The 450,120-nt window shown below is 40.6% G+C and overlaps 7 protein-coding genes and 1 pseudogene across 15 annotated transcripts; 4 read left to right on the plus strand and 4 right to left on the minus strand.

Annotated features, from left to right (window-relative positions):
• Positions 1–26,110: 26,110 nt before the first annotated feature.
• LOC309975166 (tumor-associated calcium signal transducer 2-like) lies at positions 26,111–27,103 on the plus strand (the record flags this gene model as incomplete). The annotated part of the gene is given in 2 exon segments (XM_082860116.1): positions 26,111–26,464; positions 26,468–27,103. Coding segments are annotated over 2 exon segments (990 nt in total).
• A 3,615-nt stretch (positions 27,104–30,718) lies between these two features.
• Positions 30,719–54,180, plus strand: DDX52 (DExD-box helicase 52). The gene is made up of 15 exons (XM_082860117.1): positions 30,719–30,844; positions 31,914–32,112; positions 36,434–36,561; positions 37,546–37,731; positions 39,566–39,709; positions 40,391–40,502; positions 41,336–41,408; positions 41,902–42,105; positions 44,319–44,409; positions 46,798–46,920; positions 47,054–47,204; positions 47,374–47,449; positions 49,651–49,722; positions 50,296–50,388; positions 53,044–54,180. The coding sequence occupies exons 1-15, from the start codon at positions 30,758–30,760 to the stop codon at positions 53,099–53,101; spliced, it is 1,797 nt and encodes a 598-aa protein (XP_082716243.1). The 5' UTR covers positions 30,719–30,757; the 3' UTR covers positions 53,102–54,180.
• A 1,906-nt stretch (positions 54,181–56,086) lies between these two features.
• SYNRG (synergin gamma) lies at positions 56,087–148,936 on the plus strand (the record flags this gene model as incomplete). 2 transcript variants are annotated; one of them, XM_082861302.1, is made up of 25 exons in its annotated part: positions 56,087–56,163; positions 62,642–62,682; positions 66,758–66,879; positions 83,848–83,978; positions 84,648–84,753; positions 85,266–85,377; positions 89,058–89,267; positions 90,229–90,462; positions 91,423–91,500; positions 93,625–93,821; positions 94,449–94,697; positions 95,940–96,070; positions 108,272–108,390; positions 108,526–108,588; positions 113,600–113,757; positions 113,881–114,547; positions 123,319–123,912; positions 125,261–125,424; positions 126,213–126,266; positions 126,766–126,862; positions 131,061–131,209; positions 146,339–146,422; positions 146,757–146,867; positions 147,235–147,270; positions 148,285–148,936. In XM_082861302.1, 25 exons carry the CDS (start codon positions 56,087–56,089, stop codon positions 148,414–148,416), a joined length of 4,116 nt encoding a protein of 1,371 aa, XP_082717428.1. In that variant the 3' UTR covers positions 148,417–148,936. The 2 variants fall into 2 exon arrangements, with proteins under 2 accessions (XP_082717428.1, XP_082717427.1); XM_082861301.1 differs by lacking the exon at positions 146,339–146,422 and having other exon boundaries at positions 113,600–114,547.
• A 3,592-nt stretch (positions 148,937–152,528) lies between these two features.
• Positions 152,529–154,973, minus strand: DUSP14 (dual specificity phosphatase 14). The gene is made up of 2 exons (XM_082860907.1): positions 154,887–154,973; positions 152,529–153,802 (listed from the first exon to the last, which is right to left on the minus strand). The coding sequence occupies exon 2, from the start codon at positions 153,708–153,710 to the stop codon at positions 153,114–153,116; it is 597 nt and encodes a 198-aa protein (XP_082717033.1). The 5' UTR covers positions 153,711–153,802; positions 154,887–154,973; the 3' UTR covers positions 152,529–153,113.
• Positions 154,974–190,034: 35,061 nt separating this feature from the next.
• On the minus strand, positions 190,035–237,290 carry TADA2A (transcriptional adaptor 2A). The gene is made up of 16 exons (XM_082860118.1): positions 237,243–237,290; positions 234,963–235,090; positions 226,461–226,567; positions 225,009–225,068; positions 216,214–216,305; positions 213,306–213,463; positions 212,008–212,096; positions 210,374–210,446; positions 204,147–204,210; positions 202,759–202,802; positions 199,415–199,525; positions 197,588–197,659; positions 195,436–195,568; positions 194,595–194,638; positions 192,388–192,461; positions 190,035–190,861 (listed from the first exon to the last, which is right to left on the minus strand). The coding sequence occupies exons 2-16, from the start codon at positions 234,985–234,987 to the stop codon at positions 190,676–190,678; spliced, it is 1,332 nt and encodes a 443-aa protein (XP_082716244.1). The 5' UTR covers positions 234,988–235,090; positions 237,243–237,290; the 3' UTR covers positions 190,035–190,675.
• Positions 237,291–237,802: 512 nt separating this feature from the next.
• On the plus strand, positions 237,803–446,403 carry ACACA (acetyl-CoA carboxylase alpha). 7 transcript variants are annotated; one of them, XM_082861297.1, is made up of 43 exons: positions 237,803–237,807; positions 300,761–300,807; positions 303,812–304,064; positions 329,260–329,392; positions 330,706–330,844; positions 339,638–339,747; positions 340,722–340,803; positions 341,961–342,059; positions 344,159–344,265; positions 344,691–344,801; positions 350,610–350,819; positions 354,347–354,517; positions 355,516–355,677; positions 356,319–356,482; positions 360,282–360,432; positions 361,650–361,753; positions 363,542–363,623; positions 364,084–364,229; positions 365,947–366,097; positions 366,273–366,407; positions 366,758–366,904; positions 367,703–367,891; positions 368,435–368,535; positions 369,295–369,383; positions 374,161–374,285; positions 381,468–381,581; positions 382,865–382,978; positions 384,226–384,315; positions 386,185–386,303; positions 397,206–397,229; positions 399,864–400,007; positions 400,785–400,881; positions 401,786–401,893; positions 406,932–406,988; positions 407,235–407,279; positions 413,868–413,909; positions 415,225–415,440; positions 417,150–417,305; positions 419,651–419,854; positions 424,402–424,557; positions 426,113–426,259; positions 441,137–441,406; positions 446,276–446,403. In XM_082861297.1, exons 3-43 carry the CDS (start codon positions 303,838–303,840, stop codon positions 446,375–446,377), a joined length of 5,340 nt encoding a protein of 1,779 aa, XP_082717423.1. In that variant the 5' UTR covers positions 237,803–237,807; positions 300,761–300,807; positions 303,812–303,837; the 3' UTR covers positions 446,378–446,403. The 7 variants fall into 7 exon arrangements, with proteins under 7 accessions (XP_082717423.1, XP_082717425.1, XP_082717422.1 ...); XM_082861299.1 differs by lacking the exon at positions 237,803–237,807 and adding an exon at positions 276,467–276,559; XM_082861296.1 differs by lacking the exon at positions 237,803–237,807 and adding an exon at positions 278,304–279,422.
• On the minus strand, positions 254,357–268,083 carry LOC309976114 (uncharacterized protein C17orf78 homolog; the record flags this gene model as incomplete). The annotated part of the gene is given in 11 exon segments (XM_082861591.1): positions 254,357–254,434; positions 257,366–257,421; positions 257,424–257,529; positions 258,130–258,251; positions 259,227–259,376; positions 262,099–262,162; positions 262,165–262,193; positions 262,196–262,345; positions 263,735–263,800; positions 265,018–265,095; positions 267,999–268,083. Coding segments are annotated over 11 exon segments (984 nt in total).
• On the minus strand, positions 308,017–309,035 carry LOC309975559 (non-selective voltage-gated ion channel VDAC2-like; annotated as a pseudogene). Its single transcript has one exon. The product of its transcript is annotated as a non-selective voltage-gated ion channel VDAC2-like (transcript).
• Positions 446,404–450,120: the final 3,717 nt, after the last annotated feature.

The following is a 450,120-nucleotide window of genomic DNA, read 5'->3' on the forward strand; positions in this document are numbered from 1 at the left end:
CACTACTTTTTTATTCACATTTTTGAGACAAAGTCACATAGGGAAAAGCTAGACGTGCAGATAATTGGTAAGTGGTTAGCTCCACTCTGGAATCTACAGAGATCCACAGTGAATGGGTTTCTGGGTCTGGGGGTATCCACAGTAAGTTTACTTTTTGGGAAACTTTGGTTGCCAGATTCCCTGGGGTCTCCAGCCCCAGCTCCTTCCTCTGACCTCCTGGCAAGTGAAGCTTCTCTGGGTCTCTCTGACTCTAGCGTAAGCCGCTGTGAGTGGGAATGGTGTCTCATTCATCTTTGTACCCACCACTGCTTAGCGGAGTCACTGCACAGAAGACGCCCTCAATAAATATTTGCTGGTGATGAGTATGACAGCATTAGGCTAAGTCATTTACCAAATATTTATGTTCTGTGCAGTCTGCTGGGCATAGGGATTCAACGATGAATAAGAAAAAATCTCTTCCCTCAAGCGGCTCATGGCTTAGTAGGGAAGGCTAATAGGGACTATGAACAGTGCGGACAAACTGAGTGGCATCAGCCTCCGCCCACACACACACCGCATCCCCAGACAATGGTGGTGCTGCCTGCACTCTAGCCAGTGGCCTCAGCAGCTAAACTGAGGACTTCTTTTTTTTTTATGTAAATTTATTTATTTTTGGCTGCGTTGGGTCTTCGTTGCTGGGTGCAGGCTTTCTCTAGTTGCGGCAAGCGGGGGCTACTATTCATTGTGGTGCGCGGGCTTCTCGTTGCGGTGGCTCCTCTTGTTGCAGAGCACGGGCTCTAGGCGCGCAGGCTTCAGTAGTTGTGGTGCATGGGCTTCAGTAGTTGTGGCTCGCGGGCTCTAGAGCGCAGGGTTTAGTTGCTCCGCGGCGGGTGGGATCTTCCCGGACCAGGGCTCGAACCCGTGTCCCCTGCACTGGCAGGTGGATGCCCAACCACGGCACCACCAGGGAAGTCCCTGAAGTGAGGACTTCTAAATCCATTGAGGTGGGCTCGGCCTCCTGCAGCTAAAGTCACGGGGGACCAAAAGGAAGGTCACGTCCGAAGGTGGGCTTTTACGATCACAAGAATGCCCAGAGAGGGCTGGGCTAGAGGTGACCTCTGCATCACCCTGTAGGAAAGTGAGGCCAGGCTAACACCTGTTGAGACAGGTAACTCCCATTTGCCCATTGTCCCATGTTTGCAGAGGAGGAGATGGGGGCTCCGGGGAGTGAGAGGGGATGGGTCACAATCAGGTGAGCCTCCTTTGGACGGCACCACAAGCATTAGCACGGAGATAGGGTGGCCGTCCTGGAAGGATTTATAACTCCAGATTTCAAGGTCTTATCGTAAACAAGCTCTTTCTCAATCTCAACATGTGTGTGTGGGGGGGCGCGGGGGGGAGGCGGGTAGGGACAGACCAGATGGAGCGGTGTTGGAGGTGAGACTCTAGCAGAAATGTGTTCCTTTGCTTGTAGCAGAAGAGGGACATTTAGGAGGGAAAGAAGGAGACAGAAATGGAGCTGTTCGTGGTGAATCGTACATAGGACATTGAACTGGTTAATAATAATGGTTAATTCCTTGTCTCATTCCCTGTGGCCCAGGCCTGAAAGGTTACAAACATGCTTTGGGAACCCTAAGGCAAGCCCTGAGAGCCAGCCCAGTGGGAGCATTGTGTTACCCAGGTTTCTAGAGACTTCTCCCCCCCCACACCTCCCACCAGGGTTCCTCACCCAATGCATTTTATTGCTTGCAGGAGAGGCTGGGGGGCAGAGCTTCTGAGGCAGGAACACAGCAGCGCTGCCCCTGGGGGAAGGCAAACTGCCCCCTGCACTGCTTTGGGGATGGGGGAGAAAGGGTGAGGCACAGTGCGGAGACCCAGGGAAGCAGTTGGTGGAGGATGAGAAGGGAGGAGGAGATTGATCCTCAGGTGGGACCCTCAGGCCTGTGGCTACTGAAGGCACCAGGGCTGCCTTTGTCACCTCTTTCTTCCAGTCTCCCCTTGCCATTCATTCTTACCTGATGCCACCTGAAAAGAAACAGCGCCCGAGGGAAACAGCACACTCTGCCAGCCGCCCTGGGCCACGCCCCCGTGGCCCACCCTGAATGGAGGGGGCTAGGTGTTTCCTTCCGTCACAGGCTCAGCAGGAGTTGAAAGGTGTCCCTGGGAGGACCCCCGGGCAGGCCTCCCTCCTCCTGCTTCTCCGGAGAGACATCAAACACCCCAGGCCTGGGTGGCCGGGCGGAGTTAACAAACACAGCCAGGCTGGGGGGAGGCTCGCAGCCCTCTCCTTCAGGCTCCCCACTCCAGCCTGAGCAAATCCCCCCTGGGACTTCAAAGCCAGCTGCTTGTTTGCCTGGCCACAGGGCAGCAACAATGCTTTCCCTTTTGACCTACAAAAGCATCGCTGCTGAAGGACGGCTGGCCTGGGCGCCGACCTGGAACATGGAACCCTGCTTAGGGGGCTGTGAGGTGGGCACTCCTGGCAGTCCAAGACCAGGGAATAGGAACTGTGTCCCCAGGCCCCTGGGCGAACCTCTGGAAAGACTGCCCCAGCCGGGACTCAGTTCAGAGAAGGCAGGCTCCACGCCACCACAGCAGGGCGTAACTGGTCACATCAAGGCACTGGGGAATGGAGACCACAAGCCCGTGAACTTGCTGCTCCCCCAAAGGCCACCCTTGTTTCCAGGGCCTGCTCATCACAAACGTGGTGGTGTGGTGAGTGTGCTTGTCTGGGCCAGGTGTGTGTGTGCCCACGCGCAAGCGTGTGCACAGGAATGTACATGTCTCAGTGATCCCAGATGCCACCCACGGTTCTCTAGGAACCGTGCCCTTGACTCATATTCTGAAAACAAATTCTTTTTTTTTTTAAGATTTTTAAAATTATTTATTTATTTATTTGTTTTATTTATTTTTGACTGCGTTGGGTCTTCGTTGCTACGCGGGCTTTCTCTAGTTAGGGCGAGCGGGGGCTTCTCTTTGTTGTGGAGCACGGGCTCTAGGCATGTGGGCTTCAGTAGTTGTGGCTCACGGGCTCAGTAGTTGTGGCTCACGGGCCCTAGAGCGCAGGCTCAGTAGTTGTAGCGCACGGGCTTAGTTGCTTCGCAGCATGTGGGATCTTCCCAGACCAGGGATCAAACCCGTGTCCCCTGCACTGACAGGCAGGTTCTTAACCACTGTGCCACCGGGGAAGCCCTGAAGACAAATTCTTATGCTTGATCTAAAAGCAAGAGCAGAAATGGTGTATGAGAAGCAGTAAATTTTTAATATAAAACTTCATTCAAAAATATATTTTATTGAAGTATAGTTGATTTACAATGTTGTACAGAATTGTAATTCAATGAAATGTGTACAGCAAAGCAATTCAGTTATACATCTATATATATTTATATCTATATGTATATTCTTTCTCAGATTCTTTTCCCTTATAGATTATTACAAAATATTGAGTATAGTTCCCTGTGCTATACAGTAGGTCCTTGTTGTTTATCTATCTTATATATAGTAGTGTGTGTATGTTAATCCCAACCTCCTAATTTATCCCTCCCCCGCCCTTTCCTTATGGTAACCATGAGTTTGTCTTCTTTTTTTTTTTTTTGAATTTTATTTATTTATTTTTGGCTGCATTGGGTCTTCGTTGCTGCGTGTGGGCTTTCTCTAGCTGCAGAGAGCAGGGGCTACTCTTTGTTGTGGTGCATGGGCTTCTCATCGTGGGGGCTTCTCTTGTTGTGGAGCACAGGCTCTAGGCGCGCAGGCTTCAGTAGTTGTGGCACACGGGCTTAGTTGCTCCACGGCATGTGGGATCTTCCCGGACCAGGGCTCGAACCCGTGTCCCCTGCATTGGCAGGCGGATTCTTAACCACTGCGCCACCAGGGAAGCACTGAGTTTGTCTTCTATGTCTTTGGGTCTATGAGAAGCAGGAAACTGATTCAACCCATCAGCTCCAAAGGTGGAGAAACCTATCTTAGGACTTATTTTCTTACTTAGGCTTTATTTACCCTTCAGCTTACTTCCACCAGGTCAATGGTGAAACACTCCCATTTTCAGGGACCCTCACTTTGAGGCCTGAACAGTGATCCCAGATTGTAGCATCCAGCACCCAGCTGGACCTTTAACAGGATTTTTTTGGTAATAATTATGATGATGATGACTTTTCCCTGAAGAATGGTCCCCACATATTGTCCATCCCAGGCAAAAGAGGATATTGAGAGTGTACAGGTTCTTTCTGAAGATACGGCCCCATGATAGAGGCGGTATAGGGTTGGGGGACATGTGTGGACACTAAACACACCGAGAGGGAATTCCCTGACAGTCCAGTGGTTAGGACTCCGCACTTCCATTGCAGGGGGCATGGGTTCGATCCCCGATCGGGCAACTAAGATCCTGCAAGCTGTGCATCACGGCCAAAATAAAATAAATAAATAGATAGATAGATAGATAGATAGATAGATAGATGATAGATAGAGGCACCCAGAGTGGGGTTCACATCCTAATGCTGCCACTTACTCCCTATGTGAACATTATTTAGCACTCTGAACCTATGCTTCTCTGTCTGTAAAGGGGCTAAAACCTACTGGAAGATTCTACCCTAAGAATCTTCTTAGTGATTATAATAAGAGGAAATCGTTTGCCAAAGAATAGCTTTGGGGCAGAAACACAGGCTTGGGGCTGCAGTTCTCACACATATGGTATCCACTGCAGCTCCCTTCACAGTTGAGAGGGGCAGCATCCATGGTGGTTTAGAGCCCAGACACTGGAGTTTGACTGCCTGGAGTCTGCTCCCACCTGCCGCTTTTAGCTGTGTGACCTTGAGCAAGCACATCTCTGTGCCTCAGTGTCCTCATCTGTAAAACAAGGATAATAACAGTCTCTACCACAAAGAACTGCTGTTAAGGCGAAAGGAGTTAACACATATAAAGTGCTTAGAAGAATGGGTGGCATATAGTAAGTACCATTGAATGCTTCCAGTTTTTATTATTGCATTGTCAATGCTGCAGTCACACAACACTGCCCTTGTAAATACAGTCCAGGCAAAATTACAAATATTTGGTGAAGATGAGGGATATGTGTTGGGGTGGGAGAAAGTTTACTAGTTTGTAAGTATGGATTTGTGAGCAGAACAAGGGCAAGGGAGATTTGGGTAGCTAGGATTTCAGTCTCAAAGGCATACCCTGAGATTCTTTTTGATAGTCACATAGAGGAGTGGATGGTAACCCCACTAAGCCAGGTGACATAAAGCTGAGCAGAGGACTCTGACTCCTGCTTCCCCTTCCCTTCCTACGGTCCTTCCATCATTTCTTAAAAAAATCATGAGATTTCTGGTTTCGTGTAAGAAATTGAATTGTAACTCTATAATCAAAAATGTCAAAGTACCAATGCTCTGAAATTTGAATTTTATCCTGTCCTGGAACAGCAGTCCCAAGTGACTTCACCCACCCCTGACCAACCAGGTGTTTCCTGGTAGTCTGTTGGCAGACTCCAAGCTGCAGGTGATGCCTTATTTGTCTCCATAACAGAGTAGATTTCTGTCCTGGTTCCTTCCCCCACAGACTTGGCTCTGACCTAGACCTAGAGAGCTCCAGGAGAGGGTATAGGAGATGGAAGAAAAAAAAAAACCTAGCATGGCTGCTGGCCTAAATGATTAGTAATTCAGGACAACTCTTCCTTGCATTTTCCAAGTCCAGACCTCACACTATACGGAGAGCAAGCTTTAGCACATTTATAGATGGTTGATTATGAAGTAGGAACACTTTTTAAAAATTTTATTTATTTATTTTGGCTGTGTTGGGTCTTCGTTGCTATGCACAGGCTTTCTCTAGTTGTGGTAAGCGGGGGCTATTCTTTGTTGAGGTGCGTAGGATTCTCATTGCAGTGGCTTCTCTTGTTGCAGAGCATGGCCTCTAGGTACACGGGCTTCAGTAGTTGTGGCATGCAGGTTCAGTAGTTGTGGCTCACGGGCTCTAGAGCACAGGCTCAGTAGTTGTGGCGCACAGGCTTAGTTGCTCTGTGGCCTATGGGATCTTCATAGACCAGGGCTCGAACCTGTGTCCCCTGCATTGGCAGGCAGATTCTTAACCACTGTACCATGAGGGAAGTCCCTTTTCTCTCTTTTAACATACAAATAACACATTTTCAGTAATGTAGTTCAGATGAAAAATGTGTGGGCTTAGCTAACCCTAAACTTAAGTGTGCAATGTGCCATAGTTGCTAAAAAGACAAAATTCTAGACTGCATCAATGGTGTGTCTGTCTAAAACTCCCACTATTAGAGTCATTTAATTGAATAAAGGCATTGTTTGCTCTGGAATATCTCTTTTTAAATGCAATATATTATCTGAGAAAGGTGACACATTAGCACAAATAGATAGCTAGAAGGAAAATCATGGAAATAACATTCAACTGGGAATCAGATTTGGGGTTGAATCTCCCACTCATTAACTGTGTGGTCTTAAGCAAGTTATTTACCTCATTGAGTTGCTGTTTCTTCATCTATTAAAAGAGAATAAAAATACCTATTCTCAAACACCAAAGACATTTTGCTGGTACAGATCTAGTAGGTACAACATAGCTCTAGAGCCAATAGTTCTGGTGACATATCACAGTTCAGGTAGTATGTTCCTTTGACTAACAGCTATCAGTTTTCACCACTTTCATTCAGTATTTTACTAGATATCCCAGACAAAACATTAAGGCAAAAATAAACAAACAAACAAAAAGTATAAGGATTGGAAAGGAAAAAAATTAATTTGCCGCTATTTGTTGACAATATGATTGTCTTCATAGAGAATCCAAGAGAATTTGTAGACAACTTATCAGAATTATTAAAAGAATTGTGCAAGGTTGCTGAATTCAGGATCAGCATACCAAAAAAATCAAAAGCATTCCTATATACCTGAAAAAACTAATTAAAAAATGTAATCTTTAGGAGTTTCTGTCACCATATCCACAAAAACTAAAAGGTATTAGTAGTGGATCTAATAAAAGAAGTGTTGATCCATATGGAGAAAAAGAAAACTTTATTGACTGACAGAAGGCCTAAATAAATAGAGCAATATACCATGTTCATGGATGGGAAAACCCCATATTATTTATTTATTTAGGAGAGACACTCTCTCTCTCTTTTTTAAAAATATTTATTTATTTATTTATTTTATTTAGTTGCACCAGGTCTTAGTTGCGGCAGGCAGGCTCCTTAGTTGCAGCTTGCTGACTCCTCAGTTGCAGCACGTAGGCTCCTTCGTTGCGGCACGTGGGCTCCTTCATTGTGGCTTGTGGGTTCCTTAGGTATGGCTTGCCAGCTCCTTAGTTGCTGCAGGCTCCTTAGTTGTGGCATGTGAACTCTTAGTTACAGCATGCATGTGGGATCTAGTTCCCTGACCAGGGATCGAAGCTGGGCCCCCTGTATTGGGAGCACAGAGTCTTAACCACTGTGCCACCAGGGAAGTCCCCCAATATTATATTTTGATCCCAAATTACTCTATAGATTCAATGCAGTTCCAATAAAAATACCAACTTGGCTGTATCTGTGTATAGGAAACTTACAAAGCTAATCTTAAAATACAAGAGGCAAGAATAGTTAAGACAATCTTGAAGAAGAAGGAGGAGGCATTTGCTTTACCACATGTAAAAATCTTCTAATAAAGCTATAATAACTTAATTGGTATGATTTTGACACACAGAGAGATAAGTAGCTCCAATGGAATGGACTAGAGAGCTCAGAAATAGACCCATGAACATGAGAATTTGGTATATTATAGAAATGGCATCACAGGTCACTGGGAAAAGGATGGACAATTCAATAAATGGTACCAGAGCAATTGATTATCAAAATGGAAAAATAGGGCTTCCCTGGTGGCGCAGTGGTTGAGAGTCCACCGGCCAATGCAGGGGACGCGGGTTCGCGCCCAGGTCCGGGAGGATCCCACATGCCTCAGAGCAGCTGGGCCTGTGAGCCATGGCCGCTGGGCCTGCGCGTCCGGAGCCTGTGCTCCGTAACGGGAGAGGCCACAACAGTGAGAGGCCCGCGTACAGCAAAAGAAAAAAAAAAAAAAAAAGGAAAAATAAAATAAAATTAGTTTCCTACCTCACACTATATATAAAGAGCAACTTAAAGCCTTTTATATAAAAAGACAAAATTTTAAAGCTTTTAGAAGAAAATATTGGAGAATAGTTTTGTGCCCTTGGGGTAGGGCAGGATTTCTTAGGTAAGACCTCCAAAGCACAATACTATAAAGGATAAATTTGACTATATTAAAATGAAGATTTAATACATTAAATAGGTTTAATGTATTAATTATATTGAAATGGAAAAAACACTACAAACAAAGTTAGAAGCCAAACCACAGAGGGGAAGAAAATCTTTACAATGAATGCTACTAACAAAGGATGAGTTCCGGATTATATAAGGAATTCTAACAAATCAATAAGAAAGAGACCAACAACCTATGAGAAAAATGTTCAAAGAATATGAACAGGTGGAAATGGAAACCCAATGGGTAAAAAATATATGCAAAGGTACTAGACCTCACTAATATTTTGAGAAATGTAACTTAAAATCACAATAAGAGAGACTTTTATCATCACTAAGATGACAGTAAAGATTCTTTTTACAAAAGGCATAAACTCACAAGGATAAAGAGAAAGGAAAAGGAGACTACAGCAAATTTTGGAAATGTTGGAAGCTGGAAAGCAAATAATTGAGAGATAGCTGGCTCAGTAAACCTAAGAAAGCTGAATCCCAATCCAGAAGTGGAGAAAGCTGGGAAGTAACCCATGTTATTCTACCAAGTAATTCAAACAATGAGGATGAGTGAAGATGGAGTGAAATATATCTAGAGCAGATGGAAATCTTTCAAAAGCCAATAGGTTCCCAGATTTTTTTCTCCTTGCTTCATGCAGCCAGGACTTTGAAGAGAATATAAGAGAGAGTCTCTGGAAAAGCAAACAACAGACAAAGCTGAGGGCAGGTTATTATATGGAGAACAAGAGGATTAAGTGCTTGTTCATATACCAAATGCTGGTGAAGTGAAGGAAGCGTTTACCCTCCAGGAAGGAGGTTGGGCAATGCTCCCCTAGGGATTCTGACTAGTCCAACAGAAAAAGCTTAACACTTCTGACATCAGGGGTTCACCCAAGGAAATGGCACAGCCAGGTAAATCTACAGTGAGCCCCATAACTGGCAAGCCCTACTCTCAAGTTCAGAGCTTTCAATCAGTTTTTAAGTTGCCCATATTTAAATATTAGAGAGCATCCAAGAATCACCAGACTCCTAAGGAAGACCTCTAACATGAACAATAGAGACCAAAACAAACAGGAAAAAGCAACCTGGAGAAAACAGATTCTATTCAGGAAAAGGAAGCTAAAAGCAAATAAACAAACAAAATAGAAACAAATGAAAAAGACTACAATGATTATTCTTAAGAAGTAAGAGTCGATAGTACATCCATAAAACAAGAGCAGGAAACTGTAAAAGGAACATTCAGACAATTTAAAAAAACAAAAAATTAGAAATTTTAAATATATACGATAACATCAATGGAAAACTTAATGAATGAGTTGGAAAATAAAGTTGAAAAAATTCCCAGAAAGCTGAATAAAAAGACAAAGAAAAAAAAACATAGAAGAGAAAATAAAATAAGAGGACCAATCCAGGAGGTCTAATATCTGGGTAATGGGAGTTCCAGAAAGAGAGAACAGAGAAAACAAAAGAGAGGAAATTCTCAGATAAACAATCCAAGAAAACTTTCTTAGAAGTAAAACATGACTTTCCAGATGGAAAGGGCCCACCAAGTATCTAGCATGTTAATGAAAACAGGTCCATCCACAGAGGCATATTATCAAACACATAGAAACACAGAATGGATTCAAACAAACTTCAGAAAAGTAGTTACTTCTGAAGGATGAGAGGTGAAGAATAGGAGTGGGGAGGGATGCAGAGTGGGTTGCAACCAAATCTGTAAACTTTATTCAAAAAAAAAAAAAACTGAATAGGGCAAAATGTTAACATTTATTAAATATAAGTGGTGATATATGAATATCTGGAATAATCTCTGGACTGTTTTGTATATATTTTATAATTAAAATATAAATGCAATGGGGCTCAGGAAAGTATATAAGAATAATCATAAAGGCCTTATTCACAACAGCTAAAAACTGGGGAAAAAAATCACATGTCCATCACAGGAAAATGGATAAGTCATGGTATAGTCATACAATGGAGTGGTATTCAGTTAAAAAGAGGAATGAATTACTGATACATGAACCATGTGAATGAATCTCAAAAACATGTTTAACAAAAGGAGGCAGATACAAAAATGTGTGGCATCTGGCAACGGGCAAAATGAAACTAGGGTGATAGAAGTCACAATTGCCTAGCAAGGAGAAGAGGAAGCCTGGGGGGGGTTGACTGGAGAGGAGCAAGAGGGAACTGTCTGGGGTGATATAGCTGTTCCTTACCTAGTTTTGAGTGGAGGTTACATAAGTGTATACAATTATCAAAACTCACTGAACTGAACATTAAGATCTGCATTTTATTGTCTAAATTATACTTCAATAATGAATGAATGAATGAATGAATCGATCAATGAATTGAAAAGGAAAGGTGGCAAAAGGGAAATTCAAAATTATGTTTTGGATAGAAGCTCATATCACTCTGTGACCCTGTGGTGTCCATAATGTAAATCCCCACTCTGGGGTGGGAGAGCCAATGTTCATAGATGATCTAGGTCTCTTTCGTATTTTCATCTTTTTATCTGCTCCAGAGTCCACGTGCAGCGGTACCAGAGTGCTGGTCTGCTTCAGAACTCTGGGCAGAGCTAGGCAAACTGATTCTATTAAACTACACAAAAGTTAGAAAGAAAATTCACAGAACTCAGACCTCATCTTGGCCAACCTCCATCTGATCCATGAATGTCCCAACCAACATCCCTGACAAAGGGTAAGCCAGTCTAATGCTTGACCCTCTGCAGAGGCAAAAAGCTCCCTCCTTCCCAATAATAATAATAACAACAACAACTGCCCTTTACTGAGTGCTAACGGTGCCCTGCACTGTTCTAAGCCCTTTGCATGTATTGACCCAAATCAGCTCCTTCCAAATTTGGCCAGCCCTTCAGAAGAAGGTTCAGACAGGACTCCAAAATGTCCCTCCGATCCTCACAGGTCTCTTAACTAAGGGGGAATGAGAATTTTCATCTTGGAATGGGTCGCCCATGGAGATTATAAGAGAAGAAAGAGTCAGTATTCATTGTGTTATGTGTTTATCACCATAAACACAGTCTATGCTGGGCTCTGAAGAAATAGCAGTAGTAATAGTTAACATTTATTGAAGCATATCCTCACTTTACATGCATTTACCTCACTTAATCCACATAACAACCCTGTTTTTCTACAGATGAGCAACTTGCTGCTTTGAAAGATTAAGTAATAATCCTAAGGTCCCAGAGCTAGTAGCCAGCATTCTAGCTCAGGCTGTCTGACCCAGAGGCTGAGCTGTTAACCAGTCTGCCCAAGTTTTCAAAGTTAATATGTTTCTGAGAAGAGTGTCATGGAAAAATCTCTGGACCAGGAGGGAGAAGACCTGAGCTCTACTCCCTCCTCTACTCCTTTCTCTGTGAGTTTGAGCAAACTGCTTTCCTCATTTCCATAAGTCTGAAACAAGATGAAACTAGATGACCCCTAAAGCCCAGGCCTAACTCTAATCATTTATGATCCAAGCTACAGGTGTCTATAATCCTTTCCCATCTTATGAATGTGCCCAGCATAACATTTCCTGGGGCATCCAATTAACATATGGAGATAGTGATGATGGAGAAGAAGAAGAAGAAGAAGGAGAAGGAGAAGGAGAAGGAGAAGAAGGAAAAGAAGAAGAATGAGAAGAAAAAGAAAAACAGAATGAGAAGGAAAAGAATGAGAAGGTAAAGGAAGGAGAAGAAGAAAAAGAAGAAGAGGAGGAAGAAGAAATGCATGAATGAATGAATGAGTGAAGTGGAATCTTCAGCATTTTCCTTTGCAGAAGGCTGTCCCTGGTCAGCTATTCCTAGAAAAGGAAAGAAGGTTCTTGTCTCACTTGCTTTTCACCAGTTGGCCTCAAATCTCGGGGCATAAAAAAATAAAGCCAGCTCCAACCCCAGCGCTTTCCCTCAAGGCCCAGCTGTAGGCTAGAAGCAGAAAGTGAATATGTGAAGAGTGGCCAATTAGTTCCCTGAGTGCCCTCCTGACCTCTGACCCCTGCTGGGCCACCCCATCCATTAGCTGTCCTCTTCCCCCTCCACCCTCCTCTCTCGCAGTTTGAATCGCTGTCCCGCCATTCTCTTTCAGCAAAGAAACATGCTCAGGCATTCAGCCAGCCGCTGCCACTTTCTGTTCTTTTGTCTCCTCCCTCTGTTGCCCTTGTTGCTAACCTGGTCACCACTACTTGACCCTACAGCTGGGCTCTCTCCCCTTCCTGGGGTGGGGAGGGGCAGTAACCGGAGGCAGGGCTTGCTGGGAAGAAGGCAGCGAGCTCTTGCTTTTCCTTTCACTTGGGTTTCATTCCACAAACTTGAATTTTAGTCCTACTCCTCAATGCAAGAAAGTCCCTGTAATGCTTTCTCTGGGCTGATGATTTCTTTCAAAGGCAAGCATTTTGAAAAGTCCATGTGGGCGAAGGCAGTAGTATGTTCCTTTGAGATGTTGGTTATTCCTCTGTGAGGTTGGAAAAAAAAAAAAATTATATATATATATATATATATATATATATATATATATATATATACACACATACATTCCACTGATGGGGAGGGGAAAGGCTAGTTCAAGATTATGGGTGTGTGAGTACATATCTGTGAAAAACTACAAACCAATCATCAAAAGAGGAAAACAAACTACTTTATTGCACTTGGAAAAAATCTGCCAAGTGTTGATTACATCCACTAACTCTTTAGAATTCTAGCTCACAGAGCAAAGGAGCTGGTGAGTGAGTTTATTAGAAAAGTGTAAGCACTTGGGATTCAGAGCCATTAAATCCAGGTCCTGCCACTTGCCAATTACACACATCATCTCAGTTAATCCTCATAATAAGCGTGAAGTAGATATTATTAGCAATTATCTCCATTTTACAAATAGAGAAATAAAGGCTAAGAGAAATCAAATTATTTGTTCAGGATTGTATACATGATAAATGTCAGAAAAGGAATGTGAATGAGGTCTATATGACTCCAGAGTTTTTAAAAGCTATGCCGTATTTCCTCCAAGTTATAATGTACCTAAGTTATTAAATCTTAATGAGCTTCGGTTTCCTCACCTGTAAAACAATCACCTGTAAAGCACCTAATAGTGATGACTAACCACTCCTGAATGCTTTCTATATGCCAGGCATTTTCTAAATGCCAGCATACCTTATCTCACTAAATTCTCACAAAGTCTTAATGAATAGGAACTATTTTTATCCCCATTTTACAAGAGAAACTGAGGCTTAGCGGTGAAACTAACCCAGATCACACTCGGCTATTAAGTAGTGGAGCTAGGATTCTGATTTGAGCCTGTTCAGCTCCAGAGCCCATGCTCTTTCCACTTTCCACTCTGGGACAGCTGCCTCAAAAGGGCCTACTGAGAAAGATACAGTGTATACACAAGAGGATTCCAGGAATGTAGGGAAAGCTGAGGGTGACAGGGACAGCTTTATGGAGAATGTACAGGAAATTCACTAGATGGAAATTCACTTTAATGCCAGAAAGGCTCAGAAATACATCTGTTTCGTAAAGTGAAGTACATACCTAATTAGGTACCAGTGTTTATGATGAAGAAGAGAGCAGAGTCCTTGTCATAACCATGTCCACTAAATAGTAAGGCAGGTGCTGTGTCTTACTCATCTTGGTCCTACTTCCCCCCTCCCGCCCCCTCCCACTTCAACAGCATCTAGAATGGTGCCTTGCACCTAGTAGGCACTCACTTGATAGATATTTACTAAATGAATGAGTGAATGATACCTCAGGAAGGACTTGGTTGGGGGTAAACAGCTTTCCTGGTCTGGGGCTCCTGCAGTCCTGCAGCTGGAAGACCCTATTCTGTCTCATCTTTCTCCCTGTAGCTCCCTGGCAAGCCCACAGGCTGCATGATAGGGGGCCCACCCTACCAGAGATGATTTATGGTTCTTTGTTATACAGACCCTTTCACATTCCTCCCCCATATTCTTTTTGCAGTCAATTAATCATGATACTTAAATCAAACTTTGGGTAGTGAACTATGGCTCACAGTCTTGAAGACAATTGTTCAGGACAACAGACCTAGTATTGAGATCTATAAAAAAAGACCACCTCTCCACTGGGATTATCTTAGAGTCCCCTGCTTTTTCCCAGGACCCAAGGAATGCCTTTATTTCTACCTTAAAGAATGCCAGGTACTCAGCCTGAACAGTGAAAAGGAAGGGAGCAACAGGGAGCTCCCAGTTGGCTATGGGAGGCATTGCTTGGGAATTTCTCCATAATCAAAATAGTAGAGTCCCCAAGGAAGGTATTTCAGTCTGGGCTGCAGGATACCTTTGCAGAGATAGCTAAGGTTATCTTCCTCAGTGCTCCGGGAACCCCAGCTTCGTTGAGTCAATCTGCCGTCAAAATGATGATGTGAGGTGAAGTGAAACTTTCTTGGTTCTTCATGCTATTACTATAAACTGAAGTTACACTAATCAAAATAAACCCTTTATCGTGGCCATTAGAGTAAAACAGGAGTAAGCAGTTCCTTCCATCTGTCATTAAGTCTATTTTCATCACATCACTCACAGGATACTCTGGCATTATCTTGACTATGTCAATATAGTCAATAGAACTTGAGACTTAAATTCTTGGGCAACAATCACATACACTCTCATACAAAATCTTGTACAAATGGGCACTTTTGATTTTATTTATTGATTGATTGTTACATATCATCACCTTATTGTGAAAAGAACTATGGCCGTTAGGTACTAACATGCCATCCATGATTTTTTAACATGATTTTTTACAACCCAGATGAGTAGGTGATGGCTTCTCATTGCTTACTGCATGATGCTAAATAAACTCACTGCTTCTCTCTGTGCTTCATTTTCCCTCTGTTGACAACTAGGAGATGAATATTTTGCTGCCTATCCTCCTAAAAGACAGAAAACTCAAAATGCAATGTAAACAACAGAGATATTTCATAAACCAATGTGTTCAAAAACAGTTCGGCATACATTTTAATTTCAGTGAACCACATCATACTTTAGATGTACCAAGGAATCTTGAATAATACTCTTTTGTAAAATAATCAAGCCCCTTGTACACTGGTTTAAAACATTCAAGTTTTCAAGTAATAAATTTGCTTAAAAGAGAGGTTCAGTTAAACTTGCCAAGTTCCTTGAGTTCACTCTATGCACTTGGTGGTATAAAATATTTTTATTACATATATTATCAGCCGAAACATTTATTGTGTACTGTCCTTCCCACTCCTTAAATGCCAGCATTTACCTTTGACCTATATGATGTGAACATTTTATTGTTCATTCCAGATGATTCTGTTTCTGTTTTGTTATCTGCAAAATAGAAGTCTATGCTGTATAATTTATAAAAATATTGAATCACTATGTTGTACACCTGACACTAATAAAATATTGTAAGTCAACTATACTTGAATAAAATTCTTTAAAAAGTAATCTATCCCAAAGCAATCAGGTAAAAGAAAAGACATGCATTGAAAAGATACATGGAGAACAAGATTTTTTTAATATTAACTCTTTCTACACTTTGTTAATGTTCATACTATTCTGATTTTGATTTTCCCCCAAGAATTTTGTCCCCCAGACTGAATAATAATTCTATATTAGCTCTACAGTTCTCAAACTGTGCCCCAAGGCACCACAAGGTGCCACAGCAGCAAGCCTATGGGAGAACATAGAATATTTTTTAAAGTTTCAAGAGCAACACAGTGACACTCAACATCTGTCAGAATTCATGTGAACTTCTAGTACACAGTAAATCATGGTTTCAGCATTAGACCATTATCCTTTTGATGTTATGTCTTTGAGAAGCTGGGTTTTCTGCAGTTGTGATGAAAAGCAAGTACTGCATGAATATTGGTGTGGAACAGAAAATGAGTGTGGCCGTGTCTGATCTGAGCTCATGGTTTGAGAAGTACAGACCTCGACAGGCTCATCCATCCCATTAGCAAGTAATCGTGATTATTTTACAAGAAAATAAGAATATATTTTCTCTTTCAATTCATAAGTATTTTTAATGGCTACTAAATTGTGAAATCATAAATAGATGTTAAGAGATTTGGCTCTAACAACTCAATAAATTGAATTATTACGTTATTTCTTTTGGCCTGAGTTGCCATGAAAAAACTACTGAAGACACTAAGAGCACAGTTAATCAAGAAAGTTTGAGAACCTTGGTTTTTTCAGCTGTAAACTGAGTCTAATAATAGTATCTACTGCCCAGGGTTGCAGTGAGATTAAATGGGTTAATGTACGAACGATATTTAGAATAGTATCTGGCAAGTCGTTGCAGTAATAGTATTTGTTACCTAGGACGGTTTTCAATCTTTCTATGTGACAGAAAAAAAAAAAAACAGTTTTGAGTATGTCTCTGCATCAGTAACATCAAAGATTTATAACTGCCATCATAATCAGAAATTTCTATTAAATGAACTATCTGGGAAGAAAACAGAAATTACTCCATTTAAAAGTTTTTTATTTCTTTGATTTTTATGTCTCCTGGCATTTAAATTTTCATCCAGTTATGTTTTTTTACCAACTAGAAACAGAATTTGTCTCTGCCACATACTAGAGAGCCTTTTATTTTATTTTTTTTGAATGTCACATTGATTTTTATTTCAGTTAATTACCTATGTTGTAGTGTGCTTTTCTTTTTATATATAGAGTATTTTGAGTGAGTAATAGTCTTTAAATGGTTATAGAACTCTCTTGCTTAGTTTTAAGTACAGAAAAACTTCATTTTTAATTAGCTACATATTTTGTTATTTTATTTTATTTTTATTGAAGTATAGTTGATTTCCAGTGTTGTGTTAGCTTCAGGTATACAACAAAATGATTCAGTTATACATGCATAGTTTTTTAAATTGCTGTCAAAAACCCTTTTTCAACAGGTTTACATCTTTTCAAAAAGAATTTTTGAAAAAACTTTGTTCAAGGAAACATCTAATAAGGTTTTTGCCCTCCTGCCACCTCCTACTCCCCAACAACGACTTTCCATACACCATTTTGCCAAGGAGGCAGGCAGAATTAACTTGCTATACATTGATTACAACCTTTGTTTTGCTATAGCCTAGCAAACTCCTCAGAAATGCTTTAATAAGCTTTTCTTTTTAACTTTTTATTTTTATGTAATCTCAGACTTACAGAAAAGTTGTAAAAATAGTACCAAAAATTCCCGTATACATCTCACCAAGATTTCCCAAATATCGAGATTTTACCCAATTTGCTTTATCATTTACTTTGATCATTTTGTTAACATGGCGCCTGCCGATTTCTCCACTATAAATTTACTACTTTTCTCTTTGTAATTAATAATATCTTGTGAGAGGACTTCCCTGGTGGTCCAGTGGTTAAGACTCCACACTCCCAATGTAGGGGGCATGGGTTCGATCCCTGGCTAGGGAACTAAGATCCCACACACCGTGGGGCAACTGAGCCCACGCGCCTCGACAAAGAGCCCGCGCGCTACTACGAAAGATCCTGCAACTAAGACGTGATGCAGCCACAAATAAATAATTAATTAATTAAAATAATAATAATGATATCTTGTGAGAACATGCTTTGCAGCTATGTAAATATCCTGTTCCTCATCCAGATTTCACCTACTCATTCTACCATCCATTGATTATTCAATTATTACTGTGATGGTTGCCAAATAGTGATTTTTCTAATTCCATCATTCCTTCTAAACTTATTAGCTGACATTCTATTGAGACTCACTTTCCCTTCCCCCACATTATTTACTCTTTCATTTATTTATATGCCTATGTGTTCTTATTTTACTCGGTGGGTTGTAATACATGACTATCAGTATTTATTTTTATGTTTAATTGTCCCAGATTTGGCTGGTACTAATCCCTTCAGTACAGCTCTTTTTGTCATTCTGACCTGTCCTACCATTCTTTGAGCATTTCCTAATTTCCTAATTTAATACGATGTTCAAGGTTCATCTTGTTCTTTCCCAGCTCTAGCTCTAGAATCCGCCAGTCCTCCAAGGGGCCCTGGCTCCATTTAGCAGCAAACAGAGTTTAGAAACCAAATTGCTCCTGGGGTGTCATTGCTTCTGGGCTTTCTCAGTGGACAGGGCTGTCATGTCCAATTCTAATCCAATACTATAGAATTCATTCTACTCTTCTCTCTTTCCATATTTGTAACTCTCTTTTCTCTCAGTGAGAAAATTGAATCTCATTGTTTATAATATATTTTATACATTTACTTCTTCACCCAATCTCAGATTACACAGAAAGTAGTTTTAGAATTGCTATCAAAACGAAACAAAACCCAACCACTGCAAAAAAAACAAACCCATTTCATTTTAACATTCATTTACAGTTCATTTTTTCTTTAGTCTGAGAGTATATAGCAAAAAATATCATATTCTAAAGTTACTTGGTTTGAGTTAGTTTTCCCTCCCACACAAAAACATGTGCTTTTCAATGTGTTTATATTATTCATTTAAAACCATTAGGTTGATTTGTTTGTGCTCCATTTTGAGGCTTTCCCCCTATTTGTGTGTGTGTGTGTGTGTGTATGTGTGTGTGTGTGTGTGTGTGTGTGTGTGTTTTACTTAATATATGAATTATTAACATGGATCCAAAAGACAGAACTATATAAAAAGGAGTATTCAAGAGAAATGTCACTTTCTACCTTCTACTTACCCTTTCAACTCATCCCCAACCACCTCCTGTAAGTAACAGTAATCTCATCAATTTCTGGTTTATCCTTCCTGGTTTGCTTTTTGGTCAAAATGCAGGCACTTGTGTATTTTTCTCACTTCCCTTTTTTTCTTACACAAAAGGTAGCATACTACAGATACTCTTTTGTACTTTGCTTTTTTCCACTAAACAGTATATCCTAGAAATTATTCCTTATCAGTTTGCAAACGTCTCCTTCATTCTTTTTTACAGATGTGTAGTGCTCGGTTATGTGCTTGTACTATAGTTTATTCAACATCTCTCCTCTACATGGGCATTTAGGTTGTGTCCCTTATTTTGCAAATACAAACAGTGCTGCAATAATTAACCTCGTGCATACGTACTTTCATATTGTTGGAGGTGTATATTTAGGGTAACTTCTTAGAAGTAGAATTACTGGGCCCAAAGTGAACACTTTTGAAGTTTTTTAGATGCCTAATAAGGTTTTAATATAGAGATTTAAAATAGATCTGTGATAATATTTATTACACATTTGTTTACATAGGTATTTTGTTTTAGATTCTGAGTTACCAGACTTTCATATCTTAACAAATGTGTTCTGGTAATTATAAGCAATTGAATAACAAAATTCTTCCTAAGTAGTTTTAGATTTTGCATGTATTTATTTAATTAGATTTTAGCTCTGAGAGTAATGATGTGCAAAAATAATGGGGTGGGGGAGGAATCCCTTAGATCTGAAAAACAATACTTATATAAGGATGGATCACATTCTGCCTGTGGGAATGATCAGGGACATAATATTTTTACATCTCTAAGGAGGAGGTATTTCCTCCCAACAGAGTTGATGATCTGAAGTCACTGGAAACATGATGAATAGTAAAAGGAGCTGGTCTGCTGGTGCTACAGGGCTGGTTAATTATACTGTAAATCATGCGAACACCGACATGTTGAACAAAAAGCTTCTCTAGACATCTTTTCCTTCTCACTAAAAGAACAGTTCTTTAAAGAAATAGACAGATTGGTAATTCTCTTAGACTGAGGATGTACAAAAATGCTGGCATTTAGCCCTAGAGAGACAGAGAAGCTATTTATGGCTTTGAAGTCTGTAAGGCATTTAAAAAATGCTTTGTAAATATGCTTTGACACTCTTGATTAAGCATTGGAGGAGTAAGGACAACTAACTCCCATCTCTACCGTCTATAATCAGTATAATAACATTATTCTGGAGTTTTATTATTTGTGTCTTTCATTTGGGAGTCTTCCTTTATATAGAGTCCAGGATTCATCAATAATTCTCTACCCCTTAGAAAGGTAACCATTTCATTTGGAAACCTTTGTGGGCTTTGGGCTTTCACAGATGGAGATCAAAGATAGAAATTAGTCCTCTGCTCCACCGCTGACCAATCCTGTCAACAGAACCTCCCTGTCCCCTTGTTTTTTCTACTGTAAAAGGAAAAGAATCTCTCTGTGGCACAGATATTGCTATTTTACCACATTTGCTTTCTCATTTATACTTTATTGTATTAACATAGCATCTGCAAGATTTCTCCATTGTAAATTTGCTCTTTTTCTCTTTGTAATTAATAAATACCTTGTGGGACATACTTTGTGAATATGTAAATATCCTGTTTCTTATAGGTGGTGAAGAGTTTCAGGAAGAGGCCTCAAATTCACAATAGGGGTCCTCACTAGATCTCCCTAAATACAGTATTATTTAAACCACCTCAATCCGAACAGTCTATACCCAAAGAAAACCACAAAGTTTCATTTGTTACTGCTTTAATTTTGGCATCAATAATACGAGGCCATGCACCTTGCTTAAAGACCTCAAATTTTGGAATCATACAGATCGAGTTCAAAATACAGCATGGATACTTACTACCTGGATGACTTGAGAGGCAAGTGACTTAATGTCTTTGAGCTTCAACTTCTTCCTCAGAAAAACGAGAATAATTATCAATTGCACGGAGCTGGTATGAGAGTTCAGTGAGCTCATATAATATGAAGGGCACTCTGAACTGTATGTGGCACACAGTAGGTACCAATAAATGGTAGCTATTAATAAATAATAATGAGGGTATTCTTTTGGTTAGTTTTGAACCCCGGTGAAATTTCTTTTTTTGGATGGAGACCTGCTGCCATATCATACCCTGTACTGTTGATCCAGCCTTAGGTCAGAGCGGATTTAAAAACAAAAGGATATCCTTCCCTGTAAATTCTCCCCAGGTAGTTTAATTGTGTGGCCTATGGACCCAGAGTTCATGCCAACTCTTTACTTCAGAGTGGACTGTCCACTTAAGAGTTTAGTAAGATGATTCCAGAGCCCTTTATTCCGACAAGACTGGAGTGCCACCGTGAGGTCAGCTTTGGTCCTGGCGACGTTTACTTGAATTCTGCCCTGATTACGAGCATATTTGAGTGGTTACATTTATATTGCGTTAAACTTCCATTAAAGCCTGAAAAGAACATGTTATACTTTTGACTCTTAACATTTTGTACATTGGACTCTTGATGGCAAAACAGAAATGTACAAAAAGTGTAAGAATCTGGATTCCTTAAGTACTTGCTTTGGATTTCTAAGGTACAAGACTATGGGTAAGGCTTGAGAGTTTGATATTGAAAACTTAGCCCCAGGGAAAGTGAGATTTTTGTCTGTGTGAATGGCTGCTGTGTTTATTATGTATAGCCAATCACTCTCTCCTCAGCTTATTTTTAATTAAGACCCTGAAGCTGTGATCTAGAAGTTTCTAGCTCCCTTTGCAAAGAAATAATTCCTATTTCCAAATGACCATTAGAAACTCCACTCAGGTGTTCCACAGAAATCTCAAACTCAGACCTTCTCAAAATTAAACTTTATTATGTTGTTCTCACACTATCCTAGCCCTCCAATATTCCCCATCCCCATAAACAGAGGCCCCCTCACCCAGTCACCAAAGTTTGAGACCTGGGAGCTACCTTAGGCTTCTCTCTCTCCGTCTTCCTACATCTAATCACTAAGGGAGTGCTATCAATGTCACCACCTTGATGTCCCTTAGATCTGCTCCTTTCTCCTCTTCCCTTTTGCTACTGCCTTCTTCCCTCACTAAACTACTACCGTGATATTCTTCTGGTTTCCCTGACTCCAGGCTTGCCTCCCTTCCATGTTGCTGCTAGAGTGATCTTTTAAAATTAAAAAGCTGTTTATATCACTAACTTGACATCCTTTAATGGCTCTCAATGCCTACAAGATCAAGTCCAAGCTCTTTGGCGTACCCATAAGGTGTACAGGAGCTAGTCCTTACCCACCTGTCTGATTCCACCTCTTGCTGCATCATCCACTTCAGGTTTTGTTGAACCACTAATAGATCCCCAAACACAACAGGCATTTTCTTTATTTTTTGGCTGTGCTAGGTCTTCGTTGCTATGGGTGGGTTTTCTCCAGTTGTGGCGAGCGGGGACTACTCTGCGCTGCGGTGCGCGGGCTTCTCATTGCAGTGGCTTCTCTTGTTGCGGAGCATGGGCTCTAGGCATGCGGGCTTCAGTAGTTGCGGCATGTGGGCTCAGTAGTTGTGGCTCACAGGCTCAGTAGTTGTGGCACACAGGCTTAGTTGCTCCGTGGCATGTGGGATCTTCCCAGAGGACCAGGGCTCAAAGCCATGTCCACTGCATTGGCTGGCAGATTCTTAACCACTGCGCCACCAGGAAGTCCCACAACAGGCATTTTCATACCCTCTTACATTTGTTGCTACTGTTCCCTTTATTTAAAAGAGACTTGCCCGTCTTGTCTAATTTGCCAACAGCTTTTTTTAAGGGTTTGCAAGCTTTATTTCCTCTATAAAACTTTCCTAACTTCCTACAAAGCCCATCCCATCCTACCACCACTGAGAAAACACTCCCTTACCTCCTATAACTTATACAGTGCTTAGGGAATTTTCTTGCTCTGTTTGAAAACAGACTCTAACAGACTTTAGTCCCTATCCTTAACAGACTTTAAGCTACTTGAGAGCAAGGACTGTGTCTATCTCTGCATCTCTAAGCCCAAGTCCATGCCCATCACACTGTGAAAACAATGGCAAAGTTTGTTGAATGAGAAGCAGGGAGTGGAGGAGAGAAAGATTTTCAAAAACATACTTTTAGGACATGAAGTGATCACTCTGTCCATAACAACAAGATATCCCAACCAGCTCCCACTGCAGCATTATACAAAATTTGTGTTCTCACTTGCTACAGTTGAGAAACCATGTGTGTCTACCAGTCAGACCATACTGGTTTTTGGAGAAATTCCACTTATACAAAACCATGATTCAATTTCCTCACCACTTTTATTGACGATGGTTTTTAATGGTTTCGCTTTGTTTTTTTTCCCAAGAGGAAATGGTCCCTTAATGAGTCAGCTGGACATTGTCAAGGTAGAAAATGATATCAGTCTGACAGTTTCATTTGACTTTATTCGCTCATTCAGCCAAAATGTATTACAAAGCACCAAGCAAAAGATATAGGTCCTTTCCTAAATCCACACGGTTGGCAGTTTCAGGAATCTTTGTCTATTTTATTTCACTTCATTAATTCAACAAGATTTATTGACCACTTAACTATGAAACAGTATCCATGCTAGGCCAACATAATATGAAGATAAATGAGATACAGGCCCAGCCCTCAAAAAGCTTAAAGTCTGGTATGTGACAGATGTGGAAAACAAAATTACAATGCAACAGGAAAAGAGCTAAAATAGAGGCATTTACAAAGTGGCATGAAAACTCAAAGAAAGAAGAGGGACTATGTCAAGGAGGGGACATTCAGGGTAAGCTTCAGAGCAGACAACATATAAACTGAATTTTTTAAAAATAAATTTATTTATTTTTGACTGCATTGGGTCTTCATTGCTGTATGCAGCTTTCTTTAGTTGCGTCGAGCAGGGGCTGCTCTTCCTTGCGGTGCATGGGCTTCTCATTGCAGTGGCTTCTCTTGTTGCAGAGCAGGGCTCTAGGCGCGTGGGCTTCAGTAGTTGTGGCATGAAGGCTCAGTAGTTGTGGCTCGCGGGCTCTAGAGCACAGGCTCAGTAGTTGTGGTTCACAGGCTTAGCTGCCCCACAGCATGTGGGATCTTCCCAGACCAGGGCTCAAACCCGTGTCCCCTGCATTGGCAGGCGGGTTCTTAACCACTGTGCCACCAGGGAAGCCCCTGAATTTTTTGTTGTTGTTGAGGTATAGTTGATTTACAATGTTTCAGGTGTACAGTAAAGTGATTCAGTTATACATATATATATTCTCTTTCAGATTCATTTCCATTATAAGTTATTACAAGATATCAAATATAGTTCCCTGTGCTCTACAGTAGGTCCTTGTTGTTTACCTATTTTATATATAGTATGGTGTATCTGTTAATCCCAAATTCCCAATTTATCTGCCCCCCCTTACCCTTTTGGTAACCATAAGTCATATAAACTGAATTTCAAAGAATATAAGGCATTTGCCAGAGAGGAAAAAGAGAGAGGACATTCCAAGAAGAAAAAAAAACGTGTACAAAGGTTCAGAGTTAGAAGAAGCAAAGGCAAAATCAGATGGTAAAATTAAAGCTTACAGAGGATAAGTAACTTGCCTAAGATCACACAACTGCTAAGTAAAAGGGTTGGGGGCAGTTGAACTCAAGCTGAAGTTATTTATGGGAGTGTGTCATGTGTCCTGAGAGAGTTGAGAATCACTGCTAAGGGTCTGGCGTACAAGTCACAGGAGCTCGGACTACACTCAGTAGACAGTGGAAAATCATGAGAAATTTTTAAGCAGAGAAGCAACATAGTCTCATTTGGGCTTTAGAAAGATAATTCTAGCAGTGATTCTTAATCCTGAGTGCAATTAGATTCACTTGAGCAGCTTTCAAAAATTACAGGCCAGAGAGCTCCTCCAGAACAATGAAACCAGGATTTCTGGGGGTTGGACCAAGTTTTCTTTTGTTTTTTAAGTTTCTCAGAGGATTCTAAAGTGCTGTTAAGGCCAAGAACTATAGCTCTAGGAGAATGGACTGCAAGAAAGAAAAGGACTAATATTTATTAAGCACCTACTGTGTTTGAGATTTTGTTCCAAAAGCTTTATACAACACACACATATATATAATACATATTTCTAATATGGATAAATGTAGATAGACAGATAGAATCCTAAGCCAATTCCCACCATTTTGATCTCTGTGTGGGGAACCAGTGTTACTCCTAGCCTTCAAGGTAGGATTATAGGATATTATAATGCTATAATCCCCATTTTACCAGTGAGGAAATTGAGGCACAGAACAGTGAAATAACCTGCCTACAATGGTCAAATTATTAAATAATACAACTGGATTCACACATAAGTCTTTCTGACACCCAAAACCCATGCTTTTTCCATTATACACCATTGCCCTATGAGCTCAGCTTAACGCTGATAACCATCCTGCTGTAGGTATCATAATCCTCACTTTACAAATGAGGAAATTAGACCAAGAGAGGTTAATTTGACCAGGTCACAGCTGGCAGGTGGAGAGGCTGGGAGGAATTTAAACTCAGACTCGTTTTACTCTAACTATATGCTTATGAAAGTAAAATAGAGCACATATTCAATACTCCATACAATTCCTTCCTCTGAAAGAAGGGAAGCAAGTTGGATTATTAATCTAACCCAGAGTATTATTCTGAATAAGATTGCCATTCCCAGCGATTTTCCCCTTTCTTCTTGGGTTTCAGGAGGTCAAATCTCTGTTGAACTATCAATCCCAGGGGACCTTTTTGAGGAGGGAGAGGGCGCACAAGGAGTTCTGCCATAATCCTCTATCATATTTACCTGAAAATACTTTAACCCCGGCTAAATCCAGCAATACAACTTCTTCACACCCTTATCTAAGTAGCTGAATCATGCTGATTAGTCTCTTTTTTAATTCATTGTTTCCAACTCAAATGAGCATTCACTGCCCATCGGTATTATTGCTTTTTCCCAGTAAGTTCATTTTCCCACTCTTTGAGGATGTTATTTCATATAATTTCTTCCCTCCTCAGCCCTCCAACACTCCCTGACAAAATCTCATCTCACGCCCATCCCATTATTTTCTCCCTTCTCTGTTACATCAACAATTTCCATCTTTTCACTGGACCATTCCTTGCAATTTACAAATATTCCCTAGCACCCATCCTTAAAAACATCAAAAACAAAAAGCAAAACCCCAGACACCTGGAGACCTTCTCAGACAGCGGAGCCCGAGCTCGGAAGAGGCCCCAGCGCTCGCCAGCCCGCGCCCCTTCCGCACTCCTCCGCCCCGCCCCACCATGGCCCAGGGTCCGGGCCTCGCGCTGCTTTCGCCGTCGCTGCTGCTGCCGCCGCTCCTACTACTGGCGGCGGTGATCGATCAAGCGGCCGCGCAGGACAAGTGCACGTGCCCCACCAGCAAGATGACCCTGTGCGACCGGAGCGGCCCAGGGGGCCGCTGCCTGTGCCGCGTGCTCGGTTCGGGCCTGGAGGTCGACTGCTCCACGCTCACATCCAAGTGCCTGCTGCTCAAGGCGCGCGTGAGCGCCCGGAAGAGCGTCCGCGCCCTGGTACGGCCGAGCGAGCACGCGCTCCTGGACAACGACGGCCTGTACGACCCGGACTGCGACCAGCAGGGCCGCTTCAAGGCGCGCTAGTGCAACCAGACGTCCGTGTGGTGGTGCGTGAACTCGGTGGGCATGCGTCGCACCGGCACGGTCGACCTGAGCCTGCGCTGCGACGAGCTGGTGCGCACCCACCCCATCCTCATCGACCTGCGCCACCGCCCGGCCGCCCGCGCCTCCAACCCCTCGGACCTGGAGGCCGAGCTGCGGCGGCTTTTACGGGAGCGCGACCCGCTGCACCCCAAGTTCGTGGCGGCCGTGCACTACGAGCACCCCACCATCCAGATCGAGCTGCAGCAGAACACGTCGCAGAAGGTCGCCGGCGACGTGGACATCGCCGAGGCCGCTGACATCGCCGACGCCACCTACTGCTTCGAGAGGGACGTCAAGGGCGAGTCGCTGTTCACCGGCCACCGCGGCCTCGACGTGCGCGTGCGCGGAGAGCCCCTGCTTTTGGAGCGGACGCTCATCTACCTCCTGGATGAGAAGTCCCCCCAGTTCTCCATGAAGCGCCTCACCAGCGGCCTCATCGCCGTCATCGCGGTGGTCGTGGTGGCCCTGGTCGCCGGCGTGACCGTCCTGGTGATCACCAACCGGAGGAAGTCGGGGAAGTACAAGAAGGTGGAGATGAAGGAACTGGGGGAGATGAGAAAGGAACCGAGCTTGTAGATACCGGCGGGGCTGGGGTGGGGTGGGAATCAGATTTCAGCAAGGTCCCAGACCCAAGTGAGTCACGCTGCTTCATTCTTGGCCCCAAGGAGTCATTCCTCCTCCCAAATTCCTGCCTCCCCCCGCTGCCACCAAATTTAATAGATCCTGTTCTCAGGATCACCTCTCTTTCTGACTTCTGTCCTGAAGGAAGCATTTCTAAAATTCCTCCCCTTTCGGTCCAACCAGAAACCTGACTCGAGAGTTAAGGGAAGTTTGGCATAGGGTTATGTATAAGAATCAAGTGTCTGTATGACAACCCAGCATCGTTTACACGTGACGCAATCATTGCTGAAGGCTTAAATGCGTTCAGATGGGAAACAGCGCTTTTACTGTCTTGGGTTTAGGTTATTGGATTAGCTCCACTTGTATGGTGGCCTTCCTGATGAGGAGTTCGCTACTTGGGCCCAGTAGTATCCTCATTTACCATCGTTTGTATTAATATTACCGACCACACATGCTTGTCATCAGAAAGAAGCCTGTTTCAGCTGCCTGAACACATTTTAGATGTCTTTGAGGGCAGACTTTGGCCCAGAAACTCAGCATCTATTCTTCAGCTTGCCCTTATTACAGCTGATACTAGCAATATTTCTTTTGTAAAATGTTTGTACATAGGTTGTCTTTGATACTGCTGTTGTGATTTTTAAAAAAACAATGTAATAAAGTATGAAAAAGGCACAAACCAAAAGATGGAGTTTGTGAAAACTTGCTCCAGGTTTATACCAAAAAAAAGCAAAACTCACCTTTGAACCCACATCTGCCTCTAGTTACTACTCTACTTCTCTGCTTTCCTTCTCAGTTAAACCTTTGGAAAGAGGTGGATTCAGGGACTTCCCTGATGGCGCAGTGGTTGAGAATCCGCCTGCCAATGCAGGGGACACAGGTTTGGGCCCTGGTCCCGGAAGATCCCACATGCTGTGGAGCAACAAGTTGTGGCCCGTGCGCCACAACTACTGAGCCTGCACTCTAGAGCCCACGAGCCACAAATACTGAAGCCAGTGCACCTAGAGCCCATGCTCTGCAACAAGAGAAGCCACTGCATTGAGAAGCATGTGCACCGCAACAAAGAGCGTGCAGCAACAAAGACCCAACACCGCCAAAAATAAATTTATTAAAAAAAAAAGAGTTGGCTTCATCACAGTCTCCCTTTCTCCACCTCTAGCGCTCAATCATCTCCAGCCACCATGCCACTGAAACTGATATTAGGTCACTAGTGACCTCCAATGTTGCCAAATTCAGTGATCTTTTTTCTTCGTGCTCAGCCTCTCAACAGCCTTTGAAACATCTGATCACTACCTTCTTTTTAAAACTTTCCTCTGGCTGCCAGGACACCACATTCCTCGTCTTCCTACCTCACTGACTGCTTCTCAAACTTTTGTTTTATAGTTATATCCTCCTCTACCCAATCTCTAAATGCTGGTGTGCTCTAAAGGTCAGTTCTGGGTCCCCTTCTCTTCCCTAGTCACACAATGTCTCTAAGTGATCACATTTATGACCGTGCTTTTAGATATGGGTTTGTCACCACTTACATAGGGATTGGGTTCTAAAGTCGGCTCATAAAGAAAAAAAAAAAAACTCATGACGTGTAATTACTCTTGGAAACTACTTAAATCACTTATAAATTACAGAAGTTGTGGTTTCATACATGTTGATTTTACACATGATTGTGGCCATACTTATGCGCCAAACTGAAGACCAACACTCCATTTCCTAAAAAACTCAGTTGATTTTTTTTCCCTTGCCATGTTGAGATAAATTGTTTTTATTGAGCAATAGATGAAAAAGTACTTGGGGCTTTCATTCAGGAGCCACATTTCATGAAAAATACTTATTTTTAAAGAGCAGACACAATTGGAACTGCAAGCTGCTCCCACAATGAGAGAATTGGGGACTGACTCCATCTGAGGGTACAGCAGACTCACATCTCTCATCTCATCCTCACTCCACACTTACTTTACTTGAGTGTAAAGGAATCACAATTTAAAGTATTTCTCACACTCTCTGGCTGAATATGTATAACTCAATTTTAATAAGTTAAATGCTTGTTTGGTATGATTCCATTGTACCATTTATATGTTGATGACTCCTAAATTATTTTTCTAGCCCTGACCGTTTCCCCTGAGCTTCAGATTCATGGAATCAACTACCCACCTGGACATCTCCACTTAAGGTCAACTTAACATGCCCAAAACATAAAAACTGATTCCACCCCCCATGCCTCAACCTCACACACAAAAAAGCTGTTCTTTCAGTTTTTCCTAGCTCAGTAAATGGCATGCCACCTACCCCGGATTTCAAACAAAAAACCTAGGAGTATTTCCTCCCTTTCCTTCACCTCCACATGAAATTCATCAGGTGAATTTAGACCTACCTCCAAAATATACCCCAAATCTATCCATTTAACTCCATCAGCACAGATACCACCCTAATCCCAGCCACCATCATCATTTCTACTTTGATTGAACTGTTTCCACTCTTACCCTTTCTATGGTCCATCCTCCAAATAGCCAGAGTAATCTTTTACAAAGCATTCACTCATTCATTGATCAAATATTTATTGAGAGCACACAGGAACTGGGGATACAGCAGTGAAGCAAATTAGATCTCTGTGCTCCTAGACTTCATTCTAGAAGGGGGAGGCAACTCATAAGTAAATAATTTTGTACAGTACAAATACAATGAAGAAAATAAATACAAAATGTAATAAACTAAGCCATGTTGCACTCTCAGTAAAAAAAATTTGAATAGCTTCCTAGCACGCTTAGATTAAAATCCAAATTCCTTACCATGACCCTGTTATAAAAGTCTATGAGGGCTTCCCTGGTGGCGCAGTGGTTGAGAGTCTGCCTGCCGATGCAGGGGACACGGGTTCGTGCCCCGGTCTGCCCACATGCCGCGGAGCGGCTGGGCCCGTGAGCCATGGCCGCTGAGCCTGCGCGTCCGGAGCCTGTGCTCCGCAACGGGAGAGGCCACAACAGTGAGAGGCCCGCGTACCGCAAAAAAAAAAAAAGTCTATGAGATCTGATTTTCATTTGTCCCTTCAACCCTATCTGTACCACTCCCTCACTGCAACTTGGCTCCAGTCACCCTGGCCTTCCATTTTCTCAATGTTCCAAAACTTTTTCCTTCTTCAGACAATGTTTCCTGTGTCTGGAATGCTGTTTCCCATATCTGGGAAAGGCTGCCTCCTCTTAGATCAAATATCACTTCATCAGAATGAACCTAACTAACCTACCTAAAAGTGGCTCCTCTCCCTTTCTCTATCAATTACACTGTTTTGTTTCACAGCACTTTTTCAGGAATTATTCTGCTTATTTGTTAACATCTTCCATCCCCACTAAAATATGTTTCCCGAGGTGAGATTCCTGGGGTGTTGTTTACCAAACTATCCCTAAAAGTGTAGAACAGTGCCCGGCTTAAGAGGATCTTGATAAATACTTTTTTAAAGAACAAATAAAAAAACGACGCACTGCAAGACGATAAAAACTCCCAAACTCTCACTGCCGCCAAGCTCCGCCCCCCGGAGCCACTTCCGCCCAAGGTCTAGCCCCAGACCTTCCGGGAGGGGAGTCCTCTGCGCAGGCGCCGTGGGACCGCGGAGCTTTCTGGGAAAAGATGGATGCTCACGATCTGTTTCGCCGGCTCGGCGCGGGGGCCAAATTCGACGTGAGACGCTTCTCGGCGGACGCTGCCCGATTCAAGGTACTGTGTGCAAGGCGTCAGAAGCCTGAGTAACTGAGAAGGGGCAGGTGCCGGAGAAGGAACTGGCTGCTGGGGGAGCCGGCACTCGGAGACCCCGTGGCCTGGCTGTGGGGCATTTTCCCTCCCTTGGCGTTCAGCTTACTGCAGCCTTCTGAATGAACTCCTTTTCCCATCATTCTGTAGACTTTGTTGGGTCTAGCAAGGAAACGTTTCCTCCCGGCCTCCTTTCTGAGTTTATTCAAAGCACAGTTAGAATCCTACTTTCAGAAGTTATCTTTTTTCCGAAACGGATGGAAAAGAATTTGAAAAACCCCAAACGGAGAGAACAGATGATTTCACTGTAGTCTCTCTAGGTTTGTCTTGGCATGCGTATGCCTTTAGTGGGCATGTTTTTTTTTTTTTGTTCCCGCAACTCCATGGCGTGTTAAGTAACCAATGAGAAGAGTGATTTAGAAATGGGAGATCTTACATAGGGAATTAGTGAGTGATAAATCGGGAGTAGTTAGGGCCCAATTGTGGAAAATCTTGAATATCAAGATTTCTTGGTATTGGGACTAGGGGCATTTGTGTGTGTGTGCAACACGTGTGTTTCTTCTTTCTCTGTCTGACGGCATAGCGTAGTTGTTAAGAGTTTGAACTCTGGAACCAGATTATTCAGGTAAAATCCTGGGTCGGCCAGTTACTAGTTTTGAGACCTTGGTCAAGTTACTTAACCTCTTAATGCCTCGATTTTCTCATCTGTAATATTGGTATTTACCTCGTTAGGGTTGTTGAAGGAGGAAGGAATTTAATATATCTAAACATGCTTAGAAATCTGCCTGACAGCATGTGTTATGCTTATAAGTGTTAGTTGCTATTATGACTATTATTATTACTTTTATAAGGTCAGAAAAGGTATCATCTTGGATTCCATTTGCCCAAACACACACTTGTCAGCTCAAACAAATATCTGGTGAAAGATAAAAAAGATGGGGAGTCATTGTACCCACACCCTTAACTGCCAACACTGCTAGGGTGAAAACAGTGCCAGTCTGTCTATAGATTTCATTTGAAATTTTCTGGGTTTTAGATAGGAAAAAGGAAATATGACTTTGATTCTTCGGAGGTGCTACAGGGACTGGACTTTTTTGGAAACAAGAAGTCTGTCCCAGGTGAGAGTGAATCATCAAGAACTCATCAGGAACTACAAGATGAAGAGAAAAATGAAGAGAGCCTAACTGAAAGGAAGAGGGAGCAGAACAAGAAAAAGAGGAAGAAGATGACTTCAGGTTAGTGCTTGATGCATTTTTTTTTCTTTTTTCTTTTTTCAATTACAGAAATTATGCAAGCTTATGATTACACCTCAGACAGTATACAGCTATTTGTCAGTTGATGGCATTCAGGTTGTTTCCAGGTATTTGTGATTACGAATATTGCTACAATAAGATACCTGTACATATATCTTTTTGTACAGGTGCTGTATTTCTGTAATTAGCATCCTAAATGTGAATTCACTATGTGAAAGGATATGCACACTTCTTTCTTTGAACAGATACAAAATGACTTCCCACAGCCATGTCAATGCTGGATACTGTTGGTCTTAACATTTTAGCCAATCTCATGAGTGAAACTATTTTTTAATTTGTATTTTTTTTAATTTATTTATTTTTGGCTGCATTGAATCTTTGTTGCTGAGCGCAGGCTTTCTCTAGTTGCGGCGAGCCGGGGCTACTCTTCATTGCGGTGCGTAAGCTACTCATTGGGTAACTTCTCTTGTTGCAGAGCACGGGCTCTAGGCTTGCCGGCTTCAGTAGTTGTGGCTCGCAGGCTCAGTAGTTGTGGTGCATGGGCTTAGTTGCTCCACAGCATGTGGGATCTTCCCAGACCAGGGCTCAAACCCGTGTCCCCTGCATTGGCAGGCGGATTCTTAACCACTGTGCCACCAGGGAATCCCCTGTATTTTCTTGATAACTGGTGAGGTTGAACATCTTTTCATAGGCTTTGTTGGATATTTACATTTCAAGTTTTGTGACTTGTTTGTTTTTACACCTTGCCTGTTTTTCACAAGGTTTTTTTCTGTACTCAAAAATAGGAGTATTTACCTTTTTGCTTTGTCTGTTACATCTATTAAGTTTCCTAGCCATTTTACCCTTTTTTTTTTTTTTTTTTTTTTTTTTGCCGTACGCAGGCCTCTCACTGTTGTGGCCTCTCCCTTTGCGGAGCACAGGCTCCGGACGCGCAGGCTCAGCGGCCATGGCTTACGGGCCCAGCCGCTCCGCGGCACGTGGGATCTTCCCAGACCAGACTGGGGCACGAACTCGCGTCCCCTGCATCGGCAGGCGGACTCTCAACCACTGCGCCACCAGGGAAGCCCCATTTTACCTTTTTAATAAACTAAATACTTACACATGGTTTTAAAAAGTTATACAATGGTGAAAAGTAAATTTTCTTTCCACTGTTTTGTCTCTAGTCCCCTATTTCTCCAGAGGCAACCACTGTTAATCAATTTCTTAGGTATTTTCCTAGAGATATTCTATTCACATGTATTTATACCTCGCTTAAAAAACGTGAATGATAGTGTACTCTGTGTGCTGTTCTGTTCTGAACCTTCCCTACCCCTACTTCTTTTATAAAAAACAATGTATCTTGGAGATTGTTTGGAATGAGTAGGAAGTGCATTGCCTTGTTCATTTTAACATAGCATAGTATCCCATTGTCCATTCCATAAGTGATTTAACAAGTTCCTATGTGATGGACTTCTAGTTTTTTTCCTCACTTTTACTGTTACAGTGTTGCAATAAACGTTTTACTTTGTGTGTATGTGTGGGTATATCTGTCTGATAAATTCTTAGAAGTGGAATTTCATAGTTAACAAGTCATGTTACTTTCCTGGCTACAAGGAAGTTTAATAAAGCCTTCCACCGAGATGAATTGAAAAAAGACCTGACACAAGCTTAGGTTGCCCTGTTTTCCTGGGCAGCCAGAAACACACAGATAGGTCCTATAACCATTTAGCAACAAGTGTGGATAGACATATATATAGTTTTAATTGGAAAATTCAAGATCTTGTGGATGAATAATGATTCAGGTCTATTAATGCCAACTGTCTCATAAAAGGGAGCAAAATTTTATTTTTTTAAAAAGTCTTTCCAAAAAAAGAAGTCATTCCAATTGGTGATGCCCACCAGCCATGTACGAGAGTTTCCTTTTTATATTAATTTGCCTCCTCACGTACTGTTGCACCTTTTTACTGTTAATATTGTTCATCTGTCTCTTCTTAATTTGTTAGGCCTTATATATATTAAGGAAGTTAGCTCTATTCTAGCATACTATGTATACAGATATGTTTTCTAGTTTGTCCCTTGTCACTTATCGTCTTTATTTATTTATTTATTGCCATTTTATGTGTTAAATTTATCTTTTCCTTTATGGTTTTTTGGGTTTGTTTTTACATTCTAAGCATTAAGCTTATTTTTCAAAAATTCTCCCATGTTTTCTTATTTGTAGTTTCATTTTGTAATATTGAAATCTTTGACCCTCTGGGATTTTATTTGGTATAAGGAATGAATGAGGAACTAATTAATTTTTTTCCAGATGGCTAGCTAATTGTCCTAATACATTGATATTACATCTTCTCCCTGTTGGATTTAAATACAACTTTTATTGTAACTTATTTCCCATATATATTTGGATCTTTCGACTCTATTCTATTTCATTGATTTCTAATTCTGTGTTCCTACACCAGTACCAGCTTGTGTTAATTAATGTGGCCTTACTTTATAAATTCCAGTAGAGTGGTATGGCATACTCTTTTTATTGATTGGGCAACTGGATATTTTCTCCCTAAAGTGATCTATAGAGTCAGTGCAAACCCAGTTAAAACTCTAGTAGACTTTTCTGGTAGAAATTGAAAAGGAGTTTTAAAAAAATAAACATGCAGTTACTATGTGACCCACCTATTCCACTCCTAGAATTTACCCAAGAGGAAGGAAAATGTGTGTCCTCACAAAGACTTGTACACAGGTGTTCATAGTGGCTTTATATGTAACAGCCAAAAACTGGAAATGACCCAAATGTCCTTCAGCAAGCGGAGGATAGACAAATTGTATATCCATACAATGGAATGCTACTTGTAAATAAAAAGTTAAAATTATTGATACATGCTCCAACATGGATGAATCTCAAAATAACTATCCTGAGTGAAAGAAACCAGACTAAATTTATTAAATACTATATGATTCCATTTATATAAAATTCCAGGAAAAGAAAGCTAATTAATCAACAGTGACAGAAAACAGGGGACTTCCCTGGTGGTCCAGTGGTTAAGACTCTGCTCTTCCACCGCAGGGAGCACAGGTTCAATCCCTGGTCAGGGAACTAAGATTGCGCATGCTGTGTGGCACAGCCAAAAAAAGAAAGAAAGAAAGAAAGAAAGAAAGAATACAGGTTGTTACCTAGGGATGGACTGATGCATTGTAAGAGGCCACAAGGAAATTTGGGGAAGTGATGGAAATAGTCTTAAATGTGGTGATGGTTTAACAGGTGCATACATAATATCAAAATGCCTCAAGTTGTGTACTTTAAATATATGCAGTTTATTGTGTTGGTTGTACATCGGTGAAGTTGAAAAAATTTAAAAGAAATTCCAGAAGTAGTCTTTGCTCATTACTCTTCTTAGAATTTTTTAGGTATTCATACATATTTATTTTCCCATATAAACTTTAAAGTCAGCTACTCCAGTTACCAAAACAATCCTATCATTACTTTTTATTGAGGTAGTGTTATTTATAGATTTAGTGAGAATTGCTGTCTTTATAATATTGAGTAGTCCTTAAGTATTGTGTTGTGTTTATTGCTATTATAAGTGAAATCTTTTCTTGCATCGTATTTATTTTCTAGCTGGTTGTGGATATAGAAAAGCTGGCTGCCTCATTGACATCTCTTATTGTTTAAATAGTTTTTGAATTAATCCCTCATTGTTTTCAAGTGTACATTTAGGTACATATTACAAAGCTGAGATAACTAAAAAGAAGAAAAAGGAAAGAGTGAGCTTCAGAGCTCTGATTTTACCAACACACAACTTGCTTCTCCTTTCCCAATTTTTTTTTTTAATTAATTAATTTTTATTTTTGGCTGCCTTGGGTCTTTGTTGCTGCGCGCGGGCTTTTCTCTAGTTGCGGCAAGCAGGGGCTACTCTTCGTTGCAGTTCGTGGGCTTCTCATTGGGTGGCTCCTCTTGTTGCAGAGGACAGGCTCTAGGTGCGCGGGCTTCAGTAGTTGTGGCACTCAGGCTCAGTAGCTGTGGCTCACGGGCTCTAGAGCACAGGCTCAGTAGTTGTGGTGCATGGGCTTAGTTGCTCCGCGGCACGTGGGATCTTCCCAGACCAGGGCACGAACCCGTGTCCCCTGCATCGGCAGGCAGACTCTCAACCACTGTGCCACCAGGGAAGCCCTCCTTTCCCAATTTTTATACCTCCTATTACTTTCTTTCATCTAGTTGCAACCACTAGTACTTTTTCTTTTGTTTAGTGTGAAGGTAAGGTATGGCCTGTTTGTGCCACCTAAGAATGTTGCACTTAAAATCTTTTAATTTTTTAAAAATATATTTTAGAAATTACGTCTCAAGAAGTTTCTACTATACAGTGGATATCATCTGTGGAAGCAAAGATTGAAGATAAAAAAGTTAAAAGAGAAAATAAACTAACTTCAGGAAAGTTGGAGCAGCTCAGAAAAGAAAAGGTTAGAAAAATGGCTTCATCCAATTGTTTTTCTGGCCTAATGACTTTTTCGCTATCCTTGAGTTATTCTGGTGGTAAAAGCGAGTATGGTTTTGTTTAGAAGATTACTTACATTAGATTAGATTTTACTTTAATGGAAACTTAAAGCAAAGTAGTGTTTGTGCTGTGGCTGAAATTTTTAAAGTTTGAAATTCTTGAAAGTATCTTGAAATTTTGAAACTTAGGTCCAAATTGATGATGTGTTTAGAATTAAATTTTTAACATTTCTTATTCCCTTTTGATAAACATGAAATTGGCCCCCTTTCTCCTTTATGTTAAGCTCACACTGGTTTAGAAGGATTTCCTCCGACAGGGATTTGAGAGTTAGAATTCTTAAGAAACCTGTTTTATGACTTGGGACTAGGAGGAGTAGAATTCAGAAGAAACAACAAATATGCCGTTGTTGTGTTTGCTGCTCTCCTGCTGTATTGCAGATGGAGAGTATTGTTCAGCTCAGTTAGTAATCCCGAATCTAGAATTTGGCTGTCTGGATCAGAGAATGGGAAAACAACAAAAATCAGCATCACTTGATTCTGCTTTTGGCACTCAGTCTTAATAAGTAGAGTTCAGGGTAATCATTAAAAAGCATTGGCACTTGTCTGCTAAGTGCCACATAAAGACAATAGATTGATTCAGTGCCTGCCTTCTAGAAGTTTATATAAGATTGTGACTGTGACAGTAGCACATTAATGTGAATAACACATTATTCATGGCATTGACATTAATATGAGGAAAGTGTGGATAGATAGGTTTCATTGTTATGAAGGTCTTCCTTCTATGAAAGGGCACGAATTATACATAATATCTGTATCTTGTAGGGATTGGAATTTAACCAGAAAGTTTCATATGTTACTAAAGCTTATCCCAGAAACCGTTACTGTTGCTTTACAACATCTGACACGGTATTTGACCACATTCATGGCGACTCCTTTATTTCACTTTTCAGATAAACTTCTTCCGGAATAAACATAAAATTCATGTCCAAGGAACTGATCTTCCTGACCCAATTGCTACATTTCAGCAACTTGACCAGGAATTTAAAATCAATTCTCGACTGCTTCAGAACATTCTAGATGCAGGCTTCCAGATACCTACGCCAATCCAAATGCAAGCCATTCCAGTTATGCTGCATGTGAGTATGAAGGCCTGTAAGTGAGTATGCGTGTATGTGTGTGTGTGTTCATTCTCTTTCCTCTGTCTTTGAAATGTTCCTTTCTGCCTTATCTCCCCTTGTTGAAATCCTACCCTTGATTTCAAGGTCCGTCTCTAATACCTGTCTCTCTGTAAGATTTGTCTTGATCACTACTGCTACATGTGATCTTTTTACTTTACCAACACTGTTTCCCCTACCACCCAGTTCTCCATGTGTTTTCTTTTTCTTGCAACATTTGTCTTACACTTTACTATGTATTTGCATTAATTATATTCATCTCTTCCATTTAACTAAGAGTGTTAATCTTCTGAGGATAGGGACTATGTTCTGTTTTTTCATCCATGATTTAGTTTGTAATATTCAAGAACTATTTCAGAAATACAGAATTCTTGTACATAACCTGACTTTGTTTTTATCCCAGTACTTTTTATAATTGAAGTCTATTTAAGTACCAAAAAATGCATAGATTTTAAGTGCACAGTTCAGTGAGTTTCAACAGTGCATACCCTATGTAACCATCAACTCAGTGAAGATGTGTAACATTTCTGTCACTCCAGACAGTTCTCTCATACCCCTTCCATTCAGTCCTCACCTGACCCCCGCCCAGAGGTAAGCACTTTTCTGGTTTCTATTGCCATGTTTTAGTTTTTCCTCTTATAGAATCATGTAAGTGGAATCATTCATTATTTACTCTTTTTGGTTTCTTTCACTCTAATACAGTTTTTGAGATTCCTCCATGTTGCATATATCAGTAGTTTGTTACTGAGTAGTATTCTGTTGTATGAATATACCATAATTTGTTTATGTGTTGTTGATAGAGGTATGAGTTAACTTAGACTTTTGGAAATTAAGTTTTTCTGAGGTTTCTTTTTGTAGTGGTGAGAGCTGACTTTTTTCCCCAACATAACCAAGGTGGCCTTCAGTTCTAGTAGCCAAAGGATATGAGTTCCCTCTCTCCTCATCCATACTAATCCTTTTCATTTTCTTTGGGAACTGAAATAAGAATATATTTGAATGATGTTGTTGACTGACATTATAGTAAATTTGCTTTTAGTTTTCATTTAAGTTTGTTTCTGTAGTGACCTTAACTTAAAGCTTTAAAATCACAGTGACAAAAAAAAAAAAATCACAGTGACTTTTTGAAGATTGTCACCTATAAATGACTCTGTCACTCAGGTTTTCACCACTTTTTTTTTTTTTGCGGTACGTGGGCCTCTCACTGTTGTGGCCTCTCCCGTTGCGGAGCACAGGCTCTGGACGCACAGGCTCAGCGGCCATGGCTCACAGGCCCAGCCGCTCCTCGGCATGTAGGATCTTCCCTGACCGGGGCACGAACCCATGTCCCCTGCATCCGCAGGCAGACTCTCAACCACTGCGCCACCAGGGAGGCCCTCACCACTTTTTACTTCTTACTTTTAGCCATTCTGTTATTTACTAAAACCTTCCTTAAGGATGGAACAATGCAGATATCAGGTCAAAAAGTTGGTTTTGTAATTTTGCTTTGATAAAGAGGTTTAGGGGAAAGAAAAATTGAAATAATGGAAATAAGATTGTGAATCATCTTTGGGTTTTAGTTATCTACTTTCTTTACCCAGTTCAAATGAACTTTAGTAATAATGCTCAGAAACTCTATTGGGGCGGTTGTAGCAGGGGTGGGTAGAAAAGCAAATATCGGAGTTAGAAGAGTGATGGGAATGTGAGTGTTTGGATTTATTACGTATAATTTTGTTATTTTTATGGCTGGTAGCATTATTTGACTGGGCTCTGAAAAATGTATGTACTCTTCCTTTTACTTAATATACTCTGTTTTTAGGGTCGAGAACTTCTGGCTTCTGCTCCTACAGGATCTGGAAAGACTTTGGCTTTTAGCATTCCTATTTTAATGCACCTGAAACAACCCACAAACAAAGGCTTCAGAGCCCTGATTATATCACCAACACGAGAACTTGCCAGCCAGGTATGACTGGTACTTTCTGAAGAGGTTGTGTTTGTGTTTGTCAGTCATCTTTCTTATTTGAGGGTAATAGAAAGGTCCAAAAGAGTAAGGCCCGTGTCTTTCTCATGGTCACATATTCTGTTCAAAGCACACTTCTCTGTGTCTTACTGCATGTGGGCCAGTCTGTTAAGTCTTTTCAGTTTTATAAAATATGTTGTTCTTAACATTTATACTTTGGTATATGCTCTAAGATCCTTGAAGTTGGAAGGCTACTATCATATATAGTTCCCCTCTAAAACTTTTTTTCCTCACCTAGAAAAATGAAACCTCATCTCAGTTTTTGAGAAAGTAAAACTATACAATGATCCACTCTACCCTCCCAATGTGCTTAATATAAAATACATGCTAAGTATGAAATAGTTTTGTAACAGTACTGTATTCTACAAACAATATGTAACAGAATGGAAGAGTTTTCGTTTTATCTCTTGGAACTAGTTTACTAGACAGGAAGAAACTACTGATTCTTACTTAGTATTGACGTTCCAAAATGCTGAGATTCCAGGTTAATCTACAGATTATTATGGGCTTAATTTCAAGTATTCATGAGTTGATACTAGATTTATTTTGTTAATAATGAAAAAGAGACTATACATCTTATCCAAGTATTTTAGCAGCTAATGTTTTTACCATTTTCTGTTTCAGATTCACCGAGAGTTAGTAAAAATATCTGAGGGAACAGGATTCAGGATACACATGATCCACAAAGCAGCAGTTGCAGCCAAGAAATTTGGACCTAAATCATCTAAGAAGTTTGGTAAGGGGCTTCATGCTTGAGATGTAAGGGAGTTAGAAATTACAAGTATCCTAATCGCTACCTAGAAGTTCTTAAAGGGTAGTTAGTTTGATTTTTAGAAAAGCTGAAAGAGATCTCCTCCTCACCCCCACCCATATATATATATGTATATATAAGTATATACCAGTGGTTCTCAACCAGAGGTGATTCTGCCCTTCACCCCCACCTCACCCTCTATCCCAGGGATACTTGGCAATATCTGGAGACATTTTAAGTCATCACAACTGGGGAGAGGTGCTACTAGTATAGGGACAGAAGCTAGGGATGCTGTTAAACATCCTACAACACACAGGTCAGCCTCCTACAACAAGGAGCTGTCTGAACCAAAATGCCAGTAGTGCTGAGGTTGAGAATCCCTGCTTATTCTATTGATTGTTAATCTGCCATGGAAATATTCTGCAGATAAGATTGATTTACATCCCTACTCTTAGATCAGCCAGAGAATCTGTTTTACTTGTCTTTTATCTTGAGCTTCTGAGTAAAGTTGCATTTAAGGAAAGTATTTTCCTGAAAAACAAACAAATGTTTGTTAAGCAAATTGGTGGATTATAGTATTCTTGCCTCTTAGAAGCTGAGAAAGCAGATCAGATAAAAGGAGAGTAAGGATATAGTAGTTTGTGCTATGATGGATTTAAAAAATATGTATATTAGCTTATTGTGTTGTTGTTGGTGTAGTGCATATAACCACTTCTCCCCACCTGAGGTTATTAACGGAAATTCAGGAGACTTAATCCCCTAATTCAAGAGGGATGAATGTTGTTTTTGCAATTTGTACCATTTATTTTTCCTTACAGATATTCTTGTGACTACTCCAAATCGACTAATCTATTTATTAAAGCAAGATCCTCCGGGAATAGACTTAACAAGGTACATTACTTTAATAATGTCTTTTATGTGTGTTTTCCATTAAATTGATTATATTTTGTCCTCAGTTACGTGTATTATTGCTCTTTGGAGCTTGCTATGTTGATGCTGAGAAAAATGGTTTTCATTAAACTCATAGAGAAGTAACTATCCTGGTCTGGAAGAAAGTTAACAGATTCCGATAAGCAGTTAGTACAGAATTCCCCTAGAAATTTTCACATCTTTCAGCAATGGTGATGGTGTTCATAAGGTTTATCTGAGCTTCTGTCATTGCCAGTGGAACCTCATATCTTTGGGGCTAATGGAATAGGTACATTAATTTATATTTATCTTGTTTTTACCTTTTTCTTGCTTATTTTTCTTATACCTTTTTCTGGTATGATATGTAGATCTGAGAAGCATCATTGTGGTTGGACTTCTTCATTTGTTCCCAGGTAGTGAAGCATCTTGGATCTTTCAGTTCCAATACCCACAAGTTTTTTTTGTTATTTCTTAGTGTTGAATGGCTGGTAGTAGATGAATCAGATAAACTGTTTGAAGATGGCAAAACTGGGTTCAGAGACCAGCTGGCTTCCATTTTCTTGGCCTGCACATCCCACAAGGTCAAAAGAGCTATGTTCAGTGCAACTTTTGCCTATGATGTTGAGCAGTGGTGCAGACTCAACTTGGATAATATCATTACTGTTTCCATTGGAGCAAGGTAATTGTTCTTCCACATTATCCCACTCATTTTTTAAAAAAACACAAGTCATTATTTTAGACTAAAAGAGATAGGTTGTGTGGGTTAAGATTGATAAAAAGAGTTTGACTGAAAGAAATATATTCTTTAAAGTCAAGATTGATTAAGCATTTTCTATTTTAGAATAATCCAAAGGGAGATTCTCATATTGTCATATTAATATTCCTATCCTCATGCGTTTAGTTGGTTTTTCCAATCCACAAAGTATGACATGAGCTCTGTGGCCACCCAAAGGATTTAATCTCGTTGATGGCTTAACAAAGTAGGGCCACAGAGAAGGAAGCTGATGTTACTGAGCCACTTGATTTATAATTGCTTTTTAAAAATATTTTGGGGAGCATTTATGCTAAATGATAGAGAAAAGTCTTATGAAATTATGATATTGCCACTTGATATACTATAATGCAACGCATGAAATGGTCAGAGTGAAGATTGTAGCTATATGAAAAGGTGCCTGTAGTACCATGTTAACCCCTTAAGTAAAACAGAAGCCAAATGAAACAGTAAAGAATATCCTGTCTACTTTCAACATAAAACTCCTGTGTATAAAAAGAAAAATAGAACAGATTAACCATAAACATAATTATAAAGGCAGATAACAGAATGGAAAAAGTATTTATACATGGTACAGAGTGTTAATAAAGCCTAAAGATACCTCACCCCAACTGTTTGTCAATAAATAAACCTTTGCTAACCATTAAGAAAAAACTTTAGGCATATGTAACAACCCCCTTTAAAACGTTCTCATTTTACCCAATAATTTTACTTTTAGAAAGATTCTGTAAGTAATTAGACACATGAAAATTTATGACTAGAGCACAGCAAAATGTCAAAGTTTATTCTAAAATGGTAGAATTATGGGTAATTTATTTTATTGTTTATGTCTTTATTTTTTTAAATTTTCTTGAGATAATGTTTTTATAATCATAACAAAACATTCAAAGACCTAAATAGACATTTCTCCAAGGACATCCAGATGGCCAGTAGGCACATGAAAAGATGCTCAACGTCACTAATTATTAGAGAAATGCAAATCAAAAGTACAATGAGGTATCACCTCACACCAGTCAGAATGGCCATCATCAAAAAGTCTACAAAGAATAAATGCTAGAGAAACTAACACAACATTGTAAATCAACTATACTCCAATAAAAATTAAAAAAAGAAAAAAGAATAAATGCTGGAGAGGGTGTGGAGAAAGGGAACCCTCTTACATTGTTGGTGGGAATGTAAATTGGTGCAGCCACTATGGAAAATAGTATGGAGGTTCCTTAAAAAACTAAAAATAGAGTTACTATATGATCCAGCAATCTCAACTCCTGGGCATATATCCTGAGAAAACTATAATTCGAAAAGATACATGTACCCCAGTGTTCATAGCAGCACTATTTACAATAGCCAAGACATGGAAGCAACCTAAATGTCCATTGAGAGATGATGGGTAAAGAAGATGTGGTGTACACACACACACACACACTTAAACACACACACACAGAGGAATATTATTCAGTCATAAAAAAGAATGAAATGATGCCATACAGCAACATGGATGGGCCCAGAGATTATCATACTAAGTGAAGTAAGTCAGAAAGAGAAAGACAAATATCATATGATATCACTTATATGTGGAATCTAAAAAATGGTACAAATGAACTTATTTACAATGCAGAAACAGGCTTACAGACATAGAAAACAAAGTTACAGTTACCAAAGGGGAAAGGCAGAGGTGGGGATAAATTAGGAGTTTGGGATTAGCAGATACAAACTGCTGTATATAAAATAGATAAACAACAAGGTCCTACTGTATAGCACATGGAACTATATTCAGTATCTTGTAATAAACTATAATGGAAAAGAATCTGAAAAATAATATATATATACACACACACACATATATATACACACATAACTGAATCACTTTGCCATACACCTGAAACTAATATAACATTGTAAATCAACTATACTTGGATTAAAAAATTTTAAAAAAGAATGAATAAAACATTTAAAAATAACAACTTTGTCTTTAAGTTAAAATATAAAAAATTCAGTACTTATATTGACAGTGGAAAAGGTCATTCTGTTGGAGTTGTGTGTAAATTTTTTCATTTATTTAGAATTCAAGGGGGGAAACAAAAATTGGCTCTTGCAAACTACAAGGGATGTTTTCTTCTTAGGAATTCTGCAGTAGAGACCGTAGAACAAGAGCTTCTCTTCGTTGGGTCTGAGACTGGAAAACTTCTGGCCATGAGAGAACTTGTTAAAAAGGTATATTTGGACTACATTCTTGAGTTTTGTTAATGTTCACCAAGCCTTGTGTTACTAGGTGTAATATTACTAGCAATTACTTGTATTACTAGCGTTGGAAGACGGATTTATTATGAGCACTTAACTTCCTGGCAGACCCTTGATTGGGGCTCTGCTGGGTCTCCTGCCTCCTGCTGGCAGTCTTGGGGGTCTCTCTGTCCCAGCTTCTCCCTGCCCACACCCTAACTCCCATCCAGAACTGGCTGCAGGGCCCCCAGCTCTCCTCCCTGTCCCCAGGTAGGGTGATCAGTGCTGTGGCCTGGGTCCCTGAGCTGTGTGCTATTGAGGGGGTTCTGCCTCAGGATTCCTGGGTGGTCCCCCCTCTGTGCCCTGGCTGTTTCCATATTTAAGCTGAAATAAAAGGTTTTAGAAACTTAAAAAAAAAGAAAAGGGAGGTTGAGTGCTATTCCTGCGTCATATTTAGTAATCCAGTGGTAAATCGGTAAGAAGCACATTGGAGCAACTCTTGTCTCGAAGGGGAGAGGCTCTCCTCTCAGAATATATTAAGATTTCTGTTCCCAGCTCGGGGTAGGCCAGGGAAAGACCTACCTGCTGCCCTGAATGCCTCCTTTTTCCAGCACACTGCGGGTTCTGTTCCAGACCACCACAGTAAAGCCAATGTCACAATAAAGGGAGTCACAGGAATTATCTGGTTTCCCAGTGTATAGAAAAGTTATGTTTACACTATTGTAGTCTATTAAGTGTGCAATAGCATATGTCTAAAAAACAATGTACATACCTTAACTTAAAAATACCTTATTGCTGAAAATGCTAACCAACACCTGAGCCTTCACTGAGTCATAGCAGTAACATTAAAGATCACTCACTGATCATAGATCACAACAGCAAATATAATAATAATGAAGAAGTTTGAAATATTGCGAGAATTACCAAAATATTGCGAAAATTACCAAAATATTGCGAGAATTACAGAGACGTGAAGTGAGCAAATGCTATTGGAAAAATATGGTGCTGATAGACTTGCTTGAACATTGAGTCGCCACAAACCTTCAGTTCGTAAAAAACACAATATCTGCAAAGTGCAGTTAAAAAAGTCTGCCTGTATATATCTGCCCCTGAATCTCCCCCCATCACTCTCCTGGTTTCTTAGAGAACTGGGGCATTAATGAATAGGACACTAGAGTGGGGTTTTTTGTTTTATTAATGAGTTAATAGAAATATAGTACTTACAATAGTGCTTGGCACATAATAAATGCTATTATGTGCATGTTTTACTAATGTTCTTAAGGATATCATTTGGCAGTAGGAAATTTAAGGTTTTCACAGATACTCAAATGGAATTATACACCAGAGATTTTTAGCCATGTATAAACTTCAGGAGTTCTGTGAACCTTCTGAAATTATATGTAACATTTTGTGTGAATGTGTGGTTGCCTGTTAGAAAGCTTCATAGCTTTCTTTCATTAGATTCTGAAAGGGTGTGTGGACCAAAATAATAAGGTTAAGCCCTAATGCTGACAGTCAAAAATATAGAAAGCTGGTTTGAGAGAGAGTTGGGGTTTGATGATATTAATGTAAAAAATAAAAATCATTTGCTTAGGGCTGCTGGTTGATAACTGAGATTTTATGGAACTTGATAAGATAAAGATTATATTGAGAGAACTGAGAACCAAGGACTAAGCTTTGGGGAATACCCACAGTTAGGATAAATAACAGATTAAAATGACAGTTATTGGGGCTTCCCTGGTGGTACAGTGGTTGAGAATCCGCCTGCCAGTGCAAGGGACACGGGTTCGAGCCCTGGTCCAGGAAGATCCCACATGCCGTGGAGCAACTAAGCCTGTGCACCACAACTACTGAGCCTGCGCTCTAGAGCCCGCGAGCCACAACTGCTGAAGCCCATGCACCTGTAGCCCGTGCTCTGCAACAGAAGCCACCACAATGAGAAGACCACACACCACAATGAAGAGTAGCCCCTGCTGACTGCAACTAGAGAAAACCCACACGCAACAACGAAGACCCAACGCAGCCAAAAATAAATGAAATAAATAAATTTATTTTTTAAAAAATGACAGCTATTACATTTTAAGAAGAAACAAAAATGTTCTGAAGCACAGAAGCAATCAGATGATTATTTCAAAGAGTGGGCATCCATTGCTGTAGAAAGATGAAGGGGAATTAATTAGACAAGATTATTGGAATTAGATGGAGAGCCTGTACTCCACAAGAGAAAGAGCCACATTGTAGAGAATGGATGGTGAGGAAGACAGAGGCAGGCTTGGACCTCTGGCCTAAGAAATTTGTCAATTTCTAAATTAAAATGAACTAAAATCATATGAAATACTGCAGTTATATTCTTGATTATGGATTATGTATGCTTTCTTTTAGGGTTTCAATCCACCTGTTCTTGTTTTTGTTCAGTCCATTGAAAGGGCTAAAGAACTTTTTCATGAGCTCATATATGAAGGTATTAATGTGGATGTTATTCATGCAGACAGAACTCAGCAACAGGTAAAGTCAAATGCATACTTTCAAAGCAATAAAGAACAATTAAATTTTTTTTAATTGGCGTTAAATTTATGAAATACTTGTTTTCCATTCCTAGAGTGGTACTAAAACATTTAATATATGTTCTGTTAACCAGAGAGATAACACAGTCCATAGCTTCAGAGCAGGAAAAATCTGGGTTCTTATTTGTACAGCCTTGCTAGCCAGAGGGATCGATTTTAAAGGTGTGAACTTGGTCATCAACTATGACTTTCCAACCAGCTCAGTGGAATATATCCACAGGATAGGTGAGTCGTGTGCCCCACCCCTCTACTCACCTCTCTTAGCACCACTACCAGTCCCTTCAGCATGCTCAAGTTTTTAGTGCTGTGAAAATCCAGTGACGTGTATATGTGATTCTTGAAGGTCCCATTCCTCCCAAAAGTAGGGTTTTTTTAACGGTCTGGTTTCTCTTAGGTCGAACTGGAAGAGCCGGGCATAAAGGAAAAGCTGTTACATTTTTCACTGAAGATGATAAACCATTATTAAGAAGGTAAATTAGGAGAAAAAATTTAGCATTAAGTTGGCAAAATTGATTCATTATTCTCATACACAGTTAACGGATAATTACAAAATGGCTGTGTCCCAAATTCTGTTATGGTATTAGTCAAACAAACCTTAGCCATGAAAAAAAAGAAAAATGATCAAAGGGCCTTGTTTTTGCCCTTCCATTGTTAGATTTTGGAAATATTCACAATGGAATATTCATTAAGTTTCAGACCCACGGGCTTTCTTGGTGGCACAGTGGTTAAGAATCCGCCTACCAATGCAGGGGACACGGGGTCGAGCCCTGGTCCAGGAAGATGCCACGGAGCAACTAAGCCCGTGGGCCACAACTACTGAGCCTGCACTCTAGAGCCTGCGAGCCACAGCTACTGAGCCCATGTGCCAGAACTACTGAAGCCTGTGTACCTAGAGCTTGTACTCCACAAGAGAAGCCACCTTAATGAGAGGCCTGTGCACAACGAAGAGTAGCCCGCACTCGTTGCAACTAAAAAGAGCCCGCGCATAGTAACAAAGACCCAATGCGGGCAAAAATTAATTAATTAAAAAAAAAAAAGTTTCAGACTCACAGAATTCTCCCAATAGCCTTCACTTGATATTACTCAAAATGTAATATTAAGGTTTTGGATTAATTGTTTAAAGTTAACCCCTGAGTCTCTTATAGCCCCGTCAAAATGATCTCTTAGCATGGGTGTATTCTTTCCATTACTCTTAGGGGCAGCTGGAGTTTTATGTTTAGTCCCAGGATCACCTGTCATAGAGGAAAAACTGTTTTAGTAACACACTCTAATATTCAGTTGTAGCCCCTTGAAGCCTGGGTAACCTATGATAGATACACTTTTAGAATCTTATCTTAATTTAGCCCATCGTCATAGATTTTAATATAGAAGCTGAGTTTCCTACATTTGGGCTGCCTACAGAAATTTTAGGCTGATGATAATTGGCAACAGTTCATATTTCTAACAAATGAAGTTGAGTTATGGATGTAGGCAGTTTGTACTTTATTCTGTTTATCAGTTTTGGCGAAGATTTTGCTTCGTGCCTTCTGAGCCTTGGCTCTGTCAGCCTTGATTTTGTTGTGATCAGATTTTCACATGTGGTGTGTAGGGGAGTACATTCCAATAGCCTAGATTCACCTGAGTTCTCAGCAACTCCAAGCATGTGCATCTGATGACCCCCATATCAGTGCAACTGTGTACCTCAGTTTTCCATCTGGGAAATGGGGATAATGATAGTATTTACTACAAAGGGTTGTAAGGATTGAATAAGTTACTACAGTAAGTCCCCTACATACAAACAAGTTCTGTTCCGAGAGTGTGTTGGTTAAGTCCAGTTTGTTCATAAGTCCAGTTTGTTCATAAGTCCAACAAAGTTAGCCTAGGTACCCAGCTAACACAACTGGCTATATAGTACATACTGTAATAGGTTTATAATAGTTTTCACACAAATAATACATAATAAACAAACCCCAAAATAAAACATTTTTAATCTTACAGTACAGTACCTTGAAAAGTACAGTAGTACAGTACAACAGCTGGTGCTTCTTAGCAGTACCAGCTACGTCACCACTGCTTTTATGCTTGCTTCCGGACACCCTGGGCTTGAAACAAAGATACTGTGCTACTGTACTCTATACAGTACTGTACAGTAAAGTACACAAAAGCACAACCACTTGTATGCATATGACAGTGTATGTATATGACATATGTATGCATATGACAGTGTACGCCAGACATGTGAACTAATTTACCTGATTGGGCATGCGAGCGCATGTTTACATCTTTGAAAGTTCAAAACTTGAAGGTTCATGTGTAGGGGACTTACTGTATACATGAGAAGCTTGAGACCATGTCAAGCTTTATCATTTAATAAATTTAAGTATGACTGACTTCAGTCAGTGTCTCATCCAGTACTGGGCTTAGTAGCTTTTTAGGGCTTGTTAAATATTGAGTAGAAACAGCTGCTATCTAAAATTTTCATCAAGACATTGATTTCAGTCCAGCAGACCGTTCTCTCAGTAATCCAATATGACTGTATCTGGTAATAATTGGTAATAATTTATCAGAACACTTTACTGGATTACTTTTTTGTTTGTGTAGTTTTAATTCCTCTTGTATTGTGCAGAGGGTTTATGTACATAAACATCAGTTTGACAAGATACAAATTTACGTTTATGGGTACCTTTTTCAGTGTTGCCAATGTTATCCAGCAGGCCGGATGTCCTGTCCCAGGATACATAAAAGGTTTCCAGAAACTACTAAGGTACAATCTTGAATTTACCTGGAGCCTCTCTCTCCCTCTCTCTTTACATATATATTCTTGATTTCACACTCTTTTACATTATAGTTCTAATAATACTACTATTTTTAGAACATTTTAAGATTAAAATTTTTCCTTTTAAATATTTGTGAGTACTGTCTGTTCTTTCCCTGCTAGTTTTTCATCCTTGAAATTTTAAGTATTCAGATTTTTAAAGTATTATTCAACATGAGTGAAATATGCTGAGATTTTGTTCTAATTCATAAAACTGATAAAAAGCAGTTAATTGGCCAAAATCAAACTCTAGTGTTTGTTAGCACAAGATATAAGAGTGACACACGACATATTTTAATCATGGTCAGTGCCTTTTAAAAAATTGGTTGAATTTATCATCTCTTTGGGTTACCTCTCTAGATGCTGTTAGGTAACCTAGTATATTAAAGTGGATACAGTGGTGTCACTGTAAATCTGTAAGTGGATGAAGGAAACGAATTTTGTGAACCAAAGAACCAAAAATAGTTTTAGCTCTTTTAAATTAAGTTGCACTTAATTCAGTTCTTTCTTTGTAACTTTCAGTAAACAAAAGAAAAAGATGATTAAGAAGCCTTTGGAAAGGGAGAGCATTAGTACAACTCCAAGATATTTCTTAGAAAAAGCTAAGGATAAACGGTAAGCATATGGTAAAAGTTACGCTTTGATTCTGGCGTATTCTTATAACGTAAGCATTATTTTTCCTTAGGATAGATTTTTAGAAGTAGAATTTGATAGGTCTGCAGTCCATTATAGAATGTAATAAAAGTAACATATCTTAGGTTGCCTGTGATTTGGAAACTTGGATAATTCAATCTTGGAATTTTTCTTTATCTGTATATTAATGATCTGTATTTCTCCATCTTTGAAAATATGATTTCAATTCACTATGAATTAGAATTGCACTGTCCACCATCTCCACACAGCCTGTATCTGGGCACACTACTGAGGCCAGTAGTTAGGACTGCTGACTCACATTGATGGAGTCTTCCTTCAAGCTCCATATTCTGGGCAGGATTTCAGTAGGATCTTGGGCTTATGCTGAAGCACATTGTAACACCTCTGAACAGTATGACTTGAGTAAATTTGTAGTCATTTAGCTGAGGTTTTGAGGATTTTAAAGTATAGGTTTTTTTTTTTTTTAGCATACACACAGGACTACCTTTTTTGCCTGTTACTGCCAGGAAACTACATGATTTCATAGGGGTGGGCTAAAATATTCTGCACAGTACTATTCTTTCCACTATTTAAGGAAAAATGACACTCTTCAAATTCTATCAGTACCAATTAATATATAACATATATAAAATGTAGGCATTTACCAAGTTCTACTGTTCACCTTCAGTCTTACTACATATATAATATGTAGTGAGGTGTATGAATGGATGTAAAATGAGACGACCCCTTTCCTGAAGTTAGGGAAAGGAGATTAATATACATGAAAAAAGTTAGATAATAATTTTTAAATAAAACAGAAGTTTAGAGAAGGGAAAAAATCACTATGGATTGGTGTAGTTACAGAAAGTTTCAAGGAAGTAGAATTATGTTCAAGGATGGGTAAGATTTAGGCATGTAGAAGGAACAAGGTGAACCCAGGCGAGAAAACCTGCACTTTCCTTCTGAGTGAAAGAGTCTGCCTGACATTTTGTATTGGTTGTGGGAAATAATGTTCAGCCCCAGTACATAGACTGTACAGAGTGTCCCAAAGGGTTTGGTGGTTTTAAGCTTTAATAACTTGGGAAGAATAAATGTTACAACCTTATAAAACTACATCATTTGAAAGATTATTTTAATTTAACTGGTACTTACTCAGTTTTGTGCGTTCTTAATACATTTTTATTTTTATTCTTTGTGGCAACAGTTCTTGGGTGACAGACCAGTGGATTGGTAGAGAAGGTTGCCCTGCTTGGTCACCTTATCTGTCTCATTAGACTTTTTCTTGTGGTGGGCTGCTGCAGAATTGTTGCGTACACATCAGAACCTCATTCTTTGGGTGATCTCAAAGCTAGGATTGGAAATGCAGTCCTTTCAGGCACTGAGCCGCAGCTGATAAAAGTTTTTACAAAGGTCGAAAATTGTCTACAGCATAAGATCATGGCTGTGTTGAACTGTAAAAATAAAATCAATATTTTAAATAATGACACTTTAAGTGCTGATTTTTGTAAGTTTGTAGCTTTTAATGATCTGAGGTTATTAAAACTTAAAGCTGCGCTAAGGCTTTGAGGACACCTGTTATAAATCTTGTCACTAGCCCCCTGCTTAAGATGCTTTGGTTCTGTCTCTATTTTCTTCACATTTAAAGGCCATACTTCTTAACATAGCATACAAACAAGATCTGATCTGAATCTAGCTTACCTTTCCACTGTAGATGTTGCTTTAATGATCCTACCCACACCTGTGGCCTCAGCTCTATGCTGATAAATCTTAAGTCCATATCTTCAAGCCCAACTTCCCAACTGAGCTATAAACCTGAAGCCTGTTGCCTAGTGGGTGTCACTTCAGGCGCTGCAAACTCAAACTGGTATAGTAGGGCGTAGGGGAGATTGGATTTGGAGCCAGAATAACTGGCTCTAATAACACCTTTTCCTGTGTGGCTTTGCACAAGTCACTTCACCTCTCTAAGCCTCTTTCCCCCTATATATAATGGAAATAGTTATATAAATAATACCAACTCTGCCACTCAGAGTTGGTGGAGGATTAAATTAACTGATATACATCTAAGAACTTTGCATTACTGTGCTGTAGTATGTGAATATTGCTTATTTTCTCAAAACTTTTTTTCCTTTTCCTGTGTTAACAGTTAGTTGATGGCATTCACCATTCACCAAACTCTAAAATCAGACTGTCATGTCTAAAATTTTTGCCAGTGTCATGTCTAATATTTATTACCAGTGTGTGATGATCAGCAAGTTACTTAACCACTCTACCTCATTTTCCACATCTGTAAAATGAGGATAATAATAGAATCTTCTTCGTAAGTTAGGAAGACTATCTGAGTTGATACATATAAACGACTTATAAACAGTATCTGGCATTTAATCAATGTGAACTCTTCTTATTAATTCAGGATCAGAATCTGTCTTTTATACCATGTTGTAGTGTAGTTTACTGTGGTGTTTCTGTCTCACTTACCTGGATGTGGTTTTCTAAAGGGCAAAGACACATCTTTGTGTTCCTAGTGCCTTGTATGCTTGATTATACAGGAGGTTTCAGTAAATGTTTATTAAACTGGTAGAGTTTTGGAAAGTACATATATCTAAAATTTCTAATTCAACTTTCCTTTCATTGTCACAGGAAAAAGGTCACTGGTCAGAACAGCAAGAAGAAAGTAACTTCTGAGGACAAAAGTTAAAAACAGACTTCTAAAAAGACTATATCACAAATGTGATTTTATGATTCCAGCATGAATGTTGTTTTCTTGGAATACATTGTCTTATAATCACCTGTACCAAACATTTGAAATCAACTACAAGAACATGGGACTAGTGAAAAATGATCCTAAACTATCAGTGCATCATGTCAAGTTTCAATTCATAGGTGATTTTTTAAATGATTATATAATGGAAAAAACATTCATTGACATTCATGTGGTTTGAATCCAGAGCGATGCTTCTTACAGAAGAACAAAAGTTTATGCTAAAAATAACAACACCCAAATGTGGTGAACTGGATTTTTCCCTTCAAGTGTGAAAGAGCGTGTCGTGTATGCTGTGGAGAAGCCTTTGGAACCACATTGCGAAGTAAAGTCTTGAGGTTGAATGCCCCTTCCCACCCACTTTTTTTTTTTTTTTTTTTGGATGGACAAGAAGCAGCACGGGCTGTCTACCAAGAATAAACCTACTGCTCTCTTTATTTCACTGTTTCTTAATTTGTTGATGGCCTTTTGTGATATGAGCCACAACAAGATGCCTTTTATATGGCTGGTTATTCAAGTTCACTAGAATTTTAAATTCTTTGATCTATATATAAATATCTTTTACCTCATCCCTATCGTAGCTCAGACCTTACCTTCATAATGTTGCAGCTATAAGATTATGGTCAGCTTCTCCCTTTCTTACTTCATTTTCCATCATTTAACCATGTTCTTTCCTGTCTCTTTCCATTTGAGATGACTTTGCTCGAAAAGTGATAAACATTTTATCCTGATAAGGAAGAATGTTCCTGTTACTTGATCCACCTCTGGCTCTGTTCTCTTACAGCTTATCTTTCCTAAGGCTTTATGGCCCTTCATCCAGATAGTATGCAGGTCTCTGCCGAAGGTAAAGGATTATGATTGTACAGTGACAGAGACTATTCACTCTTAGCAGATTTTCCTCAGTTGTTAGTTTTGTACAGTGGAATGAAAAATCGACTTCATACATGTAAGGTACTTGCAATGGTGCCTGACATGAATGTTAGTTATCAGTACTGTAATACTATAATATAGATAACCTTTTCTCAGTAACATTTGAATTAAACTTATTTATTTCCTGTATCCTCAGTCTTTTATTCTAGAGTCAGGATGGGTAGACTGCAATTTAAATATTTTAGATGAGACAAAAATTGTTCATCTTCAGAATTTATGTAAATGGAGACCTATTGCTACAAGGTACAAGAAATACTTAGAAGCCTGTGATTTTTTTGTTCTTGCAAACAGAGCCTTGACTCAAAATATATTCTGGAAGTAGGTGTACTGGTGCCACCCACTTGCCAGTTGTTTTAAGTTCTTAATTTCTCAGAGGTTCAGTTTGTTTGTGAAATTGAGGGTAATACCGACTATGTCTCAAGATTATAAGTACCTAGCACTGTGCCTGACACGTCATAACTTCACAAAATATATTCCTTAACAAACATTATATATTTGGTTAGGAATACAAGTCTTGGTAACACAGTCCCTGCCCTTACAGTATAGTGGGCATAAAGTAAAGGAACAAATAGTGTGGTAGATGCCGTGTTAGACATAAGGCCACAATGCTGAGTCATCACAGGACAGCATCTAACCTGGACTGGAAATACCGTGGAACGCTGACATCCTGAGTCATGTGGTCTATGATCTTTGAAATACTCCCTTCATTTGACTTTATTTCCTCTTTTTTTTTTTTTTTTAGTATTTTCTCCTGTGCGATCACCCATCCTTAAAAGTGGCTACATAAGCCTGTATCATCTTGATTTGTCGATGGATTAATACTGAATTTAGTTATATATCAGTTTATGTCGATTGGAACATCTGCTACACAGTTCCATCTAAAGAAGGGGAGGAATGAAGTTAGTGGACAATTATGGGGGAAAAAAGCATAATTAAATAGCTGGCTCTAGCTGAAATGAGCAAGGACTTTGAAGTCAAACTCCTTGGATTTTGATCCTGGTCCTGCTGTTTTGCAGCTGTTTGATGTGGGTAAATTACTCCTCCTCCTAACCTTGATTTTCTTATCTGTGAAATGCCAATACTAGCTCTTAGGGACACTGAGGATTTGAAAAAATACAGTAAAGTTCCTGACCAGTGATTGTGCCCAATAAACGATAACTATTATTACAAATTGTTTCCCAGTAAAAGCCCTGAGGCAAGAGTAAAAGATAAAGCTAATTATAATCCGTTACTTGCTAGTAAGCAAACTCCACTTGAGAGCTTGAAAAAGTTTACATTCAACTTTTATATTTACCTACAGTAGTTTGGTTAGGAAAAAAAAAATCACAGTAAAAATACGCCCAGGTAGGGTCGGAGCAATGAACTCTTCCAAGCACCACCGTTTTGGCCCTGATTGTAAGTATAGGGAAAACGGGGATTACCAGGTGGCTAAACACCTTCGGCTTTTAGAGTGGCTACCAAAAGGAAGCTGCCGAGTTCCTGGAAAAAAGTAGAGCTCATCTCTAATCGGCGCTGTGATGCTATCAAAGGGGCATTCAAGATCCATCTATTCTTTGTGTAAAGAGTAACAATAAAAGAACACCCGTGTACCCCCCATCGAGGTAAAAAAACAGGACTCAGTGTACTGTTTCCACTAAGCAAGACGATGGTTTTTCAAACGGAGGAACGATGACGCCTCGCCGCTCGGCGGCCAGCTGGGTTCTCCACAGAGCCTTGCCTGAGAATGAACCTAGAGCCGGCACCAGACCATCCCACCAGCCCCTGAACTAGAATTGCACCTGGCGGGCCCTCAGCTGTGTCCGGGTCACGTGACGAGGAAGCGCAACTCCTCCCCCGGACGCGAAGGGTCACGTGGGCGCGAGGCCCCGCCCCGTCGCCCAGGCCGCGGCGAGGTGGGGTCCTGCTTCTGCCCCGGAAGTGGCTGTCGGGAGCTGACAGCTGCTGGGAAGGTGGCAGCGGTGGCGGCGGCGGCGGCGGCGGGCCCGGAGCAAGATGGCGCTGCGGCCGGGAACGGGAGCTGGCGGCGGCGGGGCCGCGGGAGCTGGCGCGGGGGCTGCCGGGGGCGGCAGGTGAGTGTGAAGACCTGGGCTGGGCGTGCCTCGCAGACGCAGAGCAGACCCGGCACCGGCGACGGGTGGTCGGTGGTTATGGCGGTTTTCGCCCACGCCGACCCCTTTTCCCTCGGAACTGGGCTGCGGGAGGAGGGGTCGTCCTCCGGGAACGCAGGCCGAAGGGGTGGATGGAGCCCGGGCGCCCGACTCTTGTCCTGCAGGCTCGGGGGCACTGGCTGCTGGTGCTGAGCGGGGAGGAGAGGGGGAGGAGGTGAGTGTCCCATCAGTGCGGCTGCCACCCGGCTGGGTGGATAAAGGAGGAACCCCGACGCCTCGCTTCTAGCCCGGCTGGATATGAAGCGACCAGAGACTTCCTTTTCCCAGGGCTTGACCAGGGGCTCTGAAAAATCTGTTCACAGAGCTGCACAAGTGTTTCCAAGGTGTGTGTGTGTGTGTGTGTGTGTGTGTGTGTGTGTGTGTGTACTCATTTTTTCAGTGTTGTGTCCTTTTTATTTTTTCCTTAACACACCAGAAACAGCAGGAAAATCTGAAGACCTTTGAATTAGTACATAGAGCTCTTGTAGAGGTAGTTTTAACACCTGTCTTCTTACTAAAAAACAATTCACTGTTAAACAGCACGTACGCAGTTATCAAAACAAAGCTTCCAGACTTTTACTTAGCCCTTAAACAAATTTGCTCTCTGTCAGTTCCAGCTACTAATCGCCAGTAGCTCTCATATCGAGCACATTAAAAGAGATGAACACTTGCAACCCGACAAGTTCATCATTTGAGGAAATATTTGATTCTGGGAAGTTTTCATCCCACTTCTGTAATGACCTAGTCTGACTTTGTTTTGCTAGCCAACCCGAGGTTCATACACATTTGGAGATAAATTTTGCTTTTTATCTTCAGCATCCTAAATTATTTTTGGAAAACAAAGTGTTAGGTTTTTTTTTTAATGCAGTGTTTTATTTTGGGGTCATGACCACCACAGCATGAAGCCTTTAAAATCATCACATCCTGAAGGTGCTTGTATATATGCCAGGAAAAGAGAGCAGTCACTTCACCTGTGTGCAGCTGCATTTTTCACTTCCTCTTTTTCACATCTTTCTCTCTAGATTTAAAACTGTTTTCTTTCTCTTTTGTTTTCTGATTTCCACTTTTCATTAGAGTTTTTCATGAATACTTGATATAAGTCAGTTTCTGGCTAGAGAAGACAAATATGTAATAATCTCTCTTTTCTGAATGTGACAACAGTTTCTAAAGTGTTCTTGAGTGGCATTAATTTGATCAAGTGTATGATGAGTCATGGCACCAAGTTCTGGGGAAATATAAACTTAAAAGAATTTGGCGTTCTAGGCACGGGTTTTGGGGGGTTTTGTTGTTGTTTTGGCTTGGGTTTTTTTTTTGTTTTTTTCAGGTGGAGAGGAGCTTGGGTGTAGAAAGTTGAGTGGATCATACCCCTTAGTTTGTAGTAGTTTAACATCATTGGTCCATGAACACAATTTTTTTTCTAAATATGGCCTGAATTGTGATAGAAATTAGAATGATTGACTTTAAAATTTCTTTCCTATTTAAAATTTGGTGGTAACATTACATTCTTAAGCTTTAGAGGATATGTGGGAGAGCAAATCAGGCTTATCTTGTAAAATGTGTGATAAATATTATATTGGAGCTTTTCTGAGGCTGAGAAGCTGTATGCTTAATAAAGAAAGAATGTGGTTTTTAGAGAGCAGTGGTGAGGGCTGAGGTTGTTTTTTAATAAGGAAGCTAACGTTATGGTTGGTACCCTAGGTATATTTTAGGGAAAAGAAAAAGAACCTGGCAACCTTTCTCAGCTTTTAATGGAAGAAATCTGTGAACTATAATTTACTATATTTCTTAGGTACTTGTCTGTGTCCTTCCTAAGAGGCTAAGCAAAAAGCACAGGCATTTTCCAGCTTTATTAATGTTAGCCTACTTTTGATTGGCATCCTGAATGGACTACTTTAGAATAAATAGTAGAGTTGTATAAAGGGCAGAATTTACGCAAGAGATGAGACGTATAACTTGTTTTCTTTTTTAAAGTATGGCAGGAAAAAAACAGTTGAAAGATCTTGATTAGACTGTGTCCTTCTGGGATAGTATCATTTGTGAGCTTGTCTATTTCCTGCTTTTATAAGCTCCTTAAGGGCCTCGTCATCTTTTTATCTTCCACTGCTTCTAGCACATTCTACACATAGAAAACATTCTGTAAATATTTGTAGATTCAAGCAACGTTGTAGGCAGAGAAGAGGTATTTCAATTGGGCCTCATTTCAAGGAAGAGTAAGGGGTCAAGAGATTGTCATGGAGATGGGAAGGCCCAGTGAACATTAGGGGACAGCAGGTAGGCCAGATGGACTGTGGCACTGAGTGGGAGAAAAGAGTTTTGTGAGATAAAACTGAAAAAGTTGTGTTAAAACTGGAGAGGACCTTGAATATAAACTAAAAAAATTCAGTTTAAGGGGGAATCATTACATTGTTTTAATTCCAGGAGTAGCTTTATCAAGTGGTCCCTTAGCTAGATGCACCTCACCTGTGCTGTGTGAGCTGCGTTAGAAGACACAGTGTCTGCAGGTGAGGAGATCCATTAGGAAGTCTTGCTGAGTCCAGGCCTCAGAGAGAAGGGAAGGCTGATCTGGGTTAGTAGCAAAGGTAACTGAAAGGGGAGGATGAATGAGATAGGCATGTGACAAGCAGGGCTCACAGTTCTGCTTCAAATTGTTTGTCATCTTGTTGCCCATTTTTTGGCCAAACTTTTGCTGTCTTATCAATATCTTAGCTGTTTGTCTAACCAGTCTTCAAGCATGTTGCTGCTAGTAGTCTAAACATTTCAGAGAGTCCTATGAATGGTACATAGGTCAGTTGGTAGTTTGGGTTGTATAATTACTGGAGTAAGTCATGTTTGTCAGTAATGTTCTTAATTTAGTTTTTGTTTATGTTTTTGAAGTAGCCTTTATATGTCTGTACATTATTTGGTTGTCTTAGTTAAGAGCTTGGCAAACTTGTGTCCTCGTTTGACAAAGGGCAAACAGGACAGGGTGGTGAAAGGGATTGCACAGAGCTTCATGGTTACTTTGTGGCAGAGCTAGAGAAAAGAAAATGTCACTCAAGTGTCCAGTTTTTACTTAGCCACTAAGCCCTATTGGTGATTGTAATCTTTAAGACTGATTTGGAAAGTCTCAATAGCTTGACTACTTAAATCTTAGTGTATGAGTAACTTTTTAAAAAATTGAGTCCTACCAAATTTCAACTTGCAGTTTAAACACTTTATCCAGTTAACACATTACTTAGCTAATACGTCTTGTGTGCAGTTCGGAAAAGCTGTTCACTGTTCAGACCTTTCCTTGGTGTGGGCTCGCTTGTCAGCAGAATTTGTGAATGGTTCAGATCCTCTACAAGGCTGTAATCAGGTAGATGTCCAACTAGAAATTTGTGAACCACCTTACAAAAAAATCTTGTTGATCAAAATATTTTAGAGCTAAAAGACTCTAAAGTTTGATTTTTAGCCCTTTTCCTGGGAAGGGGGAGTGTTGTGTAATAGAAAAATGCAAGGACGCATAAATTTGGCATACCGTTCCTGATCTCACTATATCTTTAAAGACTATCCAGAAACCCCCTTCAGATCCTTGACTCCCAGATTAAGGGCTTTTCCCACTCAGACTTTTTCTTCCTTGATCTGTCCCATTTCCTTTCCCTCCAGTCTCAGAGAAAGAAGTCCCTCTTCCTTTTGCTACGTTAATCCCATCCTCTCAAAAACCTTGTTTTAGCTATCACTAAGTATATCTTTTGTATCCTAAATCTTCTGTCTATGCAGGTCCCTTCCTCTTCCTCTGTTGAAACCGTTCACTCAAAGATCACCATTTTCGAAAACAGCAATCTTCATTTAGTAATCCTCATTCTTAGCTTCTCTACAGCGTTAGACACTTTTTCCTTAAATGCAGTCCTTCCTCAGTTATAACCCTCAGTTATAAGCAACTTCTTTGGTTCTCAGTGACCATTCCATACTCAGTTTTCACTAAGAATTCCAAGGATTTCCTTTGTTGTCTTCTCACTATGTATACATCCCTTTGGCTCTTTCATCCACAACCAGACTTTAATTTCTTTCTTTTTTTACCTTTTTTTAAAAGAGCCTGGGTAGATTGATGCAAGGGAAGGGATCCAGCTCCCTTCCCTTGAGCTGGAGTTACTTTTCTGGTTGCCTATTAGATTGCTCCTCGTGGACACCCTCCTAACACCTTTCTCCCCAGACCTGCTCACACTGGGTCCCTGTCAGCAGGTAAACAGTGTCACCATCCTTACAGTTGCTCAGCCCCAGAATCTCGGCAGCATCTTCAGCCCTTTCTGCTTTTTCAGTGCTGTTCTCCATCCTGGTAGTTGCTAAGTCCTGTTGATTCTTCCGTTTAAATAGATTTCATTCACCTCTTCTTTTCCATTCCCACTACTCTGGTTATGACCCTTTTCATTTCTTATTAAGATTATTGTAATAGTTTCTTAGCTAATTCTTGTTACTTCAAGTCTTCTCTGTCATACCCCATTACCAGAGAAACCTACAGCACATTTCTTTTTTTTTGGTATAAATCTAGATTGTTTTTAGTAAGTGTATTTCTTTTATTTATTTATTTGGCTGTGCTGTGTCTTCGTTGCTGCGCAGGCTTTCTCTAGTTGCGGCGAGCAGAGGCTACTCTTCGTTGCGGTGTGTGGGCTTCTCACTGCGGTGGCTTCTCTAGTTGCAGAGCTTGGGCTCTAGGCACACGGGCTTCAGTAGTTGTAGCACGCGGGCTTCAGTAGTTGTGGCGCACGGACTCTAGAGCGCAGGATCAGTAGTTGTGGTGCGGGCTTAGTTACTCTGCGGCATGTGGGATCTTCCCGGACCAGGGCTCGAACCCGTGTCCCCTACATTGGCAGGCGGATTCTTAACTACTGCGCCGCCAGGGAAGCCCTACAGCACATTTCTGATCATTTCACTAGAGAAAAATGTATGACATCAGGGAAATGTAGATCTAAATCACAATGAGATACCCCCTCATACCCATTAGGATAACTATCATTATAAACAAACAAACAAAAATTCAGAAAATAACAAGTGTTGGTGAGGATGTGGAGAGATTGGAACCCTGGTGCATTGCTAGTGGGAATGTAAAATGGCGTAGCTGCTGTTGAAAACAGTTTGGCAGTTTTTCAAAAAGTAATCATAGAATTACTCTATGACCCAGCAATTCCACTCCTAGTTAGAGACCCAGAAGAATTGACAGAGGGACGCAAACAAATACCTGTACACCAGTGTTCATAGCAGTATTATTCACAACACCCAACCCAGCTGTCCATCAACAGATGAATGGATAAGCAAAATGTGGTACATACATACAATGGAATATTATTCAAGCCATAAAAAAAGAATGAAATTCTCATGTGCGCTACAACATGATGAACCTTGGAAACATTATGCTAAGTGAAATAAGCCAGATACAAAAGGACAAGTATTGTATGATTCCACTTAATATAAGGTAGCTAGAATAGGCAAGTTCATCAAGCCAGAAGGTAGAATAGTGGTTACCAGGGGTTGTGGGGAAAAAGTAATGGGAAGTTATTTTTTAATGGGTACAGAGTTTCTGTTTGTGATGATGAAAAAGTTCTGGAAATGGATCATGGTGATGGTTGTACAACGTTGTAATGCCACTGAACTCTACACTTAAAAATGGTTAAAATGGTAAAATTTTATATTGTGTATATTTTACCACAGTTTAAAAAAAATCTCTGAGTTTATACAGTACTCAAAATAAAATCAGACATTTTAAAGGCCCTCTACATTTTGCTTACTTTTTCAGTCCTATATCTTATATTCAACCTTAAATCATTTCTCTGAACACACTACAGCTCTGGCCTCTGAGATTTTGCTCAAGCTATATAGTGTGCCTCTCTTTAAGATTCAGCTCAAGAGATACCTCCAAGAAACTTCCCAAGATATAAACCATAAAATTAATCTTTTTCTTCTCATTTCTGTTAGTATTCTGGCCCTCTCACAGCCCTTAGCACATTCTGTCCTATGTTAAAGTTATTTGCCTGCATCTGTGTCTTCAGCGAAACTGAGCTCATTCAGGCCTTTCATGTAGTAGGCACCCAATAAATGTTCACTGAATTGAATCTAATCCAGCCCTCTCATTTTATGGATGGGGAGGTTGGAATCCAGGGGAGTCACATTGGAATCCAGGGGAATCCAGGGGAGTGACAGAACCAGGACCAGTTTCAAGGTCTTCTGTCTTCTGGCTCAAAAATTTTCTCCCTACACTAACATGCTGACTGTCATGCATCCTGTGGATGGTCAATCTGTACTGATGGTAGATAATTCAATATTGTACTATGGAAGAGATGCCACGGCCCAGGCTATAATTTTTTACTTTATGTGAAATGTTACATGTTTTATCTGAACTCTTTGCACATAGGAAAATCCTGATGTATTTTTGTTCTGTTTTCAGCTTCATGTTTCCAGTTGCAGGTGGAATAAGACCCCCTCAAGGTATGTGAAAGCTTAAGTTTTCAACTTTCATTTTTCACTGTTATGTCTGAACTTGGGGATTAAGTGGGTAAAAAAGTTCTATTGCTGCCAAATAGAGTAAAATTTTCTTACAGTCTCGAACCTCTATGACAGCTTACTCTTAAAATTTCTCAAAAATTGTGTAATTTGGCAAATAAGGATCATTCCTCATTTCTCCCAAACTTATTTAAGCATTATATTGACAGGTTATTATTTAATCTCAGAGATGAAGGAGACTTTCAAGACAAAGTATTAAAGAAACAGGTGACAAAGATGAAATGAGTTGTAGTTCTCTGAATGCCATCTTCCTCCTGTCTGTCTTCTAGATTGTTAGCTCCGTGGGGCAGGGGCTATGTCTGCCTTATGCTCGTCAGTATCTCCAGCACCCAGCATGTTGATAGAAAATAATAGGGTTTTTATAGATGCTTGTTGAATGAATAAATGAACCCCTTTAGTTATTTTATACTTATGTTTTCTCTATATGAATTTGGTCTTATTTTAATCATGTACATAAGAGATCACATATTCTGATTCCGTTTAAACTATTTTAAGTCTCAGTTTTATTCCTAGCAGTTTCTCCACTAGGTATATCCCTTCTCTCTTGGTTTCAGACAAGGGCCCACCAATACTGATTCTAGCTTTGTCTTCAGGGAAACAGTAGTGAAGGGATATAATCTTGACTCATGCTTCTGTGTCACTGGAACACAAAACTGATGAAAGAATGTCTGCCCTTCTTTCTGCTCACTTCTCCCACTCCAATGTGCCCCCCTCCTCTCCACAGGCCAGGCTGCTCTGAAAACCGGCCCTGCTCACAAAGCCAGTGTTAACTGGTTATGGTAGACTTGCTAGAGAAACAGAGACTCCTAGGTCACCAGTAGAGATGAATGATAAAGAGCAGCTCAGTAGCAGGTGGTCAGTGTCTCCATTTATAATCAGTGATGGAGGTTGAGTTTCAGGTAAATTTTTCCAAGGGTCAGTTGTATTCTTTTCATTGTGCTCACACTTATGCATTATTTAAGCTATCTGTAATTAGATGTGTCCCAGATTTAGATCAAATGGTTTGAGATCTTTTGTACTTTAGGAGGGCATTAGAGAGTTGTGTGTTCATTATTGTGGCTCCTCATTTTGCATTTTTATAAACTTTCAAGTAAAAATCTACATATGGAGCAAAGGAACAGGACAAGAAGAGAGCCCAGAAGGTTGCCTGATATTTTTTCTTCTGCAATTTGGAATTGTTTTCAAGATTTTTTTACAAAGTATGTTAGAGTGGACTTCTTGATCTTTTGAAGGCATTAAATTGTGCAGGGGTTATTTCTGAAAGCATATACAAGGAACAGACAAGAAGAGTAGCTATAAGATCATTGAGTAGGTGAATAGGAGACAGGAGAGAAACAAGACTTGTTTTTTACTGTGTATACTTCTGTGCCGTTGAATGTTGTACCAAATCCTTGAGTTACCTGTTCGACTTAAATACACTTAGGAAAATAAATAAAACTGTAGGTCCAAAGGCGTAAGAGGGAAAACATCTTACTATGCTATATTCAGTCTGTGTTCTTTTTTTTTTTTGGTAAATTTATTTATTTATTTTGGCTATGTCGGGTCTTTGTTATTGCGCGTGGGCTTTCTCTGGTTGCGGCGAGCAGGAGCTACTCTTCTTGCAGCGTGTGGGCTTCTCATTGCTGTGGCTTCTCGTGTTACGGAGCACAGGCTCTAGGCACGTGGGCTTCAGTAGTTGTGGCACGCCGGCTCAGTAGTTGTGGTTCGCAGGCTCTAGAGCGCAGGCTCAATAGTTGTGGTTCGTGGGCTTAGTTGCTCTGAGGCATGTGGGATCTTCCCAGACCAGGGCTTGAACCCGTGTCCCCTGCATTGGCAGGCGGATTCTTAACCACTGCGCCACCAAGGAAGTCCCCAGTCTATGCATTCTAATTTTCCATGACACCTCAAGGCCTTCGCATTTGGTGTTCCTTTGTCTAGAATACTCTAACCAAATATCCTCATGGCTCACTCCCTTCAAGTGCTTGCTTAAATGCCACCCTTTTGGAGAAACCTTCTCTGACTATGAAACAGCAACCACTCCTTTCCCTGGCTCTTCCTTTCCCCCATCCCCACCTGATATCCACTTATTTTTTTCTTTTTTTATTATCTGTCTCCCCCAATTACAGTGTAAGTTACATGAGAGCAAAGACCTGGCTTTGTTCAATGTTGTGTCCCTAGAATGGTGCCTGACATGGAGTAAGCCCTCAAATATTTGAAAAAATGATTAATATAAATGAATAGTTGGCCACTAATAAATGTTACCTACAAATGTGGTGTCCATGCTTCTGAAATTAAACTCTGTATGAATAACCTTGAAGGTACACAGAATCCACAAGATAAATATGGTATACTTTACCAGACCTTTAATTTTTTTTAATCAAAATTTGATTTTAAAAAGTTCCTTATACTAGAACTAGCATGGATGTAATATGTTGTACAGTGCAAAATTAGAAATTTGTGTTCAGGCTGTGTAGGGATTTTGTTTTATTCACTGTTGCATACCAGGTATCTAGAACTGTGCCTAAAATGTGGTAGGCATTTCATATTTATTAAATCCCTGAAGGGACGTAATCTTTATTCTCCTGTACTCTTGGGAATACTTCATTGGAAAAGTTTGGGAGGTTCTATACTATAAAACATACTTTCATGATGGTTTTCCTGCCATTGCATTATATACTTTGCATGCTGATAGCTGTTTTGTGGTGTTATATTAATTATTCGTGTAAGGAAAGAGAAGAGGAATATCATTTCTTTGAGCATATTAGGTATTAAACAGTTTCACAGATGTGAAACCGAGGCACAGAAAGAAGTTAATCAAGTTGCTTAAGGTCCCAAACCTAGCAAGTGACATTTTTAGTTGGCTTCCAGAGTTCATGCTGTTAACTACTTTTGTATTAAAAGTAACTTAATTAGTATTAGTATTAATTAGTATTAACTCTTAACTACTAGTAATCTGCTGCTGTATAAAAAATTACCCCAAAACTTAAAGAAAATAAACATTTTACTGTTTTACACTTTGTGTGGGTTAGGTATCTGGGAGTGGCCTCACTAGGTGTTTTTGGCTTAGGGCCAAGGAGATTGCATTAAAGATGTCAACTAGGACTGTAGTCATGGGAAGCTTTGATGGGTTTGGTAGATCTGTTTCCCAGATGGCTCACTCACATAGATGGCAAATTCATGCTGCCTTTTGGCAAGAGATTTCGGTTCCTTGCCACATGGATTCTCCATTCCCCCTAGGACTGCTTGAGTATTCTCATGATGTGGCAGTGGGTTTCCCCAACGGGTGATCCAGGAGAGCAAGAAGGAAGCTGCAGTGGTTATTAGGAACCTTGGGGGACTTCCCTGGTGGTCCAGTGGTTAAGACTGTGCTCCCAATGCAGGGGGCCTGGGTACAATCCCTGGTCGGGGAACTAGATCCCACATCCCGTAACTTTAGAGCCTGCATGCCGTAACTTAAGAGCCCACACGCTGCAACGAAGATCCCACACCTGCATGCTGCAACTGAGACCTGGTGCGGCGCAGCCAAATAAATAAATAAATATGATAAAGAGAGGGAGGAAGGGAGTGAGAAAGAAAAGAAAAAAGAAAGGGAAAGGAAGAAGAACCAGCCTTGGAAGTTACACACTGTCATTTCCACAATATCCTATTGGTTATTCTGGTCCGCCCTATTCAGTATGGGAGGGAAGGACAAGGATATGAATACCAAGAGGCAGAGATTGCTGGGGGCCATCTTGAAGGCCAGTTAGGCCATATTGTGTATTTTTAAAGTATGCACAAAAATTCTGTGGAATAGGTATTATTATCTTCATTTTACAGATGAAGTTTTGTAACTTGCCCAAGATCATATAGCTAAGTAAATGATGGAATTGGAATTCATACTCAAGTCTGTCTCACTCCAGAGCCTGTGCCTTTTCCTCTATACTGTGCCACCTCCCAAGTAACAAGTCCTTTAGGTGCTTATGGTTTTAAGAAAATAAACTGTAAAACACATTGACCTTAGTGATATCTTTATGTTTTTCAGCAGGTCTGATGCCGATGCAGCAACAAGGATTTCCTATGGTCTCCGTCATGCAGCCTAATGTGCAAGGCATGATAGGAATGAATTACAGCTCTCAAATGTCCCAGGGACCTATTGCTATACAGGTACTTGCCTCTTTAGCCAATGTTTGCAAAGTTATCGTTTGTTGTTAACTGTCTATGTTCTAAGAGCTACATACTAGGAGCTTAATGTTATATTTAGAAATAAGTGTAGTCTGCATCTTAGGTGGCTTCCTTCAAAATAAAGTGAATATATGTTTGTAAGAGTGAAAAAAAAAGATAAATCATTTAAGAAAAATCTGGTGACCTCTATATTTGACTACTGACTTAGAAGAATTATAGAATGGCATCTTGGAAAGTTTAGGGACCTGATGCCATGAAATCACATTGTTAGAAGAACTCTACTGTTCTCATGAAAGGAGCAGTATTGTCGTTTGCAAGGCTTAGATACTGCTTTATATTGAATTGTCTCATCTAATCCCCATAACAATTTTTTAAAGAAGTGGTATCTCCATTTTTCTGATGAGGAAACTGAAGTGTTGTGAGGATGCTCACAGAGCATAGCCACGATTTGAACCTGTGTCTTCAGTAGGTCTGTACTTGACTATTTATACACTGAATTCTCTCTTGAGAGCATCAGAGAGCCATTGACTGGTATAAAGCGTGGAATGACGCAATCAGAATTGTGTTTCAAAAAGATCATTCTGACTGCTGATTGGAGAGTGATTAGAAGGAGAGGGGAGAGCGAAAGTGGATGTAAGGAGAATCATTAAGAGGCTGATGTAGTGAGAGCAGGTGAGATGTTGGCTTAACTTAGGGTGGTAGCAGGTGCGTGCAGAGATGGATGTTTTTGAGAACTTCTTAGGAAATAAAATGAAGAGAACTTGATGAAGGATTGGATGTTGAAAATAAAGGAGAAGGTGGTATCACATTGATTCCCCGTTTTCTGCATGAGCCACTGACTGGTCATTTATTAATAAAAGAAACACCAGAAGAGATTGTTTGCTGGAACATAATTGTTGATTTTTAAGGACCCATGAAATATTCAAGTGGGGCTGTCCAGAGACAATCAGTTGACCTGGCACTCAAGAGTTTTCACTCTCAGTTGAAAATTATAGATTTGGGAATCATGCACACATAGAAGGTAATTGATGCCATAGGGGTGAACTAGAACATCCAAGAACCCTATAGATGGAGAAAATAGTCCAGGATAGAGCCTTCAGAATTTCAGTGTTTAAATCTAAGGGAGTGAGTTGCAAACGGAGGAGATCGAAGAGGAACAGCCACAGAAGGTGGTGGGGTTGCGGGGTGGGGGGATTAAAGAAAAAAAACATGGGTGTCAGACAGACCTAAGTTCAAAGCCCAGCTTTGCCACTTACCTGTAAAACGCGGATTTAATAATAACTTGCCTGTACGGTTATAGAAAGAATTGAAAAAGGAATTATATAAAGCACTGGGAATTGTACCTGGCACACAGTGAGCAGGAAGTGGCAAGAATTTTTTATTTCTTATATTATTAATATCAGGAATGATCTTTCCAGTGGCATGACACTATTTCATGTTCTGTTTTTAATATTTGTCTGACTATGTTTCCATGCTTTCATTGGCTCACAACCCCCATTTCTGTCTAAAACATTCCTTCTTGAATAATGGTAATAAGCAGTAATAATAATAATGACCACCATTTGTTTACCTGTGCTGTATCCATTGTGTGCATTATATCATTCAGTCCTCATAACAACTCTATAAGTAATATTTTTATTCCCATTTTATAGATAAGGAAACTGCAGTCAGAGAGATTCAGTGCCCTGTTCAGTGTCATACAGCTTGTTTCAGAACAGAGACTGAAAGCAAAGCTATCTTACATTTTGGAGCCTGAGTTCTTAATTACCAGTGTTTCCCAGCCTTTAGTCATTTGAGTATCACCTTCATGATTTTTGCCATGTATTATTTAATTAATAGTTTTAATTGGTTAGGTTTGCAGCAAATTCTTAAAGGAATCTTTTCTTGTTAAGTAAATAGAAAACCTCATTTGTTATAAACAGAGGGTAACCAAAAAATAAATATGATGAATCAAAACAATATTACCAAATTCTAGCGAGGTACTGTTACTTATTGGAGTTTATAAACCTCATGTTTACTTTCTCTTTGTTTAAAAAAAAACAAAGTAAATTATGTCTACAGTTTACCCACAAATGGTTCGGCAAAAGAAAAAAAGAGTGTATGTATGTGTAGAAACAGAGAGCAGGGACTTCCCTGGTGGTCCAGTGGATAAGACTCCATGCTCCCTATGCAGGGGGCCTGAGTTCAATCGCTGGTCCGGGAACTAGATCCCACATCCCGCAACTAAAGATCCCGCGTGCTGCAACTAAGACCTGACGCAGCCAAATAAATAAATATTAAAACAAACAAATATTAAAAAAAACAACCCAGAACAAATAGGGCAAAATGTTAATATTATACTGTTCTTCCAGGGATTCCCTGATGGTCCAGTGGTTAAGAGTCCGTGTTTTCACTGCCGAGGGTGCGGGTTCAATCCCTGGTCAGGGAACTAAGATCCTGCAAGCCCCTAGGCACAGCCAAAAAATTTAAAAATAAAACAAAAAAATATATATTATACTGTTCTTCCAAATTTTCTATAAATTTTATATTTAAAAAAAGGGAGAATTAGGTAAAAATTAATAACACTTAAAATGAGACATAAATGGGAATCTGAATGAGAGTTGCAGGGGAACCGAAGAGAATTTTCCTGCTAGCATGCTGAGCTTGTGTCCCTGCGTAGCTGGTCGTGATCATAGATAGTGTAAATTAAAGCAAATAAGGTTGTTTTGTTTTGCTTTTGTTTTGGTTTTAGAATTGGTGAGTGAAATTGATAGTATCATGATTTAATTAATAAGTACAGCCTAAGGAATGGGCTTTATCCACATTGGTAAATTATCTTCTTCAGCCATGATACCCATTTAAACCAACTAAACTGAATCCAGGAGTCAGATCTTTGGCTGAATCCAAAGTGTTATATTATTGAAAAAAAAAGAAAGAAAGAAAAAGAAAAAAATCAGTCACAAATAAACCAGAACAAAAGGATTTTGTACTATTAATATTTTAAATGCCATATATTTCATTTTTACCTAATTCTTTAAAACTTTCTATTCCTGCATGTTTTATGTATATATTAGTATAATAGCACATGTATATAAATTATAAATAATGGGAGTTAGCAATCAGAATTTAAGTTTAAACCATTGTCATGTCAAAGTCATTTAAACAAATAAAGCTTCTATGTTGTATGTAAAGATTTAGGAAAACTTCCAAATCATTCTTTATTCACCTCCAGTAAGAAGAAAATACGAATAAATTGAGCTTTTGTAGGTTTTAAGTCCAAGTTACTCAGCTTTCACTAGGTTATGCTACAGAAACAAAAATCCCCAAGTCTCAGTGACTTACAGAAACAGATTTCTCATTTATGATACGTGTCCTTTTTGAGTTAGCTGATTCAGCTGCATGTTCTCTTTATTGTGAGACCCTTACCAAGGACATCCCAGAGATGGCCAAACCCTGTGATGTCTTTTAAAGCTTTCTCTCAGAGGCAGGATTTATCAATCACTTCTCACAAAGTAGTATGACTCAAAAACATCATTAGGAGAGTATACCAGGAGGAATGCACACCACGTAAGGATGTGTCATCTTATAGTAAGGGCAGCAAGTGATTGGAAACAAGCTACCAAAGAATACCATGTGTTTCTAATTAAGATTTAGTAAACTTACCACTGAATCTTAACAACTGATACAGTTTTTAGGGGGACGGGGGCTTGTGGGATCTTAGTTCCCTGACCAGAGATTGAACCCGTGCCCTCAGCAATGAAAGCACGGAGTCCTAACCACTGGACCGCCAGGGAATGCCCACAATTTTAAAATCATTAATTTTCACATTAAACATTGTTTTATAACTTGCCTAATTATCTAAAAAAAATTTTTTAAGAGTTTGAAACAACCAAAAACAATAAGGATCTCTAACATGCAGAAAAACAATAAGAAAGTGAGCTACCAGATTTGATGTCACCCAAATAATTTCCCTGAGTATCAGGAGTTTAGGATTAATGGTTCTAAAGTAAAGAAGCCAAAATCTTTTTCTTTAACCTTTATTCTTGCTGACAGGCATTATACTGCTTGGAAGCTGCTCACTGTTCTTAAAGGAGAAACTCATTCAGATCTTATTTTTCTCCCTCAAACTTAATAACCTTAACCAACCACAGACATGTATGAGGAATACCCATTATGTTTGAAGGGTGCACTTTCAGATAAAAGTCAAAGATGAAAATTAGTCTTGGTTGCCGCATAGCCCTCCACTCCCCCAAACTCAGAACACACTTCACAAGATTTAGAATAAATTTTAAAGTTATTATTCAAAATATTTCAAGTATATAGGGAAGAATAGACTATATGATGAACATGTGTGAGCCAGTTGCACAGCTTTATCAAAACATTTTTTGTTAAACTTTTAATTTTGAGGTAAATGTCTGTATACATGTACATAAGAAATAATACAAAGAGATCCTTTCCCTGTTTCCCCCAGTGGTAACAAGTTGCAGAACTACAGTATAATATCACAGCCGGGATGTTGGCATTGATACAGTCAAGATACAGAACATTCCCATCACCCCAGGGATCTCCTCATGTTGACATTTTACAGCAAAATTCATCTCCCTCCCACTTCATACCCCCCCAGCCCTTGTCAATCACTAATATGTTTCCCATTTCTATAATTATGTGATTTCAACAATGTTACCTAAATTGAATCACTAGCCTTTTGAGATTGGCTTTTTTTTTTTGCTCTGCATAATTCCCTTGAAATTCATCCAAGTTGTTGCATGTACTTCATTTTTATTGCTGAGTAATATTCCATTATTGTGTATACTACTGTCTGTTTAACCATTTACCCATTGAAGGACGTCTGGGCTGTTTTTTACTTTTTAGCTATGACAAATAGAGGGTTTTGTGTGAACATAAGGCTTCATTTCTCTGGGATTAACGCCCAGGAGTGCGGGGTGGCATGGTATTTGGATGTTTAGTTTTTACAGAAACTGTTTTCTGGAGTGGTTGTACCCTTTTACATTCTCACCAGCAATATATGAGTGATCCAGTTTCTCTGCATCCTTGCTAGCATTTGGTGTTGTTATTTTTTATTTTAGCCATTCTGGTAGGTGTGTTGTGATATTTCATGATTTTAATTTGCATTTCCCCAATGACTAATGTCAAAAGAAAATTCAGGGAGCTTTACTTGATATGGGTATTTTATTGGGCAAGAAACAAAGTATTCCCCAACAGGGAGACCTCAAACCCGCAAGTGCTTTCAGCAGTTACAGTTCATTAGAAACATGAAGGAGTACATTGTGTTCTACTGTGATTATTTTCTAGAAACTTACTTTCCTTTTCATTGCTAAGCTTACTTGTTTGTAGCTGATGAGCTAGGAAACTGTAAGGCCACATTGACATGAAGAAAGCTTAGGTTTTGTTTAAAGTCAGAGTCAGCATTTGGGGGAACTCAGGACAGTGTTACATTTTGGTTACTGTGAGCCTTTGGTCTAGGGGTATATTCAAAGTGCAGCCTCCATATTGGTTTCTCTTTAACACTAATGATGCTGGACATCTTTTCATGTGCTTATTTGGCATGGTTACATTCTCTTCAGCGAAATGTCCCTTCCTGTCTTCTGTCCATTTTCTTGTTGGATTTTTTTATTTTACTGTTGAGTTGTACATATTTTCTCCCAGTCTGTAGCTTGTTGTCTTAGTCTGTTCAGGCTGCTGTAACAAAGTACCTGAGATTGGGTAGCTTATAAACAACATAAGTTTATTTTTCACAGTTCTAGAGGCTGGAAGTCCCAAGATCAGAGTGCCAGCATAGTCGGGTGAGGACCCTCTTCCAGGTCACAGACTTTTAGTTGTATCCTCCCAGGGGGGAAGGGACTAGGGAGCTCTGTGGGATCTGTTTTTAAGAGCACTAATCTCATTCATGAGGCTTTGTCTCTCACGACCTAATCACTTCCCAAAGGCCCTACCTACTAATACCATCACCTTTGGGGGTTAGAATTTCAGCATATGAGTTAGGGGGAGACATAAACATTCAGACCATAGCACTTGTCTTTTCATCCTCTTAACAAGGTCCTTCTCAGAGAAAAAAATTTTAATTTTGATGAAATCCAATTTATCAGTTTTTCACTTGATAAAACATGCATTGCTATAAGTCTGAGAATTCTTCACCTTGCCCTAGATCCTGAAGATCTTTCTCATATTTTTTTATTTTTTCTAAAAGTTTTACATTTTACATTTAAGTCCACGATCCATTCTGAGTTAGTTTTTGTACAAGGTATGAAACTTTGGTTGGGGTTTATTTTTTGGCCGATGGATGTCCAGTTGCTCCAGTACCATTTGTTGAAAAGGCTGTCCTTCCTCCATCAGAGTGCTTGTGTATTTTTGTCAAAATCAGTTGGGCATGTTTATGTGAGTGTTTTTCTAGGTTCTCTGTTCTGTTGCATTGACTTATGTGTCTACTAGTCTTGATTACAGTAACTATGTAAGATTGATTCCTCCCATGTTTTCTCCAACTTTATTGCAGTAAAATACACATAACATAAAGTTTACCACCTTAACCATTTTTAAATATACAGTTCAGTGGTATTAAATTCAGTCACATTGTTGTGCAGCCATTACCACCATCCATCCTCATAACTCTTTTCATCTTGTAAATCTGAAACTCTGTACCTATTGTACAGTAACTCCCCATTTTTCCCTCCTTTCAGCCCCATGCATCCACCATTATATACTTTAGGTCTTTATGTTTTTTGGGTTTTGGGGTTTTTTTTTGGCCACACTGCACAGCATGTGGGATCCTAGTTCCCTGACCAGGGATCAAACCTGCGCCCCCTGCACTGGAAGCATTTTGTCTTAACCACTGAACTGCCAGGGAAGTCCCTACGTCTTTATAATTTTGATTACTCTAAGTACGTCATGTAAGTAGAATCATACAGTATTTGTCTTTTTGTGACTGGTTTATTTTCACTTAGCATAATGTGCTCAAGGTTTAGCCATGTTGTAGCATATTGCAGAATTTCCTTCCTTTTTAAGACTAACATTCCATTGTATGTATATATGACACTTTGCTTATCCATGCATTGGTCTTTGGACACTTGGGTTGAGTCCGTGTTTTAGCTATTGTGAGTAATACTGCTATGAACACGGGTGTACAAATAGCTCTTTTAGACTCTGCTCTCAATTCTTTTGGGTATATACTCAGAAATGGAATTGCTGGGTCACATGGTAATTCTATTTTAATTTTTTGAGGAACCTCCATACTGTTTTCCACAGCAACTGTACCATTTTATTCCCACTAACAATATAAAAGAGTTCCAATTTTTCCACATCCTCGCCAACACTTATTTTCTGTTTTTTGATAGGAGCCATCCTAATGGCTGTGAGGTGGTATCTCATTATAGTTTTGATTTGCATTTCCCTAATGATTAGTGATGTTGAGTAATCTTTTCATGTGCTTATTGGCCATTTGTATATCTTTGGAGAAATGTCTGTTCAGTTCCTTTGTCCTTTTTTTTTTTTTTAATTTATTTATTTATTTTTGGCTGCGTTGGGTCTTCATTGCTGCACGCAAGCTTTCTCTAGTTGTGGCGCGCGGGGGCTACTCTTCATTGAGGTGCACAGGCTTCTCATCACGGCGGCTTCTCTTGTTGTGGAGCACATGCTCTAGGCGCGCGAGCTTCAGTAGTTGTGGCTTGCGGGCTCTAGAGTGCAGGCTCAGTAGTTGTGGCATGTGAGCTCAGTAATTGTGGCTCACGGGCTCTATAGAGTGCAGGCTCAGTAGTTGTGGCACACAGGCTTAGTTGCTCTGCGGCATGTGGGATCTTCCTGGATTAGGGCTTGAAACCGTGTCCCCTGCATTGGCAGGTGGATTCTTAACCACTGCACCACCAGGGAAGCCCCTTTGCCCATTTTTGAACTGAGATTTTTGTTGTTGAGTTTTAGGATTTTCCTGTATATTTTGGATATTAACCCCTTATCATATATGTAATGTGTAAATATTATCTCCCATTCTGTGGGCTGCCTTTTTACTCTGTGGATTGTGCCTATTAATATACAGATTTTTAAAATTTTCATGAAGGTCCACCTTGTCTACTTTTTCTTTTGTTACCTGTGCCTTTGGTGTCATATTCAAGAAAACATTGCCAAATCCAGTATTACGAAGTTTCTGTTCTATGTTTTCTACTGAGAGTTTTATTGTTTTAGGTCTGATCCATTTGGAGTTAAGTTTTGTATATGGTGTAGGGTAAGGGTCCAATTTTGTTGAAAACCGCCATTTGTTGAAAAGACTGTCGTTTACCCATAGAATGGTCTTGGTACCTTTGTCAGAAATCATTTTGACCCATATATGCAAGAGTTTATTTCAGGGCTTTCTATTCTTTTCCATAGGTCTATATGCCTTTATGCAACTACCATTACTGTTTTGATTACTGTAGTTTTGTAGCAGGAAATCAGGAAGCCTGAGTCCTCCATTTTTCTTGTTTTTCAAGATTGTTTTGGCTATTCAGGGTCCCTTGAGTATGAATTTTATTTTATTTTTAAAATTTTTTTGAGGACTTGGTATACTGTTTTCTTTCTGTTTTTAATTTATTTTTTTTCATATTTTGTTTATTTTTGGCTGTATTGGGTCTTCATTGCGGAAAGCAGGGGCTACTCTTTGTCGTGGTACGTGGGCTTCTTATTGCGGTGGCTTCTCTTGTGGAGCACGGGCTCTAGGCACACGGGCTCAGTAGTTGTGACGCACAGGCTCAGTAGTTGTGGTGCATGGGCTTTGTTGCTCCGCGGCATGTGGGATATTCCCGAACCAGGGCTTGAACCAGTGTCCCCTCCATTGGCAGGTGGATTCTTAACCACTGCGCCGCCAGGGAAGTCCCATTGAGTATGGATTTTAGGATGGGTTTTTCTATTTCTGCAAAAATGTCACCAGTATTTTTATAGGGATTGCTTTTGTAGTTTGCTTTAGGTAATATTGACATTTTAACAATATTAAGTCTTCCAATCCATGAAGCATGCTTTGTGATTCTATTTATTTATGACTTCTTTCATTTCTTTCAGCAGTTTTTGGTAGTTTTCATTGGATAAATCTTTCACCTCCTTGGTTAAATTAGTTCCTAAGTTTTTGTTTGTTTGTTTTGTGTTTTTTTTTGATGCTATTGTAAATGGAATTGTTTTTGTAATTTCCTTTTTGGATGTTCATTTTTTGTGTATAGAAATGCACATGATTTAAAAACATTATTTTAATGTCAAGTTTTTTCTAGTGGTTACATACCTCACTTTCTTAGTGCTTAGGGAGAAATACAATCTGAAAGCTTTATTTTGTTTCCATTTAATATTTGAACAATATATTTCTCTTAAGTTCTAGAACAGTCCATTTCTCATTTAATTTTGAGCATTTTATGCCTTTTTTTTTTGGTGGGAAGATTAATTGTTTCTGCTGACATTCCTTCACCTCTTTTGGCTCCCACACCCCTATAGTGAGGTTGGCTCATGATTTTTGTGTGTTGACTTTGTATCCTCCCCCTTGCTGAATTAGTTTATTGGTTCTAACAGGTTTTTTGTGGATTCTTTATGATTTTCTACAAATAAGATCATATCTGCAAACAGAGATCATTTTACTTCTTCCTTTATAACTTGGATGCCTTTTATTCCTTTTTTTCCCTAATTGCTCTGGTTAGAACTTCCACTACTATTTTGAATAGAAGTGGTAAATGGGCATCCCTGCCCTATTTCGTTTTTTTCTTTTTGGCCACGCCGCGCAGCACGCAGGATCTTAGTTCCCCAACCAGTGATTGAACCCGTGCCCCCTGCAGTGGAAGCATGTAGTCTTAACCACTGGACCGCCAGGGAAGTCCCCCCTGCCCTATTTCTGATCTTAGAGAAAAAGCTTTCTGTCTTTCACCTTTGAGTATGATGTTCACAGTGGGCTTTTCATATATAACCTGTATTGTGTTGAGGTAATTTTTTTCTGTTCCTAGTTTGTTGAGTGTTTTTTGTCATGAAATGCGTTTGTATTTTGTCAAATGCTTTTTCTGCATCCATTGAAATGAATATGTGGTATTTACATGGATCATTTTTCATATATTGAACCAGCCTTGCACTACAGGAATAAATCCCAATTGGTCATGGTTTATAGTCCTTTTACTATGCTGCCGAATTCTGATTGCTGGTGTTTTGTTGAGGATTTTTGCGTTAGTGTTCATGAGGGATATTAATCTGTAGTTTCTTTTCTTGTAGTGTCTTTGTCTGGCTTTGGTACCAGGGTTATGCTGGCCTTAGCATAATCTCTCTCCTCTTCAATGTTTTGGAAAAGTTTGAGAAGAATTGCTATTATTTCTTCTTTAAATGTTTGGTATAATTCACCAGCAAAACCATCAGGGCAGGGCTTTTCTTTGTTGGGAGATTTTCATTACTGGTTCAATCTCATTAGCTATATAGAAGCCTGATTCCTCTCACTCGTTATTATTTTCAAAATTGTTTTAACTATTCTAAGTTCCTTTGCCTTTCCATAAAATTTTAGAATAATGTTGTCTAGATCTACAAAAGCTCTTGCTGGAGTTTTGGTAGGAATTATATTAAACCTTTATATCAACTTGGGGGAAATTCACATCTTTAATATGAAGATTCTTTCAATATATGAACATGATATGCCTCTCCATTTTTTTAGGTCTTCTTTAGTTTCTTCATGAGCGTTGTATAGTTTTCAGCATACAAGTCTTGTGAGTGTTTTGTTAGATTTACATCTAAGTATTTCATTCTTTTGAGTAATTGTAAATGGCATTATATTGTTGATTTCTGTGTTAATGTGTTCATTGCTAGTATATAGAAATACAAATTGATTTCTGTGTATTTGTCTTGTAACCTGAAACCTTGCTGAACTCACTTATTAGTTCTAGGAATTTTTGTGTAGATTCCTTTCGATTTTCTACTTAAACAGTCATGTCATCCTTTTATCAAATTTTAACCTGCCATATTTGCTTCACATTTTTTAAAAGACTTTAACAATATAGGTATAATTTTCTTCCTCTACTTCTCCAGAGATAGTTATCACTATCATGAATTCACTTTTTATTGTTTCCATATGTATTTTGTACTTTTTTAAATATATGTTTGAATATTCATGAATGTTATATAATATTTTCTAGGTTTTAAAATTTTACGTGTGTTCCCTTTTGCATTTGATTTTTTCATTTAACATCGTTTTTCTCCAAGATTTATCCCAGTTGTGGAATGATGCCAAGTTTGTTCATATAGCTGCTAGTAGTATTCCATTGCATGAATATATATTCTTCTATTGATGGACATTTAAGTTGCTTCCAATTTTTTGCTCTTTGTTTTGGTTTTATTGATTTCTAAGGGTTCATTATATATTCTGGATTCTAACCTTCGTGGTTATTTGTGCTGTCAATATCTCCTTCTAGACTTTGGCTTGCCTTTTAATTTTGTTTATGGTGTCATGTTTTATAGAAGTTAAGTCAGATGGATAAATCAATTCTTTTATGGTTTGAGCTTTTCGTGTCTCATCTAAGACATAATCCTACCCTGAGGTAATGATGATATTCTCCTGTATTTTCTTATTAAAAAATTTAAAGTTTCTTTTCATATATAGGTCCTTAACCTACCTGGAATTGTTCTTTGGTATCAGTGTGAGGCTGAAGGGTCTAATTTTATTATTTTCCATTTGAGTAGACAGTTGTCCCCCAAACCATTTATCCATAGCCCATTCTTTTTTGTGCGGCATGTGGGATCTTATTTCCCCGACAGGGGATCGAACCCATGCCCCCTGCAGTGGAAGCGTGGAGTCCTAACCACTGGACTGTCAGGGAATTCCTCTCAGCAGCCCGTTGTTGTTTTTTTTTAAAATTTATTTGTTCACTGTGGTGGCTTCTTTTGTGTGGAGCACGGGCTCTAGGCACGGGCTTCAGTAGTTGTGGCTTGCGGGCTCTAGGCACGGGCTTCAGTAGTTGTGGCTCGCGGGCTCTAGAGCGCAGGCCCAGTAGTTGTGGCTCACAGGCTTAGCTGCCCCACAGCATGTGGGATCTTCCGGGACCAGGGCTCGAACCCGTGTTCCCTGCATTGGCAGGCGGTTTCTTAACCACTGTGCCATCAGGAAAGCCCAGCAGCCCATTTTTTACCTGTTGATTTCTAAGATTACTCCTGTAATATCAAATTTCTTTATATGCTTTGGATTAGTTTTTGAGCTCTTCTATTTGTCCCATTGCTATACCTGTCTATCTCTACATCAATAAACATCTTACTGTCTTAATTGTTCTAGCCCAAGATAAGCCTTGATATTTTGTAGTGTGGATCCTCCTTTTTCTTTTAAAGAATTATAGCTATTCATGGTCACATCCCCTTCAGTATAAATTTTGAGATAAGCTTGTCAAATTCCATATAAAACCTGTCGTGATTGTGATTGAAATTGACATTTTGGGGACTTCCCTGGTGGCACAGTGGTTAAGAATCCGCCTGCCAGTGCAGGGGACACGGGTTCGAGTCCTGGTCCGGGAAGATCCCACATGTTGCAGAGCAACTAAGCCCATGTGCCACAACTACTGAGCCTGCACTCTAGAGCCCGCAAGCCACAACTACTGAGCCCGAGTGCCACAACTACTGAAGCCCACGCGCCTAGAGCCCGTGCTCTGCAACAAGAGAAGCCAGTCAATGAGAAGCCCGGGAACCGCAACAAAGAGTAGCCCCCCCCAAAAAAAAAAAAAAAAAGAGTAGCCCCCGCTCACCGCAACTAGAAAAAAGCCCGCGCGCAGCAACAAAGACCCAAGGCAGCCAAAAATTTAAAAAATATTAAATAAATAAATAAAAATTAAAAATATATATTAAATAAATTAATTTTAAAATATTAAATAAATAAATAAAAATTAAAAAAAAAAGAAATCGACATTTTTACTCTTTTAGTCTTACTGTCATACCTCTCCACTTACTTAAATCTTCAGTAGCCTTCAGTATCCTTCAACTTGGGGTGAACTTTATCTTTTAGTCTTCTTAGTAGTTTATTGGATGTATCTCAGATTTCTGAGTTATTTCTTTTGCTGTGTTATTCACTCACTGTATAGCTAAGGATTAGTGTCTCTTAACCTTTTGGTTTATCTGGATCTCAAAAGAATGTATAAAATTAGACTCTATGAAATGTATAGTTACTTTTCAGGAGAAGGAGAAACACAAAATACCATTTAGCAAGTTTGAATCTTCTTGAAGAACAGAATTGTGTAAATAGAAAGGTAATATGCATATTAACACCTCCTTTCATTCTTTATTATTTTTGTGGAATGTCTCATTTTGTCTTTTAGCCTATATGATTTGGGTGGTTTCTTTTGTGTTTTGTGTGCCTTGAGTAAACTGAGTCAAAATTTTAAAAAGAAATTTTAATCCCTTACCACAAAGAAGAAATGGTAATTATGTGACATGGCAGAGGTGTTAGCTAATGCTATGGTGTTAATCATTTTGCAGTATATAAGTGTATCAAATCAACATGTTGCACACCTTAAACTCATACAATATTATATGTCAGTTACATCTCAATAAAACTGGAAAAAATAAGGAACTGATTAAATTATAGATTGGGGGGAAAAAAAGAAATGTAATGCTAGGACTCTGGCACTAATTTTTAGCAGCAAGAGAACCACAGTGTGATTAAAAATAAGTATGCATAGCCATTACTACTCAAGATTTAGAATAGGGAGTGTTAGTAATTAAGCAATATTACTTGGAATTCCAGTTATAAAGTACTAGAAACCATTCATAAGCCTTCCAGGCTGCTAGTATTTATTGAGCAGGTATGTGTCTGAGCACATGAATAGAAACAGAAAAAAAATTTTTTTTAAAATTTGAATTTTATGGTGGTTGTTGGTAGCTGGAGAGGGAGCATAGCATAATGATGGAGAACATGGATTTGGGGACCAGAAGCTGCCTGGGTCTAATCCTGGCTCTGACACTTGCCAGTAATGAGTGAGGTACTTAACTATTTTCTGCTTCCATTTCCTCATCTGTAAAATGAGAATAATAGTAGCACCTACTGCATAGATTTGTTGTAAGGATTAAATTAATTAATACATGTAAAGCACTTAGAAAAGTCCCTGGAACATAGTACAGGCTTCATAAGTGTTATTACTAAGTTCTTCTTATTGATCATTATCAGAAATATCCCTAATTCTGATGATCTTACACATATATTGAGAATAATGTATGTAAATGCCTAGTTCTATAGCTGACATATGGCAGGAACACAGTAAAATGATACGTATAACTATTGTGTTCTTTTTTCTTATCTAGTTGCTTAATTCTGTATTTGCTTGAGGAATCTTATTTTGTTTCAGAAAAAAATTGAATCATTACTGTTTTTGAAAGTGTTCTATTCTGTCATTAGTATTGTTTCTAATGTATAAAGTATATTTCTAATGTATAAAGATAATTATTTCTGTCGTAGCTGTTATTTATTTATATGTACTAGACAGTGTTCTAGGTGCTTTACACATATTATATTACTTCTAGACCTTAAAACAATGTTCCACTGTCTCGGTAAAGGTTCAGAACAAGAAGGTATTTTGGATAAGCTCAAAAGAAATACTTTTTTTATTTGAGGGAAACAGTAACATGATTTCTGTTAAAGGAAAATCAAACAAAATATACTTTAAGGCAAAAAGCCTTAAAAACCTGGAGGTAAAGAGGATGTTTCATTTTGATGAGAGATTAAATTCACCAGAAAGATTAACAGTTTGTATGCACCTAATAACCTGGCCTCAAAATGTATAAGACAGAAACTGACAGAAAAGCAAGGTGAAATAGACAAATCCACAATCAGTAAAGATACAGGTTTAAACAACCTTCTTGGACTTCCCTGGTGGCGCAGTGGTTGGGAGTCTGCCTGCCGATGCAGGGGACGCGGGTTCGTGCCCTGGTCCGGGAAGATCCCACATGCCGCGGAGCGGCTGGGCCCGTGAGCCATGACAGCTGAGCCTGCGCGTCCGGAGCCTGTGCTCCGCAGCGGGAGAGGCCACAGCGGTGAGAGGCCCGCGTACACGCAAAAAAAAAAAAAGCAACCTTCTTAACAAGCTTGACTAGTGGATAAATAGGACACTGTTCCCAACAATTGCAAAATACTTTCTTTTTAAGCAAACATGGAATATTTATTAAAATTGAAATATGCTGGGCCATAGCAAATCTCAAGAAATGTCAAAGGGTTGAAATCTTACACAGTAGGAGTCCTCATAAGACTCCTGCATCGGGGATCCATTTGAGATCTGTAGTCAGGAATTTAAGGTGAGTCATCAAGGTTTTTTTCTCCAGCAAGGTTAAATGGTTTGGTTGTAAGGATAAGAGAAGGTGATTAGTTGACTAACCAGGAATGAGGTTTCCCAGGAGACCATACCAAGGAAGCCAGAGGTAAGGGAGCTAAGGATGTTTACAGAGGCATTCAATATTGAATCCTGGAGTCTAAGCTGAGCAAGAAGAGAAGTGAGGACTTGATGAGGAAGATGGACAGTGGGAGAGTGGTAAGATTAATGGATGGGAGGGAGGTATTAATGAAATAAGAGAATTGCTGGAGTACATGAGCTGGAAGGATAGAAGGTGGTGGTCAGGTGTTGGGATGTTTAAAATCAAGATTTTGGAGATGATGCAGTTACTGGGGCGGATGATCAGGGGAGGTGGCCGTGGAATGGGAAACTGGAATGGTATGTTGGACATGATTGTGATGAGGAGACCTGAAAGGCCACAGTGTTAGATGAGTCATCCATATGATTATTGACATCACCAAGAGCAGTTTAGGAGTAGAATGGACCTTAGCAAGGTTCTGAAGCCTTTAGCTGAAGAGTGAGGGAGTTGAGGGTCAGTAGATGACATAAACAAGTTAGGATAGTAAATGATGAAGTCTGATGGCAAGAAATTAAAATGTGTTCAGGTTTTTGAAGGAAAAGAGGAGAAAAAGGGTTTAAGGAGAAGCAAGGAGGAATATTGCCCGTCTACAGGAAATGTTGGAAGAAAAGTAGCAATCTCCAAATGAGAGGGCTTCCAGGGACAGCCAAGTTTCAAGTTAGGGAACTGAAGGGGAACTTTTCAGGGAGAAGGTTGAATAACACAGGAATTTTCACTCAGTAAAAATTATCCATTGCCATCATTTTCATCATCATCATCATCATTATTCATATTAGATTTTGTGGTTAGCTGTTGTGTAATACCATTCTTCTGGACACTTCAGTAAACTTTATACTGTTGTATTGATATGTCATTTACTATTGATTTTTTAAATTATTGATATTTTCTGTGAAAGTTTGGATAGCCAAGCCTATGATAATGAATATCAAAATAATCATTATCCTATCATATTGGAAAATCGTGTTTAATCTCATTTGTTTAATCTCATTTGTGGAATAACTACCATATGCCAGGTGCTTATCTATTGCTGGAAATACAGAGACATGTAAGATATGATACCTCTTCTCAAAGAGTATGGATCAGTAAACTCACCAGATGTAACTTGTGAGTTGTACACATACCCAGCCTTACACACACAGACTGAAAGATTTTACACGCACGCCTTCAGACTGTTCTAGCAGTGGTGGTCCCCTCGAAGACATGAAGGAAATGGAAGGGGCAAGATATTAAGGGGAGCTTTTCATTTTTAGCCTGTGTTCTTTGAATCTTGTATTAAAATGCATTTATATAGTTTGTTAATAAATAATATTAAATATTCTATTAAAATGCCTTTATATAGTTCATTAATTAAAAATAAGAAAATTTATGGAAGTTACAGTTTTTCTTTGTAGTAATTAAAAGGAGAAATTGTGGGGACTTCCCTGGTGGTCCAGTGGTTAAGACTCCGTGCTTCCACTGCAGGGGGCATGGGTTCAGTCCCTGAACGGGTTCAGTCCCTGGTTGGGGAACTGATCCTGCATGCTGTGCAGCGCAGCCAAAGGAAAAAGAAAAAGGAGAAATTGTGTTTTTTTTAAGCTTAAGTCTTTGTCTGTTTTTTTCTAGGCAGGGATACCAATGGGACCAATACCAGCAGGAGGAATGCCTTACCTGGGACAAGCACCATTCCTAGGAATGCGTCCTCCAGGCCCACAGTACACTCCAGACATGCAGAAGCAGTTTGCTGAGGAGCAGCAGTAAGAGATCTCAGGATGCAAGGATAAAGATACATGATAGCCATCAATTGTAAAATTGTCACGTGATCTGTAGTGCAGATTTGAAGCTCGGTGCCTTTACGGTACCTTTAAAACTTTAAAATACTCTTATTATTTAAAAGTTTAAAGCCAGAAGGGACCTTAGAGATCCTGTAATTCAGTCCTCTGACTTCACATCTGGGGAAAGTGAGGTCTAAAGAAATAAGCAAGTGTCAGGCTGGGTTACACAGTTACCAGTAAGACCTGGACCCAAGTTCGGGCCTCCTGAGTCCCAGAACTACTACTCTTTCTTATGTATGATACTGCCTCCTCAAGTAAAGTTTCCTTTTTGTATGCAGAGAGTGTTTTTATTTCGTCTACCTCCCTCTCTGTTTTTTGTAATTACTTTGAATGTAAAATGTTGTCTCCTCCCCTTGCAAATTAGACAGGAAATAAATTCATGTCTATAATTTAGGTAAATCACTTTTTAGACTTATTTCATGTATTTGGAAATTAATATAGTGGTGAAATAGGATAGTCTTCAGAAAATTAGATATAATTATCAGTGAAGTTTTTAGTTCTAGAAATGCAAGATGACTTTGTAGAAGAAATATGAATATAACAGTTGATAATCCCTGAAGCTGGCTCTTTACTAGATTGTTTTTCCTTCAGAAAACGATTTGAACAGCAGCAAAAGCTCTTAGAAGAAGAAAGAAAAAGACGCCAGTTTGAAGAGCAGAAGCAAAAGCTCAGACTTCTGAGTAGTGTGAAACCCAAGGTAACGTATTCCGGCACACAGCCTACCCCCCTGAATGTGCCTATTCTCAGTCATTTAGTGGATTTTGTTACGTGGGCACCAGCGCAAGCTGAAGCTGTGGTTGATTTGTTTTGGTTTTGTCTAAGTCCGAAAGCAAAGGACTTTTCTTTTTCTGTAAAGTTACTTTATTGTTGAAGGGAATGGGATAGCAGCCATTATCTTCTCAGCTGTTGTTTTCTGCCTTTGCAGTGCTTGTAATCTTTTCTTGGGAAGCATTAATACTGGATACTTAATATCTAACAGCTGTAGCCTAAAGTATTTCTAAATGGGCCTTTTAATAATCTTCTTTAGAGTGTTGTCTTACGCCTTCGCTTTATGTCAATGTTTTTCTGACTTGGAAAATTCACTATCCGAAGTATGTGGTAAAAATATTGTAAATTGACGAATATTTGCACTTTTCTTTCAACTTACGTGGATTAGGACGAAGTGTGAGAGACAAGTAAAGAAATATATATACATTTATTGTCTCCCAGACAGGAGAGAAGAGTAGAGATGATGCTTTGGAAGCCATAAAAGGAAACTTAGATGGGTTTTCCAGAGACGCTAAGATGCATCCTACTCCGGCATCACACCCTAAGAAACCAGGTAGTTTTAATTTAAAATTTTTCTTTTGTTGGAAGGTGACTTATAGTCCCTGTGTGTTTAATTGACCATTATGTGTGTGTGCAGAGAGTGAATGTTGAACTCCTCCTTCAAGCTAAGTACAGATTTGGATGTTTTAAAATTTACAGTGGGTTAAGAGCTCTGGTCTAGACAATCTTGGGGGAAGAAACCTCTTTGTCTTCTAGTAAATGTCAGTATGACAACTTGTAAATCTTCTGTATAAATGAATATGTTAACGTTAGTAAAATCCATTCACTAAAAACAAATGTAATAAATGAGTTTACCATTTCATTCTCATTATTTTAAAATAGTTTTACTTTTGATGTACTAGTTCATATTTTATTCAATGTGATGAAACTTACAAATTTTCTAAATGACTTCTTTAAAAAGTCATGGATTTATATGTATAAAATAGATAACTAAGGAGAACCTACTGTATAGCATAGGGAACTCTCTACTCAGTGCTCTGTGGTGACCTAAATGAGAAGGAAATCCAAAAAATAGGGGATATATGTATAGCTGATTCACTTTGCTGTACAATATAAAATAACACAATATTGTAAAGCAGCTAAACTCCAATTTAAAAGAAGTCATGGATTAAATAATATTTCTCGTGAAATTTTATTTTTTAAAATACATTCCTTTGTAGTTTTTATTTTCATTTACCATCAAATAAGCAAAAGAAAAGTACCTAATAGAGCAGGGTAAAGAGATATTTTTGGGGGTTTTTTTGCATGTGTTTTAAACATTTAGCAGTTGAAATGAGTATTATCTTCACATAACTGTTACCACATCCTTTTTTTAAATTTGATATTTTGACATTTTATTCTCAGCTAATTTCAAGAATAACATACCATTAATACGTGAATAGTTTTCATAAATCATTCAACAAGTGCTATTTTCTGCAGGCATGTATTACATTGACAGTTTTTATAGGTACCTTTTATAGGTGATATCAGGAGGGCATAATCTAATATTGGCACAGTAACGAGTTCTTGACCTTCTGGGACAGCTTTGCCTCTGTGCTATTAATTTCACTTGCTAGATTATATACTCAGATTATCGTTACAAACATATGGCCCAAAGTAAAATATATACTGATATTGAAAAGGGAATGGATATTAGCAATCAGAATGAATTCAGAAAGGAAAAACATACCTAAAAATGAAAATTATAAGCTGAATAAGCTAGTCAGTAAGTCATTTAAGTATAGTCGTTGGAATGGTAAAACTGGACCCAGCATGGAACCTAATTAGATAAAGGAGAAGGCGGCAGAGAGGAATGGTCATTGTTAGGTCACATACTTTTCTATCCATATAGAATGGCCCCTTTGGACAACTGGGTATGGTTTAAAATCTTCATTGTTAAGTAATAAATTGGTGTTTTGATGTTCCCCAAGGAATTTCCAGAGCTTCTCCAGCTAGGGTCTTAAACCTAGGCCTAAAGTATGTAAAAAGTTTCCAGCCTTTTTACCACCAGAGGCATAAACGCCCATAGACTGTTTACCTTAAAATATTGAATATACAAACTGTACCACATAATTTTTATACTTCTTATTAATTATATATATATATATATAGCTACAAGAGTTTCTAAGCCAAAATATATACCACATAGAATTAACATAATTCCAGTCAAATGGAAAGAAATTTTTAGCCTAAAAAAAAAAGAAAGAAAAGAAAAAAAGTTGGTTTAGCCTAAACAGTCAGCTAGTATTATCCATAGCAGCTGTCAGTTTTGCATTGTTACTATTTTCTACCAGTACTGATCTGAGAACCCAAGTTGAGAGCTTAAATACACAGTCTCAGTAACCATTATCGGGAGGGTTGAGATTCATTATGACATGGCTCTTTTTAAACGAGATTCATTAAGGCAGTAATTTTGCATATTCATTTTGCATCTTTCATAGAACTTCAATGCTTACAGGCTTTATTTCATGGATCCAAAAGAGAAGGGTCCAAAAGAGAAGCATACAGTGTCCCCATTTTTCAAATGAGAGCCTTTTTTAAAAAAGACTGCTCCTTGTGACATTAGACTTCAGTAAATGTTAAAGCAATACAGAGAAGTTAAAAATGTGAAGACGCAACAATGGTAGTATTGTTAATGAGCCTAGTATTAAACGTAGTCCCTGTAGAGAAGGTTTATTACATAAGTGAATCTCCTATTTAACGGTAAAAAGCCACAGTGATGTTTATATCTTTTAGAGGCAAAGATCTTTTAAACATAGCTCTTAGGGTTTACTTTCTTAAATTGGCTGTTGAGTTATTTGACTTAGCACTTTATGATGTCCTTATTTTGATGCTTTGCACAAGAAAATATCACTTTGGTAATATGTTTGATGTTCTTGTTGCCTTTGTAATTTTTATTCCCCACACAGTAAGTTTCATCCTCATATGAAATATGAACTATGCTAAGTGTATGGATTAGGCATGATTTATCAAAAATTACAAGTATGCATCATGCATTGTTTTTTACTGGCATAATGAAGTTTAATCATCAGTATATATCTGTCTAAAATGTATTCAGCAACATCTAGGTTTGTTCTCTTATTTATATTGGTTTGAGAAAATATTATCCAGATAAACAGATCAATTGGATTTCAAAAATAATCAGCACTTTGATGTAAATTATTAGTGGTCTCAAGGAAAATAAATAAGTGCTAACTTAATAAAAGAAGGAAAGAAATTTTGAGTTTTACATTTTTCTGTTTTTGAATGAAATGCAAAATAGCTATAAAACCTCTTTTTTAAAAAGACTAAAAATGAAATTGAGTTATTTGTAGTGAGGTGGATGGACCTAGAGTCTGTCATACAGAGTGAAGTAAGTCAGAAAAGCAAATACTGTATGCTAGCACATATACATGGAATCTAAAAAAGAATGGTTCTGCTGAACCTAGGGGCAGGATAGGAATAAAGACGCAGATGTAGAGAATGGACTTGAGGACACGGGGAGGGGAAAGGGTAAGCTGGGACGAAGTGAGAGAGTAACATTGACATATATACACTACCAACTGTAAAATAGATAGCTAGTGGGAAGCAGCCGCATAGCATGGGGAGATCAGCTCGGTGCTTTGTGACCACCTAGAGGGTGGGATAGGGAGGCGCAAGAGGGAGGGGATATGGGGATATATGTATGCATATAGCTGATTCACTGTTATACACAACAGAAACGTAACACACCATTGTAAAGCAATTATACTCCAATAAAGATGTTAAAAAAAACAAAAGACTAGGGCTTCCCTGGTGGCGCAATGGTTGAGAGTCCGCCCGCCGATGCAGGGGACACGGGTTCGTGCCCCAGTCCGGGCAGATCCCACATGCCGCAGAGCGGCTGGGCCCGTGAGCCATGGCCGCTGAGCCTGCGCGTCCGGAGCCTGTGTTCCGCAACGGGAGAGGCCACATCAGGGAGAGGCCACAGCAGTGAGAGGCCCGCGTACAGCAAAAAAAAAAAAAAAAAAAAAAGACTAAAAAATTGTTTGTAAATAGACATCAAAGTGTTTTGCATTCATTGTATGATTCTGTTTGTTGTTACATGTTATTTCTTATTCACCTCCGCTATTCATGTTTCATTATATTCTTTTGGGGTTATACTACATCTTAATTTCTTTTCCCCTGTTGATTTTCATTTCTGTGTGTGTTTCATTGCCGTTTTCCATTTTGCAGATTATCCCACATCATTTCATTCTGCTAAAACTGTCTCCCCATCACCTGCCTTTCTTGATGAAGAAGAATTCAGTGACTTTATGCAGGGGCCTGGTGAAGCTCCCACATGTGGGTCTTCTTCCACTTCCCAGCCTTTTCAGTCTTTCCACCCCACCACCCCACTTGGCCAGTTGCATGCTCAGAAGGCTGGAGCACAGTATATCCCTCCAGGTCAGAGTCCAGTGTCTGTTGCCTTACATGGTGTCCCTGGGCAAATTCCTTATTTCTCTACTGCTTCAGCCTCATACAATGTGCAGAAAGCAGGTAACTACTAGACTATTAATGAAAGTATTTTTTAAATAATCTAGGATAATTTATTTCACTTATATAAGTAGAATAATACAGTGATGTTGGCACAGAAACATGTGCCTGAATATATGAGTACTGTTGAAATTCACCAAAGTTAAGAATATAGATTTTTTAATTCTGGGGGCTTCACATTCTGGAAAAGTGATTGGAAACATCTGCTCCTAAATTAGGACCTATTTAAACCACCTTAGAACTTTAAGAACACACTGATTTCTTCAGGAGATGCCTCTTGTTTGGGGAAATCACCACCATCATTTTCTTAAGAGTAATGAGCCAGGGAAAGCTGCTTTAGAAAGTGCTTTCAGTGATAAAGCACGTTGGGGTCAGAAGCCCAGGTTCTCCATTTACTACCAATTTGTCCCTGGACAAATCTTTAAACATTTCTATACCTCAGTTTTATCACTTGTGGGGGCGGGAGGCAGTTACTGTGTCTTGAGGCACAGAATAGTGCTGAGAGGAATCTTAGCAGACATGTACTCATCTACACGTTCTTGGTTGACAGATGAAGAAATAGGCGATAGTTAGTAGAAGTGTCTGTATCTTGTATAGGTCACCAAATTTCTAAGGTAGTACACCTTCCGCTATACCATTCTACCTACTGTCTCACAGAATTCCTGAGAATCAAAGTAGATAATGATGTTTAAGTTCTCTAAAATCGCTAAAGTGTCTCAAGCCCTAGACAAATGTGTGGACTTGAATTATTTCAAAATTTATATTATATGTGGCAGGGCCTTCCCTTTAGAATTTGGGGGGTGGAGATGGATGGTTGAAAAATTAGAAGCTTGCAGTTATATACAAATAATCCTTCATGCTGTTTGTTTAGGCCCTTCCTTGGAGGAGAAGCTCCTAGTATCTTGTGATATAAGTACATCGGGGCAGGAACAAATTAAATTAAATACTTCTGAAGTTGGGCACAAAGCCCTAGGCCCAGGTTCCAGTAAGAACCATCCCAGTTTAACGGCCAATAACGGGGGTGCTGTAGATGGACGTGTAAGTGGTACCACTACCGCAGAGGCAGAAAAGACTTCAGACCAAAACCTGTCCATTGAGGAGAGTGGTGAGCTCATGAAATATTCAGCGAAAAGTTCATTTAACCAAATGTTGCTCAAATGCTAACACCTTAGGCATTAATCTTAAAATGAATGCTGCTTGATTTTGCTAATCAAAATTTTGCTTAAAATATATTTAATGCATTCCTTTCTCTAATTAACCCCTACAATTTTGCTCTGAATTCTTTAAACATGCTGTTATTCCTTTTAAAAATTTTTCGATAACCAGTTTTTTTAATTGGAATCATTTCTGATTTAAAATTTCTTCTCCTTTTATTTTATAAAAAACTTTTTCCCCCTCAAACTTTCTGTTCTTCTATAAGGTTGAAAAGTTAAAATTTAACTGGAAAAGTCACCAATGAGAATATAGTTTTGCTTCTCTGAAATTAATCGTACACACTGCTGCCTAAATTAGATCCACATTTTTGTAAACTCAACTTGCAGAGATGAATTACAATGTGGGCAGCCCAGGAGGCAAACTTTTGGAGGCTATTTTACAGGACAAAGTGAAAAACAAAAATTTTAAACAAAAATGCTATACATCTAAGGCAGCAGTGTCATATTCAGGATTTTAAAAAATCAGACTTTGCAAAGAAGTGTTATTAAAAGCTGCAAGTGAAGCTTGGGCATTTTTTCTTTTGTTTTGCGTATGTAATCTTTAAACCATCATCTCTCATGTTTTTGTCTTTAAATTGTAATATATGTGACTGGCATCAAGCCTCATATGATCCAGAATATTGATTTTGTACATCTTAGGGGTATTTTTTTGTTTGTTTATTTTTAGTTTACACCTTAGGACATAGGTGTACAAGAGTTGCTTAGAAACCAAATTTTAGTTGTATTGGTGACTTTTTTTTTTTTTAGTGTCTCCAGTGCTCTTCTTATAAAAAAAAACATAACACAGTGTGATTTCCCCATCTGCTACATGGACCAGTATATACATTAGATAATGTTCTTTAACTTCTTAGGTGTGGGAGTATTTCCCTCACAGGATCCTGTTCAGCCCAGAATGCCTCCTTGGATATACAATGAAAGTTTGGTTCCAGGTAAAAAGAGCTTTTTTGTCCAAGATTCCTATCTGGATACTTTACTTTAAATGTTGTAAATGTAGTTATAAATATTTACTATTGTGGTTACAGAATATGCAGAAGGAATTGTAACTTTTTCTTATTTTTTCTAAAAGAGTACAGAAAATTAAATACATCTAGTGTTGAAGACTGCCTCGTAAGGACTTCTCTCATGGTCCAGTGGTTAAGACTCCGTGCTTTCAATGTAGGGGGCCAGGGTTTGATCCCTGGTCAGGGAACTAGATCTCACAAGCTGCAGCTAAAAAACAAAGATCCCACATGCAGCAACTAAGACACGGCACAGCCAAATAAATAAATAAATAAATATTTTAAAAAAAGACTGTCTCATGTATGAAATAACTATATAAATGAAGAAGTGTTTTGCTTTAATGTTTTATTGACCATCATATACTTTTATATCTAAAAGCTTTTCTTAGATTTATTATGCTTTAAAAGACACTATCAAATATTTATTTCACAGATTATTAATAACATTAAGAATAGTACTAATATGTTTAGTAAAATTTTCTGAACTCTTGGTGATTCGTTTATATATTTAAAAAATATTCTTTGACTTTGTCAATATAAAACTATATGAAGTAAAAGACCAAGTGGCATTTTCCTACATTGGAAGATGTTATTTACTTTTTTCTTTATATTAACTGCTGAGCTAAAAAATCACTGAAGTACACATTTTGTGATGTAGTATTCAGTTGGTACAAGGGAATAGTGTATTTAAGCCATATTTGATGTGCATAGAATAATGACTATTACAATGGCATGATGTTAATCACAGTTAGTATATTGCAACTTGTTCAATTTGCTTTGCAAACCCCTAAAAAACTAAAGGTAACTTTGATCTTTAGCTCTCTTTGTTGGTCATAGACTTGATCTAGGTTGGTTCTGCACTTAATTTAAATAAAACTCATGCAAGATCCCTGTAGCTCAACTTTTTGGGAGAAGAAATTATTAATGTCTGCTTTTCCTCAGAATCACATAATCACAAATTGAAAGGCTCATTTCCCAAAACCACAGGGGACTTCAGTTGTACATAAAGATAATTGATTTCCTCCCAACTGCCCGTTAGACAGATTGCATCTTTTCTTCTTCCTCTCTGTCTACAAGCCAAACAAACAAAATCTAGATCTTGGTATATTTTGGGATTCTGTCCCTTTTCTGCCAGCTTGTATTTCTTTCTCCCTTCTCCCTCCAAACATACACGTACACATAATTTCCTAGCCAAAATATGTGTTCTTATGGTCAGCCTACTAACCTGTAATCCATATCTAAATGCTAGATGTAAAATTTTTGCTTTAAGCGTTTTTCTCTGTCTGCCTTAGCCCTACTTTCATCCCCCAAACTCCTCTAACTAGGCTTGCCAGATTTAGCAAATAAACATACAGAACATCCAGTTAAATCTGAATTTCAGAGAAACAGCAAATAGTTGTTTAGTATAAGTATACCCCATGCCATAATTGGCGTCCTGTATTTTATGTGGCAACCCTATCCCTAACAGCCTTTCCCGCTTTGTCCTTTGGAAAGGCCATTTTATAGTGAAAAACTCCCCAACGGTCCCTTCCTTTTTTCAGACACTTTCTGCCATCTAACTGAAACCCTGTCTTTCTCTGAAGGTTGTGTTCCCAAAGCACCTTACCCAATGAAGTTTCCTCTAATAGCCTCTAATTCACTGGGACAAGAGAAAGGTGATACTGGTATAATTCTTGCTTCCCACTGCTATTTTCAAATTAGTCCCACCATCATTACTCTACAACTTCTTTTTTAAAGTCCAAAACGTCTGCTTATACCACCTCCATCTTATTGTTGTTCCTATCTACTAATGAATTAGAAGACTTTCTCTTACCTTTAACCCCAAATCTTTGTCTGTAGGGCCAAACTCCAACCTCTCTTCTAAGCTCCAGACCCTAATTGTCTGCTGGATATTTCCACTTGAATATCTTTACAGCAGTTTAAACCCTTGATGTGGCTTCAGTTCTCTTAAAGCAGTTTGACTTAAGTTTATTCTTGTATAAGCAGCAATGACAACAAAAAAGATGAATCACTTGTAATATGTTTACATTTGTAATCTGGTCTTTCCTTTAATAGATGCATATAAGAAAATTTTAGAAACCACAATGACTCCGACTGGAATAGATACTGCTAAACTTTATCCCATCCTGATGTCATCCGGACTTCCCAGGGAAACTCTTGGACAGATATGGGCCTTAGCTAATCGAACCACACCTGGCAAACTTACTAAAGAAGAACTTTATACTGTTCTCGCCATGATAGCAGTAACACAGGTAGACGTTGTTTCTAAGGTTAGGTCAAATTACTTTCCAATATAAACTGAGAGAATATGAATCCTTTTTTTCTACAACCTTGCAGAACTCCTTTGACATTAAAATTTAGATTATTTTCAGGATACAGTTCTTCAAAAATGTGCATTTTATATGATGTGCATACTAGCAAAATATTCCTTTGTTTAAAGACTTGAATATATTAACATTCTCTGACCTAACTGTAACCCTTCTGAACTTGAAAGTTAGTTAGTAATAGATGAAATTACTCTCTGTCCTTTGAAGTCCTTGTCTAAAATTCCTTAGATACAGATAAAGTATACTCGGTCTGGCAGCAGTTTTTCTCATATTACAAAATCATTGTAAATGATTTGATTGTAGCGAATTAACCAAACTTGTCAGAGTGAAAATGTCAGAATTGGTATGTGTTGGCCATTTCTTTGCTAAATATTAGATTCACATTAACCTCATAACTTATTTTCTTGTGTCAAATTCCTGAGTTTTGGGAGAGTCAGAGTGGAAACATACCAGGGCTACAGATTTTACAGTTAGGTCTCTCTTTGCCAGATTTGGGTTGTATGTGGTTTGCAATTTCCTAAAGTGTTTCCATTTTCCTCCTGTTCTATGTAGAGGGGTGTTCCTGCCATGAGTCCCGATGCTTTAAATCAGTTTCCAGCGGCTCCTGTTCCAACTTTAAGTGGCTTTCCTATGACTTTGCCTACTGCTGTGAGTCAGCCAACTGGGATGCCTTCAGGCCCTGCAGGCTCCATGCCCCTCACCCTCGGACAGCCAGTCATGGGCATTAATCTTGTTGGACCAGTCGGGGGAGCTGCAGCCCAGACTCCCAGTGGCTTCATGTCAACTTACCCTGCAAATCAGGTAAATGGAGAGGCTATGCAAAATGGAGAGGCTGTGCATATTCTGAGTTATCCCTGGAAAATGAATCCAGGCAACTTTTTTTTTTTCCATGAATGCAGAAAAGGTGCTGGATTATGATGGACACTGGAGGTGAAAATTAAGCAGTATTAAAACAATACAACATTTAATTTTTCATTATTTAAAAAAAAATTTCTTAAGCCTTAAGATACTTGAATTTTGGCTAAAAGTTTATAGTTCTTTATCATATATGTCTTAAACATCAAGCTTAATAAAGCTAATTATATCCTTAGGCTATGTCTTTTGAGGAAGCTGCTAAACCTGAAATTAAGATGCTTCAGTTTATTTTTCACTTCTCAGATTAGTAAAAAACGTTTTAAACATATATTCAGTGTCAGTAAAAATGTAGGGAAAAGGGTTTTTTGGTACAGCCTTTTTGGAAGGCACGTTTGGCAATAGCTATCAAAATTCTAAATGTACATGTCTTCTGACCCAGCAGTCACTCGATTAGGAGTCTCACAGAACTTAGTAACTCAAATTAGCAAAAATATACAAGGATATTTGTTGTAGCATTGTTTGTTAGAGTAAAAAATTAGGAATAGTTGCATATCCATCAGAAGAAGAAAGGTTAAATAAATTTTGGTTTATCTCTATAGTGGTAAACTATTAGATTATTAAAATGAATGCCGGTAGATGTACATGTACTGCATGAAAATATGTCCATGTTCTGTAATTACATTTTTTTTTAAGTGCAGAACAATATAATATAAGCTCGTTTTTCTATAAAACAAATGAACTGTTAACAGTGCTCACTTCCTAAGCATGGGATTAGGAGTACGTGTTCACGGTTTCCTTATACATGTATGTGATGAGTTAAAACAAACTTGTATCACTTCTGTAATTTACAGACATGACTAAAATGTTTTATAAAGATGGCAGTTTCTCAGTAATCCATTAAATGTGATTCAGCTATTTAAAAATTATATAAATTAACTGTTTAAACCAGTCTTTTACCGTTTGTACAAGAGCATTTTAAAATATTAGGCAGCATTCCTGCCTTAAGCACTTGAGTTGATGTTTTTGTCTAAAGGGTGTTCTTCTAAAATTAGGTGTTTGTACTTAAATGGGAAGAGTTAAAAAGTAGTTTTTGAAAAAAAAATAGTCTTTGAGGTTGACAGTTGAAGATTTGTTCTTTACCTTTTTATCATAAGACGTTTTCTATTTCAACGTCCTCTGTAAACCTAGGTTGTCAAACCAGAAGAAGATGACTTCCAGGATTTTCAAGATGCTTCCAAGTCAGGATCCCTTGATGACTCATTCAGTGATTTCCAAGAGTTGCCTGCTTCTTCAAAATCAAATTCTCAGCATGGAAACAGGTAGAAAAGAGTTGAATATAGTTAACACTGTATTTAATAATTGAGAAAGAGGCCATCCACAATGAGAAGCCTAAGTATAAATAAGAGAATTAAGACTCCTTACTCTCATGCTTTCTTGGTTATTCCTAGTGTATTCCTACTTTCACTCTTCAAACTTCCTTCCCTTTTGTCCACCTTAAACTTCGGCTTCTACCATTTCCTCCCAGTACACACCTGCTTAACAATAGTTCTTTTTGCTTGTGCTAAACCTGATTTATTACAGCTGAGTGCACCTGTGCCACGCATGACTTCATGTTCTTATATTAGATCCAGGTCTTCAACTGCTGAAAAGCTTTTTAGGCAGGGGCACATAATTTGACATTTTGCAATATAACATACTATTGCTTTTCCACAGAAATCATCATTTAGAAATCTAAATATTATTTATCCATGTTGCTCTTCTGTTTGAGATCAGTGGCTTTTAGGCCTTCAGGTTTCTGTTTGTTTGTTTGCATAGACAGTTGAATAAACATTTTTCTAATGTTTTAACTTTTAGGTACAGTAAGTGATTCAGTATGTTGTCAACACCTTTCCATTATTTTTTTTTTAACATTTTTATTGGCGTATAATTGCTTTACAATAGTGTGTTAGTTTCTGCTTTATAACAAAGTGAATCAGTTATAAATATACATATGTCCCCATATCTCTTCCCTCTTGCGTCTCCCTCCCTCCCACCCTCCCTATCCTATCCTTCTGGCTGGTCACAAAGCACCGAGCTGACCTCCCTGTGCTATGCGACTGCTTCCCACTAGCTGTCTATTTTACATTTGGTAGTGTATATATGTCCATATATATACTACCACTTTCTCACTTTGTCCCAGCTTACCCTTCCCCCTCCCCATGTCCTCAAGTCCATTCTCTGGTGGGTCTGCATCTTTATTCCCACCTTGCCCCTAGGTTCTTCATGACCTTTTTTTTTTTTTTTTAGATTCCATATATATGTGTTAGCATACGGTATTTGTTTTTCTCTTTCTGACTTACTTTACTCTGTATGACAGACTCTAGGTCCATCCACCTCACTACAAATAACTAAATTTTGTTTCTTTTTATGGCTGAGTAATATTCCATTATATATATGTGCCACAGCTTCTTTATCCATTCATCTGTCGATGGACATTTAGGTTGCTTCCATGTCCTGGCTATTATAAATAGAGCTGCAATGAACATTGTGGTACATAACTCTTTTTTTTTTTTTTGCTGTACGTGGGCCTCTCGCTGTTGTGGCCTCTCCTGTTGCGGAGCACAGGCTCCAGACGCGCAGGCTCAGCGGCCATGGCTCACGGGCCCAGCCGCTCCGCGGCATGTGGGATCTTCCGAGACCGGGGCACGAACCTGTGTCCCCTGCATCAGCAGGCGGACTCTCAACCACTGCGCCACCAGGGAAGCCCCCATGACTCTTTTTGAATTATGGTTTTCTCAGGGTATATGCCCAGTAGTGGGATTGCTGGGTCGTATGGTAGTTCTATTTTTAGTTTTTTAAGGAACCTCCATACTGTTCTCCATAGTGGCTGTATCAATTTACATTCCTACCAACAGTGTATGAGGGTTCCCTTTTCTCCACACCCTCTACAGCATTTATTGCTTGCAGATTTTTTGATAATGGCCATTCTGACTAGTATGAGATGATATCACATTGTAGTTTTGATTTGCATTTCTCTAATGATTAATGATGTTGGGCGTCCTTTCATGTGTTTGTTGGCAATCTGTATATCTTCTTTGGAGAAATGTCTATTTATGTCTTCTGCCCATTTTTGGATTGGGGTGTTTGTTGTTTTGATATTGAGCTGCATGAGCTGCTTGTAAATTTTGGAGATTAATCCTTTGTCAGTTGCTTCATTTGCAAATATTCTCTCCCATTCTGAGGGTTGTGTTTTCATCTTGTTTATGGTTTCCTTTGCTGTGAAAAAGCTTTTAAGTTCCATTAAGTCCCATTTGTTTATTTTTGTTTTTATTTCCATTTCTCTAGGAGCTGGGTCAAAAAGGATCTTGCTGTGATTTATGTCATAGAGTGTTCTGCCTATGTTTTCCTCTAAGAGTTTGATAGTGTCTGGCCTTACATTTAGGTCTTTAATCCATTTTGAGTTTATTTTTGTGTATGGTGTTAGGGAGTGATCTAATCTCATACTTTTACATGTACCTGTCCAGTTTTCCCAGCACCACTTATTGAAGAGGCTGTCTTTTCTCCATTGTATATTCTTTCCTCCTTTATCAAAGATAAGGTGACCATATGTGCATGGGTTTTCTCTGGGCTTTCTATCCTGTTCCATTGATCTATATTTCTGTTTTTGTGCCAGTACCACACTGTCTTGATTACTGTAGCTTTGTAGTATAGTCTGAAATCCAGGGGCCTGATTCCTCCAGCTCTGTTTTTCTTTCTCAAGATTGCTTTGGCTCTTCAGGGTCTTTTGTGTTTCCATACAAATTGTGAAATTTTTTGTTCTAGTTCTGTGAAAAATGCCAGTGGTAGTTTGATAGGGAATGCATTCAATCTGTAGATTGCTTTGGGTAGTAGAGTCATTTTCACAATGTTGATTCTTCCAATCCAAGAACATGGTATATCTCTCCATCTATTTGTATCATCTTTAATTTCTTTCAGAAGTGTCTTATAATTTTCTGCATACAAGTCTTTTGTCTCCTTAGGTAGGTTTATTCCTAGGTATTTTATTCTTTTGGTTTCAGTGGTAAATGAGGATGTTTTCTTAATTTCACTTTCAGATTTTTCATCATTAGTGTATAGGAATGCAAGAGATTTCTGTGCATTAATTTTGTATCCTGCTACTTTACCAAATTCATTGATTAGCTCTAGTAGTTTTCTGGTAGCATCTTTAGGATTCTCTATGTATCATGTCATCTGCAAACAGTGACAGCTTTACTTCTTCTTTTCCTATTTGGATTCCTTTTATTTCTTTTTCTTCTCTGATTGCTGTGGCTAAAACTTCCAAAACTATGTTGAATAAGAGTGATGAGAGTGGGCAGCCTTGTCTTGTTCCTGATCTTAGTGGAAATGGTTTCAGTTTTTCACCATTGAGGACGATGTTGGCTGTGGGTTTCTCATATATGGCTTTTGTTATGTTGAGGAAATTTCCCTCTATGCCTACTTTCTGCAGGGTTTTTATCATAAGTCGTTGAATTTTGTCGAAAGCTTTCTCTGCATTGATTGAGATGATCATATGGTTTTTCTCCTTCAATTTGTTAATATGGTGTATCACATTGATTGATTTGCATATACTGAAGAATCCTTGCATTCCTGGGATAAACCCCACTTGATCATGGTGTATGATCCTTTTAATGTGCTGTTGGATTCTGTTTGCTAGTATTTTGTTGAGGATTTTTGCATCTATGTTCATCAGTGATATTGGCCTGTAGTTTTCTTTTTTTGTAATATCTTTGTCTGGTTTTGGTATCAGGGTGATGGTGGCCTTGAAGAATGAGTTTGGGAGTGTTCCTCCCTCTGCTATATTTTGGAAGAGTTTGAGAAGGATAGGTGTTAGCTCTTCTCTAAGTGTTTGATAAAATTCGCCTGTGAAGCCATCTGGTCCTGGGCTTTTGTTTGTTGGAAGATTTTTAATCACAGTTTCAGTTTCAGTGCTTGTGATTGGTCTGTGCATATTTTCTATTTATTCCTGGTTCAGTCTGGGAAGGTTGTGCATTTCTAAGAATTTGTCCATTTCTTCCAGGTTGTCCATTTTATTGGCATATAGTTGCTTGTAGTAATCTCTCATGATCCTTTGTATTTCTGCAGTGTCAGTTGTTACTTCTCCTTTTTCATTTCTAATTCTATTGATTTGAGTCTTCTCCCTTTTTTTCTTGATGAGTGTGGCTAATAGTTTATCAATTTTGTTTATCTTCTCAAAGAACCAGCTTTTAGTTTTATTGATCTTTGCTATCGTTTCCTTCGTTTCTTTTTTATTTATTTCTGATCTGATCTTTATGATTTCTTTTCTTCTGCTAACTTTGGGGGTTTTTTGTTCTTCTTTCTCTAATTGCTTTAGCTGTAAGGTTAGGTTGTTTATTTGAGGTGTTTCTTGTTTCTTAAGGTAGGATTGTATTTCTGTAAACTTCCCTCTTAGAAGTTCTTTTGCTGCATCCCATAGGTTTTGGGTTGTCGTGTTTTCATTTTCGTTTGTTTCTAGGTATTTTTTGATTTCTTCTTTGATTTCTTCAGTGATCTCTTGGTTATTAAGTAGTGTATTGTTTAGCCTCCATGTGTTTGTATTGTTTACAGATTTTTTCCTGTAATTGATATCTGGTCTCATAGCGTGGTCAGAAAAGATACTTGATACAATTTCAGTTTTCTTAAATTTACCAAGGCTTGATTTGTGACCCAAGATATGATCTGTCCTAGAGAATGTTCCATGAGCACTTGAGAAAAAAGTGTATTCTGTTGTTTTTGGATGGAATGTCCTATAAATATCAATTAAGTCCATGTTGTTTAATGTATCATTTAAAGCTGTGTTTCCTTATTTATTTTCATTTTGGGTGATCTGTCCACTGGTGAAAGTGGCATGTTAAAGTCCCCTACTATGATTGTGTTACTGTCAATTTCCCCTTTTATGGCTGTTAGTATTTGCCTTATGTATTGAGGTGTTCCTATGTTGGGTGCATAAATATTTACAATTGTTCTATCTTCTTCTTGGATTGATCCCTTGATCATTATGTAGTGTCCTTCTTTGTATCTTATAATAGTCTTTGTTTTAAAGTCTATTTTGTCTGATAGGAGAATTGCTACTCCATCTTTCTTTTGATTTCCATTTGCATGGAATATCTTTTCCCATCCCCTCACTTTCAGTCTGTATGTGTCCCTAGGTCTGAAATGGGTCTCTTGTAGACAGCATATATATGGGTCTTGTTTTTGTATCCATTCCACCAGTCTATATCTTTTGGTTGGAGCATTTAATCCATTCACATTTAAGGTAATTATTGATACGTTTGTTTCTATTACCATTTTCTTAATTGTTTTGGGTTTGTTATTGTAGGTCTTTTTCTTATCTTGTGTTTCCTGCCTAGAGAAGTTCCTTTAGCGTTTGTTGTAAAGCTGGTTTGCTGGTTCTGAATTCTCTTAGCTTTTGCTTGTCTGTAAAAGTTTTAATTTCTCTGTCAAATCTGAATGAGATCCTTGCTGGGTAGAGTAATCTTGGTTGTAGTTTTTTCCCTTTCATCACTTTAAATATGTCCTGCCAGTCCCTTCTAGCTTGCAGAGTTTCTGCTGAAAGATCATCTGTTAACCTTATGGGGATTCCCTTGTATGTTATTTGTTGTTTTTCCCTTGCTGCTTTTAATATTTTTTCTTTGTATTTAATTTTTGATAGTTTGATTAATATGTGTCTTGGCATGTTTCTCCTTGGATTTATGCTGTATGGGACTCTCTGTGCTTCCTGGACTTGATTAGCTATTTCCTTTCCCATATTAGGGAAGTTTTCAAGTATAATCTCTTCACATATTTTCTCGGTCCCTTTCTTTTTCTCTTCTTCTTCTGGGACCCCTATAATTCACATGTTGGTGCATTTAATATTGTCTCAGACATCTCTGAGACTATCCTCAATTCTTCTCGTTCTTTTTTCTTTATTCTGCTCTGCAGAAGTTACTTCTACTCTTTTATCTTCCAGGTCACTTAACCATTCTTCTGCCTCAGTTATTCTGCTATTGATCCTGTCTAGAGAATTTTTAATTTCATTTATTGTGTTGTTCATGATTGTTTGTTTGCTCTTTAGTTCTTCTGGGTCCTTGTTAAATGTTTCTTGTATTTTCTCCATTCTGTTTCCAAGATTTTGAATCATCTTTACTATCATTATTCTGAATTCTTTTTCAGGTAGACTGCCTATTTCCTCTTCATTTGTTAGGTCTGGTGGGTTTTTACCTTGCTCATTCATCTGCTGTGTGTTTCTTTGTCTTCTCATTTTGCTTAACTTACTGTGTTTGGGGTCTCCTTTTCGCAGGCTGCAGGTTCGTAGTTCCCGTTGTTTTTGGTGTCTTCCCCCAGTGGCTAAGGTTGTTTCAGTGGGTTGTGTAGGCTTCCTGGTGTAGGGGACTAGTGCCTGTGTTCTGGTGGATGAGGCTGGATCTTGTCTTTCTGGTGGGCAGGTCCATGTCTGGTGGTGTGTTTTGGGGTGTCTGTGACCTTATTATGATTTTAGGCACCTCTCTGCTAATGGATGGGGTTGTGTTCCTGTCTTGCTAGTTGTGTGGCATCGGGTGTCCAGCACTGTAGCTTGCTGGTTGTTGAGTGGAGCTGGGTCTTGCTGTTGAGATGGAGATCTCTGGGAGATTTTCGCCATTTGATATTACGTGGAGCTGGGAGGTCTCTTGTGGACCAGTGTCCTGAAGTTGGCTCTCCCACCTCAGAGGCACAGCAGTAACTCCTGGCTGCAGCACCAAGAGCCTTTCATCCACACGGCTCAGAATAAAAGGGAGAAAAAAAGAAAGAAAGAAAGAAAGAAAAAGATAAAATAAAGTTATTAAAATAAAAAACAAAAAATAATCATTAAAACAAATTTTTTTAAGTAATAAAAAAGAAAGAACAACCAAACGAAAAAAGAAATCCACCAATGTTAACAAGCGCTGTGAAAAGTGTACTAAAACAAAAAGAAAATGTACAGACAGAACCCTCAGACAAATGGTAAAAGCAGAGCTATACAGACAGAATCACACACAGAAGCAGACGCATAGACACTCACAAAAAGAGGAAAGGGGAAAATATATATATCCTTGCTCCCAAAGTCCACCTCCTCAATTCGGGATGATTCCTTGTCTATTCATGTATTCCACAGATGCAGGTACATCAAGTTGATTGTGGAGATTTAATCCGCTGCTTCTGAGGCTCTTGGGAGATATTTCCCTTTCTCTTTGTTCGCACAGCTCCCAGGGCTCAGCTTTGGATTTGGCCCCGCCTCTGCGTGTAGGTCACCTGAGGGCGTCTGTTCTTCGCTCAGACAGGACGGGGTTAAAGGAGCAGCTGATTCGGGGGCTCTGGCTCACTCAGGCCAGCAGGAGGGAGGGGTACGGATGCGGGGCGAGCCTGCAGCTGCAGAGGCCGGCGTGACGTTGCACCAGCCTGAGGCACGCTGTGTGTTCTCCTGGAGAAGTTGTTCCTGGATCACAGGACCCTGGCAGTGGGGCTGCACAGGCTCCTGGGAGGGAAGGTGTGGAGAATGACCTGTGCTTGCACACAGGCTTCTTGGTGGCCGCAGCAGCAGCCTTAGCATCTCATGCCCGTCTCTGGGGTCCGCGCTAATAGCTGCGGCTCGCGCCCGTCTCTGGAGCTCCTTTAAGCAGCGTTCTGAATCCCCTCTCCTCGCGCACTGCGAAACAGAGGCAAGAAAGCCTCTTGCCTCTTCGACAGCTCCAGACCGTTTCCCGGACTCCCTCCCGGCTAGCTGTGGCCACTAGTCCCTCCAGGCTGTGTTCACGCAGTCAACCCCAGACCTCTCCCTGCGATCTGACCTCCAAAGCCAGAGCCTCAGCTCCCAGCCCCTGCCTGCCCCGGCAGGTGAGCAGACAAGCTTCTCAGGCTGGTGAGTGCCGGTCGGCACTGATCCTCTGTGCGAGAATGTCTCCACTTTGCCCTCCGCACCCCTGTAGCTGCGCTCTCCTCCGTGGCTCCGAAGCTTCCCGCCTCCGCCACTGCCCGTCTCCACCAGTGAAGGGGCTTCCTAGTATGTGGAAACCTTTCCTCCTTCACAGCTCCCTCCCACTGGTGCAGGTCCTGTCCATATTCTTTTGTCTCTGTTTTTTCTTTTGCCCTACGCAGGTACGTGGGGGAGTTTCTTGCCTTTTGGGAGGGCTGAGGTCTTCTGCCAGTGTTCAGTAGGTGTTCTGTAGGGGTTGTTCCACGTGTAGATGTATATCTGATGTATCTGTGGGGAGGAAGGTGTTCTCCACGTCTTACTCTTCCATCATCTTGAAGCTCCTATCTCCATCTTTTTTTTTTTTTTTGCGGTACACGGGCCTCTCACTGTTGTGGCCTCTCCTGTTGCGGAGCACAGGCTCCGGATGTGCAGGCTCAGCGGCCATGGCTCACGGGCCCAGCTGCTCCGCAGCATGTGGGATCTTCCCGGACTGGGGCACGAACTCGTGTCCCCTGCATCAGCAGTTGGACTCTCAGCCACTGCACCACCAGGGAAGCCCCATCATTTTTAAAAAGTACTTAGTAGATACTTCTTCCACTGAGTAGAGCACATGAGGCTTTGAGTAAGCAGTGTTAATGTTTTTGGTTGCTTTTGGAACTTGTTTTTGTCAGGGTACATATTCTATTTCTCTTATGTTCCTATTTGTGCAGTTTCATTCATCTTTTCTATTTTAACCAATTGATTATTTCTTAGTCAACACTTCCTGCAGACACTGTAAGAAGAACTAAGGGATAGGCATTATAGAGAATTAGAAATTAGGGAAAGAATTATCTCCTGATTTTAAGAATACATCAAACACTTGTAAATGACACATAGAAGAGACATACGAGGGGTGTGACTGTAAAGTACTGGGAGTTCCAAGCCCGCTGTACCAGCACACGCGTATTAACCTGATAGACACATAACAGTTCTTTCTCAGGTCTCTTCCTCTGCACAAATTGATATGTTCTGCTGCTATCTAGAACATATCTGAATGACCCAAGTCATCTCAAATTACCTCCATAAAATGATTCATTGTTTTCGTGCTCAAAGCTAAATAAGAATTTGTTAGATCACCATATCCAGTCACCTAATCAGAAACATGCTGTTTTTGTCTCCTTTCTCTCTCCTTTACTGCCATCAACTCTGTCAGCTCTGCTTGGCATGGGAAAAGGCCGTGTGTGATCTGGCTCCTGCCAACCCTCTTGACTGTTGCCATTTCTCCACAGCTTACCTCCAGCCACATGTAAACCACCAAACTGACCATGCTCTTTCAAGCTTCTGGCCTTTTCCATTCTGTTTTCTTCAATCTGAAATTCTCTCTATAGTTAATTCTAGTTCCATGTCGAAAATCGGTTCATTATAGGAAGTATTTACTAACTGCACTCCATCAGTCCCCACCTCTAAGATGAGTTAAGGGCTTCTTCTTCTCTACTGCCATGGTAGCCTGTGAACATCTGTGCCGTAATTGCCATTACTGGTTTACCTGACTGTTCCCCTCACTAGGCTGTAAGTACCTGAAGACAGTATTTCATGTCTCTGTATGTAGTACTTAGCCTGTAATATGTAATTAATAAAGGTTTGTTGGATGAATATATTATAGTATGAAGGTTACAAACCAAATTTAACAAATTGATGGTTCATTCCTCAGGGAGAAAACTTTCAGCAGATGAAATTAAAATTTGGGCATAGAAAGTTTTAAGATGGTGGCCAGACCTGAGATATATGGGGTATTAGCAATTTTGTGTGGCATTATCTCCACCCAGTAGTTTACTTTCATATACAGCCATACTTTGCAGATTTTTCTTCTTCAGTTCTGGCTTGACTACTTCTGTGCTTTTCTTGCATGAAAACATTTTGTTCATGTCTAAGTATCCACACTCATTGTTTCTTTATTCATTCAGAAACATTTACATAGCATCTCCTGTGTGCCTGACACTGGGGTAGGCACTAGAAATACAGAAGCAAAAAGCACAGTTTCTGCTCTAAAGATTGTTAGTTTTATCTGGGTATTTATATTATCTAATAAAACTGTCTTAGAATTGCTCCTTCAGTGGTGAGTTTGTGTGTTCATGTATAATGAATTCCCTAGTTTATGATGATCTGTATTCCATATTGTGAGTTATTTTAAAAGGATATTTGTTAAATCATGATATAAATAGGTAGGACCACTTTGAGCAGTATTTTTAAGCAAAAATGGACATTATTTTTTTGAGAAGATGAAAAGGCAAGTAAGGTGTTAAAATAGGCTGGAGCCAAGAGTATTGTTAGTCTGAAAAAATGACACTAGTTAAGGGCAGGCACCAGTTATGGGATGCCTTATGATTTGTGACATAATCTGTAAAGCATTTTGGAAATAAGTGGCATGGTGAAAGTGATTTTTGCTACTAGGTATGGGATAAATGCAGCTTCCATGGTAATCCTGTTGTGAGGTTATGAGAGTTACCCTGGGTTTAGAGTTACAGATACTGAAAAGTATGTATCTGAGAAGTTGGTTGGACTCGGTGTTGAACTGGATGTCAAAGTCAAAGGAGGAATAGCACTTGAGCTGGCATGAAAGGGCATCTGGAAGGGAGCAACATCATTCATTTATCCATTTGGAAAATACTTACCGTGTGCCAGGCACTGGGAAGCCTCGTATAATAAACAAAGCGGTCATGGGGCGCTGACGATAGAATAGTTCGAAAAGGATTGAGGCGTAGGAGTTTTGAGTTGGTTTATTTTCTTTGCTTTTTAAATGGATGTATAGCAGGTTGAGCAACTAAGTAAAGTCACCTACCACAGCCACGTGAAGTAACTGTAAAACACAAATGATACACTAGGGAAAAAGCAAAGCACTTTTTTGTGGCCAAATTCTCTAAAGTCTCATCTTTCAATAGAATGCAGGTTCTTAAATTTTAAAACAGTATGCCTCTCTCACTGAGTACCTTTCGTTAGTATTAAACAGTAGAAATAACCATTTGCATGTTTGGAACAGATAACTACTTTATATAACTGGCATAAACACTTTGATGGTGATTACAGTTTTTTTTTAATAAAAACTTTAAGGAAAGAACTGGAATGAATTCTTCCTTTGTAATATGCATAAAATTACAGTCTGAGTCATAGCGTTTTTTGAATGGAATTTTATTTTGTTGACTTCACTCAGCAGTACTACATTACTCTGAAGAGCCTCTGGTTTTTTTCCAATTCTGAAAATAATTTTTAAATTAATAATATTCAAATAAATGTCATATTTAGTGGAAGATTTTACCATGGACTTTAAAGGGCCATAGCTAACGTTGGCGATCATGAAAAAACAAATAGATCATTCAACTTTGTGGTTTTTTCCTAAGACATTAATTACCTTTATTCCTGTGTAACATTCTGTTCAGTGTGTTGTAGTTTAATTACTTATGGAACTTCTAGAAATCCACCTATACTGTATAAACAGTGACCTATTTGTCCAGATCAAATATGTAGCAGCTGTTTGGTATTGGTGTGAAATTATAATATTTGATAGCACTAAGTCCTCCAGGCACTGCAGATGCCCATTAGCATGCATGTGCAAGAGCAGGGTTTTTACCTTGCTTGTAGGCCACTGATAAGAAGATTTAAATGACTGTAGAAAATTTTTGCTCCAGGGCAAAGAACTCAATAGAAATCCATTTATATAACTTGTGTGTATGGTATTGAATGACACAAACTAGTAGTGGAATGTAGTCATTCATATGTAAAGGTGGTTCTTCCAGGGAGCTGCCTGGGTCTGATAAGGGGGAAAAAAAAGGCAGTGCTTTTGTAGTCTGTGTTTAAGCCGCCCAAGAATTACCCACACAGATACTACTCATTACACTATTTTTCCATCCAGCAGGGAAATGTGTCCACAGGCAAAAGTATCTTTATCTAATTTTCAAGTGATTGTTGTTTTGCTGCAAAGATAGCTTCTGGAACTGCTGATGTGATCCTCGTAAAATGCAAATTGTATTAACTCTACTGCTGCTTATCAGATGTGGGAACTTCTGCCACTAAGCAATGCAGTGTGATCAAAAGAAGGACAATTTACATCTTGGCTTGAACAGCATTTCATAAATAGATTTTTATCTTAACTATTCCACCTCTGCATTCTGAACCCATTTTAGAGAATATATTAAGGTTAACATAATTTACTTTAAAATATTGGGTATACGTACTTGGAGCAGTTCACTTTCACAGTTTTATGGACCGAAATTTAAAATTACAGGAAGTCATCATTCTATAATAATCTATTTCTAATGCCATTCCAGTGGTTCTTATGGCTTAAAGATGATTAGATAGATGGTCAGCGTGGATCTGACTCCTTTTCACATAATCAAGAAAAGAATTATTGCTTGCGTGTTGTTTCAATATATGTTTTTTCAAGGAAAAAGATGTTGTTTTTTGTCATTTGTGGTGTACCTATATAGTTTCTAACTTTTAAAGCAGGGAGCCATTAGTTTTAACTAGGTTATCTGTGTGCCATTTTAACTCTAAGTTCTTCCTTGATGACAAGGTAAGGAGACAATGTTCTAGTCATTAAGAAATATTTCTTCTTCCCTTTTAGTGCCCCTTCTTTGTTGATGCCACTTCCTGGAACTAAAGGATCAGCTTCAGTGGATAAATATGCTGTGTTTAAAGGAATTGCAGCTGACAAGTCCTCTGAAAATACTGTTCCGTTTAGAGGTAAAAACAGTTCATAAATTCATGAACCTATGAATGTAAATTTTTGTTTTTAGTGGTGACCTTTTATGGTGAATGTCCTTGAGCTGTGATCTTAAGGTTCCTAACCTTAATTGGGCTTCTGTCTTTTCATCATAGAGCCTGGTGATAAATATAGTGCTTTCAGAGAACTTGAACAGACAGCAGAGAGTAAACCTTTAGGTAAGTTTTTGTTTCCTTAAATGGATAAATTATTTCAATTTTTAATAAGAGACTTTTATGGTTTTTTCAGTAGCATCCCAAACATTCTTTTATTTTACTGTGTGGTTGTTTTTGTTTCGTTTTGTAGCTCTGGAAATTACAAGAAAGAAAAATGTGGTTCAGTTATTAGATAATAAAATAACTGATAATTTAGAAAAATTATTTTCTAATATTTAGGGCAAACCCCAAATCAATGCAATTTCCTTTGAAGATAATGCATTCCCTTTCACTGGAAGCCTTCAAGCCAAGTTAGACTCCTGTGACCACTTTCGGTTATTTTAATGCTCAAAACAAGACTTGAGCTGTTGGCAGTGCAGCAATCTGTGGACTGTGCGAAAGGCAGCAGCCAGTCTTTTACATCTCAAGATTTTCAAAATTGGCTGTAATTTAATGAGTAGAAGTCAGAGGGCTTTGTGTGCCTGTGTGGTTCCTATCTCTGACAGAAGGGCTTAAATAGAGTAGAAGGGAATGTAGAATGATAATTTGAGAGCCATATATGTAAAGTCATATTTTTGGCTGAATCCTACTGGAAACCTGATGTGTAGGATTTAGATAATCCATAGGTCAAATGATGTCCTTCAAAGCTTACCCACGCATGCTGTGAAGTTTTTATCCTCTACTGAGGAGTTCTTCCTGGAAACAGTACCACATTCTACCTCTCTGTATTGGACAATCAAATTTGGAACATCCTTCCACAATCATTTGTTCTAACCCTTTTCTCCGAGCAATGGGGAGGGTGTGGGGAGGTGGGGGGAAATTACAGGAAAGGTAAGGTGTATGTGTGAAAGTTAAAATAGAAAGTGTACTGCTTAAATATCTGTAGAAATATTCAATCTTCTTCTTCTTTTCTTTTCTTTTTTATTTTTTTTGCGGTCCACGGGCCTCTCACTGCTGTGGCCTCTCCCGTTGCGGAGCACAGGCTCCAGATGCGCAGGCTCAGCGGCCATGACTCACGGGCCCAGCCGCTCCACGGCATGTGGGATCTTCCCGGACCGGGGCACGAACCCGTGTCCCCTGCATCGGCAGGCGGACTCTCAACCATTGCGCCACCAGGGAAGCCCAGAAATACTCAATCTTTTACAGCTCTTAGGTTCTAGAAATGTTTCCTTGTGTTTCATTCAAGCCTTTAGGATGTAATAACTTTCTTCCTCAGTGCCTGTATTAGGTCCTATGAGTACAAAAATAAACCCCAGAGGAACTTCTGGTTTGTTAATTTGGCATTTACTCCTAGCAATGCTTTTATCAACTCTTGGGCCAAGGCAAGTTTGGAGTAAAGAGCATGGTTTAATATCAGGGTTCTTTATATACTCTGGTATTAGTGATCGTATGATATGTATGTTATTCCTGGGAAACACCATGGTGCCACCAAAATGTAAGCAGCACATCTTAGCCCTGCTTTTGCAGTAGTTTATGAACAGAATCCCAGATGGTTGTTGGCATTGTTGTGTGCTTACTTTCATTCCTGTCTTACCTTTAAGGCTTTCCAGGGAGAGATGCCAACTTTGTTCATTTTAGGAGAATATATTTTTTTCTACTCTCATTAAAAATACAGGGCTTCCCTGGTGGCACAGTGGTTAAGAATCCGCCTGCCAATGCAGGGGACATGGGTTCAAGCCCTGGTCCAGGAAGATCCCACATGCCGCAAAGCAACTAAGCCCGTGCACCACAACTACTGAGCCTGTGAGCCACAACTACTGAGCCCGCATGCCACAACTACTGAAGCCCACATGCCTAGAGCCCGTGCTCCACAACAAGAGAAGCCACCGCAATGAGAAGCCCGCGCACCGCTTCGAAGAGTAGCCCCCACTCACCGCAACTAGAAAGCCCACGCAGCAACGAAGACCCAACGCAGCCAAAAATAAATTAATTAATTAATTTAAAACTTTAAAAAAGTGGACTGAAAAGCTACCCATGAAGTCATATGCTTAATGTACCTCCTGATAAGCAATCTTCCAGTGTCTGCAACTAATTTATTTGCCCAAAAAGCCCCTGTGTTTTTGAACATGTAAACCCACCCATTTTTATTTCTTTTTAACCCTTTCACCCAGGTTACATTTCTAATGGAAACGTTTACAATTCATCAGTAAGTTTAGTTTGCTGTGGTGATTTCCTTTATAAAATAACAAAGCAAAACTTGTCAGTTTCACAGATATTTTAAAGGAGCACATCAAAAATTTAGGCTGTGACAAAATTGACTGCTTATTACCTTTTTATTTACACAAATAATACAAATATTATCAGTGATGTACTTGCCTAAAATTCTAGGGCGATTTTTAAAGTTTTACATCTGCTTCTGTCAATTTGTGAAATTGACTTTAGTTTTATTAGTGGTATGTATAAAAACATAAAATACAGAAATTCTGAATGCTGTTCTTCTCTTTCTAAAATTTCCCTAATATTAAATAGATTTCTCTGTGTTGATAAATTATGCTGGTGAATTTGTTAAGTAGCTCAAATTAGGGGGAAAATAAGCTTCCATTATTTTCCATGCTTTTTTCTTTCTTTTTTTTTATAAACTTATTTTTAATTTTATTTATTTTTGGCTGTGTTGGGTCTTCATTGCTTCAGGCGGTCTTTCTCTAGTTCCGGCGAGCGGGAGCTACTCGTTGTTGCTGTGCACTGACTTCTCATTGCAGTGGCTTCTCTTGTTGCAGAGCATGGGCTCTAGGCACGCAGGCTCAGTAGTTGTGGTTTGTGAGCTCTAGAGCGCAGGCTCAGTAGTTGTGGCACACGGGCCCAGTTGCTCCGCGTCATGTGGGATCTTCCCAGACCAGGGCTCAAACCCATGTCCCCTGCACTGGCAGGCAGATTCTTAACCACTGTGCCACCAAGGAATCCCCCATGCTTTTTTCATATGATGTATCAAAGTATATATATCATGTTATAAGCACAATATATTTAAAGCCTGCATTATTTAAGTGACAATTTGCAGAATTATATTTTGGTTTTACACACATTTTTATAGTTCATATGCTTCTATATCTCATTTTTAGGGAAAAGTAGAATTTTAAAAAATGGATGAAGAAATTAAAGCTTGTGTTTTAATTTATAACTCTCCAGAAATGGCATTCATATTTTTAAATAATAAGTGATGTTAGTATAGCTATATTTATATTTGGTTTATCTCTGGTTTTCATTATCTGGTATAACCTAGTGGATTTTATGGAAGACGGTCAGGCACTATTCAAAAACTGAGATCATCTGTGTCCTAACCTTATGCCTATGAGTGATAAAATTATTGTGATAATAAAGAATAGAAACCCTATTAAGAACCATGGGCCCAGCTTTTTATCAGTATCTAACTGCATCTATTTAATTATTTATGAGAAATACCTTAGTACCTATTTTCTCTAACTAAAAAACTAATTTAAAAAATGCTGTCAGTAACCCCATCCTTATATTATATTGTGCTAAAGAGTAGCACAATATAAACTAAAGTTTAAATCCGATCCTCAAAATTTTTTTAAAAACTTATTTTTTATTTATTTATTTATTTATGGCTGTGTTGGGTCTTCATTGCTGCACGTGGGTTTTCTCTAGTTGTGGCAAGCAGGGGCTACTCTTCGTTGTGGTGCGCAGGCTTCTCATTGCGGTGGCTTCTCTTGTTGTGGAGCACGGGCTGTAGGTGCGCGGGCTTCAGTAGTTGTGGCATGTGGGCTCGGTAGTTGTGGCACACGGGCTTAGTTGCTCCACAGCATGTGGGATCTTCCTAGACCAGGGCTTGAACCTGTGTCCCTGCATTAGCAGGCGTATTCTTAACCACTGCAACACCAGGGAAGTCCCCTCAAAATTTTTAATAATGGAATTGGTATTCAAATCCCTTTGAATTGTAATAAATAAGAATAAGTGCTGATTGGTACAGTGAGATTGCTGATTTCAAGAAGAGCCCAAGTACTCATGGATTTTTTGGGTAAGATTCAGCTTATTTGTTGGAAAGTGTGGGGGGAACTACTTTATAATGTGCCCTTAGCAAGAATGCTTTGCAAATAAGCAGAAGCCTTTTCAGAATTTTTCATCAAATCCCTTCAAATTAATGCCTCAGTATACTTGAGCAAAACCACATAGTATCTAACCATAAGCTTAAGTGCCTAGCTGAGCAGAGTCTTGTACATCTTAAATATTAGATTCAGGATTTTTCATAATACTTCATTGGTACCTGTGATATTTTTTTTCTGATTGATTACCATGTAACACATTTTATCTTTAAAGGGCCACTATGTGTTTTAATATGCCTCTCTTCAGGAACCTCCAGCGCCTATTTCCTTTTTTTTTTAATTTATTTATTTAATTTATTTATTTTTGGCTGCGTTGGGTCTTCATTGCTGAGCACAGGCTTTCCCTAGTTGCGGCGAGCAGGGGCTACTCTTCGTTGCGGTGCAAGTGCTTCTCATTGTGGTGGCTTCTCTTTGTTGCAGAGCACAGGCTCTAGGTGCATGGGCTTCAGCAGTTGTGGTGTGCAGGCTCAGCAGTTGTGGCGAACGGGCTTAGAGCGCAGCCTCAGTAGTTGTGGCAAACGGACTTAGTTGCTCTGCGGCATGTGGGATCTTCCCAGACCAGGGCTCAAACCCATGTCCTCTGCGTTGGCAGGCGGATTCTTAAACCACTGTCCAGCGCCTATTTCTTATTCTCCTGTATGCTTCGCTGGCTAGCAATAGTGAGAAAACATCCTTGGAGCAATGCTTTTGGACAGCTGAAGGCTCTGGCACAGACATATCATGTCACATATCATATCACACTGAAATGAGCAAATGAAAATCGTGTGATACGTGTGCTCAGTTTGATTTTTATTTATTTCCCTATCACTAGCCTTCAGTGTGGAAACAAAAGGGATATTTGGTAGGGATATTATTAAACTGTGGTTAAATAATGTGAAGCCAGTGAGGGAAACGTCTGTAATATGCTTGTACTTTAATATGGATCATGGGATTTTAGCTCAGCATTCTTTTGTATTTGGTTGTGTTTTTTCTTGCAGGAGAAAACTTTGCAGAATTCAGATCTGCGGGAAATGATGATGGTTTCACCGATTTTAAAACCGCCGATAGTATCTCACCACTAGAGCCACCAGCAAAAGACAAACCTTTTCCGGCAGCCTTCCCCTCAGGAGCTATCCAACAGAAACCACAAACACAAGTGAAAAATCCTCTGAACTTAGCAGACCTAGATATGTTTTCCTCAGTTACTTGCAGCAGCGAGAAACCATTGTCCTTTTCAGTTGCATTCAGTGCATCAAAATCTGTTTCCTCACGACCCCAGCTTACGGGATCTGTGGCACCTGTGACGACATTGGCGTCAACTAAAACTTCTAGTTTGGCTGATGATTTTGGAGAATTCAACCTTTTTGGGGAATATTCTAGTCCAGCATCTGTTGGGGAGCAGGATGACTTTGCAGATTTTATGGCTTTCAGTAATAGTTCTGTTTCATCTGAGCAAAAGGCAGATGACAAATATGAGGCCCTTAAAGAGGAAAGTAGTCCGGTTCCTCTAAGCAGCAGCGTGAGCAGCACAGTGAAGAACGGACAGAGCTCTGCCGCTGCGTCTACCAAATACGATGTCTTCAGACAGCTCTCTCTGGAAGGATCGGGCCTAGGTGTTGAAGAGCTGAAAGATAACACTCCTTCAGGAAAGAGCGATGATGATTTCGCTGACTTCCACTCCAGTAAATTTTCTTCCATGAGCTCGGACAAATCCCTGGGAGAGAAAGCAGTGGCTTTCAGACACACCAAAGAAGACTCTGCTTCGGTGAAGTCCTTGGATCTCCCTTCCATTGGTGGCAGCAGTGCTGGCAAGGAGGACTCTGAAGATGCACTCTCTGTTCAGTTTGACATGAAACTGGCTGATGTGGGAGGAGATCTTAAGCATGTCATGTCTGATAGCTCTTTGGATTTACCAACAGTTAGTGGCCAGCATCCTCCTGCTGCAGGTGAGGAATTGGTGAGATTGCTCTGGTGATGGTGATATAGATCTCAAAGATGGTTCGGTGGGTGTTGATTTACAGAAGAGGAAGGCTCTGGCTCTTAACCCTTATGAATGTCTAATAATTAACCTCTTCATTGCCAATCCCCTTAAAGCAGTGTTGAATTGGATTCTGTGGATACTTGGATATGTGGATACCATGAATACAATGAAACTTAGACTGGATAGCTAAGATATTTTTACATTTGAAATCTAACACCAACTTGGTGTCTGAGGCACATCAAAATCCACTGCTGAATGAGCCACACATTGCCAGAAATTTTATAAAGACTTTTGCAGTGTCAGTAACGTTCCTCCATTTCTGTGAGTGAAGTCAATGTTTCCTTCTCCTTTTTTCTTCTCTTGGGTATATTTGGCAGCTGCCAATAGAGTATTCTGTTTGGTTTATAGAAACCGACTCTTGTTAGACCAAGAAAGTAACAATGTCTAGCCAGTTATACTGCAGTTTTGCCACATCCCTATAAGAGAAGAGGGCAAGAGCTTGTACCTGGATGCCCTGTGTGCCAGGGTCTGGCAAGGAGGAGGGCAGGAGTTGTTAGTGGAATTGAGGTACGGTTTTCAGTGTTAACGCTATTACTGGAGGTAGTAAATTGTAACACAACTGTAGATGGTAGATAGGGTAACTACTAACTTTCTCATAAAATGTTTGAAAACATCTTAGAACAGAGCCCTCTTTAAATTCCATGTGGATTTACATGTAGCAGTTGATTCTCTAGTCCAAATTCCTGTCAGAAAAACTAGATTCCCAAGTGTCCTAGTTTTTATTTTGTTTTGTTCTTTGATATGTATATAGAAAGATAAACCTATTTTGTGGCCTTTAATAATGAGAAATATCTCAGCATTACTGTATTATTCCAGAAAATGCATTATGCGTACGAAGGGTTCCTTGTCGTTTAACTAGAGAGGGACACATAAGACACTCCCAAGTTTACAGATTCAGGAAGAAATAGTAAAGTATGGCGGCTTTTGCATATATCAATTTGGTAAGTCAGAAAACAAAATTGCATCCATCCTTTGGCTATTGAGATGTTAGAGGTCTTCTTAAACAGGGTGCTGAATTGGGAGCAAGGTATCGGAGGAGTGACGTGTTCCACAGGCTACTTGCCAAGTGCAGTGGGCTGTCTGCAGGACTCCTTGTGCCCCGACTGTCTACTTCTTTTTCTAATGTACCCTTCTTCAAATGTTTTCCTTTATTTATTTATTTATTTATTTTGCCGCTGTTTGTTTGCTAGAGTGATTTTGTTTCTTTTTTGTATGAGCTGCTTGAGCTACAGCAGTTGGTTGCAAAGTGCTCCATTTTCTGAACAATAATACTGGCTTTTTATTTTAAAATCTCATAACATGTATACTAGCCTTTTGGGCTCTGAAGTTATTAATTAGAAGCTATTTTTCTGAAAGTGAATCTATATTCTTTCACAGTGCCAAACTAGATTTCTTTGTGAGACGAGTCTAATCTGCGTTTGGGAGGGTGTCTTTTCTTTTTTTTTTTTCCATTTGGGGAGGGGAGATTGGTTTCGTGACTGAGCTTGTTCTGATTGACCTGTTAAAATAATCTTCTGTGCTCATGTCCTTTTATGTATGTTTGGAACATTCCCAGCTTGGAACCTGTAACGTTCAAGCCAAGTTTCTTCAGTTTGAGGATATTCTTAAAAGAGGATTGTTCCCTCCTTTTGATCTGTAAACCTCCTGTCCGAAAGGAGCAGTATCCCTTTAGAGTGGTTGTTAAAAGGGGTTGATGTCTGACCAATGAGCTATATCGTTCTTGAGCAAAACTGCTGCGTGAATGTATTGAAGAGGGTAAATGGCAGGGACTTCTCCAGTGCAACTTGGTTTTTCTTTATCCTCATGTTGGCACACAGTATCTCTTGCTCTCTTAGTTTGAGGGTTAAGGGTACTTTTTGTTGGAGAAATAAGAAGTGGGCTGATGAAGAGAGAATAAAACGTAGCAGATTATCATCTCTGGACCTTAATCCTGTTTAGAAACCCTAACTCGACTCTGAAGGGGATACTGTCTCTTTTAACTCTTGCTATAATTCTTTGTATGGAGGGTAGATAACACTAATAACATTGCCTGATTTCTCTGCGTATTATTACATTTAACCCTTTGAGCCTTTGCTGCATATAATTTCAACTAGGCTGCTTTTGTCCCCCCTCTAAATTGAATCTCTCAGCACTAAAGCATCTTGATGTGCAGTCATTAAGATCATCTGGTTTCGTTGGCAGCAAGAGCTGCCCCTCATTTGTGACACTCTCAAAGGGTTAGCAAGGCTTCTGTAGCTACCTGCCTACCTACGTACCTGTAAAGTAGCTCTTCTTTGACATTGAAAATCTTTGTATTTTAATCAGCGCTTTATTATTATTTTTTGGCTGCTTTTCTGATGTCTTTTTTTCAATTTAGACATTTTCTGTGTGAATGTGCCTTTTCAAACTTGCTTTGGTATATTCCTCTGCAAATACCGATCTGCATGCTTATTCTGATGACTTTTTTCCCAGCTCTTCTGTACCACTCTCCTTTGTGATCTGTAAGTCTTAACGTTAATAAATAATTCTTTCACACATTTTGAAAGTGTGGGGATGTGTGTAATTTGTACTTTTCCAGGGTTAGACCAAAGAAATACCTGGTTAGTATCAAGTTTAAACCCTCCTGTGGTTAGAGGGCTTTTTCCCTTTTATTTTGTTTCTTCAAACACCTTTCTCCTAAGAAAGTTATTGGTACATTTTAGCCTTTTCCCCTTATAATTCCACGGATATAAATTTTTAACATGGCACTGGATTAAAATGGAAGTTAAAACGTTTTAAAAGATAAGTGTAAACCTTACATTACTTTACGTAATAGAGAGAAATTTTATTCCTTACTTCTAGTGAAGATTTTATTGCTTAGTAAACATCACAGAGCCTGTCTCCACTAGGAATTATACTGTGACGAGAAGGGGAAGATCTAAGAGTTTAGTGTTGGGGAAAGGGCCATATCTATTAATAACTAGGTATATATAAATTTAATTTAAAATAAATTATCGAATGGTATTGAGATGAACTTCTGAGCAGAGTAAATGTTAACTGAATTTAGATTGATAATCTCTGTAATGAAAAGTGTTTATTGTTAATACCAGGGAGTCTCCAGGACTGAATTTGATTGAGTTTGAAGTTGGGCACTCCATCCACTTATTGTAGAGCATGTTATCTTTCCAGCTTCAGAATGTAGTATGAAGCCACCCTTGGTCTTTTTAAACTTAGTCCGTAAAGCAAGTTCTTAGCTCTTTTCATTTTTAAGAAAACAATTTTAGAAAGACCCACAAAAGTTAGCTGCAAGAGTAGGCCAAATTTGGAAATTTTTTTTCTATTTTAGAGTATAATAATAGTGAAAAACCTTGGGAAAGGGAGTTGTTTCCATTGTTTAAATTTTTTTCCATATATATATATATATATATATTTTTTTTTTTTTTTTTTTTTTTTTTTTTTGCGGTACGTGGGCCTCTCAGTTGTGGCCTCTCCCGTTGCGGAGCACAGGCTCCGGACGCGAAGGCTCAGCGGCCATGGCTCACGGGCCCAGCCGCTCCGCGGTATGTGGGATCTTCCCGTACCGGGGCACGAACCCGTGTCCCCTGCATCGGCAGGCGGACTCTCAACCACTGCGCCACCAGGGAAGCCCTTTCCTTATATTTTGATGCTTTGGTTCTTTGTTCTTTTTAAAAGTTTGAGTCAGAAAGGAAATTAAACCGTTGAAGGTGAGGATTTTGAATAGGATTCCTGAGAGATGACTTACAGTATCTGAACTATGCCATTTGAGAAAAAAGAAAAGTTGCATATTGGGATTTAGATTAACACTAAGAAAAGCTGGGTCTGCCATTCAAAATACCGTGTTTTCCAGAGCATAATTCTTTAGAAAGTGAATAGTACTTGGTTTGCGAAACCTTGTATAATCATACTATGTTTTAATTATGCTGTGTATTAACTGATTTGGAAGAAAGAGATTTTGGTGTAGCCTCCATCTAGTGAAAATACCAGTTGCCTTTCTTTTAGAATGTTCTGGTGCCAGTCTCATGATGGCTTTGGCTAAGGAATTCCTCTGTCAGTGGAATTATTTAGTGCTATATTGGTCCATCTGGGACTGCTTTATTTTAACTCCTTTCTGCATTTAAGCAGGCTCCAGAAAATGAATATACCTGTGCATAAAACATAATCGCATTCACAAATTGAGCAATTAATGTTTCCAGAGTAATATTACTTTTTAGGGAGGAAGTTTTGATAATACATATAACAATATAAACTTTCAGTAAAGACTTGAAGGCTGTATTCTGTAAGTTCCAACAAATCAAAAAACACCATTTTGTTTACCCCAGTGCCAAGTAAAGTAAGATGTGGTTAGTGCCTGACTTCACACATCAGTGCCTGAGAAATTATACAAATGTATTTATATCTTACAGTCACTCTATTTTTCACATTAAAATCCCTGCTGATTTTTAAAAGTAGCTAATGAACATGAAGGGGATTCTGGCAATATCAAAGAAGCTGGGCTAAATCCTAAAATAACTCAAAGAATCAAACCAATTTAATATTTAAAGAGCTGTTTCCAGCTTTGTTTTTCCATCAGTTGAATGCTTTTCATAGGTTGTTTTGGAAAATGTTGGCCCATTAGCTATATAGGGTCATATGCATAGTATGGTCTTCTGGGTGCTCCCCTCTCCTTTGCATGGTCACAAGGCTCTAGTTGTAATTGCCATCTTCTGTGCTCATTTGATTTTTTTCTGTGGGATTTTTAATGATGACCATGTCCCACTGTATGTCTTGGCACCATTCTGTGGCCTTCCAGCCTCCTCTGGACTGAAAATATCCACAGGATTGCCACTTTTCTTTATTGAACTTAAAGCACTGACCTGGAAACCTGCACGTGCTTACTGATAGCCTGACAACATTTAAACTATAGATTTATATGAGTAAGTACACATGAAGAATGGGAGGTTTCTATGCAGATTAGGAAACACTGGAAGGCGATTATACAGCAACATTTTATGGCCTGTCATTCTTACACTATGATCACTTTCATTCCTGTTTTCTTCACCAACACCTGTCAGGGTGTTTGATACTTAGAGGACACAGTCGGGCCAGGTTCTGTAGTTAATAGAGAATGTAAATATGACTGACTTCAGAAGGTAGAATAAGGCCAGGAATGGAAAGAAGTTTAAGTGTATAAATATTTCATGATTTGCTTTGGTAAAACAGAGTTTGGATTCAATCAGTATTGGAAATTAAAAGCTGTTTATTCCTTAGGCCAATGAACAATTTAACTGCTATATAAAACACTAGGGAACAGCGGAATTTGCACATGTATCTCTTTTCTTTTTCTAAACGCCTTTCTCAAAAGCCAGTAACTCTTAATCACCTGGGCACATATGCTTACAGCTTTAGAAAAGATCCATGGGAATCGGTATGGCCTTCTGTGTCCTGTAGCAGCAGCTCACATTCTTTGTTCCAAGAAATACCTTGTTTTCACGTACAACATCCGTGCAGAAGGGACATGAATAGAGGTTATGGAAGAGACTGATGGGGTTACTTGCCAGTGTAAGCAAGAAATCCATGTCTTAATTTGAGACCCATGATGGAAAACAGATTGTATAGTTTATTCCTTTGGCCTTAGTAACAGGACATTCCTGGTTGCAAACAAATACATATATTAAAGCACACAATTTGGCGTATTATCTGTGTGCAATTACAGTTCAACCTAGCACAGCCTAAGAGTTTTCCAGTAGAATCAGAAATACAGCAGTGATTCTCTGTTCCTTTTGTTGCATTCATTCTGTTTTCTTTTCCTTTTTCTCTTGCAATTTTCAGAATTCAGCTATCAAATTGAAAACCCACCTACAGTAATTTCAGTGATTGCAAAATAAAATGTGGGTTATTCCGTATTATTTTTTCCATCACTCATGTTGTGGCTCTTATAGAATCTTTACTATTTTTAAGACCATCATACAATAATACATATCATTTGACTGCTTAGAAAACATAGAACGGTTAACATGGGAAATAAGGAATTTTCTTGGTTTAATCTACCCTCAGTGAGCTGATTTACCACGTTTTTCTAAAAAAAAGGTTTACTTAAAAAAAAAAAACAGTTAACTAATATTCACCATGCTAGGAAATAAAACTGTATTTTTATATTGCTTATAAATGCTAAGGTTTAGGAATACAGTGTTCTCACGTTCCTTATGTAGTAGCAGTACTTCCTTATTAGTAAATTGTTTTTTTACACTATATAGCTGGTAAATAAGCAAAAGTAAAATTTTAAAAATCAGCCTTGAGGCTTGACTTTCATATATCCAGTATCATTACTCTTCATTATCTTATAAAATATAAAATTTTTCTTTTTTAATCTTTCATTTGGTCATTTCTGTGAGTTGTTCCAAAAGGCAAAATGTTATGTTTATCATTCTTAATAAAAGAAACATTTCTTGAAGACCTATAGTGTTATAAAAAATACTTAAAAGGTCTTCAACTGAGGTATTCCCTTATTGCTTATAATGCCTTTTGCCTGATTATATTACAATCATTTGTTTTTTTTAAAAAAAAAAAGAAAACTTGTTTTTTCTTGCTGCATAATTGCACAAAAGGGTCTTTTTTATTACCATAGCAACTTAGTTGTAATGCTTGAACAAGAGCTTGACTTTTTATTAAATTTATCTTTGGTCTCTAGGAAAATTGCTACCCTTTTTAGTAGATGAGATTCTGGGAGTAGTTCACAATACAGCTTCTTCAAAGAGCTTTCTGGTAGGATGTAATAATAAAAAATTCATGTTCTGACACATTCTTCTGAATGTACCCCTTGAAGACTCACTCATCTTGTGTTTAACTGCATCTGCCTCCTGATAGAATTTCACTTCATTTGAGTCAGGGCACCTTCTGATCCCTTTAAATAGTGGGGAAAATAAACACTACAGCCAGAGACTAAGAGGGTGTTCTGCCTAAAGTCTTGTTTCATTCATTCTAAACTGTACATTTTTCACCTGAATCTTTTTTTCCCTCCTGTTTAATAAGCTAAATTTGAAGGGTACCATTTGCCCTACGGAATTTTAAAATATACTGCTGTTCTGTGGCAGTTACCTGCTTTTCACTGGTTGGCCCCTCTGTAAATCTCGGGTTTTCCATTTTTTTTTATTATTCAGTTAGTGCCCTTTTCCTAATAGGGTTGAGAGAGAGAGAGCTATTTGGGGTGCACTGTTAGAGGAGCGATGTCAGGAATCCCTTCCTTCTCATAAACTATGCAACATTGCCGTGTAAGAGAGATGAAAGCCCAGTGTTGCTTTACCTGTTGACTGTGTTACGAAAATCTGGGTCACAGAACTTTTGAGCATTTTCCTTTAATCCATGTTTGTGGTTGTCAGAGAGAGAGTCTTGCATTTGGCCTTCTTACCTGGTGTACAATGACCAAAACGAGACCAAACACCTCTCAGCCAGACTGAATGGACAACACTGCTGGAAAGTTGCTTCTCCACACCAGTGTTACTCAGCGTCAGCTGGTTTTGCTTTATGAAAATGAGCAAGAAATTTTCCCTACTAAGACCACTAAAGGGATGGGTTGACTTTTCATTTTTTCTTTGAAACAATTCTATTTTAGGCCCTAAGGCAGGCAACTAAATACCACATTGAGGCTGGTGGCAACTATGCTGTATAGTAATTGCTGTGTTGCTCACCAGGCCCTGGGCTGGGCCCTTTACACTTGTTATCATTAATGTCATAACACAGCCCTTCCAAGTGCATGGTCTTCTCTTTTTACAGATAAGCAAACCGAAGTTAAGAGATGTTAAGTAGCTTGCCTAGTGTCACACAAGTGGTAGGTGGCAGAGCTGGGAGTTGAACCCAGGTCTGTCTGAATCAAAAACCTACATTCTTTCTGCTGTTTTGTGCCACCTCTTAAATTATTTAAAGATATATTAAGCATGTAAAATGAGTCTTCTGCTGCAGCATTTCTTTTCTTTTCCTTTTTTTTTTAAATGAGGGGGTTACACATAGTTGAAGGAGAAACAGGAGCCCAAGAGGACCCAGACCTTTGATTGTATTTTTTTAGTGATTAAAGTAGTTTAGACTGATTTTTCTTTCCTCATACTCCATCACAGCAATATGACGTCCATATTGACCAAAATAACAACTAGGTAAGTAACTGCTCAATTAAAATCTCATATGTGGCCTTGCCTAGACAGAAACTCCTAATAACTGATTAAAAGTTAAATAACATTATTTTTACTTTAGTTTTGGGATATTGTCAATTTCTAATTAGTTTGTCGTGTACATTTCATATGGCCGTGTTATAAAGGAACATTTTCCAGCAAAGTCAAAACGAAAGAGACTTGTTTTAGGCAGGGAATATTGTGAATACATTTTAAAGTTCATAAGTGAACGGACATTTTTTAAATGACCCTATTCTTATATCAAACTGTATATACATTGGTGGATGAACCTCCTATCTTTTTTTTAAGAATTGTACTATCCAAAGAAGATGGCTCTTTGTTACTAAATATAAATGCCAACTCAAGGCTAATGTGGGTTTTTCAAGATCAGATTTTACAGCCCAGCTTCTTTAATTTTAGTACAAGCTCTAAATTTAGTTAACTCCAACATCGCATAAAATGAATCAAAAGTGCTAGACATTTTGCTTCTGCAGAGCTTAGGGCATTTTGCCTAAATGGTGAGCTTGCCTCTAATTGTGGGGTCTTATTTCCCTTTCAGATGTAGAGGACTTAAAATGTGCTGCTTTTGGAACCTACAGTAGCAATTTTGCAGTGAGCACACTTACGAGCTATGACTGGTCAGACAGGGATGATGCCTCTCAGGGCAGAAAACTCTCTCCATTTGTCCTCTCAGCAGGAAGCAGGGCCTCCTCAGCTGCCTCAGCTCTTCAAAAGAAAGAGACTTCATTTGGCAGTACCGAAAACCTCACCATGACACCTCTCTCCAAAGTCACAACCTTCACAAGCGAGGATGCTCTTCCAGAGACGACCTTTCCGGCTTTTGCCAATTTTAAAGATGTGATCCCACAGGCCAGTGAGCAAAAGGAATATAAGAGCGAGGACTACAGGGATTTCACCAGACAGGACCTGCCTGCGGCTGAGCGGAGCCAAGAGGCCACGTGCCCAAGCCCAGCCCCCAGCAGCGCTTCTCACGACACCCCCAAAGAATGTGCAGATGACTTTGGAGAGTTTCAAAGTGAAAAGCCCAAAATCAGCAAATTTGACTTTTTAGTGGCCAATTCACAAGGCAAAATGAAATCCAGTGAAGAAATGATCAAAAGTGAGCTGGCAACCTTTGACCTTTCCGTTCAAGGTGAGTGGCTTCCAACATAGATTTTACGTCATGGTTTCTTCCACTGCAGTGTTAGATGTTCTTTCTTAGAATAAGAAGTTAGTCCCTGGGCTAGCAGGAATAGGTTTTCCAGTGTTTAAAATCAGAGTCTATGACAGATAGCTATAAAAGAGGGTTTTCCTGAGTCTGAACTGAAATTAAACCAGTATCCCTCAGATAACTGCTTTTGGGGCTAAAAATAAGCATAGCACCCAGGCTGTTGTTCTTTCGCTTGTTTGGGGTAGAGGTGTGCCGTGTTAAAAGACAGAGAAATGGTTTGATCCCCTTGTGGGCAAGTTAGTTCTGCTCTTGTTCGCTGGCTATGGACTATATCTTTTCATCCAGAGGCTGCAACGTGGTAGCTGTGCATCTGGATCCAGCCTGCAGACCTGTTTTGCTTGACCCACATGGAAGGTTTTCTAATATGTGAAGCAGCTGCAGATACATAGAAATCATGACACTTCACAATCTGGATTTCTAGCTTTTCTTTCTTCTTTTTTTTTTTGTAAGCTTATTTTTTTTTTAATTAATTATTTTTGGCTGCGCTAGGTCTTCATTGTGGCTCTCAAGTTGCCGTGCACAGGCCCTAGAGTGCGCGGGCTTAGTTGCAGCATGTGGGATCTTAGTTCCCTGACCAGGGATCGAACCCGAGCCCCCTGCATTGGGAGCATGGAGTCTTAAGCACTGGACCACCAGGGAAGTCCCTCTAGCTTTTCTTGAAAAGTTGTAGCATCTGGCAGTACTAGGCCTACATTCCCACCTCTTGACAGGCAGCTGGAGCTGAGTAGCAACATCCCCCTCTGACAGCTGAGGTGTGCTCCCCCCAGTGTCGCAGTCCCCACCACTTCCATCTCCAGCTGACCACCTTCAGTCATTTACTTTGCTTGCCTGTCCTCTGAAAGCATTTAAGTTTGCCTCTTTTGCTTTAATCGCATCCTGACAGAAGGGCTCATTGATTTCCATTAGATTGGGAGAGATGGAGGAAGTCGGTACAAATCCCTAACTGATGGCTGGAGAAGCAACACACCTCTTATGCACTGATACTTAGAAGGACCCTTTAGCCCTCCAGACTCCAGTGATTCCGCACTTAGAATTATGGAAGAATTATGATAGATCGGAGAAGCGTAATGGAGAAAATTAAAGGCAAGGAACTCAAGCAAGAGAGAACAAATGAAAGCGTTCAACATGTAGCTTGCCAGACAGGCTGAATGAGGGGTGTGAACGCCTCCTGACACAAACATCTGAGAAGAGAGGGTCGTGTTAGCAAGGAAGAACCTCTGCTTGCACTAAGCTGAGTAATCAGAACCTTTGTGCCATCCACTTCCCCCAGGATCGCACAAGAGGAGTCTGAGCCTTGGTGATAAAGAAATAAGCCGTTCTTCTCCTTCTCCGGCCCTGGAGCAGCCTTTCAGAGACCGCTCCAACACACTGAGCGAGAAGCCCGCCCTGCCCGTCATCCGCGACAAGTACAAAGACCTGACAGGAGAGGTGGAGGTGAGCGGGCTCCTCGTCCGCAGGGGGCTGAGCCCCTGAGGGCCCTGAGAAAAAGGGCTTGCGGCTTTCACTTGGGGAATCAGGGGCAGAGCGTCACAAAGCACCAGACGTAAAATACGTAATTACAGTGAGAGAATGGTGACGTTAGCCCCAGGTGAAAGTACCTCCCAGATGTGGCATCACTGAAAGTAGTCAGTGACCCTAAAACTGGAACTATTCCTGGGACCTCACAGGCAGGCAGGTGTTTCATGGAGTTCCTTTTGAGCACGTAGACTTTATCATCTTAGTGAATGGTAAAGCCTCAAAATAGAGGAGAAAGGGCAGATGTCCTGGGTCCTCTCACTGCTCCTGTTCACAGCGCCGTAGTCCCATGCTGCCTTCCTCCTCCAGCCAACACTCTTAGCGCTCCTCGTCCCTCCCTGGCACACACGCGCACACGCACACTCAGGAAGCCATGGGGCCGGAAGCCGTGGTTTGATACTGGCCCTTGTACGAGGCACCTATATGGTGAGTGCCTTTAAAGAAGCTTCCGCTGTGGAACAAATGAGGCAACATTTACAAAGGGAATCAACGAAGAAACATTTCCCTCAGATTTACAAGTCGTGTGCTTGGAAGTTACATTTATCAGGAATTAAAAATTGTCACTAGTGGGTTCAAAAAGATAAGTTGCGCTTGGACTAGAGTGATTTTCATGCACAGGAAAGTCTTCAGTACTCTGAACTGACAGAAGTAACAAATAGGATTCCAGGCTTGCTGGTTTGACCCAGTTCTTTTTATAAAATTCACAGGAGAATGAGAGATATGCATATGAATGGCAGCGGTGCCTAGGGAGTGCCCTAGAGGTGAGTCTCTCACTTTCGTGATGTTCACACGTACGGAAATGCCCCTTGTGTACATATCTTGCCTTCTGGGTTCATTTGGATAGACTCGCAGAGCTCTGCCTCGATGGCCTTGCGCAAAGAGAAGCTGTGTGGAAAGTCACACATCTTAAGCAAGGCTTCTTTCCCATCTATGATAGTAGACACAGCTCACTCAACTACCATGCCCTCTTCTGTCACTGTGTTTAAGACATAACAAAATGATATCATTATCTCTGCCCAAGTTAAAATAATATTTAAGCTAAAGAACCTCTATTTTTCCTCTTCCAAAAAAAATGAAGGATTGGTTCTTCAGTGTCAAAATTAAATTCTCAGATTTGTTTCAGCATAGTCCTCTATATACATCAATCAGTCATGTGTTTCCACACCTCCTGGCTCTCTGCTGGGTTTTCTACTGATAGTAAATTGATTTGTAATGACTTTTCCTGATTACATAAGGTGATGTGATGTCATTTCTTTGTAGGTCATTAAGAAGGCCAATGATACCTTAAATGGAATCAGTAGTAGTTCTGTGTGCACAGAAGTAATTCAGTCAGCTCAAGGCATGGAATACTTATTAGGTATGTGCTTTTATATTTTGCTTATCCAAAATCATGACACTTTGCAGTCTTTTCAGTTGTCCCTATGTTACATAGCTTAATCTAGATCTCTCAAGCCACATATGACTTCACTAAGTAGCGTCTGCATTTGTAGAGAAGACACTTAAGTCCCAGACAGGAACAACTATTTGACTTCGGGTCTCTTGGGCCAGGTTTCCCAGTCCTTGTTATACACAGTGTAAAATTACTGGTTTATCAAAGAGTCTGAACTAGATGAGGCATTAAAATTAAATTATTGGTTTAAAAAAGAAAATTAAATCACTGGGTCTCCAATCAATTCTTACCATGCTGTGTTGAATTCTTCCTTTCTACCTCTCACCGACATCACAGATTCCTTCACTTCCTGGCCACCTTCAGCTATCAGACATGCCAGTCCAACATGAAATCTCAATCCCCGTCCATTTCAGTGGCCCTCTCCTCCCCACGCTCAGGCTTGTCCCGTGGCCAGAGCCACATGCACTGGACCCTAGTCTTTTTCAGATCTTTACTCAAATGTTCTAAGTGAGGTCTTCCTGGCCTGTCTTACTCAAAGCCATGTCGTGTCTCCCCACCCTGGCACTTCCTGTCTCTTCCCCTGCTTGATTTTCTCCCTAGCCCTGTCACCTTTAATATCTTAAATGCTTTACTTACTGTTCTTATTATCTGTCTCCCTCCACTAGAACGAACCTCCAAGAAGGAAAGGATTTGGGTCCGCTTTGCTCACTGCTGGGTCTTCAGCACCTAGACTAGGGCCGGGCACATAATGGTCACTCGCAAATACTTGCTGCATGAGTGGCTACGAAGGGATGTGAGCTCTCCTTCCTCCTGCCACCTTGCTCTGGTTCCGCTGTCCTGCCCAGACAGGCACAGTTCTGCTGCATAAACAGATGTTCACCGGGTAATGGGGTGCCTGTCCTTCCTTCTACCAGTTTTGTAGTGTGGAAGACCATCTGAGAAGCCCCCTCACTTGGCTTAGAGTGGGCTGTGATTCCTGCCCTTCCCCTGGGGGAGGAAGGACAAGCTGTGGTGCTGTACAGAGGCTGAGCATGTACCACTGAAGACCCCCTGGGATTCTTCCAGTCCTCTCTTATAGCGGCTGGTGGAGGGGTTGGGGGTACGTCTGGCAGCTGTCCTTAGAATGTGGAGACCTTGGCACCCTCATCCTTGCTGAAAGAATTCAGCCATAATTCAGCGACCACAGGAGAAGAACCATTCTGTGTCCTGTTAAGTGTATAAAAGATACATGAAGCCACAGACTTTGTAGATCTTTGGGCATTCAGAGGAGTGAGATACTTCTTAATTACAGGCAGACCTCGGAGATATCACGGGTTTGGTTCCAGACCACCGCAATAAAGCATATATCTCAAAAAAGCATATATCTCAATAAAGCGAGTCACATGAATTTTTTGGTTTCCCAGTGCATAGAAAAATTATATTTACACTATTACTGTAGTCTGTTAAGTGTGCAATAGCATCATGTCTAAAAAAACAATGTACATACCTTAATTTAAAAATACTTTATTGCTAAAAACTGCTAACCATCATCTGAGTCTTCCATGAGTCATAATCCTTCTGCTGGTGGGGAGGCTCTTGCCTCCACGTTGATGGCTGCTCACTGATCGGGGTGGTTGCTGAAGGCTGCGGGGGGGGCCGTAAGATGACGGTGAGGTTTGCTGCACTGATAGACTCTTCCTTTCATGAACCATTTCCATATACTATAAAATGCTGTTTGAAAGCATTTTGCCCAGCAGAGAACTTCTTTTAGTGTTGGAGTCAGTCTTCTCAAAACCTGCTGTTGCTTCATCAACTAAGTTTATGTAATATCCTAGATTCTTTGTTGTCATTTTAACAGTCTTCACCAGTAGATTCTACCACAAGAAACCAGTTTCCTTTGCTCATCCATAAGAAGCAATACCTCATTGTTAAGCTTCATCATGAGATTGTAGCAATTCAGTCACATCTTCAGGCTCCCCTTCTAATTCTAATTCCCTTGCTCTTCCCACCACATCTGCAGTTACTTCCTCCACTGAAGTCTTGAACCCCTCAAAGTCACCCCTGAGGATTGGAAGCAACTTCTTCCAAATTCCTGTTAATGTTGATATTGTGACCTCTTCCCGTGAATCACACATGTTCTTAATGGCATCTAGAATGGTGAATCCTTTCCAGAAGGTTTTCAATTGACTTTGCCCAGATCCATCAGAGGAGTTACCATCTGTGGCAGCTACAGCCTCACAAAATGTATTTCCTAAAGACTGAGACTTGAAAGTTGAAATTATTCCTTGATCCATGGGCTGCAGAAAGGATGTTCTGTGTTTAGCAGGCATGAAAACATTAATCTTGTTGGGTATCTTTATCAGAGTTCTTGGGTGACCAGATGCAATGTCACTGAGCACCCATATTTTGAAAGGAATCTTTTTTTCTGAGCATTAGGCCTCAACAGTGGGCTTAAAATATTCAGTAAACCGTGTTGTAAACAGATGTGTGTCATCCAGGCTTTATTGTACCATTTATAGAGAGAGCACAGGCACAGTAGATGTAGCGTAATTCTTAATGGCCCTAGGATTTCTGGAATGGTAAATGAGCATTGGCTTCAACTTAAAGTCACCAGCTGCATTAGCTCCTACCAAGAAAGTCAGCCTGTCCTTGGAGGCTTTGAAGCCAGGCATCGACGTCTCTTCACTAGCTACGAGAGTCCTAGATGGCATCTTCCAATAGAAAGTGGTTTCATCTACACTGAAAGTCTGTCGTTTAATGTAGCCACCTTTGTTAATTATCTGAGCTAGAGCTTCCGGGTGACTTGCCGCAGCTTCTCCATCAGCACTTGCTCTTCACCTTGCACTTTAGGTTGTGCAGATGGCTTCTTTCCTTAACCTTCATGAACCAGCCTCCGATGGCTTCACACTGTTTTCTTCTGCAGCTTCCTCACCTCTCTCAGCCTCCACAGAATTGAAGAGAGTTACGGCCGTGCTCTGGATTAGGCTTTGGCTTAAGGGAATGTTGTGGCTGCTTTGATCTTCTATCCAGACCACTAAAACTTTCTCCATATCAGCAATAAGGCTGTTTTGCTTTCTTATCATTCTTATTTTCACTAGAGTAGCGCTTTTGATTTCTTTCAAGAACTTTTCCTTTGCATTCGAAAGTTGGCTAACTGTCTGGCACAAGAGGCCTAGTTTTTGGCCCATCTTGGCTTTCGACATGCCTTCCTCACTAAGCTTAATCATTTATATTTTCTGATTTGAAGTGAGAGACGTGAGACTCTTCAGTGAACACTTAGAGGCCATTGTAGGGTTATTAATTGGCCTAATTTCAATATTGTTGTGTGTCAGGGAATAGGGAGGCCTGTGGAGGAGATGGACAGGAACAGCAGGTCAGTGAGGCAGTCAGAACACATGCTTTGTGGTTTGTGGTGCCCTAAAACAACTACAATAGTAACATCAAAGATCACAGATCACCATAGCAAATATGATAATAATGGAAACGTTAGAAATATTGTGAGATTACCAAAATGTGACAGAGATGCACAGTGAGCAAATGCTGTCAGGAAAGTGGTGCTTATAGACTTGCCTGATGCACAGTTGCCACAAACCTTCAATTTGTAAAAAGCGTATATCTAGAAAGCACAGCAAAGTGAAGTGCAGTAAAGCGAGGTGTGCCTGTGTAGTGATATTGACATTCCGATTCTTTTAAACTGTTAATATTCCTATTTTCAGTGAGTTTAATGGTATTTCCCAAATTCAAACGAAGGGACTCATAAAGAAGCCAGAAAAAAAATAGCTAATACTTGGTTAATGCCTACTGTTCTCAGCCTTTTACAGTATTAACCCATTTAATCCCTTAATTCAACCATCCTTTGAGGAGGTACTACTATTATCCCAATTTTACAGATGAGGAAACTGAAGCACAGAGAGGTTATGCAACCTGCCTGAGGTTACACAGCTAGTTAAGTGGCAGAGTTGGGACTTGAATCCAAGCAGTGTACCTCTAGAGTCTGTGCTCTTACCAATGAGTTTATACTGCAGCATTAAGAGTTGGTTAGTCCCAAGGAATAGTAAGTTCATGTCTGTCCAGATACAGTCCCAGTTTCCACCTAGAATATCAGCTAGCAATAAGGCTGTTGTGTCTTGCTCAACTCTTTCTGTACACTTCCAGCACCTAACTCTGTCCTCTCTCACCCTGTCAGGTGTTGTTGAGGTGTACAGGGTAACCAAACGTGTGGAGCTGGGGATAAAAGCCACTGCAGTGTGCAGTGAGAAACTCCAGCAGTTGCTGAAGGACATCGATAAAGTATGGAATAACCTAATTGGCTTCATGTCACTCGCCACACTCACGGTAAGCCCACTAGACAATTTAGCAGTTGCTTTCCTTCTAGAAACCTAAGCTGTGAAGCCGAGCGTATGTTCCTGTGATGGCACTTACTGGAGGATGGAGGTGCCTACTGTATCAAGTTATGCTGAAGGAAGGAGACAACAGTTGTTCCATTAGTTGAATAGTACCAGGTTGGCTTCTGGATAGCTCCCAGGACCGTTGTACCTAAATAAAATGAGAGTGTAGGAAAATGTTCTCTATCTACATTCTTCTTAAGTCACATATGTATATGCATGTTTTGCAAAGCATTCGTTTGAGTTTCTCCCTTTGCATTTCTAGTTATTTCTGTCCTCATTTGTGTCCTTTTAAAAAACCGTACTATGAAAACACTAATTCAGAAATATACATGCACCCCAATGTTCATAGCAGCACTGTTTGCAATAGTGAAGACATGGAAGCAACCTAAATGTCCATCAACAGAGGAATGGATAAAGAAGATGCAATATTACTCAGCAATAAAAGAGAATGAAATTTTGCCCTTTGCAACAACATGGATGGACTTCAACGGCATTATGCTCAGTGAAATAAGTCAGACAGAGAAAGACAAATGCTGTATGATATCATTTATATGTGGAATCCAAAAAATAATACAACAAACTAGTGAATATAACAGAAAAGAAGCAGACTCGGGACTTCCCTGGTGGTGCAGTGGTTAAGACTCCACACTCCCAATGCAGGAGGCCTGGGATTTGATCCCTGGTCAGAGAACTAGATCCCACACGCATGCTGCAACTAAGGAGCCCGCCTGCCACAACTAAGACCCGGCACAACCAAATAAATATTTTTAAAAAAAGAAGAAGAAGAAGCAGACTCAGATACAGAGAACAAACTAAACTAGTGGTTACCAGTGGGGAGAGGGAAGTGGGGAGGGGCGAAGTAGGGGTAGGGGAGTAAAAGGTACAGATTACTATGTATAAAATAAATAAGCTACAAGGATATATTGTACAACATGGGTAATATATGTATAAAATAAATAAGCTACAAGGATATATTGTACAACATGGGTAATATATGTATAAAATAAATAAGCTACAAGGATATATTGTACAACATGGGTAATATAACCAATATAACCAATATAACCACTATAAATGGAGTGTAACCTTTTGAAATTGTGAATCACTGTTACATACCTGAAACTAATATTCTACATCAACTATACCTCAAAAACATTTTTTTTTAAACCTAAGTGAAACAAACAAAAGATTGTATGATACATCTTGTTGCTGTCCCGTGGTTCATTTAGCCGGTTTACTTTCTTAGGGTCTTGGATTGTTTTCATTGTTTTCCTGAATTATGAATAGTTTTACTCTGAATACCATTAAACACATGACTGTTTCCCCTTTGGGGATATAGTTTCTCCAAGTGGACTTAAGAGGTCAGAGTGCATGGCTGCACATGTACACGCATGCCTGCATATAGCTGTTGTTGCATGTGTTATATGGGTTTACAGGGAGCTTAGGGGCTAGTTGACAGTGCTATCAGCAATACATAAGTATACATTGTATTCTAGCTTTGTCAATTTCTTACGTTAACAAGTGTTTAAACAATTTCATAAAAGTGTTTTTAATTTCTTTCATTTCCTGAGGGGCTAGCCAGTGTCTCAAATGATAATTTACTATTTTTATTTCCTTTGTGTATAAACCGATCATCTATCTCTTTTGACCATTTGACCATATATTCAATGAAATATTGTATTGACCATACATATTTCATACTTGTAATAGACTTATTCACACACGTGTGTGTGCTCATAAGATTACATCAGTTATTTTTTTCCTCTTCTATTTCTTCCCCTTTTTATTTTTTTAAAATTTTTTATTATTTATTTCTTTATTTATTTTTGGCCATTTTGGATCTTCGTTGCTGTGCGTGGGCTTTCTCTAGTTGCGGCGAGCGGGGGCTACTCTTTGTTGCGGTGCACGGGCTTCTCATTGCAGTGGCTTCCCTTGTTGCTGAGCACCGGCTCTATGTGCGCAGGCTTCAGTAGTTGTGGCTCACGGGCTTCCGTAGTTGTGGCTGGCGGGCTCTAGAGTGCAGGCTCAGTAGTTGTGGCGCACGGGCTTAGTTGCTTCGCTGCATGTGGGATCTTCCTGGACCCGGGATTGAACCCATGTCCCCTGCATTGGCAGGCGGATTCTTAACCACTGCGCCACCAGGGAAGTCCTCATCCCCTTTTTAAAATATTACATGGGGCAAAACTATTTTATTTTTATATATTCATACTTATTCAGTTTGTCTGTGATAATATCCTTTATTTCACAGTTTATCTTCCTTCCACAGCTGGAATAAATACGCTGTTCCATTTTTCTTCTTCTCTTCCTTACATTTTGCCATGTGCCCCATCTGAAAGAGCAGCCAGTTCTCACTGCGCTGCACTGATGGTCAGGAGGACTCCCGGCTCTCCCAGCAACCTGTCTTCAACGGCAAGCACATCCTCTCTCCATTGTTATGTTGCTTCTGGCTTGTACTATTAAGTTCTTAAAGCATTTGAATCATTTCCCAAATCTCTTATTTTGTTTTCTTTGGCCATTTTTCAATTTATAACCTAATTATTTTTTTAAAATACTGTGTGGCCAATACAATAAGAAATGAAGTTATAAATATTTGAAGAGATAAAATTATGTTCATTGGGTGATAAGAAATACTTATAGAAAACTGAATTCAAGAGGTTAAATTTAACAAGTTTGGCAAAAATTCATAGCATTCTTTTTTTTTTTTTAAAGACTTTTTTTGATGCGGATCATTTTTAAAGTCTTTATTGAGTTTGTTACAATATTGCTTCTGTTTTATGTTTTGTTTTTTTTTGGCCACGAGGCATATGGGATCTTAGTTCCCCAACCAGGGATCAAACCTGCGCCCTCTGCATTGGTAGCACGGAGTCTTAACCACTGGACTGCCAGCGAAGCCCCCTACTGGTTCATTTTTTTATCCACTATCAATTCGTTCTGCACACCACTCTCAGATGTCTCTTTCTAAAATGCTAATCTGATTGTGTCATTTATATCCCATTTAAAATCCTGCAGTGACTCTCTGTGGTCTTCAGGGTCAAGTTTAAACTCCTTAGCTCAGTAAGTAAGGTCTTTTCCATCACTTGGGCTGCCCTGGCCTCTCTTTCTCTGTTAGACTGCTTTCCCCTCTGGACTTTGCGTCATTTGTCCCAGAATTCATTCCAAGAGGCCTTCAGTCTGCATTAGATGCCCTTCCTGTGTGTGTCCATAGCACATTCTGTCAGGGCACTTACCACGCTTCTTGATAATTGTGTTTGCTTGTTTCTTACCCACTAGCTTCTCAACTCCTTAAAAGCAGGACTGTGTCCTTTATTTATTTTTTTAATTGAAGTATAGTTGATTTTACAATATTATGTTAGTTTCAGGTGTATAGCATAATGATCTGGGTTTTTTTGTTTCTTTGCAGATTATATTCCACTATAGGTTATTACAAGATATTGAATATAGTTCCCTGTGCTATACAGTAAATCCTTGTTGCTTATCTATTTTATGTGTAGTAGTTTGTATCTGTTAGTCTCATACTCCTAATTTGTCCCTCCGCCTTCCCCCTTCCTTTTGGTGGCCATAAGTTAGTTTTCTATGTCTGTGAGTCTATTTTTTATATACATTCATTTGTATTTTTTAGATTCCACATGTAAGTGATATCCTATAGTGTATGTCCTTTTCTCCTTTGTGTTCTAACACAGTGTTTGGTGGGACTTTGTACCTTTTGTTTTATACTTTTTTGAACTTTCCAGTTTTTTTCAAGCAAGATAAGCATTTTTGTACCTCATTATTTTAATAACTGGTTTAAATATTTTTAATAAATGGATAAGGAAAATAAAGGGAAAATGAAACTAGGGAAATAAGTTAAAGCCAGGTATGAAGTGTACAGAAATATGTGCTTTTTTTTTTTTTTGGCCTTGAGGCATGCAGGATCTTAGCTCCCGATCAGGGATTGAACCCACCCTTGGCAGTGAAAGCCTAGGGTCCTAACCACTGGACCATCAGGGAATTCCCCAAAAATGTGTGCTTTAAAAGTGCTGGCATTTGCTAGTGGTGAGCTGTACAGTTGACCCTTTCTAGGCACTGATGTAAAGAAGACGTGATCAGTTCCATGATTCACTGTGTTCACAACATAAAAATAAACCCTCTACTCAGGAAGCATAATTATTCCGGTACTCAGAAAGAAACTTCTTTTGTGGGTTCTCATAAAGAGGAAACTAACATAATCTACATTATCTTCAAAAATATCCTTTCAGTAAAGAAAGCAGCAGGTTTCATTGAGTAGTTTCTTGGGAAACTTCTCCGTAGAGATTGAATGGCGCAGCTCCAAGTACAGATTAGTGGAAGTCCTTCCAGGCGGCAAAAAAATAGATGAAATGGTAAATGAGAAAAAACGTGTGGCAGCGCATAGTGACAGTGACCGCAAGTCTTTGCTCTGTAAAGAAAACATATAAATTACTGAGAACTATACCAGCTTCCAGTAAAATCGGAACAAAACCGTGAAGTGATTCATAGAGGAGGCACAGCTAAGCAGGAAACGTTAATTCAAATTAAGACGAGATCTCAGTTTTTACCTCCTAATAAACCCAGTATGGGGTTTGGTTTATTTATTTGAATGCTGATCGTGTTGATGTGGTAAAATTGGACGACTTCTTAGGGAATTTATTAGGAATTCATTGAGTAGGACATTTTTTTTTTTTTTTTTTTTTTTGCGGTACGCGGGCCTCCCACCGCTGCGGCCTCTCCCGTTGCGGAGCACAGGCTCCAGACGCGCAGGCTCAGCGGCCATGGCTTACGGGCCCAGGCACTCCGCGGCACGCGGGACCCTCCCGGACCAGGGCACGAACCCGTGTCCCCTGCATCGGCAGGCGGACTCTCAACCACTGCGCCACCAGGGAAGCCCTGATTAGGAAATTGGTACCACCCTATGGGAAAGGTGTCTGGCAACACGCTTTCCCCTCCACCTGTGAACTCGTTGAGAACAAGGACCAAGACCACATTTTGTTCATTTTCTGTCTGGCCAGGCACTGTGTAAATACCCGGTAAGTGCTAAATGAATGAAAGGACTTGAAAACATTCAGAGCAGTTGACTTGGTAATTCCACTTCTCGGAAAACTGCCTAAGGCAAGAGTTCTACATACAGACTCACAAAAAGAAGCAAGTTAAATGCACAAGTTGTTCTCTGTAAAAGTGAAAAATTGAAAATAACCTAAAAGTCCAAATCTGGAGAATTAGTTGTGTGACTCTTCATACTAGGATGTTAGGCCGCCATTTTTTAAAGAAGCATAAAGTTTGAAATAACACAGAACTATTACTACAGGGCTAGAAGGAAATACGCCAGAATAGAGATAGGGTTGTGTTTGGGTGATAAAACCCTGGTGTTTTAAAAAAATACTTCTAAACTCCAGCTGCGCATGAAGTTGGTTGGCTGGTAATGTCCGTGGCGTGCCTGTGAGGCTGTGGGATGGAGACGGACACGTTACCAGGCGTGTCCCCTTTGCATCGTTAGCATCGCAGTTCATCAGAGCCTCTCGGTCTCACAGAGGTCTCACCTTTAGGAGAAAATCTAGAGATTCTCTCACCTTTAGGAATCTAGAGATCAGTGTGGGTCTGGGCCTCTCCTAATTCACCCACCTTCTGCTCCTAACCCTGTGCCGATATGACCACATGAAGCCTAAATATCGGCATCATCATTAGCCAACTTTTCCTGGTGATTACTGCGTGCTAGACCCTATTCATAACTCTTTACATAGACATAATTAATACAACAGTCTTGAGGGTAGATACTGTTATTCTCCTCCTTTCTTACAGATGAAGAAACTCAGGCACAGAGATATTGGTGAGACCTGGACTCAGTCTGAAAGTCCTGAGTCTACTTTTTCAACCACTGTATTCTGCTGCCTCCTTGAAATGGGCAAGTTGGATGGGTAAAAGCAGAAAGGCCAAAGCCTTTTGGGGAAGAGTGGATTATTATTTAGCATCAAGGTTAAAGAGATGAAACACCAGGAGTCTATCTTGGCAGCAACTTGCTATAAACAGTCAAGTTCTTTTCTGTACACTTTTTCCCCTGTTCATATCCCAGGATTATAGAGTAGCTTAAAAGAGTCCCCCTTGCCACTTAGATTTTAAGTTTCTTTGTTCTGGTGACAGGCAGTTTCTTCTTGTAATTAACATTTTGAAAACTAGACTTCTAGACAAACCCGTCTCTTCTGGTGCTATTAGAAAAAGATGGCTGTGGGAATTCCCTGGTGGTCCAGTGGTTAGGACTCGACGCTTTCACTGCCGAGGGCCCAGGTTCAATCCCTGATCGGGGAACTAAGGTGTCACAAGCTGCCCAGCAGGGCCAGAAAAAAAAGAAAAAGATGACTGTGGTTGCAAAGCATCTTTCTTTGTCGTGAACTCTTTAAAGAAAAGGTATCACAAAAGACCAAGTGTGTTAACCAGGTTCATTATGTATTAGTCCTTTTCAGTTTGGAGCAAAGGATATTTGGGGAGGATCTTGGCCTGGATTACTGCTTTAAGGGAGCTGCTGTCAGTGGGTGAGATGGAAGTCAGTTTCATCCTGGTACATCTTGCTCATGAGAAAGGCTTGCCTTCTCGACTCTGCCCCTCCAGACCTTTCTTTTCTTTTTTCTTTTTCTGTAAAATATATATACAGTAAAATGCAAAAATCTTAGTTATACCACTCATTGTTTTTTACATACGCATACCTCATATAACCCATACCCCTATCAAGATACAGAATAGCCCATCATCCCAGAAGCTTTCCTTGTGCTCCTCTGTTGTCATCACCCCACTCAGAGATAAGTCATGTTCTGGTTTTTTACACTAAGGATTAGTTTTGTTCAGACCTTTTTAAAGAAGCCATAGAATTTGGTTTTGTGATTTCAAAGGAAGCCTGTTGGGTTTGGTCACACATCTAACTTAGGAGTGTTGCCCTCTCACTTACGGTGGTTCTAAATCCCTCCACATGGCAAAATAGGAGGTAAGTGGGAAGAGTGGACAGGTATTCTTGCCCTCTCCTTCAAACTCCCATTAGGAACATCCATTTCTAGCATCCATGTCTAGATGCTAGAGTGATTTTTACCTGACAGTTTTTAGGCACCAGGGAAGGGTAGGTATCTGCCGCTAGACAACACAGGAATGCATTGCACGTTGTACGTGACCACCACTGAGTATTTGTTTCTCCAATTACCCATGCTATTCCAGTTATAGTTGCTTTTTTCACCAGGTTAGCTGTGACAGAAAAATAATCATTCTTTACTCAGGTATTTTTCCTGATTATACCATGGCATTTCCTCTTGATAACTATTATGTCCTCGGTCTATAAAACTTACTTGAACTGGGCTTCCCTGGTGGCGCAGTGGTTGGGAGTCTGCCTGCCGATGCAGGGGACTTGGGTTCGTGCCCGGTCCGGGAAGATCCTACATGCCGCGGAGCAGCTGGACCCGTGAGCCATGGCAGCTGAGCCTGCGCGTCCAGAGCCTGTGCTCCGCAACGGGAGAGGCCACAACAGTGAGAGGCCCGCGTACTGCAAAAAAAAAAAAAAAAAAGACTTGTTTCTTCCCACAAAGACTCCATGAAACTATTCCCGTCAAAAGGAGGCTGCATTAATTTTCTCCAGTGAAAAGGTTCCAGGATGCAGCTTGGGATAAGGAAAGCAGAGTACACAGTCTTAACCTCCAAATTGTGGCTCCTTAATATTTCTTTAGGCTGGACGTGATACTAGCAAAGTTACATTTCCCTTTCCCTTTCATGCTCCCTTTATCCATGGACTAAAACTCCCTCTTGTGGCAAAAGCCTGTCTCCTCTGGGCACAGGTTGAAGGAACTTTTTTCTCAAGAGATAAAAAGCCCCTATTTTAGTGAGATGAGTGAATTGTTATCTTAAAGTTTTGTCTCATGCTTGTGGATTGAATTGAAGTTCAGTAGCTTGGTAACCAAGACTTAGTCCTGGAAAACAATACTAATCCGTTTTTGCCACATAAAATCTACAAGAAGAGACAGGACTGTTATTCTCCTGACCTGTGGTCAACTGAAAATCACCCTGGCTCTGTGATTCCACTACTACCCTCAGTATAATAAAATTCTTCTGTACTTCCTTTTGATGTAAAATAAGCAGTGAATTTCAGAGTACTTACTTCCCATTGCTGTGGCATGTCAGGAGAACAGTTTTTTTGTTTTGTTTGTTTATTTATTTATTTATTTTTGGCTGCGTTGGGTCTTCATTGCTGCACGCAGGCTTTCTCTAGTTGCAGCGAACGGGGGCTACTCCTTGTTGCGGTGTGCGGGCTTCTCATTGCAGTGGCTTCTCTCGTTGCGGAGCACGGGCTCTAGGCGCGTGGGCTTCAGTAGTTGTGGCATGAGGGCTCAGTAGTTGCGGCTCACGGGCTCTAGAGTGCAGGCTCAGTAGTTGTGGCGCACGGGCTTAGTTGCTCCGCGGCACTTGGGATCTTCCCAGACCAGGGCTCAAACCCGTGTCCCCTGCATTGGCAGGCGGACTCTTAACCACTGCACCACCCGGGAAGCCCCAGAACAGTTTGTTTGTTTTAGTAATGACAGCATTTTTGTCATCTTGCCAGTTTGCACAGTGTTTTAGAGACAGAATCTTAATCATTTCTCTGCACGGCTATCTTCAGTTGGCAGAAGGTGGATTTGGTAGACAGAATAACACCTCCCCACCCCCCTAAAATGTCCACGTCCTAATCCCTAGAACCTGTGAATGTTTCACCTTATGTGGTAAAAGGGACTTTGCAGATGTGATTAAGTTAAGGGTCTTTGGATGGGAAACTTATCCTGGATTATCTGGGTGGGCCCAGAGGCATGACAAGGATCCTTGTAAGAGGATGGCAGGAGAATAAGAATGAGAAAAAGCAATGTGACAGTCGAAGCAGAGAGAGAGATTGGCAGATCCTACACTATTGCTTTTGAAGATGGAACCGTGATCCACAGAGTGTGCAGGCAGTCTCTAGAAACTAGAAAAGGCAAAGAGATTCTCCCCTAGAGCTTGGATAAGGAGGAATACAGTGTTGCCAACCCACTTTAGACTTCTGACCCCCAGAAGTGGAAGAGAATAAATTTATGTTGTTTTAAGGCACTAAATTTATGCTAATTTGTTATAGTAGCAGTAGGAAAAATGACCAGAAAAAAAAAAAACCATTGTAACCAAGAATGGTTGCATTGTAACCAAAATCAAAGGTGTGGAATTGCTTGTGGAACCTGTGTCTAGATCACTCTTTGTATCAGTCAAGTTAAGTTCTGCAGCGGTAACAAGCAACACCTCCCAGCTCCAGTTCTTAGCAATGTGAAACAACAGAGCTTTATTCCTAGCTCCTGTTCCACCTCAAGTTGGAGGGACTCTATGCCATGTCCTCCTTACTCCGGGATCTGGGTTGATAGAACCAACACCGAGTGGAACATAGTTGGTCACTATGGGAGTATCAAGGGAACATGACAAATAGCACATTGGTCTTGCTTCCTTCCAGAAGTGACCATATTACTTGTACTCACAGTCTGTTAACATCATGGCAAGTTACACGACTGTGCCTAATTTAGAGGACAGGGAAGGCCCATGCTACATTTGTCCGGAAGAAGGAGAATAAGTCTACTGGTAACACTAAAATACTACCAAACTCTTCTTCCTTAATAATGATTTTCTTGGATACCATTTTAGTAGTTTATTACTGGCTAAAGATTCAGGATTATATATCCCAGTCTGACTCTGGGACTTGTCAGTGTATGCAGGTCATGTCTAATACAGCTGGGTTTTTAATCTTTACTAAATGCATGACATACTTGCCAGTTAAAGTAGGTGGTACGCAATTTAAGGTGCCTGTGGAGGGCATTACCTCCTTATAGAATTAGGGCATTTGATGGTGTCACACTGTGTACTACAATAATTTCCCTGCTAATAGATGTGTATTTATAAAGGTTAATTTTATCATTTGAAAGATTAATTTGACTACAGGGTAATTTATGCAGAGCCATATGATTTTCACTGGAGATGACCTTTTCATTGGCTTCTTTTATTCCTTTGGTAAACAGGTATTAAAAGGGCTTTTATTAACTTGGATTTGATTTCAAGATTCAGAGTTTCCCCGGGTTCTAATTATTTCACAATTAGTCCTCATTCAGTAACATGATAAATGTCTATAATGTAGATTATAGACATACCACTATGTTTTTAACCTCTTCAAAAAGCTTGTTAGATTTTGTCAAAGTGAATAATTGTGATGATCATTTAGAGTATTTTATCCTTTCCAGAGCCCTTTTTATGTATCTGTGAGGGTCCTAACACCAACTGAAGGAGGAAGGGAGGGAGGGCAAGTGAAATTGTTACTGTTTTACAAAGGACAGAATTGGACAGCAGACAGATGATAATTCCACCTGCTTCTAGGTTTGACCAAATTGGCCATGATTACACTAAAAAACAAATTATCCTCTGGCTTGGCTAAGGCCATGTAGGTTCACACAGTTGAAACTTCCACCTCCCTTTTTCTTCTTTGAGAACTGTGTATCCTTCCTTCCTTAAGGGTAATCCAAATGGATTCAGCTCAGGTTAGTTTAAGAGAGGTTTATGGAACCTAGCACATGGTTTGCTATTTCAAATTAGAAATGGATGGGGAGGGACTTCCCTGGTGGTCCAGCGGCTGAGACTCCACGCTCCCAATATAGGGGGCCCGGGTTCGATCCCTGGTGAGGGAACTATATCGCATATGCATGCTGCAACTAAGAGTTCGCATGCCGCAACAACGATCCTGAGCGCCACAACTAAGACCCAACGCAGCCAAATAAATAAATAAATATTTTTAAAAGATACTTATTTCATATTAAAAAGAAATGGTTGGAGAAATATCATATATAATCTACACATTTTTCTAGGGAGAAGGCTTTTTTTTCTGGGGAAGAAGAATACAGTTTTGCAAATACAAAGACAGTATAGTAACTTCTCAGTGGTTCAGCCTAAAGTAACTATAGAACATGTAGCTGTTATTTTATTGTCCAATTTGCCATCATCCTGGTCACCTCAGTATTCATGAGGAAAAACCAGCCAACATGCCAGGCTCCCAGATCCTTGACTCTCTGGACTACAAGCCCCTTGTCTCTGTTTCACCTAAGCCACGCACTTGCATGATCACACTGGACGGTGTTATCACATCACACTGCAGAGCCTGGGCAATCTTAAACTCAGACATCTTTCTGAGCCCAACTTGGTAACTCTAGAACTTTCTCACACTTGACTTGCTCTGCTCTTGTTTTTGGTTCTCAAGACAGGACAATGGACCCTTTTACTTTGTTCCTATCGACTCCCTTCCATCTTCACTTCCTTTCCCACCTGCTTTGTCCTTAGTGTTTGAGGTTATTGATGTCTGTCATAGGACAACCAGCTGTCCCGGTTTGCTCAGAACCGAGGGGTGTCCTCAGAGCTAAAATGGCAACAGTCTGGCACAGACCAGGAAGTTGGTCACCCTAGTCCATTGTATCCATGTGTGGAAATACTATATGACGGTGCTGCGTGCATCTCTTCCCAACCCCATGTTCAGTGACATCACACTGGTAGCTAGAAATCGACCATAGGGGGAGCATTTATACCATGGAAATCAGCAAATGCTTCAAATCGGGGCTTGACTTGTTTTGTTGATTGTCTAGACTTAAGGTGATAGAGAAAATGTTAATAATGTAGATTAAACTTAAAAGTATGCTGTGTCTGTAGCCATTATGTCGTGAGTAGAACCAAAAGTTGAGGAAAGATTGTCCAGTATTCAGGAACTATTATCTGATTCAGCGAAGAAGTCACTCATATATTTGACAGACAAGTGAAGTTCTGAAGTAGGTCTGAGTCATTTCAGTCTAGCCCTAGTCCTTCACATGAAAACATCAGCCTTCGCCTCAGAACTAACAGTCTTTCAGGAAAGCAAGCAAAGGTTGTTGATCTAAGAGTTGGGCAAAAATCCAAGAAAGCATTTTGTGAGAACAAGATACTATGTGGAATCTACAGTAAAGATGATGGTATATTTTATTATTTGTAAATGGTGTGCTACACATTCTTTATATCAGTAAAATTTATAATCAGCTTACATACGTGTGTGGGTTTATGTGTATGTATGTATTTATATGCGTGCACACATATGTCTTCCTCTTTGGAAAGTCAGTTCTTAATAGTCGGGGAAGGGAGCAGTTTTGCCCCAAATTAGCCAGGGATCCTACATGCAGAGGACAGGTCTTACAGGTCTTTTAAGCTCGTCTTACAATTATCCAGCTTAAAATGTCAATGGTGCCAAGTTTGAGAAACTCTGCTCTAGAGCATATGTAAGAAAAATAAATTAGTTCATGTATACCTAACTTTTACACATTAAGAATCCAAAATCTGGGCTTCCCTGGTGGCGCAGTGGTTGAGAGTCCGCCTGACGATGCAGGGGACACGGGTTCATGCCCCGATCTGGGAAGATCCTACATGCCACGGAGTGGCTGGGCCCGTGAGCCATGGTCGCTGAGCCTGCGCGTCCGGAGCCTGTGCTCCGCAACGGGAGAGGCCCGCATACAACAAAAAAAAAAAAAAAAAAAGAATCCAAAATCTTTTTTTCTTAATTGTTTTAACTGAAGTATAATTGATTTACAATGTTGTGTTAATTTCTGCTGTACAGCAAAGTGATTCAGTTATACATAACATACATTCCTTTTTTAACATTCTTTTCCATTATGGTTTATCACAGGATATTGAATATAGTTCCCTGTGCTATACAGTAGGACCTTGTTGTTTATCCATTCTGTATGTAGTAGTTTGTATCTGCTAACCCCAAACTCCCAGTCCATCCCTCCCCCAACCCCTGCCCCCTGTGCAGCCACCAGTCTGTTCTCTATGTCTGTGATTCTGTTTTTGTTTCATAGATAGGTTCATTTGTGTCATATTTTAGATTCCACATAGAAGTGATATCATATGGTATTTGTCTTTCTCTTTCTGGCTTAATTCACTTAGTATGATAATCTCTAGTTCCATCCATGTTGCTGCAAAGGGCATTATTTCGTTCTTTTTTATAGCTGAGTACTATTCCATTGTATATATGTGCCACATCTTTACCCATTCATCTGTTGATGGACATTTAGGTTGTTTCCATGTCTTGGCTATTGTAAATAGTGCTGCTGTGAACATAGGGGTGCGTGTATATCTTTTTGAATTATAGTTTTGTCTGAATATATGCCCAGGAATGCGATTGCTGGATCCTATGGTAATTCTATTTTTAGTTTTCTGAGGAACCTCCATACTGTTTTCCATAGTGACTGCACCAACTTATATTCCCACCAACAGTGCAGGAGGGTTCCCTTTTCTCCACACCCTCTCCAGCATTTGTTACTTGTAGACTTTTTAATGATGGCCATTCTGACCGGTGTGAGGTGGTACCTCATTGTAGTTTTCATTTGCATTTCTCTAATAATTAGTGATGTTGAGCATCTTTTCATGTGCCTATTGGCCATCTGTATTTCTTCTTTGAAGAAATGTCTATTTAGGTCCTCTGCCCATTTTTCGATTGGGTTGTTTTTTTGCTATTGAGTTATATGAGCTGTTTGTATATTTTGGAAATTAAGCCCACGTCGGTTGCATCATTTGCAAATGTTTTCTACCATTCTGGTTTTTTGCTTTGTTTTTCTGCTTTTCTGTGGTTGTTTTTGTCTCGTTTTATTATTCAAGTGTTTTTCGTAGTTGAGGAATAACATATATACAATGAAATGCACAGATCTTAAATGCATAATTGGACCAGTTTTGACAAATGCACACAACCATGTGGCACACACCCCATCGGTATATGGAGTGTTTTCATCACCCCCTAAAGTTCCCTTTTGCCCCTTCCCAGTCAATCCCCTGATCTGACTCCAAAAACAGCCAGTGATCCATTTTCTGTAGATTTCCATCACCATAGATTTGCCTGTTCTAGAACTTAATATAAATGAATTATGTAGTGTATATATTCTTGTGTCAGCTTCTTTTACATAGCATGTTGTAAAAAGTCATCTGTGTTGTGTGTATCAGTTTGATCCCTTTTATCACCGAGTAATATTCCAATGTATTAATATACTATGTTTTTTGAATCCATCTTCTTGTTTAAAGATGCATGCTCTTTCCAGTTTTGGCTAATATGAATAGAGCTATGAACACTTCTTGTATAAGACTTTTGTTAACATGTTTTCATTTCTCTTAGATAAAAATATCTAGAAATTGCAAGCTCATATAATAGATGTGCATTTTAACTTTTAAGAAATTAACAGCTTTCAATCATTGGGCTTTTCATCATTGGGTGACACGCTCCCTATTTCATAGATTTTTTGGTAAGGAATAAATTAAATAATGTATGTAAAGAGCCTAGTGTACGGCTTAGCACAGGTAAAGACTTGACCTGTGAGCTGTTAATATATTCATTCTCCCTAGCCGATAACATCCAGATCGCTCGTTCTTGAGTGCTAGGCCTGTATACCCATCTGCCTGCTCATATAGCATCAGAACTCAGCTGTCCCACAGGCAGCTTCGACTCGGCTTGTACCAAATTGAACTCTTCTCCCCAGTCTCCATCCCCAAACTGGTTCTCCTCTCACGTGCCCCGTTAGGGTGAATCCTTTCAGTTGCCCAGTCCCCTCCCCTCCTCGCACATCTAACAGATCCGCCAGGCCTGTTGATTCTTCGGCCTTAATAGCTCTTCATGTGTCCATTTCTCTCCATTCCGCACTGTTGCTCCCTCAGTTCTGACCTTCAGGACCCGTCTCCCGGTTCGCTACTGCAGCCTTGTAACAGAGGCCCAGACCCCCAGTTCAGTGCGTGCCTGCATTGCAACCAGAGGGTTCTGTCCAGAGTACAAACCTGATCCTTTCATAATCTAGTTACAACCCTTAGGGCTTCCCAGGACAGAGTCTCAACCCCTCATATTCCTTTCAAGGCCTTCGTGCTCCAGTTTCATCTCCTCCCTCCTGCTGTAAGCTTGGCTCCCACTCCCTAGATTTCTTCTCATACCTGATCTTTTGCTTAGAGGCCTTTGCCCAGGCTGCTTATTCTACATAGAGTAGATACCCTTCCCTCCCCTACCTCATCCTACCCTACCCCTTTCACCTAGCAAACACCCATCAGGACTCAGCCACCGTGTTTGCAAGTTCTCAGAAGCATTCTCTGCCACCACGCTCCTTTCCCCTTGAGTCGGGTAAGTGCCCCACCCCTTCCCCCTTGTGCTCCGGCGCTCGGTCCTTACGCCTAGTGTGGGTCTCGTGGCACAGTGTGGCCTGACACCCACCTCGCCCTGACCCTAAACAGCTCTCAGAGGACAGGGACCATTTTGTGCTCATCCTAGCACCCCTAGCAACTAGAACACAGCAGGGCAGGTACTCGGTAAACGTCTGGGAAATGGAATAATTGTACTGGTGGTGGTAGAGAGTGGACTGAATTTGCTGCTGGACCTGTTGGGATGTTTGATCAGGGAGTGAAACCAGCAGCGTGTGGAATTCCTGGCTTCTTACCCGTTTGTCTTGTCCTCACAGCCTGATGAAAATTCACTGGATTTTTCCTCTTGTATGCTACGGCCTGGGATTAAAAACGCTCAGGAGCTTGCTTGTGGGGTGTGCCTTTTAAACGTGGACTCCAGGAGCCGGGTAAGTCACCTGCCTTCCCCCCTCCTCTGCACGGGCTGCTTCCCTGACCGACCCAGGAGGCAATCCCATCTGGCCCTTCTCCGCAAGGTCTGTGACCAGAGGAGGGGAGTTTATCAAGCCCTGAAATCTGACCACAGAAGCAGACATGTTCTTTCAAAGGGGCAGGGGGGGGGGGGGGGCGGGGGAGCTGTTGAGGGGTGGAGGCAGCTCCTGCCTTTCTAAGGAGTGGGCTTGTTGGCACGTGCCTGCCCACCCTCTGCACAGTGGGGTAGCAAGGAGAAAAGGTTAAACCTGTAAGGACTCGTTTGGAGGCCAGAGGCCCTGTTCTGGGAATTTTGTTGACCTTATGGTTTCAACGTTATTTCAGAAAGAAGAGAAGCCTGCAGAAGAACATCCTAAAAAAGTATGAACCAGTTACGCATTATCTTAGCGTCTCCATCTTAATTTTGAGTGTGGAAGGCAAATTCGATGATTCCACTGCCATCCTGAGCTGTTCCAGTCATGGATCCTTTGCTGAGTCCTTTTCGTTCCCATAGTGTTTGATTCGGTCAACTAACATGTCCGTGCGGGTCCACTTCCGTCTGCTGTGCATGCTTGTGGCTCATAGCTGGCTTCTGGTGTTGCGGTTATTTTCCTCTGGGATGAACAGGGTAACAGGAAGAGCAGCTTCTGGAAGATGAAGTGGTAGTGACACACAGAATGAGATCAGAGAGCTTCAGGACTTGGCCGTTAGCAGACAAAAACAAATTGTTTGGGGTTTAGAGCTTTATTTATTTGTTTACTTGTTGAGCTTTACAAAACACCCCGGAAGTGATTGAGGTTAGGCCTGGCTGACTGTAACTTACCGGTAAGCCTTATTCATCTGGCAATCATTCTGCTGTGTTTAACATCTTTATTTTTTACAAATCCTATACCTATTTGGACTTTTTAATGATGTCAGTTTGGTTATCAGCTCCGAATGGCATTAGACCCTAAGAGTCTTTAATCTTTCATTTGCTTTCATGATAGGACTGTAATCAGCCTCAGAAACGTAAGGGATGGCATGTTATAGTCAAATGCCAGCCTCAGGGAAGGGCTGCTTTCTTCACAGAGAGATCAAAATGATCCCCAGCCCGTGGCTGTTTTTGTCCAGTGTCAGGACCCCTGCCGACCCCCACAGCCTCTGTCTGCCTTTTCTGGGAACAATTTGGCCTCCTTTTGCTGAAACTGGGTTTAACAGTAAAGATATTTTTATACCTTTAATTAGCGGCGAAAAACTTTCTCGCTTGAATTCCTGTGGCCACCTGCTCAGCTTTTGTGTGTGCGCCAGTTTGGCCTCAGCCTCTGTGAGCTGGAGAGGGGTCTGTGCCGGCTGCTGGTCAGTGCCCAGGTGTGGAGGGAGCCTGACTGGCCCCCCATGTGTGTTTCTTCCCGGCAGGCCTTCAACTCGGAAACGGACAGCTTCAAGCTGGCGTATGGAGGACACCAGTATCATGCCAGCTGTGCCAATTTCTGGATCAACTGTGTCGAACCAAAGCCTCCCGGCCTCATCCTGCCTGATTTGCTCTGAAATTCCTGAAAGCTCCTGTGGGAAGTACTGCCTGAGTTTATTTTCCATCACACCCCTTGGGGTGACAGGGACCAATAAACAGAATGCGAATGCTACAGAGCTCCCCCCACCGCCATCAATCTATGTGAAGAGATCCTCAGGAGGTGGCGGGGGAGGAAGTGCTGCAGAAGTTCCCAGTCTTTCCCCCCAACGACCTTTGCCCCCAGGTTCCCACAGCCAGTCTTTGGTATTCGAGGTAAAACTGCTCTACCCAAACTGCACTGGAAGTTTGCTGACTTATCTCTAGTTCTCTTAAGATGTTTTAAAACATGGACCACAATTTTCTTTATCTAAGGAATATTTGCTGCTGCAGTATTGAAACTGTGAAGAATTGACATTTGAAGAAAAATAAATTATTGCTATAGGACTGGAGTTGGAAGGATGTTTTGATCCAGTGTTTGTGTGTATCTAGAACACTTACTGTTCTGTGAAGTAGAATGCATTTATCCGCATTTAGTTTAATATCTGAAATGAATAAAAAGGGGGAAATTGTGATTAAACTGGTATTCTTTTTATAGAAAAAATTCTGTTTCTCTCCATTGGACAATGACAGGTGGGTGAGGGCAGACTTACCAGCTTTACTGTCGCAACCGACCCAGTTCTCTACTCTTTTCGTTCATTTCTAAGACTGTCAACTTATAAGAAAACTTTCTCAAAACATGCCTGGGAACTTTGCAGTGAGAAGAATGTTCATTTTGACAGAGGCCTGAATCTCAGTGTATCGGGGTGAATATCATTGCCCTTAGGCGCCTTCAGTGAAAGCCTTGTTTTACCTCACACACAGACTGTGAACGTGATACTTTTTTCAGATGAGATTTGGAAAGCCAGCTGAATGAAATCTCTTTGCAGAGGCCTCTAGCCAAATTTCCAGAAATGACTGCACAGGGACCAATACCGCAGTATCTCTGTGAGACCGGGAAATTAATTCAGGGTTAGAAGGTGGAGCTCCTGGCCTAGCAAGGAGAAAAGTAAGGTGTGTATTTGTGGTAGAGGCACGTGACTTAGAAGCAAAGGCAGGAAACTGTTCAAAAACAGCACTGAATTTTAGAAGGAAAAGGCTTATGCTCTCTGATATAGGGAATTTTCTTTGCCACTTAAAATGAATGCATAAAATCAGGGGGAAAAAAGCCAAGTGGTTAAAGACTGTTATTCCTGGGAAGAACCCGCCAAACTAGGACACAGGTTTCTCTCAATTGTTAATTACGTGCTTTACGAAGAGATTTTGAATCTTGGGTGTTTCACTTTGTATGGCTTAAGCTCTCTGACCTAGACTTAGTTTTTATTTGTAAACTGGAAGAGTTGGTTTTGTCTGTGTAATTGCTGCTTTACATAATTAATTAGATCATTTTCCCTCCTGAGGACAAAACTTGAGGAAATTGTTTTGTTCCACCTTACTACCTCTTACTTCCATCCGCTCCAAGAAAGGTAGACATTTTCATTCCCGAGCTCCTGAAGAGGCTTCTGCTTCACCTGGCTGCGCGCCCGAGTGCACAGAGAACTGTTGATGAGGTAAATCTGTTTTACTCATTTGCTCCAGATGATACCATGTCCAGCTACTAATGCCTGGGACAGCTGTCTCTGAATCGTTACCTTTGCCCTCCACAGAGCCAGTGGGTGTTAGTGACAACACAAGTGGGCTGGTTTCTAGCAGGTTTTGCCTGAGGCCTCTGGGTTCCACTTTAGCCTGTGCAGCACCTAGCGTTTCAACACGGCACCAAATTTCAAGCAGCCTTCTAAGTGGTCTTATACATTCCATGATAGACCATGATAAGAAAATCTACCTTTGCGACAAGAAGTGTCTCCCAGTTTGACAGAATTTACATTGCAGAGACATTTTTTGGAAATGCTGTGTGGACTATTATTGTCACAGTGGTCCATATTGATGACATTTCAAAAAGTATGCTCACCTGTTAACTAGATTGGCTTCCATTTCTAGATGTATTCCAGAATGCCTCAGATAAAATTCCTAAGTATAATTACTGCTGACCTTACCAAGTATGATAGGTTTAGTCACTCCATGGGAGGTGCCAGGGGAAAATAGAGCAGACATCAATAAAAAGCCTTTGCTATAAAGAGTATTCACTACTTTCAGTATCTGTTTAGTACTGGAAATGTTTTATTAGATCCACCAGTAAAGATTTGGGGAGTGTGGAATACCGTTGCATTGATTTTCTTTATGCAGGTTTATTAAAATGAGTCGACACTGCATGCAGCTTCACCTCAGCGCTTGCTAGCCAAGAGCCCAGTGTCCTTAGAAACAGTAACCAAGGTTACTTACTTCCATATAGTGCATTGTGCAAGCTGCTTCACCCCCTTCTTGAGTGGCAGTTGGTAAGCAGTTTTGGTGTTGTATTTTGCCCTTAAATTTTTTATGGCTTAGTGTGTCATTTTTGTCTGGACATGCTTGAGGTAGAAGCAGCACAGGGTATATTAGGATATTATCCATGCTTTATTTTTCCTGTGGCTACTAGTTAGTTCATATAGGTTGCATATTTTAAATTATTTGAGTATCTTTTGTGTGCATATGCATAATTCTTTGCTGATTTACAGATGCCTTCGACTTGCCTTTTATTTAATGACTAGCGTGTTCTTAAGATTTGAAAAGATTATAGGACCTTTATATTATAGAAATCTGAAATGTTTGCTCTGCACTGGGGATCACTACAAAATATCCCGTCACACCTTGGAGGTCACGTACCTTCCTTCGTGACCTTTAGCTAATAAACTCCAACCTTTAGATTGGAAAGGTGTTAGGCTTCCCAAGTGCTAAGTTACATCCCAGTAGCGGCATTTGCCAGGATTTCTGTAGGAAATTTTTCTTAATTACCAAGAACATTCTCTTGCTGCGTACAATTTGAGTTTTGCACATTTATCCGGAGACTACCAGACTTACTAGAGTTTGCCTTCATACTGTAGAAGCCGTAGCCTCCACAGCCAGTTCGTTTTTTCTGATTGATTTTTGATCATGTGCTGCTGAGGCATTTATGGGGTGCTCTGATTTCCCATAGAAACTATTAATTTCATTTTAATTTTCCCTTCTAGACAGTAATGGTGCATGTTTATAAAAGTGGACAAATTGTATAAAATAAGAAAAGGTGGAATTTAGAGGGAAACCATTGCCACAAACCAGGTAAAATCTGGAGGATATAATGTATAGAAATATGTGGCCACTGGCATTATATGTAGGGCTTCTTGCCAAACAGACTGAAAATCTAGGAAATTTTTCTACAGATAAGCAAGGAAATGAAGTAAAACAAAGCCGTTGCTGGGACAAGCAGCTCCCCTATAAAAGCAAGGAGCAACCTGCTAACGCCCAGTGGTTTCCCAGGAGCGTGCAATAGAGAAGAGCTAATAGAAACTTCTACCAAGTCCCAGCCAGTTTCTGGGGGCTTCCCTGGTGGCGCAGTGGTTAAGAATCCGCCTGCCAATGCAGGGGACACGTGTTCAAGCCTTGGTCCGGGAAGATCCCACATGCCGCAGAGCAACTAAGCCCATGTGCCACAACTACTGAGCCTGCACTCCAGAGCCCATGTGCACAATGACTGAAGCCCGCATGCCTAGAGCCCGTGCTCCGCAACAAGAGAAGCCACCGCAATGAGAAGCCTGTGCACCGCAACGAAGAGCAGCCCCCGCTGGCCACAATGAGAGAAAGCCTGCGCGCAGCAACGAAGACTCAGTGCAGCCAAAAATAAATGCGTTTTTAAAGTTTATAAAAAAACAAAAAAAGTTTCTTTGATGGAGGACTCACTGCTTTGGTGCCCTCCAGTTCCCAAGAGACGACTGAAAACTGTACCTTTTATTAGAGTGTACACTGTGCTGTTTTCTACTGTTCCAACACTGTGAATGAGGTTAATACCTGCCCATCTGCAAGGATGGGCAGTGCTGACGTGATTCAAGTGGGATGTCTGATTTAAGGAGCATTCATAATTATCACAGGAGCCGTATTTTAATAGCTGTTGGAGAGCATCTTTCTTCCCTCATCCACACACATACACACACACACACACCCTGAAATTCTTATCAGTAAAAATTCCAATATGTTAAGCAGATATATTTATTAAAAATAATGCTAATATAGTCCTGGGGCACACTGATTCCAACAGAGTGTTTGCAGATTCCATTATAATTAACAGCTAAATAATAAAGGCTTGTTTTTTAACTTACAGAGTCACTAAATAATAGGAGGAAAGGAAAGAGGGCTGATCCAGTAGAGACTGACACTGGTATCAATGTTCCCTAAGCATTTGTTTGGTCGGCAGCCTTGGGCAAAGCTTGTATCTAAAGGGTTAATCGGGGCCCAAAGTGATTTTTTGCACTGAGCTCCTCCCATGATGCCAAAAGGCATGGGATTGAGAATAGAGCAGAACCAGTTTATTAAACTGTTCAAATTGTTAAAAAGGATTAAAAGCCAGTTAAAGATTTTCATAAACACTATTCCAAAATGTTAGTTTTAAAAATGTCAGTAGCCATGTAAGCATTCCCCTTACGTTCCTCCCCTCCCTCCTTTCTCTCTTAAGATAGACATGAACACCCAGTGTAAAAAACACTTCAGGGAGAACCAAAAGTCAACCATTTGGAAAGAAAGGTGAAGAGGGGAGCAGACGCGTGCAGCAGATGCTGGTACTGCTCGAGGGGCTGCTGATGCAGGCTTTGGTGACTTATATCCCCCAGTAAGGCATCAGGTGTCGGGACTCCTTCTCGTAAACGTCTGGAACTATGCCATAAGGTGTCTGTACCATTTTAACTGTCGACTTCCCAAAGAGCTGGCGCTCGTAGTCTATCAGCTGCCTCCAGAAGCCCACGTTGGGCCTGATGACGGGCCTCCGGGCTTTCACCCAGGTGTACGCCTCCAGCAGGCACACGTTGTGGTATTTCATCAGGTATGCGATGCAGAGCGTGGCCGAGCGGCTGACCCCTGCAGCACAGTGCACCAAGGTGGCCCCGTGTTTCCTGCTCACGCTGTGGATCTTGTCAGCCACGGTGTCAAAGTATAGTCCAATGGGGGCATGAGGCATGTCAGCCAGAGGCACTTTAACATATTCAAACTGGGGCCAGTTGAAATTGGGGATCTCGATGGTAGCATTAACAATGCAGGTGATGCCACGAGCCTGGAGGAGGTGCCGGTTGGAGGCTATACTGCCTCTGCCCAGGAAGAGCGAGGAAGTGATTTGAGCAATGCCTCCTATGTCTCCCTCAGAAATCATCCGAGGGGCCATGAGAGTCCGGGGTAGCGTGCTGTGACCTCTGGAGCTCATGAAGACGCCAGCAGTCACACTTGCATCATTGGAAGTAAGACCAGAGTGTTTTGTTTTCCTCCACCAAGGAACTGGAAATTACAGTCACTTTCCTGCAAAATACAGGTATATATCAGTACTTTAAATGCTACTGATTCATCACAGCCTTCTGCAGTGCTTGTGGAATGGGAAGGTAAAAGGATGAGAAATGCTTATTTTCTATAATAGTGTGTGCTTTCCAGGACGCAGACAAATCATCTTCATCGATTAACAGTTAGGAAAAGTAGTCTAAGATGCCAATATGCAAAACCAATGTAAAAGTCAGCACTCTGGTGATTTTTTTTTTTTTTTAAAGGCACTAAATAGAAAGTCATCCTATTTTAGGAAAAGTTAAAGACAGAAAGAAGCCCAACTACTCCCTGAACAACAACCTTGCAGGGTCTTGCTCTTATTGAAGGTAGTGGTGTTCCCTGGTAATCAGGAAGAAATCAGAACTTGTGATCCTTTCTGTGGCCATGTTCTTTCATATACTTCTCTTGCCTACCTCCACATCCATGATGGCCATATACTCCTAAACCTAAATCTAGACATAGAGATCATACATAGATTATACTTACAAAGTATAAAAACGATATCGCTTTAGGTAATACATCCAATGCATGGCCTTTGCAGACTAAAGAGATACTGAATTGGATCAGTTACAGAAAAGCCTGGACATATGGTCACCTTAGCCCTTTATAATTTAAAAAACAGCTAACTCTATCATATTTGTGACATTTGAATACCTGTGCTATGTCATTTCCGTGGAAACAATCCTAGGCAATTTGAAGGCCATGGTCTCAAAAATTCATTCGTCTAAGTTAATGAGCATTTTAGCTGACCTGACCCTGGGTGTGGCTAAATTACTTCACCTTCCTCAGCCAATTCTAAGCTCCAAGATGTATCCCACTGGCTTAAGATGTATTGGAATTAAAATTTAACATTTGAACATCTATATTCTTTCATTAGTACAGTAGTTATTATAAAAGACATTCAATATTATATAATCTCTATGTAGTCTTTCATACCACTTTATAGTCTGTGCCCTCTGAGAAGTGTGCTTATCCCCACCCAGGGTACCGTAGGGATGCCCACGGTGATTTCAGTTAGACAAGAACATCCCCGGTTCCACAGACTGGTGATGCTGGGACTACTCACTTGAGGAGTCTGATTACTCTGGCGTCCTGCGTCTGCAAAGTCCTAAGTGAGTGAGTGCTGATGAGAGTGGATACAACTCAGATCTGCAGAAAGACAAAGAGGCAAGAATATGGTCAATCAGGAAGTTCAAAAGAATTCCTCCTGGGTTTTGTTTGTTTGCGGTACACGGGCCTCTCACCGCTGCGGCGCACAGGCTCCGGACGCGCAGGCTCAGCGGCCATGACTCACGGGCCCAGCCGATCCACGGCACGCGGGATCCTCCCAGACCAGGGCACAAACCCGCATCCCGTGCATCGGCAGGCGGACTCTCAACCACTGCGCCACCAGGGAAGCCCTCCTCCTGGGTTTTTACTACGAAATTGGGTTTGACTGGAATAAATCTAGGAAGTGGAAAGCATGTTAAATATATCTCCATGTGCCTTTAAAGAATGTGCCAGTAAGAAATATCAACCCAAGTCTCAGATTTTTGTTAATGACACATAACCCACGGTGTGAAAAATATTAAGTGCTGTTTTGGCTACAACCGAGATGAATTTGAGAGGAGATTCAGAGACTACAACATGCTGAAATGTAAGGCTCTGCTCACGGGGCCAGCAAGAGATGCAGAGCAAGCTGGACTCTCTTCCCTGTGCCCACAGTCCACCTGGCAGTGTGGGACTGTCTGCAGCGTGCTAGATGCTACAGTGGGTGCAGCAGCCGGGCCAGGTGCCCGCAGCCAGCCAGCTTTGCAAAGAGCCGTGCTGCAGAGGTGGCTGCAGCTCTGAACGTCAACTACAGGAGGTGCTGGTGGTGGACAGCAATTTGAAATTGCTTTCATTTTGTATTCTCTTCCAGGTTGGCCCTCTTATTTACTCATTTATGTAACGATATGAACACCAATCAGTATCATTAAAAATGTGTTCCTTCCCCAGTGGCATGCAAATCAATGAAGTTAGAACACACCCTCACAAAACATAACTCAAAATGGCTTAAAGACTTAAATATAAGACATGACACCATAAAACTCCTAGAAGAGAACACAGGCAAAAACATTCTCTGACATAAATTGTCCGGCTGTTCTCTTAGGTCAGGCTCCCAAGGCAACAGAAATCAAACAAAACCATAAACAAAACAAAACGACAACCTACAGACTGGGAGAAAATATTTGCCAATGATGCCACTGACAAGGGCCTAATTTCCAGTATATACAAACGGCTTATACGACTCAACAACAAAAACACAACACAACTGAAAAATGGGCAGAAGACCTAAACAGACTGCTCCAAAGAAATACGGACGGCCCATAAGCACGTGAAAAGATGCACAACATCGCTAATCATTACAGAAATGCAAATCAAAACTACAATGAGGTACCACCTCACGCCAGTCAGAATGGCCATCATCAAAAAGTCTACAAACAATAAATGCTGGAGAGGGTGTGGAGAAAAGGGAACCCTCTTGCACTGTTGGTGGGAATGTAAACTGGTGCAGCCACTGTGGAGAACAGTGTGGAGGTTCCTCAAAAAACTGGAAATAGAGTTGCCATATGATCCTGCAATCCCACTCCTGGGCACATATCCAGACAAAACTATAATTTGAAAAGATGCATGCACCCCTGTGTTCATAGCAGCACTATTTACAATAGCCAAGACATGGAACAGTCTAAATGTCTATCGACAGATGAATGCATAAAGATGCGATACATATATACAGTGGAATACTACTCAGCCATAAAAAAAGAATGAAGTAATGCTATTTGCAGCAACGTGGATGGACCTAGAGATTCTCATTCTAAGCGAAGTCAGAAAGAGAAAGACAAATACCATATGATATCACTTATATGTGGAATCTAAAATACGACACAAATGAGCATATCTACAAAACAGACTTACAGACATAGAGAACAGACTTGTGGTTGCCAAAGGGGGGTGGAGGGGAAGGATTGGGAGTTGGGGATTAGCAGATGCAAAGTATTATATACAGGATGGATAAACAATGAGGTCCTACTGTGTAGCACAGGGAGCTATATTCAATATCCTGTGATAAACCATAATGGAAAAGAATATATATAACTGAAAAAAGAAGTGTTCCTCCCCCGTATGTCCCTCTGCCTTTCCCACGTAACCACTGCACTTAAATTTTCATTTTTTTACAGCTCTGTTGAGACACAGCTGACATACAATTTGATGTACAACTTGATGAGGTTTGACATATGTGTACACTCAAGACACCATGACCTCAAAATGATAAACATATCCATCACCCCCAGAATTTCCTCATGCTCCTTTATAATTCATCCCTCCCTCACCCTCTAGCCCCATTCCCAAGCAACCACTGATCTGCTGTCACTACAGTTTACATTTTCTAGACTTTTATACAATGGAATCATACAATGTAGGGTTTTTCTGTTTGGTCTGGCTTTTCACTCAGCATAATTATTTTCACATTCATCCATGAAGTTGTGTCTATCAACAGGTCATTCCTTTTTATTGCTGACTAGTATTCCATTGTGCAGATACAACATGGTTTATCTCTTCACCTATTGATGGAAATGGGTTGTTTCTAGTTTTAGACTAGTACAAGTAAAGTTGATGTAAACACTCATGTGTAAGTGTGCATATATGCCTTCCTTTCTCTTAAATACCTAGGAGTGGAAGGGCTGAGCCCTATGACGTGCATATTTAACATTTTTAAATAGTTTTTAAAAAATAGTTATAGCTTGCAACCTAAGAGGCAGGCTTCTAATTAAACACACATATAAGGGTCTACTGTAATCCTCTCCAGAGACCTCACAGGGCAGGCACTGTCTTTGTGCTGTCCCTCTGCTGTGTTCCAGAGCACCAGTGTTTCTCAGAGAGTAGCTTCTATGTGTGTCTGGTGCCCTGGCTTTTGTGGCTGCCACCCAGGGGACACCTCTTGATCACCTAGCTCTGGGGGCAAACACAGTTCTTGGCTGGCTACCAACCCTGGGGCACAACGCAGCCAGCCAACTGAAACACACCCTCAGTCTTTCTGTGAAAGAGGCCTATTTGCTTTTCCTGGAGCTTCAGCCTAAGGGGCCAGCTTCTGCTTTGGCACACTCTGGGGACAGAAGCCAGTGGACGCCATCTGTGTGTTCACCCTCTGCCTCACTCCAAGTCTCTGGTATCTTCCAGAAAGGAACTTGTATACTCATCTGGTATCCTGATTTTTGCCACTGCTGCCCAAGGGACACCTCTAGATCACCTGGCTCTGGTAGACAGTGGGACTTACTGCTAGTCATCCCACAAGACTGTATATTTACATACTTTAAAAGCTGGTGACTGAGACCCTTCCCTATAGAATACTGACAGGTCTGGACCCACCTGCAGCTACTGGAAGCCACTAAAAATAAAATAGTCTGGACAATCACAAAGGTTTGAGGGACAATCACAAAGGTTTGAGAGACAACCAAGATTAAGGCAGGGTTGAATGGTAAGATTCATCTCCTACACAAGGTCACTCCTCCAAGACTGGGAGAGGTGGCTCTTTTATCTAATGCACAGAAACCAACAGGGAGAGTCTAAAATTAAGATGAAAAAGTAGAGGAATATGCTCCAAATGAAAGAACAAGATAAAACCTCAGAAAAAGTCATTAATGAAATGGAGATAAGTGACTGACCTGTTAAAAAGAGTTCAAAATCATGGTCATAAAGATGCTCACTTAACTCGAGAAAAGAATGGATGAACACAGAACTTCAACAAAGAGACAGAAAATATAAGGAAGTATGAAAAAAGTCACAGAGCTGAAAAATACAATAACTTAACTGAAAAATACACTAGAGGGGTTCAACAGCAGAGTAGATGACAGCATAAAAAGGATCAGTGAACCTGAACACAGGGCAGTAAAACTCAAACCACTGGAGCAGTAAAAAGAAAAAGAAAAAAAGTGAAGATTGCTTAAGGGACTTATGGGATAACATCAAGCAAACCAACATTTACATTATAGGGGTCCGAAAGAGAAGAAAGAGAGAGAGAAAAGGGATAAAAACGTCCCTGACCTAGGGAAGGAAACAGACATCCAGATCCAGGAAGCCCAGAGAGTTCCAAATAAACCAAACCCCAAAGATACCACACCAAGACACATTATAATTAAATTGTTCAAAGTAAAAACACAAGAGAATTTTAAAAGGCAGAAGAATACAACTAGTTATGTACAAGAGAACCCCCATAAGACTATCAGCAAGTTTTTCAGCAGAAACTTTGCAGGTCAGAAGGGAGTGGCATGATATATTCAAGGTGTTGAAAGAAAAAACTTCCAGACAAAAATACCAGCAAAGTTGTCATTCAGAATTTAAAGAGTTTTCCAGACAAGCAAAAGTCAAACTGGCCTTACAAGAATGAACGCAACTTTTTAAAGCTGAAAATAAAGGCCACTAATTAGTAACAGGAAAACATATGGAAACATAAGTCTCACTGATAGAGGTAACTATAGTACACTTTAGAAAAATGTAATGTAAAGGTGGTATGGATTAATTACTCATACAGCTAGTATGGAGATTAAAAGATATGGTAGTAAAAATATAATAATTAAGGGATATACAAGATAAAATGGTGTAAAATGTGACATAAAAAACAAAAATGTGGGGGATGGAGGAGTAAAAATGTTGTGCTTTAGAATGAGTTTAAACGTAGACTGTTATAAGTTCTTATGTGTAAGCCTCATGGTAATCACAAAGCAAAAACCTATAGCAGATTCACAAAAGATCTAAGAAGAAAAGAATCTAAGCATACCACAAAGAAAATCATCAAACCACAAAGTAGCAGAGCAAGAGAAGAAAGGGACAGAGGAATTACAAAACATCCAGAAAACAATTAACCAAATGGCAGTCAATAATTACTTTAAATGTAAATGGACTAAATTCTGCAATCAAAAGACAGAAAGGGGCTGAATGGATTAAAAAAAAAAAAGACATGCTGCCTACCTCAGACGTAAGGATACACACACTCACTTCAGATGTAAGGACACACACAGACTGAAAATGAAAGGATGGAAAAAGATATTCCATGCAAATGAAAACCAAAAGAAAGCTGGGGTAGCTATACTTAGACAAAATAGACTTTAAAATAAAGAGACAAGGGCATTACATGATGATAAATGGGGTCAATCCAACAAGAGGATATAACAGTTGTAAATATTTATGCATCCAACATAGAAGCATCTAAATATATAAAGCAATATTGGGACTTCCCTGGAGGTCCAGTGGTTAAGACTCTGTGCTCCCAGTGCAGGGGGCATGGGTTTGATCCCTGGTCAGGGAACTAGGTTCCCACATGCTAAGATCCTGCATGCTGCACCACACAGCCAAAATTTTTAAAAAGTAAATTAAAGCAATACTAACAGACGTCAAAGGAGAAACAGACAACAGTACAATAATATGGGACTTTAATACCCCATTTTCATCAATGTATAGACCATCCAGACAGAATATCAGTAAGGACACATCAGCTTTAAACTACACATTAGACCGGGTAGACTTAACGCATATATACAGAACACTTCATCCAAAAGCAAGAGAATACACATTCTTCTCAAGTGCACATGGAACAATCTCTAGGACATATATTAGGCCACAAAACAAGCCTTAATAAACTTAAGAAGACTGAAATCACATCAAGCATCTTTTCGAACCACAACAGTCTGAAGCTAGAAATCAATACAAGAAGAAAACTGGAAAATTCACAAATAAGTGGAGATTAAACAACATGTTACTGAACAACCAATGGGTCAGAAAAGAAATCAAAAGAGAAATCAAAAAAATACCGGAGACAAATGAAATTGGAAATACAGCATACCAAAACTTATAGGATACAAGAAAAGCACTTCTAAGAGGGCAGTTCATAATGATAAATGCCTACACATCAAGAAACAAGGTAGATCTCAAATAAAGAACCTAACTTTAGGGACTTCCCTGGTAGCACAGTGGTTAAGAATCTGCCTGCCAATGCAGGGGATACGGGTTCAACCCCTTGTCTGAGAAGATCCCACATGCCGTGGAGCAACTAAGCCTGTGTGCCACAACTACTGAGCCTGCACTCTACAGCCCTCGAGCCACAACTACTGAGCCCACACTCCACAACTACTGAAGCCCGTGCGCCTAGAGCCCGTGCTCTGCAACAAGAAACCACCACAATGAGAAACCCACACACAACGAAGAGTGGCCCCCGCTCACCGCAACTAGAGAAAGCCCACACACAGCAATGAAGACCCAACGCAGCCAAAAATAAATTATTTTTTTAAAAAAAGAACCTAACTTTACACTTCAAGGAACTAGAAAAAGAAAAAACAAAAACCCAAGTCAGTAAAAGGAAGGAAATAACAAAGATCAGAAGGAAAATAGAGACTAAAAAGACAACACTATAGAAAAGATCAATGAAACGAAGCGAAACTCTTTGAAAAGATAAAATTGGCAAACCTTTAGCTAGACTCAAAAAAAAAAAAAGACAAGAGGACTCAAAATCAGAAGTGAAGGAAGAAATTTTTACAACTGATACTACAGAAATACGAAGGATCATAAGAGACTACTATTAACAATTATACACCAAGGCTGAATCATGAAGAAAAAGAAAATCTGAAAAGACCAATAACTAGGAAGAACATTGAATCCATAATCAAAAACCCCTCAACAAACAAAAGTACAGGACACAGTCAGCTTTTCTGGTGAATTCAACCAAACATTTAAATAATACATACTAGGGACTTCCCTGGTGGTCCAGTGGTTACGACTCTGTGCTCCCAAGGCAGGGGGCCTGGGTTCAATCCCTGGTCTAGAACTAGATCACGTATTCCTCAGCTAAGAGCCCACACAACGAAGATCCCATGTGCTGCAACTAAGACCCAGCACAGCCAAATAAATTTTTTTAAAAAAGAAAAAGAATACATACCAATCCTCAAACTCTTCCAAAACACAGAAGAGGAGCAAACACTTCCAAACTCATCCTACAAGGCCAGCATTACATTACTACCAAAACCAGACAAGGGCACCACAAGAAAAAAAAATTACAGGCCAGTATCTCTGATAAACATAATGGAAAAATCCTCAACAAAATAGCAGCAAACTAAATTCAACAATATACTAAAAGGATCATACACCATGATCTGGTGGAATTTATCCCATGGATGCAAGGATGGTACAACATCTGCAAATTAATCAATGTGATACACCACACTAAGAAAAGGATAAAAATCACACGATCATCTCAACAGGTACAGAAAAAGCATCTGACAAAATATAACATCCCTTTATGATAAAAACTCTTAACAAAGCAGGTATAGAGAGAACATACCTCAACATAATAAAGGCCATATATGACAAGTCCACAGCTAACATCATACTCAGTGATGAAAAGCTGAAAGCTTTTCCTCTAAGATCAGGAAAGAGACTGGGATGCCCCTTCCTGCCACTTTTATTTAACATGGTATTGGAAGTCCTAGCCAGAGCAATTAGGCGAGAAAAAGAAATAAAAAGCATTCAGATCAGAAAGGAAGAAGTAAAACTGTCACTATTTGCAGATGACATATTATATATAGAAAACCCTAAAGACTGGACACACACAAAAAAAGTTAGAACTAATCAATGAGTTCAGTAAAGTAGTATACAAAATCAATATACAGAAATCTGTTGCATTTCTATAGACTAATAGTGAACTATCAGAAAGAGAAATTAAGAAAACAATTCCATTTAAAACTGCATCAGGGGGCTTCCCTGGTGGCACAGTGGTTGAGAGTCCGCCTGCCGATGCAGGGGACACGGGTTCATGCCCCGGTCTCCGAAGATCCCACATGCCGCGGAGCAGCTAGGCCCATGAGCCATGGCCGTTAAGCCTGCACGTCCAGAGCCTGTGCTCCGCAACGGGAGTGGCCACAACAGTGAGAGGCCCGAGTACCACAAAAAAAAAAAAAAAAAAAAAATGCATCAGGAAAAATAAAATGTTTAAGGAATAAATTTGACCAAGGAAGTGAAAGACCTGTATACTGAAAACTGTAAGACATTTATAAAAGAAACTGAAGAACACACAAATAAATAGAAAGATATATTTGGTGCTCATGAACTGGATTAATATTGTTACAGTGTCCATAATACCCAAAGCAATCTACAGATTCTGTGCAATCCCTATCAAATTTCTATCAAAATTATCAAATGCCTATCAAATGGCATTTTCACAGAAATAAACAATCATAAAATTTGTATGGAAACAAAAAGTCCCTGAATAGCCAAAGCAATCTTGAGAAAAAAGAACAAAGCTGGGGGGCATCACACACCCTGATTTCAAACTATATTACAAAGCTATAGTAATCAAAACAGTATGACATCAGCATAAAAAAAGACACATAGATCAATGAAACGGAATAGAGCCCAGAAATAAACCCATGTATATATGGTCAATTAATTTACAACAAAGGAATCAAGAATATACAATGGGGAAAGGACAGCTTCTTCAATAAATGGTGTTGGGAAAACTGAACACCACAAAAGAATGAAACTGGACCACTATCTTATACCATACAAAAAGAACCTCAAAGTGTATTAAAGAGTTGAATGTTAAGACCTGAAACCATAAAACTCCTAGAATAAAACATAGGAGGTGATAAGCTCCTTCACACTGGTCTTGGTGGTGATTTTTTGGATTTGGCAACAAAAGCAAAAATAAAAATGCAGGACTAAATCAAACTAAAAAGCCTTTGCTTTTGTTTAGGAAACTAAACAAATGAAAAGACAACCTATGGAATGGGAGAAAATATTTGCAAATGATATGAACAATAGGGGTTAACATCCAAAATACATAAACAGTGTGTATAATTCAATAGCAAAAAAGAAACCCCAAACAATCTGATTTAAAAATGGGCAGAGGATCTGAATAGACATTTTCCCAAAGAAGAAATGCAGATGGTCAACAGGTACATGAAAAGGTATTCAACATCACTAATCATCAGGGAAATGCAAATCAAAACCACAATGAGATATCACTTCACTCACACCTGTTATAATGGCTATTATTGAAAAGACAAGAAATAAAAAGTGTTAGCAAGGATGTGGAGAAAAAGGAACCCTTGTGCACTGTTTATGGGAATGTAAATTGGTGCAGCCACTACAGAAAACAGTATGGAGAGTCCTTGAAAAGTTAAAAATAGAATTACCATATGATCTAGCAATTCCATTTCTGGGTATTTATCCAACAAAAAATGAAAACACTAACTCGAGAAGATATATGCATCCCCATGTTCACTGCCAAGACACGGAAACAACCTAAGTGTCCATGGATGGATGAACGGATAAAGAAAATTTGGTATATATACACACCATGGAATATTAATCAGCCATAAAAAAGAAGGAAATCTTGCCACTTACAACAACACAGATCTTGAGGGCACTATGCTAAGTGAAGTAAGTCAGAGAAAGACAAATACTGTATAGCATCAGTTATACATGGAATCTTTAAAAAAAAAAGCTCATAGATACAAAGAACAGATTGTTGGCTGTCAAAGGTGGGGACTAAATGGGTGAACAAGGTTAAAAGATACAAACTTCCAGTTATAAAATAAGTCATGGGAATGTGATGTACAGCATGGTGACTATAGTTAATACTGTACTACATATTTGAAAGTTGCTAAGAGAGCAACTTAATCTTAAAAGTTCTCATCACAGGAAAAAAATTCTGTTAACTATGTATGGTGACAGACGTTAACTAGACTTACCATGATGATCATTTTGCAATATACACAAATACTGAATCATCATGTTGTGCACCTGAAACTGACACAATGTTCTATATCAATTATACCTCAATTTAAAAAATTAAAATAATTCCAGCTTTATACTGCAGTGGTTCTCACACTTGGCCTGCATCAGAATCACCTGGAGGGCTTGTTAAAACAGATTGCTAAGCCCCGCCCCCAGAGTTTCTGGTTTAGTAGTTCTGGAGATGGGCTCTAGAGCTGCCACTTATTTCCCACGTGATGCTGATGCTGCTGGTCAGAGGACACACTTTGAGAACCGCTGCAGAGGTGGATGCTGTGGTGTGCCACCCAGATTCCCCTTCAAGACTGAGGCACTCAGAATGCAGGTGCCGACGGATCACAAGTCTCTCCCCAGAAACGGCCCGTGCCTGAAGGGAGCTGCGTTGCCCAAGCTTACCACCCCCCTCGTTTGGGGACCACACCTGCTGACCAATGATACAGAGGTACACAGACGTATATAGGTGAAACTGCATCATGAAGACGAACAAGGAAGTAGTCGCATAAGGAAATGCATGCGGATGTGAGGGTCAGATATGCATGGAAACAGGCAGAACTTTAAAAGAACAGCCTGTCCTGCAGCAGAGCACATTCTCATGCCACTTCCAAGTCTTTCCCTGGCAGAATCCTAAGAGTTTAAAAAGCAAAGTCACCGTGGTAATAAACACACAAAGTTAGGCTTTTGAACTGCTGGTGATAACTCCATCCTCAATGTGGAAGATGCTAATCAAATTTCCAACCAGGTTATCTAGTTACTGTCTAATTAAGAGGGACTCAGTCTCGTGGTCTCCCAAATAATTATACTTTTGGGAAAACCACTTGCCCTCCTGAGGCATGTGTCCCAGGCTCACTGGCCTTTTCAGCAGAAAGGTCTTCATCAAGGGCCATGGGTAAGTGATGGGTGGGCTGAAAGCCTAGCTTACTCAGTTAACTCCCATTCGTCAGGCAGTGATAGGGTACTTGGTGCTGCAGGGAAAAGAACGCAGACTGTGAGTCCTCAGGGCAGAATCCAAGTGAGACAGACATGATGCTCCCTCCCTGCTGCTGCTAGTCAGTCTCGTGCCAAAAACCTGTTTAAAATGCCAAAGCTGAGTCCAAGGTTTAGAAAAACAACTTCTGCCAGAGAGCACTCAGAGGGCACAGATGCTCCTCTGACCAACACTCCCGACCCCTTTTACAGATCGAAAAATACAAGGTTCAGAAAGGGGGAGATGATTTCAACTTGGAGAAGACAAGTCACAGGGCCAAGAGAAGATCCAAGGTGTCTGGATCCCTTGCTCAAGCCCACACACAGCTTCTCTGTGCCTGTGCGGGGGTGGCTGCAGCCTCACTACCTGCCCTACAGGACTCCCGCCCCACCAGCACCTTCAGTGCACGAGGGGCCTTAGATCTGCCTAAGCAGGACATGTTCAAATGCTACACACAGAGAAGAATGACCCCAAATGGGCTGCCCCAGTTTCTCCTATTGCCCAGAAGAGGGAAATACTGCCACAGACAGGTACACCTTTCAGGACCCAGAACGCTCTCCTGATAGCAGGGGGACCTCAGCAAGGAGCAGTCCCAGAGCAGGCACAACAGGAAGCCCTAGTTTGCTTCATTTCTAAGATTAGCAGATTCTGATAAAAGAAAACATGCATATTACATCACAGGTGTGTCAAAATCAACTTAGTGAATGTGTACAGGAAAACGGAGAAGGATATCTATTAGGAGAGTAAAAGACTGACCATGTTTGAGGGATCAATGATTGCAAGATGCCTTCTGAGGGACAGCACCACTCCCATTGCAGCACACTGGTCTCTGGGACAAGGATGACCAGAGAGAACACCAAGGAGTGTCCATGTCGCTGTCCATGGTGTTCAGCTCAGCCCTCCCAAGTTGCTCTGGCAGCTGCATTTACGTCTTGGAGGGAAAAATGCTTTCCTGGCCAGGGGAATGGGGGTGGGGTGAGGTGAAAGACAAAAAAGAGGAGGTGTCCTAAACCAACCCCAGAGAGGTGTTTTTGTTGTTGTTGTTTAACAAGTTATAAGAAATGTCAGGGACGATGCTGGTCTCTTTGAATAACGAACATCAAAGTGCTAAATGCTAAGTAAAATGCAGAATTAGTGTCTACCCAGTGGGCCTGTAATCTCAATAATGCATTAAGCTATTAACAACAGCCTGCTCCCTGCACTGGAGAGCTCCTGGAATGTGGCACCAGCGTCTATACCGGCAGCAGATGCAGAATTGCTACCTGGTGTCACAGCTACCTGGTGTCACAGCCTATTCAGAGCATCCGTCCCACTGCCACAGAAGCTTTTTTTTTTTTTTATGACAAAAATCACTAGAATCAGGAGTTAAAGAACTGAAATTCTATCTACTGCTTTTTCTCCTCATGTTGAATAAGCAGAAAAATGGCCACAGTGGTGCTAGAGATGACCATGTAAAATGATCTAAGACATTTTTAGCTTTAGGGATTTCAGAGGTTTGCAGTATATACTGGAGGCCTACATTGTTTTTATTTTTTAATACATGAAAAGCCTACGTAATCACATTTTCTTTTTCCATTGAGGTAAATGTTTATCTAGTTCTTTCAAAAAAAAAAAAACTCTTAAAAAAAAAACTCTTTTTAAAGTCACCCTTTTTAAAAGAGAGGTGGGCTTCCCTGGTGGTGCAGTGGTTAAGAATCTGCCTGCCAATGCAGGGGACACGGGTTCAGCCCGGGTCCACAACTATTGAGCCTGCGCGCCACAACTATTGAGCCCGCGTGCCACAACTACTGAAGCCCACACACCTAGAGCCCATGCTCCACAACAAGACACCACAATGAGACGCCCGCGCACCACAACGGAGAGTAGCCCCCCACTCGCCACAACTAGAGAAAGCCCACGCACAGCAACAAAGACCCAACGCAGCCAAAAATAAATTCATTTTAAAAATAATAATAAAAAATAATTAAAAAATAAAAGAGGCATTTTAGCCTACATTGTTGTAAATAAATACTACTTTTCTCATTACATTTCGTTATTAAATCAGAAATGTGTTCCACTGGGGAAAGAAGTTAAAATACTCTTAAAAATAAAAATCACAGTGCGGCAAAATTCAAGGGAAAAAACTTTCTGACAAAACATTAAGAATAGGGACGTCCCAGGCTTCCCTGGTGGTGCAGTGGTTGAGAGTCCGCCTGCCGATGCAGGAGATACGGGTTCGTGCCCCGGTCCAGGAAGATCCCACATGCCGTGGAGCAACTAGGCCCGTGAGCCATGGCCGCTGAGCCTGCGCATCCGGAGCCTGTGCTCCACAACAGGAGAGTCCACAACAGTGAGAGGCCCACGTACCGCAAAAAAAAAAAAAAAAAAAGAATAGGGACGTCCCTTGTGGTGCAGTGGTTAAGAATCTGCCTGCCAATGCAGGGGACACGAGTTCGAGCCCTGGTCCAAGAAGATCCCACATACCGCGGAGCAACTAAGCCTATGCACCACAACTACTGAGCCTGCGAGCCACAACTACTGAGCCCACGTGCCGCAACAACTGAAGTCCGCACGCCTAGAACCCTTGCTCCACAACAAGAGAAGCCACCGCAATGAGAAGCCTGCACACCACAATGAAGAGTAGCCCCCTCTCCCCGCAACTAGAGAAAGCCTGCACGCAGCAACGAAGACCCAATGCAGCCAAAAATAAGTAAATTTATATTTAAAAAATTAAGAATAAAATTCAAATACTGAGTTATATTCATGTTAAAATAAAATGAAATAAAAGATATTCACAAATTGTTCTCAGTTAATCTGGAAAGCTTTAGTAATTTGCTGAAACACCTCAACATCTTACATTTGGAGAAGGGGCTGTTTTTGCTTTTCCCACCATATAATTTAACTGATAAGATGGCTGGGAAGAGGATAAATACATATAATACACATAGAACTAAAGAATCTGAGAATCACCATTTTAGTTTGGCCACCGATATTCCCCCAGTGTGTAGCTGTAGAGCAACTGCCTGTGTAGTCGTGACCTGGCTGACATCTTGATATCCTCATGTGGACCACTAGCCCATGAACTGAGCCTAACAAAGGCTGATCATTTTAAGACACTAGCCAGCTGCTGGATGGAGAATATACCACAGTCCAAAGGAGGACACAGGCAGTCCACTTGATGAGAGCAAGGAAAAAAGGCATGCTAATAGTGACAGAGATGCACATTCTTTAGAAGTTTAGTTCCATACGATAAATTCATAGATTCTCATGTTGGAAACAGAATAAGTAGAGAGAAGAGACTATAAATAACTATCTATAAAAGGTGAACATATGCATTTATTTGGGTATCAGGGGGCAATCTGTTTACATTTGGAATTGAGTTTTTTAGTCTGGTCCTCATCCACCTTGGTGTTTTAAGTTACTTGTCACTCATTCACACAACAGTACTTACTGAGTTCATCCCACGTGTTCAACACTATTCTAAGTGCTGTTGGGGACTGTGGCAGAATGTATTGGCGAAAAATGGCCATAACAATACCCTGCACCCCCCATGACCTTCTTACAACGTGACCAACTCAACCAAAAGAGAACAGTAGAAATGGTGCTTCAGAGGCTATCATAAACATGTCAAACACCTCTCCCTAGTCTCTTGAGACTTGCTCTTGGAACCCAGCTGCCATGCTGTGAGGCAGCCCAAAGAAGCCGGGCAGAGTCACCATGTGGAGAGGTCATATGTGGGTGTTACAGCCAGCAGCCCAGCGAAGATCCCAGCTGACAGCCAGGATCAACTACTAAATATGTGAGTCAAGACACTTCAGTGATTCTAGCTCCCAGCCATTAAGTCACCCCCAGACACTGTGGAGCAAAGACAAGTTGTCCCCACTACATGAGGTTCAAATTCTTGACCTACAGGAATCTGTGAGCCAACACAGATTCCTATAGGTCAAGAATAAAAATGATTTTTATACCACTGAGTTTTGGGATGGTGTGCTATGCAGCAACAGTCACTAGAACAGGGATATAAAGTAACAGAAGACATCACCCTGTGCTAGGATTTTATCATCTTCAAGAGACGACACAAGATACACATATAAAACAGATGAGGACTTCCCTGGTGGTACAGTGGTTAAGAACCCGCCTGCCAATGCAGGGGACACGGGTTCAAGCCCTGGTCCTGGAAGATCCCACATGCCGTGGAGCAACTAAGCCCACGCGCCATAACTGCTGAGCCTGTGCTCTAGAGCCCACGAGCCACAACTACTGAGCCCGTGTGCCACAACTACTGAAGCCCGCATGCCTAGAGCCTGCGCTCTTCAACAAAGAGAAGCCACCGCAATGAGAAGCCCATGAACCACAACAAAGAGCAGACCTCGCTCGCCGCAACTAGAGAAAGCCCGCGCACAGCAACAAAGACCCAATGCAGCCAAAAATAAATAAATAAATATTTTTAAAAATGAATAAAACAGATGAATAACAATTAGAGATAGACTAACAATAAGCGAATCAAATGAGTGGTGCAAACAGCAGGTGCTGCAGCAATGCAGAGAAGGCACAGGGTTAAGACAAAGTAAAACAGTCAGTGGTGCTGAAAACCTGGGTTGTTTGTTTCTTGGGGAAGTGTCTCATAGATTACACTATCATGCTTTTTCTCCAATCCATTTAAAACATGCTGCCATTCTTGCCTTGCAAGAGCCTCCTTATTTTTGAGATTCCAAATGAAGAACACTAGCCCTTTTCTATAGCCCCTCACTACTCACAAAGTGTGGTCCAAGGCCCAGCAGCAACAACCTGGAGCTTGAATGAAATGCAGAATCTCAGGCCCCATCCCAGACCTACAGAATCAGACGCCACCGCTTAACAAGATCCCAGGTGATCTGTTTACACATTAAAGGGTGAGAGACACAGCTCACATTAATCTGCCTCGGTCTGTCCCACTGGACTTGCTGAAGCCAACTCGAGCGCCTGTTTTGTTTAAGCCACACGAGCACGCTCAGCCTCTCACAGATCAGCATCATTCTGCTGTCATGGTTCCCAGATGAGGAATCAGAGGTAAATGGAGGTTAAGAGGCTTTTCCAGACTCTACACAGAAAATGAGTAACCCCACTGGGACCAGAACCCCTTCTCCATGAGTTGTCCATTTGTTGATTAGTCATACAATCTGACCACAACAGATCAACTGATCTAAAGACTACCAAAATGTACACTTCACTGGGGAAGAAAATAAAAACTGAAGAGACAGAAATTAAGGAACATAAATTTAGTCTGTACTTTATCTATAATCTGGATATTCATCTAAAACATCCTAAACTGCTAAGTGGTATGAGATGGTCTTTGGGTGTGAAAAGTCTGATCATCCTGAACCCAGAAAATGCTTGCAAAATTCCACAATCACATTTAAGGTTGTTTGGTGACAACTGGAAACCAATTTGTGCCACAGCCTATACAAATCATACTTTTAAATCTTCAAAGAGTAAGTGGTAAAAATTAAACATGAATCGCAGACTCCTGGCTAAGTGGTGAACTTTGATTTGTATAGGTCAGAACATCTAGACCCAGAGTACTTAAAAAAAATCACGTCAGCAATTAAACCCATGGCACGTATAAGTTTGCCTCAAAATTGCGAAAGTCACTACTGCCCTCTGAAAAGCAGAATCATGACATCTCAGGACCTTTCATAAAGAAGATCTCAGTCCTTAGAAGTTCATTATTACTTTAAGGGAGACAAAAACGAATTTATAAATTAGAATAAAGTTCACAGGACTAAGACCTCAATGGTGAACAGTTGAGCACTCTTTGAGCATCTAACCGTTTGATGTCTCACTAGATATATCAACATTTTTAAAATTCAAGCAGTGAGCCTCAACCTTCTCCCTGCAGGGGCTTCTATATCATACCTCTGGCCCGCTTCCACATTTTTGGTGCTTTCACACCAAATTAACTTCATTTGTAAACTACTGATGAATTAACTTCCCATTTTTCTTTATAAACCAAAGGCATCTGTAATCATCTATGAGAGTTTCTGAGCAGAATAAGATAACCAGGTAAGTCTCTTGCATTAGCTGGATGCTGCATACCCTTATCCTTGCTGAGGGACAGCAGGCCTCCCGAATTTTGAGGGCAACTGGGTGTATCTGAGCCTCCCTGGAGCAAAGGAAGGAATCAAGTTTTTAGCTAAATAGGAGTCAAAGAACATAGCATCCTGAAGTTATTCCCTTGGCTTTAATTGTCTCCTAAAGAAATAGTCTTATACAAAGAGATAATACACATAGTTCTTTGTAGATTATACTACTAATTACTAGTCATATGCTAAATGAGAATGCAATGGTCTCTGAACCTCATTCTACTCTTGGTCAAATCAGGGGCCGACAAACTATGGCAGGCGGGCCATGTCTGCTTGGCCACCTGTTTCTGTACAGCCCATGAGAGAAGAATGGTTTATACATTTTTAAATGGTTAAAAGAGAATTCAAAAGAAGAACACTGTTTCATGGCACATAAAAATTGTATGAGATTAAAATTTCAGTGTTCATAAATGAAGTTTTACTGGAGCACAGCCATGCTCACTTGTTACATATTAACTGGGGCATTTTCATGCTACAAAGGCAAGCTTAAAAAGGCAAGTTAAACAGTTGCAACAGAAACTGTGCACTTCCCTGGTGGCGCAGTGGTTAAGAATCCGCCTGCCGATGCAGGAGACACGGGTTCGAGCCCTGGTCTGGGAAGATCCCACATGCCGTGGAGCAACTAAGCCCGTGTGCCACAACTACTGAGCCTGGGCTCTAGAGCCCACGAGCCACAACTACTGAGCCCGCGTGCCACAACTACTGAAGCCTCCACGCCTAGAGCCCGTGCTCCCAACGGGAAGCCACCACAATGAGAAGCCCGCGCACCACAACGAAGAGTAGCTCCCGCTCACTGCAACCAGAGAAAAGCCCGCGTGCAGCAATGAAGACCCAATGCAGCCAAAAATAAAATAAGTTAAAAAACAAAAACACTGTATGGCCCACAAGCCTAAAATATTTACTACCTGACCCTTCACAGAAAAACATTTGCCAACCACTAGTTGAAATTATGTTATAAAGCCATCATAGTATATAGCAAAGGAATATTTTTCCAAGTGGTTCTAAGGACCCTGCATGAGAATCCTGCATGAGAATCACTGGGCTGCTGGTCAGAAGGCTCTGTGGCTCTATCTGCCACATCACTGTTTACCAGTTAACAGAAGCAACACCCTCTTGTTCAAGAGTCTTCTCCTGTGGCTCTGCAAACTCAAAGACCTAAGGAGTCAAAAAGGCCTGCCATGCTCCACTGATGCTGAAACTGTTCTGGGACAAGGCACCAGTAAGCCCAGCAGTTGCATATAAATTTCAGAAGGGCCTTTTTGTCCACTGAGACCTCCAGATGGCAGGGGAAAGCTGACCAAACTGGATAGGAGGCTACTCTCTGTCAGGGTAAAAGCAAGAATGGGAAGTGCTGAGGTGAGTGGGGAGGGCCATGGGCTGCACGTAACAGGACACGGCCGTAACCTTGGCACCAGGGCTCCCCGCTCGTCCCTGCAACAGGTGGAAAACAAAGCTCCTCTGTAAATTACAGCCTTTGGAAAAGGATAGCATGAAACACAAAATTTCTCCCCCCATCACTCAGATTAAGAGGTTCTGACACTACTTTTCATCCTCCTACTATGGGTATGTTTTCTTAAAAACTTCTAATTTATACATATGTAGTTTTTAAAATTATGGTTATTTTAGAGAATCTGAAAAAAAAACCTTTAGTATATGAGTAAAAAAGTATTCATGATTGGTAAAGACTGAAAATAGAGCAATTTAGCCATTTTCCAAGATGCCTTACAGAAGAAATTTAAAGGAATTACAAATCTCACGTTCTTTGGACTACTGTTCTTCTATCAACCCTCCAACTAAGAAAAAGATCTACTTAAGGGTGGGGTTTTTTTTCAGATGCTAATTTATCTTATTATTCAGAGATAATTTCATGATGACAGTTGAAAGGTGTTTTCTAAACGTAGAGAACTGTATTTCTGCCCTTAGGATAGAAAGAGACTGTTAGCAGATAACACCAGGCACAGTAGATGCTCAACAAACACCTGAACTTAATAATTTAATAACTGTCCTGACCTGACCTTCCCATCCCTCCCTATCCTCTCTCCCTTCCTCTTTCTCTTTCCCTCCCTCCCTCCCTCTCTCTCTCTCTCACACACCCCAGCTTTAAATCCAGCTAGCAACACCAAACACAGGCAATTAAAGTTACCCTGGCAACTGTCTACTCAGAAAGCAGGAACTCTCTATCAAACCCGGTACTACCTCTACTGTCGAGTATAAAGGAAGACTTGGAGAAAAGGACACTTCAAAGATTGTAAAAGAAGCATTTATTCCTGTAGCAAAGAAGCTGTGGTTCCTTTGGAATTGCCAAGGAATTCCTGTGCTGGTGCCTCTAAGGGATCTGCATGTGTACACAATCATGTGAGTACCGGTCCTTAGAGGGTATTTTCACAAGTACTGGCCTGGGTTCCTGCACACATCACACACTAAAGCCAGCACTGCTGGCCTGCACATTCAGAGCTGGGCGCAAGGCAAGTATTCTCCAGCACAATGCAAATCACCACATCAAGGCATCTGGTGGCCCAAGAGGTAAAATTCTTCCAAAATCTTTAAAACTTCCAGGTACTAGACATTTTAATTTTTAATACTTCATTTTGCATATTTAAATTTCTCTATAACTACACATCTGTTTAAAAAAACAAAATCAATGGAAGGATTCTATTGGGTACCTGTCAGCCACATAGAGTGGAAAACCATCTCTGGCTTTCAGTGGTATGTAGTCCAAACCATACAAACTTAAGTGTATAAAAATACAGTGGCACATGAAGGGCCAGAGGTCAAGCCACCTAGGTGAAATTTATTCATTCATTGAAGAAATAGCCAGACAGGGCTTCCCTGGTGGCGCAGTGGTTGAGAGTCCGCCTGCCGACGCAGGGGACACGGGTTCGTGCCCCGGTCCGGGAGGATCCCACATGCCGCAGAGCGGCTGGGCCCGTGAGCCATGGCCGCTGAGCCTGCGCGTCCAGAGCCTGTGCTCCACAACGGGAGAGGCCACAGCAGTGACAGGCCCGCGTACCACCAAAAAAAAAGAAAAAGAAGGAATAGCCAGACATGTTGTGGTTAAACAGCAAGTACAGTGGATTATAAGTTCAAGGCTGACACCACTGGAGGAATTGGTACAACCGCTTTGGAAAATAGGCATCAGCTAGTAAAGCTGAGGATATGCACATCTATGACCAGCAGTATTCATAACTGCCCTGGGCCAGAAACAACCCAGATGTCCATCAACAGCGGAAGACAAATAGATAACCTGTGGTATATGCATACAAATATGAACTAATTACAGTTACAGGTAACAACATGGATAAATCTTAAAAACCATAAATGCTGTAAGAATTTGAACCAAAAAATTATATATGTGTGTATATACATATATGTATAAATACCCACACTTACATACATATACAGATATATGATGTTGACCCCCCCCCAAAAATGGATTTACAAGAATACCTACATTAATTCCATTTGCATAAAAGTGAAAAACAGGCAAAATGAAACTATATTGTTTAGGGTTAGTATTTAGGTGATAAAGCCTGTAGAAAAGAAAGGAAATGACTTTCACAAAAATGAAGCTATTTACTGGCTGGGTTACCTCTGGGGTAAGGAGAGAGGTGGTCATTGGGAAAGAGTGGAAAGAGGGTACTTCTTAACCTGCAAGATGGTTACAGCTGTTTTCTTTAAAATAATTAAGTTATCCATTTATGTTTTATACCCTTTTCTGTGTGTTATAATTCACAATAAAAAAGTTAAATACAATGTTGGTTTCCAGTAATTCAGAACCCTTACAATTCTGGCCTATCTGGGGAAAGAACACTTCCTCTCTGAATATCATTACTGGCCTGTCAGCTTCATGAGGCAAGGACCTTATTTGCCTTCTACCCCAGTAGTCAGCACTGAACCTTTCGCATGGCAAAAGTCTCAATAAATGTCTATCTATAAACACTTTTTTTTTGGCTGGGCTGCACGGCTTGTGGGATCTTAGTTTCCCAACAAGGGATCGAACCGAACCCGAGCCCTCGGCAGCGCAGAGTCCTAACCACTGGACCACCAGAAACCCATACACTCTTGATGTGAATTTTGTTTTAACCCACCTCTCTTCTGAAATTACTGATTTGAACTGTGCCCACATTAACATTTCCCTTTCTGTCTTCACCCCAGTCAGGCTTTCATAAATAACTAAAGCTACCATCTTAAATATTCGCTCTGTAAGTTTATACTTAGGTGCTGTTGCTTTAGCAACTCTCCCTGCTTTCCACTCCCTTTTATGCCTCCTCACAAACAAAGAAAGGACGAATACAGTAGATTTTTGTTTTTAATGGGGGAAGTTTTCATTTGCAACCAAGAGTAACGCCAAGGTTCTTAATGATTTAACTGTTTTGAAGTTAAGAAGGGGTCATTTCTGCATTGCCTGGAGAAATACTACCATGCTATCAGGGTTAATACAACTTTACGACCAGCTGTATTTAAAACACATGCTACCTGTTCTAGACAGAAACCCAGTTTCTATAAACAGGATTGGTTAATTTTATAATAATCTATTTCAATTTAAAAAGTCACTCAGGAAAAAAATAAGCTAGAGGTTTTCAGACTATGCAAACCAGAAAAAAAAATCACTTTGTGCAAACAGACATTTATGAAAATGCTTAGAAAAGTCTAAAAGAATACACACAGACCAATAAAGATACACGCAGCAGTTACTTTTGGGAGATGCTCAAAAGAAGGTTTTAATCTTATCTGTAAAGTTTTAATATTTTTCCAGAGAATGATTAATTCTTGGTATTGGGAAAAAGTATTTGTAATCCACCTCGCCTTAAAATAAAATCCCAATTGCTAAAGAACCTACCAAACACAGTTCCTTCCCTAAGGAGCAACATTTTAAAATGCTGAAGTTTTAAAGGATTTCCTGTACTTACACACCTGGCCAATTTTTTTTATGGTAAGAATATAGATTTATACCATTATATTAAAGAATATTACACAAATCATACCTGCATTCAACCAATGTGAGAGATTTCAGCTAAGAACACAGCATAGATACGTTGGACACTAACGTTAAAAAGCCTTCGAATGAAGTAAACTGTCTCCCATTTTATGGGGGAAAGCCAAAAATATCAAGCATCTACCTCTCCTCCCCCAAGCGTCAGAAGATGAGTCAGAGCTGGAGGCAGGAGTAGGGCCCATGTGTCAAGCCGCCTGTGCAGGGCTCCTTCCTTCCTCCACCAGGCAACCCTCTGCTCCCACCCACGTCGGGGTCCCTGCCTCAGCCTGTCCCTGATGTGAATTCTCAGGTGCCTCTGGTGAAGATGAGGCAGTTATTCATTCTGGGGGCTCCTCCTTCCCTGCATTTCTAAAGGGAACCTGAGAATGGGGGCCTTTAAGAGTCCACAACAAGTTAACAGTCACCAAATGCAGCTCAAGGAAGTGGAGCTTCCAGATACACTCACACAACTTTGCAAAGAATACAGCACCTTTGTTCCCCTCATTTTAAAGACTAGGAAACACGCAGAGAGCAGCTGTGACTTGTTCAGTATCACTTAACTTTGTGACAGAGCTGAGTCCCAAGCGTGGAGCTGCTGGCAGCCCCATCCCGTGACTTTTAACTGATCTGTACAGTCTCAGGGAGTACGTTCCAACATTCCATGACATTTCTGAGTGGCCTCATGGACTAGGAATTCCAGAAACTCTGGTCCATATTCCTTTCAGGTGAGTAAAGAATCAGGACTTGTCGTTTTGCCTCCGTTTTCAAATCCGTAAAATGGGACGTAATGCTTTCTACTTACCTCTCTCTTAAAACTACACTGAACAGCTAGTTAACACGTGCTAAACGCCCTGAGGTCTTGCTGGATGAAAAGCACAAGGCACTTAAAAAAAAAAAAAAAATCCCTACACAGTAGAACTGCATTTTTAAGTCACTCCTCCTTCCCTTGCCTCTGGGATGCCCAGTTACCATAACACTGGCTGGCACCACTGGAAACATCCACCTAAATAAAATATCGTTATACAATCCACTTAAGGCAACTACATACAGCATGCAACTCCTCTCGCACACAAACAACGACTCAACTTCGCTGTGGAGCAAGGGTACTTAGGAGAAATAAAAAGACATGTTAGCACTGTGCTCACCAATCCACCACCGTAGAGAAATACTCAAGTTGAATACTTGGCATTGCTGAAAGTCAAGCGGCTTCTACCAACGCACCAGAAACCTTTGGAAGACGCAAAAAGCCGCCGACGCTCCCGTGGCTCGGAGCGGGCGAATGGTGGCGACGGGGTGAGGAGGCAGAGAGGCCATGGCTGGACCGCAGAGCAGAGGGGTCAGGGAGGGGGAGGGGAACAGAAAGGATGCTCGCGAAGGAACCAGAGGGCTGGGACCCCGGCCCAGGCGTCGCCGCAGTGGGGAAGCAGCCGGGGTGGCGGGGCGGGGGGCGGGGAATGCGCGCCGAGAGCCGGCGAGGCAGGGTCGGGCGGTGAGGAGGGGGCGCTGCGTTGGGCGCCGGGCCTCTCCTCTCCCCGCCGCCCAAAGGATGCGAGAACCGCCCGAGAGCAGGTGGGGGACGCCGGCACAAAGTTTCCAGAGACCACGTTCGCACAGGCCCTCGGCCATCCGGTCCGGCCAGGGCCCCGGGGCCCGGTCGGCGCCAAGTCCCGCCCGCCCGCTGCCCCCTGCCCGAGCCCGCGGGCCCCATACCGGCTCGCCCGGGCTCGCAGCTGACGCTCTTCCCTCCTGCGCTGCTCCCGGCTTCTGCCGGTTATCCGCCGCGCGCACGCCCCTCCTTCTCCCCTCCGCCCGCGCCCGGGGCGGGCCGCGCGCACGCTCCCTGCGCCCCACCGCCCTCTCCCCAGGCGGGGCGGGCGCTCCGGGCGGGGGCGGGGCCTCGGCGCTAGAGGCAAGCTGCGCGTAGCGGGGCGAGCCGGGGGGCACGCGCGGAGCTGCGGCCGGCGCGCGTGCGCATTGTGCCCTCCGCCGCCGAGCGGGGAGTCCGGGGCGCGACCCCGGCTCGCACCGCCCCAGCTGCAGCGGCGGACCTCTGCTCAGGGGGCTCTTGTTGTGTCCTCATCTGTGTCTCAACATACGCCCCCGCTCCTTCCCCACTTCAGCGTCTACCTACAAACTGGGTTTGGGCGTGGGTGCAGGGATGATGAACTAGGGTACTTTCTGGATGTGAGAGGGTTAAAGGCAAGAAAACAATACAAATGTAAAAGGTGTGAAGAGTGCAATTAGTGACTAATCTCCGCCTCTCCCCCCACCCCACCACCACCTTCGGTCCTGCAAGGGAGAGCCCAGGAGCTGGGACCAAAGAGTGAAGGGGAAATAAATCTCATGGCAACTGTTGGATGAATTTTGCTTGGGCAGGTATGGGCAGTTTCTAACGACTTTGGGAAGCTGTGTTGTCTGAGACTCAAGTAGCTATAGATATGGCCATCTTCTGCCTGCCCCGAGACTGCCAACCCACCATCATAAACCACAGGTGCCACCTGAGTTTCGAAACACCAGGTCCACAGACCGTGCCTCCAAGGCAGAACTGTAGGGTCTCCGGAGCCCAGGCTGAACGCATGGATTCGTGAAAGGCTTATTTGCTGTGTCACGCTGAGGGTATTTTTTTTTTTTAAGAAGATGTTGGGGGTAGGAGTTTATTAATTTATTTATTTATTTTTGTTGTGTTGGGTCTTCGTTTCTGTGCGAGGGCTTTCTTTAGTTGTGGCAAGCGGGGGCCACTCTTCACCGCGGTCCGCGGGCCTCACACTATCGCGGCCTCTCTTGTTGTGGAGCATAGGCTCGGGAGGCGCAGGCTCAGCGGCCATGGCTCACGGGCCCAGCCGCTCCGCGGCATGTGGGATCTTCCCGGACCGGGGCACGAACCCGCGTTCTCTGCATCGGCAGGCGGACTCCCAACCACTGCGCCACCAGGGAAGCCCGAGGGTCTTTTTTTAAATGTAGGTTTGTCCATCTATAACATGAGTAGATGCAAAGCGGACTTTTTTCAGCACAATCTTGCCCTGTAAACAACTTTCTCGAGGCTCTGCAGTGAGTCTAACACCTAAGAGTCCCGACTCCACGCCCAACCCTTTGCTCACCAGCCCCAGCTACTCACCATTGTAAATCATTGGCATCAGAACAGCTGAACACTCAAACGAGTAATCATAGTTTTAGGGGGAAGGATTGGTGAGGGAAGTAAAAACAGCGCTTTGGGTTTATATCCCACCCCGCCGCATCCCCCCGCATCTTCAACCACAAGCTTTGGGGATTTTTCATGCTTTCTGGTCTCCAACCGGATTCCGAGTCATCCCGTGGGTACAGGAATATCTAAAAGTTCTGTCTGCTTCCCAGACAAAAATATAACATCAAAGCCATTTTAGTGATAATCCTAAGGGAGTTGAAAAGGCCTAGGATGGAGAGATTTTGTTTATTTTTCCCTTCATAAAGAGAGAGTCAAAGCTTTAAAATTAAGCAAAATTAATCTTTCTGCGAGAGAACAACGCAGAATCTGATTCAGGATAACACATTAGGAGTTCAAATCTTGCCTGGGAAAGGCATCTTCCCAGCGCCAAATTGCTCCACCATCAATTTATCTAGTGACTTATTTTTGACATGCCAATACCAAAATAGCAAAATCTCTAATAGAAACGATTGTATGCCGCTTTATTTCTGTTTCTCCCCGACCCCCCCCCCCACCAAGTCTTCCTTCAGTCAATTCAATGACTCAGCAGCACAAAAGATACATCCCTCTTCAGATTCAAGCTTATTTGTTACACAGAAGGCAGGTTTCCAGAACAACACTTGTTAGTGACAAGGAACTGGGCATTTTCACGCATTCTAGAACTAAGCCTACCATGAAGAATCAAATCTTCATCAGCGAAGAGGAGGGAGAAGGACTAAAATAGAGTTTGTATTGAGTGTGATGTATGTGTGAAGATCTAGAGATTAAGGAAAGTAGGAAGAAGTGCTAAACTCAGTAAGATCATATAGTGACTGTACATATACGCCTGTGGGTAGGGAGGTGCTTTATGCCTTTACAGAATGTGGAAGTGTGGGCTTATAGATATCTCTACAAAAAAAACGAAGGAAGAAAATGCAATTTGAAGGTGTTATCTTCTAAACCAGCACTGTCTGATAGAACTTTGGGGGCTGGAAATGATCCATACGTGCTCTTTCCAACACAGTAGCCACTAGTCTCATGTGGCTTTTTTTTTAAGGGTTTTGTTGTTGTTGTTGATTTATTTATTTTGGCTGCATTGGGTCTTCGTTGCTGCGCACGTGCTTCTCATTGCGGTGGCTTCTCTTGTTGCGGAGCACAGGCTCTAGGCACGCAGGCTTCAGTAGTTGTGGTGCATGGGCTTAGTTGCTCCACGGCACGTGGGATCTTCCCAGACCAGGGCTCGAACCGTGTCCCCTGCATTGGCAGGCGGATTCTTAACCACTGCACCACCAGGGAAGTCCCTCATGTGACTTTCGAGCTCTTGAAATGTGGTTTGTGTGACTGAGGAACTGAATTTTAAATTGTAATTAATTTTAATCCATTTAAATGTAAATAGCCACATGAGGCTAGTGGCTACCTTACCGGGCAGCACATTACTAGACTGTAAATAGGTACCTTTAAAGGTGTCGACTGCTTTCGATGTATTAACATCTTAGAGACCGTCTGTTACAAAAGTCTGACTTGTCTATGCCCAGAGAAGGTGTGGGTGCTCCTGACTATGTCTAAATAAGCAGTGCTTTAGAGCAGTGCGGCTTCTGTTCAGAATAAGAGCTGATCTGATTAGACACAGTAAATAGAGGGTGGAAACTTCTACTCTGCTTAGCTTCTGATGTCTGCCTTTCCAAAAATATTCTCCTTAATTGCTTGGGCAATGGCTTCTCCTGAGACTAATCAGACCTTGATGAGCCCCTCAAAGAATAGCTGCATCTTCCATTTGCATCATTTCTTCTGGTTAACAAATTGGCAACAGATTTGATATATCTGTTAGAATTGGAAGACAGCTGTGATCAGGGCTCCCGGGTCTACAGAAGTTAGATTTCAGGGTGCCATCAGGTCCCATGGCTCTGGAACACCTGCTTGCTAATGCCTGTAATTCCAGAGTATATGCCATTAATCGCTACAAAAATGCAAACCCCCCAGAGAAGTAAATCTTTAAGCTATCTTAAACTTTCACACGTTTAAGAGGGATAGTGGACACCAGGTATCTGGGAGAAAACTCTACAAATGTGGAAAAGATAAAAGAACTAGGGGGATAGAAGTCCAAAAACATATTTCATCTACTATTCAAGCTTGCCTAATGCTTGCACTATTTTATAAGACGTAAGATAACACCTTATATAGCTATCATAAGGATTAACTAGATATTATTGTAAAATACTTTAAACTTTTATTTGTAGAGTTTTACTTTATTTTATTTATTTATTTATTTACTTTTTGGCTGCATTGGATCTTTGTTGCTGCTTGCGGGCTTTCTCTAGTTGTGGCGAGCGGGGGCTACTCTTCGTTGTGGTGCGCCAGCTTCTCATTGCGGTGGCTTCTCTTTGCTGTGGAGCACAGGCTCTAGGTGCACAGGCTTCAGCAGTTGTGGCTCGCAGGCTCTAGAGCACAGGCTCAGTAGTTGTGGCGCACGGGCTTAGTTGCTCTGTGGCATGTGGGATCTCCTTGGACCAGGGCTCAAACCCGTGTCCCCTGAATTGACAGGCGGATTCTTAACCACTGTGCCACCAGGGAAGTCCTATCTGTAGAGTTTTAATAGTTCTCATGTAATTTATTTTTCCATTAATAAAAAAAGTCACATTACAAAACAAAACAGGAGAGAGAGAAAGCATCACCCCTAATTTTACTACTTAACGAGACAAAAATTAGCATCTTTTTCTTTTTTTTTTCTATGCATGATTTTTTTTAGTTTTCTTTACACAATTACAATCATAGTGTGCCTACAGTTTTGTAACCTGAGTTCAAGCTTCTTGAGCTAGGCTTATATAAGGGAATATTACAACATATCTAGGATGACTAGGTCATTTAATATCTATCTGTCTGAAATTTTCTGCCCTTAATTCAACCCTGGGGCTGTGGCAATGATGCACAGTGATGAAGATTCCAATATAAACAACAACATCTATGAAAAATGCACCTGTGCCTATTTTAACATTTGCTCTGTGTCCTTCAGAACTTAGTGTCCCTCTGTGAGACTTTATCATGGTGTGAATGTACCATTTACCATGGAAAATCAAGGGCTTGTTCAGACCTGGCTGGAGTTAAATGAAAATATCAAAGGCTCAATGAGAAGGGAAGGGAAGGGAGGTGTCAGGTGTAATATATACCTTATCCCATTTATCTTCATCAAACCCAGTCAGGTAGGTTTTATCAACCACAGTTCAGATATGAGGGATTAAAAAACTTGCCCGAGGCTGTATCATTATTAATAGCAGAACAAGGATTAGCACTTAGGTCTTTCCAGTACACCAGGCAGGTAAACAAGAAAGCATATACACCCTTTATTTAAAAAGGAAAAGAGAGGGGTTCAAATTTTTTTAAAAACTAGAATATATTCATGTATTTCTTGAGGAAAAAATTGTTTTAAAAGAAACCTTTAAAGAATGGGGAAATGAAAAATTAAAATATTTCCCCCCAAGAGTTAGTAACCTCTGGTAATAAACAATAATGAAATGGTAAGAGACATAACTTTAAGGACTGCCTAGGTAATTAATGCCACTTTGCATAATCTCCTACAACACCAAAGAGAAAAAACCTGGTCCCACTAAAAGGGAGTAGATGTCCATATCAGCCCAAGAGCCTGAAGACCGCCCCTCTAGTTATAAATTGTTATAATATTCTGATGTCAAGCCTCTGACTATGCAAATGAAACAATGGAAGGTGAGGCGTAGGGTGTGTAGCAGTTTCCCAGATTTGTTAGGAGGCAACATCTAACCTACAGTGCTGCTCATCTGCTCTCTGCTTTGCCAAATAGTAGCAAATCTGTGTTACAGGAAGTTGTAAGCCTCAAATAAGTCTTCACCCACCCAAAATGTACACATTGTTGCAAACATATCCCCTGCCGCGTGTCTCCAGAGCCCTGGAAAATGTCTAGCTACATCCTGGATGCTAATCAGGGGTACCTCCTCTCAACAGAGGGCCTCTAAGCTCCCAGCCCCTACATCCGCCCCCTCTTGCCGCATCTGCTGGAAATCCATGGCTTGCCTTCCCCCGCCCCCAGTTTCCATGGAGATGAAACAGTTTACTTTTTTCCCCCCAACTCTAAGCCACGGTTATTTTTAACTGTAAAACTCTGAGCCAGGTCACAGCTGGGATCTGGAAGATGTAATGACGTCTATAGCCACCCTTCTCTCCCACCAACGCCTTCTTTTCTGCAGTTGCTGGGGGCGGAGGCACTCCTGGGAGATTTTGCTCTCAAAAGCGTTTTGCTTTGCATCATTGAAGTTAAACCTGTGCTCACTTAGCTCTGACAGGTGTCTTGAATCTGAAACTATGCACACCCCAAACAAGGCAAAGATCTTCTTGCTGGGGCAGGGGCAGCCAGGTGAGGTTGATATTGCTGTCACCTCCCTGTGGCTAGAGCTTAGATAAGTGCCCTTTGGTAAAAATATATCAAGGTGTCATCCTCTAGGCAAAAAATAAGGGTTCTGGCTCCTGCCCCAGTAGAGTGGCTTTTTCTGCTGCAGCTTGACTTTACTTAAAAAGAGGCTCCAGACAAGATACTGTGTGGGAAAACTGTTCCACCTCTCCAAAGCAAAGCAAGTTCCCATGGGGTAAGGGCTGGGACACTGCTGCCCTCTCTTCCTTTACTGAAAGTTCCTATCAGTCCCCCCACCCCATCTCTGAGGCTCCTGGTACTTGGGAGCTCGTATCTTCATGGCACTTTGGAACTTTTCACCCTTTTTCAATAATTTTTGGGGAAAAGCTATTAAATTACCCTGAAAATTGCCTTCTTCATCTTAGACAACATCCTAAGATTGGAAACCGAAGTAAAAACATCAGACAGCCTCAACTCAAAGTCAGTTTTCTGATAGGGTATATTGTAGGGGAACATTAAAATTAAGCTTCACAGTGCAGGTCCCATAATTTTTTTTATTTCTTAAAATAATATATATTTTATGTTATGATAATGGGGAGGGTAGGGGCAGGGGATCCAAATCGTTAGCTATCTATCATTTAATGGGAGAAAAGAGGTCACTGCCAGCAATTCAGATAAAGGGAGTGTACTTGGCAGACAGCTCTCTGGGAGGGAGCGGTGCATTGGAAGTGTCATGAGTTGGCACTTGGCTGTCAGTTCACTGAAGTGTGATTTCAGCGTTTTTGCTTTGATTAATAAAGTGTTGGTTTCTTAAAACAATTGTGAGGTCTTCTCCTTTCCACACTTCCTAAGATGCTACTTCTGTTCCACGTAACTCTGGACCAAGGCAAGATTATTAGCAAGCTACCTGGAAGCTTTCTGCCACATAAGACCTCTGGGGAGACCAGAGAAAGCTGAAAAAAAAACGTGGCTTGGTTAAGAATGTGAGATTAATTCAACCAATTGATTAGGGGATAGAAATCCATCCCCTGTGCTCCAAAGTAGAAAATAAGTGCATCAGACTTAACTCTCCAGTCCTGAAAGACACAAATCTGGGCTGGCAAAGGTTAACTAGAGCTTTCAAAGGCAAGGGGAGGTATGGCGATATTCAGGGCTGCATCTGTCAAATCAAATTTTTTGTAGCTTTCAATTTGGGGTTTTAAACCTTTTAATGGTCCCTTTCTGCATTCTTATCTCAATTTCCTTATTCTTACTCTTAACTGGGAAGGGGGCCCAGCACACAACGCATACCAAGCAAGTAACTCCTAGTGACAAAGGAATTTTTTTCTTTTTTTGCGGTACACGGGCCTCTCACTGTTGTGACCTCTCCCGTTGCGGAGCACAGGCTCCGGACGCGCAGGCTCAGTGGCCATGCCTCACGGGCCCAGCCGCTCCGCGGCATGTGGGATCTTCCCGGACCGGGGCACGAACCCGTGTCCGCTGCATCGGCAGGCGGACTCTCAACCACTGCGCCACCAGGGAAGCCCAACAAAGGAATTTTAATGTCAGATTCAAGACATTCATCCTTCCTTTAAATACCTATGTCTCTTAACTTGTAAGCCTGGTCAGTCAAATCAAACAGCAGTTAATCTCAGTGCATCTCAACTGGTAGAAGCCAAGGCAGCAGGCAAACAATGAATAGAAAAAGAACTCCCTCCCATTAGATAAACTGGCTTTCCAAGCTTCTCAGAAATGATTCACCTGTCCCCACCCCCTAGCCCTCAAAAGCAGCATACAAATGAACACTCAGTGCCAATGCGTATTTTGTGGATACTTAGGTTCCAAAATATTCCCTAGTTAAGTGCTATTCACTATTGTTCTCTCTCCCAAAGCAAGTATTTGTCAGCACGACCAATACTATTCTAACCAGGCTGCTCTGACTCTCCTTGCGCCCTGAGATCCTGCTCAATATCACTTACATTTCACTAAGAGGGCTGGTTATTGTGCCTGATTGAAGGGAAATTCTTTATCTTAGCTGGACTACCTCTTCTACACAGGGCCACAGATGTAGCAGTGTCCCATTGTACCAGAGGTGGTCCTTTCTGACAGATCGGAGAGAGGTTACCCACATTTGGCTAAACACAATGGAAAGGAAAGCAAAGCTTCCAGATCAGTACCTCTGGAATAGAAATTCAAACAAATAAAAAGCCAGGTACATGTAAGTTGTGGAAAAGCTTTTTGTGTTAACAATAACAGTGTATATCTAGAAGGTATCTATAAAGACATCTTTAAAAATGAATGGGCAAGTCATCAAAAAATCTACAAACAATAAATGCTGGAGAGGGTGTGGAGAAAAGGGAGCCCTCTTGCACTGTTGATGGGAATGTAAATTGATACAGCCACTATGGAGAACAGTATGGAGGTTCCTTAAAAAACTACAAATAGAACTACCATATACCCAGCAATCCCACTACTGGGCATATACCCTGAGAAAACCATAATTCAAAAAGAGTCATGTACCACAGTGTTCACTGCAGCTCTATTTACAATAGCCAGGAGATGGAAGCAACCTGTGTCCATCATCGGATGAATGGATAAAGAAGATGTGGCACATATATACAATGGAATGTTACTCAGCCATAAAAAGAAACGAAATTGAGTTATTTGTAGTGAGGTGGATGGACCTAGAGTCTGTCATACAGAATGAAGTAAGTCAGAAAGAGAAAAACAAATACCGTATGCTAACACATATATATGGAATCTCAAAAAAAAAAAGGTTCTGAAGAACCTAGGGGCAGGACAGGAATAAAGACACAGATGTAGAGAATGGACTTGAGGACACAGGGAGGGGGAAGGGGAAGCTGGGATGAAGTGAGAGAGTGGCATGGACATATATACACTACCAAAGGTAAAATAGATAGCTAGTGGGAAGCAGCCACATAGCACAGGGAGATCAGCTTAGTGCTTTGTGACCACCTAGAGGGGTGGGATAGGGAGGGTGGGAGGGACACGCACGAGGGAGGAGATATGGGGATATATGTATATGTATAGCTGATACACTTTGTTATAAAGCAGAAACTAACAAACACACCATTGTAAAGCAATTATACTCCAATATGGATGTTAAAAAAAAAAAATGAATGAGCAATATTCCAGAATGCTGTTTAGAACACAGTACTGCTCTCCTGGCTAGAGACCTGTCAAAGTGTTTTGGAGTAAATATGAATTAGTTTTTCCAAGCTTCTCTTTGTAGTCTGGGCCTCTGACTTATCACACTGGACATTTTAGTTCTTATCACATACCTACATATTTCCTACAGCTGGAATGACTTCCCAACTAGAACTTTGTTATTGATGAATGTCATTGGTCTTCTCCCCTTTCCCGCTAACTACAAGCTGAGGATCTCGATACTCAAAACTGGGAAACTTGTTATCACTTAGCAGCGACTGGTTAATTAACTAAGTTCAGATTTAAAAAGGGGGGTTAGGGTGGGGGGAGTTGTAAACAATAAAAGGATGAAAACTGGAACCCAAGAAGAGATAAATCATAAATAGTTGGTCTCAACAGAGACAGTTGAGGTCTTTGAGCACAAGAAAGGATCATTATGAATTTATTTACTTATTTATTTATTTATGGCTGCATTGGGTCTTCGTTGCTGCACGTGGGCTTTTCTCTAGTTGTGGTGAGCAGGGGCTACTCTTTCTTGCGGTGCGCTGGCTTCTCACTGCAGTGGTTTCTCTTGTTGCGGAGCACGGGCTCTAGGCGTGTGGGCTTCAGTAGTTGTGGCTCGCGGGTCTAGGGCTCAGGCTCAGTAGTTGTGGTGCACGGGCTTAGCTGCTCCACAGCACGTGGGATCTTCCTGGACCACGGCTCAAACCTGTGTCCCCTGCATCGGTAGGCAGATTCTTAACCACTGCGCCACCAGGGAAGCCCAAGAAAGGGTCATTACACGTAATTTGTTCTCTATTCCCCACCAGGGCAGAGGAGGACGATATGCATAAAATTCCAGCAGAGGGCTTCCCTGGTGGTGCAGTGGTTGAGAGTCCGCCAGCTGATGCAGGGGACATGGGTTCGTGCCCCGGTCCGGGAAGATCCCACATGCCGCGGAGCAGCTAGGCCCGTGAGCCGTGGCCACTGGGCCTGTGCGTCCGGAGCCTGTGCTCCGCAATGGGAGAGGCCACAGCAGTGAGAGGCCTGCATACTGCAAAAAAAAAAAAAAAAAAAAAAAAATTCCAGCAGAAACCTTTAAATTGTAATAAGGTTCCTAGCAGTTAAAGATCTTTATTTCATAGTTCATTGTTGTTGAGTTTCAGAGTAAACTCTCTTTCTTCTGAGATGATCTGCACCAAGAAGGACCTAAATTAGTGGAGTTGGTTTATGGCCAATCCCATCTAGCTGAAAAGGGGAAGGACGGAATATTCTTTGGAACGTCCTTGCTAGCTCTGGAATTTTAGTAACAAGAAGGGCCTTCCTTTGGTGACAAGAAGATGGAAGGAAATAATGTACTAAGCTAGTGATCGACATCAAACGTCAGCAAGTGCTTTTCTAACGACGCCTTTCAAGAGTACTCCTCACCCAAAATTATGGCTTGATCTTTGAGAAACCCACTAGGATTCTAGGTCTTAAATTTTGTGAAGTTGGGCTTACCAAAACCATAGTAATCCTCCTTTCTAAAATCCAGTCATTTGAAATTATAGCCTTATTTTTCTGTCACTCTTTTCAACAATGCCACTTTCTTCATCCAGTCTACGGATTCGCCAGTCAGTTTTTCAGACTTCAACTTGTTCCAGGGCTTCTATCAGACTGTCCTGCCATCCGCCATCCTCCCAGCCCTAAGCACCGCAGCTGCTCCTTGTGTACTAGCCAGCTAAATCTCTTGGCACTGTTTTCCTTACTCTCACCCTCCACCTACTACGTCTGGAACAGTCTCCCACTTCCATCTGCCATTTTATTTCTCTCATCTCCGTCTTATCATTGCCTCAGAAGTGCACCTCTCCCAGGAAGCCTTCCTTAATCAAGAGCAAGGACTCCTCAGACTACAGCAGACATCACCTGACACAGATGTCTAATGCACTTTTAGAACAGGACTTGCCTTCCAAGGATAAGAGGCAACCCCTTTATAAGCAACTCAGGGTGATGCTGGTGGTAGGATACGTTTTCTAAGAGACAGGACTATATCAAGAAAACCACAAGCCGCCCTTTTGAAACACTGAAATCCTTTATTCTATTTCCCTCAGATCCTACGAGTTTCCTTTTCATTTGTTATCCCCTAGATGAAGTCTATTAGCAAACTGCATGCATATTTTCAGCAGTCAAGAAGTTTGAGCAGATACTTCCAACAAAGTGTATAATATTTGAATTAGATATTTTGAATGTTGAAAGAATTAAAGAAATCAGTCAGCTACTGGAGGTAATTTGTGCAGATTCTGAAGTATTTCTATATAACTTTGCTTCTAACAGAAAAGGGAAAAACCCTGACTCTGAGTTTGGCTTCTTATTGTGCAGAAAGATTTGAGGACCAAGTTTCAGATGTGGTGGGGTCACTCACCCTCATATCTAGTGAGTTCCATATATGAAAAGGCTTTCCTTTTGTTTTACAAGTAGCTCTTATTGTAGGCTAGCCTTTCACCATTGAGAAATTAGGGTTCAGGTCTTAATCTAAGCAACACTGAGGTTAACTGCATCACCTCCATCCTCAGGGGTCTGGTATCCAGGGAAGCCAAGGGTTAGAATAGGGTGAGCCCAGGACACACATGTTAGCAGAGACAATGCAGCGTGATGAGGCGTGCATCCAACCCCCTAAGTGTGCTTTAGTTACCAGAATATTTGACACACCCACAAAGTAAGTAGCAAAACATTTTTAATCCATTAATTCTAAAAATAAGAGACATTTTATATCCAGTGCCACCTCCTCAAAAGTCTACTGCAGATTAGACAGCCAGACTTCAACTTACAAAGCCAGACATTAAAGTTGAAGATGCAGTTTGGGACAAGACCATCATGGGGAGATTTTCCTTCTCTTTGCTCATAAACATAAGTTGTCAGCTTAAAAGAATCCTCAGACAGAAAGAGAAAGCTTTCTCTCTCTATAACCTCTTTATTTTAAATCTGTCTGTAATGTTTGAAGGCAAAACAGATAATCAGAAAACCAACCTCCCAAGTAAGTACAAGGATCTGAGCTGGACTCCTGGGACTGAAGACTGGTTTAGTTCTATTTCTACCAACACTGTGATGTGAGGTACTATGGTTCCTGTTTTAGTTACAAGAGGTGTTAGGAATGAACGCCCACACACAATTAATAATAGCTTATCTAGCACGTAACTCTGCAGCACAGCACCAACAACAGGAGTATTTTAAAGCCGGGTGGAGAAGAAAGTAGACATTAATGCAACTTAAGGTTTCCTTTGTTCTTCCCCTCTTTTTACCAGGAGAATTCAGCTCAAAAACAAAACTCCACAATGCCCGTACTGCCCTTTGGCCCACCAGGCCCGGAGAGCCTCAGGCTTTAGTGATGTGTCCTTCTCGGATGAGGAAATCATAGATTTTCCGGGTTTTGTTCACGTCTATCTTGATGAGTGCTCTTGCCTGTGCCAGTCTCAAGCCTCCTTGCTTGTTACATTCGTTCAATAGAGCAGATTTGTATTCTAAATAGGCTCCTGGGACCAATCTCACCATCTGACAGAGCTGCAAGACATGGCAAATTTAATAAACATTAACATCTGTCATTCTCATAATTTAATCCAGCAGGTATAGCCAAAATAAAATTTAAAGAGTGACATCAACCTCCAACTATTTATAGGAGCTGCTGGTGGCTAGATCACATACCAGTTTGTCTTTTCTTTGGAGAGAATACTCTCTAAAGACAGACAGAAAAAGGCAGAGTGTGATGCCGGGAGAGCTCCAGCACCTATCGGCTGGCTCACCTGGCTTTGTCAGGGATACAAGTCTGTGTCCTGAGGAGCGGTGTGGAGTAGAGGCCCGGCACCTTCCAGCTCAGCCGGTCAGGGAGGAGCCACAGGGCACCGTGCGGGTGAGGCTGCTGATACTTGGGTTCCCAAGTATGAATCGCATTATTTTTAGTATCGGCATAAATCTTTAGTCCCTGATTTTGTGATTACATTTCCTACTCTGGAGGGAGAAGAGATATAGAGACCTTGCTAAGAGGTCGCTTTAACTGCTAAAAATCTAGAAACCTGGCTCGATTCCAGTTCACCTGCCACTATCCAGAAATGAACAGCCTGAGGTTACCACTTTGTGGGTAAGGATAAAAACTGCTTGAAACTCCAGGCCATTCCACCCTTGATTCAGAATGGCAATACTTCTTCAGCAATACTTGGATATAACATACACCTCCTTCTACTCCCAAACTAATCTTTACTGTTCCTACCGGGTAAAATAAAAGACTAATACTAGCGCCTACTCCATGACTTTTCCTTACTGTCTGACCTGAATTACTGATACAGAGTGGCAGCTGAAGACACTGATCTCGGGAACCGTGAAAGGAGCACACGAGGAACAAAAGAGGATCCTCTCTTGGAATGGACTTGAGAGCTGCGGCACATTCTTTTGAAAATGCTTGATGATGACCATTTTGAGGCTGGATTTAAAGTTTAGAAACGGCCAAAAGTAATATGAAGAAGACACATCCGGTGATTACAATGTAAGAGAAAAGTAGGTCATGGCTTTTTTAATCAAAATTAATTTGTGACTATATATGATGATGAATTCCTCTTTTATGCTTATACACATACTATGGAGACAATTCAAAAATCTTTTAAGTGATGGTCATATTGTTGGAATAACAGTAGAACTTCTGAAAATGCCCACTCTAATAGGAAATAATCATTTTCATATACCAGTTATTTTAAGTTTGAAAAAAATTAAATTCACTGACATAAAGCACAGTACAGTATCTAGTACATGGTAAATGCTCAATAAATGATAGTTGCTATTATTTAGATTTACATCTCATGTGTTCTTCTCTCAGGAGATGAATGGTGGCTGGGTGATAAGGAAAGGAGTCCTTGAGACCTGCTGAGGTCAGCTCTTTAGCACCTAGACCTCTGGGATGGACTAGAGCTGTTACATGCACACGTGTGACATGAACAGAGCAAAACGGGTTTGATCCTATAACATGTTTTTAATGACAACTCAATGAATAACCAGCCCCTACTCTCTTTCTTCTAACCAGCTCCCCTTCTTTTTGTTACCTCCTTTTCTTTTTCGTTCAACTTCTCTGTGCCAGGGAGGCCAGTGAGGTTCAAGGGTGGTGCACTTCGTCTACCTACAGATATAGACAGAAAAAGGCATATATTTTGTAAGAGTGACAGTCCCTCAGGTGTAAAGTGTATAACAAAGTTCACCACAGTCAGGCCAGTTAGGTACAAGATTACTATGCACAGCTGTATATATACTCCTCAGGCCTCAGTTTATCTGGCAACACAGGTATCCCAATGTTCACTTGAAAATAAAAACGGTAAGCCATGTGCCCTCTGCTCTGATAAGATACACATATAATCACACATACCTCAGTGTCAAATATGGCTATTCTTCCTAAGCCAGTAGGAGATTCTAAAATCTACAGCCCAGATGTCGTCCAGTTAAGAAAGGTCATACGCTGCCTGCCTTGACAGCTGACGAATGGAAATAACAACTCTGCGCGAGAGACACTCCCTAACCCTTGCCACTCTGCCGGCAGCGCAAGGCAAACATGGTAATTAACCACGTACCATTCACCTTGAGATCAAAGGCAGAGTGTCAGGCCAGCAAAAGGCCCTTATTTATTACGTGAGGGAATATCTGTTCCTTCCAAAGTAGCCGTGTTTACCTGAAAGATCTGAACAGAGGAATGAGCCACTCTATGGCAAAGTAGAGGCTGAGGTGAACTCACATACCTGAGAAAGAAACCCAAGCACGAGGTCACTGCCCAGGATAGGAAGCCTGATGTGCAAAACCTTTTGGTTTTGTTTTGAATGTATACTTGAATGAATGGACTGCGTTAAACAAAAGAAAATTCAGAGCAATACGTTACATTTCATGGGGGTTGCCGGTTTAGGTGGTGGAGAGAAAGGGGATGGACTGTTGCAGCCTGCTGTACTACAAAACCGACTTCTCTGTAATATCAACAAAGGGGATGAGGACTTCTCCATAACTGACAGGCCTAGCCATACCCTAAATGCTCAAAAAGGGAGACTACAGTCATTTGGTGCCTCAGCAAAGTTCCCAGAGGCTGGGTTACCATCAGGGATCCAGGCTTCCAGCTCTGCACTACTTTAGGAGCAACTCAGAGCATGAAGAGGAGTAAGGGGTCGCCTCAACCTAAACACAGGGCGTGAGGAAGGCAAATGCCCACCTAGGACGCAGCAAAGAGCAAGTGTGAATGGTTCAGAAAACACAAATACCAGAGGAGCTTGGTCACGTCCATTCATTCATTTTAATTAGCCAATATTAAGTTATTTGTATTTCTGTATTTAGATTGGGGAGGGGTTGGATGTAAGAAACTTAAAAACTTGGATTTAACTGTCTTGGCTATTCCCTAAAAGACACTCTTTTCTCCTTTAAATATTAAGAAATTGTTACTTGAAACACAGGAATAAATGAAAAAAAAATTATCATCCATAAAGTCGCCTTTTCTGAGCCCTGTCTAGATCCTGAATCTGAGAGATTATGAATGGGATCACAAGGTCTGTTGTTCCAAGCTTCCAAAAAATGGTAAAACTGCAAGTGGGTCATCTTTTTGCCAAGTCCAATCTGTAATCAGTGGAGCAGCCTGTATGTTCTGACCAGGGGAAGTGGCTACTCTACCATATGGAGCAGGGGTGAATGATAACCAAGAAAACAGGCAAAGAAACACCATGATCTTGGACCACAGTTCTACAGCTAATACCACCCCAAACTACCATTCACTGATTACCAAGAACCAAGGATTACCAGATAGCATATGGCTTAATCTTACTCTGTAAACTAACCTCAAAAGACGAAATACCCAAAGAGATAAGAAACAGAAATACCTGAAGTCTCCAACTTATAAAGAAAGTCTTGCTTTTCTGGCAAGGAACATGTTTCTTTGCTCATATAGGATACAAAGCCTCTAATTATCCCCTATGAGACAAATCTCAAAGTTTGTGGTAGAAAGCGTCATAGTAAACTAACTGCCCATGAACATTGGTAAAATAGAGAAAACACCTGTCTGGAGTTCTTTCTTCCCCTGTCTTTGTACTCCGAACCTGAGGAAAGTCCTGTTTGGCCATGAATATTCTAAAAACTTGCTTATGTTTATAAATTGGGATAACACTTAATTATCATTCCTCTGCCTAAGCACCCAGCTCCCACACAGGCTGAAGGGATTGCTGGGTTACCATAACCCCTAGAATGAAAACTTCACAATCAAGACCTCTCCAGCCTAAAAAATAATTACCTGAATTCGAAGCCATTGGTACGGAAGGACTCAGGCCAGAATCACTACAAAGAAGAAGAGGAATTTAAACTTACATCACATCAAAGAGAGCCATTTCCAAAAGCCCATGTGAGACTGGGTGACACTTATCAGGTCAGTTACTTTGAAGAGAAGTAATGAGACAGACTGTATTATGTTTTATAGGATATCCCAACTGTACTACCTAGGAAAGGAAATCTGTTCCAGAGAAGGAAATTGCTTGGATTTGTTAAGAAGAGTTCTTGGCCTGGCACATCACAAAGACCATTCATGGGGTAAGGAGAGGAACATGATTCTCCAATGAAAATCATACCAATAGAAACAGAGGGAGAAAGAAAGCATGGGGAGGGAATTTACTAATTAAAAAAAATAAGGTCAAAGTAGCAAAGTAGGATTCTAGGAGGCCAGTTATGTTTCTCAAAACTGTCAGTATGGTACTGTTTCCTTTTTTTTTTTTTTTTGCAGTACGCAGGCCTCTCACTGTTGTGGCCTCTCCTGTTGCGGAGCACAGGCTCCGGACGCGCAGGCTCAGCGGCCATGGCTCACGGGCCCAGCCGCTCGGCGGCATGTGGGATCTTCCCAGACCGGGGCACGAACCCGTGTCCCCTGCATCAGCAGGCGGACTCTCAACCACTGCGCCACCAGGGAAGCCCAGTGTGGTACTGTTTCTGAGACTGCCTGCTAAAATTTTCTGAATTCTTCTAGTCACCCAATTATTACTGCCCTGCCATGTAGGATAGGGTGCCCACAGAATTCTCTGAAAATACAGGTAAAGGCCAAATCCTCCAAGAGGTTGCTCCTTCCCCCTGGAGTAATTCCTCACATGTCAGCCTGCCGGCGGAGCCACTGCTGGCAGGCGCTACTGTCCTGGATGTACTGGAGAACCTCCGAGAGCATAGTGCGTTTGAGACGTTCCTCTTCTCGAGTCTTCTTGAGGTGATCATAGGTTCTGGCACCTGGAGGTATTAAAAAACACTGCGACTACAATGACAATGCAGCAGAACTAACCGAAGGGTTTCCTAACTCATCAGCAAACTTCATCTTTTTTAATCTTTAATTTAAAAATTTTTTTGGCCGTGCCGCAAGGCTTGTGGGATCTTAGTTCCCCAACCAGGGACTGAACTCCAGGCCCACGCAGTGAAAGCGCCGAGTCCTAACCACTGGACCACCAGGGAATTCCCAGTCATTCTAAAATTTCCTTTGCAAAACTGCTTCCACATTTTTCTAAGAGCAAAGTCATTTCCCCTAGTTTGAAATCCCTTTTTTGATAAGAAATAAAAATATTTTTATTCCTTTTCTACCTTTAAGACATTTTGGGGAAAAATCCCCAAAACAGAAAATTACAAGGAGTCCCTCATATTTCCATCCCCTAAAAGTAACTTTTAACACTGTCATATTTACTTCCTGTTCTGTATTTTTCTATCCATATATTTTTCCAAGTCACACAAGTGCTATACACATACACTCTTCCTTAAAAACCAGTTAGAATTACAAATAAAAATAAATCCTCATTGACCAGTACCATTCCTTTCCCCTCTTTCCCAGAGGTAACCAGTATCAGGTAACCCAAACCTGGTATCAGAGTCTTTATACGCATCTTGATAAACAGTTGCATAGTGTTTTCTACATGTTACAAATGTATATAGGATCCAAAATATCACACCAGTGGGTTTCAAACAGTGTTCCACAGAGGCCCAGGATACCATGAAAATATCTCAGGGATTACGGGGAAGAGCAAGGGCACCAGCACATACCAGTGGTCCTGTGCTCCACACATGACCTGAACCATCAGACTTCAACCAAAGTAGTTCTACTTTTATCTTATCTATGGATTAGTGCCCCACATAAAATTTCATTTTGTAAACTGTTTCCATTGTTAGAAATAAAGAGCCATTACAGTAGGCTGAACTTATACCCACAGGGCTACTTCTTGTGAGCAGTGGGTGATAGCTTTCAACCAACAGCAAGAAGGAGGAAATGCCGAAGATCATTCCAACAATAACAACAAAATGACAGAAACTGCCATTTACTGAGGATTTACTGTGTGCCAGGTACTGTGCTATGTTTTCATGCATTATCTCTAACTTAATCTTTTAAAAAAAAAATTTATTTAATTTATTTGTTTGGCTGCACCGGGTCTTAGTTGTGGCACGTGGGATCTTTAGTTGTGGCATGTGGGATCTAGTTCCCTGACCTGGGATCGAACCCGGGTGCCCTGCATTGGGAGCACGGAGTCTTAACCGCTGGACCACCAGGGAAGTCCCTCTAATTTAATCTTCATACTAACTCTAAGAGACTTGGAAAATTGAAATGAACAGAATTATAGATCTGGTGAAAGAACAACCAGAATTCAAACTCAAGCTGTCCAAGTCTAGACCTCAGCTCTTAACTACTAACACACACTACCTTCCCTTATGACCTGGCTCTACTACAACTAGCTCCTTAATCACTTTAAACTTTAGTCTCTCCATTAAATGAAAATAACAATAAGTTTGTTACAAGAATTAAATGACACGATCCAGGTGAAGTGCACAGGGTAGGGCCTGGTGCATGGTAAACTGTTACTGCTATGAATATAATTATCACTACCTCAAGTAACTGGGATGAAAGCGCCTAGAACCAGTTGAAGCTCCCTTAATAAGAATGATCAGACTATGCATCACTAAATTTAAAAAGGCTGAGGCTAAAAACTGGAATACAAAATCCTTTTTTTCAGAGGCCACAACGGAATCCTAAATCTAAAACAGCATCTCTCTTTTCTCTGTGTCCTAACTTTTATTTCACCTCAGATAATCCATATAATGGTATTTTATAAGGATTAAATAGGTGAAACTTTATGGGAAAGATTGAAAACACATTCTGAAATGTGAAAGCTTGTTTAAAAAAAAAAACTCCAAGGCACCTCAAACAGAGACACCCTCTATGTGCTTGCAAGACTTGCCCTCTGATTTAGTGTGTAGCTTAAGCATACTTACTACAAAAATTGGTAATGCCTGCTGTCCTGTATTCCTGGAGCCTCTTGATTTCCCTTCGGAGTTCGAATTCCACTGTTTATCCCCCCGAAAACAACAAAGGAGAAAAATTGGAAAAACAAAATCAACATTAATGAGCACTTTTACTGTTGAATATTTTCAGTAATTCTGCCTTCTATAAAAGACTGGGTAATTCCATTTGGGGAATCTTAATTGTTGCTAATATCTCATTAGAAATTTTACCCAAAAGCTGACAAAAATGTACTCCAGCTGTCTTTTGGCTTCTGTCTCCAGCTGCTTCCTAGAAAACTTATAGTGAACTGGTTGAATTCATTTAGCTACAGAAGTCATGAATATAATTTTTTAAACCACCAAGGTTCCCTGCTCTATTTATTCTCTGTTCAAAGTTCTAGTCACAAAACCAAATTCTTTTATGAAACCTGTCTCTGGTATTACTTGATGTGGCCCTTTTGCAAGGGAAGGACAAAAGCTCTGGGCTTCAAGTCCTGGATAGTTTCTTTACAGCTTTTCTCCTATAGGAACAAAAGAGCATTGTGTTTTCCATAAATCAAAGATTTCTGCCTCCTCTGAGCACATAGATCAGGTTGCACCGCTTGGGTTATTATGTGATAGAACATTCAAATTCGGGTGCTTTGAAACAGAGGATGAAGGAAGAATCTGGACAGTCCATGGGGTGTTGTTCTTTGGAGTGACACATAAACCAGGGATGGCACAAACTGGGACAGGAAGTGAAGGATAAATCACACAAAGAATGCCAACCAAACAGGGTGTCTGGTGAGGACAACCAACCTGGCTCAGATACGTGCCTACAATGTCATGCAAGAAATGTCTGCATGATGAGTACACGGTAAGAGCCTTCATGAAGTACCTTTCCAGAACTAAACTTGGGGGTCAAACACCTGACTCTCATGAGTAAAGGTATAGACTTAGCCCCCCAGTCCAGATTGTTTTATAGTCTAGGCCTTACTGCCTTAACAACTTCAATTTTTTTTTTTTTTTTTTTTTTTACAACTTCAATTTTTTACAGTGAGAAATCAAATGGTAACTAGATAGAGCTCTCTCAGGGAAAAAGGCAAGAAAATGATGGAAGTACTATATACTATCTTGATGAGTCGTCCAACTCTGTCCCCACTTAAAAAACTAGTTTTAATACTAAAATAATTATGAACAAAATAATATGATTTGCTTCAAGGGCTTCCCTGGTGGCGCAGTGGTTGAGAATCTGCCTGCCGATGCAGGGGACACAGGTTCGTGTCCTGGTCCAGGAAGATCCCACGTGCCGCGGAGCGGCTGGGCCCGTGAGCCATGGCCGCTGAGCCTGCGCGTCCGGAGCCTGTGCTCCGCAATGGGAGAGGCCGCAACAGTGAGAGGCCCGCGTACCGCAAAAAAAAAAAAAAATAATAATATGATTTGCTTCAAAATAATCCAGCTGAGGATGGGAGGGGAGTGGGTGGTAAAGATGAGACTGGATTGGCCATGTGTTGATAACTGCTGAAGTTGGGTGATGGACACATGGGGTTCATTACACTATGATCTCTATTTTTGCATGTATTTGAAAACTCCCATAATAAAAAGGGGGAAAAACTACTAAACTATTGTTTATCTGAGGGGAAAACAAGCCACTAGGCTTTTTAAGCTCTTTTCTCCCACCCCCAAAGTCCCAAATTAATCTCATAGTAATAAAGTGGAAGAAATACAAAAAAATCCACTTATTTATTTACAGAACTTCACATAAAACACACCACTATCTCTACTATTTATATAGAAACACACACACAAATATTTGCTCAAGGTTAAAAAACCACCTACATGCATGGCTTTCAATGAACTTGTCATGTTCCACCGGCCCCACTATCCTTGCAAATCGCCTCATTGTTTCATAAAGGTCTTGGACTTCCTTGGGATACCGCCGTTCCATTACTACAGAGAAAGTAAAGAATATAAAGATCTCTAAGTTTTGCTTTTTTTTTTTTACAAGAAGTAAAATGGAAGAACATTATTCCTAACCTCATATGACTAACTTACCAATGACAGGAAGCAAACTGGAAAGCTAAGAATGCAGCACACTAATCATAATGATAAGAGAATCAGAGTGACTATGACACAGAGAGGTTGTTATCACTGGAGAGCATCTGCACTGCTGAGCACCCTGGAGACCTCCACACCTTGCTGCCTCTTAATCTATACAAGGGCAGGAAGTACTGGCAGTAACGGGAAAGATGATTAGGTTGTGTGTTCTCAGAAACAATGTGGGGCAAAATCTCTGGTATTAACTTCTGCAGAGGGCTTCCCTGGTGGTGCAGTGGTTAAGATCCACCTGCCAATGCAGGGGACAAGCCCTGGTCCGGGAAGATCCCACATGCTGCGGAGCAACTAAGCCCGTGTGCCACAAGTACTGAGCCTGTGCTCTAGAGCCTGCGAGCCACAACTACTGAGCTCACATGCCACAACTACCGAAGCCCACGCGCCTAGAGCCCGTGCTCCGCAACAAGAGAAGCCACCACAATGAGAAGCCTGCGCACCTCAACTAACAGTAGCCCCCGCTCGCCGCAACTAGACAAAGCCCGCACGTGGCAACAATGACCCAATGCGGCCAAAAAAAAAATAAACAAATAAAATAAATTTAAAAAAATAAAAAATAACTTCTGCAGAACAAGGGAAGTGCAGACATACTAATTCATCTAGAAGAGGTAGATTAACCTGGAAAAAGTGTGATCTCTTGCACGCTCCACCAAAAATAAAAATCTCTGTAATTACGTATCCTCAAATGAGGCATTTATTTCTTCACTTTCTACATGGGTCATTTTGCCTTTCTCTAAACTTAATTAGGTACCACAACTTAATGTACTACTAAATGAAGTTATATTTTGATAACTATGATGGAAGCGAAGGGTCAAATATGCCATTTGGGATACCCACATGGATCAGCAACTTTGAGGATCACTACTGACCAAATTTCTAATAAAAAGAGCTATCAGCAAAAAAAGATGGGTAGTAAAACCCACCAATAGTAACTGGTAGGTTGGAGCGGCCAGGAACTCTCGAACTGCTACTCAGTCATTTCAATAAGAGTAACTAGGCTAGTTTTGTCCACTCTCAGGCTAAAGATACAGGCTATCACTTATGACAGTTACTTAAATCAAGTCCTCTTTTCAGATGAATCTCTTTCTTTGCAGGAGAAATTCTTGCCCACAAATTCTAGGAGCTGATTTGATGGGCAGCCACAAATTGATTATTTTCACCACCAACCCCCCCGTCCCCCTCTATAGGGATAATACAGAAACATCTGGAGTAAAACTTTTTAATTTGATGAAAAAAACTCCTATGCCTACATATTAAGGTCACATGTACATTCAGTATAATGGCAACTGAAGACCTCTCAAACCACAACGCACATACCACTTCTTTCTCGGAAGCAACAGAGCTTCCTCTCAGCTCTGTATGTAAGAAATACAGTTAAAAGAATAAAGAGGCTAAACTGACCTCTGTCCACCAGCTGAGAACAGAATTTATACAAGAGTCAAGGTCTACTGTGTAATGGTTAAAATCAACTGACCTATTGTGGAAAGCCCAGGAATTCAGACAAAGGAACCCACTACTGTGGCTATCAGAACGTGACCAATTATTGTCTACAGAAAGGGCAAGGGAGATCTGACCTTGGGTTATTTTTGCAAACCCACAGCTCTCGATGAGGACGAGGTTAAATAGGCAATACTGCATACTGCTAGAAGGAATATAAATTGATAAAACCATCTTTTAGGAAACAATCTGGCAGCATGTGTTAAGCATCTTTAATAATCATATTCTTCGACCTATTTAATTCCACTTCTGGGAATCTATCTTAAAAAAACAATTCTAAATACAGACAAAGCTCTATTCACAAACAAGTTTACCTTAGCTTTATTTATAATGATTAGAAAAACACTGAAAATAAGCTAAAGATCTAATAATAAAAGACAGGTTAAGCACTTCATTATATATTTAGGTATCTATACAACACATTATGTAACTATTAGAAGTGACATCATCAAAACACCATAATGTGTGTAATGGAAAGTGAAAAAGGACATATAATGTAACCTACTTATGACCATGACTCTATTAAATGATACTTAACCCAAGACTGGCTGACCTGAACCCTCCTGGCACAGACTGTCAAACCCTATAAGATTCTATCAATTAGCATGTGAAGCACAATCATTAGGTACTTTTACAAAAAAAGTCTTGTGACATATAACTATTATAAACATATATAAATATTGCAATTATTATGATATCATCATTCTTATGTTCTGAACAAACTCTACAGTGTAGAAGAAGAAAAAGTACAGAGACTCTTTCCGCCCAGCATAGGTTATTGCCAAATATTTAAAAGTAAAGTCAAAGTTAGCAATCATTTAAAAATCATAGGTTTATTTCATCATCATACAATGCTAATGTCTTTTCTGGTTTGTTTGCCCCGACCATGCAAAATAAAGCTATCATTTTCTGTTAATTTTTTTCCATAAAAATATTTTCACAACCTGATGGTCAAAGTTATTTTATGTTTAACATATAATTCCAAAACACAACCCTATCCAGTTCCAGAAAATGATCCATTAATATTCATGCTTTAATTACTATACTAATTAAAAAAAAAAGAATTCTCATGCTAGTGTTATTGACCACATATTAATGGTTTGTAACTCTTACGATGCAACAGAATTGCCCTGAAGACTTTAAAACAATACAGATGCTGTAGCTCTACCTCCAGAGATTCTGACTTAATTAGTCTGAGGTGACTGTCAGGCGTCAGAATTTTTTTTTTTTTTTTTTTTTTTTTTGTGGTACGCGGGACTCTCACTGTTGTGGCCTCTCCCGCTGCGGAGCACAGGCTCCGGATGCACAGGCTCAGTGGCCATGGCTCACGGGCCCAGCCGCTCCGTGGCATGTGGGATCTTCCCGGACTGGGGCACTAACCCGTGTCCCCTGCATCGGCAGGTGGACTCTCAACCACTGCGCCACCAGGGAAGCCCCAGGGATCAGAATTTTTTAAAGATTCCTAGGTGATGCTAATATGCAACTTTGATTAAGAACTACTGTCATAAATGATTTGTTTAAAACTATTCAATAATGTTGGGAGAAATTTTAAAGTAAGGAAAACTAATACTTACACTGAAACTTTCTAAGGTTGATTAATCCATGGTCTCTTATAATTCTAGAATGAAAAACATATATATGATAATCAGTTTCACATTTAACAATGTTTTCCACACACAGCTTTCATTAGACATCCTAAACACTGCAAGGGGGAATATTGAGGTCCAGAGAAGTCATTCCCCACAAAGTTCTGCAGGTCAGTAAGTCTCTAGCACAATTTTAGGCTCTCAAGCATCATATATTTTTCCTCTCCTTGGGCACTGTAGATTCTCAATAACTATCTGCTGGATGAATGAACAGATCAATAAGCACTCACAAATAGTGAAAAACACATCTGTAACTTAAGATGAAACAGAAGGGAATCTGTGTCCATATCATAAAAATCATCTATTCAGCTTAGGGAAATGATAATTGAGAACAGCCGTTTAAGGGAAATCTGTGATCACACACTCAACATTTACAACTGTACATTCACAGAATGCCTTGAAGCTATTTGAAATAAATCTTGTGCATGTTTAATGGAAGGTCATCATAAAACATAAGATCTAATAGCGACCTCAACTACTGAGTTCTACAGCACTGTCTAGTTCTAATTCCATGTTTTAAGAAAAACAGAATTTAGGTAAACCATGCAGAGTTACGTGTCTGGAACCTCTGATCTATACCGGAGGTATTCATGACTAGCAATGAAGCTTCTCACAAGAACAGCTGGGTAATCTTCTTCAGCGCTTCTTGGAAGCTAACTCCAGACACGCAGAGAGTAAGCTTTACTTCAGATCATGTCTTGGTCCCTCCAGGGTGCCTCCTAAGTCCCATTCCTTTTTCTTGTTGTGATGCCACTGTATCTCTAGTTATTAACACCATGGTAACATGCCTACACATACATACACATCCTCCGCATACCCTTCTCTGAACTGTTAAAGTCTCTGTAATCCAATAGGGGTTTGGGATCCATAATTTCTCAGCCTCAGTGTATGTTTTTTGTTCTGTTGCAAAGAGAAGGAATAACCAAGAGTGACTGAAACTTGTTCATAATTTCTTTGAAATCCTTGTATATAAAAGACTTCTCATAAAAACTGAGCAGTTAGAATAGAGCATTATTAAGTGTAACAACTTAATAATATCTTGAATTTTTCTTGTTCCTTTTTTCCTTAAAACACCGTGTCCATATTATTCATTGGTCACCAAAACATCAAGAAAGGGTAAGGAAGGAGGAGGTTAAAAAGCAAGAAAAGGAGAGGTATTATTATCTCCTTTTAACAGATGGAAAAATTGAGATCCAAGGAGGTTAAGTGTACTCCTCAAGGTCCTAAGATGAGCCACAAGTGGAACTTGCTCTTATGGGCTATATGTGGTCAATAGTCCAAAGCCAAAAGAAGGCAGGATGGTTTTCTAGACTTACTTTTTTCGCCTTTGTCTCTCCTTTAACCTGGAATGATAGATATCTACTACAGCCATCTTCAGAGCTATAAACAAACAAACAAACAAACCCTTACATATAAATAAAGCCAAGACAAGAAGAAATCTTTTGCCCAAGCTGTCCTAAACTTTCAACCTCATACTGCTAACTATTCCACATGCACTGGTCTAGGAAATCTGTCTCTTGGAAACAAAAATACCCTAGGATAGTGAATTTCTGTATCAGTAAATTACAGTAAAGTTCTTTTTTCCTAAGTATATGTTTATATGGGATTACGCTATAGATAACAATTTCTGCTTTTTCCTGAACATCTCTTTTGACCATGCTTTGCTATGTATATTATTAGCTTTCATAAAACAGTTCAACAAGGAGTCTGAACTTTAGTAACAAACATATGGACTAGAAATTACATCTGTTAGAGTTTCAGATTAGAAGAAAGAAATACCAAAATCTAGCATGCTGAGCTATGAGCAGATGCACTACATCTGTATATAACTTCAATCACTGGGAAATGACCAGGAATACTTTATCCAGGCCATTCTCCCTTGGGTCTGAGATAAAAATAACATAAATTCTAGCTGGATGACCTGAAGAGATGAATGACCGCAATACTTTTTAAACTTTAAGTATTAAAAAAAAAGTATTAACTATCATGGATCTTTTGTTCATTTCTAACAAGTTCAAAATTTTAAACAACATTGCTTCATTTTTCCTCATAACTGCCCACAAACTAAAAATAATTCAATAATATCAGGTCCAAGATTTAAGGCCATGGTTTTCAAACATTTTTTCAGGTTGCAGAACTCTTTCTATAAATGAACTCTTTCTTGATTTACATGTGTTCCATATAGAAGCATAGGTACCACAGAATGCCCCATACCCTGCCAGTGTTTCCTAATACAAATGCTGGGGAATGATAGGCTCTAGAACGCTGTGCTGGTGGAGATGCGCTTTACATAACTATGTGGTGGGAGAGGAAGGAGGCATGGGGAGAAGAGGAACTGTCTCTGACATGCAGTACAACCAAGTACAAGTTTTATAGTGGACTCTACCTTTACTTCTTATGAGAAAGAGAAATTAGGACGTCAACAGTTCAAGGCAGAAAGAGAAGCAAATAAAATAGCTAAGTAAATAGTTAACATCCACTGAGTATTTATCATGTTCCAGGATCTTTAGGTGCCTTATCTCGTTTATCTACTCAATAATAAGATGAGTTCAACATGAAAGAAACTACCTGAAGATCCAGTGGAAGTTAGTGCTAATTTTGACAAAATATTTCGGTAATTTTTCTAAGACACGAACTTATCATGTTGTTTCTTGAGATTTGTGTGGGAATGACTTAATTAAACAGAAAAAAAAACTGAAGAGACTGTGTTACAGAAAAACTCTATAAATAAATCCTGCTGATAAATGGTTCTGGTGCTTGATCATTTCAGTAGTTTAAACTTGTACAACTGGCCCTGGAGAACAAAGGGAAGGAAGGGAACACAGAGAAACAAATGGGAGAACTGGAATTCTCCCAGAGAAAAATTCATAGTTGAAGCTCTCCCTTGTCTTTATGAAGCACACTCCGATAGCAGCAACTGATTGTAAGATCTTAACTTATAATAACCCAGGGAGGACCACAGCACAGCAGGCAGAACAGAAATGAGAGGCAGACGCTGAAAGAACAAGAATCACAGGTTCATATTCTACTTAAAGTGAGTGGAGGGTCTAGTAAAGCAGGCAAAGACCGAGAGGCTCCTTAGAAACAAACAAACCCAAAGCACCCATAACCTCTCCACTGATGCCAGGCCTCTGAAATCTCAGTTTCGGGGGATGACTAGTCTCCCTGTGACCACGCTGGGGACTGATAACAAAGTTTCCAAACGGCTGGCCTTAAAATATTTCAAGAAGTGGGCAGAAGTCAGAGGCAGCTCCTTCCCACTGCAGTGTATTTCTAACATTGTTCAAAATAGCTGGCAACATGTTTCTGTTTTCCTGACAGAAGGCACCTACTGCTTGCTTGGCAAGAAAACCTACTCAGAGGCCTTAACTACAGGGAAGCCAATCAAAATCCCTACTGCAAGCGCACAAGCACAAACCTGTGACTCAGGTATTCCCCAGAAGCAAAGCTTTTTAAAAGTCATTTCCCCCCAAAGATTTTGGCCGAGATGTACGCACGTAGTGCTATGACGGAAAGCCAACCAAGTGACCTAATGGTTAAAGTCAGCAACTAGGAAGCCTTAGCCAAGTCACTTCACTCCTTTGTGCATTTCTCTGAAAGCAGAATGGGAAAATATCTATTTCCACTTCTCAGGAATGTGGTTAAGCTATAGAAGATAAAAAATGTGAAATCTAAAAAGAAAAAAAAAAAGGTTCAAGGTTGTAGAGACATTAAGTATAGCACAGTATTAAGAGCACAGACTCAAGATGGCCCTGCCACTTGCAGGTTACCTCTTGACCTCAGGCAAGTTACTTGAGATTTCTACTCCTCAATTCTCCCATCTATAAAATGGGGGTAATAGTAATAACACCTAACCCAGAGAGTTTTGTGAGGATTAAATGAGTTCATGTGTGTCAAGGACTTAAATGGTACCTGGCAAACAGTAAGTGCTATACGTATTAGCTATTATTATTAATAGCATTTATGTCTAAAAAGTCCTAAACATGAAGCAGCCAAATCACCATCAAGGGAAGGGCACTGCCGATAGGTAGGTAACAGGCACAGTGACCAGGCTGGACCTCTGACTGACTAATTGTTAAAGGCTCTAAAGGCTGACAATACAGACCAAAGAAAGAAAATTTGGGGGGAAAAAGTGGGGGAGTATCCACATCTGGCCAAGAAATTTTGCTGAAATTGGCTTTCCAAATAGAAGGAGAGTAAACTGCTCTAATGTGCAACCCTGAGAAGTGCTGAAAACACAGGCCCAGTGCAGAGGAAGGAGCTCATGATGCCTCTTGCTTGCCTGGGTTATGGGCCAGCAATGATTAGAAGATGCCGCATGCAGGGCTTAGCACCTGTGAAACTCTGAGAAAGAAGAGTCCACAAATTTAGGAGAGATTTCCCCAAATGAAAGCAGATGGAGAGCGATGTCCCCTAAGGAAAAGGAAACTATGCTGTGTGTCTGCACTGACATCCCACAACATGCCACAGGGAGCGCCGAGTTATGTCTTTTGCATCTCTCTCTCTGGACCAATAATTTCTGCTTATTTCAATAAAATACGAGGAGGTGTCATTTAGGGATCTCAGAACCTCCTTATTTTCTTCCTTAGACACTACTTCACATGCAATATCTTTTGGGGGCTCATTCTGAAAGACTTCTGGTATGGTGGAATGTAATTACATGTCCCTCCATTGTGTCCCAGGCCTCTGTAATGGACCATTTAAACCCCCTTTATTAGACAAATTCCGTGAATCACAGCAAAAGTCTTGGGTGAGGAAAAGAGCTTCCTGGCATCACCCAATTTTCTAGATGCAGTCTTTCTAGGGGATGGGATACAAAGCCCAGCCAAACAGTTTACTTCCTTCTAGTAGTTGTAAGTGAGGAAACGTAAAAGGAACGTTATTAATGCTCAGTAATATTAGGAGTATAATGGTATAATGGAATGGCAATAACACCAATCTGAATTATGTACCACGTTTCATTGGAGACATTCACCCTGACTAATCAGCATCATCTGTTCTTTGCTGGCCAGGGACACAAAGAAACAGCATGCAAATTTCCAAAGACTTGCCCAAGATCACAGTGACTCAGAAGCAAGCCTGAGGTTGAATCACTGTCCTGATGTGCGCAAAATATGTGCCCCTCTTTCTGTTCTAGGTGTGCATAGAAAGCTCCTTCTCATTCCCTCCTAGTTTCCTTGGGCTCCTAGTCCCCTTCACTGAGAGTTCCAGGAGAAACTGCTGGAACAATATGTGCCCAACTGGACAGTGGGTCATACTGCCAAAGGAGCTAATATGAGAACTTAGAGCCATAAACAAAGCATCCCTTTGTGGCACCAGCAAGTCATCCCTTTGATCTCCAGTCCTGCCAAACCTCTTTATGACGCTATCACCTTTTAAAAAGCACCCATCTAAACATCTTGCAGTTCACTACTAGAAGGGAGGGAAAGGAGAGGCAGGGATTATTATTATATAAGTGCTGTTAAAACTACTTATGGGGCTTCCCTGGTGGCACAGTGGTTGAGAGTCTGCCTGCCAGTGCAGGGGACGCGGGTTTGAGCCCTGGTCTGGGAGGATTCCACATGCCGCGGAGCAACCAGGCCTGTGAGCCACAACTACTGAGCCTGCGCGTCTGGAGCCTGTGCTCCGCAATAAGAGAAGCCGCGATAGTGAGAGGCCCACGCACCACGATGAAGAGTGGCCCCCGCTCGCCGCAGCTAGAGAAAGCCCTTGCACAGAAACGAAGACCCAACATAGCCAAAAATAATAAATAAATAAATAAATAAATTTAAAAAAACAAAAACTACTTATGTATAACAATCAATAACTGATTCTTAGTTCAAATGAATTAGAATCAAATAACTTAAAAGGCTGTAGAAACTGTAGAAAGAACACAAATAACTAAAGTATGTTATAGGTGTGAAATGCTAACTGAAATAAAACTTGCTAATCAATTGCTTCTTTTTGATTTTTTTCCCTTTTGCCCTCACTTAATTACAGAAGGGACCATAAGTGCACCAGCAGAAATTGCAAATCATGCTTCCACAAAGGATGAAGAGTGAAATTAAATACCAACCATTACTACAGTTTTCTTAATAATGTTGAGGCTTAAGAATGAAGACCTTGGATTAGGGCCTGGAGAAGTGATTCAGCAAGTCCCTTACATAGTTGAGCCATGACTGACATAAGAGATTTTGACTTTCAAAAGTTCAGTACTTTTGAATACTATCTAAAAGAATGATATTTATGAAACTGCTTTTTTGCATTCTGGATAAGAAAGATACAAGCCAGGAAACAATACCATTTTAATTAAAGCTGGTGTGTATGATGAGGAATACTGAATGGCAACCTGCACACTGCCTTCAAGAGAATGACACACGAGGTGAGAATAGACAATAATGTGAATTATCAGGGTTGAAAAGCAGAGATTGACATGGAAGACTGAACAAACACAATGGCTCTAGTGAATGCTAAAGCAGTTTGCTTTAAAGCTTTCCTCTTTTAGTTCAATCTACGTCACTTTGACTTTCCTTAAAGTTGTGTGGGAGAAGAGAAATGAAATTTTGCAAAGAAAAACACTGCTCAAGAAATATGTAGAGAAAAAACTCTAAAGGTAAAATTTTTATGAGGACTCTTTCTTGGTCCCAGATCTGATGTAACAAATATCTAGTCAGCTCTTCTGCGGAGAGAAGAATAAAACTCCCCTTCAAGTGACAGAGGACCAGTTAATGCAACATGAAAACTTGATTTAAAATTCAACAAGGATTCTAACTTGCCTTTCCTACCTGGGATATACATTTAAGAAAAGCAATGAAGATGTTGTTTAGGAAATACAGAATCCAAAGGAGCATTATTCACCTACTGCATCACCCTCAATTCTGGGCTGAAATGAAACAGAAGATTGGGGATTATTTTAAATATGTAGTTCACTGAAAATGGAAAGAAGGAAAAAGACATTCACTGAAAGTCTAACCATCCACTTTTGAAAGCCTTGTTGGCATTAGCCATTTACGTTATAACAAAAGAGTTGACATAAATCCTTAGAGGGTTAATCTTAGATGAGAATTCCGAAGTGCTAAAAATTCAACAGTTCTGAGAAACAAGAGATTTCCAATCTTGGTCTAAAAACTCTTGAACTTCCATTCTTTTCCCCTGCTATGGGAAATTTTGCATAACAAATTATAGTGAACATCTAGTATCAGCAGTTGTTACTTAAGTCCCAAGGTCTTCACCCTGATTCCCTTCCTTTTAAGGAGGCAGTGAGGGCCATTTAACCAATTACCTCAGTGTAGGCTTATCTCAGCCAGAAGAAAGCTTACACAGTCCAAGGGATGGGATATTCCCAACTACCCTTATGTGATCAACATTCTCACCACCATCACAAATGATCTTTCTCATTATGGTCAAATCCCAGCAACAGGGTAAGTTCAGCAACTTAACCACTGTAATTTGGGTCCCATAAGGGGCAGGAGACATGTTTTATTCATTCTTATATTTCTAGCACCCAATACAGTGTCATCACAGTTTGCAATCAATAAAAACACTGGCTGTAATAAAATGTTACCGTGTAAAATGTCCGAGTCATCTTCAACAAAATCAATGTCTCTCAAGTCCCACTCTGCATAATTGTCAAACTCCTGTTTGGGGAAAAAAAATTCCCATCTAAAATCCATCAGCTTTGAGTTTTGCCTTTACAGGAGCCATGCTTTAGAAGCAAATACATAAACACACACGTGCTAAAAAGTACTGAATGGAGTACAAGGCCAGGACAACTGCCATAAGTAAATAAGTCATGGGAGAAAACTGAGAGGCTTTCAGGCAGCAGTGACAGCAAAAAATGAGAAAGTTATGAGTCCAGGAATAAAGCCAAACATATTGTTCTAAAAACTAAAAGTAGTCTGTTCATGAAATCTAACTCAAGAAAACTTAACTCCTACTAGCCCTTCGAGTATTGGGTTGGCCAAAAAGTTCGTTTGGGTTTTTCTGTAAGATGTTATGGAAAAACCCAAACGAACTTTTTGGCCTAACCAATATTTAGGTAAGAAAATTGCCTGCATTAATTCATCTACCTTTTTACCACCATCTAGGGCTCTATTTATCCCATAATATTGCTTACCTAGCTCAATGGGTAGATTTGTTCACGTTCTATTCAATGACTACAATCTGTAGGGGTAGTGTCTCTCAGGTAGCTCTACAATTGCAGCTGCCATGAACAAAATGCTGACCTGGGTGTGGCTAGCAAAATCGTCTGTAGTTTGCTAAACTTTAATTACCTCCAAGAGTACTATAATTGCGGATTAGGTGATAAATCAAGAGACTTGTGACTACATTCACATGGCTTTTAACTCCAGGGCTGAATGAAGAACATGTAGTTTTTATACACATTCATCATTCTTTATAAACTTGTGAATATAGTACAGAGGTCAGCAAACTACAGCCTATAGACCAAATTCAGCCCACTGCCTATTTCTGCAAATAGTTCTACTGGAGCACAGGTCTGCTCATTTGTTTACTATTATCTATGCTGCTTTTGCATAATAATGGCAAAGTTTAGTTCCAACGGAGAATTTATGGTCTACAAAATCTAAAATATTTACTATCTGGACCTTAATAGAAAGTTTGCCAACCCCCGATATAGTACAACCTCGAAACCCCCTAGATGTGGAGTGAAACTTAAGAAATAGGTTTTTGGGGCTTCCCTGGTGGCGCAGTGATTAAGAATCTATCTGCCAATGCAAGCGACACAGGTTCGAGCCCTGGTCTGGGAAGATCCCACATGCTGCGGAGCAACTAAGCCCATGCACCACAACTACTGAGCCCGCGTGCCACAACTACTGAAGCCCAGGCACCTAGAGCCCGTGCTCTGCAACAGGAGAAGCCACGGCAATGAGAAGCCCGCGCACCACAACGAAGAGTAGCCCCCGCTCCCCCCAACTAGAGAAAGCCCGCGCACAGCAACGAAGACCCAATGCAGCCAAAAATAAAAATAAATAAAATAAAATAATTTAAAAGAAATAAGTTTTTGCTCTGAAGAACTTTTACCTTTCTAAAAGAAATATTTACAAATGAGAAAAAGGCACTCAAATGGAGAAAATGTGGCTCCACAAGTTACAGTGCTATGAAAATCTCTTTTTAGTGGTATGGAACCTATAGGTAAGAGATATAGCCTCATCCTGAACAAAAACAAGTTTCTCTTACCTCAATGAAATCTGCTCGAGCTGGCATGTATCCCGCCATGTCCCGAGAAAGCAAGGAGTCAAAGGTAGGTCGGGGAGGGTCATCTGTAGCTGAAAAAATTTAGTTTTTCTTAGTTACTTAATAAGATACTAGCATAAAAAAGTGACACAAAGCGAGTCCTAATTTAGACTCTGAAATATTTTTGTTTGGAGAAAGACAGCGTCTGAGAGGATAAATAAAATGCAAGAGATTTTTATAAAGAAAAAGTAAAGAAAGATAAAGTATTAATGGAAACAAATTGATTTCTTGAAAAGGAAACTAAGACTTAGGGAATCCTCTAAGTAAATACAGAAATTCCCTCTTATTTTTGCTTTCCTAATATGAAAGAAAATCAAGGATCTTTTCTTCAGTATTACGGAACTTAAGTATTTACCCTGTCTGCTTCAGCTCCCTTACCCCTTAGGACCAATCTCAATTTACAAATCCCATCCAACTGACAGGCAAAAAACCCCACTGGATTTGGAGTAAGCCAGAATTGAGTCCAGGCTCTACTGTAACATCCACTAGTCCCATGACCTTGTACAAATTATTTAACCTTTCTGAATCTCAGTTTCCTTGTGTGCAAAACAAAAGCACTTGCTCTGCCTGTCTCACTGGGTTGCCATGAGGAAGAAATGGTCTAAGGCATTTGAGAACAAAGTGCTAACATCCAAAGGGCTATCCAAATAGGAGGTATCATCAGGTTTTGAGTTAGTCACCTATGAAACTGTTTCCAGAGAGTATGAGGAAAGAGGCGGGGAAAGAAAAACATCCATATTTCATTACTCGTGCTCTGGGAGTCATTCAGCAAAGATGTCCATTTATAATTCATCATGGGTTTGGTTACGTTTTGTTAGAAGACCCATGAGTCCCTAAGTCACATAAGATTTAAAAAAAAGAAAACGATGGGCTTCCCTGGTGGCGCAGTGGTTGAGAGTCCGCCTGCCAATGCAGGGGATATGGGTTCGTGCCCTGGTCCGGGAGGATCCCACATGCCGCGGAGCGGCTGGGCCCGTGAGCCACGGCCACTGAGCCTGCGCGTCCGGAGCCCGTGCTCCACAACGGGAGAGGCCACAACAGTGAGAGGCCCGTGTACCGCAAAAAAAAAAATTAATTAATTAAAAATAAAATTAAATTAAAAAAAGACAGCGAAAAGTTTGCTATTATTACCACAACCAAGTGGACAAAAATAACAAATTGCTTCTTGGACTTAACACTGAGATGATTAATTATAATAAGCTAAATACTGAACTCTCTTACTGATACAGGGAGGTACTTACAGTGAAATGGAATGGCTGTGTCAGCAGTTTTTGCCTCCTCTGCTTGCTTCAGGTTCAGCAGGGTAGATGCAAATAGAGGGTTATTGATGAAATGCTTCATGTAGTGCTTCTCACACTCCTCCTTGGTCTTGGTGCACATTTGATTGGCTACATCCTGCCTAGAGTGTGGAAAAAGAGAGAAGGAAGTAGTGCTTTCATTTATACATAATGGTCAAAGCATGGTTTGTTCTTTCCATATTTTACGTCCTACCTATATAATGTCTGGAACTTGACACCTCCAAACTGATATCAGGGAGCTATCAGCAGAACATTGAGACAAATATAAACATAGTACTGGTGCAATCTGATGTTCCAAATCCTGCTATTCCGAGATATGGAAACAATATTTAAAAAGCCCTTTCCTGGACTTCCCTGGAGGTCCACTGGTTAAGACTCTGCCCTTCCAATGCAGGGGGTGCGGGTTCGATCCCTGATCGGGAAACGGAGATCCCACATGCCTTACGGCATGGCCAAAAAAATAAAAAGCCCTTTCCTTTCTACCAAAAGAAAGGAAGACCACTAGAAAATATGTAAGCTAGGCTCCACCGAAAGAATTGCTATAAATAATAATAAGCCACTTCAGAACATTTAAAATGTACATAAGAGTAGTTTTTTTTTTTGCGGTACGCGGGCCTCTCACTGTTGTGGCCTCTGCTGTTGCGGAGCACAGGCTCAGGATGCGCAGGCTCAGCAGCCATGGCTCACGGGCCCAGCCGCTCCACGGCACGTGGGATCCTCCCGGACCAGGGCACGAACCCGTGTCCCCTGCATCGGCAGGCGGACTCTCAACCACTGCGCCACCAGGGAAGCCCCAAGAGTAGTTTTATATTCACATGTTTTATAGTTTACAAAACACTTCACATGAACAGACATTTCTTTACTACAGGTCTCACCACAGACCAAGCTCTCAGCTAGAAATATTCACAACATAATTTAAATAAATCCTAGTATTAAGTATGTAGTGTATTTACTATCTCAATTTCACAGATGAAAAAATGAGGCCCAAAGAGATTAAGAAACTTGCTTAAGAACACAAAGCACATAAGTGACAAAGCCACTTAATTTTTACTTAAGACCTCTGACTCCTGGCCCAGATGATGGAAAGGTAGAGGTGAAATCTCCCCAAGTCTGCTCTCAACTTCTCTCTTCCATAGTACTTCACTTGTCCTTTTCCTAAGCCATTACTATGCTCTGCTTTGTGTACTTCAATCATCTGTACATATATTTTGATTCCCCTACTAGACTATAAGCTTCTTGAGGTCAGGATACATGTCATAATTCTTGGCTCTAGCATCCTCACCACCAAGCTTAGTGTCTTACCCACAGCGGATAGAGAAACAATGGTCTTTTTGTGGTCTTTGCTGAGAGGGAAGGGGGACAAAGAGGATTAGCCTATTTTACAGTTAGAATGGTAGGCAAAAAGTGAAAAACCAGGCCAAAGATAACTAGCAAGCGAATGATCACTTTTCCTATCTTCTTTGGTATTCCCATAGTAAACAGTATTTTATGATACTTAATAAATGTTGAATGAATGGATACGGGCAAAATGTGAACTGAACTCAACTCTCCTTCTTCAAGGCCCTGGACGTAAGGGAGGCAGCACAGTATTATTCTATTAACATCAGGATAGATTATCTACACTAGGAAGTCAGGACAAGGAAGAGCTAGCTAAGGGCCCTTCACTAATAAACTATGTGGTCGTAAGAAGTCATTTTAACTCCCTAAGCTTCAGATTCTTCATGAACAAAATATATTTAAAAATGCTTCCGGGGCTTCCCTGGTGGCGCAGTGGTTGAGAGTCCGCCTGCCGATGCAGTGGACACGGGTTCGTGCCCCGGTCCCACATGACACGGAGCGGCTGGGCCCGTGAGCCATGGCCGCTGAGCCTGAGCATCCGGAGCCTGTGCTCCACAACAGGAGAGGCCACAGCAGTGAGAGGCCTGCATACCGCAAAAAAAAAAAAAAAAAAAAAAGCCTCTGCTGGGACTTCCCTGGTGGTGCATTAGTTAAGAATCCGCCTGCCAAGGCAGGCGACACATGTTCGATCCCTGGTCCGGGAAGACCCACATGCTGTGGAGCAACTAAGCCCATGAGCCACAACTACTGAGCCTGCGCTCTAGAGCCCACGACCCACAACTACTGAAGCCCGCGTGCCTAGAACCCGTGCTCCTCAACAAGAGAAGCCACTGCCATGGGAAGCCCGCGCAACACAAGAAATACCCAACTCAGCCAAAATAACTAACTAAATAAATAAAATCATTAAAAAAAAAAAAAAAGCCTCTGCTATCTAGTTCACAAAATGAAATCATCGGTGTGAAAATACTCCCAAAAGGTAAAAATGAAAGTGGTGGTATTATTAGTAAGCAGTGTCACCTCACATGGCAACAGCCATGAGTGCTATTCAGTTCTTGCAGGTATCTACAAGCTAAAAACAGGGAATGAGGATAGGCAGTCTGTCAAACTTGAATCTCAGGTAAGCCATGGTTGTCTAAAGTCTGACTCACTTAAATGACGAGGGCACCTACAGCCAAGAAAAATTCAGAAATCAGAAAGGAGCAATAACTAATAAGTCTAAACTTCCCCACTATTCAGAAAGGAATAACCAACCTTCCTTGTGTGGATATGTCCAAAGCAGCCCTTTAGAGCTATCGAGTCATGGACCACTAAACATCTCATAGCCGTGTGAGGCATTTAGGCCTTGGAAAATAATGTGCAGAGGGGAAGAGGACTTGTCTCTAAGTCATGGGTCAATAGAAAAGCAACATATGGCCCCCAAACTCCTTTTCCTGAGGCTCCTCCTTTTACCCTCAACAGCACCTTCTTTTTGGAGCCCACTAGCGCAGGAGAACCCTTACTCCCAAGCTCTTACCAATTTCCAAAGCCACAGTCCATCACAGCTTCTAAAAGGGCCATTTCTTCTTGAGCAGTCCAGCTGGGGTCAAGAACAGGAAAATCTGAGGTCTAAGGAAGAAAAAGTTTGGCCTAAGAACAGACACAGAAATGGAACCCGGCAACCCCAAATGTAATCCTAATTATAGTCAAATGGCTGTCATTCTCATGGTATTGAGAGGTGCCTACAGTACATTCTTATTAGCTGTCCACACCCCCCCACCTCTACTTCCACCATTAGCTACAAGAGTCTACAATAAATATTATCAACGATAAATGCCACTGTAACTCAGGCACAAATATGTTTTTTAAACTTAGCAAAAAGGTAAAGATAAGTATTATAGTATGTTCCCATTTAGCTAAGAAAGATAGGAATACAAATATGCATATTTCTATCATTTAAAATGCAAGAATAAACCATATATTAAAACCAAGGTTACCTATGGGGGAGGGAGGGAGGAAATAGGGTGGAAAGGACAAGGATAGAAGCTGGACCTCTCTGAATATTCCTTGTTTGTAGACTTGACTTTGAAAACATAAACACTGTACATTAACTATTAAATTTTAAAATCACAAGAATCAAAAGCAAAATGACATAAACCTGTGAATTAATTTTAAGGCATAATCACACAGGAAGAAACAATCCCAAGTGACTAAAACACAGTAACTTGACTATTTATTTCTAGTAGAATATACCTTAAAAGTAAAAGGAACTGCCAAAAAAATCTTAAACTGTTTTCAAGTAGTGTTGGTACAGTTGTTCTGAGATTATTACATGTTGATATGCTGTGGGGTAAAGCAAATAAGTAACTGTATTGGTGTCACTGCACAGTGGGACTTGGAGCTTGGGGGAAAAAAAGAGATGTAAGATCTATGAGGCTATGTAAAACCATGTAGTCTTGTTATTTGAATTGAAAGTTTTAGTATGGGGACTTCCCTGGTGGCACAGTGGTTAAGAATCCGCCTGCCAATGCAGGGGACATGGGTTCGAGCCCTGGTCCGGGAAGATCCCACATGCTGAGGAGCAGCTAAGCCCGTGCGTCACAACTACTGAACCTGCGCTCTAGAGCCCACAAGCCACAACTACTGAGCCCGCGTGCCACCACTGCTGAAGCCCGTGTGCCTAGAGCCCATGCTCCGCAACGAGAAGCCACCGCAATGAGAAGCCCGGGAACTGCAACAAAGAACAGCCCCCACTCACTGTAGCTAGAGAAAGCCCGCGCGCGGCAACGAAGACCCAACGCAGCCAAAAAAATAAAAAATAAATTAATAAATAAATTTAAAAAACAAGAAAGTTTTAGTATGAACTCATGATGTATTTGTCTTAAAACAATAATTTCCTATATAGAGAACTAGTGATTACCAGTCGGGGAGAGGGGGGCACAATACAGGGGTAGAGGAGTGGGAGGTACAAACTACTGGGTGTAAGAGAGGCTACAAGGATGTATTGTACAACACAGGAAACACAGCCAATATTTTGTAATAACTGTAAATGACGTGTCACCTTTAAAAATTGTACAAGAAATTAAAAAAAAAATTCCTATCACTGTTCAGTGAAAAGGTCTAGAAAAAATGACAAACCCAGTAGCAATTAACACTTCTAGTACCCAGTATGTGGTCTCTAAATACAATTTCCCACTAAAGGAACCAGGGCTCCTTGAAGAAAAAGGCAATTCCAGGTTTGGGTAGGAAATGTACAAGATGAGACTGGAACACTTCATTACACTGGAAATCAAAGAAACTCTCAAAGACGAAAAGAGTCCTGTCAAAAGGATTCAGAGGTCAACTTGTAGAGGCTCCCACTGACCAAAAATGGAACATTCTGAACATTAATAAGAACTGCAAAGGATTACAACACATTAAACATTCTAAATATCTAGAGGATGCCAGGGAACCAACTCATACTTTGAAAACTAGTAAATAATGGAAATAATTTATCCTGCCCTTCTGTACAAACTTTACCTCAGGGTGACCACATAGACAATAAACTTTCTTTTTATAGAATTATTTAATCTCATAAATTAAAAGGAGTGATAGAAGTGAAAGACAACTATGTATTTTGCAATCCCAGAAGAAAAGATCTAAACAATGATCATGAATGAATCTGATACAGCCAGTATATATTAACTACTAATTTATAGGAAACACAGAAGTCAGAGGAACACGTTAGTCAGCAAAATCTAGACTGCAGTAACATCCATAAGATAAACCCAGGTTTTTAAACAATCAAACTATATGAAACAAGAGAAAGAGTGAGAGAAGGAGGGGAAGGAGAGGGTGAACCCACAGGATAAATATATGAGGCAATCAATTGGAATGTATGGACCATATCTGAATTCCAAATAGCACTGTAAAAGGTAAAAGAAAAATGATGATACCACTACACATTCACCATACCCACTAGAATACTAGGATGAAGAAAATGACAATAACAAAACTTGGCAAGCATGTGGAGCAATCAGAACTCTCATACGCTGCTAGCTGAGGTGTAAAGTGATACAACCATTTAAGGGAACTTTTTGATAGTTTCTTAAAAGTTAAATAATCATTTATTTTATGACCCAGCAATTCCACTCCTAAGTGTTTACCCAAGAAAAACGAAAATATACGTCCATAGAAAGCCTTATACAAAAATGTTCAAAGCAGCTTTATTCTTTTTTTTTCTTAAAGTATTTTTTAAAAATTAATTTATTTATGGGCTTCCCTGGTGGCACAGTGGTTGAGAGTCCACCCACAAATGCAGGGGACACGGGTTCGTGCCCCAGTCCGGGAAGATCCCACATGCCGTGGAGTGGCTAGGCCTGCTCCACAACGGGAGAGGCCACAACAGTGAGAGGCCCGCATACCGCCAAAAAAAAAAAAAATAATAATAATAATAATTTATTTATGTATTTATTTTTTGGCTGCATTGGATCTTCATTGCTGCGTGGACTTTTCTAGTTGCAGCGAGCAGGGGCTACTCTTCGTTGCAGTATGTGGGCTTCTCATCACAGTGGCTTCTCTTGTTGCGGAGCACAGGCTCTAGACACGTGGGCTTCAGTAGCTGTGGCATGTCGGCTTAGTAGTTGTGGCTCGCGGGCTCTAGAGCACGGGCTCAGCAGTTGTGGCGCACAGGCTTAGTTGCTCCGCGGCATGTGGGATCTTCCCGGACCAGGGCTCAAACCTGTGTACCCTGCACTGGCAGGCGGATTCTTAACCACTGCACCACCAGGGAAGTCCCTTTCTTTTTTTTTGATGTGGGCCATTTTTAAAGTCTTTATTGAATTTGTTACAATATGGCTTCTGTTTTGGTTTTTGGCCCTGACGCATGTTGGATCTTAGCTCTCCAACGAGACCCCCTGTAATGGAAGGCAAAATCCCAACCACTGGACCACCAGGGAAGTCCCTCACAGCAGCTTTACTCTTAATAGCCCCAAACTAGGCAAAGCCCAGTCTCTATCAACAGGAGAATGGATGAACAAACTGTGCTATACTCATACCATGAAATATTACTCAGTAACAGAAAAGAATGAACTATTATTATATACAACTTGAATAAATCTCAAAAACATGCTGAATGAAAGAAACCAGAAACAAAGAGTACATACAGAATGAATCCATTTATATGCAGTTCTAGAATATGCAAAACTGATCTATGGTGATAAAAATCAGAATAGTGATTGTTTCAGGTGTGGAGAAGAGAGCAGAGTTTTTTTAAAAAAAAGCTTTTTTGAGATGACTGGAGAAATGTGAACTGAGTTACTTTAAAATTTTAGAGTGACCTAATGAGACATTTACAGATGATATGATATCTAGGGGATTTGTTTCAAAATAAGCTGGAGGGGTACGGGTTTAGATGAAACAAGATAGGGTATGAGTTGGTAATTTTAAGAACCAGTGACAGGTATATGGGAATTTATTACACTATATGTGGTAGTTGATTACAATGGTGGCCCCCAATGAACTTCTAGAATTCACACCTTCACGTGGTCCCTTCCCATTTAATATGGCTTGAACCTGTGACTTGCTTAAGAAGGCCTGGCAGCTTCTACTTTTTCGTCTTTGGTAGCCCTGAACCACCACATAAGAATTCTAGCCTCCTTTCTGGAAAGACCACGTGGAGAGGCCACATGGAGAGGGAGAGGCCCTAAGGCTACCTGGAGAGGAACCAAAGGCCTCAGGCAGTTAAGATATTCCAGTTCAACCAACTCAAGCCATTCTGAGGTGCTAAAAGTGAAAAAACCCCCTTGGACTTCCATTCCCAGCACACCATGTGGAACCAATGAAAGCTACTCTCATGGTGCCAATCTGAATTCCTGACCCACAAAACTGTGAGAGATAATAAAATGGCTGTTATTTTAAACCATGAAGCTTTTTCGTTTGTTTGTTAATTAATTAATCTTTGGCTGTGTTGGGTCTTCGTTGGTTGCTGTGCGTGGGCTTTCTCTAGTTGTGGCAAGCGGGGGCTACTCTTCCTTGCAGTGCACGGGCTTCTCATCACGGTGGCTTCTCTTTGTTGCGGAGCATGGGCTCTAGATACGCGGGCTTCAGTAGTTGCAGCACGTGGGCTCAGCAGTTGTGGCTCGTGGGCTCTAGAGCACGGGCTCGGTAGTTGTGGTGCACGGGCTTAGTTGCTCCACGGCATGTGGGATCTTCCTGGACCAGGGCTCGAAACTGTGTCCCCTGCATTGGCAGGCAGATTCTTAACCACTGCGCCACCAAGGAAGTCCCTAAACCATGAAGTTTTGAGGCAGCTATTAGAGGCAACAGATAACTGAAACACCATTTTCTGTATTTTAGTATATGCTTGAAATTTACTATAAGTTAAAAAAAAAAAGTGACACAAGAAATCCTCAGATCACACTGGCGTTTATAAATTGTTCTATCTTTTGTTAATGGCAAAAAAAATCTGTGATCTGTGAAATTACATTACTAATAAGCAATACATTTTATCTGAGCACGTACTAGGAATCTGCCTCACATGAGATATTTCAGATACGAGATCCAAAAGAGAAATTTCAGAGTCTATGTCTGTATTAAATTCAAAATAATCACTCAATCTGGAAAGTACCATGAATACAGGTAAATATGACAACTCATAGTTGAAAAGCCTGTTATTTCTAAAAGAGTATTTTAGAATATTAATTAGTCCTCACCAACTTTACTGTGAGATAAACCAGAAAGACTTCCTACACCAAAAAATAAATGGGCATGTCAGTTTTTCTTAAAGTTGAATCAATATTATTCAATTTCTGGACCCAATCTTGGCCCTACTGAACCAGAATTTCTAACAGTGAGGCCTAGGAATCTATAATTTTAAGAATCTCCCAGGTGATTCGCATGCACTAAAGTTTAAGAATCACTGGTATAAAGGGTGTGGCTGAAAGAGGTGCCTTGACTTGTTTAAGGTTCTAAGAATTATAAGACAAAAATAGGCAAAGAACTCAGAAATCTTGATTAATGCACCACCCACTACAGCATGAGCAACTTCCAAAAATACAGCACTGTGAGATGGCAGAAGTACTGAAAACCATTTAAAGTTTTCTGAGGCTTCATATGCAAAAAGAAAAAAGAGAAAAAAATCAAGTCTTTAGTGGCTTCGTGTGTAGAGAAGCAAAATTTGGTCATCATTCCTACGGAAGGAAAGATTCTTCTTTTCCTTATCTGGGAATAGATAAAGACTAGCAGAAAAAAGAGGGTATTAGTAACCTCCAAAAGCTCTACAAAATAAAGGACAGAATTCTGAAATGTGTTTGTATGGGTAAAGAATATGTGAGAAAAGGATGAAGTAATCTGAAGAGTTAGGTGGACTTGGAGTGAAACTTCGTGCCGTCAGCATTATGCAGAAGGGATGGTGCCCAGAACAGCTGAAGAGAGCTCATGGTCAGCTTGCCGGCAGTGGATAACTTCAATCTACCCAAACTATACTGAATTATCCTTTAAGGAATTATTTTCACAATTCAAATGAATAAATTTGTATTCTGGTTCTAGGCATTCTTGTGTGAATTTAGGAAGAATAAGCCAACTTTCTGAAGATCTGATAACCCTGGTGAAATGAACTCAAAGCCACAGCTACTTTGACCATACTCTCCCCCCCAGCCCTTCATTCATTTTGCAATTAACAAAAGGGAAAAAAAATTCATATGAAAAGATGTTCCACATCATATGTTGTCAGAGAAATGCAAGGTAAAACAACAAGATAGCATTATATACCTATAAGAATGGCCAAAATCCAGAACACTGACAACACCAAGTGCTGACGAGGATGTGGAGCAACAGGAACTCTCTTTCACTGCTGGTGGGAATGCAAAATGGTACAGCCACTTTGGGCAGTTTGACAGTTTCTTACAAAACTAAACATACTCTTACCATGTGATCCAGCAGCCATGTTCCTTGGTATTTACCCAAAGGAGTTGAAAACTTACGTCCATAGAAAAACCTGCACATGGATATTTATACCTGCTTTATTCTTAATTGTCAAAACTTGGAAGCAACCAAGATGGCCTTCAGTAGGTGGATGAATAAATAAACTGTGGTACATCCAGACAACAGAATATTATTCAGTGCTAAAAAAGAAATGACCTATTAAGCCATGAAAAGACATGGAGGAAACTTAAATACATATTACTTGGTGAAAGAAGCCAATCTGAAAAGGCTACATGCTGTATGATTCCAACTATATGACATTTTGGACAAGGCAAAACCATGGAGACTGTAAAAAGATCAGTAGTTACCAGAGGCTGGGGGGAGGCACGGATGAACAGGCAGAAGATTTTTAGGAACATGAAACTACTCTGTATGATACTATAATGGTGGGTACACGTTATCATGTATTTCTACAAACCCATCAAATGTATATCACCAAGAGTGAACCCTAATGTAAACTATGGACTTTGGGTGATAATGAGGTGTCAACGTAGGTTCGTCAATGATAATGTATGTACAATTCTGGTGGGGGATGTTGATAATGGGGGAGGGTGTGCATTTGCGGGGGCAGAGAAATTTCTGTACTTTCCACTCAATTTTGCTGTGAACCTGTAACTCTCTAAAAAACAGTCTAATATTAAAAAATGTATTCCAAATCTTATAATTAGTGAAGAAACTACTTAGAAGACTGAGGGTGTTTAGAAAGAGGCAGGGGAAGGCTAGACAGCTGGCTGCCAAGAACTGTTACTAAGGAGCATTTCTTTGACTAATTCATTATGGACCAGGATCTGACTCTCAGCATTACAGGCCCAGAAACTCACTTAAATAAGACTTCATAAATAATCAGACTTGGAGATGCTGTGTTACCCTTTCTAAACTTTTAAGAGACTGAAGTAGATATGTTACAGCGCTGCGGTATACAGAATTCTAAAGATGTCCCCCAGTGCCCCCAAGATTCCTGTCCCCTGATTATTCAATCAAACACTAACTAGATATTACTGTCAAGGGACTATGCTAATGGGATTAAGGTACTAATCAACTGACTGTAAAATAAGGAGATTATGCTGGTGGGCCCAACATAATCACACAGCCCTTCAAAGTAGAAGAGAGAGGCAGAAGAGTCAGAGAGATTCAGCACAGGAGAGATGAACCAGGAGAGGTCAGAGAGACGCCAAGCATTTCATCAGTAACCCTCAAGGACTCCCTGCCATTGCTGGCTTTGAATACTGAGAATGAGGGCCAGGAACCTCTAGAGACTAAGAGTAAGCCCTGGCCAACAACTAATAAGGAAACAGTAGCATCAGTCCTACAACCTCCCAGCAGTGAATTCTGTCAACAACTTGAATGAGAATGGAAGTAGACTGGAAGTGGATTCTCCCGCAGGGTCTCCAGATAAAAACCCAGACAGGTCAACACTTTCATTTCAGCCTTACAGAATCTGGAGCAAACCACTGAGTCTAATGGTCTTCTGACCAACAGAATTGTGAGATGATAAATTTGTGTTGTTGTTTAAGCTCCTTCATTTTTGGTTAAGTTGTTATGGCAGCAAGAGAAAACTAACACATGTATCAATGGATTAACCCATGATGTGAAATTACTGTCAAGTAGATGCCCAACCAGCACGCCTTCCTGTAAGAAAAACAACATGGGAGGCCAAATGTAAGAAAACTACTTGGTGAACTAGGAGTTAGGCTCTGATAACTGACAAAGGTACTGTATATAAACCTGTCAAGCATACCACATATTCACTTTGGCTTATTAAAGTGCCCGTTCCTCTGGCTAGATATTGGAAGGACACTGCCAACATGTGCGTCTCATTCCTTCTTTAGAGGCGGCAAACAATCAAATTACAGCCAAGTCTTATTCTGGCCTGTAAGTCAGTCTACCTCTTCAAAGTGATTTAGTATATTACTATGTTATTCACCCTACATCCATTTTACAACTTAACTCTCCGAGGGTAACTAATTTTCCCAAGGCTGGGGAGGTTGAGTGCCAGATATAAATATCACCACTGCCCACACAAATCACATAAAAATACCATTAGCCAAACACAGCGACAACACATTTACTACATGTTTATCAATGAACTTAGAAAACCACAAACCTCTGGTCCTTATACTAGTAAATCTCAAAAAGCACTTCCTTTAAATTCCTTCTAATTTAAACCAAAAATCTGAGTATATAAAATGATTTTTTGGACTTAAACGCCTTAGAAGATCCATAAAACCCTAAAAAGCTTATTGCGCAATGATTACCTAATCCAGAAGTGGGCGAAAGAAAAGTGAGATACTTGCAGATGAAGAAATAAAAAGACTAATTCCCAGTATAATACTTGAAAATGAAGGGAAATTCCTACAACTTCATCATTACCATTATTTCGTAAGTATGATCACTTTGATGTTTCTTGTACTCAAAGCCTCGAGTGAAACACTGCAAAAGAGAAGAAAACTAAGTTACCAAACAGCTACGGTTTGAAATGCTTTCTTAAGGGACAGAAGATGGCTTGGGGGTGTTTTACTCTTGTGATGAGTTCTTAAGAATTCATTTAGTCTTGTCTGCAGCCGCAACAGGAAGGTTAGGTTCATGATCGCAGCCTTTCAATGGCCCACATAGAGAAAAACAATGATCTGAAAAAAAAGAGTTTTTCCTAGGACAACTCCTCCTCTTATAAAAGCATAAGCCCTGGAAGCAGACTGCCTAAATTTGAATCCTGGCTCTTAGCTTATTTCAGCAATTCTAAGACATGTATTATTTCATATTTTAAAACTCTGAAATGTGGATTCATCTTATAATGAAAAGTATATTACAACTTCCATCAGCCATTTTTACACTTTAACATTTCTGAAATTGGGATGTTTCTTTTAATCAACAGCATCTTGGATCTGATAAAATATGGTATTTGCTGTGTGACCTTGAGCCAATTATTTAACCTCTCTTTGCCTGAGTTTCCTTTATAATATAGGAATACTAATCATAGTTACTTCCTAGGGTTGCAGTTATGATTTAAAGGTTAATTCATGCAAAGTACTCAAGATAGTGCCTGGCACAGAGTAAGCACTCATCATTAGTATTTTTTTTTAACAATTTTTAAAAATTTTATTTATTTTTGGCTGCGTTGGGTCTTCTTTGCTGCGCATAGGCTTTCTCTAGTTGCGGTGAGCGGGGGCTACTCTTCGTTGCAGTGTGCGGGCTTCTCACTGCAGTGGCTTCTCTTGCTGCGGAGCACGGGCTCTAGGTGCATGGGCTTCAGCAGTTGTGGCACGCGGGCTCAGTAGTTGTGGCTAGCGTGCTCTAGAGCGCAGGCGCAGTAGTTGTGGCGCATGGGCTTAGTTGCTCCGCAGCATGTAGGATCTTCCAGAACCAGGGCCCAAACCCATGTCCCCTGCATTGGCAGGCAGATTCTTAACCACTGCGCCACGAGGGAAGCCCAGCACTTATCATTACTATTGCTATTACCACTATCATCGACGAAATAGTTTGTTCCCTGGTTTGTCACCTGCCCAAACATCACTCTTCAGTAAGACAAAAAACAGTGTCATAGGTGCTATCAAAAGGAATAATCCTCCAATTCTATTTCCTGTAGTCCCAATACTTGAAATTTACTGGTAAAAACAGCATCAGGTTGATACAGGGAAGTGGAATATCCAACAGTCTATCTCATCCATCCTGCTCTGTTCCCCAATTTTTCACTGGTAAAATGTGTAATTCAATATTGACTGGAAAAAATAGACTTAATAAGGTATGGTCCTTCTGAGCAATTGATAGTCATCTCTGAACTTACTATATCCATAAAACTAGGCAAGCCTCCCCTTAAAGAGTTACCTGCAAGCACAGGAAAAAAGGAGGTGGCCCACATTCAGCACACTTGATATAAGGCTCCATGAGGTAGGAGGAGCAGCCTCGGCAAGGTGGCTTATCAGAGGGATCATCTATAACAAAAAGAAAAATATACTAGCTTCAAAACACCTTATGATTATCTTAAACGCGAGAAGGTGAAAATCTGCAAATGATTACACAAGGTAGTAAGCTGTGCTGAAAAGTTCATGGAGACAAGATGAGCTCATTCCAAATAAGAAAAAACAAAAATTATGTTCCTTTTTATTTCAGGCCAGCTTTGTTCCTACCTACAGTATATCTACTATTTTAAATAGCATTTAAGTAGATATTGCCCCTGCAGAGAAATTTACAAACACAAGTTTTAACTGGAAGTTTCATAATGCCCACAGTTTATTTTCCCAGGGGAAAATAATGTCACATACCTACATAACACATATAGAGTTATAGATAAAGCCAATCTGACAAAATGTTAATAACTGCTGGGTCTGGGTAATGGGCAATAATTGCTGTACTCTTCTTTCAACTTTCTATAAGTTTGAAATTTTTCATAATAAAAAGTTGGTAAAGAAAAACCCTTTAAACATGTCTTGGGATGTACTACTTCATATTTGATTTGGGAGTTAAACCCAGGACAGCTCCCTCCCTTTCTCCCACAGTAAGTAGAGAACAGAGCAGACCTTCCTCCAGTTCCAACGACAGTACTGTCTCTGCAATATCAAGGCAAGGAGTATAATCCAAACTCTCTAAAGTCATAAAAATGCAGATGTGTGTGTGCCCCTGGCTGTCCCAAACTCTGCCACTTTTGAGGCAGGGCAACCTAGCAGAGTTGTTCTCTGTGATCAACAGAAGTCTAAGAAAACAGGCTCTGAAGGTAGAGAAGGGATTTAATCTGTTTGGCCTGGCGCAGAATTTCTCACATTCTGCAATAGCATTTTCCTTCCTAAAGTCCAAGAAACACTCTTCAAGGTACCTTTCCCTCCTGTAAGTGGTGATTATTTTTCTTTTCTTTTGCTTCTAAATGAAGACCTGGAGAAAAAAATGACAGAGGAAAGAAAGGTAATCTTTCCTGCAGTAGCTTCAAAGTAAACATGTGGAACAGCAACTATCCCACTTCTCCCATTTAAAATTTTGAAATGGAAGAACAAAAATTATTTTATATTAAATGTCAATTTTTACCAAATTACCTTCTTCCTCACATCCTTTTCTTTTTTTTTTGCGGTACGCGGGCCTCTCACTGTTGTGGCCTCTCCCGTTGCGGAGCACAGGGTCCGGACGCGCAGGCTCAGCGGCCATGGCTCACGGACCCAGCCGCTCCGTGGCACGTGGGATCCTCCCAGACCTGGGCACGAACCTGTGTCCCCTGCATCGGCAGGCGGACTCTCAACCACTGCGCCACCAGGGAAGCCCTTGCATCCTTTTCTTTTAATGATATGAGCTTGCTTTTCTTTCCTCCAACTTTCTTCAACAACAAAAAATTGGCCAATGACTGACCTAAAGAGTTTTTAAACTCTCATGTCAAGAAGTAATTGTTTTTTAGAGAAATGCTAATCAAAACTACAATGAGGTAACATCTCACACCAGTCAGAATGGCCATGATCAAAAAATCTACAAACAGGGGCTTCCCTGGTGGCGCAGTGGTTGAGAGTCCGCCTGCTGATGCGGGGGGTGCGGATTCGCGCCCCGGTCCGGGAGGATCCCACATGCCACAGAGCGGCTGGGCCCGTGAGCCATGGCCGCTGGGCCTGCGCGTCCAGAGTCTGTGCTCCGCAACGGGAGAGGCCGCAGCGGTGAGAGGCCCGCGTACATCAAAAAAAAAAAAAATCTACAAACAATAAATGCTGGATAGGGTGTGGAGAAAAGGGAACCCTCCTGCACTGTTGGTGGGAATGTAAATTGATACAGCCACTATGGGGAACACTATGGAGGTTCCTGAAAAAAACTAAATATATAACTACCATACGACCCAGCAATCCCACTACTGGGCATATACCCTGAGAAAACCATAATTCAAGAAGAGTCATGTACCACAATGTTCACTGCAGTTCTCCTTACAATAGCCAGGGCATGGAAGCAACCTAAGTGTCCATCAACAGTTCAATGGATAAAGAAGATGTGGCACATATATACAACAGAATATTACTCAGCCATAAAAAGAAATGAAATTGAGTTATTTGTAGTGAGGTGCATGGACCTAGAGTCTCTCATACAGAGTGAACTAAGTCAGAAAGAGAAAAATACTGTATGCTAACACATATAGAATCTAAAAAAAAAAAAAAAAAGGTTCTGAAGAACCTAAGGGCAGGACAGGAATAAAGATGCAGACGTAGAGGATGAACTTGAGGACACAGGGAGGGGGAAGGGTAAGGTGGGACGAAGTGAGAGAGTAATATGGACATATCTACACTACCAAATGTAAAATAGCTAGCTAGTGGGAAGCAGCTGCATAGCACAGGGAGATTAGCTCAGTGCTTTGTGACCACCTAGAGGGGTGGGATAGGGACGGTGGGAGGGAGACACAAGAAGGAGGAGATATGGGGATATATGTGTATGTATAGCTGATTCACTTTGTTATAAAGCAGAAACTAACATACCACTGTAAAGCAATTATACTCCAATAAAGATGTTAAAAAAAAGATAATTATTTTGTAAAAGTTCAATTTATAGTTTCAAAAATTTTAGACAATAAAAAGTATAAAGTATGTCATCCTCTATTAACATTCTGATTTCCAGCCTTTCTTCTATGTACATGTGTGTATATTTTAACAAAAGTGGGATACCACACATTTTATAGCCTGTTTTTTCACTTGACAATATATTGTCAACATCTTTCATGATGGTACACATAGATCTTCCTCACTCTTTTTAATGGATGAATAATAGTCCATTATATCTATTTAATCTAACCTAATGGTTTTCAACTGCCTCCTAGGAAGGCATTATGGAAATCTGAGGAGATGCTTTTTTGTTGCTACAATGACTAGGGAGCACTACTGGCACTTAGCAGGCTGGGATCAGGGATGCTAGATACCCTTCAACACTCAAGATATTCCTACACAACGAAGAATTGGCCAGTCTCCTGCACAACTTTCAAATGTCCCACCAGACGTTCAAGTAGGTGAAAACTTGCTCATAATGACATGACCTGGAACATAATTCCATACTAAATACAACAAAATGTTTTTGACAGTTTTAATATGTATTGAATTTTCCAGGAAGGCAACTGCATTATGTCAAGAGGAGATTCTACCTTGTTTTGTTCAGAACTTTACTAAGAGTTATTCAAGCTTGTGGTATTTGAGTCACCAATACAACACACGTGAATCACTGTGCATTTGTAGTTGTAATATGCACAGTGATCTGACTTACGGGTACAAGCATCTGACTAAAGGCATTATGTTTTCCACTGTAATGTCTAAACATATTGATACATATTATTATAAATTACATTATTTATTACAAAGCACTTCTCTTTTATTTATCTTTTATAGTATAGTTAGGGCAATATTATTATTTTTTAATTACTTAATTTATTTATTTTTGGCTGTGTTGGGCCTTCATTGCTGCGCACAGGCTTTCTCTCGTTGCGGCGAGTGGGGAATACTCTTCGTTGTGGTGCGCGGGTTTCTCATTGAGATGGCTTCTCTTGTTGCGGAGCACAGGCTCTAGGCGCTCAGGCTTCAGTGGTTGTGGCTCGCGGGCTTACAGCACAGGCTCAGTAGTTGTGGTGCACGGGCTTAGTTGCTCCATGGCATGTGAGATCTTCCCGGACCAGGAATTGAACCCGTGTCTCCTGCATTCGCAGGCAGATTTCTTAACCACTGTGCCACCAGGGAAGTCCTAGGGCATTGTTTTTATTTCTTTGAAATCATGGGCATAGTTATGTTATATTATCTATGTATTTCATTTCCAAATAGTAAAAGGGGCTTTAAAAACATTATAAAAAGAAATCACTGGGTCTCATAAGACTGAGAACCACTAATCTAACCAGTTTCCTACTGGTGGATATTTAAGTTGTTTCCAATTTTTCACTATTATAAAAAATGCTGAGATCAACGTTCCTGTACACGTAACAGTTCACATTTTGTTCCTCAGGATTTCTATTTTCCTAGAACTAGAACTGTTGAGTGTACAGAGGGTTTCTGATACACATAGCCAAAGTGTCCTTCACAAAGGATTCCAGAACTTTTCTGTAACCTAGGAATAGGGAAAGACTTTTTACCATCATTCAAACTTCAGAGGCAATAAAAGAGTAATAAATTTGACAAAACAAAACAAACAAAAAGCTCTTTTTTGGCAAAGAACACCATAAGCAAAGTTAAAAAAGCAAATAAACTAGAAGAAAATACTTGTAAACATATCATAAAGGGCTAACATCTTTAATATAGAAAGAACTTTTAAAAATTGAGAGGAAAATAAAAGACCAAAAATCCTACTGTGAAAGTCACGAAGAGATAATTAGGAAAAAGAGAGATAAAATGGACCTTAAACATGAAAAGACATTCAACTTCACTCATAATAAGAGAAATCTATACTGATTTATAAGTTCTTACCCATCAGATTGGCAAAAATTCAAAAGCTTGATAATATACTTTCTTAAGAAGACTGTGGGGAAATAGGCAACCTCATATATTGCTGATGGGAATGCAAAATGGCACAACTGCTATAGAAGGGAATTTAGCACTATCTAAATAAATGCATCCATTTATCTTTGGACCTAGAAATCCCACTTCTAGGAATTTACCCTGAACATACATCTCCAACAGTATAAGGTTATGCATTAGAACATTATTTATAACTGTAAAATACTACTTTGATGTCCAAGCACTGGACAGTAGTTGAACAAACTATGGTACGTTCACATAATCGAGTACTATGCAACTATAAAAAAATAACAATCTCGGAGGCTTCCCTGGTGGCGCAGTGGTTGAGAGTCCGCCTGCTGATGCAGGGGACACGGGTTCGTGCCCCAGTCCGGAAAGATCCCACATGCCGCAGAGTGGCTGGGCCCGTGAGCCATGGCCGCTGAGCCTGTGCATCCGGAGCCTGTGCTCCGCAACGGGAGAGGCCACAACAGTGAGAGGCCCGTGTACCGCAAAAAATATATATAAATAAATAAAAATAACAATGTCTATAAAGCAGCATCGTATTTCCAGGAGATACTATTAAGTGAAAAAAACAAGGTGCAAAAGAGCATACATAGTATGCTACCTTTTCAGGAAAAAATTAGGGAAAACAAAAGCAAAAACATATACACGTCTGTCTTTGCAAAAAGAAATAAAGGACAGATAAATTAGAAAACAATACCTACGAAGGGTTGAAGGAGGGGGAATGGAAAGGAGTGGAAGAGATCTAGGAAGGAGCAACAATTCTCCAAATATACCTTTTTGCATAGCTTTGACTTTTGGAAGCATACTTATGTTCTACAAATTAGAAAATTAAACCACTAAATATGGGAAGGGAAAACTGAAAGCAGAACGAACAGATGAACCAAAAAGTATTTCAAAGGAATATCACAACCACAATGAGGAGGGGAAAAAAAAGAACCAATCCAAGTAACTTATGAACATTTAACAACAGACCTTCAGTCTTGGGTGATGCAGAGAATTGCAAACAAATCCTGAACTTGTTGAAGTGGGTCTGTGTTATGTAGTGGTATGCACCAAGCAATTCTGAAATAATTCTGGATGTATTAAAAGACTGAGCAAATGAATAATCGTGCTAATGCTGGGAGCCAGGGTTTTCACTGAGGAAAGGACACACAAACAAGGAACGGGGTTGGGGGACAAAAAAAGGGCCTAGGAAGGTGAACTGGAGGTTATCAGTGTGAACTCATGATTTCTAAGAAAGTGCATCTATGGATATACGCATGTATACGCAACTATGTACATATGCTGGTATATATGTACGTAGTGTATACCTACCATGTATTTCCCAGCGCTGTGGGCCAAAAAGGCCCAGATGCCAAGATACTCTAGTAGAAATAAGCAATGGCCATATCTTGGTCTCTAATGTCACTCCTTTCTAAAAGGACCAAGGGCTCCTCAGAGAAGTGGCTGATTCTAGGGCTGGGGCATGGGAGGTAGAAGATGCACCTCGAACATGTAGCCATGCCAAAAAGTAAGGAGATGCTCAAAAAAGCGACGGGGCACGTCACAAGGTTGCAAGAGCCGGCTCGAAGGGGCTCAGAGTGTTCAAATTAGAACAATCTGAGAAACAAAGTAAGTATGATAATGAATTATAAACCACTGAAAATAAAGGAATTCATGCATGCATACTTATAATAAATAAGTGAAACAGGAGGTCTCTTGATTATAGTAGAATGCTAAGTGCTAACTAGTAAATATGGAGAGTGCTGGATGCAGGGGGAAAAATCATTTTGTGACCATCGTAATAAAGACTGGATCAGGCAAAAATCATCAATGGATGCTAACTAGGGAGAAATTCTGATGAGGAACAGGATATTTTATGGCCTGAAAGTGTCTCCTTATGGGTTGCTTATTAGACGCAAGAGAAAAAATAGACATGAAACAGTGAAGAACTCAAATGCACACCTTGACTGGGTTTTCTTTTTTTTCTTTTGCAGTATGCGGGCCTCTCACTGTTCTGGCCTCTCCCGTTGCGGAGCACAGGCTCCGGACGCACAGGCTCAGCGGCCATGACTCACGGGCCCAGCCGCTCCGCGGCATGTGGGATCTTCCCGGACCGGGGCACGAACCCGTGTCCCCTGCACTGGCAGGTGGACTCTCAACCACTGTGCCACCAGGGAAGCCCCCGTTGACTGGGTTTTCAAAATTAACATTGCTAATGAGGAACACAGCAAGACCAGACAAACCCAAAATGAGACACCTCTAGTTTTAAAAAGGGGAGAAAGGGGCTATATTCTTCAAAAGTGTCAATCACTAAAGACAAAGGCTGTGGACATGTTTCAGTTTAAAGGAGGCTAAAGAGACACAGCAACTTAATGCAAGACCTGAACCCTGACTGTATCCTGTATGGGAAGGAAAAAAAACATCGTCAAGGACATTATTGAGTCAGCTGACAAAACTGGAATACAGACGGCAGGTTAGATAAAAGTATTTTATCAGTGTTATACTTACTAAAGTTGGCAACTCTACTGAGGCTAGAATGTACTGAAGTTAGAAGAGAATATCCCCAGTCTCAGGAAATAAACACTAAAGTACTTAGGGGCCATGATGTATGTCCCTAAGCCCTCAAATGATTCTGAAAAAAAAATATGGGGTATGTATATCTACCTATAAATACATATGTATGTGAATAAATATGTATATTTATAGATAGAGAACTATGAAAATAGAGTAAAAGGTTTACAAAAGGTGTATGGATATTCTTTGTACTATTCTTATTCTTCCAACTTTCCTGTTTGAAATTGTTTCCAAATAAAAATTTTAAAGTTTAGCTTAAAAATATTTTAAAAAACACTTTTTAAAAAATTTTTAATTATTTTGAAAAGGGGGAGAGAGTGGTTTCAGTTTACACTCCCAGCATGGGGATAATTCATTTAGGCTCTTTCTCTGTGTGAAAAATGAAAGATCTGAACTAGATGTACTGGAAGACTCCATTCTGTCCTTAATATATATAGGGAGTCTGATGAGAGAGTAAATTAGAGCCCCTTTAAGAAACTGCTGAGGGACTTCCCTAGTGGTCCAGTGGGTAAGACTCGGTGCTCCCAATGCAGGGGGCCCTGGTTCAATCCCTGGTCAGGGAACTAGATCCCGCATGCATGCCACAACAAAGAGTCCGCCTCCCACAACTAAAAGGTCCCACGTGCTGCAACTAAGACCTGGCGTAGCCAAAAGCAAAATAAGTAAATGGAAGGAAGGAAGGAGGGGAGGGAGGGGGGGAGGGAGGGGGGGGGAGGGAGGGAGGAAGAAAGAAACTGCTGAGGAGGATACACCCCAAAAGTGACTTTCTGATTCTTCTCATTGGGACACTACTAACATCTAACAATGGATTTCTATTTCTGCCAAATCTCTTATCTTCAGAAGAAAAGAAAAAGTGTATTTTTTCCTCCATAGTTGTGGCTGCCTGGATTTACTTCACATGTACGCCATAAATCTCTGCACTATTACCGTACTATAGTTTACTCTTAGAATACAAGTGCCAAAAAAGCAGGGGCAGGAGCATTTCCTTTATTCTACCACTGACATTAGTTCTTACCAAGGCGCCTGAAATATGTTATTGATTCTAAAGAGAAATTCAACTGCTTTTTTAAGTCGAACTACGGGTTAATCGTATTATGAATGGTCCACCTGAGCTTAATTTTCTTATAAGACCTTGAGTGTCATGTGCTCAGTTTTGTATCATGTGTTCAGTAGTAGTGGTTGATTTTATTCTGATTTGATAATCATTCCTTTAGGATCAGATTCACATGGCTTTATCTTCAAAGTGCTTACTTTTCCTCTTTGATCAACTTCCACTTCAGTTTGCTATGAATATTCACCTGGGACTTGTTCCCATGGTACTTACTGCTAAAGGAACTCAAACGGTCCATTCCCCAGTTGGCAAAGACTGCTGCTTTGATCTTCCTCAATGTAGGGCTCCTTCAAGGAGATTTCAGAACTGGCCAACACAGACACCAAAGCTGACAACCCCCCCTATAAACAAACAAAAGTGGCACATGGATGAGGAAATACTTTAAAGGGACAAGATAAAGAGAACATAATGCAACTTACTCAACTGTACCACATCCTAGCTTCGTAAGGCTAAGCAAATTAGTTTATCTCTACAAGCTTGTTCCCTCCTCTGTAAAATGGATGATACAATCATATCTACCTTCTAGAGTTGCTGAAGATTAAATATCAAAATCCACACAGATAATGAACCATAGCGCCAGGCCCATAGTAAGCCCTCTACAAAGGCTACATATCTCTAATAAACAACAACTGATTTTCTCTGCCAGGCCTCACTTTTCTCCTTAGCCCTCCTTCCTTTGGGAAACTGACTTTCATATGGCTTTCGTGGGGTTACGAATCCCAATACTCCACCCCCCAGCCCCACAGCAGCTAAAGCAACCAGATCTGTTCTTACCGAAAGCTGAATCTTGAGTAAGGTATCCAAGGACAGAGGGCAGGTTAGAGCTCATTCACTAGCCAAAGAATCTGGTCCAAGAGATCTGGCTCTTGAGATCCCCATCCCCAAGGGTAGCCCAATGGTGTAGGTTGGTTGGTTTTTTCTCATTTCTCTATCGTTCCAGTAATACTTTAATCTGAATGAACGTCTATTACTAGAAAACTAAGGAATCCTATCTATTACAACGTACATTTTGTTCACTAATTTATTCTTTGAACAGCTATTTAATAGGTATGTACTATATACAAAGTTATCTTTTTGAAGACATAAATGAACTCATATTTCACACGAAGTCATGAAAACATCCCCCCTCCCTCTATACTCCCATATCTTTTTATCTATCTCTTTTTTTGGCATTTTTCACATTCCACTTTGTGAGAATCACTTCTGAATGCATATTTTCCCCATTTCTAGACTAAATGAAAGCAGGGACTACATCAAATACAAATTTGTATGTCTTAAAGCACCAAGCACAGTGCCAAGAGGAAAGAACTCAATAAACACAAATGTAACGGACATATAAATGTTAATTCTACAAAAAGGTTAGTTCATCATTAGTTCTCCTGCAGTGACTTCTTTCACCTGATAGTTTTAGCTTGGGGAATAATTCATCGTTAACTGTATGGGACACTCACATAAAACTGTCAATGAACTTGTCTTTTCCAGGAATGAACTGGAGTGGTTACCCCTCTGCTCTGGTCCCAGGAAAATGAGTTTGAAGAAAAGTGCGCTTAGTAAGGGGTATTATGCACTCAATAATGAAATAATGGCCAACATTTACTGAATATTTTTCATATGCCAGGCACTGTAGTATCACTGTATGTGGATTGTCTCTGAATCCTTACAACCTTCTGAGACATGCTGCTTTTTTAAGAAGGGAAAGGAACCTCTGAAAGACTGTCACTTGCACAATGTCTTACAGTTAGTGAACAGCAGCGTCACTTCAACAGAGGTTAGTAGAGATGGTCAAGTAAAGGATGTATACAGTCTCAAACACTCCACGTTGTAAGCGCAATATTGCAATAAGCGGAATCTTGCTTCTTCCTCTTTCTTCACACAAGAGACATTTCTGACGCTAACATCCATGAAAGGATGGATGCTAGTTCCACATTAACATCTGCCAAATTCCAAGAAGTTACTGGGAGGAGGAGGGAAGGAACGTGAAGAGGATTCGATGTGGTGCGGGGGACAGGCGCAGGCTTGGGAGTTTTGCGGACAAGATTCGAAGCCACACTTCGTTCCTTATTAACCGTGTGATCTCGGGCAAGTCATTCTACTGGAGCCTCAGACCACCTCACCTCTAAAATTGACCCGAAATATCTACTTGGAAGGCCTACTTGAAAACAAGGGGTAACGTCAGCTAAGAACGGGATTTCGCGTTCCCTTGCAGCACAGCCAGGAAGAGCCAGGCTAGGACCCAGCGGGGCCGCCCAGGGGGCGGGGCGCGTCAGGCCGCGGCGGGGCGGGGCCCCAGGGCTCAGGCCCGCCCCACGCCGCCCTCCCCCACGGCGCGGCGTGGCCCGCCCCCCTCGCCCCCCTCGCCTCCTCGCCGCCGACGCCGCCGGGGCCCGCAGTCCGCCCCCAACCCCGCCGCACCTCACGATCCCTGCCTCCCCCTTGTTCCGAGACTGGGGCTCGCGCCCCGCCGCTGCCCGCCCGCAGCGCCTCGTGCCTCACCTCACTTCGTTCCCCTCCTCCGCGCCGAGGAAACGCCAGCAGCGCGCGCGCCCTGGGCTTGCGTGCTCGCTCCCGCGCGGCGCAGGCGCGAGCGGGCCGCGCGCTCGCCGCCTCCGCCCAGTCCCCGCCCCGGCCGTCGCGGCCTCGCCGCGTGCGGCTCATCAACGGCTGCCCCTCCCTCCGTCCCCGACCCTTCCCTACCCGTGCGCTAGCATCTGGCCTCTGGCAGAGGCCTTGGAGGGTGGGCCTTTGAGCAGCTTGTCTGAGTTTTGAGTCGGACCAGTAATCATTTTTCCCTGGGGGTGTGTTGCTGGTTGCCGCAGGCTTGCCGGTGCGTGGTGCCGTTTGAGCCGCTCTAGAGTGCGGTGAGCTGGAGCGGGCCGGTACTGCCCTGCTTTTGTGTTTTCTAACATTCCCACCCCTCACCTCTGTTGCAGCCTCGAACAAAATCAAGGCTAAGGGACTGGGCCCAAGGACGGCGAGCGGTGGTCGCCTTTCGAAGCCGGGTCTTGCAGTGCTGCTCATGGATTAACCAGACTGCCTGAAAGGTTTAAGGGTTCACAGGGTACGTTTGATTCAGATGCTTCTGGAACGTCGAAATTATCTTCTTTGGAAAGAACCATCCCCTCTTTGGGCTTCAGGGGCCCAGACTGAGGCGCAATGATGAGAGGATGTGGTGGTCCACTCTGATGTCAATCTTGAGGGCTAGGTATGTCCCAACATCTCTTGTTACTACTAACTATTATAATAGCTGCCATTTGTCGAGTATTTTCTGCATGCCAGGCATTGTACAAAGGGGGTTACATACATGGTCCCGTTTCATCTTCAAAAACCACCTTATGGGGTAGACACTAATTATTATCGTCCCCATTTTCCAGGTGAAAACCTTTAGACTCTGCCTTGTGAACAACTTGGGATCACACTGCTAGACCGTGTTGGGGAAGGGGATTCAAACAGTAGTTTAGCTTAACCATCATGCTAATATATCTATTTAGAAGTCTTTCATAAGTTTGCCCAACCTCTTATAGGATTCATTTACACTTTATGCCTGTGTGGCCTCTTTACTCATTTTTTAGTATCTGAGTCATACAAGTTCATACTAAAAAAAAAAAAAAAGTTAGAATATTTGCATGAGCAAAAATATGTGAAAACCAGCTCCCACCATGATAGTTAACATTTTGCTATACATTCTTCTAGATATTTTTCTATGCTTCATGTCAATAAATTTAGAATAGTTTTACATTTGATGTATTCTGAAAATCTATTCATTTATCAAATATTTGATGAGAAGAATGTTCTAGGTGCTGGGAATTCAGCTGTGAACAAAACAAAGTCTCTGTCTTATAATAAGGGGGGAGATTGACATTAAGCAATACACATATTACTAAATAATAGCTAATGCCCAGTAATGTGGCAAGTTTTTAAAAAAATTAGGAGAAAGGGGATGCTTTATTAGATGGGGTAGACAAGGAAGTCCTCTTAATTGTAAGCAGAAATCTAATCATTAAATGAGGGAGGCAGCTGTGTGGATTTCTAGAGAGAAATTGTTCCAGGAGAAAAGAAATGGCAATTAAAATAGCCCTGACTGCGTGGAATGTTGGAGAAGAAGCAAGGAGAGCAGTGAGGCTGGAGCACAGCAAATTAAAGCAATAAGTTGGATAACAGGCAGAAACCAGATTGTATATCTGGTAAGCCATGTGGGACTTTAGATTTTATTAGAATGTGATAGAATACCATGGAAGGGTTGAGAACAAAGGAATAATCAGATTTGTTTTAAAAGGATCACTCTGGCAGTTGTGTGAATAGATAGTAGAAACATAAAAATTGGCCTTTAAATCATTAATCGTCCAGCAGTTGTTCAACAGGTAGTTTATGAACATTGATGTTTCAGCTACACCTTTACAACACCTTCACCTCCGCAAACAGAAAATGGGTTCAAACCTTTAGGACTTATCTTCATGTCTTTCTCATCTAAACTGAAAGTTTTTGAGTCTGGCTAGGGCATATATCCAGATCTGGACGTCACGATTGTCAACAAACTGAATATGAGTCATCAATGTTGTACTGTTGTGGAAAAACAGTCCCACATAATACTGGGATCTATTCATTAGAAACACAGCATTCATCTGGAAATTACCCTTCCTCTTCAATTGATGTTAGGCTCTCATTAGAATTCTAAGCCCCAATTTAGTCATTCATTGTGCTTAAGAAAGATGTGGAGAAATGAAAATGCACCGTGAGGGTAAGGGTAACAGTGATTAAGGCAGTGTTTTTCTGGGTTTTTGCCTTCAGCAATGTGGTGGCATCAGGTAAATTTGGAGGAGAAATGAAAGGTCTGTCTCAGATACCTGTTTTGCAATCTGAGTGAAATGACATAAATGAATTTAGAGCTCAGAGAGGCCAGGGCTAAAATGCTATAACCATATTAGAATTGTTTCTTTGGTTGTGTGTCTTCTTTGTAACCTCAGTGCCTGGACAGAAGTGCATCCTGGACAAATATTTGCAAAATGAGCAGGTAAAGGGAAAGGTATGGATGAAGTCACTCAGGCAAGGAAAAGAGCTGTCCAGGCTCTGTAATGTGGCTGCCATTGATTGTCATATATCCCCACAGGCTCCCCTTGAGCTGCTTAGCTGCTGTGGTTAGAACCAGAAGTGCAGTTTCTGAGCCTTCCTCCCAGTGGAAATGACTTATCTGTCAGTTCTAGTTACTTGCTATGTCCTGAGTACTGAAAGACTTTATAAACTTTATCTCATCTAATATTTATTTTTCCTGTATCTGAAGTGGCTCTTTGTAGTTTGCTATACAAATACTTTTAAATTAAAAAAAAATTTTTAATTAATTTATTTTTTAAATTAATTTAATTTTGGCTGCGTTGGGTCTTCATTGCTGTGTGTGGGCTTTCTCCAGTTGCGGCGAGCGGAGGCTACTCTTCCTTGTGCGTGGGCTTCTCATTGCGGTGGCTTCTCTTGTTGTGGAGCATGGGCTCTAGGCATGCGGGCTTCAGTAGTTGTGGCATGTGGGCTCTAGAGCGCAGGCTCAGTAGTTGTGGCGCACGGGCTTACTTGCTCTGCAACATGTGGAATCTTCCTGGACCAGGGAATCGAACCCATGTCCCCTGCATTGGCAGGCGGATTCTTAACCACTGCGCCACCAGGGAATCCCCTTGGTATACAAATAGATAAAAACAAAAAGTCTAAAAGTCTAGCCATGCCTTCTAGGTTTCAACTTCCTCCCCTTTAAACTCTAAGATAACCCCAGTCAATGTAAATTAGCCAGAGATTTATGTCTGGGAGCAGAGCCCTTTGCTTTGCCAATTGCAGGGTCTCTTAAAGGCAAGGAGTTTCCTGTGATGCACTCAGTAGAGAGGACTTCATGCCACAAAAGGCCTGAGCCTCAAGGATTGCAGCTCTTAGGGCTCAGCCCTTTGAGTTCACACACTAAGGCACTTTCACAGAAGCCCTGGGTCCACCATGGCCCAGCTCAGGACTGGTTCCAGCCTCCTCAGCCTCTGTTGCTGTCTCTTGCATTCAGAAGCATTGCCATCCTCTTGTCCCCATTTGCTCCCCGCCCCCCATATCTTTCTTCTTTTGTGCCCACCCTAGTCAGAGGAGATAGGAAATCAATCCTTTTCTTTCCAGGAGTTTCCTAGATTGCTCTTTTAACTTGATGAACCTCAATCATGACCAGTCTGCAGAGGAAGGGTTGAAGTACTCTTGCTAAGCTACTTAAGGAAATGTAAGGTCTACATATAGCTACTTCTCCACACAGTGGCTTGACTGGAGTGCTTCTGCATAAGTAAGAGGGCCCTAAACATCTCAAAGATGAACAAGTGGGGGAAGAATTCTGCCAAAGGACCTTACTGCATCCCATTTTACAGATAAGGAGAAACAAGGCTCCGAGAGGTAAAAACCACTTGCCCTAAGTCATTCAGTTACTAGGTAGTACAGCCAGAATTAAAATCAGGTCTGTCCAAATGTAACTAATAAACTCCCTCTGGCTATTCAAAGTGAAAAGTTAGCAAGTATTAGGAATTTCATAATGCCATGGCCACTATGCCAAATTTTCATGAATCCAGCCCTTTGCTACCGATCTCCTCTGCCTCTTCCTCACCCTCACCTTACTGACTTTCTTCTTTTTGGCTGCTCCGCGCAGCTTGTGGGGTCTTAGTTCCCCGACCAGGGATTGAACCCGGGCCCTGGCAGTGAGAGTGCCGAGTCCTAACCACTGGACTGCCAGAGAATACCCTCACTGACTTCTTTTTGATCTCCACAAAGCGCAGGATGTCTGTCTGTTGAAACAGCAGGCTTGGGGTAGAATCTAAAAGTTAGGTGAACCAGGAATGTATTGTTGCTGAGCGACTCCTGTTTATCGGGAAAATTTTAAATGCCTGCTAGGCAGCCTGGCTGCATGCCTTTCAGCCTGATGAACGAGGCCTCCACGTTCTGACCTTCAAAACAGGCTCCTAAAGTATTTTGCATCATTTGATGACAGGCAGTCTATACTCTTTTGCAACCAACAAGTGCCTAGTAAGTGTTTGAAATATGAATTGTAAGAAACCTGGCCCAGTTTAATATAATTGAAAAAGCATGTACTTTGAAGCCTTTCCTGAATTTGAATCCTAACTACCTTCAAGAATTTAGCAAACTATTATCTTTCTGTGTCTCTTTTCTCTTCATATGTAAAATGAAAATAATAATACCTAATTTATAAGAGTTTTATAAGGATATGATGATGTATGTGTAGTACCTAGTTCATGGTAGGAGTCAAATGAATTATAATTGTAGTTTTAATGTTAATTCTAGAAGTGCTTCAGAGTATGACCTTGGGGCTTGCTTAGAAGTGTTCTAGGCTAGGTTGGCCAGTGCTCAGCATTGGAATATTTTCGTTATTTTAACCAAGAACTATCTACTGGAAACCTGTAGGCTTCCAAAACACCAAATTAAACAGAATTTTCTTTTGCTACCTGCTTCTTTAGCACCTTCCTCACTATACAAAACTAAAGAGAGTGTACATTATCTCACAGGCCATAGGGCAAATGCATAGTTGCGATCAAGGATGAATAATCCAGGCTTACGTCAAATGCAGGACATGCTCAGGAGCTCTGTCTCATTAAATTGATGTAAATAGTGAACAGACTTATGCATTATGAGCAATTAACTGTAAGACTGTTCTATAGAGTGCTATTGTAATCAAATAAAACTTACAAGGTTAATCTGATGCATATTTAATGATATATGTAATTGTTATTGTGCTGCATGATAATCAGGCCTTAAATGTTAAGCTGTTTACATAAATGGCTGTAACTGGTTATTTTTACACAGCCAAACACATTTTTTAGTGTTTACTCACTTTACTAATTTTCTGGAATCTATAATCATGCCAAGGACAGCAGTTTTCTCTGAAGCCCTTTACTATTTAATCATGCGCTCACACACACATGAACACCCTCTTCAAAATGACACAGCAGTGTTGTCTCCCAACTTGGCACTAAAAACAGCTACTGTGCAAGGCTCTTTGTATACACTTGCTCATTTTAGTCCTTAAAAATCCCTCAAGGGAGGTGTTGTTACTCCCATTTTACTGATGCAGAAATTGACGCTCAGAGAGTGTAAGCAGGCAGCACAGTAGTCATTCAAACTTCTATCCCCAACCTCTAAACTTTATACAACCTCAGAAGGTAATGGATCCCAGCAGAGATATGTCAAGTTTTTTTAGGAAATAGAATGGCTCCTGAGAAATACAGAGTATGCATACACATCCAAAGGAAGAATGAGTCAGCCTGCAAGAGGGAGGGGTTAGTTAGTAATGGAAGAGTTGGAGCCTGTTGAAGCTGACTTTCTTGTGCCCATTCAAGGAAGAGGCTCGGCCAATGAATTTCAAGCACAATCGCTCCAGTATTGGCTATTATAGAGATACTATATCAACCTAATGCCACTAGATATTTGAATTTTAGAAATAACTCCACTTGTTCTAATTCCTTAAGAAAGAATCATACAGAGGTTAAACTAGTGTTTCTCAACCTTTTTTTTTTTTTTATCATTATTGCCAGCCCTAAAGAGCCTTTTTAGACATTTTTTTTTCTTAATTTGCTTTCCTGGATGAACTTTTAAGACCACAGATATGCTAGCTGTATATCTGTTTATGTACTGTATGTATATCTGTACTTTTTACATAAAAAGTAAGATTGTTTTTGCTCCTCAAGAATAAGATCTTTTTTTTCCCTCCTTCATTGAGAGTGCACAGGTTAAACAATGATGCAGGAGTAATGCAGCTTCCTATATAGGCCTACCTTTAGGTTCGGGATAGTTGTACAGAAGACAGTATTTCTATACATGTGACTATTGTATTTCTCATTATAAATAAGTTGATAATTTTACGTATGAGCGTGGTTAGTATGAATCTACTCCTAAATAATGGGACCATTCTCTATGCGTGGAAAATTTGGGTTTCTAAGCTTGTAAAACAGCCTGAGAGGTCTTCTGACAGACTAGCCTTCCACAAGTCAACCTCCAGAGCAAACCTTTTTATTTGAAACTTCTAGAGCATTCTTATGTGTTTATTCCTTCATTCCATAAATATTTATTGAGTCCTACTGTAGGCCGAGGTAGTAGGGATTCAACGACTAATCAAATAATCTCTGCCCTCAAAAAGAAGCTCAGTGACTAGCTGGGGAGACAGATGGGCCTGCAGATAATTACGATACAAGGTAACATGTGCTGTAACAGAGGTGTGCTAGGTACCCTGTGGGCTCCAAGAAGAGACTGGCCAATTCTAGGGAGAATAAAGGGGTAGGTCTTTGGGAAGTGATGAGTTAAGTCTTGGAGAAGAGTGGGAAGGAAATTCCAAACAGAGAGATCAAATTATTCAAAGGTCAGAAGCATGAGATAGCATGCAGTTTGGTCTGTGTGACTAGAGTACAGAGAGCAAGAAAGGAGGGCCACTGTCCATGAAGCTACAAGGTACACAGAGGTCAGACCATAGCGGGCTTTGGACGTTACTCCAGAGGCCATGGAGAACCAGTGAGGCATTTTGAGCTGGGGAGTGGTGACACCACTAATCTAGTTTTAGACCTATCTCTGGCAGTGATGTGGACTAATAAGTGGCAAAAGGAAAGGCCAGGAGTTTCAGAAGTCCAAGTAAGAGATGATGAAGGCTTGAGCTAACATGGTTGGAATGGGGAATGAGGAAAAATAAATGGATTTAAGCTGTTTAAGAAGTAATTGGGGGGAAATCCCTGGCGGTCCAGTGGTTAGGGCTCCACACTCTCACTGCTGAGGGCCTGGGTTCGATCCCTGGTTGGGGAACTAAAATCCCACATGCCACGCGGTGTGGCCAAAAAAAAAGTAATGGGGGAAGGGGAGTAACTAAGGTGGTAGAATTAAAGATGGTTCTCAATGTCCAGCTTGGTTGACTGGGTAGGTGATGGTGTCACCAAGACAGGGACCATACGGCTAAGAGCAGACACAAAGTAGAAAAGAGCAGGTTTTGTTCTGGATACGTGGAGTTTGAGGTGTCTGCAGGTTGTACAGGTGACATTCCGTAGGCAGATTCAAAAGCTAAAGGAGAGATCTGGGACAGAGACACAGATTAGGAAGTCAGCGCAAATCTCGGAATTTTGAAACCGTGGGAGAGGATGAGATTGCCTGAGCTCATTGAATGGAAAAAGAGAAAAGAAAGGTGAAGAGTAGAAACGTGGACGGCAACAACAGGTAAGATACAGAGGAAGACCCCGTAGTCCAGAAAGGGAGAAGTAGATTGAAGAGACAGAAGTGGTAGTAAAGATGGAGGTGGGCAGTAGTCAACAGAGCATTGAGACCCTATAGGACCTAAATAACTGAAAATATAGTGCTTCGCATGTAATTTAAAATAAAAATATTGGGAGTTCCCTGGCAGTCCAGTGGTTAGGACTTGGTGCTTTCATTGCTATGGCCCCGGGCTCAATCCCTGGTCGGGGAACTAAGATCCCGCAAGCCGAGTGGCATGGCCAAAATAAATAAATAAATCTTAAAAAAAATATATTATAAGCTATAAAATATGTGTAAGGGAAGTCCAACAAAGTTCTGATTTTTCTATGGTGACCTCTTTGATTATATCTTCTTTATTATCATTATTTTGGTGCCACTGATTGCTAGTGCCCTAAGTACATGTTTATTTACCTTCTCAGTAATCTAACAATATAGCACTGAGAGTACATCAAGGAAAATGGATTAGTCAACAGTACCAAGTACTACAGAGAAGTCAAAGATAAAGGTTAAAAAGTGCTCATTGGAAAAAAGAAAAAGTACCAATTCCTCTAGCATTTGGATAGACTTACATACTAGTGGAAGAGGAGCGAAAGTTCAGAAGTAAACCAAAATACATATAGGAATTAGTGTATGATGAAGATGGGCTACTCAATAAATGGTGTGGACAATTAGATAACCATCTGGGGAAAAAAAAAACGTCGGTCTATATCTCACACCAGGATAAACTCCAAATGGATTAAATATTTAAATAAAAATATAAAAATTGAAAACTATAAAAGTACTAAAAGAAAATATGAGAAAATTCCTTTATAATCTTGGCATGGGGAAGGAAAATCTTTCTAACCATGACTCAGAATACAGAAGGCATAAAAGGAGAGGTTAATAATTTGACCATACAACACTCAAAATTTCTGCAGAGTGAAATAACATCTTAAGCAATGTCAAAACATAAATATAGGATTTCCCTGGTGGCGCAGTGGTTGAGAGTCCACCTGCCGATGCAGGGGACACGGGTTCGTGCCCCGGTCCGGGAAGATCCCACATGCCGTGGAGCGTGTGGGCCTGTGAGCCATGGCCGCTGAGCCTGTGCGTCCGGAGCCTGTGCTCTGCAACGGGAGAGGCCACAACAGCGGGAGGCCCGCGTACCTCAAAAAACAAAACAAAACAAACATAAATATAAAATGGAAAAAAATGTTTGCAACGCATATCACAAAGAATAATCCTCCTAATACAAAGAAATAGATAAGAAAGAGTTCAGCCACCCAAGAGAAATATCAATGAAGGATATAAATTGACAGGGCTCATGTGTCGTGGTTAAGAGCATAGAGGTTAAGGCCAGTGACCTATATTGGAATCCTAGCTGTGTCCACTTCCTAGCCCTGTGACCTCGGGCAAGTCTCTGATCCTCAGTTTTCTATAAAATGCAGATAATTACAGCTACTTCAGAGGGTTAAGTGAGCTGAAGGCCAGGCTGGTGCCTCATGGTAAAAAGAAGGAAGGACACAGAGAAGATGGGTCCTAAATTTCTGGTATCTGGGATCCTTGAAATAAAGAGATTCAGGGAAGAGAACCAATTCAACTCCCATCTGTCTCTTCTTTCATTAAGGGCAGTTATTTACTAAGTCCCTCTAAGTGTCAGACACAGCCCTAGGCTTAGGGACATAATGTAAATGTAAGCAAGACAGACATGGTCCTTGTCCTCAATGTAGCTTACCTCTGTAAGCGAGGTGTCAATCAAATGCCACAGAAATACATTACAAACAGATGAATACCATGAAGGAAATGTGCACTATAAAAGTGTTTAATGGGGGATCCTGGTGGAGTCTGGGAAGTCAAAGGGGACTCTTCTTTTTTTGGCTGTGCCCCACGGCTTGCAGAATCTTAGTTCCCTGATCAGGGATAGAAGCCTGGCCACCGCAGTGAAAGTGCCGAGTCCTAACCACTGGACCGCCAGGGAATTCCTAAGGGGGGGGATCTATTAAGGAGGTTCTTTTGAGCGAATGTCTGAAAGATGAGTAGGTGTTAAATAGGCAAATAGTGAAGGAAGGGGAGGGTGGGATGAGGGAGTGGAAACAGTGTTCCAGGCAGAGGGGACAGTGTAGACCCTGAGAGAAGGAAGAAGGAAGCTAGTCCACTGTGGCTGAAGCTAGAGTAAGGGGAAGAGTGAGGAGAGATGAAACTGGAGAGGGGGCAGGCTAGACTAGCGAGGGCCTTGACAGTCTTTAAAAATTTTTTTTATTGTGGTTTAGTTGATTAACACTGGCAATCATATTAAGCATTTTGGGTTTCGTCCTGATAGCAGTAGGAAGTCACTGATGTTTTTTAGCAGAAGAGTAACGAGATCTAATTTGCATTGGGGAAAGCTCATTCTGGCTGAAGGGTGGAGAACTGTGTGCAGATTGAAGCAAGGTAGGAGAGTTGCCGCGGGGAGACAGGTTCAGGGGCTGTGGTAGTTCAGACCTGTGAGATGCTCCCTGGCCTACCTGTTTCCCAGAGTTACTTTAGCAGGAGACAAAACTTTTATTCTTACTGTACATAGCAGATGTGCATTATGTGTTAGCTCTTATTATTATCTGCAGTTAGAGATAAAAGGCTTAAAATTAATCCACCAGGAAGAACGAGTATGTTGGAGTGAAAGGATTTCATGGAAAGGTATAGATACGGGAATCAGATGATTTCCTTTAGATGGGAAGGTGGGAGCTAAAAGGGTAAACAGTGATACCACAGCAGAAAGGAGAGGAGGCCAGACAGAAATCTCTAATGTGATGCTGCTCTGGCACATGGGCTGTCTGTTCTGCCGAAGTTCATCTTCCCTGTGCTTTAGACACTCCTTTAGACAAATAAATATGTTAGGCAAAGGTACTTTATGGCTTATTCTGGAGAGCTGGAAAATAGGCCCAGGAGTTTAGATACTGCTACAGGTTGCACTTCTTTTCAACACCATGGAGTCATTATAAATGCTTAGGAAAGCAATATCTGAATAAATCACTCTGAAATTAAACCTGTGCATTACTTAACTGGTTTAATTTCAGAATAAGACAATAACAGATACTAGCAGTTTTTTGAGAGCTGCTCATTTCTCTTCCTGCCATAAAGAATTGAATAGGGTTGGACTAGGCTGACAGCCCAGCTACCTTATTTTGTCACGTATGTGTTGACAAAGCAGAGTCCTTCAAGGTGGGAGTCCTTGAAGTCCTTCTAAGGAATAGGTTCAGTTTCCTGGGACTTTGAAACATAAGTCCAGTAGCTTTTTAGCCATAGAAGTCAAAATGAAAACAGAATCTTGGAGCCAGAAGGCACTCCCAGAGCTTCAGAGCCTGGCAGGTGTTTATTTATGTGTAAATCAGCTTTGAGGAATACGTTTTATATTAGAAATATACTTTTGATAGTAAATGTTTCAAGGACAGAGGATTAGTATTCAGGAATATCGCCAGGAATACAGGACTTTTACAACTCAATAAAAAAGGCTAACAACACAATAGAAAAAAAGGGAGAGGTTATAAGCAAGCAAGAGAAAACCTGAAGGCAAATGGATCTATAGAAAGATGCTCAACCTCACCATTAAGCAGGAAAATGCACATAGGAACAACAATGACACACTACTTCATAGCCATCAGACTGGCAAAAATTTTAAAGTCTGAGATTTCCAAGTTAGGGAGGAGGTGGAACTGTAGGGACTCTCTTTACTGCTGGTGAGAATGTATTTGCTACAACCAATTTGGAGGACTATATGCAGTCTAGCAAAGTTGATGGTGTATGTACCCTCCAACCCGTGAATTCTACTCCTTGGCATATGTCCTAGACATAGACATGTCCAAAAAAAGTTCATTGTAGAAGAAATAAACTGCTGATATTATATGTATAGTTTATAAGTCTTCAAAATAGTGTCTCTCATGTTGGATGTTTGATTCCTCAAGAGAGCAATAAAGACTTTACCCTATAACCTGTGCTGTTTATTCTTCTTTTCCAGTACATTAGGGAGCAGAAGTGACCTGAATAAGTCCTTGGCGAGTCCTGTGGGCATCATCTTATTCTGCGGAGTCCATGACACTATACCCCTAAACATGTTCTTTGCCACCCTAGTTCAAGTATTAGAATATAGACTTTAAAATAGGACAGAATTTGGCTGCTATGAATTATTTTTTTCCTTTGGAGCAGTATTTCAGGCTTCACATTTGTTTATATTTAATTATTTATATGCACTGCTTTTTTCAGATGATGACTTTAGCAACTTTAGCCACTGGGTGGCGCAAATTCATAAGTCTGGTGAAAGTTTTTGTACTACAGACGGAGGTGCACCAAGTAAGGGAGGGTCAGCCTGTGAAAAGCCTTCTGGAGATTGAAATTTATGTCCTATAGACATGGATTCAAGGAGTGCAGATTAAGAGACATTTTTTGTATTGGATCACTGGCAAGTCGGGTCAGTGAAAAAGGGAAAGAAAAAGAAGGAAAGGAAAAAGAAAAGTGTTGGGAAAAAAAAGCATTGGAATAAGGAGAAGGAAGAGAAAGATGAAGAGACAAAGAAACATGAGAGAAAAGAATAAGTCTAGAGAGATGAATTCAAGTGTTATCAACAATTGCAGGTTGGGCCCTCATTGGTTTTCAGGCACCTGGTAACCAATAGCAACTTTGATGTAAAAGTAAAGGTTACCTCATTTTCTTCTAGAAAGTCAGTTATGCTACCCTCAGCTATCCATTTAGTGGTGTGACATCGTCAGTAATTTCTTTGAATGTCTACTATGAGCATGGTGCTTTGTTGAATACAAAGTAATGTAGAGAAATAAAAGTTAACACAGACAGAACAGGCTTCAAGCAGAAGAACTAGGAAGTATACATAAAAAGAGCAACTTGAGGCAGCATGAGGGCCAGGTGTGAACTCTGGGAAAGGAATCCTTTCTGAGAATGTAGGGGAAGAGTGGAGGCAGGAGGGGAGGATCAGAGTGTAAGGGGAGGAAGGCCCGTAAGACCATCAACCTGAACAGGGCAAAACAAAGAAGGGCTCCTGACTGCTAGTCCTAAGTACACACAGCAACTCTTCCTTGGAAAATGGCTAGTTTGGGACATAATGTAGGAAAAGTGCTCTAGGTCAGAATCTACTGGACTGTGCTTAAAGAGTCTCCAAAATAAGAGGGAGGGAGGGGTGGGGAGAAAAACGTGTAGGGCTAGAACCACCTTAGGTCCCTCTCTGGTTAGTAACCCCTTGCACTAGCCTGGGTGTGCAGAGAAAGAGGGTTGCTGGCAGCCTGCTCAGGCCTGTCAGAGACCCAGAGAGGCCTAGGTCACTTTGCTTTTTTTTTTTTCCATTTTATTTATTTATTTTTGGCTGTGTCGGGTCTTCGTTGCTGCGCGCGGGCTTTCTCTAGTTGCGGCGAGTAGGAGCTACTCTTCGTTGTGGTGCGCGGGCTTCTCACTGCGATGCTTCTCTTGTTGCGGAGCACGGGCTCTAGGCACATGGGCTCAGTAGTTGTGGCTCGCGGGCTTAGTTGCTCCACGGCATGTGGGATCTTCCCAGACCAGGGCTCGAACCCGTGTCCCCTGCATTGGCAGGTGGATTCCTAACCACTGCGCCACCAGGGAAGCCCAGTCACTTTGATTGTTGAAATCACAGGTAGATCTTAAAAAATGAAGAAATGGCAAAACAGAAATATAAAATTGTGTATTTTAAGTGCTTCCTTTGAATAAAGTCATGCTTTTAACACATGCACAAATACAACTATTTACTGAATGTCATTTTGCAATACCATCACGAGTTTAAATTGCAGGTGTCTGTGAATGTGCTTTCTCTGCCCTAAGCAGCTACCTCCTTTAATCTTTGGGTCTATCAAAAAGTACTGGGGTGACTCAGACTCTTAAAAAAGGTAGAATGACTTTCAGTCCTCTCCAGCCTAAGACTTGAAAAAAACACAACTTCATACTTGTGCTAACTGGAAATATGGTAGTAATATATTAGCCAAAAGAGGGAGACAGGTTTAAAATGGTATGAAGAGTATGGTGGTATTTGTGTAGCATATGTAGCTTTTTATGTATATGTGTATATATTTATAATCTGTAAAGAGATGCATCAAAGTGTTAGTAGTGGTTATCTCTTAGAAGTGGTTAGTAGTGGTTAGCTATAATTTTTTTCTTTTATTCTTTTTACTTTCCAGTATTTTCTAAACATTTTGATAATGAGGATGTACTTTAATAATCAGAAACACAATGTGTGGTAACTTAATGAGAAAGAATTTGCAGTTAAAAACCTTGCTGACTAGTCACTTCCCAGAGGAATAATTGGCTCCCCATAGAAATGGCGTTTTATCAAGTTGAGTCTATAGCTCAGTCTATAGTGGTGACAGGGAGTATTGTGCCCTGCTGTGAAGTGATCTGCAGAGAACAGACTTGAGGACACGAGGCGGGGCGAGCTGGGACAAAGTGAGAGAGTAGCTTTGTCATATATACACTACCAAATGTAAAATGGATGGCTAGTGGGAAGCTGCTGCATAGCACAGGGAGATCAGCTCAATGCTTTGTGACGCCTGGAGGGGTGGGATAGGGAGGGTGGGAGGGAGGCTCAAGAGGGAGGGGATATGGGGATATATGTATACATGTAGCTGATTCACTTTGTTGTACAGCAGAAACTAACAACATTGTAAAGCATTTATACTCCAATAAAGATGAATGAATAAATAAATAAATAAATACAGAGGATGCCTATAGGGAAAAAAAGAATAAAGGTCACTTCCCAAGGTCCACGTGGGAGTTCTCCCTTCTCTTCCGCTCTCTCTCTTATCTTTTAGTTTTCAAAGATCTCCACTGGTAAGAGAATACGATATTCAAAATTGTTAACTGATTAGGGAGTCAGAAAATCCTCAAAGGGACCTTGCTTTGGCTGGGGAAACAAGTCCCCAAAGCAAAATAAACAATTTCCATTCCATTGGTGAATCTCTATAAAGAAAAGTCACTGTACATGTTACCCAAATTATATTCTTGCAGTAGACCTAATGAGTGTAGACTCTGCCACAGGTTTTAGCTCCTGTTTCTGGATTAAAGGAAACGACATTCTCTGGTGGGTAAAGCCTGGGAAGGTGGGGATGAATGTAGGTATCAGTCTTAGACCAAGAGCTTTAAGTATGGAATGTTTTAAATCATCCTCCCTAGTGGTCTTGAGAAGGAGCGGGTTTTTTTCCCCCCTATTTCATGGTTAGACTGAGCCACAGATGGCAGGATAAACTGGAGGTGATGCTGTGAATCAGTGGAGGGTGATACTCATTTATTCAAATGCCAGCCTCAGTGGTCTTTCCTCTCCGCCTAACATATTTTCAAAGCATGCTCTGTGGAACTTTAGGGCACCTAGAGGATCTCTAGGGCTTCCTTGAAAATTATCATCATCCATGCTTGGTTCCATCTCTTCTAGGGTTAGCTTGAATATCAAATCAGGGCTTAAGGCTAGATGTTGTACCGTTTTGGACAGTACTTAAAGTGAAAGAAAGGAGAATATGATTTGTATATGTTGTTGTTGTTACCAGAGAATTAAGAAAACAATTACTTAGGAATAGGCACATTTCACCAAAATGAAATGGAATGGTTTCAGACGCACGAAAAGAATCAGGACAACACCCTTTGTATCCCTCATGCCAGTCCCTTTTTCACTGAAGCTCTATTTTAAGGTCAGCTGTTTCATGCCACCATCATAATAAAAACATTTCCAAAATGCAGTTTTTAGAACACAGGTTTGAGTAGTAATTTTGAATTTGTAAGATTAGTTGGGGACTTCCCTGGTGGCACAGTGGTTAAGAATCTGCCTTCCAATGCAGGAAACATGGGTTCAAGCCCTGGTCTGGAAAGATCCCACATGCCGCGGAGCAACTAAGCCCATGTGCCACAGCTACCGAGCCTGCGCTCTAGAGCCCACGAGCCACAACTACTGAGCCCGCGTGCCTAGAGCCCATGCTCTGCAACGAGAAGCCACCATGGTGAGAAGCCTGTGCACCGCAATGAAGACCCAATGCAGCCAAAAATAAAAAATAAATAAATAAATAATTAATTTTAAAAAAAGATTAGTTGTTGCAAAAATTCATTGTTAGGTAATACTCAATTAGCTTAACATTGAAAGTATTGATATATTAGTTGACAGTTTTTTACTTAACATGTTTAGAAAATTTCGCAAGTAGGACAATTTATAATGGTAAAAAGTAGAATATTCTTTGATACACAAAATAGATTGTAGATGTCTCGTTTCATTGTAAAAAGTCATATGCATTGTAATCCATAGTTTTGAGTTTTATGAAAAATTACAATGTATAAATAAAAATCTAATTTCATAATAAATTCTATAAACTGAGCCTTTCTTAAACTATCTCTTAGCTGAGGTAAGGGAAAGGAAGAAACCACAGCTAAGAAATACAGTAAAATATTGCATTGAGTATTAAAATAAAAACCAGCTGTTTCACTTTCTCACCAAACTCATTTAAGTAAGTCAGACTTGACTTACAGCCATGCCTCTGTGAGAAAGAGCACATAATCATGTTGCTCTGGAATCCTTGTTCAGAATGTCTGCAGCTCACTGTGATGGTAAGGTATAATGGCAGACCAACTTTAGGAATTCTGGATTATCAGCAGACCTTGTCTGGCTCCTATTTGATTTTGCTTGTTTGCTTTTGTCTTTTGGCCGTGCTGCACAGCTTGCAGGATCTCAGTTCCCCGACCAGGGATTGAACCCAGGCCACAGCAGTGAAAGTGCCGAGTCCTAACTACTAGACCACCAAGGAATTCCCAGTCTGGATCCTATTTGTATGCAGTCCCTCAGTGCTTTGGGGATGAGTCACGAGGAGGACTTTTGGAACGCTTAGGGTCACGTTCCCTTTCCCAGTGTGTGGAGGGCTGCATGTAGTGGCAGAGGCTAAATCATAAAGCCCTATGAATGCCAGCCTGGGAAAACAGGAGCCACACCCTCAGCTGGCTGAGAGCCAGTGCGCGTGAGGTCAGCAGAGAGGACAATCGAGGACTTGGTGAATGTGCCACACCAAGGGCTGCTTTGCTCAGTTCCTTGGAGGCTGTGTTTAAACCTTTTGTCAAAGAGAGTAATGGGTCCATTCATAGTGCTCAGAGGGAAGACTTTTTGTTTTCATTTGATGGGGTGAAAAAAATATCCATTTTTTGTGGGATTACCAAGTGAATTTCAGAGGCTTGTGGCTAAGTTAGTAGCAAAGGCATGAGAGTAACTCTGGAGCCCAGGCTTCCCCCTCATTGGCCTGGCATTACTGTCTGATTGTAATGTCCCTGCTGAAGATACGAGGGTAAGATTAGCAAGAATCTGCCCATACTGATTAATAGTAGGGAGAAGACAATGTAGTATCTTTCATTCAGTGTGTGAAGCAGAGCAGAACTTTTCAGAAGTATGTCTCATGGACCACAGTGATGTCTGCAGCTTTCTTGGGGCTTGATGATTTGGGAGCATCTTGTCTAAGCTAGAGATTGAAAGGAAATATGAAAGATAAAGAAGGATGCAAATGGGTATTTCTTAATGTACCAACAAAGAGATAGCTTAGTACTAAACCCTGTGCACATCATTTCGCCTTTGTTACCCATCGATTCTAGGAAAAGTTATTGTGCTTTACACTGCGAAAGTATCAGCAAAGTGCACTTATGTATGAGAACCTACAGTTTGTTGAAACCAATAACCTCCTAATAAACAGCCCAGCCATCCCTTGTTTGACCGATTTGCCTTGAATGGAAAGGGCCCTGGATGTGCAGCTACTTTGGATTCCAGATGCACAGGAATCGACTTCATTCCTGGAATCAGGCCCAAACAATCTCACTCTGTTTGAGAAGGGGCAAAGATCTGGGTCAATGTGGACCAAATATTTTTTACTAATCCCATTCCACTCTCATTATACCGTGCCCCATCTGATTTTGTATGTACTTTCTAAATGCTTAACTGTTTATGAACATAGACTCTAAGCCTCTTGAAGGCAGGGAACTTGGCACATAGAAGGCTTTCAGTAAAATTTTGTGGAAGAGATGAATATGCCAATAAATCCAGTATAGGAATTAAAAGACCTGAATTTTAGTTCTGTTTCCACTGGGTGTATGACCATGGGAAAGTCAATAACCTTTCTAAGCCTTAGTTTAAGTATCAGTAAGATGTAGATACCCACCCTAGCTACTTCCCAGGATTTTTATGAGGCTCAAATGAGGCAGTGTGTATAAAATTTCTTTTTTAAAATTAATTCCTTTATCATTTAGTGTCTTATTTTGTTCATGGGAGAAATTCAATCAGAGTTGCTGTTACGTGGCTTCTTCTAATTCTGGACTAGACTTTTTAGTTCCCTTCAGGCCTATTTCTTTCAATGTTCAGTAGAAATGATAATGTTGATTGGATTAAAGAACTAAAAATACACTAAATTATAGAATTATACTGATTTACCTGGGCTCATCATCTAACATTAGCAGAAACAGGATTATAGAAAATATTAACCTAGACCAGAGATGACAAATAAGTTGGCATTGGATACCTAAAGCACTGTGATAAAAAAGATTGATGCCATGCCTGGGTGGAAAGAGTGCCATGCTTGATTTTTTTTTTTTTAATATTTGTTTATTTATTTATTTTTGGCTGTGTTGGGTCTTCGTTTCTGTGTGAGGGTTTTCTCTAGTTGCAGCAAGCGGGGGCCACTCTTCATCGCGGTGTGCGGGCCTCTCACTATCACGGCCTCTCTTGTTGCGGAGCACAGGCTCCAGACGCGCAGGCTCAGTAGTTGTGCCTCACGGGCCTAGTTGCTCTGCGGCATGTGGGATCTTCCCGGACCAGGGCTCGAACCCGTGTCCCCTGCATTGGCAGGCAGATTCTCAACCACTGCGCCACCAGGGAAGCCCCATGCTTGATTTTTTTAAATTGAGATTTAATTTTCATATAACATTGTGTAGTTTAAGGTGTCCAGCGTGTTGATTTGATGCATTTGTAAATTGCAGTGTGATTACCACGGTAGCTTTAGCTAACATCCCATCACGTCACATAATTATCATTGCTTTTTTGTGGTGAGAATGTATAAGATCTAGTCTCTTAGCAATTTTGAAGTGTACAATATGGTGACTATAATCTCTATGCTGTGCATTAGACCTCTGGAATGTATTCATCTTCTAGTTGCACTATGCTTGATTATTATTATCATTATTATTTTTTGGCTGCATTGGGTCTTCGTTGCTGCACACGGGCTCTCTCCAGTTGCAGTGAATGGGGGCTACTCTTAGTTGCGGTGCGCGGCTTCTCATTGTGGTGGCTTCTCTTGTTGTGGAGCATGGCTCTAGGTGCGTAGGCTTCAGGAGTTGCAGCACATGGGCTCAGTAGTTGTGGCTCACGGGCTCTAGAGCGCAGGCTCAGTAGTTGTGGCACACAGGCTTAGTTGTTCTGCGGCATGTGGGATCTTCCAAGACCAGGGATTGAACCCATGTCCCCTCCATTGGCAGGCGGATTCTTAACCACTGCGCCACCAGGGAAGTCCTCTGCTTGATTATTGATATGTGCGGTTGACATGGAACTAAAGAGTGTGTCCCATCCTGGACTATATAATCTTTGAGACCCATTCTCAGTGCTGTAATTCTACAAAAGTGGCCACCTTCTTTAATTTAAAAAAGTATTGGAGACCTCATCTCTTTGTTTCAGTGGGTTTTTAGATGTAGAGAAGGCACCCATCACTTTCTTGTAGTCAAAGGCTGAGTCCATTCCTGGTGGGAAAACTATTTAAAGCAGCCATGCTGAGCCGGTGGTGTGGTGTCTGACTTACACACTAAAGTGCAATATGGATTTATAATCCTGCCAGGAAACCCCAGGGCAGGGAAGAAAGAAGGTGCTTTGCCAAGTATTCAGGCTGTGTTCAAGTGTGGTGGTTCCTGAACTGTGTTGTATGTCAGAGTTACCCGTTCTATGTCAGAGTTACCCCGGGGCAGGGATGGAGACGTAGGTTGTGGGCTCTGAAGCTCTTACAATTTCAGGGACCCTTTTTAAAGAAAAAGAATACAGATTTTAAAAACACAAAATTGGATTCAAAGCCTTTGTGCAGGTCCCATGGGTCCTGAGTTTAAGCTTCATTAATTTCACAGTAAAACCACCTCTACTTAGGGAGCTTGTTAAAAATCTAAAAAAAAAAAAGACTTCTCTTGTGGTCCAGTGAAAATAATCTTAAAAACAAGATTCCTGGTCCCACTCTAGCCATTCTGATTTATTATATCTGATGCCCATAAATAGCTATTTTCAATAAGTACCCTATTGTATTATGCCCCTGCAGATGTTAAGAAAACAGTAGTACAAATACCTGCCCATTTCCTGACACATAAAAGAATTACCCACATTTGCTGCATAATTAAAGCAGCTTCCTGTCTCCCAGGATTTATATATTAACCCCATTTTCTCTAGGCAAATGACAATAGCCATACAGAGAACACTTTCCTTTTTGTGCTGAGAGTCAGTCTGGGACTCAGCTACACCAGGTTGCTGGCCTTCCTTTCTTTGCCTTCTGCACAACGTCTGGCATTGGCATAGCTCTCTGGCTCCTAGGCATTGACTCTGAAGGGAGAAAATGACCTGGTATTAACTTCAGGTGGCTGCTGTGCATCTGATTATCTTCCAAACCTCACATCAGGCCATTTAAAGAAAATCATCTCTCTTGTTTTTTCTGGCTGTGCCACACGACTTATGGGATCTTAGTTCCCCAGCTAGGGATCGAACCCGGGCCTGGCAGTGAAAGCATGGAGTCCTAAGCACTGGACCTCCAGGGAATTCCTGAAAAATCATCTCTTCTAAGGAAAAAGAAAATATACATTCCTATTGGCTCTATCCTCCCTAGAGAATGTACAAGTACAGCAGAGGAAAGGAACTTGCATTTAGCAAGCACCTCTACGTGCCAGGAGCCTTTCCCACAGAATCTCCATTAAACTTCATAACCACCATGAGAGGCAAATATCATTAGTCCCATTTTAAAGATGAGGCAGCTGCAGTTGGAGAAGGCAAACAACTTTCTCAAAGCCACTCAGCTAGTGAGTGTAGAGTGGCAGGTGTGTCCAGACTCCAAAGTCTGTGCTTTTCTCATTATGCCAGCCTGCCTCTGGGACAGAAGGAGGTCTATTATAGATCAAGCCCAAGGACCCAGTACATCAGCAAACTTACAGGGCATGGGGCTTCAAAAATGATGAACACTATAATGGCAATTCCCCTGAACAACAAGGTGACTGCAATCAGAAATTTGACCACGATGCTCCATTTCTGCCTCTTTAGGTCCTCATCTGTGTCTAAAAAGAGAGAGAGGAATAGAAAAGGGAGAAAGGAGAACTTGAGAGAAGGAAAAGATTGACCTTTTGACTTGAAGGTCTCCTGGCTCACAAGACGAATAGGGACCCAGCCTGATTCAGAGACAGAGGCTGAATTTCCAGTTCAGAGTCAGGAGTGGAGTAGGCATCATGGGCTCTGCTCTAACCTCCTTTGCAATCTCTTCCCAGAGTCACCTTTACTAGGATTTGGAATTTTTCCATGATCAAGTAGGATTGATTCTTGCACTGCTTTCATGGAAAGAAAAGTTACGCAAGGGAGTCTGTCACCAGCAGCCCTCTCAGGGTCTCTGTCCTTGGGCCTCGACACACATACTGTATGGGATTAGCAAATCACATTTCCTATGCTCTTCTCAATTTAGTGGGGCATATGAGGGACAGAGGTGAATTGCCGTTGTTTTTGGGTCATAAGCCAAATTTGGGGACAAATGGCTCACGTGCATCTTGTTATTACTAATCTCATATTTACGTTTCTCCTGTTGGAACTGGGATGTAACCCAAACTGAAATCTTACAGAATTTGAGTCCTGGCCAATTTAGGGAGGGCTCTTTGTAAAAACAATGCAGATGAAAACATGCTTCTTGGTTGTTGTCATCACTGTAACGAGTGCTTAGAGTTTAAATGTCGCCTCTCTATTCACACGATGGCTGGAATTACCCACCACACCAATACCCTTTATGCTGTCCCCGAATCTGGCTACAAGGTGAGCTCAACTTGTGTGTAGGTGAAGGATTATTAATAGTGTCAAGCTACAAACATTTCTGGGACCTTCTTTATAGAGAAGCTGATTTTTTTTTCCATAAGAAATGGAGTGATTTTCTAATGCAAACTGTGTAACTTCTCAACCTCCAGGAAAATCCTAGGAGACCCAGGCAGGTGTTGGGACTGAAAATGTTTCTTTTTCTTTCCGTTCTTGTCTTACCTCTACTTATTCTGTACCTTGTTTCAGAGGACTAGAAAAATCATCAATCCTTGTAGTTTTCTCTCCTTTTTTCCCAGGAGTCACGAAGGTGGTAGTGGTGGGAAAAGTCTCTGATGAAGCCCCCATCACTGGGTAGACCTTACACTGGGAGATCCCTGGTAAAAAAGCTATAAAACAAGAAAGAAACAATGAAAGGACAACTGAGAAAACTTTATCCTGCCTTTGATTTTACCTGACAAAACCCTAGCTCTACCCAGCTGATATGAACTTCTAACTGTGGCCCCATCGATCTGTCCATAGGTTTAAAGTGTGGGCCTTAATAATGCCAAAGAATAAATGAGGATAGAGATACTAATAAGATATGGATTAAATTCCCATGGCGCCTTTGACTAATGTACGTTCAGAGTGAAGGAGTATGGCCATACTCGTAAGGGCATAATGATAATAAGGATGGAGGGTGTAGCACCACTGAAAGTTTCCTTCTTTAAAAAAGATGGCTCCAAAGTCCAAGGAAGAACATGAAGTAGCATAATTTGCCTTAATGACTGCGGCAGGTCTGTCTAGTGGAGTCTTAAGTCAATGACTTTGAGAGAGGTTTGGGGAAAGGGGGAGCTGGAAGAAGGGGAGACCTCCCAGCTTCATGTACCCCTCAATTTCATTCTTTCAGCAAATATTTAAAAATGAATATCTAGTATGTGCCAGGGACTGCTTCCGTACTTTGGATATATCAGCTGGGTACCTTCTACCATGGGAACAAGCAAGGGGGAAGGAGGGCTGAGGGGGAACTGGGGGAAGCAGACAATAAGTACAGTAAGTTTTATGGTTTGTTAGAAGGGGATAAGTGCTATAAAAAGAAACAAAGTAGAGAAAGGTAAGGGGGCAGTCAGAGGGGTGCGGGTGGGCAGTGGTTGGGCGACCTACAGGATAGGCTGGTTTCATTGAGAAGATGAGAATTGAGCTGAGACTTGAAGGAGGTGAGGGGATTAGCCAAGCAGATGCTGGGGAACTAGGCAGAGGGAACAGTGTAAAAGCCCTGGGGCAGAGTGTGTCTGGCATGTTTTCGTCTTAGAGGAAGAGCACAGAGGCCAGAGAGATTGCAGTGGAGTGAGCAAGGCGACAGTCAGGAGATGAGGGAGTTTCTGAAGGAAATGGGTCCATATCACTTAGGGCCTTGTAGGCCAGTTTGAGGACTTTGGTTTTTGTTCTGCTTGAAGTGGGGATCCGTTGCAAGTTTTTGCGCAGAGAAGTGACCGGATGGCTTTGTTTTTAAAGGATCAGTGGGTTGCTGAGTTGGAAACAAACTGTAGTGGGGGGCCTGGGAGAAGCAGAGTAACCTGTTAGGAGGCTCTCGCAGAATCCAAATGAGAGATGATGGTGACTCAAACAGCTGTGGAAAAGATGGGGTGCGGATGGATGCTGGCTGTGGTCTGGAACCACCTTCACGTGCCTCCCAAATTGATCTAATCCAGTTCCGACAGTGGTTCCTATTCTATTTTTAATGGCCTCCTGTCATTGCTTATTAAATTGAGATCTGTACGTCCTACTTGACTTTTCTGAATTATTCTCCCAGGTCTTAAGTCTGTGTGAAAATGACAGTTCTTTACTTCAGAGGCCAGTGGGCACAGTACCAGGTACTGTACACAAATTATAGGGGAAGTAGTCCTTGATTTGTTTAATCAGGAAGACAGTGTTGGCAAAGGTAAGCAGAGACAAAGAGCCAACAGGCTCAAAAGGAAAAACAAGAGAATTATGTGGCATTTTTTTCAGCACAGTGCCAGTCAGTTCTCTGAAGTGACAGCATATGTGTTTCTGGGTCGGATGAGATGAAGATAAATCTCACTTTGGAAAAGTAACATATAAGTTCTCTGAGTTTTGGTTTCCTTATCAGCAGGATGGTTATAATACAATAATTCTTGGTCTACCTATTTCACAGGAGTGATGTGAAGATCGGAAACAAAAATGAGAAAGCAGGTGTGAGAACCACTTTGCAAACTGAGTGATATTATGATTGAAAGAGGAGGCAAACCCTAGAGATCCTGTCCCTGCATAGAAGAACTGTGCCCTCTAGCCACAGGGGTAATGGGATTTCAGTGTGGCATGCCTTCCCACCTCCTGGGAGCCGCTGTTTCAAAATCTACTTAATAGGCTTTTCATCCGTCAGTGTAGTTCCAGTTCTGCCCAGCTTCTAAATTAATGTCCATCCCTGTTGGCAGCTCATCTCTTAGGTCTCATCTGCTAGGTAACTGAGTATTAAGGTGGAGCAAGTTTGTAAATACAAGCAGTCTATTCCCAGTGCTGATGGAATTGCAATATTAGCTTTTCTTTGGCTAAGAATATTTGAGCAAGAATTCCCCCACTTTAAGGAGGTCTACAAAAAATGCAAAGTTATGAAGTGGATAATTTAGGGGATGATGCTTTATTATAAAATAATTCATTTTAAATAGGGAACATTGGGTACATTATATTTCAGTGGAAATCTCCTTTAGAGATTATTCTGTAATAATACTAGCAGGTTGAAAGGGCTATTTGAGAGGCCTTACATATTGATGTTGGGCTTACGTATCTAGAAATTAGATCATCTTGTCAAATCTCTCATCTGTAGCTATGGAAACTGAGCATTGGAGAAATAAACACTTGTTTGATGTTATTTCTCTTGTATGCCACAGTTTCTCATGGGGTAAACAGACCATAGGAATCAGTTCATACTAATCAAATTCCAAAGAGCCTAATCCATGCACTAAAATGACATTTTAAAAATTTACATAGATTTGCCTAAAGAGAGAGAGCTAATCCATTTCCTTGAGGCTTTAGCTGCTGTTAAGCTCTACCTGCCTCCAAGGACGTCAGCCAGAAGGCAGCGCCTACCTCCATCGCATTTTCCAAGCTCACCTTTGCCTGTCACAAGGGATCCAATCTGAACCTTGGATGTGAGGGTTAGGTGACAGCTCGGTGGGGGGCAGTGCTGTTTCTGCGGGGAACAGCACGACTCTCAGGTTCTTCTGAGTGTGCTTGACCTTTCGCCTTTTTTCCAAATACACAAGGTTGACTTTCACTTTGCTCCTAGAACCAAGACACTGCAAGGTAGCCACAGCCTGATTTAGGATGAATGTGGGCGATTTGGCTTCTGTCCGAGCTTCTGGAAGGAGAAAAGCCAGGTAGGAAAATGAAGCCAGTTCTTAATCTGAATGGTGCCCAGCCAGCCCACTTCTGTTCATGGCCCACTGCTGTACTTTCTTCTCTTTTTCCTTCAGTTCTTCCTCAGCATGTATCTATGGTACTAAATATACAAGCCCTGCCTTTCCCCCTTCCTGCCGTGGGTCCCATGAAGATTGGTGACTGCAGTAAATGCAGCCCAGAGAGATGCTCCTAAGTTGTTTTTTCTAACGCAGAGCCGCTTGAGTGCCGCCTCCTTCTCTTTCCTCACCCCGTCTCTTTGATTTATGCAGCCACGGCTTAGGTAACAACAGTTAATTAATTTATTTATATTGTATAAGTGAACATTTTATTTTTTAATTTATTTTTTGTTACATGTATCTATTCTTTTTCAAATTCTTTTCCCAATTAGATTGTTACAGAATACTGAGCAGAGTTCCCTGTGCTATACAGTAGGTCCTTTTGGTTATCCATTCTTTTTTGTTTTTTGAAGAACTTTTTGTTTCAGTTAATCAATTTATTTATTTTTGGCTGCATTGGGTCTTTGCTGCTGCATGCAGGCTTTCTCTAGTTGCATTGAGTGGGGGCTACTGTTCGTTGCGGTGTGAGGGCTTCTTATTGTCGTGCCTTTGGCTTCTCTTGTTGCGGAGCGTGGGCTCTTCAGTAGTTGAAGCACGCAGGCTCAGTAGTTGTGGCTCGCGGGCTCTAGAGTGCAGGTTCAGTAGCTGTGGCACATGGGCTGAGTTGCTCTGTGGCATGTGGGATCTTCCTGGACCAGGGCTCGAACCCGTGTCCCCTGCATTGGCAGGCGGATTCTTAGCCACTGTGCCACCAGGGAAGCCTGGTTATCCATTTTCAATCTAGCAATGTGTACATGTGAGCCCCAAACTCCCTAACTATCCCCCCCCCCCACACACCCTTCTCCCCTGGTAACCGTAATTTCATTCTCTAAGTCTGTGAGTCAATAGCAGTTCATTTAAAAATGGGTTTCCAGGGACTTCCCTGGTGGCATAGTGGCTAAGACTCCGTGCTCCGAATGCAGGGGGCCCGGGTTCGATCCCTGGTCAGGGAACTAGATCCCACATGCATGACACAACTAAGAGTTCACATGCCACAACCAAGGAGCCTACAAGCCGCAACTAAGGAGCCCGCCTGCCACAACTAAGACCTGGCGCAACCAAATAAATAAATAAATTTTTTAAAAAACACAAGATAAAAATGGGTTTCCAGAAAGCCTCACAGGGGGATACATAGCTTTTAAACAGGATATTTGAGATCTGGGCTCGGATTGGGGGAGACAAGCATCTTTTAAAGGTAAAACTGTTCAGGAATGGCAAAACGATTTTTCAAGGGCCCATTCCCTGCCTCGCACTAGCATAGCCCTTTGAGAGGAAGAGACCAGGCAGCAGTTCCACCTGGCAGCTGCTGTCTCTGAGTTCTGGGGGGAAAAAAAGGTCAGGGTTGACTGGGTACTTCTGCTTGAGAATTCCGGGCACTGGAGAGGGAGATACAGAAGAATGCAGCTCCTTCTCATAAAACTTGCACTTGGGGAGATCAGACATTCCCTCAAAAGGACTTCAAGATTTACGCAAGTGGGAGTTAGCCTAGTACAAAGAAAACTGGGTACCAGTCTATTATCCTTAGGGAAAAAGAAGGTAAAAGAGTTAACTAAGTTAATGAAAGACTAACCAACCCATTCCTTCAAACACTGCCTATTACCTCTTCTCCTTCCTGTTTTATCTACTTTCTTGTATTAAAACTTTTGAAAGTTTAATAAGTGTATCATTGGACAAGATATCTCTCCAGATTCCCATAGAATGATAGGTTAAATGATAGGTTATAGTTATTTATGCTTTTTGGCACATAACTTACAGGGTGTTGTGAGTTTTCTTCATTTGTTAAATTTGTTACTGCTGCACCTTATGCTGTTTGGCCTTAACTTTGGTCAGCTAATTTTAGAGATGAACTGTTTAGGACACTTTGAAAAATCATGTCTTTTTTTTTTTTTTTTTTGCGGTACGCGGGCCTCTCACTGTTGTGGCCTCTCCCGTTGCGGAGCACAGGGTCCGGATGCGCAGGCTCAGCGGCCATGGCTCACAGGGCCAGCCACTCTGCTGCACGCGGGATTTTCCCGGACCGGGGCATGAACCCGTGTCCCCTGCATCGGCAGGCGGACTCTCAACCGCTGTGCCACCAGGGAAGCCCAATCATGTCTTAAATAAACAGTTATCAAAGAGCAGCAAGCGGTGCCATTCCACCCTCAGACTACCCTTGCTCAGCTCTTCCCACCCACGAGCATCCCCATCTATTTGGATGTAATGCCTTTAAAAAGGAAGACAACATCTTATGAGGGGTTATGAATTTAGGAGTCTTAGGTGATGACAATACTGAAACTCTGACAGTACTTTGCAGGAAAGAAAGCCATCTAACAGTGAGAGGAATTTTAATGTTAGTTACATGAACAAAATGGAAGAATGCATCACACTCTCTGAAGACTTCTTACCATGAAACAGCTCTCTCTCTGAGTTGAATAACATGGAGAAAGCATCATCTGCTAAGTATTGGCTGTATCGCTATCTGGCGGAATAGACCCCTAAACACTTGCTAGGCTTCTCTTTGGATTTCCCAGAATACTAGGCTAGAGAAGAACTTAACCTTTCTTGTTAGCATCGTAGGATGTAATGATTAGGCTGAAAACCAAGACGGTATCCGTGTTAGCTTGGGCACATTCTCCTTGTAGAGACAGTACACTGCTGGTCTGTCACAGCCACCTATAGCCTCGTCTCTAAATTCTTTCACTGCCTGGAACCAAGTTTGACCCTGGGAGAGTCTGGTTCCACCCTAATTATTTTGCCATATTTCCTGACAGGAGACAGGACCAAGTTTGTTTGTTCATGATTGATTCAGAAGATCTTCACCTGACTTCACCCCTGGTGCCGACGTAAGGAGCTGTAATTACCTAGAGCTTTCCCCGGGAGAAAGGGCATAAACACCCAGTGATATGCTTTACAAATACTCGCAGAGAGACACGTAGACATTCGCATACATGCTCACTGACACAGGCACGGCTATTCACACACCGACATAAAGAGATGGAGAGATTTCTATTAAGGAAAGTGATTTCTAGAATAGAGCAGGAAACTAGGACTGAGTGAGTCAGTGAGTTACACTGGCACGGGCACTGGACTAGGAATCAACAGAACTGGCTTCCAGTTCAGCCCGTGTGGTTAAGTGCGGCACAGTGAGAAAAACTTCTTGACTTCTATGGATCGCAGTTTTCCCCTCTGTAAATGGAGCGTTCCAACCCAGTGATCTCTAGAATCCCTTCACAGTTATAAACATAAACTTACCTTAGTACAGACATACCTGTCTAGTTTTGCACATTTTCACACTCCCGAATAGTGAAGTGAGTGTAGGTGGACCACATTCCTATGACTGCTGGGCTGAGAGGTTGTGAGGAAGAGCTAAGTACACTAGGTGAGTGATACTGCCTGCAGTTTGGGAAGGCTTTCCTACACAGATAACTGTTGTAGAAGATTTTTCTAAAATTGTATCCTTTAGATTTTTCTAAAATTGTAGACTTTGTGATAGCATAGCTAGGGGGATCATAGCAATAATGAAGATCTACTAAGACCCTCTGAAGTCTCTTTACCCACTGTGAATGTACTTACTCCATTGGAGCCATTATAAGTTTGATTATGGGTAAGAAGGTTCTAAAGGCTGACGCTCTGATAATGATGTAAAGGGAGCTTGATTCAAGGGATTTTCCATAGGAGATTTCATGAGGACTGAGTCAAAACATAATTTAAATACTACCCTGTTTCCTGACATTTTAATTCAGGTTGAAATCTGGCTAAATTGAGCATGAAGGGAAATCTTGGGAAAACAGAAAGGACAGAGGTGTCACTGAAGGACATGTTTCCTGAAATGTGGACGGAGGGGAGGAACTGCTGAACATGCAGCCACAGTGCCTTTCATTCCTTCCTTCTGCAAGTCTCTTTTTTATTTATTTATTTTTTTTGTAGTACGTGGGCCTCTCACTGTTGTGGCCTCTCCCGCTCCAGACGCACAGGCCCAGCGGCCATGGCTCACGGGCCCAGCCGCTCCGCGGCATGCGGGATCTTCCCAGACCGGGGCATGAACCCTTGTCCCCTGCATCGGCAGGCGGACTCTCAACTACTGCGCCACCAGGGAAGCCCCTTCTGCAAGTCTTTATTATGCACCTACTGTGTGCCAGACACTATTCTAGCAGTGAGCAAGGCCAAGTGTGAGTTCATGTGAAACAATGGGAAGCAGACAATAAACATGGTTGAAAATAAAATAGTACAGAGGGCTAACAATAAATAATATACAAATACACATACAAGATAATTAAAGATTGTGACAATCATCATGAAGCAACAAACAGGTGATGAGGTGAAGAAGGAATGACAGAGGACACTTTATTTATTATTATTATTATTTTGGCAGTTTGCAGGATCTTAGTTCCCCAACCAGGGGTTGAACCCGGGCCCTCGGCAGTGAAAGCGCAGACTAACCACTGAACTACCAGGGAATTCCCGGAGGCCACTTTAAGTAGGGTGGTCAGGGAAGACTTCTCTCAGGAGGTGGCATCTGAGCTAAGAAAACCAGGAGAGTGGATGTTCTAGAAGCCAAGAAAGGAGGGTGATTCAAGGAAGGAATGGATTTGTCCACTGGACAAACTGTCCGCTGGATTTGACAATTCTGTAAGAGCAGTTCCGGCGGCATGGTGGAAGTAGGAGGCGGCTGAGAGGGAATTGGAGGTGAAGAAGTGTAGATCATCTTTGAAAGACATTTGGCTATGGAACGGAGGATAGAAGTGAAGCCAGCCGAGTAGAGGTAACATCAGTGCCTCAAATCTTGATTGGTCCAGACCAGCACTGTCTCAGTTGCCTGATTGTCCTAGCAGGGCTGGTGGGCAGAGAATAAAGGGGCTCCACTGCCTTTCCTGGGCTTCATGGTTTTTGCTTACTATTTCCTTAACGTAATTGCATTGTTCTCTTTTCCCTTGTGGTGTCAGACATGTTCCCCTGCTGTCTCTCCTGTAGATTAGTTCCTGGATGCCCTGTTACAGTGCTGCCACCTTGGAGCAGGGGTAGGAAAGGCTGTGAGGGCTATTCTCATTCTCTGTCACAAGGTGGCAGAAGAGCTCACTCTTCCCAAAAGAGACCTTGTGCTCGTACAAAATGAAGAAGTTTTCTTTTACCCACTCTCAGACCCTTCCCAAAAGTCAGCCTGCAGGTTGGAGCAGCCATACTGTGGGGTACAGAGAAGTGGGAGAGCTTCTTTAACGAGTCAAAATATCCAGTAGTAGAAAAAACAGACCCAGAACTGCTTCTCTACTACTAGACATTTTTTTCTTTCCTGTTACAGACATTTTGACTGGTTTTCTAAGTGTTTGCAGTATCTGTGGAGGAGAGGATTTCTCTCCTGATCTCATTTCCCTACAACAAAAATTTCAAATTTAGGAGGGAAAAAAGCTATAACATAGGTGAGTTTTATGTTGCGTGCAGGTGAGAGATGTAACTCTGGAAGATAGTAGGAAACAGGGTGGGTCTGTGGGAGGAGTACTTAGGCTCTGTAATTGACCGAATCACTTTGAGGAAGTCACTTACCTTCTCTGGCCTCTGTTTCAGTTCCTTTAATGAAATGGTTGGACAGGATGGTTTCGGAGGCCTCTTCCAGCTCTAAAATTATCATCTCAATGCCACACTCTGCTACTCTGTCTTTTAAGGGTGTATGTTTTTTATTTGTTTGGATTTATTTTAAATTCTTTTATTGTGGAATATAGCATACATATAGAAGAGTATATAGGACATAAGCATATTTGTAATAATAATAATAATGTGAACATTATGTAATCATCACCCAAAGTAAGAAATTGAACATTGCCAGTAGCTAAGAAGCTCCTTGTATGTCTGTCCCTCTGGTCACACTCCTTTCCCTTCTCCCAGTCATTATTTTCCCATGCTTTTTAAAAATAGTGAACTATCGGGGCTTCCCTCATGGCGCAGTGGTTAAGAATCCGTCTGCCAATGCAGGGGACTCAGGTTCAAGTCCTGGCTGCGGAGCAACTAAGCCCGTGCGCCACAACTACTCTAGACCCCGTGAGCCTCAACTACTGAGCCCACGTGCCACGACTACTGAAGCCCGCGTCCCTAGAGCCCGTGCTCCACAACAAGAGAAGCCACTGCAACGAGAAGCCCCTGCACCGCAACGAAGCGTAGCCCCCGCTCGCCGCGACTAGAGAAAGCCCACATGCAGCAACGAAGACCCAACGTAGCCAAAAAATAAATAAATAAATAAATTTATAAAAATAGTGAACTACCTACATATGTATCACTAAAAATACTTAAAAATTTTTTTACCTGCTCTTGAACTTACATAAATGGATAGATCATACCCTATGTTTTTTAAAGTAAACTTTTTATTATGTATAACACAAAGTGAATACACCTCTCTTTATGTTGTCTCCCAGTCACTACCCACCATCAGGAGTAACCATTATCCAGATTTTTTACCACCGCAGATGAGTTTTGCCTATTTTTGAACTATGTATAACGGGAAACACACGCTTTTGTGTCTGACTTTCTTTGCTCAACATTATGTCTGTAAAACTCATCCATATTGTTTCGTGTGCCAATAATGTGTTCATTCTCATTGCTTTATAATATTTCACTGTTTGAATGTACCATAACTTATTTATCTGTTCTACTGCTGAGAGACATTGGGTTGCTTCCAGTTTGGGGCCATAAGGAACAGTGTTCCTGGGCACATTTGAAAGTTTCTCCAGAGTATAAACCCAGAAATGGACACTGGGTTATAACATATGCAGGGTTCAGCCTCACTAATTAATGCCAACCTGTTTTCTAAGATGTTGTCCCCATTTACTCTCCCATCTGCAGTATATGAAAGTTCCTGTTGTCCCAAAGGGGCCAAATTGCCTTTTCAGTGCGGTACAACCGTGGGACCTAGCAGGGCCAGACATACCCTCACAGTGCCAACCCTTTGATTGATGCTTCAGCCACAGCCAGTTCTCCTGTTTACTTGCTCCCTGCAAGTAAGGGTAAAGGATTCAGATTAACCCTAGGTCCCTGATCACATGCTCTGTTACCCTGGGAATATGGGCCTGGGGTAGTGAATTTAATAACATAATCATTCCTGAATTCATTGAGCGTCCATAGGATATTTTGTTCTTAACTGAACACTAATGGAAATGGAGAGGGGCCCCGAGAGAAAGGGGAAAGTAATATTTTCAGCATGCCTACTATATTCCAAGTTTTGTATTAGAAACTTTACATTTTGGTTATAACATTTAATCCAAAACACAACCTCACAAGGTATGTGTTCTACCTCAGTTTTATAGACAAGGAAACTGAGGCTCAGAAAGGAGGTCATTTGCTCAAAGTCACGGAGCTGATTAGTGACAGAGTCAGGATTTAAAGCCTGGTTTACTTGATTAAAGAACTCAGCTCTTTACAGTGCAGAACACAGAGAAGGCTGTGTCCCTGCTGCTCTGTTGGCTAAGATTGCCAATACCAAGAACCAGTTCTTCTCAGGTCTGCTTGCCTGTATTCACTCCCAGAACTATGCTAGTCAATTGATATGGCCATCTCATTCATTGATTTAAACTACATTTTATTTTCATTCATTTTGGTTTCCTTTATCCTCTTTCTTCCTTTTCGGGTTTTTTTTTTTTTTTTTTTTTTTTTTTTTTGCGGTACGCGGGCCTCTCACTGTTGTGGCCTCTCCCGTTGCGGAGCACAGGCTCCGGACGCGCAGGCTCAGTGGCCATGGCTCACGGGCCTAGCCGCTCTGCGGCACGTGGGATCTTCCCGGACCGGGGCACGAACCCGTGTCCCCTGCATCGGCAGGCAGACTCAACCACTGCGCCACCAGGGAAGACCCCTTTTCGTTTTCATTAAGAAATTTGGGCACATCAGTGCAGTAGTTCCACTGATAGACAAGACTTGTGTTGCTCGTTCTACTTGCTGGTCTAGTATGTTAACCAGAGGTGAGATTTAAAAAGACAGCGATGGGGCTTCCCTGGTGGCGCAGTGATTAAGAGTCCATCTTCCAATGCGGGGGACATGGGTTTGAGCCCTCGTACGGGAGGATCCCACATGCCGCGGAGCAGCTAAGCCCGTGGGCCACAAGTACTGAGCCTGTGAGCCACAACTACTGAGCCCACATGCCACAACTGCTGAGGCCCACACGCCTGGAACCTGTGCTCTGTAGCGGGAGAGGCCACCGTGGTGAGAGACCCGTGCACCGTGGTGAGGAGTGGCCCCCACTCGCCGCAACTGGAGGGAGCCCGTGCACAGAAATGAAGACCCAATGCAGCCAAGAATAAAAACAAACACATATGGGCTTCCCTGGTGGTGCAGTGGTTGAGGGTCCGCCTGCCGGTGCAGGGGACACGGGTTCGTGCCCCGGTCTGGGAGGATCCCACGTGCCGCGGAGCGGCTGCTCCCATGAGCCATGGCCGCTGAGCCTGCGCGTCCGGAGCCTGTTGCTCCGCAACCGGAGGGGCCACAACAGTGAGAGGCCCGCGTGACGCAAAAAAACAAACCAAAAAAAACCCCCAAAAACCCCCCAAATACATACATTTATTTTAAAAAATAATAAAAATAAAAAGACAGGATGGGGTGTTCCCTGGCGGTCCAGTAGTTAAGACTGTGCGATCTCTGGTTGGGGAGCTAAGATCCCCCATGCTGTGCAGCCAAAAATAAATAAATAATAAATAATATAAAAACCTGTCTTTAAAAAAAAAAGACACTGAAATCTTCTGGCACAAGTTATGATACAGGGAAACTTTAAGACTGAAGGGATGAAAAGGATAAAAGGAAGTTGAGCAATGGCTCAGTTTTCCTTTAAAGGCTCTACAAAAATTATTAGTGTATTTTATTATTTACTGTGTTTCATATATAATAATAGTAGTGGAGGGTGAAGGTGTTTGGGGTAGACAGGTGAGAAAGGAGGAGGAGAGGTAGCAGGAGAAATGCAGCAGGAGAAAGCTAGGTCGGACGCGGGAGAAATGGAGATGCTGGGGAAGCTGAAGAGAAGGTGAGGCAGGAGCAGGGAGTAAGCTCACCGGGAGCGCTCTCACAGGCCTGCAGGAGAGTGAGGTCAGAGATGAGAAGGTTTAAAGCTGATCAATATAAAGTGTTAGGGGCTTCCCTGGTGGCGCGGTGGTTCAGAGTCCGCCTGCCGATGCTGGGGGATGCGGGTTGGTGCCCCGGTCCGGGTTGGTGCCCCGGTCCGGGAGGATCCCACGTGCCGCGGAGCGGCTGGGCCCGTGAGCCATGGCCGCTGAGCCTGCGCGTCCGGAGCCTGTGCTCTGCAACGGGAGAGGCTCGCGTACCGTAAAAAAAAAAAAAAAAAAGTTAGAATCCCAGGATCGGGCAAGACCTCAACAAGTTATTTTCCCTGCCTTCAGATAAAGGTCCCCTTATACTTTCTTCAGGTATTTAGTTATGAAGTGTATAGGACTTAGAAAGGGCTTTTTTTTTAAAAACAAAAGATGCTGGAGGTGTCATGTAAGAGGCAGCTAGGCTTTGGTGACTGCCAATTATGGATAGCACAGATAGGGACTGGAAGTGTCTGGGATTGGATAATAAGGAGGGAGGGAGAGCTGATATGCCTTGTGAAAACCCAAGTGTCCATGTGAAAACATCGTGGGGAGTCTCCACTGGGAACACTGTCCTTCGTTGTGTAATCCTACCTTTCATCATCAGGACCAGACTTACAAGGTGGCCTCCCTGAAGACATTTTCTGACCTTATGGTGTGAAGTTCCCTCAGGCTTTTAACCCTGGACAAACCTGAACGGTTGACTAGAGCAAAGGAACACAGTGTTCTGATAAGGCCTTAGTGTCTTCTTTTTCTTCTGTCTCACAACTGGAGCCTCAATTCTGCTCAAGGCACTGACTTTCTTGATGAAATCTGTCCGTCTGTAAAGCAGCTAAGTATCCTACTGGAGGTTTTGCCTCCCAGAAGTGACCTGAAGATGGACAAGCAGACATCAGGAGCAGAGTGGCCTCTCAGGTACAGAGCCAGCGTTTATTTTAGTCAATGAAGCCCGTACAAATATCTCTACCTAGCTATGGAGGGGGAGAACCAAACTATAAGACATGCTCTCTGCCTTTAAGATTAAAATTCAGCTGGAGAGCTAAAACCAACATAGACACAAAAAATTTTAGCCTAATGCTGAACCACGTGGTGGTGACCAGATTGCTAGAGGAATTCAGAGGAAGGATAAATCAGTAGGAGCTGGACATGTAAAAGAGATCTTCTTAGAGAAAATGGGCTCCTAAGGACTAGAAAAATTCAGAAAATTAGGAAGGGGGAAGGATAAGTTTGCCAGCATAAGCAAAGGTAAGAGTAAGCATGGCAAGAGCTGGAAGCTAGATAAGAGTATATGTTCTATATTGGGAACCAGTGGGAAATAACATCCCAGTGTATCCCCTATCCTCTGTCCTAAAGGTCCATCACTGACATGGCCACTTAAGGAATTTGGAACCATGGCCAGAGAGCCACCAGGACAGGGTGCTCTTCATGGGTCCATTTTCTGTTCGGGCACTTTCTTTCCTCCTTTGGTTCAACTTTGGCCTGACCTGACAGACTTTCCTGTCCAGGAAGTACAGGTATGTAGGACACATTGCTGTTTATCAGAGACATGTGGTAGCAAAGAGGGGGACAATAATGATAAATCCTAAACTGTTGTTCTTAACTCCAGGGTGAATAATTACTGCTTTAAAAAAAAGTCTACCGTGGGGCTGGGAATCTGTATTTTTAACAAGCACCTACTGATTCTGTTTCAAGATGGTTTGTGGAACATACTTTGAGAAACACTACCATAAACTAAAGTAGAATTGACAGTGAAGTGCTAAAATGTCCCAGACAATGACACACATACTGTTATGTATTTCTGGGCTTACTCGGATTTGAGAATTTACTCTCTCCTATCTATGGCTCTTATAAAACTTACATGGTTATCATTTAAGGAATAAGATCTAGATGCTCTGTTTTGGTGTTTAGTTTTGTCTTCCCAACTAGATTGGGATCATCTTAAAGACAGGGATGCCCTCAGGCTTTTCTTATTTTCCCTGTAGTAGGGTGAGAGACCATCTTTTTTTTTTTAATTAATTAATTTATTTATTTATTTATTTATTTTGGGTGTGCCAGGTCTTAGTTGCGGCGTGCGGGATCTTTTAGTTGTGGCATGCAGACTCTTAGTTGTGGCATGCACGTGGGATCTTGTTCCCCGACCAGGGATAGAACCTGGGCCCCCTGCATTGGGAATGCTGAGTCTTACCCACTGGACCATCAGGGAGGTCCCGAGAGACCATCTTTAAGGTTGGAAGGTAGCTAGAATTCTTAGGAAAAAATCCCTGATAACTTTATCTAACCTTCTTGAAAAACCTGAAGGCCATTTGATATTTGGGAACTTTTATTAGTTTTCTAGGGCTGCCGTAATAGAGTATTACAGACGGGATGGCTTAAACAATAGAAGTTAATTTCTTCACAGTTCTAGAGTCTGTAAGTCCAAGATTGTGTCAGCAGAGTTGGTTTCTTCTCAGGCTTCTCTCTTTGGCTTGTAGATGGCCATCTTCTCCAGCAAAACAGCCACATTCTGGTAAGTGCTTCATCAACTGTGATTCACAGATGGTCTTCCCTGTATGTGTGTCTGTGTCCTAATCTCCTCTTCTTATAAGGACACCAGTCATTTGGAATTAGGGCCCACCTAATGACCTCATTTTAATTCAATTTCCTCTTTAAAGAAAGAGCCTATCTCCAAATATACTCACATTCTGAGGTGCTGGGGGTTGGGACTTGGACATAGAAATTTTAGAACACAATTCAGCCTAGAACACAATTCAGCCCATTACAGCCTCTAGTTTCAGCATCTCGAAATGTGCCACTCACTCCCTTCTGTCACACCTGTTAGTCTTGTATAAAGTTCTCTCCACCCTTTAGCTTTCCTCCTCCATTTTTTACAGACATAAGCTTGTGTGGCAAGTACCCATGAAACAGCTCTAAAGAGCCTGTAGTAGAGATAGGCAGGTTGTGGCATGCACCAAACAGCACAACACTTAGGAGGTGTTAAAATTCCAGGTGTACTGTCTTAGAGACACACCTCTCTGCCCAGTTGTCTTACCGTTTGATAACAATAATTAGATTATTATATCATATGTAAATGGTGTATCCTAACTCATTCTTCATTTTCTTTCACGGCGGCTCATTCATTAGGCCTTTCCTTGGCTAGTTCTTTAGAGAGCTCAGTTACTTCAAAAGTTCAGTGAGGTCAAAAAGCAGGCCATGTAAGGGCTTGCTGAAGTTTCCCATAAGGACAGTTTTTGAGCACCACTCCCTGGTTTTGCAGTGCTCCTGAGGCTGATAAACAGCAACACCGCTAAGAAAGAACCTGTTATAAGTAATAGGAACTAGGAAAGGTAGATGAAAAATAAAACAGGCAACCTCAAGATTTCTGGTTCTTTACAAAGTCACTTCTTTCATAGAGCACTATCAGGGAGAGGCAATGCTTCCCTCTTCCCAGGAATTTTTTTTTTTTTCCCGCAAGTCAGTCAAGTCAAACATCTTGTTAAACCTTGAGGTTTTGCTCAGTTATCTTTACATCGTGATTTTCCGCTCTTTGTTCAACTGACAGATGTACCTAATGACAGTTATTGTGAAACATGGGTCACTTCTCTGTAAAGTTCACATTTTCTTTCTAAATTTCTGTTTCCAGTCTCTATTATTTTAAAGTAGGTTGGTAAACTCTTGGAGGAGCCAGCACCTAGTGGTATGACGAGGGCTCCTAGATGAATACTCTTCCCTGTTGACCACCCTTTCCATCCTCCTGCTTCTGCTTCCACCCAAGAACTTCTGACCTCAGGTGGTGTATCTATACCCTATTCACTTTTCGCCCTCTGGCACAGAACTTCTTTTGGCACCAAACTGTCATTCTCTGTGCCTCTGGACCTTTAGCACAAGCTTGTGCAAGGATCAGAAAAGTACTCTGGGCAGGGTTGGAAGGAGTTAAACTCACCCATTCTTCTGAAGTGCAATTTTCTCTAATTTTCTTTCTCTCCTGCCCTATAGTTGTATTATATGTTGGGACTCTTTCCAGTTACTATTAATTTTCAACACACAGCCACCATGAAAGTCCTGCTATAAAATAACTGGCAAAACTAGAAAAATTGGTTGGCTGCTTCTCAAAGGCCTGGTGTAACCACCGTGGAGGTGGGGAGGCACGCGCCTTTCGGAGAAGTCAGGAGTTGACTGCCATCACTTTCCCGGCTCGTGGCAGGCACAGGAGCCTGTCCTTTGGCACCCTGCTCTTCTTACAGAGCTTCCTTTATCGAGGCTTCCCGTCAATGCTTCAGGATCCAGCCCCTCAGACTCCTTTGGGGCGGGCAAGCCCAGCGAGGCCGGTTATGTTGTCTCAGAATAGGCGTTAATTTGCCTGCACTAACTTGGAAACCACGCTGTGTGATCCTGGGCAATTCACAGATGCGATACCCACCTCTTCGGGGCGCTGGGATTGAACACGGTGAGGTGTTCACGCACACCGCCAGCCCCACTCAGTCCTGATCCCTTCCGGGCTCCGTTCCCGCGCAGCGAGCCGGCAGACCCCCGCGTCTCTCAGGGGTGGGAGGGGCGTGTGGGGCCAGTCCCCCATTCCCCCACCTGCCGGGAGGGGGAGGCGCCCGGCCGGCCGTACACCGCCCCCGGAGAAAGGGCCCGCGGCCACCCGGGACCCGCCCGCCCTCTAGCCGCTGGGCCCCGAATGGCAGAGCGGCGCTCGGACCATCTGCATCGCCTCACGTCGCCCCGCCCCGCGCCTCTCTCCCATTGGCTGTCGCCGGGCCCTCCCGGCCCGCGCCTCTCCTGGCTGCCACCCGGACCGCGCCGCCGCCGGGAGCGGGGTCGGAGGTGAACGGCCTCGAGTAACCCCGGACGTAGTCACCTCACGGGGCTCGCCGGCTGAGGTGGGAGCGGGGGCGGGGCGGGGCCGGCGCCGTGAAGCCCCGCCCCTCCCCCGTGTGCCGGGCCGGCCTGGTGCTGCTCGGCTGTCAGCCATCGCCGGGGCTGCCGGCGTCTCCTCCCGCCCAGCACCGCCTCCGCGCAGGGGCTCCGGTACCGCCGGACCTCGGACGCCGCCGCCGCCTTGAGGTGAGGGGAGGGCCGCCCCGGAGCCTGCGATCCGGGACCGGGAGAGGCTGGGCCCCGGGGAGGGGCGGTGGCTGCGAGGGGCCGCCTCCCATCTTCCGCTGCACGCGGCCGGGACTCCATCCCGTCCGGACCCGGTGCTTGGCAGCCCAGCCCTCCCCGCAGTTCTGGGGCCTCGAGTTCCCCTCTGGGGAGACCTGGGGGGCCTGGGGTCTCCGGGCGTGGGAACTCAGACCCCGGAACTGGGAGGCGTACAGCCCAGGGCCTCTAGGAAGGGGCTGGTGAGACTGCCTGGAGCGGGTCCCCTCATCCTCCCGCCCCAGCCCCGGCGTGGTCTGATCCCTTCCAGACCCCTGTCTCTAATGGGACTCTGCGCTCGGGAAAGGGAGAAGGACCCACGTGGGAGGGGGATGTTGAGGGTTGGGTTCAGTTGCGCTGGAACTCTGCCTCTTTTGCAGAGTGAGGTGTGGGGTGCAGAGACCCGGGCTTCTGTTGCTCTCGCTGTGTCTTTGTATCGTGGTGGGAGCCAGGGCCGGACGAGGTGTCCCTTGCCAGTTCCTGCTCCCAGGGTTTTATTATGTTTTCCGTGTGGGACGTAGTAAAGGTACATGCCTGCTCTTAACTCTATCCCTCACCTTTGCCATACTTACCAAGGGAAGCTATCGGAGATAGGACGTCGCAAGGTGGTGTGAGGCTAATGATTCCAGAGGAAAACGTGCCTGAAGGTCTTGCCCGGGTCAGCGCCAACATTATTTTTGGATTTGGACGCGGGAAGGTGGCCGCTAGCCGACACTTGGAATCAGCTCTAAATATCAGGGACTCCAAGTAGGCCTTGTGGGTTTTATAGAAACAAGTAAGAATAAGCTAAAAACTGCTCAGGTTGCCGAAATACTTTAACTTTAGGTGTTTTTGTTTGGGGGTTTAAGATTGAAATCAAAAGACCCCAGGAATTCCTGATCCCATTTCTCCTTAAGCAGTGTTTCAGTAATTTCCCAATGTGTGAAACAAACCTAATAGCCTAGTCTTGAGTCTCAGAAGTTGGTCCCCCTTGACTCTGTTTTCATTCTTTTGTTTCCTCCAGTCCACAGTGCAGATTGAGAAGCATGCTTTGGTTACATGCTTTCTTCTTCCTGGGGGGTGGGGGGGTAGGAATTCTCTGCTTTGTCTCTTGCTTCTTGGTGGGGATGCCTTGGATGTCTGTGAGGAGAAGGCTTTCTGTGCTGCCTATTTGATAGGCACTTTTTTTGTGTGTGTGTGGTACGCGGGCCTCTCACTGTTGTGGCCTCTCCCATTGCGGAGCACAGGCTCTGGACACGCAGGCTCGGCGGCCATGGCTTGCATGCCCAGCTGCTTCGTGGCATGTGGGATCTTCCCGGACCGGGGCACGAACCCGTGTGCCCTGCATCGGCAGGTGGACTCTCAACCACTGCGCCACCAGGGAAGCCCCTTTTTTTTTTTTTTTTTTTTTTGCAGTACGCGGGCCTCTCACTGCTGTGGCCTCTCCCACTGTGGAGCACAGGCTCCGGACCCACAGGCTCAGCGGCCATGGCTCATGGGCCCAGCTGCTCCACGGCATGTGGGATCTTCCCAGACCAGGGCACGAACCCGTGTCCCCTCCCCTGCATCAGCAGGCGGACTCCCAACCACTGCGCCACTAGGGAAGCCCAGGGAAGCCCCTTGATAGGCACTTTTAAAAAAGCACTGTGGTCTAATAGAGCAGGATGCCTGCTTACTACAAAATAGCAACTCTCTTCTCCTGCCTCGGTTTCCTCATTTCCAATAACAGGAGGACTCTTGTGACTCCAAAAAAATTACCAAACATTGGAAAATGGCATATGAAAGATGTCAAAGGCAAAGAATTTATGAAGTCCCTTGTGTTTACATGTTGTAGAAGTTTTGTTTTGAATTACCAGTGCAGAATAGAAATACATCTAGCATAAGATTTAATTATTTTTAAAGTTTGAAGAAATGCTGAGAAATTGTGACATTTGGCTTAATGATCTTATAGTTCAGATGACTAGATTATGTCAAAGAACTGGCATTGCGAAAGCCAGCCTTAAAACGCTCTCATCAGATCCTTACCTTTTCAAAGTGCTGTGGACATGGTTCAGGTGTAGATCACTACGTAACATTCTATTTCCTTTTCAGTCAATGACTAGGAAACTTTTTTAAAAAAATTATTTATTTTTGGCTGCGTTGGGTCTTCCTTGCTGCGCGCAGGCTTTCTCTAGTTGCGGCGAGTCGGGGCTACGCTTCGTTGTGGTGTGTGGGCTTCTTATTGCAGTGGCTTCTCTTGTTGCAGGGCACGGGCTCTAGGCGCGTGGGCTTCAGTAGTTGCAGCACATGGGCTCAGTAGTTGTGGCTCATGGGCTCTAGGGCACAGGCTTGGTAGTTGTGGCACATGGGCTTAGCTGCTCTGCGGTATGTGGGATCCTCCCGGACCAGGGCTCGAACCCGTGTCTCCTGCATTGGCAGGTGGATTCTTAACCACTGTGCCACCAGGGAAGCTCTAGGAAACTTTTTTACCTGTCACACAGACTGGTTTAACAGGTCTGGGGCTAGTGGTTTTTTTCTTAAAAAAAAATTTTTTTTTTGATAGCTAATATCCTAAAAGTCTTGGTTTAGAAAAGAAGTAAATTAAAATAAAAGTTATTGGAATAATACATTGGAATTTAGTATTTCTAGTTGGAGGAGTCTTTTTACAATTCAGAAAAAGGTTTTTATATCATTATCTAACATGTTCTTAAAGATTAATAATAACAGCAGATACACATCAAGCGTCTTTCCAAGCCCTTAAAACAATAAGACTGTGAAGAAGTAAATGAACAGCAAACACTCACTGGCCAAAAAAAATTTAACTATTGAGGTGAGTAACATTTTTATTTATTTTATTTTATTTATTTATTTATTTTGCGGTACGCGGGCCTCTCACTGTTGTGGCCTCTCCCGTTGCGGAGCACAGGCTCCGGACGCACAGGCTCAGCGGCCATGGCTCACGGGCCTAGCCGCTCCGCGACATGTGGGATATTCCTGGACCGGGGCACGAACCCGTGTCCCCTGCATCGGCAGGCGGACTCTCAACCACTGCGCCACCAGGGAAGCCCGTGAGTAACATTTTTAAAGGAAGCCTTCATTGATCTTCCACTTTAACAGATTACTGCTTAACTCGTTTTTTCACTAATTTTAAAATTTAGTGAGTATTCACTACTTTACTTGGATCTAATGGACTGTGTGAGATGATATTAAATAGAGGAAACTATGCCAAGTAGTGTCATAAGGCCACTTCACTTACACAAAGAGTATGAATCTGATTGATAGGGCATGGGTTTCTATGAGTTCAACAAGTCAATCTTACTGTGTATGCTCTAATGATACCCAGTTCTCTTACCAGTTTGTTATTTACTCACGCTACCATAAAGCCATTTAGCCTCTAGTCTCAGGATGTTTAAGGAAGCAAGTGAAAAGAGACTTCAACAACAAGGGATGTTAATGCCTTACCCAAAGGTTGGTGGTCCCAATTGGTTCGGCCTTCCAATGATGTTATTTGGGATTTAGGCTTATTCCATCCTTTCAGCATGCTGCACTCACCCTCCTTTATATAAGGAGCCACAGTAGTGTTTACCATCACATGACATCAGGAATTGAAATTGCATGGCAGAGTGGTCATCTCAGACAGAATAAGCTTGTATAATGATTTTCATTTTTGGAAATCGTAACATGAAGTTTGAAAATTCCTAATGAACTCATGGAGTTAAGTTTGAAAAGCAGACTCAGTTTTAGAGAATTTTTTTCAAGAAGTATAAGGTTTCATTTATGAATATTTGGCTATCTCTTATGGTAGAAATAGAGAGTGCACTCATTAATGGAGTTCCTAAAAATTACCCTCAGTTTTTGTAGACTGCTCAAATCTGTCCTTAAGTCATATAAGTTGGCACACATGTATATGTATGCATTTATACACATACCAAGTTGGGGGGTTAGTAGGTTGATTAGTTTTTAAGTTTACTAGGTGTTATATCAGTAAATTGGCATCAAGAGGACAGATAGCTGGGTTGTTTGTGTTTTGTGCTTCAGCATTTAGTAGTATTCCTGGGCCTGACAAGGCAAGCTGTTTAATTTCCCTTTGATTCCATTTTATAAAAATCCGAGTACTGAAGAGAACTTTTAGTTTTTGAATGTACCTTAGGATTTTTCTAGTCCAGCTTTACACTTAATATGAAAATATTTTATCTGATACTCCTGTTGAAAACTTCCAGCTATTCATTGAGGAGACGACAGAGTCAGTTACACAGTAACACATATTAATAAATGAGTGAATGACGTGCCATTTGTCTACTTAAATGCTCAGGCAGATATGAGTCAGAGTAGCATGAAACTAATGGGTAAAGCCTTTTATTAAACTTATTTAAAATCTTTAGCTATGCTAATACATAAGTAATATGTTCACATAGTTCAAAATTTTAAATGTACAAAAGCGTATACAGTGACAGGCTCTGTCCTAACTTTGTCTTGCAGCCACTCAGTTCCCCTTACCAGAGTCAAGCAGTGTTATTTATTTCTTATTATAATTTCTTAATAGTAATTATCAGACATGTTAATTTAAATTTCAAGTTAATTATTTCTTAATAATTACCAAAGATTTTATTCATATTCAAACAGATGGTCATGTATTCTCTTCCCACTCTGCCAACTTTTTAATACAAATTATACTTACTTTACACACCATTCTTCATCTTTGGCTTCTTCACTTAACATTATAGGAGGAACTGTTTACATTTTCATTTTCATCAAAGTGATATGTGTACATAGTTTAAAATCATATTGGGACTTCCCTGGTGGTGCAGTGGTTAACAGTCTGCCTGCCAATTCAGGGGACACGGGTTCGATCCCTGGTCCGGGGAGATCCCACATGCCGTGGAGCAACTAAACCCGTGTGCCACAACTGCTGAGCCTGTGCTCTAGAGCCCATGAGCCACAGCTACTGAGCCCGCATGCCAGAGCTACTGAGCCCGCGTGCCAGAGCTACTGAAGCCCTCGCACCTAGAGCCCATGCTCTGCAACAAGAGAAGCCACCGCAATGAGAAGACCGCTCACCGCAACGAAGAATAGCCCCCGCTCGCCTCAACTAGAGAAAGCCTGCGGGCAGCAGCGAAGAACCAACACAGCCAAAAATAAATAAATAAATAAATTTATTAAAAAAATAATAAAAAAATAAAAGTCATATTGTTCCACAAAGTTTGTTACAATAAAACAGCAGTCCTTAGCCCCTTCCCACTTTCATTTATTTTAGCTGATATATTTCTTACACCCCTTTGTCTGTAAATAAAAAACTGGTCTTCCTACATCTTGATTCTTCATTTTTAGGTATTAATTGGATTCCTACTGTGGAAAATGAGGATTTGGTTCTCTTTCCTCTCCTTACCCTCACTGTTCACCTTTGCCTTTCCCGTCTCCCACTATCAACTACCCAGTCAAGTTATGTTGTAACTTTTGTTCTATCAATATTCAGTCTTTACAGTTTTATGAATGTGTAACTGCTATACACAATTTGGTTGCATAAAATCCCATGATTTCTTTCCTGTACCACTCTTTCCTTATAGTTAATAATGGTCTTGATTTTTTTTTTTTTTTGCTTAGTTTTCTCTGTACCAATCTGTCATTTATTCAACCTTACTCTTCATCATTTTCTAAATCTCTGAGAATGTTGAGATGATCAGCTATTCTATTAATTTTTATCTTCTGTAAAATCTCTCTTAGAGTCTTCTGACTGGCTCCAACCTATAAATTGTCTGCCTTCTACTTCTAGTACATAGCTGTTGTCCTGGCTTACTCTTCACTGTCATTCTGGGGGTTCTCTTTATTTCTACTCTGCTATGGAGAAATTATTTCCCATGTTTTCCCCATTATTGGTTTATTCCCTCATTTTGGTGGAGAATATTATCCAGTGGCATCCTGAGAAAGCGTGCATGGGAGGTAAATATTTTTCCACTTACCATTATAGATTCCCCAAATTTAACGTTCATATAATATCTAAAATATAGGCATATAGTATCTAATATATATATGTGTATATATATATATATATATATATATATTTTTTTTTTTTTTTACATTTCTGCACTTGACCCAGTAATGTCCTTTATAACTGTGTATGGTTTTTTTGTTTGTTTTTGTTTTTGGCCACGCTGTGCAGCTTGCAGGATCTTAGTTCCCCGATCAGGGATTGAACTCAGCAGTGAAAGTGCTGAGTCCTAACCACTGGACTGAGGGAATTCCCTATAACTGTGTATGTTTTAATTAATGATCCAGTCAAGAGTCATTTATTACGCTTGGTTCTCAAGTGTATTTAGTCTCCTTAATGTAGAACAGTCACCCTACTCTTTTTTTGTCTTTCGTAGCATTTATCTTTCATTGACATTTTTAAAGACTCCAAGTCAGTTGTCTTGTAAAAGTTCCTATAACCTGGATTTGTTTGACAATTTCATCATTATTAGATTGAAGTTAACCATCTTTGTCAAAAATACTACATTCGTAGTATCGTATACTTCTAACTGCATCACACCAAGAAGCACCTAATGTCCATTTGTCCTGTTACTGGTGAAGTTTAATTTGAACACCTAGTTATGATGGTGTCCACCATATTTCTTCATTGTAAAAATCCCTGTTCCCTTTTGTAATTAACATGTAATCTGTGAGGTGACTTTCCAGTTTTTTTTGTTGTGGTAAAATATATATAACAAAATTTACCATCTTTTTAAAAAATTATTTATTTATTTTTGGCTGAGTTGGGTCTTTGTTGCTGCGCGGGGGCTTTTTATAGTTGCAGTGAGCGGGGGCTACTCTTGCATGCGGTGCGTGGGCTTCTCATTGCAGTGGCTTCTCTTGTTGTGGAGCACGGGTGCTAGGTACGCGGCCTTCAGTAGTTGTGGCTTGTGGGCTCTAGGGTGCAAGCTCGGTAGTTGTGGTGCACAAGCTTAGTTGCTGCGCGGCATGTGGGATCTTCCTTGACCAGGGCTCGAACCCTTGTCCCCTGAATTGGCAGGCAGATTCTTAACCACTGCGCCACCAGGGAAGCCTGAGGTGGGGGGCTACTCTTCATTGCTGTGAGCGGGATTCTCATTACGGTGGATTCTCTTGTTGTGGAGCACGGGCTCTAGGTGCGTAGTTGTGGCATGTGGGCTCAGTAGTTGTGGTGCACAGGCTTTGTTGCTCTGCGGCACGTGGGATCTTCTCAGACCAGAGATCGAACCTGTGTCCCCTGCATTGGCAGGCGGGTTCTTAACCACTGTGCCACCAGGGAAGTCCTAAAATTTACCATCTTATCCATTTAAGAATGTACAGTTTGGTATTAAGTACATTCATCATGCTGTGCAACTATCACTGCCATCTATCTCCAGAACGTTTTTCACCTTGTAAAACTGAACCTCTATACCCTTTAAACAATAACTCATTTTCCCCTCCCTCAGCCCCCATCAACCACCATTGTACTTTCGGTCTATGATTTTGACTACTGTAAGTACCTCATATAAGTGGAGTCATACAGTATTTGTCATTTTGTGACTGACTTATTTCATCCCCAAGGTTTATTCACTTTGTAGCATATTGCTTTTTAAGGTTGAATAATATTGTATGTATATATCATATATTGCTTATCCATTCATCCGTCAATGCACACTTGGAGTTTTTTCCAAGTTATAGCTACTCTGAATAATGCTGTTAAGAACATGGGTGTACAAATATCTCTTTCAGATCCTGCATTCAGTTCTTTTGGGTATATACCCAGAAGTGGAATTGTTGGATCATATGACAATTCTAGTTTGAATTTTTTGAGGAACCACCATTACTGTTTTCCACAGTAGCTGTACCAGTTTACATTCCCACCAACAGCACCTGAAGAGTTCTAATTTCTCCACATCCTTACCAACACTTGTTTTCTGTTTTTTTTTGCGATACACGGGCCTCTCACTGTTGTGGCCTCTCCTGTTGCGGAGCACAGGCTCCGGACGCTCAGGCTCAGCGGCCATGGCTCACGGGCCCAGCCGCTCCACGGCATGTGGGATCTTCCCAGACCTGGGCACGAACCCGTGTCCCCGTGCATCGGCAGGCGGACTCTCAACACTGCGCCACCAGGGAAGCCCAGTTTTCTGTGTTTTTGATAGTAGTCATCCTAATTACTGTGGAGTGGCTTCTCATTTTAGTTCTGATTTGTATTTCCCTAATGGTAAGTAATTTGAGGATATTGATGTTGAGCTTATTGGCCATTCGTATGTTTCTTTGGAGAGAAGTCTCTTCAAGTCCTTTACCCGTTTTTGAATTGGATTTATGTTTTTTTAAAAAATATTTATTTATTTATTTATTTATTTTTGGCTGTGTTGGGTCTTAGTTGCGGCACACGAGATCTTTTTTTTTTTTGTCACGTCATGTGGGCTGTTCACTGTGGTGCACAAGCTTCTCTCTAGTTGTGGCGCACACGGGCTTAGTAGTTGCGGAGCACGGGCTTAGTTTCCTTGGGCATGTGGGATCTTAGTTCCCTGACCAGGGATCAAACACGTGTCCCTTGCACTGGAAGGTGGAGTCTTAACCACTGGACCACCAGGGAAGTCCCTGAACTGGGTTGTTTTTTGTTGTTGAGTTTTAGGAGTTCTCTATATATTCTGGATATTAATCCCTTATCAGATATATGATTTGCAAATATATTCTCCCATTCTTTGGATTGCCTTTTTACCTTGTTAATAGAGCCTTTTTTTTTTTTTTTTTTTTTGCGGTATGCGGGCCTCTCACTGTTGTGGCATCTCCCGTTGCGGAGCACAGGCTCCGGACACGCAGGCTCAGTGGCCATGGCTCACGGGCCCAACCGCTCTGCGGCATGTGGGATCTTCCCAGACCGGGGCACGAACCCATGTCCCCTGCATCGGCAGGCGGACTCTCAACCACTGCGCCACCAGGGAAGCCCTGATAGAGTCTTTTAATGTGCAAACTTTTTTTAATTTTTAAGAAGTCCAATTTGTCTATTTTTTTTCCTTTGTTACCTGTGCTTTTGATGGCATAGCCAAGAAATTTTTGCCAAATCCAATGTTGTGAAGCTTTTGTTCTATGTTTTCTTCTAAGCGTTTTATTGTTTTAAGTCTTACGTTAGGTCTTTGATCCATTTGAGTTAAATTTTTGTATATGGTCTTAGGTAAGTATCCAACTTCATTTGTTTGCATGTGGAGATCCAGTTTTCCCAGCACCATTTGTTGAAAAAAAGGTGTCCTTTCCCCATTAAATGGTCTTGACACCCTTGTCAAGTATCATTTGACCAAAAATGCAAGGGTTTATTTCTGGGATCTCTACTGTATCCCACTGGTCTTCATGTCTGTCTTTATGCCAATACCGTATGGTTTTGATTATGGTAGCTTTGTAGCAGGTCTTGAAATCAGAAGCGTGAGTCCTCCATTTTGTTCTTTTTCAAGATGTTTTTTGGCTATTCAGGATCCCTTGAGATGCCATATGAATTTTAGGATAGGTTTTTCCTATTTTTGCAAAAAATGTCCTTGAGATTTTGATAGAGATTGCATTGAATTTGTAGGTCATTTTGGGCAGTATTGATATTTTCACAATATTCAGTCTTCCAATCCATGAACATGGCATGTGTTTCCATTTATTTATGTCTTTAATTTCTGTCAGTAGTGTTTTATAGTTTTCATTGTACAAGTCTTTCACCTCCTTGGTTAAGTTAATTCCTATGTATTTTATTCTTTTTGATGCCGCTGTAAATGGAATTGTTTTTGTAATTTCCTTTTCAGATTGTTCATTGTTAGTGTATAAAAATGCAACTGATTTTTGTGTGTTGACTTTCTATCCTGCCACTTTGCTGAATTCATTTATTAGCTCTAACAGTTTATGTTTTTATTTTTGTGTTTTGGTGTGTGTAGAAACTTTAGAGATTTTTACACTTAAGATCATATCACCTGCAGAGATAATTGTATTTCTTCCTTTTCCATTTGGATGTCTTTTACATTTTTTTCTTACCTAATCGCTCTGGCTAGAACGTCTATTTTGAATAGAAATTGTAAAAATGGACATCCTTGCTGTATTTCTGATCTTAGAGGAAAGCTTTTAGTCTCTCATCATTGAGTATGATGTTTGCTGTGGGGTTTTCGTATATGACCTTTTTTTTGAAATTTTATTTATTTTTGGCTGCGTGGGATCTTTGTTGCTGCTCATGGGCTTTCTCTAGTTGCGGTGAGTGGGTGCTACTCTTCGTGGCAGTGTGCGGGCTTCTCATTGAGGTGGCTCCTCTTGTTGCAGAGCACGGGCTCTAGGCATGCAGACTTCAGTAGTTGTGGCTTGTGGGCTCTAGAGCGCAGCCTCATAGTTCTGGCGCATGGGCTTAGTTGCTCTGCGGCATGTGGAATCTTCCCAGCCCAGGGCTTGAACCCGTGTCCCCTGCATTGGCAGGTGTATTCTTAACCACTGCGCCACCAGGGAAGCCCTTGTTGAGTGTTTTTATCATGAAAGTGTGTTGAATTTTATCAAATGCTTTTTCTGTAATAATTGAGATGATCATGTGAGTGTTTTTTCCCTTCATTCTGATAATGTGGTGTATTACATTGATTTATGTATGTTGAATCATCTTTGCATTCTAGGAATCCAGTGGAATCCTTGCATCCCAGTTGTTGATGGTGTATAAGCCTTTTAATATGCTGCTGAATTCTGTTTGCTAGTTTTTTGCTGAGGTTGTTAATAAGGAATATTAGTCTTTAGCTTTCTTTTCTTATAATGTCTTTGTCTTTGGTATCAGAATAAATGTGGCCTCATAGAATGAGTTAGGAAGTGTTCTCTTCAATTTTTTGGAAAAGTTTGAGAAGAATTGATACTAGGTCTTCTTTAATTGTTTGGTAGAATTCACCAGGGAAGCCATCAGATCCAGGTCTTTTCTTTATTGGGAGATTTTTGATTACTGTTCTCCTTACCAGTTATAGGTCTATTCAGATTTTCTGTTTCTTTGTGATTTAGTTTTGGTATGTTTTTGTTTCTAGGACTTTATCCATTTCATCTAGGTTATCCAATTTGTTGGCATACAGTTCATAGTACTCTCTTACAATCCCTTTCCTTTCTGTAGAACAAGTAGTGATGTGCCCACTTTCATTTCTGATTTTAGTAATTTGAGTCTTCTTTTTTTCATAGTCTGTCTAGTAAAGGATGTCAATTTTGTTGATCATTTCAAAGAAATAACTTTGGTTTCATTGATGTTTTTCTCTATTGCTTTTCTATTTTCTATTCCATTTCTCTCTGCTCTAGTCTTTATTGTTTCCTTCCTTCTGGTAGCTTTGGGTTAAGTTTGCTCTTCTTTTTCTTGTTCCTTAAGTTTTAAAGTTATGTTGTTGATTTGAAATTTTTCTTTCTTTTTTCTTTGTTTTGGCCACACCATGTGGCTTGCAGGATCTTAGTTCCCTGACTAGGGATTGAACCCAGGCCATGGAAGTGAAAGTGCCAAGTCCTAACCATTGGGCTGCCAGGGAGCTCCCTCTTGTTTTTTAACAGAAATGTTTATAACTGTAATGTTCCCCCTTATTTCTAATTTCCCTGCATCCCATGAGTTTTGGTGTGGTTTGTTTTCATTTGTCATTAAGTATTTTCTAATTTTCCTTGTGATTTCTTCTTTGATCCATTGGTTGTTTAAAAGTGTGTTGTTTAATTTCCACAGTTTCTTCCAGTTTTCCTTCAGTTGTTGATTTTTAATTTCATCCTGTTGCAGACAGAGAAGGTACTTTGTATGACATGTATCTTTTTAAACCTATTGAGACTTAATTTGTGGCCTAATGTATGCTGTCTTGGAAAATATCCCATGTGCACTTGAGAAGAATGTGTATGATATTGTTGTTGGGTGGAGTGCTCTGTGTATGTCTGTGAGATCTAGTTGCTCTATTGTGTTGTTTAAATCCTTTATTTCCTTGATTATCTCTGTCTGATTGTTCTATCCATTATTATGAGTGGGTTATTGAAGTTTCCAACTATTATTGTGCAACTGTCTATTTCTCCCTTCAATTCTGTCAGCTTTTGCTTCATATATTTTGATGGTCATTAGGTGTATAAATGTTTATAATTATCTCTTGTATTAAACCTTTTATTTTTCTTTTGTATTTTTGTGGGGTTTTTTTTTTTTGGTGTTTAGTTGTGTTTTTATAGTGAGATGTTTAAATTTCTTTCTCATTTCCTTTTGTATATTTTCTATAGCTATTTTCTTAGTGGTTACCATGGGTATTATGTTTAACAAATGCTAAAGTTATAACACCATAATTTGAATTTATACTAGCTTAACTTCAATAACATACCAAAACTCTGCTCCTTTACAGGTCTGTCCTTACCTCTTTTGGTCGCTGATGTCACAAAATTACACCTTAATACATTGTGTGCCCCAAAGCGTACACTAATAATTATTTAAAATGCATTAGTCTCTTAAATTATGTGAAAACAAGATTTGGAGTTACAAACCAATGTAACAATAATACTAGTTTTTAGATTAACGATTGTTGCTTTTCTTTAAATGTATTAGTCTCTTAGATCTTGTAGAAAACAAAAAATAAGTTATAAATCATTATTACAATAATGCTAGTTTTTGTAATTACCCATATATTTACCATTATTGAAACCTTTACTTCTCTATGTGGGTTCGAGTTACTGTCTGTGTCCTTTCATTTCACCTTGAAAGGACTCCCTTGAGCATTACTTGCAGGGGAAATCTAGTGGTAATGTACTCTCTCAGCTTTTGTTTATCTGGGAATGTGTTAATTTCTCCCTCTCTTTTGAAGGACAGCTTTGCTGGATATAGGATTCTTGGTTGATAGCTTTTTATTTTAGCTCTTTGACTATATTGGCCCACAGCCTTCTGGCCTCCAAAGTTTCTGATGAGAAATCTGCTTATAATCTTACTGAGGTTTTCTTGTATGTGATGAGTCATTTTTCTCTTGCTGCTTTCAAGATTCTCTCCTTGTCTTTTGACATTTAAAAGTTTGATTATAAAGTATGTCTATGTTGCTCACTTTGAGTTTGTCTCACTTGGTGTTTGTTAAGCTTCTTTTATGTTTATATTCATGTATTTCATCAAATTTGGGAAGTTTTCAGCCATTATTTCTTCAAATATTTTCTGTTATTTTCTCACTTCTCCTTCTGAGAGCTCACAGTACATATTTTGGTTTCTTGATGGTGTCCCACAGCTCCCTTAGTCTCTGTTCACTTTTCTTCAATCTGTTTTCTTTCTGTTCTCAGACTTGATAATTTACATGTTCTGTCTTAAAGTTTGCAGATTCTTTCTTCCGCTTGCTCAAGTTTGCCTTTAAGTCCCCTAGTGAATTTTTCATTTCAGTTATTGTACTTTTCAGCTGCAGAATTTCTTTTTGGTTTCTTTTTAGGTTTTCTATTTCTTTATTCATATTTCCATTTTATTTAAACATTGTTTTCTTGACTTTCTCCCCATCTTCCTTTAGTTCTTTGAGTAACTTTTAAACAGTTGTTTTTAACATTTTTGTCTAGAATATCTGCTTTCTGGTATTTTTTAGGAACAGTTTCTGTTGGTTTAAGTTTTTTTTTTTTGAAATGGCCATATTTTCCTCTTGCTTTGTGTGCCTTGTGATCTTTTGTTGAAAACTGGACATTTGATTCTAATAATGTGGTAACTCTGGAAATCAGATTCTCTTTCTTCCCAGAATTTGATGCTTTCTTATCGTGATTTTTGTTTTTTTGACTGTTGTAGGCTGTCTCTGTGTTGAAGGTCAACCTGAGGTATAAACTTTAGGTCTCTTCAAGTCTTTTCCTGAGTCTTCCTCTGGGCATGTTAAGTCACTTTCTAATTTTTCCCTGTATATGCAGTAGTTTTTGAATGTACTAGTGTTTAGTGTCTGGCTCCCAAACGGGGGAAAAAGGAAAATGAAGGGGACATAAAAAGACACTGGTTCTTTAAGTCCCCCAGAAGTCACTTCAGCTAGAGGGGGAGGGACTTGCAACAGTGAGAGGAGGTGTAACAATTGTGGCTGTCTACCTCTTTGTCTCCACCTATGTGATCAGAAACAGCAATCAGTGATCAGAGCACAGATCCCCAGTGTTTCGAAGACAGGGTTATTTTCTCCCACTTGGCTCCCGCAACCTGCATGTGTGTTGCTCCAGAAACATGTACACAGTTGGTTGATAACTGCCATGTAACTGAGGGTGGTGCATGGATAGCTGCTGCTATACTAAGAAATGCAATTGACCATAATTAACCACAATTAACCTCCAAAATCTGCCCCTGGAAGTTGCAAGCTTTCAGTAGATTCCAGTATTCCAAAATAGTTACATCAGACAGATTCTGCCGGTGCAAGTGTTGTCTAGGTAGGGAGACAGAGTCCTAGTACTTCCTACTATACCATCTTCCCAGAGTCCTCTTCTGTAAGGTGATTTTTTTAAGACACAGGAATATCCTGTTTTTGAATAATCTCTTACCCAGTGGTTTTAACATACATTTATGATTCTTGGCTGTATCAATTATGGCACTGCCGTTTGTAAAATGAAATATGTTTCTAATTGCTTCATTCTAGGAGGTAATTATTTTGAGATTTTTCTGTCTAAAGCTATCTTTATCCTCACAGTTGTTGAAACATTGATTGGATCTAGAATTTTAGGTTCAAAATAATTTTCCTTCAGAATTTTGAAGGCATTGTTTCACTACCTTTAGGCTTCCACTGTTTTTGTTGGTAAGTCTGAAGGGCATTCTGATTCTTGCTCCTTTGTACGTGGCCTTTCTTTCCTCTCTGGAGGCTTATAGGATCTTCTCTATGTCTTCACTTTTTAAAATTTCAGTGATGTCCCTTGGTGTCTGTTTTTGTTTGTTGTAGTATGCCTTTGATGGATCTTCTTAATCTGGCAATTATGCATTTCAGTTTTAGGAACTTTATTGAATTATTACATCAGTTAAAGGCTTTCCACTATTTTGTTCTGTTCCTGCTTTTGGGAGCGCCTCTTCTTCATATGTTGGACCTTCTGAATAAGTTCTCTAATACTCTCATCTTTTCTCTCTTATTATTCATCCTTTTCTCTTTTTTTTTCCCCCTGTTTTTCTTGATGAGTCTGGCTAAAGATTTATCAATTTTGTTTATCTTCTCAAAGAACCAGCTTTTAATTTTATTGATCTTTGCTATTGTTTTCTTTGTTTCTATTTCATTTATTTCTACTCTGATCTTTATGATTTCTTTCCTTCTACTAACTTCGGGTTTTGTTTGTTCTTTCTCTAGTTCTTTAGGTGTAAGGTTAGATCATTTATTTGAGATTTTTCTTGTTTCTTGAGGTAGGATTGTATTGCTGTAAACTTCCCTCTTAGAACTGCTTTTGCTGCATCCCATAGGTTTTGGAGTGTCGTGTTTTCATTGTAATTTGTCTCTAGGTATTTTTTGATTTCCTCTTAGATTTCTTCAGTGATCTCTTGGTTATTTAGTAATGTATTGTTTAGCCTCCATGTGTTTGTGGTTTTTACGTTTTTTTCCCTGTAACTGATTTCCAATCTCATAGCATTGTGATCGGAAAAAATGCTTGATTCAGTTTCAGTTTTCTTAAATTTACTGAGGCTTGATTTGTGACCCAAGATGAGATCTATCTGGAGAACGTTCCATGTGCCTTGAGAAGAAAGTGTAATTTGCTGTTTTTGGATGGAATGTCCTATAAATATCAATTAAATCTATCTGGTCTATTGTGTCATTTAAAGCTTGTGTTTCCTTATTAATTTTCTGTCTGGATGATCTGTCCTTCGGTGTAAGTGAGATGTTAAAGTCCCCCACTATTTTTGTGTTACTGTCGATTTCCTCTTTTATAGTTGTTACCATTTGTCTTATGTATTGAGGTGCTCCTATGTTGGGTGCATATATATTTATAATTGTTATATCTTCTTCTTGGATTGATCCCTTGATCATTATATAGTGTCCTTCCTTGTGTCTTGTAGCATTCTTTATTTTAAAATCTATTTTAGCTGATATGAGTATTGCTACTCCAGCTTTCTTTTGATTTCCATTTGCATGGAATATCTTTTTCCATCCCCGGACTTTCAGCCTGTATGTGTCTCTAGGTCTGAAGCGGGTCTCTTGTAGACAGCATATATGTGGGTCTTGTTTTTGTATCCATTCAGCAAGCCTGTGTCTTTTGGTTGGAGCATTTAATCCATTCACATTTAAGGTAATTATTGATACATATGTTCCTATGACCATTTTCTTGTTTTGGGTTTGTTTTTGTAGGTCCTTTTCTTCTCTTGTGTTTCCCACTTAGAGAAGTTCCTTTAGCATTTGTTGTAGAGCTGGTTTGGTGGTGCTGAATTCTCTTAGCTTTTGCTTGTCTATAAAGGTTTTGATTTCTCCATCAAATCCGAAAGAGATCCTTGCTGGGTAGAGTAATCTTGATTGTACAGATTTTTTTTTTTTTTTTTTTGCAGTACGCGGGCCTCTCACTGTTGTGGCCTCTCCCGTTGCGGAGCACAGGCTCCGGATGCGCAGGCTCAGTGGCCATGGCTCATGGGCCCAGCCGCTCCGCGGCATGTGGGATCTTCCCAGACCGGGGCACGAACCCATGTCCCCTGCATTGGCAGGCGGACTCTCAACCACTGCGCCACCAGGGAAGCCCGGTTGTACAGAGTTTTTTGCTTGTTTTTCTGGGGTTTTATCTTGTTCCTTCATCTGGTACTTCCTTCATCTTGTTCTTCCCTTTCATCACTTTAAATATATCTTGCCACTGCCTTCTGGCTTGTAGAGTTTCTGCTGAGAAATCAGCTGTTAACTGTATGGGAGTTCCCTTGTATGTTATTTGTCCTTTTTCCCGTGTTGCTTTTAATAATTTTTCTTTGTCTTTAATTTTTGTCAGTTTGATTACTATGTGTCTTGGCATGTTTCTCCTTCAGTTTATCCTGCCTGGGACTCTCTGCGCTTCCTGGACTTGGGTGGCTGTTTCCTTTCCCATGTTAAGGAAGTTTTCGACTATAATCTCTTCAAATATTTTCTCGGGTCCTTTCTCTCTCTCTTCTCCTTCTGGGACCCCTATAATGTGAATGTTTTTGCATTTAATGTTGTCCCAGAGGTCTCTTAGGCTGTCTTCATTTCTTTTCATTTTTTTTTTCTTTTTTCTGTTCTGTGGCAGTGAATTCCACCATTCTGTCTTCCAGGTCACTTATCCATTCTTCTGCCTCAGTTATGCTGCTATTGATTCCTTCTAGTGTATTTTTCACTTCAATTATTGTATTGTTTATCTCTTTGTTTGTTTTTTAATTCTTCTAGGTGTTTGTTCTTTAAATCTTCTAGGTCTTCGTTAAACATTTCTTGCGTCTTCTTGGTCTTTGCCTCCATTCTTTTTCCGAGGTCCTGTATCATCTTCACTATCATTATTCTGAATTCTTTTTATGGAAGGTTGCCTATCTCCACTTCATTTAGTTGTTTTTCTGGGGTTTTATCTTGTTCCTTCATCTGGTACATAGCCCTCTGCCTTTTCATTTTGTCTGTCTTTCCGTGAATGTGGTTTTTGTTCCCCAGGTTGCAGGATTGTAGTTCTTCTTGCTTCTGCTGGTGGATGAGGCTGTGTCCATCCTTTTGTCTTTTTATTGTGATTTATGAAAGATTTTTGTTAACTTTATCTTCTAACTCTGTTTTGAGTATTTTCATTGCTGTGATTGTATTTTTAACTTTTGAGAACTCTTTCTTTTCTTTAAATGTTTCTTTTAAAAATATCCCATTGTGTTTCATGTAAGTAATATCTTCTCTTAGTTCTCTCAGGATAATGATAGTCTTTTAAAATTAAAATTTCTAAATTTTTTTCAATTTTGAAGTGACTTTAGACTTACAGGAAAGCTGTAAAGAGAGTACATAAGTTTCCTGCACACCCTTCACCAGCCTTCCCTTAATGTTAATATCTTATATAGTTGCAGTACTTTTGTCAATACCAAGAAGTTAACATTGGTTCAGTACTATTAATTAAATTATAGACTTTACTCAGGTTTCCCCAGTTTTTTTTTTAAACTGATGTGTTTTTTAAATTGTTGTTGTTGTTGTTCCAGGATCTAATCCAAGAAACGGCATTGCATTTAGTGGTGATGTCTCCTTAGTCTCCCCTGATCTGTGATAGTTTCTTAGTCTTTTTTTTTTTAATGACCTTGACAGTTTTGAAGAGGACTGTTCAAGTATTTTGTAGAATGTCCTTTAATTCAAATTTGTCTGATGTTTTCTCATGATTATACTAGGGTTATGTGTTTGGGGGGAAAATACCACAGAAGTCAGGTTGCCCTCCTCCCCTCCCCTCCCCCCCCCAATTTTAATTTTTTTTTTTTTTTTGCATAATCTCTTCAAGTTGCATTTTTTTCTTTTTTTTTTGGTGGTACGTGGGCCTCTCACTGTTGTGGCCTCTCCCGTTGCGGAGCACAGGCTCCAGACATGCAGGCTCAGCGGCCATGGCTCACGGGCCCAGCTGCTCCGCGGCATGTGGGATCTTCCCAGACCGGGGCACGAACCCGTGTCCCCTGCATCGGCAGGCGGACTCTCAACCACTGCGCCACCAGGGAAGCCCAAGTTGCGTTTTTTTCTACAGGTGGTCATTACTTTTTAAAAATTCTTTCATGTTGGAGGTTTTTCTTAGACATCTAGTAATCCTTAATTGACTGCTACAATTTAGAGAGGATTGAAAAACTGATTCAAGATTATGAAAATATAAATGAGGTTTCTTGACTGTTAATTTCACTGTGGGTGATCTGCTTGGGCATCTTAATTTGGGATCTCTAATGTTCTACTTGAGGCTTTTTTTCGTTGGTCTGGTTAGATTCTGCAAAGAAGGATCCTTCAGTTTCCCTCCTGGAGGGTGAAAATTAGGGAAAGAAGGCTGGGAGGTCTTACTCAACATTTTTACTTAATCTCTCCATTTTCAATATGGTGCCTTCCCCTTTACTGTTGCTGGCATCCCTCAGCCTAGAAACCCTCCGTTTAACCCTCTCTAGAGTATAAATCTTCAGTCTCTTACCAAGATGGTAGAGCAGCAGGCACCTGGCTTTACAGCTGGGAAGAAAATCTAAGGATCTGAAGCTTCTGAAATGGAATTTCAGCCAGTCCTCTTTATAGTTCCATCTTTCACTTCCACTTCCTGGACATTTTGGAGATTCCATGATGTAAATTTTATTTATTCTAAGTTTACCACAGATGGATCATGATTTAATTTTCTTCGGTTTGTGTAGTCATTTATCACTCTTCCATCTGCCTTCTAAGAAAATTATCTTGCTATTGTCTCCTCTGACTTTTTTGGGGGGAGGTGGGAAGGAGTGTCTTTTTATGGCTTATGGCTTTTAAAAAATTCCTTGATTGTTGTTTTAGTGGGATTTCAGGCAGGAGCAAAAGTGGATATGTGTTCAACCTACCATCCTTATCCAAAAGTTTGGCAAGACTTCATTAAAGATTTCTTGAAAGGTGAGAAGTTTGTACCAGCTTCCTCCTTGATAAATATTCTATATCCCTGGACTGAGAAATGAGGAATAGGACAGATAAGTACACCATGTTATTTTCTCTGACTATTATACCCTAAAGAAATACGTTGCTGTTTTTTTTTTTTTTTTCTTTTTGCCACCCCGTGTAGTTCCCTGAGCAGGGATTGAAGAATGAATCCAGGCCCTGGCAGCGGAAGCGTGGAGTTCTAACCACTGGACCACTGGGGAAGTCCCTCTACCATCTAGGTCTTTTTAAAAAAATATTTATTTATTTTGGCTGTGCTGGGCCTTAGTTGTGGCAGGCAGGATCTTCATTGTGGCATGTGGGATATTTAGTTGCAGCATGCGGGATCATTTAGTTGCAGCATGTGGACTTCTTAGCTGTGGCATGCAGGCTTCTTAGTTGTGGCATGCATGCAGGGTCTAGTTCCCTGACCAGGGATAGAACCCGGGCCCCCTGCATTGGGAGTGCAGAATCTTACCCACTGCACCACTAGCGAAGTCCCCATCTAGGTCTTTATTCAGTGATTTCTTCTACATGGAATGCTCCTTCCTCTCCCTCCTTGCTTTCCTCTCCCTCCTTGCTTTTCTCCCTAGTTCTTCATTGCTAATGCCTTCCCACTCCAAGCAGTCTTCTTTGATCTTTGTCTTCACCATTATCACCTCCAGGTTTGGATAATGTACCCTTCTTTTATGTTTCTACACCTAGAAATTATTATAGTACTGTAATTGTTTATTTAAGTGTCCACAGCCACTTAGCCAGGGACCAAATCTTATTTATCTTTGAATATACATTATTTATCTCACAAGTTGGAACACAAGTCCTTGTCATTTTAAAATTCAAAACTTGCAAGAAAGTAAAATATGGCTTAAGAAAAACTGTATAATTCTCTTATGGATACTGAATTAATACCAAAATCCATTTAAGAGTTCATCAATAAAATGACAAAAATGAAGAGGAAAAGTCAGTGATTCTTTCTGAATAAATTTCAATGAAGTTACTATGGCTTAAAGAGTAAGGATATGTTGTGTTAGGTTGGATACTTTTATCAGTGGCTATGAAGACTAATTGCTGCCTCTTTAATTAGAATTGCTTGGAAAATACCATGTCATTTGAATTCAAGGAGAACATGTTTACTAAGTTTGGTAAAATCTGTTCTATTTTATTTAGAGAAATATCTAAATAAATAAGTGCATTATCTATAATTAGCTTTAACTCATTTTTCAGGAACATGGAAAGCCTTCTGCAGATATTTTTAAGAGTCCCCAAATAAAAGTTCAAGAACATATATAGTTGATCTTTAAATAACAGGGGTTTGAACTGCATGGGTCCACTTACACGTGGATATTTTTTTCAGTAGTAAATGCTGCAATTACTACAAGAACCAAAGGTTGGTCACATCTGTGGATGCTGAATCTTGGATTTGAAGGAACTGCATATACGGAGGGCCCACTCTAAGTTATACATGGCTTTTTGACTGTGTGGAAGGTCAGCACCCCTAACCACTGCTGTTGTTCAAGGGTCAATTATATGTATTTTTAAATAAAAGAAAATTTGACATTGGCAACATTTGCTATAATGAAGGAAATGTTTATTTGACTAAGCAGAATATCCTACAACTGGATCTGTGGAAAGGCCTTCTTTTGGAGGGGATAAGACAGCAGCTATATGAGCCTTCCCCAGGGGTCAATTCCATTATTTGTCCGCTTAGAGGAAAAGTCTTAGCCTAATTCATGGCAAGGCTTTAGGGATACCAAACTTGTATGGAAGCAAAATTTTTGTGAGGGTACATTTTTGTCAGGACAGGGTCCATAGCTTTTATTAGATTTCTAGTAGTGTCTTGACTTAAGAAAATTTAAGAACCATTGGTTTAGGTACTTAACTCACTGTGCTTGTTTGAGGGCATAAAGTCGGGGGGGCAGAAGAGTGAGGATTAATTGTGGCTTTAAGACTTAACTTTTTGGGACTTCCCTGGCAGTCCAGTGGTTAAGACTCCGAGCTCCCAATGCAGGGGGACATGGGTTCCATCTCTGGTTGGGGAACTAAGATCCTGCATGCTGCATGGAACAACCAAAAAAAACCCAAATACACACACACAAACACACACCACGCACAAAAGACAACTTTTTGGTATGTGTATAACTGATTCACTTTGCTGTACACCTGAAACTAGCACAACATTGTAAATCAACTATACTCCAATAAAAATTTTTAAAAATTACTTAACTTTTTGGACACAATAAGATGACATTAATGTCATGACATATATATATAACTGATACAAAATTTTACAAAGCAGTATTTATCCTTATGAAGTATGGTGAACTCAACATTTTCTATTCTATTGAATATTTAATTTGTAAAATGTTGGTTGTAACCCATTAACTTAATTTCTTAGTATTCTGATTATTGGTAGCCCGTAGTTTGAAAAACACTGGTTTAGTGCTTGTAAAACCCTTTCCTGTACTCTCAGACCTCACAGCAGTCCCATGAGGTACATATGACCTCTTTTTATTTTTACAGATGAGATGACTCAGAGATGGTAAGTGACTTGTTCAAGTTTGCACTGCCAGTAACGTGTCAGAGTCAGAGTGTGATCTTGGTCCTAGGTTTTGACTCCAGCTCCCCTGACACCTTTTGTTACATCCCATCCAAACTACATACTTTTCCCTTCCTCTTCTCACTCCCTTCTCTACCACAATTGTAGGGAATAGTATTAGCTCAGACTACACAATTGGGTACATCCTAATTTGCCAGTTGGCATACCTGCACTGTCCCCAGTCTTGTTGCTTGTCATTTGGGGTCCTCTCTTAGAAGTTCTGGATTTCCCTATCAGTGTAAAGAAGTTCTTTCCTTCTTTTTTCTTCTCCACCCTAGACCAGTGGTTTTCAAGCCTGGATGTAAAGAGGTTCAATCAGTTGTGGAACTTAATATTCAAATATCTGGGTCTCCAGCAGGGATTCTGTTTTTTTTTTTTTTTTGGCTGCATTGGTTCTTCGTTGCTGTGTGTGGGCTTTCTCTAGTTGCGGTGAGCGGGAACTACTCTTCAATGCGGTGTGCGGGCTTCTCATTGGGGTGGCTTCTCTTGTTGTGGAGCACAGGCTCCAGGCGTGTGGGCTCAGTAGTTGTGACTCATGGGCTCTAGAGCGCAAGACTCAGTAGTTGTGGTGCACGGGCTTAGTTGCTCCGCGGCATGTGGGAGCTTCCCGGACCAGGGCTCAAACTCGTGTCCCCTGCATTGGCAGGCAGATTCTTAACCACTGCGCCACCAGGGAAGCCGCCAAGCAGGGATTCTGATTCAGAAGATCTGGAATGGAGTTTAGACATTTTTTTTAAATAATTTTTTTAATTGAAGTATAGTTGATGTACAGTATTGTATGTTACAGGTGTACAACATAGTGATTTACAATTTTTAAAGGTTATACTCCATTTATAGTTACTATAAAATATTGGCTAGGGACTTCCTTGGTGGCGCAGTGGTTAAGAATCCGCCTGCCAATGTAGGGAACACGGGTTTGAGCCCTGGTCCGGGAAGATCCCACATGCTGCGGAGCAACTAAGCCCGTGGGCCACAACTACTGAGCCTGCGTTCTAGAGCCCGTGAGCCACAACTACTGCAGCCCGCGTGCCTAGAGCCTGTGCTCCGCAACAAAGAGAAGCCACTGCAATGAGAAGCCTGCACACCGCAACAAAGAGTAGACCCCGCTCGCCACAACTAGAGAAAGCCCGCGCACAGCAACAAAGACCCAACGCAGCCAAAAAATAAAGTAAAAAGTATATATATTGGCTATATTTCCTGTGTTGTACAATATATCCTTGTAGCTTATTTTATACATAACAGTTTGTACCTCTTAATCCCCTACCCCATTATTGCCCTTCCCCCTTCCCTCTCCCCACTGGTAAGCAGTAGTTTCTTCTTGCTATCTGTGAGTCTGCTTCTTTTTTGTTATATTCACTAGTTTGTTGTATTTTTTAGATTCCGCATATAAGTGATATCATACAGTATTTGTCTTTCTCTGTCTGACTTATTTCACTAAGCATAATACCTTCCAAATCCATCCATGTTGTTGCAAATGGTGAAATTTCATTCTGTTTTTAATGGCTGAATAGTATTCCATTGTATGTATACACCACATCTTCTTTATCCATTCATGTGTTTTTAAAAGGCTCCACAGGTAATTGTTATACGTAGTCAAAGTAGAGAAACTCTACCCCAAATACATTATAATTGTTGGGCATAGAAGGAAAACCAGGATTTGGGAAGTAGCTAGAGATTCTTTGGTTCCTTAGAGTTTAGGGACTTAATAATGAGAGACCTGTCCTCTCCTTGGCTCCCAACCTTTGTGGGTGGGTATAAACATTTGGAAACATAATTAGAGCCTGACTGAGTTGTTGAGAATCTTGTGGTTCTCTTCTCCCCACTGCCTACTTTTTGATGAAATATTGGAAATCATAGGGTCGGAATGTGTCCATCAAAGTATACAATTGGAAAAGGCACCTTGTGAAATGGTAAGCTTGGATTATTGTTTAATACTTTACATGAATAGTAAAGTCTTTGAATGTGTAATGCTTTTGATTTACAGATTTAAACCAATAGTTAAGCAACTGAACTTTATACTTCAAGTTAAATAGTATATTTGACCATAGAAATGATACTTTGACTAGTTTTGTACTGTGATGAGCAAAACGGGAATTGATAAAATTTGGGTTTCTTAAAGAAAGACATTTCAAATCTCTCTCTTTCTCTCTTTAGTTCTTTTTGGAGGTGGATATCTGCTCAGACAATAAGAATTTTAAGAGGTCAGTTACAAATAATGCTTCTTCATGTTTACAGTGTGATAAAAATTTTATGTTCACGTGCTAAAATATAAAACTGTAGGCTTTTATGTTAAAAGTTGTCTTCCGCAAAAAAATATAGGCAGACTGGAGGTGGGAGGTGGGTTACCTGAAGTGGTTGAGACTGACAGTGGTAGTAATCCACCACCTTTTCTCTTCAGTTCAGGCCTGGAATCAGTGGAAATGGGACGGGCTGTGGAGTAGCTTCTAGAGTGTCTGGACAGCTTCTCAGTGATTTTCCATACACGACCTCTCTTTTCTGTGGTTTGTAGGCTTGTGCCTGGGAATACCACTCAGTGGAGCTGCCGGTTGGTGGACAGGCTCTTTAGCTGTTGACACTTTGCTGCTTTCAGTCTCTGGAACCTATAGGTTCCTTCATGTTCTTCTCGGCTAGGAAAGAAAAATTTGAAGTTGACCTTATGGAACCTTTCATTTATTCGTTAATCCTTTTTCTTTTCCCATGGAAGAAAGGAGAATTGCTCCTTTTTCAGTGAGTTCTATTTTTTCGTGTAGTTATTAATTTTGCTTAGACTATAGACTAGAATCTGTCCCTGAGTGCCTTATTTCTCTTGTGAAGAAGGCAGCTATTATTTTCTGTTAGTTGAGATGAAATTTGGAAAAAATTTTTTTAATCTATTATTTTTAAGCTTGATTATTCACTGCTCTAAAATGAGAAAGAAGTAGCCTTTTCACTGCTGTACTTTTTGGTGTTCTTCAGAGTGGTAAATCTGTTAGAACTTTTCCCTCCCTACCTCCTTCTCTCCCTTTTTTCCTTCCGTCCTTTTTTTCTCTTTTTAATGATTTGGGTTTTTTGAAGGTTCTGGAAATGAGCCTCTTTATAAAATCTGGAGACATTAAAAAAATTTTTTTTAAAGAAACCTAATATTCCAAGGGAGAAATGTATAGTGAATTTATTTATTTAATTTAATTTATTTTTTTGGCCACACCGTGCGGCATGCGGAATCTTAGTTGCCCCACCAGAGATCAAACCGGGGCCCCCCGACCCTGCAGTGGAAGCGTGGAGTCTTAACCACTGGACCGCCAGGAAAGTCCCCTGTATGATGAATTTAGATGTCAGTTTTTTCCTTTCACATGATACTTTTATATTTGATTCTGGTTTTAAAAATGAAAGTTAGCCTAAGGAATCTCCAATTGGCTTTTAGGAAATGTCTATAGGTATTTTTAGCATTCCTGGCAATTTGTTATTACTGTTTTACTCTTCTAGCACAGTGGTTCTCAAATTTCAGGACTTGTTAAAATATAGATTACTGTGCCCCAACCTGTAGGTTCCAGTACAGTTCGCTAGTCTGTGGTAGAGCCCAGGTCATGCGGTTGCTGTGGCTGCTGCTGTGATCGGGCAACCATACTTTGCGAACCACTGCTCTAGGGTTTACAGATTCTGTTGTGTTTTTGTAAACGAATAAGCTCTGATTCATAAATTACACCGAAATTACGGTGCATGTGTTGTTTTTAACACATTTAGTGATGATTCTCAAATATTTTAAAATCTTGATGTTTTATTATCTAATGTCAAAGGACATTACTGTTTACTTTTATACATCAAAGTGGTTTACAGCATATACAATTATTAATAATAAGTTTATTATTTATTTATAACCTTCTCTGAAGGCACCTCAATATCAGGACTGGGAATCATTACTCTGAATTAAAATCGTTGGTCAGGCTACAAGCTGTTTAATACTAATTTGATGTGTAGTTTTGACTTTTAAATAGCATTTTTGAAATGACAGAATAAATATTGTTTCATTTAGTTTGGGTTTTTATTGTTGTTGTGAGCTTTGAACTATGTTTTGGTCTTTGTTAATTAGTTTGCTAGCGGTTGGCAACATCTAATCCTGACTAGTAAGGCCCTGTATCTAGAAAACTTGTACTTAATTGAGATAACACCTCCATAATTTTAATTATAAATTTAAAATTTGATAGTAGATTCACTTTCTCCCTATCAATGTCAGCAATCAGCATATTAGAGTCCAAAACAGACATTTTGGGGTGAATTTTTTTGTTTTAAGTTTTTAAAAAAATAATTAATTAATTAACTTGGTTATGCCAGGTCTTAGTTGCGGCCCATGGGCTCCTTAGTTTTGGTTTGCCAGCTCCTTAGTTGCAGCACATGTGCTCCTTAGGCGTGGCATGCCAACTCTTAGTTGTGGCATGTGTGTGGGATCTAGTTCCCTGACCAGGGATCGAACCCGTGCCCCCTGCATTGGGAGCACGGAGTCTTAACCACTGTGCCACCAGCAAAATCCCTGGGGTGAATTTTTAACAGATGTGATTTAAGAAAAAACTCATGGGGACAAGTAAAGATTTTTTTTAATTAAAAAATACTCATCTGGAGTTTGTTTTAAAGCAAGCTGTGTATGTGTGTAGTATATGTATACACGCATTTAGTTTGCCTTATATATGTATGTACATATGTAAATGTACTTCACGTGTGTATATTTATATGCATATACACTTATGTAAAATTCATAGCCTCTCATAGTATAGTGTTTGGAACCAGATGATAGTTATGTAACACCAAGTTTCAAATGACCACCGCTCTCCCCAAACCCTTACGCTGCATTCTCCCCAGTGCTAACAACTGAAATCGCAGTATCACAACCAGCAACTTTCACCTACTACAGAGATTTCTCCACTGATCGTTATTATCTCTTGGACTTCACCAAATTGATAGATATTGGGAATGGCTTATAGTTTTTAGAGAGAACGTTCTTTGAGGAAAAGGGAACTGATTTTAATTTTTTAGGCATAGTTCCCATGATCTGGATTTTCTTTTCTTTTAGAAAGCAAAGGCCTTGAAAAAGAATAGCCAAGTAAACTAGTTCTCAAACTCTGCCTTGCTTCCAAGTGCCAGCTGTGGTGTACTAGGTCTAACCTGTGACTTTCCTCAGATACATGTTATTATCCATAACCTGCTTTTCTCACTTACCCTTCATCTTCTCCATAGCTCTGAGAGATCATTTTGAAGGAATAATGGATGAACCTTCTTCCTTGGCCAAACCTGTGGAGCTCAACCAGCACTCCCGATTCATAATTGGTTCCGTGTCTGAAGATAACTCAGAGGATGAGATTAGCAACCTGGTGAAGCTGGACCTACTGGAGGAGAAGGAGGGCTCTCTGTCACCAGCCTCTGTCTGCTCAGATACGCTCTCTGACTTGGGGATCTCTAGCCTACAGGATGGCTTGGCCTTACACATGAGGTAAGTCACAGAAGTTTAATGTTTTACTTATTTAATCTGTCCTGTTGGTTTCATTGATCTTGTTCTGAAAAGAGCGCGAATAATTTGAGCCAAGATTTTTTCACCTTTTTCTGTATCATTGGACTTCTTTTTTTTTTTTTTTTTGCGGTATGCGGGCCTCTCACTGTTGTGTCCTCTCCCGTTGCGGAGCACAGGCTCTGGACGCGCAGGCTCAGCGGCCATGGCCCACGGGCCCAGCCGCTCCGCGGCATGTGGGATCCTCCTGGACCGGGGCACAAACCCGTGTCCCCTGCATCGGCAGGCGGACTCTCAACCACTGCGCCACCAGGGAAGCCCCCTTGGTTTTTTTTTTTTTTTTCATTGGATTTTTTGATAAGTGGGAAATGATGTATTTTGCCTGGAGTTCAGGTTTTGAAAGTGTCTTTTCCTAAATGTTCCTCTAAACTTTCTCCCGTTCCTCCTACATGCTAGGTCTTTTAGTGAGACCTAGCAAGTAAGAGTGAGGAATTTCAGTCTCCGTACTACTTTGACTAACACTGTTATAACTGTCTGAAGATTGATAGGACTTTTGCAAGGGTGGGCAAATTTGTAGTAATCTTTCTTTGAACTGCTTTATCATGTCAGAAAGTTATATTCTAATTCTGGCAGGGCCAGTCTTTATTGAGGAACAAAGGGTTGTTGTAGAGCTCTCCTTTTTCTCTAGAAACACGATTCTCTACATGTAATTGAGAATGTCAGTAAATAGTAACACTAGATTATTCTTATTTATTGATGTTTGATTGAACAACCAGTGTGTGAACTTTTGGTCATTTGCTTTGCATTTCTTGGATTGAAAAGTCTGAATTAGTGGTTCTTGGTTTTTACTGTACATCAGAATCGCTTGGAGGACCTTAAGAAATGAGCCCCATCCCCAGAAATCCTGATTCAGGTGATACTGGCCTGGCTTGGAGCTGGGGCATTTTTTTTTAAAGCTATTTGAGTGAGTCTAGTATACAGCCAGGGTTGAGATTATTGGTTAGCCTAGATAAACATAAATTAGGGTGACTATCGCTGCTGTTATTATCTTGGTGATTCTATAATTAATGGATCATAAAATAATTCAGCTCCTTTTTATACACCCAAGATACAGATTCTGTAGTAAAATCCTGTACTGGGTCTGGCTGAAAGCAACTGTCCTGCCTATGGTTATCCCTGGGGATTTGGGGTCCTTGCTTCTGAAACATGAAGTAGTGAGTGTCAGTGGTCACCCCTGTTTGGCTACGTGGAGGTTGAAAGAAAAGAGTTAAGCAAGTTAATTATGTTTTACTTTTCCTAGAACTGCAATGAACCAGTAAGATAATTTAGCCTAATGCTTTTTATTTAAATAGATGAGAAAACTGAGGTCTAAAGAGGGAAAATAACTTGCCTAAAGGTAAATAGCTGGAAGACTGGAATTCAAAGTTAGATGCCCGGATTCCATTGAAGTAACTTTTCTCCTCTATTTCCCTGACCATACAAGTGTCTTAATTATATAACTAGTGCAGACAAAAGTTGGTGTTTAGGAGTTAGTGAATAAAGTATTATATCTGATCTCTGGGCTAAAAAGAGGAATAGAAGTCAGTATTTAGTAGCAGGGAAAAGAGGTCAGGTTTTTATCTTTATGTAAACATTTTTTCTTACTTAATAGTTCACTTAATGGTTGGCCTGAAGGCTAATACTGGGGGCGGTATCCCTGAGGTCATTTGTAAATGAGTGGGGGTTGTGACTGGTGGGATTACTTGCATTGAGAAGGCCAAGGACCAAAGATTCTAAACCTTCTGCAATGTACTGGATAATCACACACAACTGAGAATTGTTCTCACAATGTCATGGTGCCCCTGTTGAGAAAGACTGGGTGAAATCTAAATCCTTAAAGCCACACAGCACTTGAGAAATTTGTCCAATTTGAGGCCAAGTGAAGCAGAATATCCATTCATTGGATTATGAAATTGTGAGTTTGGCAATGGTGAGATAAATACCATTATAAGAGATTCAGCTGATGATATTACAAGGCAGTTTATAGTTGCCAAATCATTCCCAAAGTTGATGGCTCTTATTGCAAAGTCTATGGGGTCAGTGGTATGAGCACTTGAGAATTTCTTTGCATGCCCTTCTGTTGCAAAACTCATGCCTGTAGCTTGTGGAGGAACCACGGATTGAAGTGTGATCAGCAGCCTGGGAAGGAGACAGTGCCAGTTTCTACTTGCTTCTCAGATAGCTAATGTTCCAAAATAGAACAAAGGTTCTCCATTGATTCATTTCTTTTTTTTTAAACTTCCATCACTTTTTTTTTTTTTTTGGCTGCATTGGATCTTCGTTGCTGTGCACGGGCTTACTCTAGTTGTGGCGAGCAGGAGCTACTCTTTGTTGTGGCGCGTGGGCTTCTCATTGTGTTGGCTTCTCTTTTTGTGGAGCACGGGCTCTAGGCCCCCAGGCTTCAGTTAGTTGCAGCACATGGGCTCAGTAGTTGCGGCACGCCAGCCCTAGAGCATGCGAGCTTCAGTAGTTGCGGCGCATGGGCTCAGTAGTTGTGGCTCGCAGGCTCTAGAGCGTAGGCTCAGTAGTTGTGGTGCACGGGCTTTGTTGCTCTGCAGCATGTGGGATCTTCCCAGACCTGGGATCGAACCCGTGTCCCCTGCATTGGCAGGTGGATTCTTTTTTTTTTTTAACATCTTTATTGGGGTGTAATTGCTTTACAATGGTGTGTTAGTTTCTGCTTTATAACAAAGTGAATCAGTTATACATATACATATGTTCCCATATCTCTTCGCTCTTGCGTCTCCCTCCCTCCTACCCTCCCTATGGCAGGTGAATTCTTAACCACTGCACCACCAGGGAAGTCCCCATTGATTTATTTATTAAGTCACTTGTGGATATGATGTCCTTGGGGGGTAATTTAAATTGTTCCAAATTCATTTTATATATTAGAAAGGACTCTTCTGACATTTGCCACCAATTAAGTAGGTGACCACAGACAATTCATGTTACCTCTTTGGACTCATATTCCTCATCTGTGAAAATGATGATATTGATTCAGATACTCCTTTTCGCCCTTTGAACCCAAATTAAATAGAGACTGGCTGAGTTTAGGATTAGCTCCCAGAATGAATAGTCTTAATCCTTCACAGGTGATACAGATTAAAAAGGCAGGTACATTCTTAAAAGATGCTAACTGGAGATCATCTAAAACCAAGTGAAGTAATTGCCATAGTATAGGATGAGAGTGGGCCCCTGTCTCAAGTTAGGGCTTTGTTTTAAGTGCTAAATGAGAAGTCAAGTGGGTGTGATGGATGAATAGGCAGAAAAAGAAAACAGACTTTTCCAGAATTGGAGATGACTTGCATCACATGTTTTCTAGAGTGCCAGGGTAGGATTGGATTAATCACTCTTTAAGCTTTATGACCCAGACATTTGAAAATAATACCCTAAGAAAGTACTTGTAGCTTGGTGGGAATATATAGGCATCATATATAGGCATCATTGTAGATGACTGTGCTTTGGCTTTTTTTTTTTTTTTTTGCGGTACGCGGGCCTCTCACTGTTGTGGCCTCTCCCATTGCGGAGCACAGGCTCCGGACGCGCAGGCTCAGAGGCCATGGCTCACGGGCCCAGCTGCTCCGCAGCATGTAGGATCTTCCCGGACCGGGGCACGAACCCGTGTCCCCTGCATCGGCAGGTGGACTCTCAACCACTGCACCACCAGGGAAGCCCTGGCTTTTTATTTTTAGAGATGATCAGCTAGGGTTTGTGACCTGTGTATCAGGTAGGCTGATACGTTTCTGAACCTTACTATTATTTTTTTTTCCAGTTTTCATAAAGGTTTATTTCATTATTGGTGGGTAGCTCATTTAACAGTTAAATACATTTAAATAATGTGTAAGTGACTGCACGACTGCAGCATTGGTAACTAGATAGATAACCAATTCAACTAGAAACCAGCTAACTAGTAACTCTCTAAATATTTAAAATGCAGCTCTTGTTTAGATCATCCTTTGTTTTGATCACCTTCTGGGGGGCAGGGAAAGCCGGCTGGTCACACTGGAAATATATAAGGCCAAATCTTCTGATATCCATTCCCAGAGGTTTCGTTCAGCTGGATTAAGCCTCCAACTCCAGGGCAAGCCCCAGCTTGTGGCCTCCAGCATTAATGCTCTTCCCATCTACCAGAGCAGACAGTGTAAGCTTCACACCAGGCCTCAGAGTCTGAGTGTAGCACACACTCCAATTAAACTAGAGTTGTTGACTTTTGCAGAAATGGAAGCAGTGGGATCCAACTGATATTTAGCTGCAATGCCAAAGCTAGTGCAGTTGGTTCCTGCGGTGCCAAAGCTACTGCAGTTGGTTCCAAGCAGGGTTTACTGAAGTGTCAAGATCTTCACATACTTTCTGATAAATTGACCCTCCAAATTCTGTCCCATCATTGATGTTAGTGTGTAGCTGGAAGTCCCCAGTCCTGTAGCCCGCTGCAAAATTATTCCTTGTCAGCTTTGATTTGGCACTGTCAAAGGTCATCTGGTGCCCAGCAAGCCAGCCCTCATAAGCAAAGACCGCTGAACTGTGGATTGCAGGTCCAGCAAAATCAAAGCCAACGTCACAACCAAGGTTTATACACTCCCTCTTGTAAGAAGACTTGATTTTACCTCTGTTCTTTCCCGTGTTTGGTGAAAAGGTGGTATCGGATGTCAGTTTCAAACCTTGACAAATCTGGTCTTCAATAGCGATTCCTGTTCCCAGAGTGTTATCAGTGTTCCACTTTTCTGTGAAAGTCAGACCATACTCACACCATTTATATTTGGTCTCCAAGGTCCCAGTAACTTAACCAGTGTCTGTGTTAGATTAACCAGATGTTGAGAATTCCACCCCACTGCATGACTTTGTTTTCACATCTAGTTTCTTCAGCCCCAAACCAAATCCTTTGTTGAAAATATCTCTGGCAGCTTTGCCAAGGTACATTGGCCTCGGGCAGTTCTGTCGGTAGACCTTGGGAAAAGGTGATCTCGTGGTCTCCTGGGGGTAAGGGGCTGAGGCAGGTCACTCGGGGTCGGGCTGCAGCTGCCAAGGTTGGAGGGCGAAGTTCATTATTAATATTTAATTGAACATTTGAGGAGAAAAACCATTAAAGACTGAATGTAAGCATCTCAATTTTGATACCTAATGTATGATTTGGTGGCATATAATAGAGCCATCTAGTTGTATGGATACTGACATTTTCTCTGCTCCTTGTGGGATGCCACTTGAGGTCAGATTGTTCTGCATACTTACAATGCTGTGCAAATCCAGATTACCCCACAGTATCACACTATCAAACAAACAAAGATAGTAATCAGTTTTGTCAACTAGTATGCTGATTTCCTGGTTGAAGTCCAGTTGGAGACAGGTTAGCCTCACAGTTGGATCTTTTACCTCTTAAGGTACTGTGATTTCTTTAAATCTTTTTTATACTATAATTCATGTATTTGAAACTCCATCTCAGTTTTCTCTTAAAGTTCTTAAAAATGTATACTCAAAATATCAAAGGGCCAACATTTTATGTTTAGCAAGCATGTTTGGTTAATGACTTTATTTGAGAACAATCTGTAAATGCTGGGGTGTGTGTGTGTGTGTGTGTGTGTGTGTGTGTGTGTGTGTGTATGTATAAATATATATATATATACACACATATATATATATATATGTGTGTATATATATATCTCAAGCCTAAGATGTCCTGTAGCTGGGGTTTAAGACAGTAGTTGCTGCTGTGGGAGGAGAGAGTCATTCAGTTCACTCAGGAAGGGCACCTTGAAGGTGAGTTATATTCCTATCTCCTTTATGGTCTAGAAAAAAAAAGTACTTTACTAATATTTTAGAAAATTTAGAGTTCACATATGAGATTGTCTATAACGTGTTTGACTCTACAGAAGAATCTAACTAGAGAGTTTTGTTTTTTGTTTTTTGGGTTTTTTTGCGATACGCGGGCCTCTCACTGTTGTGGCCTCTCCCGTTGCAGAGCACGGGCTCCAGACACTCAGGCTCAGCGGCTATGGCTCACGGGCCCAGCCGCTCCGCGGCATGTGGGATCTTCCCGGACTGGGGCACGAACCCGTGTCCCCTGCATCGGCAGGCGGACTCTCAACAACTGCGCCACCAGGGAAGCCCATAACTAGAGAGTTTTGATGCCATTTTCTAATTAGAAATAATCTTTAAAGTTTCTCCAGTGACGCCAGTCATGGAATGCAGTCAGGTAATATACCGAATTTGGGATCAGCTCCTAGATACCGTACTTCATGGTCATATTAAAAATTTCATATAGGGGCTTCCCTGCTGGCACAGTGGCTGAGAGTCCGCCTGCCGATGCAGGAGACACCGGTTCGTGCCCCGGTCCGGGAGGATCCCACATGCCGCGGAGCGGCTGGGCCTGTGAGCCATGGCCGCTGAGCCTGCGCGTCCGGAGCCTGTGCTCCGCAACGGGAGAGGCCACAACAGTGAGAGGCCCGCGTACCGCAAAAAAAAAAAAGAAAAAAGAAAAATTTTCATAGAGAGCTGTACCGAGCTTCATCCATAAGAAATAAGGTGATTCTAACCTTAGTTAGAATCTGAGAGAATCTGGGAGTGGTTCTCAGCTTCCATTCCCATTGACTGGGTCAAGAGGGAAGTTATAGCGAACAAGAATAGTAAGAGAGAGAGCTGACCTATTCCTGCTACATCCTATCCTATTTTTCACATTGTCTGTATGAATTAGCAGTCCTGTTTTCTCAGTGACTAATCAGAAAAATAATAGTAATGATTGGTAACATTATCAAGTGCTTTACTATATGCCAAACTCTCTGCTGTGCTTTATGTGGAGTGTCACACTTAATCTCCACTGCAGCAAACCCACAAGGTAAGTAATATACTCTTATTACCCATAATTTATGGATGGGGAATTACCCAGTCAGAGCACATACTGTCAGCCACTACACTAAAACAAGAACCCTGGTTGTGTCCTCTTTGAGCAATTTTTCTCTAATTAAACGTCAGCCTTATTTAAAAGGGACAGAAGTTAGAAAATATATATATATATATTTTTAGAATTTTATTTTTTTGATGTGGACCTTTTTTTTTTAAAGTCTTTATTGAATTTGTTACAGTATTGCTTCTGTTTTGTGTTTTGGTTTTTTGGCCGTGAGGCATTTGGGCTCTTAGCTCCTGGACCAGGGATTGAACCTGAACCCCCTGCATTGGAAGGCAAAGTCTTAACCACTGGACTGCCAAGGAAGTCCCTGAAAATATATTTTTACATAATGCTTTATTAAAGAAGCAGTAAGGAAAATTAAAAACAAAATACTAGAAAGCAAACATAAAGCCTTGTATATCCACCACCCAGAGATAACTCCTGCTAATACCCTATTGTATAGTCTTCTGGATCCTTTTCTGTGCATAGGTGCATATGCATTTCTTGCTACTGAGATGAGATCATCCTGTATACATTGTTTTACAGTCTCCTTTTTGTCAAAAATTTCCACTTTTATATTTCAATAAATTTTCGTCTCATCTAATATGTACACCATATTCAAGTTTCTCCAGTTGACTCTAAAATCCTGTTTCATCCAATCTGGTATCAAATCCAGGACCATACGTTGTATATTATATCCCTTAAATTTCTTAATCTATCAGTACCCTCTTTTTTTTTGGTGACAGTGACTCGTTGAAAAGGAAGGTAGCAAATCATGAAAGTATATGGCTACTAGTGATAGTTTGGTGGTATAGAGATAAATGGAAGGAAAAATAAAGGATAATTTACCATTCCACACTTTTTATTGTTATAGCATGTGTAGCACAACAATTTGGTGTTGCACTAATGATGATATTTTAGTGGATTTTACAATCATAATGAAAGTGACCATTATCAAATATTGTATGATTTGACCAAAAGCTATGAAGAACAAGAGCTTTCTAGTTTTAGCTGTATATATTTGTGTTTGACCTGGAAAGAAACAAGGATTCTCTTTATTTTTTAGTCTGTCACTTTTAAACTCCTGAGTCTGAAGTGATTTCATTTAAATATAGTGATGGAGGTGAAAATAAATAGCTGCAAAAGCCCTTGGAAAAGTAAAATGTGCCATACTGGTATAATATATTATTTATTATGGAGGAGTCCATTTGTGAGGTAAATTTTCATATTAGGGCTTTTGGGAATTTAGATCTGAAAGGCTTTTTTTTTTTTTTTTTTTTTTTTGCGGTACGCGGGCCTCTCACTGTTGTGGCCTCTCCTGTTGCGGAGCACAGGCTCCGGACGCGCAGGCTCAGCGGCCATGGCTCACGGGCCCAGCCGCTCCGCGACATGTGGGATCTTCCCGGACCGGGGCACGAACCCGTGTCCCCTGAATCGGCAGGCGGACTTTCAACCACTGCACCACCAGGGAAGCCCTGAAAGGCTTTTGATTACAGCAAACATTTACTGTCAACGTTATAATTTATATGTTGAGAATAACCATTATTGAGAGGGCAGGAAACTTCATTTCCCCTTCCTATCTTTTGGCTCTTCTCTCTCAAGCTGTAACATGGGGAATAAGGACACTGGCTCTAGTTTTGAGTTTATATTATGGCTTTGCTTGCAGATGGGCCTGTGAGAGTGTTCTTATGTTTGGCTTTCTTAGGATTTCCCATTTAGCTTCCCTGAGCTTCCCCCCTTCCCCCAGCAGCTCTCCAAACTCTTTACTCTCAATACTTCTTCCTTGATATTCTGAGGTTCCCAGTTGCCATGGTACCTCAGAAGTGGAGTAGACAGAGAAGGTCATTATGAGATCTGCAACGTGGTACTTTTTTGCTGAGGGCAATAGTTTCCTGTCTCTACCTCCCACTCATTCCTTCTTTCCATTCAGAAAACAGGAGCTGTCTCTGTCTGTGTGTGTATTATAGTCTCCAGAGTTTATTCTACAAACGTAGTTAATTGGAGGCATGAAATTACAAATGTTCTAATGTTCAGGACAGTTGCTTGAAAGTGTTTATTCCTTTTAGTACTTCTAGTGTAATGCATACATTTTCCCCCTCTGTTTTTCCTGTTAATATGAATTTAAAAGTGAAGTTTGCTTTTACTACTTGATTTTTTTTAAATTATGAGATGTACGCTTATCAGAGAAAATTTGGAAATCCAAAAAGTATAAAGAAAGAAATAAAAAACAATCCAAGATATGACCATCCAGCAATAACTGCTGTTAATATTTGATATGTTTCCTTTCAGTGTTTTTTACCCCTTAAGGATAAATTTCATCAAAAAGTGTATACATAGGTGATGTTGTAATGAATACACAGCTCTGTTTCCTGCTTTTTTTCCCCACATAACAATATTTTCTCATGTCCTTAAAAATCTTTCATAAACGTGACTTTTTCAGAGTGCTAAAGTAGGGTTATGCTTGTTTCTAAGTGGCGTTCCCTACTATGGGCTCTTTGGTTTCTGAGGCAGTTTATTACTCCTTGACGATCTACTTTTTATTTTCCAAAAAATTTTTTGACATCTATAATCTGTTGGGGGGGGGTCTCCTCTTCCATTCTCTTTGTCCTTATATCTTTATACCTCTTTTACTATTTTATTGTCATTTTTGTGATTTTGGTAGGGAACAGTAATAAACAAATGCTCACACTTTCAACTGGTAGTCCCATTCACTTCTTAATCTAGCGCAGTTGGGTTTCTGCATTTACCATTTCTTGTAGCTACTCTTAGAAAACTCTAAGCTACTTCTAAGCTACTCTTAGAAAACTTTTGAAACTACTCCTTATGTTTTACGAACATAATCTCCCAATTCTCTTTTCTGATCCTTCCCTCTTAGGTGCTTGAATAGGCTTGCTTTTGTTTTTATTTATTTATTTATTCATTCATTCTTGGCTGCGTTGGGTCTTTGTTGCTGTGCACGGGCTTTCTCTAGTTGCGGTGAGCAGGGGCTCCTCTTTGTTGCGGTCCACGGGCTTCTCATTTGCAGTGGCTTCTCTTGTTGTGGAGCACAGGCTCTAGGCACTCAGGCTTCAGTGGTTGTGGCGTATGGGCTCAGTAGTTGTCGCTCGTGGGCTCTAGAGCGCAGGCTCAGTAGTTGTGGTGCTCGGGCTTAGTTGCTCCCCGGCATGTAGGATCTTCCTGGACCAGGGCTCAAACCCGTGTCCCCTGCATTGGCAGGAGGATTTTTAACCTCTGCGCCACCAGGGAAGCCCTACGTATTCTTGTTGATCCTATCCCCCAGTAATTCTTGAATTCGTCCCCTTCTTTCCATTGTTAACTGCCATTGCTCTTGCTCTTATTTCTTATTTGGATTATGGCAATAGTATTTTAGCGCTTCTCCAGTCTCTTTCCCCCTACAGTATAAGCACCACATGGCCATTGTCATCTCTCTAAGGTAAACTGATCATCTCACAGCACTATTCAGTGGGTCCCCATTATCCATAGGATATTTTAGTGTCTAGCCAAACACTGTGCCAGGGTCCTCATGTTCTTTCTTTCTTTTTTTTTTTTAATTATTTTAAAATTTTATTTATTTATTTTTGGCTGTGTTGGGTGTTCGTTGCTGCATGAGGGCTTTCTCTAGCTGCGGTGAGCGGGGGCTACTCTTCGTTGCGGTGTGTAGGCTTCTTATTGTGGTGGCTTCTCTTGTTGCAGAGCACGGTCTGTAGGCACGTGGCTTCAGTAGTTGTGGCTCGCGGGCTCTAGAGCACAAGCTCAGTAGTTGTGCAGCACAGGCTTTGTTGCTCCGCGGCATGTGGGATCTTCCTGGACCAGGGCTTGAACCCGTTCCCCTGCATTGGCAGGTGGATTCTTAACCACTGCACCACCAGGGAAGTCCGCTAATGTTATTTCTAATACTCACAACAGCTGTAATCATTATGATGGGCTTAATGAGATCTGTAAGGGGCCCACTAATGTCTCAGAGATGTTTGAACTGGGTTTTGAAGGATGAACAGAAAACAGACAAGACAAGCTAACAGAGATAGGTGTGTGTGTAGTAGGAAGGGTAGAGATGGTGAGGTTGACAACATGTGTAAAGGTGCCAGACTGGAAACATCCAGCATGTTCAGGCAGTTGTAAGACATGGAGTATCACTGGAATGTAAGGGGGACAGGGTAGTTAGAGCAGTGGAAGAAGAGGCTGGTGAGATAAAGTTCAGATGGTTAAGGGTCTTGTATGTCATACTAATGTTGCAGGAAGAAGGACCCCTGCCAGGGCCTGAGAGTGGGCTCTTGTTTAACACTTGGAAGTGAATTGTCCGAGGAGACACATGTGCTGACAAAGCAAGAGACTTTATTGGGAAGGAGTGCCCAGGCGGAGAGCAGTAGGGTAAGGGAACCCAGGAGATCTGCTCTGCCACGTGGCTTGCAGTCTCGGGTTTTATGGTAATTGGGTTAGTTTCCAGTGGTCTCTGGCCAATCACTCTGACTCAGGGTCCTTCCTGGTGGTGTGGGCATCACTCAGCCAAGATGGATTCCAGCGGGAAGGATTCTGGGAGGTTGGTAGGACATACGGACTGGCGTCTCCTCTCTCCTTTTGACCTTTCCCAAATTCTTCCAGTTGCTGGTAGCTTGTTAGTTCTGCGTTCCTTACCAGGACCTCCTGTTGCAAGTGGCTACTATCTTGCCTGGCCAGGGTGGGTGGTTTCAGTCACTAACACTAAGACATATACAAGATGGAAAACATGGGGACTTCCCTGGTGGCACAGTGGTTAAGAATCCACCTGCCAATGCAGGGGACATAGGTTCAAGCCCTGGTCTGGGAAGATCCCACCTGCCATGGAGCAACTAAGCCCGTGTGCCACAACTACTGAAGCCCATGCACCTGGAGCCCATGCTCCGCAACAAGAGAAGCCCATGCACCACAATGAAGAGTAGTCCTCACTCGCCGCAACTAGAGAAAGCCCGCGCACAGCAACGAAGACCCAATGCAGCCCAAAATAAATAAATTTATTATTTTTTTTAAAAAAGGATGGAAAACAGTATTTAGGTTTGGCTGTACAACAGAATCATCTGCAGAGCTTTATTCCTGAGCCCTGTCTCAGACTGATTAAATTACAGTCTCTGGTTATTCTGCTACTCTCCAGGTGAGTCTGATCTGAAACCTGAGCTGAGAATCACTTTTTCAGAGTTTAGAGCAATGCCTGGCATATAGTATATGCTTAATAAATGTTTGTTGCATTGAAATTAAAGTTGTGCAAGTAGATTTGATCACTGTGAGGAAGAGTATATAGGTAGGAGGGAAATGTATCTTAAGGAAATGTCTACCTTCAGATGGAAGGAGGGGGAAAAAGGAGACAGGAAATGATCGGTGAGGTAGAAGGAGAACCGAGAAAACCAGAGGAAAGATGATTTAAAGGTAGAAGATGTGACATGAAGTGGTGAATAGAGATGAAAGATGGAGAAAAAGCCCTGGAGTTAAGGGTAAGAGAAGCCTGAGGTGAACAGCTTTAAGTAGATGGCAAGAGATAAAGTAGTGAACAAATGGTGAAAGAACAGGAATTTCAACAGTTCACCTCTTAAGAAGTTGATGGCAAGGAAGAAAATACAATAATTACTTAAGGGCATTATAGGATCTGCTCACTTGCTGCCTCTCCCACCCCTCTCCTCCCCCTCCCCCTCCCATTACTCCCCCCACCCCTCTTTTGTCTCCTCCCCCAAGCTCTCTCAGGTTTTCTTATTGGAATGCCCTTCTCCTGACTTGAAATTCCTTTCATACTTTGGGGTCCTCACGTTTTAAGGTCCTTCTCAAATGCTGGCTGTGCTGTGAAATTCTTCTTGTTCTTTCTCCTGTTTTGTAGTTCTCTTCTGGAAATTTGGCCTTCCATTTTTTTCCACAACAACAGTTTCATTCTTTTCCATTGTCCTTAAACCAGCAGTCTCCCTTTCTGCTAGTCCCTGCCTCCTCTAGACACACTTTCAGTTCATAACTTTGCCTCATATTTCATGGAGAAAATAGAAACTATCAGACCAGAAATTCTTCCTCCCGACACTTAATTTCAAGCTTAGTTGTATCTATACTCATATTCTTATCTTTGTCATTGATTTTTAGTTTAATCCATTGTATTCAGAGGATAGACTCTATGCAATTTCAAATTTTTGAAATTTGTTTATACTTTATGGCTTAGCATATGGTCTACTTTGGTAAAGTTTTTTTTGATTGGTTTGTTTTGTTTTCGTTTTTTGGATTTTTTTTTTGGCTGCGCCGTGTGGCTTGCAGGATCTTAGTTCCCTGACCAGGGGTCGAACCTGAGCCCTCAGCAGTGAAAACGCTGAGTCCTAACCACTGGACTGCCAGGGAATTCTCTGGTAAAGTTTTATAAACACTTGCAAAGAATGTGTATTTTGTATTTGTTGGTTATAAAATTCTATACATGTCAGTTAAGTTGAGTTTTTCAATTGTGTTGTTTTTCTGTATCCTTGATGTTTTTTGCCTAATTGTTCTCAGTTGCTGAAAGAGGAATATTAATTAATCTCACTGTCAGAATCCTGAATCCTATAAATCAATGAGAAAAAGATATTTCAATGTCCTTTGAAGGCATTCAACCCAATAGAAATATAAGGAAAAGACTTGAACTTCACAAAAGAAGGTGCCTGGACGGCAAATAAGCTTATGAAAATAAGCTGTTTAATATCATTGATCATCAGGGATTTGCAGATTAAAAATCACTATGAATTAATTGCCATCCCAACCAAAAAGGCCAAAATTAGAAGACTGACCATGTCAAGTGTTAGCAAGGGTGTACGACACATGGAAGTCCCATGCATAGCTAACGGGAATAAACGTAGGCACAACCACTTTAGAAAAGTATTTGGGCAGTATCTTTTATGGCCGTAAACATACATATACTCTGTCAACAAGCAAGTCCTTTCCTTGCTATTTACCCAAAAAAAATGAGTGCATTTGTCCGCCAAAAACCAAGTTCAAGTATAGTCAAAATTCATAAAAAAAACAGAATGTCCACCAATAGAATAAATAAATCATGTAGTCACACAATGAAATGCTACATGCAATGAAAATGAACAAACTACTGCTATGCCACAACATGGATGAATTTCATGGACGTAATATTGATCAAATACATACAGTACGGCACTATACATATGAAGTTCAAAAACAGGCAAAACTGATTGATGGTGATAGAGTTCAGAATAGTGTTTACATTGGGGAAGATATTGACTGGAAAGGAAGCACACTGGAGCCTTCTGAGACTGTGGAAATAATCGGTATCTTAATGGAGTGGTTGATTATGTGCATATGTACATATGTAAAATTAATTGAGTGTATAATTAAGACTTTGCACTTTATTGTATGAAATCACATCTCAAAAAGTAGATAAAACAGGCAGGACTTCCAGCTATAACTTAGTGAGGAGATGAACAAATCCTTAATCCCAAAAAGCAACTACGAAGCTTGACAAAACCATTTCAGCCTTAAAATCAACTATAAGGCATGCAACAGTCTGAGAGAAGTTTATATTTGAAAAACTGCTGAAATTCAATAAGAACAGTAGGAGTCTGTGGTGTTCTTGTCAGGACTTTTCCCATTCCCTTCCCTCAGCTTGGTTGGCATGGAGGTTTTGCCTCTGTGGGTATGCCATAAGGGCTGGACTTTTTGATGCTGCAGTTGAAGGGAGCATACTCCTTTTGGGTAGTGGATGATGCCCATGCTCCCCAGTGGCATTGTCAGTAGAAGTGACCATCTGGCAGGGGATGAGAGAGGTGGGCCAACCGCTCTACTAGCCTGAGGTGTGTTTGTGGTTGGGGTGAGCATATTGCCGGTTGAGCCTGCGTGCGTGCACAGAGTGGACATGACAGGGCTCAGCAGAAAGTTAAAGCCAGGACATACTTGAAAATGTCCTGAACTTTAAATGTGGTACTCTGCCTTACACACAGACACATGAACGGAGCACAAAAGCCTTACTGGCCTCAGGTGTTTGGGTATAACCCCTGCCTAATCACTGGCTGACATTTAAGTTTTGCAGACATAGAGGTAACACCTTAGGAAGGAGGTTGAAACATAAAAGCACATGATAAGAAGAAATTGAGCTGAGGCATCAGTGATTGTACGCTTTGGGGGAGAGAGATTTCACAGATTTAGCCCAGGCAAATTATTAAGCCAAGAAAGAAAAACAAACAAGCAAGCATTAGTAACAACAGCAATCTTCATGGGTAAAAGAAATCAGAATCCAGAGTTGATACAATAAATTGTTTAATATGTTAAGTTTTCAACAAAAAAATAATGAGATGTGAAAAGAATTAGGAAAGTTAGCCCATATTTAGGAAAAAAGTCAATATAGACTGTCTCTGAGTGTCTAGATGCTGGATTAGCAGACAGACTCTTCAAATCAGGTATCATAAATGTATTCAAAGAACCAAAAGAAAGCATGTTTAAAGAATTTTTGAAAAGTATGACAACAATGAATCAATAAATAATATTCTCAGTAAGGAGAGAGAAATTTAAAAGAAGCAAATGTCACCAAAGAGGATATACAGATGGCAAATAAAGATGTGAAGAGGTGTTTAAAATCACTAGCTATTAGGGAAGTGCAAATTAAGACAGTAAGTATTACTATACAACTGTCAGAGTGCCTAAAATAAAAACTAGTGACAACACCAAATGCTTGCAAGAATGTGGAGTAATTGGAAAACTTGTACATAGTTGGTGGGAATGTAAATGATACAGCCAGTCTGGAAAATAATTTGGAAATTTCTTATAAAACTAAATATTTACCATATGTTCCAACAATTCCATTCCTAGTTACATACCCATAAGAAATGAAAGCATATGTTCACAAAAAAACTTGTACATGAATGTCCGCAGCAACATTATTCATAATAACTATAAAGTGGAAATAACCCAGTATCCATCAACTGATAAATGGATAAACAAAATGTGGTATGGCCATACAGTGGAAAATTATTTGGCCATAAAGAGAAATGAAGTATGGATACATGCTACAACATTGAAAACATTATGCTAAGTGAAAGAAGCCACATATGATATCATTCCATTTATATGGAATATCTAGAATAGGCAAATCTATAAAGACAGAAAGTAGATTAGTCATTGCCTAGGACTGGGGAGGGGTTTGGGGGAAATAGGGAGTGTCTGCTACTGAGTACAGGGTTTCTTTTGGGGGTAATTAAAATGTTCTAAAATTGATTGTGATGATGGTTCACAACCATGTGAATATAATAAAAACCATTGAATTATATACTTTAAATGGCTGAAATATATGGTATGTGAATTATATCTCAATAAAGTTGTTAAGGATTTTAAAATGAGATTAGCAAGGTCACAGGCTATAGGATCCATATACAAAAATTAGTTGTATTTCTGCATACTAGCTAGCAATGAACAAGCAAAAAATTAAATTAAAAAAATTTTATTCACTATGGCAATGAAAATAATAAAATGCTTAGGAATAAATTCAACAAAAAAAAGTATAAGACTTGTACATTAAAAATTATATTACTGGGACTTCCCTGGTGGTCCAGTGGTTAAGAATCTGTCTTGTAATGCAGCAGATGCTGGTTCGATCCCTGGTTGGGGAACTAAGATCCCACATGCCACCGGGCAACTAAGCCTGGGCGCCGCAACTACAGAGCCCACGTGCCACAACTAGAGAGAAGCCTGCGCACTGCAATGAAGCAAAAAGGCTGTGCACTGCAACTAAGACCCAACGCAGCCAAAAAATAAAAATAAAATAAAATTATATTATATTGCTGAGAGAAATTGAAGAAACTTAAAGTCTAAATACAGGCATACCTTGTTTTATTGCACTCGCTTTATTGCACTTCACAGATAATTGCATTTTACAAATTGCAGGTTTGTGGCAACCCTGCATTGTCAGATGATGGTTAGCATTTTTTAGCGATAAAATCTTTTAAAATTAAGGTATGTACATTTTTTGGTAGACATAATGCTATTATTGAACACTTAGTAGACTATTGTATAGAGTAAACCTAACTTTTCCATGCATTGGGAAACCAAAAAATTCATGTGACTTACTTTATTGCAATATTCACTTTATTGTGGTGGTGAATTGTGGAACCAAACCTGCAATATCTATGAGGTATGCCTATAAATGGAGAGACAGTCCGTGTTTGGAAATTGGAAAACTCAATATTGTCAAAATGGTGATTTTCCCTAAATTGATCTTTAAATTCACAGTCCATGTCAAAATCCTAGGAGGATTTGTTTTTTCTTTCTAGAATTTGCCAAACTCATCCTAAAATTTACATGGAAACCCAAAGGACCTAGAATAGACAAAACAATTACGGAAAAGGAAAGCAAAGTTGGAAGACTTAACACTACCTGATTTCAAAAACTGACTGTAAAGCCACAGTTATCAAGGCTGTGTGGCATTGTTAACAGGGATAGGCATATAGATCAGTGAATCACAATTAGGAGTCCACAGCTAAATCTATTTATATATATGGTCAGTTGATTTTCAAAAGAGGTACATCCTTGATTCAAGATTTCTTTGCTTGGAAAAGCCCCAGTGTAAAACAGTCTCTCACAGTGCGTGCTGCAGTGTAACTCAGACTGCCTTGCAGTCAGGCTAGCTAATGCATCACAGTCTGCTGGATAAACTGCTACGTCATCCTTGGTGCTTGGCATGTTACAATGTTGGGATCAGTGTGGGCTTCTAGTTGGATTTTGTGCCAGGTACGTGTCTACTTTGGACACTCTCTTTTCATGTTAGATTAAAATGAGGATGCTTTGAATTTGGAGGAATGAATGTGGCTTTTTCTTTCTTTTGTTCTAATATTACAGGAGGATTGGGAGCAGCATCCATAAAAGATTAGAAACACTAGCTTTGTTTTGGATCTGGGTGTGCTGTGTTAGTGTTTGGTTGTTTTAGAAAGATCACTTTGGTGAAAAGGAAGCACAAACTTGATTACTGAGAGTGACTCTGGTATATTTTCTGATATAATCAAGTGCAAAATAGCCTGCTTTATTCTATACGCAATGCTTTGCTTTTTGAATGTTGAACTTATATAACAAAGGCAGAGAGTGATTCTCTTTTGGGAACTGCCTACATCTGGCAGTTAGATGTGTGTAAAATTGAGCTGCTTCTACATCTGTGGTCACTGTAATTGTTCTGAACAAAGGCTTCAGTGCTCTGTTTTTTGAGACATGTTATCCTGAAGAGACATAAAGATAGGAGGACTCCTCTGCATCAGCTTCTTTAAAGGAGGAAGCAAACTTGACTGACTTTATCAGACGTTAGCGTAGTATGGAAGGAATGATGCAGAGTGGTACAGGCCAGAAACCAATCCAGGACTTCCATTTTTTATTATGCCTAATGGTCATATTGAGTGAGTGTCCTGATTGAGTCTTTTCACCTTGGGTCACCTGAATGTCCTAAGATCAAGGTTTGTCTTAATCATTTATCTTCTATTTGATTTTTCATCTTTCATCTGTGTTCCAGGTCATTTGTGTACTTCTGTTTTGGAGGGTTTCCCTGGAAGGTTAATAGGTTCTCAGCATAGTTGGCCTCAGATAAGAATTAACCATTTGTATTCAACATTTTGGTGAGAAAGAATTTTTCTGTGGTGCATGAATCAGGTTAGATATGACTCTGGTGGATTATACCGTTCCTAATGACTTATCTCAGGAAATTGTGATTCTGTAGATTCTAGCTGTTGCAGTCTTTTCTGCCTTTACAAGGGAGCAGCATCCTGAGCAATATCTACTTAATTAAAAGCTAAAACAGGACTATGTTACTGTATAACATTCAGCCACCATTTATTTATTTAAGTGATTTGTCCATCTGTGGCAAATTTGCTTGCATAGCAATAGATGTGTCCCAGTAGTTTTTTAGGCAGGGTTTTTCTTCCCTGCTTAAACTGGATTAGACCTCTGTGTCTAAAATATTTTTCTGGGCCTCTTTTCCTTTCAGGGATTTTATCCACATCTTCTCCTTATCCCATTTGTACCAGCTCCAGTCTTATTCTCAAATTTTAGTGAATAAAATCTTAGTTTTTGTTGTTTTTTAAAAAGGTGTGTGTGTGTGTGTGTGTGTGTGTGTGTGTGTGTGTGTGTGTGTGTGTGTGTGTGTGTGTGTGTGTGTGTGTGTGTGTGTGGACACCACTACTCTGGCCTGAGAATTAGAGCTGTGACTCCCACATTATTCAAAGTTCCTCAGTAGTGGCATGTTTCGTCCTTTTGACTGGCTTTCTTTCTCTCCTGACCTGCTCTCCCCACTCTTGGAGTCGGAAAATCAGTATTATTTGTTTTGATTGGATCTCAGAAATTACCTACTTAGGCTGTGCTGTCCTCCTCCCTCTGGATTTCCTGACCCCATTACTTTCTTGGCATAGTTGTCCTTGTAAACTTTGTCTTCTTTTTGCCCTGGGCCCTCCCTGTCATGTGCTCCTGGCAGCCTGGAGGGGCCGTGGAGCTTTTCTCTGGTGACTGTCAGAAGAAAGTGACCGTTGTTGAAACACGTTTGCTGCGGCTAAGGCAGAGCTGCTGAGATCTACTTTCTAGTTATACAAGCTTTTATATTTCTCCCCCTTTCCTCTCAGTCCCCTTGGGAAATCAACTAATTCTGTGTGTGGGCCCAGGGTAGGGAGAAAATGCAAACAGGAGGGGAAGTATGGAAATTGGGGACAAAGTACACAAAAAGACTGTAGCTTGAGGCCATCAGGAATACTCTACTCTGACTGAAGCAGGGCCAAGAAGTAGGCACAGTATGTCTTGTCCTCCTGGGTTTTAAGCACCTGCAGCAGGAGGACAAACTACGGCTTGTGTTTACAAGGCCGACATCTGAAGAAAAAGCCTCCATTCCTTTGCCATCTTGATATGGAGGATTCTGCGGAGGAAAATAAGGAGATGAGATATTACATGCTTCGAAGGTAAGTTTTAGAGTGCCATATCTGGGCAATATATACCTTTAAAAAACAATAAGACATTGACAGCTAAGCCCTGGAATTTATGGGCAATCTGATTTGATGATTTTCTTGTGTCTGTAGGAAACTTTTTTTTTTTTTAAGGAAATGAATTAAAACGCTCATATTTGCTCCTGGATTTCTAAACCTTTATTTTACACTCAGAATTTGAACCAAAGATACCCGAGACCATGTGTGACATTGTAGCTGCGTTGAAAACAAGCACCCGTGCACAGACCTTGCTGTGTGCTGGTCTTTCGTTAAGGAATCTCACTTAGTCTGTGCCAAAGTTGCTCACTGTTCTTGGCTGGTTTCTCAAGAGTGAAGTCTCTTTATCTATTTTGAAGGAAAATATCAATTCTGTGTGGTAGGTAGCATCCTGTTGAAGGTAGTTTTGCAGAAAACTTTTTTAGACTCTGTCTCTTGGACCAGGAAAGGTGGCTGCTGTCATTGTCCCGGCGTGTGACAGTAGGCAGCCAGACTGGAGGTGTTGAGAGTGCCAAGCTCTCCTATCCCGAATCTTTCTTCTTCCTGCTGTTAGAACTCACGCTGAAGAAGAAATGAGTCAGGGCTTCTTCAGAACTCTTGCAGGTCTGTGCCTCTCCAGCAGAGGGTCGACGTAAAAGACCTGAATGATTTGCTGGATGGCAGTCATTAAGGGTCGCTTGCTTGTATTTGCAAACTGGAGTTTTTATTTTGATAAAAATTACCTGAAAATTAGGTATAGTATAGAAAATATACTATAAAATATACTATATATGGAAAATATAGAAACAAATGAAAAACACTGATTTGGCAAAATGTGTCTTTAAAACAGTCATCCTTTCCTTTTCCTTTTTACTTGACCTCTTCCATCCTTTGGGGGTAGACCAAACAAATCTTCCACTGAGAGTCAAATAAGTAAAAAACAACTGGTATATTTTAAATATACATATTATATATTGTTTTATATATAATATATACTTATATATTTTGTATATTTTAATATATATACAATAAAATGATTTATATATGTATAAATATAATAAATATAACTTTGGTTTATTATTTTATATATGTAAAACAAACATATATACAAACAGAATACCCATACACATATATATATTAATTACACACACATACACAGTTTTATTTTGTTTTTCTGTGGTTAAATACATTAGGTGATCTGTCCATTTTTTTCAAGGAGACATCCCTCCTGGAGCAGTCTGTCCTCCAATTTGAACAATCATCTAGAGAATTCCCTTCTCTTCTGTGTTGGATCCTCTATTTCTTGCATTCCTTGTCTTCCTTTATCTTGGTTTATTTCATCTTTTGGGAAGACAACATTCTCTGGTAGCTTCCTGAGAAAAGCTAGGTGAGAGGTAAAGATTTTGAGATCTTTTCTATCTTTCCACTTGATCCTCTTGTTTTTAGCATGGTGCCTAACTTCTGAACATGGCTATATGAAGGATCCCATCTATTTTTTTAAAATCTTTTTTAAAATAAATTTATTTTTGGCTGCATTGGGTCTTCGTTGTTGCACGCAGGCTTTCTCTAGTTGCAGTGAGCGGGGGCTACTCTTTGTTGCGGTGCGCGGGCTTCTCATTGCGGTGGCTTCTCTCGTTGTGGAGCACGAGCTCTAGGCATGCGAACTTCAGTAGTTGTGGCACGCAGGCTCAGTAGTTGTGGCTCACAGGCTCTAGAGCACAGGCTCAGTAGTTGCGGCACATAGGCTTAGTTGCTCCGCAGCATGTGGGATCTTCCCAGACCAGGGATCGAACCTGTGTCCCCTGCATTGGCAGGCAGATTCTTAACCACTGTACCACCAGGGAAGTCCTCATCCCATCATTAAAAGTAAGGTATATTTCTGTTTTTCTCCCCTCTTTGATTACAAGTGACCCTCAGGGCATTCCTTTGTTATCTCTAAACTATTGATTAAAACATATGAACAATCCCTTCCCCACCTTAATTTTATCGATTAAAGATTTTGCTTCCCTTTTTGTCTTAAACTCAGGCATCTCCTTATTTATCCTAGGTTTATATCTTCTCTGTCTCTCTCTCCCTAAGAAACTGAAAGTTGATCTCTAGGGAGTATGTGTGTGTGTGTGTGTTTAATCTCAGTGTATAGAATTATATAACCATAATTTTTGGTTCAAGACACACTCATTCGTCCATATGTAACCCACTATTATTTATTTATTTGGTTACTTATTTAGTAATTTTAAAAATAGTGTAAAAAGGAATTTGAAAACCCACCACTTAAAGGTTGATCCTTGGCCATCACCTACATCTTTCTAACCATATGGTCTCTCCTCCATAAACCTTCTCCCTGCTTTCCCCACCCAGGTAGTCATTTCCCTTAATCACATGTTCATCACATTATTTTGTTTCTCTGTTTACATAGTTTTTTTGTGTCTATATGTATGTCTTAAAAGTATGTATATTTTAGTTTTTAACTTTATGATCTGTTTTTTGTTTTGTTTTGTTTTTTTTTGCAGTACGCGGGCCTCTCACTGTTGTGGCCTCTCCCGTTGCGGAGCACAGGCTCCGGACACGCACGCTCATCGGCCATGGCTCACGGGCCTAGCCGCTCCGTGGCATGTGGGATATTCCTGGTCCGGGGCACGAACCCGTGTCCCCTACAACGGCAGGCGGACTCTCAACCTCTGTGCCACCAGGGAAGCCCTTTATGATCTGTTTTTAATTTTATAATCTATATATAATATTTGGGAGCTTCTTATATATTAATCATATATCTATACACTTGACTAAGGCCTCCTATTATTTCTAATAATTTGCGGAATCTTTTGTTTTCTATGTAAATTACATCATTCACAAATAAATATAATTTAACTTCCTCCTTGGCAGTCCTCAGGTCTCTAATGTACTTATTAATTTTTTTATTTTATTGCACTTGCTAGGAAATCCAACAGTTTTACATTTATGGATTTTCTAAAATTAAACCATCCTTGCTTACCTGGGACAAACTCAAGTTGGTTGTGGAGTAACATACCTTTTAACTAATATTTTGCCTATCCTTGACCCAACACCTATTTAGAATATCGTCTTTAGGAATTTTGCAACTGTGGTCATGAGTAAAGCGGCCCTGGACTTCCCTTTCATGTAACATCTTTGTCTGGTTCTGGTATCGGTATTACTCTAACTGGGGAGTTTTACTGCTTTTTCTACTGTCTGGAAGTTTGGTAGGCTACGATTCTTGAAAGTTCAGTAGAACTTGTCTTTTAAAACCATCTGGGGCTTCCCTGGTGGCGCAGTGATTAAGAATCCACCTGCCAATGCAGGAGACACGAGTTCGAGCCCTGGTCTGGGAAGATCCCACATGCCGCAGAGCAGCTAAGCCCGTGCACCACAACTACTGAGCCTGCGCTCTAGAGCCTTCGAGCCACAGCTACTGAAGCCCACAGGCCTAGAGCCCATGCTCCGCAACAAGAGAAGCCACCACAATGAGAAGCCTGCGCACCCCAACAGAGTAAACCCCGTTCGCCGCAACTAGAGAAAGCCCGCACACAGCAACAAAGACCCAACGCAGCCAAAAATAAATAAATAAGTAAATAAGTAAGTAAGTAAATAAATAAATACAGTAAAAATAAAACCATCTGGACCTGGTGTTTCTTTGTGGGAAGGTTTTAATCATACTCTTTTATTTTGAAGAGAGAAATTACTTGAGTGCAAGGTTAGAGTGTAGGAGAAAGGAAGGAAAAATAGAAATAGAAGAAAGCAGCTGTCTGTTAAATAGTGTATAAAGGAGTTTATTTACTATATCCGTTATCTCATTCAGTCCTCAAAACACCCTTTCAGAAGGTCTATCAGTGCTATGAGTCAAGGTCCAGTCAGGGAAAGAGAAACTGCATTAGGTATTATAAACAAAAGACATTCAATTGTGAAAATTGGTTACTTGGGTGTTAGAAGAATAAAAGAACAAAAAAGACATGCTGAGGTAACCCAAGGTTAATATCTGCAGGAAGCAGCTACCACCCCTCGGGAAGAGGTAGTATTCCCAGAACCTACAAGCTTGGAGATGGCCCGAGGTGCTTGGAGAGGGGCTGGTGCTTGGACCTCTGGGAGTAAGCTTTGAGTAGCTGGTGCTCAGATCCCTGAGGAGGAGGCCTGGCCTGACAGGTGATTGATAGGCCCAGGCCGGGTAGCCCAGAGGATGAGTGAGCATGGCAGGGCTGGTACTCTGACAGCCAAGGAGCCACAACCCACTGCTCCTTGTCCTTCTAAGGGAATGCACCACGGCTATTCCTGAATGCTGAAAGATGCTAGAGACTGGAATTAACTCTGTTTTCCTGTGGAGCAATGCTGATAATAGCTGGAAAATAAGAAAATCCCTTTCTCTCTCTCTCTCTCTCTCTCTCTCTCTTTTTTTTTTCTTAAACCCTTCTGCCTTCCTATTGGCGGAATCAAACAAGTTTGCATGGTGTTAAGCCCTGTTGTCATAGAGCAGAGCATAAAAGGGTGGGCTTGGAGCTGAGAGACAATAGCTAAAAACCTAGAACAGTGAATACCATACGTATTTACAAAGAGAAAAGTGAAACTTAGCAAGTTTAAGTTATTCGGTGAAGATCTGGAATTTAAAGCAGGCCTGTGCTGTTTCCACCACTATCTAATCTAAAACATCATTGATTGTTAGAGGCATGATTATTGAATGTACCACTGAGAAAAAAAATTCTGCCAATTAAATAAAGCACATCATCAGTTGTAAGATACATACCAATTTCAGAGATTTTAAAAAGCTAAAAAAAAAGTTATCTTAAGGTCAATGTAATATGGTTTATAAATAAATTGCCTTGTAAATAAATTGTTTTTGGAGTTGTTGATTTTGAAACGTCTATGGAATATCCAAGTAAAACATTTAATAGGCAGTTAAAAATGTGGAGTTACAGCTCATAAGAAAAATGGAGGTTAGAGATACAGAGGTGAAGGTCATCTGTGTGTCAGAATCATAATCCAGAAACAGGTTTGCTAACTGTTGTGGGTTGTTTTTTTAAGTTTTAACAGTCACTCTGAGTCTGTTATTTATACCATCTCATTTTAGTCTGTTCTTTGCCTATCTCTTTATGATGGCATCTGTTGGTAAACCTTAATATTGTCTTTTATTATTCAGGAACACTTATTTTTTTTCTTGAATTTCCACAAGCAAAGATCATTTTCTTTTCTCTCTTCTCTATAAAAGCTATGTTGTCTGCAACCATGCAGTCTTCACAAGGGTGCAATTGGAAGTGCTCTTATAAGTCCGATAGTGAAAAGTAGGTCTCCAGGGGAGATAGATGATGTGAAGAAATCTTATCTGTACACTTTCATGATTTCTCTGTTTTTACAGGTCCAGCATGTCTGGTTTGCACCTAGTAAAGCAAGGTCGAGACCGAAAGAAAATAGACTCACAGCGAGATTTCACTGTAGCTTCTCCAGCAGAATTTGTTACTCGTTTTGGTGGGAATAAAGTGATTGAGAAGGTAAGTTATAACCTGCTAAATTATTTTTTCAAAAGCACATGAGATTTAATGCCTAGATTTGTTGTCTAGATTTGCTCAAAACCGATATTTAAATTGAATTTCTGAGACTGCAGAATTATCCTTTCTGCCTCCCTAGCATCCTATTAAATAATTTCACTATTTTCTGTAATATGTATTTACCACTGGCAATTTAGTCATAACTAAGTAAGAAGATGAGGCAGCACCCATAAAGCGCTTTTAGAAAGATCTTGCTGTTTTTATGGGGTTGAGTTGCACTGATCTGAGAGGGTATGAGAAATTGATTAGCTTGTGGGGTGGTGGTGAGGAGGTAACATGTCATAACACTCGATTTAGAGCTAAGGGAATGGAGAGAGTTTCAGAACAGAAGGCTTCAACAAGTTTGATACAGTGTAACCTACTGGGTTCCACCAGGAATTTGAGATGTTTAGAGGGAATATACCACATGAAATACTTAAAGAGATTACAGGTGTTTTGAAATGTTGTGAGTTAATCTGTGTCACTTTTATCTAAACCATATGGGAGCTGAGAGAATGACTTGGTTGAAATAGCTTGCAGTGATTAAAAGATTAAAGGATGGGGACCTATATTCTCTGTGCTAAAAATGTTGCTTTAGCGGTACACTCCTGTTAGTCTTCCAATGAGTAGAGATTACATGTCTCCCAACCTATGTTATCCTCAGGGTGATGATTGCAAGACAGGCAAGGAGGTGAAAGGTTTGTTTAACAGAGAAGTCTCGGGATCATTGATCCTTCTATGCTTTTTCTTGTGACCGTTCTTTCTGGGGCGGTCTGTACAATTCTAAGGCGTTTGGATTCAGCATTTTGGAGAGAGGTGGTGGTTAGTGTAGGCGTTCTTATACATGTTCAGGACTCTGTGCCTTGTTTCACTACAACAGAGAATAGTGCATGACACTACACTGTTGAATCTTCCTCCAGCCTTATTTATATCCATCTTCCCCCTGACGTTTGTTTCTTCTATTCCCTAAAAGTAGGTATGGTAGAATAATTCACAAACTCATAAGATTTGAGTAACTGATTTTCCCCTTCAAGAAATGAAGTTAGAAAGGAGTAAGTTTTAGCTGGCACATATTGAAGTATTTGCTTAGCTAACATCTTAAAATATCCCTTGATCATGTGGGAGTTGGTTCCTAAATGCCTAGACCAACAATACAAATTCCTAGTTGAAACTCTGGCTTTTCAGAGGAAGATCTACACAAGTGATTTCATCTCTTTTCCTCTGTCTTTGCCTGTCTATTCTACCTCTCTCCAATTCCCATGTTCCCACTCTACCAGGTTCTCATTGCCAACAATGGCATTGCAGCAGTGAAATGCATGCGGTCTATCCGCCGGTGGTCTTATGAGATGTTTCGAAATGAGCGTGCAATTCGATTTGTTGTCATGGTCACACCTGAAGACCTGAAAGCCAATGCAGGTAAGTTATGAACATTAAGAAAACATCATCCTCAAGCATAAAACATTGAATGGCACAGCCTTCAAGGAGAAGAATGTTAACTCAGGGGGATTCCCAAACCCAAGGATTTCTCTTTTAAAAAGTGTCAATAGTAGGCATAGACAAGGATTGTATTATATTTAACCTCAACGTAGACGCCTGTGTTCTAAGTAAAAATAGGTAGAAATTTAACCAAAGTGTCGATATGTGTTTTCAGTGTTATTTGCTAAGCCACATTCTTTAGCATGTGTCAGTAGAAACGTTTGGAAGGAAATGCTATTTACCTTATGAGTTACATTGAATTTTAGAGCATTTTAAGGTTAAGATTGTTTTTTCCCCTCCTCCTGGGAGGGGGAGACCTCTTGGGACCCAAACAGGTTTCACTCTGCAGGCTCTTTGGCATATTCTCTCTGCTTAGATGGTTTTCCATCTGAGAGAGGCAGATAAAGAGTATTGGTGTAGCTGAGAGGTCGTGGCTAGTCCTTCCTCTTTATACTTTTTATCACTAAAGTATAATCTCTAAGACAGAGTACCCACAGATAACATTAGCTCTTTATTTTATTTTATTTTTTAAAATTTATTTATTTATTTTTGGCTGCATTGGGTCTTCGTTGCTGCATGCGGGCTTTCTCTAGTTGCAGTGAGCAGGGGCTACTCTTCATTGTGGTGCGTGTGCTTCTCATTGCGGTGGCTTCTCTTGTTGTGGAGCACAGGCTCTAGGCGTGTGGGCTTCAGTAGTTGTGACACGCGGGCTCAGTAATTGTGGCATGCGGGCTCAGTAGTTGTGGCTCGCAGGCTCTAGAGCGCAGGCTCAGTAGTCGTGGCACATGGGCTTATTTGCTCCATGGCATGTGGGATTTTCCCGGACCAGGGCTCGAACCCATGTCCCCCGCATTGGCAGGCGGATTCTTAACCATTGCACCACCAGGGAAGTCCAACATTAGCTCTTCAAAGGGCTGTCTTTTTAAAGCTATTTTGGTCTTTATATGTGCTCTCTATATTGAGACAATGATATTAAGACTATTCCTAAGGAGTAAGGGTTATGATCTTTAGAAATGAAGAAGGCACCAATTTATTGGAAAATAGATGTTATATGAAATCATTTAGATTGACCCTTCAACACCTCTCAGCTGCAGTTTCGTATATGTGAAAGGAAAATCATTTTACTGGATAGTTGTAAATAGTCTATTTTACTGGATAGTTGTAATGATGAAATTGTGTATAATAAATGTAAAGTACCTTGCATGATTTCTTTTTCCTTGTTTCTCCTTGGTGCTCCTATTAATTCATTTATTCATTCACTCAATGAACATGGAGACCCACAGTTTAATAAGATATGATCTTGCTCTAGGAAACAAATAATTTCAATACAATGAGGTAAGTGCTATAATAGAAATATGCACAGGGTACTGTGGAACACAGAGATGAGCCATCGTAACTCTGGCCCCTGCTCTTGGGTTAAGGGTTAAGAGGGGTAACAGGGTTAAGAGAGCTTTCTGAAATGGGTTTTACCTAGCCAAGAATGAGTAAGAGTTAGTGAAGCAATTAGGGGGAAGACAAAGGTATTACAGGCAGAAAGAACATATATGCAAATGTTTGAAGGTGTGACACAGTGGTTTCTGGAAACTGCAAGTGTCTTGTTAAAGTATAAGACATGATCTAGTATTTGTCAAGGATGGTCTTGTTTTTCATGTTAGCACCATCAACAAAGGCAAAATAATAGATAATATAGTAATAAGAGCAAGGTGGAGTATTTTTTGGTGGGGAGACAGGTTTGGAGTACATGTGATACAAGAAGATTCTAGAAGTCCTACAAAAAATTGAATATATCCTTCTAGAACTTAGAAATAATGAGAACTAGAGATTAAGAGTGTACATTATCAGCAAATATGTGATAGTTAACACTACCTCCTGAAAGATCAGATAGAAAATGAAGAGAAGAGAGTTAAGGATGAAATTTTATAGAAGGACAAAATTTAGGGATAGGCTCAGGAAGATAGGCCCATAAACAGTGTTGAGAAGAAATGGTGAGAGAAACAGAAGAGAAAAGCAATGAGAAAAGAGAATTTCAATAAGGAAGGCTCAAAGGTGTCAGTAGTCCAATAAAATAGGAATCAAAATCTGTCTGGCGATTAGCTAATCATTGGTAACCTTTGCAGAAATAGTTTTGGTGGAACAATGTGAGTATGCAGACTAATACAGGAAGATAAGGAATGAATGGGATGAGACATGGAGACAGCCAATGTGGACAAGTTTTTTGAGAATTTTGGATGAGAAGGGAAAAAGGAAAGGCAGTAACTGAAGAGAAATTTGGGGTCAAGAGATAATTTTTATTTTTCAGAATGGAAGAGACTTAGAAATGTTTCTGAGAGGAAGGAGCCAAGGGCAGGGGTCGGGGCCGGGGGGTAGCAGTACACAAGAGAGCTAGAGGAGATGGAAGGGGATGGGATCATGAGCACCAGTGGACAAAAGTACTCATATCTTTTGACTAAGAAAGTCTATGTCCTGGGGTTTATTCTGAGGAACAAAAATCAGTAATGGGGGAAATACATTCATACAGGGATATTCATTGCACTGTTATTTAAAATAACAAGAAATGAGGAATAACTTGTGCCCACCATTAGTGATTAGTTACGTAAAATCTGTTGCACCAATTCTATGAAATACCATGCACCCATTAAAAAATATTTTGTGGAGAGGAGCTTCAAGATGGTGGAAGAGTAAGATGTGGAGATCACCTGCCTCCCCACAGATACATCAGAAATACATCTACATATGGAACAACCCCTACAGAACACCTACTGAACGCTGGCAGAAGACCTCAGACCTCCCAGAAGGCAAGAAACTCCCCACGTACCTGGGTAGGGTAAAAGAAAAAAGAATAAACAGAGACAAAAGGATACGGATGGGACCTGCACCAGTGGGAGGGAGCTGTGAAGGAGGAAAGGTTTCCACACACTAGGAAGCCCCTTTGCGGGCAGAGACTGCGGGTGGCAGAGGGGGGAAGCTTCGGAGCCACGGAGGAGCGCACAGCAACGGGGGTGCGGAGGGCACAGTGGAGAGATTCCTGCACAGAGGGTCGGTGCCGACTGGCACTCACCAGCCCGAGAGGCTTCTCTGCCCACCCGCCGGGGCGGGCGGGGCTGGGAGCTGAGGCTCGGGCTTCGGTCAGATCCCAGGGAGAGGACTGTCGGCGTGAACACAGCCTGAAGGGGTTAGTGCACCACGGCTAGCCGGGAGGGAGTCCAGGAAAAGGTCTGGAACTGCCAAAGAGGCAAGAGACTTTTTCTTCCCTCTTTGTTTCCTGGTGTGCGAGGAGAGGGGATTCAGAGCATTGCTTAAAGGAGCTCCAGAGACGAGCGCGAGCTGCGCTGCCCCAGAGACGGGCATGAGACGCTAAGGCTGCTGCTGCCATCACCAAGAAGCCTGTGTGCGAGCACAGGTCACTATCCACACCTCCCCTCCTGGGAGCCTTTGCAGCCCGCCACTGCCAGGGTCCCGTGATCCAGGGACAACTTCCCCAGGAGAACACACAGTGCGCCTCAGGCTAGTTCAACGTCATGCCGGCCTCTATGATCATCTCTATAGATGCAGAAAAAGCTTTCAACAAAATTTGACACCGATTTGTGATTAAAAACTCTCCAGAAAGTAGGCATAGAGAGAACTTACCTCAACATAATAAAGGCCATATATGACAAACCCACAGCCAACATCATTCTCAATGGTGAAAAACAAACCATATCCACTAAGATCAGGAACAAGACAAGGTTGCCCACTCTCACCACTATTATTCAACATAGTTTTGGAAGTTTTAGCCACAGCAATCAGAGAAGAAAAAGAAATAAAAGGAATCCAAATCAGAAAAGAAGAAGTAAAGTTGTCACTGTTTGTAGATGACATTATACTATACATAGAGAATTCTAAAGATGCTACCAGAAAACAACTAGAGCTAATCAATGAATTTGGTAAAGTAGCAGGATACAAAATGAATGCACTGAAATCTCTTGCATTCCTATACACTAATGATGAAATATGGGAAGGAGAAATTAAGGAAACGCTCCCATTTACCATTGCAAGACAAAGAATAAAATAACTAGGAATAAACCTACCTAAGGAGATGAAAGACCTGTATGCAGAAAACTATAAGACACTGATGAAAAAATTAAAGATGATACAAACAGATGGAGAGATATACCATGTTCTTGGATTGGAAGAATCAACATTGTGAAAATGACTGTACTACCCAAAGCAATCTACAGATTCACTCCCTATCAAACTACCACTGGCATTTTTCACAGAACTAGAACAAAATATTTCACAATTTGTATGGAAACACAAAAGACCCCAAATAGCCAAAGCAATTTTGAGAAAGAAAAGGGAGCTGGAGGAATCAGGCTCCTGGACTTCAGACTATACTACAAAGATACAGTAATCAAGACAGTATGGTGCTGGCACAAAAACAGAAATGTAGATCAATGGAACAGGATAGAAAGCCCAGAGATAAACCCATGCACATATGGTCACCTTGCCTTTGTTAAGGAGGCAAGAATATACAGTGGAGAAAAGACAGCCTCTTCAATAAGTGGTGCTGGGAAGACTGGACAGCTACATGTAAAAAAATGAAATTAGAACATGCCCTAACACCATACACAAAAATAAACTCAAAATGGATTAAAGACCTATATGTAAGGCCAGACACTATCAAACTCTTCGAGGAAAACATAGGCAGAACACTCTATGACATAAATCACAGCAAGATCCTTTTTGACCCAGCTCCTAGAGAAATGGAAATAAAAACAAAAATAAACAAATGGGACCTAACGAAACTTAAAAGCTTTTGCACAGCAAAGGAAACCATAAACAAGAAGAAAAGACAAACCTCAGAATGGGAGAAAATATTTGCAAATGACAAAGGATTAATCTCCAAAATTTACAAGCAGCTCATGCAGCTCAATATCAGAAAAACAGACAACCCAATCCAGAAATGGGCAGAAGACCTAAATAGACATTTCTCCAAAGAAGATATACAGATTGCCAAAAAACACATGAAAGAATGCTCAAGGGCTTCCCTGGTGGCGCAGTGGTTGAGAGTCCGCCTGCCAGTGCAGGGGACGTGGGTTCATGCCCCGGTCCAGGAAGATCCCACATGCTGTGGAGTGGCTGGGCCCGTGAGCCATGGCCACTGAGCCTGCGCGTCCGGAGCCTGTGCTCTGCAACGGGAGAGGCCACAACAGTGAGAGGCCTGCGTACCGCAAAAAAAAAAAAAAAAAAAGAATGCTCAACATCATTAATCATTAGAGAAATGCAAATCAAAACTACAATGAGGGCTTCCCTGGTGGCGCAGTGGTTGAGAGTCTGCCTGCCGATGCAGGGGACACAAGTTCGTGCCCCAGTCCGGGAAGATCCCACATGCCGTGGAGCGGCTGGGCCAGTGAGCCATGGCTGCTGAGCCTGCACATCCGGAGCCTGTGCTCTCCAACGGGAGAGGCCACAACAGTGAGAGGCCCGCGTACTGCAAAAAAAAAAAAAAAAAAAAAACTACAATGAGATATCTCATACCGGTCAGAATGGCTGTCCTCAAAAAATGTACAAACAATAAATCCTGGAGAGGCTGTGGAGAAAAGGGAACCCTCTTGCACTGTTGGTGGGAATGTAACTTGAGACAGCCACTATGGAGAACAGTATGGAGGTTCCTTAAAAAACTAAAAATAGGGGCTTTCCTGGTGGCGCAGTGGTTGAGAGTCCGCCTGCCGATGCAGGGGACACGGGTTTGTGCCCCGGTCCGGGAAGATCCCACATGCTGTGGAGTGGCTGGGCCTGTGAGCCATGGCTGCTGAGCCTGCGCTTCCGGAGCCTGTGCTCTGCAACGGGAGAGGCTACAACAGTGAGAGGCCCGTGTACCACAAAAAAAAAAAAAAAAAAAAACTAAAAATAGAACTATCATACGACCCAGCAACCCCACTACTGGGCATGTACCCTGAGAAAACCATAATTCAAAAAGAGTCATGTACCAAAATGTTCATTGCAGCTCTGTTTACAATAAGCAGGACATGGAAGCAACCTAAGTGTCCATCAACAGATGAATGGATAAAGAAGATGTGGCACATATATACAGTGGAATATTACTCAGCCATAAAAAGAATCAAAATTGAGTTATTTGTAGTGAGGTGGATGGACCTAGAGTCTGTCATACAGGGTGAAGTAAGTCACAAAGAGAAAAAACAAAAACCATATGCAAACACATATATATGGAATAAAAAAAAAATGGTCATGAAGAACCTAGGGGCAAGACGGGAATAAAGATGCAGACCTACTAGAGAATGTACTTGAGGATACTGGGAGGGGTAGGGTAAGCTGGGACAAAGTGAGAGAGTGGCATCGACATATATACACTACCAAACTTAAAATAGCTAGTGAGAAGCAGCCGCATAGCACAGGGAAGTCAGGTCGGTGCTTTGTGACCACCTAGAAGGGTGGGATAGGGAGGGTGGGAGGGAGGGAGATGCAAGAGGGAAGAGATATGGGGACATATGTATATGTATAACTTATTCACTTTGTTATAAAGCAGAAACTAACACCATTGTAAAGCAATTATACTCTAATAAAGATGTTAAAATAATCAATAAAAACATAAAAAAAAATTTTGTGGGATAACATTTATTGGTCTGAGTGCATTCTGACAAATTGTTACACTGTTTATCTATTACTGTGTAACAGTATTACCACAAATTTAACAACTTAAAACAATGGACATTTATTACCTCACAGTTTCTGTAGCTGGGTCTTCTGCTTCAGGTTATCACAAGGTTGCCATCAGCATTCAGCTGGGGCTGCAGTCTCATCTGAGGCTTGACTTGGGATGGATCTGTTTTCAGACTAACATGGTTGTTGACACCATTCAGTTTTCTGTTTGGACTGAGGACCTGATTGTGTTGCTGGTTGTTGGCTAGAGACTGCTCTTGGCTCCTTGTCACGTGGACCACCCCAAAATGACTGCCTACTTCCTCAAAGCCATCAAGTGAAAGTGTCCCAGTAAGATTGGCTACATTCTTACGCAGTGTTAGTTTGGAAGTAACATCTCCTCATCTTTGCCATATTCTCTTGGCTAAAAGCAAGTCATAGATTGTGCCCACGCCCAAGGAGAGGGGATAACTTAAGATACGAATACCTGGAGACTTGGGATCATGGGTCTGTCCATCACAATTGCTTAGAAAAAAGTTGGCTGTAAGGAGACTGATAGCATGATATAATAATAGAAAGAAAGCACATTGTGTAGAGTCAGAGAAAAAAAAAAAGGTGTAATGACATATACCAAAACAGCCATCTGGTTACCTCCATGAGTGGTAGTTAAAGACAAGCGATAACCTAGAAAAACATGTGAACAGCAAAGAGTTTCTACCTGTAATATGAGCACAAGACACCCTTCAAAAGAAAATGAACAGAGAACATGAATAGATAGTCCATAAAAGAAGAATTTAAAAGGAACAATAAACACATGAAAAGAGATTCAATTCCAGTGATAATCAAAGAAATGCAAACCAAAACAATAATAGATTGCGATTTTTAAAAATTTATAGGACTGGCAAAATTTCAAATTGATAATACCCAGTATAGGTGAGAGTATAGGCAATTTGGCACCCCCATTGCAAGTGAGAGTCTGAAGTGGTTTGGTTAGTATGGGAAGATATCCATAATATATTAAATTGGTTAGCAGTTTATGGTTTCTAGTATATCAAAGCATGAACTGATTATCTCTGAGTCGTGAGACAATGGGTGGTTTTGACTTTTAAAAAACAGCACATCCTGATATAGTTTCTAAATTTTTAAATAATCAGCATGCTTTCCCTCATAATCAGAGAGAATGATACACCTGTTTTTATTCTGAACAAACTGTTAGGGCCTCATATCTTACTCTGAGTGGAATTTTTAAAGAAGGACTTAAAACCTTTAAAAATTAAGAGCACAAGATAAGAAACATAATAAATATGGTGGAGATGGACCTTGAGAAAGTTATTTAACTGCTCCAAGCCATAATTCCCTGTAGAGTGGTTGCTAATAATACATGTTATATATGATTATTGAGGATGAAATGAAATAATACATATAAAGTGCTTAGTATAGTCCCTGCACATTGTAGCTGCTCTGCCACAGTTACTGCCAGAAAAGGAAAAGAGAAACATCAGGTGACAGATTTGAAAGGGGATACTGAGCCAAAAAAAAAAAAAAAAAGTAAGGAGGGAAAGAAGTTATCTTTTTAAAATATCTTTCCATCCAGATAAAGGTTTTTCAAGCACTTGATAGACTCCTGTAACTAACCTTTCCTGTTCAGCCAGTCTACAGACCCTCCAGACTCTACCCTGTTTCCCCATTCTGTCCCAGCTTTACACCAGGAAAAGGGCTTTCTCAGAATATAGTTCAAGTTAAAGATAAAAGGTGTCACTGAGCTTTTTCTCAGAATATAATAATGGGCCTCTTAAGTGACAGATACATCATCCTTGATATAGGGATCATAAAAACCCTTTGAAGAGGTCACATGGTGAAAAGTTTGAGACCTGCTGTTTTAGTAGTGTAAGAGCTCCTAACTATGAGATTACCATTTTTAGTACTGTGACTTAACAAAGAGCCTCCAGATAAATGGTTCTGGGAATCACCCCATTAATACAGCTTGTCCTGTGGTTACGTATGATGGTACCTGTCCTTTACACAGTTTTTGCTCTGCTGTTACATTTCTGAAAATAAAGCATGTGTTCTCTGTTAATTTGCTTGTGTTTTCAGAATACATTAAGATGGCAGATCATTATGTGCCAGTGCCAGGAGGACCAAACAACAACAACTATGCAAATGTGGAATTAATTCTTGACATTGCTAAAAGGATCCCAGTACAAGTAAGAGAGGCCAGCGTCTCCTCGAAATCCAAATTCAGCCTTTTTTTAAAAAAAATTTTTTCTGGGAGTATAGTTGATTTGCAATGTTGTATTTCTGTTGTACAGCAAAGTGAATCAGTTATACATAAACATCTATCCACTCTTTTTTAGATTCTTTTCCCACAGAGGCCATTACAGGGTATTGAGAAGAGTTTCCTTTGCCAAATTCAGCCATTTTACAGTTGGGCACAAGGGGATAGCCAGTGAAGAACTTTTAATTTTATATAAAGCATCTTTGTTGAACGTTGGTAAAAGCCTTTATATGGGATATAACAGACAGGGAAAGGAAAGATGGAAAGAATGGAATGAGCCAACATAAAGTAAATGTAATCCAAACAAGAGGTTTGTAAGGGTGTTTCAGAGATTATTCTATCCATTTCACCTTCAAACCTCCTAGTAAGTAAAAGTTGCCTGTTTCCAGTGGAATACTCTTAGTCCAGAATATGGTAGAGTAGAAGGAGGTTGTTTCTTCCCTATCACATTGTGTTAAGGAGTTTAGGGTAAGTGTCTTAAAGCCCAAAGAGAAAAAAACTCGGGATTTGTATGGCAGTATAGCCAGTAGATATAAAGGTGGAGTTGGGTGGCCAAAGTAATTCAATCTGTGGAAGAAAACCAGCATTTCTACAAGAGGCTCTATAGAGTCTAGTTGAAAGGCTATGAACTGAGTTTCCTAAAGAGCAACAATACTAGCTGGTTCTTAATATCAGTTTCAACCTGTTTTTGACCTCTTCAGAGGTTTTACCACAATGGACTGCTTATTGTTGTTCTGTGAAAAGTTTGCCAAGAATCAGGCATAGAAGCTGAATTAGGCATTAGGCTGCCATGGAGCTATTGTACCTCATGGAGCAGGGCCAGTCTTGGTAGAAAGTAATACAGTTTATCATGTTCTTTTCAGTATGAATTTTAAGAATGAATCATATTGTGTTCCCTTGTAGGCAGTTTGGGCTGGCTGGGGTCATGCTTCTGAGAATCCTAAGCTCCCAGAACTTCTTTTGAAAAATGGCATCGCCTTCATGGGTAAGCCTTTCTGACATACTGTTCCTGCCTTTCTGTTCCTCTCTGTCATTTTGGCACTGGGCTCTTAGTTTTTCATCAGTCAGCAGCTCTCCGAGTAACCCTTTTCTTCATTTCTTTTTCTTTTTTCTTTTTTTTTAACCCTTCATCGTTTCTTACATCTTGCATCTTTTTTGTGTGTGTGTGTGTGATACGCGGGCCTCTCACTGTTGTGGCCTCTCCCGTTGCGGAACACAGACTCCGGATGCTCAGGCTCAGCGGCCATGGCTCACAGGCCCAGCTGCTCCGCGGCATGTGGGATCTTCCCAGACTGGGGCACGAACCCGTGTCCCCTGCATCAGCAGGCGGACTCTCAACCACTGCGCCACCAGGGAAGCCCACATCTTGATTGTGTTTTTTGTCCCCAGATTCTTTTCTATGAGATATGGAGGAGGCTCTGATTTCCAGAACACTGGCCTTTAAAAACTTGGCCATTAACGTTAAGAAAACATGTGGAGAAATGACCTATTTTTATATAGAAAAGATAATTGAATACTTAGGATACGCTGGCAGTGTGCCCTTAAATATGAATCATTTCTTTCACATTTAAGCATATAGATTATATTCCTATAAGAGAGCTATTTCTTCTGACTTTTCTGCTATCCTATACGGAGAGAAAATTTGAGGTTATATGGCTCAAAGTGTCTCTATCTCTGCAATGATGATTATGCTTTGTAAAGCCTATTAAAGGTAAATCTTCCGTTTGGGTTTCCATAAGACCAAGGAGAGTATAATATTTTAAACTTGAACACCAAAACTTTATTGTCCTTACTTCAGGATATTGGTTAAAAAAAAAAAAAAGAAAGACTTTGTTAATATGGTAAAGTTGGATCATGACAGATGATAAAATCAGAGTTACATTTGTCAGGAATTTAATTCAGCATATATTTATATATATTGAATTCTCCCTGAATGCAAAAATTTACCACATTAGGTTCTATGAAGGGTACAAAGATGAGCCAAACCATAGTAGTCCCCATAATCAAGTTTCTGATGTTGATGATATGTGCTGTAGGGGATACAAGACAAATACAAAAATAATTATATGGAAGACAAAATACATGTGACAGAAACGAGGCCAAAATGTTACAGTCAGGGTTCTTTCCTTGTCTTGTTTTCAGGTCCTCCAAGCCAGGCCATGTGGGCTTTGGGGGATAAGATTGCATCTTCCATAGTGGCTCAGACTGCAGGTATCCCAACTCTTCCATGGAGTGGCAGTGGTAAGAAATTATTTGTTTGTATCTTGAAGTGTAGAAAAGCTCGGTAGAATATTTGGGACTATGGCCTTGGGGCTTAAGCCTGCTTTAAAATGTGTTGGATATTTGACAGAAATAGAATACACATTAATTAATGGTATCTTGTATCTCCTGGCTTAATTGTTGTACCTGTGATTTTATCTTGTCTTAAGAATGTAAATTTTGTACCAGGTATGTAGATGCTAAATTGTAATGTAAATGATCTTGGGACTTAATTTGGAGAAACTCTGAGAAAACTCATCTGGTTCTGTGGATTCAGATCTACTCTGGGTAGGCTAGAATCTTCCTCAGAGATGGACTTCTTAGGTGGAATAGGCCTTTGAACCTGCCTGGGAGGTGACTGGAATCACTAAGAAAAAACTAAAACCCACCTACTCAGATGCTTGCCTGCCAGTATTCATTCTTTCTTCCTTCCTTCCTTCCTTCCTTCCTTCCTTCCTTCCTTCCTTCCTTTCTCCCTCTCTCTCTCCCTCCCTCCCTCCCTCCCTTCCTTCCTTCCTTCTTCCTTCTTTCTTTCTTTCTTTCTTCCTTCCTTCCTTCCTTCCTTCCTTCCTTTCTTTCTCTTTCTGTTTATTTAATCTTTATTTTAAAAATTTTATATTGGAGTATAGTTGATTAACAATGTTGTGTTAGTTTCAGGTGTACAGCAAAGTGATTCAGTTATGCATATACATGTATCTGTTCTTTTTTTAATACATTTATTTATTTTATTTATTTATTTTTGGCTGCGTTGGGTCTTCATTGCTGCACACGGGCTTTCTCTAGTTGCGGCGAGTTGGGGGTTACTCTCCGTTGCGGTGTGCAGGCTTCTCATTGCGGTGGCTTCTCCTGCTGTGGAACACAGTCTCTAGGCGCGTGGGCTTCAGTAGTTGTGGTACATGGGCTCAGTAGCTGTGGCGCACGGGCTTAGTTGTTCTGCGGCATGTGGGATTTTCCCGGACCAGAGATCGAACCTGTGTCCCTTGCATTGGCAGGCGGATTCTTAATCATTGGGCCACCAGAAAAGTCCCTCTTTTCTTTTTTGCCAGTGTTTTCTTGATTTGAGCCCACAGTCTATTGATGATTTGTTTTGCTTGTTTAATACCATTCAACCTCTCATTTGCCCTTGATGCAGAAAAATGAGGTCCATAATCAACCTTTCTTTTAGACATGCAGAAGGATGAATTTTTTGTAAAAATGATTTATTCTTGACGAATCCCTTGAAGAGTGCGTTGTGAATTATTATAGCTGATAACAATATGAACTTCTGTTTTTTGGTACTGAAGCACAGAGAGCAAACATACACTAAAACCTCTTCCGAATAGGAACTACCATTGTCTTGAGTCAGAACAGATGTGAACTCTTGTTACTCTGGCTCTCCAGGGGGATTGCAATATCCTCTCCAGACCGGCTGGGTCAAACAGTTTAAAATAAAACATTGAATTTGTTCTTGTTTGAGTGGAGAGGCTATACCATTCCCTTTGTGGCTGAGTACAGGGACATTCAGGGAGTATGGAATCATGACTCTGCTGAGGCCAATAAAACCGCCATTTCCATTTCCAAGAGCTCATAAAGATTGAATTATTTCTCAGACCTCTGGCCCTGAAGCAGCCCTGAACACACACATCGAAGGTATTTTGCCTGCTGAGTTTATGTGAGAAGTCTGACGTGCTTTTTTGTTTGTTTGTTTTGTCTTGTATGTCCTTGCATTTTTTTAAATTGCTGCTTGTTAGCTCTCTTGGCTTTCTCCAGCAACAGAACCGAAGTGGCCAGGTGTTGCTATAGATAAATCCTGCTAACTCCAAGGACTGATCAGGGTTTTATGGTATCCTTTCTCCCATCTACCCTCAATTTTGGATAAATATGAAAGCATTTTAAAGAAGGTACTGGTGGTCCAGTGGTTAGGATTCGGCACGTTCACTGCCATGGGCCTGTGTTTAATCTCTGGTTGGGAAACTTAAGATCCTGCAAGCCATGTGGCACTGCCAAAAAAACAGTGGGGGGAAGTAAAGAAGGTATAAGCAGAAAACTGACAAAAACAGAAGCTTTTGTAGCTGCTTTTAAGTCACTGTTATCTATTGCAGGTCTTTGTGTGGACTGGCACGAAAATGATTTTTCAAAACGTATCTTAAATGTTCCTCAGGAACTATATGAAAAAGGTTGTGTGAAGGATGTGGATGACGGGCTGAAGGTAAGTTACTAACTCTAGGGAGTGATGTTTTTCAACGGACCACTTACAGTCCCAAATACAGGGATTTTCTAGACTTGTTTTTTTATACTTACATAGGTAAGTGTGTGAATGCATACGTAATTATACATATAGTTTTACTTTGTTTTTGATCTATATGGGATTATCTTAGATTGAAACATACAAAATTGCCAATATTCAACCATTTTTTTACCTACCAAAAAAATGCAATTTCTTCTTGTTCAACCCAATAGTACAAATATTACTCAGGTACTTTTTTTCCCCACCTAATAGTATATCTTCAGGATCTTTCTATTTTGCTATATATAGACCTACCAAGTGACAGCCTTTTTAAAGGGAGAAAATGCCAGTTTTCTCCTTCCCTACTAATACCATTCTCACTTCCATTTTTCTCTTTCTTCTTGAAGGCAGCGGAGGAAGTTGGATATCCAGTAATGATCAAGGCCTCGGAAGGAGGAGGAGGGAAGGGGATCAGAAAAGTCAACAATGAAGATGACTTCCCTAACCTCTTCAGACAGGTAGAGTACAAGCTGTCGTTATTTATTGGAACTAACATGTATATCAGAGATGCATGTAATTTGGATGTCCAGAAAATATTTAGATTTTTTTGTCTACAGCTAATCTTGTCTTTCTTTCTAGCCTCTACCTGCTTATTAGCAGGGGAAAAGAATTAATAAAATGTCCAGTTCAATTTAAGGTTTTATTCATTTACGTAATACAAGCAGTAGAGTTATTCTGTCTTATATAAAATTGCTCAGTTTCTCAGATAGCTCTTCTGCATATGGTTTGTGTGGCTCATAGGAACTCATAGTAACAAGCAAGAGTCAGTACCTTTCTGCATTTTTGTGTCCCTCTTCTGCTGGCACGTTAGACAATGTATGTGACACGGTTAATTCCTGATCTGGATGCTCTTGGTCTGGCCTCACTCAAGCTCTTTGATTGACTTCACCTCACTTCAGTTCAAATTGGCTGCAGACTCCTGAGTTTCTGTCATGTGTTCTGTCCTGTACTGCATGGTCACCACACCCTGGCACAGGGACCCTGTGGCAGGCGCATGTTCTATGAGAACGGAGGGTGGCTCAGGAAAGCTAAACCTAGGCTTTCTCTTTGCCTAATCCTCTGATTTGCAGCCAAGGATGTGGCCATACTACAAGTTGGTCGTGGAGGCCAAAGAAATGATTTCTTTTCAGAATCTTAGAGAAAGAATCCGTAGACAGGAGTCTCTTTTTCCTGCCCTCAGAGTTACCATTACATACTTGACTCACTTCTTTTTTTCTCCTACCAATACCCAGAAAAAGGAAAATTGGGACACCTTCTGGCCTTTTCACTTTCCTAGCTTCCCACTTTTTCTTATTTTTCCCAGCATCTTTTACTTTGTACCATCTTTTACTAGTACCCCTAGCTGCATATTATTTGCCCTTTTTTTTTTTTTTGAAAACCATTCAGCACCAAACTTTTTGCTTCATTGTCATGAGCTAAAGAGAAAAACTCTGTGAGCTGGGTCTTCCATGATTTGATATACTAGACAAAGAAAGTGATAAACGTATTGTTTTGCTGCATTATCCTATTTTGAGTGTCAGTATTTGAATATTACCTGTCATTTACTTTATATTCCTTCTATAATAATTCTAATTTCATAAGCAGGTCATGCCTCATGTTAATTTTTTAAAATGTTAACTCCTTTAGATAATTCAAAATTACTTATTACTGTGGAATCAAGTAGTTGAAATATCTAGAATACTAAGATTAGGAAGTTTTATGTAAAAGTCCTTAAGTTCCAATAATGATTAACTAAGTAACTCAAATCAGTCCTCCCACTGAGAGCAAACTAGAAAAGGTGGCCAAATTTAAAAAAAAAAAAAAAAATCTGTTTTAAGGCACTAGAGATCTTTCAAGGCAATGAAGAATTTGGGGGCTAAGATATAGGAGAAGAATGAAACCCAGAGAGGTCTCATGTTTGAGGCCGTTTTTTCCCTAGAGATATCCTTTAGTTTGAGAAGAAGCAGTTGAAAAGCTGATTAGATTTTTCAACAGTCTTCTAAGACTAAAAGGACAAAACTTAGACTGTAGTGTTTGCTGAGGAGGGTTCCCTGGGAAACCTCCCACATTTTAGGTTGGGATCTTGAAGGAGTAAGAATGAACTAGAAATAGACCAGTTCTCAAAGGGACTAAATCTCACCTTCAAAATGCTTAACTCTTGATTCTAGCATGGTGTTCTAGGGTTACTAGCGTCCCTAGCTACCAGCAGGAAGCAAATATAAATTCTCTCTAGAGAAAGGTAACATCCAGAACCTCAAATTATTTCTATTAATGTTTCAAATGCAGTTTCAAGCAGCCAATTAAAAATAAGCAGGCATCACAACATTGTAAATCAACTATACTTCAATAAAATAAATTTAAAAAATAAGCAAGCGTATCAAATTATGTGATTGAAAATCAAGAAAAATAAAAGCCAATAGAAACAGACCCACAGAGGGTTTAGATAATGGATCCATCAGGCAAGGACTTTAAAGTAACTATATTTAATGTATTCAAGGAAATTAAAGATAAGATTGAGAATTTGGGCAGACAACTGGAAACCATAAAGAAGTAGCAAATGAAAATTCTAGAACTGAAAATGCAATAACTAAAATTAAGTCAATAGAGGAGTTTAATGGCATATTAGATGCAGTTGAAGAGAGAACTAGTGACTGGATGATAGGTCAGAAGAAAATTCAGACTGAAGCATGAAGAGACAAAAAGGATGAAAAATACAGAAAAGAGCATGTGAGAGAGTATTTGCAAAGATGACCATGTTAACTCCTCCCATTCCCTATATACATACCTTTTTTTTTTTTTTTTTTGCAGTATGCGGGTCTCTCACTGTTGTGGCCTCTCCCGTTGCGGAGCACAGGCTCAATGGCCATGGCCCACGGGCCCAGCCGCTCCACGGCATGTGGGATCCTCCCGGACCAGGGCACGAACCTGTGTCCTCTGCCTCGGCAGGTGGACTCTCAACCACTGTGCCACCAGGGAAGCCCTACACACCTTTTTATAGTATGATTTTGCCTTCTTCCCATCAAGAAATAGAGTCTTTTTTTCCCATCCTTTGAATTTTGGTTGGCCTTGTGACTTGGGTTGACCAATAAAATGTGGTAGAAATGGTGTGCAAGTTCCAAAGCCTAAACTGCAAGTGGTCTTGTAGTTTCTGCCCTTGCCCTTTTGGAATGAGCCTTAGACTTGCCTTGTTAAAAGCCCAGTTTAGCCTTCTGGAAAAGAGAGGCCACACAAAGCAAAGATGAGTTATCCCAACTGAGACTTCCTAGACCTGACAGTCACCAGCACCTTTGAGACATGTAAGTGAGGCCACGTTAGACCATCCAACCCCAGTCAGGTTGCCAGATGACTAACTACATGAGTGGCTCCAAGCCAAGATCAGCAGAAAAACTGCCCAACTGAGCCCAGCTCAAATTTCTGTGAGCAAATTAAAAAGAAAAAGAAAAAGGTCAGCGTCCTAAGTCACTAAATTTTTGGTGGTTTGTTAGGCATCAATGAATAACTGACCCAGAAATTGATACCTAAAGGTGTAATACTGCCCTAACAAAAAAGTAAAATATGTGGCATTGGCTTTGAGACTGGCTCATAGGTGGAGGCTGGAAAAATGGTAAGGTGGTTGTTAATGAAGGCTGGAAGAATGGTGAACAAACTTTTAGTGTGGGATGGAAAGGCAGTGAGGGAAAAGGTAACCCATGTTCTGTAATGATGGAACAATTACCTGAGGTAACTTGGAAGGTAGAGACTGTATTTAGTGAACTTGTAGACCTAGTTAAGGAGATCTTTTTAGATAAAGTGTTAACAGTACCTGTTGAATGCTTTTGGTTGCTTTTGCTAAGGAACTATAAAGAGGGATGAACTAAAGAAGGTGTTTCAAACTTGTTGAGTTTGAAAATAGAACTGTTTCTCATTCCCAATCTCTCCAGCTGGCAAAAGATTTTCAAAGTAAAAAATGACTTCAGAGTACAGACCAAATCAAGAGTGCCTGGAAGATCCTTTAAGACCTCAGAAATACTTAAGACAGTACCTGGTAGATTACTCTCTCAGCTAGAAAAAAAGGGCTTCTAAGAATTTTAAAGATGTTGTCCCACAGCAGCCTGACAAACCCGAGGTACAGAGAGGTCTGTGCAGAAAAGTTATGGATATGTTTTTGGCGCAAGTAGTGAATTTCCAATATGATTCATAGGAAAACCACAAAGTTTTTGAGAGACTTCTGTTGATAAATGCACCAAAGGGACTAAAGGGACAGAGACAGTTCAGACTTCAAAGAGGCCTCTGGGACTTTGATTTTCTATGAATAGGAAGCAGACTGGAAAAACTGTTCAGCTGTAAACATTAGTAATTTCTAATAATAAAAAGATTTTTCAGATTGTGGAGCCAGGAGCCCAGAGGGCAGCTAAGAGCAGAGGGGACCCATGGATTAGGAAACCACTCACAGGGAGCAGAACAAGACCGTAGTAAAAAACAGCAAACAACAAAAAAAATTCCATGCCCCTGGAGTAAGGGAACCTCACAACATCTGCCCGTCTGGATTTCAGAATTGTTGTGGACCAGTGACTGCTGTGTGCCTCCTGCCCTTTCTTCTTTGAATAGGAGTATCTTTTACAGTTATTCTCTCCCCATCTCATCATTAAATGTTGGGGGTGTTGGGGGCAGATAACTTGTCCTTTTAGTTCCCAGATCTTTGGATAAAGAGCACCTGAGGAGCTGCACCCAAGGAGTCTCTTTTGCTTGTGGACATGACTTATGAGAAAATGGACCTCAAGCCTGATGCCATGATTGGATGACTTTGGGGGTCTTGGGAGGGGGTGAGTCTATTTTGCATGTGGGAGGTATGTGAATTATTGTGGCCAGAGGGCGGACCATAGTAGATTGTTTGCAGCGATGGCCGCAATAACCTCTCCTGTCCTTGAATGTATATCCCTTTGCAATGTGACTTTACCTTCCTCCCATTAAGAGGTGGCATCTCTTTTCTCACCCCTTGAATCTTAGCTGGCCTTGTGGCTTGCTTAGACCATTAGAATGTGGCCAAAGTGGTATTGTGTAAGTTCTAGAGGCTAGTGCTTGTGAAGCCTTGCAGCTTCTGCCCTCACCCTCTTCTTGGAACACTGCATTGAAGAAGCCTGGTCTAGCCTACTGGAGGATGGAGGCCACATGCAATAGAGATGAGCTGTTCCAGTCAAGGCTCTGTAGACCTACTGGCCAACAGTCAACACAAGTCAGCAGACATTTGCATGAGACCATTCAGCCCCACTCGAGCCACCAGATGATGATATGCACATGAATGACTATAGCAAGACCAGAAGAACTGCCCAGATGAGCACAGCATCATGAGCAAATAAAATGGTTGGTGTCCTAAGCAAGCCACTGAGTTTTGAGGTAACTTGTTATATAGCAAAACAAAGCATAAGAGATACAGAGCATAAAAGACAGTGAAATGATCTAACGTGTACTTTGAGTCTCAGAGGAGAAGAGAGAGAAAATGGAGCAGAAGCAATGTTTGAAGAAATCATGGAGCAGAAGCAATATTTGAAGAGACAATGGCTAAGAATTTTTCTGAACTAATGGCTAAGAATTTCTTGAAAAGATACTAAGCACAGATTCAAAAAACACTATGAGCCCTGCAAGGAGAAGTACAGAGAAAACCACATCTAAGTTTATCAGAGTAAATCTGCCACTCCACTCCCCTAAAAAGACAGAGAAAAGAGAAAATCCTAAAGCAGCCGGGAAAAAAAGATTACTTTCAAAGGAGTAACAGTAAGATTGATAGCTGACATCTCAGTAGAAACAGTGGAAACCAGAAAACATTGCAGTATCTTTAAAGTGCTGAAAGAAAATAATTGCTAGTGTCGAGTTCTGTATCTAGTGACAGTATGCTTCAAAACTGAAGATGAAAGTCCTTTGACTACAACAATACTGTATATAATGAAATGTGAACCAGGAAAGTATCTAGAACAAGTTGTACATTTGTTGTTTGGAATTGATGGCAGTATTTTGCCCTTTTGTGGAATTTGTGTGTGTGTGTTTTCAAAATATTTGTTCTTTGTCCTTGTAACACACTGGATGTTCATACATTTTTGTATTTATCAGTTAATATTGGTTATATAACTAAGAATGCAGTATCTTTAAGAAGGATGAGAGCATGAGCTATATTTTATTTATTTTTGTATTTCTAATGATTAACATGGTCCCTGACACTTCTAGGCATCTGCCTGTTGAAATGGAAGGAGCTTATCAAGATAGAAAAAGTGCTTACCACTTAAGAATTTGTTCTATTTCCTTTTCTAATATAGGTTCAAGCTGAAGTCCCTGGATCTCCTATCTTTGTGATGAGACTAGCCAAACAGTCTCGTCATCTGGAGGTGCAGATCTTAGCAGATCAGTATGGCAACGCTATCTCTCTGTTTGGTCGTGACTGCTCTGTACAGCGCAGGCATCAGAAGATTATTGAAGAGGCACCTACTGCTATTGCTACTCCAGCAGTATTTGAGCATATGGAACAGGTATGTATATGAAAAGCTCTAATTTTTGTTTTCTTACACAAAACTACTACTCATTTAATTCATATGCCAATCTGAGAATAATGGAATTTCAAGCGGTGGTTCTGGATAACTGATAAGATTATATCCTTTTCCTAGAGGAAAAATAAAATAAAAATTCTCCTATTCTCCCTCTAGTAGAGATACCAGTGAACACTTCAAACTCTAAATTAGTTAATGCTTTTGACAAAAAATCAGTGTACTATTTTGAGTAGGGATAATGAAGAGAAATGTTTTGGGATTTTTTAATCTTATTGTCTGGTTCTTTAACAAGCTCATGATAAGCAGGTAGTTGCATTTTCTAGATTGATTATCCTTTAGTCTTCAGATGAATTTGTTCAATCCATTGTTTCTTAAAAGTTCCTCTAAGTATCTTTAAAATTTACATATTTTTGTATGGAAAATAATCTCTCAGCAGTTTTACAGGGTCCCTTGGAAATAGCTGTAGTTTAGGAGTCTGAACATGGTCTTTTCTGGAACCTTGACTCAATCTTCATCTTTTTGGAGATATGTTTTCCATCTTTTTTCTCCCTGATTCCAAAGAAGCTGAATACATGGTCATCTGTGTTTTAAGTTTAATTTCTACGTGTGTGTGTGTGTGTGTTTGTGTGTGTATTAAGATTGGTTCTTTAACTGCTGTAGTAAAGAGGCCTCCAAAGTACAGTGGCTTAAATAAGGTGCAAGTTCTATTTCTCTCTCTCATCATAGTTCAGAGATGAGCTGGTGCCAGGGACCCCGGTTTACTGCTTTGCTATTACTAGCAGGGGAGTCAGCAAACTACAACTAGCAGGCCAAATCCAACCTGCCACCTGTTTTTGTAAATAAAAAATTTTTTTTTCAGTTTTTTGTGTTTTTTAAAAATATTTATTTATTTATTTTACTTTTGGCTGCATTGGGTCTTCATTGCTACGTGTGGGCTTTCTCTAATTGTGTCGAGTGGGGGCTGCTCTTGGTTGCGGTGCGTGGGCTTCTCATTGCAATGGCCTCTCCTGTTGTGGAGCATGGGCTCTAGGTGCGTGGGCTTCAGTAGTTGCAGCAGGTGGGCTCAGTAGTTGTGGCTTGCAGGCTCTAGAGCACAGGCTCAGTAGTTGTGGCGCTCGGGCTCAGTTGCTCCGCGGCATGTGGGATCTTCCTGGACCAGGGATCGAACCCATGTCCCCAGCACAGGCAGGCGGATTCTCAACAACTGCACCACCAGAGGAGTCCCTGTAAATAAAATTTTATTGGAACACGGCATGCTAATTTATTTATGTATTATCTGTGGCTGCCTTATCACTGCAGTGACAAAGTTGAGTAGTTGTGACAGAGACTATATGGCCCACACGGCTGAAAATAATTATTATCTGGCCCTTACTGAAAAAGTTTGCCAACCCTTGTTCTAGGGTGTCATTACCTTACGATTAAAGCTAGCTCATAAGAATATGTTCACACTGTAGCCTGTGGGAGGGGGAAAGAGAGGACTTGGAAGGCAAGCATATAAAAATATGAGCCAGAAGTCACACATATGACTTCTGCTCACTTTTCACTGGACAACATTCAGTTACACAATGACACCTAGCTGCAAGGGATGTTAGGAATTGTAGTCACTAGCTGGGTGGCCATATGCTCAGCTGAAATTCAGGAGATTCTATTACTAAATGAAGGACGCAATGAAAAATTACTGGAGGGCATTTAATCTGTGTCTGTGTCTGTGTCAATCTGTGTCTGTTCCTCTGGCTACCCATTATCCTTTCACACCCTTTTTGTCACTCTTGGAACATTCTTAGCCTTTCCCCAAAGAAGACAGCCCAAAGTCCCACCTAGTTGCTATATTCAGCCCAAAGTCCAACTCTCTAGGTAATGTACAGTCCTCTCTGTTACATGTACATGTGGCTTTGTATGGGCCAGTGACCTAGAATACAAGTTACCTACCCCTTGTGATTCCTCCTTTCGCCATATACAGTGGTGGAGTAGGAACAGGATAACTCCCATTTGGTAAAAAGAAGAATGAAAAAGAGGCAATAATCACTGATCCATAGCAGTTATCAAATTCTTCTAGGTAGGAATTGTGGTGATTTCCTGTCATGTGGTGGAGTAATACCTCCATTAGCCCTCTGGCTGCCCCTGGTTCTGCTCTCTGGAAGTAAATTCTTTGCCTGTCATTCCTCAAGGCACCGTTAAGGCCTTTTTCTCTGGGAAGTTCTTCCTTGTTCACGGTCCTCTATGATTGAGCTTTGGAGACCATGCTTTCTTTGGCAGAGCGTTCACCGCTCACTTCCTGCTGGTGCAGGGTTGGGGCCACACAGATGACTGTGATTATCCATCATGGGTTTTGAAAGCCAGATTTGTGGTTTGTTTAGAAATACAATTCCGTCAAAACTTAGTACGTTTCTGGACTCTTTGCTTCTATTCAGCTTTAGGTAGGAGTAACCACACTCAAGATTTCTGGACATAGTAACTTTTCCTCTTTATTTACTTCCTTCTGTGTTCAGCCCTCTTTCTCTCCTCAGTTCAGTACTGACTACCTTGAGGCCAGCTGATACTAAAGCAGCCCCCTTGACTTGATCTTTGGCACTGGGTCACTTCAGGGTGAGAATCTAATCTTCTGGTTTGGGGATACAGAGGCATTTGGTTTTTTTCACATTCTGACTTTTTCTAACCACTTTTCTTAGGGCTTAGTTGGTGTTTTGTCCGCATTCCAAGTTATTGTAGGAGACCATTTCCACAATGTTTTCTTATGCCTAACAAGGAGGCCACCAGTTTTCCGGTCTGCAGCATCTGTTTCCTTGAGAGCTGCTACCCTGTTGTTAAGTCAGCATCACATGCTTTAATTTTTTTAAATATCAGCATCCTACCTGAATTTAATGGTTTCTGTATTGATTAGGGTACAGGTTAAGCTATTGTAATAAAGAGATCCAAAAAAGTACAACCACGCAATAGGATAGAAGTTTATTTTTCCTTCCAATCATAATCTGAGGTGATCTCTCCAGGACCAGTAGGACCATTCTGCTCCATGAGACCATCTTGGGATTCAGGTTCTTTCTGTTTTGTTTTGTCATTCTTAGTATGTTCTCATCTGCATGGTGAGACGGGCTTGCACTGTCATGATCATGTTCTAGTCCATAGAAGGGGAAAAGCCAGGAATAGAGGACAAGCAATTCCTTTTCAAAACATGATTCAGGGATTATGCATATCACTCACCAATGCTGACGTTGCATTGGTTAAAACTTAGTCACTTGCTTTAAGGGAGGGTAGAAAATCTAGTCTCTAGCTGGACAGCCATGTTTCTAGGAAGAATTTCTCGTATTCTAGGAAGAATACTAGAAATACTAGGAACAAGTGTACAATGCAGAATCTCCCATGGTGTTTTAATCAGAGAGGGTGAAATTCACTCACATGGCTAAAAGCCTTTATAAACACTGGCTCTTTGAGAGGGAGAAGGTATAGATAAGTAGTAGCCCATCAGCTGGACAAGGTGACATACTTATGTTGCCTTATCTTTCTTCTTTGAGTGTGCGGTGAAACTTGCCAAAATGGTTGGTTATGTGAGTGCTGGGACTGTGGAATACCTCTACAGCCAGGACGGCAGCTTCTACTTTCTGGAACTGAACCCTCGGCTACAGGTGGAGCACCCTTGTACAGAGATGGTGGCCGATGTCAACCTCCCTGCGGCACAACTCCAGGTGAGTCACCCTGCTCTTGATCAGAGAGTTGCTTACAGAAGTTTGGAATGTCAGCGATGCCTGCAAAACTGGTTCAAGCAGCGTGTGTTAAGAGAAGACGCCCCTTATCTGAGTCTCGTGTAATGTTCATCTCTTGCACTCTATGGCTTGGGATGTGTGGGTTGGTTTTCCTGATATGGTACAAATCTAGGAATATTATTATTTTTTAGCCAGACACATCTGATATAAAATGTCATATATCAGAAAGAAACTTAACAAATAATATGCTTTACTCAGTTGTTTAAATTGTAGGAAACCTTACAAACATCGTAATTGTCCTCTACTCCTTTTTCCTAGTGTTCTAAATTGAAGCAACTCCACCTTAGAGTGGTGGCTGAGGTTGTTCATGGCAAGAGTGTGGCAGCACACATTTATTTTTATAATGTTTAAAGTGCTGGCTGTCAATATTATTTTCTCCATTCAGCCCAGGAAACAAATGCTATGGGAAGCAGTAATAGTTCATGATGAAGTTTGATATTATTTGTAAATAACATATTCTTTGCCCACATTGAGAACCCCTTCTGGTCCCCAGTGGTCCCTGTTAAGGAACCCAGTAAATAAAGATTTACATACTTTCTCCAGTGGTTTGTGGCGATAATTTTGAAGTAATTATGACATAGTTAGGACTTCTTAGCTGTCTGAACTTGGAGAGCCACTGACACTGACTCTTCCCTTGGATATTTTCATTCTGATCCCTGGATGGGGAAATGACAGTTAGAGGGAAGCTCGTGTCTATTGCATTAGGGATTTGGGGACTTTTTAAGGAGTGGGGAGTATTTCACACCTTACGTGTGTTTTGTTTCAAGTAACTTAGAGTCACCTATTCAATGATGTAGGATGCAGGCTATAAAAATAGGGTGTTTTAGGTGGTGGCTACTGAAATGAGAAATCTGATAGCTTCCACATTTTAAGGCAAGTAACTGTGAAAAATGAGTGATGTGTGTTTTATTACCTTTCAGATTGCCATGGGGATCCCTTTGTACAGAATCAAGGATATCCGTATGATGTATGGGGTATCTCCCTGGGGTGATGCTCCCATTGATTTTGAAAATTCTGCTCATGTTCCTTGCCCAAGGGGCCACGTTATTGCTGCTCGAATCACTAGTGAAAATCCAGATGAGGTAACCCATCACTTAAAAGGTTTACACTTTTTTTTTCCCTGTGAACTTTAATAGTAAGATGCTATCTGAGGGCATATCTGAAATATCTTGGGACTTCCTCTGGAGAAGGAAATTCATAGAGGCTTCATAAGAGCAGACAAATAAGTAATCACTGTTCCATTGGTCACTTAGACCTATTTAGTCACTGTAGAGTCCTTAGTGGGTCTGTAGCACTGGACATTGGCTCGCAAGCCTTTATGATTTTTGTGTATCATTTCTGCTTTTGTGTGTGTGTGATTACACAGAACCTGAACAATGAGTATATGAACGTTCTCTTCCTTGGAAATATAATATCATCTCATATTCTTCATTCTCTAACAGGGTTTTTTTTTTTTTTGATTTAAAAAATTTATTGCATATAGTTAATTTACAATATTATATTAGTTTCAGGTATACAACATAGTGATTCAGTATACTCCATTTTAAGTTATTATAAAGTACTGACTATAGTCCCTGTGCTGTACAATACTCCTGTAGTTTATTTATTTTATATATAGTGGTTTGTACTTCTTAATCCTCTACCCCTATATTTCCTTTCCTTCCTTCCCTCTCCCTCTTGTTAACCACTTGTTTGTTCTCTATATCTGTGAATCTTCTAATAGGGTTTTAAGCCCAGCTCAGGAACAGTTCAGGAACTGAATTTCCGCAGCAATAAGAACGTTTGGGGCTATTTCAGTGTTGCTGCTGCAGGGGGACTTCATGAATTTGCTGATTCTCAGTTCGGTCACTGCTTTTCCTGGGGAGAAAACCGAGAGGAAGCAATTTCGTGAGTATAATAGCATTTGATTGCATTTCAGAGAATAAACTTGTGCTAATCTTCAATGAAGGTGTGAGCATGGGAATGGGAATCATGTATTGCTATAAAAGTACTAATATGAATAACCTTCTTGAAGAAATATATCTTTGACTGTACTTACATTCATGTTGTATTAAATTTATTCAGTGTTTGGCAGATGTTTTTCTGTCTGTTGCCCTGAGCATTTTCAAGTATTTTTGCTTTCAATGTTTTTAATAAACTTATAAAATTGATTGCTTTAAAAATATCATATTTTTCTATAGAAATGGTGTTGTCATTTGGGGGTGGAGGTAGATTCTTGTCCAAGAACTTGACATATGTCAGAGATAAGACCTGTTATTTGTCTTCAAAATAAAGGTATAGCTGTAAATGTCCCGTAGCCATTTAAAATAATAAAATGAAACTGCTTATTACATGAAAAGGGCATAAGGGGACTGTCCACATTGCTTATATGAGAGACCTCAGTGAGCTATGAAATATACACACAGCGTATAATATAACTGGTATATCATAGGTATTAGTTAATGTTCTATTGAGCGTAAACATTAAATATTTAATAGCAGTTTTGCTTGCCTGAAAAGTAGGGCTCTAGGAGGTAATTTTGACAGGTTAGATATTTTAGAAGATCTGTCCAAAATTGATCTAGTTCTATTTTTTAATTGTCTATTTACTTGAACCAAGCATTTAATACGATTCCTTTGACCTTTAAACTGCACACATAGATTGTGTAATCAGTAAGTATTTATTAATAATGTTGGTTTTTAATAATGTGTTTAGAAGTTGGGAAACCTCAAATTTTCTCTATTTTGTCCTCTACAACTCTTCCCACTTATTCAAAACTATAAGTGGAGTTTTCAGAATTAAAGCAATGCTACCAGAAAAACCATCTGGTATAAATGTTGCCTTTTTATTTTTCTTTCAGTCCTGTCCTGCTTTGCCAAAGTGAAGAAGGTTTACACTAGAGCTTGCAAATTGGTGGCTTTCCGACTAGTCACAGCCACAGATGTGTTTTGATTGTCTTGTAGAGTGTTAGTTTTTTTAAATCACCAATATTTAAAAATTGGGAGATTGAAGTAAATACATGGATTTCTGTCTTCCCTTAAAAGAACGGGATGACGGTTGGTTTTGTATTCCACTTGGCAAAAGTTAACTGAAGCTTTGTGTGACTGCTTCCTTTAGAAGAAACACGAACTCTCTAGTTCACACAGCTCCCGTCCAGTCTGCCTCACTCATTTACATCCCCAGAGTGGCCGCTATTGGTATTTAGGTTTCCAGTCCTGATTGGCACGCCACTGAGCATTCTCTACAGGACATGTCTTATGACCTGCTCCAAAAGCCTTGCTCCTTACTTCCTGACCTACTCTGTACATTTCTCTACAGTGTAAAGCTACCAGGTTAATGTTTAGCATATGAAAATTATGGTCTCTACAATCAGCTTGCCCTTCTTTTTTGGCCGCGCTTTGTGACGCGTGGGATCTTAGTTCCCCGACCAGGGATCGAACTCACACCCCCCTGTAGTGGAATCGCAGAGTCTTAACCACTGGACAGCCAGGGAAGTCCCTAAACTTGCTTCTTAATACCATGCTAAAGTTCATTCTTCAGCTCAGAGTTTGTTTCTTCTTTCTTCATTATATTAGGTCTATATTCTTCTGCTTGGTGTTCATATTCTTCTCCAGAATAGCCCCAACCCATATTTCCCGCAGACTGTAATCTAAATACCAAGAGAACAAGACCGTGTCTGTCTTGTTGCTGCTGTGTCCCCTGAACATAGTAAGCACTCAGTAGATGTTTGTTGGATGAATGGACTTGCCCCTAATTCCTGTCCTCATATCCTCTGCTTCAATTATAACATTCCCTGAACACAACCCCTAATTTATTTCCTTTTTCCCTTTGTTCTTGCTACTCCCTCTGTCCATCCATTCATTCACTCCATTTAACAAATATTTACTGAATATCTAATGGCTCTGACAATATAATGAGGATCAAGATAGGGTCTGTGCCCTCATGGAACTTTATGATCCAGAGTAAGAGAGGCAAATAAGCAATTGAACACAGTGTAGGAAGTGCCATCTCTGATAGTGGGATTACATAAGGGTGTTATAGGAGCGTAGAGCTGAGTCAGCTAACTCAGTCCAGAAAGGGTCAGGGATGTTTTCGCAAAAGGAAGTGACCTCTAGATTGATATCTGAAATATGTATAGGAATAAGCCAGGCTGAGATAGGGCATAGAGAGGAGGGTAGAGGTGGGAAACGGAATAATGTTCTAGGCTGAGAACTCCTGGACCACTTGGAAGAATATTTCTGTCACAGTCATAATCCCAGCTTAACTTTTATCCCATTTCAGATCCCACATTCTTTTTCTTTTTTTTAATTGAAGAATAGTTGATTTACAATATTGTATTAGTTCAGGTGTACAGCAAAGTGATTCAGTTATATATATATATGTTCTTTTCAGATTATTTTCCATTATAGGTAATTACAAGATATTCAATATAGTTCCCCATGCTATTCAGTAAAAACATGTTGCTTATCTATTTTATGTATAGTAGTTTGTATCACTTAATCTTATGTTCCTAATTTATCCCTCCCCCCTCCCTTTCCCCTTATGGTAACCACAAGTTTGTTTTCTATGTCAGATCTCACATTCTTTATGAAACCATAGGGAGGTGGATTTTCTCCCCTCTTAGAACCGCTCCACACTTTGCTTATCTCTCTCTACTGGTATTTATGATATTATGTCATATATATATATATTTTTTTATTTTTGAATTTTTTGCGGTACGTGGGCCTCTCACTGTTGTGGCCTCTCCCATTGTGGAGTACAGGCTCCAGACGCGCAGGCTCAGTGGCCATGACTCATGGGCTTAGCCGCTCCGCGGCATGTGGGATCTTCCTGGACCGGGGCAGGAACCCGTGCGTGTCCCCTGCATCAGCAGGCGGACTCTCAACCACTGCGCCACCAGGGAAGCCCTGTCATATATTTTTAAAGTGATTATTGTCTCCACATTCTCTCTCCCTTAAGAGTCTAGTATGTGTCTTGAGTCTGTGAGATGCATAATAAATATTTGTTGAAGTAGGGACCTGCCCTGTTCAGCATAACACTGGGCAGAAGTATACAGGGAAAACCCCATGGTATTTGAAATTTTGTTAAAGTTAGATCATTTAACACTTAATTGGAAAGTAATCAAAGTAATGAGCAAGTCATTCCACAGGTGGCTAAAATGCAGCTTAAAAAAACCCACCACTCTCACATGCAGTGTCAGGCTAATAATACCTGACTTTCTCCAGCCAGTTACCTCCATTGTATGGAAACCTTTAAATTAAGGTATTAGTGTTTGTAAAAATTCACTGAACAATATACTTAAGTATATTTTATTAAATGTAAACTTTACCTAAATAAAATAAAAAAGGTGTAAGGAGGGGGGAATTATGCCCTAATTCTCGTTAGCCAGCAATAAATGAATGGAATGATGGGAACAGTGAAAACTGGGTGGTTTGCAGATAATCTGTTCTGTATTCCATATAATGAAATGTATGTGATCTGCTGATGCTCTTATGGTAATATTAATCAGACTCATAAGTTTGCTGACTTCTTAAAAATTCTATCTGGAATAAGCACATATATATCTGCACCCTCATTTGTTCTTGGAACAGTCTGTCTCTCTCCCCCGCCTCCTGAAACTCTAAAGGAATGAAACAATTCTTGAAAATTATTGAAAAACACTAGAACATTTGTTGCTGAAACAGATCTGCTTCTATCCTTCTCCCAGAAACATGGTGGTGGCTTTGAAGGAACTATCTATCCGGGGCGACTTTCGAACTACAGTCGAATACCTGATCAAATTGTTGGAGACTGAAAGCTTTCAGATGAATAGAATTGACACTGGCTGGCTGGACAGACTGATAGCAGAAAAAGTACAGGTGTGTATTTCTCCACTCACACAAACAACTTCTGGGATTGGGTTTTTATAGGCTTGTGGTGTGATCAGTCCATGCTGCTAGATAAAATTTATTTGATTCTAATCTGAATCGTTCTTGGTCTCTGTGGAAAAAACTAGGAGTCAGTGTGATTTTAGCACTGTAAGAGTTCTTGTGCCTGTGTTACACAGTCACTTTATAGGTTGTAGTATTACTTCCAAGGGTATATTTGAAGAGAGGCACGCAGGGATTGAAATACTTTCTCTTTCCTCACTTGATGTTAAATCTGGTTCAGAGTTACCAACTTTTACATCTGTCTACCAAGCACTGATGAGAGGGGCCTCATTTTAATCAACAGAAGTTACCCTTTGTTCCTGAATCGCTGGGCTAATATAAATTACTCAAGATTTTGTATAAAATTGTTAGATTCATGTAAATTAGCTGGAGGTCCAAAGTTTGGTTGTACACCATTTTTCTTTGAGATTATTGGTAGCCAAATCTTCGTACCTCTTGAAGTTTATTTGTGACAAAAGCTTGTTTTTGAGCTACTCTTCGATTGGCTCAGTGGAAATCTTAGGGAGGGTGGAGGGAAAGGTGTTTTTCATCTCTATTCAAATGAGACCTCTATTCAGATTCTAAAAATAAATGTGCTTTTGTCTCAAAAATCAGTTGGGGGCTTCCCTGGTAGCACAGTGGTTAAGAATCCGCCTGCCTATGCAGGGGACACGGATTCGAGCCCTGATCCAGGAAGATCCTACATGCCACGGAGCAACTAAGCCCGTGTGCCACAACTACTGAGCCTGTGCTCTAGGGCCCGCAAGCCACAACTACTGAGCCCGCGTACCACAACCACTGAGCCCGTGTACTGCAACTACTGAAGCCTGCATGCCTAGAGCCCGTGCTCTGAAACAAGAGAAGCCACCACAATGAGAAGCCCACACACCACAATGAAGAGTAGCCCCTGCTCACCTCAACTAGAGAAAGCCCACGTGCAGCAACGAAGACCCAGTGCAGCCAAAAATCAATAAATAAAATAAATAAAAATTAAAAAAAAATACTTTTAAAAAAGAGTAAATGTTAAAAAAAAATCAGTTGGACAATAAGGATGGAGACTCTCAATGGTAGCTGATTCTTCACAGCACATTTGAGCCTGATTAAAATTGAGGGCCATGGTGCCAAGTGACCCTGCTTTTGATCTGCTTTCTTTTCCTTCTTTTCAGGCAGAGCGACCTGACACCATGTTGGGAGTTGTGTGTGGGGCTCTCCACGTGGCAGATGTGAGCCTGCGGAATAGCATCTCCAACTTCCTTCACTCCTTAGAGAGGTAGGCTTTGCTTCTCATAGTCTGTGCAAGCTCACTAGTGGTCCTGACTGCAGGACTGAAGTTCAGAGGCCCATTTATTCTTCTCTCTGTTCCTGGCAGCTTGTGAGTTCTACTTGTTATTCACTGACCGTGGAGGCAGGGGAGAGAAGGGATATAGGAGTTTATGGCAAATGATTTTGGGGCTCTAAGGGCAGATTCTAGAAATTGGTTTATACCACAGTTAGAATAGGTTGCTTTTTAAAAACTGGAGTCCAGCTGAAGTAAACATTCTGTTCTGTACAAGCATCAAATCTCTCCAAGCCCTGGTGATGAAAATCTGGTGTTTTACTCTAGCAAGGAACCCTGAATATTTCATATATGACCTGTAAAATTTCAGGAATTAATAATTGAGGCTGATATTCAAGATGACCTCATGAGTCTCTCAAGTATGTGTGGGGCTAAACTCATTTCCAACACTGGTTCTGAAGACTGAGCTCTGCCTTTGAGTCCCTGGAGGAATTGTCCACAAGGCTAATCATTTGATAGCACTTTAATCACAGGCACTTTAATTCTTTCTGTGTTGTTAGACTCACATCAGCTCCATTTTGAGGTGTCTGAAAGGAAGAAAAGAAACAAAATTTTAAAAATTGAACTGAGATTTCAGTTCAAGTCTTACCATGAAAATCTTTCACTGTGTTACACTTACGCACTAAAACCTTCATCAGCTCACATTTCCCTTCTGTATCAGATCTAAATCCCTCAGAGGGACTTCCAACTCCCTATATACTATGGCACCTTTTTACCACTCGAGCCATCCTCATTTCTGTTCTTCAACATGCAATCTCTAACCTAGTTAAATGGTTTCCCTACTGGTGTACAGATATGTCACATGTAATCTCTCCTCTACGAGCTCCCCTTACCTTTTTAACGTTACTTTAAATTTATTTTTAAAACTTGTGTTTTGAAATAATTTCAGATTTATAGAAGAATTGCGTGAATAATACAAACAACTTCTATGTATTCTTTGTCCAGATTCACCCATTATTAACAACTTGCCTCACTTGCATTTTTACTCCCTCCTTTAATTATTATCAAAGTCTTTCTTAAGAGATAGTGTTTCTTTCCTTCCTTGGCAATGTCCTTTCCTTTCCCCTCCACCCAGCCATGGCCTACTGCCTTTATTTTTTAAGACCCCAAATAAAATTCAGTTGATAGGGGTAGAGGAGGGTTGATTGCACTGGAGCTTTTCTCAAAATTTTTTTAAGTTTTAATTTTATTTATTTTTAAGAACAGATAATATATTCACATGGTTTAAAATTCAAAAGGCACAAAAAGGTATGTAGTGAAAGGTCTCCTTCTTACCTCTGTTCCCTGGCCACCCAGTTTCCTTCCCTGTAGTCAACCCAAGTTACCAGTTTCTGTCTGTAATCTTTCAGACATATGGTAAGTTATATAAGCATATATATGTAATATTTGTTTCTTCCTACCACCTATTTTTTTTAAGCACAAGTGGTAGCATACTCTGAAGCTGTCCTACACAATTTCACTTGCTTTTTTCATTTAACAGTGTATTTTAGAGAGTATTTCATGTTAGTGCATAAAGGGCTTCATCTTTCTTTTTTAATGGCTGCATAATATTCCATCATATGACTTTTTTGTAATTTATATATCAGTCCCTTAATGATGATGGTCCTTTAGGTTGTTTTCAGTCTTACTATTCCAGGAAATACTATAACTGATAACCTTTGAGATTCCCTTGTAAACTTTTAGAACTTTCTAGAAGCGTCTCTCACATTGTTGTTCTTTCAGGGGTCAAGTCCTTTCTGCTCATACACTTCTGAATACAGTAGATGTTGAACTTATCTATGAGGGAGTCAAGTATGTACTGAAGGTATGCTGAACCCCACTGAAGCCAATGTTGTACTTTTTGCCTCTCTCTTTGTCAGCCTGCTTCCTTTAGGTCAAGAGATGGGGTGAAAGTTTGGTTTACTGCAGGGCTGGGTGTTAGTGAAATTATAGTCATTATTAGTGTCAGTAGCCTTGTGTCAAAGCAGTATTTTATGATTCTCTGAAAATGTTTTAGCTGTTGCTTAATTTCACATATGCAGCCAAGAGATAAAGGAGACAGAGAGCAACCAGAGCAGGGAGATGCATCTAAGGTCCCCCCTCTTTGCTCGCAGCAAGGCTGAGCCATGCCCACAGACACTAGTGTTCAGAGCACCAGTGCCATGAATTTCCTTCCTCTCTGGCAGAGCTTTCTTACCTAGATCTCTGAGATACCGAAATTTTGTCTGGGACTCCCCCTGGAAGGGACACACTGACTTGTCTCTTCGGGGTCTCATTTCCTACAGGTGACGCGACAGTCCCCGAACTCCTACGTGGTGATCATGAATGGCTCATGTGTGGAAGTAGATGTGCATCGGCTGAGTGATGGAGGACTGCTCTTGTCCTATGATGGCAGCAGTTATACCACATACATGAAGGAGGAGGTGGATAGGTGAGTGGCTGTTTAAGGTCCATTTGCTGGTCATTGTATATCAGTCTTTTCTCTGAGTAGTCACTAACTCTTGGGATTTTTCAAGGTCTTTTTGTGGATTCTATTCTAATTAAAAAAAAAATAGTACATGCACTTAACAAAAATTTCAAGAGTATTAAGAAGTATTTATAATGAAAAACATTGACTCTGGGCTTCCCTGGTGGCTCAGTGGTTAAGAATCTGCCTGCCAATGCAGGGGACACAGGTTCGAGCCCTGGTCCTGGAAGATCCCACATGCTGCGGAGCAGCTAAGCCCGTGTGCCACAACTACTAAGCCTGCGCTCTAGAGCCTGTGAGCCACAACTACCAAAGCCCGCATGCCACAACTACTGAAGCCCCGGCAATGAGAAGACTGCGCACCACAACGAAGAGCAGCTCCCACTTGCCGCAACTAGAGAAAGCCCGTGCTCAGCAACGAAGACCCAACGCAGCCATAAATGAATGAATGAATGAATGAATGAACGAATGAACGAACGAATGAATTTTTAAAAATTGTCTCTCCGCCACTCCTGTGTGGGCAGACAATGAAAAATAAATTCCCCTTTTTATATGCTACCACTGTTAACAGTCTCATATGTTTTTGCAGAAATTTTGTATGTATATACAAGTTACATACATGTACATACTGTTTTTCTTTTAAATATATTCACAAATAAAAATAACATTTACTTCTGTACTTATTTTTTCCTTTAACATCTTTTATACTGTTCAACACCAATCATGCAGTGTGGCTGTGGTAATTAACTGAATTAACACATGGAAAGGTTGTAGAACATTGTCTGTGATATAATAAGAGTTCAAAAAATGGTAGCTATTACATCAGCATCACCTTCTTTTTTTTTTTTTTAATAGAAATCCATTTTAAATTTATTTATTTTATTTATTTATTTTTGGCTGTGTTGGGTCTTCGTTGCTGCGCGTGGGCTTCCTCTAGTTGTGGCAAGCGGGTACTACTCATTGTTGCAGTGCGCGGGCACGGGCTCCAGGCATGTGGGCTCAGTAGTTGTGGCTCATGGGCTCTAGAGCGCAAGCTCAGTAGTTGTGGCACACGGGCTTAGTTGCTCCAGGGCATGTGGGATCTTCCCGGACCAGGGCTTGAACCCGTGTTCCCTGCATTGGCAGGTGGATTCTTAACCACTGCGCCACCAGGGAAGCCCCATTTTTTTTTTCTTGATGGAGGTACCTATTCTTTTTAATGGTCGTATATTATTCCATTATATGGATGTATCATAATTTATTTAATCTGACCCTTATTGAAGGAAATTTGGGTTATTTGGCATTGTAAACAAAGATGCAAGGGACTTCCCTGGTGGCACAGTGGTTAATACTCTGCGTTCCCAATGCAGGGGGCCCGGGTTGGATCCCTGGTCAGGGAACTAGATCCCACATGCGTGCTGCAACTGAGGAGCCCACCTGCCACAACTAAGGAGCCAGCAAGCAGCAAATATAGGAGCCCGTGAGCCGCAACTAAGACCCAGTGCAACCAAATAAATAAATAAATAATTTTTTTTTTTTTAAAGGGATCCAATAAATGCTGTGTGTGTGTGTGTGTGTGTGTGTGTGTGTGTGTGTAGAATGAAGTTTTCAGGGTTATTTTTTAAGATTGACATTATTCCTACCATTATCTTTTACAATTTGAGGTGCTTTATTGACTTACATACTCCCACTTATCTCCTAGGTATCGCATCACGATTGGCAACAAAACCTGTGTGTTTGAGAAGGAAAATGACCCTTCGGTGATGCGCTCACCTTCTGCTGGGAAGTTAATCCAGTACATTGTGGAGGATGGAGGCCATGTGTTCGCTGGCCAGTGCTATGCTGAGATCGAGGTCAGGGTGGTGATTGGGCTTCCGGGCCATGGGAGGGAAGGTGGGACAAGAGTTGGCTGGCATTGACTAGGACTCAAGAGTAACAGAAAGGAAGTAGAAAATAGAAAGGGGAAGTGTCAGTAGCTGTCATTAATCCCTAAAGCTAGGTCCTAAGAGATTTTATTTTTCACTGTAGGTCATGAAGATGGTAATGACCTTAACAGCTGCAGAGTCTGGCTGTATCCATTATGTCAAGCGGCCTGGAGCAGCTCTTGACCCGGGCTGTGTAATAGCCAAAATGCAGCTGGACAACCCCAGCAAGGTCCAGCAGGTGAGTAGGAAGATACTTTTAATATTGTTCTCCAAGAGCTGATTACACGGTAACAGTAGTTTGGAAAGGCAAGTGATTTCAGTCCTTGGTCCAGTTTTTCCTTAAGCTTTTTAGCCCGATCTTATGGCTTGTATGTGTGCCTTTGGTATTATGGAACTAGAATTTGTAAGAGTTGTGATACTAAGATTCCGTGATTTTCCTTATGATGCTTCCTCCGTTGACTTCTCTCCTTGTAGCTGGGTATGGTGAAGAGGAGTCTTGATTCTGCATGATGAATCTAAGTTGCAGTGGTGTGTTTGTACCCTGAATAGAAGGTAGTGGATGACTTGATCTCTCATTGGGATTGACAGGCTGAGCTTCACACAGGCAGTCTGCCGCAGATCCAGAGCACAGCACTCAGAGGCGAGAAGCTCCATCGAGTATTCCACTATGTCCTGGATAATCTGGTCAACGTGATGAATGGATACTGCCTTCCAGATCCTTTCTTTAGCAGCAGGGTATGAATCACTTTTCTTGGGGAGGTGGTGTGGGGGAAGGCGTTTACATAATAGGGTACCTGTTCTCTAAGATAGTTTAAAAGTCACGTAAGGATTTTTTTTTAAGAGGGAGAAAAAGAAAGCTGTTTGATCCGAAACTCTCCCACCATTAGCTGTGGGATTTGAAGTCTTTAAATCCTTGCTTCTTATCTCTGTCATTGACTTCGCATGTAATTGGGATTTAAATCAGAGAATAAGGACAATGTTAGGTGCTTATATTGCAATTTCAAAGTAAGTACAGGCATACCTCGGAGATATTGTGGGTTTGGTTCCAGACCACCGCGATAAAGCATGTATTACAAGAAAGCAAGTCACATGAATTTTTTGGCTTCCCAGTGCATAGAGAAGTTATGTTTACACTATACTGTAGTCTATTAAGTGTGCAATAGCATTATGTCTAAAAAAATGTACATGCCTAAATTTAAAAATGCTCTGTTGCTAATAAATGCTAACCATCATCTGAGCCTTCATTGAGTTGTAATCTTTTTGCTGGTGGAGGGTTTGAAACAGTGCAAGAATTACCAAAATGTGACACAGAGACATAAAGTGAGCAAATGCTGTTGGAAAAATGGTGCTCAACACAGGGTTTTACAAATTGAAATTTGTAAAAAATGCAATATTTGCGAAGTACAGTAAAAGCAACGCACAATAAAGCACGGTACTCCTGTACTATATGGTAGTGAATTCAGATATATTATTTTATTTGGGGGATTGTGTTAATTTTGTCTGGTTCCTGTTTTATTATTTCCTTCTTCTCAGGTAAAAGACTGGGTTGAACGGTTGATGAAGACCCTCAGAGATCCCTCCTTGCCTCTCCTAGAACTGCAAGATATCATGACCAGTGTCTCTGGTCGTATCCCCCCCAATGTGGAGAAGTCTATCAAGAAGGAAATGGCTCAGTATGCTAGCAACATCACATCAGTCCTCTGTCAGTTTCCCAGCCAGCAGGTATTTATAGAGTAACACTGTCATTTTCTACTGGCTGCCCATGCTAGAGTTCATGTTGTAGGATTCCTTCCTGTTTGGATCCTCCTTACTGTCTGGATGTTGTGCTTTTGAAGTTTAATCATTGTGCCCTTTACAAAACTGCTTCATGATACAAGCCCAATAAGGTAAGTACTGTGTGTGAAATGTAAAGTGTCTGTGGTTAAGAGGAAGGCATATTGGCCATGTATCCCATAGAGTTTTGTTCTTGGGGCTGTGCCTTAATTAGAAGTATTTTTGTGAATTTAAAGTAGGTGGATATTTGTAGTTCTATCATCTAGACTTCCTTACTATCTCAGCAGCATACTTATTACCCTTTGCTTTCCTGTTTATCATGAATGGGCCCCTAAACTATACCAGGTAACTTGCAGCTACTCTCAACATGTGAAAGATAGAAACTGTCATGTTACAATTAAGAAGATTCCTAGTGTTGATGCTATGCAGGCTAATGCTTTGGGTCCTTTTACTATGCTGGGCTTCATTTTTTTTCCCTTTCTTATACTTTAGATTGCCAACATCCTAGATAGCCACGCAGCTACACTGAACCGGAAATCTGAACGGGAAGTCTTCTTCATGAACACTCAGAGCATTGTCCAGCTGGTGCAGAGGTAGTTACATGGAACTCCAGATTCCCAGACCTGCGCATCCCCATACCTTCCTTTCTTCTGAGTAGTCACAAAGAGGTTTACTTCAGGTTTGACTTAGAGAAATTAGAAAGCACCTCTATCTTAGAAAATCTGTTATATCTACTAAATATCTTAGAATCGTGAGCTAGCTCTCATACTCAGTGTTTTTGATGACTTTATTCTGCATCTTTCTGTCAATTATTAAGGCACAGCAATCTCATCGTTTTCTTTTTCCTTGCAATTTCCATGAAACTCCTAATTTTTCTTCTGGCATAGGGCCCCATTTGATATTTATTCTCCTTAGCTTATGGACTCAGCTGTTGGATTAAAGGAACCTTCACAGGACATTTTCAACTTTAAGATATTCATAGACTTTTCAGATACCCCTTAACCACTTCAAGGGTGTGGTGATCGTTTCAGCTTAGCAATGGGGACTGAACCAGGGTGTTGGTAGGTGGGGCTACCAAGTGGTTTTTGGTTTTGCTTTGCACTCTTTTTTTCTTGATTCCTTTATAAGAAAAAAAAAAATCTTGTCTGTAGCCATATTTCTTTTAGACTTGAATTTAAATTGATCTGGTTAGTTGATCCTAGGCTGTCTCCTGTCCTGTCCTATATTAGAAGGAAAGCAGTTCAGTAGAAAGTCTAGTAAATCTGGGCTCTGGGTTTATTATGTAATAGTCTGTTATTTAACAGTGTTAGCCGGTCAGGATTTTCAGTGGGGACCTTTTTCTGTTTGCCCAGGTACCGCAGTGGTATCCGAGGCCACATGAAGGCTGTGGTGATGGACCTGCTGCGGCAGTACCTGCGAGTAGAGACGCAATTCCAGAACGGTGAGTTCCTTCCTGAGGACTCTGTATCTGGGAACATTTCCCTCGAGGACTGAGCAACAGCTGAGCCAGTCCATCCTGTCACTAACACTTGACATTAACAAACTCTTCCTCCTTTCACCAGTCCCTTAAAAATTAAACCTCTATATCTCACCTAGCGCCAAAGAAAGAACAACAACAAAACACAGCTTGATGAGATTGTGAATCCAGTGTGCTTCTGGGAGAGGGCTGAGAAAATTTTTCTAGCAGAAGATTGGCATCTTCCTGACCTTGTACAGTGAGAGCTGGTTGAGTCATGACCAGGCTGAAATTGAGAAACCCTATCCAAAGAGCTTGCCTCTCAGCAGCTAATCCATGGATTGAACCACAGGCCTCTGAAAAAGGCTCAGATTTTCCAGTGCTTTTCAGTGTATCAGTTAGGTGGAATTTATCCCTGGCTTTGTCTGTAGAGCTTTACTAAATGATGTACAAAGTCTCTGACTAAAATACCCTGGCTAAGATTTTAAAGCTACATACTGCTGATACTGCTTTCTGCCACAAGATGGCAGTGAAACACCATAGAATTTGAAAGATTACCTAATATTTTCTTTTATCAGTCTTGCTCCCTTTTCCAGTCCTTAAAGGATGACTCGCCCACTCATGACAAGGAGAAATACTCAAGTAAATATTGCAAACTAAATGCAGCAATGTGTGAAATAATAGATCACAACGAAGTTGGCTTTATCCCACTAGTGCAAGCTTGATTAATATTTGAAAAACCGGTTAATGTCATTTATCACGTAATTGACTAAAACAGGAAAAAACACGGCCATCATCTTAAGATATGGATGATAAAAGTATCTGACAAAATTTAATATGCATTCATGATGAATTCTTAGCCAACTAAGAATGAAATGGAACTTTTTATCATGTAAAGTTCTCCTACAAAAAAATCTGTAGGATGCATCACACTTAGTGGTAAGATGTTGAAAGCATTCTCTTTAAGATTAGGAATAAGACAACGACACATACTATCATTACTGCTATTCAGCATCATACTGGATATCCCAGCCAGTGCAGTAAGACAAGAAAAAGAATGAAAAGGTGTGAGGATTAGAAAGGAGTAAGGAAGTAAATCAGCCACTATTAGGTATGCTATGAGGTCTACCTAGAAAGCCTCAAAAAATCCACATATTTATTATTAGAATTATTTAAAATCTAACAAAGTTGCTGGATACAAAGGTCAATATACAAAATTCAAGTTTTATAGTGGAACAATCATTTAGAAGAGCATTTTGGAAAAATATTCCATTTAAAATAGCAACACAAAATATGAAATTCTAAGGAATAAGTCTAACAAAAAATGTGCAACCTCTTTTGGAGAAAATTATAATCAGTAAAAATAATAAAGAAGATCTAAATAAATATCATGGCCTTAGGTTGGAATATATATTTGCAAAGTGTTGATTCTCCCTGAATTCATCTGTGGATTCATTGACATTCCGATAAAAATCTTACTAGTGTATTTTTGTGGAATTTGTCAAGCTAATTCTATAATTTACATGAAAGGAAAGGTAACCAAGATTCTTCTAAAGAAATACACTGTGGAGGTATTTGTCCAGCTAAATGTCAAGTTTTAATATAAAGCCATATTAATGAAGAGATTGTGATATTGGTGTAGGCGCAGATTAATAGAACAATGGAACACTGGTTCTATTAACCCAGAAGCAGATGCAAGCATATATGAAAACTTACTTTACAGCAGAGCAGGTATTGTAAATCAATACCTGAGGAAAGGATAGACTTTTCAATAAATGATGCTGGGACAAAGGATTATTCATTTGCCAAAATAAAAGATCCCTAACCTAGACGATACACACAAAAATCAATTCCAGATGAACTGAAAACTTAAACATGTACTAAAGAGGCAAAGCTACTAAATTTTTAGGAGAATATCCTTATGACCTCAGGGCAGAGAAGGTATTGTCATATAAGACCAGTAAGTACAGGGATTTCCCTGGTGGTCCAGTGGCTAAGACTCCACACTCCCAATGCAGGGGGCCCAGGTTCCATCCCTGGTCAGGGAACTAGATCCCGAATGCTGCAACCAAGATCCTGCATGCTGGTAACGAAGATCCCACGTACCGCAACTAAGACCGGGTGCAGCCAAATAAATAAATATATATATATTTTTAATTACTGGTAACTTAAAAAAAAAAAAGACCAGCAATACAGACTATAAAGGATAAGTAATTTGACCTCACTTAAGAACTTTTTTTTCGCTGTGCGTGGGCCTCTCACTGTTGTGGCCTCTTCTGTTGCGGAGCACAGGCTCCGGATGCGCAGACTCAGCGGCCGTGGCTCACGGGCCTAGCCGCTCCGCGGCATGTGGGATCTTCCCGGACCGGGGCATGAACCCGTATCCCCTGCATCGGCAGGCGGACTCTCAACCACTGCGCCACCAGGGAAGCCCTCACTTAAGAACTTTTGTTAGTGAAGAGATACCATAAAAAGACTGAAAATACAAGCCACAGTGTGGAAGAAAATATTTACAAATCATGACGATTAAGAAAGGATTAGTATCTGTAATCTATAGAGCACTGCTTTGAATCAATAAGTAAAAGACAACCTAATAGAAAAATGGGCAAAAGATATAAAAAGATAATTCACCAAAGCGGAAGCATAAATAATCCACAAACTCATGAAAAGATGTCCAGTCTTATTACTAATTAGAGAAATGTGAACCCAAACCACAGTAAGATTGGCAAAAATTTGAATTTCACATCATCTTCCACCACTTCTGTAAGCAGAAATGCAAATTGGTACAACCACTTTGGAAAACAGTTTGTCAGTACCTAATGGAGTTGAACTTATTTATACTCTTCAACCTAGCAATTTTATTTCTAGATGATATACTCTAGAGAAACTTTTACACGTTTATTAAGGATACATATACAGTACTGTTTGTGGCAGTGTTATTCACGAATAGCAAAAAAGACTGGAAACAACCCAGATATACACAAGTAGAATAGATAATTGAATTGTAATATATTCCTGCAATGGATTACTCTACAGCAGTGAAAACAGATGAACCGAGGTACACACATGAACAAAAGATGAATCTCAAAAACATAATGGTGAGGGAAAGAAACAAGTTACAGAATGATCCATACACAATGATTCCATTGTTATCAAGTTGAAAACAGGAAGAATGAAACTATGTATACATTTGTGATAAGTGTAAAGAAGAGCAAAAGAATGATTAACCTAAAATTCAGCTTAGCGGTTGATTTTGAGGAGGAGCACACTGGATCCTTCAAAGATACTAAAAATGTTCTGTTAAGATAGATGGTAGTTACTTGGGTGTTTATTTATTCTTTTGTATGTATACTTCACAATAAAAAGTTTTTAAAAAGAGGCACTTGGTATCATTGCTTTCTTTCTGCTTAGTGTCTCCACTGCCTCTCCTTGGGTAAATATTCTTATTTCCCCCAGTTCTAGTGATTTCTGTTACCAAGATATATTTCTGTTGTCACTTCAAAGCTAAGTTTTTTGGTCAGGAGAAATATGAATTTATATAGGACAACCAATTTTTAAACAGCTTCCATTTTGTTCTAAATGGGTCTTTTATGACATTGGCAGCTCTCTAAATATTGTAGTCCACTGTTTTGCAAATATATTTAGTTTTATTTTGAAAAGAAATCTTATGTCAATCTCTAACATTTAAAATAGATAAAAGCAGAGTTGCCTTGGTTGCTTGTGTTCAGTATTTGAGGAATCCATGGTAATGCAGTTTGAATGCCACTGTTTTGGTTTGGAACCTAACCTGCAGGCTGAAGTAAGGTGATAATCCTTTACTATTTTCATAGAATTCTGACCCTTGAGACTATTCAAACACTAATTCTCCTTTGCTTGGAAATTTAATTCTGAGGTAAGCTGTTTTTAAGGAACTGAATATTACTGTATCCCATGGAAGATATCACTACAGTGTACCTGAAGCTTATGCTTCTGTTGCAAAACATAGCTCTGCTAGGCAGAACTAACCTGCCCCTGGTGGCCTTGTGAAAGGCCAATGAAAATATACATAACTGTACTCTCCCCACAGACCTTTTGACTTCATGCAAGGTTCTCCCTGATCTATGCCTTAGTTTGGATTTGGAATTCCTAGGCATTGCTTAGCTGCTTCATGGACTTCCGGGGGGAAAATGTTGATTCCAGAGGTAGCAGCCATCCTTCTTGTGGACATTGATAAGTTTGGTGTTTTATTTTTGAGCTAAAACTGTTCCTCCTAGTTAGGGTGAAACATTTTCAGTGAGTCAGACATGGAACCAGAATCTCTAGCTGGGGTTTAATGGTATTGACGTTTCTTTTTAAGCAGCCAAACCCTCTCTTCTAAGGAAATCATTCCAGGAAGCGAAATAAGAGAGTTTAGAGTCAGGGTAGGGGGTTGGGGTTATCCCCAGCTCCTCAGTAAGACGCACCCTTCCCCGATCTGTCAAAATTTTTTTTAATGAAAATAGGCCTTAGAGAGGTAGTGATTTGCCCAGGAGCATACAGTAAATTGGTAGCAGAGCTAGGCTTTGAGCCCAGGTCTTATACCGGATTGCCTGACTCTTAGCCTCGGGTTGCTTTTACTAAACAACACTGCCAATTCTATACAAATCCATCTAAGAAAATTCTTACCGTATTTCTTCTCACTTCTTATCAGTTTTCTAAGTAGAGACATTAGAAAACAAACAAATGGCATGTAAACGTGAACATTCATACGTGGGTGAGGATCACTTCTTTTTGCTGCTTGCAGGTCACTATGACAAATGCGTGTTCGCCCTTCGGGAGGAGAACAAGAGTGACATGAACACTGTACTGAACTACATCTTCTCTCACGCTCAAGTCACCAAGAAGAATCTTCTGGTCACAATGCTTATTGTGAGTACCATTTTTCAGAACCTGTAAAGATGGTTGATGATATGAAAAAAGCATTTCTCCTTGTGACGGCTGTGGTCAGAGGAGAAGCTCCTGTCTTTTGTGATTGTGGGATGAGTGGGGCTTGGGTTGTAGATTAACAATTTCTCCTATCTGTCTTTGTCCTTGACCTGAAGGAACCTGCTCCAGTCAGAAAAGGACTGTTCTGCCAATTGTGCATATAATCTTACATGGGAACGCAGATCTCTTCGCTCTACTTAGAGATGCCCCATGCTTCCTTATTCCTCTTGTCACTAGTGACAGTAGCTTTAAAATTTAGTCTTGTCTAGCGAGTGTTCTTTTCTGTTACAACGCTTGTTTGTTCCATGAATGCTCTCACATCCAAAACTGAATAACAAAAAACAACTGTTAGCAATGCAGTACTGTTCCTCCCCCACCAAAGAAATTTAAATGTATTCCTCATTTTCTGTGGTCCCTTTCTGTTTTATTTACATGGACATCTACGCTGGGATTATCGTGTTGGTAGTAGATACATGCTTTTGTCCCTATAACCTAGTAATATGAGAATTAGTAGAAAGAGGGAAGGAGAGGTGAGACTAGTGAACGTGAATAGGACTGACGTACATGTGACCAGTGGGTAGAATTTTTGCGGACTTAAGGATTTTTGAAGATGATTCGTAAGTTCTCTACTCCTTGGTTTTTCTGGTTGGGTTAATTCTAGGAATCAGAGAACAATAGGACTATTCTTAGAGCCCCTCTACCCCACGAGCAGTTAATTGCCTTGCTGCTGCATGTTTGTGTTTTTTGGAGACTATAGTACCTTTTTGCTCCTGTGCTTTTCTTCCTTGTCCCTTTGTGGAATTGGCATTCTTGGTACCTTAATTCCCTCATTTCTTCTTGGAGGAGAAAAAAACTCTAAATCTTCACTGCTGTTTTTTATTTCATGGCTCGGAATGAAGGGAAACTATCTACCTCACATCTCTGGTTAACAACAGTGCCACTCACTCAGTTATCTGCCTAGCTGGCTAACTCTCGAGGATGTAACGTTTTTTAGAATAGCCACTTAAAAAAATATGTAATCACAGGGAGAGTTCATTACCTTTGCTACCCTAGAATGGCTAGATGGTGGGGAAACCAGAAAATGCATTCGAAAGGAAAAAACAATAATGGCGCAATGTAATATTTCAACTTCTCCAAGTGATAGGTTTCGGCAAAGAAGTGATATTATCTCTGGCAACCTGCTGATTTTCTTTTTCTCAATCAGAAAAGGGAAGAAATCTGACTAATTAGATTTTTTTCCTTAAATTTTAATAAAAGAATTGCTAATTCTCATTTGGATAAAGCCAAGGATAAAGCCAAGGATAAACCTTTTTCTGGCAGAAAAAGGTAATGATGAGGGTATGGAAGAATCTGTCAGTTTGGACCTAAAATGGAGTAAAATTTGCCTTTTTAGGAAGGTAGTTATGGTGAGTTTTCATTTTATTATGATTACCTTTTTAAGGACTTAACAGTTTTTATGCACTAAAAATAGGCCAAAGTCCAGAATCCTTGGAGCTGCAGAAGAGTAATGATCGTCTAAGACTGTCGCTGGGTTTCTTAAATTCTAATTTGTAAGATATAGGGGCTCGGCTCGCTCCTTTTGCGGAGTGATTGTAAGTAACGCTTGCCTTAAGAATCTCATTATTGGAACACGGAGCCATATTTCCTCTGAGAATTCTGGAGTAGCTTTGAGCTGGGGCTGTTCATTTCTCAAGTAATCACGCTGGTGTGATGGAGAGAGAAAATGGCAGCTGTTCGGAGCTCAGGCCTTCAATTTTCTTCAGAGTCCAGTCACTCAAGTGTGTAATTACACGGGGGTGCTGCAGGGGCGTTGGGCCCTGTCAGAGAACTGGTTTGAGGCTTTGCTTTCTGCTTTTGCCAGTCAGGACAGGCATATGCCAATGGGACTCTGACTTGCTGCTGTTCTTATTTTTCCCCACCTTGTCATCCCGATTACTTCTTACCTGCATGGATAGTACCCAGACTTTCTTTCCAACAGGCTGAGCTCTTTGGAGAAAAGAGCTGTTTGTTAATGTTTGGGTTTAGATGAATAGGACGGGGAGGGGTAGGGAGAGAGGGAAGGAGGGAGGAGGGAGGGGAAGGGGAGGGACGAGGCGGGGTAGAGAGAGGAGGAGGAGGGTTGAAGATGTGAACCAGAAAGATGGATTTGTCCTTTTCTTTATTTTGGCATTTCACATTTATCTTTAAAAAACAAAGGAAAACTTCGTAAACATCTCTAGGCTTTTATGTCATTAAATTGCATTTGAAATATCCGTTATTTTGCCCTCATCTCAGAGATTTGGAAATCAAGAAGTTAACTGCTATGCTTGAGCTGAGGGCCAGCTAGCAGTGACTTCGGGAGCAGGAACGAAGGCTGGAAAAGTGCTCCTTTCTGATCTGCCTTCTTCGGCAATGGTCAGGTCCTCCACCCCACATCTGCATTAATGGTGGTAGCTGGGAAAAGCCATTTTACTTGTTTGGATTTCTCTTTCTGTAGGTCTTACTCTCTTTTATGGATAACAACTGGATATGGTAGCATTCAATTCCCCCAGCTGTGTTCTCTGCTGGTTCCCCTTTCTTTGCTTACCTTGGCTTCCTGATCAATGTTATGCGCCCAGCATTCCAATCTCTGCTTTCTAGAAGTGGGACTGTTGATGGTGTGCTTTGCTGAACTAGATGATGATTTCTGGGGCTTTGGAACCTAGGGGGAGGGAATCAAGAAAATCAGGCTTCTGTGAATCAGTGTTGCAGGATGTGGGCTGCTCCGAGGAAGCCTTCCTCCCCTCTGGGTGTTAGCATAACTTGCCTACTGGTAACTTGCCTCATAGACTCTCTACCAAATTTCTTCTAATCTTTTGCTGTATCTGGAGAGCAAAATATCAAGTAAAATGTTAAAGTCCTGTCAAGTTTTCTCTATTTGGAGGAACATTGTGCCACATTGAAAACAAAGTCAGTAAGTTTATTTTTTGAAAGTTCTTCTTATCTCTTAATTTTATAGAAAAAAGCTTAGAACATTGTTTAAGTTTACTTAAGAGATATTTAAGGGACTCTTTAGCCAAATTGAGCAATTTTGTATCAATAAAAAGTATCAACATCCTCACAGCTGTCTAGATGGCAAAGTATGTATCCTGTAGCCACCTTGATTCTGAGTGGTCTTCCCCTCACTACTTCTATCTTATTTCTGGTGTGGTCCACACGAATGTAGTATAATCCATACTTCCTTAGGAGTAATGCCATGCTTGTGAGCCTCTGATTTGGTTCAGACAGGGAGCATTTAAAATGCCTATCAGGGGCTTCCCTAGTGACGCAGTGGTTAAGAATCCGCCTGCTAGTACAGGGGACATGGGTTCTAGCCCTGGTCCGGGAAGATACTACATGCTGTGGAGCAACTAAGCCCGTGCGCCACAACTACTGAGCTTGCGAGCCACAACTACTGAAGCCTGCGTGCCTAGAGCCCATGCTCCGCAACAAAAGAGGCCACCGCAATGAGAAGCTGGCCTACCGCAACAAAGAGTAGCCCTGCTTGCCACAACTAGAGCGCACAGCAGCGAAGACCTAGCACAGCCAAAAATAAATAAATAAATAAAGTAAATAAAATGCCTATCAGCCTCCTTCCTTTTTCCTCCCAACATAACTGCAAATAATTTCGTTCAACGTGTAAATAATGGAGAAAAGTCCCAGTAAACCCAGGTTTACTGAATAAGGGTTATATTAATATTTCTTGTTTAATCTGTCCCACAACATCCTTGGAAGGTCAGAAATTCTAGCTGTGACTGGAAGAAGCTTCCAGTCCATTTTTGATATTGGCATTGGTGCCTCGTCCAGCTGAACAGTAGTTAATGTCTTGAGAATATTACCCATTACGTCACATCTTTTCATTTTGAATTGCCTTCAAATCTTAGAATGCTAATATCAAGTTGGCTATATTGGTCTCTCCTGGCAGTCAGCTACATAACTTTGGCTACGGTTTTGACTCTGAAGCCTGCTTGTTATATTTCTGCAAATCTGAACTATTCCTTGTGGTTAGCCACCATCTAGGTTAAGAATGAAAACAAGAAATAACTGTGTGGTACCAATCTTAACCATTATTGAATAATTTCACTTTGGCTTGCAGATTTATGCAGGTAATCCCCTAATCAGGAGGTAGGCTCATTAAATGAACCTGCCTCTATACACTGAGGAAACATAGGCTGACACCATCACCATTTAATGTTACTGTTACAAAATGTTCACCAGAGTTAGATGGTGATGTTGGGCTGTCCAGTTGCCCAAAGGACATCTGTCTCTAGGCCAGAGGGCTGTAAACTTCCTCTTGGATGCTTGTATCTTAGGGTGGGTGGTTCTGATGAATGGAATCGTCTTCCATCCCTGGTGGTTTCTTTCACAACTTGAACACTGTGTTCAGGTCAAGGACAGGAGAGGGTTGAGAAGGTTACACTACACACAGTTTTCTGTTGCACATCTTTTTCCTAAGTACTAATGATGACAATAGAGAAAATAATATTTGAATGGGAAATTTCCAAGTCAGGATAATTTAATGGAAGTGGTTTATTCGTACTGTGTTTGATATTTCACATGCCAAAAAGGTCAGGTTTCTGTACTTTATCACAAGGAGTCCAGGAGGATTGTCAGTTGGTGATCGTGAACGAATAATTACTTCCCTATTATTTTTTCTAGTCTCCATAGTTCACTTTTCTTACAGAAAAGAAGCTTCTCTACCCCCTTTCTCACTCCCTCTCTCTCATAATGGAAAGATGAAATGAAAAGGTTTTTTTTTTTAAGTAGTTGTGTGCATGTGTTTTAGTTAGAATGTGATCTGTAGTTAGGCAAGATGGCAACTCCATTTTTTAAAATTTATTTATTTTAATTTAACCTCAAAAGGTAAACCTGGGTTTCCTTTCAAGGGAAACCAGTCCCTATCACATCTGATATAGGTTGGGTAGGTGGCTAGTGTTCTTATTTTGTTGTGTTGGCTTTTGCTGTTAATGTTGAGACTTTAGTCTGACTATTTGCAGAGCAGCTGAGTTCTATTACCCAGGACATCTCTTAGGTTTTTGAACCTCTCAATGGGTCCATTCTGATGACTGAAGTAAGTACCTCAAAAAAGAGTATATTTTCTCTATTAAGGAACATTAGGTAAAGAGGGATTTAGGTAGGAAAAGCTTATGGTTTCCCTACCCACTGTTATCTACCTATTCTTTCCTTCCGTCTTGTTACGGCCTTGTCGCTGGTGATTTGATTTGATTTTTTTTTTAATATATATCATCATCCCATTTCTTTTCTTTTTTTTAAACTATATTTATTTTTGGCTGCATTGGATCTTTGTTGCTGCACGCGGGCTTTTCTCTAGTTGTGGCGAGCAGGGGCTACTCTTTGTTGTGGTGCGCGGCTGGTGACTTTTATTACAATTCTATTTTGCTCATAAGTTATCAATAAAAGGTGAGACTTGGTTGCATTTTCTCCCTCCTCTTTGCTTTTTCCCTGGGCTGGGAGGAATAGGTCCTTCAGTCTGTGACTACGTGCTCAGGCGAGCCCTGGATTTATAATCACTTTCTTCTTCCACTCAGATGAGTGAATCCCCTGCGTTAAACAGGTGAAAACAATACTTGCACTTCGTTAACTATAAATACCATCATGCGGTTTAGGACTCTGGCGCACACCTCTGGTGGTGGATTGGGGAACCAGAAAGTATTTCCTGCTTTAAAATGTTTGAGAAGCCGTCTTTCCAGCATACCAGTGTTGAGTACTCCAAAACTGTTTACCCTGTGATGCGGAAGGTGGTAGGGGGTTGTAGAAAAAGCGTTTGGGGAAATGTATATTTGCCCCCAGAGCCAAAAGCCCCACACTTCTATTTGTGCTGCACTGGTAAAGGACTGTACGGAGTATCCCTGAGATAGGGAGGGTTGAAGATGAAATGGAGATCTTCAAGAAAAAGGCTGATAATCCAGGAAGGAGAAAGATTAAAAGGCAGCAACAGGAAGCATTTTGGGATCTGGTTGTCTTTCATGTCCGATTCAATAGTTGGGTGGGGGAGAATAAAAGTTCACTAAAATATAAAGACAGTTGTTTCAAACTCCAAGTCGAGGGAACTATGTGATGTGATCTTAAGAACTACTATTACAGATAACTCTGTAAATTTCAGAAAGGACATTTATAAAAGTGCATCTGCAGTTTTTTCAGCTTAGATGAGAATTACATGGATAATGGATGAATTTAGGGAATAAACTGATACTGCCCTGGAGAAGAAATATTTTTCCCAAAATACGAGAGTTTTTTTCCTTAAAATTTTTTAATTTTTTGGAGACAAAGGACCCAAGTCTGAATTACACCATGGATTGTATAGTAGGAGCTTGGTTTTTCCCTCTAATCCATCTAAGGAATCTCCATGTTTAGGTATCATGGAATGATTCGTGGTACAGCAAGAGGATAAATGATTTGGGGTATAGAATTGTCAGAATATGAGATGGTGTTTTTATTTAGCATGTATTTATAAATGAATAATTTGGGCTTATGTTTCTGTTTTGCACCCTCCTGGGATGCTGAACATTTGGTTTGTGGAATGAAAACCACCAGGAGTGTTTCCTTTTGCCTTATTCTGCCTTCTTTCCAAAAGTGGAAGAGGGAACAGGAAAGCTTTTAGTCCCTATATTATTTAAAACCTCTTAAAACTTTGAGATATCCTTTGTTATTTCTTAGCTAGAATCCCTTGACCCCTTTTAATGGTCTCTAATGATTTCTATTGTTTAAAGTCTGGTGTTGATTTATAAAGAAATACATTAGGAATTTAGAATCTGAATGGCTGAGGAATTGGGCTTCTCCTTGGCAGCAGCTTCCTCTGGGATCTCTCTCTCTCTCTCTTTTTTTTTTTTTTGGCCATGCGGCATGTGAGATCTTAGTTCCCTGACCAGGGATTGAACCCGCGTCCCCTGTATTGGAAGCGCGGAGTCTTAACCACTAGACCACCAGGGAAGTACCCCTCTGGCATCTCTTTACCACACTGTTTAGGATAAAGGTAACAGGACATTTGTATCTTAGTAATCTAGCTCTGTTTACTTTGTTTTTATTCCCTTTTCCCATTTGAAAGTTCTCTCCACCTCAGTTCTTTTTAACATGGATATGTATGTTCTTTGTCACATTAACAATTAGGATCAGTTGTGTGGCCGGGACCCCACTCTCACTGACGAGCTGCTGAATATCCTCACGGAGCTAACTCAACTCAGTAAGACCACCAATGCTAAGGTGGCGCTCCGAGCACGCCAGGTAAGGACATGTGTTGGCTGTCCGGAGGGAGGAATGGTTTTCATAGACTGGGCAGTCCTAGATGCAATGAGCTCTTCCTCCAGCACCTTCCAAAGGTCATGCAATTTCCCATGTATGTCTCATTGCCCTCAGAACAAACATTCTCACGTGGTATATGTTTTTTAAAGAGAAAGGAAAAGATTAACGTTAAGTTTCTTTAAAACAGGAGCCCTCTAGAAGCTAACACAACATTGTAAAGCAACTATACTGCAATAAAAATTAATTTAAAAAAACAGAAGCCCTCTCCCCATTATAAAATCCTGTTATTATTCCCTACCCTTCCTAGTAAACCAGGATCACGTGGAGGAAAGGAGACTGAGGGAAAGCAATAGGTTTAATATTTCTTACTTTCCAAAGGGAGCTTAGAAGCAGGTGAAAACTTTTAAGTGTATAGGAAAAAGTCAAGTGTGGAAAGCAAGAAGATAATGAAATGAATCTTTGGTGCTAGCAATCAGCACAACCCCAGAGCAGCCCAGTTTCACCCTGTAGTCTTCATTTCCATTCCAAAAGGTTTCAGCAGGGAAGCCAGGAGTTGGCACTCCCTTTGTGTTCCAGCGCATGGGCATCGACAAGGAAGCAGCATTTGAAGCTGTTCAGTGACCTTCTGCTTTCTCTACAATTGTATCCATGTCACTGAATTACTCAAAGTTATTGAACCTCTCAGTGACCTGCTGAGGGTATTCAGGTCCTACCGTGTCCCTGTTTTTGTTTGTGACACTGCTTTCACTCTCTCTGCCTGTCACATGCATTGGTGTTACATCCTGACACCTCCTCTTTGGGACTGAGTACCTGGGGCTGTCGGAGCAGCTTTTCCTAGTCTTTCCCCTTCAGAGTTGCAAAAGGCTAGCTCTGCTGCACCAACCTTCCCCACAGCTGTTCCCTGCCAGACCTGATTCCCCATTAACAGCTAGTCATGCAGTCCCCAGGACTAGCAGCTCTGCAGTGGTAAATCACATGCACTGATGGAACTTGATTGAAGCTGTTTTTTCTCCCTCCCCCTCCCTCTGCCCCCATGGGAAATTGCTCACAAGCAAATCATGGTAAGAGTCAACTGAGATGCAGTATTTGGTGGCCTTGGCTTTATGTTACAGGACCCAGAAGTTGTTTTACTTGGTCTCTGTTTTATCTTTGATGCCTGCACTTACAGATTTATATTTATTGCTTTTGTATCAGAGCTGCCTAATAGGAGCCTAGAATAATCACTCCCTCAGGAACTTACGCCTTTTATTTTGCTCTCACTCTAGGTTCTTATTGCCTCCCATTTGCCATCATATGAGCTTCGCCATAACCAAGTAGAGTCTATCTTCCTATCAGCTATTGACATGTACGGACATCAGTTTTGCATTGAGAACCTGCAGGTATACATTATAGCCCTTTTCTGCCACCCTGCACTCTTCTCCCCTTTATTCCCAAGCATAGTTTAAGTAATCAGTCAGTCAATTTTGATTTTCTGTGTAATGAAGTTTCATACCTTGAATTTCTAAAATGATTTATACTTATGTGTTTTTTCTTCATAAAATGCTGTTAGAATTGTGGCTTAGCTTAAAAATTGAATAGGCCTGCCTTGATAGAAGTGTCCTAATGAAGTCTTCACCTCTTGCGCTTTTATCTAGAAGCTATTCTAGGACAGAATGAAGTGGTAGCACTGGTTGATTTCTGATATTTGAATCAGATGTATAAATAGGTAGTCGTTAGTCTTCTACAGGCAAAGCTACTTAAATAATCATTTAATTTTATTTTAATGCTTACTATTAAGCTTCATACAGAGCCAATTTTATTTATTTATTATTATTTTTTGCGGTACCCAGGCCTCTCACTGTTGTGGCCTCTCCCGCTGCGGAGCACAGGCTCCAGACGGCGCAGGCTCAGCGGCCGTGGCTCACTGGCCCAGCCACTCCGCGGCATGTGGGATCCTCCCGGACCCGGGCACGAACCCGTGTCCCCTGCATCGACAGGCAGACTCCCAGCTACTGCACCACCAGGGAAGCCCCAGAGCCAATTTTATAAAAGAATATTGGCTAATTTTACTGCTAATTCAAAGAACCTTGACTATTATTTTTGAAACAACACCATTTTGTCAGGAATGACTTTCTATTTTTCTACTTGGAAATAATGATAATATTATTATACCTAGCCAAGGGAATCTTCAGGGTTTCTATCAGATTTCGTTCTGGGGAAACTAAAGAGAGGGGAAGGATGTTTTTGCTTATTTGGTTCATAGTTGAAATAGAGGGTTCAAAAATCAAAAATCTATGGCTTACCGTAGTGGAGTAGTGAGACAGTATATTAAAAGTTAAGTATGGATGTATGTCAGAAAGGATAATAATAGCCATAAACACCTATATTAGCATATAATTAATGCACTGTTAATGCATTAGTCTAAGAATTTTATGTATATTAACTCTTCAACAGCCCTGTGAGGATAGGTATTCTTATTTTCCCCATTTTGTAGCTGAGGAAGCTGAGGCAGAGAGAAGGTAAGATCATACATGACCTTCACAGACAAAATTCTTAAGTTTCACTAAATGCTTCAAATGCTAAATATTGTCCATTGGAATTGTTCTCTTATGGATGTAGTGGTTTAAGCTTGTCCTTTACCTTCCAGAAACTCATCTTGTCCGAAACGTCAATTTTCGATGTCCTACCAAACTTCTTCTATCACAGCAACCAGGTCGTGAGGATGGCAGCTCTGGAGGTGGGTTCTCATAGTAACGTGACATGACCTTTTTCTCAGTTTCTGGCTGACTCCTTTTGTCCATTTGGCTATTGTTATCTGTCCTTTTTCTTTGGCCTTAACGTTGGTTCTCAAGAGTAGAGAACCTTCCTCTTTTCCTCTGAAACAAATGGTCTTGCTTTTATTCAAATGTGTTAACTCAACTAATCACCAGTTTCTGGGCTCCAATCACAGGAAAATAGCTGCTAGCATTTTTCAGTTCTACTTACCAGGTATTTGAATTCTTCCATTTCGTAATGATTAGGATTCCCTGTTAACACAATAAGTGAAAAAATATGTGGCTGATCAGAACAGTACCATTTTGTGATTTGGGCCAAATAAAATGGATTTTAGTTATATTCTGAATTGTCAAGCAGTTCTTATGAACTATCTCGGCAGGAGAAGGAAAGTAATAACATTTAATGAACTGAGTTTTAGGTGCTTTATTTTTCTCATTTAATCCTACAATGACTTCATGAAGTAGAAGAAAGTGAGCCTCTGAGAGGTTAAGTGACTTGCCCAAATTCATATGGATAGTAAGTGGAAGAGTTTGCATTTGAACCCAGGTCAGTCTGACTCATGACTTTTCTGTTTCCACTACAGCACCCTGCCTCATTAAGCACAAAAACTGCAGGCCCCAAATACTGCTGTAAAGTTGCCAGGTAGATGTTTTTTTTGAACATGAGGAAAAGGAGTGTCTTCAATGATTTTACGTGATATGATACTACTACAGCCCTTTGCGAGCTCTTTTGGGTTACTTTTTATTTGTATTCTGTGGGGAGACTGTAATGTATGCTACTCAGTAAATATCAAAATTTGAAAATATCTAAGTGTTCTACAGTGTTTTTATGCCATTTAATGCGAAGTCTCCTGACGTACCTCCCATGCTGATGTGTCTCATTTTATGTGCATGGCAAATTAGCTGTGAAGTACATGAGGTTGGACTGACGGGTTTTCCTGAGACGTGTCCTGTTGCTGTTTCTTTGAGTCAAGTTAGTGTATTTGAGAGATTATATGTCAACTTATGCCTTCCTGATTTTGCCTAGGGTTTGGGGGATATAAACACTGTAAAATCGATTTGGGCCGGTGGGAAAACGAAACAAAGATACAAGATAGTGAAAGAGTTAGACTGTACTTCCATTGTTTCTGTCTTCTACCTTCACTCCTCAGGTGGCCCAGAATCAGCACCTCTCATTTTTCTCCCTGTTTGCTTTTATTTTAATTAATTAATTAATTAATTTATGGCTGTGTTGGGTCTTTGTTGCTGTGCGTGGGCGTTGAGTGGGGCTACTCTTCACTGTTGCACGTGGGCTGCTTATTGTGGTGCCTTCTCTTGTTGCAGAGCACGGGCTCAGTAGTTGTGGCTCACGGGCTTAGTTGCTCCGCGGCATGTGGGATCTTTCTGGACCAGGGCTCGAGCCCATGTGTCCTGCATTGGCAGGCAGATTCTTAACCGCTGCGCCACCAGGGAAGTCCCTCTCCCTGTTTGCTTTTATCTTCTGTTGAAATCATCATGTGTAATGAATTAATAGTCATGGTTCTATATACTTTTGTGCTAACTGATGAAACTTTCTCTCGAGTTTAGGTCAGTGTGAAGGGTTTATAGCACACCTAGAGGTGTCCAGCAGAGGAAGGCTAGCTTTGTTTCCATTTATAGTCATGGGTATAGTTTTAAGACTCCAGCTTTATTAATTAAAGCAAGGTATGTATGTACGGGGCTTTGGGACTTGTCACCACAGACCACCTTCTTCTGCATCAGGCACCTCTTTTCAAGACTGTCTTTTTCCTGGGCTAACCATCTCTTAGTTTCTGTTTTTGAAGTGTATTTACTGAGGATTACTTTTTAACCAGGTGTATGTTCGAAGGGCTTATATTGCCTATGAACTTAACAGTGTACAACACCGCCAGCTTAAGGACAACACCTGCGTGGTGGAATTCCAGTTCATGCTGCCCACATCTCATCCAAACAGGTGAGTTTGAGCTGGTGTGTGCACCTGAGCCAACCAGAGCTCTATCAGAGTTAAAGGGAGGGTGGGGGTGGGTAATGTGTGTGTGACCATTCTGTATGGTTTTCTAAGCTAGAAATGTAGAGCAGAAAATGAACATGTTTAAACCATGAGAAGAAGAGCCTCTTGGTGTCCATTTCTTTTTTTATTTTTTTGATCTTTGATCTGGAGAGAGAAAGTATGGTCTAATTAAGATAGAAATTTAGGGTTACTCCATTCATTCCCTTTTGTTAGAAATTTATTTATTTATTTATTTATGGCTGTGTTGGGTCTTCGTTGCGGTGCGCAGGCTTCTCGTTGCAGTGGCTTCTCTTGCTCTGGAGCATGGGCTCTAGGTGCATGGGCATCAGTAGTTGTGGCACACAGGCTCAGTAGTTGTGGCACACGGGCTTAGTTGCTCCGCAGCATGTGGGATCTTCCCGGACTAGGGATTGAACCTGTGTCCCCTGCACTGGCAGGCGGATTCTTAACCACTGCACCACCAGGGAAGTCCCTTTGTTCATTTTTTTTTTTTTTTTTTTTTTTTGCGGTACGCGGGCCTCTCACTGTTGTGGCCTCTCCCGTTGCGGAGCACAGGCTTCGGATGCGCAGGCTTAGCGGCCATGGCTCACGGGCCCAGCCGCTCCATGGCATGTGGGATCCTCCCGGACCGGGGCACGAACCCGTGTCCCCTGCGTCGGCAGGCGGACTCTCAACCACTGCACCACCAGGGAAGCCCGTAATCTCATTTATTTTTAAAGTATTCTGAGGCAGTGAAAACTTAGGAATTTCACCCACACATATGTTCATCTCCTCCCGTATTTTCATTCTTTTCAGTAATACCACAGGAAATACAAATAACCACAGCCAATCTTAAGCTCCATTTCTGCTTTATGGGCTTGGTTCTTCACTTTTTATTTCAAAGTACTATGTCTTTGGGGATCCTTAGTTATAGACAACAGAAATGGTTTTGTTCCAAATTGCCACTTCACCCAAAGCAATAGAAACTCTTCCTAGAGACAAAGAAGTGTGTGCTGAGACTTGCAGCCACTGGATGCCACTGTTGATCCAGGAGAGGTCAGCAGATGAGCAGTAGCATCTTCAGAAAAAGTACTTGTCTTCTTTGTCTGAGAAGGTCCTTTCACTTCTCTACCTCGAAAATACCTTATGGCTGGCAGAGAAAAGCATATATCCTTGATTTAGCAAGCATCTCTCGGTACATTTTTGCCTCCATGGATTTCAGAATCTCATTTTCTAGAAACGAATGGCTGTCCTTCAGCGAGCAGCGAGGTACTCATGGCACACGTGGGCTCGGTGCTCAGGCTTCTTTCTTTTCCTGCGTTCCTTGAATAATTGTAGAGAACTACATGCTAAACTTAATGCTCTTTGTAATTCTCGGAACATTCTCCTTTTCTTCCTGCTCTCTACTACCTCATCCCTTTGGGCAGTGATTTGTAGTCAGGCCACAGAGCTGCTTGTGATTTCCTTCCTTCCCTCATTGCTCCCCTTGCCTTTCTGAATTGCTCTCCCTGTCCTACTTTTAAATTTGAGGATCTGTGTCCAATTTGGTGAGGGAAAGTCGATTGGAAAATGAGAGACATGCTTCTTAACTGTTTGTTAAGAAATCTTATTCACCTTTCCATCTCAAGGGTGGTTATTGGTTATTGCTGATACGGTTTCAAGACTTGTATACGTGTCCCTCCCAACAACTGAGGTGTACACATTCCTCTGGATAAAGACCAGACCCGAACAGAGCAGTAATCCTGTCATCTTTCTAAAGTCTTCCTTGGTTGTATGTATACAGAATTATAAACTGCTGGATTATTATTATTATTAATGTAGATGTAAAGGTGAAGATAGGGAAAATAAAGGAGGAAAGAGAAAATAGTCTTTGTGGAAACCAGAAAACTAAAATTGCTTTAATGCTTTTTAGGTCTAAAATCCTTTTGTTAGTTTAGGAATAGAAGATGTATTATCAGATTTAATTACAGAATGCTATATTTAATTTTAGAGCATGGCTTATTCAGTTATTACAGATTTGCTACTTGAATTTAGTTTTGTAAGATTTTATATTTTCTTATAAATGTTTTTGTTACAATTTGGAGTTATGACCTTATCCTGACACCAGTTGGTGTACTGCAATTCAATTCTGACACTTACCACCTGGAGTTAGATCAGATGCCACTAGTTAAGGGCTCAGTTCTTCACAAAACTACCTCTACTTCAGATGTGGCCACAAGTTGGGTTCCCAGGCCACCCACACTTCTGACCAACTGGTTACAAATTTGGGGGTTCCCATGACCCCTTCAGGTTCAATAATTCTCTAGAACAACTTAACAGAACTCAGCAAAACACTATACTTACAATCACAGTTTTTTTAATAAAAGATACTGATCAGGACCAGACAAGTGAAGAGATACATAGAGTAAGGTCTGGGGGGGTGGTGGGTGGGTCCTGAACACAGAGTTCTTTCCCTGTGGAATCAGGGTACCTTGTCCTCCCAGCATATCAGTGTGTTCACCAACCAAGAAGTTCCATTGAGCTTCAGTGCCCAGAGTTTCTATCAGGGTTTCATTACAATGTCACGATTGATTGACTCATTGGCCATGTGATTAAACTCACTCTCCAGCTTGTCTTCCCTCCCCAGAGGTCCAGCTGACCCTCTCATCACATGGTTGGTCTTCCTAGTGAGTAGCCCCTGTCCTGAGTTATCTCTTAGCATAAACTCAGGTGTGATCCAAGGGGCACATGAATAATGAAGGCACTTCTATTACTTGAGAAGTTCCAAGGATTTAGAGTCTCTCTACCAGGAACCAGGGACAAAGGCCAAATTCTTTATTATATCATAGGCCTGCAACCCTTACAGAAGAATTCTAGGGTATCTTAGTTTTAGCTAGTTTTGAGTCAAGTTCCAACTTTTTTTCTAACCTCAGTACTTTTGTTCTTTTCTGTTCTTACTGTTTTGAACAAGCAGGCCATAAGCATTATTGTTTCTAATTCTACAGAAATAAATTACAGGAGACTGTCTACCAGCGTTTATTCCAGTCTCAGTTCCTGTAAGGCTCAAGGACACAGTTATGTTCACTAACCTCTAGATCAGTGATTCTCAGAATTATCTGCAAAGTATTTTAAGAATACACATATGGGTTCCTGGCTCTTAAGATTCTGATTGATTTTGAACCAGAGTCCAGGGGACCACTTCTTGAAAAAGCTTCTCTGATAATTCTGTTGACCATCTACAATTGAGAATCACTACTACTAGACCAGCACTGTCCAATAGAAATATAATGCAAGCCACATATGTAATTTAAAATTTTCTAATGACCATATTTAATAAGAAACAGACAAAATTACTTTTAATAACATTTTATTTAACCCATTGTATCCAAAATACCTTTTATTTTTCTTTTTGGCTGGGCTGCATGGCTGGTGGGATCTTAGTTCCCCAACCAGGGATCAAACTCCTACCCTCTGCACTGGAAGCGTGGAGTCCTAGCCACTGGACTGCCAGGGAAGTCCCTCAAAACACCGTTTTAATACGTAATAAAAAGTTATTAATCAGATATTTTCCATTCTTTTTACAAAGTCTTTGAAATTTAGAGTGTATTCTCTACTTCCAGGATGTCTCAATACAGGCTAGCCATATTTCCAGCACTTCCTAGCTACATAGACAGCTCAACTGTAGACCAAGAATTAATTAGGACAATCACACTGAGTCCTCTTTGTTTTATGTTAATGGTAGTATCCCTAGAAGAGATTTTTTTTTTCTTTTTACAAACTTTTATTCTTATGTTGCTTATTCTTGGTGGTTACAGCAATCATCCACTTCTGATACTGTAGCTATACTACAGTATTTTACACGTGCTTTAAAAATTGTTCAGTGAGAACAGAGAACAGGCATATGAATATACATATTTTACATATCTAATGCTAAACAGAATTTTATATTTCCCCAATATTATATTTCGGGTTAACAAACCAAAAATTCTTGGGGGAGAAAACATATACATTCTTTAACCAGTTTTTGCATTTTCTTTCCTGGTACTTGGTCTTCCCATTTCTAGCCAGACATTCTTCTTTTTTTTTTTTTTTTTTTTAAATGTTTATTTATTTATTTATTTGGCTGCGTCGGGTCTTAGTTGCAGCATGCGGTCTCTTCGTTGCTGCGCATGGGCTTCTCTCTAGTTGTGGCATGTGGGCTCCAGAGCGTGTGGGCTTAGTTGTCCTGCAGCATGTGGGATCTTAGCTCCCCGACCAGGGATCAAACCCACGTCCCCTGTGTTGGAAGGCGGATCCTTTTTTTTTTCTTTTTCTACATTTATTCTTTTTTTTTTTAACATCTTTATTGGAGTATAATTGCTTTACAGTGGTGTGTTAGTTTCTGCTGTATAACAGTGAATCAGCTGTACATATACATATATCCCCATATCTCCTCTCTCTTGCATCTCCCTCCCACCCTCCCTATCCCACCCCTCTAGGTGGTCACAGAGCACCGAGCTGATCTCCCTGTGCTATGTGGCTGCTTCTCACTAGCTATCTGTTTTACATTTGGTAGTATTTATAAGTCCATGCCACTCTCTCACTTCGTCCCAGCTTACCCTTCCCCCTCCCCGTGTCCTCAAGTCCATTCGGAAGGCGGATTCTTAACCACTGGACCACCAGGGAAGTTCCCAGACATTCATTTGAAGTAGACTAAACTTGTCCAGCAAGTCCTTGGGAGTATCTTTCTAAGCTGTATTATCAAAGCAAGACTACAGTCTCTTGTTGTGTATGGGGTCATCTGGTGGAATTCTATTCCTGTGGTTTGTTTTTGACTAGTGATTTAGCCCCCGTGGGTTGGGATGAAACATGGCTCTTTGTCTGTAAACTGACAATAGCAGAGTATTTTTTCAGGAAAATGCCTTAGATGCCACTTGGATTGAAGACCGTGTCCCATTTGCACGTTTTGATTTTTAGAGAAGCAGGCAAAACACAAGCAGCTGCCATTGCAAATAAGTGGAGCAGCCTCTGAGAAGGGAGAAGAAACACCCTTTTCAGCGCATTTGGGCAATTAGCACATGGCCAACATGTTTGGTACCTTTTTGTTTAAATTCATTGTGGAACTTTGTATTGCTTGACATTTTCTTATACTTAAAATTTTTTTAAAATTTTATTGTGGAAAGAACATTTAACATGAGATCTACCCTCTTAAATTTTTAAGTATACAATATATTATTGTTGATTTTAGGTACATTGTTGTACAGCAGATCTGTGATGCTTATTCATCTTGTGGACTGAAACTTTTGTTTGACATTTAGTTACTCTGTGTTTCAGTATAATTTGCCTCTTTTTTTCTAATACTCCTCACAATATTTTTTTTTTAAAAAAGGCAGCAGATGACTAAACAATTTCTTACCTCTGTGACTTTCTCATCATCCTTCTTGCTAGGCAGGCTTCAGCCAAGGTATGTCATCTACTTCCTGATCTTCTATGTAAGACTTTCAAATTTTTATGGGAACTGTAGTTGCAACTTATTCGGCGTCCTCAGGTCTTATGCACCAGAGGATCCAGATATTAGAGCTTTACTAAAGGAAGCTCCTGGCCTAGATATACCCTTTTCTTCTTAAATTCCTTTCACTTGAACAGCAGCTACACTTGACTTAAGCATAGTAGGAAACCTATATATTTATATGTGGAACACCTATATATATGGGAAATGTGTGGATTTTTTTTCCTTCTTTATCTTCTTAGCATATAAGGACTATGTCCTATTGTATGTGAATTTTTTTGAGGGGAGGGGATTTTTGCTGTCATTTTTTAAAGGTGATTTGTAGCCAGTTAGCAATTGTCCTTGGAGGAGAAATGAGGGAGTTTCTTCAGTCTTTTTCTTGGTGCAGGAGTAGTCAGGATAGCTGGTCTGCACTAAGAGAACATTTTATTATTATTCAGACTTTTAGGACTTAATTCTTTTGTCTAAGATTCCATCAGGCCAGCTCTTTAGTGAGTTCAACCAGTATTTTACATGGATTAATCCTGGAGCTCAGACTGTTATCATTCAGCATTCCTTATTCTCTGTCTTCTTCCAGGGAGGCTCAGGGTTTAGAGCCAGAGGTGGTGTGTGTGTGTCTTTTTTCTCATTCTGAAACCCTACTTTTAGCACTCTGTGGGGCTGGTGATGGAAAAGCTTGTTACGCTAAAGCCTCTTCCTGAATGTATTTTTGACGATTCATCAAATCATTTGACATTCACGATTTTACTTAGCTTTGGACATATTAAGTAACTCAGAATAATCTGGAAACAAATAAGTTCTTTAGTCAGCCTATGTATTTGATCTTCTAAAATATTTATACAAACATATGTAAAGTATATTATCCCATAAACTCTGTGGCTATGCATATGGCTGTGCATATTATGACAGTCTGGGAGAATGAAATTTAAAACTCCAAATGATTTTCATAAGTAATACATATTAGTGAACATAGTCCATTTTTTTAAACTTTTAATCTGTGATGCAAATAAGAAGCACCACAATTGATGCAGAAGATGGAAGTCCATTTTGTTGTATATTTCTGTACATACGTGATGGGTGAAGACTTACTGGTGTTTATTCCCACCTATTTCTTACATGGAAATCCATACTTTAGTTAATTTGAGTTGCACTGCACTTTCTCTGCTATTTGCTCCCTGTGAATTTGGCCTTCTGTGTTATAATGTTCTAATTCAAGCATTTTCCTCTTCTCCCATCTCGCATCCTGAAGAGGTCGGCTGTGTTTTCCCCTGATACCACATGTTTTGGCCATGACTGAGTTTGGGCTGCTTGGCACCTTCAGAGTTCAGCTGTTGGTGGGTGGCCTCTGGGCCTTCTTTTCATGAAGAAGGTTGTGAGGAAGTTTAGAAATCAGAAGCCGTCTATGGGGCTAATCGGCAGCCCATTGCCATTCTTGAGGATTCTGATCATCTTTGATACCCAGAGATTAGACCCTTCTTTGGCTCGTACTGAGACACTCAGAAGTCATCCAACTTGCAGCATTTTTTTAGCAGTGGGAGCATTTGGTTGTAGTTAGCAGGCCAGAATGAGCTATAGATAAATAAAACTCTACAGTGCTTGCTTCCTTCATGCAGGGTAGTCTGCTGCTAAGATGCAAGCATCTGGCGTAAGAGAAGATTCTCAGCAGGTTTAAGTGCTTTCCTGTATCCATGGCTCAGCTTCTGGTCTCTGCTGTGTTATTTTGGCACTCTAGCCTTGGAAGATTGGAGAGTCGAGTTTAAAACTCTCAATATATCATTAGGGTAGCCCAAGGTCCCTTCTTGTCAAGGAAGACTAGCTGATTCCAGGGGGAAGGAAAAGCAGAATCTAGGGCACCTGTAAATCCCTGTAGTTTTGTGCTGTGGGTTTGTAGCTAATTATATAGCAGGCAATAGTAATATGTTGTAGCTCTGTTGGCATACTTGTTTCAGAAAGAGCAAAATCTTCCAGCAGAGCCGAGAAGGGGCTTTAAAGGGGCTGCAAATGAATGAAGCCACGATCATTTTATTGTAAACGAAAGCTCTGCAGTGGAGTCCGGGCATCTGAGCTGCAAGGAGGTGGTAGGGGAGATGCCAGTAGAAATACATGGTTCAGATGTGTTCTACAGCTCTTGATCTGGATTCTCCTGCAGAAGCATAGTCACACAAGGAGACCACCACTGGTCACAGCCAGTCAAATTGCTGTTTCTCCTATGGTACTGCTGTTAGTGACTGCCAGTAGGTTATTCAGCCGACCTCTTCTGATTCTGCTTTGCTGCCTGATTTCAAAAGATTTGCCCTATCCTGGCTCTCAGTTACAGCTTGATGTAACCACTGCTTGTTTGCATGCATCCCCATCATTTTCATATAGGGTCTTTCTTTTCCCTTCCAGTTAGAAGGCAAAAGAATCAGGAGCGTTTTTATATGATAAAAGATTTATGCAGGGCCAGCTAGAACCAAGCAAAATGAAATTCAGCTGGAAGGGACGGTAAAAGGCTCAGAGAACTTGTGGCTGCCAGAGAAGTTGGTGTTCCTTAAATAAAGAGGGTTCAGCCAGCAGGCAGCAACTCTGACTTTGCTTTCGTATTGAAGCAGGCTCTCCAGCCATTCTAGGCAGGCGGGTCAGTAAAGTCAGAGGTGACTTAATGCCGAGCACCTCAAAATTCAAAGAATTTCTCTTGTCCTTTTTTAAATTTAGTCAATATTGATGTGGAATGCTAGCCTCAGGAGCTGAGATGAGAAAATGCCAGGTCTGGATTCTGGTTTTTGACACCATATTTAGCAGTGTCCTTGGAAAGCTTCCCCTTTGGTTTCTCAGTGAGCACATTTGTAAAATGGAGCTAATCTACTGGAAGGAGAATGATTCTAATATTTTTCACAACATTGTGAATGAAGATTCATCATCGTAAGTGCTCTGAAGAGCCTAAACAGGTGTCTTACAAGTGAATTTATACTCTTTTTGTATTTGAAAATGCAATGGATTGCCTTATCAGAGATTGAGAAATTTGATTATTTTTGCGTGATGAGTATGCAGTGAAATGTGGCAGATTTTATTTTATTTTTAGCTATATAAGTGGGATATTTGACTCATACAATCTCTACGTTTGTTGGTTATTTTTGTGCAGACCACTGAGCTAGCTTTCTACTGTATCACAATTGTGTGCAGTATGCCACATCGGTCATTTTCTTAAATTGATCAAATAGCCCCTGTATAGAGTTACAAAATATATAGATGATTGTTCTGGACGTGGCTAAATATTTACCTGGTAGTAGAGAGTTTAACCTTCCTTCTCTGCTCGCCTCCCTGACAGACCCACAGAATCTTATTCTGTTGATACCAAAGGGGATAAGCTGACTCTAAACTTACCTCTTAAGTGATTGATTTGAGGCCAGTCCTTTAAAAACTGGAGATGTTGGGAGTTTTGTTCTTATCCCATACTGTGTAGATGGTGCATAATTCCTATAACAAAGCAGCAGGGGGTTTCCCGTGAGAGCTTGAGGATTGCTGATGGAGAAGGGCTGGCTTTTTGTTGGTGGTGTTCTTTTCAATTCAGGCCTTTTTCTGCTGAAAACTTGGCCCTCATCCTGTGAAGACTCCCTAAGGGATTAGAGTAGCCACAGAGGCAGTGAGACCATTTTATTAGTGTAAAATATTGGTTAACAGTTGAGAGAGACTATACTGGTTTCTAAATTCGAGAAACCTGGATGGAAGGAGCCTGAGATTGCTTTGGTTGTAGGGTTCTTCTCTCTGAACTGAGGCTTATAGCTTAGAGACTGCAGGTGGCCCTTTTCTTTAGACTCCTTTTTATATCTTAAAAGGAAGACTTTCCTATAGTTTCATTAGCATTTACTGTTAGTTTTCTGCTTCTGCTCTAGAACCTCTGCGTACTTTTTGTTTGTTGATGAGGGCCAAGTGCATTATAACTAAGGGCCTCTTGTAAAATGAAACTCATTCCCCTGAATGAGAGGCTCAAAGACTCCAAACAGCAAAGGTGCAGGCTTTTGCACTCGGAGGTGGCTCTTGCTGCCTTATGAATTTGCTCTGTGATACAGGTTTGATGCAAAGAGCATTGCTACTCACAAATCACACGAGGTATACAGTGTGTGTGCAGCGATATGTCATAGTTCTTTATTTATATGGCCGGCTCAGTCTGTTCTGCTCCTTTCACTGCCATGGAAAGTGCATCATTTTCCTCCCACTCTCCTCCTTCCATATACCATCAGCACCACCCACTATGTTCTGCCCATTAAGTCCCCTGTGTGCCAGAAAACCCTGACAATGATTAAACGCTGATAAAAGAGTGTTAGAAGGTTAAGATAATCAACCCATCAGCCCCCTTATAGGACTCCTAAATTGTGGGTGGTAAGTATAACTTTTCCCTTTTAACATTGAAAATAAGGGTTTGATTTTTTTTTTTTTTTCAGTTGAGGAAGTGACTGAGGTCAAATTAAAGGGGGGAAAAAGAGCGTTGGTGTCAAAGACCAAAGAGAAGGCAGGAGACTTGCTTTTCACTTTCCATTCTTATCCTAGTCTTTCTTTCACGATTTGGAAATATTCTTTCTCAGGAAATTCTAGGGCTAGCCAAATTTAGGTTAAGGTTTTATTTATGGAAGGCCTAGAGATTTTAAGCGTACAGCAATTTTTAAAAGTCATTATTTCCCTAAATTCATTTCACTTAAAAATTATTAATTAATTCATTTTTAACAGTCTATGCCACTCTAGTCATAGAATCATGAATCATCACATTCCTGCATGCTTTTCAGTTCCTTTAAGCTCCTGTGGCACAGAGTCCACTCCTTTCCTACACCACCTCCTACCCCCAGCCCAGCCCAGTCTACAGGAGGAAGAGCAGGGTTAAAGAGAATTAGAAAAGGGAGCTGGGAGCCCAGGTGCCCGGCTTCTTTTCTCTAGAGGAGAGTTTGTAGGTTCATCACACATCCTAGAAAATCAATTAAGGTGGGAGAGGCTGTGGAATCAACTTCTCTGAACCTCCTTATTGCATTTTTAGTAAAATAGGAACAAGTTAAGAAGATTCTCTAAGAATTTTGTCGAGAATTATATTTCTTGTTGAAGCTTAAGATAATATACCATATTATACAGCTTTAATTTTCATGAGCCTGTGGTTTATCCTTACTCTGAATTATTATTTTGTAATAGAGCTATAAAAAATACTCCATGGTAAATACATTTTGACCCTTTCCATCAACAGCTGCTGTGGTGAGGTAGGTCAGGAGGCGGAGGCACCCGAGGGGTTGAAGGGTAATGAGCACTTAATTATGTCTGCCGAATGCCAGAGCTGCCACGCTGGGGCTCCTCACGACTGGTCTGTATCTGCTCTGACAATTCTTTTATTATGGCTTGCACTAACCTATCAATAACTAACTGTGGTTGTTTAATTACAGAGGGAACATCCCCACGCTAAACAGGTACCGTATATTTAGTTTTTTTTGTTTTTTGTTTTTTCTGCAATTAAAAGCACCTTTTAGGAAAATCAGGGGAAAAAATAACACTACACTTGACAAGCTAACATGTTATCTCTCTGCTAGGGAGTCCTGAGCTCCCCTTTGGACATACTAAATTATTTTTTCTGTTTGGAAAACATGTCTTCAGCTTTTCTTCAGCCATTCAAAAAGCAGTGCTCGAAAAGCCTCAGTGTGGAACAGCTCCCGTCTAGCTGCGTACAATAGGGGAATCCTCTGCCCCATGTTCAGCTTTGCTGTAAACATCTCATTTGGCTAAGTTCTCTGGGGCTTTCAGAGGAGAAACCCTTACAGTTACTCCTATCCTGGCAAATTGTTCATCAGTTTTTCAATTTATATTTTCTCTAATTTGCTTCTCCTTTTAGAGGAACACACATGCAGAAATAGCTGATCTCATGTTTCATCAGTTTGTTAGCTATTTTTCTATAAAGTGTTATGATGCTATGAAAGTCAAGTTTTATTTCAGACATGTAATGAGATTACGTTGGAAAAGTGTATTTGAAGTTTTGATGTGTGTAGCCCTGTGAAACGTCTCCAGACCAGTAATAACACAAGTGGTATTTTAACATTTTGATTTCCTGCTGCTCCTGAGCCAAGCAAGGCAACACAATGCAAGTTTGAGAGGATAGCAGTTCTGACTGGAATCCACAAGGTGCTTAAAGCCCTAACATGTGGGTGCTGACGTCTTTGTAGATGATCAGTTATTTGTTGAAATATTTATAGGCTTATGTTTATTTTGTCCCTCTCCCTTTAAATATTAAGTAATCAAAACTGTGTATAGCTTTTGGCATCCAATTTGGATGGGGAGAGGAAAGGGAGTGTTTTGTTTGGTCCTCTTGTCTGCTCTTGAAGAGTGGGCTTGCTTCACTCCTGCTTGCCTTTAGCTGTCCTGGTCCAAGAGCATAGCAGTGGGGGAAACTGAAATCTGGGTATTTCCGATGGGGTTCAGTTGAGTGAAAAAGATTCTTAACCCCATGTTTGCCGCAAGCATAGACTGTTAGCATCTTCAGAGGGGATTCCCTTTAAGGGTTATCTGGATTCTCTTTCCTGTCTAATGCCAGGCAGGAAGAAAAGATACAATGCCTCACAAACTTGCTCCTTTACTAAATATATTTGGTGATCCTAGAAAAGGATGATAGCACTTCTGAGTTCATACAGCTCTGAATCCCAGTTTCTAGTGAGCACCATGTGTAAGACTTGCTTGATGTGTGTTTCATTTGTCTGTTTCATTCATGGTATCAATGGTTTCCTCTTCCACTCTACCTTCTAGTCCCTGGTACTGTCAAAAGTTGAAGTACTTTTTCATAGTCATCATTTACCAAAGGAATAAAAACCGGGAGTGTCAGTCTCTAATAGTCTGTGTGAGCAGCACTCCCATTCTGTAAAAAATTCCATTGCCTTTTATAATTACAGTTTGCAATAGAGTACGCTATGTACCCAGATCTATAGCCCACTTTGCTGGCTCTCTTGCCCCCTGCAACACTGCAGGCAGTGCACTTCAAGGAGATTTTTGAGCAGCTCCCCAAAGTTCAAGTGCCATTGCCTTGCTCTGAACGTGCTTCAGATCAGTATGCCAGTAACATGTTGGGCAAGTCCTGGAGGCATCCTTTAGTTTGGTCCTTCCTAACAGACTGTCCTGATTGACTGGGCATCACAAACACTTTACAGTAGTATCTATCAGTACATCCTGCTGAGGTGCGTCAAGGAATATCCAGATTCATTATGTTTTTAGATTGAACAAATCGGTTCTCTTTGAGCATCTCCGTTTACACTTGTTTGTCATGCTTACACGTACTTTGAAACCCATGCTCTGCCCTTTTGTATCTTGCTGGGATTCATTAAGGGCTTTCAATGAAGATATGTTTACTTTGGTATAGAAATGTGTTTAAATATAAAAAAGGAAATTTTGCAAAACTGTCTCTCTTTCAAAAAGGGAGAAGCTATAATCCTCATAACTGCGCTCCCCGTCAGCCCATTCAAGGAAAAAATAGATACCTCAGTAAAGTTCCTTTTACAGATTGTTACTTGTTTCTCTCTGAGGAATTGTGTTTTTTATGATTTACTAAGCCATTCCAAATGACTTAGAGTTGTTGTTGATATGCATGTATCTATCTGTGAATACTTAATCTATTACAATTCCTAGAGAAAAGTGCCTTAAGTGTTGCCTAGTTACAACTCACTTGGCTTGTTTACATCCTTTTAAAAGAGGAGACGTTTTAAGGAAGGGGAAGATGCAGGATGGTTTTTAACCCCTATGTGCTATTCATTCGTTAGACATGTCATGATGTCATGGTATTAAAACCACCATGATATTCCTGACAGTCCTTAGATTTTTATGTGGAGAAATTTGGGGGGGGGGAGTGATTGGTAAAAAATATGGTTTGTGTGAGGGGAAATTCCAGTGGAAGGGTTCATGTGAATCTAGCAAGACAGCCTTATCTATAGGTGGGTAAAAAACCAAACCTGCTCTGCAACCTGACCCTACTTCAGTTTCCTCCCAGCTCCTTTTCCCTGTTGTGACTCTCCCAGTCCTTGTTCCTACTCTCCTTGTCTAATGCACTTGATTGAATTACCATTTAGAATGTCCTTCTCCTCCAACCTCAACCACTATGGCATGACTCATGTAGCTAGTGTCAGCGACGTGCTGCTGGACAACTCATTCACTCCACCGTGTCAGCGGATGGGCGGAATGGTCTCTTTTCGGACTTTTGAAGATTTTGTCAGGTAAGGCACCATGGAACTGTGTCTATACAAGGGGAGCCTTGGGCATCTCAGCTTTCTTCCAAATGAATAGAGGTCCCCTGATTAGCCACGGGCCAGCTAAGGAGATGTAGCCCTTGCGGTATATGCTCTGGGAGAGGTATAGGTCCTTCCCTTTCCACCTCTGTGCAGACTCTACAAGCCTCTACTTGTTATATGAGCCTGGTCAGAAAAAAAGAAACAAACAAAAACCATCTTTTCCTTAGTAGCTAACACAAGAAACTGTCTGCTCTGTGATGAGTGAAACGTCAGGAGAAATTAAACACAACACTAGAGTGAGCCCCACCAGAGACGATACATCTTTTGATTAAATGCATTCAGCATCTATCTCTTGATGTATACTGATGCATTACCCTAGGGGGAGGGGTAATTACGTTGGTGTGTCACTGCTCTAGTCCCAGGCTCTTTCTGTTACTTTAAGACCGATGATGACAGCAGCACTGCTCATATCTTACATATGAAAAAAACAAAACAAAAAAGCTTCAGATCATTCTTCTTTAAAAAGAAGAAATATATATGGTTTATTAAAGTTTAAACAATCCATCCTCCTAATTTCTGCCACTTGATGAAATTTTGCATGTCACCTCTAGCCACTGGTGATTCTATTCAGTTGACAATTGAGTGCAGGGTAGGATAGATTATTCTTTTAGACAGAGCTGGCAATGGCAGCGTTAGTTTCCTGCCACTTAGATTTTCTGCCACTTGGGTTTTCATCGTGGGTGTTTCTTTGGTATTTTTCAGGATCTTTGATGAAGTGATGGGCTGCTTCTGTGATTCCCCACCCCAAAGCCCCACGTTCCCTGAGGCAGGTCACACATCTCTATATGATGAAGACAAGGTATAGTGTCCCCTTTGGGAGACTGCTTTGCTCCTTCAGATACAGGATTTGTACTATATACTCTCTTTCTGATTGTAGAACATTGTAGGGAAGAATTCATCTTTTTACCCTACTTTATATTATTTAATTTTATATGCCTCATCAAAGTATTTTTAGAAACAGGTGGAATATAAATTCTAACCTAAAAAATAAAAACCACTGTATTAATCATGGAATCCATAGCGTAGAACAAGGCTGTCTATATCCATTGCAGCTGCCTTTAGGTCTCTGAATGTTGTTTCAAAGACTTGAGCTTTGATTGCTTTAATTCTTACTCAGTAATGGCTTGTATATTTGCAGAGCAATGCGTTCGTAGTCTTCAAGGAATTGTGGACTTTAGATAGTAGAAAAAATCGACATTTTGTTTAAAATTTTGTCCTTTTATTAAACCCTTCTTTCCCTTCTTTTCATTTCTCTGCAAACACATCCTGTTTTTTCCCTACCAGGTTATTTTCCCATGGTTTGATACTTCCACTGTTTAGAAATGTGTTATATGGGAATATGTTCAGATGGCTTCTTTCACTCATTTTCCTTTACATTCTGTGAAGAGATATTGCAAATGGTTTCATTCCCATTCTATTGGTGAAAAAGTTGAGACATAGTGGTCTTCAAGTTCATATCAAGCCAAGATTTGGGGCCGCCTTTAGCTAATGCCTTTGCTGCCTTATTTTTTTAAAGTTAGGTGTCTTTATTTAATCTCCATTGTGGGTGTTGGGCAGTGGTTTCATTTTGCTTATTCATACTAGCAGAAAGTGTCCTGTGGGCCATATCTGTTTTTCAGGTATCCTACCAAGTACTATAACTTCTCTCCATCTCTATATTAGCCAGCCTCCTAATTTCCTTGCCTTGTGTTCTTGGGTTACAGATCCCCAGGGATGAACCAATTCACATTCTGAATGTGGCTATCAAAACTGACTGTGATATCGAGGATGACAGGCTAGCAGCTATGTTCCGAGAGTTTACCCAGCAAAATGTAAGTCCTCAGTTGGATGGAAACTGGTGATGGCCACTTTCCTTCTCGCAGTGTGTCATATCCATCCTTTTATCAGTTGCTACATATAAGGCCTATCACTGATAACGGCTATGTCTTTAACATAGTTCTGCTTGTAGGGGTAAAATTCCGAAGTGATTCAAAAGTATAAAATGCATGTATTTTTTTATGTCAAGAAATTTAGACCTCAAATGTTTAAAATGTTTTAAGGAAGGGAAGTTGTATTCCTGAATCTTTTCCAGAGCTCCAGTCTGGAACTTCCAGTCACCTGCTGAATTCCTTTTGGTGACTTAACTCTGCATGTCTAGGCCCAAACTCCCTTCAGGCACCCTCTGAGCCCTTCCATCCCAGCCTTGAAAATATCAGTTATACTTCCATCCTCCTTGCAATTTTATGTCACTTGGATATTTTGTGTTGACATCAAACTCCATATAGTTTAAATGTAAATTCCTATCATTTTCCTTCACCTCTTCTGGTCCCCCCTCTCCCCTAAACAAAAACAAAAACAAAAAAACAAAACAGAAACAAAAAAAACAAAAACAAAAAAAACCAAGTAACCAAACCCTTTGCCCCCAATCATGCAGAAATCATTGACTTCTTCCTTTTGTTTGCGGTTCCATTATTCTACCCCTCCTTTCCTACCCACCTTTCCTTCCTTCCTTTCTTCCTTCCCCCTTCTTTTCAGTTTTTAAATTTCCACTGCCATCTTTCTAGTTTAGACCCTTCCTCACCTTATACCTGAGACACTGCGACAGGTTTACTTGTGATCCTCAGCCTTCCCCTCCAGATAGTTTCCATTCTGCTCACTACCACAAAATTAAATGTCTAAAATGCCCCCTTACCAAGTTACTCTCCCACTCAACAGTGACTCTCTCTTGCCTTCAGGATACCTCCTTACCTTGATATTTGACATCAGCCTATTAATGAAAGCTAACAATCTAGCCTTTGCTGTTCCATGAAAAGACCTAAGTCTTTGTCTCATCTACCTTGTTTGCTTGATCTCTTCTACTGCCCCTTATCTGGAATGTTTTCCTCTTTCATTCTTTCTTCCCTCACTCCTTCCCTTCTCTCCGCCCCCCCTTCTTTCTAAATCCTACTTGTTTTAAGAACTGTCTCAAAATTTCCCTCTTTTATGAGGACTTCTCTGCGTAACCCTAACTAAAATGTATTCTTCTCCCTTGAATTTCTAATTGGTCAGCATAAATTGATTAACAATATAATAATACTTTTTATTTTTAAAGACTGTATAAATTTTTTTATTTGCACCTTACCACAGTCCCACGGGGTTAGATTATTCAGGAATTATTTCAATTGTACATCTGGGAAAAAGCTCAAGCTGGAGAGATTAAGGCCCTTTAATCACCAGCTGGTAGATGATAGAGCAAAAACTAGAACTAAAGGCTTTGATGCCAGCTCTAGGGGGCACAGATCTAGGTGCTTTAGTAAATAATACATTCCTAGCCCTGAAGATGCTTAGAGTCTAATGTTCAAAATGATCATCTACAGTTATATTTCATTACGATATATGATAGTTGCCAAAATACCCTTCCTCAACTGCCCTTAATGACAAGACCTATGTGTGTTCTTTGAATGGAAAGCACCTAGTCTGTAGTGCTTGTCATAAAGAAAGAACTCAATAGATTTTTTTTTTTTTAGATGTTGGGGGTAGGAGTTTATTAATTAATTTATTTATTTTTGCTGTGTTGGGTCTTCGTTTCTGTGCGAGGGCTTTCTCTAATTGTGGCAAGCGGGGGCCACTCTTCATTGCGGTGCACGGGCCTCTCACTATCGCGGCCTTTCTTTTTGCGGAGCACAGGCTCCAGACGCGCAGGCTCAGTAGTTGTGGCTCACAGGCCCAGTTGCTCTGCGGCACGTGGGATCCTCCCAGACCAGGGCTCGAACCCGTGTCCCCTGCATTAGCAGGCAGATTCTCAACCACTGTGCCACCAGGGAAGCCCCTCAATAGATTTAAAAAAATTTAATTCAGCAGTATAAACAATTAGTGCCATAGACATTCACATCATATAACGCTAATGGTTGATACCCAGGAAAAGATGGTAATTTTATGCTTAATGTGTGTCATAGCATTTTCCCCATGATGCTGTCACAGCACATGAACTGACTGTGGGATTGTGGTGAGGAAAGGTCCTTCCAGAGAAGTAAAAGTAGGAGTCATGCCTCGGAATTTTTCTTTAGAAGAGAAATCTAACTTCCTTCTTGCCCTTGACTCATGCATGACCACATAAAATTAACCTGAGACCAGTGACCAAGGTGACCTTACTTGGAAGAGTCCTAATGTTGTGCATGGCTACTAATGCTGTTGCTTGATGGAATAATCTATGAGAGTTCCTTCCCAGGTTTTGAGGCACTAATTGATTGTTTTGACCTCAACTTTAGGCTTTTTATTACCCTCAGTTCTAAGTGACATATATCATCACACCTTGATTTAAAGAGGCAGTTTCTTCATTTTCACTATGTATATTTGTAACATTAATTGATGATAAGAAATTACCTTTTTCCTTTACTGGACTTGTAAACTGAGGCATAGAGAACCCAGAGTCTGCCTGTGGCTGTTCAGTAGGGAAAGGGTAGACGGTGCCAACATTCCAAGCTTGAAGAAGCTATTTAGTGCGTCACGTGCCATGCTTACCCAGGCATATTAGGCATTTTCACCTACTTGTTGTGAAAAAAATATAAAAAAGAAAAGGAAGCAAAAGCAATTTTTAAAAAAGCTGAAGTGATAACTAGTTTTGTTTTTCACTTCATGATCATGCTCCTAGCAGTTTAGAAAAAGTTTTTTTTTTAAGCACACATTAAACTATCAAATAGGTTGATCCAAATTGTCCAAATCATCTTCTAGTCCCAGCATGTCTTTTTTTCTCTCATAGAAATTAGGATCATATATTTGTAAATGACTTGTGGAGGAGATTGAAGCAGCCAGTGTAAATGGAGTTTCTCCAGGTGCTGACGCCTAATCGCTGGGTAATAGCTGTGGACTTGCTGTGAGACCCGCATTATTACAATGTAATCAGAATCCTGTTGCTCTGCTGTTATTGTCAGCCACTTGTGGAATTTTTAAAGCAATAACAATTTTGATTTTAAATTATGGCATTATTAAAGTTATTTTCTTCCCTGGCCAGAACATAGCTATTGATGCTTGTCTCTGAAGGACTTGGCTGTAGTGGAATTCTTTGTTGGTGTCAGAAGAAATGTTTCTGTTCCTTGGCACACTGAGAGTCAGAGAACCACCAACTGCCCCACCCCACCTCTTTCTTCCTCCCTCCCTCTCCCTTCCCTCCCTTCCTCCCTCGCTCTCTCCCTTCCTCCCTTCCTCCCTCCCTTCCTTCCTTCCTTCTTTCCTTCCTTCCTCCCTCCCTCCCTCCCTTCCTCCCTTCCTCCCTTTCTTTTCTTATACTACAAATACTTGGTTATTTACCCTAATGGGTATGATACCAATCTCTTTTTTTTAATTAATTAATTTATTTTTGGCTGCACTGGGTCTTCGTTGCTGCACGCAGGCTTTCTCTAGTTGTGGTGAGCAGGGGCTACTCTTTGTTGCGGTGCGCCGGCTTCTCATTGCAGTGGCTTCTCTTGTTGCGGAGCACAGGCTCCAGGCACACAGGCTTCAGTAGTTGTGGCACATGGGCTCAGTAGTTGTGGCTCGCGGGCTCTAGAGCACAGGCTCAGTAGTTGTGTCGCATGGGCTTAGTTGCTCTGCAGCATGTGGGATCTTCTCGGACCAGGGATCGAACCCGTGTCCCCTGCATTGGCAGGCGGATTCTCAACCACTGTGCCACCAGGGAAGTCCCCCAATCATTTTTAAATGTAGTTAAACCAAAATTTATTTATATATGACCTGGGAATTTATTATTAGGAAATTAATTTTTTCCAGTTATCTTTTGCTTATCCTGTTAATTTTGTTACTAAGCAACGCCATAGTAAAAAAGGAAAAATAAGAGGAAATGGTCCAGGGATGTGCTTGTTTATGAGGGGTAGCCAAATTGGATTTAAAAACTATATAATATCAAGAAAGTTAAGAATTGGCTTATGGATATATCTCTTGGTTAAAGAATGTGATAAAATTAAAGTCCGGGTGTAGGTTGTGAAAGTCCACATATTTTTTTCTATTTGTGTTATTCATGTATGTTTTTAGGTCATTCAGTAGGTGGAATTGCTTTTCTACTTGCTGCCATGTAGCCCCTCTTTATTAGGGACCTTTAAGAGCATGTCTTTTACTTAGCTCATTAATCTCTTTCTTTGTCTCTGCCTTTTGAGATGAGAGAGCAGTACAGGGTAGAGGAAGGCTTAGAGCCAAAGGCCCAAGACTCACGTAAGGGGCTGTCTTGAAACTGCTGGTCTCTTCTAATATACTGCTTGCCTGTACCAAGCGGAAGTATGAATAATCACTAAATTTAAAAGCCTGTTAGACATTGTTTTTAACAACTTCTAAAGAGAATCTTTTTTAAAATACCTTCATATAAAGTAGGGAGGAAATGTTTTAGAGCTGAAAAGGTTAGGATTTGTTAGGTCGAATTCTGGGAATGCTGTGTCAGATGGTAGGTGATGTCTATAGTCTAAATAACAGTTTAGTACTTGAATTTTCCGTTTTATGGAATTTCTTCTTTTCCCTCTACCTGATTTCGTTTAGCTTCTATATCAGTATTGATCTTCACATTTAAATACAAGCCCACCAGTGTAATTTCTATAAGCAGAAACTGTGTTAAGATCTACCTTGATATGTATCAGTCCTTAGAGAATTTAGGTGGCCTCATGTGACCTTTTCTCCTCCAGAGTTCTCTTTCAGTTTTGTCCAGGTCAATATTTAAAACCTATTCTGTAAGTCTTATTCCCAGGAGCCAGGTTGAGATTTGTTTACGTGCAAATTTGAAGATACTGAGTCAAGACATAGATATCCAAAACAGCGCTTAGTGCAATCACAGCCTTCTGAGGACTGAATGGGCTAAAACTTAGGATGAATGGAGATCTCATCTAGCTTCTGTTTTTGCATGTTTGTTTGTAGAAAGCTACCCTGGTTGAGCATGGGATCCGGCGCCTTACTTTCCTGGTTGCACAAAAGGTATTGGCATGTGAATTATGCATCTCTTTAATATTTCTTATGCTGCTGCTAGAACTTTAAAAGTGAAAAATGGAATTATAATCATATGCTTACTTGTAGAATTTATGCAAAGAAATAACTGTTTTGGTATAAATTTAATCAAGAAAAAGCATTAAAGTCATCACCTTTTCCTCAATTGGTTTTTAATTTTATTACTAATTGCCCTCTTCTTCTGTTTTTCCTTCCTTTCTGTCTTTTATTTGAAAGGATTTCAGAAAACAGGTCAACTATGAGGTGGATCAGAGATTTCATGTAAGTAAGAGCAACAGTGGTGAAAGATTACTTACTGTTTTATCTGTTACCTGCTGATTATTTAGAAGGGCTGGTCTGATGTTTGGTCCCTCTTCTTTGAAAAAGTATTATAATGAATATTCAGTTCTTCTATAGCGTATTCAAACTAGAGGGTTTTTTTCCTCCTCCTTTTCTACCCTATAATGAATTCTCAGTATATGTCTGAGAAATAGTTAAGAATGAGCACATGCATTTATCCAGATGAATAAGGTAGAAGCAGGAGCTAACTACTAATTTCTTCTGTGCACACAGCGAATCAGTAATCAAGAACTGCCGATCGTACTTGGGGTCTTGGCTTCTACCAAAGATGGATTCAAGTTCTGTTATTGAGAACTGTCAGTTCTGAAGAACAATCACTTATTATTTAAAATGCCTTAACAGAACCCAAGTTGGTGTTTTCATCTTACATTAATTCTAGGAGGAGGAAATAAATAAAAATTAAGTTGCTTTTTCTCCCATTTAACTGAATTAACTACTAATATTTATGAGTTTAAAATTTTTATTGAAAAATTTTAATAAAGAGAGCTAAGTTAACAGCCTGACATCTGAACTGTGGTGTATATGTGTATGATCATACGCAATGTGATTATAGCAGTGAGGTCAAGAATCCAGTTTGCAGTCAAGATGTCATTCTCCAAAATGGCTGACTAGAGTCACAATATTTCTTTAAAAATTGATCCTAATGTGGTGAAGTAAGATTCCAAAGGATATTAAGAAGTCTTAATATTTCTGATGAGAATTTTATTTTGTTTTGTTTTTAGCAATTAAGATGATTAAGTTAGTTTTCAAGCCCTGCTCAATGGCAATGATGAAGATAACATTTGGGATGCTGGAAGGGACTTCCTAAGCTCAAGGACCTGTGTGTGATTGCTTTTATTGCCCTTTTGTTTATTAGGTCTCTAGCACTTGACATTTTGTTTTCCTTCTCACGGTTTACCTTGTTGGTCTAGTCTATAGAGAAACAAGAGAGCCTAGCCTGCAGGCTAAAGAGCTAGGATTTTCTAAAACGCTTTAGGAAATGTTGTGGACTCCACAATGCCCCTGTGTTATTGATGTCAGGAAATCAAGCAGAGTGCAGATATATATCAATCAATAACTGTAGATAGGAAACTGGAGGCCGTGGAGAAGTATGAGGAGCTTAAAGAGAGAACCCTGGGGCTTTAGGAAAAAAAATAAGGAGCTTAGAGAATAAAATTGATACTTGGGGATAGAGTATGAGAGCCCATGAATAAAAACTATAGCTGGTAGATGCTGATCAGAACTCAGGTAGACATGCTGGATCTGGGAAGAGTATTGGGCTAGGTTCTTTAGTGTTAATGTGATTTTTTTTCTTTTGTAACTGACTTTGGAATAATGCATTATTCTGGGGAATAATACTGAATTTGTAAAATTGTTTTCCTTTTTCCTAATGGTTCAGACACAGTCTTTGTTTCTATAGCACATGAACTGGTTTTTTATAATAAGCATTCTATGATAAATTAAAACTCTCCACTAAAATTTTTTTAAAGCCAAAGCACTTAATTCTCACGGACGTTGTTTTTTTTTGTTTTTTGTTTTTGATACTTTCTATCTTTGAATCTATATCCTGTCCTAGAATACATCTATAGATTTAAAACATTTTTTCTCCCTGCTCTCTTAATATTTCTGGATTTAGGTTGAATAGGGACATGTCTAAGCAAAATCTGCTAGGAAATGAGCCCAGCAGGGGGTCTTTCTGGGACTCATCGTACAGTTTCTATTTGTAGTGGCATCAAATGGGAAATCAGTTAAATTATCAAGTGACTTGATTTGTCATAAGTGTAGGAAAGGTTGTTCTAGGATGTAGAGAACATTAAGGTTTTAGGTATGGACTGGATTTGCTCTGAAGAATTGGATGGCTGAGGAGTTGGGGTGTTTTTATGTTAGGCCCCTGAGAAATGATTAGCGGTTACACATGGGGCAAGGGCAACTATTACTGAACTCTGGCCAGGATCTTCAATATCCAGGAATCCTTGGCAGGAGTTGTACAAATCTGGGGCTCACTGTCATGGTGCTGCTCTGAGTTCCTCTGCTGGTGGTAGCTTGAAGGACGCTTAGTCTCTGTCATGTCATCTTGTGTGCTTCGCCCATAGTTAGTATAGTGTGAAAAATTGGAAGCTTTCTGGAAGTGTTAGAGATGAATCCCTTGACCTCTCTGGCTTCTTGGTAATCCACTGTGATGTATGCAGCCTCCCCTGTTCTACACTGCGAAATCCCTATATTATTGAGTAGAAGAGGGAATGTGCGCAGGAAGGGGCAAGGAGAGGAGGAAGGTTACCAGGTTTGGTTCAAGAACAACATTGGCTGGTGTGGAAGGAGGCAGCCGTGCTGTTACATAATCATCGTCTCTCAGACTGCTTCAGAACCAGAACAAGGCAAAAGAGGGCCAGACCGCATGGGGGTTCCTAGAGAGTGTGTTTATTGTTAGGTGTTTATTCACATGCCAGCGAAGGCTGGAATTATTTCCAAAACTTCATTGTTTAATCACCACAGTCCCCAAAGAGCTGTTCAGCTGAACGTCTGCTGCTGCCTAAGTCTCTTGGTTCTACGTGGAGACTGTTCTGAGCGGGCAGTAGTCACCAGCATTAAGGAGGCTTGGTGTTGAGTCTGTTTCCATAACCATCTAATTAAATCAAGTACCCATAATGGGACTTGCGTAATTGCTTAACATTGATTATTTAAACAGAAAGTTTGAGGAAAAACAAGTCTAGCCTTGTAAATATCTTCTTCATATTAAAAAAAAAAAATTGTAGCCTCGAAAGCAAAAGAACAGGCTCTTTGAATTTCTGCAGCTATATAAGCTGCAGTTCTCTAGTTTTATGAGTATTGTCTTTATCCATTTCACTCACATTTCACATCTAGAATTCCAAAAAGTGCAGCAGAAGGTGTTTAATTGGAATATAAGTATTACTTTATGAAGCTTTCCATATTTTTTCTAGCAAAGTTTTGTTAAGGATACTAAAATGCATATTTCTCGGATTTCTTACCCTTTGCCACCTAAACAAAGCATTAGGTCTAACCCACGTGATGAGATTCCAAATCACTTTTTCATCTGTGAGTTTCCTTTTGTTTCTTGTTTGTAAGATTTCATGAAATTCTAAAAAATTCTGCTGTAAATCACCTAGGAGATAATTGCAGTTTTACTGATTTTATGTGAGTGACTCCCACTTTAAATGTTTTGGATCGTATGCGCCTGAAGGAAGAGCCCGCTATTGAAAACAGTTATCATGGTTAGTAGTTCATTTCTTTAAAAATAATTGATATGTCAATTATATCTCAATAAAGCTGGGAAAAAAATGGTAGTTCTGTTTGCTAGTGGATCAACTATTTGTTTTTCAGAAGGTTTGGTTTGAGATTTTGTTTTAATTACAGTCTATATAATTAGTTCTCAGTGTGTTGAGGTAAAAGAGAATTGCACCAGCAAGCTTCCAATTTCTTCATCTCATTAGGTTTTTAACACGATTATTAGTATCATAATCAGCTATGATGTTTTCTGTTGCAGGTTTTCACATTCTCTGATTTGCAGGGTGTCTTGATTGGCTAATTTACGCAAATTATTTTGATTGTCCTGATGATGGTTGGCTGATTAGAACACAGCAGGGGTATAATTTCTTCCTGAGAAATGTTGCATTCTTTTGTTTTTTGGTACCAGCACACTAAGAGGGTTTTTATTTGTGTACATTCAATTATGATATTTGCCTATAACACTAGTAGAATGCCTGGAAAGCAATTACATTAGTGATGGAATAAGCATGAATGCTGTTAGTGGAAAAATTGGCCGTGTGAGGATGTGGTAGGATGAAGGAATTTATTAAAACTACAGAATCAGACTTCTGGATTTCTTCTTTTCTGTGTTTTCTGTAGTTCTGTGATTTTTGAATACGAAAAAAAAGTGACTTTCTATAAAAGTCCTCAGACTTCCCTATCTCTTGAAGAATTGTTCATTAATCCTGGTTTCCCGTTGCATGGAAGTTCTTGCCATCTTCTGTTCTGAATGCTTCATGCTAAATTGAGGACTTTACTGTGGAGCTAAAAATTTATTCAAAAGTTTAAGAACATTTGTTCATGTCATCTCATAACACCTGTTTTCTTTTTGGCTGTGTTGTGTCTTCATTACTGCGCGGGGCTTTCTCTAGTTACGGTGAGCAGGGGCTTCTCTTCTTGCGGAGCACGGGCTCTAGGCACGCGGGCTTCAGTAGTTGCGGCACGTGGGCTCAGTAGTTCTGGCGCACAGGCTTAGTTGCTCCGCGGCATATGGGACCTTCCCAGACCAGGAGTCTAACCTGTGTCCCCTGCTTTGGCAGGCGGATTCTTAACCACTGTGCCACCAGGGAAGTCCTCATAACACCTTTTCTTAGCTAACCTTAATGAAAGTGATTTTTCCGATTGGTAGTCTTTGCCCACCTCTGCCAAGAATTCGTCAGTCTTTTTCATTATTTGTAGTAAAGATATTTATTTCCATTCACTTGTTTGCTTTTTGTGCCTTTCAGTTACTATACATTTTCTTAATTGCATTAGTAGTAAATAAAATGTTTCTTGCTTTTGTTATGTTTTTGAAGGAAAATCATTTTGTTCCTACCACTATACACACTTGAGTAAATGGTATACTAAATAACTATTTTAGTTAACTAATTAAAGTTATGGAGGAATAGAGGAGTGTGTGCTTGAAAGATTGTATCATTACTTTTCTTGACTTTTCTTTCAGAAAATTTCATGGAAGGACTTTGTTACCCTTCCTTTTTTGACTTGTGTTACTTTTTAGCTAATGCTCTGAAAGCCATACCTCTTGAGAATAAAACCAAAACAGAGACTGTATAAAGCCCTGAGCATGAAATCTACCAATAGCTCAGCTCAACATCTTCCTGCTTAACCTTGAAGTCATCCCCATGCTCTTCATTATCATTCAGGGAGAATTAGAGAATTATTTAGGACAAAACACCATCAGTAAAAGATCAGTGCTGTGTAAATCCACTTTCAAAGGGCTTTTAAAGACCCAAGCCTGGACAGGTGGTTTCCCAGCCTTGCTAAACAAGCTCCTAGAAGCCTATTAAGTGCCATTTTACAGTTAAAATGCCAAGGAAAATGTAAAAAGATTTATTAACTGTGCAAGCTTTAGTTAAGGTGAAGCCTAAGACCTGTGGAAAGTATTCAAGAAGTTCTCCATCAACTCAAGAGCCACAAGTTTTGCTTTGTTTTTTCTTTAAAGTTTTAATTTCTGGGGTTTTTGTTTTTTGTCTCATGAAAGAGAAGTCCTCTAAATAAGGAATTTGGATTAAAATAAGAATAGAGAGACTTCCCTGATGGGAAGTAGTGAGGACTCCGCACTTCCACTGCAGGAGGCTCGGGTTCCATCCCTGGTCAGGGAACTAATGTCCTACAAGCCACACAGCACAGCTGGGGGTGGGGCTGGGGGGGGGGGAGGAGGCAGGGAGGGGAAGAATAGATAGGTGACACCCTACACTTAAGAGGTAGAGATGAAAGGGCACAGGCTCTGGCATTAGACAGACCCAAGTTCACCTTTGGGGGGTCACAATACTTTCCTAAGAAGTTGTTGAGAGCATTCGGCGGTCAACACATGAGAGCGCCTGCCACCTACAAGGCTTTCAGTTCATGTTTCCTTCATGGTTCCTGAAGTTCATTGAGGGGTATGTAGGCAGCTAGTCCTGGTCTCTCTGCCTTGTACCAATAAGTGTTTGATTACATTGAACTCATAATGAAGAAGATGCCTTAATAAAACCTCCTATAGAGGCAAATAGTAATGACTTGATTCCAGCACTGCCAGTAGAGCTTCCCATCCGAGAAACGGGTATTTGGTGTTAATAAGTTAAATTTGAGAAACTAATGGACTCTGCTAATTGAATTCATCTTTGTTAATTAATAAGGTTCTAGTAAATTGGTTGCTTTCTTGTGTAATGCCCTGCAAAAGAGCAGTAAGACCTAATGATTACACGTTCACTAGTTCCACCCCATTCTTTCCTATACATGTAGTGGTATGAACCAAAGTAACATATTGCACTTTTCTTTGTCTTGAAATGTCATTGTTTAAACCTTTGAAATTATTGACTTAAGAGTGAATGAGGAAAAAAAACATGGATTGGGGATTCTATGCTGTCTGGCTAGTTTACATTTTAAGAGTTTCTTAAGGAGAAACTTGGGAAATCAGTCCAGTAACTACTATTGCAGTGCTGCAGAATTCAGGTGTATTGGTCTTATTTGCCAGATTCTGCCAAGAGCAACACCTAAGAAGACTTTTTCCACTTGGGAGATGAAAAAATGCATATTTTTTCTTTCCCTAGAAGAGGGTAGCTATTAAAGTTAGGTTAATAGTGTGGTGGTTCTCAAATTCGTAAGTGGGGTCAAAGTGATGGTTACCCAGAGGATCGTGCATATTCCCCAGGCCAAGCCCAGGTAAGGAACATGTTTTCTAGGCACTTGTCTTCTAGATGCTTGACAGTTTCTGTACTATGTATTTATCCCCAAAGAGCCATATATATGAAGGACTGACACATTTCCCCCACTTCTTTAACACAGAGAGAATTCCCTAAGTTTTTCACATTCCGCGCAAGGGATAAGGTAAGAACTGATTTTTTTCCTCTTTTTTTTTTTTTAATCTTTGTTTTTTCCTTAAAAGCCCAAGAGTAGCTTATCTTTGCCGTATTTCTTGCCATTCTCCTTCCTCTAATTGAACGTATGCTTCCCTTTGCCTTACATCTGTCTTAGAACTAATAAAGGCTCCCTTCTGAAAGAGTTTGGTTTAGGAAACAATCAAATGTATTGACCTACCCAAAGAAAGTGATAACTTTCAAAATCATCTCTATGCCTTAGGATAATCCTAATGATGTAATATTAAAGGGCTACTGTACTTAGTAGGATTATTCTTGTCACCCACAGACAGTTCGTTTATCCTCAAGTCTTGTTTATGAGCATTTGTTTTTCAATTTTAAAATATAAAATTTCAGACCATGTTGCTTTCTTCCCACTACCAGCTTATGTTTTTGGCTCTCTCTCTCCATTCACTCAATGGACATATACCCTTTACATGTCTAGTTTCAACAAAACATACAGTAAATGTCAATACAACTTTTTAAAAAGGTAGGTAAATAATTATGTATGGATACAGGATGTCCAGAGCCAAATATCTCTATTTTTAAAAATTGTATGATGTTTGTTTTCCAAGTATTTACTATGTCCTTTTTACTCTGCCAGAAATGATAAGAGTATAAGACCTGCCCGTAAGCGTTTTAGACTCGTTGGGTAAAACTGACCCGTAAGCGTTTTAGACTCGTTGGGTAAAACTGAAATATTGGTATGTGAAATAGACATTAATGTGAAGCAGTCTGGTTTACTGTTTTAAAAAAATGAATTATGAAGGCTTTAAATGCTACAGGAAATCTGAGGGAATTGGTGTTTTTTGTTTGTTTTTAATGGAGAGCATCACCACTGGTAAAAGCATAAATGATGAAAGCTTGCAACGTAAACAAGGACTTTAGTGCCTAATCCTATGTAAGCGCTAGCATTTTCCTTGTATGTAGCTCCTTTTTTTTTTTTTTTTTTTTTTTTTTTTTGCGGTATGCGGGCCTCTCACTGTTGTGGCCTCTCCCATTGCGGAGCACAGGCTCCGGACGCGCAGGCTCAGCGGCCATGGCTCACGGGCCCAGCCGCTCCGTGGCACGCGGGCTCTTCCCGGACCGGGGCATGAACCCGTGTCCCCTGCATCGGCAGGCGGACTCTCAACCACTGCGCCACCAGGGAAGCCCCTATGTAGCTCCTTTTTTGACTCATTGGCACATCATGGCTTATGTTTATATTTTTAAGCATCCCTTTTACATACACTTTCATAATATAATTTTGTAACTGCCTCTTGTGAGCTGTTTTTTCTTGCGTTCAGTTTGAGGAAGATCGAATCTACCGTCACCTGGAGCCTGCCCTAGCTTTCCAGTTAGAGCTGAACCGGATGAGAAATTTTGACCTTACTGCCATCCCATGTGCTAATCACAAGATGCACCTGTACCTTGGAGCAGCCAAGGTGGAAGTGGGCACAGAAGTGACAGACTACAGGTTCTTTGTCCGTGCAATCATCAGACATTCTGATCTGGTCACCAAGGTGGGTGCTGTATTTTAATGGGAAGTTATCCCTGAGGGAAGGGACAGAGAAACAGGCATGGGTCAAAATCAGGTTTTCCTCTTTTGAATCAAGGCTCTTGTTCCCTTTCATCCTACTCTCCAATAACCAGCAGAAGTCTGAGAGTCATTTCTCTCACAGAAGTAGATATTCCATGTAATGAAGGGCTTTTCCCCCCTTTAATTTGTTGTCTTGGTAATGGAAGCATGATAGTACTCGCTTGAGAAAATGAAAAAGCATGCTAACAGAGAAATCACAGAGAAGGTTAGATGATGATAGAGGATAAGGAGAAAAGTTAGAGGTGACCCCATCGTAAACCTATCTAGAGGTGGGGTGCTTTCTGTACATAGCAAGGTGCTTGCTGGTGTGTTAGTTGTTACTGCATCCTATAGCTATAACCTTTCTGCAGCTTTTCCTTTCTAAACAGATTTCCTTTCTAAACTGCTCTGTTTGCCATATGTGAGATATAACCCTAGTGGGGTTGCTGCTCTGGGGATGCCCAGCATCTCCACCTGTTGGAAGGAAAGGATACATAAGAGCCAGGAGGAAGGTCTGGCAGGTCTTTATCTGACCCTTGCCTGCCCCTGCTACCTGTGGTCATTGGGTTGACCCTAGGGAGAAAGGTAATAACATCTGCAGCAGGTGCCTTATGACTTGTGACATGCTACTGCTTAAGTATGTATAACAGCTGTTTCTTTTTTTTTAACATCTTTATTGGAGTATAATTGCTTTACAATGGTGTGTTAGTTTCTGCTTTATAACAAAGTGAATCAGTTATACGTATACATATGTCCCCATATCTCTTCCCTCTTGTGTCTTCCTCCCTCCCACCCTCCCTATCCCACCCCTCTAGGTGGTCACAAAGCACCGAGCTGATCTCCCTGTGCTATGCGGCTGCTTCCCACTAGCTATCTATTTTTACGTTTGGTAGTATATATATGTCCATGCCACTGTCTCACTTTGTCCCAGCTTCCCCTTCCCCCTCCCCATATCCTCAAGTCCATTCTCTAGTAGGTCTGCATCTTTATTCCCATCTTGTCCCTAGGTTCTTCTGATCATTTTTTTTTTTCAGATTCCATATATCTGTGGTAGCATGCGGTATTTATTTTTCTCTTTCTGACTTACTTCACTCTGTATGACACACTCTAGGTCCACCCACCTCACTACAGATAACTCAGTTTCGTTCCTTTTTATGGCTGAGTAATATTCCGTTGTATATATGTGCCACATCTTCTTTATCCATTCATCTGTTGATGGACACTTAGGTTGCTTCCATGTCCTGCCTATTGTAAGTAGAGCTGCAATGAACATTGTGGTACATGACTCTTTTTGAATTATGGTTTTCTCAGGGTATATGCCCAGTAGTGAGATTGCTGGGTTGTATGGTAGCTCTATTTTTAGTTTTTTAAGGAACCTCCACACTGTTCTCCATAGTGGCTGTATCAGTTTACATTCCCACCACCAGTGCAGGAGGGTTCCCTTTTCTCCCCACCCTCTCCAACATTTATTGTTTGTAGATTTTTTGATAATGGCCATTCTGACCGGTGTGAGGTGATATCTCATTGTAGTTTTGATTTGCATTTCTCTAATGATTAATGATGTTGAGCATTCTTTCATGTGTTTAACAGCTGTTTCTTTATTGCCTCTTTTAAAACACATTAATGTTGGTGGTGATTTTCTTTCCTGCATAGGAAGCTTCCTTTGAATATCTACAAAATGAAGGGGAGCGGCTGCTCCTAGAAGCCATGGATGAGTTGGAGGTCGCTTTTAATAATACAAATGTCCGGACTGACTGCAACCACATCTTCCTCAACTTTGTGCCTACAGTCATCATGGACCCTTCAAAGGTACATTTCTCCTTAGCTTCTCTGCCAACACTCGCCAACACAAGCCGAGAGATTCATTCATATTTCTTCGCACTTGGACCTGGAAACAGGTACTCTCGGTCAGCTGATTGAACCCTTGATCTTTAAAGTTTACAGAATGCTTGTAGGACTGGGTTTCTGGGATGGTGTCAAAAATGTGCTATAACCATTGAAAGCAGACCCCCAAACTGAAGGTGGTACGATGTTAATAATGCTGGTCACTTATTTGCAGTAGAAAAATGCAAAGCTTCTTCCTCTTCTTCTGTTGGTACCTGTTTTATGATATTTGCTGTGACAGCAGTCCTATTTTATTTAATTCCCTAGGATTTCTCATCTGGAATAACTAACTTTGCTATTATAGGGCATTTTGGCAAAATTACTGCTTCTTTTCACAGGTTACCTGGTGGCCTTAGGGAAGTAATACACCTTCCCAAAGTGTCTAACTTAGTTCTCTTTAGTATTTTTCCATGGAAAGAGAATTTGTTTGATATGGAATTCCACATATATTTATGTATGTTTTCTTCCCTGAGGCTCTATTCTAAAATGCATTCCATATAATTTAAGGAAGGAAAACAAGGTGATTCTGTACTTGACCTTTTATCTCAGGTGTAATAAAGACAGGTTGCTCTCTGTTTCTGTTCTAACCTTTTCATGCTATTTTGGAATTTGAATAGGAGAACCCTTTCTCCTATTGTAGGCATGGACTTTTGCTTTTTGAACTTAACATCTAAGACCTGAGAAATCGTTTTCTACTTTTTTTCTTCAAGACTCCAAACTACTGATTGGTTGCTTTGTCTGTCAGGAAAGCCAAGGACAGGACTACTCATTGAGTTTCATGAAGTCTCATCATCCAGTTTAAGTAAAGGTTCTCCTGAGCATTCTGGGACTGATGAAACTAGAAGACTTAAACCGTGCCCTGGACACTATATAACTATATATATTTGTAGATATGACCTATCATTTCTCAATGAGTTTTTGCTATCAGCCTCTCTGTTTCCACTCCAAACACTCATATGCCCTGGCTCTGTCTTTCTAATCATAGATAGCTGTCAATTTCCTGTATATAGAGATGTTGACTTTTGTTCCCTCGAAAAAAGAATGGATAGATATCTCTTGGTTAACAAGCAAGTGTGGGAATAGAGATGTTAACTCCTTGAAATCCATTCTAAGAGCAGAAAAAAACTACAAGGTGGCACACACTTCTGAAGAGCCACAAGAGAAGGGTGGTATGAAATTTTTTAAGAAGATGTTCTGGGCTTCCCTGGTGGCGCAGTGGTTGAGAGTCCACCTGCCGATGCAGGGGACGCGGGTTCGTGCCCTGGTCTGGGAAGATCCCACATGCCGTGGAGCGGCTAGGCCCGTGAGCCATGGCCACTGAGCCTGCGTGTCCGGAGCCTGTGTTCCACAACGGGAGAGACCACAACAGTGAGAGGCCCGCGTACCGCAAAAAAAAAAAAAGAAAAAAAAAAGATGTTCTAAGAACTTGAGAAAGGATTTTAGAGAGATACTTAATTTAAGAAAACATTAATTTTGAGTAGTATGTCCTAGCTGCCTGTAGCGCTATTGGAAAAAAATTCTTTTTTGCTTTAGTATGTCAATAAGGAGAAATCACATCTAAGGCCATTTGGTTAAAATAACTCGCCAACCCCTGAAAACTAGGGGTACTAAGCTGTCTTGATATAAAGCTTAGAGCAACGAGGGAACATCTGCCCCATCTACTTAAGTCCCAGTTGGACTTGGCAGTGACCAAGTTTCAGAGCTCTGTTTAGAGAGAACATTCTAGCACCACCTACAACTTGCCTTTCTTTAATTTGTGCAATTTACCAAGAAGCATATATTATAAAGTTTAATAAAATTGTATGGAAAAAAGCTCATGGTGGTAATTGCTATGCTGATTTAAGGTCCTGAAAGTGCAATGAAACATAGTTACTGTGCATATAAATGCTACTTAATAGCTGTTTAACTAGAGATTTTATTCTTATTTGGGGCTTTCTCTTAAATCCCATTTGTAATTTTGGATATCGCAGATCTTTGACATACAATATGAATATAATTGGGAAAGGGGAAGGGAGTTGCGCGGATTTGGGTGTCGTGAGCCAGAGAAAACCACTCAAATGCCAGGCCAGCATGAAATTGTCCCTGACTTGTTCTAAGCAAGAGTAGGGTTGGGGAGAAACTCTGTGACTTTTTGTAAGGAATGCATGGAGGACACATCTCCGGAAGCCAGCATCTTTTCCCATTCCTCCCTTCCCAAAGATGGGCAGACCCAAAACAGGTCCTAGTTACAAGGGATTTAAGTTTTGTGCTTGGCGTTGTGTTTGTGTCAGATTGAGGAGTCTGTGCGGAGCATGGTAATGCGCTATGGAAGTCGGCTGTGGAAGTTACGTGTCCTCCAGGCAGAACTGAAAATCAACATTCGCCTGACACCGACTGGAAAAGCAATTCCCATCCGCCTCTTCCTGACAAACGAGTCTGGCTATTACTTGGACATCAGCCTGTACAAGGAAGTGACTGACTCCAGGACCGCACAGGTACAGTAGTCAAGCAGGCTCCTCAAAGTTTTGACTTGGTCCTAGAGAGAAGCCACTTGTCCTTGTTACAGAAAGACCCAAACTCACAAATCCCATTGTTTCACCTAGTGGGGTTATCCTCTCTTAGCTTAAAGGGTTGCATGAATTTGAAACACTTCATTTGCCCCATAAGATGCGCCACTGTCCTAATCATGGATGTTATGAGACCCTTAACCTTTTGTCATGTACTGGTGAGCCCTACAGGTGCCAAGTGAACCTGACTCCACAGGTAACTGCAGTTTAGGGCTCTGTTTTAGAGGGCTCTTCGGCTACTTGAGCAGTCTTGTCTTTTCTGATCCGATTTGTCCTTGTTCCCATTTTCAGCCTATTTAGACCACTCATTGGCAAGTAAAGGAAGGGGAGTTGTTGAAATATGAAATATCTCAAAGAAGGAAAGTTTCAACGTAATATAGTAATAGCTTTAGCAATATCAAGCAGTGACTTTATCTTATTTACCCTTTATTCCATTTACATACATTATCTTTCCTTCAGAGAGTTCAGAGTATCATATATCTATAAAAGAGCAAAGTGGCAAACTTTAACCCATTTTTTCAGATAGAAGAATTGAGAATATGAAAATGGAAAGTGACTTTCTAAGTAGATTGGTTCTGTGATAACAAAGAATTCCCTTTTAATCTGTTGTGCCACCTTGGTTTCTCAATGTTTGGGCCATTTGCTATGATACAGGATTTAGGTCAGTTCACCGTTGCTCACATCTTTTTAAGAACTGGGATGTTAATTGTAGGTCTCTGGCCTGAACTTGGGAAGTGCCTCTCTTCTCATTAAAGGGTGAACTTGCTCCTTTGTATGTGTACACAAAGGTCTCATTCAGTTCTATGCACTGGGTGACAGAAAGAGATTATGTGTTTCTTGTTTTTATATATGTCCCTTTAAATCTGGGAACAGCAGTAAGAAAAGATATTTTTTGCCGGTATTTTGAAGATGAAAATTCTAGGTTTGGACAGTTGTCAGAGCGACCTTTCATTTTGTGCTTTGATTCCCAGTTAGATGGTCAGAGAAACCTATCACGTGAGAAGTGAACAGTTAAAACAGAGAGAAAGTGTGCACAAGAGTGCAAGGGGTGAGCAAGAGAAAGAGTATTCAATAATTTTTTGCTGCATTTGATGTTTTCAGGACAACCTTAAAGACATTTTCAGTCAAAGCTTTCCATGGGCAGGAATGTTTTTAATTAACTTATGCAGTGACTTCAAGGCAGATCTATTCTTGTGAAAAATAAGATGGCCACTTGAGATTTTAATGTTTTTGATAAATACGTTTGTTCTTCATAACTATTCCCCCTGCCTTTCTTTTATTAGAAAGCTCTTAGATTTCCCTCATGCTGGGTAGTTGTGACACAGGGGCATGAAAGGAGCAGATGCCTTCAATCAGGGTTTAGTACTGTGCCGGGCACAAAATAAGCACTCACTAAGTATCTGAAAGAATGAATGAGCTGCCTTTAGCCTGAGGGAGCACCCCTCTTCCCATGGGTCTGGCATGTTTAGTAAGCCCTGAAGGAAGGGGGTCTCCCTGAGGCTCTTCCGTTGAGATTCAACAGCCATTGCCAAGCGTGAACTCAAGCCCACGACTAGAGGAGGGAGACCACAAAAGGAACAGCTTCTAACTCAGTTCTGGCACCCTGAAAGCCTACTTGATGCTTCTTGCCAATTTGTTTTTTCCCTTTCTTTGCTCTAGTGAGTCATTATATGAATTTAAAACAATATAGAACCATGTGTATCATTCATTCATTTGTTCATTAATTTAACGTTTATTGACCACATATAATGTACCAAGCAGTGGATACAAAGATTAAAAAGTGATCTCTCTTCTCAAGAAATTTACCTCATGATGGAAGAAGGTGGATAATTAGTTTCTCTCTTGTATGATTATGATTTGTGCCATCATAAAGTAAGTACCAGCCTCTAAGGGAGCAGATTATAAGGGATCAGAGATTGTTTTGCAAGAGAAGCCCTTTTGATGGCCTCTGGTGAAAAGTGTGTGATAAATAAAATGTGTACCTGTTTTCATGAACTTGTAAAACATATACTTTACCAGTTTTAATTACTATGGCCATTATAGTAGAAAATGGAATTAACACAGACAACATAGATAAGTGACCATTCAGAGGCTTCCAATGCTGTCCATTGCTATCAACCTCTTGCTCCAGAATAATTTTTTATTCTTTCTGCCAACAAGGAGCAAGGTTGACTGGCTTGAGTTTCAGATTGTCTAATTTCCCTTGTATAGTCTTTGTGGAATTAGCTGTAGTGAACACTGATGTCAGGCAGTCATAGTAGAGAGATCTGAGTAATCCACTGCATAAATCAGTTGATTTCCAATGTGTAGTGTAAGAGGGAAATACACATTTCAAAATCAACTTTGTTGAGCTAGAACTTACATGTAATAAAATGCACTCATTTTATGTGTGCAGTTTAATTCATTGTGAAATTGCACACACCTGTGTAACCACCATCACAGTCATGATAGAGAACCCTTGACACCCTCAAAAGTTTTCTTATTCTCCTTTGCAGCCCCAGCCCTAGGCATCCACTGATCTGTTTTCTATTATTATAGTTTTGCCTGTCCTAGAATTTCATATAAATGAAATTAGACAATAGGTACTATTTTGTGTCTGGCTTCTTTTGCTCAGCATAGTGTTTTTGAGATTCATCCATGTTGCATGGATTATGGGTATGTTCTTTTTCATTGCTGAGTAGTGTTCCATTTTGTGAATATACCAAAATTTTTATATCCATTCACCAGTCAATGGACATTTGAGGCTTTATTTTTCCAGTTTGGGCTATTCTGAGTAAAGCTGCTGTGAACATTCATTTACAAATATTTGTGTAGATATATTTTCATTTCTCTTGAGTAAATATATGAGTATAATTATTGAGTCATAGTAAGTATATGTTTAATTTTATAAGAAATTGCCAAACTGTTTGCCAAAGAGGTTGTACCATTTTAAATTCCCACCAGCAGTGAACGTACCTACAGTTATATTGCTTAAATGACCAGCCTGACTTTATTCCAGACCTTGCAAAACTGTACCTATCTTTCTATCTAATAGAAAGATAAGACCTATAGGTCTTATCTTGGAATGTAGTTCCAAGAACCTACTGCTTTGGCTCCTTTTTTTCTTATTTTGATTTGGGTTATCTCCTCTAAGTCCAGTTTTCACATACTAACACCCTGGCCTCACTTAACACTTTGAACCTCTTGAAACATTATGATTTCTACCTCTCACATTACTAAGACAATGCTAATTCTACCTCCCACCTGGTGACTTTCTTCATTGGTCATGTGCAAGAGGATTGGGAGCTCCATTCTGGTGGGCTTTAAGCAGCCCAAGACAAGTTTTGCCCAGAATAGGACCTGATTGACAAGTCAGTAGAACACATTTGTTCCTCTGATCTAAAGGGCTAAGCATTCAGTTAACTGAACTGTACCCAGGATATAGGAGAGTACTTAATTCTCTTCTAATGCCTGTTTAGCAGATCTGCAAATCTATTCGTTAGTGGTAGACTTAAGGCCTGAATAAGTATGTGGGTATATACACATACCCTCACATCCCAATCTGCATTTGTATTCACTGCATTGGGAATCTATGTTTTGTGTATTCATGCATAAAGTGCCTAGTTTAGTGTCATACAACCTCTGGGCACTCAATAAATATTAATTGAATTGAAATAATGGCATCCCTTATAAATATTCATAAGCAAATAAAACTGTCTAAATATATGAAATATGAAGTACTCTTCTAGAAATACTTGAGTTAAAATAATTAAAAACTGGTGTAGTGATTTTATTATGTGACAATATAGGTATTGCAGGAGCTATTCACTAGTTGTAGACATAGTATACTGGGGGAAATATGTATGTATATTTTATATATATTTTTTAATAAATTTTTTTTTCTTTTTTACTATAGCCTGTGTCTTATGAGCTAACAAGAATTAGCTAGCTAGATGGATGGATGAAATCCACTTGTGTCAGAAATTTTTGAAGCCTTTATATAGCTAATCGTACTTATGAAGCACCTTCTAATCAAATAGACTAAAGTGTAGGTGACCTGGTAGAGCCTCAACCTGGCCTTCTACCACTGGGGAAAGAACAGAATTCTCTTTAGTGCTTAGCTGTTCCTCAACTTAAATACTAGAACTGCTTAGCTGGTTAGTTGACATGCTTTGTTTTTGAATATATGGGATTCAAGTCACTTTAGAAGGCAAGCATTGTCAGTCTGTCTCTGAAATGTGAAACTTACACTGTGCTTTCTTGTTGATTTCAAAAGTATGATGTGTGGTTGGTTACATACCATCTTTTGGAGTTGGTTAATCTGTAGAGAGGTGAGAGCACCATGTACCCAATGTTAAGAGGCATATCTTAGCTACTCAACCCACCAAAAATGTGTTTCAAGAAATAACATTTGTGAAGAAAAGTCCCTCTAGGCAGCTGATCTGACTTTTTCCCCCTGTCTTTTAACTCCCCATGCCATCCTCTTTTTCCTGCAGATCATGTTTCAGGCATACGGAGACAAACAGGGACCATTACATGGAATGTTAATCAACACTCCATATGTGACCAAAGACCTGCTTCAATCAAAGAGGTTCCAGGCACAGTCCTTAGGGACAACATACATATATGATATCCCAGAGATGTTTCGGCAGGTAAAGGTGGCTAACGGTGGGGGAGATCTGACATGTGCCAAAGAGGCAAGATTTTTCCTGAATTTTCATCAGATGCAGCTTAGACTGGAATAGGGCGCTTCCAAAAGGCAGGAAATATCTTGACACTGTTCTCACTTCTATCTCTTTTGGGATTGTGACTGCCAACTCAGATGTTGGGTGGTTCTTTATGAATTAACAGGAAGAATGGTGAGAATAGAGGCCTCTGTTGAGTAGAAAAGAGTAAACTGAGACCACATGCCTGCGATGGTAGTTTACGATGACCGGTGTAAGGAGTTACATTTAGGTGTCTATTTCCAAAGCCTATATTCAAATCAAAAAGAGATTTGAAACTCGAGTTCTCGTTTTCCTATTTTCCAAGATAACCCAGGTCTCTAACTGATAACCTAGGTTAATATGATGAGAATCAATATATAACATATACAAATAGATATAGAGTTCATGGTACACAGTTTAAATTATCAGTTCTTTTGTGGGAGATTTATTATAGCTCAATAAAAACTAGTGTATCGAAAGAATACTAAATTTGTCCTTAAAAAAATCTGTGAACATAGGATTTTTCCAAGTCTCCTAGTCAAAAATACCATTGTTACCACATTTGAATTTTAATAAAGTAATACATGCAGTCTTAGTAAATAGTCTTTCTGTACTTCCTGTATTATTCAGAAATACAAGAGATTTCCTTTATGTAACCATTTGTTTACAAGGTCTCTCCCTTGAAACATAGCTGTCTTCGTTCAGTATTACCGGCGTTGTTAGCCTAGAAGTTGAGTGTTGATTCTGTTCCCCAGTGCCAGTGCCATAAAGAGAAATCACATCCTATATAATTCTTCCTATAGAATAGACATAAACACAGTGATTTGGACTTGTAAGTATGAATGAGTCATATTGGTTTTAAATGTTGCTTTGAGGCAAGCCGAGAAACAACTAAACTAGTTCCCACTTCATGCAGCAATATTTTTGGTAATATGAAGTTGGGAGTGGAAATTGAAATGGTTTTAAAATGATAGGTGTGTCTCTCTGTTTTCTCAAATTTGAGCAGACTTGATTTGCACATTTACAGTCATACACCTCTAGTGAGCTAATTCCCGTGTATGGGCCTGTAGCTTTGAGAAGATATTAGAAAGAGGATGCTTCCCCTGAACCTCTAGTAGAAACTCTATTCTTGTGTTCTTGGGTTTACTTTGTATTAGCTGAGTGTCATGTCACTTTCCTGGTTATTCTTCTGTAGCCAAGTTTCTCTAGGATTTCTCTTTTTTAAAGAGGGACTGATTCATTCTGATTCATGATCACTCAGTAGTTTGATGTTGTTGGAAAAGTGCCTGATTTTTGGCATGTAAAAAACATTATGTTAAAGACAATTACAAATCTATTTCAACTGAGAATGAGAGCTCTAGAATTTGGTCTAACGTTTAGACACTCAGCAGAACATTTGGAAAAGAAAGAGCAAAACTAGACTGACGATATTTTAATATTTATTTTGTTCATGTTGAAATGCTAATTGTTACTGATTAGTCAAACTTTTCTCCTCCTTTAGTCCCTGATCAAACTCTGGGAGTCTATGTCCACTCAAGCATTCCTTCCATCACCCCCTCTGCCTTCAGACATGCTGACGTACACTGAGCTTGTGTTGGATGATCAAGGTCAACTGGTCCACATGAACAGGCTTCCAGGAGGAAATGAGGCAAGTAGTTGCGTCCCCCTCTCCCCTTTCTTATCTTTGTGCCCACTAGTACCAGCTTTCCATGGGAGTGGTCATTAAATAGTATTAAGATCTGAGTAGCATAGGCAGCATAGTAGTCCTATTGGTAGAAATAGTAGTCCTGTTGGTAGAATTCTTTAGCCAGAGAACATTGACTGGATAGCAAGGAATTATCATTAGTTTTTAAAGTGTGATAATGGTATTACATTTTTTTAAAATGCTATTACAATTTTGCTTTTTAAAAAAGTATTGTTTTCTGTTAGAGATACATACTAAAATAGTTATAGATAAAATGATCTAATCGCTAGGATTTGCTTCAGAATAATGAGGGGGTGTGAATGTGGGAGTACAGGTGAAACAGGATTGAACATGAGTTGTTAACTGAAGCAAGGTGATAGATACATAGGACTAGATTATTTTCTCTATTTTTGTATATGTTTGAAATTTTGAGAGTTTTCTATAATAAAAGCATTTAGAATGTTTCTTGATGTTTCTCCTTATTTGGATACTTACTTTGCATACTGGTGTACAGTTTTTGATATGTTTTTTCGTGCTCAGGTAATTTCATCTGGTACTGCTGTGAGCGTGGTAAATATTTTCTTCTTAAAGGGGCCCAATCAGAACCAGGGGTTTAAACATAAAAGGAGGTAACAGAGAACCCGTGTCTGATAGTTATCCAGGAGTGCCTTTTCTAGCTTTGGATTCCTTTCTCCTGTAGTACACTGTTAATGATGTAAAGTCGTATTCTGCCCTATACCCCACATCCTCCTCAGTGCACTGAGATTCTTCCTGAGTCTAACTATGCTTCTAATGTACGGTTATAACAACAGTGATAACAACAGTAATAAGCCTAAAATGAGATATGTTTTTATTTTAACCTTAGATGTAATCCCTAGATAAATCTCGATCCTTAGAAGGAGTAATCTCTATCTGAGTGTTCACCATAAACAGACTGGGTAGACCTTTGGGGATAAATGTGATTTTTTCCCATTTTATGCAGTATCTTTTTCAAAAAAATTTCCTGTATGTACAAGGTGCGTGGTTGTTCAGCAGGTACACCAGTGGCTGCCAAAAGTAGATGGTTTGGTATTAAGATGGATGCAAGCATTGGACCCGATGGAGAGTATCAGACTTGTAGGAGTTCTTCTAATCTAATAGCAAAGGCGAGAGGCTGGGGAGAAAGGATGCGTAGAATTTTGACGAGAGTAGGTGTCTGTATACTCATTAACACACAAAGTTGCGGCAGAGGTTTATGCCACTGTGTGTAGCATCTACTTAGTGAACCCCTCAGCAGCAAAGAAAAGCTTCATTGTGCTAGACTTAAATTCTGATTCATTGAACAGTGGAGTCTTCAGGAGTGGAAGGCGCCCTTGTGAACAGGGGACTGCGAGAAAAACGCTTTTAACTAATGTAATTAAAACACAAAATGAGATTTTTGGCCACGTGAAAGCTAGCTGCAGTGCTGTGTGAAACCTCTTGCCATGATCTTTCTGTCCTGCTTTCTCTCTGCTCTCATTCTGTTTGAGCGAATGGAGACTGGGGGAATAGTGAAGTCCCAGAGGGACAGAGCTCTGTTCTTGCTGAAATTACAAGCACAGAGCTGCCTGGGCATGAACATGTAGTGTTTACTCTGCCAGTATGAATACAAATAGTCTTATTATACGGGACTCTGTACCCAAAGACCACACACACACACACACACACACACACACACACACACACACACACACACGAATAAAAAAAAAATTAAAGGTTTTTTTTAACCCTTTTAAGACCCAACAAACCTTGGTGCAAAAGGATGTCTTAAACAGCAGCATAGGACTAGGGCTATGAGTAGTAGCATCAATACAGGGACCACATGTTTTCCTTTGCCCAATGCTTTAATAATAATCTTGAAATCTAGAAATCTAATAGTATTTGAATTTTTTTTTGCTTTTCGTCAGTTCTTACTTTCTTCTTGTCCACCTCTTTTCCCTCCTTAGTTGCCTGTTTTCTTTGTTCTCTTTTCCTTTCCTTCAAATGGTTGACTAGGATTGAAGCTGAGTGTCAGCTTTGCTGTTTCTGAGTCTTTGAGCTCAGGAGGAGTGAGACTGATTTCTTTTGTGAGCACTTAGTGACTAATGCCCGGCGTGGCTGGTGAAGTCAGTCAGTGGCCTTAGCTAGATTATAGGATCCTGCACAACAGGAATGAGGTTGGGGTATTAGTATCCAACTCGGTTACCAAGAGCTTGAACGTACAATGAAGCATGTCCACTGAGCGACTGACCAATCTAAAGATGGAGTTTCAGCAGTCAGAACTCTGAGGGACAGCTGTGCCTAAGAGATGACGAGGTGTCAGGAGGATGTATTTCCTCGTGCTGAGCCCAGTTTTATCAAGGCAAGTTGACTTTCAGCAATTGCCGTTTAATTTTCTTTGGCCAAAGAGACAAGTTTGTCATGAGCTTGGCACTCTACATATTACCCCAAGAATGATGTGAGGGGAAGGAAAAGAGCTCATGTTGATGAGATTGGGAGCAAATCAGTCCTATCCCAAAGAGAATGGGCATCTAACGGAGCCTTGAGAAATAGTTTTATTAGAAAAAGGAATAAAAGATTGACCTGTTAACGTTCTGAGAGCCGAGGCTCAATGTAAATGCGTCAATGCTACGTAGCCATTAAATCATCATAATGTGGTGTTCTCCAAAGGTGACAGCTCCACCAGGTCATCATGGTGGGTGATATTGCATTACCTTGAAGGATTGGAGTTTCTGGGTTTCAAAGCTAGCACATGGATATAAGGAATACAGGTAAAACAAGAGATTCCTGCAGAGTTTCCCCGTGAATTGAGATGCTTCTCCCCGTAATCAAAGGCAGAAAGCCTGCACTTATCATACCGTCGGCTGTGTGGGTAACCAGTCTTTCTTCCCGATTTTTTTTCCGGGACAGTAAATAGGTAAAAAGGTGATGGGACCAGGACTTGGAACAGTTCAGTTCCATTTAGTTTTAGGTAACTTGTTTGCCATTTGAGGAAGAATATTGGCTGTTTCAGCAGAGATGTGACCTGCATTTTGAACATTGTGGCCGAGTTAAAAGCAGGCAAAAGAGAGCTCTTCTGATGTGACGTTAGCTACTCTCTCCTTTCTATTTTCCTAGTTGTCCCTTCCCCACTGAGAGAGATGTAACTGAAGGAATGCCACCTTATGCGTGATGAAAGGTATAGGAGAACACATTTTTCTCATTGTCAGATTTGAATGGCATTGCATTTAGTGTGAGTTTAGAGTAGGAATAAAAAAGATGTAGACCAAATCTGTGAACTGTGCTCCTTGCAAATAGCTCCAAAGATAAGTTGTCTAGGATTTTTTTTTTTTTAATCGTTTCAAGTAAAGATGAAAATTGAGGAAAATGTGATTGCAACGTAGACTAAACTGATTTCATGCTCCTGTGATGGGCACTGTATGTAATACACAGCTAGATGAATGTATGCTGTTGAGCCTGGATATAGAAGAAGCGCAGCTAACCAACGGTTCTACGTTCACCGCTTCTCAATTTGGGGGGAATTGTTTTCATTTTCCTGCCAGTTCGCTAACCTGTTTTGATCATTTGGTGGAAGCTGTAATTGTAGGTGGGAACACTTTGAGTAACAGTTCACAATCCAATGTAGCTGCTTTTCGCACCAAATCCTGTTATTAAAAGGCTCAGGCTAAGATCAAGCCAACGTCTGTAACCGACTTGACGGAGAACAACTTAACTTTGCCTGGTAGGACAAAGAAAGCACTGGCCTTCTTGAGACTGTGTTCTTATATATTCTGAAATGTTATTAGCATTCTTTTATTATATTTCCTTTAACTGCTCTGTGAACTAGATGATGAATCTCCAAATTGGGCAATGCTGAAAGATACGATAGACAGGCACCTTTTATAGCAAAATTAGTGTGGATAGAAATGAGGACCCTGTTTTCCTTACTGTTTCAGAACATGGGCTTTTCAACAATATGAATCTATCCATTCCCTCTCGTTGCTCCTGTCGTAATGAAAATCTGCGATGAGAAGATGCTGTGTCTAGAAGCAGATATAATAATTAGGTTTAGGATGTGTACTCCAAAAAGGATTGGTAGTTAGAGACTGGAATTCTTGCATGGCATTACATTTTTTCCTTAAAATTTTTCTGAGAGTTAAGTATGTTCCAGATTGAATGCAATTTGGTGGTCACCTCCACACACACTGCCAGGCTTAAAATTGTAGTGGCTCCAAGACTTCGTTTTTTCAGATGGGCACTAGGTGTCAGGGTTTTTCCTTCTCAGCAGCCTAGCCTTCAGATAAGCCTCTTGAATTGCCCTGTTTGGTGAGGCAAATCCAGCAGTATCCTGCCCTTTTTTTTCAGTTGGTATGGTAGGCTTTGCCTAGTGTTCCCACAACGTGCAATTGCTCTCTTAACCCTTTGGGTGGAGATCTGTTGAATCTTACATGATGATTGCACATTTTTACAGGAAACATTTTTTAGAAAGAGGATGATCGAGGAGGGAAATAAGTAGTATAAATTAAAGTTCGAAGGCTAGCTGCCATTATGACTGGTATCTTGGTTTCAGTTCTGCTTTATGTTCTGGGGGATGAAATGGTGGGGATTAAGAATTCAGTTCTAGAACTGCTCAGCCTTGCCTGTATTTAACTGTCGTCTAATTGTTGGCAAGGTACTGTTGTCCAGTTCCACGAAGGTGTAACTATCTCTTTAACTTTTTTATTATAAAATATTTCTAACTTATAGAAAAATATGGAGTGATATGACAAATATCCCTGCATCTATTGACTAGCTTAAATAAATCTTACCATTTTGACACTGAGTCTCACTTATTTTTGCTATAATCCTTTGAAATCTCTAATTTGAGTGTAAAAACAAAAATAAAATTTAGGAGTTGGATAGGGAAAGGAGGTTGGTAAGCTTATGTAAGCCTGAAAGATTGGAAGAAATTAATTAGTAGATCTATTTTGACAGTTCTTAGGCTGGACCTCTTAACCCAAAGGACCTCTTATTTTAGAAAACCACCATAACCCTCTGTCTTAATTCACTTGGTTGACATTTTCCATACTCTCAAAGGAATTGCTTGGGCTATCCTGGACTTAAATTCTAGTGCCATCCATGATGCTTTGAAACTGACTGGAGAGAGCGTTTGTGGGCTTGAGTTGAGTAAGGAAAGGGTTGACCATTTCTCATGCGAACAAAACCCAAGTATTTTTCTAGTTTAACATTAGGCTTTTGCCTATTGTTTTACTCGATTTAACCTCAGAATAGCTCCATGAATGGGAAGCTAATTTAGATGTATTTTACTGTGCTTTTGTTTCATTCTTATGAAATCAGTTTACCTTTTCATGCTGGGTGTGGAAATTGAGTCCATATCAGTCTTTTAGATGTGTGTTGGAAAAGAGGCATATTTGTATTGTAGCATGCTGAAGGTGAGCTCTGAAATAGACCCAAGAAAAGCAGATCTGAAAAACAGGATCATGGTCTGTGCACTGACTGTTCAAGTTATAAAAAGAGACTAATGGTCCTTGCCACCAATCTGTCCCTGAAGATGGGAGAATGTTTCTAAGTGCTTTGAGATCCTCGGCAGAAAAGTATCACATTCCACTGATTATATATAAACATTCATAATTTGCACTTACCTTATTTTTCATCAAGGACTTTAAAAAACCAATTTTGAATCTTTTTAGCCTAGCAAGATAGGAATTTCAAGTACAGAAAAAGACATATTACGGAATACATGGTAAGATCGTTTTATTTAAAATTATTGTGCACTTTTCTTCTTTTAGCCTCATTCTTAGTGAGTGTGTTTGGCTACAAGTCTTTGTCTGAAACGCTCTTCAGAACCAAAGTTGAGTCCCTCATTAGAAAAATATTGAGGCTACTTTTGAAAGCTAGGTCTTGCTGCCGTGGAATTACTTCTAATGAATTCCTAACACTGTTCTTCTGGGATGTATATATTTTTCTTCAAATTCCTTCTTAATGTCTGTTATTGGAGCTGGAGAGTTCTCATCGGGTCGATTAGTTGATTTTGACTTATTTCATTAGTAGCAAACCAAGGCCCAATGAGCTTGACTGACCTTGAAAATCCTAATGCATCCCTTGGCCAACCAAAGCAGCACTTGCGGAGGGCTCCTCAGTGCCTTTCAAAAGTAAGTCCTTAAAGTTAGCCTTTAAACAAAAGGATGAACTTGCCAGCATTTTCATACATCTTAATTTTTAAGATTTTACAGAAAAAGGGTGTGATATAGTACCCTATGTCAAGAAATTTTACAGCTCCAACCAGAGGCAATAATGAACATCAGGACAGCAACAGATGACACCAGAGGATGAAGTGTAGCGTGGAGCATCAGAGTTCAACATTCGTTTACATGATTAATGGGGGAGGCTTTCTGAACTGTGGTAGGCCAGCTTGGTTAATTTCCCTATCAACCAGTCACTCCGGCACCCCATTTCTCAAATACCACTGGCTTGTATGTGCTCCATTGCATGTGTTTTTAAAAATTGGTATGTTTGTTAAAGCATTGTGTGTACATGTGTAAAATTACTGTGGTTTCAAGCATATAAATAGTACAGGAAGAAACAATTCCCCTGTTTAAAATTACTATTTCTAATCTTTGGTAACATTTTCAAAGAATTACCTTTGGGAAGAAAATTTTTTGCTCTAAAAATGATATTTTTCTTATCCTTTTATCGCTTTTTAGAAGGGTTGAGGTAAGTTTGTTCAGCCATTTTTGAATTATCCAAGCATGAAAAAAAGACTTTTTCAGCTGTTAAGAAAATTGTTTTCAGCTCCTTTATGTGCTCACACGACACTAGGCAACGGAACATGATATCCAGAAGATAATACAACATGGAAGGCATTGACTTTTTTTCAGCATGTTTTTTCTGAATGGCACAAATTAAGTCAAATATTGCATTGCCTTATGGTTTAAAAATACACCTTTTAAGACCTATACAGTGTTTGCTAATATTTCATGATGTATTTTTTTTCCCACGAGGTTCTAATATAAGTTAAAATTGTAATTATTTTTTGATAGTATCTAATTAAAAGTGAAGTATTCCATCCAACATACAGAAGGAAGGGGGAAAGGTAGCATTTTGTTATCTGTCTGAAAAGGAACTCAAGTTCATATTTCTTCTCTCTGGATCTTAGTTTTTTCATCTTCATGATGCAGATGCTGCCTGGGTCTGTTTCGGCTCTAACGTTCTAGGATTCTTTATATTTCTGCCCCAGAGCCTTGTCGGATAGTCATCTTCCCAGCATTAGCAGTAGTAGCACAATAGCTACTGGAGGCTTTGCCAGAAACACTCAACTTTTAGACTTTCAGCATGGAAAATAAATAAAGCTTCAACATCTCAACCACAGTCTAACCTGTGTTTGGGTCCATATAGAAAGATATTATTACCGATGAACTCAAAGTGTGGAGATACAAGAAAGGCAGCTGTGGCAAAGATACTCCCTTTCTACTTCCCACGGCATAGCTAGACTTGAATGCTTCTTACATCCTTGACAACAAATTCCTGTCCTGTTGTGCCCCTTAGCTTTCCCTTCAGATTTCTTTATTGAGCTTAAATATTGTTGTTTTACTTTGTGGTAGCAGCAGCTTTGGAAAGTGCAGGTGTATACATGTGCATATGTACACTTGTACCTTCTATTCACACTGATAGTACAATTAATGTTGATGTCAATTTTGGTGTTAATTTGGGGTCATGATTAGTGTTGACACTTTGTGTCAGACTAATGGCATTTATGGGCGTCATCAGAATAAATGTTAATATTATCATGTTTTTATTATCTGTTATAGTAACATTAAACCGAGGTCCTCCCAGGAGAAAAAATACACATATGAATAGATAGATAATGCCTTTCTGTATCACTGGTGTTACTCAGCGAGAAAATGACATCTCAGGGCAGAATCCTAATCACTGTTTGGAGCATCAGAAATAATGATCACCTCTGATCGGAGGTTGTGAATAATTCATTCGGTTTGATTTTCACGTCCTGTCCAGTGATACTTTTCAAACCAAATGTGTTTCTACAGGAAAATAATGGTCCCACTTCTTATGGAAATACTGTAGCACAAATCATTTTACCCACATAAAAACAGTTAAATAAGACTGTTCTCTTCTGCTTGCCTTCTCCGCCCCATCCCCTCCTCCCTTGCTTGCGCGTGTTTATTCCAGGATCAGACTGTGGCCAAAGAAATATCTTCTTCCTTAGAACTTGTATAAGGAAAACAAATGTTTATTTCTGCTGATCCTTAACTTATTCACGGTAACTCTTTTGAACCTCTTCCCTTTCTCACTTTAAGGTAATTAGTTTAGGTGGATAATCCTACACCTAAGAAGCCTGCTAATTGGAATGCTCTGTTATCAAAAATAATCTGAAATTAGATATTTTAAAAACTGATTTATGGCTATATTAATGAAACTATAATTGGCGGTAAGTCCCTAGAACCACTTGGTTAGTCCATGCCTCTCTCGGCAAGACAATGGTCAGGGAAGAAGTCAGTGGCACTGCCAGGGACCGAAAGCCCGAGTCTGACACTCGTTAGACCATAAACCCAGCCACTCTGACAAGCCCCTTTCAGGCTACATGTGCTCACTTTGTTGCTTCCTTAGCCCTTTAGTCGTCCTTAGCCCTTAGTCCTGGAGTGTCATTTTCACTAGGTTTTATTGCGTAGAAACGTTGGAGGGAGAGAGAAGCTGAAACAAGAGGATCCAGTGATGGAATTTCCTTCGGTTGTTATTTTTAAGTTAACATACAGGGCAGCTTGGCTTAGGTGAAGTCAGTGAATGTCATATTCCTAATCACATTGTCACACTTGTGTATGCTTTTATATAGTGATTGCAGAATTTTCAATATAAAACCTCCATTGTGTGTATAATATAGATAGACCCCATCCATATAAAGTAATTTGACTGAAAAACTTACGGTGTCCTAATTAAATGGGAGGAAAATATGACTGTCTTCTGAAGTAATGACCCAATCCTCTGAGACAAAGCTATTCTTAGATAGAATATTTTGAACCATTTCTCCTGAATGTTGTGACCCCCTTTTTTTTTTCTAAATCTAACAAGGGCAGAGGAAAGCGTTTTTCAAACTAGTTTTCATCATCAGACAAAGTACTTTGCATTCAGAAACCATTTCCAGTATCAAATTCAATTTTGTCAGGTGATTAGTTGAGTTTGGTAGAGAATAATTTAAAAACACAAAGCTGGCAATGGCCGTGGTGCTTCTGCACTGGAGGAGAGCAGTTGCTGTTCTCAAGTTGCAAGCCCTCTTTCAGTGACTGGGTATAGTGGATTATTGTGTTACATGTCTTTGCAGCTGTTACAGACCTGCATCTGTTGACACCATGTGTTCCTACCCCAGACTGCTGGAAGAAATAGGGGAGCGGGTGAATTGATATCTTGCCTGCCTATCAGTGCAAATGTCCTTTTATGTACATGTTTGTAAAGCTCTTTAGCCCCCTTCAAGATGAAAGGCTCTGTATAAATATAAGCTTTTGATTTTAGTACATGTTTGGAGTACATGTGGTACAGTCCTAAATATGTATTTAGCTGATAGGCACTGTTCTTGTCTATTGTACAAATATTGACTTTAAAAGTATAAATATGTATTTAACTATCAGACCAGAAAAACACTGAGCCAGTACTTCTAAGGTAGAGATATTAATATTGTATAAACCTATATATACATATGTTTACATTATACCACATCATTGCAGAGCATTTCTTTTTAAAAAAGGAAATGATAGCCCCAACAGACTAAGACAGTTCTTGAGACTCTTCTCCCTTTAAGGTGAGTCTTGATTTTAAGTTTTCATATGTTTATTCCTCTCTTTAAATTTTATATAAATGTGATCTGTTGTAGTATAACTAAAACTTAGAGTCAGTTCCTCTAAAACATGAGAAATATGTTGGGTTGGTGAGATTTTTTTTTCTCCTTAAAATTTTTTTTTTCACTGTGAAAATGTTCAAATGTGCGCTAGAGATAATAATATAAGCTCCCATGTACCTGTTACCCAGTGAAGAAATATTTGGTAGTTTTTTTCTCCCTTTTTATTTATTTATTTATTTATTTATTTTTTGTGGTACGCGGGCCTCTCACCGTTGTGGCCCCTCCCGTTGCGGAGCACAGGCTCCGGACGCGCAGGCTCAGCCATGGCTCAAGGGCCCAGCCGCTCCGCGGCATGTGGGATCTTCCCAGACTGGGGCACGAACCCGTGTCCCCTGTATCGGCAGGCAGACTCTCAACCACTGCGCCACCAGGGAAGCCCTCCCTTTTTAATTTATAAAATTTTTAAGTTATGAAGGCATAAACACATTAAAGAAATTTGGAAAATGGGGAAAAAATTCACAGTCCCATCATCCTAAATGATTATCATCCCATTTTGCTATGTTTCTTTATTTCCCTTCCCCCCAGCCCCCAACAAGCTTTTAGATAGAGATAGTGTGTGTATGCATGTGTGCGTGTGTTGTAACACTTACTATAAGATTTAACATGTATTTAGTCTTCACAGCAGACTTAATACAATAGGTTATTATTACCCCATTTTACTGATGAGGAAACTCAGGCATATAGAGGTTACTAACTTACCTAAGGTTGTGTGGCTAGAAAACTGACTGAACCTCTATTCTGTCAGAGTCAGACTACATTAGATTCAGATTTGTAGAATATAGTTTCTGAGTCTGTGCCCTTGACTACCACACCGTTTTGCCTCTCAGAGTTATTATGGTATGCATGCAATTTTGTTATCCTGCTTCTTTAAATTTAGCATTACGTCATGGGTATTTTAAAATACTGTTCATAGTCTTCATAGCCACCATTTTATAAGGCTGAACAGAACACTAACAATGACCTCACTAGTCAATATATTCCCTCTAAAAAAGTTTTTATCATGACATTTATTTTTTCAGCTTTTTATCTTAAAATAATGTTGGATTTACAGAAGAGTTACAAAAATCATACAGAGTTCCCATTTAACCTCCATTAACCTTCACCCAGCTTCCCCTAACATTATTCCGTTATATAACCATGTTATAATTATAAAAACTAAGAAATTAACATTGGTATAATACCATACTGTTAAATAAAATACAGACTTTGTTTTGGATTTCACCAATATTTCTACTAATGACCTTTTTCTGCTCCAGGATCCAATCCAGGGTACCACATTGCCTTTAGGTGTCAACGACATTTATGTTTGTGTTATAATTGATGTTCATGTTTCCATATCGTTTCAGCTAAGTGCAGTGGCAGTAGTCTGGAACATACTTCCTTAATTTCTCTAGTAAATGAAATTATGTGAATCATACTTTAAAGAATAAATCATTCACACTCGGTATAGGACAAGTTACTTAAGTCCTCTGTGCCTTGGTTTTCTCATGGCAATAATAACAGCTGTTTTTAAAATTAATAATAATAATAGCTACTATTTGAGGACTTTTATATGGCAGGCTCTGTACTAATTTAATGTGGTGTTCCTCTCAACAGTCCCTCCAGAAAGATATTGTTATCCCCATTGTATAATTGGAAAAATTGAGGTTAAGGTTAAGGTTAAGTGACTTGTCCAAGGCTATACAGCTCATGTAAAGCTGAAATTTGAACCAAGACAGGCAGATTTTCCAGCTTAACCTCCTAACTATTATCAGTATTTATTAACATTTATAGTATAGTACAGCATGTTGTAAGTGTACGATTAATGGTAGCTATTATTCTTATTATTTTTTAAAAATAAAATATTTTAATGATATTTAGTACTGTTATTCTGTGATCCCTAGAGATAAGTCATGCACGATGTTCTAAGCTTTTGGTGTTGACTATTTTCCACGTATCATTTAAAAAATGAAATGACTGTGGAACCAGCAAGTATTTTTTACTCCCATATTATGTGTAGAAATGTGTAGGAGTCCTGCTATGCACTGGGATAGATGATATGATGGTTCAAGCTGGCAAGCTAAAAGCTGTCCTAGGCCATATGTGATTAATTATCAAATGAATTCTCTATATGAAGGTCTTAGTAGGTGATCAGAAGAAAGGAGTCACTTTAGACTAGGGGAAGCTTTTCTGAGGAAATGGAATTTGAATGAAGCTTTATGGAACGGGTGAGATTTGGATAGGTTGAGAGGAGAGACAAAGGCAAACTTTGTATGTTAGAGTTAATATAATAGATTACTGCTTCTAATAGTTTTTCATCAACCCCATAGGTAATATTTTCTTAATTTTGTATGTGGGGACATTGAAGCTCGATAAAGTTAAGTGAATTTCCCAAGGTCACACAGTTAATAAGTGGTAGGGCTTAGATGTGGATCCAAGTTTGTTTGACTCCCAAGCCCATGTTCACCATTATGTATCCCGTCATTTGATTAGCAGTAAAATCTAATTTTTAATATAAATTGAGCAACAGATTCTTCCTTAGAGATTTATCCATTGTGCTTATTCAAAACTTAATCTCTTCCAATGAGGAATCTCACTGTACCAAGACTCACACAACACTCTCCATTCTGTACTGGTACTTTTTAAGTGGGGAGGGGGACAGTTGATAAGGGACACATTTTAGAAAGACATTAAGAGTAGTGTGTTCTTGGTGCTGCTGTGTTGACACCTAATTAGAAGTCAAGGGACTTCCCTGGTGACACAGTGGTTAAGGATCCGCCTGCCAATGCAGGGACATGGGTTCAAGCCCTGGTCCAGGAAGATCCCACATGCCACGGAGCAACTAAGCCCATGCATCACGACTACTGAGCCTGCACTCTAGAGCCGACGAGCCACAACTACTGAAGCCCATGCGTCTAGAGCCCGTGCTCCGCAACAAGAGAAGCCACCGCAATGAGAAGCCCGCTTACCGCAAGAGCAGCCCCCGCTCGCTGCAACTAGAGAAAGCCTGCGCACAGCAACGAAGACCGATCGCAGACAAAAATAAATTCATTAATTAATTTTTTAAAAGGTACTACTAATAATTAGAAGTCAATATTGCAAGCATAATGACCTGGCCAATTGCTGAACTGACTGCCCAAGTGACACAGAGTCCCCAGGTAATAGCAAAAGATAAGAGTGTTATTTGCTTGCCCAGTGCCACATAGACACAGTGTTTGCATTCGCATGCAAATGCTAAAGTAGATTCTTCTGGGCTTGTATCTAAGCTACTCTGGCCTAGGTGGCCAAAGTTAATATGTCATAAAATTCGGTGTAGAGCCCAATCTTCCTAACTACAAATGCATTTAGAGGAAATAGCTTTTCCTTCCTGAAAAACAAAAGAGATGCTGGATTAGAGGGCCACGTGAGAAGGCAGTTAAAATATTTTTCCCCACGTGGGCACCATATTGATCAGCTTCTTAAAAACTATGACCAAAATTATCCTGATATTTGGAGTTTCTCTGTGCTGTTTTTTGGATGATCTGTTTCTTCTTCCTTTTCTCTGTCTTTAATGAGCAGATAGAGTAATACTGCCTTACCTCAGAAGGTGACTGGATTTTTTTTCTATGTATTATATCGATTTTGATTTGTATTTGGCCAGTGGTATATATTAAATAGCTTATATTTATCTGTAGGTGTTTCATATAGATATATTTCTTAATGCTGAGAATCACAAATAGCTGTGTGGAAAGCTTCAACCAGCCTGATTACAGTGGATGTGCAATTGGATTGAGAAATGTGTACTCAGAGCTTATGATCACTGGCCCGGTTGAGTCTGGGTGATGCATGTGGCTTTCCAGGGGTGCTGCTATTTACATCTGTTCATGGCCCTTCTTGATGGCTGGCTCCACAATGAGATGATATGCAGCAGCCCAGGGATGAGGGACCAAGGCTGCAGATGTGGCTGGGCTCCATTAGGCAGGACCAGGAATGCTCGTCTGGTAGGCTTTGTGTTTGGGGGCGAGTGGTGGTGGTGGGAAGCGGGGGAGACAGAAAGAAACAGGAAAAAAAAAAAGAATGGAAAGCATTACCTCTCTAGGTATAGGGAAACAGACAGGCAGACATGAAAAACTGCAGCCGTTAACTGGGGAATGAGTGAGTAGAAAAGAAAGGGCACTAGCGAACAAACAAGTAGAAGGAGTGACTAGTTCTCATATAGAAGGGGATTAAAAGAGGAGAGGGCTGTGAGGGTTTGGGAAGAGACATGTCACCCCTGCCTATTAAGTCAGTATCATTTATTTGTGTGGCTGGCCAGATGCTACTGAACAGTGCGCAGAGATTTATATATATCATAGTGCAGCAAGAGGTTGGTTACTTGCATCCTTTGGTTTTCTAGTGTTGGGAGAAATCAGCAAGAGATGGTCACAAGGATGCAGTGTTGAGCTACAGCAAATTCTTGCAGAAATGGAAGATACCTGAAGCAAGCCTGTAAAGAATGTTGCTATTATTTCTGTCAAATATTAGAGGACAATAAAAGGACCCAGGGTTGTAAAAGTTGTATAGTCCATGAGAGGTAGTCCTCTTTCTGTTCTCCTGTGTGTTAAAGATTTCTTGGAAAGAATCTCACAAACGATATCTTAGTAGATAGGGTAGTAAGGTAGGGCATCCCGGATTTAATTCCCAGTGCCCCAGTATTCTTCCACACATAGCCTGAGTGCATTTAGACTTTGGTTTTTCCGTCTTCTTCGAACAGACCCAAAGAAGAAATTGAGACAACTGTGAAATACATATACAGTAAACCAGCTATTCTCAACATAATCTTAGAGAAGTGTGCTAGAATATTTGTTCTAGTTTCCCGCAGGGAGCTGGGCTCTTTAGCAATGCATATCTTTACCTGCAGGTTGTGTCTACGTGCAGTCTGATATCTTCAAGTAACCTGAAAAATAATTCTGCATGTAAGAAGCTTGTATTTATTTGTTTGTTTGTTTATGCCTTTGCAGATTGGCATGGTAGCTTGGAAAATGACCCTTAAAAGTCCAGAATATCCAGAAGGCCGAGATATCATTGTTATTGGCAATGATATCACATACCGAATCGGGTCCTTTGGCCCCCAGGAGGATTTGCTGTTTCTCAGAGCTTCTGAGCTTGCCAGGGCAGAGGGCATCCCACGCATCTATGTAGCAGCCAACAGTGGAGCAAGAATTGGACTGGCAGAGGAAATTCGTCACATGTTTCACGTAGCCTGGGTAGATCCTGAGGATCCTTACAAGGTACAGACTAAGAAAAGATAATACTTCAAGTTACCGTACGGGTGTGCGCGCGCGTGTGTGTGTGTACGTGTGTAGAGAGAGGTAGAAGTTTTTTTTGTTTTTATAAATTTATTTATTTATTTATTTTTGGCTGCATTGGGTCTTTGTTGCTGCACGCGGGCTTTCTCTGGTTGTGGCGAGCAGGGGCTACTCTTCATTGTGCTGCGTGGGCTTCTCATTGTGGTGGCTTCTCTTGTTGCAGAGCACAGGTTCTAGGCACACGGGCTTCTGTAGTTGTGGCGCGTGGGCTCAGTAGTTGTGGCTCACGGGCTTAGTTGCTCCGTGGCATGAGGGATCTTCCCGGACCGGGGCTCGAACCCATGTCCCCTGCGTTAACAGGTGGATTCTTAACCACTGCACCACCAGGGAAGCCCAAAATATATACCTTTAAATTATTCTCCTTTGGCTTCCAAGACTTATGGTCAGTCATCAGCAAAATCTCTTATATCCTCAGCTTCTTCTCTGATTGTTCTCTAATCTTGCTCTACTTGAAACCTGCCTGTCCTCTGAAGACTCTTCTTCCCCTGTAGCCCTCTTAAATGGTGACTGGTTTCTCTTTCCCTTGTACCACTGAGCCTGGAGGAAAATAGCTTCTTGCTAGTGCCTCACTGCTACTTCCAGACCCTTTTCCCTCCCTTCTCTCTGAAAACTCCTTTCTTTGAATCTCATGTCATCAGACTGTGCCGCACCATCACTGCTCCTTATTATAGTGTTCCCTACCCTTTGGCTACTCCCTCTTCTTTGCATCTTTTAGTTGCTGGCACATTGTCACTCTCTCCAGTACTACAGTCCTGTTATCATTCTTGACGATTGCTATATATTCATAGATGATTCATCCTATTATCTAGCCTCTTGGATCCTTGACTTCCTCTCCCCCAGTGGTCCTATCCTACATCCCAGATCAGCCTCTCATTCCCCATAATGTCAACTTCGAGCATCCCTTCCTTTGCCATTTCTCTGTCCTATTTTTCCAGCTCACTCTCTTTAGTACCCCAAGTCCAATAATCCTTTGCACTCACCAAGACCTACAACTATTGATCCTGCCACCTTTCTTCTGCTCTTCACTCCCTCCTTACATACTCATTTTATTCCTATCCAGCCTTAAATCCAAAGTCTACCATAGGCTAATGATCGTAATCACTACTTTTCCCATGCCTTCAATTTCTTTGCTTTTTCTCTTCATTCCGCTTGCTCTGTGTCTGTACAGAAACCTTGTTTAAATCCAACTCTCTCCATCTACTCCTTTTCCCTCACCTGCATAGCTGAACACTGATGGAGGAAAATACACAGTGCTGTTGACTGGTCTTTAAATTCAAGCTTACCAACCTCCTGATTGACAGTTTGACATCTCTCTCCTCAAACCTCCAACACCCTCTTCCTTCATCCTCACTCTTAGCTGATGATGTTGCTTCCCAATTCACTGAGAAAATGGAAGCAATTAGAAGAGAGCCTCCACGAGCTCCTGTATATCTGCATCTGTGCTCTTATTCTCCGCCTTCTCTCCTGTACTTTGATGAACGGTCCCTGCTTCTATCTAAGGCCAATCCCGCTATGCTTGACCCTTTTCCTTATTGCCAACTTAAGGATGTAGATCAAAACTTCTCCCCCTTCTTTCTTACATCATCACTTTTTCCCTCTCTATTAAATATACTCCTTTTTTAGCACACAGACACTTACCCCTCCAGTCACTAACCCTACCCTATTTTTTCCTTCCCTTTACAGCAAGACTTCTTAAAAGAGTTTCTCTTCTTGCTGTTTCCAGATACTCTTCTCCCTCCCATCCCCTCTGGAACCCATATCAGTCCCCCTTGCACCCTCACCATTCCATCAGAGCTGCTTTTGTCAAGGTCGCCATTGATTCCATATTGTTAAAATCTGAATCTCACCTATTTGACATTTCAGCAGTATTCCATGTGGTTGGTTACTCCTTCATCCTTGAAATACTTTCTCCTCTTGGTTTCCAGGAACCTACAGTCTCCTTTTTACACCCCCCCCACACACCAGCCACTCTTTCTCAGTTTCCTTTGCTGCCTTTTACATCTTTAAATGTAAGAGTGTCAGGGGATGATGGAAATATTCTATATTTTGATTGTGGTGGCGATTACACACAAGTGTATACATTTGTCAGAACTCGTCAAACTACAACACTTAAAACTGATGGATTTTATTGCACGTAAATTATGCTTCAGTAAAATTCATTTTAAAAGTATATGGGAATTGTTGGCGACCTCTAATAAATACAGTATTTCTTTTGGGGGTGATGGAAATATCCTGGAATTAGATAGCGGTGGTGGTTACACAGCATCTGAATATACTAAAAACTACTGAACTGTACGCTTTAAAATGGCCAGTATTATGTTATGTGAATTTTATCTCAATATTTTTTAATTATAAAAAAAAATGTGAATGGAGACACATGTCAGTGCCACAGAGGCTGTGGCAGGACCAAGAAGTCTAGGACTCCCCAGCCTCAACCCCACAGGGCCCAGTGCCTCTCACCTGGTGCTGTGGCAGGATAGCTTGTATGGAAGGTGAGGTAAGAAGGAAAACGAAAAGGTGTTTTAGGGCTTGGTGCCTGGACCTCTCCTCTTTTCTGTATTCACCTCCCCTTGGTGATGCAGTCTTAAAGCTTTAAATTCCATCTATAAACTGATAAACTTCCAAATTTATATCCTGCCCCTGAACTTCAGATTCATGTATCCAGACTCAACATCTCTACCTGCACATCTGCCTAAACGTAGCTTCTAATCTTTTTCCTTAAATCTGTTCTTCCCACAATATTCTCTGTCTCAATAAATGATATCTCTATTCCTCATTTAAGTAAACGACCTTGGAGTTATCCTTGACCTCTCTTTCTCATATCCCACTTCCTCTCTGTCAATAACTCATGTGTACATCCTGACCTTCAAAATATATCCAGAATCCAACCATCTCTGAGCACTTCCACTGCTACACAGTAGTCCAAGTCCCTGCCACCTCTTACTGCATTTATTGCATTGTTTCCTAATTGACATTCCTGCTTCTGGCCTTGCCCCTACCCCTACCCAAAGTCTACTCTCAACAGAAAATGGAATGATCCAGTTAAATGTAAATCAGATCACAACTCAAAACTTACCTCTGATTAAAACCCTTTAAAGGGCTTCCCTGGTGGCGCAGTGGTTGAGAATCTGCCTGCCAATTCAGGGGACATGGGTTCGATCCCTGGTCTGGGAAAATCCCACATGCCGTGGAGCAACTAAGCCCGTGCACCACAGCTACTGAGCCTGCGCGTCTGGAGCCTGTGCTCCGCAACAAGAGAGGCCGCGACGGTGAGAGGCCCGCGCACCACGATGAAGAGTGGCCCTTGCTCACCGCAACTAGAGAAAGCCCTCGCACAGAAACGAAGACCCAACACAGCCAAAGATAAATAAATAAATTCATTTATATATATATATATATATCCCTTAAAAAAAAAAAACCCTTTAAACGCTTCCCAGCTCACTCAAGTGAGGGCCAGGAACCATATAGTTACCTGCAAGGCCCTCCCTAGATTGGCCTTCCAGTACCACTCCGTCCTTGTTCTCTTGCTGCTCCCACCTGATTCTACACTGTGGCTCTACCAGCCTTATCACTGTTTCTTGAGCCTGCTGGACACACTCAGCAGCTTCACACTTGTGGTTCCTTCTGCTTGAATGCTTTTCCCCCAAATATCCTCATGTCTCATTTCCTCAGTTCTTCAGGTCTTGGCTCAAATGACATTTTCATTAAAGCCTTCCCTGGCTATTCTTCTAAAAGTTCAACTCTGCCAACTCTCCTGTCTCCTTCCTCTATTTTATTTTTTCCTTAAACATTATTCCCATTAACACTGTATGCTTAACTTATTTACTTTGTGTATTTTCTGACTCACCTACTAGAAAATGAGTTGTACAAGGCCAGGAATTTTTGCCTGTTTTGTTCCTTTCTGTTTGTTCTGTGTCGTAAACAGTATCTTGCACATAATAGGCACTCAGTAAATATGTGCTGACAGACATACTACTGACACTCAGTGCTACAGGGCATTCTCGTCATAAGTCAGGCAAAATCAGTGGCAAATTCAAATTCATGTCTCTGGCATGTTGTGCTCCCTGTGGGACAAATTCAGTTAAATGGTGGACATAATTTCTCATAGTATTTTAAAAGTTTTTCTCTGCTTCCTTTTTTTTTTTTTTTCTGAGTGACTGATTCACTTAAGGTGAACACACATATTAAATAACTAGTTTCTATGTGAGTGTGTATATGAATGTATAAAAATAAGTCAGTTATGAAGTGTTAGTATAATTTTTTAATGTACATAGGGATTAGAATTTGTTTATTTAGAAAAGCAAAAGGTATGAGCTCAGTGATTACTGATCATTAGCACTGCATAGACTTCTGATTTTAAGACTGAATATCCTAGTTTTGTGATGCTCTCAATTATCCTTGACCCGTCTATATGTTGATGGTACTATGGATTTGAGAAAATGAAGAATAGTAATTCATATAATTCTTTAATTTTGTGTTGATATCTTTAGTAGAGGTGTCAGTAAAGATTAGAGAATGACCCTTTAACCTTGATGAAAAGGAAATGAGTGGAGTATACCTGGAGTTGTAGCTACAAGATATCTTGTTTCAAGGACACAGTCAGTGACTGCAGAAATAGGCACTTCCGTCTTTCAAAGAACTGTCTATGGTAGTATTCTATGAGACAGTAACTCTGAGACACGATTTGGAGATTTAAAGCCAGCTTTGGAACAAGCTGCATTATGCATGCCTTGCTGGGTCTTCTGTGGTGATGGCAAATAATGAGTTGAAAACTATTTGTGTTTCCCACAGGGATACAAATATTTATATCTGACCCCTCAAGATTATAAGAGAGTCAGTGCTCTCAACTCTGTCCATTGTGAACACGTGGAGGATGAAGGAGAATCCAGGTAGGTATTATGTATCAGAATAATTCGGCTGTGGATTAAAGAAAGGAGAATATGATCATTTTTTTCTCACTGTCCTGCTGATCATGACCTTGAAGAGCAGTGAAGATTGCTTGTTGAGTAATCTCGAAGCCTTAGGTTTGTATCTCAGCTGTACCACTTACTAGCTGAAAGACCTTATTATTGATTAAGGTTTTTAAACTATATTTATAATAATTATTCACTTTGAAAAGTTGGAACATATAAACAATTATGAAGAAAAAGTAAAAATCAGCTACAGTCCTACCAAGAGATCACAGTTATTAATGTATATTATATTCTTTCTGTCATATATATATATATATATATATATATATACACCTTTTTTCCTACATAATTGGGATCATAATAGAAAAGGGCTTTTGTAATTTGTTCTTTTTACTAAATATTATTTAGGGAGAAATTTTATATATTCTTACAGTATTATTTGAGAATATGATATTTAATGGCTTCATATAAATCATTATAATGAATATATCATATTTGAACATACAGACTATCCCGGTTTTTACTGCTATATCCCTGGGCTGGTCATTCTTTTATGTAAACTTTGAAGAATATCTCTGGCTATTCCCTTTGGGTTAATCTCTAAAAGTGAAATTACTGGTCAAAAAGTATGTCCATTTTTGTTTTGTTTTGTTTTGTTGTTGTTGTTGTTGTTTTGTGGTACGCGGGCCTCTCACCGCCGCGGCCTCTCCCGTTGCGGAGCACAAGCTCCGGACACGCAGGCCCAGCGGCCGTGGCCCACGGACCCAGCCGCTCCGCGGCATGCGGGATCCCCCCGGACCGGGGCACGAACCCACGTCCCCCTCATTGGCAGGTGGACTCCCAACCACTGCGCCACCAGGGAAGTCCAGTATGTCCATTTTTTTAAAGATTTTTTTGGATAATTTCAAATTGTCCTCCCAAGAGCTACACTCCCACCAGCAGTATATGGTAGTGCTTGTTTCCCCTCTTTAATTTTTTCTCCACCCTTGCCAACACTGTTTACTGTAAATTAATAAAATAGGATAAAAACAGCAATTGTTATTTTAACTGATATTTTTGATCCCCAGTGAAGTTGAACATTTTTATAATCTATCTGCAAGTATTTTCCAGAATGTTAATAAGTTGCTCCAATACCATTTATTGAATAATTCGTACTTTCCTCACTTTTATAATAATCTTAACTCAATTACCAGGCTTTATATTCTGTTTTTTGTTCTATTCTTGGACTAACGCCACACTATTTTAACTACTTTAATGGGCCAGAGTTCCTCACATTCTTAATTTTTCCCGTAGCTATTTTTGTCTTTTTACAGATAGGCTCATTTTTTTTTTAATTCCCCAAAACTTTCCATAATGATTTTGATTCAGATTGCATTAGGTTTATAAATCAATTTAGGAAGATCCGAGAGCTTCATAACATTAACTCTTCCCAACAAAAAACATGGTATGTTTTTCCAGTTGTTTAAGTGTATTTTTTAAAGTTTTATAGTTTTCTTTATATAGATTATGCCGGAAATTCCCACTCGTTCTTGGTTCACAGCACCTTTACTGTCTCTGTAATTTTTTCATAACACCTTTAGGCAAAAAGATATGCCAAATATTTCTGATTATTAAGGAAGCTGACCCAGACAGCTTCATAAGTATTTATGCCACGAACAACGTGGGTTTGAACTGTGCGGGTCCACTTCTGTATGGACATTTTCAACAGTAAATACAACAGTACTATACCATCTGTGGTTGGTTGAATCTACAGATGTGCATCCATGGATATGGAGGAACCATATATATGAGGGCCAACCATAAGTTACACTCGGATTTTCAACTGCTGAGGGTCGATGCCCCTAACCCTGGCATTGTTCAAGGGTCAACTGTATAATACACATAACTGAAAAAATTTTATTCTATTCTTAAATAATTACAGTTACTTACTAATGGGATATTTGCACCCATACGACATTGCAAACCTTGGAATCAGCTTGGACATAGCCACCCTCACGTTTTGTTCTACACTGATTTTTGTGTAGAACTTTTTCTTTTTCCCCACAGAAACTGAAAACCCAGCTTTGCAAAGATAGGACATTGTCAGAAGGAATGTAGCAGCACCTCATATTAAACCATGAACTACTTAAAACTAGTAGTTTGCGAGGCATCCAACAGATATCACATATCATAGTGTTTCTCTCAAAAATCTGAAATATCCCTCAGTGCACCCGACAGTTCACTGTGGCATCCATCCCAGGATGTCTTGGTCTACAGTATAGGTATGGTGGGATTTTGCCAGTTTTTAAATATTCCTATATGTTTTGCATTTTTCTTGCTACTCTGAATGGGATTCCCACCCCACCCCCGCCATTATATTTTTCAACTCTTTATTACTGGTATCTCAGAAAGCTATTGATTTTGTATATTGCTTTTGTTAAAGCAAGTCAGTTTTCTTCTCTGAGCTTTAGTTTCCTCATCTGTATGATGAAGATCAAGTTATCCAATATATGTAAAGCCCTTAGCACAGAACTCAGCACATGGTAAGCAATCAAAACTCCTGGGTATCATTATCTATGATGATGGAGATGATATTCCCTATCACACTGGACTGCTGTGAGGATCAAAAATGATATACATGAACATGTTTTGTTAATTATATTACACTACACGAAGATTTTTATTATAAGTAACATTAAAATTTGGTACTACTTTTTTTTTTTTTTGGCCATGCCATGCAGCACGAGGGGATCTTATTTCCCCCAACAGGGATTGAACCCGTGCCCCTTGCAGTGGAAACGTGGAGTCTTAACCACTGGACCACCAGGGAAGTCCCTGGTACTACTTTAAAGAATGATACTCTTAAAGGTAGAAGGCTCAGATCACAGAGCAGAAAATGGGAAACTTTTAATCTTTTTCATATAATACAAGGGGAGAAGATGCCACTTAACAAATCACAAACACCTGTGAAGCAGTAGGCACTCCTGAGGAGGGAAAAGATCTGCTTTGCAAAGAAGGCTGACTGGGCCCATGAGTGTTTGTGACTATATGGCATGTGGGCCTTATTAAAAGGACACATTCCCCCACCACCACCACCAAATTAATGTGGCTTATTAACCCCTGAAGGGAGATTAGCTTTACCTGTAATCTAACTATACTAGAGTCTAGATACAGAGCAAAAGGAAGAATTGGGGAATTATTGTGAGAAGGGATTATTGGGAATCTGGGAAGCAGAAACACAAAGCCACAGACAAACAGCAAGGGCAAAGAAAAGGAATTGATGGAAGGCTGGAAGTAGGGAACAGAAATATGGGAGCAAAAAAATAAATAGTTTAAGAGCCACCATGGGATATTTATTTATTATTTCAATTTCTAAAACTGTGCCCAGTGCCAAGCCTTAAGGGTACACATGGAACAAATATATAATATATGTCCATCTCTGCTTCCAACTTTGTATTTTTCCTTTCTTTTATGAGTTGCATTCCCCATCTCCCATTTCCCATTATCAACTATCACTCCTAATCCCCTGCCGAGAAGACAGATGGGTGGCTCCCTCTGGATCCCCAGGATGCTTTCTGTACAACTTGTCCAGCATTTCACTTCTACACACATTCCCCCTGCCCCTCCAGAGGACTATGCCAGGAACCCTCGTGTATACACTTGATACTTACAAAGGAGCAGGGATAGAGTGCACTATGTTGACTTTCCCCTTCATCCTTGTCTTGGAAAGAGAGAGGATTTTTG

Source organism: Leucopleurus acutus, assembly GCF_964270905.1.
Source record: "Leucopleurus acutus genome assembly, chromosome: 19".
Lineage (NCBI taxonomy): Eukaryota > Metazoa > Chordata > Mammalia > Artiodactyla > Delphinidae > Leucopleurus > Leucopleurus acutus.

Bases quoted from the DNA above. Each gene is read 5' to 3' on its own strand.
- DUSP14 (XM_082860907.1), bottom strand. From the start codon at position 153,710: ATGAGCTCCAGAGGTCACAGCACGCTACCCCGGACTCTCATGGCCCCT.
- TADA2A (XM_082860118.1), bottom strand. From the start codon at position 234,987: ATGGACCGTTTGAGTTCCTTTAGCA. The intron at 226,568-234,962 runs GTAAGTACCATG...TTTTTGTTATAG, and splicing joins CCGTTTGAGTTCCTTTAGCA to ATGATCCCTCTGATAAGCCA. The intron at 210,447-212,007 runs GTAAGAGAAACT...TTCCCCAAACAG, and splicing joins CTCGAGCAGATTTCATTGAG to GAGTTTGACAATTATGCAGA.
- DDX52 (XM_082860117.1), top strand. From the start codon at position 30,758: ATGGATGCTCACGATCTGTTTCGCCGGCTCGGCGCGGGGGCCAAATTC. The intron at 41,409-41,901 runs GTACATTACTTT...GTTATTTCTTAG, and splicing joins CCGGGAATAGACTTAACAAG to TGTTGAATGGCTGGTAGTAG. The intron at 46,921-47,053 runs GTAAAGTCAAAT...TCTGTTAACCAG, and splicing joins CAGACAGAACTCAGCAACAG to AGAGATAACACAGTCCATAG.
- ACACA (XM_082861294.1), top strand. From the start codon at position 303,760: ATGTTATTATCCATAACCTGCTTTTCTCACTTACCCTTCATCTTCTCC. The intron at 344,266-344,690 runs GTAAGTTACTAA...TTCTTCTTGAAG, and splicing joins ATGTGGATGACGGGCTGAAG to GCAGCGGAGGAAGTTGGATA. The intron at 356,483-360,281 runs GTGAGTATAATA...TCCTTCTCCCAG, and splicing joins AACCGAGAGGAAGCAATTTC to AAACATGGTGGTGGCTTTGA.